Source organism: Eumetopias jubatus, unplaced genomic scaffold (assembly GCF_037043125.1).
Source record: "Eumetopias jubatus isolate StellerSeaLion01/CBP00866 unplaced genomic scaffold, mEumJub1_p1.0 scaffold_1, whole genome shotgun sequence".
Lineage (NCBI taxonomy): Eukaryota > Metazoa > Chordata > Mammalia > Carnivora > Otariidae > Eumetopias > Eumetopias jubatus.
The window spans coordinates 149,719,006-150,260,961 of NW_028274807.1; the positions used below are offsets into that span (position 1 = coordinate 149,719,006).

At 46.1% G+C, this 541,956-nt stretch overlaps 3 protein-coding genes and 1 pseudogene across 4 annotated transcripts; 1 reads left to right on the top strand and 3 right to left on the bottom strand.

Moving 5' to 3' along the window:
* Positions 1 to 3,294: 3,294 nt before the first annotated feature.
* Positions 3,295 to 112,685, bottom strand: CTDSPL (CTD small phosphatase like). Of its 2 annotated transcripts, XM_028107188.2 has the most exons (8): positions 112,607 to 112,685; positions 33,823 to 33,977; positions 25,042 to 25,074; positions 18,182 to 18,283; positions 14,566 to 14,622; positions 11,014 to 11,106; positions 8,368 to 8,553; positions 3,295 to 4,344 (listed from the first exon to the last, which is right to left on the bottom strand). In XM_028107188.2, the coding sequence occupies exons 1-8, from the start codon at positions 112,683 to 112,685 to the stop codon at positions 4,219 to 4,221; spliced, it is 831 nt and encodes a 276-aa protein (XP_027962989.1). In that variant the 3' UTR covers positions 3,295 to 4,218. The 2 variants fall into 2 exon arrangements, with proteins under 2 accessions (XP_027962989.1, XP_027962990.1); XM_028107189.2 differs by lacking the exon at positions 25,042 to 25,074.
* On the bottom strand, positions 78,036 to 78,332 carry LOC114212232 (non-histone chromosomal protein HMG-14 pseudogene; annotated as a pseudogene).
* Positions 112,686 to 139,770: 27,085 nt separating the features above from the next.
* On the top strand, positions 139,771 to 140,109 carry LOC114212356 (protein BEX3-like). Its single transcript, XM_028107213.2, has one exon. The coding sequence runs from the start codon at positions 139,771 to 139,773 to the stop codon at positions 140,107 to 140,109; it is 339 nt and encodes a 112-aa protein (XP_027963014.1).
* A 3,183-nt stretch (positions 140,110 to 143,292) lies between these two features.
* ITGA9 (integrin subunit alpha 9) lies at positions 143,293 to 476,721 on the bottom strand. Its single transcript, XM_028107025.2, has 28 exons — positions 476,509 to 476,721; positions 460,355 to 460,482; positions 458,863 to 458,969; positions 449,578 to 449,701; positions 436,903 to 436,970; positions 428,444 to 428,573; positions 426,044 to 426,129; positions 424,027 to 424,095; positions 419,370 to 419,507; positions 416,739 to 416,844; positions 415,449 to 415,543; positions 411,509 to 411,599; positions 408,552 to 408,597; positions 401,701 to 401,855; positions 392,000 to 392,160; positions 307,631 to 307,780; positions 292,479 to 292,555; positions 267,076 to 267,226; positions 224,403 to 224,489; positions 220,692 to 220,771; positions 213,120 to 213,209; positions 210,867 to 210,975; positions 205,781 to 205,888; positions 181,547 to 181,672; positions 179,617 to 179,736; positions 175,834 to 175,935; positions 159,829 to 159,948; positions 143,293 to 147,836 (listed from the first exon to the last, which is right to left on the bottom strand). Exons 1-28 carry the CDS (start codon positions 476,691 to 476,693, stop codon positions 147,738 to 147,740), a joined length of 3,108 nt encoding a protein of 1,035 aa, XP_027962826.1. The 5' UTR covers positions 476,694 to 476,721; the 3' UTR covers positions 143,293 to 147,737.
* Between the last annotated feature and the right edge of the window lie 65,235 nt (positions 476,722 to 541,956).

Sequence of the window (541,956 nt, forward strand, 5' to 3'; positions counted from 1 at the left end):
CTGAATTAGGGATCGCCATGAAGCAACAGTCCTGAGAGTGGTGTGGCCAGGCCCAAGGCTCTGCCATGACTCCCTAGCAGAGGGGCACTTGCTGCCTATCTCACCTTTATGTACAGAGGGGCTGGGCTGAGGACAGTGCCTGGAGGATGTCTCACTGTGAGAAAGCTGTCTTGGCTATCTTTACTCTTTCTAACCCTTGCCATGCTTCACCTGGTAATCACAGCATCTCAGCCAGCATGCCCATGGGCTCTGGGTTTAGGTACCATACTCCACACACAGGGCCGGTGGCTCCCATGGGGTGGGGTGGGGTGGGGGGCTGTACCGGGAAGTCCGTCGGGCAGGGCCGGAATCCCGGTGCAAGCAGAGTGAGCCACACCGCTTCTGTCTGCAGGGCCTAACATTGGGCAGGGTGGCCCTCCAGCGTCCCCGGGGGTCAAGGTCGGTGGCTCCTGGGATGCCGCGTCCCTGCTCCCATCCACCCCAGCTCTGCAGACGCGGGGGCCCCGAGAGCCCCGAGGCGCCGCCGGCGTGAGGCCGTGCGGGTGGAGAGAACAGAGCGGAGAGCGAGCGGAAAGAGGCGCGGGCGCTGGAGAAGCAGTCCATCCACAAGAGGGCGCAGTTTCACGTGTTTATTTTTGGCAGGAAGGAAATCATTGCAAACCTTCCGGGGGACAATGCTCGCCCCTGGAAACGTGCACATTCCACATGTAGTATTTCCCAAGTAATGCTGGCTTGTTTGTCACATTCAAACGTCCAACAGAAATCCACGACTACCCAGGCACCAGAATCTCCACTACCGGGGGGTGGGGGACAGGGGGGTGTTAGTCTGCAGAGAAGCTCCCTGCAGAACCGACAGCAACAGACACCATCAATTTTACAGTGAGACAGGAACAGAGGCAGCCAGTAAGATTTTGCTCAGGTAACTGCAAGCACTTCAAGCCACCTCCCCCCGCTCCGCGAACCCTGGCTCGCCAACTGTCCATCACAGCACCTTTAAAAGCAGAGGCACAAACGTCACGAGTGTTTGACCATATAGGGCTGCGTGGTTCTAGATTTTATTAGAGAGAGGTCTTTAAAATATAGGGTTGTAAAGTGTTGCCAGGTTATAAATTTACAGATTTCTTTTTTTAAACCAGAAGTTCAAATGCTGCAACCATGACAAGTCAGTGTCATCAGGGCCTCTTCACGTCTCCAAAGTCACCTCATCAAAACTGCGATGTCAAAGGAGCTTCCCCACCAACCCATGGGGGTGACAAGTAGTGTTCCTCCTTAGGATACAGATAACATTGTTTACAAACAGCTAATGGGTGAAGCCACAGACCAACACATAGAATTCCAGAGCAATGGAAGACAGAGCAGTGACCACCTCAGATGGGCCCGGGCACCGCCACCCAAGGCCCGGCCAGAGATGTTGTCACATCATAGGGGCCCGAGTCCATGACCCAAGATCTCCTGTCCCGGATCTTAATATAAAAAATACTTCCCAGGAGACTATATTTTAACCTGGTACGCAAAGGACCAAGAAACTCAGGAGGCTGGGTTTCTCTTTTGGTTAAAGAGTGTGTGTGTGTGTGGGGGGGGGGGATATTTTGGTAACATGGGGAGCATATGGCACAGAGAAATAGCTAATGGGGTTCATTAGGTTTTAAAGCCCACAATTTAATAAAAGGTAATAATTAAAAACAATACCCGTATTTACCTTAAAAAACATAAACCCCAAACATTCATCTCATTTCTTGGCCTTATGTTAGAATTCTATTGCTTCATTTACATGTAGATGATTAAAAATATATAGAGAGATATAGATATTCTGATTATGTACATAAAGCAGAATCAGGGCTAAAATAAAAATTTTGGCATTTTGGAGTGTGGTCAACTAAGGTGCACAGAGTCCAGAAGGCTCGGCGGGGGGGGCTGCTGGTTCCTGCCCCCCTCCCCCCCCGAGTCAGTCTGTGTCTGCGGTGGCTGGAACCGGGCTCCATCCCCAACAGCCGTGCAATGGCGCTCGCAGTTTCAGGAACTAGCAGGTGCAGTGTCTGGCTCAAGCTTGCCAGTGTCTTCACAGAAGTGGGACACTCTTCCTAGGTTCGATTCCCCTGAAATACTCTAGAATTTCAGTCCTCTCTGCCCTCTGTACCAGAGAAGACCGTGTGATGCCGGCAGACAAGAGGGCAGGAGGGAGGGTCGAAGGCTGTCCCCAGGACTGATTTCTGTGTGGATTTCAACGCAGGACAGACACCTGACTGCAACATTCAAGAACATTTAAGGCAGCGGGTCATTAATGACTAGTTTTCCAAATCAAGGTTTAGGGCATGTGCAGATCTGCCACATGACTGCTGTTCTCTGTGGTAATGCCTGACATGGGGCGGTTTTTACCGTGACCGGCATGGGGATCACTGGGTTCTGCACACTCAGAATGCTGGGGCGCCTGGCTACCCCCGGACACTTCTCTTCTGAATGCACGGCAGTCCACAGCCCAAAGTGCTGTTGGGAGGACGTGATTATTTTGTGAACGAAAGCAAGAACAAAACTGCACTTCGACACCCATCTTCAGACTTGGTGCCGGTCGCTCCCACCGGAACTCTGGCGGAGGCCCACCCCACAGAGGACTAAGGCAATGGTGCCGACACGAAAGGGTTCTTTTAAATTATTTGTTAAGAGCAATACTTTATAGACTGTCTGGTCAAACAAGGAACATGGCACTGCTTCAAACAGCTCCCCGGGAAAGGCTGCAAAGGAAGCCCCAGCCCAGGGAGGGCACCCCGCCTCTCCTGGCTCAGGGGGGTGAGTTCCACATCTGGACAGGTTTCCCCAACCCCGGCTCAGAAAATAGTCTGTGCTTCAAAAGAGAAGACCAGGAGTGGACTTGGGCCACATCAATGCGGTGGCCAGTTGAGGCCGCGCGTTCTCAGGGGAGAACGGTCGGCTCATCACAGTAGCTGATGTTGGGGGCCATTCAGAACGAACACCACGCCTGTGTGGTGTGCTGGCCCCCGTGTCTTTGTTCCCTCCCGAACTCCCGCGGCCGGTGCCCGGGAAGGGATGCGGTTGGTGCAGTCTGCAGTGGGGGCGGGCGGGGGGGGGGGACACCTACGTTTCTGACCCTGTCCAAGCCTGCAGCTTAGCAGGGAGCAGATTCTGAGCATAGGCACGGTGGCAAGGAACAGTGTTAACAGCCGCTGGTCAAATCCATTCGGTGGCAGCGCGGGAGCAGCAAAGAAAATTCCCAAACAGCTCCGTGTATATCCAGCTTTTGGAAAGGAAACATTTAAAAATCAAGACACAGACTTTTTTTTTTTTTTTTTTAAATATCCGGGGGTTATGGAGTTTCCTGGAACTGCTCTACCCAGAACGACAGCCACAGAATGAAAAACGTACAGAAGTATGGTAGTGGTGTGAAAGCAGAGGTGATGGTGCCACTTTTCCAGGGGAAAGTGTGACCACAGGACATGACTGTCACCACCCGAAGTAACAGTGATACTATAAAGGTATCTACTGTCTCCTAAAGTGTTGAGCCGCACAACTGCAGATACATTCCAAACTGGGTCCGTACTGAGCGGAGACGCTGCCACGGTTGCTGAGGCTCCTGCCGGGAGTCCAGCCCTGGGGCGTGTCACCGGGTGTCAGAGCACTCACACCTGCTGGGGGACAGGCTTGTAGGACTCACCTCCATCCCTCGCCTCCCCCCCCCCCGGGTTCTAGAAAATTGTCATATTCGTCTTTTTAGAGAATCTAAGACAATAAAAGACTAAAAGATGTCTGGAAATATGTTGTGTAGAAAAATTAACTCTTGGCTTAAAATAACATTCAAAAAGGCACTTCATCCTGTAGGAAAGAGATTCTGAGTTGGGTCAGCTGCTCCAAGCTGGGGTAGAAAGGGACAGGTTGTCTGCTTGGAGGAGAGGGCCAGGGGGACAGTTGAAAGGAAGTCTGATAGATTTCAAGCTTTTTTTTTTTCCTTTTTTTTTCTTTTTGGTATGTTTTAAGAAAAGCAAATCCAGTAAAATGCATGTCCCTTTAGGAAATTTGTTAAAAGAGTTCATTTTAAAATAGTTGTTTCTGTTCTTAAAAAAGAAAACAGGTAGGTATGGCCACGTGGACCTCATGGCCTGGAGCGTGGAGTGTCCTCACTTCCTGCTCCCAGGGAGCGGAGGCCAGGTGGGTCCCCGAGGCCGGAGGCTCCAGGGCGCACGGGCGGGAGGCAGACAGAGGCCGGCGCTACCTACTGCAGAGTCTGTGCAGCACGCCGTACACGTCGTCCTCCCGGCTCAAGCCCTCAAAGAAGGGGATGAGGTCCAGCAGCTCTGTGTCCGTCATGTCATCGAACCAGGACTGCACGGGCACCTGGAAGACAGTGTGTGGAGGGGGCAGCAGAACCGCATCCAGCGCTGGGGGCAGCTCCTAGCCTGACTGGGCCCCCCGCACTTTAAATCTTTTCTTTGGTAAGGAGGACAGGTATCTAAAAACCATCATCATCGTCATCATCATCATCATCATCTTGTGTGTTCTCCCGTCCCAACTATGATCGATCCAAAGCTACCTGGTTTGGGAGGAAGGCAAAGTCAGTGTATTTGCTTTTTAAGTGAAGTCTAAATGCCAGTTTGCGTGCATTTGCCTGTTTTGATTTCCTGCCACAGAAAAGCAGGCCAAGGCGCAGAATATAGGAGAGCTGGCCTTGCTACTTGCCAGTTTCAAAAGCTCTTTCCATTGTATCCCACCAGCTCCTTACACCTCACCTGGAGCCAGAGGCTACCTGCTAGCCACTGACACCAGGGAGCCCACAAACAGGGCACAGGAAAGCTTCTACTTGGGGTCACTGTGCCATGCTGCACGGCAAAGGGAAGCAGGGAATTTCCTCCATCCTCAACAGTGATCACTTAAAAGCAGAAGTATAACATTTCAGGACAGTCTGAGCCATGGGCCCAGATAGGATTTACACTTTGTTATAGAGGGTGGGGAGGGGTGGTAACGGGTGGTGCAAAAGAGGTGCAAAAGAAGGGATGTAAAAAGAAAATTTGCTGGGCGCCTGGGTGGCTCAGTCGGTTAAGCGTCTAGCCTTCAGCTCAAGTCATGATCCTGGGGTCCTGGGATGGAGCCCTGCATCGGGCTCCCTGCTCTGCTCCTCCCTCTCCCTCTGTCTGCCTGCTCTGCCTACTTGGTGTTCTCTCTCTCTGACAAATAAATAAAATTAAAAAAAAAAAAAAAAGAAGTTTGGGGAAAATCAAAGAAGTTCAAAAGTAGTATTTTGGGCCCTTTTACAAATCTTAAAGACTGCTCAGAAACAAAACAATTCATTGTATAATTTAAAAATATAAACAAGGTAAGGATTAACAACAACAACAAAAATGACTACTCCTAGGGGAAGGGCAGGAATGAGGGAGAGGGCAGACATAGACATAAGACTTCTCTAAATCAATCTCTGTTGGTGGTTTTGATGTTGGAATCATGGAAATATGTTACCTAATTGCAATAAAATTAAACAACTAAGAAAAGAAAGCAATAAAAAATGAACCTAAATATATATAAAGTTGGTGACATAGCCACAGAGAATTATTTCAAGTGATTTTAAAACATAGTGTTCTGCTTATACATTTCTCCAAAAAACCCTACATGCATTTAATTGTCTTAGTAGTAGTAATAAGGTTAGTACTACTATTTGGAAACTATTGAACATGTACAATAGACTAAGTCAAATAGGTAATGATGTTAATATATTTAGGAAACGAGCTTCAGCACAAGAGGAGATACAAATACAAAACCAAAACCAAAGAAATGAAATAAAAACTGTTATAACATTGAATTGGAAAAATCAATATGAATTTATGATTTAATTTTATTCTAAAAATTACGTATATTTTAGCTCTGTCCAGTATAAAGGGCTAGAAGCAAAGGATATCTCAGTAACAATGAGAATCCACCCAAATTGTGGTCTCTAAATACCATTTCCACTAATAGGAACCAGGCTCCATAGACAAGTGGTTGCTTCCAGGGCTGAGGCAAGAAATGGACAAGATGAGCATGGAACATCTTGTTGCACCAGAAAACAGGAAGCGTTCAAAGACTATTGTTATAGGAAGGGATGTCCGCTGTCCAAAGGTGAACATTTGAGCATCCAAAAGAATAATAAATGGATTAGATTATAACAATAAAAAAATCCATGAGTTCATATTAATACCTAAAACAAATTCACTGGCTGCTTTTGGAAGTTGCTAGAGCACCACCTCATTTCTCTGAAGACTGAAGAATGAAAGAAAAAGAAACAAGACTTTACCCTGACTTCCTGATTCAAATACTCAAACTGAATTTAGGGTAATCTGTAGTCGATGAGGGCAAGTTTGATTAAAAAAAAAACCAAAAAACAGAGTTCCAGCCAATAAATGTGGAAAGAATGATAGAATTTAGAAATCACCATTTCATAATTCTTAATGAAACAGTTGATGGAGGAAATGATCATCAACAGCTGTTCATTTTTAGGTGAAAGGATGATGGGGGATTTGAAAACAGATGAACAGGCTAACAACACCTGAATCCAAAGACCAATTTAAAATCTTTAAAGGGGCACCTGGGCAGCTCAGTCGGTTAAGCATCCCACTCTCGATCTCAGCTCAGGTCTTGATCTTGGGGTTGTGGGTTTGAGCCTCACATTGGGATCTACATTGGGCATGGAGCCTACTTAATAATATAATAATAATAAAAGTGAAATCTTTAAAAGTAGGACAGCCTGACATTATATGCCTCTTGATGTGATACCGTAAGTATACACTATCACCAAGATGTATTCTTTTTTTTAATTTTTAAAAAATTTATTTATTTGAGAGAGAGAGAGAGAGAGTCCAAGTGGGGTAAAGGGCAGAGGGAGAAGCAGACTCCCCGGTGAGCAGGGAGCCTGATATGGGACTTGATCCCGGGACTCCGGGATCATGACCCAAGCCGAAGGCAGATGCCCAACCGACTGAGCCACCCAGGCGCCCAGCCTATGATGTATTCTTGAAAAAATTGAAAAATTTGAAAAGTAGTAATCTACCTACTTGTTTAAAGGAAATATGGCAGTTAGAAAAACACAGTAACACACAGTAAAACAGCCTTTTGGTAATAAGGCTGCAACTAGACAGATCCAGAAGAGAGGAAATTTCTATAAGGCAAATAACCAGAATTCTTCAACAAGTAAATAGGATGGAAGAGAAAGGGAGAAGGGAGGGAGAATTGTTAAGATTATACAGGAATTACTAGATACATTATTAACCAAAGCAGTGCTTGGACCTTGTTTGATTCTGAGTCAAACAACCCAAATGTAGGACAACCTTTTGAGATGATGGGGAAAATATGAACACAGTCAGGGTATGAGATAATATTAAGAAACTGTTAGTTGTCAGATGTGATAATGGAATTGTGATTATATTAAGAAGTAATCCTTATCTGTTAGAGACAAATGACAAAATGAATTATGTTGAATTTGATTAACTCACTAAAACGAACATGTTTAAATATAATAAATTTGGAATGTTTACTCAAGTAATCACTGCGCACTAACTAAACGAATCTAGCTTGATCTCAGTTTTTTGTTACAAGTGGAGCCACAGAGTTCTGGCTTCAAGGAAAGGACCCTGGGGAAGCTTTTGTTGCGTCTGAGAAGCCCAGGCTGGGGAGGAAGCCTCCTGTCCAGGGTTGGCTGCTTGAGCTGAGGGCCAGCGTGGAGGTACTGCTGAGGGCTTGGCCATTACCAGCAGGCCTGGCTGGCTCCTCTCCCCCTGGAAGTGTAGGCTGGGAAGCGGGAGGGCATCTCTCTCTTGCTCGGAGAGTCATGCTGCACCCAGTGAGCAGGCACTAAGAGCTGCCACGCTCCAGGGAGTTTAATGTAGGAAGACATCCTACATGTCTTTTTAAGACATCATTAGGAGGCACAAAAGCCTGGCAGGCTTGTCTGAAGGCCTTGACTGAGGTGTTCTTATTCATTCTTGGTTAAGAACTTCTGCTGAAGAGGTCATCCAAGCCTTTTGAATCTACAGGACTCGTGAAGCCAGCTCCAGGAGGTTACTGACGGAACCCTTCTCAGTAACAGTATGAAAAATGCTAAGATCCAGGCTCACTGAGCACTTCCCCAATGCAGACAGCATTCTAGAGCTTTTTGCGCTCTGCCACACTTGATCCTCCAACCATCCTACTGGTCAGCATCCCTAGAATCCCCATTTGATGGACGAGGTAAGTAAGGCTCAGTGAGGTTAAGTAACTTGGTCAGTGCCAGGTACCTGCTAAGTGGCAGAACTGGGATTTCACCCAGGGAAGGCCAAGAAAGCTGGCCCAGGTGCTTGAGGGCACAAAGGTGGAACTGGACGGGGCCCCGCCTTCTCTCCCCCTAGGGCCACTTACTGCATTCTCGGGATGGAAGATGTACGAGGCGGGAGAATTGTCCACAATGATCACTTTGCTCAGCTCCCGGCCCAGGCGACTCAGGTCTTTCACGTAGTTCCCACGATGGAAGACACAGGATTCTCTGAAGAGCCGGGCCCGGAACACGCCCCAGCGGTCCAGCAGGTCGGCCACGGGGTCTGCATACTGAAAAGCAGGTCACAGTGAAGGCTAGGCACCTGAAGGAGCCCAGAAACCCAGGCCTCCTGCAGCAAGATCCGCATTACTTTTCTAGAAAGGGATTTACATAATTGGATGTGTTTTAGGATCCTGGTTATTTTCCTTTCCATTTGTGTAAGATACCCTGGATTCTTCCATTTCCTTCACCTCTCATATCCAATCCATCAGAAATTCTTGGCAGTTCTGTCTCTTAAGAGTATCTGGAATCCACCTGCCCCTCTCTGTATAACTGGCACTACCTGCCCTGATCCCAACCTGTGTAACCTCTGCCTGGGGTTTGCATACTAAAAAGAACGTGAGCCTCCCAAAGAGGCTAGGGGGCTGACTCTTGATGGACACAGCGATTAATTTCCCCAGAATTGTTAACACTGGTGGTGGCATACATCCTTCAAGGGAATGTCTGAGTCTGGGGGCTCCAGGCCTTGGAGATGAATGTGGGAAATGTAAGCTTCATGAGGGAGGGGCTTTCTCTCTTTTGTTCTCTGCTGCATCCCCAGTGCCCAAGACAGAGCCCAACACACAGTAGGCACTAAGTAAATATTTGCTGGGTGAACCCATCAATAAAGGAAACCAAGAGGAGGAAGCAGACATAGAAGGGCTCTGACAGTCAGCAGAGGGTTCCTGTGGGCTCCTGGGTGGTGGGCCAGTGTGGCAGTGCTGGTTGGGAGCTGAGCCCAGAGCCAAAAACCGGGGAGTGCCCACCTGTCCACAGGGAGGAAAGGGCTGGAAGGCTGCACCTGGGAGCTGATGCAGCTGAGCCAGGCTGGAGCAGCACTGAGAGAAGGGTTGCAGAGACAGATGGAGGCGCAGGTGGGAGCAGTCCAGGAAGGGAGACTACACAAGGATGCTTAAGTGAGTGCTGGGGACAATGCCAAGCAAGAGTGTTTCAAATCTGCCAACCTTCCCCCGACGCAGCAGCCCCCAATCCCAACTCTCCATCTCCCCTGAGCGGGTGCAATTGTCCTGTTTGTTACTTCTTTAGCTGTCACTTCAGGCTCCTCGGCACCTCAGAGCACTGCCAGGAGAGCCATCTCCACTACAGTACCATTGCTCTTGGTACCATTCATGGGAAAGAGTGCCCACGGGGAAGACTGTCTTCCCTGAGGCCACGTTGTTTTTAGTATGCAAAAGTAAGGCCTAGGTTTTGGCTTCACTCTCTACCAGCTCATGCTTCAAGGCCTGGCAATGAGCCTGGCAGAATGTTGTGCAGGTGGGGTTCTCTCTCATCTCAGCCATGACCAAGAGATGGCTCAAACCAGGAATGCCCAGTCTGGCAAAGCGGGATGTCTGGGAACCTGGAGTCAGAGTCCTCAGCATGCAGAGGAGAAGAAGGGAGCTGTCCAGAGCCAGGAATTGTTGGGGGCAGTGGGAATTGCATGTGAGATGAGCAGATGGCTAACCTGGGCCCCCCCAAAAGCTCATCTCTGGGGACACTTCAGAGTCCCGGAGCCACCCATGGAGACACTGGTGGTGCCACCCACAAATGGATGGCGTTGGCACCATCAGAGTCAGGATGTGAGAGACGGTCATGGCAAGGATCTCCTCTGAGGAGTGGGGGCCTACCCTCTCGCCCCCCCTTGGCTCAGCACACCGGTGAAAGGGCAGACATAACCATATGGTGGGGGGGCCTTTAACTGTAGGAGAAGGCAAAGAAATCACTCTATGTGGTTAGAGCCAGCATAGATGCTGGGTCAAAGATTCATGCCAAGCTACAAGGCCAAACCATGTGAATTATTTTGTCATCATCAAGAATTATGATAACTAAACAAGGAACATCAGGAGCACTTACCACGTGACAGAGTCTGTGGGGCATATGGAGCACAGCAGGTGCTCCATGAGTACATGCTGCATATGAGTCAGGCCCTAAGCTATGCCCTTTACATGCATTATTTCATTTGATCCACTCCATGAGGTAGAGGGAATTATCCCTAATTTCTAGAAGACATGGAGTGGAGAGAAGTGAAGTCACTTGCCCGATCTCAGGGCTCACTAGGGCAGTCGGAACCCTCCTCTGGCCTGTGCATGTGGGTGAATCTTGGACATTCATCCTTCCCCAAACCTGTGTAAGCTAATGAAGGACACAAAGGCTTGAGCCTCTCGCGGTGGGCTGCCAGTCAGCAGAGGAGACGCAGATGCCCTTTCTCAGTTACACTGGACACATTGGAGATATCCTGGTCTGTGGACACCCAGCTCGAGGCGGCTGCATGCAGCAACTTCATGGAGCATTTGTTCCAAGGGCTCCCTGTCACCATGGTAACCCGGAAGCCTTTCAGGCTGGTACTGCGCACATGGCCTGCATCCATCCCATCTGGGATGGGAACCTGTCACCATAGCAACCGCTTCCCCCACCTTCACAGAGGGCTGTCTGATACTGACAGGGGGTTGGGGTGGAGTGGCTGGGGGTGCCCAGCTGGGGGCAGGACATACCTTGGCTAGGCTGGCAGTAAAGAGCACACACTCAAAGAGCTGCCCCATCCTCTGGAGGAACTCATCCACATGGGGCCGCTTCAGCACGTACACCTGCAACGGTAGCAAACAGCAAGCTGGTCAGTTGTGGCAGCTGCTGGGGGTGGCCGAGGGCCAACACCCAGGGAGGAAGAATTCCTGAATAGGTAACTGCTTCCTGTCCCCAGCTCTATTTGTGGCATGGACACCCCACCTGTGTGAGGGCTATGTAGGCAGAGGTGGCACTTTAGGCCAGACACACTCCTCAGACTGGGCTCTGGGTCTGAGTCTGGCGCAGACCCTCCTCCCAAGGGAGAAAGGGAAGCTGACCGCGGTACTGCAGGTCTTAGGGATTTTCAGAACCAGTGAGTGGCAGGGTTGTGCCATGTTTGTGTGAAATGACTCATTCTCTCACATGTGTTTCTTGGCACGTGTTCTGGGTCAGGGCCTATGTGGACAAAGGCCAGGGTCTGGGGGCTGTCCTTTGGGAGGTCCAGGCCCAGCCCATTGCCCGGCAGCTCTGGGATTGCTCCAGTTGCCACCTTCTACCCTTGACTGGAGCACCTCCCCTGGTCGGAAGGCCTGGGGTGGGAGGGCAGGCCCAGCAAAGCTGCAAGAAGGGCCTTCCGTGTCAGCTTGGGAAGCCGTCCACTTGACACCACAAAGGTTACTCTGCTTGGGCTTGGTACAGATGTCAGGGGACATGAAGCCAGCCTACTCCCAGGCCCCCAGTCAGCCATCGGGGAGGCCTCCAAGCAGAAGGGGGCAAAGAGGAGACTTTCCTAGAGTGGCTGCTGGGCTCTGTGCTCCTGAGTGGGGAACCTGAACAAATCTGAGGAGACTAGGGAGACGGGAGGGAAGGCAAAGCTGGTGACAGAAGATAGGGAAGGTGGGAGGAGGGAAGAACTAATTAAAACTTGAATAAATTCCATTTGAAATTAGCCACTTCCCTAAAATAAATCAAACTTATTAAAATTCAATTCAGCTTATATTCACTGAGCCCCAGCTCTGTGCTCAGCCTGAAGAAGTTACACAAATGAACAAAACGCAGGCCTTGCCCTTGAAGAGCTCACAGTCTAGAGCAGACATAAATAAAAGCAAATCAAGATAAGCATGCATAATGGCAGTTGTAGTACAGGGATATATTAAGGACAGTTAACTCCCCTCTCAGGGGGAACGAATCACAGAAGGTAACATTCAGCCTGGACCTTGAAGGATGAACAGGAGTTCACCAGGCTGATAAGGATGAGAAGTAAGCTTCTAGGCAGAGGAAACGGTATGAGCATGAGACCTGGCCTGAAAATACCCAGGTGTCAGAGCATGGCCGAGCCCTTCATGACCAGCCCTTCAGAGGAGATGGGGGATAGGAGAAGAAGTGGCTGAAGGGGAAGTGTGAAAGGCAGGTTGGGGGGAGTACACGTGGGGCCGTGAATGGCAGGTGTTGCCGGCGGTCTATCCCGCGGAGTCACAGAGGAGGGGCGGGGCTCTGTACTGCACAGAGAATGCATTCTGTGCATTGCAGAGCAATTCTGCACGGAGGCAGGCCTTGGTGGGAACTTGGGGCCAACTGAACGAGTGGGGTAAGCACGGTCTGTGGCTGAGGGTGTAGCGAGGGGCCAGAGGAGCAGGACAGCCTGGGGTGGGTGCCAACAGGGCTGCGAGCAGCTGGGAGGCTGGGGTGGGGGTGAGGGCAGGGCTTGTGGCTGCAGGAGCTCCAGGCCCCCACTGTGTCCATGAGACTCCTTGATGCCAGGGAATGGGTATGGCCTGTGGTCCTCAGTCTCCTTGAGAATACTACTTGGAAAGCAAGCTTTCCTACACGCAAAGGGCAGGAGACTGATTTGGGAACTCTGGTTGTTGGTGCCTCTGGCAGGGGGGGAAGGTCCTGGGCCCGGATGCCGGCGTCCAGGCCCGCGTCCGCGTGCAAGTAACCAAGAATAGGCCCATTGGGACCTGCACAGCCTATCCTGGATTACTTGAACGAGGCCACGGCCTTCGCCAGGGCCTTGGTCCTCCTCTTGGCGCCTGTGGCTTCATTCCCTCAGGAGAGAGAGTTTCTGACCCCAATCCTGGGGCCCTGGAGTATCTACCACCATATGAATCACAGTGCAGTCTGGAGGGAGGCTGGGGGAGCTGGGGTGGCTCCTTCGAGAATGGGCTGGCCATAGCAGGTCAGGCCCCGAGGGTCATGCTCATAGTCTCGAGGTAAGAAGGATTAATTTCTCTCCTAATTCTTGCCATGCCAGTAGGCAGCCTCTCCTTTGTCTCATTACTTTGTAGCAGAAGCCAAGATAATAAATGAAGCCCTAACTGCTTCTCAGATGCTGAGTTAATTCAGCTGATGCTTTTGCAAATGTTAAATGCCCAAGTGCCTGCCTTTTGGCCCCCTGATGGCTTTTAAAAGCGTCAAGTGTGGAGACACTAGGGATAAGCTGCCTTTCTCAGGGCTAGCTTCCTGGCAGGACCTACTGGCAGGGGAGGGAAGGGACCAGAGCATCAGGAAAAGAGCCATGGGCCCAGAGGCAAAAGACTGGAAGTCTCATTTTAATTCTTCCCATTGTATGACCTTGAACCAACCCTTTCTCTGGCTGAGCCTCTGTTTCCCTACCTGGACAACGAGGTGGCTGGGCCAGCTGATTTCCAAGGCATCACCAACTCTGACACCCTGTACTCAAGGGCCAAAGAGACGACTGGCATCATTAAGGAAAGACATCCTTCTAAAATGGCTCAAGCACCAAGAGATATTTTCCTTCCTGGGATATAAACATATCAGGCCACAGACTGTCCCTTTAAGACCCTGGGGTTGACGAGGAAGATGGTCAGACCATGCCTGTGGAAAGCCTGACAAAATCTCCCCTGCTCCTCAACCTCCGAGGTACAATGTTGCAATATGTTCATAAATGAAGCTATTCCTAGAGAAGCGTCATGCAGATAAGGAGAAAAAATATCAGAACAAAGATGCATGCCAATTAACTAGGGCATCTATATTCAAATTTGCCTCCTGATCCGAAACACACCCTTCCCTCTTTATCCTTTCGGTTGGGATTTTGCTAAAGATTCACTGGAGAACACGGTGTAGGAGTGACAAGATCAGCCTCGAGTGGCTGGCATTGGAAACGGACACCCCTTCCCAAGATTCCCCCATAAGTGGGTGACTTGCGGCATTTTCCTGTTGCAGGCTAGGAGAGTAGCCGAAAGCCCTTACATGAGGAAGTTAATTAGACCGTTAAGCTAGGCCAGTGGGGGATATGGAAACTTCTAAAAGTCTGAATCAAATCAAAGAACTATTTGAACTTGCAAACACATCCAATATCTACAAACAGATTTTAGTTTCCCTTATAAACTCAGTATAAAAGAAATTCATCTCAGTGGGAAAAAAAAAGCAGAAAACCATTGTATTTATTTTACGAAACCTTCTCCCTTTTGATTTAGTCATAAAATTATTGATGAAATGGGAATTTAGAAGTAAGTTCAAAGGAAATGTAATTACCAAAAAATGTTACTTGCAACTCAGATTTAGCTTTGATTTCTTACCTGATGTATAGTTCCATCGATTTCAACCGGAACAATAAAATCAGCATTACTAATAGGCTAGAGAGAAAAGAAATGATAATTACTACATCTGAAAGAACAAAATAAAATTGGAAACTTTAGTAAGAATAAGACTTGCCTGGACCAATGTTTTTATTATTGGAAAAAACAGTTCAAGCAAAGGATGTTCAAGAATGCTTTGGTTCCTTAAAATAAGTACAAGGAAGAAAGCACATTTTTTTCTGTTCTGAGTTTCGTTATGTTTTCAGCATCTTGGTCCAACCTCTCTATCATCTTCCTGGCCTAAACTACAAAGGGTAGGGCGGCCTAGCCAGGGAATGGGGCTTCTCAGAAACCCTAGCTCTTCCCTAGAGCTCTGCCAGGATGATGCAGAAACACTGCTGGCCACCAGGGGGAGGAGGTGAGAGCCTGATGGTCCTAGAGGACCCTGCTACTTGGGGGAGAATGATTTGTACCGGACCCACAGATGCAGGCTGCCCTGTGATGGGCTGCTCAGCAGGAGATGCTGAGCACATGGACACAAAGCAGGGCCACAGACACGTGGGGTGAAGTCAGAGGCCACAAGCCATGACCTTGGGCAGGCTCCTTCCCTCTAGACCTTGGTTTCTCCTCTCTTCCGCGGCTACAGTAATGGGTCTGATGAGTACCCATGGCTCCATCGGTCCTGAGCATCACTGATTTCAGCCTTGCCCGGCACCGGCTCCTGCCCTGAGCCGTGGGGGAGAGCCAGTCCATCCTAGACTGCTCTGCTCTAACACAATGCCCAGCACACCCACAAACTTTTGGCATATTTAAAAGAACTCTTTGACAATATTAATGACACTTAAAATCCAAATATGATTCTTTGGCAGTTCTTGTGTAAGCCAATGCTGGGCTTACATATAGTTCTAAATGGAATTCCATCAATTAGGTGGAAACTACTCAAATGAACAGGCCCAAGAGAATCAGAAGAATGCAAACCCCTTGGGACAAGTAGGAGAGAGAGGGAGGAGAGCACATGTGTGGTGGCCACTGGGCAGGGGTGCAGAGAGGGGTGTGCGGCACGGAGTGTCTGGTCAGGATCTCTACCGGGATCTGCCTTTAAGCCCATCACTGTACACGTACACACACACACACACACACACACACACACACACACACACACACACACACACACACCTTTGATAAGTAAACTGAAAATACATAGAAAATTCTAGATCTCAGAACCATTCCTAAGCACTCAGTAGGGCACCTGAGGCTTAAGATTACAATTTATTCACTCCTGTGGTTGGAAGGCCAAGGATGAGTTCGGTATTTTATAATGCTACAACTAAAATACAAAATCGAGGTGCCTGGGTGGTTCGGTTGGTTGGGCGTCTGCCTTCAGCTCAGGTCATGATCCCAGGGTCCTGGGATCGAGTCCCATGTCGGGCTCCTTGCTCGGCAGGGAGCCTGCTTCTCCCTCTGCCTGCTCTGCCTGCCACTGCCCCTGCTTGTGCTCTCTCTTTCTAGCAAGTGAATAAATGGAATCCTTAAAAAAATTTATAAAATACAAAATCATGCTAAAAACACAAGATTGAAGGAAGAAACTCTGACAAGGCATTAGCAGATTGTGAAATCATATTCCAAAGAGTACATTAAAGGAGAAAAACCATTCACCAGTTCAGAGCAAGCCTGAGCCTCAGTCTCTTCTCACGTGCTGCTGTAAAGGAGGCCATGCCAAGCCACGGTTCTCAACCTGGGTCTAAGAGTCTGTGTGTCGTACTGTTGTACATTTTCAAGGAGAGGCCTCTGAAATGCTCAGAACACTAAAAACCATACAATAAAGGTGGTTGTCAGAGGGCATGTGGGGAGGGTGTGTGAAACAGATGAAGGGATTAAGAGTACATGTATTTTGATGAGCACGGAGAAGTAAGAACTGTTGAACCATTATGTTGGGTACCTGAAACTAATATAACTCTGTATGTGAAGTATACTCAAATAAAAAAACCCCACACCATAAAGATAATTTTGCTTGCAAACACAGGCAGGCCAGGGAAGGAAGAGATGAAGAGATGCTGTTCACATCAGCTCGTGGTGTAATGCCCTCCAAGCAGGCCCTGCCTTTGGAGGCAAGAACCCTCCATAAACCTCGGGCAGTCTGGCCAGTGTTGGGAGGAAGCCATGTAGGCTGAAATGGCAAATGACCCCTGCTCCAAAGGGCTTTCCTCCAGAAAAGTCCCGAGCAACTTGCCCACAGGGGAGAAAAGGCTTCCAAGGCTGTTCAGAGCTGAGCTGGGACACAAGGTCATGGCAGTCACGGGATCAATCCTGGAAGGGCCCTCAGGGTGCTGGGGAAGGAGGTGACACCTCCAGGCCCCAGTGGCCAGAGGGGCCACTTTCCCACTGCTAGAGGAGGTGTGGCTCCTCCTCCCCTCTCCCAAAGAACTCGCAGACAGCTGTCTGGCATCGTCCTGTTAAGGAAGGTTTCTGTTCAGGGAGAAACAGGCACAAGGAGGATGTTCTGGACAGAAAGGTCTCCAGGTCAGTTTGATGGCTCTTTCACTTCCCAATTCAATGGTCAAGGAATGACTATGGGTCACATGAGACACATGCCCCATCATGGACGGTGCCTCTCACATCTCTCAGCAAAGGAAGGGGATTTGAGGGCTGAGGGTAAAAGGAGGAACAGGGTCTAACTGGCGAGTGACAGTGGAGCAGTTTCATCTCCCGAAATACCCCAAGAGAAAATAGGACCAGGACCCTTCTTCTTTCCCCCAGCTCCCTATTCCAAACCTTTTCATCATCTGCCTCTTTTAAACAACTCGTTTCATTTCAAAAACTGGAAAGAGGGTTCACAAAGTCACTTCTTAATAGCGTAGCCACAGCCAGTCCCACATGGACACCCTCTGAGAATGTGTAATTTTTGCTGTCCTTCTGGCAGGGAGTGGAGTGAGGAAGGGGACAGAAAGAAGCTGGGGCTTGATGCTCCCTGTGACATCACTGCAGCCCCGCCCCCTTAGGAGGGAAGTCATGCAGGTGGATGGATACTCATTCAGCTATGAAGCTTGTAAAACAAACAAACAAACAAACAACAAACAAACCCAGCAACCTCTTCTCATGAAAAAGCTCAAAATAAATGGCTGAATCTGCCCAGATGCTGTCATTCTAGAAGTCTTCTTCAGAGCTGGACATCTTTCAGAAATTGGTCTGGGAAAACTTCCAAAATAGCAGGTTGCTTGACAGTTTAACGGTACCTGTCCTGCTCCTCCCAATAAAACATACAGCACTCTGACCAGCTTGACAAGTACACAGTAGTGTCCTGGGGCATGGTGCCTTTTGCCACATGAAAAGTATTTCTGCAGGGGTTGGAGGGTTGGAAAACTCAGATCTCCTAAGTAAGAATGAGGTCTCAGTGACACTGGCAGCCCAGCATTTCCCCCCCCAAACTAACTATGTAATATTCAACTACTTGAGTTAATGTTTACCAGAGTTAATAAGCAACTGTTCTTGGGATTTCTTCATGCACAGTGAAGTCATACACAAACAACCACAAAATGTCATCCTTTTTTATTTTTACTTTCCAATACAAATGTGACCAAATCACAAAGATCATGGATTGCTTTCTTTGTTGATTTACCTTAAATGAACTGTGCACCAATGTTTCATCTAAATCAATGACCACACATTTCTTTCCATAGTCAAGCACCGTCACCTCTGGAAGGAGGTATTTAGCTGGTGGCTAAAATGAAAAAAAAAAACAAAAAACAAAAAACAAAAACAAAAACAAAAACCAGTATTATTACCTTTATGTAAAAGACAAACCAGTGCCCTTATTATCGTATCATATTATGTCAATGAGGTTTAAATGAGATCAAACGTTTAAATGCCTGATTAAGCACATCACGGAATTTTATTAAAAACAACAGGACTAGGTAGTTAACAAATACTTTGCCATTGTCTGAATGGCTGTTTGAGGGCCTAGGCTTTGGAACCAGGCAAGCCAGGGTCTGAATATCAGCTCTGTCTCTTTCTTGGCTGTAAGCTGGGATAATAATACCTACCATGAAAGGTTGTTGTTAACAGCTATAACTGTGGTAAAGTGCCCAGCATTCTGCCCGGTACATACATGGTGGCTACTGTTATTGTTAAAATGGGCTACGCAAAAATAAATGTTTGATTATATTAGCTACTCTCATACTTCCAGGCCCATTTCCTGGGGTCATATTTTGTCTGAAATTCACTGTGGTACAGAAATATAGTTTAGAGCTATACTGGAACCACAGTGTTTGTTTTTGTTTGTTTTAATGACTAAAAATTTTCAGAAACTTGAAGAGTACCTACAGACCCACCAGCAAAATGCAATCCAAAGTGAGTTCCAATAATAGGAAACAGAAATAAAAGTGGTCAAGGTAAAGTAGTGTCTGGTGTCTGCCCCACTGCAGTATTAATACCGAGCAAGCGTGGCGTTGTTACCCCTTGGATTCTCAGTACCTGGAAGTTACACTTTAATCCACATGCTGTGTACTAATCAGAAAACCTATTTATGTCTTTGTGGTAGCTGAATCTAATCTTGTGATAAAGAGGTTGTAAAGAGCTAATAAATGGCTAGGTATCTTCAGCCAACCTCATTCTTGATTCAGAGTTTTATTTCTCTGGGCCTTGCCTCATTCGAGAGATGATGTGAAGTATTTCAGTTTGCTCTGTGGTGTATTCAGTATCCAATGTTAACTAGCTAATTTTCTACCCTGGAAGGTCAAGCTCTCTCTGTTCAATATTTAATGCAAAACAAAACACACAGAAAATGTGTCCCTAGCCACTGAAGAACAGACAATTTAGCTTGCTAAAACAAACAAACCCCAAAAACAAAAAACAAGAAAAAGAAAAAAGAAATCAAGAGGTATTCCCTTTTAAATGGGTATTTCCTTTTTCTGGTGGTTGGGGGGAGGTTAAAGTGAACAGGAGTCAAGGATCCAGAGTTAATTCTGGACTTTGCTGGTTCAACAGTGAGTGTAACACAGGAAGCTGACAGGTAGGTAAATTTGCAAATGTGATGATCATCTTGTCTGGGCTGATGGGGTGAGGCTGCGTGTGGTGATTCTAATTTCACAGGGGCTCTCTCCAGTGAGTGTGGGTGTTTCCTCCTGTCCAGCGTCATCCAGAAGAAAAAGGCTTCATGGCCTCCAACTCCCTTGGCTCTAGGTAAAGTTCACCAAGCAGTATATTCTCACCCAGCAACTGCAAGTGGCCTGGGAGGAGATGTGCCTTAGACATGGGGCATGGGATTTGGGTTCCTAGAAAGGACTCTGTCCTTCATTATAAGTCAACAAGCAAGCCGGTGGCTGGAAAAACTAAACTTGCAAGAAGTCCTGTAAAAGTGTTTTAAAAAGGCAGGGTATGATGAGCTCTGTGAGCGAACATAATAAAGAGGATTTGAGTTATTTTCTGTTGTTTGGGCCATAGCAGAAAGCATGCCTGTGACTAGAATAAAATTTGTTTTAATTTTTTATTACACAATTATGTAACAAAAACACATTCTCATTGTAAAGAATATAGACATGTAGCAGACAACTATTCCCTTTTCCTCGTGCCCCATTCCTCTCCCCAGATACCCCCCATTTTAGTTCAGTGTGTATCTGTCCACTCCTTTCTCAATGCGTTTATATACTAAACAACATTTTCACTTTATGTAATTGCTAGCCTGGAAAATAAGGCTCTAGAAATTCTATCCCTAGCAGATCTGAAAACATCAAAGATCTGCCAAAAGTGGCTCAGTTATTTTCCAAACCTGAGAATAAAAATTACTTTCTTAGCATATTTAACCCACACTTTGCAAGCATTCTCTGAGCTGACAGTATGGAAGAGGCCTCACAATACTACCGGAAGAGTGAAAAGAAGGAGAAGGGTGAGACTCCTCTTAAGCAAGTTACTGATCTAGCATTTGTGCTGCAGAGGACAAGGCCGGGCTGGGGGCAGTGGGCAAGGAGGTTCCATTAATCCTCAGCCCGCTTCCTAAGTGCACACAGCTTCTCTGAGAGCTTGGCTTTAGATTAATACAAATTCTTCAGACCACTAGTAAGAATTCTTCTGGACAGCTGTGTCCTTGGAACATGCAAGGACGCTATATAATTGCAACAGTGCTTTATTACTTCAATTGATCTGTTCAGGTGATGCTTGAATTATTAACTAAAAATGCCCTGAGGCAAATTTCCTCTCAGGCCATCATAGAACTGGAGAACAAGAGGAACACCAGTTATATCAAGAAGAGCCTTTTCTACACAAACCTCTTGCTCCAAAGCACATGGAGGGCACTGCCAGGGGGATGGAAGGGGTGGGGATAGGGGGCAAAACCATGTGGGTGGGGAGGGGGGAGGAAGGAACCTCGGCTTGCCACCCAAGGTTTCGGAAGGGCATTCATTCCAGTTTTCTTCCTGGGAGTAGGTTTGGAATTTCCCATCCTTGGTAGTGAACTGGCAGCCATGAACAGTTAACTCTAAGGTTCTTAAGAGTACCCACCCTACTCACTCGCTTCCTGGCACATCAGACTGGGGTTTTGTATGTAAGAGTCCTCAGGCTCAGAGTCTGCACTCTAGGCTCCCCAAGCCACAGAGCTGAGGGCAGAGATCTCAGGGCTTCTGAGGGAGGGGACAAAGAAAACTCTAGACCACCTTTAATTACAATCGTTGTTTCTTTCTTTTTTTTTTTTTTTTTACAATCGTTGTTTCTGCTGATGGGTTCCTTCATAAGGTTTGGTGGAAAAAAGTATACTACTGTTTATTAAAAGGCTTAGGCAAACATCATAGACACCTGTTAGAAAATGCATTTCTCTTCTCCCCTTTTAGCACTTTTATGGCTCAGCTGCACTGCGACCACGTGTGGTGAGCATCAGGATGGAGTGATTCATGAAGAGAGGGCATGGGAGGAGTTGGCTCACAGCCCCAGTGGCATTCCTTGCTGGGGCCAGAGCATTTGAGTGCTCGCCTTCAGCCATGACCACCCGATCCTGGGGGGTTCTAAACCTGTCCCTCTGCTTCTTTCTTTACCCTTCAACATCTGACTTTTACTGGGCAGCCCACGAGGCTTCCAGTAAGATGTGTGGAGGGCCCCAAATCCCAGCCTATGGTTGGGAGGCCAATGTTGCTGAGTGGTATGTTTAATGTCAAGTCCAGATAAAGATGTCACTTTCAAGAGGGGTATAAAAGCTGAATTAATCAATAAATGGTGTTGAGACAACTGCCCTGCCACTTGGAAAAGAAAATAAAGCTGGATCACTACTTCATGCCTTACACTAACATAAATTCCAGATGGGTCACAGATTCAAGTGTAGAGATAAAACCATTAAATACTAGGAGAAAATACGGCTCACAGTCATAGGGTGGGGAGATCTTTCTAAGAGCATGACATAAAATTCAGGAGCCATAAAGGATAAGATTAACACATTTGCCTATATAAAATTAAACTTCTTTGTGGCCAAAATGATTATAACCAAGGCCAAAAGATATACCATAGATTTGGGGGAAAAGTCCTAATTTCCTTGAAATTGAAAAAGATAACACAGTAGAACATCCAGAAGAAATGAATAGGGAAGAAGACATATAAATAATAAACTTATGAAAGGATGTTCATCCTCATTCATAAAGAAATGCAAATCAAAGCAATGAATTGATATATCATTCTTTACTTAGAGATCAGCAAAGATTAAATATTTGATTATCATCATTTTTGGTAAGGGAATGGGCAATCCCACACACTCCTGGCGGGAACATAAATTAGGCTTTCAGAGGACAATTTGGCTTTAATCTACCCAGAATGTAAGCTATATCCTTTGATCTAGCATTTCAACAATTAGGAAAGGATCACAACAGATGCTATAACCCAAGTCCATAAACATACGTGCACAGGAATATTCCTAAGTATTTGTAATAACCCAGAAGGGGAAACAAAATAAGTGCCATCAAGGACACATGAAAGAAAGAGGTAGATCACTCACTATGCACTAATATTTGGAAAGAGGTTCAAGGTATATTGTTTAAAGCAAAAAAATCTTGCAAAATTCTCATTTATGTAAATATGGTTGTGTTTATTTAGATTTCTGGAAGGATACAGAATATTGAAAGTGGTTATTCCAGGGAGTGGGACCCTGCTGGGAATTTTTTTTTTCCTTTCTATTTTATTTCTTCGGTATTTTTTAAAACTATGAGCTTGAGTTACTGCTTAGTAAAAAATCAAAAGACCAAAGCTGCACATATAAACAGAGTAGCATGAAAATGAAACAAGACGGCTATGGTGGAAAGCAGAGATGGGGGGGCTCCAGCTGGAACTAGTCTGGGTACCCACAGGCTCGGGGGCACCTTTCACCTTCAGGGACTGGAACAGCTTTCAGGAGTCTATAGGCTCTGGTTTGGGATTAGCACAAGCCTGGATTTTCCCATTTCCTATGGTACGGAACCCCAAGCTCACACAGGCTCCCTGACCAGGTCCCCTGTGATCCAGAAAGGGCAGGGCTACTCTGCTAATGTGACCTGCAACCTTGACAGGTGAGTACAGATTCTGCAGGGGTCCCAAGGCTCAAATCCTGGGGCTAAGCTGGCCTTCAGATGGACTTGGGTTCAGCTGTGCATGCTAAGCAGGCAGTGGAAATCACACCGAGCCCATCAGTAGATCTACTTTTCTGGAGGATATTATACGATGATGCAAGTTACTTTAGCTAGGCTTTGTTTTTCTGCAACATATTTCAGAGACTCACAAGGCCTGACCTAGAGTCTCATTTGTAGGAAGGAGTCAGTAGTTTATTGATCTAACACTGCACTAAATTATACAAGGGATCTTTCCCCCTTGGCTATTTCATTCTGGGATTCTAGAATGTATTGAGATTTCTGGGGAAAGGGTCATTTTCCTCGGTAGAGTTCTACCCTGACAATGCTCTTTGTTCGGCACTTAATGAACTTTGAGAAAAACCAGTGCTATGGGAATATCACAGGGAAGGGGAAAGCTGCTACCTGTCACCTGTTTAAGGTAGGTAACTTTGCAGGAAAAATGTATGAAACTACTCTGTATAAAGGTTAAAAGGACACCTCTGGTATCAATCTTACCGGTATCCCACTCAAACACTGGATACAAAATTCTGCTTGATCCATTTTTTGGATTAAAGTCAGTTTTCCTGACAAAGCCCAACCTCCAGGCATGCTAGAGAAGTCAGAACCACTCCACAAACCCTTGAAACTCATTAATGGAGAGTTAAAGTCCTGAGAAAAATGAAATTATCAAAAAATCAGGGCAATGCATTACAATTTATAAGTGACACTCACTACCAAATATGGAGTCAACCTGTACTAATGAAATCCATTCCTTCCAGTGTAAGATTGCTGTGTCTCTTGATGTTCCCAGAAAATATGTGAAAAAGTCCAAGGAAAGTTAGATGAACAGATTTGAGTCAAACAACTTGAATCAGAGATTCTTTATGGATCAAAGTATCAATTTATGGACATCTTTTTAAAACCTAAACTCTTCTCTAAGGACACAGGGCTGTTTAAACGGTCTTGTTTGATAAGGACAGCTCAAGTGCCAGTTTTTTTTAAGATTTTATTTATTTATTTGACAGAGAGAGAGAGAGAGAGAAGGAACACAAGCAGGGGGAGTGGGAGAGGGAGAAGCAGGCTTCCCGCGGAGCAGGGAGCCCGATGCAGGGCTCGGGCTCGATCCCAGGACCCTGGGACTACAACCTGAGCCGAAGGCAGACGCCTAACGGCAGAGCCACCCAGGCGCCAGCTTCTTTGGAGCGTCAGTCCCTGGTCTGTATCTTGTCTGGCCTCGGGCTAAGTGGCTCTGCTGTCACAGCAGGAACAGTGGGGACAGCTGATGTCTGGGGGAGGGGGTTGGCCTGTGCTGACACTGAACACTGGTGCAGCTACTCTCCCAAATTTCAGGGCTGAAAAGAGAAGTGGTGGCCCAAGGGAGTGCCCGGCTGGAACAGGGTTAGAGCAAAGCCAGCCTGTAAGAGTGGGGGTGAGTCCCACAAGTTGGGGTGATTTTTTTCTGATCTCAGAGCCAGGGCCAAGCTACCAACACTGCTGAGTAAGTCAGAAGTGGTCTGGTCATCTGGGCCATGGGCTTGTGAGCCCACTGGGACAGAACCTACGTCTGGGCCAACGTATGTTCTCCTGGTCTATGGAGCTGGCGCTGAGGTGCTGGGGTGGGGAAGTGCAGCAGGCTGCCTTAGCTTATTAGCTTGGAGGCCCTGTGCAGAAAGAAAGGAAAGGTGAGAATTTGGTTAATAGATGCTGGTTGCCCTGCTGTTCCTGAGAAAGGAAACTCTCCCTGTACAGAACCTCCTGCTCACAGTTTAAAATGTAGCTTCATTTTTTTTAACAAAACAGAGCTGTTTATACCACACGCTAAACTCAACATACGTAAGAACATTAAAAAAAATCTTTTATGTCAGTAGGCCCAAAGCTACAAAAGTCTATGAATGTTTAAATAAAATTGGATAAATATACATACACTTGGTATGGGAATGACCTGCCTCTGGTCACCCTAAGGAAAAAGAAAAAAGAAATCATTGTCAGGTTTGAAGAGAAGTAAGTAGATCATATACTCCAAAGAAACTTCAAAGCACTCTTGAGTTCAGCAGCCCTATGATTTCCTGTTCTCTATACCTTAGTGGTATTTAATGAACAGGAGGAACCCAAAGATTTTCCAGTTAGGGCACTGGGCTCCACTCTGCCTCCCAGACACTCCCTCTGCTGACAAACCAGGCTGGGTTCCTGAGGCTCATTAATCTTGTTTATTTAAATGATGCCTCCCTTACTCCCAGGAATTTAATCCTTAATTGAAAAATAAAAACAAAAAACCCATATATTACTTTGATCCATTAATCCCTCTAATAGCTGGCTTATTTCTTCTTTTAAGTAAGTTTTTCCCTAAAAAGACTAAGCCTTAAGTCAGTACAATATGCAGGGAAAGAAGACCAGTTATCAGGTTACGAGGCACACCCTGGCCTCTCCTGGTTTTCTTCTAGAGGAGGACTGGGAAGAGGGGACAAGGCAAGGCTCAAGAGGTTCCCCCTGAGGCCACAGACGTGGAGACAGCGTTCCTTTAAGGGGGACAGAACCTGTACTCACAGGGAATGTCAAGAAAATTCAGGCCCCAGGGTGGGGCCTCACCCATTCCTTAGCCTCAGAATGCCAGCCATTCCAAACCCGGTTGATGGAAACATTTCATTTTGGCATCATTATGAAATGCTAATAAAATAACACATTCTCTCCATTATCTCTACTGAGCATTTCCAGTTTCTGTGTTTCTTCTTTTTCAGATGGTTCGACGGGAGACAATGAATAGCAGCATCATAGTTCCTGACGAGGAACTGTTTCCAGTCTCCCACACAGTAGGATCTGTGAACAGTATATCCATCTTTACTGAGGGGGTCACTGGTGACAAGGTTCTCATGGGAAGGGGTCAAACCTGACTGTTGACAGAGGCAGGTGGCTGGTACCTTTCTGAGCTCTGCTCTGCCTCCAAGCATCATTTAGCAGCTTCTTGATTATCTGCAGCCCTAGTTACCACCTCTGCAGTATAACAGCAACTACTCTTCCCTCTTGAGATCGTCTTGACGCTCTTTCCTTTTTCAGGACACTTGGGGCTTGTCTTAAGGATTCCGAACTGCCTTCTGCCATTATTCAAGGCAGGGCTGTGCTGCTCTCCAACATGATGGCACAATCAAATCCAATCCCAGTTTTTAAGAACTTCTGCAGAGAAGTTCATTTCCGAAGCTCTTAGGTAATATTACTCCCAACACCCGGACCTAGGAGCAGGTCACTGCTCTTGGTGGGGAGACTTTGACCAGAAGCTCACAAGCCCATTGGGCCACTACAGAGTAGGGTTTCTCAACCCCGGAGCTACCAACGTTCTGGGCCTGACAACTCTTTGCTGTGGGGGCTGTCCTAAGGATTGCAGGATGCTCGAAAGCATCCCTGGCCTCTACCCAACGGATGCCAGTACAATGCCCAGTAGTGACAATCGAAAATGTCTCCAGACATTGTCAAGTGTGCCCAAGGGGGGGCAAAATCATCTCCAAGTGAGAACCACTGCACTAGTGGGAGGCTGCAAACAGTCCCTCCACACAGGTGCATCTTCAGACAAGAGGAGCACATCAGTGAAGGAAGAGGTAACAGTAACAAACATCTGAAGAGCTTGGCAAAACATAGGCTAGGACCAAAGACGCTACTCTGGCCAGATATTTGGGCTGGAAAATTACCCTGGAAGTTTGCATGCATGTGTGTGTGTGTGCATGGGGTATGCATGCATTAGTGAGTGCCCAGCAATCCTTTTACTCTGCCCTCTCCCTGAGAAAGTCCTCCAAGGTCCTGGCCATTGGGGTCTTCTGGGTGCTGGCTTCTTCTTGCCTCTGGCCAGGGCCTTGGACCCGTTTATTTTGGGCAACTGGCCTGCAGGTCCAGGTTGTAACCGTGATGGTGGCAACAGGTGCCACTCTAGGCCACTGCTGCGGAAGCATTTCTCCAGGGTAAAGTGAATGTGTAGGGTGGATAGAACCCTAGCTGCCACCCATTGCATTCTGCCCACAGCCTTCCCTCTGCCTCTGGCCTGTTGAGTTCCAAGAGGCAGGGAGAGCTGGAGGCCAGCAGTAGAGATGGGCCTAGAATCTGGTTCCACAACTTATGGGCCTGGGCTCTGTGTTCCAGGTGTCCTGACCAAGCTCAGTTCGAGGGAGGGCGGAGGGTCCTCCTCTAGGCCTTAGCTGCCCCACTTTGACCCTGGTTCTTTCTGTGGGGTCTGGTCTTACAGACTGAATAGTCAAGTGTTAATGTAGATGATTCATTACTCAGAGTTAATTAATTCTTTAAAAAGCTATTTTGATAAATATTAAGTGAAGGAAGTCTACTAATGAACACTCAGTCCAGCTCGGCTCCAGAGGAACTGCCTTCAAAGGCCTTTATTCTCTCATAAACACAGCCAGCCACTCCAGGAAACCTGTCAGGGGTGTACCAACATTGTCTCATGGCATTTCATCTAGGCAAATACTACTTCTATTTTTTAAAAGATTTTATTTTTAAGTGACCTCTACACCCAACGTGGGGCTTGAACTCACAACCCCAAGATTAGAGTCACACACCCCTCTTCCCAGTGAGACCAGCCAGGCACCCTGGCAAATACTAATTTCAAATAAAACTTTTACTATGACAGCAGTGATTCATTTCTTTTATCCTCTACAGACCTAGGGTACCAATTATGGTCCTTTTGCTAACGGCGATTCTCAAAAGATTCCCTAAAATGATTTTTAAATTGGAGGAGGGAGAGTATGAGGAAAGCTCACTGGGGGAACACATCAGAATTTGGGGCTGAGGGTTTATAATAGAGTCTCATCATGTAAATTCCACTAATATATTTTTCTATACCAGCGTACAGTAAGGCTTCATCTGTTAAGGCAAGTCATCTTTCATTATTTTTTCCCAAAATTTTCTCACCTATCCTTAGATATTATTTCTTCTATATAAATTTTAAATCTTATCTAGAAACACGACATATTTCTCCATAAATAAGAGCTACCATAGCAAAACCTTTTAATGATTCTATTTTTGAAGTATTTGGGTTTTCTATGTAAATAATCATGTCATGTGCAAATAAAACTAATTTCCAATCTTTTTTATATTTACACCAAGTGTTTCATTTTCTTGTCTTACTGCATTAGCCAGAAACTACCAAAGATTTTCCTATGTTGTTTGCTGTATTTATTTATTTTTTAAAGACTTTTTGTAAAGACTTTATTTATTTGAGAGAGAGAGAGAGAGAGCCAGCCCAGCAAGGGGAGCAGGAGAGGGAGAAGCAGGCTCCCCCTGAGCAGGGAGCCTGACGTGGGGCTCGATCCCAGGACCCTAGGATCATGACCTGAGCCAAAAGCAGACACACAACTGACTGAGCCACCCAAGTGCCCCTTAATGATTTTATTTTTAAGTAATCTCTACCTCCAACATGAGGCTCAAACCTACAACCCCAAGATCAAGAATCACACACTCCGCCGAATGAGCCACCCGGGTGCCCCATATTTTTAGAAGATAGTTTTTTATCGTGTTTAAATGGTTTTCTTCTATATATTTGTCTGTACTGTTGATTAGTATACAAAGGTTTATGGCAATTACACACTTCATCAGACCTATTATCATGAGAAAATGTCCCTCTTTCTACTGTTTAATGTTTTTGACCTTGAATTTTGTTTTGTCTGATATTAATATTGCCACCTTTGCTTTCTATTTGATCTGCTTTTCTTTTATATATTTGTCTGTACTGTTGATTAGTATACAAAGGTTTATGGCAATTACACACTTCATCAGACCTACTATCATGAGAAAATGTCCCTCTTTCTACTGTTTAATGCTTCTGACCTTGAATTTTGTTTTGTCTGATATTAATATTGCCACCTTTGCTTTCTTTTTATTTGATCTGCTTTTTACATTTTGCCCATCTATTTTCCACCTTCTTAAAATCATTGTATATTAGATGTCAGAAACGAGTAGCCACCTACTGTAGCAGTAATTAGCACTGTTAGCCAAATAATTCCAGTTTTCTTTCTGGGCAAATGGTAGGATTGCACTTTCATGCTCCCTGAAGTTAGGTATAGTCACGTGAATTGCTTTGGCCAATAAGATGTAAGTTACTTTTGAGTGAAAACTTTAAGAGCCAGTGTGATTCACCACATTCCCTTTTCCCTGCTGTGACAATGATGAAAGCAAAGAGATGGGCCTTCCTCAGTCTAGTCCATGAATGAGGATATAGTCTGATAATGGTAGCTACAGGTCACAGGTGGCTACTGAGCCTGTGCAAGGTAGCTAGTACAAAGGAAGATGTGCTCTAAGTATAAAATATACATCAGATTTTGAAGAATTAGTAAGATAAAAAGAATATAAGTTTTATCTCATTGGTAATTTTTTTTCTATTGATTACACATTGAAATAATATTTTGGATATCTTTGGTTAAATAAAATATATTATTAAACTCAATTTCACCTTTTTTTAAAAAAAGTTTCAAAATGAGGCTACTAGAAAAATGTAAATAACATATGTGGCTCACATTCTCTATCTACTAGACAAATGCCACAGAGCAGAGAGCCCACCTAATCCATAATACACATGTAGCATGAGTGAAAAATACACTTTTATTGTTTTAAGTCTCTGAGGTCTGGGGGTTGTTACTACAGCATAATTGAGCCTACACTGCCTAGTATGTCAACTCAGCAGTCATTCCTCCTTTCTCCTTTGTGAAAGAGCTCTGATTCTGTTGAGGGCAGGAATACGCCAGTCTAAATTCTTCCCTTTTCGGGCCTCCCTTGTAGCTGGAGGGTAGCCATGTGACAAAGTTCTGGCCAATCAACAAACGTAGAAGTCCCCTGGGGTTTTCTGTGAAAGCATTTACTTTCCACAAGAGGGACAGGCATGGGTTGTGCTGATCCTCCCTCTCTTCTTCCCTTGAATGTGGATATGCTGTCTGAAGCCTGTGACTTTGAGATAATAAACAAGCATTTGAGGATGAAGGCAAACAAGCCAAGGACGGTGGAACGGAAAAATGGAGAGACAGAAGAACAGAAAGAACCTGGGTCCCTCATGGCATAATCAGGCCCCTAAACTAACCTCAGCAACTGCCAGACTCAGGCCTTTTATGTGAAAAAAAAATAATCCCCTATTTGTTTAAGCTATTATTTGTCAGTTTTCTTTTACTTGCTGCCAAAATCGTTCCTATCTGATACAGGTCTATTCTTGGAAACAGCACACAGATGAATTTGTCAAGCCAATCTGATGTAGTCTTGGTCTTTTGTTAGGAGAATTTGGTTCAATGAACTTGGTTTCATGCTTACTCTTTATGTTCGGTTTACTGTTTATGTTGTTTGTTCTTTTTTTCCTTTTCTTAATTTTGATAGTTTTTTCACATTTCTGCCCGTTTCTCCTTTCACTCCTTGTGAATTTTGAGGATCTATTTTCTTTCTTTTTTTTTTTTAAGATTTATTTATTTGTGTGTGTGTGAGAGAGAGAGAGAGAGAGAGAGAGAGAGAGTGAGCAGGGGGAGAGGCAGAGGGAGAGGGAGAGAGAGAATACCAAGCAGGCTCCATGCTCTGCACAGAGCCTGACATGGGGCTCTACTGAGGATCTATTTTCTAATTGTGCTGCTTGTTATGGTTCTATTCCTAATAATTGTATTTATTCCTACATCTTCTATAATTATATCATAACAGAATATCAATCTCACCCAGATTTTTTTTTGTCCCCTCTCTGAATCATTACATGTCTGAAAATGTACTTCCTTTGCCTTAATAAATGGTATCTTGGCCACATACAGAATTTTTGGTTTGGAATTCTCTCTCAGTAGCCTGTAAATTTTTCTTTCATAGTCCTCTGGCTTTCAATATTGTTGATGAAAAGTCTGGTACTAGAATAATTCTCTTTCTTTTGGAAAATATCTTGTTCTGGTAGCTTGCAAGATTTTCTCTTTACACTTAAATTTCAGAATTTCAACAGCATATATCTAGGCATGTGCTCCTCCACCTGCCGCCCTCATCCTGCTGCAGACTTGGCAAGCCCTTGTAATCTCTACACATTTGAGATTTTTTTCCAACTCAAGAAAAATTTCTTCTATCACCGTTTTCTCTTTCTGGAACTCTATTACCTGCTGTTAGGTCTCCTAGATGCCTCTTCCTAACCCCCTTCACAATTATCATCTCTTGTCTCTGGTCTTAACTGTAAGATATTTTTTCCACTTGCTCTTCTAGAACATTAATTCAGTTCTCAGCAGTGACCATTCTCAGTCTCCTTTTTCTCAGTTAGTTTACTGAATTTTTTTATTTAGAAATCATGGGATTTCTTTTTTAAATTCTAAAAGTTACTTCTGTACTCAAAATTCATTTCTTGAAATATCATTTCCTGAGTTGTCTACTAAATTCTCTTTAGGGCGCCTGGGTGGCTCATTTGGTTGGGCATCTGACTTCGGCTCAGGTCGTGATCTCTGGGTCCTGGGATCAAGCTGTGTCAGGCTCCACATTCAGCAGGGAGTCTGCTTCTCCCTCGCCCCTCCCCCTCCCCCTGCTTGTGCTCTGTCTCTCTCTCAAATAAATAGAATCTTAAAAAAAAAGTTCTCTTCCACCTCTTTCATTAGTTCTACCTCAGTGGGAGCCTCATATTCTAGTTTTTCAACTTGGACCTTCTCAGCAGTGGCAAATGAGGGAGCATAGCCAGGGCCCACAAGGAGCAATGTTTTCATGGTCCAGCAGAGCCCAAATTAACAAACCACAAGGACATGAAGAAAGTCCCTGTAGTGATGGGCTCCTTTAGGGCACATGAAGTGAAAGCAACTCATCAGTATAGCTCCTCCAAGGATCACACACAAGAAGTGGGCAGTGTAGGCCCTTTCCAAGGGGATACACAGCTCTTGCTGGCTGGGGGACCTCAAAGGACTATCTGCTTCAAGTCTCTGTCCTAGGACTCCAAGACAAGCAAGCATTTTGCTCTGTTGGTAGCTCCCTGCTTCTCACTGAGTACCAGAGAAGATGAATCCTGTGCCTGATCTTTCCCTTGGCGATGTCAGGAAAACTATAGAGGCCTTAATGCACTTTCCAGGTTCTACCAGCAGGTTCACCTGGGTTTATCCAGAAAGAGAATTTAAATGGTCAGAGCCATGTGCTCAGATTGTCACCTTCCCAGAATCCTTTTTCTTACATTCATATACTTTTAAAGTAATTTATTTTCTAATCCCAAAAGTAATTTAAGCTTATTTTGTGAAAACTGGGAAAAGCAAAAAGAAAAAAAGAGAAAGAAGTAATGCACAGAAGAGGGGAGAAAATTCTATATATAATCCCATCTGTCTGAGATAATCTCTTCATATTTTAGCATATATCATTCTAGTCTTATAAATGCCCGTGTGTGTGTGTGTGTATGACTACATGTATACTTGTAAATATACTCACCTACTACATTTTATCTGCTAATATAAATATACTCACCTACAAGTTTTTTATCCCCTAAGTGACATATGGTGAACATTTTCTTATGTCAGCAATATTTCTGAGACATTTTTAATTGCTGCACACTATTTGATTGCATGGTTATTCTATGGGTTTTTTATTGTCTGTTGTTGATCATCAGGTTGCTTACACTTTTGCAATATTATAGTCTATGCTGGACAGTATCCCACAGTTCAATCCTTGCACATCTATAACTATGTCAATAAATAATTGCTAAGGTTTTAAGATTACATTGTCAAATTTCCCTCCAGAAAGGTGTAACCAATTAAATGGCTACCAATAACCCATTTATATCTTCTACCCTCTCTGCGGCTACCCTCATCCAAATCCACTTATTATCTTTATAAATATCTTTGATAATTTGATAGATGGATAATTTGATAGATATATGTCACTGTTTTAGTTTGCATCTCTTTGATTACTAATCATACTGAACATGAACATGTTTTCATGTTTATTGGCCAATTGTATTTCTTATTTTGTGAAATGCTTGCTCAGGTCCGTTGCTCACACCATCTGGGACATAAAGTTCTATGGTTTTTGTGTCCTCAATCTCAACTATCTTCACAGTGAATAATCCTCTTGGCCTTTCTGTGATTGTTACCTGAAATTCTATTTCAGGTAGAATGAATAAAATGAATGTAGCAATCCCTGCTTTCTTTTTGTTTATATACTTGTGTGACATCTTCTTGCTCATCCTTTTACTTTTAGCTGTTTTGAGTCACTTTGCTTAGGATATGTCTGTTAAACAGCATGTAGGTAGAGTTTAGTTTTTTGCTTTTTTTTTAACGTATTGTGAAAATGACTTAAAACTTTGTATCTGATGGATATAAAAGAATAATATATAACAAATATGTTTGTTATTAAATGAGGTAGTTAAACCCATTTATACTTATTATTGGTTCTTTGGCATGCCTCTGTTTCTCCGTTTGTCTTTGCATGTCTTTCTCTGCTACTGGTTCTTCAGCTTTCCGTTTCATGCAGCCAACTTCCCAAGACAGAATGTTATAAAAAAGCGAAGTGATTCTTAGAACTCTCATCATCTATGTGCTTCAGTCACTAAACGGGAATGACTGAGATATCCTCCGATGAAGATGACCTTTTTGGTCATTTCAGATCTTTAAGTTAATGGCTGTACACATAGCTATTATAGACCCCTTATTCAGGATATTCTAGAAGGATGGGACAGATACGCAGCTACTGAGGCTCTGCTGAGCGCACAGCTGCTCTGCTGAGCGCACAGCTCCTCCCGGGCACTGACCTTCTGAAGCCCACCGTTCTCCTCCACCAGGGGCGGAAGCACACTGGGGCTGCTGGTGGGCGGGGCCTCCACATTGTAGTCCCGGAAGCAGCAGAAGAAGGAGCTAAGGATGCCTCGGCTCCTCGGCTTCTTTAAGCTGATGTTGCACTGGGATGCTGGAAGGAGAAACAACACACTGTGGCCAACTGCAGCACGTACTCAGAGTTGTCATGCGATGGGAAAACCCGAATGTGCAGTTGCCCGCCCCCCCACCCCGGAGCCCAATACCAGGAGACCCACGCAGCGCGAGAAGATGAGGAGCCCCAGGAAGTTACTCTAAAGGACTGTTATTCAACATGTGATTCCTAGAGGGCCAGCTGGTTGATGGAGCCCAATCCTGCTGGCTGGACAGAATTCCTCTGACAGCCCAGTGGGGGCTGCTTGCTCAGTAACTGACCCATCCTCAGGGTCAGGCACCATCTGCATTCCTAAACCCAGCAGACAGCCTTCCGACCCGGAACTAAGTACTACTTAAAAACAAAGATCTTTTCAGGCACAAATCAGACTTGACACTCTCTGAGAAGTATTTCTCTGTGAAGGGTACCAAGAAAGAGTCACTTTGACTAGGTTCCTGAACACTCTTAACTCCAAGACTAACTTCATTAAGAAATGAGAGGTGTAAAAAAAAAAAGAAAAAGAAAAAAAAAGAAATAAGAGGTGTAAGGGCATAAAAAAGACTGCTTCTTAAACTCTGCTGTTTGTCAGGACATTGATGGGAGGGCTGGGGTCCTCCATGACACTTAAAACATAAGCAACAGATGTGGGACAGAGAACACACGGTCTGGCAAGCCCATCTTCCTGAAACCCAGGGCAATTCTGTGCCATGGACTCATTTCCCGGCCTGTCCTGGACTCAGTCTCCCGAGGGGGTGACGTTATCCTTTCTGTTATTCAGGCCTCAAGACGAGCTGCCACAAGTCAGAACTAAAAGGCAAAAATTAGTATAAACTGAAAAACACACCTCAGGGGAGGAGACTGACAACCTGGAGGGCCAGGAGCAGTGCCTGGGAATGCAGCCAGGGCTGTCCCACCACATACCACATCTGGGTGGGTCAACGGCACTGAGCTGACACCACAAAGGGCCCATGCTTGGGGTGAATTGGGAAATTACGAGGGTAGGAAACCACTGAGTCCACATGATAACTGTTGGAGTTTCTCTCTCCCCAAAAGCAGTTTTGGCATGATTCCTCTTCTTGTGTACTTGAGTGATTTGTGCAGCACCTTCCCTCTCAAGAGATCACAGACGTCTACTAAAAGTCTTGGGGTACTCTTCTGCCGGCAGGAAAACCAAATGCATTCACATGGACATTCACATGAAAAACAACTGAAAAACTTGCCAGCAACCCCACAGGCATGGGTGGCCTCCAGGCCCAGGAAGTGTGAGTTTAAGATCCTCATTACTAACGGTGAGCTCTAGAACCACATACCCCTGGAAACGCTGGCTGTTTTATCTTCCTTGAGAATGCTTGGGTGCATGTCACAGGCACCAGTCTTCTCACTTGAGGCCCCTGCTGGCAGACCAGGCCACAGGGACCTCCAGGTGCAGAGGCCTTCCAAGCGGGGGGGGGGGTGTGTGTGTGTGTGTGTGTGATAATGACCACTGTTTACTGAGGCCCAGCCCTCTAAATTCCACTACTTTACAATCCTCATTTCATGTAACACTCAACAGCTTACCCAAGGAGATCGGCATTACTGCTTCAGTCTTAGCGCTGCAGGACTACAACTAGGAATTGCATGTGCCAGGATCTGAATCCAAGGGGGCCTGTTTCCAAAGTGTGTGCTCTCTCCATGTGCCCTGCTGAACGCAGTCTTGACAGATCAGGTCAGATCAAGGAGGGAACATGCCAAATGGAGAGAAAAGCACTGCAATAAACTCATATTTAATATAAATGATTGGGGGAGGGGGCGCCTGGGTGGCTCAGTTGGTTGAACGTCCGACTCTAGATTTCAGCTCAGGTCATGATCTCAGGACTGTGAGATGGAGCCCCATGTTGGGCTCTCTGCTGGCCTGGAGCCAGCTTAAGATTCTTTCTCTCCCCTTTCCCCCCTGCCCTGCCTCACCTCTAAGAAATAAATAAATAAATAGTTAATTAAAAAATATGTATGATTGGTTAAACTGTTCTGTTGTTACTTTGGGTGCTTTCGTTTTTATGCCACACTCAAATAATTTAGTCAGAGGAAGAAAAAAAACCTGCCTCTTCCCCGGCTGATAGCACATTTCTCTGCAAGTAAACAAGCTATTTGTTCCTGTCTCAGACACACTGAGCAGCCGATGCCCAAGCTGGGCAGGAAACAGCTCTGCAAAAAGCACCCCCTCAGATCCCATTTTCATCCTCAGGTCACATCCATCTTCCCCACAACCAACTAACAAACAAATTAACAAACTAACTTATATACTAAAAAAAGTCCTGAACCTGGAGCCAGTGAGCTACTTACAATTTCTACCGTATGACGGCTTACCACGTAGAAGCCACAAACAGAGCTGTAGGAGTGAGTACCCGGGAAGGTCTTCACCCCCTGATGGAAAAGTAGCAGCTCATTTAGGATCTCCCTTCAACGCACCAGGAGGTGAAGCAGCCCAAAGGGGCCTCACTTCCAAGGCTGAGGGAGGGGCCAGGACTCTTCCCGCTAAATAAGGTTAATTCTAGGGCCTGTAGGAAGCTTTGGGAGGTCAGGGGCTGCCTAGTATTCTAATCGCTCTTGGACTGGTCAGGTGCTCTCAAAATCAGGCTAGCAGGGGAAATGAATGGAGCTGCTCAGGACCAGCATCAGCCTCACCCCACCCTCGGCACTCATTTGGTCCTGAAAGGGCTCAAGATGCTGGCTGGCTGGGTCTAATCACCCTACTGCCTTCCCCCACCGACAAATTGCTTTCCATCTATTACTGAGGCCTGGCCAATCTGAGCCACATGGCTGGCTTAGGGTTGGGCATTTGACCCAACCTGGGCCAAGGAGAGTGTGCCCCAGGATTCACGCTACAGCCATTGGAAAGGATGTTCTCTTTTTGCTGGTTTGCCAAGTGGGTAGGATGTAAACCTGGAGCCCCTGGTGTCTCCTCTGCCATCGACTGAGAAGCAACTACCTGAGCATGAGCCAGAACTGAGGAAAGAGGAGCTGAGATACGGAGAGGGACGGATCTCTGACAATACCATCTGGGGACTTGGTTTCATTAAAACCAGATCCTCCTGGAATTTTCAGTTATGTAAGAGAATAAATTATCTGTTTCTCTGGGTTTACGTTATTTGCGATGGAAAAGACTATCCCTGAAAATGTCAGCTCCCAGGCAAGGTGGTGTAGAAACACTGGTGAACCACACAGGCACCGCCCCTACCTCATGTGGCCCACGTCTAGCGCGAGAGACACTGAACAGCACAGGGCACTGACGGGGCCCAAAGAAGGGCGCACAGTCCAGATTTGAGGGAGGGTAGGAGTGGTTTCTTAGAAGAAATGCTTTCTGAGCTGGGCTCACAGTGCATACAATTGTTGGAGGGGGCAGGGAAGTGGGGAGACAGCAATAGTAAAGAGCCCGACGTGAGAGACAGCATGACCGTATCTCAGAAATCAGAGCAGTCGTGATGGTTGTTGACAGCCTTGTAAGCCACGGTGATGAGTTTGCATCTGACTCTATGGCAATGGGGAGTGGATGAGCAGAACTGTACCACAAATGTCACGGTTTGACCTCTGGAACTGGAACCACTGAATTTAAATTTTAAATTGACTGATAACGGCTATTGATCTGCATCAAAGATTTCCAGGATTTTTGCAATCAGTATTTGCAAATCAGAGATATGGACCATTTTGGGTAAAGAGCCTAGAATGGAAATTTCTTACTTAAAAATTGACTTTAAATACAAGTCACATGGAGATAAAAAATAAAAATAAAAAAAAATAAACAAATCCCATGGAAAGAAAAAGGGCTTTGGAGTTCTATTTTGGGTTCAAGTCTCACCCTGCTACTGGTTAGCCAGTGTTGACTTCATCTACCTAAGCCACACCACTAATATGGGCATCTGCATACCTACCCTTGCAGGGAGGACTGTTGTGTGGATGCAGCAAAAACATGCATATTTGTTCAAGAGAGAAGATCTACCAGCACCTTAAAATACAGCAACAAAAGATTGATTGATTTTAGGTACTGAGCAGTGCCTCACTGTGAACATTCAGAAGTTAGCATGTCTCCAAACAACAGTCCTTACAAAAACAGCCTGGCTTTCTGAGAAAACATGGAGCCCAACCCATTTTGGTTTTGGTTATGTGAATTCTAAACTTAGAACTTGAAGTAGCTCCTTAAAACTTTACTTCCTATCCAGTGAAGGTTTCTTTGTATAGTAATAATGATGATGGTGATAATGATGATGATGTGGGAAACTAAACAAATAAAAAGTTCCACATGTGACACTTAAAATAAACCCTAGGACTCAGGCCTTTTCTAAGGAACAGCTAGAAAGAAAGTACTGTAATTAAAAACATGAAATGTCCAGGGAAAAGTCCAAGGTATGGTCCTTCGGTGGGATCAAGAGAACCGGTCTAGAGATCTATCAAACTGTGTTTCTGCCCACAGACGGAAGGTGCAAGTGGATCCACCAGGAGTCGGTACCTACCGGCCAAGAGCGGGCATTGCTAGCCAACCACTTATACTTCCTGACCTACCTGGTTCCCTTCTGCATCCAGAAATTGAAATGTTGACCCTACACCGACAGTGTTTCTTAATCAGTGTGATAGCTGCCCATGCCACATAACCACTGCCCTTAAACAATTCTTACGTGCTGACTTGGTTTAGATTACAGATGTGGGGAGGCTCTGGTTCCATCCCGAAACCCCAGCTTCAGGACCAAAACCTCTGGGGTCTACACCGACTCAGAGCTTCACGTACTTGCCGCCTCTGTGAACACCCCCACCCATCCGTCCTTATCTCAGATTTGATCTGGAACTTCCACTGCCCCCCACACACCCCTACAATCAAACGAGTAGTTCAGGATGAAGCTCAGAGAAGCTGGAACGTAGGTGGAAATGTTTGCTACTCACTATGAATCCATCCCCAATCATTCAAGTTTCTCCCCAAGTGAAGAAACTGCATCTTGGCAGCTACAGAAAACAAAGAAGGTTTGCCTTTAATTTCCACGGTGCCAAGCCAGCCTACATGCCGGCACAGGGGCCAGAACGGCCAAAGACCCAGCATAACAGGATTTCTAGGATAAAATGGACTCAACGCAAGAAGTCTACAGCTAATGTGTCAAAGCACCAAAATCTGCCCTCAAAACTAGCTTCTTTCTTGTCACAAGAGCAGAATCAAGAAAGGTATTCCACAACAGATTTGTATCATCCAAGTGTTCACAGCAGAACATTAAAAACATGTCCAAGCATCAACATGGACACCAATGCTAAGGCTGCAAAAAAACCCCAGGGTGCGGTTTCCCAAGGAAAAGATGCTTCTTCACACATGGGGATGTCAGAACACGTTACAACCCTGAGGAGACCATGCAGCTGAATTCACAACTATACTACTATGGAAAAAGCTAAACACCTTTTTTTTTTTTAAGGGGAGAGGGGGAGTTCCTCCCAATGGCCGGCATTTAAATGAATGCATCCTTTCTTCTCTTGTAGGACTGGGCTGCAATCTCTGGAATGCATCCCAGGGCCGTGGTTTGGAGTGGGTGTCTAACAGGAAATTCTGGGCAGTCTATGCATACATTACATTCCTTTCCCACCCCGAAAGAGTGGTCAACAAACACAACTTTCCTCTGTTTGAATAAAAGGGGGGCCGCTGAGGGGGGCTGTTGGGGTGGGGAGAAGCCAGGGCACAGACCGCACAGAGTTCAAAAGCAGATGTGGCTGCTGAGAATCCAAACATCGTTTTCTCCTAGAAAAAAGACTTAGTCACCAAGAGTCACCTTTTGAGATACCCAGGCAGTCCCTATTCTAGTTCCAAGTGATGAATTTCCCCTGGCAATTGCACCCAGCGCTCTGAAAGAAACACCTCTGAAAGCTCTTTTCCCGCCGCAGCCTATGCCTGGCAGTGGTGCCTTGAGCAGCGAGGACTCAAGGGGAGGAGCAGGGGCTGACGGCTAAAAAGCTGGGCAGGAGGAATTCCAATCTCGTCCTGCCATGATGGCAGGATGTGTTTCCCTTGTTCATTGCTGGCTCCTAACAGCCCTCTTTAGTTTGGCGCCTCGTTTGCTGGAGGCCCTTGAAATAATAATGGCTGGCCTTCCCAGTGTGCAGTGCCCAGATGACATCCCATTTTCCAATGAGGAAACGGAAACTCAGTATTTACAACTGTGCGGTGAGGGTGCTGGGGTTCAAAGCCAGAGGTGCCTGACTGCAGGGCTCCCAGTCTTCCCACCACCCCTTCCCGCCTCTCCCCGATCCTCTTCTGGGTTTGGGGTTGACTTCTAGGGAGAAAGTGAATAAGAGGCCTCGTGGTGCCTGCCGTTACTCCAAAGGCTGCACTTCTGGAAATTCCATAGTGAGCCAAGGATACTCGTGGTAGGCCTATTAGATAAGGCCAGACACAGTGACTGTTCCACTGTGCCCTGAATGTACCCAGGCCACCAAACTCTGTGACTCAGCTCCCAAGGAGTGACCCCATGCTGGGAATGCCCTCCATGCCTCAGCACATCCCAGACCCCTGGCCCAGCGCCACACAGCTCCTAAGAAACAGGGCTGGACAGAAACCAGGTCTGTAGGAGTCTAGAATTGGAGCTCTCAGCCATCACTGTACAGTCTGTTTTTCACAGCAAGAGCCCAACTAAGCAACAGAAAAAAGGATTTAAACAGAAAATGCACTTAAGAGGAAGTAAAGGTTAAAATTTAACAGTAATCAAATAAGTGAACACTTAAACAGTGAAGCCCAGTTTTATACCTATTAAATGAACAGAAATGATAGAAATAAAAACAGCGAGCCAACAACGGTGGTGAGGTTCTGATGGCCTAGGCCCCTTCGTTCACACGTGGCTAGTAACTCTATAAACTGGAACAATCCATTTGAAAAGCAGAGGAGTGATGTGGTGAAGACCATGAAGTATTCATGCAAACCATATGCATGTCCAATAGAGCAGGAATGGTTAATTAAATGAATGCCGAGCAGCTGGACAGAATACTGAGCCACCACCAGAAATACCACTAGTAAGACCCGTGGAGAAGCGCCTGTGGTCACTGTCTGGGGAAGCATCTCAGAGAGACACAGCACAGGTCCTATGTCTGTAACTCTATCCTGTGTTTCTGGACAAGATCTAGAATGCAGGCTCCAGGGCTACGGGCTTGGAACTCATCTTGTTCATGCCTGAGGCCCTAAGACATAGACGCATGCTGGTACAAACAGGCCCATTGTGACAGATGTTTACTGAGTGAATGAATGTATGAAAGGAAACACAGAACAATGAAAATGACTCAGATCACTATTAGAAAGAAACAGCACCTACGACTGTCCACAGAGAGGTCGGCTCAAGCAGCTCGGCTCAAGCAGCTCTACTTCCTGGGAAGCCCTCTTGCCCACAGCAAGCCTCTTCCCCCAAGCTGGTTTAATTTATGCCACCCACATATGGCCAACCTCCCACCTGAGGAATCCAACTCTTAGCTTCCAGACATTTTTAGTGAAGTCAGCAGCAACCCCTATAAAATAATTAGTGCAAATTTTCAGAGAGAGAGATTATATAAAATTCACCAATATGTTCAGTAGGCATGGCCATCTCTGGATCATAGGACTAGGTTAATTGTTATTTTTCTCCATACTTTTATTTTATTATGTTATGTTAATCCCCATACATTACATCATTACTTTTTGATGTAGTGTTCCATGATTCATTGTTTGTGTATAACACCCAGTGCTCCATGCAGAACGTGCCCTCTTTAATACCCACCACCAGGCTAACCCATCCCCCCCACCTCCTCCCCTCTAGAACCCTCAGTTTGTTTCTCAGAGTCCACAGTCTCTCATGGTTCGTCTCCCCTCTCCATACTTTTTTATTGTTTCTCAATTTCTACAATCTACAATGAAAAAAATAGAACAGATATTAAAAATGTTTGTTTCTACTTAAAAATATATATGCGAACATTTTCACATTTCTGATACCCTTCTACAACCTTACTTTGATTGGTTGTATTGTATTCTGCTGCGTGGATGTGCACCGTGCCATAATTAAACTAAGTTTGGACATTTATGTTGTTTCCTTTAAAAAAAAGTGTCATGACAAATACTGCAATTCGTTTGTAACAGCAATGCTAAGAACAATCTAGTTGTCCATTAATATGGGACAAAATAGAATAGATCCCCGGTGTGGAATATTCTACAGCTGTTAAAAAGAAGGCTGCAGCTTCATATGTACTAATATTAGCTGACACTTAGTCAGATGGGCTAGTTGCTATTTTCTGCACTTTCTATATAGTGACTCACTGAATCGTCTCAGTAATCTTATGATGTAAGGACTATTAACTATACTCTTTTCATAGATGAGGAAACTAAGGCCCAGAGAAGTCAAGAAACTTGTCTAAGATGACATAGCTAGTAAGTAGTAGAGTTTGTTCAAACCCAACTCCTCTGTGCTTTTTAACCTCTGCATTATATTGCCTACTGATAATGGAGCACATTCTGAGATTTATTAAATGAGAAAAGCAAGGTACATATGGTACATGTAGCATGCTACCATCAACCTTCAAATACAAAATTAAATAGATTTGCAAAATAAAAAGCACAAGCATCTGTCTATTCTCACATGTGCAAAGAGCATCTCTGGAAGGATTTATAAGTAACTGGTTGCTCCATGGCAGAGAAATGGAGGACAGAGCTGGAAGGAAAGGAGAATTATTTTTCACTCTGTTTCCTTTTAGTATCCTTTGAATTTTGTATCACTTATTAAAGTAATAATTCTCATGCATTATAATAAGTAAGAAACATCCAAAATAATACTACGGTGAAATTAGTGTACATAATTTTATGTGGATGTCTGATTATCCCATTAGAAGAAATTCCTAGAAGTGTAACTGCTAGGACCAAAGTCTGAAAAAAATGTCAAGCCTCTTGATACCTGTGGACAATCTGCCACCTAGAGAGGCAGTGTCAATGTGCGCTCCCACCCGTGGGGTGTTCCACTGAGGCTGTGCCAACACCGAGACTTTAAACAGCCTTTGCCAGTCTGGAAGGTGGAAATGACAACTCTGTCGCTTTCATGTGTATTTCTTTGATTGTCATCCAAGTTCTATAATCTCTCCTATACATTTTGGCCATTTCTATTTCTTCTCCCGAGAACTGTGCTTATATATTTTTTGCCTATTTTTCTACTTTTTTCTTTTCTTTTTAAGAGTTCCTTTGTCCTATATTGGAGACATAATCCTTGAACTGTTCTGTACTGGACTGTTCTGTATGTTGGAAATAGTCTCAGTTTAGTTTAAGCCTTTTGCTTTTGTTTATAATGGCTGTAGATGTGCAGAAGTTTTAAGTTTTTAGGTAGTCAAATCTAATGATTTTTTAACTGATTCATTCCCATACTAATATGATATACTCTTTTTTTTAAGGATTTTATTTCTTTATTTGAGATAGAGCGAGAGAGAGAGAGAAAGTGAGAGAGCACAAGCAGGGGGAGGGGCAGGCAGAAGGAGAAGTAGGCTCCCTGCTGAGCAGAGAGCCCCAATGCGAGGCTCGATCCCAGGACCCCGGGATCATGACCTGAACTGAAGGCAGCCGCTTACCCGACTGAGCCACTCAGGCGCCCCCTAATATGATATACTCTTCACTTACATTTTCTTCTAGTTCTTTATTAGTTTAAAGTTAATATCTTTTAAATATTCTGTTTAGAGTTTATTCTGTATACAGTAGGATATATGAATCTACCTACCTATTCTCCCCCCTCAAAGATTAAGTATCCTAATAATATTGATTTAACAATTCACCTTCCTACGGATTTGGGCATCCTATACTATTCTATCCCTTCCCATCCCACTCTACTCCACTCCATTCCTCTGCTTGTGCCAGTAACACAAAGCTTTGCTACTGCAGGTTTATTGTTTTATATTTAACAGTACCAGTTCCCCTTTATTATTTTCTTTCAAAAATTTCTTGGATAGTCTAACCCTTTATGTTTCCAGATGAATGTCAGAATCACTTTATCAAGTTCTAAAAAAATGCCATTGGGATTTGGTTGCATTAGGCTCATAAAATATACATCCACTAATTCTAGTTAATCCTATGAAAGTAATTAAAGGAAGGTCAAAATGAAAAAGTTAAAAAAAATCCATTTGCTGTACCTTATTCCTAAAAATTGTGCCAAGATTAAAAATGGCCTTGGTATCAGCTTGAAATAGACTGTTACAACTATAAGATGTTTTATATAACTCCCACAATAACAATAAAGAAAACACCTATAGAAGAGACACAAAAGAAAATGAGAAAGCAGGGCGCCTGGGGGGCTCAGTCGTTAAGCGTCTGCCTTCAGCTCAGGTCATGATCCCAGGGTCCTGGGATCCAACCCCGCATCGGGCTCCCTGCTCGCTTGCTTCTCCCTCTCCCACCCCCCCGCTTGTGTTCCCTCTCTCGCTGTGTCTCTCTGTCAAATACATAAAATCTTTAAAAAAAAAAAAAAGAAAGAAAATGAGAAAGGAATAAAAAGCATGTCACCACAAAAAAGTCAATGACTCATAAGACCGCTAAGAAGAAAAAAGAGAGACAAAAGTTACAGGACAGAAAACAAAATGCACTAGAAGGACATTCCCTATCAGTAATTAGTATAAATGTTCATACATTAAACTCCCCAATCAAAAGACATAGAATGGCTGAATGGATAAAAAAATAAGATCCAACTATATGCTGCCTACAAGAGACCCACTTTAGATTTAAGAACACACATAGGCTGAAAGTGACAGTATGGAAAAAGACATTCCATGTAAATGGTAACCAAGAGAGGAGAGTGGCTACACTTATACAGACAAAATAGATTTTAAGTAAAAACTGTCACAAGAGACAAAGTAGAACATTATCTAATGGTAAAAGGGTCAATTCACTGGAAAGACAACACTATAAATGTATATGTACCCAACACCAGTGCACACAAATATGTGAAGCAAGCATGGGCAGAACTGAAGGGAGAAATAGACAATGACACAATAGTAGGAGATTTCAGTAATGGACACAACATCTAGAGAGAAGACAAATAAAGAAACAGAGGACTTGAACACCACGAGAGACCAAACGGACCCAACAGGCTTATACAAAACATTGCATCCAACAGCAGCACAACACATATTCTTCTCAAGGGTACACAGAACATTCTCCAAGACAGATCACATGTCAGGTCACAAAACAAGTCTTAACAGATTTAAAAAGACTGAAATCATAACAAATAATGTTTCCGACCACAATAGAATTAAACAAGAAATCAACAGCAGAAGGAAAACTGGAAAATTCACATATATGTGGAAGTTAAACAACATACACTTGAATAACCAATGGGCCAAAGAAGAAATCACAGATACCTGAGAAAAACAAAAAACAAAAACACAACATACCAAAACTTATGGGACATAGAAAAGGAAGTACAAAGAGGGAAGTTTAGAGTGGCAAATGCCTATATTAAACAAGAAGAATGATATCAAACAAACAAACTCAAAGGATTGGAAAAAGAAGAGCAAACCAAGCCCAAAGTTAGCAGAAGGAAGGAGGTAATAAAAATTATAACAGACATAAACAAAATAAAGACTAGAAAAACAATAGAAAAAAAGTCAATGAAACTAAGAGTTGGTTTTTGGCATAGATCAACAAAACTGACAAACCTTTAGCTAGACTAATTAACAAAAAAAGAAGACTCTAATAAAATAAAAAATGGAAGAGAAGGCATTACAACTGATGTCACAGAAATAAAAAAAAGATTATGAGACAACTATGAAATGTTATATGCCAACAAATTAGATAACCTAGAAGAGATAAGTAAATTTCTAGAAACCTACAACCTACCAAGATGGAATCATGAAGAAAGAGAAAATCTGAACAGCTCAATAATGAATAAGGAAACTGAATCAGTATTCAAATAAATCTCCCAACAAAGAAAAGCCTGGGGTCAGATGGCTTCACTGAAGAATTCTATCATTTAAAGAAAGATTAATGCCAATCCCTCTCATACCCATCCAAAAATTTAAACAGGATGGAACATGTCACTCATTTTATGAGGGTGGCTTCATCTTGATACCAAAGCCAGACAAAGACCTACAAGAAAAGCACAGACCAATGAATACAGATGTAAAAATCCTTAACAAAATACCAGCAAACCAAATTTAACAGCACATTAAAAGGATCATATACCATGAGGTAGGATTTATCTGTGGGTTGCAAGGATGGCTCAACATACACAAATCAATCAATGTGATAACCACATTAACAGAGTGAGACATAAAGACCACAGGATCTTCAACAAATGCAGAAAAGGCATTTGATAAAATTCAACACCATCTCATAATAAAACATTAAAAAATGAGGATTAAAAGAAAATAATCTCAATATATAGTAAGTATTTTTACACATGTAGCCCATAGTTTTGTTGTTGTTATTGTTATTATGTTACAGTTAAACATATCTCTCCTGTGAAATGGCTCCCCCACTGAAAAGCCCATAGTTAACATCATACTCAAAGTGAAAAACTGAAAGCTTTTCCTCTAGGATCAGGAACAAGGTAAGGATGTCCACTTGCACTTTTATTCAACATTGTAGTGAAAGTCCTAGATAGAGCAATTAGACAAGGAAAAGAGATAAGAGGCATTTAAATTGTTAAGAAAGAAGCAAAACTACCTCAGTTCACAGATGACATGACCTTATATGTACAAAACCCTAAAGATCTCATAAAAAACTATTAGAAGTAATAAATGAATTCAGCAAAATTGTTGGAATACAAAATTAATGTACAAAAATCAGTTGCATTTCCAGCCACTTACAACAATCCAACAATGAAAAGGAAATTAAGAAAATAACTGCATTTTCAATAGCATCCAAAAAAATGAAATTACTTAGGAATAAACTTAGCCAAGGGGACAAAAGACTGAAAACTACAAAATACTACTTAGAGAAATTATAGAAGACACAAATAAATGCTAAGACAGTATGTATTCATGGGTTGGAAGCCTTAATATTGTTAAAATGTCCACATTACCCAAAGCAATCTACAGATTCAGTATAATCTCTATTAAAATCCCAGTGCTTTCTTTCTTTCTTTCTTTTTTAGAAATAGAAAAAAACAACCCTAGAATTCATATGGAACCCAAATAGCTAAAACAATCTTGAGAAAGAAGAACAAGGCTGGAGATTTCCTGAAATCAGATTTCCTGAAAACATTAGAAAGCTACACAATGGTATAGTGCTGGCATAAAGACGAATGGAACAAAACAGACCAGAAATAAACTCACACATATATAGTCAAATGATCTTCAACAATGGAGTCAAGACTACACAATGAGGAAAGTACAGTCCCTTCAACAAATGGTGTTCCTGAAAACTGTATATCCACATGCAAAATAATATAATTGGATCGTTATATTACTCCATACACAAAATCAACTCAACATGGCTTAGAGACCTACACTTAAGACCTAAAATTATAAAACTCCTAGAAGAAAACATAGGGAAAGACATTGGTGTTGGCAACGATTTCTTGGATATGACACCAAAAGTGCAGGTGACAAAAGCAAAAACAGACAAGTGGGACTATATCAAACGAAAAAGCTTCTGGACAGCAAAGGCAACCATCAGCAAAGTGAGAAGGCAACCTACAAAATGGGAGAAAATATTTGCAAACCGTATATCTGGTAAGGGGTTAATATCCAAAATCCATACGGAACCCCTATAACTCATCAGCAAAACAAAACAATCTGATTTTAAAAATGGACAAAAGATTTGAATAGACGTTTCTCTTAAAGAAGACCTACAATGGCGAACATGAATATGAAAGGATGTTCAACATCACTAATCATCAAGGAAATGCAAATCAAAACCACAATGAAATATTATCTGATACCTGTAAGGATGACCATTATTAAAAAAAAAAAACAAAAACAACCCACAAGAGAAAATAACAAGTGTTGGCAAGGATGTGGAGAAACTGGAACACTTGTGCACTGCTGCTGGAAATGTAAAATGGTGTGGTCCCTTTGGAAAACAGTATAATCTCAAGTAGCAGTACTGTCAGCCCCCACAGGGCAGTGAATTCACCACCACATGTTTATTTAGTGTCTACTATGTGTCAGATAGTGTTCTAGGTGGACAAAACTTACAGACACTCCTGCCTTCACTGAGCTTACTTACATTCCAACGGGAAGAGACAGACAATAAATAAACATGTAAAGTATAGAGTATATTAAATGGTGATAAGTATTGTGAATAAAAGTAAAGCAGGAAAGAGGTGAAGACAGGTGTGGGGTGTGTGTGTGTGTGTGTGTGTGTGTGTGTGTGTGTGTGTGTGTGTGTGTGTGTGTTTATGTGATTTCAAATAGGGTATTTGGGGGAAGACCACACTGATAAAGTGACACCTGAGCCAAGGCCTGAAGGCGCGGTAGGGCAAGCCTTCTAGAGGAAGAGCACTCTGGGCTCAGAGTGCAGCAGGTGCAAATGTCCTGAGGTGGGGGGCATTCTGGCATGTTCAAGAACAGCAAGGGGACTGATGTGGCTGCAACAGACTAATTGAGGAGACAGTGGTAGGAGTGGAGTTCAGCGGTGAAGCACTAGGTCAGGTAGGGCCCGTAGGCCACTGGAAGGACTTGGTTCTTCCTCTGATTAGGATGGGAAAGTTGGAACAGCTCCATAAAAATGGCAGGCTTACAACAGAACTTAAATAAACCTATTTAGGGCCAAAGTCAGGTCCTGTGGAGTCACCACCCCTGAGGAACAGTCCTGGCTTTGGAGAACTACCACCCCTTTAAGGAAGGGACGTCACAACTGATATATCTCCTCCACTTCTCCTTCTCCCATTCTGTCACCCACCTTCCACTGGCCTCCACACATACCCCACCCAGCATTCCTTCTGTGATGTCTCCCTATCCTTACCTGTCTGTCAGCAGCTGTCCTACTTCCAGCACCAGATATATACTTCGTAGGACCCAGTGCAAAACGAAAATGCAGGGCTCCTTGTTAAAAAAGTAAGAATTTCAAGACGTTAACGGCAGAGCATGAAACCGAGCGTGGGGCCCTCTGCGGGGCAAAGGATGCACACCCATGAACTTGGCTCTGCTTATTCCTATTCTACCCAAGAAGGCAGATGAAGGCAAGGCCGTGTGAATGAGGCCTTCCTCCCACCCCAAACACAGCCCCAGCTGGAGGTGCAGGGTGAGAGTGGCCCTTACTACATTCTACAAAGAGCTGAACAGATGTGGGCGGACAAGGCCACGCGCAGGAACCAGCAGCAGGAGGGCAGCCTCTTACAGGGCAAGGACAACTTCCTGATGGGGAAACCTGACACTCAAAGACAGCCCTAAACAGAAATGTTTCTTGAGTACCTCCTGTGCACTGGGCTTGAGGGAACGAGACAACAATGGATGATGCAGGCAAGTATCCACAGTGGTGGGCTGAGGCCTCCCTTGGACAGAACGGTTTCCCAGGGGAAACAGGACTGCAGCTGGGCCCGGAAAGATGGACAGAAGGGATGTGGAGCTACATTTATGTGGGAGAAACGGAAAGTCACAAGGGCAAGCAAGCAGCCAGTGTGTATGAGGGGCAACGGGGAGGCCAATCTGGCTGGTGGCAGAGGATGTCCCACCAGGTAGGACCACGGTGGGGAGGGCCTTCAGCCTGAAGGCTGTGTGTGTGTGTGCGTGCGCGTGCGTGTGCGTGTGCGTGTGTGGAGGGGAGGTGTCAGTGAATGCTCTGAGGAGGGTCAGGGACAGGATGAGAGCTGTGCTCTTGGAAGGCTTGTCTGGCAGTGTATGAACGACAGATGGCAAGCAAGGGTGAGGGCAGGGGGGGTGGGAACCTACCCAAATTAGCTGGGTAGAGCCTTCCTACCATCAGGAGTGGGTCCGCCCAGATGGACAGACATGAGAGAAGGTTTAGATGCACATTTCCAAGCAAGCAACAACAAATAAGAGAACTGTACATCCCCGAGACATAGTTCTCTGGCAGGATGCCCCAAACCACGTGCATCCCGCAGAATTCCTAATTTTAGAAACCAGACTGGAACTTGTCTGACCAAAATAAACCTGGCCCCAAATATTTACTTTTGTCATTATTTTGCAATTGTGGAGGCAGGAAGATCAACATAAGCCCATAAGGTTTTCCATGTTACCCACCAGGATAATTCCTTACGGGGCCCTCTAACCTTGCTGGAAAAGCTGGTAACTACAATACAGGGGAGTCTCCAAGTAAAAGTAAAAGCTGTTGGCACTGGGTCATTTGTCCCTGTTTTTCGGTCTCTCAAATATCAACTTTGTATTTCATAACTCTTTTGAATTCCTTTTTCGCATGGATAAACAAGCCTCCCAATCGTGGGATAGCAACCACAAGGGACAAAAGAGCAAATGGCTAGCCTAGAGAAATTTATTTCCATCACATAAACAGGACACACAGCACTCCTTCCCTCTCTCTAGGCCAAATAATGGAAACAGCTTTAGTATGAATCATGATGAACTCTGAATTCTTACCTCAAGAATTTTAAGACAAAGAAAATTTCACCTTGGACTAGTTTGAAGAGTATGGCAAGAGACCTGTTGTCTTTGTTCCCAGTTTTCAAACACAGAAACTCTTCCCTGTTTCATTTTAACAAGAGAAAGGTAAAATAGAGTTTAGGCTTGCAAAGTTTTGATGAAAACAGGCGTATGGACAGATGTTTTCAGATTAATTTTGAAATTTCATCAAATCACATGTTTGTGTCATTCCTTTGCTCTGATCATAGTTTTTCTGACAGCTTTAATAAGCAATTTAATACTGTCTGGATTTTGTATTGTTTTGTAAGTGTGTTGTTTCATTAAAAAAAATATGAAAAGCAAGGAATACCTAGAAGGCTTGTTCATATCAACTAGCTAAGAGTTTAATAATTCCGACGGAAATATGCACATTAAATGTCACTGTCGACAGCCTATGGTTTTAACTGTACGTTTTAAATTCCCATAAGAGCATGACTTATTCATTAAAAATTATCATTTTTAATTCCCATAAGAGCATGATAAGAAATCCTCTCAGTTATTTGTTCCTTAACCAGGAATCTTTTGGGTATATAACCTTTATAAATGGAAAAAATATTAACAAACGACCCCAAGAAACCTCTCGAGATAAAAAATGCTTAAACCACATATTTCAAAATAAACCCCACACTTTGGGGGACTGAACATGGAATAAGAAGTACCATGTGATTCTTCCTACACAGAGTTCCATTCTGCCAAGATCAGATATTTTAAGAACACATCTGAACTATCAGTTGGGATGCAGTCCTCTGGAATTCTTCATGGCATTTTTAGGGTTCCCCAGAAGAAGAGCTCAGGGCTCCCTCCTCCAGTTGACTACTTCCGTATCTCTTCAGGCACACCAGCAACATGGATGGTGACCTCAGCTTTCCCTTCCGCATCCCCCACAATTAACCGGCTGCCAGGCGCAGGCTCTTCTCCCATCTGCTCAGCCATCATCCTGGCCCATGCCACCACCCCTCCCTCCCTGGGACCTGTGCAACTGTCTGACTCATGACAGGTCTCTCCGCACCCACTCTTTCAGAGCAGTCTTTTCTAAAATGCAGATGTGGCTAGCCCCTTTCCTGCTTACAGCCCCTCAGTGGCCCCACCTGGCTCAGACTGGGTTGCTGTCATGTTACAAGAGATAAGGTAACACGGAACAGAGAAAACGATGCTCGATGAACTCACCCCTTATTGTCCATGATGGAAATGCGGCCTTGGCTTGTCAGATGCCCACAGGCTGGGAGAGTCCTGCAGGCCTGCGGGCTCTGAGGCTGGGCTGTGCTGCAGCCTTGAAGGTAGTCCTTCCTCAGAGACACCTGGGCACCCCAGGCCAGGAGGTGGCAAGGCCCTGGCAGGCGAGCACGCTGTGCTCACAAGCCTCACTTCGCCAATCACTTGGTTAGGACCTGGAATGCTCTTTCCCATAAATACCATGTGACGAAGAGTGATAAGGTGTCCATAAAAACTGATTTAACCCATAACTTAACAGAGCTACCTTTGCAAAGAAAAAGAGTAGCAATCTATTTAGTAAAGATTTCTCTGGCACAGGATATCAGGATGCCTGCTAGCTCCTTTCATAAAATAACAACCTGATTCTCTACCCTGGGCAGAGGAGGGAGAATCCCTCCATGGGAATGGAGCAATTGGGATGTTGCAGCCCATTCTTGTCCTGAGATCTGATCTCACTTTGGGAATCCAACTGGCCACTGCTGCCCCTGCTTCAAGTACCTCGGGGCACTGCTTCTCAGGCTGCTCGGGCTCAGTGTGGGCAGAGACCCAGGCGTTCATGCTTCACCGCACTGTAGGTCTGAGGACAGCACTCAAGAGTCAGACTCAGAGTAACCTGTAGCTGCTGCTAATCACACTCCTCTCCACGGGAACTCGATGGGGCTGTCCCCTGCTATCTCTCCACCCCCAAGCACAGGTCTTCACTCCCCATGACTTGGGAAGAAGTCCTCAGGCACATGTGAATTCCGCAGAGGCAAGGCCTGAGACAACAGGGTACAAAGAGAAGAAACGGGCTGTCCCAGGATGACCGGAAGGTGTAAGGACCCCTGTCTTATAGGAGGTATGTCCGCCTACCACATAGAGAAGGCCTCACAGACCTAGGAAAGTCGAAACAGTTACGCATCAGCTTAAAAGTTGTACACACTGTGTGTGTGTGTGTGTGTGTGTGTGTGTGGTGGTGGTGGTGGTGGTGGTGGTGGTGGTGGTGGTGGTAAGGGTTGGGATTGCTTTCCTCATACTAGCTATGCGCTGGATGCTGACTAGGCACTGAGAGCTTAAAACAGTTAAGGCAATGTTTCTGTCCTTGGGAAAGGACCATACTAACGAGTGGGAGGAGACAGACACACACACACCCAGCTCCCTGTAACCCAGACACTACACGTGGGCATACGGACTGTGGCATGGGTCGAACATGTCCGGCAGAATGGCCATTGGTCCCGCACACCCTCTGGTCTCTGTCCTGCTTGCAGAGAAGACAGTGCCATGGGGCACGTGCTACGCCGGTCAGCCAAGCACAGACAGAGGTGCTGCTCCTCACACGTGAGTGGTGCAGAGAATCCCAGGCAGCACCCCGTCCCCAACAGCCTCTCCTCAGGCAAGTCACTGAGCCACTCCGAAGGGAAACTGTTAGCTGGGAAATAAAGGCCCTGTGCCGGCCACCTCCAGAGGGTGCAAGAAAGGGATAAAGTCACACGTGAGAAAGGACGACGATGGCTCTCTCGGCTCCCTCGGCTCTCTCAGGGCTCTAGTTCACAGAGGTTCATGGAAGCTCACAGAGGCCGAGGGTCATGGAGGCAAACCCACGGCTGGTGGAGCCAGGCCCGCAGAGCTAAGAAATGCAGAGGGGAGCAAGGCACATGGGGGTTGGGGCAGGGAAGAGACTAGAACTGGGCTGCACTATTAGGTCCCCTTAAACCTAAGTGAGCTAATCAGGCCAAAACACTCGCCCCTGTCCATAGGGCAAGGGGAAGGCATCCACACTAAATCCCTAGTGACTGAATGCACCACAGTGCAGGGGTGAAAGGGACGGGCGGTCTTGAACCAGGCGCTGGTCTTCCCTCCCAAAAGGTCACTTGTTGAAAATACCACTCTTTATGAGGACATCTCCAAATCGAAAATGCCACCTGTGCCTGGCCCTCGACCATCCACAGACCCAAGTGAGGAAGAGCCCGGGCCTCCCACACACCTCCTGCCAGGGCACTGCACAGGGCCTGTCTCCCCTTCCACTCCGATGTTAAAGCACCAGGGCAGATGTTCACTCCATAACTCCCCACCCTCTTAAATGAGCTGTGGAAACACAGCTGCTCTGAGGGGGAGCAAAGCTACAGAATAGCTCAAGCTGCCGATTAAATGGAGGAGAAGACTGCTTCCTTCCTGAGCAGTCCCAGAAGCTCACACGCCTGCTTGCGGCAGCAGACAAGTCAGCTCTGGAGAGAGCTGCCCCCACAGTGCTCAGCCTCACCGAGACCTGGCCCAGGCCAGGCAGTGCTCCAGCAGCTGGAGGGAAGGTCCGAGGAGCTCAATTCTGGCAGCCAGGTCAGTTTGGCCCCCAAGACAGGGTGCTGCAGCACATGCTCAAAGACCTCAAGCGGAGATGTGAATTCCTGTCTTTCATCCAGAAATTGTTTCTCACCACTTAGCTAAATCCTTTCTGTCCTACAGTAGGTTGAGGAAGACTGCCCACCAAAGGCAGCCACATACCCCTGGGACCTGTGAAATGTTACCTCAATGGCAAAGGAAGCTAGTATACTTGATTGCATTAGGGATCTAGAGATGGGGAGATTACCCTGGATTATTCAAATAGGCCCTGTATGTAATCATAAGGATGCCAAGAAGGTCACCGTGGTAAGTAGGAGACACGAGAAAAGAATAGGAGGCTGGAGTGAAGTGAGGAAGGGGTCATGAGCTCAAGAATGCAGGTGCCCCAGAAACCAGAGAAGGTCAGGAAACAGATTCTCTCCTAGAGCCTCCAGAAGGACACAGCTCTGCCAATACCCTGACTCTAAGCCAGCATTACTTGTTGAAAATACCACTCTTTATGAGGACGTCTCCAAATCGAAAATGCCACCTGTGCCTGGCCCTCGACCATCCACAGACCCAAGTGAGGAAGAGCCCGGGCCTCCCACACACCTCCTGCCAGGGTGCTGCACAGGGCCTGTCTCCCCCTCCACTCCAATGTTAAAGCACCAGGGCAGATGTTCACAGGTTGCGGAAACACAGCTGCTCTGAGGGGGAAGTCAGTGAAGCTGATTTGACTTCTGACCTCTAGAACTAGCAGGGAATATGAGTGTTATTTAAGCCTCTAGCAGAGCCTGAGAGAAGCAATCACCCTCAGGGCTTCCATAACTCCCCACCCTCTTAAATGAGCTTTCTGGGCCCTGCCTGCTTTTGCCAGCTCCCTTCTCCAACCATCCTGTGGGTTCCTTCACTGGGCTTACTCACTGAGGGGAATGCCCTGCAAACCAAACTTCCTTCTCTGTCTCTCCTGAGGCCCTGCCACACACAGCTACTGGAACCCAGGAGGGTCTTTGAGGGCAGAGGCTGATGGAGAGCCCATTACCCTGAAGAAGGGGAGCCCTGGCCCTCCTTCCATTTGGTCCCTGATGATCCTTCCTCCACTGCAGGCTCCCATCTGTTAACTAATTCTCTGAGTCCTGAAACTGCAGCCTCCCACCAATCCCTCAGCTTCTCCAGGACCTGGTTTTGGATTAGCAAATACCTGTTGTCATCAAATCCCTCTAGAAACAGTCCTCCACCCCTGCCCCACCTATTCCTATTCCGGGCTCTACCTCACACTTCACTTTTAAAATAAAGATGGATGTGAAAACATTATTCAGAGATTCTGTCCTAGCATGTCGTGTTAATTATTAACTTGAGGCAAAATTCCACAATTGTTTTTCCAGGGAAGGGAAAAGCTTTAAATTTAAATTCTACATTGAGGAAACTGTTCGGAATGTCCTCAGGTGAAGGGTCTTGTCTTGAAGCCGACTCTTTCAAACAGCAAGGGTCCTCTGATCATGAGACCCTAAGTGCAATTTCCCAAGGGTCCAGAGTCCATAGTAGAGTGCCTTCTATAGAAAACTATTGTTTCCAAACTTTAAAATATCAATGGATGACCATTTTTAAAAGGTAACTCATACAAGGACCCTAATATAAAATCCTGCAAGAGGAGATGAGCTGCTCTGTGTGTGGGGGGCGGGGGGAAGGGGGCAGGAAGAATCGCATCAGATCCTCTCAGCCCAAGGGGGATTTCCGAGCCACCTGAAAACCACTGATATTATACATAATCTATTTGTGTATTATGTATAGTCTTTTAAATAACAAATATCCCCATTGACACAAATCCTATTACAATAAAAGGTGCTCCTGCCACTCCCACAGTGCCCGTTAGGGCTCTCCTCTCACATTCTCTAGGCCCTGTTTCGCCTTCCAGCGGGAGCAGGAGGGAGGGAGCAGTACTTTCCTCCTGGTTCTGACTGGCTAACGGCAAGGCAACCGATCACATAGAATTCTTAATGTTTGTTGGGTGAACGACTCAAATTGTTTCCAAGCTCCAGGCACTGCCATTTATTTAAGATCCTACCTGATGCAAAAAGACAAACGAGAAACAACTTTACCATAACTGAAGAAGACAATTTCTTAGTGTCACCATAAAGCAATATATGTTTTGGTCTATTTGTTTGTGATCACATTCAAGCAAGAGAACATGGGATGGAGAACTAGTAGGAGACTGTGTGGATACAAAAACAGAATGCGATTGGCAGGACAGAATGAAGTTAGAATCTTCTAGAAATGGGAGCCCAGATGATATTCCAAGGGAGAGGTAGACCACATCAATAGGCTGGGGGGCTCCAAGAGTTACATTAAATGCAAGAAGGCTTGGGAACTATTCCACATGTGCCCCTAAAGGTAGTGAGCCAATCTGGGAGCAGGGGCACGGTGCTAAGAAGAGACCAGGCACATGGCACAGGGGGCCACAGGGACCCCCACCAGCCCAAGCAGACACAGGGATTTCCAAAGCTGGCAAGGCCTTGTCTTGATGAAGCAAGTGATAGGGGCAGGTCGTGCAGGGGTGGAAGGGGCTCTGACAAGTTAGCCTTTGAGGACTGTCCTGATACCAGGTGGATTTTTGAGTGCCTTACTAAAGGTACAGAGAAATGAAGTGACCTGCACAAAGTCAGAGGTGGTTAGAGGCAGACATATGACTTAGAGCACTAGGCCTGAGGTCTGTTCTCTTACTTAACAAAGCAAATACGCACGTGAAACTGTGTATACTGAGCATGTGTTCTTTCTGGAGTGCCCTCCTGTAGGTTTCTGGTTCCTCCCTGCTCCTGTCAGGAGGCTCCTGCTCACTTCATACACCTGCCAGGCCTTCTGCTAGCCTCTAGCCCTTTCTTACCTTTTAAGGCCCAGTTCCATGAAACTTTCTGAAATTCTTCCCAACAACTCCAACCCACATTTCTCTGCCTTAATTCCTACTATGCCTTTAGGTACTTGGCTCATGAAGCTCTCTTCTCAAATTTTTACTGTCAAACACAATAGCACTGAATTTTACACTTTGCTTATTCATGCCATATTCGCCACCATATCCCCACTGCCTGGACACTCAAATTAAGGTTGAATGAATCAAAGAATGAAGGCTTCATCATTTACAGTTTCTCCCTGGCTGAGGACAGGAACTGTCCAACACTTCCTTTAACACTCTTTTGAAAGTTATAAATAAAAATTTGATGACTAACATTGTGTACTAAATAGAAACATTTAATAGTAAAACTATATTTAGTACACTGTGATCTGGCATTTGCTGTAAGGCTACATTTTTAAAGTAGATGACATCAATCTAATAAAGTCTAAATTTATTCATCTATATTGTGATATAATTTAGGACAATTTATCAGCAGATAGTTTTCTAAATAATTACAATGAGAGTGTCTAACACTTTAGGGCAAAAGATGTGCCATAAATATTAAACAGGATATACAAACACTTTCTTACTTTTCATTTGTATATTAAACCAGAGTGGAAAATTCACTTTGCATGACTAAATTTATTCATACTCTGCTAAGTTCTATTTTAAAAGCTATAATAATTTAGTTGTGAAGATGTATCTTCTCTGCCATTGGATTGTGAGCTTTGAGGAGAGAAACTGAGTCCTTGTCTATCCTTCCTGCATTTGTTCTTCCCTGTACTGTGCCCCGACCTCCCCCAGACATAGGACCTTGGTGCTCAGTAAGTGTCTGCTGAACAAATGAATGAACACAAAAATGAATGTGTGCACTGCCCAGGCAAGTACATGTTCCATTCCTCTTAACTCCAAAGCAATGAACATCAGCACAGGGTCACTGGGAACCTCTCTTGACCTATGACACTAGAGAGATGTGATGAAGTGGGACAAAAATTATGGCATCTCAGTGGGTAGAAAGAAGCAGGACACCTAGATACAATCTAAACTTTGCCTGTGACTTGTGCACCTAGAACGCGGCACCTAGATGCTGCCTCTCTGGGCCTGTTTCCCTAACTGATCTCATTTAGCACCACCTACCTGCCCACGTGCCCACGTTCCTGTCAGGATAGTTGTGCAAAATAAACATTGTGGTTTCTGGGAAAGCACTTTGTACACTAGAAGGCAATGTATTTGTTTCTTCAGGTTCCCATATCAAAACCACTTATGCTGGGTGGCTTAAAACAACAGAAATTTACTGCTTTACAGTTCTGAAGGCTAGACGTCTGAAATCCAGGTATCAGCAGGGTCATATGCCCTCTTTAACTTGCAGGGAGAATCCTTTGCTTCTTCTAGCATCTGGTGTTTGTTTGCTGGCAACCCTTGGCTTTCCTTGGCTTATAGATGTACCACTCCAGTAGCTGCCTCTGTCTTCACGTGGCCATCTTCTGCCTGTGTGCCTCTTTCTCTGTGTATCTTCTCCGCTTCTTATAAGGACACAAGTCCATTGGATTAAGGGCCTACTCTGCTACAGTATGACCTCATCCTAACTAATTATATCTGCAATGACCCTATTTCCAAATAAGGTCACATTCTGAGGTAGTGGGGGTTAGGACTTCTCCCCATGTCTTTTTGTAGGACACAATTTAATCCACAGCATGCACCATGTGAATAAAAGTACCACATTTAAAAACCACTGAAATAATGTTAGACTAGGTAATTCAGACTAACCCTCCGGCTGAGAATGAAAAAAGCTTGGAAAAATATTTTAAAAATTCTGCTGGAAGTTATGGAGGATTATCAGGCAATGAAGAATAACAAAGCCAAGATTCAGAAGAAGAGAGAAATCCAGAGAGGCAAGCCTGGAATTTGGGGACACTTCCTCCAAGAGTGCCTATTCTGGAAGAGCTGGCTAAGAGGCTGAAAGGCTGAACAGTGCTTTGGACAGCCTGTGGAACTAGGGGATCTAAAATTAGAGTCCTATTCCCAAAGTGCTACACTCTGAGAGCAAAGGTGAACCACAAACAGACCGGTCCTCACAGATACAAAAGCCCTCTCAATCCCTGAAATTGGATGGCATTGATAACAGATCACTGGTGCTCCAGGTCCTGCCAGAAGCAAATATAAATTCTCTTGAAAGTAAGATAACATCACTGAAGGCCTCAAGTTATTTCCGTTAAATTTTCATCTATGATGTTTGGCACTCAAACCAAAATAACCAGGTATATGAGGATATGACAATATGAACAGATTCTGAGTAAAACAACAGGCAATAGAAACAGACTCACAGGGGCTAAAAATAAAAGTGCTCTCAGACACAGAATTTTTTTTTAAAACTATGCTTAATATGTTCAAAGATAAAATTGAAAAGTTTCACAGAGAACTAGAAACAAAATAAAAAACAAAAACATAGAGAAACCTTGGAATTTAAAAACAAAATAACTCACATTAAGAATTCAACAGATGTGGGGCCCCTGGGTGGTACAGTTGGTTGAGCCTCTGACTGTCGGTTTTGGCTGGGGTTATGATCTCAGGGTCCTGGGACTGCGCCCTGCATTGGGCTCCACGCTCATGCCCTCTCCCTTTGCCCCTCCCCCACTCATTTGTACTCTCTTTCTAAAACAAATAAATAAATCTTAAAAAAAAAAGAACATGAAATGCAAAAAGGTTACACGACATTAAAAAAAATAATTCAATAGGTGGGTTTAAGAGCAGCTTAAATATAGCTTGAAAAGAAAATTAGTGAACTAACTGATAGGTCCTAAGAAAATACCTAGTTTTGAAATTCAGAGAGATAAAAGGATAGAAAATAAGGATGAGAGAGTAAGAGATATAGGGGATGAAAAAGGAAGGAATCATAGATATGCAGTTACAGTCACATACAGGAAGGAAAGAACTGGGCAGAAGAAGTAACAGCCAAAAAATTTTAATACTGAAAGAAGATATCAAGCACAGATCCAATATCTTAAATGGATAAACCCCACACAGGATGAATAAAAACAAAGCCATACCTAAGCACCTCACAGTAAACTGCTGTGCACCAAAGACAAAGTAAAAATCTTAAAAGCAGCCAGTGGGAAAAAAGACAGATAATCATCAAGGGACTTAAATAAGATGGACAGTTGATTTCTTAATGAAAATACTAAACACCAAAAGGCACTGGAATATTGTCAAAGTACTAAAAGAAAATATCCAAATGTTTAAAGAACAATTAACACCAATTTTGAATAAACTCTTAAGGAAGAAATAAGACATATCTTACACAAATTCTCCCAGAGAAGAAAAAGGATGGCACTTCCCAGTACATTTTATGAGACAGATTAAACCATAGTAGAGATATTACCAAAGGATAAAATTACATGCAATCCTTGTCAGGAGAACAGATGTAAAAAATCCTGAACAAAATATCAGAAAATGGATCCAGCAACATATAAAAATGATAATACATCACAAGCAACTGGGTTTAATGTAGGAATGCAATTCATCACATTAATAGGATAAAGGGGAAAAATACCATAGAGTCAGAAAAAAAATTTGATGAAGTTCAATATCCATTTATGATAAAATTCCTTGCAAACTGGGACTAGATAAGGACTTCCTGAATCTAATAAATGGTATTTATAAATAACTGTAGCACTCATCATACTTGGTAAAATGTTGAAAGCATCCTGCAGAGATCAAGGACAAGACTAGATGCCTGAATCACAGCCTCTATCCAACATCATACTGGAGAAAAAGGAGGTATAAGAAAGGGGGGAAACAGATTTTTTTGATTGTGTGCATAGAAAATCCAAAGGAATCTTCGGATAAATTTCTAGAATCAACAATTATTTGGGAGATATAAAGTCAGTCTGAAAATATCTCTTGTGTTTTTAACACAATAATAAATATTTATAAAAGGAAAAAGCATCTAAAGTTATAGTTTACACTAACACCCAAATATAAAATATCTAGGAATAAACTATGATATGCAAGATATGCAAGACCTGTACACAAAAAATTCTAAAATGTTATTTGGAAAAATTTTAGAGTTCATAAAAAATGGAGGGACATACCATGTTCATGGTTTTGAATATTCCATATTGTAAAGATGTCAATTCTCCCCTAGAGCCCAAGCAATCTTGGAGAAAACCACAGCAGTGTTTAGTTTGTTTGTTTGTTTTATGGAAACTGGAAACAGATAAACGGATTCTATGATTTAAGTGGAAATGCAAAGAGTCAGTAATAGACTTGCTCCACTGGATACTGAACTTACAGAGCAACAGTAACTAAGAAAACGTAATTCTGGCAAAAGAACAGATAAGTAGACTAATGCAATAGAAAAGCCCTGAAAACAGTTGCAGGCAGATAATATGTTCCCACACAGAGAGAACAATGTTGCTAGATTCTTGGAGCAACATCCTTACTCTCTGTAATCCTGGGCAAAGCTCATCCCCTGTCTGGACTTCAGTTTTTTCATCTCCAACATCTATAATCTGGACTGTGTCACAAAAATTCTGATTTGAAATAAAAACAGACAGATTAATAAGCATGTCCAGTTTGCAGTGTCTCACTTCCACCTGAAAGCAAGACAATCTTCCAGGAAACCACTCCTCCTCTGCATTCTGGGAAAAAGGAAAAAGCAGGGATTATGCCCTCTGTTCTGCCACCTACAGATTTTAGTCCTAACTATTCCAGGCAGTCTGAGTATAAAGGGCATAGCATGCTGAGGCTTATACTGTTTGCTCATTTAAGAGGCATACTAGGTAGTGGATAAATCAAGTAGACCTTGCTTTTAAAAATACTACTTTTCATTTACATGTCTATCAAGTTTCTAATCAAACTATTTAAGCTCTTTGAGTATCAGTTATCTTTATCTGTGAAAGGACAGTTACTGTGAAGGTTAAATTGAATAATGCTTATAAAGCATTTAGGAGAGTGTCATCAGCACATAGGAAGCATTTAAAAAGTAGAAGCCAAAGTGAAATAAGCCAGACAGAGAAAGACAAACACCTTGTGATTTCACTTAAATGTGGAATCTTTAAAAAATAAAACAAATGAACAGATAACAACAACAAAAGAAACAGACTCATAAATAGAGAACAGACTGAAAGGTGCCAGGGGGGAGGGGCAGTGGGAGGACGGGTGAAATAGGTGAAGGAGATTAAGAGGTACAAACTTAGTTATAAAATAAATAAGTCATGGAGACAAAAAGTACAGCATAGGGAATATAATACTATAATAACTGTACGGTATGGATATTGATTACACTTATCGTGGTGAGGACCGAGTGATGTACAGAATTGTCATATCATTATGTTGTATACCTGAAGCAAATATGTCAATTATATCTCAATTAACAATAAAATAAACAAATAAAATAACATGTGGAAGCTATTATTGAAAATATACCAGGGCTGGGTGTTAGGGCTATGGTGACGATGAAGACAGAATACCAGAAATAACAAAGCAGACTTGTGAGGGTTTATCACATAGTGCCTAACGTGTGGTTAAAGTTTATGAAATATCTGTGGAATGGGAAGGTTACTCATTTCACAAATCCTACAAGTAGTTAAGGTCCCTTGTTTATAATGTCAGACTCCCTTTGAAATGATATCCGGATTCTGCCCTTCCATTATTACTGAAGCCTGGGCTGACCACACATACACACACACACCCAAGACCTGGCCTCAGCTAACATCCTTTCCCTTTTTCCCACCCTAAACGCATGGGGACCGTTCTGCCTCTTGTGGTCACCTGGTGCCTGGGTAGCTTGCAGCCTGGCTACCCTATTCCAGAACTTAGAGGCCTAAAAACAACGGCCTGGAAGGAAGGAGTGGTCAGGGTTGACTGCAGAAGGAACTGGCCTCCCCTCCTCCAGGGGGAGCCACAGCACTCTCCATCTTTCCCTGCTAGGACAGCCATATCACTTACAGACTTCCACCCCACCCCTCAAGACACCATAAATCAAGGTGCTTTAAAAGTTACAAATGAATATGGTAAACTGTAATTAACTAAAGAGGTTTTCCTATTGACAGTTTTTGACTTGTAAGCATATTAGGGTCCTGCTCCTCCCTCTCTCTATAGAGAGGGTTATACCGGCCACCCAGGCGTTTGGACAGTTTCCTGATTCTTGCTGCTACCTCTCCTCTTGCCCTTCCTAGTAAGAGAATCTGAAAACTGTTTTGGAAATCCACTAAAATGTTAAAGAAAATTTCTTTGCCTGCAAAAAAATCCCTATTATTTGCCAAAGAGTCTTCTTGTTGAGTGTTCAGTGGAACAAGAAGCAGGTAATCTGCACCCCTGATAAAGACTGTTATTCCTTCATTCCTCAGCCCGCTCTGTTCCCGATACACAGCTCTACTTGCCTCTCATATCTCACTGGCCCGTCTCTGAATTCTCTTCCAGTTCTTGCTGAGTAACAAAAAGGAAGTCATCACTCTGCAGCCTCGACTCAGTTCTGAAGTTCTGAATGCACTGAAAATTGTTACCAAAAGGGATCTCCCCAAGTCTGTGAAACCCAAAAGGTACTATACTCTTAGTATTTAGTCACGTCAGCAAAGCACACTGTGGAAAAGTGAATGTGGCAGCCGCCATAACCACATCTAGGGCTCACTCTTTGCTTCGATTTCCTGAGTACAGCAATAAACCAAGTCAGCCCATAATAAACTTGTTTTGAAAGAAGCGAGGGAGTAAGTGATTTAAATTACCTACATGCTCACTGTAGGCTCTGTGTCTGTCCCAGCACCCATGAAAGACACAGGACAAAATCACCACCGAACAAAGCCCTATTTATTTACAGTCATAAAGCAGGGCAGAGGCCAGGACTTTGCACACAGGTCAGGGGCCTCGACCTTGGAACCAGTGGAGCTTGAGAAGAGCTATACCCCACCGTCTCACCTCCCCCAGACATCACAGCCCACATTCACATGTGCTGAGCTCACACCTCTCACATGGGCCCCTGGCCCCCACCCTATGCAACGCAGTAATTCAGTCTCTATGTACTTGTCTGGGACAAAGGGACATCTGTTCCAGCAGCAAGCAAAATTTTTCCATGGGAATATAGCCCTAAATTTTAAAAATCAAAGCCAATAAAAATAAAATATTCATTATATTCTACGGCTAATTTTTAAGGAATATATCTGCTATACTCTTGATGCACGTTCTTTGCAAATTCTATCTACTTCAAATAACTGGGAAATTTCATCAAATTACCTTTACACTGAACTTCCAGATCTCTAAAGAGAAGAATGCAGTCCAACCTCTGAGAGCCAGAGACTCAAAGGGAATTTTAGCAAGTAAAATCTTAGGACCTTATGCAAACTGTTGTACGGTCACTCTATGTGGCCTAGAACTGTGCTAATACTTTATTCACACTACTTCGTTTAATCTTCACAGCAACCCTATTAAGTAGTTACTGTTATTCTCCCATTTTAGAGATGGGGACACTGAAGCACAGAGAGGGTAAGTCACTCACTCAAAGTCACATAGCTAATAAGTGGGGCTGGGATTTGAATCCTGTTCATGACTTAACCCTCTTCCCAGCATATGAAGAGAATGGGAATGTGTGGTACATTCACTTTGTAGGAAATTGAAGTTTAATGTTTAATCAGCATATGTTTGAAATCCATTGGCCTTAGTTCCCGGGTACCATAGTCCTGAATTCCAAGCAATGGTGACTTGCCGTTCCTTCCTCATTTCCTCCCCGCACATGGGACTTGGGGTCAAGCCCTGCTCAAGGTCACATGGCCCCATGATGGCAGTCAGAGAGCCTCTGGGGGGGAAGGGCCAGGCTTTCCCACTGCAGGAGGAGTTAGAGCACTCAGGTTACGCGTCCAGGACTATTCCTTTCCCTCCTGCCACTGACTGAAGAGAACACCGCTACACCAGGACAAACAGGAAGCTGGTAACCAGATATGCCAGAACAACAAGCCCACTGTTCAGAGCCACTGGTGAGGAGCACAGCCACTGCCCTGCGTCCCTGGGCCTCCTGCCTGGAAGGAAACAGGAGGCCCCGGGGCAGGGTTGGGCACTGCAGCTAGTTCTTCCTAACCTGCCACTCAGCTGCCCGCAGCAGCCCGCTCAGCCCTAGGATCTGGAAGGCAAGGAGGGAGAAAGGATCCCTGTTTATTGGGTACCCACCACGCCAGCATTTGTTCACGACCCCTGCCAGTCCCACCGGTAGAAGGTGGGTCATAGCTTCCATGGCATAAACGAACACAGGGAGGCTCAGAGAGCTTGAGTGATCTGCCCAGCCAGGACATCACAGTCAGGGACTGGAACCTGGTTTTGTCTGACTACAAAGCCCTCGATTCAGTGTACTTTTCATTATGCCATGCTGTAAAATTTCTTTCTCAAATTTAACCAACAGTATTTTGATTTTTATTTGGCTTAACAAAATAAAACAAAAAACACCAATGAATCAGTATCAGTTTCTTTAAGGAAAAACACTTTATGTAAAAATTTTTAAACATTTTAAAGGGAAAATATAAAACAGTTGCAGAATTACGACAAAAACTAAACATTGGGTAAAGGCTGCGTACAAACTGAAAAGTCCGAGACCACCTGAATAGTAACATAAACAGAAATACTAATCTCAAACTCGGAAAAATTTTAACCTCTTTATTAATCAAAGAAACGCAAAAATAAAATCAATGCATGTGAGCTATTGAATTGGCAATTAAGAACTTTTAACCGTGTTGCTACAAGAACGTACTACTGTTGTTAAGTGTAAATTGCTACTATCCTTTTGGAAAGCAATTTAGTCATCTGTACCAAGAGTACAGATGCTTTTTGTACACTCCTTCACCCGGTAATTCCATTTCCTGAGTCTATCCTAAGGGACTAATTTAAAATATGAAGAGGTTCATGCAGCATTTTCTGCGTTACTTATATGTGGGGGGGGGTAAGTGGAAAGCAGCTTAAATGTCATTCTAATAAGTGTTGGTATAATCAGTCAATAAAGTATTACACAGCCATTAAAAATGAGGGTGACAGAGCCTATGTAGCAAAATGGAAAAATACTGTTAAATGCAACATTAAGGAAAGATAACTTGGGTAAGGATGTAAAATGTAATTTGCATAAAACGAGAATACGTAGACATGGGATATCACTTTTGCAAAAAACAAAACAAAACTACCTGTAAGAGACTAAAAGTAAATACATCAAAAAGAGAAAAGAGGGTGTACTGCTCAAAATACTTTATGAAGGCTCTTCTGATAAGTTTACATGCATTTCCATATCTTCCACTTTCCCTTAGGCATTTTTTTTTTTTTAATAAAAGAGAACCATACTTGGAATAGTCTTGCCTGCTGCGATGGACATTGGTCCACTTGGCAGGCACTACGAGGTGGTGAGTTTCCAGAAGTGAGCCTGAGGGGCGGCTCACAGCATCCTTTCCTTCGTGTGGTTTCTACACAGCTCTTGTGCTGTTTGTGTTCTGACCCTACAAAGGTTACTTTTGTTCCACGAACCACTGTGGTTCAGGGGCTACACTGAGGGCTATGGGGGAAGACCATTCAAACCTAACAGTAAAACCCTTTTTAGGTTTCTTTTAAAACTTAAAAGAAAAAGAAAAACTGAGGACTGACTTTCTGTTTGTTTTGTACGTCAGGAGCAGAGGGCTGCATTTACCATATGCAAGAGTTCCTGATTAACACTGGCTAGGCAAAAGCCCTGTATTTATGTACATACGCACTGTTTTTCCTTTTATGCCTACAGCCCGTTTCCATTCCCCTCATCCCACAGAGAAATTTCCTAATGTGCCTGAGCTGTATCCTTATGTCCTCAACAGTGCTTACAAAATGTGCAACGGGTGTTTCTGTGTACCTATTTTTAACTTATGGAAATATTAGTTTGTGCATCTCATTCTTTTTTCCACTAAGTACTATGCTCTCGCCATTCGCACACATCGCTCTGTGCATGGTACTGAGCTGCTGGGCAATAAATACAGTGAGGTGTGTATCCACGAGGGCACTGAAAGCCATGGACTCCCAGCCTGTCATCTCTTTATCCCCTTCCTCCTTCCCCAGCTCTGCTACTTGTCTACACATATGGCCTGTATGCATATGGCCTAACATAATATCGACAGTACCAAGTGAATATGACAATTCTTTAAGCCCCTTTATAACTTTTTAAAGAAAAAAAAATTGCACTTGACATATGTAGTCTACAAGCATGTATTTTTCTTGTATTCCAAGCAGTCTCTGTGATAACTTTGATAATTAAAGACGTATAAATAAATTATACTCAATTCCTTTATCCTCTCTTAGAACTATCTTGAAGCAGCTGCTTTTGGAAGGACCATAAGCGGTCACCTAAGACTCTCAAGGCCGGGATCTGAATTCCAGAAATGTCAGAAAGCTTCTGTTGCTATTGATGACATGATTCTGTAATCTGATATCTCTGAGGTCACACTTTGATCCTGAAATTGACACTCGGGGAGCCACGCATGTCTCAGCAAGTGCACATAGCAGGACAGAGCGAATGGAGGCTGGTTTCTAGCTAGGACGGGAGCAGGGGTAATGTCCCCACTGGGCTCTGTGCCCTGACTGTGACCCCTACCACGATAAAAGCTGTTTATGACTACAATCCTCTTTAGTCCTGAACTTGATGTTCATTAAAGCAGTTTCCCACAGACTCCTTCCTTTGCACCTCCTAACAATCGTGTGCGGGCCAGGGTAGGCATTACCAACTCCAGGTTAGGAGGGAAGGTGCTGAGGCTCAGAAGGTCAAGTCACTTGCTCAAAGTCACAGAGGCAGCAAGGGGTAGGAGGGACAGTCTTGCCTTGGTTGGTGTGAGCTGCCCTTGGGGAAAGGTGGGGAAAGTCCCCGCTACCACAGTGGGAGAGCACACCCGTGTACTCTTTGGAAATCAGGGTTCTAACAGCCTATGCCTACCAAGGTGCGGGGGATTCTTATCCTAGTGACTGTGTTCTAGAGATCATGTTTCTACCAGTCCTTCCCTCCCCTGACCCCGGTGAACCATGAAGGGAGGCATGAGTGAAAAATGGGAGCCCCAAAGGGCCCACTCCTCCCCTGCTTGCAGGCATCTTTTTTTTGGAGCTGGAAAAGATCTTAGGAACCGTATCCGTCAGGGTTCTGGCAGGAAACAGATGGTACTCTCAAATTGGGTAATTTGAGGAGAGTTTAATAAAGGGGCCATTTATAAGGGGTGGGCAGGGACTAGGGGAACCACAGTGCAGTGTTTTGGGACTAGTAACAGTGCCACAGTTACATCCTTAGGACCAGAGGGGTGAGGGAGGAGAGGCTACTGGAACCTTGAGACAGAGTGCCCTGCGGAGAGGGCTGCCTGCCAGGAGCCCAGACACAAGAAGGAGCCAGGAGAATCAATACTTCGGGCCCACTCCTCCTTCACCCCCTGCCCCCCAATGTCCTGCTGGTTTTCCTTATAGGGTAAAGAACACAACAGGGGGCCAGGAAGTAAGGGAGCCCATTCACACAGTCCCTACTGGTCAGCTTCCAGGGCACAGGACAGGGTGGAGAAGGCTGGAGAGAGCATCTGGAGCATAAGAACAAACTGACCCAACCCTTTAACTTGAAAGGTACTGTAACTCCCAGGGAAAGTCCTGGCCTAGAAAATCAATGGATGAATTGCAGAGCTGGGCTGGAAACTCAATCCCTGGGTGCCCGTCCACACTCCTCTGCTCTCCATTTGACCCGAGGATTCCTCTTCCCGTAAGCATGGCTCAAACCTTAAAAACTAATAGGCCTTCAAATCAGCTGGAAACTATGCCTCATTTAGGGATTGTGTATTCCAAAGCTACCCCCTCACCCCTACATGGTTCAGTCTACACTACCCTGGCACTACTCCCCAAATGACTACTTTGTTCACACCTGTGTGCTACACCTTTGACACAGGAGTCAGGGTCCCCCAAATTTAAAGGGACCAGCTCAGAAGAAAATACCTTGCAGCAGGTACAGGCATGTAAACACAAATGGGAGAGCACATGTCTGTAGTTCTGTAGTGAAGCCCGGATGCGGCACAAGAGGGGAAGGAGGAAGTCCCTCCGTCCAACCTCCCAGTTCAGACAACCAGGCCCCCGACCTTCAGGGAACTGGCAGAGCACCCTCCCACTCTATTTACATACAGAAATAGCTGTGCATTGACCCATGAGCTGCCCAGGCCTGGAAAAGTCCTCCAGGATATTTTAAAAATCACATGTTCTTCCAAGCCTTTTAAAATTTGACTAGAGGAGTGGCTGGCTAAAAAAAGAGCAAATTATTGAGATCCTTTTTGGAGGCACTGAGCTACAAATTCAAAATAAAAGATCAAAATGTTATTTGACTCTCAATTTCCTTATATATTCTGTAAACCCTGCCCTCTTTATAAAATAAGACAGACTTCCCAATTCTTTGAATAAGAGACTTAGCTCAAGAAAACCATAAAAAGATTATCAATGATTAATCTCACACATATGTTAGCATGATACCTCTATATAAAATTAAAAACACCAGAGAACTCTTAAATTTGGCTTCCTAATTTTTATATTCATTCATTCCATCTCTCAATGTTTCCTGAGTATCTGTGTTTGCAGCTGTGGGCAGAAAAAAGTGTAGTGAGGCTCAGAGTGGCAAGTGGGGACCAAATCCCAAAAGAAGCTTCTCCCATCTTCCTCTGTCTCTTGTAGGCAGTGAGGAGGCACTGAGAGCTTCCAAACAGGAGTCATTAGACTGTATCATGCTTTGGCAAGTTATGCTAGAAATATATACAGGATGATGATGAGGATGAGACCCAGAGGGAGGAAGCCTCATTAGGAGGCTGTTGTGATATTGCAGTCAAGATGCAAGGATGGGCAGAAAAACCACTTTTCCAGATCAGAGAATGTGGATAAGGAAGTGGCAGATTTGGACCAGGTCTGCATGATGGAGCAGGGAGATGTGTCCTGGAATGTGGGAAGGAAGGGGACTCATGGCCAGACATGTTTTCTCCATGAAAAGGGGGCTGAGCAGAGAGCTGTGGGCTGAGTGCCCAGACGAGGGTGAGCTGTGCCCTTCCTTGTGCCTTGTCTCGGGGTCTGGGGTGGAGCACTGCTCTGGCCAGAGGCTGGAAGGGGACCTCTCACCCCTCACGGGCGCCCCCTGATCCCATCTCTGTTCCAGTGGGTCAGCACTAGGGTGAGCCTCAGCATAGCTCTTCACACTGTGAAGTTCTTTCTCGGTGTGGGTGAGATGAGTACCCCGGGTTTTCCACCTGCTGGTGTGGTCTCTAAAGCTTGAGAGCGTATGCCTCTCCTCCTCCCGGGTATCTAAAAAGGGGCCCAGTGAAGACTCTCCCCCAAAGGGAAGTAGTGCTAAACAGCTGAAAAAAGAGCCATGATCAGTGTGGCTCTGCTCAGCAATCTGGCTTTCCTCTCTGATTAAAACGAAAATTCACATAATCCAGTTCAGAGTTTTAGTCTGACAGGCAGCCAGCCCACGGAGCCAACTTTATTCCACAGAATTGTTCATGCTCAGAGGATTGACTGTACAGCTGTCTTGCCCTGGACAGGCAGAAGGAGAAGTCCAGGAGCCAGTGAGCGTGTGGTAGGGATCTGGTGGGGGAGGGGGTACCACCCAATTACTTTCTGCTTACACTGTGCCAGCTCACGCATGTGCCGCTTCTAGGAACCAGCTGCCCGGTGGCAGTGGCCGCGGGAAGCTGGCTGGCGGACCTGGCACCAGCCGGAAACAACTACATGGACTTGGCAGGCACTCTGCCCAGCAGTGGCGGCGCCCTGACCCGTCGCAGCTTCTCAGCAGAAGAGGACGGATGCAGGGTGGACAAGACAAAAGGGACAACGGGGCTTCTGTGCCCGGTTTGCAATGAAGCCGTTGCATGGCCTGCAGTGACAGGATCTGGTGGAGGTGTGGCACACCCTCTGCTGACTGTTTGCCTGGACAGCCTTGCACCAACAAGGGCATCCTTGCCCGGCTCTGGCATTCGACCCTCAGGGCCCAGATCTGCTCTCTATCTGCACCAGAAATCGCACAAATACCCTACAGCCACAGCCTCATTCATCCACCCTGCAGGCCCCTTCCCTGCTCACTGACCGCGGGCTCTCACGTTCCGGGCTGCCAGGCAACTCTCCCTCACTCCCTGCCCCTACCTCCAGGCAGCCTCACACCTCAGGGTTCAAAGCTGTTTTGCGGCAGCGGCAGCTGTAATAACAGCAACAAGGAGGCCTCTGGACTGAGTCACCGTTTCAAAGTATGTGCACACACATTCTCTCATTTGTCCTGATAACTGCCTCTCACCTCTGGGCAGCTTGGGATGGAGGGTGCAGCTAACAGCAGCTTCCGTTTCAAACAAGGTCCTCCTCAGGAATGCCAGCAATCTGACCAGCAGCCTTTTCCCCACACCTCCCCTCCCTCTCCTCAGAGAACCCACACTTTCCACTCTGCCCTGGTGTTAGTATGCCAGTGGCCCAGGCTGCTGCGTGGCTCTCCCACGGCCAGGTAACAGGAATCACCCCCCCGCCCCGCCCCACCACCACGCCAATCTCAAAGTCTTAAAACAAGCCAGGCATCCTTGCCTGGCTCTGGCAGGGCCCAGAGAAGCCCACCTGGGGTCTGTACCTCCCTTCCTGTTGCTCCACTTCAGGGAATCGGAGTTTTCTGGAACACAACTCCCATGCGTTCTCCCATGTTCCTTCAAGGTGCCTGGTGCCCCTGCCCCTACAGTTGTGCAGAGCTATGTGCCTGAGACTCTGATGTAATATATTGGAGAGGATCTGGGATCCACTGGCACCTGCCACAGCCACAGGTCTCTGTCGAGGAAAGAAGCCATGGTGTGTTTTGTGGCTAAAGGGTGACCACTGGGGTGGCCTGGTGTAAGACTCTGCCTGACCATGATGTTCCTCATGAGTGGTGACTGTTTGACCCAAGACATCATCTCTTTGGGGGGGTCTGACTGTGAGACACAGCAGTGGCAGCAGGGACAGCAGTTGGGGTGAGACAGTAAAGAGAGCACTAGAAGCAAGAGAAAGAAGGAGCCAAGAGTCCAGCTTTGCACGCCTGAAAGAATCCCAAGGGTAAGGAGCCCTGGATGCCCAGTTCTAAAGTGTTGGCTTGGCAGTAGGTACTGAGAGTTCCTGGTACATCCTGAATGATGAGGTGTTAACAAGCCTGCTGGGAAGTACAAAGACCCTGGGTGAATGGGGTGTGTGTAGCTGGGACTCAGACTTGAGTTTCCCCTTGTCCCTGAGGATATGCCCAAGGAGCTGACAAACTGGACACACCTCTTAGAGGCTGAAAAAGCCTGACTAGAATAGGAAGGAATTATTACCAGAGGAACAACTGAGCTTCCAAGATATTAAATGACTTGCTGGTATAGCCACTGATGTGTGAGTGTTTGGGTGAGCACCCATCAAACAATCCCTTGCCTCCCTTTCCAACAGAACCCTGATCCCTTTACGGATGGCAGTGTGTGCAGCTGAAACTTCTCCCACAGAGCCCTTTACACCTAGGTGGCCACATGATGGACTTCTGGCAATCAGACATAAGCTGAGCATTTCGGGGAAAAAGCTTTTGCTTTCCTGATCTAGGGATTGGCCCTGCTTTCTCCTCTACTTCTTCTTCCTGCCACAGATGAAGCAGCCATCTGCCACCATGAGGAGGAAAGCCACATGCCAGGGACAATATAGATAGGAAGGTAAGAGACTGAGTGTCTGATGACACTGTGTGAGCCCTGGACTGGCTCCTTCCAGAATTCTCATTGTGTCTGAGAAATAACTACTTACGTATTTAAGCCACTCTTGGTTGGGTTTTCTGAGTTTTGCAGCTGAATGCATTCCTGACCAATAAACCTGCCTAGTCACAGGGCTGCTGGTAAATGGCGGCGCTGGGCTCCAAGCACTGTCTGTTTAATTCCAGAGCCTGTCTTGCTTGTTTTCCACTGGGCAGCACTACTTCTCGCTCTCAGAACAAGGGGTCTACAGATTAAATAAGATGCTGTATGTAAAACACTTGACACATTATAGCAGATGCTCAATAAATATTAGCTAGTTATTACTATTATTATGAGGCCAAGTAGGCTCCAAGCCACTTCAAGCTCCTCTGTTTTAGTGTCTACGACCACAGTCAAGTGGGAACCCAGAAAAAGATATCATTCTTTCTGAGGAAAACAGAGTGAGGAAGGGTTAGGTCCTTGGGCCTACTGGGGCTACCGTCCAACGAGATGGACTCCCATTCCCAGAGCCTGCTTGTCCCCTGGGAAGGGCAGCACAGATACAGAGTGGCCCCTGCCATCATTAGTGGATCGGAAGATTCCCTCTCTGTTCCTTCAGTTTGGACCCAGCATCCACAGAAAGCCAGACAAAGACCATGACAAGGCTCAGTCAGGGGCATCAGGCACCCTGGCAAACTTACGCATTTCTCTTCCTTCCCCAGACACAGAAGTATGTCTCCTGAAACAAAGGATACTGCTGCTTTTACAACAGAACATTGGAAACAGTCTAAAAGTCTAATAGCAAGGTACTATTTTAAAAAGTGATGCTATGTCCACAGAAGAGAACAAATATTCGATATTCTCTAAGGGTTTTTATAATTTGGGAAAAACCCTCATGTGAAAAATAGCTGACATATTAAGCTATCCATGTGTTATATTTCCCATGATCCCCTTATGACATTATACATGCACATAAGAGAAATTCAAAAGGCAAGAAGAAAAATAAAAAAGCTAACAATGATTAACATCTTTAAGTTGTGTTATTATGCATATATTTTTGTATGTTTTCTATGATTTCTATAGTTTCTTTTATAACCACAAGAAAAATCCTTGTAAGTAAATTGAAGAAAGGGGAAAGTGTATCAGTGAGAAGTTGTGACATTGTTATTACTATTTGGACAGGATATCTGGCTTCAAAACATGCTGTTTGCTAACAGCAGACATTTCAGTGAAATATTTTTAAAATGGAATAGAGTCTCTGAGGTGGCACTCCTCATTTCCCAGCAAAAGAAAAACATTGCCCCCCTCCTTAATTGGGGCCTGGGTCTAGAGGCACAGCCCTTACCTCTCTGAAGCAGCTCTGATCTGAGACCCCTCTCACTAGGGATCCCTGAGAGAAGACCCTCCCTGTAAAAGACCATCTCTGCCAAGTTCACAGAGCACAGATATCTGAGACACCTGGAGAGGGGTGGCCTGGTGTTCTGATGAGGTTGGGACATGGTTTCTCTCCCTAGTAAGATGAAAAGTGAACAGATGCCAGGAGATGTGTTTTCTCTGAAGCTCAGGTCTGTGTAACTAGCATGCCGGAAGCATCAAGCTTGAGTCTTTGGAACTGGGGCTAAGCCAACCAGCAAACCACCACAGCCACGGCAAAATTACTATGGAAGTGCTCTGGGCTACCTTTCTTTCTGTTCTTCCTCCCAAGGAGTCTGGGTTTCCACACCACACAACTTTTTCAGCCTATCATTTCTTTCCTCACATCAAACACTTGGACCCAGTGGTCTGGAAGTAACAATATCTCCACTATCTTTCCTTCACACTTGACAGAGCAGGCGTCCACCTGGACCTGGATGCATAGAGATGGAAAGTTAATTTTTCATCAGCACCCAATGGTTCAATATATTGTATGGGACTTTTATCTTTGGGACCAAATATGAGAACACATCAGATATAATATTAAAACCATTAATAAAAACTCACGTGGTAAAAGATACTCTTTTCATCCAAAGAAATTGTGTTGTTCCACACAGTTTTAAGATTCCATTTCCTTGCACTCAGGAATTACCAGAATGCTATAAGCGTTCTGTGAAGAGTCTCATTTCAAGGTCAGATTATTCAGACTCATCTGTGACAGATGTAGAACTTCCAGATTCCCACAAATTGCTGTAAGTTTTCCCCTGTAACCCCATCTGGCTTAACATCACCATCAGTGATTTTTTCAGAATGTGAAAGTTCAACAGCTTGAAATGTTAAAACTCTGTAAAAAGCAGCATTATCACCCAGCAACAGCTCAGAGCTCTGACACTTGAATATGGGATTTGTATCTAACAGTACAATCCAGACTTGATGAAGAAAGAGTTGGCTAATAGAGTACAATAATATTGCAAGAGGAAATATTTACTCTGTTTGAGCAACAACTTTTTCAAGCGGCCATAAGATCACAGAATGTTGGAACTGGAAGGGCCTTGGAGATCCTCTAATCTAATTCCTTTCAAATCAAAGCCAGGGCCTGGGCACCCCTCCAAGGGAGCACATGATTGGAATAAAGCCTTACAGTGAGGAGGGGGTCGGGGCTCCCATCTGGGCTTCCCGCATTTCTAGGTACCACTAAATAACATTAATGGTAAAGCATCTGTCTCCCGGCCTTGTGCAAAGACACAATGTCTCCCTCCTATCTACTGAGTAAAATCCAAACCTGGTTAAGGCCCTAGTCTCACCATTCTACCTTTATTCCACACTCTCCAAACACCTGCACAGGCTCCTTTCTGTACCTGGGATACCATCTCCCCTGTTCAGGCCCTCTGTCCATTGGTATTCAATATATCCCCTCCTCCATGCAGCCTCCATGGTTCCTCCAACCTAAATATGCTCTCATTCTCCTGAACAACCACACCAGCTTATCCCTATCTCTATTAGAGAATGTACCATATTCTGCATTCTATTATTGGTATGTTTGTTTTACATCCTTCATCAGATTGCGAGTTCTCAGAGGAGAGGGAAAATGCTTGATTCATATTAATTAATTAGTTAATTATTCCATGGTTCTTGGCTTATTGGCAGCTCTTGAGAAACTCAGAACAAATGGTCCGTAATACATTTTTCTTGTCTATAAAGGCAGATCCAATAAAGGTTCAATTCACTGCACTGCAGTAATTCTGTGTACATGGAATTAGAAGCAAACTTCTTCCTCGCTCTTTCTCCCCAACATTTTGTTATGAAAAATTTCACATATACAACAAAGTGTGTTTAGGGCCACCTAGATTCTACCATTAACGTTTATTTGACTGTACTTACTTTATCACATATCTGTACACATATCCATTCTTGTATTCATTCATTAATCCATTTAATCTTTTTGATGTATTTCAAAGTAAACTACAGGTACCATTCTACTTCCTCTAAATAATTCAGAATGTGTATCATTAACTACGGTTCAATATTCATTCTTCTTCTCTTATAGTAAAATTTATATTCAATGAAGTGCCCAAATCTTAAATGTATATACACTGAGTTTACATAAGTATATACACCTGAGTTAAAAAAATCCCTACTCTGCCATAAGGAACCACTGTTTTGATTTCCACCCCCCCACCATAGATTAGTTTTGCCTACTCTAGAATTTCATATAAGTGGAATCAAATACTAAACACTTCTTTTTGTGGAAGGCATCTTTCAGTTTTTTAGTTTCATACATGTTGCATGTATTAGTAATTTTCTCCTTGATACTGCTAAGTAACATCCCATTATATATCACTGTTTCTGTATCCATTTTCCTACTAATAGGGACATATAGGCTTTATAAGTGTTTGTCAACACATATTTCAATTTCTCTTGTGTAAATAACTCTGAGTAAAATTGCTGAGTCACATAAGGATATATTTGTTTTATAAGAAATGCTAGAGGGGTGCCTGGGTGGCAGTTAAGTGTCCGACTCTTGATTTCAGGGTCATGAGTTCAAGCCCTGTTTGGGCTCTACACTGGGCATGGATGGAGCCTACTTAAAAAAAAAAAAAAGAAAGAAATGCTAGAGCTTTCCAAAATGGTTATATCATTTTACATTCCTACCAACACTGAGAACTCCAAATTGCTTGTGGGAAGGTTTTTGACACTGAATTAGAATTGTTTTAATAGACATAGGGTTATTGAGATTTTCTGTTTCATCAGGTGTCAGTTTTTTTTTTTAAATAGACTTATTTATTTATTTGCCAGAGGGAGAGAAAGAAAGCACAAAGCAGGGGGAGGGACAGAGGGAGAGGGAGAAACAGATTCGCTGCTAACTAGGGAGCCTGACGTGGGGCTTAATCCCAGGACCCTGGGATCATGACCTGAGCCGAAAGCAGATGCTTAACCAACTGAGCCACCCAGGTGCCCCCAGGTGTCAGTTTTGATAAGCTGTATTTTTCAAAGAATTTGTAGAATTCATCTAAGTTGTTTAATTTTTTTGGTATAAAGTTGTTCCTAATATTCCCTTATTAATTTTTTAATGTCTGTAGGATTGATAACACCTCTTTTATTCTGGTTCTTGGTGCTAAGTGCTCTCTGTATATCTAATCAATTTTATTAATCTTTTAAAAGACAAAGCATTTGGATTTATGGTTTTTCTCTACTTTTTGTCTATTTTCCAGTTTACTGATTTATGCTCTTACCTTTTTTTCTTTCATAATTGAGTCTTTATTGGTTGTTCTAAGGATCAGTACAGACATTTCAATTTGTACACAATTCTTAATGTACATACTGAACATCTAAAAAGTCATGTAGTTGTGATTCTTTTCTAAGAGTTATTCCAGTGACCTCCCAGCTTAAAATTAGAAGGCAAATTTTCCTTAACAGTATATCAAGTACCAATATCTTCAAATGTTGATACACTATTATCTGTTAAGTCCCATTAATTCACAACTTAATATCATATACACTACATACTCAAGTTTTTAATCTCGCACAGCACATTAACAAGTTACTAGGAAAACTGGACTACCAGACCAAGATGTTACAGAGTGCGCAAAATTCTGACAGGGAGAGCCAAGATCAAGGAGTGGTTTTCTTTAGGAATCAATTCTACCAAAAACAACATGGAAATAGAATTTAAAATGTTCAAGACACATTAAATGCACGACTGACTCCAAATTGCCATTTAGTATGCTTAGTATTATAGGATATAAAAACTACCCCATCTATGGAATGTTGAGCTGACACATAAGACAATCAAAGCCTCCCATATTCAATATCTCACGATTCTCTGGTTGTACCAAAAAATAAAAACCAACAAATGATTTCACCTCTTATAAAAAAGCATATACACTTAAAAAATGGGATGAGGAGGATTCCCTCTTTCTTAAAAATGTTTCTAGAGTTACTAAAAAACTTGGATTTATGAAATAGTTGATAAAAATATTTCTCTGGATTGTACAAGAAGGGAGATAGGAACCACTGATAAGACATGATATATGATATTAATCAGACAGCTTCTTTCTCTCCTGCTTCATCAGAGGCTGGACTCTCCTCATTTTTAGTTTCTCTGTTTTCGGCAGGTAAGTCTTCTTTCGTTTCTTGGTTAGCCACTTCAGCCTGTCTTCCCTTTTCTCCCCCTTTCCCCTTTGTTTGCACTTTTTTGTCTGAAGATTTATCCTCTCCTGCTGCTTTTGGCTTCATTTCCACTTTTGCAGGAGCAGGTTTAGCTGACAACCTCAGTAACCTCCTCTTGGGCTCCTCTTTTGCTGCCCCCTCGCAGGAGCCAACCTTCCTCTTGGGCATCATGGTGGGGGGTGGGCGAGTGCCCGGTGCCTGCGCCTGTGGGGCTGAGGTGTGTGCAGAGCCTTCATGAAGCTGGGCTGCCTGGCTGTTGTCATTCCTCCCCACTGCTCTTTTCTTTTTCATGTCCTTCTTACTACTTATTTTGGATATTTTTCTTTCTTTTTTTTTTTTAAAGATTTTATTTATTTATTTGACAGATAGAGACATAGCAAGAGAGGGAACACAAGCAGGGGGAGTGGGAGAGGGAGAAGCAGGCTTCCCGCTGAGCAGGGAGCCTGATGCAGGACTCGATCCCAGGACCCTGGGATCATGACCTCAGCCGAAGGCAGACGTTTAATGACTGAGCCATCCAGGTGCCCTGGATATTTTTCTTACGAGGAAACCTTCAGTCACTGAGTTTTAGACCTGTCTTATCTGATATCATAGCCAACGACCACATGTGGGTATCTAAATTTAAATTAATTTAAATAAATTAATTAAAAATTAAAGCCACATATGATTAGTGACTATCAGACTTGACAACACAGATACAGAACATTTCCATTGTCACAGAAAGTGCTACTGTATAGCACATTTAAGACTTTTCTTTTTGGGGCTCCTGGGTGGCTCAGTTGGTTAAGTGTCCAACTCTTGATTTTGGTTCAGGTCATGATCTCAGGGTTGTGGAATCGAGCCCCTGGCTGGGCTCAGTGCTCAGCACAGAGTCTGCTTTGGATTCTCTTTCTCCTTCTCCCTCTGCCCCTCCTCTCTCTCTCTTAAATAAATAAGTAAATAAATCTTTTTAAAAAATACCTTTTTATAAAACAAACATTTAAAGCTCTAAAATTTCCTCTAAGTACTGCTTTAGCTGCATCCTATAAATTTTGATGTTATATTTTCATTATCATTTAGTTAAAATTATTTTCAAATACTCTTGTGATTTCTTCTTTGAAACACAGATTATTTAAAGTGTGTTCCTGAATTTCCAAATATTTGGGGTTTCCCAAGATATATTTCTGTTATTGATTTCTAATTTAATTCCAATGTAGTCAGAGGATATGCTACATTCTCTACATATTCCAACTTTTTAAACTTTATTGAGACTTGTTTTATGGAATGTATATCCTGTTGTTGTTGAATGTAGCAGTCTACAAACATCAATCTGGCTTATGTCTTCATCTATGCTTTTTACTGAAAATTTTGTGTGTGTGTGTGTGTAATTGGTCTATCAGTTGCTGACAGTGGGAAAATCTCCAACTCTGATTGAGGTATTTTTTTGTTTCTCCCTTTAATTCTGTGAATTGGTATATTAAGTTGCTGCCTGGCAACTTTCAGTTGGCTAGTATGAAACAGAAACTTTGACTAAAAGATTTAACAAAGAAGCTTCTGGTATCTCATTAATATGTTGAAGTATACAACAAACTATGCTGCTTATTTGGTTGTTAATAGTAGTTTACTAATACCCTAAAAATAACTGTTTCCTCAAGAAGTTTTCAAGTTCCATGTCTTTATCTACTTATAGATATATTTTTCAATTTTGCTAATCTGAACTAATTATAGGAAGGAGCAGTTTGCACTTTAAAAGTGTGCTTTTAGTTTTACCTCTGGTATGGCCAAGTTAGCTCCTATTGGACCAATTCTCCCGGAAAAAGCTATATACTCCAGACAAAATTTATAAAAACAATTGCCTGAAGGCCCTGTAGAAAGACAAAGAAATAGGTAGATTCTGCAGGAGGGCTGAGATGTCGGAGAAAGGAAAAGACATAGAGGTGTTTCTCAATTTTATGGCTTTTAGCCTGGTGGCAGGCTGTGGTCAGTGTCATGCTGAGGGCTAAAACTCCAACAGAAAGCATGCAGTCTTTCAGAGACAGATTTTGGGACCACCACAGCCACTGGAAAGTGAAGCGGGAATCCCAGAAAGAGAAAGCCTCAAATTCTGCGTAAAAACTCTGCCCAAATCTCCTGAGACATGCATGCATGGGGCAGACTCTAGGCAACCTAGCTAAGAATAAAATAACTGAGCCAAGAATTGAGATGCTTAGCCCAACAGCCAGGGTTTGTGGTTTTAATTCAACCAAGGTAATTGCTAGCTAAGGCAAAAACCAAAATAAACAATAACCTGCCCCCCATGCAATAAACCTCTTCAGAAGAATATAATAGAATCCAGAGTCTCCATAATGTAGTAGTACAACGTTCAACATACAACCCAAAATTATTAAACATGCACAGAAATGGGAAAATGCAGCCCATCCTCAAGAAAAAAGGCAATCAATAGCAATCCTGATAACCCAGATGTTGCAATTAGCAGATAAGGATTTTAAAGCAGCTATTCTAATTACACTCAATGGCATAAAAGAATATATGAAATATACAGAAAACCTTGGCAGAGAAATAGAGACTATAAAAGAGAACCAACTGGAAGTTCTGTAATTAAAAATACAACATACAAAATTTTCAAAAAAAAAATCACTGGATGAACTTAATAGAATAGAAATTATATTGGAAAGTGTCAGTGATCTTGAAGATAGACCAACAGAAATTACCCAATCTGAAGAACAGAGAGAAATAAAAGATTGAAAAAAAAAAAGCAAACCCAGAACATCAGACCTATAGGACAATATCAAAAGGTCTATCATAGTGGCCAACAGACACATGAAAAGATGCTCAACCTCACTCAACCCAGGGAAATGCAAATCAAAACCACAATGAAATATCACCTCACACCTGTCAGAATGGCTAAAATCAAAACCACAAAAAACAACAAGTGCTGGCAAAGATGTGAAGAAAAAGGAACTCACGCACTGTTGGTGGGAATGAAAACTGGTGCAGCCACTGTGGAAAACAGCATGGAGGTGCCCCAGAAGTTAAAAATAGAATTACCCTACAATCCAGTAAGCATACTACTGGGTGTCTACCCAAAAAATACAAAAACACTAATTCAAAGGAATACATGTACCCCTATGTTTATAGCAGCATTATTTACAATATCCAAATTTTAGAAGCAGCCCAGTGTCCATTGATAGATGAATGAATAAATAAGAGGTGGTATGTGTATACACACACACACACTCACACACACACACGGGAATATTATTCAGCCACAAAAAGGAATGAAATCTTGCCCTTTGCAATGATATGGATGGAGCAAGAGAATATAACGTTAAGTGAAATAAGTCAGTCAGAGAAAGACAAATACCATATGATTTCACTCATATGTGGAATTTAAGAAACAAAACAAATGAGCAAAAGAGAAAGAGAGAGAGAGAGGGATAAACCAAGAAACATACTCTTAACTATAGAGAACAAACTGCTGGTTACCAGAGCGGAGGTGGGTGGGGGGATGGGTGAAATAGGTGATGGGGACTAAGGAGGGCACTTGTGATGAGCACCGGGTGATGACCAGAATTGTTGAATCACTATATTGTACACCTGAAACTAATGTAACAATATATGTTAACTATACTGGAATTAAGATAACAAATAAGTAAGTCTATCACAGGTATAACCAGTCTCAGAAGGAGAAAAGAGAATGGGGTAGAAAAATATTCAAAGAAATAACGGCTGAAAATTCTCCAAATTTGGTATAAAACCTAATTTTACAGATTTAAGAAGCTCAATGAACTCTAATCAGGATAAATAAAACCAAAGATAAAGAAAGGAAAATCTTGAAAGCAGCCAGAGAAAAATGATAAATTACATAAAGATAACAATGATTCTAGTGACCACTGACTTCTCATCAGAAACCAAGGAAGCCAGAAGATGGTAAAACAGCATCTGGAAAAAAAAAATCCTCAACCCAGAATTCTATATCCAGTGAAAATATCCTTCAGGAATGAAGGTGAAGTAAAAATACAGTATATTTGTCATATCTTTCAGACAAAGCTTTTTCTATTTTACACTAAAAGTTGGCTAGCTATGCAGCAGTTTGCACACCAATTCATAGAAACTTTAAAACACATATTTTAAAATGAACAGTAATTTTTTAAAAATCATGTGAACTGGAGGGGGAGCGGTCAACAAAACAACCTGCCCTCAGTTTTTCCTTTAATGGTAAACAGTGGGTAAGAAGTTATTTCTACGTCATCTGATCTACGTCTGGGAACCATTTACATTCCGCCAAGATTTCCTGGTCTCAACAGTCTCTTCTCCTTCCTCCTTTCCCACAAGTATGCCACTGGGAAAGTGAGGAAAAGTTCAATTTAGGCCTCTTAACATTATTCAGATCTAGAGACAGAATGCAGAACTATTAAAAGCTAAGAGTTGAAAATGAAGGGTGGGTAAAGTATGAGGCACAAGAAAACAGGCCAAGAGAGCCTGAAAGGACACATTCACGTTGGAGAATTAACTGCAAAAGGTTGAGATTGAGTCAATATTTGCATTAGAAATCTCAACCTGAATTAACATGTTTATTGGACTTGTTAGTCCAGAAATAGTTCCCAAGAGAGCTCTGGAAGTGTGACCTTCTCCTGCACATCTGCTCTGACTTTTGAGTTCTCTTAGTATTATTTAAAGCTACTGGTAAGTGTTAATTTTTGTTCAAAGTAGGATTACCAAACAACCTGTTAGCAACACAAAGATTCTCTTCATATTCGCCTTCCTTAAACCTAGAAGCAGACTGTTTTCCAAACTGTTAACATCCCAAGCTGACTGCCAAACACAGTTATTAACTAGCCTCTGACATCTAAACAACAGCTGTGTGCTGTCCTGCTAAAGGACAGCCTCACCCAGACAGTGACTCTCCAAAGGTCAGCTGTGTCCTGCAGCAGGAAGTCCACGCCACGGTTGGTGGCACATGCCGGCACAATGGAACAGTCTATGTTTGTCCCAATTCCCTTTCCTCCCTTTTGGCTAATCTTCACTGGTCATAAATGTTCAGCTCGCCTTGCACAGGAAGCGGGGGCCTTAAACTTCATCCTGCTCGCTCACTGCAGTTCTTGCTCTTACACAAACTCTTTTCACAGAAGATCATCTTAGAGTTGCCACTGAAAATGGTGATGACAAAGGACCAGAAGACAAAGCAAAAACACTTGTCTCAGAAGCAAGCACATTCAAAAATATTGTCAGGTGCTGTTCTAGTGCTTTCTTAGAATATCCCCACCCTCTGCTCCCATACGGATCATCCCTCCTGGTTACTAGGTAGGGAAGCTGCAGTTGCTCAGAGCACTTACATGAACTGCCCATGGTCACACGGCTTTGGAGGGACACCACGAGACTATCCAGTTCTCTTTAACTCAAGTCCAAGGGTCTTTCTACTCTGGCACCCTTCAAGAGTACAAACACCCTTCAAAATTCCAACTAGACTTAAAAAAAAAAAAAAACTTGTCATATTGATGGGATGTAGGTGGAAAGTTGATTTAAAAATTTACCTGGAGGAGTAGATGCATAGGAATAACTAATGTCATTTCAATAATAATAATGTAGAACTTTCTTTTGCAGATATAAAAAAATGTGTTATAAGGCTAATGCATGAAATTGTGGTATTTGTTTACCCACACAGTGCCTGGCTGATAGTAAGCACTCAATAAATATTAGCTATCATTATTATAATATGCTAAATACTTAGCTCTTTTTTCATAGGGACACTCTGAGGACAATTTTATTCCCATATTATATACCAGGAAACCGAGGCACAGAGTTTAAGTAACTTGCTACAGGTCACCAAGTATGGACTATCTGGAATCTGAACAAAGGCTGCAGATTTCAGAGTTAAGGATGTTATTGCATCAAGAATATTAATATCAAAAGTCTGGAAGAATCCAAATGTCCATTGATAAGGGGCTTAGATAAATGAAGTACATCCTTATAAAGAGTATTTCTGAGAATGAGGTAAATCTATATAATATGAAAAGATGTCTATAATATATATCAACAGAAAAAAACAAGGTGCATTGCATAGGCTCATTTTTGTTGAACAATAACCATATATATTGAGTCATGCTTTGCAAAGACACATGTGTGCATACATCTGCGGTATATATACATGTATGTATATATATGTATATGTTATATAAAGTTGTATATACATACATATATACCACCCTTTTCCCCTACGGATGGGATTAGGATGGGGGAAATCCTTTTCTAACATACTTTTGTATTGTTTCAATCTGTTATAAGCATGCATTACTTCTGTAATAAACCAGTAAGATTTTTAAAAATGGCTCACTACCTAAAAAATAAAAGATGTTCTTTTCAAAGGAAGACACTTCCATGAACAGGTTAAACCTTAGCTAACTGAAAGTGCAAGGGGTTCTCTCCAACTAGGAGTTTGGTACAGTCATTTCCACTGTAAAATGGCACTCCAAGCCTGCAACAGAGGACGGTCTGGGCTTTAACGCAGACCTATGTACACAAACAGTGTGTCCTAGCCTGTAGGTGGCCTGGTACCCTGCACATACCTGTGTGTAGGAGTAGAAAGGGCTTTCCTGTGCAGTCACTTCTTTCAGCCAGTGCTGATCATCAGGAGTATAGAGAACTGAATGGCTGCTGAAATATGGCCATGGTCTGGATGGTCCAATTCTAAGAGACTCAGTGAGCCCAGCTGCGGATTAGCCTGGACTGGGATAGGTCCCAGATTTATGATAAGGCACCTCCAGTGAGCAGTGGTGACAGTGGAGAGAAGGCTACCCATGGGAGGGAAATCTGGCTCAGTCTTGTTTTCTAGGTCTCTTGGGTCGGCCATCCCCAGGTTGGGCCAGCCTGGAACCCTTAGTACCCAACTCCAACCTGGGCAGTGGTGAAAACAGGACAGCCTGGTGTGCCCACCAGTTAATTCTACTCCCTGGGGCTGGCCTTGAGACACACGGAGTCACACCAACAGGCTTCACGTGGTGAAAAAGTGGAATCGTCATCTGATGCCAGATCCAGCTGGATGCATTTTGGATAGAATTTCCCTGAAGCTGTCTCAATAGCAAAGTGGCAAATTGTTTTCTAAATTCATCTATGAAGGGGATTTTCTCCTTCCTTCCTTCCTTCCCTCCTTCCTTCTTTCCTCTTCCCCTCCCTCCCTCCCTCCCTTCCTGTTAAGAGGCACACACCCCTGCTCTGTCTTATAACCTCACCTGAAACTTGGTATGGCTGGGGCAGGAGAAAACCTAGTCACCTGCCAGGGGACAGGAAGGATATCCTGTGACAAGGAACCTGGAGACAGACAGCCTAGATCCAGTCAAGACTTTGTGTGCTGTCACCCACCACACAGGTGATGCCTGTGCTGGCAAAAGCTTGTTGAACAATGCAGGCTTGAATTTCCCACCGATGACCAAACTTTGGACCTTTTATTATTTTTTTTAATAATTTTAATTTTTATCAGAGCAGACAAAATCACATGGTTTAAATCAAATTTCTGAAAAATACTGAATTAAAAAAACACTAGGAAAACACTTTCAATGCTTTTAGTTTTTTTAAAAACCAAGTAATATGTTAATATTGCCATTTCTTGGTTTATCTACTTATCCTTCATCTATTAATTTTGTTATAATAATTTAGAATTCAGCTCTTTTACACCATCTACCACATTTCCCCTTCCTTTACATTAGTATGAGAATGAACTTTTCACTGAAAAGCCAAGAAGTTTACTCTGATTTTTTTTCTGTGTACCATTTTTCCCTTGGAGTTAACATTTCCCTTTTTATTTCATTTGTTTAATCTTCTACGCACTTTTATTCAAATTCTTCTAAACACCCTGCCTGAATTATCAATAAATATTATTTTCTAAATGGCCAAATCTGTCAGATAATCTGGAATTTCAAAACAGCTGAGTCTGTTTTATACACACTGGGCTTCTCTGCACTGTTTTCCTGTGTTGGTTCCCTGCCTTCTGGATTCTGTTTCTTTCGCCTTTTTTATTTATTTCCTCATTTCACTGAAGTATTTAGTCTGGTTGTTTCCTAGAAAAGATCCACAGGAAGCAAAGTTTTGAGTCCTTGCAGATTGAAATATGTCTTTGTCCTATCTTCACATTTGATTGAAAGTTGAGCTGAGTATAAAATTCTAGATGGAAAATTTCCCTCAGAATTTTTGTTGACTTTATTCCATTGTCTTCTAGCTCCCAGTACTGATATTAAGAACTCTGATAGCATTCTGATTTTCATTCATTTGTTTGTGACAAGTTTTCAGCCCTCCAAAAGCTTTCACTGTTTCTGGAGTTTTGACTGTTGATGACAATATATGTGGGTTTGGGTAATTTTTTTTTCATTTGTTGTACTTCTTAAGATTTTATTTTTTTTAAGTCATCTCTACACCTAATGTGGGGCTCAAACTCAACCCTGAAATCAAAAGTTGCATGCTCCACTGACTGAGCCAGTCAGGCACCCCTCATTCATTGCATGTTTTAATCTAGACTTGATCTTCAGTTCTGAAACTTCTCTTGTATTTTTTCTTGGATAATTTCCTTCTATTTCTCTGTTTTTTCTCCTTGGAATTCCTATTAGTCAGACACTGAAACTCCTGGATGTGCCATTAAATTTTTTCAAAGATTATTCTTCCCCTATTTTCTCACTTCATCTTTTCATTTTATCTTTTGGAAACACCCTGATTTTGTTTTCCAGTCCTTCTGTCATACTTAACAAGCGTTTAAGTTACACTTTTTTTAAAAAGACTTTATTTATTTATTTGAGACAGTGTGAAAGCCAAAGAGAGGAAGAGGGAGCAACAGAGCACACACAAAGGGAGAGGGAGAGGCAGACTCCCCACTGATTAGGGAGCTCTATACGGGACTTGATCCCAGGACCCGGAGATCATGACCTGAGCCAAAGGCAGACGCTTAACCGACTGAGTCACCCAAGCGCCCCTAAGTTAGTTACATTTTTATCTTCCAATATCTCCTTGTTCTCAAATATGCTAATTCACTTTTTAATAAAAACTTTTATTATGAAAAATTTCAAACTGATTGGTATTCAAAATAATGCCTCACACACACACGTGTGCTCAGTGAGACTGTACAGTCATTGTCCTTCCTCTACAGCATGGTGTGGCCCATGTCCTGCATGGGGGGTATCGTGTGAATAAATAAAAGTGATAGCTAGCTACGGCCTCCTGGCTGTTGCCTGCCACCCAGCCATCAAGCTAGCATTCTGGTCCCCCCCACTGCTTGGACAGGCCACAGTAAAAAAAAAAAAAAAGAAAAAAGAAAATTCACCTCAAATTTCGCTCTCATTTAAAAATATTTAAAAAAGTATTTATTTTAAAAGACCCTGAGGTAAGACTGTGTATTTCAATCCAACAAAGTTTTCCTGGGCCTCAGCCATTCCAGGGACTCATTCCACCACGGCAGCTTCTTGCTACGGTAAACAGAAGCCTACCAAGTGCAGAGGCAGAGGTAAGGCTTTCGGCCTGGCCTGGCCCACAGCAGCTCCCTCTGGCGCTCTCCCTATCTGTGGGTCTAAAGACCCCTGGTTTGAGCATCATCTCCAAAACACGTGGGCAGCAAATGAACTATTCTGGCTCCTCCTAGGAGATGGGAATGATGCATGGCCTAAAGATAGCTCCTGAAACAAACTGGTTTTCTAGTCTCTAGATAGACGCTTGAGCCTGAGGTTGTGACAAACACTAAGCAATCTATTTAAATCAGTCAGTCCTCTTTTAAAGAATATCGCACAACTCAAACAGGGCAGTCCAAGAAGTATTTTGGTAGCACATGAGATCACTTGGTAGGTGCTCATGGACTAATATCTCCTACCCCTCAAAAGATTAGCTGCTGGAACTTGTGTTTCAGCACCCTTCTAGCGCTCTCCTGTGCTTGGCATCTGAAGCACCAAGAAAGGTTAACTTGGCACGATGACTGCAGCAAGGTGAAGCTTTGGCAACCCTCTCAGTTGAGGTTTTGTTTTTGTTTTTTTTTTAAAGAAAAGTTTGAAAAACCTGTAATTTCAGAGATTAATTCAGCTTTGTATCACTTTAGAGAGTGAGGCAATCTTACTTTTAGCTTAAAAACATTACCAGGGAGTGAGAAAATACCGGCAATATGGCTCATATGAGAAAAATTTCATACCTCCCATTGGTGTTAGCCTGATAGTAAATGTCGAGAGATGTTTTTCCTGTTGTCAAGCCAACATGTGCCAGAATGGGCATGCATGGATCTCCCGGACCCAAACTTTATGAAGCCCTAACTGCCGCCACGTCTGTCATCGATCACACCCTTCATTCCAGCACTAACACATCTTTTCAAAGCACCTTCTCCCCCACCTTTGGCTCTGTTCATCTGCGTGGTTACAGCCGTTATATAACCACCACTTCTCAAGAACCAAAACGCTGAACAGCTGTGTGTTTCTTAAATTATGCAAGGCTTGACCTTATTGCTAGGAAATACCTGGCATATTTTCATTGTCTTCAGAGGTCCAGGCTGCATTTTGAAGCGCTCTTCCCACCTTATTAGTCATTTCTCTGATGTGCGCTCAGGCAACAAGGAGGGAATTGATAACTCTTTGATAACTGTGCTGGGCCGTGAGTCACGCCTTGAGTGTCTCATGATCTCATCAGGGTTTCCATGAAACAATGATAGTAACTGCAGTCCCTTACCGATCACTTACTATGTGCTAAACGCTGCTTCCAGCGCTTTACATGCACTGATTTGTTATCCTCATAACCGACCTATGGGGTAAGAATTATTTTTATTTTTGTAACATAATTTTTTTTTTAATCATTTTTATCCTCACTTCCTCGATGAGAAAACAGGGAAAGGGATGTCAGGGGTCGTGCTGCTGGGAATGGTGGAACTGGGGTATAAATACTGGGCGGGAGGCAGTACGCCTGGAGCCTTGCCCTAATGACTACATAAACTGCCTTTCCGCCTTGGCCTACTGGCCCAGGGCCGTACGGGCTGATTCGGGAGAGCACGAGGAGCATGTTTGGGTGTGGTTTACTTGGGTGTCCTGGGCACAGACAGCCTCTGCAGGCTGCAGAGGCTGGGCATCCACATGTCAGAAGGTGCTCAGAAACACCTCGGCACGTGGGCTGTTTCCAACAAGAATTCCACTACACTCAATATTTTGCCAAAGTGTGCCTAAAAGTACTTTGAAAAAATAATTTGGCTCCTGGGGCCAAATGGCCAAGCATGTCCACGGAGGGCAGCAGCTGGGGTCCAGGCCAGCTTGAGCCTGAGAAGGTATGCAGACTACAGCACAAGGCTGCTGCTGGTACATTCTGGCTGGGAATCTGGTTGTGGGTTAACCCAAACCTGCTCCTAACACAGGAAGCTTCAGAAAAGCTTAAGAGTGTCTACAGGGGCAATATCAGAGAGCTCGAAACAGAAAGTCACAAACTCCGTTTCTCAAAGGGTGATCTGAGGATCATCTATATCAGGGTCATGTGGAGAGTTGTCTTTGTTTGTTTTATTTTGTTTGTTTAATGAGGAAACTCAGGTTCTACTCCACCCCTACTCAATCAGAGTTTCCCCCTATTGGGCTTATAAGTCTGGAATTTTAGAAATCTCCCCAGGTAATTTTTTTTTTAAAGATTTTATTTATTTATTTAACAGAGAGAGAAACAGTGAGAGAGGGGAGTGGGAGAGGAGGAATGCGAGAGGGAGACGCAGGCTCGCCCAGCAGGGAGCCCAATGCGGGGATCGATTCCAGGACCCTGGGATCATGACCTGAGCCGAAGGCAGACGCTTAACCTAACTGAGCCACCCAGGTGCCCCTCCCCAGGTAATTCTAATGTACTCTAAAAAGTGATAATCATTGCTTTAGGCCTCTGGAGCTTCACATCCAGGTATCACAGAAAGTCTGTATTTTAAAAGCAAATTTCAATTCAACATGTAGCATTTAGGTCTGAGAATCGGGGTTCTAGTCTTAGCTTTATTAACAGCTTGCTGGTTGACTAGGAGGATGTTCCTTGGCCTTTATGAATCTTATTAGGCTCCTCATCAGTAAGATAAGGGGACTAGGCTCCTCCCGGCTCTAAATCCTTTGCTTCCACCTAAGTGTACCCAAGTATACTCGACACACCTAAGTGTTTACTGAAATCCAACTGATAAGGTCCTAAAAGGGGTGGTCAGATGAGTACTTAGGAGGCCAAACATCAGTCATTAGGGGCTAGAGTAGGGCACCAGGCCTTCACAGGGGTGGATTTTGGAATGGGGTGGTTGTCCTAACAGGGGCATCACAGTGAGGGGACAGAGACCCAGATGTGAGGATATGGGAAAGTGAGCTGGGAGGGAAATAAAGCATGTCTAAGAAAAGAGAAATATTTGGAAATGAGCATAGGGCAGTAAGATGGTTCCACGTTAGAGAAGCCCTTGAAGTGCAGGGAGGGGATGTAGTATATGATGGAACCTACCAAGAGAAGCGACAATGGAAAGTGGCATTTGGGGAAAATGACTGTGTTGGCTTATGCAGGAAGGGAAGGGTGGGAGAGGAGCTGGGGCAGGCCTGGGGGCTCAGCTAGGGACAGAGATTTATGACCCAGAGGACAGGCTTATTGTAAAGATGATGTGGCCTTGACCTGGATCTATGGCAGTAGGAACAGGAGGGGAAGGACATGTCAATGGGAAAATCTCCAAGCCCCTGGGATCGTGGGTAGTTCTTAGGGTTTTTTGTTTACTTGTTTTTGCTTTTTGCTTATCTGTAGTTTCTGTTCTCTGTAGTGAGCAGATATTGCTCTGTGCTAAGAAAAAGAAACATACAGTTCAGCATTTCCTCTGGGAACCCAGCAGATAAAGCTCCACCTATTTGCAGCTCAGCCCTTCCTCTCGCCAGCACATTTCTCTTTAGAACCCCCTTTCTCATATTGTTAGCACACTCATCTGCACCCCTTTGTCCCTGCCCCTTGTCCCTTTGCTAAGAGGCTTCAACAGAGCATTTCTTCTTTTCTGGACAACTCTTCCCGCCAGCCTCCTGCATTGCAAACCTGGCTTTGCCCATCAGCTTCAAGGACAGACCTCCTGCATCCCAGTGTCCTGGGCCTTTATACGGCAAGTCAGTAAACTCCCTTCTCCCTTGTAGTGACTCCAGACCAGGGCTCTCCCGGCTTTCTTCATTAAGCCTTCTCTGAGGAGTCAGCCTTCTTTCTATCCTCGAAACCAATCTCTTAGTACCTGCCTCAAAACCTTCTTCTCCAGAGTTCCCATCACCACCCTGGGGAAATACTCCCATCGACGAGGAAGACCACTAAAACTCCCGCATCACAATCCTGACCTTCCCAACTTCTACAGCCATTCCTGATACTCTGTGGCCACCTAGCCAACCCTGTGTCCCCTGGAACATGTCAAACTCTGAAACCCACTTTGACCATGAACATCCGTCCTCTGGCTTCTTGGATGTTCATATTCCAACTCAATATCCAGTCCTTAGCACTCTCTCTAATTCACTTTCCTCCCAAGCATCCTGGATTCCAAGGCCAATTAGGTAAATTGCCCTCATCAGTATCCCGAATTCTGTCATCCTCCGAAGCTCTGCTAAGCCTGCTGCACCACCCTAAAACCTGACATCAACTGTGCATTCTGCTAGATAAAAAGTGCCAGCCATACCACTGGGCTCTTTCAAAAGTTTCAGTAGGCCCCCAGTCAGCTCAGCTGCCCACACACCCCACATCCCTCTCGTAAGGCCAACTATGAGAGACCCACCTGCCTCAAGACCCCTGTTCCACTTTCATTTCCCACTCTTGGCAAATGGTCTTACCTCCGATTTCACTAAGAAATCGGCAGCCATGAGTTGTGAACGTTCTTACCTCCCTTCTCTTTGGCTCTGAGCTTTTCACATCTCCAGTTGTCTTTTCCTCCCTTCGGGGAAGAAAAGTTGTCCTGCTCCTCTAAGGCTAACTTCTGTGTCTGAATCCAGGCCCTCCTGTCTTTCTAAGGGATTTACTCAACTGATTGTCCCTTCTTTCTTACAGCTTCAAGCTTTCCTTCCTTCCTGGCTGTTCTCCATCAGGCAAGAAAAATGCTTTGACACTCCCCTCCCCAACCACCCTCTCATCTTGTGACTGCCAAGCTCTTTAGAAAGTTTTGCTATTTTTGTAGAAATGATGCATGTTCATGCAAACACTTTAAACAATACAGAAGAGCAAAAAGAAAATAACTCTTACCCAACATTCTACCACCCATAGATAACTGCTGTTAGAAATCTGGTGGCTGGGGCTCCTAGGTGGCTCAGTCCGTTAAATGTCCGGCTCTTGATTTTGGCTCAGGTCATGATCTCAGGGTTGTGGAATGGAACCCTGAGTGGGGAATGTGCACTCAGTGGGGAGTCTACTTGAGATTCTCTCTCCCTCTTCCTCTCCTTCTGCCCCTCCCCTCCAACTCACATACTTGCGTGCTCTCTCTCAAATAAATAAATCTTAAAAAAAAATTGGGTGGCTATACTTCCAAATGATTTTCTTTGTATACATTCACATATAGAAGTATGTATTAACACAGAAGAGACTACACCGTACATGCTCTTCTGAGACTTGCTTTTTATAGCCAATAGTATCCCCCTAGCTCTTTTCTATGTCAATGGCCTGTCCTAAGTTTTGTAACCATAAAAGTTATTCTAGTGAATGTAACTAACATAATTACTTCCCTGTCCCCCATTGATTTGTTTCCAGGTGTTTTTCATTTGCTTGTTTGTTTTTTTTGCTGCTATAGATAACACTGTGTGGAATATTTTTGCATTTGTGAAATTATTCATGGCAAATTCCTTTTTAAAAATGTTCTTGGATAAAATATACTCACATTTTGCTTGATACACACTGCAAAACGGTCTTCCAGAAAGATGGTACTAATTTCAACTCCCATCAATAGTTGTCCTTTCCCTGGGGCGCCCGGGTGGCTCAGTCGTTAAGCGTTTGCCTTCAGCTCAGGTCATGATCCCATGATAGAGCCCCTCATCAGGCTCCCTGCTCGGAAGGAAGCCTGCCTCTCCCTCTCCCTCTCCCCCTGCTTGTATTCCCTCTCTCGCTGTCTCTCTCTCTGTCAACTAAATAAATAAAATCTTAAAAAAAAAAATAGTTGTCCTTTCCCTAAACCCTTCTGAACCCTGAGTTTCGTTCATGTTTAAAAATTTTACCTAATATCAAGAATGAAAAAGGGAGGGGCGCCTGGGTGGCTCAGTCATTAAGCGTCTGCCTCCGGCTCAGGTTGTGGTCCCAGGGTCCTGGGATTGAGCCCTGCGTCGGGCTCCCTGCTCCGCGGGAAGCCTGCTTCTCCCTCTCCCGCTCCCCCTGCTTGTGTTCCCTCTCTCTCTGTGTCTCTCTCTGTCAAATAAATAAATAAAATCTTAAAAAAAAAAGAATGAAAAAGGGACAGTGTTATGGATTCTACAGACATTAAAAAGAGGAGAGTTTGAACAACTTTGAAAATGTAGATGAAATGGACAAATTTCTAGGAAAAAGAAACCTGCCAAAACTTAGAAGAAACAGAATATCTGAATAGTCTTAGATCTATTAAGTAAATTAAATCTACATTTAAAAACCTTCCTACAAAGGAATTCCAGGCCTCAAAGGGATTCACCAATGTATACTACTCAATATTTAAAAAAGAAATAACACTAACCTTACCCAAAATCTTCCAGAGAACAAAATTCTCCAATTTGTTTTTTGAGGCCAGCATAACCGTGATACCAAAACCTCACAAGGACATTGAAAGAAAAGAAAACGATGGGGCCGGTCTCTTTGGGACATGACGATAAAGTTACAGGTACTGTTAATACTATAGCGGTTTATCTCCAGTTATCTTCATAACTGAGAAAAACACTCAATTTTAGTTATGGGTCAATGAAAATTAAGAAGTAATATCTTTTGCTAACCAAGTTGCTAGACTCCCTGAATTCTATTCAGGGACCACTTGGGGATCTGTAGACTCCAGGTTAAAAATCCCTTCACTGAAAAACCAGAGCGGGAGGAGGCCCAGGTGACCAGGGAACCAGAGCTCCAGTCCAGATGTTGATCCCATCAGTTCAAAACCTTAGTAAGGGCCTCTGTGCGAGGGACGCCACAGGTCTTCAAACACTTTTTCAGTTGATTTCTTTTAAGATGACTCCTTTTGATTTTGCATTTCACACATTTCTTTGTTCTCCTTCCAAAATGATTTTACTTTGCTTAATATAAAGGACTTGACTAAACATTTCAATTCCTTTATTCCTGAAATAAATTCCCATGATAACGGGGCAGAATTCGCAAATCAAACAAATTATCCTTTGATGATACCCAAGCTATTTGACTACACATTTGTAAATAGAATGTTTTAAACCAACGTAGACTTTTGTGGCCAGCACTCTACACAAAGCCAACCTGACTGCAGACCAAGCACTCACAACACCCTTTGAAAGGTCACCTGAGAGAAACATAATAGGACTGGGGTGTGACCTGGCTCCAACCTGCGTATCTGGCACAGCCTGAGTTAGCACTGAGATCACTTGAACCCCCTCTGGAAAGCTCAATGACCAAGTTTTTTGGATATCTTCCTGAACACTCTCCCATTGGGAAAAGAACCAACTAAATTCAATAACTGCCTCTTTACCACTTCTGAATTTATCTAAAGGATAAATTTATCTTAATATTCAAAGTCCAGAATTAACATTTTAATTATGAAATATTTAAACATAAGTACAAGGAATAAATATAACAAACAACTGTATATTAGGCTACCTAACTACCCAGCTCTAGGACCTCTTAAAATCTTGCTGTATTCGTCTTAATAGTTTATAAAAAACAAAACATTCAGTATACACCTGAAGGTACTTATATAGCCTTCCCTGATTCCATTCCCTTTCCTCCCTCTTGGGAAATAACCACTATTATGAATTTGTTCACCAATAAGGATGTTCCTGCAGTTTTATATATGCATATATCCATACATTATAAACTATTCTTGTATGTTTTCAAATTTATGTATGGCATCACACTCTAACTGTTACTATGGAACTTGCTTTTTCATTCAATGTTACATTTTAAAATTTTAGCCATGTTAACAAGGTGTGACTCTAGTTTATTCCTTTTAACTGCCTTATATGATTTCATTGTTGGCTTCCTGGGGCACATGGCTGGCTCAATTGGTAGAGCGTGCGACTCTTGATCTCAGGGTTGAGAGTTCAAGCCCCATGTTGGGCACAGAGCTTATTAAAAAAAAAAAAAAGAATTGGCTTTCTTTTGTTTCTAGGAGTTTCTAGAAAATGAGCATCTCTTAAGAGAGAACAAGGATTGTTATAGTGATGCTGCTAAGTTGAATCATCAGCAGGTGGGGGCAGTCATATATTTCACTAGGATAGTTCTAAGGTGTACTTAAGCATTTTGCTCTGGCTGTAAAATAGCCAAGTCTGATTCTTTGGCCATATCAGAAGACCTAAAAGTCACTAAAATCTTTTGACAAACTCCCTTCTGTCTAAAACAGTTCACATGGATTCTGTGGTTTGCCACTAAGAACTCTGACCAATACAATGGGATTCAAGCATCTTTAAGAGCCTTCTTAGCGCTTTTCCTTCCAAAAACACCTCAAAACTCCACTTTTATTTAATGACACACCTAGAAATAGTGTGTAAATGGTAAGAGGGGAACCTACCACTTCTTCCAAATTCTAGAGATAAAAACTATTGGATTCTTGGCCTTTACTTTAACTTCTCTTATTTCTGTTTACAGTACACAAGTGAATATGAAGAGGGTGAAGAGTTAATAGTAAGACTCAAGGAAACAGAATTTGTTATATAAATAACAGAGCATGAATTGTAAGAAAATGTGGCCTGTCAACTTGGGTGAGCCCTAGAATTTATCCTGTTAAATATGCCGCCTCTGGCAGAAGCAAAAAGAAGCATCTTTTGGAAAAATATGGTTGCTGTCTTTGAAGATGTAAATCTTTTGAGCTTATGGTATTCTCCAAATATTTCCTAAGTTTCCTTTTAACGGAGTCACACACACCAGGTTTGACTCCTGGCTTTACTACTTGGTAGGTCTATCTACATCATATAAGCAAGTTACTTAACTTCTCTAAGGTTAAGTAGTCTGTTTCCACCGATATAAATATGGATTATAATACCTACATCTAAAGGTTGTTGGAGGATGAAATGAGATATGCATGTAAAGTACTTGGCATACAGTGGGCATAAAATAAGTAATAGTTTCCATGGCACTTTGTGTATCTTCTTCTTAGAGCACTATGCTTGAACACTTCAAATCTATGGGCAGGTCTCATTCATCTGTGCATCCCAGGCACCTGGTATGGGTGAACAACATATAGTGAGTGCTCAATAAATGCTTCTGAATAAATGAATTAGAAATAATATGAATAATAACAAGAAGAAATGTTTATCAGACACTTACGTATTTTGATATGCATTATATAAATACACATATACCGTTTAATCCTCTTAATAATCCTATGAAGGATTAGCTACTATAAAATCAAGGCGCAGGGGCGCCTGGGTGGCTCAGTCGTTAAAGAGTCTGCCTTCGGCTCAGGTCATGATCCCAGGGTCCTGGGATCGAGCCCCGCATCGGGTTCCCTGCTCTGCGGGAAGCCTGCTTCTCCCTCTCCCACTCCCCTGCTTGTGTTCCCTCTCTCACTGTGTCTCTCTCTGTCAAATAAATAAAATCTTTAAAAAGAATACAATAAAATCAAGGCTCAGAGAGATTAACTAATTTGTGAAAGTTCACACAATTCATAATGATGGAGATGGAATTCAAACCCAAGCCTATGCCTTCGAACGTTACATTCTATTTACCGCATCCTGCTCAGGCAGTACAAGGAGGTGTCAAGAGAAAGTGAGCGATACTTGAGCTGGATCTTAGAGGAGGACTAAGAATCCATCAGTCACATAAGGGAAAAAGCATTCCAGTAAGGTGAATCAGTACATGCCAATGGAGCAAAAAAAATCACAGCCTGCTTGGGCTCAGCAAGTAGTTCATTAGAGTGTAGAAGAGGAGTCCCTGGACAGGAGACTGTAAAGGTGGTCTAGGGTCAGTCCATGAAGGGCTTACAGGCTATATAAAACATCATGTTCCTGTCTTGGGGCCAATGGGGAATCATAGAGAAACAGAACGGAATTAAGTAGGCAGTAGCATGAGCAGAGCTGTGCTTTAGAAATTTACCTCCAGCAGCCTCACAGATGAAGAGCTGGAATGAGAGCTCAGATAAGAGGTAGGAAGACAGAAAAGGATATTAGCCCTTTGCCCGGGCTCTCCCATCTCTGAGACTCTGATCATCTCTATATCATGTTCTAAGTGACATCTTAACATTAATGGCCAGCACAACTGTGATCTCTATACAAACTGGGTCACAACTCCTGGATGAGGACTTCTTTCTTGGGAAAGTTTCACCTGTTTACTTACGTGGGGACAAAAGCAATGAAGCTATCCAGTGAATGGAGCTGGTTCTGCCCTTTTGTTTCGGGTAGTATAAGCACTTCTCCCTGCCTCCACCACCCCAGACATCTGCAGACAGCCTGAAAGGTATCCGCAGGGCTGGAGCTTCGGTACATTTCTCTGTCCTAGTGATATTCTACTCCTTTGTTCGCTTAGACTCCATCAAGATAGTCACTATTTTTATACTATTGTATAACTATGGGAGACTATATTTTCAACTCAAATGCTTATTTATCTTATCTTGTACTTTTGTATTAGCTTTCTGTAGAAGGATACTCAAGATTAGAAGAAACACTCAGCCCCAAATCTAAATCTGAAAAAAAAAAAAAAGATACACGATGCAAAATCTGTTTGGGTAAGTTCCTAAGAAAAGACTGGAAAAGTCATAGGTTTTGTCTTTCAGAGCCCCCCTCACCACAAAATGCAGAGTAAATCTTCCCTGCCAGATTGTAAAATGTCTTGGTCTTCTCTTCTGCTTAAATCATGACTAAAAATTTACTTCTGAGGGAGGGCTGCCACTATATTAAGCTTAACACCACTTCACATTAAGGAGGTGATCAAAATTTAAGGAGAGTTCAGAATCCAGAAATAGACCCACCTATATGTAGTCCATTGATTTTTAATAAAGGTTCAAAGGCAGTACAATAGAGAAAGGATGGTCTTTTCAATCAATGAGGCAGAAACAATCGCAACATCCATATGCAAACAAATAAACCTCAATTTCTGCTCTTCAGAAGACATCAGCATCTCACGCCCATTAGGGTAGCTGCTATCAAAAAGACCAAAATAACAAGTATTGGCAAGGATGTGGAAAATTTTGAATCCTTATATACCTGAAGGGAATGTAAAATGGTGTAACTGCTATGGAATACAGTATGGCTGATCCTGAAAAATTAAACATAGAATTACCGTATGATGCGGCAATTCCACTTTTGGATATATACCCATTCACAATGACTAAAACATGGAGGCAACCCAGTGTCCACTGACAAATGAATAATTAAGCAAAATGTGGTATATAAAATTTATACAATATGTATGATATATATACGTATGCACTGTATATATATAGCATATAAAAAACATATATATAACATATATACAGTATATATACAACTGACCCCTGAAAAACATAGGTTTGAACTATATGGGTCCACTTATATGTGGATTTTTTTACATATGATAATGTAAATGTACTCTGTCTTAATGATTTTCTCAATATTTTCTCTAGCCTACTTTATTGTAAGAATATAGTATATAATACATATAACATACAAAATATGTATTAATTGTCTGTTCATGCTATCAGTAAGCCTTCCTGTCAAGAGAAGGCTATTAGCAGTTTAAGTTGTTGTGGAGTCAAAAGTTACATGTGGATTTTCAACTGCGTCAGGTCAGTGCCCTTAACCTCTTAATTATTCAAGGGTCAACTAACTGTATATACAATGGAATATTACTCAGCCTTAAAAAGGAAGGGAATTATAGCACATGCTACAACAGACATCAGCCTTGATGACATTATAGTAAGTTAAATAAGCCAGTCATAAAAAGACAAATACTGCCTGCCTCTACTTACATGAGGTACCCAGTATAGTCAAAATCAGAGGCAGAAAGTAGAATGGTGGTTACCAGGAGCTAGGGTGAGGGGGGATGGGGAGTTAGTGTAATGGGTACAGCGTTTCAGTGTTGCAGGATGAAGAGAGTTCTGGAGATGGATGGTGGTGATGGTTGCACAACAGTGTGAGTGTACTTAACACCTCTGAATTGTACACTTAAAAATGGTTAAGATGGTAAATTTTATGTTGTATGTATTTCACCACAAGTTAAAAATTGGAAAATAAAAGACATTGCTAAGAGAATGAAAAGACAAACCAAAGACTGAGAGAAAATACCTATAAAACATATTCATTCAAAGAATGTGTATCCAGAATATATAAAGAATCTTCTAACTCAATAAAAAGAAATCAAACAATCCATGGGGTGCCTGGGTGGCTTTACTTTAACTCTTGATTTTGACTCAGGTCATGATCTCAGGGTCTGGGTTCGAGCCCTGCGTGGAGCCCCATGTCAAGCTCTGCACTCAGAGGGGAGTTTGCTTGAGGTTTCTCTCTCTCCCTTTCCCTTTGCCCCTCCCCCTGCTTGCTCACATGTGCTCTCTCTCTCAAATAAATAAATAAATCTTTTAAAAAAGAGATCAATCTCATTTTCTAAAACTGGGAAACAATTTGAACAGACAACTTAGCACAGAATTTATTTACATGGCATGCAAGCACATAAAAAGAATCTCAGCACTATCAGTTGTTAGGGAAATACAAATTAAAACAATGACAAGATACCACTAGAAACCTACTACAATGGCTAAAATTAAAAACTGACAGGGCCAAGTACCGACAAGGATGTAGAGCAACTGGAACTGTAATATACTGCTGATGGAAATGCAAAATGGTACCACCACTTTGGAAAATAACTTGGCAGTTTTTTTATAAAGTGAAACATATACTTTTTTTTTTTAAGATTTTTTTACTTATTTGTTTGAGACAGAGATACAGAGAGAGAGAGAGAGAGCATGAGCAGGGGGAGAGGCAGAGGGAGAGGGAGAAGCAGGCTCCCTGCTGAGCCAGGAGCCCGATGCGGGGCTCGATCCCTGGACCCTGGGATCATGACCTGAGCCGAAGGCAGACGCTTAACCGTCTGAGCCACCCAGGCGCCACGTGAAACATGTACCTTTAAACTGTGGTGCTTCCATACAAGTGAATACCACCCAGCAATAAATGCAAACAAACGAAAGATATATGCAACCATCTGAATGAGTTTCAAAAGCATCAGGTTAAATGAAAGAAGCCAAACTCAAAAGGCTACATATTACATCATTCCATTTAGTGTATGTCATTCCAGAAAAGGCAAAAAACAATAGGGGAGAGAATGGGGTCATTGTTGGGGGCTGAGTATAGAAGGAGGATGGGTGCAGTGGGGCACCGGGAGTATTTTGAGACTGATGTTAATATTCTCTGCCTTGACTGTGGAGGTGGTTATATAGCTGCTCGAGTTTGTCAGCACTCGCAGAAATTTGTAACCTTGGGTTACACCAAAAAGAGTGATTTTTAGTGTACGCAAATTTACCTCGATATAAATACAAACTTAAAAAAATTAAAAAAGAAGTCAGGCCTATGGCAGTGATACTGGGTATACAGCAGAGTAGAAAAATTAATGCTCACTAATAACTGTTTAAACATCTAACTGAGTTAATAAGCTACTCAAATTGCATACTTGTTTGATAACTGCTATGAAATGTATTTATTCTAACCAAAACCAAAATGAATGTGTTGAGCCGTTTCCTCAAAAAGAGGAAAGAAAATATGGCTCTGACTGAATGAAGTCTATGGAATTAAGGTCAATGGTTTCTGACTTGAACATAAGTGAGCCAAATCCTCAGAACAAATTTAATGATATGCTAAGCGTGAAAGCTGAATCTTGATCAGAATGCAGGAGATATTCTATTCAATGTAAAGTACAGTATACGTTCTCATTGGAACACTGACTTCTCTCTGGTACTAAAAGGCTACATTTCATTCAAGCCATGTTGACAAGGCGGTGCAGTTTTTTCTTCAAGATACCCTGAAACATTTAAAGCTTAAGTTAAATACTAATTATGAAAAATAAGGATAGTATCAGTCATCAAATGTTAAGCCATTTCCCTTAAGTTTTTAAAGTGCTTTGGGTACCAGGATTTTAACACATTTTGGCAAATAGCCTTAACACAAATCATAATTACAAAGAAACCTTTCAGTTTTTAACTTGAAGTAGCTACTCAGAAACAAAATGAGCTATTACTTAGGTGATTACATAATCCTTAGCATCCATAAAGACCACTGTTTATTATGCCCTGATTTCAGAGAACTATGCCCCTAGTGTTTGCAGTCCTGATCCCAAACACAAAAATGTCCACATCCCAACCTAGTGCTACAAAGAGTTCCTAAGCCTTTGCTCCATTATATGATGTCATTTCAGAGCCATAAAGGCAAATATTTGCTTTATTTTATTTTAAATATAGCACTGAATATGTATCTTGACTTTTTTGAAAATAGGAAAGTGTATGTTAAAAGATTAAAGGGAAGAAAACTATTTAAAGAAAGTAGATTTTATTTTTTATTTTTTTTTATTTTATTTTTTTTAAAGAAAGTAGATTTTAAAAAGAAAGGCAGGTCATTAAAATACTAAACATTAAACGTCTGATAGATCAAGATTTAAGATCTGGAAAATAAGTTTGAAGTTATATATCATACCTTTAATATTACTCGAGACTCCTTACATTCCCTGACCCTGGCACCATACGTTACTGACAAAGCAAGTGAAAAAAACATACATTAAAAATATATATGTAGGGCACCTGGGTGGCTCAGATGGTTAAGCATCTGCCTTAGGCTCAGTTCATGATCCCAGGGTCCTGGGATCGAGGCCCACATCGGGCTCTCTGCTCGGCGGGGAGCCTGCTTCTCCCCCTCCCTCTGCTTCTCCCCCTCCCTCTGCTTCTCCCCCTGCTCATTCTCTCTCTCTCTCTCTGTGTGTAACTCTGTGTCTCGAATGAATAAATAAAACAAAAAAATACATTAAAAAAAAAATATATGTATATTTAAGTCTAGAATCATTGGTGACCAGAGTGTTTCCTGACTTCTGCCAGTTCCTGGCTGAAAAGACCCAGTGAACCCACTGCTACTGTCATGTATCCCACTTCCTCTACCCTTAACTTCACTAAAAGAGAAAAAGGCATTTACCTAACTTCTGGGTATATATCCAAAGGAAACAAAATCACCATCTCAAAGAGACATCTGCCCCCACCCCATGCTGACTGCTGCATTATTCACAATAGCCAAGACATGGAAACAACCTAAGTGTCCATTGGTAGAGGAATGGATAAAGATGTGGTGTATGCCTATACAATGGAATGTTATGCAGCTATAAAAAGAAGAAAATCCTGCCCTTTGTAACAATATGGATGGACTTTGAGGGTATTATGCTAAGTGAAGTAAGTCAGACAGACAAAGATAAATCCTATATGATCTCACTCATATGAGGTATCCAAAAAAACCAAATTCATAGAAAAAGCGATCAGCTTTGTGGTTGCCAGAGGCAGGGAGTCAGGGAGGGGGACTGGGTGAACATGATCATAAGAAACAAACTTGTAAACTCCCAGTTACAAGATAAATAAGCACTGGGGATGTAACGTATAACATGATGACTATGGTTAACACTGCTGTATGGTATATTTCAGAGTTGCTAAGAGAGAAAATCCTAAAAGTTCTTATCATAAGGAAAAAAAAAGGAATTTTCTGTTTTGTAATTATACAAGGTGAAGGATGTAACCTAAACTTATTGTAGTAATCATTTCACAATAGGTATGTCTGTAAGTCATCATGCCGTATAACTTAAGCTTAAAGAGTGCTGGATGTCCATTGCATCTCAATAAAACTGGAAGATAGATAGCTAAGTAGATAAATAAATACATACATACATACCTACCTCAGAATTAAACATGAGGCTCTGTGGTCCCTTCTGAAAACCCAGTCCTGCCATTCTAAATGGCACCACTCTCCAACTGTCAAGTGCAGTCTGCTCGTTTCTGAAGCCCTAAAACCTCCTTCCAGAGCAGCCCAGACTGAAAGCAGACTTTTTCAGTCACTGGCCAGCAAGCCATGTCCGGGCAGTCATGAGTGCTAAATTCAGAGATAAGCTCCTCTGTGTCTAACCTATGAAAACATTTCTATTTACTTAAATTGATGCTTTCTTGCTTGAGAAATAAAATCAAAGATATGAGTTTAAACATGCTTGCCAATCAAATGGAATATTAGATCAAAAATACATTTAAATCAAGATATTATGAACTCTGATCTAAAATTCTGGTGTTAAGACCAAAGCTTATGAATGCATCTTTTTAAGGTTATTTAAACAACAGTTGTCACTGAAGCCCTACTGATCTAGCCTTGATTTCACACTGAATTCATTATCCTGTCTCTTTTTAGGGGACAATCAATATTCTCAAAGCACTAACTCACCTTGACTTTTACATTACACAGTGTTGAAATAAACCTTTAAAATGAAAACTTTCCAACTCCAGTCTTTCTTAAAATACTACTTTGGATCAGTCTAAAAGCTAATCAGGGGCTTCTGCTTCCAGGTACATGGAGTAGACATATTTCTTCTTATTCTTTCTACTAAATATAACTAAAAACCTTGGACACTGTTTATAAAGTAAACATAAGAAGACTCTGAAAGGTGGAAAGAAGATAAGACCAGCTAGGGACTTTGTGACTTGAAATGACATTGCAGTGATCTCTGGGGTTTCTTTTTCTCTCTAATAGCCCAGACTTAGCTGAAGAAGCTGAATAAAGCGAACACCAACAGTTGCAGGCAAGAGTTCCCTCAAAAGACTAATAACCCAAGACCAGAAAGGGGATAGTCTAGCAAGACAGAAAACTTTCAGACAGTAACTGCTCTACTGTAGCCAACCACACACACACACACACACACACACACACACACACACACACACACACACACACACACACACACACACACACTGCCAGCAAAATCTGATGGGTACCTAGAATTCCATGTCATCAGAGTGGAAGGTGGCTGGGGTAGTGTCAGAGAGGGCCAAGTAGGGAGCAGGAACTTTCATCCCTGACCAACTGGTATATAGCCTCCTCGTCTCCAGAGGTGTCAGTGTAGACCACGTGGCCAGCTTGGACTTCCATCCCTGCCTAGCAATAATGAAGTACTCCCCCTCTCCCACTGGGGCAGTGTTAGAGGAGGCAAAGGAAGAGTCAGGGCTTTCCCATCACCCTCCCACTGCAGTTCAGTAGAGACCCTGTGGGAGCTGAAACTCCCTCCATGCCCAGCAGGGTGTCAAAAGAGGCCAAGTAGAGATCCTGGGCTTCTACATCTATATGGCATAATGAGGCAGTGCTCTCCCTTCTCTGCTAGAGCAGTTCAGAGAAAACCAAATAAAACAAAGGTTTAAATAAGACCCAGAGTCTTATGACACAGTATGAAAATGTCCAGGTTTCAACTGTAATTCATTTATTATACCAAGAACCAGAAATTCTCAAATTGAATGAAAAAGGACAATCAATAGATGCCAACACCAAGATGACAGAGATGTTATACTTATCTGACAAAGATTTTAAAGCAGCTATGATAAAAGCAATTAGGAACACTTTAAAGCAAACGAGGAAAATAGAAAGGCTCAGCAAAGAAACAGAAAGCCTCAAGAGAGAAAATACAAGATATAAAGAAAAACTAAATGGAAGATTTAGAACTAAAAGATACAAAAATTGAAATAAAAAGCTCAGTGAATGGGAGCTATCTAGCAGCATGGAGGGAACTAGGAACAAATGAATGAACCTGAATATAGGACAATAGAAATTATCCAATCTGAATTAATACAGAGAAAAGAAAAAAGAATAGTTAGTATTGATAAACCCATGGTCTATAGCAAAGGATTTAATATTTGTGTCATCAGCATCCCAGAAGAAGAGAAACGGCAATGCTGAAAACATATTTCAGAAAATAATGGCTGAAAACTTCCAAATTTGGCAAGAGACACAAACTACAAATTCAAGAAGCTGAGCTAAATCCAAACAGGATAAACCCAAAGAAATCCACACCAAGACATATCATAACTAAACTTCTGAAAACTAAAGATGGAACAGCCACGTTGGAAGACAGTTTGGCAGTTTCTTACAAAACTAAAAATATTCTTACTATGGTGCTCCTTGCTATTTATCCAAAGGAGCTGAAAACTTGTGTCTCCTGGAAAACCTGCACCCAGATGTTTATAGCAGCTTTATTCATAACTGCTAAAACCTGGAAGCAACTGAGATGTCCTTTGGTAGGTAAATGGAAAAACTATGGTGCATCCATACAATGGAATACTATTCTACTCTAGAAAGAAATGAGCCATGAAAAGACATGGAGGAAGTTTAAATGCATACTACCAAGTTAAATAAGCCAATCTGAAAAGGCTACATACTGTATGATTCCAACTATGTAACATTCTGGAAAAGGCAAAACTACGGAAACAGTAAAAAGATCAGTGGTTGCCAGGGGTTGCGGGGAGGGAGGAATGAATAAACAGAACACAGAGGATTTTTAGGGCAGTGAAACTACTCTGTATGATACTCTAATGGTGGATACATGCCATGACACATTTGTCAAAACCCACAGAATGGGGCGCCTGGGTGGCTCAGTTGGTTAAGCGACTGCCTTCGGCTCAGGTCATGATCCTGGAGTCCCAGGATCGAGTCCCACATCAGGCTCCCTGCTCGGCGGGGAGTCTGCTTCTCCCTCTGACCCTCCCCCCTCTCATGCTCTCTCTCTCTCATTCTCTCTCTCAAATAAATAAATAAAATCTTTAAAAAAAAAACCCATAGAATGTAAAACACCAAGAGTGAGCCATAATATAAACTGTGAACTTGGTGGTAACAGTGTGTCAATGCAGGTTCACAGAGTGCAGTAAATGTACCACTCTGGTGCAGGATACTGATAGTGGAGGGAGGCTGTGCGTGTGTGGGGTCAGTGTTATATGGGAACTCTCTCTAATTTCTACTCAATTTTGCTGTGAACCTGAAACTGCCCTAAAAAATAGTCCATTTTTTAAAAAAATACATTGAACTGAGTGAAAGTGAAAATGTAACATCAGAATTTGTGGGACACTGCAAAAGTAGAGTTAAGAGAAAAATTTGTAGCACTAAATGCATACATTAGAAAAGAAGAAAAGTCTCAGGGCGCCTGGGTGGCTCAGATGGTTAAGTGTCTGCCTTCAGTTCAGGTCATAATCCCAGGGTCCTGGGATTGAGTCCTGCATCGGGCTCCCTGCTAGGCAGGGAGCCTGCTTCTCCCTCTGCTTCTGCCTCTCTCTCTCTCTCTCTCTCTCTCTGACTCTCATGAATAAATAAACATTAAAAAAAAAGAAGAAAAGTCTCAAATCAATAATCTAAGCTCTCCTCCAAGAACCAAGAAAAAGAGCAAAATAAACCCAAATCAAGCAGAAGGAAGGAAATAAAAAAGAAAATAACAGAAATCATTGAAGTTGAAGGCATAAAAGCAATAGAGAAAATTAATGAAGCAAAGAGCTGGGTCATTGAAAAGATCAAGAAAATTGAGAAACCTCTAGCAAGAATGACAAAAATTACCAATATCAGGAATGAAACAGAGTATATCACTTCAAACCCTGCAGGCATCAAACAGGTAATATGGGAATGATACTATGAACAATTCTACACATGAATTTGACAAATTATGTGAAATGGATTAAATCTTGAAAAAAAAGGCACCTATAACTTAGCCAATATGAAAGAGATAATTTGAATATCTCTATAACTATTAAGGAAATTGAATTTGTAGTTAAAAACTCCCCCCAAAAGAAATCTCCAGGCCCAGATGATCTCATTGGAGAATGAACACCTATTCTGCATAATCTCTTCCAGAAAAAAAAAAAAGAACGCTTCCCAATTTATTTTGTGAAGCTGATACCAAATCAGATTAAAGACAATGCAAAAAAAAGAAACAGTATCACTCATGAATACAGATGTAAAATTTCTTAACAAACAGAATTCATCAATATATAAAAAGAATTATATACCTCATAAAACCATGAGGTTTATTGTAGGGATGGAAGGCTGGTTCAATATTCAAAAATCCATCAATATAATCTACTACATTAGCAGACCAAAGACAAAAACTCACATGACCATATCAGTTGATGCACAAAAAGCACATGACAAAATAACATCCATTTTTGATAAAAGCTTTCAGAAAAATAGAAATACAGGGAAATTTCCTCAACCTGATAAAGATTTTCTACAAAAAAACCTACAGCTGACATTATACTTCATGGTAAAAGACTGAATGGCTTCCCACTGGGAACAAGGCGAGGTTGTCCAATCTCCCCACTATTGTTCAACATACTTCTGGAAGTTCTAGTGAGTGCAATAAAGCAAGAAAAAGAAATAAAAAGTTCACAAATCAGAAATGAAGGAATATAAATGTTCTTATTTGATGATGTTTTCTATGTTAAAAAACTGCAAGAAATCGACAAAGCCTCTTACAACTAATATGTGAACTCAGCAAGGTCACAGGATATAAGACAAACATACAAAAATCAATTATATTTCTACATACTAGCATTGAATACTCGGACCAAAATTAAAAGTACAATATGATCACTTAAAAACAGAGAGAGAGAAGGGCGCCTGGGTGGCTCAGTCTGTTAAGCTTCTGCCTTCGGCTCAGGTCATGATCCTGGGGTCCCGGGATGGCGTCCTGCATGGGGCTCTCTGCTCAGTGGGGAGTCTACTTCTTCCTCTCCCGCTGCCCCTCCCCCTGGCTCATGCTCTCTTGTGCTTGCTCTCTGTCTCTCAAATGAATAAATAAAATCTTAAAAAGAAAGAGAGAGAGAAATATTTAAATGTAAATCTGACAAAACATCAACAGGACTTATATGCTGAAAACTATACAACCCTGATGAAAGAATCAAAGAATATCTAAATGAATAGAGAAATATAATGTGTTCATGGATTGGAAGACTCAACATCGTAAAGATGTCAGTTGTCCCCAAATTTATACACAGGTCTAATAAAATTCTTATCAAAATCCCAACAAGACTTTTTGCAGATATAGACAAGACTATTGTAAAATGCATATAGAAAAACAACAGAACTAGAACAGCTAAAACAATTTTTGAAAAAGAACAAAAATTGGAGGAATCAGTCTCTTCTATTTCAAGAGTTCATACATAGCTACTGTAATCAAGACTGCACAGTATAAACAGATGTACAGGCACAGAGATGAGTGGAACAAAATCAAGAACCTAGAAAGAGACCCACACTGAACTGACTGACAGAGATTGACAGAGATGCAAAAGAAATTCAAAAGAGGAAGGATAGTCTTTCCAACAAATGGGGCTGAAGCAACTAGGCAGCCAGAGGCAAAACAAAAACAAAAACAAACTGAATTTACATTTCTCACCTTATAAAAAAAAGTAACTCAGAATGGATTTTTTTGCTAGGCAAGTAATACGCCCATCAGGGAAAATGCTTGTACATGTTTCTTTGATCACATATGAGGACATTTCCCTAGGACAAAATCCCAGAAGTAGACCCGAAGCATTGAAGGTATGCCAGTATTGTTGATTGGCCAACCAATACCTGTTCCCACCCATTTCTAATCATCTCATGCCTCCCATAACAAACTCACTTCGCTTGCAGCTAGGGGTGGCCATGTGACCCAGTTCTAGCTAAGTAAACATCAGCAAAAGTTTGCTGAGTAGTCCCTAGGAACGTTTTTTTGCTTTCCAGGTAAAAGGGATAGACGTGACTGGCACTGTCCCTTTTTTCCGCCCTAAAAGTGGCTGTGGTTTTTGGAGGGGTGGCAGCCATGTTACAACACTGAAGGAAAGCCTAGAGAATCACCGTGATGTCAGTCCTGCTATCAATGAGTTGCTGAACCAAAGCCAGCAGGAGCTTACCTCTAGACTATTTGTTATGTGAGAATAAACTCCTATTGGTTTAAGCCATAGTATAAGCCTGATTTTCTTTTACTTGCAGCCAAATGCATTCCTAAAGAATTCAGTACTAAAATACTCTCTAAAAAGTACTTATTTTATTTCCTAACAAAAGTCTGTAAGAGTGTCGATTTCCCAAAACTTTTATTTACTTTGTTGTCATTTAAATGTTCAGCCAAGCTGACGCATGAAACTATTTCACATGAAGAAGAGCATCATTTCATACATTTATCGAACAGATTTCCTCGTCTATGACTTCCTTGTTCCTACCTCCCTTGTCCACTTTTCTGCTGTATTGTTTAGCTTTTTCTTATGATTTTTTTCTTATTGATTTGTAAGAGTAAATTTGTAGATAGCAAAGCAGACTGAGTTGAACTCACATGGAAATCTGTCTCTGCATCTTTATATTATCAACCCAATCCAACACAAGTAAGAAATACATCTTCCCTGACAGGCCAGGCTGACAGTGACAATCCTGACAGTCATCTTCAAGTAGTGTACCACCACGTGGCAACGTGTCAAGAAGTAATTCAACTCGGGCAAAACACCATAGCCCATATTTATTAGTACTTTTTTTTTTAAACAAATCTACACCTAAAGAAAGGCTTATGGAATAGTGGCACACCAGGCAGAGTCCTTAACGTACATCATCTCATTTAACCCTCATATCAAATCCAAGAGTAGCATTTTTATTCCTGTTTCACAGAATAAATGATGAAAGTAAGCTTTTAAAACCAATAGTTTCTTGGGGCACCTGGATGGCTCAGTCGTTAAGCGTCTGCCTTCGGCTCAGGTCATGGTCTCGGGGTCCTGGGATTGAGCCCCGCATCAGGCTCCCTGCTCGGCAGGAGGCCTGCTTCTCCCTCTCCCACTCCTCCTGCTTGTGTTCCCTCTCTTGCTGTCTCTCTCTCTGTCAAATAAATAAAATCTTAAAATAAATAAATAAATAAATAAAACCAATAGTTTCTTTCCTACCACAAAAACTTACAGCATTCCAGGCCCCATAAACAAAAACAAAGTGATTAAGTGTTTACCTAAAATTAAAAGTAGGTAAACTATATTGTGCCTATCTAAATAGATCAATGTGCTTAAGCTAGAAACACTGCTGAACCTGTTCAGTGGATTAGGAATCTGAAGAAGCTGTTCCAAAGTCTGGCCATGAAGTTTATTGCCACATTGTAATTGACCAATTTTTCCCCCATTTTTTAAAGTGAAAAGCTGAACTGAGCCCTATTTTAATGCTTCAGCAAGAAAAACCTATTATAGCTAGCCACTCCATCCCAGAGCAGCAAGTATTCGCCTCATCAGTTAACAATCAGCCGACCTGACACTAGAAAACAAACAAAATAAGCTGTTAAAGATAATAAAAGATCGTCATGAAAAGCAATGTAAACAGGTTGAAGAGAACAAGCACCATCCTTGAGTGTACATGGTTGGATTTTGGCTAAACTGACTCTACTTTAAAAAGCCTAGCAGCTAGAGGAAAAGAGAAAGTTGGGGAGGATCCCGCTCTGGGACTCAGATTGGGGGCAGCAGGAGGGCTGAGACCCTGACAAATATTTCCCTCCTTTATGCCACACCTCTCCTCGCAAGAGCTGTGGATTCTCTCTCTGGCAAAGCATCACACAAAGCAATCAATCCGGAGTGGGTGAGAAGCACAGATATCAAACCACCCTCATGCCTCTCACTAAACCTTCCCCAAGAGGACACACCCAGCCCAGAGCTTGCACGCCAGGGCCCCAAGAACTGACAGCCCCCAATGGCAGGAACCTATGTGTTGCCCACTTGGGCCCCAGGGAGACGTAAGAGATTCACCTGAAGCACCCTCTTTGCATAATTTTTTAGCCAGTTTGTGAGGCACAGAAAAAATGCCTGGGGGAGTTTGATTTCTATTTCTACATAAAAGAAAACAAGTCTGTAAACACATAATGTTTATGGTCTACAAAAGTGCAAATGGGTTGATAAATACCCAATCTGAGGATACCTCTGGCGCTTTCTTGCATCTTCCAATGGGCTTGCCCAGTGGTCCCTGCTTGGAAAGAGAGAGGGGTTTGTTTTCTCCCACCCCATACTGTGGGAGGGAGGGTCCTCAGAAGGGCTGCACACCTTACCCCACTGGCACAGCAAGGGTGATAACACATGGAAAGAAATCGGATTCTTTCCCAAAGTTGGCTGTGGCCAGGGAAGGCTGGGTGAGGGGAGGGTGTCCTGGTGGGCTGCTCCTGACATCAATCCAGGTGTTTTGGGGGCACACAGCAGAAAGAGAGGGAGGCAGGGCTTTAGTCACCAGAACAGAACAAGCCAGATTCCTCAGCCCTTCAAAACCTCAGGACAACTCACTAGAGGGACAGTAAGCAGGGCATACTCTCACGTCCCCCGCGAGAAAAGGGGATGCCAAGTTTCAGAGAGGGTAAGAGACACAAAGAAGAACCAGAAGGAAAGAGAAGACGGTGTTGGGGTCAAATGTGCTAAAATAAAACCAGGCATTGCAGCACAGAGGGAAGGGACACACCTGGCACCCTAAGGGCTCTCTGAGTGCCCGTTAGAAGCAGGCCCTAAAAGGGCCCAGGGAGAACCAGACCTTGCTGGCACTCCCAACAGGCTGGTGTCACTGAGACTACACAGTAGCAAAAGGGGGGGACGGCTTAGGCACTGCCCATCCCCCTCCTTCCCCCCCAGGACTTGCACCACCAATTAAAACACCCAGGCACACAGCCTCAGTGGTGCACACCTGCGACACAAGCAGGCGCACAGCCTTCCTGTGTATGAGTGCACAAACACATACACCCTTCCCGTCCATGGACACAACTTATTCAACCTGCCAGCACACACTGCACGCACACACACACACACACTCCGTCAGGAGGGAACATACATATAACCCTTATGCAGGCTCACGCTCAGGCAGACACACACATACCCACTCCACAACCTCTTAGTCGGCTACATACAAAAACTCATGGCCTGGCAGGAAAACCTGCACTCACAACCTCTCTGGTAGGTGCATACACACCCTTACAATCTCAGTTGGTGTGTGCACACACACATAAGTGCGCACACTCAGAATCCACCAGGCACATATACACACTCACAACCTGTCAGGTGCACAGCATACTCAGCACCTCTCTGGTAGGTGCACACCCCCTTACCACCTCTCAGTCTCATGCACACACAAAACCTACCAGGGCACACGCACTCACAGACTGCCAGCAAGACACACACACACACACACACACACACACTCACAACTTCTCGGTCAGCGGAGCGCAAACCCAAACTCGCAGCCCCTCAGGGTCACCGCCACCCGCTCACAGTCTAGCCCGCGGGCGCACCCCCACACCCACGCACCCTCTGGCGCCGGCGCACCCCTCCCCCAGGCCGGGACAAGCGCACGGCGCCCAACTCCGGCAGCGGCGCGGGGAGTGCGCCCGCCCCCAGCCCGCGGCCGCCCGCCCGCGCCGCAGCTCACCTTTCTCGCCGGCGCCCCGCGCGCGGCCCTCGTCCTCCTTGGGGTTGGTCACCTGGGTGATGATGGCCGGGCCGTCCATGGGTGCGCGGCGCGGCGGCCGCCCGCCGGCCCGGCCCCCCGCAAGCCGGGCGCGCGGGGGCGCGGCGCGGGGGGCGCGCGGGGCCGCGGGCCGGGGGGGCGCTCGCAGCCGCCGCAGCCGCCGCAGCCGCCGCCGCCGCCTGGGCGCGCCCGCCGCCCGGCCCCGCGCTCAGGGATAGGCGGCCCGGGCCCGCGCCCCAGCTCCCGCCGTCGCCGCCGTCGCCGCCGCTGGGCTGGAGCGGCCGCCGCCTCGTCACCATGAACCCCGGAGCCGCGCCCGGGAGAGCCGCGCACGGGGAGGCGGAGCGGGAGGCCGGGCGCCGCGGGAAGCGGGAGCGGCCGAGGGGGAAGGAGCGAGCGCCGAGCGAGGGCGGGAGGGCGGGCGGGAAGGAGGGAGGGAGCGAGGGAAAGAAGGAGGGCGGGCGGGTGGGTGTGTCCCGGCCCGGAGACCGGCCTCCGTCGCCGCAGCCAGCGGCGGCGCTGCCCGCCGGCCCCGGGGGGCAGAGGGGTGCGGGGTGAGTGGAGGGCGGGAGAAGCGTGCGAGTGAGTGTGTGCTTGGGGGGGGGTCTCGGGCAGACGAGTGGGGTGCAGGGCTTGCGATGCAGGAGATCCAGAGAGCTTCTGGCGGTAGAGGCGAGGGGCCCGGGGGTGGGGGGAGAGAGGTGTGGGGAGGAGTCTGGCAGACGCGGTGAGGGGCGTGGGGGGCTAAGCGGGGGCCCGTGGGTGTGCGGGTGGGGTACAGAGGGGTGTGCGCTGTGGGACCAGAGGGCCCAGGAGGGCTCGCACGGCTGCGGGAGCGAGGTTGGGCCCTGACTAGGGATGTTCACCCGGGGAAGGCCAGAGGAGGAACTTGCGGGGCGGGGAGCGGTGGTCCCGTGAGGATGCCTTGGGGGAGATGCTGGGTGAGGGACGTCCGGGGGCGGGGACCGAGGAGTCTGGGACGATGGCGCGGAGAGCAGCGGTGTGTAGAGGTAGAGGCTGCTAAGGAGTGGTCTCTTACACACGGAGGCGGTCCGCCAAGGGGTCCCAGGCGCTGGTGTGAGGAAGAACCCGGGGGCGTGTGGGGCGGCAGAGGGGTTCCAGAGTGGGAAGAATCCTGGAGGGCCCAGGAGTGAGCGGGAGTCAAGAGGGGGCGTCTGTGGTCGGGGCTGGGGGCTCCGAGCGTGGGGTGCCGGCAGAACCCGCATCCGCATTGGGCCTGAGAGCCTGCGAGCCAGGCGGCGGGTCCTCGAGGACCAACCTCCTGGCACGTGGGGGTGTTGGCGTCGAGGGGGGCCCGGGCAATGGGCATTTCCGGGTGCTCTGCAATAAGAGGGGGTGGAGGAGCCGGTCGAGGGCTGAGGAAAGGAAGGGGCCTGTGGCGGGCCGAGCTGGGCAGGGACTGTGCTTCTGAAGAGCAGCCAGCCACTGTCAGGCCTGGAGCGGCGGCCAGAGCGCATGCATGACGGGAAAGTGCCCCTTCAGCCTCGGAGGGTCGGAGCCCTTTCGCGCCAGCGCCTTTGCGTTCCAACTTGGAAGCCACACAGACAGGGGGCGGGGCAGTGCCGCAGGAGGGCGGGTCCGAGGGCGGAGCGGAAGTACTCGCGCGCGCTCTCCACCGATCGGGCGGATTGGGGAGGGCCCGCGGAGCGTGACGTGATAGGCAAGAATGAGTGGGCGGACTGGGGCGTAGAGCCGTACCTCCCCGGCACGGGTTGCGCGCGCACTTCAGGCCTTGTAGGCACTTCAGGCCTTGTAGGCACTTCCAGCCCCGTAGCGACTTACAAGGGGTGACTCTGGTAGGTCCTTTCTCGTTCTTCCACGACTCCTGGAGCCCGGAGCTGGTTGCAGCCAGGTCGCGTGCTCACCGGGGGAACCAGCGAACCTCTCCAAAGTTTTAAAGTACACTGCGGGAAAAGCCCTCTGGCCAGGGGCAGCCTGCAGACCTCACCGGTCTCTGCACCAGGTGGAGCCCAGTGAAGGCCCCGGTGTGGGAGACATCCCTGGTACCGGGCTCCTGTGGCTAGGCAGATGGGAAAGCACTTCAGGGGAGCTGCTCTAAAAGGTAGTTGGGCAAGCTCCACAGGCCCCAAATCCAAGACCTCAAGTGACATCCTGGCTCTGTGCGTGTGGGCGGGTCCTGGTGCCAGTTGCCTCGGTGTGTGCTCATGCATGAGTATCTGCTCTTCTCACGGCACCTTTGGGACCCCAGTGGATTGCCTGGGGTAGCCGAGACGTGAAGATTGAAGTGAAGTGCCCTTTTGGTTAGGAAGGCACGCCCTAGAGTATGTAGCCCAGGCTCTAGGACATGCCCTGCCTAACCGTCCCAAGTGCAGACCAGATTAGGGCCCCATGGCATCCAGGGCTACACTTGTCCCTACTTCTAATACTCTTCACATTTGTTATGAGGGCATGGCTGGCCCAGGGCCTGGTGAATTTTAATGTTCTCTGAATTCAACTTTTTAAAAACTGCAGAATTCTAAGGGGTCAGAGGGATCTTTCAGAGAAAGCTGTTTAGGGAGACATGTTTCTCCTATAGTTCTTAGTATATAACCACACAGAGCAGTATCCTTGCTGCCTGGTTGTTGTAGCATCCCATTAGTCAGGGCAAGGTGATGGGAGCATTTGGACTCACCCATCCACATGCTTGAGGCCTTGATATGTTTTGGGTGGGGGACTTCCAGAGGTTCTGCTCACTTAGTTGAGGCTGGGAAGGAGCTCGGAGCTCAGAACTCAGAGGTACACGGCCAAAGAACATGATTTCCATACACAGAACCTCTCCTGTCTGGCCTTTCCTGGAAGAATGACTCCCCAGGACCCTCTAGTAACAATCCTTCACTGTCCTCAGCTTCCTCCTGAGATCACCTCTAAAAAGAAAAAAAAAAAAACAGGGGCGCCTGGGTGGCTCGGTTGAGCGGCTGCCTTCAGCTCAGGTCGTGATCCCATGGTCCTGGGATCGAGCCCCACGTCAGGCTCCCTGCTCGGTGGAGAGCCTGCTTCTCCCTCTCCCTCTGTCTGCCGCTCTGCCTGCTTGTGCTCTCTATCTCTGTTAAATAAATGGATAAAAATGTATAACTTTGTAGCATTAAAAAACAAAAACAAAAAGCAATTACCTCACCCAAGCCTTTGTATCAAGCTCAGGTAAAAAAACAGCTTGCTATCTTTTAAGTCCTTCTTACCTTCCATATTTTGTTCATTTAAAGATTCAACTTATTATTTATTTCATAAATATCCATAGAAATCAAAAGAGAAAAACCACCCACAGCCCTATCACCATCCTCAAATCAATCTATTTTTCTACATTTCTCCCTGTCCTTGCCAATGTGTTGACATAATTTTATGTAACTATAAAAATATCATGGTTAAGGGGTATCTGGATGGTTCAGTCCTTTAAGCATCTGCCTTTGACTCAGGTCATGATCCCAGGGCCCTGGGATGGAGTCCTGCAGTCTGCTCCCTGCTCAGTGGGGAGTCTGCTTCTCCCTCTCCCTCTGCCCCTCCCCTCTGCTCATGCTCTCTCTCTCTCTGTCAAATAAATAAAATCTTAATATATATCATGGTTAAAATTATAGGGTGAGTATTTTTCCATGTGGTGACATAATCATTTATAACTACCATAATAAATGATTGCATAATACCTCACTAAATGAGTCTTAGATAAGGTAGTATCTTGGTTTGATAGATGACGGAAAGATTCAAGAATTGCCACTGGTTCAATTGATTAGTCATGAGAAGAAAATACATTTATCTTAGTCTTTACAGCGTATCAGGATGGATCAAATAATTAAATACAAAAATACATAAATAAGTATAACAAAGCAAAGTAAATGCTTTTTAAAGGAAAAGGCTAAGAGTGACAAAATTTACAAAGAAATACAGATATGGATAGGAAAAGGCTAAGAGTGACAAAAATTACAAAGAAATACAGATATGACAAAGGATAAGATTGATACATTTGGCTACATTTGTTCTTTCAACAAACATTTATTGAGTGCCCACTATATGTGTTAGGTTCTGTTCTAGACAGGATCTCAGAGTTGTCTGAAATGAGGGTTAAGGAACTGGGCTGTCATACTCTCACACTTGTCAGTTAAAGCTATGGACTGTCCCTGTGAGGGAGGGGGGCTTAAAGTCCCCAGGCACATTGGGCTCTTGGGGAATGGGAGCAAAACAGTTCCAGTGATCTGAGGACAGGTACCAGCCACTGGAGGCCAAAGCACATCAAGTCCCAGGGAGGGATGTCCAGAAACAGTAAAAGAGATTGAAGGGGTCTGAACAGAGCACCATAATGTGGTTTGAGTCACAATTCCCAAACCATTATCATGTAGTGTCCTTGTACCATGTGTGCTATTTAATGTTTATCTTTAAATTAACTTAATTTTTATTTAAACAGAAAATTAGTGGACAACATTTTTTTAAGAGACAAATGGAGAATGTAGGAAGAATCACAACCCCAAAAAGGAAGCACTGCAAAGAGTGGGGGGGGGGTAGAGATTGGGATATAAAGGGCAGGCGGACATGCCCCTAGAGCTGGCAAGCCTGGCCCCACGAGGCCAAGGACAGGAGCAGGTAGGAAGAGAGTATTGTCCGGGGCAGCCTGGCCTGGAGTCTCTGGGGTGGAGCTCCAGTGTGGGAGGGGACAATCAGACCAGAGGTGGGGGATGGGGTGAGAATGCTCTTGGGGTATGGAAGAGGCTACCCTTGACAAATGGACACTGGGTATAGAATGGACAACTAGGGAGGAGGCAGCACAGAATGAGTGTCCCAGGTATAGGGAACAGCGGCATGATTTCAGGCTTAGAGGCCAGAGAGAGCAAGCTCAGGGAGAGGTCCACAGTGGTTGGAGTTGAAGGATCCGGTGATGAGCAGGGCTCACGTCAAGCAGAGCCTTGTAACTCAGCAAAGGTATCAGGGATTTCTTACTCTGGGGGCTGGGGGAATGACATATTCAGATATGTGTTTAGAAAGTTCCTACTGACTAGCAGATTGGGTCAGAGGCAGTGCAAGCAGCAGGGAAACCCATGGAAGATGTTGCATTAATCCGGGGAAGAGATGATGGCAATGCTCTCTGGACTTGCCATCCCCAGCCCTGCTCTCCATCTTTGAATCTCTGCCCTCCAGGCTCTATCCTTGGTCAGCTTTCTCCCCTCTCTGTGGGCATCTCAGTCTCGGGTTTTGTGTTTGTTACTTAGTTTCTATCTCAGTGCCGGGTTTTCTGGTCTTTCTCTGATTCTAGCTGCATGTGCCTCTGACTCAGGGCAGCAAGTCTTATTGGGAAAGGAATGGAAGTAGAATCTGGGCAGAGATTCCTGGGGGTCAGGCAAGTGGATACAAACCTGAGCCCACCCACAAGTCTCTCCCTTGGGGTCACCTAGAATGAGTTTCCTCCGGGTAGCAGTTCTCTTCTGCAGTGGACCAGGCCCAGGGTCTTATCAGCTCCAAAAAAGACCTGCCCTAGCTAGGCAGGACAGGCCACACCCACAGAGGTCATTTATTTATTCTCCAGGTAGGTATTTGGGTGCCTTCAGGGTGTCTGGCTTGGGCCAAACGCAGTAGACACAGTGCCGTCAAGGGGCTCATAGCCTAATGGAAGAAGCAGAGGAATAATCAGAGGGTGGCACAGAGTAGAACTGATTAATTCTCCTGGCAGTCCAGGAGTCCCCACAGAGGATATGATGCTAGCAAAATCATTTTTGGATCCCACATTGTCCCAGGTAAGAGACTTTTCCAGCCACAGAAAAGGCTCCCTCTGAGGAGCAGTAGGACATCATGATGGAGAAAGAGACTGGGGTTTTGAAAGCCAGGTTGAGTTTGGACTTTAACCTGTGGGTAATCTGGAGCAAGGAACAGGCACCATTTCAGAAACTTGTTCAGATCTGTGAGCTGAAGTGAAAAACAATTTGAACCAGGCTAAGCAACAAAGAGGACTCTATTGGCTCATGTAACCAAACCACAGTTACATGCCTGGGCTGCAGGAGTCTGGGAACAGCACTCCTGACTCAAGGCTGTGGAGCTCCCTAAGGGCAGGGTATGAATTTCCTATGACCTGGAGGATCAAGGTGTATTTAGGGAAGCCAGAGGGCTTCCTTATGCCCAAGACAGCCTATCCTGTCTTTCCCGTGCAGGTTGCTAAGGACGTCAATCCTAAGGGCTTCCCAAAAGCTCATCCTCCTGCCCTCAACACCCATGCTCCCACAACATCCTGATTCCTCCTTTCCAAGACCCCTCTCCCCCATCACACATGGATTCCTCCAACCAAATGCCTATGTCCACGGACACTTGGGGCATCCAGGCCATTTTTGCCCTCTGCCGTCATCCCCAGGGATGCTTTCCCTCTATCCCCACTTGGGACGTGTGCAAAGCACCCTTCCCACCTACAGACGCTTCTCTGCCAAGAACAAGGCCCCCTGATGGGCCAGTGGTCCAGCAGGTATAGCCCGCCCCCTGGTGGCTCCCATGTTGGGAGGTCTTTTTCACGTGCCCAAGTGGATATGGAACTTGGACTCTCCCTGCCAGCTCCCTGGGGTATACTGTGGGGCTTAAGGACAGGCTGCCCCCAAATGTGCCACTTTAGCAGACTGATTATTTTAAATAAGAGTTACCCTAGAGACAGTCTGTGCCAGAAGGACACTCAGACCCTCTGTCCCCCCGAAATCAGGAACTAAATCCCCCATGTGAAAGGTGCACTACCTGTAGCAGGTGGTGAAGAGATAGCCTTATCACCAGAGATGGGAAATTTAGAGCTCAGAAGCTGTCTAAAAACCCTCGTTATTTTTTACTAATCTACTACTCCAGCCCCAAGTCGAAGCTCCCAAAGTTAAGTTTTCTTTGTCTTATCAATTCCTCACAAATGTATTATCTCTTTGTCTAAAAAGTAGAAAAAACTTCCTGCCTTGGTCATTTCTTTGAGTCTCAATTTCATTATTGGGCCTCCATGCACACATAAGAAAACTTTGGGTTTTTTTTCTCCCATTAACCTGTCTCATGTCAACTTAATTCTTAGTGCAACTAGAGCAACTTTGGGCCAAGGGAAATTTCTTCCTTCTCTTCCATACCATAGCCACAGTGGGCCCAGTCCTGTCCCATACTTCACCTAGCTGTCGTGATTTGCACTCCTGGTCAGCTTTCCCCAGGGTATTAACAGAAAAGCCCTCAGGAATGTGAGGACCTGTGTGCTCATCCGGAGCGAGGGGGAGGGGGAGAGCAGGGGAACTAGAGCTCTGGGACCCACTTGACAGCCAGTCTTGGAATAGAAGATGAAGCAGCATTGGTGATGCTGACCACTGGTGATGGAGAATAGGGTAGTCAGCTGGGGTCCTGAACACAGAGAAGAGGACACCTGGTATAAAGTTGGTGGTCAGGAAGTGTTTGGGGGAATTTGAGAATAAGACAAATCCCAGTCTGAGACAGACTCTGGGGCTATGAGGCTGAGATGTTGCATGTTTAAAGATGTTGCATCTTCAAGGTACCCAGAAACCCAAGAAGCCTTCCTGGAGGAGGACGCCCTAGCTACTTTCCCTCTACTTCCAAAATCCCAGACCTGCCCTACCCAGAGAACTTGGGTAGAATAAGGGGACACAGCCCTGTGCTCACATCCTCCCTGGGAGCTCTGGGTGGAGAGGGGGCAACGCCCTGCCCTAAAATCCTGTTACAAAGGAATAGCTGCTGGTGCGGAGTGGGTAAGACAGCTGTGTGTGCCCTCAGCCCACTGGCAGTACTGGCTTTCGTTCCTGAGGGGGCAGAGAGTCCTAGAGTCCCAGGTTGATTTGGTGCCTAGGATCCCACACTTTTAGTGCCCCCCCCCACCATGGATTGCCCCTTCAATGCCTCCCCTATGTCCCAAGGCACCAGGTGTCGCCTGCCCAGGCTAGTAGAGACTGCTCTTGCCTAGCTGATGGCATCTGGCTTCTCTTACCCAGATTCCCCAGGCACTGGGCTCTGGCCCAGCCACAGGTACCCCCTTTATTCCCTGACCTGTGTTTGCAGAGGCTGAATTGGAGCTGAGGTAGACAAACCCAGACATGCCCAAAGTCTGTGGCATGCGATATTTCATGGGCAGGTCTGGTCACAGACACACATCTTGGCACACACAGGTACAAGCTCATTTGTACTCAGGCTCATCTACGTGCTGGGACACAGGGCACACACACAGCAAGGTTGTCTCTGCCCAGGCTGGTTTCTTCCACGTTGGCATGTCTGTTTCTCTCTCTCTCTCTGCCTTGAATTCTGGCTCTCCATGTCCCAGCCCTGCCCAACATTACCCTGCCCCTTCAGTTCCCCTCGAGCCCTGCCTCCCACCCTCCTGATGTTTTTGGACGTGATCACAAGTAAGAACAAGGAAATGACCGCTAGCAATTTTTCTTTTTCACATAAACTTCCCCAGAGGCCTGGGTGGAGAGAGGCTGGGCTTTCTACTTTGGAACTGGGGGAAGAGGAGAATACAGGGAGGAAAAACCAGATGTCAGCACATCAGCCTGTCCTCTGACACACGCACCCCGCCGCCGAGCCACACACACCTCCTTGCTTCCCCCTAGCACACGCTCAGGTGCACCTGCTGCACTTCGGCCTTCTAGACTGCTGTCCCACGTGCCCCGGCTAGAGCCAATTCTTAGGGCTCAAGACCCAGGGAACCGCCAGTCCCGCTCTGCTGCCAAGGCGGCCACGGGAGGCACTCCCCGGGCTCCACACCCCAGTGCTGGGCTGGGGACCCTGTCTCCGCTGGAAGAGGCCACAGGCAAGTGCTTCCTCTCTCGGGGGCCTGCTTTTCCAGGCAAGGCCCTGCAGATAGAAGGTGGCCTGTGGTCCAGAAGGAATGAGTGCAGATCAGAAGGGGGTGCCCAGCCCCGTCTGAGCTTGGAGATGGGAAGGAGGAAATAAAATATCTGGACAGTTTGGAACCATTACGATTCTTTTTAAAATATTCAAAGCAAAATGTTTTTGAGAAGTGAGGATAAGAGCCAAGTGGATTTGGCCAGACCTAGAGAGTCCACATAGTTCCTTAACATTTACTATCTTTGTAAGTCCCTGACAGTTCTTGGCAGGGGGGAAGATGGGTGGGTGTCACCCATCCTGATTGTTTACTGTATACCAAGCTCTGACTTGGTACCATGTGTGCCCGAGCAGGACAGGCTCCTTCAGTGGCAAAGGATGGAGACTCTCTTAGGGAAGGACAGGGGTGAGAGTCCCAGAGCAGGGGGCTCTGCCCTAGCCAAAGCTTCACAGGAACCCAGCTTGGACTCAGGAGAAACCTACCACCTGGTAGGCCTCGGGGATGACTGGGTCCCACTGCTGAGCTCAGGAAACTGGGCCATTCAGGATCGGAACCACTCCACACCAGTCCTCTTGTCATTTGTCATGAATGTGACTCAGCTGTATCTCCCATCCCTGCTTCTCTTTGGGTCTGATCACTTGTCTTCCCGCTACCAAGTTACTAACTTTCTTAAGCCCTAGTTTAAATTCTGGGGGGAGATAGAGAGTCTTTTTGGCTCAGTTCATTACCATTGTTCATGTCACTAGGTTGTGTAAAATTTTACTCAAAAGCTCCATGACTTAAAAAAAACCACACACACACCAAAATATGTATATGCGTATGATCTGCAGTGTGGGCAGGACTTGGTAGAGATAGCTCACTTCTGCTTTACGTGGTGCTTCTTGAAGGCTGGGCGTCTTGAAGGCTGGGGCTGGGGTCTTGAAGGCTGGGGCTGGGGTCATCTGAAGGCTCACCTTCTCATGTCACAGTTGATACTGGCTGGGACTTTTAGGCCATTGGCTAGAAAACCTGCTAATGATTGTATTACTCATGCCGTTTACTTATTGTACTCTGATGTTTTGAAATCTTGGAATCTTGCTGACTCTTATGGACTACCCCTCCCTGGGCTAGCTTATTCCTAGAGGTAGCGGACAACTCACTTGTGAGCGTATCTTCCCTATGGAAACCAGCTAATCCAGAGCCCGTCCCCCGCACCCACTCCTTTATGGAGCTTTCCCAGTCTAGGCCACTATTCCCTTCCTCTAATCACCCCAGGAACATGTACATCCCAGAGGCCACTGAGATTATTCAAACTAGCCAATCCTAACCCAGCCTCAGCTGTCTCATTTGTTCCTTTCCATGGAAACCACAATAAAGTCTCTTATCACAGCTTCCCTTTCTCTTGGTCTGCTCCCTGACCAAACCTCGTGTTCCTTCATGAGGGCCCCCATGACATGGTGTGCCCCCTTCTCTTGGGAACTGTGAGTATAACAGACTGTCTTTTTCTTTTCTTTTTTTTTTTTAAGATTTATTTATTTATTTGAGAGAGCGAGAATGAGAGAGAGAGTACATGAGAGGGGGGAGGGCCAGAGGGAGAAGCAGGCTCCTCGCTGAGCAGGGATCCTGATGCGGGACTCGATCCCGGGACTCCGGGATCATGACCTGAGCTGAAGGCAGTTGCTTAACCGACTGAGCCACCCAGGCGCCCCTTTTCTTTTTAAAAAAAATTTTTTTTATTTATTTGAGAGAGAGACAGACAGACAGAAATAGTGACAGAGAGCATGAGCAGGGGGTTAGTGGCAGAAGGAGAGGGAGAAGCAGGCTCCCCGCTGAGCAGGGAGCCCGACATGGGGCTTGATCCCAGGACGCTGGGATCAGGACCTGAGCTGAAGGCAGATGCTTAACGACTGAGCCACCCAGGTGCCCCCAGACTGTCTTTTCAATGGCAATCACCTCCTGATCTGTTGGCCTCACCACATGTGAATAATAATAAAACCCATGTTTTATTTTTTTCTTATTTTTAAATGTAAATTCAATTAGCCAACAAATAGTACATCATTAGTTTCAGATGTAGTGTTCAACAATTTTAAAACCCATGTTTTAAAACAGTGGTCTTTGGGTGCCTGGGTGGCTCAGTTCGTTATGTGGCCAACTCTTGGTTTCGGCTCAGGGCATTATTTCAGGGTTCTGGGATGGAGCCCTTCATCGGGCTCTGCACTCAGTGGGGAGTCTGCTTATCCCTCTGCCCCTCCCCCCCGACTCATGCACTCTCTCTCTCTTTCTCAAATAAAATCTTTACTTATTTTTTTTTTAAGAGAGTGTGTGTGTGATCATATGTGATGCATACCTTCCCTGGATCTGTACTTGAGGGCTGACCTCATCGTTGGTGAGGAATGGCTAAAGGGTGGCTATTTGCAAGGTGGGGGGTGGGGTGGGGATGAGGGGAGGGGAAGGATGCAGCTGGAATGGACAGACGGAGGAGAGTTCACATGCCCAGCCATGGTGCCTCATGTGTCAGGGGGAGGAGGAAGGCAGGCTGTGGACCAGGGGCCTGGGCTTGAGCATGCTCCCCCACGGAACTTAAGGAATCTGATCATTTAAATTTTAACCTGGTCTTCCAGCCTTAGGTTTCTTTGCAGTTTCCTGGATTGGATTGGATGGAGTGAAGCATGCAGAATCTGGGCTTCCGTTTGTTCTCTTGGCCCACGAATGTCAGAAGTGGGCCTTCCCTTGTCCAGTTGACTGTTGAGGGGTGGTGGTACTTCCTGAGGTGTAGAAGATTGCTTGGGGGAGAGCCCAAGCTGGCTACAGTTGTGTCAAGCACTGTCGAGGGACTTTGCCTTCACCAGTCCTCACTTGTGAGATGGAAATTAATAATGACTTGTTTCAGAGAGAACATGGGATCAGAGAGGTCAAGAGCCTTGCTTAGTCACACAGCCAAAGAGCAGGGCAGAGATGAGAGTGGTACCCTCACGTCTGGGCTCCTTTCTGTCCGGGAAGCAGCTGCTCGAGATTATAGGGCAAGTCAGAGTTTCCAGATCTTGACTCTGTGCTTTAAGTGGGATGGCTCAGAAGATGAGTGCACTTGATTTATTTGAGGAAGAAACGACATTGACAGAAATCTAGAAAGGGATTCTGGGATAAACATAATCATTAGTAAAGCCTCCTCAATCTGAGTGGAGAAACATTCATCTGGGGCAAGTAGCACATAATCAGGGACTGAAATGGGCACTTTTTCCTACATTCTGGGTAATGAGGCCTGAGACCCAGAATCTACTAGATGGATGTGGTTCACTAGATCATGGAGACATGACCTCAGGAAGCCCAACTCACAACTGCGGACTGCATATCTGTGGATTATTCCAAGAGAGATAAAAGGAGATGGAGAGAAATGGCAAGAGAGTAAGACAGAGCCCTAAAACTCCGTCCTATCATGCCTCTCCTTTGTAGATGCTGTTTCCTCTGCCAAGAATGTTGTTCCCTGCTCTGTGCCTTGAGTAACTCTTCCCTGCCTCCCAAGGCCCAGATATCAGGGAGGCTCCTTTTCTGAGTTTAGTACTCCTGGTCTGTGCTCCCTTGGCCTTTGGACTGATTAATCTGGAAAGAGCAATAGCAGGATGAGAAGGGAGAGGTGACATAAATATCCCCTAAATCAGTCTGCAAACTGATTTAACACATCCTGGCTCTGGCAGATCCAGCTGTGCCCTCAGATGAGACCACCCCATGTGCTGCCCAGGTCCCCTGCCTCTCACTTGGTTTCTCCTTCCTACTTGGAAAAGCTGCATGTGCCAAGAACGTTTCCCCTTCCAATACTGAAACACATTTTTCTTCTTTCAAAACTTCATTCAACTTGAAAGACTCTTTTTCCCCTTATTATACAGTTATACAAACATATTTCCTTCAACAGTGAGGTCCTGACAGATGACTAGATGCCCCTCTAGTGCTATGGATGGCTAAGACCAGAAACCAAGAAGCAAGACTGCTTGCACCTCTCCAGAGGCAGCTAATGAAATGCAGGACTTCCACGGGCAAGACTATCTGGATCACACCACTTTTCTTCATTTTTGAGAATGGAGGCTGCATCCCGATTTAAACCGCTTTATTACCCAACTGGTTATTTATATAAGGACAATTTCTGCAGCTTTCTTGTTGGTGCTAAGTTGGTTTCAAAGTTCCAGAGGCAGAGGCACCTGGGTGGCTCAGTCGGTTGGGCAAATTCTTGGTTTCGGCTCAGGGTCCTGAGATCAAACCCTGCATCGGGCTCTGCACTGAGCATGAAGTCTGCTTAAGATTCGCTCTCTTCCTCTCCCTCTGCCCCTCTCCCCAGCTCTCTCTCGCTCTCCTTAAAAAAAAAAAAAAGAAAAAGTTCAGGTGCAGCAAAGCATTCACGAACTTTAGCAATGATTGTTATCAGCAAGACCTCACTCAAAATCAACTCAAGAAAATAGCTCCAAACCAGAGACTGCGAACAGGGGTCCATGCTGGGGGCAAACATGGTTGGTTATTGTCCTTACTGTTCTTGCTTGTTTTCGCTTGTACTGTGAAGACTCTCACAATGGATTTTTATTTATTTATTTATTTTTAAAAGATTTTATTTATTTATTTATTTGTTTGACAGCAAGAGAGAGAGCACAAGCAGGGGGAGCAGGAGAGGGAGAAGCAGACCCCCTCACTGAGCAGGGAGCCCGATGCAGGGCTCGATCCCAGGACCCTGGGATCATGACCTGAGCTGAAGGCAGACGCTTAACCATCTGAGCCACCCAGGCACTCTCACAATGGATTTTTTAAAAATAATATAGGCTTAAAGAAACATTGCAAGAATAAAGAATTCCCATATCCCCTTCAACTAGATTCCCCAAATGTTCACTTTTTATCCCCCGGTATTATTATCATTTGAACCACATGAGAGTAAGTTGCAGATTTACCCCTAAATGCTTCAGGGAATATTTCCTAAAAAACAAGAATCGTCTCGTACATACCCATGTACAATTACCAAAACAGAAAATCAACATTGAGATAGTATTATTATCTCATCTATAGACCTTCCTAACCTCTCACCAACTAAGCCATTCCTGTCTTTTGTAGCAAAAGAGAAAATTTATCTTTTTCTGGTCCAGGAGCCAATCTAGGATCATGTTGTCATGTTTCTATTATTTCCTTAATCTGGAACAGTTCCTTGGTGTTTCTTTGTCTTTCATGCTCTTGCCAGTTTTGAAGAGTACAGGCCGGTTCCTTTGTAGAAAAAACCCTTAATAGGAGTTTGCCTCTTGTTTTCTGATGATTAGATGCAGGGTATGCATTTCTGGCAGGAATGCTCCAGAAGTGTTGTATCCCTAACAGTGTGTCGTGTGACGAGGCCCATCATATTGCTTTGTGGTATTAGTGGTAACATTCACTTTGATCACTTGGTTAGGACAGCATCTCTGAGGGTTTGTCCACTGTAAATTTTGTCCCTGTGTATTTTGCGGGGGGGTGGAGGGGTACTTTGAGACAATGTAAATATCCTTATTCTCACCAAACATTTAGCTTCCGGTTTTAGCATCTGTTAATTCTTGCCTGAATCAGGTGCTATCAGATCTTCCCAGTTTGGGAAAAGTGGCAATTTGTTTAAGTTAGCTTTTGTGTGTGTTTGGCATCTCCCCGTTATTCTTTGAGCCCTTCTTCAATTTCTGGTACAAAATGTTCCAGGCGTATCTTGTCCTTTCCCTGCCCTAGTCCTGGAATCAGTCATTTGTCTAAGGAGCCTTGATTCTGTTCAGTGGAGAATGATATTTACAAAACAGGATCTGGGTTCTAGGTGTTACTGATTCTAGGCTCACTCAGTGGACCCAGCTATATAAATGTATCTATCTTCCTCTGTATCAATTTCTCTGTCTATATCAATCAAACTCAAAATCAGTCACCCATCCATATTCAATCTAGTAAAACCATGAGCTTATAGATAGTAACTTATACTATCTAACATCACACAATTATGACCCCCTCTTCCCATATTTGTAACTCCCTTCTTGGACAGTAAGAACTTTGACTCCTGCAATCCAGGGTACCTTTGTATATTCAATCCTAGAAAACCCAGAAAGTATGGGTTAGCTTCAGAATCCTAACCCATTCCACTGCAAAAAATACCCCACCAAATTAGAGTTCAATATTTGTTTCAAGTTCTCTTTGTCTTTTGTCAAGATACTTTCTTCAAGTGTTACCTGGGTTAGCTCTTCCACCCCCAAATTAAATTTCAGTTTATAGAGATCTCTCTCTTTCTCTCTCTCTCTTTTTATTTTTTTTAGCTGCATGGCATAGGAGTATCTTAAGGGTACATGTCTGGCTAACTGGGTAAAAAGGTAAACATACATGTAGTTTTGTTAGGAATTGCCCATTTCCTCCCAGGAGGGTTGTATCAATATGCATTTCCACCAGCAATGGATGAAAGCACCTCTTTCCCCACAGCCACAATACAATGTGTTGTCATATTGTAAATTTTTGCCAATCTGCTAGAAGAGAAATGGTATCACAGCACAGTTTAAATTTGTATTTCTCTTATAATGTGAATTGAACATATTTTCACATGTTTAAGGCCTATTTAAATCTCTCTCTCTCTCTCTCTATATATATATACTTTAGTGAACTGTCTATTCATGTCTTTTGCCCATTTTCCCATATTTAAAAAAAAAAACTCACCTCCTCCATGTTTTTGAGCTCTTTTTATATTAAGGATATTGGCCCTTTATCTGCAACATAGATTGCAAATATTTTCTCCCACCTTATCATTTGACTTTGTTTATGGTGTTTTTTGCCAAGAGGAAATTTTTTAGTTTTATGTGGTCAAATTTATCAATCTGTTCTTTATTGCCACCAGATTTTGAGGCATAGTTAGAAAGCCTTTCCTGACACCTAGATTATGCAGGGATCCATCCATATTTTCTTCTGGTACTTGTGTGGTTTCATTTTATACAGTTAGATCTCTGATCCATTTGGAGTTTATTCTCTTGTAGGGTGTGAGATAAGGATCTAGTTTTTTCTTTGTTCCATGGCTACCCTGTTGTCCCAGCACCATTTATTTAAAAAGTCAATCTTTGCCCTAGTGATTCAAGATCCCACCTTTATTGTAGATAAATTTTCCATATGTACTTAGCTTGATTTCTGGGCTTTTTATTCTGTTCTGCTGGACTGTCTATCCATGCACCAATATCACACTGTTTTAATTATAGAGGCTCTAGAGTATGTTTTAATGTCTCATGGGACTAGTCCTTGGCCCCTTGTTAAAGCTTTTTTTTTTTTCTCAGTGTTTTTCTAGATATTCTTGCACATTTATTTTTTCATATAAACTTTAGTATCAACTTTTCAAGCACGATTAAAAAATAATTTGTCCTGAAAATGTTCCTAAAATTTTGAATTAATTCATAACATTTATTTATTTATTTTTAAAGATTTATTTATTTATTTGAAAGATAGAGAGCAAGGAGGGGCAGAGGGAGAGGGAGAGAGAGACTCTGAAGGTGGCTCCATGCCCAGCGCAGAGCCCGATGTGGGGCTTGATCTCACAACCTTGAGATCATGACCTTAGCCGAAATCAAGAGCTGCACGCTTAACTGACTGAACCATCCAGGCGCCCAGTTCCTAACATTTAAAATGGAGAGAAAATATGGATTTCTGGTTTCTCTTGAAAATTGGGATGGTGTATCAACATGGGCCTTTTCTTTCCACATGACCCAAAAGTGTAGAGCAGAGTAGTAGCCTTCACAAAGGCCCCTGGTGTCCAGGACTACAGGTGCCCACCACTCCCTCTCACCCCTGACCTCTCACTCCTGACCTTCACACATAGAAGTTCCTCCCGTGGCATGTGCGTTGGTGACACAAGCTTTAAATAACCAAGAAAGTTATATACCATGTCCACCCTTTGTTATCCATTTCTCTGTGTCACAATAAAAGGTTATTAAAGGGATTTGTGCCAGTTTTGTTCACTGCTGTATTTCCAAGGCCTAACAAGAGAGCTCTGGGCATAGTTTGCACTTGGTAAATATTTGTTCAATGATGGGAAACAAGAAGCGACCAAAACGTGTTCTCTCTTCAGAAGACCACTAAAAACAAATCCGATAGAACCGGCACATTATGGGTGGGAGTAAGTTGGTACAACCCTTACAGAGGGCATTTTGGCAATATTTCTCAAAATTACAAATGCACAGGTAAGTTGTCCTCATTCTTCTACTTCTAAAGCATTTGTCCGAACATATATGTGCACACAGGCAAAATGATGATGTCCAGGGTTATGTATTGTAGTAATAACAAAAGATGGGAAAGAAATGAAATTTTCTTCAAATGGCTTCTCTATATATTAAAATAATGCAATAGTATGCAGGTGATAAAAGAATAAGAATGCTTTCTCTGAACTGAGAGGGAAGAACACAAGGCACAGAATAGTAGATATAGCAGGTTGCCTTTTGTGTATAAAAGGAAAAGAACAAAGATCCGTATTTATATTTGTTTGTAGGTACATAAGGAAACTCTGGATGCGCTCATAAGGAACAAATCAAACAGTTAGTCAGGGGGTGGAGAAAGTATGGGGAAGAAACTGACAAATGGGGACAGGGTGAGAGGGAAACCTCTCTCTCTCTCTCTCTATCTCTCTCCATGACTCTGAAGAGTAGGTTTTTTTTTTTTTTTAAAGATTTTATTTATTTACTTTGACAGAGAGAGAGCGACAGCGAGAAAGGGAACACAAGCAGGGGGAGTGGGAGAGGGAGAAGCAGGCTTCCCGCCGAGCAGGGAGCCCGATGCGGGGCTCGACCCCAGGACCCTGGGATCATGACCTGAGCCGAAGGCAGACGCTTAATGACTGGGCCACCCAGGCGCCCCTGAAGAGTAGGTTTTAAACCAAATACTTACATATACATACATAAGGCATGCATACATATACACATGTGTATAAAAACAGCTATTAAACTGAAAAGATAGTAGAGGAAGCCATCAGACCCTGGAGACCACAACTATTCAGCCAGGACCCTCTGTAGGGACAGCCATGTGATGGGGTCACTTTCTGGAATTTCATCCAGTCCTGCTCAAAGATGATATATTGCACATGTTAATTCTATTTTGACAGAAAAGGCAATGAAATATGTTTCTGCTCTTACTATCTTGCATTCAGAAACGCCCAGAGAGCACTTTACAAATTGACAGTCAATAAACCACTTCACCCAGTGGAGAAATAGAGCAAACTCCAAGATGGAATGCTGGTAACCATGCTGCAGAGGATGCCCCTCCCTGCCCATGCTCCATGATAAAAAAGTGAAATATTACAGCCAGTGAAATTGGGAATTTAGCAAAGAAAGAATTTATGGAGTAACTATAGTTCTAGAATGATAGAAAGCTATATCTTCTAAAATATTAAAATGTAAATTCAGGAAATCTGCAGAGAATAACACATATCTTATACATTATATAGGGTTTGGCACATGGCATATGATCCATGTGAAGTGAATTTTAAAAAAGGAAATGCATTAAGCTGAGTGCTGTTACTCAAATAAATTAAATAGATGAATCGGTATCTGTCATAGCATTTATCCAAATATTTTCAGCTGGGGAGCCCAGAGAATAATTAGAACTAATACTGTGGCAGATAATATTTTGGATGTACGTACATCTCCATAATTTGCCTTTTGCCCTTTTTTGGTTTAGGGTTTAATTTGTTTTCTGGGAGTGCCAGTTTCTTTGGAGTTATTAGCTTCTTTTAAAAATAATTCTCAAGTAGCAAGTCTGTTTTGCCTCCTTGCAGGCCTCTAATAACCAACAAATTCTAACATTCTCGGGTCGGCAAACTACTGGTGTTTTAATTCAGTATGCTACAGCTCAAGGTCCTATATTCAAAGTAGAAGAATATTAACTTTCAAAAAACTTTAGCATAAACCAACTGCAAATAATGATACTTGGTGTGCAACGAAAAGAGTCTTTAGCTGATAGGCTCAGAGTATGCAGTTAAGCATTTATACATATGTACCTACACACAGACATGGAAAACAATCTCCATGAAATAAGCAAGAATGTAAAGAGCTTAGAATCAAAGTATGCCTTCGGCTCATCCTGGGATCGATCCCCGCATCCGGCTCCCTGCTCTGCTGGGAGCCTGCTTCTCCCTCTCCCACTCCCCACGCTTGTGTTCCCTCTCTCGCTGTGTCTCTCTCTGTCAAATAAATAAAATCTTAAAAAAAAAAAGATATCTGGTTGGTGACTCTGTATCTCAGTAATAATGGAATCACCAGGTGCCTTTCTTAAAAAAAAAACAAAACAAACAAAAAAACAAACAACAAAGTATGCCTCTGTTACTTGTCTAGGATCTGTTTCAAATGATTTTTCTAGCCACTGCAATGACACTGCAGAGCAAATGTTGCCAAGAGGTACCCATTGACTTAGAAACATTTCACCCATTGTTACAAAAAGATTAAGAGCAAATCTCCGAGGTCCTCCCTGACCACCATAAAGTTTCGGAGGAGGAGTGGGGAAAATAGGTTACAAAACGTAGAGAAGGGCCCCATTTCGGGAAGGATTATGTTCCCCACGCCATTCGCTCACTTTCTCTGTTGTCCTGCAACTTGCAATGAGCGCCCGTTTTATAAAGCTGCTTTTATAAGTTTATGGTTGAAGTAATTCTGTTGGTGTTGTTCTTTTAAAAGCTGCTTGCTTTCTTTTTCCATGATTCCCACTGACTGCATAACTTCATTTCTTTGCTCGTGTGGCCCCTCGGCCCGTCTTCACTGATGTTTTGGGAAGTTAAATGCTCTGTTCCCATAAACACCAAAAAAATCCACAGGCGTTTTAAGCAGTTGTTAGAAAGGCAGCCCTGACTTGTCCTGACCAGCAGGGGACAGCCGGGAGCCAGATTATTTGATTTCCACCCCAAATTATTCATACCCTTGAGGGTGAGGTGCTGCCTTCACCTCAGGCCTTCCCTTGAAGCTTCAGAAGGGACCGAGGGCTACTCTCCTTCCAGCCACCTGCTAGCAGAGGTCCTGGCTCTGCTTCTCCTGCCTCACTTCACACCCGTGCCTCTTGGCTCCTGCTGTCTGGACACTGGGCTCTTCTGTTTCTTGAATAATCTAGGCTTCCGCATTTTTGCACATGCTGTTCCCTCTGCCTGGGATGCTTTGCCCTCCTTCTTCACCTGGTTATTTCTCCTTCTCAATCATGTCTTCCTTAGGGAAGACATCTATGCTACCAGAACAGGAAAACCCTTTCATCTCATGCCCTCCTAACACCCTTTTTTGGTATGATTATCTGTGTGATCGTCTATGTAATTATTGTCAGTAACTATAGGTACACAGCCTTGTTGTAGTTTGCTGAGGGGTGGGGTGTTAGCCTTGGGAGGCCCTGAGCCCTCCCTGTGAGGACCCACTTCCACGCCCAAACTCACAAGAAACTTCTGGGCTGATGCTGTATGTTTTACAGCAAGATCTGTGACTACCAGTAGTTTCTTCAGTGACCATGAAAGTTGGGGGCAGGGGTTGAGGCTAGATGCAACTGTTTCCCTTTTCTGTTCAACTTTTGTTGTCCCGGAAATTAAGATTTGTCCCTTGTTCCCTTTTACTTAGTTTTCTCTGTATTGCTCTCTAATTCATCCGCAAACTTAGCTCAGGCTGTGTATATCTCCCTTCCTTATGACCAGATATGTTAGGTGTCCTTCAGCACTGGTTTCTTGATGAAGCAGCATCTCCCAGAACCTTCTGACTGGCCCTCCACATGGCTGGGCTTACTCTCTCGCCCACTGCTGGTGGCAAGGCAGAATGGCACAACCACAATGGAAGAGAGTTTGGTAGTTTCCTATAAAACCAAACACACCCTTACCATACCATCCTGTAGCTGCACTCCTTCATATTTACTCAGATGAGTCGAACACTTACGTCCACACAAAAACCTGCACACAGATATCTGAGCAGCTCTCTTCATAACCGCTAAACCTTGGAAGCATCCAAGATGGCCTTCAGTAGGTAAATGGATATATAAACAGAGCTATATCCAGACAATGAAATATTATTCAGTGCTGAAAACAAATGAGCTGCCGAGCCATGAAAAGACATGGAGGAAATGTAAATGCATTTTACTTAGTGAAAGAAGCCAGTCTGAAAAGGCTATATACTGTATGAATCCAACTATGACCTTCTGGAAAAGGCAAAACTATTAGACTTTCAGAAAAAAAAGCAGGAGGAAATATTCACAACCTCAAGTCCAGTGAAGAGTCCTTAGACATGACACCAAAAACATGATCCTTAAAGGAAATAATCAATAAATCGGTAAATGAAAAGACAAGTTACAGACTGGGAGAAAATATTTCCAAACCACATATCTAACAAAGGACTAGTACCTAGAATGTATAAAGAGCTGTCCACCCTATGTTTATTGCAGCATTATTTACAATAGCCAAGATATATATATATATATGGGGCAAAAGGCTTGGAAAGAGGTTTTTTTTTTTAAGATTTTATTTATTTATTTGACAGAGAGATAGAGAGAGAGCACAAGTAGGCAGAGTGGCAGACAGAGGGAGAGGGAGAAGCAGGCTCCCCGCCGAGCAGGGAGCCCGACGCAGGGCTTGATCCCAGGACCCTGGGATCATGACCTGAGCCGAAGGCAGACGCCCAACCGACTGAGCCACCCAGGCGCCCCTTGGAAAGAGGTTTTAACAAAGAGGATATACTGATGGCAAATAAGCCCATGAAAAGATGTTTGGCATCACTACCTGTTAGGAAAATGCAAATTAAAGCTGTAGGGAGCTGTTGCATCTAAATAAATAGCTAAATAAAAAATAGTGATGATACCAAATGCTGGCAAGAATGTAGAGAAACTGAGTCTTTCCTACATTGCTGTGGGAACGTCAAATGGAACAGCTATCAGAATATAGTTTGGCAGTTTCTTATACAACTAAATATACACTAACTGTATGACTCAGTAATTACACTTTTAGGCATTTATCACAGAGAAATGAAAACTCATGTTTTCAAAAACCTGAATACGAATGTTGTAATATATCATTATTTATAACAGCCCCAAACTGGGAATAACCCACATGCCCTTCAGCAGGAGAATGGTCAAACAAGCCATGGTACATCCATACCATGGACTATTATAGAAATAAAAAGCTACAGACTACTGATATATGTAACAACTTAGATGGATCTCGGGGAATTACTCTGAATGAAAAAAAGCCAATCTTGAGGGTTATCTACTATTTTTTTTTTAACCACAATGAAAAGAAGTTCAGACATTTTTGTTTCTCTGATCCCAGTCAGATAAAAGTTAACTCCCAGCCCACACAATGTTTGGCAAAGCAAAATTTGTCTACACAATTTCGACAGTGTTTGCAAACACCTACTGACAGGTTGTTTCCCATGTCAGACTTCAGAATACAGTTTCTCACTATGTTAAGCAATGTTTCGGATAGCACTTAGGCCAATGGGGGAAAAAAAGCTTATTGAATCCATACATTGTATCTATAGGATAGTACCAGAAAACTAGTGTTACCACTATGGAAACTAACTACCAAACATGAAATTGGGAATCTCCCTCCTCTGGCTCTTCCCACATGGCTGAAGAAGGCTTTCCACACATGGCCATTTGTATGGAAGATTTATATGTAAAGTGAATATTTCTGCAGAGAAAAAAGGGAACTATTTCTGTGAAGAGAAATAAATCTGACTAGAATGTACAAGTGGAAAGAAAAAAGAAGTTTATGTACTCAATGATTCCATTTATAAAACCTCTTCTAAAAGACAAAATTATAGCGATGGAGACTAGAAGAATGGTTGTCAGGGGTTAGGAATGGTGGTGGAGGGGTAGCATGGAGTCCCTTTGTGGTGATTAATCTTAAAAAATTTTAAAATTGAGTTATAACTGACATAGAACATTATATTAGTTTCAGGCGTACAAAATAATGTGATTAATCTTGATTGTAGTAGTGGTTATGTGAGTCTAGGTAGGTGATCAAATTGCATAAAACTATAGATCACTCACACACACACACACACACACACACAAATTAGTGCATGTGTATAAAAACTGATGAGGGAAAACTGTGCCCCCAGGGTGCTCAGTCAGTTAAGCCTCCAACTCTTGATTTCAGTTCAGGTCACAATCTCAGGGTCATGAGATTGAGCCCCTGGGACTTGTGCTCAGCACAGAGTCTGCCTGTGATTCTCTCTCTCCCTCTGCCCCCACCCCACTCTCTCTAAAATCAATCAACCTTAAAAAAAAAAACTAATGAAATCTGAATATGGTCTGTAGATTGTACCAATGAAAATGTTTCCTTTTTGATACAGTATATATTAGTTATGCTAGATGTTACCATTGGCGAAGGCTGGGTGAAGGGGACATGGAACTTATTCCTACTATTTTTCAGCTGCCTATGAGTCTCTATTTTCCCCAAAGGTTAAAAAAAAAAAAAGCCAATGACTTAACAAAGTAATTGAAGCAAACATGACAAAGTGGTGGTAGATTCTAAGGCATTTGTTATAATCATGTTTGCACTTTCCTGAAATATTTCCCAGAATTAAGAAAAATGGCATGGGGAATATATTTCTTTTTTTCTTTTGCAGCAGTGGATTAAAAAATACCTAGGAATTGCGCACAACCTTATTATGAGTCAACAGGATGGCAAAGCTGCCAATGAAACATGGATAAAGATTCTAGTTACTGAATGTAGTTCTATACTGGCAACTCACAGCAAGGAGGGAAATTTGAGGGGTAGCTTCATTAGAAGGTGACAGTTAATTTTTCTCTTTATGTCAGAGATGGTGCAGGATGTGGAAACTGTCATAAAAATAGTTTTAGGAACTGGAGATTTCTTTATGCAGGAAAGAGAAATTCTGTAGGTAATAATGCTCTTTTTCATATGCTTTGAGTGCTGTCATGGAGACAAAATTGACTTTTTTTTTTTTTTTTTTAGGGAGGCTTAGGACAGATGGTGGGGAGGGCTGGTGAGACAGTGGGAAGAATAGATAAATAGACCAGTGGAATAGACTAGAGACCCAGGAATGAACTCTCCACATATGATCAGATGATTTTTGAGAAGGATGCCAAGACCATTCAATGGGGGAAAAGACAGTCTTTTCAACACATGGTGCTGGGACAACCGGATATCCACATGCAAAGAATGAAGTTGGACACTTATCTCACACTACATACAAGAATTAACTCAAAATGGAGGATGGACCTCAATGTGAGATCTGAAGTAAAAAAGACCTTTAGAAGAAAACATAGGACAAAAGCTTCCCAACATTGGATTTGGCAATGATTTCTCGGACATGACACCAAAGGCACAGGTAACAAGAGAAAAAATAGACAAATTGGACTCCATAAAAATGTAAACATTTGGTGCATCAAGAGGCACTATTCAGAGTAGAGGGGCAACCCATAGAATGGGAGAAAACGTTTGCAGATCATATATCTGATATGGGTTTTATACCCACAATATATAGAAACTTCTAAAACTCAGCAGCAACAACAACAATAACAAAAAACAACCCAATTCAAAAAAGGGGAGAGGGTTTGAGTATCTTCTCCACAGAAGATACACAAATGAAAAGATGCTTAACATTACAAATTGTTAGGAAAATGTAAGTCAAACCTACAATGAGATACCACCTCACACCCATTAGGATGGCTGCTGTCAAAAATGAAACAAAAAACCCCCCAAAACACAGAAAACAAGTGTTGGCAAGGATGTGGACACATGGGAACCCCTGTTCACAGCTGGGAGTGTGAATAGTGCAGCCGCTATGGAAAATTGTACGGTGACTCTTCAAATAATGAAAAATAGAATTACCTGTGTGATCTGACAATTCCATTTCTGAGTATGTACCCCAAAGAATGGAAAACAGGGTTTAAAGAGATACTTGCACACTCATCTTCATCACAGCATTATTCACAGCAGCCAAAATGTAGAAGCAACCCAAGTGTTCTGCGGACTAGTGAATGGAGAAGCAAAATGTGGTATGTACCTACAATGGAAAGGTATTCAGCTTTAAAAGGAAAGAGAATTCTGCAATATGCTACAATGTGGATAGACCTTGCGGACATTATGCTGAGTGAAATAAGCCAGTCACAAAAAGATAGATGTTGTACGATCCCACTTACACGAGGTACTTAGAATAGTCAAAAACCTAGAGACAGGAAGTAGAAGGGTGGCTGCTAGGGGTTGGGGGGAGGGGAGAATGGGACCTGCTTAATAGGTACAGAGTTTTGGTTTTACATCATGAAAAGAGATATGGGGAGGGATGGTGGGGATGGTTGCATAACAACATGAATGGACTTAATACCACTGACTGTACAATGGTTAAGATAGTAAATTGTATATTATGTATATTTTATCACAATTTGTCAAAAAAGGGGGGAAAAGGGAGGCTGGGAGCGCTGGGAAAACAGAGGGCGCTCCCGAGGTTCAGGTAGAGCTGAGCAGTAGGGTGGGGAAAATCACGTGAATGATCCATCTAATGGAATGTTTGACAGAAGCTGGAAGAATGTAATTTCGGGGATGCTGAGGAAAAAATTTCCATAACGAATGATCTCCAGAGGGGGCGACAGTTCCAAGATTCAGATTCTAGATGTAACTGGTATGCGCCAGACCTTGCTCTTCATGAAAGTGCAGACAAAGCCAAATAACACCAGACCCGAGGGTCCATACTTGAGCCAGACTCATTCATCTGAACATTCTTGAATCTCCTCTTTGGGCATGATCGTGATTGTATGCAGCTGCATGATTCCCTGTACCCATCTGGCCTGGGGGTCCTAGGTGAACTTAGGACCTTTCTAAGGTCCCTTAGGCCAGGTTCTGGTACATGGTGGGGGTAGTGGTAGTGGGGGGGGGATTGCCTCACAAATGACCAGGGCTCTCTTCTGCCAGTCACCTGTCTCTCAGGACCCTGGTGGGCATGGCCCTCGGCTCCTCTTCTCTCCTGCTGGGTGTTGGTGCATGATCTGCCTAAATCAATAGCTCATCTTCTCAAACACAGCCATTTACTGTATATCTTACATGGCATCTGTCAACAGGTTTGGATGCGGCATGAGAACATGATAGATATTTGATATTACAAGTATCCTGGGGAAGTCTTACATGGAGAGTCCATGGATGGTCATCACTTCTCAGAAAAGCCTGGAAAATAATATTTCTGTTATGGAAGGAGTTACTAAATGTTTTAATGATAAAGGTATAGTGTCTTAGAGCTTCCTGTCCTGAAAATATAGGATCCCTCGCAGAGGCTATACCACCCACTATAGTTGGAGTGTGCAATATATGTTGTGATTCTCATGGTGCAAGTCCCCAGGCTAGGGAGTTAACCTTGCAGGGACTAAGGAGGGAACAGAGAGATCTGAGGTTTTCACCGTTAAGTAGGAATCCTCATGTATGGTTGGTGGGAATGCAAATTGGTACAACCATTGTGGAAAACAGTATGGAGTTTCCTCAAAAAATTAAAAACAGAGGGGCACCTGGGTGGCTCAGTTGGTTAAACATCCATCTCTTGATTTCAGCTCAGGTCATGATCTCAGGGTTGTGAGATTGAACCCCGCGCTGGGCTCCGTGCTGGGCATGGAGCCTCCTTAAGATTCTCTCTCCTCCTCCGTCCCTCCCGCCGACCTCTCTTAAAAAAATTAAAAAAAAAAAAAAAAAGAATTACCCTATGATCCGGTAATTCCGCTACTATTTACCCAGAGAAAATGAAAACATCTAACTTGGAAAGCTACATGCACCCTATGTTTATTGCAGCATTATTTACAGTAGCAAAGATAGGGAAGCAACCCAAGTGTTCATTCATAGATGAATTATAAAGAAGATGTGGTGTATGTATATAAGATGAAATATCAGTCAGCCATAAAAAAGAATGAGATTCTGCCATTTGCAACAATGTGGATGAACTTAGAGGGTATTATACTGGGTGATATAAATCAGACAGAGAAAGACAAATACTATATGATTTCACTTACCTGTGGAACCTAAAAACAAAACAAATGGACAAACAAAAGACTCTTAAATACAGAGAACACACTGGTGGTTGCCAGAGGGGAGGTGGATGCGGGTGGGTGGGTGAAACAGATAAAAGGAATTAAGAGGTACAAACTTCCAGTTACAAAGTAAAGAAATCATGGAAATAAAAAGTTCAACACGAGAAATACCATCAATAAAATTGTAATAACATTGACTCCCGTCTGGGTACCGGCTCCCCGCGGTCCTGCGCCTGGTGGGCTGGCATCGGGCCCAAGGAAAGCGGAGCAGGTTTGCAGGTGTAGGTGTCAAGTGTCGTGGCAGCGCACTCACGGCGAGAATCGAGAGGAGGAGACAGCAAGGATAGGCCCAGAAAAACAACCAGGAAGAAAAAAAAATCTCATGGCAAATATCCACCAGGAAAACGAAGAAATGGAGCAGCCCATGCAGAATAGAGAGGAAGACCGCCCTTTGGGAGGGGGAGAAGGCCACCAACCTACAGGAAATAATAGACGGGGACAGGCTCGCCGACTTGCTCCAAATTTCCGATGGGCCATACCCAATAGGCAGGTCAATGATGGGAGGGGTGGAGATGGAGATGATATGGAAATGTTCATGGAGGAGATGAGAGAAATCAGGAGAAAACTTAGGGAGCTGCAGGTGAGGAATTGTCTGCGTATCCTGATGGGGGAGCTCTCTAATCACCATGACCATCATGACGAATTTTGCCTTATGCCTTGACTCCTGCCATTTTCCATGAGATTAATACTGTGATTCAACACTGTTTTCTTTTTCCTTGCATTTTCCTGATATACCTTTACTGATTCATTTGCTGTGAACCTTATGTAATTTCCATGTGTCGGGTGGGTTCTGTGTTACCAGATTCCAATTGAAGATTGCCTTGGCACCCAGTCTAAGTTTCTGTCAACAGTAGAGTCACCCAGTTGCATGAAAAAGTGTAAAGTTAATAAAGCAATTAAAAAGCAATCTAAAAAAAATTGTAATAACATTGGTGACAGATAGTGACTATACTTAACCGTGGTGAGCACTGAGTAACGTAGGGAATTGTTGAATCATTATGTTGTACACCCGAACCTAATATAAGGCTGTATGTTAATTATACTTTAAAAAGAAAGAATATGAAGTGATTGATGCACGTGTATGGCCATCAGACACATTCTAGCAGAATGAAACTGTAAGCAACTTAAGATGTAGTATGTAAAATGTGTAGCAAGAGAGTTTCTAGCTCAGGTCCATGAGGGGCCATGGGAGAAGATGTTCATTTCCACAGGTATGGAAGTAGCCAAGGTCGGCTTCAGAGGGGCTGGGGAAGTAAGACACAGTGGAAACGTAATGTACAGTGAGGTGCTGCAACCAGAAACAAGGAACTAGATGTATAAACACGGCAACATGAGTATATCCTTAAAAAATACAACACAGAATGAGCTCTCAGGCCCAATACCACTTAAGTGAAACACACAAAATAATACTATGTACGTATTTCTAAGACCATGTATTCCATTCATGAGACTTGGTGCCTCTGGGAGAGAGGGAAATGTGAATGGGGATGGGATGGGGTGGGTAAAAGAGAAAAGACACAAGAAAAGTTGATTAACCAACTCTGTGTAGCTGAGATTCCCACCCCCGCCCCAAATAAAGGTTTTCTCTTTGCTCACATCCAGTCAGACTTAAGGATTGGAAGGTACATACTTAGGACTTAAGGCAGTTATATTCTCAGTATCTTATACATGGCAGGGGTGGCGACTGTTAGTGGTCTTCAGTGTCTGGCTGAGTTGGTAGAGCGTGTGACTCTTGATCTCGGGGTTGTGAGTTGGAGCTGCATGTTGGGTGGAGATACTACTTAAAAAATAAAAAAAAAATTAAAAAAATTATGTACACTGCTCTTTTTCCGTAATAATACACTCCCCATTTTCCTTTATGGGCGGGAGCATTTTTTAATGACTAATTTCTGGTTGGTGTTGTATAGGACTCCTGGGAAGGGTAATTAAAAGGCTTGGAATGTTGCCATGATGGCTGGTACCCTGATAGCCATCTGAAACCGTGAAACAACTTTAAGAATGGAAACCACACGCCTAGAAAGATAGGAGGTGATATCCCAATGATCCATGAATCTGCTATATGAGAACTTGATGACCCAGACCTGGTCTTCTTTTATGTGAGAGAGGAACATACTTCTAGCGAGTTGAAACCATTGTTATTTTGGATTTTTTTCTATTATATGGAGCCAGATATTAACAAGGTGGGTTCTGAATAGATGTTGATTTGAAGAGAATTTCATTTTTCTTAATCTGTAATTCCATAGAAGAAAGTTTTCCTGGAAATACTTTTAAAAATGCACCCTGTTTTTTCAACTATTTGGCATCTTCAGAGGGTAAGAGTTATACCTTTGTTGACATTTGTTTTAATTTTTAGGATCTTTTTCAATTATAGAAGAATCATATCAAATAACATATAAAATGATCTGGACTAAATTTTGAGGCAGAGCAGAGGTTTGGCAGCAAGCCCCGATGGCATGGTCTGAGGTTTAACACAGAACTGACAATACCCTCTCATACCCACTTCAGTAGGATGTGTGCGTAGAATGAATAGACGTGATCTCAGGGTCAGGCGGCTTTGCTGATGGAAAGCTGCCAGTTGGTCTGATAATGCAGGCAGAGCTCTAAGTAAGCACTTACATTAATTCTATTACTAAGCACAGTAACCTGCTGAACAGACAGACTTTAAGGACCAGAGGCAATCTGGTGGACTGAAAAACTCCCGATTGAAGGGGGCTGACATTACTAATTGGTGATTCTTCTTCCTCTTCATTTTGTATCTCTTGATTCTTTTGAGGTTGTCCAGACCTTTTCCTGGCTTAAGGAAACAGGTTGGGCAATCTTAGAGAAATGTACTTAATTAGTATTAGTGATGGTGGCAGGTCTTGTTAAGCCAGGAAGCATCTGGAATTAAAAGGCTTGAAATTGCTCACTGGACCATTGCCCTCGGAGTCAGGCTCATCAGTGCTCTTTGTTGCAAACAAATCATATCCCTTTCTAGAACTGCAATTTGGGATCTCTTTTGGCTTAGCAACTCACATTTTCCCAGATGTAATTTTATTGAAAAAATAATTTGCATATGTTTCATTGTTACAAAAGAAATGCATGCTTACTGTAGAAAACTAAAATTCAGTTAAGTAAAAAAAAAAAAACAGAGCTAAAACGTTGACAATCCCATCTACCTAAAGGCAACCATTTTTAACCCCTTGGTGTGTATCTTTTCACACCCCCTTTTAAACTGTGTGGTGTGTTTGTGCATGACTTTTAACTACAGGACAGTAAAGTAAATTTTAACAAGTATAAAGGCCGTAATTAATGATACAGAAAACAAAACCCAGTAGGTCTGATTGGTACAGCCAAAGGCTTATTCTTGAAAAAGATTGGTAAAATAGATAGATCTTTGTTGGTCTCCTCTAAGGGGAAAAAGAGAAAAACACACAAGTGAACAACATGTGAGGTAAGAACAGGGACGTAACTAGACAGATGAGAGATCACAAATCTAAGAGAACATGATGTTTGTGAACGTGTAAGGATGCTACTGAAAGGCTTCTGGGAAAATGCTTGGTGACTGGTGGAAACACTTGGAAGCAGTCTACTAACATTGAGGAATCCCCTCCATTTAATTTGGGCACCTTTATCTTAAGATCAAGGTCCCGGGTGTGGCCCTGGGCAGGTGGGTGATGCACAGAGAAGGTGGTGGCTGCAGGATGGAGGCCAAGGATGGGGGACTGTTCAGCCACATTGGATAAGACAGACCTGCCCATGCTCTTCAATGCTCATGAAAGTACTGCATTCAAAGCCCATCTTCAACATCCTAAAAAGGTTCAAGTTCTGCATTAGCAAAGAAATTACACACCAAACTCCTGAATCATTTGCAGCCATTTTTTTATTCCAAACGTGTATTTTTGTAAACCTGCATTTCCCAAACAGTGCAAGTAAATTAGAAGTGACTGCATAGACTTTAATACACGTGACTTCGTAAGGAGGAGCACCCCTCCCACCAAAATCCCTCAACGGAAATGTACATGGATGCATCAGTCAGGTTCTGGAAGTGAAGTTAGCGTGGGTGTCTGCCATGCAATTAATCACTCTTAAAGCTTTTAAACTCACTCTGCCCGTCACACTGTGCACATTAGAATTTTTTTTTAAAAAAACCTTAACAAAGTCTGAAATCTAGATTATTGTGCTATAAAGCATTGCATCACATGGGAAATTTGTTCATTATCCCCCCAGTGTGCTGAAAGTCAGAAGACATTCTAGAAGGTTCATCTGGGCCCTACTAGCTCTGTATCCTCCCTTCAGCCATTCTTTGTTTTAGAAAATACTCTCCACTGTGCATACCACCACTCTGTAGAGCAGAACAACACATCGCCGAAACCCCTGTCCATTGGAGCATTTCTAAAATGACACTTCCTGCCGTCTGTCTGCTACAGGGCCCTTTCCCCGCATGACCGTCCTTTTGCAGTGCCTCTAAATTCCCGGAAGTCAGGGCTATGTAGGTTTCACCAGATGCACATTTCTGATGTGACCTATGTGTAACTGCATTCCCCTGGCCATAATGCCTTTTCCAAAAATAAAAGTAGTTGAATAACCTTTAAAAACTGACCCTGCTAGGGTTTTAACAGGAGGCATACAGCATACGTATCACTTGGGGGATAAAGGCAACCATTTCTGCATTGAAAACAGGTCCCAGATGGTCCTGCTAGTTTTCTGTTTCCTTTTAACCCCCTTGTCTTTGGCTCAAAGAGGGTAGGCTACGCATGACTTGGTGAAGGAGGACTATTGGATTTTCTCCATTTCCCAGACTTCGGAATCCTCTTGGTGGTGGGATTTTCCTGAAGTGCTGACTGAGAGCTGATTCCTGATGTGTGCCTGTCAGTCCCCATAAAGCCAGTGGATCCACTCCCTTCTCCTAGTGTCTCCTTGTTCCTAAACTTCATGGCCTCTTCTTGGTGACAGGTCTAGGATTCATAGTGGGGATGTTCCCAACTCATGAGTCCCGTATCAACGAAGCATAAGCGAATCATTTTTGAACAGAGGGCATGATTTTCCTCAAATTTTAAAGGGTCCTTTTTCATATTTGAAAAGTGTCTCCATATTTCTGACAGTGAAAACCATATTGAATCTAAAACTAAAAGCTGCAGTAGCTGTGAGAGAGAATATCTGATAGAATTCCACAGTGAACTCATACAAGTAGGAAGGTTAGAAACTGGAATGCACTGTGGACTTTTAAAAGAATATTCTGGAGGCGTAACACACAGATGCCATTCACCCTGTCTCTGCTTCCCCTGAGAGCCAATTGAGAACTTCTGAGCTGGGGTGGAGCTGGTAAGATGCCCAGCTGAGAGCAGGCTTACAGTGTGCTTGGCTTCTTTATCACCGTCTTAAATGGCCCCCTGTTGCCCCACCTGCTACCTGGCCCCATCGGACATGCAGAGGCACCAGCCTTCCCCAGATAGACTCTTGGAGTGGCTGCTAGTGTTTGCACCTGGTGATGCCAAGGCCAATTGTTTTAAAAAACCGTCTTATGAAGTCGTAGTGATCTCCTGAGTATATGACTACTCATGTGGGTCTACCATTTGGAATCGACCAGAGGCAAAGTGATTCTGGCTCTGAGACTGCCCACAGGAGCAGGGTGAGTCATCCCCTACGCCACCGCCAATGTGTCTACACCCCTCGTGGGAAGCTAGTTGTGGCTATAGATGAATTTGTCCAAAGCTGCTGATGGAGCTGACCCAGGCCTACCACCCAAGAATCTTCAATGGTTTATTAAAGGCCAGCGTGACATGGTGAACAAGCATCCACCAAAGGAAAGCTACACGTGGGGTCTCATAAAGGAGTCCACACTACACTCCTCTTGCAGGGAGGTTTGGCTCTCCAGGCCAAACGTGCCTGTGGTGTTCTTGGGGTACCTTGCAGCACCCAGCGTCGCTCCTGAAGCACTGCAGGGGCCCCATAAGTATCCTTGAAATGAGTGACTAAGACCCACTCAAAGCTGCCTTTACTACTTTTGATAAAAGTCCCAGGAGAACTCTGAGAACTGGCTTCTTTGCCTGCATCCACCCAGTAGTTACATCTATGCCTCCATCCCTCCGTTAGAAGCAACATCCCTGCCTTCATTCTAAGATCAGCCTCGTTTATGCCATGGACCCTCTGGCTTGGTCGTCTATTCCCAGATTCACCACGAGGGGACATGTGATACATACACTGTCTTCCTGCACCAGACTCAACTGCATAATGAGGCATGAAAAGACACTTATGTTCCATGCCGGGTTCACAGCTGCCCAACATCCTCATGATTCTGCCCCAACTTGAGATGTCTTTGCAAATATTAGCCAAGTCCGTGCACAGAACACCTGTCTCCTCTGGAGCAGAGTTCTGTGTCTTTGCAACAGTGTCCACAGACCTCCAACATGTTGGTTTCCAGCAAACAAGGCCCTAGGAGAAAGATCTTCATCTTATGTCTTGTTTCGTTCCCATTTGATGCCGTCTGTTAGGTACCTGGGGCATCAGTGGGCCGTAATCAGCCAGTAAAGACTCTTTGTCAGAGTCTGTTCTTGGCCACGTGTTTTTTTCTCAGCAGATGGCTCTCAGGGATGGCAGCCAGAGCTGCCTCAGTCACTGAGGGTTCACGATGGGCCAGGCGCAATGCTGAGCATACTACACCCATCATCTCATTGCCCTTTAAGAAAATCACATTGTTCTCAAAACCAGGTGGCAGTGCGTCTGATGATAAACACTGTCAAACAGGGAGACTGGAACTGAAGGCCACAACTCAGCATTCGCACTCGCAGGGGGCAGGGCAGATGTCAGTGCTATGCCCAGATCCCTGTGCATCATTTCTTTCACATCGTTTCTGGATGCCCCCCTCCCCCCCCTGGCCTGGGGGTGCACTTCCAGCTCTCCTTTAGAGGACCGCCTTCGGGCTATCGGAGCTGGCCTGCCAGCAGGAACCGAGAGTGGGAAGTTTACACCTCCCCTGGGTGCAAGAATTCGGAAGCTCAGCTCCCTTGCCTCAGGTTGGGACAACTCTGAGACCTAACTTGCCCTCCAGAGCTCCTCGTAGGCTCAGGCTGAAGCTGCCTTCCACGGGATGTCCTCTGAAATGGCACCCTTCCCTGGCTTCTTTCCCTTCCCTGTCCTGCTTCCCTCACACCCCTACTGCGGTCTCCCGGGCACGGGACACTCCCCTAATCAGTTACTTGCATGCAAATCCTTGTATCAGAGTTTGCTTTTTGGGAACCCCACTTAAGACAGTATTTTAAAAACGAAGGACAGGTTGAATGGTCATCTCTGGGAAGGGATCTGCAGTCACCATTAGCTGGGACAGCAAAAGGGTAGGAGAAGTGGAGACCTCTGAACTCAATGAAAAGGCAACGCATCACAGCATTCAGACACAAGTCTTTGCTCGCTGGGCACGGATTTAGTCCCTGTGGTGTGTGGACTCTGACGCATGATGTCCAGGATGAGACGCCATTCTGAGGTTTACCAGATGACCAAATGGCCTTGCTCCAAGCTCTCATTTATTAACCCAAGTGGAAGGAGGGTGTGATGTCTGCTGTATAGGTGATGCAGAGCAGACCTGTGCCAGGGTCAGGTTTTTCCATCCAAATTCCTGCTGGAAATCTTCCAATGACAGGTACATATGAAAAACCACTTCGAGTTCTTTAGCACATTACTTTGAACTTGACTCCAGGCGATGAAGATGTGAATCGTTTTAGGGGTCTTGCCACCACCACAGTTTATGTGCAGCACCGCCAGCTTGGTGGATTCATCCCACGAGGTTTCTTCAGATTATTTTATCCGCAAGTCTCTTTTAACAGCAAGTTCCAAAGTACGATCAGGTTTTTACTCTTTAAAATTTGTATGAATGCACATGTACGCTCAAGCTCTCAGGCCAGATATCAGTGCTTGAGTGAATTATATAACTATTTAATAGACATAATAAGACATTGATACAAATATAAAGACATAATCAGTATAAAAGGCTTATATTTATAAAAATACTTTTAGGTAACAGTTTTCCCCTGAGGGTCGACCACGCAGGTTGCAGCCATAAATATCGCTCAGCTCTGTAGCTTGCTTTCCAAAGTTTGGGGTTCATCTCTAAAAGGAAATGGGTGGTGGCTCTAGTCATGTGACCTGGCCAGAGTGGCTGCCTCAGGTGGGCTCCTGGGCTTGGTAACGTGAGGAAGAGGACAGCATCAGCGGGGCCTCCGGAAAATCTGGAGAAGATTCTTTCTTCCAAATATGGAAGATACAAAGATCAAGGACGCCAGGCGGATGGTGGGGTCATGTGACTGGTGGGGCAGGTCACTGGTTTTTCTGGACCCAGTCCCAACCATCTGCGTTCTCTTTCCGGTTTTTCTCCGCTTCAATGATTTCTTTGTACCTTCGGCGAAAGAAGCCCATCTGAAAGGTAGAGGGAGGAAAAGCCAGGTTAGAATGTTGGAGAATCAGTCGTTCTGCTCCCCTGGGTGAGGAGGAGGGATGAGCTATACTCACAGAGCTGGGAGGGCTTAGAAAACCCCTTAGATGAGACTGACTTAGGAAAAGCATTATTGGGGTGCTACCTTTCAAAATGCATGGACTTCCTGCAGGTTATCTTCTGGTTGCTCCTCATAAATGCTTCTGGTGGCATGTCTCCCGAATGGTGTGCCAGGGAACCCCCATTACTGAGCGTAGTTACTCAAAGGCATTTGGGAGATAGGTTTCACAGTCAAATAAGTTTGGGAAATGCTGCTTTCTTTTTTCCTTTAAGAGCTATGGAATGCACAGGAGAACAGTCAGGGTCTAATAAACCCTTAGTAAAGGATCCAAGAAACTCAGGGACTTGACCTTTCCTGAGCTCATTGGGCTTTTGATAAACCTATTACTATCCTGGGAGACAATAGCCATCATGGGGTAATTGATAAATACCGCTCTCCCAGCAGCCTATACCTTGCTGTCCCTCTAGATCTTTCTCTCGGACCTACGAAACATTCAGTGCCTGCGCCACGACCAGCAGGGTGAACTCCCCTAGAACTGGCATCTCTCCGGACCCAGGATGGGTTTCCTCTAGCTTAATTCCGGAAAGGCCTTCCCCTCTGACATCTTACGGTTTTTCACATACCGGAGGGCGAGTTTGTAGCACTTCTCGCCTAGCCATCACTGCCCGAGAGGTAAGCCATTTTTGTAGCCCAGGGCTGACCTTCTCCCAGGCTCAGGGAGACTTGGCACGTCTTGTCCTTTGCGCACCAGCATTAGTGGCCACTGTTTCGGAGGTCAGACACCCCTTCCTGTCTCTGCCGTTAAACATGACCGGCTGTGGGTTACTCCTGCTCCCTCTCTTCTTGGGTGTGACAAGCCTCAGGTGCATGACCTACCAGAGTTTCCCCGTGGAACGTGCTGGCAGGGGTAACCGGTCTTACTGCGTTTTTATTGCCTTCCTTCTCTTTCCTCTCTCGCTCCCCTGCTCTGATCAGTGTTTCCTGAGGTCACCTTGGGAATCAATTACCCGCCCTGAAACCCCCATTTCAGCCCCCTTGAACGGAGGGACTCCAACAGCCACACATGTTCGGTCAGCTGTTGGCGGGTCTGCAGCGCTCTTGTGAGCCTGTAACTCCTGTAGCCATGTGGGAAAATGCTCACGAGCAGTGATTTCTGCAGCATGCTGCCAAGAGCGAATATAAACCCTGCCCCGAGGGAATGATCATGCAAGCCCGGCTCTCACGCGCACATCTCCCCCAACTCCTTTGCTCCGAGCTGAGCAACCACAGTCGTTCTGATGGTCACAATTCTTACCCCCCCTCCCCCTCAGGAAGGGTCTGACTTCCTCGCTGAAGATGAGAACTGTCAAGCCAGCTGCCAGGAAGCATCTCCACCCACACTGCCGGGGAATCCTGAGAGTTCACTTTGAGTGGCGTCAGTGAAGGGATGGGTGCAGTCTGAGCAATGGGGAGGAAGCTTTCTTCAACACCTGGCAAGGGTCTTGTGTTCTGAGCATCTATCTCACGGGGCAGCTTTGTGGACAGACACCGAGTTCCTAGGGTTTGCAGCCCTTGTGGTTTCTTCTCAGCATGTGCCAGAACCCCACTTTCTGGCCCTCCCCTCCACCCCCTGTCCAGGCCCCCACACACTTTTTCCTCCTCTTAAATCTCTGCTACCTTCTCCCCTCTGCAAGGAATGTGGAACAGGGGCTTGGGCTGGATGTTCTGGGAAAAGGCCCTCAAAGCACACCCACAGAAGGTCAGAAGAGCAATGCACAACTTACTGGAAAGGTCTAAGGAGTTACTGCTTGGAATACAGTTATGATAAAGATGTGGTTGGTGGAGCAAATATGTCATGAGCACCTTCTGTGCTAAGGAGAACATAATCCTGAAACTGAGGCTGGATGTGATATGGAAATGAGATTCTTTAGCATAGAAGCCTTCCCGCGGATGGTGGAATGATTCACGGATCCCAGGTTACTCACTTTCCAGTTCCAGAGAAGTAACTTATCTCTACTGTGGCACTAATCAAGCGGGATTTCAACTGTTCCCTCGTTAACCTTCCTATTTGTCTTAAGTCTTAGAAGTCCTGGGAGGTAGGATTTTGTGTGTTATGTCCCCAGAGCTGAGCATACCACCTGTACTTGGCAGCAGAGAAAAACCGCAAAAATCCCCACAATCCTGCATTCCCCACGTCCAGGCCCTTTACCACATGATTCCGTGGCGGTTCCCATCCTGAGGCAGGGGCTGATTCCCCCTCTTGAATCTGCACTGTGATTTGTTCTGACAGTTCGGTTCCACACTTAGGCCTCATGAAGCCTTGCGTGCTTCTGCTTGCTCTCTCAGAACCCTGCCTGGCCTGCATGTGAATGAGTTCGCTCTAGAGGAGAGTGTACCCAGCTGAGGCCCTCCTAGACCAGCCAACCCCCAAGTGCCTGCAGGTGCAGATATGACACGTCCAGCTGAGACCAGAGAACCCCCCTGTTCAGCTCAGCCCAGCCCACAGACCTGTGAGCTATGTAGATGTTTGCTGCTTTTAAGCCATTAAGTTTTGGGGTGGTTTGTTACGCAGCATGAGGTAACTGATACAGTACTCTGTGTTTTTTTGTTTTTTTTTTTTTTTTTGTCCGACTTACTGAATGAATCAGCACCCGCAGGAAGAGAGGCAGAGGGGCAGCCGATAGGGTTCTGGATCTAAGGAGCATCACTGTGCCTTGTTCTGCTGAACAGACTTTTCTTAATTCATCTCCAAGCAGCACAAAAGTTGGCTCACGTTCTCAGGGCTATGCTAGCATAAGAATTTGAAATAGAGTGTGCAAACCACCTAGCAAGGATTTGGAGCACCTGGATTCCCTGTCACATGCAGCTATCATGTGCTCATGTTTAAGGGTCATGCTTGTTTCCAACGACGTGGAGGCACCGTCTCCTGCAGGCATCCAGAGGCAAGCTCTCTTCTATCAAGTACAGTGGTGTTAGCATTAGTCCTAAGAATCACCCCCGCACCCCTGGAATGACTGGAATGCTGCTCTCAGAAACAGCCTTGCAAACTCTGTGCCCTGCCCCAACACCGCAGCATCTCAAGAGCCCTGCGCCCCACCCAACCTGTGTGTCGTCTCTTCGATGGAAGGTTGGAGCTGCCATTGATGTCTGTCCTCTGTCTATGCAGCCCAAAGACCATTTCTTAAAACACGGTCCCCGTTCATGGCTAGGGAGTGCTGGGTACAGTAGAGCAGGCTGTGCACTGCCTGTAAAGGGGGCAGTGCCCTCACATCACAGATAGCCGGGACATGTAAGTGTATTACAGCTATCCTCCAGCAGATGGAAGTAGAGTGTCTTCTTCCCCCTCCCCCTAACAAAATCAGCAGCAGGTTTTCTGATTTTTCGACGGATGGAAGTAAAGTTTCTGGACGAAGGGGTGCAGTTTACTAGTCTGCACAAAGGTGCCATATAGTCCAGTGGGTGCTCTCTCAAACTAATATTCTTTCTTGCACGATCAAGCTAATTCCATGTCCGAAAAAGAGAATATCACCTTTGTGCTTTTGTTTAGAACCTAGTTTTGGCTTTTGATATAGAACCCAAAGCCCAGGCTCTGAGTTTACTGAGCAACGGTCCCCCCACAACTGTGTCACACCAGGCCTGCCCAGTACTCGGGAGAGATGTGGCAGAGGGAGCCCAGAGTCCTGATTACTACTCACACTCCTACCACCTCCCTCCTACACCACCCGGAAGGTCATTTTCTGGCTGTGCCCCAGAGACCGAAGGCATTCTTAGACCTCAGCTGAAACACAATGACAGCTTTTTATGTTGGTTCCCAAAGAAAATTTGGGCTGCAACTGTTTTCCAAGAGTTTTTGGAAATTTTGGGTAAACTGAATTTTCCATTTTTATATTAAAGTATGGGTAGATCGTAAAACATAAAGAGTCCTACAATTCTGAAAATGAGGATAAACGGAGACTTCAAAGACATTTCTCCTGTGTGGCAGGTCCTCCCCTCTCTCCGGCATACGCTCTCACTCCCGTTAGTCCTCACGGTTACTTCGGGGAAAACCTTTGAGATGTGCTGGGCAAACCTGTTTTTGCTGCCAGCTGAGCCCACTGGGAATGATCGCTCATGAGTTCAAAAAGCTGGATCCTCGGCAGCCCCACACTCAGGTGCCGATCCAGTGGGTCAATGCTGTCCTGTACTTTTTCTGGAACCTTCCAGGGCTTGCCTTGCCACTTGAAGGGCAAAAGGCTCTGTTTATAACTGTTCTGTCTGGGGTGGAGGAAACATTCATGGAAACCCTAGAGGAGGAGAGACTCCAGCCAAGCTCTGCTCAGCTGCAGACAGAGGTAGCAGTATGCTTTCTGGCTTCTTGTGTCTGTGCTGGTCCTGATAGGAGCCTGCAGCCCCACAGGGCAGCTGCCTGAGCCCTCCTGACAGACTTACACAATCTTTTGATGTAAACTTGCATCAAAAACTGCCAGAAAACAACTAGGGAAACAGCAGATTTCCTCTGAAGAGCCCTCATTAGGGAGGTGTCGTGGGAGGCTTGAGGCCTAGGAAGAAAGAAGCCCTGACCAAGCTCTGGGGTCTGCCCCAGCCTCTACCTTCCCCACCCATTTTGGGGTGAGTGAGGGACTAGCTGCACAACTCCACGGCAGCGGCCTCCTGTGAGATCCCTACCCCCGCTTTCCTGGCCCTTGGGTGGCCTCTTGGGCAGCGATTCCAAGGACCTCGCACACACTCCTTCTTTGGACTAACTCGCGGCCTCATGTTTATGGGTCTCTTCAGTTACTTGAGTATTTACACAGCATGTCTCTGTCTTGAGATGTCAACAGTGCAACATCAGCCCAATATTTACTTCTGAGCATAAATAAGTCCCCACCGAGGGTCTCTGGCACATGGTTTTAATTGAGACAGTGTGAAGGATGTTTGTGCGTGTGTGTATGCACACATGCATGTGTATCTGTGTCTTCTTTCCCTGGAGGAGAAGGAAGGATGGGTTCCCACAGCCTGGTTGGAGGGAAGGTGATAACCCAGTGACCCCTGGAGGGGCTGCCAAACCTTACACATTCTCTGAGCCATTTTACAGATTTATTTTCCTAAATGTTTCTGCTTGAGGTCAAGTAACGCTGCTCTCAAATAAAAACCAGGAACCCAAAGCCAGCTTTAAAGCCTCAGGCTCTTGGAACAGGCCCCGCGGAGGGTTCGAGGCTGCCCTTTCCTGCCAAGGCCTGCCTCTTCACTGCTTGGGAAAGGAAAGAGCCAGGGGGTCCCAGCCTTTTTGGGAAGGGCCTGGTCACTTCCCTTTGCCTCAAACACCTTGGCTTGCAAAAGGGGCAAAGAGGAGGGAGGGAAAAGGTTCCTCGGTGTTTAGGCAAACTGCCGAGGGAGGGAGGGAGGGGGTAGGGACAGAGAAGCCGGGGGCCCTAAATGAAGCTTTTTCTTCTAAAGGAAGAACATCCCTGCATCTTCACTCTCTTGCCACTTGACTCAGAGGCTGCCTTCAGGACTTGAAGGCACTTCTTAATGTGCGAGTCCCACACAAGGTTGTGAGCCCTGCCGTACCTCTGGATAATTGCACTTTCTTCTATAAACAGGCCTTTAGGATTGTCATGAAGAGGTCCGAGGCCCGAGGCCCGGGGCCCGGGGCCCAGGCAGCTTCAAACCCCGTCAGGAGCTAAAGGGCAAGAAGAGGGGAACTCAACTGGATTGTTCTCCCTTAAAAGAGTTTCACATTTCAAAGTTTTCTTCCTGCGTGGTGGTTTGGCAGGCTACTGTAATCCTCACACATAAAGTTTAAATTACGGCTCCCAGGGTCTGCTAACATCCCAGCTTTGGGAAAGCTGATTAGGACCCATTTGAATATCTGAAGAAGGGTCTGGTTAGCTCGGGGGCCCTGGTTGTGGATTTTGTGCCCGAGCCAGGGCCTGCTGCCGCCAAGCCCGAGAGCGCCCGGGATGTGAGCTGGCGGACCTTCGAGAAGGCCCTGGGGTCTGCCCAGAGGCAGAAGCAGGGGGGAAGCTGAGCAGTAGGCAGGGAGCCTGGGGTTCTGCTCTGGAAAAGGCATCCGCCGACCTGTAAGGGGTTTCGATTGAAGATGATAGGCGGATGACGGGCACGTTAGCACCACAGTGACGTGCAGGAGGGCTCAGAAGATGGTGGCTCAGCCCCTTCAGCCGGCCACGTCCTGCTCCCCTCTCCGGGTGTATGTACTTGGCTCAGCCACCACCATGTCTGGTCACTTAACCGCATTTCCCAGAGGTCTTCCAGGCTGAATAAGGGCTCTTTGGTTGACCATGTCCCTCTCTACCCAGAGCCTGTCACCCCGGAGGGACCCAATGCTGTCTGCCGAATGAAAGCACTAGCCATCCTTCAAATGTACAGTGTGCTGACCCACCGGCCTGGGTGGCACAGAGAATGCATCAGCACAGCCACCTGCTCTGTTCCGTTTTCAGCACCACACTACGATCCATGTCTATGTGGCACATTCTGGGGAAAAACCATTTTTGGCTCATCAGCTCAAGGCAATGGCAAGCAACCAAGGTAGCAAGGTCAGGGGCTACTCTCAAGGGACCTTCAGGAGATGTGGCTCCATAAAGGCAGAGGACTTGGACAGTGCTCACTTGTCTTCAAAGGCCCTCGTGAAGCTGGTCCTGGTCAGCAGTGGCAACTGGGTACCACTCCGTGGCTTTCCCCTTGACAAGGAGGGAGGGAATTACATATGAACCGTGGCAATAAGCCCAAACCATGAAGACCCCCCCATGGAAGTTAAATATTAGGCTGGCCTTAGTCCAACTGATCAACAGACTTTTACACACAGTCAATATGCTATTAGGTCTCTATTCACTATGCGGAAGGCATCCTTCCTAGGCTGTAGACACAGGAATCACCGTGGATAGGGGGTCTATAGGTGAAATTTGGGAATATGTAGGTCTTCAAAATAATCCTACATTTCGCTTGCCATTTTCAATCTCCTCCAAAGTCATCATACTTAGCCGTTTAAGAAAGAAGAGGTTTTTCTTGAAGAAATTCCCTCTGCCAACCTCCTTCCTGCCTTGCAGCTTTGCCTGAAGAGACTGCCCACTCTGAAGGCCACGTGCAGTCACGAATGTTACACCAAGATTTACTTCTATTCCCTTTCCCTAAAGGAGCTCAGTTGTGATTTTATCTATGACACTGTGGAAGAGATGAGGTTTCAAATACTTTAAAACAATGGTGACTTTCAAAGAAAAGATTAAGAGTCTGCCCATATTTCTGAACATCAGGAAGGTGGCAGATGAAAGGTGGCCACAAACCCTTTGCCACTCTTCCTATTGAGATGTGGGGTCTATTTCCCTTCCCTTACATCTGGGCTGGCATGTGACTGCTTTGACCAACAGAGTATGGTGGAATGCCAGTTCTGGGCCAAACTTTAAGAGAACCAGCAGCTTCTACCATGCTCTCTTGGGGCCGAAGCCACCATGTAAGAAGAGAGGCTTTTCCCTGGGGAGGTCTGATCTACATGGGGAGAGAGGGGGGCTCAGCTGATTCCAGCCTCCCAGCCATCCTCACTAAGTGCCAGCAAATGTGAGTGAATTGAATTCCTCAGACCAGGCCACCCACCAGGTAAATGCCACCGAGTGACCCCACTCAATGTCACGGGGAGCAGAAGAATCACCCAGCTAAACCCTTCCTGGATTTCTGACCCATACACTCATAAGATATAATGTAATGGCTGTTGAGAGCCACTCAACTTGGGGGCAGTTTGTTACGCAGCAGTGGTTCCATGGTACAATATAAAACCCACAATGTGGGCAACAGCACCACCACCAACCGTGAAACCTTGCTGGAGTGAATGCCTTTGGGGGAGCTGCCTAATTTTCTTCTTTTATGAGATTCGGCCCAACACCCTGCCTCCAGCCACAGTGGTGGACGTTCTCTCCCCTAGACTTGCAGAACTGGGAACGAGAGATGGCTGATCAGTCTGTGGCTGGGGCTAGAAGTCACTGAGATATACTTCTCAGGAGGGGTGGAGGGCAGTGTGGAGAGGCAGGTCTGCTCTGGGAGAATGTGATGCAGGTGTGCAGAGGGGCAGTGGTGAGGGGCTGTGGGGGACGAAGGGAGTGATGGGAAGAAGGGGTGTTCTTGCTTGGTTTCTGGATGCTTTCTGGGTCTGCATGTACCTGTTTCCTTTGGGGTCTATGTGTACCCTTGCATTCTTAGAATTCTCTTTCTTGCTTAAGTGGCTGTGAATGGATTTCTGTTTTTGTTTGTTTGTTTTTGCAACTGGAAGAAAGGGCCTTGGTGATGCCTGAGATAAGTATGTTCGGCCCTGGAAACTGAAGGGAAAGCTGGCCAGACCAGTGAGGTGACAGGAATGTCCTTCTGTTGACCTTCCCCCTGCTACGTGAGAGGGACTGGGAGTGACTCAAGCCCAGTCTAGTCTGCTATAGGCACCCCACACTCAGAATGCCTCACACCAAGCAGCTCTTTTTCCAAAATGATTTCAAATCCTGCCTTCCTTACTCCAGCTAAGGGAAACCATCCATCATCTAAGCTAAAAACAGTGAGGGACTGCTACTTTCCTTCCTTCTGACCTCCTCAGACCCACTGGCCACCAAGTCCTGCCTGCTCTAATTTGCTCTCCTCTCCTCCATCATGGCGACTGCCCTCGCCCCCATTCTGTCCCCAGACCTGTCTCCTGAAACAGATCTGGCCATGCCACTGCTCTGCCTCCAGACCCCCCACACTGCCCTCATGACACACCTCACCACAGTGCTGCTTACTTTCTTACCTTCTCTTCCTTCTGGAGGGAATATCCACCTGCCCTTCCCTGCCTGGAAAACTCACACCACATCCAAGGTCAGGCTTGAATGACACCTCATTTGTGAAATGTCCTCTGACTTTTCTCAGGTGCTTCGATGTGTTATAAGCTCAGTGCTAAGCATTTTGCCCGCATCTTTTCTATACCTCAAGCTAGAGGGTAGGGTCCCTGTTTTACCGAGGAGGAAACTGAGGGTCAGAGAGGGCGATGCTCCCAAGCCACACAGCTGGTGAGCGCGAGAGCTAGGTTCTAGTTCGCAGCCGTCAGCCTGCAAAGCGCTGTGCTCACCTCCCACTTGGTGCTCTATGGTCTTTAAACATTGCCCCTTGGGGTGGGGGATCAATGGTACCTTCTTCTCAGTTTCCAGAGAAGCTTGTGCACACTCATCACCCACTATTATAGTTATAGGTCTGCGTGCTACATGGTGAAGCATTCAAGGGCAGGGAGGAGTACAATCATCGCTGTATCCAGGTACCTACCCAGTGTTTGGTTCAGAGCAAGTGGTCAACACATGTGAGCTGAAATGAAATATTGCCTTTGGATGATGAGCAAAGCAGTTCTGAGCCCCATGGCATCATTCAACTGCTTCTGTAAAGCTGTTTTAGACCATTCTCTTCCAACCTCATTGGTAATGGCAAGACCTTGCGTGGGGTTAATGCCACCAACTGATTGCCATGACTCGGCCCTCTCCCCCAGTCCATGGCAGAGGGTAGTGTCTGCCTTCTCAGGTCCTGGCTCTTTGGATCCCATACAGCTGGGTGACATCAGGGTCCTGGCTACCCCTGACAGCCATCTCCTGTAATTGCACTCTTTAAATAAACACAGCAGAAGCAAAGCTAAGCAGGTGGCAGGTGGGAGGAGGGAAGAGCGTGTACACAGCGTTGGGACACACCCCTGAGTGGTAGAGTGAAGGAGGGAGTTCTCGTCATGAGCTGGAATAGGGCATGGCCACCACACTCCCTACTCTGTGTCCCTGTCTGGTCTCACGCACCCAGCCTTGGAAGACTTCCTCTCATCTGAAGAGCCCAGACAAAGGCAGAAGGAAGAAATACACGCCCCCCCGCCCCTGGCCCCAACCAAAGCCCTTTCTCTCTTCTAAGATCCCAAACACTGAGCTGGCTTTGTTCTCCACCCACAGACCAGAGGCAGTCCGGGCAGGAAGGAGTTGGAGGAGAGAGGCGGGAGTTGAGCACCTGTCTGGCCACGCAGATTAAACAGATGACAAATTGGCAGATTTTCTTTTTTTTAAAAAGGTAATATCCACTCCTGGCAAATATATAGGAAAATGGACACTTCTGATACAGTGCTTGTGGGGGGGTGAATTGGTATAACCACTCTAAAGGCAATTTGCAGTATATAATAAAAGGCTTCAAGTGTGTGTTTCCTTTGACTCAGTAATTCCATTTCTAGGGTTTCATCCTAAGCACATAAAGAAGGATTTGTGCAAATATTTAGCTCTTAGGATATTCACTGTGGCACCGTTAAAGGAGGTGTGAAATCAGGAACCACCGACATTCCTGTGTCCTGGGGCTGGATGAGCGAGGACAGACACTGTGGCCTCATGATTGTGCTGGAAGGGGGTTTTCAAAGACATGGAAACGAGTTCAGAGTACTGTGTTCGGGGAAGAACAGGCTTAAAAAGAGCACATGGAATGTCTGAAAAGCATGGGGACATAAGATAAACTTATCTTTAAGTCATGTGCTCGATATATTTTTCATGGAACCTCCAGACACTTTTTCACATGATGTAGCTCTAAATTTAAAGGAATGAGTCCAATTGTGAGTCTGAAAAATGTGTAATAAAAACACTGCTTTTTCCTGCTCCTGGACTTCTCGGATAAAAATCTATTTATTATGCTTTTTTTTCGAACCCACAGTTCGAACCCACAGTTTTGACTTTAGAGGTCTTGTACCTCAAAATATATCGACTACATTACTGGAAAATTCAACATCCTAGTCAAACATAAGTAGGTGCCATGAGAGTGCTTGCTCTACATCTTTATGCAGCAAGGAAGGTCAAGAAGAGACAATGCTGTTCATCACGGTTATTCTGGGATGTGGACTCCTGAGTGCTTTACAACCTTTTTTGTTTGTTTGTTTCTCACTGACATGTTACAATGTCTGATGGATGAATACAAATTATTTTGTAATCCCAAAGCAGCTAATTATTGGAATCTAAAGCATCCGTCCCTAACGATGTAAGAGGCCGTTTCCACCGGCATCTGAAACCCAAAAGGAACTGTGGAAAAGCAAGGCTTTGGCGGCAGCAAGCCCCAGCTGTGGTCCCTGGTGCTCTTCTGGCAGCTGGAGACACAAGGACAGCCACGGGCCCCCCTCACCTGGAACACTACTGTCCAGCAGAAGAGACGCACCTTTGTTAGATAATGATCCTGAGGTTGTTACTGATGAATATAGAGGCATGGAAGCAAAGGGATTCCAGGTCTCTGAGAGTGTGAGGCAAAGAAACCATCTCGGACTTGGGGTAAGGACATCCCCCTTCTCCTTGAGAAAGCGACAGGAGGCAAGAAGGATGGATAGGTGTGCCCTGGGGAAGGAGGCAGGGCAAATCTATCTCTTGGCTCACCTACAAGGGTTGGGGGAACGGACCCCACAACTCCCCAGGCAGAACTCTGGACTTGAGCTCATCTGAGGTACCCGAGTCTTCGGGGGCAGAAACCCTTTTTGTATTCCACATGGGTAGAGAACAAAGAACTGTCCTGCAGTCCCTTTGCTTGTGTGTGTGTGTGTGTGTGTGTGTGTGTGTGTGTGTGTGTGTGTGTGTGTGTGTGTTTTCCCCCAAGTAAATGGTGAAGCACCCCAAGCGCCGCTGTTCCTCCCCAGGCTTCTGCTGTGGAGTCCGGCTCCCGCCCTCCCACCCTCCCGTTAGGACCAGCGAGAAGGTAAGAACAGAGGGGGGCTGAGATGTTTGCTCTCCCTCTAAAGGTCAGCCCTCGGCTGTGAACGGCCTCAAGAGGAGCCAAGCTTCCACCCGAGCCTGCAGGGGACACTGCCCTCCCTCTCACTGTACCTGCACCGTGTGGGAAGTTCTAACAGGAAACGTCTTCCAACAGCCCCCCCTCTGGTGAGGCGGAGGGCTGGGCGTCCACGCGGGGGCCTCCCCGGGCCCGCGACCGGCCGCCACACTCACCTTCCAGAGTATTACAGCCAGCAGCAGGAAGATGAGGACTCCCGCCAGCAAACTTACAGCGATGATCCACCCCACCACATAGCCCCGGGGCTCCAGGTTGTGCAGGGCTTCGAAGACCACCTAGGAGGCAAAGCAGAGGGGGTGGGGGACGGCTGTCAAACAGAAGTACCCAGGGCAGGACAGAGCCAGGCCTGCGCTTGACGTCTGGAGGGAACTACAGATGTGTCCAGACTCTTGTGACCAAACACTGGATTTCGGTTCAGGGCCTTTCTGCTCGTAGACTGATGGGTTTTTCACTGGGGTTGGAAAAGGCACTTGAGATCCAAGCCCCAGTTCGTGCAAGGGTTGTCACAACAACAGGCCTGACTTCAGTGTCATGAGGTGAACATAAGTGTGGTAAAGGTCTCAGAGGACGCACTCCGTTCTTGATTCAGGCAACGACAGTCTCCCTTTTATTAGGGTTTTGCAACGAAGGACATGAGCATGCCCTCCATGTAAGACTGTGCTCTTTCCAGAGGTGCACCCCACCTGTAGCTTAGTGCAATCATTTGATCAACGCCAATTGCCTGACAGATTGTCGCTCCACCAGGGCTGGGACACCATCTGTCTCAGGTCTCAAGGCCTCGCACACAGTAGGCCCTCACTCCTGAAGCGCTGGGCTCTGGGTTTCCACGGGAATCCCAGCCCATGCCACGGTGAGGCAAGTTTCCCCAAGTTTTACGGAAACTCAGCGGTGTGCCGGAACCGGCCATCAGCCTGCAAGAGCCAACTGGGTGCTTCTCTTCCTCACCCCACATCTAGCGACACTGCAGTGGTGGCCTGAAATGGGCCGTGTGCGAGTATTTATTTATTTTTTTAAGATTTTATTTATTTTTTATTTATTTGACAGAGAGAGACACAGAGAGAGAGGGAACACAAGCAGAGGAAGCAGGCAGAAGGAGAGGGAGAAGCAGGCTTCCCACCGAGCAGGGAGCCTGATGCGGGGCTTGATCCTAGGACCCTGGGATCATGACCTGAGCCGAAGGCAGACGCTTAACGACTGAGCCCCCCCAGACGCCCCACCGTGTGCAAGTATTTACACTGCGGAAACTGGCAGACGGGTCAGGGCCCCCCATCCTCCTGCCAGAGAACCAATTGCTTAACATGTATTAACACTAATTGTACCCTTTGGCTCTGCTTTAGCCTCACTGGTCACGGTGGAGTTTGGTTTTGTAGAATTCAAAGCATCCATTGTGTCCTTGCTGCCCGGTAACCTTCCCTACCATCCACTGCCCACTCAAGCTTGCTGCAAAAGAGGTGGAAGTCCCAGCAGTGGGTAGTCACCATCTCCCCTGGCTGCCCGGCTGGCCTACCCCCAGGTCTTTGTCCAAGCTGGATCATCCCCTCCTTGGGGAAAGCCTATCTAAACCCAGCTGGATGCTGGAGGTTAGCTGAGGCTCTGCCTCTGCCGGGAAGCCTCACTTATCCCGGGAACCCAGCCCCCCCTCCCCGCAAGCCGCATGGGGTGATGGGGCACAGTACTGACTTACAGTGACCAGCACTGTTTATGTCCCCTTTTAGGGCCTGGATCCCAGCTCTTGAATTCTTCCCAAGTGGTTGTCTGTGTCAGGCTTGGTGCTTTTCTTACAATCTCCGGTCCAGTTCACACAGCCACCCAATGGGGGCTTCAACATCCACTTCACAGAGGGGGACCATTGAGGTCCAGAGGACAAGCCTTTTGCTCTAGGCCATGTCGCTTAAGTACAGAGTCAGGATTTGAACTCAGGTCTAGCCAACCCCCAGACACCAAAAATCTGAGCTTGTCAACATGACACCACAGAGCCACAGAGTGCCTAGCTGAAGGTGGCTCTTCTTAAAGACTACCGGTTGGTTCAATGGATCATTTGTTATCTGTGCCCTGGTGATAAGGAAAGCAAATTTGAGCATCTCCATCTCCCTGTGTCCATCCCCATAGCTGCGGTAGGAGAGGAGGTGTGGGCTGGGGGAGGGGCCGGATGGTCATTCAGGAGGCAGATGAGCTGCCACAGTCACACCTGCAGATCCTGAATCCAGAACATTATCTCAAGGAAGACCAGGCAGAGCAGAGACCATCCCTTCCTGCATGGGGACAAGTGAAAGAAAACTGCCTACAAACACAGTAGTCATTCTGGGAATGGAAAGGAGGCCACCTTGTGGCACATACTCACTGGCTGTGTGACCTTGGGCAAAGTACTTTCCCTCTCTGAGCCTCATTTCTCTCATCTGCAAACTAGGGGTAAAACAGCACCTCCCTGGAGAATTCAAGGGGACAATGCGCACAGAGCCCTGAGCCTAACACCTGGCAGAGCCCATCCTTGACAAACAGAAGGCAATTTTTCCATCAGTGCTGGCAGGAAGATATTTTTGAGGTCATGCATGCTTGGCGACTCTTTCATTTTTAAAAACCATTTATTGATGTCTAAGATGCATAGAGAAAAGTGAACATAACACAAGTGCACAGCTCACTAAATTTTTATATACTGCATGCTAAATGCACATGTGTGATCAGCACCCAGAATAAGAAACAGAACATGTCCAGACCCCGAGATGCCCCCTTTACACCCCTTTCCCGCTAATACCTGCATCAAGGGTAACCACTAGCCTGACTTCTCAGGGCCTAGATTAGCTGCACCTAATTTTGTCCTCCCTACATCTGGGACGGCACTGTGTGAACTCCTATGTCTGGCTTTTTTTTTTTTTTTTTTTTAAGATTTTATTTATTTATTTGAGAGAGAGAGAGAGAGAGAAAGAGAATGCTCGTGAAAGCATGAACAGGGGGAGGAGTAGAGGCAGGGGGAGGAGCAGCCTCCCCTGCTGAGCAGGACCCCGAAGCGGGACTTGATCCCAGGACCCCAGGACCATGACCTGAGCCGAAGGCAGATGCTTAGCCGACTGAGCCACCCAGGCGCCCCTTGAGTCTGGCTTCTTTCTCTCAACATCGTGTTTGGGGGACTCATCCGGGCTGTAGCATGTTTATGCTCCTTGCTGTACAGAACTGCACCGTGTGAACACACCACAATCTATTTATCCGTCCTCTCCCTTTAGGGGCTGTCACCAAGAGTGGTTTTCAGACATGGAGCAGTCCTGAAGGGAGGTGGGAGGTAGTGGCCCAGAAAGGGGCTCTGAAGTCTCTCATCATACGCCCACTATTTTCTATCTGGATCAGACTAGAAATTCCTGTCTTTAAAGACAGATGCATGCCTTTGGGTTCTTGCCCCTAAAAAAGCTGTGGACTGAATCACCTCCCACATTCAGAATCTCTCATGGTGTCTTGTACGGATGAACCTTGAGGCACTGTGGCCAACAGGTACGACTTTAGGGAATCAAGGTACTGCTCTCAGTTTCCCCCTTTGTGAAATGGCGGGGGAGGGGTCTAAAGGGAAAATCAGACAGTGTTGTGAAGGCACCCGGTGCTTGGTCAGGTAATATGAGGCTGCGAAGCTTCCTTGACAGTGAGTTGCTGAGGCAGGCTGTGAGCTCAGGGCAGGCCGGCCATAGTCCACCTCCTTCGAGAGCCCCAGTGGCTTCTCGGGGACCCTGCCGTCCCCTTGCTGTTCGAAATCTGCATCCCCGCAAAGCTGCGCCAGAGCTCTGGTTTTGTGGATACAGACACAGTCAAGAGTATCCACTGCAGTTTATTAGTCTAACAAATTCCACAAGAATGCCCTGTCACTTCGCTGGAATGTGTGTTTAATCCTTTCTTATTTTTAGTGATGCTGTTCCTCTTCTTGGATGTGTGTTTTGTGCTTTGGCAGAGCTGGTCCCTGCACGTCAAGACTCTAATAAGCCCCTTTCGGGGAGAAAATCAAGAGCGTTCTGCAGTTTTAAGAAGTCACATCTCGGATAAGACTCCAAAGGAAGGCATAGCAGCTGGACTCCAGGGGGGAGTCAAGAAGCAGTGACCATGAGGACTCGTCTCCACCACTGAGGAGCTGGTGACCCTGGTCAAGCCCCTGGACCTTTCCACGTATCTTTTCTGTTTTCTTGTTTCCATCCCCGGTCTCTACCCCAGGTCAGGCCTGGTCGGCTCTCACGCCACCATTTCAGGAGCCGTGGGGAGGCCCCCCTGCTGTTAGGAGTGTCTTTCTAAAGCAGCAGGTCTTCTGTTGCTTCTTTGCTTACACTCTGGATGTGAATACACCGTCCAAGGTCCCAGGCTCTTTACAGTCTGGTCTCTCTCCTGCCTTGCCAGCCCCTCACAGGGCAACCATTCACATTCTAACCAGTCTGTGTCACCTGGCCTGTGAGGCCCGTGCTCCGGCCACCTGGAATGCCGTTCCGTTCTCGTCCACTCGGCAAACTCCAATATTGCTCATCTTAAAAATTTGCATGCCCTTTGGTCCATTAATTCTGTACTTGAAAATTTACTCAAAGGTGAAGAAATATAAAATACAGCAAAGCTTTTGTCTTCAAAGATGTTCACGGTACAATTATTTATACTGGTACAGAATGAGATTTCCTCAATGCCTACCAATAGGGCAACAGACAGGTGAGTAGATAATTACGGTGAATCACAAAGTGGAATCCCATAGAGCAGTTAAAAAGGATGATAATAAATCTGGCTGTCAAAGCACAATTTCAAAAAGCTGACGACATGCCTCTCCTACAAATACAGAGTGAACACATGTTAAAGATGTATTTAATTCATTATTGAGGGGGATCAGCAGGATGGTGAAACTAGTTCAAAGAAGGATCTGTAAATCAGACACAAGACTGGGTAATACCCCAGAGGGTGCTGAACTACACCCTTTGGGATTTTATTTTCTGCCAGACAATCATTTTCACCTTTACTGGCAAAAGGCATAATTTATAACTGATCAGTCTTCTACCATCAACTTGTAACTTCACAGAATCCAGGCCCTAGAGAGTTAGGCAGCCTTGCTAAACCTTTTCTCGGATTTCAAAGTGTCCAAGATTCACATGCGGAACCTGGTTACAAGTCTGGGTTGGGGCCCGAGATTCCACATTTCAGATAAGCTCCTTGGTGATGCTAATGCTGCTCATCCATACTTTGAGTAGAAAGGAGCTAGGGAATGTTCCAGCCTACCATTGGAAGGACGTGCAACCATCTTTTTGCCTGATTTCCACGTTTTAAATACTTTTGAAAACATGGTAATAACATGGGAAAAATGATAAATATTACAACATTAAGTGAAAAAATGAGAACATCAATTTAATATCTAGAAGACATCAGCTTTGCAGAAAAATGGTAGGAAGTTTCAAAAGTACACAGGTGCTTTTTGATATTATGGGCATTTTTTTCTTTTTTCTACTTTTTTGTTATTAAAATTTTTTCTTAACTCAGCATTTTAAAGCTAAGTTAAAAAAAAATTGAGAAAGGGAAACTCTGCTCCAACAAGCCTGACCTACCCCTCTCTTTTTGGCAGAATTAGTCATTCATTCTCTGAGCTTTTGGAAACAGCACCTCTTTTAGCAGAGGAGAACTACTGTGGTATCCCAACGTCCCAAACAGAAAAATGTGGAGGTTCTCTGGTTGTAAAGAAGGTAGGCAGCCAGAGCCCAGCCTGCTCAGCCCCCCTTCCCAAACCTGTCCCTCCTTACCTTACCCCAGCCCCGGCAGGTCCCGAACCTGCTCAAGAGAACCCTTGGTTCCACAACATTTAGTTTTAAAACCACAGCTAAGCACTTCGCACTCCTGGCCTTAAGTCCTTCTTGCTCTGTCAGGTAATGATGTATCTCCTTGTTGATAGACTCTAGCACCCTGTGAATTCTTAAAGAATAAGGTTTCAAATGTATGTCCTCCTGTCACCTAAACCAGGATCGTGATTCATGATGTGATTCATGAATGCACACATTAATAAACTCAGTGTCCTCTTGGCTATAGCATGAGATGAAGCATGACTATGATTCAGTCTGCAACAAGAGAGGCTGGGGTTCGAAGCTGGAGTCTCTGAGTGTGCTTCCTGTCTCTCTATCTCAAAAATATATTGCAAATGTGATTTCTTTGCAGGGAGTTCTGGCCATTCATCCATCCATCTGCCCACCCACCCACCTGTCTGTCCATCCAACCATCTGTCCATCCATCCCATCCACCTGTCTGTCTATCCTTTCATCCATCCAACCATCCATCCATCCATCCATCCATCCATCCATCCATCCATCCATCCATCCATCCAACAAAGGTCTGTGCAGCAACTGCTAAGTGCTGGGCCCTGCGGGGGTCCCGTGATGAATCAAGCAGGTGGTCCTGGCTCTCACAAAGCTTCCAGCTTTTAGAGAATATGACCAATTAGACACATAAATGTGAAATCATAATTTTGGCAGGTCCCCGAGGGAGAGGTGGCTGTGTTAAGAATCATATGCCTTATCCTAAGAGGAATGGGATTGTGATGCTGGGTTTTGACCATGGGAGGGACATGGTCCACAGTGTGCCAGGAGCACTTAGCTGAGAAACGACTGTAGATTAGAAAGGAGAACTTCCCATGGGGGATTCAAGGAACAAACAGCCCAGGGACCAAGGTTGCAGGGAAGTGGTGCCAGGAGGTATATGCTTCCGGTAGGAAAGAGGGTAGGAGAAAGGGAAAGAGATTGAGGACGAGGGGGAGGCTGGTGGTGGAGGCTGATAGGAGGCCGAAAGACGGGGAGGCAGATGTTCTGAGCATCGAAGGGATGGATGATGGCACGGCCGTGGACTGAAGCTGGAGAGCTTATGTGCTGGGTGTTAACTAAGAATACAGAGGAGGGCACCTGAGTGGCCCGGTTGGCTGGGCGATGGCCTTCGGCTCAGGTCATGATCCCGGAGTCCTGGGATTGAGTCCCACATCGGGAGCCTGCTTCTCCCTCTGATCCTCTCCCCTCTCATGCTGTTTCCCACTCACTCAAATAAATAAATAAAATCTTAAAAAAAAAAAAGAATACAGAGGAGAAGGAGGGGCCTGTGGGTTTGTCTCCACAGAGGCTTTGAGGACGACAGACATCAGGCTGGACAATGGCCGGCCCAGGTACTGGGTGTCCCACCCGCTGCGGTAAAGTTTCATGCACCTGAGGCTGGCAAGCTGGTGTCCGGGGACCACTGGGAGCCAACTTCCAGGCTGAGGCAACTGGCAAGCCAAACAAGAGCGCTCAATTCACTTCTGTGTTTCTGGAAACTTTTACATGGCCACCACTGCAAATAGGCCTCATGTCATAGCTGGCAATGCTCGGGTCTCTGTAAGGCCTGAGGACATGACAATGGTGGGGTGTACCTGGCCCAGCCTCTGCTGGATGAGGGCTTCCAGTGCTGAGACATTGCAGTCAACATGCCCCAGAGGGAGGTTCAACCTCAGACCCAGGTCGGCTGAAGATCAATTGCAATGGCAAGATGCTTTCTGCAGTCAACCTCACACCCGTCTCACAGAAAAGGAATTCGAGTACAATAAAAAATGGAAAGGGAAGAACATCTGGGACAAAGAAATGACATTTCCACCTGCTTCTGATTACACCAGTGAGGGTGTGGGGGAGGGAGGACGAAGAAAGGGCTGTCGGGATTGGAAGAAATGTTCTCGGCAGAACCATGTCTTCAACTACTCTCAGAACACAGCCGGCGGGAAGCTGCGGAGCAGGGAGACCTATGGAGACAACATCAAGGAACAGAAAATAAACTGCGCATCTGGCGAGATTGATGCTGTATGTTTATGTTAGGACACACAGAGATGTCAAACCCGCTGTGGCCGCCAGGTGCTAGGGTTCAGAGAAGTCTTGCTCTGTTCGGATGTGTGTGGCGGGGGGGAATGAGCTGGGCTGGTGCTAATTTCTTTGTTGTTAATAACGGGTCACATTTGTTGGGAATTTACTGAGTTCCAGACCCCGCGTTGAGAGGTTTTATACCCACTGCTGTGGAGAATCCTCACAACTGCTCTTTAAAGGGAGGAGGGGAGGACAGCTCATTTACCTCCAGGCTATCTTCATGAGAAGCTGTGCATCTGGTGAGAGCCCAGACCACAGCAGGGAGAGCTCCAGAATCAACAGACCCTTAAGTCTGCACATGATGTGCTTCTCAGGCCACCGGAGCCAAGGGTCGCTCTTAAAGACCAAGGGCCAGCTGCTTACCACCCATGACCGTGATCCCTACCACCTGCTGAGAACGGTGTTCTCATTGTGTGTGGGCGCAAGGCCACGGGCCAGCCCAGGGCAGAGGAGCACGGGATTAAGGAAGACTCAGGACTTGCCAACAGGCTGAGCCAGCAGCCAGTGCTGCTCTTTGACCGACAAGCAGTGCACCTCAGCTTGGAAGGTCTTTCCACCTCCTGGAGCCTCAGTTTCCCCAACAGGAAATGAGAGTAAAGATGCCTAGTTTGGAAGATCATCAGAGCTAATCACATCAAATGCCGGGCACATCGTAGGAATTGAACAGACACGTGCAGATCGGAACCAACGAAGTCATTAAGCACAATGCGACATCCCAGCGGATGGCAGGATTTAGAAGCCACTTCCCCTAGGCTACGCTGGGAGAGAGCAAAGGCCCTTGAGCTTCCTCCTGGAACAGCCCCCAGCCAATGACAAGCAGGTCTGAAAGCCCAGCTTCCTCACTTCAAGGTGGACAAACTCTGGGGCGTTACGAGTATTCCAGAGCCCCCACAGAATCGACAAACTCTGGGGTGTTACGAGTATCCCAGAGTCCCCACAGAATCAACAAACTCTGGGGTGTTACGTGTATCCCAGAGTCCCCACAGAATCGACAAACTCTGGGGCGTTACGAGTATCCCAGAGTCCCCACAGAATCGACAAACTCTGGGGCGTTACGAGTATCCCAGAGTCCCCACAGAATCGACAAACTCTGGGGTGTTACGTGTATCCCAGAGTCCCCACAGAATCGACAAACTCTGGGGCGTTACGAGTATCCCAGAGTCCCCACAGAATCGACAAACTCTGGGGCGTTACGAGTATCCCAGAGTCCCCACAGAATCGACAAACTCTGGGGCGTTACGAGTATCCCAGAGTCCCCACAGAATCGACAAACTCTGGGGTGTTACGAGTATTCCAGAGTCCCCACAGAATCTGGCTGAGCCTCCTCCTTCCTTCTCTCCTTCGTCTTCCCTCTCCCGTCATCTCACTTCTTTCCTGGGCTCACATGCCCGTCTCACGTTCACTTCTTGAGAGTCTAGCCTAGGACCCGTGTGACTTCCTGTGGCGTGCCTTCCCTCTCCCCTGGCACCTGGAAATCTCCTTCAGGGCTTGTTCAGGGTCATGCCTCCTTTCGTGCAGCCTGTCCTCACCTCTTCAGCAAGGCACTCTCAGCACATAACCACACCGTGCTGTGTGCACGGCTCTGTGTGCACCCGTGTGCATGCACACGCGCACGTGTGTGTGTGCGTGTGTGTGCGCGTGTGCGCTGTGGAAGTCTGGAGGGTAAAAAATGGTTCTTGTTCACACTTATTGGGGGTTCAACTCATGTCTAGTGAAAGAATTTGATGGACCAGACAGCAGCCTTGTCCTAAAATACAACTTTTCATGGCAGAACTCTCTAGAGTCTAGGGGTTCAGTGAGGGGGTACAGAGGCCACCAAGGGAAATGGAGAGAAAGGGGCGCCTGGGTGGCTCAGTCGTTAAGCATCTGCCTTCGGCTCAGGTCATGATCCCAGGGTCCTGGGATACAGTCTTGCATCAAGCTCCCTGCTCAGACGAGTCTGCTTCTCCTCTCCTTCTACCCCTCCCCCTGCTCGTGCTCTCTCTCTTTCTCAAATAAACAATATATTTTAATTTTTAAAATTTTTTTAAAGATTTTATTTATTTATTTGAGAGAGAAAGAGCCCAAGAGCGGGAGGGTCCGAGGGAGAAGCAGACTCCCCACTGAGCAGGGAGCCCGAGGTGGGACTCGATCCCGGGACTCCAGGATCATGACCTGAGCCGAAGGCAGTCGCTTAACCAACTGAGCCATCCAGGCGCCCCAAACAATATATTTAAAAAAAAAGGAAATGGAGATTAAAAAACGGGGAATTTGAGGTCCCCCAGCCCTGATTCAACCAGAGCATATTTCAATTTAGGAGTGGGTTCTGTCATTTACAAAAATAACAACGATGATGACAGTCATGATGATAACCAGAGATCCCTGGTTTAGGATAAACTGACCGAGACTCTTGAGGATTTGGCAAAAGGAGAGGCTTATTCTTCATGTGGTTCATCCTGTCCTTGGCCATCGCTTTCTGCAGTGAGAGCCACTATTAACTGAACCACCCATGTGGACGCACCAGGCAAGGGGCTTTGCATCAAGATGTCATTTGATCCCTCCCAACCCGTTTGAACAAGCATTCCCTACACGTGACCTGCACAAATTGCCACGTCTTTACTGAGAGAAATCTACCTGTCTGCTTCCATCTCCTCTGCCACCATCACCTCTTGCCAGGTAACTGTTGCAAGCTTCTAACTAGCCTTCTTACGTCCACCTTTCCTTCTTATGATCCACTAACCCCACAGCAGCCTATGATTTTTAAAGAATCTACAGTTGACCCTTGAACCACACAGGTTCGAACTGTGCGGGTCCACTTATATGCGGGTTTTTTTCTCGATAAATACAGTACAGTGCTGTAAATGTATTTTCTCTCCCTTATGATTCTCTTAACATTTTCTTTTCTCTAGCTTACTTTGTTGTGAGAATATAGCACATAATACAGATAACATACAGCATATGTGTTAATTGATTGTTCATGTTATCAGTAAGGCTTCTGGTCAATAGTAGGCTATTAGTCATTACGTTTTTGGAGAGACAAAGGTTATATGTGGATTTCCGACTGCCGCAGGGGTCGGTGCCCCTAACCCCTGCATTGTTCAAGGGTCAACTGTGTATTGGATCATGCCATTCCCTGCTTCAAACAGAAGCTCTCAGGGGCTTCCCTTTGTTACTGCCCCTTGGCGTGACATGGCATGGCCCTGCCTACATGGCCCCCCACGGACATCTTCACTGTTCCCCGGGCTCTTGCCACACTGGTCTTTGAACTGTGAACATGGTGGGCCATTCGTGTCTTTAAGCAGCTCTCCCAGCAAACTGGGGCGCTTCTCCCCATCCTTGGCCAGCAAATTCCTTCTCACTTTCTAGGTATCAACGTCCTTGGAGAAAGATTCTCTGACCCCCCCTTTAATAGAAAGCAGGTTAGTCCCATGGAACTCACCTCAGTTTGAAATGAAATCCTCTTTGCTTCCCTGTTTACCATCTGGGTTCTCCTCTCAGTCAGCTCTGGGAGTGTAGGGACCATGTTTATTTTGTTCCCCATTGAACCCCTAGTGCCTAGTACAACACCTAGCTCTTAGCAAGCCCCCAATAAGTATTCATTAAGTAAACATGCAAATGGTGACTATTAGGAAGTAGGACTCACGTTCTGGCAAACTGTGCTGTGATGCTTCTCAATTCCTTATGGTTATAAGTGAATTCTCGCTTGTGGGGGTGGTGGGGGAGGGGGAGGACCACCTTCGGATGATGGCAGAGGATGGGGATGGTGGTGACCTTCCAATGACCCTCTTCTGCATCCTACATCTCAATGTAACTTGAGGTGCAAGGGGGAAAACCTCTCTTGCCACGTGGAACATAATTTTAACTATAACTGGCCACATAAATAGTCAAGCACAAGTTACAAACTACTAGGTGACTGTAAAAACTGCAGAGCTTGCGTCAGGAAGCAGTCCAACATAAGGACCATAAGTGGCACCTTTTGGAGTCACCTCTGTTTACCATGTTAGGTGATGCCCCTCTGGTTGAGATGGCCTGGCTTGTGTCTTTGGTTGGGGGGGCAATGCAATGGTAGGGTGCAGAACAAAGGCAGAAATCTCTAGCAAGTAGAAAGCAGCTTTCCCGAGTTATGGGTGGGGAAACTGAGGCTTGCCGAGCCTACCTGGCACCCAGAGTCACACAGCTAGGACGTGAGGGAGATGGATTTGAATCCGGGCTTTTCTGAATCCCAAGGGGAGATGCAGTGCTCTGTCTCCACAGAGGCCTGACTTCTTGAAACGGCCAAGCCTGGGAACTGAACTGAAATGGCTTCAGAGAAAATTGCTGTCCTGAGCAATGAGTGCTTGACAGGGCAGGTTTCCTTAGAAGTGAAAGCATGGCTGTCGTCCTGAGGCTTCCTTCTGAGGTCTGATTAGGCCAAGAAGGGAAAGCCCCCTCTGGGGGGAGGACATCCAGGTCCAGTCTGAAGGAGCTGGCCGGGCTCCAAGGCCACCTGGGCCGTTTTAAAAGAGATACTTTGAAACGAGTCAACGATTTCCTCTCCCTACTGGATACTTTGCATTCGTCCAAGCCCCTTCACCCCCACAGGCTCAGTGCCTTCCCGTGGGACTGGCAGGGTGCAGCGGGGAGGGGGAAGGAGCACCTGGCTGGGAGTCAAGCATCCTCGGTACTGTTTTTGGCTCAGTCACTGTGAGGTCTTGGGCAAGTCATTTCTTCTTCCCAAGTGTCACAGGCCCTTTGTTCACTGGAGGAAGAAGCTTATCGGTTCTAACCCGGGGGGTGGGGGCACAAGGGAATCTCTGGTTTAACAAGGGGCACGCGTTAAAATTCTGACCCATTTTCCCATCTGCAGGAGGGGTGCTGATGGCAGTGGGCTGCGTGAGGGAGGTGAATGCCAACGTGGACATATGGTTCCCATGCACCATGGCAGAAGGAGAAGGGCCCCAAACATTTGCCCTGTCAAATTAGCAAGGAAACGGCACACATTCAAGCACATTAGTTCTTTAAAAAAAAAAAAAAAAAAAAGCAAAAGAGCACGAACACTCCTTAACCATCTTTGGACAAAGATTTTCACATTCTCTCACACCCAACAAAGTGGTCTAAATGATTGAACGAGGACTCTGGCTCAGATGGGCGCCCTAAGAAGAGCCAGGGGTTAGTTGGCCCAATACTGACCCTCTGGATTAGAGAGGCACATGGGAGGAGACATTTGTCACTTTTTAGCAGTCCCGTTATGACCCCCCCACCCCCTTCTAGTGCTGGGGAATCCTCCCCTGTGTGTGTCTCAGGGCAATGGTGAGGCCGAAGTGCCTGTGATCTGCTTTCCCTGGGGTGTGGTCTCCCGGCGACAGGGACCTAAACTCAGCCAGTGAGAGGCTCCTGCCTGACTCAGAGCAAGAGGTGGAGAGAAGCCAAGCAGTGACGGTTGTGTCCAGGGCACCATGCCAGGCTCTTCCTGTGGTCAGACTGAGCCTGGGGTCCTGGTTCCTTAGGCTTCTTGACTCCTCTCCTATCCCCAGCCTGGTTCTCAGCATTCCTGGTGATTCTGAGAGCCACCAGACAGCCTTTGGACCCATTCTGATTCTGCCAAAAAGGGACGGCATAATCCCTCCTGCTCGCTCCTAAAATCTCAGCCTGGTACCCACTCCACATGGCAATGACTTATTCATCTGGGGATTTGTGTGTGTGTTATATTTTCTGCTATTTGAAAATATCAAGAAAATAGATTTGCTATGTAATTTCTACAAGCTTCTCATCCAGCCTGAGAAGGTAGCTCGAGGTGGGGGGGGGGAGGGGTGGCTCGAAGTCACAAAGCCGATTCTCCAGATTCTTAGTTGGCCCCGGGGGAGTTTTTAGCCTTAGTTGTTGGCCACTCTCCCTGAAAACTAAGAAGGGCTGAACTGAATAAGAAGAGGAAATTCAGCATATTCTTGGCACCTGGAAAGCGGTACGGAATGCCACCCCACCAGTCTCGCCTAGAACCTTCAGGTGTGGATCTGCATACAGCCAGGTACACTTGGTGTGGTTGGTCTTGGACAAATGCTAACACCCGACCTGGAAAAGTACTCCCAGGGCAAACGCTTCAAGAATCTATTACATATTTCTAGTTATCCACCCAAATGCTTTGTCAAGCACTACTCAGACCATAGCATCAAAACAAAAGATCCCAAAGGTCACAGGAAAATCAGTTAATGTCCCTGTTGATGAAATTTACCACTGTGTACACATTAGGTGGTTACAAATCGGGTCGTTTCCTCTTCTCACCCACACCCTGCTCCATACCAGCTGCAAGGACACTTCCTATTCATTCCAAGGCCCTCAAAATTTGGTACCTAACCTAAAATCTTGTGAAATTTTGCTTGGTTTAAATTTGGTGGCTATCCTCCATGGAAATTTCCCCTCCAATAGATAATTGACAGAGAGCCAGACATTCAGAAGACTCACGCAGTGAAGAACGTGTTTGTTCTAAAAAAGCAAACCTTCCTACTCAGAAAAGATTTTTTTTTTCCCTGCCAGGAAAGTTGAGAACAGATTGTAGGACTTCATCTTAGCTCATGGGTTGAAAAGGCAAAGTCCCGGAAAGGAGGGAGAAAGGTACACTGTAGGATTCTGATGGCTGAGTGCTAAAGAAAAATCAGTGGAAATGAGAGCTTCTTCCAAAGAACTCTTGATCATGAAAATATCGCCATAGTGCTCAAAATGGAACAGTAATTAATGCAAGTGGTATTTTGGGGGCGTACAGATGACTCAGAAGCTGACAATGGGATGTTAAGCAATGTCTTCCTGGATCCCACAGCTCAGTGTTCTCATCGAAGGCAATGTGCCCGGGGATTTTTTTTTTTTTTTTCATCTACACAAGTAATTCCACCTGTAGAAAACCTGCGACTTTACATCCACTAGCTCTGAAGTGGGAACACTGTGGTCTACCCAAACATTCCAAACCTCTCCGTTGGGCATGGATTGCATTCTAGAAAACTTTTTAACCAGAGCTATGACAGTGAGTGATGGATCACAGTCTCCTTCACTTCCCAGGTGAGGGTCTGAATTAGCAGTGCAATAGCCATAAGGCAGAGAGGGAAAGGCAAGAGCCGGCTCCAAATATCTGACCTGCCAGAAAGACTCACCCTCGAGGGTGAGAGATGCCAGTGCGTCATTCGGTTCGGTTTCTGTTATTAAAATTAGCGGCTGGCCAATTCCTCAGCGTGAACAGAGGAGTCAAGCTCTGCATCTGACGGTCCTTCCCCGCACTGAGCCCAGGTCCTGGTGTGGCTCTAACATCCCTCTCCGCTTCACAGACCCACATTCATTCTGGACCAGCCGATGTTCTCGTCTCTTGTTCACCACACAGGAGCAGGACTGAGGTTTCGTGGTGGTCCCCAGAGACTTATTCTTTTAGGGTCTTATAAGAGTGGGCTTTGGTCGGCTCCCCATTCTAACCTTTAGGTGCATGGTGTTTCCGTTGTCGATGGGAAATAACTTAACCTCCTTTTCTTCGTAGGTACATAATCTCTAGGAATTTATCACACTGGTAAATTTGTCACAGCAACATGGACTCTTCCAAGAGTCCCCTGAGGGAAGATGGATTCCAGGGAAGGGGTACAAAAAGGTAGCATCACTGCCTAGCTCAGTGGCAAAACAAGTTCAAAGGCTGCCGTGTCCCCTTTCTTTCTGCCTAGGATCTGAGTATGGGTATCAGGGATGCGCCTCCCCTCCCTACCCCTGAAAACCAGTAAAGGGCAGTAAAATCCCAAGGCCACACTTCTCCTCCAGCCTCTCCCACACCCCCACATTCAAGCCTCCCAGCTGCTGTGCCCGCCTATGTCTCTGAGGCCTGCCCCCAACTGCACTTTATAGAGGACAAGGGCATAGAGAATGAAAGAATGTTCTAGGGCTTGGAAAATTGGATGTGACCTCTTTTAAAGTTATTCAAACAACTTGTTTTTAAAATGCCCAGTGTTTATCCATGGAGCAATGTGATTGGGGAGGCAGATGAGGTTTCAGGGAAAGGTCTGAGAAAGATAAAAATAGTCTTGGCTTTCAGAGTGGAAATCCAAGCCCTATCAAGGGTACTTCCAGACTATTTTTCCTTTGGCCAGTCATAGCAGGGAGCATTCACATAATGATGGCCCGGTAAAGAACAATGCTATCACAAGAGCAGACCGCAGAAGTTCTCCATGGGGGCCTGGAAGCCAAGGCAGGCCTGGTCTTGGGTTTACCACAAAGCTGACATCTTGGCTCAGAGACCGTCTTTACCCTCAAATTCTAGCAGCACGCCACCCAGATTCCCTTACCCTCCGAGGAGGGCTGTTCTAGGGGTGGCTGACTCACCATCATCTCTTCTGGGTTCCCATTGGCTATCTCCACCACCCTCAGGGCAGGGTCCACCTTGACCTTCGCGCGGGTCATAAACTGGATGACAGATGAACTGTCCTGTGGAGGAAACAACACAACTCAGTGACGGATTTTTTTTTTTTTTTTTTTTTTTTTTTAGTGACAATGTCTGGGCCTTCAGGTAGCGGGAAGAACTAAATTCCAAGATTCCACATGGGCCAGACCAATATGTTATCACTGAACTAGATACCTCCCCATCCCTGGCACCCACATACAGCAGAGCTTTCCAGTCTCTCTCTCTCGAGAATTCGCTTGTGCCATGGTGGATGCTGAAAAATTGAAGTTTTGCCAATCATCAATGCATGCAAGTTTGTGTGCTGTGGTTTCCAAGTGGTAAGAGCCACATATTTCGATATTGATACTGACATATTCACAAAGAGTAGAAAATAAATAAAGCTGTTTAATTGTGTACAACAAATCCAGGCCTGGCATTCCATAGAAGGCATCTGATTTCTATTTCTCAAGCATCTTCCTGCTCTGACCACAACCCTCAAACCCTTCACATGCGTTACTTTTAACTCTTTCTCGACCCTTAAATGAGGCTGCCTGGGAGTCAACCCCACTAACGTGGAGAGAGGGGACCATGGAGGGGTGAGAAAGGGAAACATCTGGCTTAGAGGTGATGGCCCGAAGAGCAAGGAGCCTGGGGTAGGTGTGGACTCATCTAAGACTCAGGAAGAGCCCACCAGCCAGAGGCAGTTGCCAGCCTTGGGGGGGTGGGGCTCAGATCCAAATAATGAGAAAATGGCTCCCAGGCAGGGATGGAGGAGGAATTTGGAAAAAGGGCAAAATTATGACTCAGGGAAGGGTCAGAAGCTTGAGCCTGTGGTACAGACGGTGCTGCACTGACCCCGGATGGAGGAGCAACCTGGTTTCTGGCGGGTACACCCGAGCATTGGGAACGCACCTGTGGGGGCGGCTGGGGCTCTGCTGGCAAGGTGTCGCCTGGCACACCCACCCACATCTCCACAGCCTGCCTGCCACACAGGAGGTGCACATCACAAGCCAGCTGTGGCCCAGTGATTAACGGTAGTGGTATTTGGGGGAGTACCCTCTCCTAGAAAACAGTTCTGAGGGAGCCCTCTGCCCCTCTCTGCCGGAGAAACCACAAAGGCCCTCCTGGGAGGACACATGGGGATGCCACTTTGTGTACTTTACCTGGGAGCTATGCACTGATTATTGCTCTTTTTTAAAACAGCAATAAAACCAATTTTGAATGCTTCAGGGAAGCTTGTTGCTCAAACGGACTGCGCCAGTGAGCTCTCATTAAGCACTAAATAATTGTGTAGGCAAATAAGCTTTTTACCAATTTAACGGTTTCGCAGAGTTGTGGTTTTATGTGTCAGGATATACTGTGTTGGCAATCTTGGATCGTCGTCATCTCGGATGTCCCTACAACAATAGCAATGACCACGACGGTAACCGTCAGGGCTAAAGGCCGAGCAGATGGGCCTGCCACGCGACAGGCCCCTGGCAGTTGCCGAAGAACACTTTCAGAGAAATCGGAATCCTCTGCTAATATACAAAGTCAGACCCTACATTTCAAATGAAAACTTGTTAAGATCGAAACAATAAGACCTCAAATTCCCTGGTCTGGGGCCGGACCTTGAGGTCAAGGAAAATAAACACAACTGTAGGCCCAGGCAAACCACATGGCTGGAGCAGCTCCATATCCTTAGGGAGGCCAGAGGGCTCCGGGAGCCGGCTAGCGCTCACTCCCCAAGGGAGGTCGTGGCTGGCTCCGGGGGACTGACATTCGGTATTTCAAGCCGTAGGAGCAGCTGGGGCCCCATCTGGTTCCAGGTCGGCCTCATTTTAGGCTTTCCTCTGCACCTGGAATTTCTGGTTTCTGCAGAAAGGGCACTTTCAGGGAGAATGAGCCTCTAACACCTACAGAGGACACCCCCCAGCTGTCTCTTGGGGTGCAGACTGGGCCGGATGGTCCTTGGGAACAGCAGGCAGTGGGACATGGCCCTTGGCAAAGGGTCACCACGGAGCACTGGGAGAGAGGGAAGCTGAGGAGCAGGCCACAGGGCTGTGTGCAAGAAAGGCCTTAGGCCTTGCGGTTAAATTAAGGACAGATGACTGAAGTGCAAGCAGCCTACACCTGGGTTAAGGGTGAAAGAGGAATCAGAGTGGCTTTCTGCCCTCGGCGCCATAATCAGGGCTCTGGTGACAGTGACGAGTGTGGCATGGGGAATAAAACTGTCTCCAGGGCCATCTGTCAAGAAGATGAACAGGACAGGTAGGATTACGGGATCCTGGGGACCCGTGCCGGGAAGGCACTTCCTGTGATGCGGGCCTTCCAGACCCCCTTCCTGGAATCCCAGGACAGCCACTGGGGATCTGGCTCCTCCCTGCTCCCTTCCCAACGCTGTCCTTTTTTAAGGGAGAAGCACAACAGGGAGTCACTGCTGTGAGAGCCCAACGCACCCCAAACTGATCTCCCTGCGAAGGAAGCCAGACAGACGGAACTGCGCACAGCTCTGCCTGGGTGTGGGGGGGGGGGGGCTGCGCCAGTTACAGATGGAAAGTGGGCAGAACATCTTGCATCCCCCATGCCTGGGACTTCTCAGGTCAGCATGCTACTGCCACACCTAATTTAAAAACTAACATTGGAATGACTTTTCTAAAGATATTCATTCAGGTTTATACTGAACACATTTAGTTCTTCCAGAGGAAAATAAATAGAATCTCTGTGGCTAACAGGCATATTTTATCTTCACAAGTGATTATTTTTAAAGCATCTTGTTGGACGTGGCCTTTCATACTCAGCAGCTCTTATGTTAAAATAAATCAGTGACTTTGTCTGACATTTTTTTAAGAACCACTAATTCACTAGAGAGGTATAGAAATACCTCCATAGAACCTCATGGAGCCCTCTGCTCCAAAAACTGCTGTGCATTTGTCTTTGTTTTTAATACCATTTGACAGTATTTTTAAATGAGCCACTTTTGATATGATAAACTCATAATAGCAAAGTCACCTGGAATTCAAAAGTTGGACTTCTCTGAAATAAGGTGTTGTCCAAACAAAGGACTGGCAAACTACCACCCAGGGGTCAAATCTGGCCCTTTGCCTGTTTTTGTAAATAAAGTTTTATTGGAACACAGCCCACGTGAAACACGCCCACTCATTTGCAGATTGTTTATGGCTGCTTTCACAATACAATGGCAAAGCTGAGCTGTGGCAAGAGGCTGTAAAGGCCTGTAAAGACTGAAATATTTACTACTGGCCTTTCACAGACCACTGATTTAGAACGGGGTCCTAAGAGCAGCAGTACTGGTGTCACTTGGGAGCTTGTCAGAAATACAGAATCTCAAACTCCACCCCCAGGCATTTGCATTTTAACAAGGTCTCCAGGTGATTCTGATGCAAGCTAAAGTCCAAAAAACTTAAATGTGCAAACAAAACACCTGGGGAGCTTATTAAAATGAAGACGCTGATTCAGTAAGTCTGGGTCATAGAGCCCAAGATCCTGCATTTCTTTTTTTTTTAATTCTGCATTTCTAATAAGTTCCCAGGTGATATGGATACTGCTGGTCCTCAGAGCACACTTGGAATAGCAAGGGTCTGGTATCTTCCACCCCCAGCATCCTCTAGCAGCAAATTACCGATGGCACTTACCAGAAAAGTTTTAAAAGGGGCAGGGAGAGTTCTGAGAAAACCCGCTCCAATGCTTTTAAATGAACCCAAAGAGTGCAGTTCCCCAGGTATTACCTTCTTCAATATTTCTGTGTTCAGCAGCATGTAAATGTCTATAGTACGACTTTCTTCTTTAGCAAGCGCACTAAGGTTACAGTGCATCGTTAGGCAAGAAATTCCTAGTTTTTCACAGTCCTGAAAAGAAAAATAAGAGAACTGTCAAATGGTATTAAAAACAAAGACAAATGCACAGCAGTTTATGGAACAGAGGGCTCCATGAGGTTCTATTCTGGTCACTAAGACAATCCCATGCCGAGGAATTCCATAAGAAGGTGCAATCATTCCTTCTTGCCACTAGAAGGCAATAGAGGGATTTCCTGCCCTGCAGGCACCTGAGCATACTTTTTGTCAAGCAAATGGGAAAAAGCCATCCGCTGGTTTACTCTACCAAAAAATTGGATTTCACAAGGAGAAATAATTGTTTTTCAAAAGCAAACACATTTACATATTTCAAAAGCATTTTTGTTATGAGTTCGGAACAAAGATGTGTTTCCTACATGATGTAATTTTTGCCTGTATGGTGGCAAATACGCTTTTGTGCTCTTTTCAGGGAGAACAAATAAGAGGGCTGAGAAGTCACAGGATTGATGGAAACATATGAGTAAAGAAAAGCACAGGTTTGACCAAGAAAATACGTGAATCACCAATAGAAACCTAAATTCCAAATTAAAGTTATAAAAGAGGAATTCTTCCAAAAGATGTTTGGAAGGGTTTCAAGGGTGGGGTAAGACTGTCAGTCATATACAGAGTTGTGTCTGTCAAACCACTAGATATCAATGTACCTAACAATTCTAAGGGCTTTTAAAAATAGTTGTATCATCAGCACTAGCTAAGTAAAAACAGAACAAAACAAAAAACAAAAAACAAAACCAAGAAAAAACGTCAAAACCAAAAAAACACCCCCATATCCCCAAGTGGCAAACAGCCATACATTCTCTTTCAGGAAAAAAAGAGAAAAAAAATGTGAGGGAGATGTGCCCAGCCTGAAATAAGGAGCTAGAGAGTTGTAACCAAATATATGGGGGAAAGGAGGCTTTGGGAAAGCACACAATTCCATCTTCAACACCCTCACTTTTAAAACAATGGAGGTATAACTTACATATAGTAGACAGAATTAAATCTTAAGGGTCCATCTTGATATATTTTACATATTTATACCCAGATCAAGATACAGAACATTTCCAGTACTTAAAGCAGGTTCCCTCAGGCCCCTACCCCTTTTGATATTCCTTCAAGAGTAACTACCATCCTGACCTCCAATACCACTGCTAGTCTTGTTATTTCTGAACTTCATGTAAGTGAAATATTATGTGTGCTTTGGCTCCAGCTTCTTTCAGGCGTTATTATGTCTGTGAGGTTCATTCATGTTGCTGTGTGTGGTAGAATTGTTTGTTACTCTGTAATACTCCTGTGTGTGGCTACACCACAATTGTCTACCCATTCTCCTGTTGATGGGGATCTGGACTGTTCCCAGCTTTCCGTTATAAGAAGATTACCGTAAACATTCTTATCCACGTCTTTCGGAGGACATCAATACTCATTTCTCTCGGGGATATACCTGGGAATGGAAGTGCTGGGTCATAGGGTACAGAGATGTTTAGTTTCCGTGGATCCTGCCCAAGAGTTTCCCACAGTGCTTGTAGGAGAACCATCACTCTTGCTTAGACTCATACTAGGTGGAGAAATGTTTTGCTTTGTGCTTGGTGGGTTGCGAAGGTTTTCCCTTTGCCAGGCAATGGAATTTGGAATGTAAATTTAACACTTTGATTGAAACCTCAGGCTGAAAAATAGGAGTTGACCACAGTCCTTGTGACTTTATACGCCAATTGATTAAAACCAGATTTGGGAAATAATAAATGCCAAATAGAAAACTGGCCTCTCATCTCAGACTTACGTTCCTAGTGAGGACCACCCATGTTAACCCAACTAGTAAGCAAATCCTTACCAAGACTTTTCTTCCAGACTTTGTGAAAAAGGCAAATATTGTATGGAAGATATTTTCTTGCTCTTGAGGGATGATGCAGGGGGTTGGGTTTTTCTGGAAGGAACAGTTTCCCTTCTCTTGGCTCACCTGAAAATGAAAAGAAATCTGTCAGAGTGGTCTGTCCCAAGAATGAATCCTGAGCCTGGATTCCCTTGTTGCAGGGGTGATAACAAAGTCCACACTTTCCCCTTGTCCATTCTCCAGTGGACAGTACGGCTGCAAAGCTGAAGGGCAGAGTAGTAGCCTCAACCACGCCAAACAATCCTAAGTCCTTAAATAACTGAGATGAGATGGTACACAACATGCAATTGAGATGTGACTAGGAGACAGTAAGATTTAAGGAACAAAACAAACCCTACACTTTACGGTTTCTAAAGCACATTTATAAACCTCCTTGTAGCTACTCTCTGAGGTGAGATTTCATGCTCTTTGTCTGGATGAGGAAACTGAGACTCAGGTTAAGTCACTGGCCAACAATCACAGAGTCCAGAACCCAGGTTTTGAACCCAGGTCTTCTGAGACCAAGCCCTCATGCATGGTCCACTGCCAGAGGTTTTCAAACTGTGTTCCATAGAACTCCCAGGGTGCTGTAAAACCCCACAGTCATCTCCCCAGAGAGGAGAAGAGGCATCTAGCAGGACCCCTCTGGGCCCCATTCTCTGCTCCAACTAGAGCAGCAGCTACATACAATGTCACTTAAAATGAGGGTTCTGCTAAAAAAAAAAACAAAAACAACAACAACAAAAAAACAAGTTGGACAGCTAACCCACTGAGCCATACAGGAGTTTATATGCCTGTGAGCTCTTGGTGAGTTATCTGATTTTGCTTCCGATGGCAGTAGCAACCATGCTGAGCAACAGCAACATTAAAAACAAAACACACTGAAACAACAGTTTATGGTCTCCCATGTTGGTTTCTTTGAGAACAACACTATTTTTGAGGAAATGCTGAAAAAACCAAGACTTTTTATACACATCATCATACCACACTGGTTGTAGCTGAGGACTAGACAGAACTGAAGGTCAAGTGGTAAAATTTGTAATTAGTAATTCATAATTTAGGATGGTGTTTATAATCCCATTTCTAACCAGAATTATCTGTTTAAATCAAACACTCTTATTTTTAATGCCCTTGAGGAAAATATAGTGTGTTTGAATTTATTCAAGAATGTTTCAGCTCCTCATTCACGGTAGGGAGCAAAACTTAAAAACTTTTACGTAGAGAAACTTCTAACTTAAGCCAACAGTGCTAATCTTTTCATAATGAACTATAAAATAAGACTCCCAAATGTGCTGCATTAATCTCGATTTTTTCTTTGGTCTAATAAACACATACGCCAGGATTTACTATATATGCCTAAAAACAAGTAAGATGAAAGTCTCTTTCCTCAAATTAATTATTAAAAAAGAGAGAGTTGCCTTTACCAATCTCTCATAGTTTAGGATTTATTATTCTTTAAGAATATCTTATAATTTGGGACTGTCTCAATTACTTTACTTTTTTTAAAGATTTTATTTATTTGAGAGAGAGAGGGTGAGAGAGAGAGCACAAGCAGGGTGAGCAGGAGAGGGAGAAGCAGACCCCCTGCTGAGCAGGGAGTCTGATGCAGGGCTCTACCCCAGGACCCTGGGATCACGACCTGAGCCAAAGGCAGATGCTTAACTGACAGAGCCAACCAGGCGCCCCTCAATTACTTTATTTGAACCACAAAATCTGGGAAGACACATCAGCCTGAAACGGTCTCAATCAATATTGGTTTTGGCCGCTTTTAGAGGTCACGAGAGGGAATTAATGGGAAGGAGGAAATGAGATTTAACACAGATTTCGGGATTATTCCTCGGGTGCAAGTGTGTCAAACTGTGCTAAATATTTTAAAGCTCATTTTAGAAAGCAAAACACAGGTCGCTTATGTAGTGAGGATCACGAATAATCACAAGACAAATGAGAAAGACTGCTACAATGTTATGCAAACGAGCACTTGAGTTTTGCCATAAAATTTCAGCAAGAAGCTTGGATTCAAAATATACTGCATTTCAAATCAATTAGACAAATTTGAGATGATATGCTCTGGAAAACGACTAAAAAGTAGCTTCGTCGTGATAGACGCTGATCTCAAAGGATAGACATTTGCATAAAATCATTTCAGGAGACGTGTGAATGGAAAGAGTAATATAAGTTAATATATTATTCTTACATAATTTTAAGTATACAACTGCATGGTTAAGTTAAATATTGTAAGTAGATATTATTTCATTCCGTTTCTAACTTCTTTTATTGAGGTAAAATTTACATTCACAAACATGCATAGATCTTAAGGGCATAGTCTGATGAAATCTGACAAATGAAATCACCCACATCACCACCACCCCAATGAAGGTACAGAATCTGTCACTCACTCCAGAAAGTTCCCTCTGGCCTCTTTCCAGTCCATTCCCATCCCCTACCTCCAAGGCAACCACACTTCTCACTCTTACTAAGTCGGCCAAAAAAGCATTAAATGTACCTCATCAGGGAAGTGGGGATTGTGTTATTTGGGGGTTACCCTTTATTTAGGCACATAGGGCACATCGTGGATAGAAAACATTTTGTTCATCAAGCATTTGAGAACCTGAATGTGTTGTCCTCATGTTCTTAATTCCAATCATTTTTCACTCTGAAGCATCCTCCACTTTCCCTCTGTCTTCTGAGGTGGACATTTGCTGAAAGGCTACTGGAAAAATGGTCCTTCTGCAGCCCTGGGGTGTGCACATTCCTCTGTTGAGATGACTGGGCCTGACCACACAAACACATTGGTCTGGGTTTAGAGAAACAGAATCTCTGAGTCTTGCAGGATGCATTCATCCTTAATTAAAATCAGGGATGGGGGCAGAGTTCCTCCTGGCTCCGCAAATTGGTGCTTCAGGTCTCCAGGCTGGGAGAGGAAGTGTGGGAATGGAGCCCCAACTCAGCCAGTTTCGTTAACTTGGGGTGCGAGGAGCCTGGCACCGTGAAGACCCCCCCCACAGACTGGCAGGAAGCTGGGAATGGCAGGGCAAGTGGGTGAGCAGCTTCTGAAGCCTCAGTGCATGCCAGGCGGGGGCAGACACATGGCTCAGAGCTTCCCTCTCCTCTTTCCCCTGGAGTCTTGGGGGCTAGTGAACAGGGTGCTGACTCCGATGTGATGTGATCCCATGTGACATTTGATCTGCCCCAGTGGAATCTGGAGAAGGGAAGTGGAGACTGAGTCTGTGGTGAATGAAAATCTTAGCCAGTTGTGCTCCCGACTGTGGTTACACGGGCATCACATCAATCGGGGGGAAAACAACATTTTTCTGTGAGGTTCAGGGTGGTCCTCTTTCAAGGGGAGATTGAAGGTTGCCTGGTGTTGCATGAGTCTGATTCCGACTCACTAATCCTGCTACAGACGTTCCCTCAGCTAGAATTGAGCAGCTCAGATCCTGGCCAGGTCATGGAAGGGAAGGAGTCTTCTCTGTTGGATAGATATGTATGCGACAGTCGCAGTAACACCCAACATGTGCGCGGCCCTTACCGTATGCAGGTTCTGAGTGCTTTACACATACTAGCTCATGCAGTCCTTGCCCCCTGGAGGTGAGCGCTGTTATATCCCCATTTTACAGATGGAGAAACGGAGGGGTAAGGGGAGACCAGATGACTACCTGAGGTCCCCCAGTTAGCAGGCCATCCAGCTCCAGAGCTGGTGCTTATAACCATTTTCCTGTCTCTCAGGTATAAAGGCTGAGGATGGCGCTGGGGTAGGAGTCACGGACTGGCAGAAGTGGAGGGAAACCAGACCTTCTTGTTCCCACCTAGGCCAAAAGGAAGGGAGCACTAGCCTAGAAGCCTAGGAAGCCCAGAATCCTCCGTCCTGACCCATTTCTGCCACTGTGGCCAGAAAAACAACTCCTGGCCAGAGCGTGGGAGATAAAAGTACCCGCTGGCTGGGGGGCCAGGCTCCTCCAGGCTGTCTTGGGTTGGAAGGGGGACAGAGCATCCTGGAATGTGGTTTCTGGGAGGCAGCCTGCAGATCACGCAGTTCCTTGGCCTCAGCTGACAGATAAAGAACCAGAGCCCCCGAGTTCTAGGACCCGTCCAAGGTCATGTGACTGCCTGTTGGCAGCAAGAAGTATGCGGTGAAGGAATTCCGTGGCACAGGCGGTTTTGATGAGCCCTCGACAGTCCAGAAGCCAGCCCCAGCTCTGCCTCCCGAGAGCTGTGCCAGTTCGGGTCTCCAGGGCCTCAGCTGCCTTGTGTAAAATGAGGATGGTGGCCTAGGTGGCCACTAAGGTGGTCCTCACCTGCTAATTCCTACTTCGAGGATTATCTGTGCATTTTGTAAGAGCACGGGGCCACCCAATCTCACATGACGTAGCTAAGCAATTGTCGATCAGCCCCTGCTTGGTTCTAACCACCTTCTTTGCCTAAAATCAAGAGGGAAGTACTGTTTTCTTCTCCCATTGCAGACAATTCAAACACCACAGTGCTCATGCCCCACAGCTTCATCTCTGTGGCTAGCCAAGGGCCCTGTGGCCATTTCCCCCTGCTCATCTCTACCCCCTCACTTCCCATCAATTTTCCAGACCATCCGAGTCCAAATGCTTCCCATGACATGGCTGCTTATCTTCCAGGACCTCCGGGAGCTGGAAGAGGTCCATGTCTACTGGAATGTGAATAAAAGGACTTCACCAGATACACACACAAAGGACAAGAGAATGCAGGACACAGTGTCAAGGCTGGATTCTGCCAAGGCAGCTATTGAGGGTTTTCTGCTGGCTTTTGGTCTCCCCACTCCCCTTGTCCTGACCCCAAAGAAAACATTGTGCAAGTCGGAAAGGAAGAGATGGTGGTGATTTGGGAAACTGTCAGGAGCCCAAGAAGATGTGGACACCACTTGGTGGCAGGGTCCAGGTCAGCCTCGGTCAGGAGGGTTCATGGTCAGAAGCCACCAAGGTGCCAGGCCTATCCGAGGACAAAGTGCTCGGGACACTCTTAGGTGGCCTGGCAAAGTCTCGTTTCATAAAATACTGGGTTCAAAGTATGAATCAGGGCGATTCCACGGGGATGATGCCACAAAAGAGAATCCACCTTTTGCATGTTATAAGTCAAAGGAACATCTAGAGCTTTAACTAAAGATTTTCTGGGTTGTGGTAGTCTGGTAAAGGGGCTGGAGGAAAACAAAGCATTTCCATGTTGTGGTCTGGGGATAGGGGCCTGCATAAGGTACCTCAGAGTTGTTTGCTGACCTAGAATTAGAGAGAGGACACAGGTCTTCCCTGAGGTCCCAGAACAGAGTAGCCCTAATGCAGTCTTTGTCCCTGGGTCTGAAGACTGGAGGGACTGAGAAGTCCTTCGATCTGTTTTCTGGGTCTCATTCCCCAAGGGTATCACCCTGGAAACCAATTCCAACTGCTTAAGGCCCCATCCCTGTACAGAGTTCAGACATAAACGGGAATAATACTAGCTAACATTGGTACCAATCTAAGAGCTATGGCATGCACTGAATCTTTATAGTACCCATGCACAGAGAATACACATAAATCAGTAAGGTGACCATACTATTTACTGTCCAAACCAGGACATTTTTGAGAGTGAAGTGGGGGAGTCAGTCAGACAGACTAGTAAGATAGAGACCAATATCAGGGATGTGCCAGGCAAACTGGGACATCTGGTCTCCTTAATTTTCACCCCCGTTTTACCAATGACAAGACTGAGGCCCAGAGAGGGTAAGTAGCCACTCATGTACCTAGATGCTTCGACTGTGGAGGGAGCACACCTCTGAAGCCCTCCCTGGATGCCCCATTCCTGGTCCACCTTCCCTGGGCCCAGGCTGCACAGCGTCTGTCCCCCACACACCCGGACCCTCATCCCACTGTCCATCTGCTCACAGCCCTCAGAGCAGTGGCCCTGCTACCACCATGACTCTTGTCTACAAATTTCTCCCTCCCCCAGCAGTTGGATTGTCGTGATCTGCACTCTAGACTCAGGGGAGGTGGCGCTTCACATGGATCCTGGAAGGTAAAGAGAACTTTCAGAGAGCAAAGCGAGAAGGGGAAGGTAATTCCAGGTGGGGAGGAACAGCATCTGCGAAAGCACAGAGGTTCAAACAGTAGACTTGATCTAGAGAGAGCCTAAGAGTTCAACATGGCTCAGGCATCAGATGAATGTTGGGTAATAGTGGTCAGAAAGGAGGCAGGAGAGGTGGGCCTGGACAAAGAGGAGGGTCTTGCAGGCAAATCTTAGATTGGGGGTGGGGTGGGCAGCTACCCAGATGGCAATGAACATGTCTCAGAGTGAAGGAACCACTCTTCACCTGGAGCATGTGCTATTACTGGTATGTGTTTAGCAGCCTGAGACACAGACATCTCCTTTCTACCAGCATCAGCCCCATTCCTTGATCATCCTCCAGCTGGCTGGGGTCCAGGGCTGGGAAAGGTCACTGAAGTGTCCCTGGATTGATGGACTGCCTTGAACACAGTACACAGACAACAGAAGAGAAATGGGGGATTCAATTAGGGGAATAAACTGACAACAAGCACCCCCCCCCCCCATGAACGATGCTTGGAGTCCTCACCAATGTGGGTCTTAGGGGAAGTTTGATTTAAAAACTATGTTTGTTAAAAATTATGTTTATTAAATTGACCTGGATTAAAGAGGGCACAGGTTTATTTTGAATAACATGTGTTTCATGTTAACTCCCATTTATCTGTTAATCACTGACTCTATGTTCTCTGTTACATCCTTGGGCCACTTTTCCATCTGGTATTCCACCCATCACAGCTGATGGCAACTGGGTCAACATGACCTGTCCCCTGACTTGCCACCTGCTTCTCTAGATTCACACGCCCCTTGAGTTTGAAAACCCAGAGAATGTTCTGAATGCAAGCTTTGCTAATTCAATTACCTACTGCCTCATCTGGGAACTGAGTATCAGAAGATAATAAGCCCCCTTCTCCCACAGGAGGCCGAACACTTACCATAGTAATTTTGGTGATATTTAAAGTTTTAAATAAAAACAATACTCATAGGGGTGCCTGGGTGGCTCAGTCCTTAAGCGTCTGCCTTCGGCTCAGGTCATGATCCCAGGGTCCTGGGATCGAACCCTGCATCGGGCTCCCTGCTCCGCGGGAAGTCTGCTTCTCCCTCTCCCAGTCCCCCTGCTTGTGTTCCCTCTCTCGCTGTCTCTCTCTCTCTGTCATATAAATAAATAAAATCTTAAAAAAAAAAACAATACTCATAAAATGATTGAGAAATCATACCAACTGGCTAATTCGGCTGACCTAAGATGTTTACTCACAGAAAGATAAATAAAATATATATTTTCCATTCACCAAAATATAAACTGTGATAAACAGTCTCTTCCAGTCTTACAGAGCTCCTTAGGTTATGACTTATGTTAAATCACATTGCTCTGATTCACTATTGAGTGTTTCTTGGTATTGACCAAAGAATGGGAAAAGAGGATAATATTTTACTAATAAATCCTAAAACAAATATTTTCGTGTATTACCAGTCATTTCAAGTCTTTGTAATAATACAGACCCAGAATAACGCAGTAGGGGTGGCTGCTCCAAGGTTCCATTCCCTCACTCTGATTTTTCCCCTGAAACGGCACTATTTAACATAAGGGCAGAGAAACCAGTAACAATCCTGGATACTTCCTCCTAATGGGTACGCCTAGCTTTAGGTTACTAATGTATCTGAAAGGTCGAATACACAATTTTTGTGTGCATGCATCATTTCATGTAAAGGAAGGAGTTCTCAAAGGTGTCCTCTGGTAGACCCTCCTGGAGCACGGGTTCTTTCGCTTTGTGAAAAGGGCTCCTTGTTTATCCGTTCAGCAAGTTCTGATTTTCTGATAGTTACCTCTGTGTGTAGCGAGGGACTCCAATGTGTTCATACAAACAAAGGGAAGACACTTTGGTGCTCACAACAATATGAGGTAACAGGAGGTTCTCTGGCTTTGGCCAGTCCCTCCCCACCTTGATCCTCAAATGAAGAGCGTGCTCGGTTTCTGAACTGAAAAAGGTAAATGAGAGCAGAGCAGTCGTCCATAAACAACAGCAGGCCTCCAAACCGGGCAGAGTTGGGGGATGGAGCAGGAGGAGCAAGGAGTTTAAGAATGACCTGGGGTCATTTAATTTCCAGACGGGCAAAGCCAGTAACGTAAAAAAGCCTGAAAAGATTGTAACTTTCCCTTGAGATGTCGCCTCTCTTTCAAACTGAAAATTATTTTCTAAATAAAATGCTTGCTTCCTCTCCTCCCCTCCCCCATCCCTTAAGGCCACCACCACTGTGAAAGGTCAGGGTGTTACTGAGACCAAAACTGAAACAGGAAATAAAGGGGCAAAGCCTCAGAATCAATCTTCCAGAGGAAAGGGAGAGCATAATCCATTGTACAATCCTGACCTCTGTATGAGTCTGCCGTTATTGCATAAAATATTTCACTTCTTAACGATAAAAGCCAATGATTTTTCCCCTTCAGCTTCTCTAGGGTTTGGTGAAAACAATGGCATGCCCTCCCCACTACCCGCCCTCCTTTTCCTCTGGGTGTGGCCAGCCAGCCTGCTGGAAAGCTAGAGAGAGAGAGAGAGAGAGAGAGAGAGAGAGAGACACGCAGGCTGCCACCAGGGGACACAACACAGCCCTTGGAACTGTAATTTAGATTCTGGGTCTAGCTTAGACCCAGCTTATGGCAAAGAACAAAGTTCCTCTCCATCGTACATTAAAGGATAAATTAACACACCTAGTGATTCACGGAGTTACTGTTGCATTTATGAGATGTATCACTTTATAATTATCCCTTTATTAAAAAATAAAGGGGTGTCTGGGTGGCTCAGTCGGTTGAGCATCTGTCGAACTCGGTTTCAGCTAAGGTCATGATCTCAGGGTCATGGGATCGAGCCCCGTGTCCAGCTCCGCACTCAGTGTGGAGTCTCCTTGAGATTCTCTCTCCCTCTGCCCTTTCCCCTGCTCACATGCAAGTGCTCTCTCTCTCAATAAAATAAAATAAAATAAAAGTAAAGAACAATCATTTTCTGATTGCTGTCTCACGTGTAGCCATCTGTCTGACCTCCCACACAACTTTCTGAGAGTATATACTTCAGAGCAGTTAAAAGAGTAACCTTAAGTCTAAAGTTTCAAGATTTCACGAGAGGCCTAAAATATGCTATTGCTCCTCAGTTTGGATCATTAAGGAGAAATGAATGAAGCTGGGCTTCTGGACAGCTGGGGGAGAGAATCACTTCTCAGCATCTAACAAGGTTGAGAAAGTTCCTTTTTGTCAGAAGAAACATGGTGTGTATGTCAGAGAGAGGAGTTTTCCTGTTTTTGTGCTTCTGAAGCATCCACAATGAGTCCTGGGCAGGTTAAATGAGAACCACGTGTTTCTGGGCAAGGAGCGATGAGCTCTGTTTATCCTCAGTGAGATTTCCTGTTAGCAACTTCAGTAACAACCCCTCACCCAGCAATGACCGGGCTCTGTGTCATGTTGCTTTTAAGGAATGAAGGGAAGTAAATGGCATAATCACTGACTTTTAAGGCTTATCCATGTCGGGGACCAGAACAACCGTGCACCGAAGCATGGGCATTCCAACTGGCCCACATGCTGGCGACGAAGCGTTAATGCTTCCAGATGTCATAGCCGCCGGCGGCCGTGAGCACAGGACCCTGGGCTCCTTGATAAGCTGGCGCCCTCAGTCAGCAGGGAGATGTCACTGCTGGCTTGATTCATGCACTCTGTCCACAAGGGTTAGAGGGCAGCCTCTGGACCACACTGTGCACGGACAGCCCAGGCTGAACCTTATCCCCACCTTCCAGAGGGTGTGTGTTGAATGTAAGCTGTGCAAAGAAACACACACTTTCTCCCCCTAGCCAAAACTAAAATTGACCCAAGAGCCCAGGAACGTAACTCTCTTTCCAAAATTCAATCAGCCATCTCCCCACTTTTAAGTGTTTGGCTTCTGTTGAGAAAAAAAAAACAAAAAAACTGAAGCCAACCTAATCCTGACTCATTTCAGGAACTTGACTATTCAGCTCACATTCAGACATATGCAGAAGGAAGAAAAAGGAAAAAAAATGGCTTGAGGCCATTGCTGAGATCAGTGGACTTGATTCTGTGTGTGTGTGTGTGTGTGTGTGTGTGTGTGTGTGTGTGTTTGTGAGGGAGGAGAATGTTTTCATGAAGTCTCTGACCAAAATTTGTGGAGTTCAAGTTTGCTCTTAGAAGGCTTCATTTCTCTTATGTGATTCAGCCCCTTATTTCAAAGTTTTACCTTTTTACTTATTCCCACATTAAATTAAGGCAACCTCTGCTGTGAGTTAAGGGAAGTTGCCGAAACATCTAGGCATGGGATTTCAACTCAGTGCAAATCTACTGAGTCCCTAGGACATATGAGGTGCTCAATAGATGTGCTGCAGGGCATGCAGGTGTCTAAGGACACACACCCTATGCTAAGGCAGAAAGAAATACTTCCGTTGATTTTAATAGAGTGGGCGTGGCCAATTCTTTCATTTCTCTGAGCACATACTACGGTCGGGGCACCATAGCTGGGGATACACAGGAAACAAGGCAGCCATGATTTTCCTGTAATGGTGTTTTCAATCTTGCAGAAGAAGACATACAATGAAAAATAGTAATTTCAGACAATGGCAAGTGCTATGAAGAAAATAACACAGGGAAATGGGATAGAGTTGATGGAGGTTTGCAACATTAGCTCAGGTGGTCAGGGAAGACCTCAGGGAAAAGATGAACTTGGGGCTCAGACCCACACTACAAGAAGGAGCTGGCCATGCAAGGATCTGGGGGGAGGGTGCTCTCAGAAGAGGCAGGTGCAAAGGCCCTGAGGCAGGACTACCCAGGAAGGTATCTGAGAGGGCATGATGGAAGAGAGGATGTGTGAGAATTAGGTCTTGAGGAATGAGTGGGCTTTCCATAGCCAGAGGGAAGGAAGAAACCAGGAGGTCAGGAAGCCCAGGGAAGTGCACAGTGGGTGGATCAGCAGCCTTCACAGTCCAGAGTGGCTGGAGGACAAGGTCAGACACAGAGGATACTGGAGGCAATGGCCTGGAAAGGTGGATGGGAGGTCATGCCGGGTTTTAGACCACATGTTTCTGACCATTAAGATCTCCTTGTTGGGGCACCTCGGTGGCTCAGTTGGTTAAGTGTCCAACTCTTGATTTCAGCTCAGGTCATGATCTCAGGGTCATGAGATTGAGCTCCGTGCTGGGCGTGGAGCCTGCTTAAGATTCTCTCTCTCCCTCCCCCGACCCTCAAAAGAAAAAAAAAATCCTTGCTAATCTTTTTACAGAGAACCCCAGGGGTGTCTCTGAGAGTTACACAGATAAGTTAATATGAGTAGAAGGCAGCGAGTTCTCAAATGGCAAACCGGTTCCTCAAGGAGAAGAAGGCACATCACCCACAGACTCTGCATCCTGGGGAGGGTTTCTAAGCCTTGAATTCTTATTAGCAGGAACCTCCCTCCCAGGATGAGTGCTAGTTTGGTATATAGGAAAAGCCTTAGAATTTCTACAGAAAAGTTGAGGTAGAAGGTGGGGGAATAAAAGAAACATATGTTCACTATGGAGGAAAGTAATAGACATTGGGGAAAAAAAGCGAGTTGTTCAGTTTTGGGTTATTTGTTGGGTTGCTTTAACGTGCCAGACCTGGCTTGTGCACAAGTTTTGGCCTCCAGCAAGCTTGCTGCAGGGCAGACTTCTTGTTGCAATTACCCTCCAAGCATAACTAAGTCATGAAACCCAGGACTTCTCTCCTGCAAAATATGCCTCAACCACCAGCCAGCTTTAAAAACCAGTGTTACTGTCCACTGCTGTTGCCAGTGACTAAGTGATTCACTTTGCGGCAGAAAGCTCCCCCAGGGTGACTCCTAATAAGCACACACACAGAGGCTCCTGGATGTCCAATCTGGACACTGCACAGGGCCTGGGGTTTCACAGGAGAGAAACCAAGCAGAGCTAAATGCAAGGAGAGAGAATTCCCAGGAAACACAGACTTGCCAAGGCCTTCATACACAAAGACCACATGACAACCTCCTGAGACAGCTCGAGTGCCCCCACCCTGAGTGAAGGTCTCAGCAACCACTCCTGAAAACTACAAACTTTCTCATCCTCACCCCCTTGTCTCCTTTGTTCTTCCCCAGAGCGTTTACCATCATGTAATACGCTATTATATTTTACTTATTACTTGTCTCTACCAGAATGTAAGCTACACGAGGGCTGGAAATTATTAGTTCTTGTCTGTTTTTTCCCTGCAGCAGAAACCAGTGCTTGGCATATGGTGGGTGCAAAGCATTTGATGAATGAATGAACGAACATGTGGATAAAAGATTCCCCACAAGAGGCTTGCTTGGCAAAGACTGTCATCACCCTTTTATAGATGGGGAAAGGGAAGCTTGGAGTGATTTAAGTAATATGCTTTAGGCCAGGACTTCTCAATATTAATGTGCAAATGCATCACTGGGGATCTTGTTAAAATGCAGATTCTGACTCAGCGCCTCTGGGTGGAGCCTGAGATTTTGCATTTCTACAATTCTAACTTCCAGGTGATGCTAATGCTGCTGGACAGCTCACATCCGGACAGAAAGATGTCATGAGGCCTTGCAGGTGGCTGTGCAGTCTTGTGGTTAAGAGTGAACACTAACTTAGCCACTTACCAACTCTGACCTTGGCACCTCCCCCTGCCTCTGCTTCCTGGCCAAATTCTCATGAAGATTAAATGAATTTGTCCAGGTAAATTACTTGGTACTGTGCCTCATCTGTAACAAGTTCTTAATAAAAATGTATTATTATTACTCCTTTTTTTTTTTAAACTGAATCTAACAGCTTCCTCTCACAATCCTAGTGGCATATTATTTTCTATTTCACCAAAATTCACATTTATGCTGAGAACAATGACATCTACATCTTCTATCAAAAAGTTAGAAATTTCTGCTGGATACTTATTATGTGAGAATTTTGAGACAGGTTCCTAAAAGTGGAATTGTTGGTATTCATATTTTAAATTCTGATAGTTACTGTCAAATTGCCTTTTACACCAACAGTATTTAAGAGGGCCCATTTCTCCTCATCTTAACCAACAATGGATATTAATAGTCTTTTGGATTTTGCCAGTTTAATTGGGGGGGACCTTATTTTCATTTGAGTTTACATTGCTCTGATTACCAGTGGTACTAATGTTCGTCATTTATTTGTGTTTGTTTGTTTATATGTTTATTTGCCATTAAAACTTTTGTGAATTGCCTGTTCATATCCCTTCACCCATTTTTATAATTTTTGGCTTTTTCCTTATCGATCTGAAGACATTTATATATTTGTCTGTTAGCCATGTTACAAATATATTCTCCCAAATATCTTTTAGTTTGTGACATTTTATGATCACACACAAGTTTAACATTTTTATAGATTTAATCTGTCAATCTTTTCTTTGTGGGTTCTGGATTTTATAACTTGCTTGGAGGAAGAGTTTCCCATCCAAAGATTATGAAAATATTCAGTACTTTCCACTAACATTTCTTTTTATATGTAACTTTCTAAACCACTTATTTTTTTTCCAGTGAGGTAGATTTTCTGTAATTTCTTTCCAAATGGATAGCCAATTGTCTTCATATCATTTATTGTACAGGAGTCTATATAACTCCACTGTTTGGGGGTTAATTCTTTCATCAGATATTTTTTCTGCCCCTTTCTAGCTCTCCTTCTGGAACTCCAATCATGTGTATTTTTATGCATATACTTTATGGTGTCTCAGAGGTCTCAGGCTTTGCTCATTTTTCTTTACTGTTTTTTTCTTTCTGTTCTTCAGATTCGATAGTCTGCACTGATCTATCTTCAAGTTTGCTGATTCTTTGTCAGCTCAAATCTGATACTGAGCCCCTCTAATGAATTTTACTTTCAACTCCAGAATTTCTACTTGGCTCTTTTTACAATTTCCATCTTTTTGAGTCATTGTTATCATACTTTCCTTTAATTCTTCAAGTATGGTTTCATTTAGTTCTCTAAACACATTTTTTATAGCTGCTTTGAAGTCCTTGATGACTAAATCCAACATCTGGGTTCCTCAGACGCAGCTTCATTTGATTCCTTTTCTCCCCCTGCACAGTTTACCCTGTTCTGATTTCTTCATGTTTCATAAATTTTTTTAAACTGAATGTTTTAGATAAATATTGTGGCCACTCTGTATTCTTACCCCTGCTTTGGGAAGTGGTAGTTGCTACTTTTTTTGTTTTGCTTATTGGTTTAGTGCCTTGCTTGGACTAATTCTGTGGAGTATGTTTCTCCTGCAATGTGTGATGTCTCTGCTCCATATTTATTTTTACACTTGTTTTATTTTTAAGCCTGGTTTCCTAGGGGTTGTCCTGGGTCGACATAACTTAGTGATCAACCAATGATTGGCCAGAGGTCATACACAAATACCTTGGTCCAGTAAGGCTTCCACCCTTAGCCAGTGGATCAGTGTGTGGCTTGGGGAATGCATTCAAAGGTCAGGTAATTTATAAGCATGCCCCAGCTTTTACTTTCTGCATTCACAAGGCCTCACATTTAATCAGTTGATTATCTCAGATTTCCTAGGGGATAATAACACTGTTTGTCACAGCGATACTCCTGTTTCTTATTTTTTACAATAAAGGTTATTCATTTCTTTTTATCGTCAAGACCTCTAACACTACTAAATCAAAGAAACAAAAGAAGGAGCTCGTGTCTTGCTCCTCACTTAGGTGGGACAGCTTCTAACATCTTAGTATCAGGTTTCTATCCTATAGGTTCTATAGGCTTCTGATGGAGGACTTTTGTCAAGTTGAAGAAGTTTCTTTCCATATCTTCCTTATGGGAAATTTAAAAAAATACCATAAATGTATGTTAAATTTAACTTTTGTCTTTTCTGGAAGCCCTCATCCTGATAATTCTTTTAATATTCTTTTTTCTTAATTCTTTTAATATTAACAGTGAACAATGTTAATGTCTTCATAAAGAATCAATGTAGCATTCCTGGATGACACTGTACTTTACTCAGAATATGTTCTTCTTCTAACAGGAATCGCTTTGCAAACATTTATTTAGAACTTTTGTATCTGTTTTCAAAGTGAGTTTGGCCTGCAGTTTCCCGTTCTGTTTAAGGGCCCACTCTTCATTTCTGGTTAATGACCCAGAGTATGTTAGTCTCCTAGGATGAGTTTTTCATCTTTTTCTACTCTCTGGAAGAGCTTATATAACACAGAAATTATCCATTCCTTGACCACTTAATAGAACTTGCCTATATAGCTACCTGGGCCTGGTGCTTTTTAAAGGTATAGGTCTTTGGCTACTTTTACATTTTTTTCTAAGGTAATTGGTCTAGTTAGACTTTTCATTTCATGCATTTCTTTGAGGTTTTTTTATGGGAATAAAATTGTGAAAAGTAATAGAAGTTAAAAATCTTCTCCATATGATTGTAGTTCATCATTTCTAGTGTTTTTGGCATCATCCCTCTTTTTTATTGCCTGATCAAGTTTGCTATAGGTTTGTCTGTTGTGTTGGACAAATCCCTGCCCCCACCCCCCAGCTTTTGGTTTTATTGATGTGGAATACTTTTGTTATTGTTCTTTTTATTTTCCTATATCATGACTTCCACTTTAACAATATCTTCACTTTATTTTCTTAGAGTCCAATTTATTTAATTGTCCCTTTTCTAGCTTTTATGTTGTTAATTTAGTTCACTTTTTTTCAGTCTTTCCTGTTTTCTATGTATATGATATTTTCTTCCGTGTGGGTTTTGTCTGCATCCCACTGGTTTTGGTATGAACAAGTTTCACTATCCTTTATTTGTAATTTGTTCATCCTTTCCTCTTTTTTTTTTTTAATTTTATTTATTTATTTGACAGTGAGAGAGAGAGAGAACAAGTGGCAGGCAGAGGGAGAGGGAGAAGCAGGCTTCCCGCGGAGCAGGGAGCCCGATGCGGGGCTCGATCCCAGGACCCTGGGATCAGGACCTGAGCCGAAGGCAGACGCTGAACGACTGAGCCACCCAGGCGCCCCCATCCTTTCCTCTTTGATTTCTTATCTAAAAAGTTAATTCAAATGGTGTTCAAAAATCCCCAAGTGGTTATGTTTTTGGTTGGCTGTTTGTCTAACTTTAGTTGTTAGCTTCCAAGTTTATGCACTGTGGTCTCAGAGGGTGGCCTGAGATTTGCTTTTGTGATGTGATACATGGGTAATTTGTGAATATTTGCCTATGTTGAAAAAGAATGTGCATTCCCTATTTACGTATTAAAAACTCTACAAATTGCTCCATATACATTAGCTTCTTCAATCCTCACAATGTATTAGCCCATTTTACAGATGAGGAAAAGAAGCTTAGAGAATTTAGGTAATTTCCTCAAGGTTACCAAAAGCTGGTAAGCAGGGGACCACTATTGAAATCCAGACATGCTTACTCACTCTGTCTTGGTGTCTGTCTGTCTCTCTAAGAGATCATGATTTCTAGTTCCATTATTTAAATATTTATTATTTTATGCCTACTTGTCTGATGATATTTGAGGAAAGTATATAAATTTTCCTGCAATGACTGTGACTGTCAATTACTCCTTGTATTTCAATCAGGTACCACTTTATATGTTTTATAGCTGTGTAGTTGGTTACATAAAAGTTTGTTTATATTACAAATTATCAGCAGACTGTGTCTTTGGTCATTTTGAAATGCATTTTTTTTTTTTTGCCCTGTTTAATGATGTTTTTTGCTTCAATTCTATTTTGTTTGCCATTAATACTTTTATACTGTTTGCTTTCTTTCTTTTTGTTAACATTTGCCTTTTTTTTTTTTTTGGATACGTTAAGGCTCATTTATAAAGGTGCATTTCTGATAAATAACTTATGTTTGGATTAAAAAAATCCAATCTGACAGTCTGTCATTTACTAGGGCATTTATTTCATTCATAGTTATTTTGTTTGGATTTATTCTTGCCATCTTATTATACATAAACATGTGTGTATGTGTGTGTGTATTCATTTTTTCTCTTCATGAGTTCCTTTAAAATTCTTCTTTAGTGGTTTGGATGTCCTACATGATTTTTATTCTTCTAAGGAGCCATTAAAATTTTTATGTATTTAAACATTTTATTTTATCAAAGTCTTGAGCTAAGTGGTAGAGAAACTCTTCCACAAATAAGACAAGAATCTTGACTTGCTTTCAGTTCCATTTTTCCTGCCTTCTAATTCTTATACTGTGATCATTTGGATCTCCATTCCAAATTGTTATAAAATAATGGAACAATAAGTTTAACTGGCTTTTTTGGAGGGTCCTTTTGTGCTATGTTATTAGGAAATCCCTCAGATTTCCAACTCACAGTTTTGTTCTTTTCTATCCACACTATTACACAGCTCATATACTTAGGTTTTTGTTGAGTGATCAAAAATTTAAATTTATAAAACGCTAGCTTATTCTATTTCACGGAAACTGTTTTTGCATCTCTCTGAAGACACCAATCTTGCTCATTCTAAAATCTTCTGTTTGCTTCAGTATTACACCCTCTGGTATTAGTTTTTTTCTTTTCTTTTTCTTTTTTTAAAGATTTTATTTATTTGAGAGAAAGAGAGTAAGTGAGAGAGAAAGAGAGAGCACAAGCTGGGGGGGGGCGGGGGAGGCAGAGGGAGAAGCAGATACCCCGCTGAGCAGGGAGCCTGATGCAGGGCTCCATCCTAGGACCCTGGGACCATGACTGAGCCAAAGGCAGACACTTAACTGACTGAGCCACCCAGGTGCTCCAGTTATTCTTTTGATAGCAGTTGGTGCCTCTCTGTGCTAGGGTTGGTGCTCCTCATTGAGTGAGTGATTCTTGGTGATCTGCTCATCATCTGTCTGTTCTATTTACTGTGTCTACCTCTGGTGAGTGGGAAGTGGGTAACACTCCCAGGAGGGGTGTGAAGTAGAATACGGTATGAAACACATGAGCTTTGGAGCCAGACAGACCTGGTTACACACCCAGCTCTACTGCTTACCAGCTGTGTGATGCTAGGCAAGTCTTTGAACCTGGTTCCTTAACTTGGGATAATGACCTCCCTTTGAAGAGGCTGTGTGGATTAAATTTGACAGCACATGAATACAGGCCATTAAAGCCTCAGGACAGCAGTAAATGGTATTTGTTTTTTGTCAGTTATTTAGGAGAAATTTTCTTCATTCTTTAGTCTTTGATTAAATGTGATCAATTTAATAGTCCTGACACCACTTTCATTAAGAAGCTTCCCCAGATCATCCCAGGGGAAAGCAATTCAGCCCTCCATTTCTAAGTTTAAGCTTTTGTGTGGTTACTGATATATCAGGTACATCTTTCCTTTATAGGGATATAGACTTGTCACAAATTAAGTGAAGTTCCCATATCAACTGACTCATTTTGGCAGAAATTAGATCATGGACAGCTTTGTCTGATGTGCCTGCATGAACGGGGTGGGAGGGGGGTTTACAATTTACTAAGATATATTTCTAATGGACACTAGTATTAACATCATATTGATATCAATACCCTAAATGGTGCCCTATGGCAAAGTTATTGATGTGTCTCCTTGGAAAATTATCCCTCATTCCCAAACTCTTTTACCTCCTGGAAATCAGGTCAGTTCTTCAGAACCGCTGCCCAAAAGCAAAGGCAGAGCTGGCCAGAGAGGTAACCTTTTTCAGATGGTTTTGTAGGAGGAACAAAGAACGGAATGACATTTCTTTAATGTCTCTTCTAGATTAATACTAGAGTTCTTCGAAAGATCCAGACTTTCACCTAGAATATAGTTCCAGCCCTTTACTCTCTGTAAGCTGTCATTTAGGACTTTCTTCCTTCTTGCATATTTACAAGAGCCAAACTCCAAAGCCTCCTCTTCCAGCATCAGAAAGCTGTTCGCAGACTGTTTTTCAGTGTCAACAAGTAAAGTTTGAGTCTTGAGACAAACCTCCCATCCTTGCCCTTGAACTTCAGACTTTGTGAGTGAGACTTAACTTTGCAGTGGGATGACCACCCGAGTTCCGATGGCCTCCCATCTGCAAGCCATAAAGCTTGTGACATATGTGCTAAGTTGGTTTTTCTGAGGCCCAGGCCCAGGGGCTCCACTAAAAGGCTCGTCTGTGCAGAGAGACTACAACAAAGTGAAGCCATTACATTTCCCAGGCCCATTCTCATCAAGCTGTGTGAGAGGTCATATCCTCACTTGAAACAGGAACCTTCTCTAAGGAGCAAAGGCTTGCCTCGCATAGGCTGTCTGGCCCACAGAAGCCACTGCCCTCTGCAGCAGCCCAGGGTCATTTCTTGGCCACATCCATGTGTGCTTAGACAGCTTCTGGTATCAGGGGGCTTGGCCTTCCCCATTTCTAAGTCAGGAGAAATGAAGGAGCAGATCCACACGCGCACAGAAATGATGCACCCCAGAAGGAATGATTAACTTAGCAACTGTCACAGGAAATGACTGTGATGTAGTACTTCCTGTCACACTGCCCAGATATCTAACTGCAGTATACTCTGGAGAAGGTATAAAGAATGCTTACCTTTGCCTATTTGTATAAGAGCTAGGGCACAGAGAATCGAGGACCAGGTCCTGCCTCCATCAAACACTTACAACTAGTGACCTTTCCCTCTGTCTGGAATGTTCTCCCCTTCACATGTTCTTCCGGTGAACTACTACACATCCTCTTAAGCCCTGACTCAGAGAGTCTGCATTTCCTGTGCCCTTCCCAAGGTGGGATTTGCACCTTTGTACCGTCCCTGGTTCTGGGCATGCCTCTATGACTGCATCTGTTCCACAGTATTGCAATGATGTTTTCTAGGTCGCTCTTCTGCAAGACTGACTTTCTGGGAGTGCTGTGTGACTTATTTGTCTTACAGAGGCTGGCACGGACTAAAGAAGTCTGTTGTTTCTCCCCTCTTGCACACTCTTTCTTTCATGGTTTTTCCAACTTGGCTTCCATATTCACGGTGGCTTGCCCACACTTTTGCTGTGCAGAGGGAAATCCGTGTGTCCCCACAGGGTGCCGCACAATCCCAGTGGGTGGGAGGCAATGGAAATTAACAGTCTTTTCTCAGACCACGCTACGGCTCGGTTTCTAAATACAACACAGGCAGGGTGGAGGGGCTTAGGACATTTGCTATAAGGAAAGATCATGAACCTAGCCAGGAGTAGGAAGTGGTCACACTTCCTTAGGCTCCCTAGAAAAATCTCTCCCATGCGAGCAAAGGCACTCTCCGCTCACAGGCAGCTGGACCTTAAGAAACCTTCCAGGAAAAAAAAGAAAAGTCTCTGGTGCAACCTAGAGGCAGGTCTGTCCTGCCCAGGGATCACAGCTGCAGCCTCAGAGGCATCTGGATGAATTCTGAACCAACAGTCGGAAAACTGTGCCACAGGCTCAGGGCCGTAGGTGGGGTGATGGCCCAGGACTTGTGGGCACAGCATGCCCACCCTTAGCATTCTATACGGATGATGGCCACAGGTAAAACAGATACCAAGGGCACTGTGAGAGCAAGAGAAACAATCTGAGGGGCCCACGGGGTGTGGGGAGGGATGACAGATGGGCCCTCTCTCAACTGCCCCTAGGCTTCAGTTGGCTTAACAGGTCACTGATGGCTGGCTTCTCAGTAGCCTGTCCAAGACTGCAGACTGGTGGTGCTGAGAGTGGGGTGGGGCGGGAATGCCACCAGGCGGTAGGGGCATCTCCTGGTGCAATAAGGGCAACGAGGACTGGTTTCTCCCAAAAGGAGAAGTTGAACTGGCACCAAGCCACCCAACACTCCTGAAGGAAAGCCCTGCTCCATTCCCAAGTCCCAGAAGGCCAAAGCGGAGAATGGCATGAGTATTAGGAGCCACACCCGCCCCGGTGAGCATTCTCGGGCTCTGCTGAGGAAGGGACGGGCTGAGGCTGGGAACTTGTTGAGCTGCAGGACCCCCTCGCTCTCAGCCCTGTGGGCTTTAGGGCAGAGGGCACGCTGCCTACTGGCCTGAAACAAGTACCTGGGGACCCTTGCCTCATCACTGCAGGGCACCACGCATCAGCTTTGCTTTCCCAGTGTCACGGTAAGCCAGTCTTCACTACTTGCTTAGGGAGATTTGCCAGCGAGTTGGATTTTCCATGCTGTGAAAATGCCATAAGCCTCTGACCATGGGTTGCTGTATCCAACTGAAGGCTCGGCCATTCTTGAGAATTCTGTTATAGACTTTGTGAAAATTCTCAATACAGTCCTGAAAATCCAAAGGGTTTGCTTCTGAGAACTCAAACAATGGAATGAAGCCAGCCGATACCACTTGGGTTTTTGAGGGTCCACTCAGCTAGACAAACAGTCATGCAGTTCTGCAAATCTTCAGGAAAACCACTTCTCATGCCTCCCAAGTGAGCCAGCTATTTATAAATGTGTTCCAAAGTCCATTCCAGTGGCTTTTCCTTGGTCTGATGATTAGTAGAGAGAAAAGGGGGGATAGTCGGTTCTGAGATACCCTCAGAATCTGAGTGACTTAAATTTCCTGTTTGGCTCAGTAAATAATTTTTTCCATGAAGAAAAAATTCTCTGTACAACACTACAGATATTTCTGTGAACAACTCTCCGAGCATGCTCCAGAGGAAAATATTGCCAGACGCTGGGGAATAGGTAGAATGGTTGGTATGATTAATAATATTTAAGAGGGTAGACAAGAGCACGTGTAACCTTATGCTAAGCTCAAACCGTGGTACGCTGTGGTTACAGAACACTGGGGCTTTTCTTCTTTGGTTTCAGCAAAGCTCACAGACACGGGCACTTGACGGAGCACGAGTGGAATATTGTGAGTGATGGAAAAGATGGAGTGGGCAACTCAGGAGGGGTGACCTGCTCTACATTTGACCTTTCATGTGGTTCAGGTTTTCAGGCCACATGAGCCACGAGGACAGCAATTCCAGACACTGCTATCACCGTCACATAATGCTTTCTGCGCCTCCTGTGGGCAGTATCCTCTTCAATGGTAGGCTCAGATGTGTGACGGGCCGTTGGCCTTGCTGCCCCAATTTTTAAGCTATCAATGGAGAGACTGCCCCTTTGTCTGGCTAGCTGTCCCTCACGTGCCCATATGAAGAGCAATGATTCCATGATTCTCTCGGTGTGACTGTATGCACTCTCCTTGTGCCCTGACCCACTTGAGCTTCCTGTGCCCGTCCTTCCCAGGAGGGGTCACCCTCACACCCAGCCACTGGAGACTGTGAAGCACTCTGAGGCACTTCTTCTGCTTTTTTTTTTTTTAAGACCTTTTTTTTTTAAAAAGATTTTATCTGAGAGAGAGAGAGAGAATGCGTGGGGTGAAGGGCGGAGGGCGAAGCAGACTCCCCACTGATCAGGGAGCCCAGTGTGGGGCTCGATCCCACGACCCTGAGATCATAACCTGAGCTGAAGGCAGATGCTTAACCAACTGAGCCACCCAGGTGCCCCACTCTGAGGTGCTTCTTAATGGTATGAAACTTTTCCTGAATTCACACAGACCAAGCAAATTGTTTTATACTGTAGATTTTTTCTTTCAGCCCACAAATATTTACTGAGCATATACTACATGCTAAGCATTGTACTAGGGCCTGGAGATACAGTAGTGAGCAGAGAGAAACCCCTGTCCTTATACTTTAGGGGGCCAGGAGGAGGCAGAGAAACCGGTCAAATATGAAAACACATGGAATGCCAGCTGGTGACGGAGAACTCTAAGCAGGAAAGGGTCACGAGGAGTGCTGGGACCGGGGCTGGGCAGAGACGGTGTCCCTGGGAAGCTGGGATTTGAGCCCACAGCTGAAGGAGGTGAGTGAGGCGGTCACGTGGCTCTCTGAGGGAAGGGCGACTGAGTAGAGGGAAGATCGAGTGCAAGTTCTGGAGGTGGGAGAGTGTCTGCTGTGCTCTAGGACCAGCAAGGGATGGCATGCTCGGGGAAGAAAAAGTGGGAAAGGAGGGGGAAATGCGGTCAGAGAGCATCAGGGACAGACGGTGGGGCCGGCTGGGGTGCTGGAAGACTCTGGGGGGTGGGTAAGCCATTGGAAGGGTCTGACCCGTGGAGTGACATGATCTGACTTGCATTTTGGAAGACTCACTCTGCTGCTGGGCCAGGATCAGACTGCAGGGGGCCAGGACAGAAGCAGGGACACCAGGGAGGGGCTCCTGCAATAACCGAGGGCAGGTGATGGCTCCCGGGAATGGGGTGCTGGCAACAGAGGTGGAAAAAATGGTAACGTTCTGACTTGTTGTGAAGGCAGAGACATTAGGGCCGCCAGGGGATCAGATGTGAGATGTGGGAAGACAGGTGTCAAGGATGATCCAAGGTCTTTGACCTGAGTAATTGGAAAGACTGAGTAGACATTCGCTAAGACGGGGAAGGCTGTGGAAGAAGCAGTTTTGGAAAGGTACCACTGAGAGTTCTCTTTTAGATAAGATCGAGATTTGTCAGGTATCTAGGTAGAGATGGCCTGAAGGTGGTTGACTATCAAAGTCTGAATTTCATGGGAGAGGTCTGGGCTGCAGAGGAATATCTGACGTCATCAGTACATGCTGAATATAAAGCCATGAGTTCTGGGTGACATCTCGGAGACTGAGTGAAGACAGAAGGCAACCCTGAGCCCTATCGATGTTGGGGAGATGAGGAGAAAAGCCAGTGAGAAAGGAGGAACCAAGGGAATGTGATGTCATGGAAGCCACAGAGACTGTTTCAAGGAGGTGGGTGGGACTAATCACATACTAATAGTCAGGCTTCCCCTGAGACAAAATCTACAGTGGACTCAGGATTGAGTAGAACTGCATATTCAGGATATAAACTTGAGTTTCAATCTACACTTCCATCTTATGAACTAATCCTTCATCCTCCAGGCCTCAGTGACCCTTTGAGAATCTTCATGTATACCGTGGATCTTCCCCTCAGAAAAATGCAATCAGATACACCTCAGGTTGCCAGGAGTTCCCCGTGCCAGAAAAGTCCATCCCAGAAGTCATGTTCATAACCAATCCTTCCCCATCCCCAGAGAGGTCTTCTTATGACATTAACCAAAGTGTCTCAGAGCCGAAATTCAGGTGTTGAGGGTCTCCTGGCTTCTCCAGGTATGTTTCCAAAGGTTAGAATGAATTGAACTTTCTGGGATGAACTGGAACTGAACATTCTCTACAAACTACCTCAGAGTAGTTTGTATAGAATGCGAATGAATTGGTTCAAGTCTGAAAGCAACAGTGACAACAAGCGAGAACTCACCACCACCTCCTGGACATGAAACATCTCTGCACCTCCAGATGACAGTCGATTGGGGAAAGCGATGCTGACAGATGACCCAGGAAGGGTGCTTGGCCCAGTGTTATAGACCTGTGGGTGTGAGACACACACAGCACATTTTAATAGAAATACAGACCTTCATTTCATTGCATGCAGTAGATACATCCACGGAGACTGTAGGGTTTAGGATCCAAAAGGTCATGACTTCAAGTGTACTGAAATATTGAATAATGGCAGACTTTAATGAAACAGAAATCCTTCCAATATGAATTTAAAATCCCCAAACTTTCAAATTACCTTAGTCCCTTTCATCATGTTCTTGCCTTCTTCCTGCTAAAAATTATATTTCTTTTCACATACCTAGAGATTACTCATAGACTATTACACTTGGTGGGAATATAGACATAATGTGGTCCGGTGGTTCTCAAACTTTAGCATACATCAGGATACCCAGATGCGCTTGTTAAAACATATACTGGGGGAGGGTCATGCCCAGAGTTTCTGAAGTAGATCTGGTGGGGGACAGTGAGGGGACTTAAGGGTATGCATTTCTAGTAAAAGTTCCCCAGAGATGCTGACGCTACTGGCCCAGGAACTGTACTTTGAGAAGCACTAATCTGGTCCAAGCTCTCCCTTTTACAGTTTAAGGTAACTGAGAAGACAAAGCAGATTGTCCCCAAGCCAAATGGTGTAATTTACAGAAAGGGCTGTTCTTACAATACGATCCAGATGATCAGGTTTCTCTGTAATTTACAGCTAATCCCTTGCTAATCCTTTTTGAGGACCTCTGTGCACCTCTTTTCTGTCCCAGCATTTGGTCCTGTAAAACTTTACCTTCTCATCCCCCCACCCCCCCATAGTCCTCCCTATTTTCTGTCTCCATTGGCCCATCATTTCCTGAGAAATGAGAGAAAGATGGCACCAAGAGACAGATAAGGGAAAGGAGATGGAGCAAAGGTTGAGCATGAAACTCAAGGAAGAGATGGAATATGGAGGAGAATAAAAAAAAGATGGGTAGATGTGTAGAGACAGAGAGTAGATTGGGGGTGGCCTGGGGCTGGAGTAGGGGGATATGGTCGGCAGAAGAATGGCCTCCAAAGATGTCTGCGTCCCCAAATCCATGGACCCTGTGAATATGCTACATGGCAAGGGGGAGCTAAGGTCGCTATTCAGTAGCCCTTAAAATGAAGAGATTACCTTGGACGAGTCAGGTGGGTGTAATGTAATCACAAGGGTCCTTATACAGGAGGAGGGAGACTGTCAGAATCAGGGAGGTGGACTGTGAGAAAGATGTAGCTGGCCATTGTTGGCTCTGAAGATGAAGGGGACCCTGAGTCAAAGAGTGTAGCAGTCTGGAGAAGCAGCTGGAAAAGGTAAAACAGATTCTCCCCTAGCGGCTCCAGAAAGGAACCCAGGCCTGCTGATAACCCTGATTTTAGCCCAGTGAGACCAATATTGGACTTCTGACCACTAGAACTACACAGTAATACATTTCTACTGTATTCAGCCCCTGAGTTTGTGGTAATTTCTTACAGCCCAGGAGGAAACTAACATAGGGAGTGACTGCTCAAGGGTATGGAGTTCCTTTTTTGGGGTGATGAAAATGTTCTAAAATTAGATTATGGTGATGGTTGCACAATTCGATAAACACACTAAAAGTCATTGAACCGTACGTTTTAAATGGGTGAGCTTTAAGGTAGATAAATGAGATCCCAAAAAAGATGCTATTGTTCAAAAAAACACGGGTGAAGCAAGAGAGAGAAGAATGTGGATGCTTGCTCTGTGACCTGGGGGCTAGAGAGAGAAATCAGGCATTCAAGGAGTCTCTGAAGTTGGCGTCAACAGAGCAAAGCCGGGAGGTGAACGGAAATCCGGCCAGGTCTTCACACCCGACAGAACATATAAGGATCTAGACTGCAGCCAGTTCTTCCCTAGAAAAGCATGTGTTCATTTTTTGCAATAGTTGGGTTCCGCTTCAAAGCACAAAAACATGATGGAGCGGACGAGGGGTCCCTGCCAACCCTTGATTCAAAAAGAACAAAATTCACCAAAGACAACAACCCTCAGTCACAAGAGAAGGAAGGAATATCTAACCACAACTGAAACAGCTAATTTGAAGTGAAACATGAGCACAGAATCGCAAAGATAACTACTGACATGTCTGGGAAATCGCAGTGAAAGCAGGAGGTGGGGGAGGAAAGAAGAGAGGGGGTTTGCTCTGCACGCCGCCGCACTCACTACAGCCAGCCGGGCGAGAGAGCCCGTGTTACCATATTTATTTATTCTTAACACATGTCTTAACATTTGATTCTCTGCAAATGTTCCTGAGCAGCAGCTGCATTATTTTTCATCGTTCTTTTTCAGGTGAGAAGAATGATGGACTCTTGATAAAAAATAAATAAATAAATAAAGCCTATCAATGGTCAACATATTATCATGTTGCTGTTAAGAAAACTTTGATGGAATGTAGGAACCAGGCCAAAGACTAGTATTTCTGCCTTTCTACCATCTGCATCTGCAGTGAAGTCTTTAAACCATCTCGTAGCTTGTTGAATACCAGCTTTTAAAAGGCGGAAAAATCACCATATGTGGAAAGTCCTGTGCTCTTCATCAGCAGTGATGCTATCAGAGTAAGGACATATAGGAGAGTTTTATCTACATTCCTGATCCCACACTCCACAACTAGGTCCATCTCTTGGTCATTATCACTGTCAACCTGGCCCATGGCCCTCCTGCATGACAGTTAATATAATGACGATTGTATCAGAAAATGAGTCATCAGAGCATTCTCAAGCAAACGGTCAGCTTTGCTGACACAAGAGGATCTCCTTCCCATCAATGACATACACTATCCATCTTTCCGACCCAGCGGACTCTCTTAATCCTGAATGGAATGCTGTGTACTTCCTCAGGCAAACGGATAATCAAGAGGTTTATCTAAGGGGCATGCCCATCACTCATCCCCGGCCCCATTCTAAAGCCTGTATCCTAGGTCAGGTCAGATGTGAAGAAAGCTCTTTGCTTGAATACCAAACTTTAAGCTCCCTGTAAAGATGCCTTCAGAGAAACACGGCTTAACCATATGCCCTCAAGATCTCTCTTTCTATCTTCCTTTCTTTTCTTTCTTCCTTCCTTCCTTCCTTCCCCCTCCTCTCCCTTCTCCTCTTCTCGTCCCTTCCCTTCCCTCCCTTCCTTTCTAGAGGGTGCTAAGAAGATCATCTCTGGTATAACTCCAACTCTTTCTTGCCTTCTTTTTTAACACCTATACCTTCTTCATTACATGGTGTGTGGCCTTTGAACCCTTCTGAATCGTTTTCTGGACTGTATATTTTGTTGTAAGATACCTCAAAAACTCCAAGAGTGGGTAAGTAATTAAAACTACAGTGATTTAAATGAAATCACTACATCTGGTCTTTATCTGTTTTCTATCCAATTGCAAAAAGCAGTGGGGAAAAAGAAACTACTTCTGAGCAGCAGTTCAGAAACACAGAGGTCCTACTCACAGCGATCACTGTGAGGTCTCAAAAGCAGGTCTAACCCCATCTTCCCCTCTCCCTGGAAACTGAGCATAGGGTGTGACAATAGGGGCTTAGCTGGTCAGGAGGCGCCTTCTCTCTGAGCTGGGGACATGTGTTCTCCAATCATGGTTTCAGAGGTCTCTTGCCTGGGAGAACACTTTAGAGAGAGGGAGACCATTGTTTGTGAGAGCCCACAAATGTCTCGCTGCCTCCTTCTCTGGACCCACACCCCATGATTATGTCTCATCCCCTCGGTCCACCTAGGAGTGGCCACGGGGAAAGAAAATAGTCATTATTGGCCACAGCAGTCGATGCCAGACCAGGAAACCACCTTCTCCATGGGGAGGAATGGGGAAGAGGCAGGGGACAGCTTTGGGAGCTGGAATGGAGAGAAGTTGCATGTAGGTTAGAGGGCACCATGGGTGAGCCAGGCCCATCTCCTTCACTTCATCAACAGCTCCTGGTGGAATGCTTGGGCACACCGGGTTGTCCCGTATGAGCCTGACCCATTCTTGTCAACTGAGGACAAGCGACTGGATGAGGCTGAGGTCCTTCTAGCTTAACATGCAAAGATGCTCATGTTGAACAGTGCTGGCCTGAGAATTTATACTTCACAGCAGGGCTCAGCAAACTGTGGCCTGCAGGCCAAATCTGGCTGGCCACTTGTTTTTGTGCAGCCTGCAAGCTAAGAATGGTTTTACATTTTCAAATAGCTGGAAAAATATTTTTAAAAAGAGTAACATTTCATGACATGTGAGGATAATATAAAATCCCGAATTCGGTGCCCATCACTTCAGTTTCATTTGTGCATAACCTCTAGCTGCTTTGGCACGCCGGCAGCGTAGCTAAACAGTTGCTACAGACAGTATATGGCCCGCCGAACCTAAAATACTTACCTGGCTGGCCCTTTACAGAAAATGTCTGCCCACCCTGGCCTAGAGAAGGAAGAGTGTTCTGCATGATGTCCAGGGTCCACATGGAGTGGACCTGCTGAAAATGATGCTTATGTGACTGGGGAGAGACAGCCATGGCTCTGTGAGGGAGCAGCATGCTGCCTCCCCTGGGGAGTGTATGCATTCTGTATTCTCACACTGCTCTGCTATTCTGAATGCCTGTCCCTCTGCGGGAGGAGTGGGGTCCAGGCGGGGTCAGCATGGAGAGCTCGTGGAGAAAGAGGACACGGCGAGTGCCCGGGACTGCCCTGCCCAAAAGGTGAATAATGATGGAGAACTGAAAGGGGTCCTTCGGGGCCATTTGGGTTGGGATGTTGGCCAGAGGCCTTCTTGGGGAAAGCGGGGGTTTATCATGCAGTTCTCCTTCCAAGAGCTGAGCAGCAGAGGGGTCTACACAACAGAGTACCAGACAGGGAAGGGATTAATTTTGTGTGGCTACCGAAAACACATACACATATACTACACTCCAGCCACTCAGGCTGCGACAAGTTTCTCCTGGAAAGAGCCTGGCTCTTTAGCTGCCTTTCAGTAGAAGACCTATCCCCATGGGCCCTTCTGTTGCCACCAGTGACAGAGACCGTCTCCAGGGGTGGGTACCTGAAGGGTGATGTTGAGGGGCTGGAAATGGCACTCCAGGTCATCCAGCTGAATGAAGTTGGAGGCATCCACAGACTCGCCGTACACAAAGGAGGTTGGAGACATGATTCTGAAAGAGGAAAGCATTTAATCCATCATCCTAAACCTCGGTCAAGCAACCCATGGTCACAGCTGTCTTGAGAACCCAAACATCTGTCTCTGTTTAATCTAGAACCTTGTTCCCTCCAGTGTCTTCACCAAACCCTTCCCTTCTGGAATTGTTACTTCTTTGTCCTATAAATGGACACAGCCAGACCTATGTTTCCTAAACAGAAGTTTCCAGGAATGTCTTCTCATCATAGGTCAACTCCAATAAGCTACATATACAAATAGGTACTGGGATTACATTTCTAAAATGAGGAGGAAGACAATGGTAGCTTCGATTTCAGGTTTTGTTTTTTTTAAACTGGATGACAGAATCATACATGTTCTGTTTTATCATTTCAAAAACATTTTGTGGACCGAGGAAGATTATGGCACGTTTTTAAGAAATAAATATAAATGAATTATATATTTAGCATCCTAAACCCCACTCTGTGACAAATTCACTAAAAAAAATTTAAATTTGTCAGACTACCAAAACCACTAGAAATTAGGTATTAAAAGTTGGGTCTGTTCAATGATAGCATTTTTCTTCAGATTTCAAACTGTGGCTACTGAAGATGTGATTAAGAACTCAAGCTCCGTTTGTAGCAAATGCTTTCAACACTGTCCATAGGAACAAGCCTGAGATGAGACCAAACCCGGACTCAATTTCCCAAAGAATGGATTCTAGGTTAGATTCCAGAAGCTGCTCACTTGCCCAGACACAGTCATGTAAGATTTTCGGTACCAAGTCTGAATGGACAGCAATTCACTTACTTTCAACTTAAATGTATTATTTTAAGAAACATCGTGAGTTCCCGGTGTTATTGCATGGCAAGAACTGGTTTGTTTAAATCAGCCTTGTTTTATGTTCCTGGAAAGATCAGAGGTTGACTCATGTGTTTGACGGATGGCTTCACTGGGGGCTGTTAACGCCTCAACAATGAGGCCTCCTAGGGCCTGACAACAGGATCAAGTGTTTTCTCTTCCCCCCCCCCCCACCAAGGACAGGGTTTGGTTCAGGCTGCATTCTCACCATACCTCTGATGAGACAAGTAAATAAACCACATGGTTAAAAATAGAGCCACAAACAGAGGCAAATCTATGCTAATTTGCAAGTATATTCCACTGATGCCTCCTGTCTGGAGAACGTGAGGAAAAACGCCCAGAGTGCAGGAAACACCCAGAGGCTCATTCTGGCGCCCAGCAGCGTGTGAGCTACTGCAGAATGACTCCTTCTGCAACATATTAACCTTGCTGCTTCTAGCCAAGGCTGGGACCCAGAAGCACTCGAAGAGTGAAAAATGAGCAACTCTGAACCCCCAGAAAGTTCAGCTTGCGTTTGGGGCAGGGGTTCAATGGGTCCTCATTTGATCTAAACTAATTGTGCACATCCCTTTTCCACTATCAAAGAGGTATGTGCTCTGTTTTTTGAAGCCAGAAACAGGAACTGAGTTCTCATTTTCCCAGGCCTGGGCTTTGGCTGAAAATCGCCCAAGCTGTCGGGTCCCTGCAGCCCGCAGCCCTGCCTTCCTAGGCCAGTGGCACTGAGCGGCCGTGGACTTGACCCGGCACATGCTGTGCCCCGTCGTCCTTCTTCCCTGCCCATCTCCGACATCAGGCAGAGCTGCCGCTGGCTTTGCAGAAGGGGTTAACAGAAACATGCAAGGCCAGCCCTGGCCGTGTAGCTAATCAGAAAGGTGAGCTTTTCTGCAAGGCCACCAGGGCCTTGGGACACATCTGGCTGTAACCTCTGGCCCGGCAGCATTTGGCTGAGATTTGAATCCCAGGAATCATGGCCCTCTGGAGGGGTGGGTGCTGGGCACATAGGCACATAGGCACATAGGCACATAAAGGTATACAGAATGCTCAAAGACATTCTGGGGCTTAGCCTTGTCATCAAACTTCTTGTGCCACCCAGCAGGTGGGTGGGTAGCTGGGAAAGGGGAGAAAACAAGGCGGGAGGAGGGCATGAGCTGGTAGCTAAAGCTTTGCCCTGTGTTTTCAAAGCTGGGAAGAAGGGGAACCCGGAGGCCAGAAACTCCTGGCTATATGTGCAAATACAAGAAAAACACAGCATTCCACCCCGGGGCACCTCTGAGATTTGGCGACCCAGGACCGTCTACTCACGCGGTGATGGACGAGTCCACTTCGTGCATCAGCGGCACTGTCAGCATGAGGGTGTTGTCATGCAGGGACTCAGAGCGTTCCACGTTGCCACTGCATGGGAAGAGAGGGGTGAGTGCCGGTCAGTGCTGGCTACCCTGCAGCAGGCTTCGTTGTTCCATGTTAGACCTCAATCTGTCACTCTGCCAGGGCCGGCTGTGCACCTGATGTACCCTCGGTTCTGTTTCTGGTCCCTGTGCAGAGGCACGGTGGGCACTCTGTTGTCTCAGTTGTGATCCCCTCCCAAAGATAGGAGTACAAGCAGTGGGCCGGGGAGGTGACCCCAGGAGACACCAGCAGGGAGTGGAGAAGAGACAGGGAAGGGAATGAAGGCAAAAAAGGCATGTAATCCAGGTCAGTGCTGTGGGCAACCGAGTTTGGACTCGCTGGAGACATCTGGGAGGCAGCGTGGAGCACACACCTCCGTCTTCCCATGGGAGGCAGGACTTTATACACGACTCCTGAGATCTGCCGCTGGGGGGCAGGGAGCATGAATTTGCTGGCACCTGTACTACGCACCCAAGATAAAGCCTAGGCAGAGTGGCAGGTGCTGGGAGCTAGAAAGCTGTCTGGTGGGTGCAGGGGAAAGATGGGTGCTGAATGGTTATGGCTGGGCACCAACAGCACGTGCCACTTCTAGAAGTGCTTGTTTCATGAAGAATGGACGAGCAAGGTTAGGGCACCGCAGCTGGGAAGGGGTTTGCTGGACTTGAGCTGCCATTTCCCACTTGGAGGCATCACCCGCCCTCCATGGACAGCCAGCCAAGCCTGGGAGAGAGGCCCTGGCCAACCCCGTCATCATAAAGACCACGGGAGCTCCCCTATAGATTTCTGGCTGCAGTACGTCCATAGACAGGCATCCGCTTTGGAGTGAGAAAGCAGAGAATGGGGACTGTGTGGTCTTTCTGGAAAGGGGAGTGCAAGGAAGCTGATGCTGTTGGGTGGCTGCCTTGTGCCAGGCATGCGCAGCATGATCTCACCGGGTCCTCAGGGGAACCCTAGAACCGTGGGGGATTGCCTGCCTCTGACAGGTAAGGAGCAGCTCAGATAGATTAGGGAACTTGCCCAAGGATCCACAGCAAACTAGGTCGGTCAGACTCCCAAACTAGGGCTTTGCCATTGTGATTCCTTCTCCAAATCTGATACCAGATTTGGGAGGTTGCTGGGGGGGGCGAGTGGGGGAAGGGAGAGGAGAAAGAGGAGTAAAGGGAGGAGGAGGAGGGGGAGAGAGAAGACCTAGCTTCCTTTTACTATTTTGATACATTTCCAAGATGATTGTGATTATTATTCCGTGGAAGTACCGCCTTGGGAAAAGGCACGGCCGTAGGGTGCAAGCTGCGGGAGCCAGCGCTTCTAGTTGGTTCTACCACATGGCATGTATGAGGCATCCCAGTTGGAAGCCAAGTTCATCCTCCAGGGGTGGAATATAGTGGCCCCAAGACCCACTGAGGTTTGGGCACAGCTCCCTGGCCCACTCCCTGACCCCCTGCAGAGTTCCTGCCTGCTTCCTGCCCTCCCACTGCCTCCACTGTCTTCCTCTCCCACCAGCAAGTGCTAAATGCAACAATACTTAAAGAGCAGCTCACATCCCCTCTCCTTCTTTCTCCTATTGTTCTGAAACAATGGTGCTCTGTGACTCTGACCCCTGACTCCTCATCTGTCTTCCGCATATGCCGGCACATCCATCACTCAGAGGGCAGTCTGCAGAAGCAGCGGGGTCAGGTGCCCATCTGGCCTGATTCCCTTGCCCTTCCTTTCCCAGGGGGGCAATAAAAGCTTTAGCATTGCTGCTAGAGGCAGATCAGAGGTGACTATGGAATGGATAGGCCCGGTAACGCCCTGGCCCACTCCCTCCCCCGGCCCCGCCTGGTCTGAGTAATTGGTTCCTGATGGAAGCACCACCCCTTGCCCTGCCATTTGTCCAGCCACCTGTGGCTGCTGGCAGCTCAGGCCCAACAGTCTCATCTGTCATCGGGGGACTGCTCCAGACCGACTGAAGCTGAAAAGTTGAGATACAGAGGCCAAACATCAAAAGGCTTCCAGCCACTCTGCAAGCTCGTGACTTGGGATGCGTTCCCATGGTCTGCAAAGCCAGGCTGCTTGAGAGAGCTCTGGAGGACTGTTTAGGCTCAACTTTACGTCCTCCTAAATCCACCAGTAGGCAGGAGAGCTTCAAAGGGTGGTGACGGGGAGGACGGATATTTTAACTGTGGCTTTCAAGATAAGGAGCTTTAAGGATCTTTGTGCCAGAGCAGGGAGTCAAGTGCTGGGGCCCGCCCTCTGGGGCGGTAAGACCAGTTTTCACCAACATCTGGGAAGAAATGAGTGCCTGAGATATTCTGCGGTATGTTTAACATATAATACAGCTTCCTTACCGTCCGTGATTCCAGTGTTAGAAGTTTCTGCTAATTATTTAAGCTGCCAATACTAGGCGTCCCCTGATGTGACATCGCACTCTTCGTGCACATAAGCGCATGTTCTTGATTTTAGCAATCACATAAGTGATTAGCATTTTCTTATGTGCCCAGCGTTGCATCTGATAAATAGTATGTGCTTAACAGAAGTTTGCTGAGTGGAAACGTGCCCCGTATAGAGCCAGGGACTGCAGATGTTATCTCTCTGCCTTGGCTGCTTATTAGAATCACCTGATGTGACTATTTCACAATCCCAATGCCCAGATCTCACCCCAGACCGATCGATCTGAACCTCTGCAGGGTGGACCAGGGATCGGTGGTTTTTAAAGCCCCCCAGGTGACTCCCATGGGCGCCGCCGGTGTCTACGGCCGTGTGACTCTAACAGATAGAGCTTTCACCCTGGTGGTGTTGGCTCCCCCTTCTCTTGACACCACTGATTAGCCCTGGGCGGGGTTGGGAAGCAGGTGGAGTTTCCTCTTTTCCTATCACTTATTTCCTGCCCCAGTGTTCCTTCCCAGGAATATCGGCAGCCACAGATGGGGAGGAACCAAGAGAGCACACTAATGGATCTGCCCAACCACAGTGAGTTTTCTGTGGGTCCAAGAAACAGCAGGAGAATTAGGAACTTCCAGGTTTGATTGGCCATTTGCCTCCCTTTATGAAATTCAACAAGCTCATGCTCTGTGGGCAAGCTGTTGCATGCATCACTTCCCTCTTCACAAACTTTCTGCCTCTTGAATGTAGTGCAGACTCTCTGAGGCTACATGGCCTTCCATGGCTCAGCCCAATCTCCTCTGTCAGCCCATCTTCCGCTGCCCTGTATGCCCCCCTGCCCCGAGATGGCTCACGAATCCCCAGTTCCCCACAGTGCCCACCACCCACCTGGTTGTCACAGAGCAGGCTGACCTGTGTACCTCTGTGCCTCTGTGTCTTCAGCCTGAAAACAGACTCCTCTGTTTAAATGCTATCTCCCCAAGGAGGCCCTTCTGGATTCTGGCAATGGGAACGAAGTCCACCTTCTCTACACTTTGTATGTATTTCTATTAGATCACAGTCATGTTTTATGTGAACGCGAATTATGGGATCTTGAAACAGGATGAATAAGAAATAACCAAGTCTCACACGATTTCCAAGGTTGCAAGCCCAGCCAAATGTAATCTGTGTTGAAATGCTAGCACCCCACGGCAGGCCACCCTTGCCACGCTAGAAAGCTGTGCAGGATTTCTGAGCTTGCTGGGCTGTATTTGAACAATTACGGCTGTTGCTATTTATGCCGACTTTTTACATATGCTTAGTGTGTGGTCTGTAAGTTCAACCAGTGCTGAACTGAAGGCCAGAAAGCCATCAGCTCTGGAGTGGAAGCTGGACGCAGTGACACAGGGTAAAGAAGGCCAAACACACACTGTGATGTGCTGTGTTCTTATTTTTAGGAGAGAGAACATTCTCTAAAATATTTGTGATAATGCTAAAAAAAAAAAAAAAAAGCAAAATACAGAAAGCAACACTGACGCCAAAATATGTGGTTGTGGTTGTGGATTGAGGGGGCTCTGATAATGTATGCTTCCAGCATCACAGTCATCCCCAAGGGAAAGGGAATCTTAATTCTGTGAGCTTTAAATAACGTCGAGACTAAGGAAGTCCTCAAATGAAAACAAAATTAAAGAGCAGTGGGAGATGAAATCAGAGCTTCTTTGTGTCTGCATCCTACAGACATGGCTGCCAGCCACTGTCATGTTGTACTTGTTGGGGACCGATCTGAGCTTCCCAGATGCCCGGCGGCTAGAGACGGAGAGGGGGTACCTGAGGGCAAAGCCATTAGTGAGGGGCCAGAACAGACCACAGAGAACTGAAAGATGCAGAGCTTGGGAAGAATCTCAGTCCAAGACTCTGGGGAATTGGTGTTTTTGTGAAAATTCAGGAATCACTCAGGGGGTGAGTACGACAGTATGTTGGTTCAGATGCACATTTTGGCTGAGGTATAAGGGATGCCAGATTCAGAGGAAAGCACCAGACCAGGATTTACTACAGCTCAGGGCAAAAACCCGAGATGTCATATCAAGGATGTAACAGAGCTGAGAAAGGAGGATTTCTGAGAAACAGCTTTTAGAGAGAGACGTGTTGGAGGTGGTCCGAGGGGAGGGTGTCTGCCCTTTAAAGCATACTTCAGGGCACCTTGATCAGCACGGTGGAGCGGGGGCGGGGGGGGGAGGCTGCCCAGGGAATGGAGGGGAGGGCTGCTGGCTTTCCCTCTCTTGGCCCAGCGAACGAGAAGGGGACAAGCAAGAATCCCGGCATTTCCAGAGACCACCAGGGCAGAGGCTACTGAGTGGCGCCTATATGCGAAAGCCAGTGTGAGGTCACCTTTGGTCCTGTCCCTGAGGGCATGGTCTCAGCAGCAGAAGTTGAAGGGGTGGGTGTCTGGCTGCAAGAGGCTGAGGTTGGAGGACAGGAAGAGGGAGGGACTCGCAGGTGAGAACCCCCAGCTGGGGGCTGGCTATCCAAAGGCAAGAGTCAGCTTGAAATACCCATGTGGCCCGGGGAGTGCTCCTCCCGGTTAAGGGGGGTGAGCACTTTTCTATTTGACTCACACTTCCCACAGGCCCTGCTGTGAGCCTGGGGTGGGGTGGGGGTGCTCAGGTACTCTCCCAGGGGAATTGGGGGGGGGGCGGTGGCGGGACACAGCAGCAGAACCACTGCAAGAAAGCAAGATGGTTCCTGAGAGAGAGGCAGGCTTCCCTTCTGCAGCTCGCCCTCACCGAAGGGAGAAAGCATTCACTTTAAACCAAGTTTTGATGATTGCAGGGGACACCTTAATTATAGTTTTGTGAATCTGTTGTGAGACTTGAAGTGATGGCAGAGCTCTGCACTACCCAAGAGAGACCTGAGAATGCACAGGACTGTCCTAGACCATCCCCCTCCCCCCAAGACAGGGAAAAGACTAACCCCACCAAGTGGGCTTAAAGAGAGTACGGGACATAAAAAAGATGCTTTGTGATTGCCAGCGAATGCGTCACGCTTGCCAGATGAATGGGCACAATCCTGGTTCCCGCTGACATTATATATTCACTTGCTCATTATCTATCCCCCTGCCCCCAGCACACTCGTTCCCCAAGAGTAGGGACTTTGCCAACGTCTTACACAGTGCCTGGCTTGTGGAAAGGGCTCAAACATTTGCAGACTGAAAGAGTGAAGCATGCCTGCCCTGGGCTAGGTCTTCTCTCATCCCCTGTAGGAAGCTGTGTGTCTGCCTCCATCTCTAGACTGGAGCCTTCTTGAGATGGTTTGGGATGCAAGACTCGCTCTCATTCATCCACGATCCCTCTCAGCCCTGGTCTGGTCCTCTCCCCGTGGCAACCACTTGATGATCGTGCAGGGGAGTGGACAGAGTGGTCCAAAGCGTGACTCCTTGCTCTCTCTGGGGGCCAGAGACAGCGGAGCCGGTGCCCCTGCTATTCTGTTCAGTGCATCACCCCAACAGGCTGGCCCCAATCTGGCTCATCTGAAGTCTGGGAAATGGCATTCTTTATAATTCGGAATGTGGGATGAGGAGCTCCTTCTCAGCTCCTGAGGGCATTCTCTTCCACAAAGGAAGGCTTGGGTTGAGCACCCTCATTTCAAGGGTGACCATGCAGGTGGTGGTAGTAGGGGGGCTTTAGTTCCATAAAGCTGAGCCCATTGCTTCACTCTGTACCCCAGATCCTGAGGGTCTTTAGGTCTGAACCCTGTGCTAACCTTGTGACTCCACTGAGCATCCTTCCCTGGTTGACTTTCAGCCCCTGGTTCCACTGCCTGCTCACCCAGTGTCTGGCCTTCCAGTTTCCTGGCCTCTATTAGCCATGCAGTTCCTCATTTTGTTTTCTCATCATTTTCAGTGGCTCCTGCCTGACCTTGGCCTTCAGGGTGTTTGGTTCAGATCGCCAGACCACCTCTGGGATGGACTTAGGATTCTTGGCATGAAATTTCCTTTGGAGGTTAAGGTAACTATAGATAAGACACAATAACTGAATGTAATGCATGATCCTTGACTGGACTCTGGACCCGTGAAAAAGGGGCTGAAAAGTCCTTGAGAAGACTAGAACTACTGGAGCATGGCTATAGAGGAGATAAAAGCATTGTGTCAGTGTTACGTTTCTGACATCTGCTGTACTGGTTATTGAAGAAAATGGCCTCATTCTTAGGAAATGCACACTGGGGTCCTTATAGGAAGGACACATGGTTTCTGCAACTTACTTTCAGATGGTTAAGAAAAAAAACTATATGTAGAGAATGATAAAGTAAATGGAGGAAAGTGTCAGCATTGGGTGAGGCTGGGTAATGGCTGCCTGAGACTTCCTTGAATTATGCTTTGCAACATTTCCGGTAAGTTCAAAATCCTCTCCAAATAAAAATTCAAATTACAAAAGTAGCCTTGGGTATCCAACCTACACCCCAATCAAAGTTTGCTTCTTCCTATTCACCCACCTAACTTCTTCTCCTTCCACCCCGCTGTCAGCCAAGTGCTACCCAAATGGCGCTTCAAGGCGCATGTGGATTCTGGCTGGTGGAGGCAGCTGACAACCCCTAAGGCCCTCCTGTGGCTTGAGGCCACACTGGAGACAGAGGGGCAGGAGTACACTCCTGAGGGTAGAAGTCACCCTGCACGGTCCCCTGCCCTAACTCTCCCTCCACCACAAGGTGTCCAGGACAAGCCCTCTCTCGAGGAGCATGTCTTGGGGCCTCTGACAACAGGCCTGGCGCAGCCCTCAGGCTGCTGTGCCCTCTCCCTGCATCAAGGAATACAACCCACAGAGGAAGTCTGTGAACTAACCAACCACATGAACTTGAATCAGAATCCTCACCTCCCCCAGTCTGTCTCTCCTTGGCTGTAAAAATCATTACCTCCGACCCAGATGATCCCCAGTCCCTCCCAGCTCAGTCCAACCTGGCCAGCTGCATAAGCACAACTGGAGAGACACCAGCCCTGAGAGCTCCCATCCCAGCCAGTGTTCTGGGGCTCTATCGCTCAACTGTTTCTTCCTCCTCAGCATCCTGAGCATCATCAAAGCGTGACCAGGGAATGTCCTTTCCTGTTCCCATAAATCTGTATCTTTGGGGAAAAAAAAAAGTAAAGCTCCCCCTTACCTCTGAGCAGTAATGATGAAGCTAAGGACTTCCTCTTCCCCAGACAGGTGGCTTGTGTCAAAGATCACGCTGAATTCGTACTAGGGGAAAAGAAAGTGACATCTGAACTCAGTAAGCATTCCACACTTAAAAATACCACAGTCTTCTGCAGTTTATGACCTCTGGAAGCTCATTTGCATGACAAGCTTTATTTTTTTATGCGTATCTTTCTGGTTGCCAGGCCAGAGATACAGCTTTAGCAATTAAACCAAGCCGGGACTGTGCTCTGTTGAGAGGCACGTTATTTTTCAGCAACTGAGGGTCTCTAGGAAGTGATATGTTTGTCTCTTAAACCAGGCCTTTCTAAGTATCGCTCCCACACCATCTTCCTAATGTTTGCCACACCTGCGTACCATATCACCTATGTTATTTACTGTTACTTTCATTGCCACTTTTTTTGTTTAAAGACTATTTTTTTAAATTTTATTTTATTTAAATTCAATTAACTAACATATAGTGTATTATTAGTTTCAGAGGTAGAGTTCTGTGATTTGCATATAACACCCAGTGCTCATTACATCATGTGCCCTCCTTAATGCCCATCACCCAATTACCCCATTCCCCCACCAGCAACCCTCAGTTTGTTTCCTAGAGTTAAGAATCCCTTGTGGTTTGTCTCCCTCTCTGATTTTGTCTTATTTTATTTTTCCCTCTCTTCCCCTATGATCGGTTTCATTTCTTAAATTCCACATATGAGTGAGATCATATAATTGTCTTTCTCTGACACTCTCACTTAACATAATATCCTGTAGTTTCATCCACGTCATTGCAAATGGCAAGATTTCATTTTTTTGATGTCTGAGTAATATTCCATTGTGTATATGAACCACATCTTCCTTATCCATTCATCTATCGATGGACATCTGGGCTCCTTCCACAGAGTGTGGACATTGCTGCTATAAATATTGGGGTGCAGGTGCCCCTTCGGATCACTACATTTGTATCTTTGGGGGTAAATACCGAGTACTGCAATTGCTGGGTCATAGGGTAGCTCTATTTTCAACTTTTTGAGGAAACTCCATACTGTTTTCCAGAGTGGCTATACTACTTTAGCAGGAAAATTTCTATCATGCTCACAGATGGGAATCAGGATCACTTATCAGTAAGAGAAGGTTGTCATAAAAATAAATGAAAACAAAGCCCCACTGCATTCTGTGGCCTGCTGAGGGCTCTGAGCCTAAGGTCTACTCTATTTTGGTAAGAGGGAGATTAGCAAGAGCTAGGGAGGTGTTGAAGACAGGCTGGCGCTATGGGAGACTTTCTCCTGCATGTGATCCAGGAGAAGGAGTGTTGAATAGGTAATAACTGTCTCGCTGTTAGAGTCAATGTTGTTTAGTGCAGTGTCCATGTTTGGCCTAAAATAATCTCAGGAGCGGCCTACCATCATCTCAGGCACTCCCCATGGCAAGCATCCTATGACTTGGGGAAGACTGCCCTGAGCAAATGGTTTTCACCATGTACACATTGGGTATGTGTGGGAATGTGGGAGGGACCCCCTGGTAGGGGTTACAGGGCCAGGCTTGACCACAAACTGAGTATGTGATCTTGGCCAAGACACTCACTCTCTTTGCCTTTCAATAAAAATGAGAGGATTGACACAATGCTTCTTAAGTTTCATCGTAAGAGTCTGTGATTATTTAATAGCTAAGTATTTGGGTTCCTTAGTGACTAATGCTAGGCACTGGTCTACCTTTGCAACACTGGATTCAACTGCACTAAATGTGGCCTGAAAGTAATGAACGCTGACCCATCAGATAGAGCGGACACCGGACATCCCTCTCGAGACAGAAATTTCTGTTGCTGCGGGGCTCTGTCAGTCGCCAGGGAGGGTGGGGACATGGAGACAGGACAGGAAGCAGAGCTGGAGGACACAAAGGAAGGGAAAGTCAAAGGGACAAGAGTCAGAACTGGCAGGAGATCTGAATCAAATACTCTAAAGACCCAGGTGAGGTGAGAAGCCAAAATCGGAGAGGGGGGCCTGGGAGAACGGAAGGTCAGAGACTGGGCAGGCTGGTCGTGAGAGACAGAAACAGATGGCCACCAGAGTAAGCTGACGGTGCAGTCACGAGGCTTAGCAGGCCGGCTGCAGCCTGATGAGCCACAGGGGCTGAGGCACGGGGCAGGGCAAGCCAGGTGTGGGCATGAGTGGTCCCCGGCCCTGCTGGGTCCCTCCTTGGGCTCTCTCTAGGGACTCAACCCTAGACCTCCTGCCTCCAGCTTTAGTGTTGCTCCAGTCTAAACCTCTGTATGTGGGAGGAAAGTAGCTGCATTACCACCGAGCTGGGAAAAAATCCAACTTTCCAACGTTCCTACTTCCATTGGTTCCATGACTATTTTGAGAGTTAATGACTTTTGACAAAATTTAATGCTCCAGAATTCAACGTGGCTTTGTTTTCACTGTATTCATTCTTATGACTACCCTCTCTTTATGGTAAGTGATCCTGGATCCGTATGTGAGAGTGATAAAATTTTCCTTTTAAAATAACCTTTAAGCTAAAACTAGGAAGACACACCTTAGGTTTGATTTGGGATGTTGGCTGGATTTTACCCATGAAATGGCAACTATTAATGTTTTTCAATTAAGTAGATTTTCTGTTGCTGAAAAGATTTCAATGAAATGTGTGTGTGGAGGTGCCACGTATGTTTCTATGGGCAATAATGTCCAGGGTTCAAGGACATTAAAAGGTTCTTAAAAGGGTTAGGAATCGTGGATGTAAGAGCCATCGTCATTTGGAGCAGGCACCTTCAATGGGGCTGAGGGGTTCGAGTGACTTGCTATGAAATCAGCAAATCTTCTTTCTCACTTGAACTTCTCACAACTGGCTTGCAAAACAGCCACGAGGTACTGGGACCAAAATGCCTTGGAGATTAAAACAAGTTGATTCTGTGACATAGGCAGGAGAGAAGGATTAAACTTTCATTATTTTTTTTAAGGGGGAAAAAAGTTAGACAAAGGAATATGAAATTTCCTTCAAATCATAGCAGGAAAAATAGCTTCCATTTCAAAAGGCAGACCTGATCTTTTAGATTCTAGTTTTGCTTCCAACAATCACATCTTCTATGTATCTTTGCATATCCTTATAATACTGGCACATACCAGAATGTTCCATGAACGTTTGAATACGCTGGACCATATTATTGTTTCAGCTTAGAAAATTTGGCTCCGTATAAATACCAAAGTGAGTCTAATTTCTTTTGCTTTAAAAAAAATGAATTGCAATACCATTATTTATGTTTTAAGAATTTTAAGAGGTCTCTTCAGAAAATTGTGAGTGCCCAGGGGAGTGACAGTCAGAACCGTAGGTCACTAGCCCAGACCACATTTCTCCTATATAGTCGTACTCACAGTGGCATGGAATGTCCCAGAGAAAGATTTTTAAGGAGGCCAACCAGATCGTGCTTGCCAAAGTACCAAGGCCATGGTGTGTCTCTCACATTTGGGGTATGTCATGTGGATCAAAGAGGAACAGCAGTGGGGAGGGCCCCTGTGGAGTAGTAGATCGCGCCCCCCCCCCTTGGGAGCTGGGCAGTGCCATTGTGCAAGGCAGGGGTGGGGTGGGGTTGGGGGGGATAGAGAAAGCCTGGGGGGCAGGGTACAGCTGACAGGGCAGGTGGCTGATGGGAAGGGCTGGGGGCCTGCTGCAAAGTAAGTGTCCCGTCTCTGCCCCTTACCTTCGATTTTGACCTCATGAAAGGGAATCCCACGCTGCATTTGAGGAAGTCTGATTCGAGCAGTTCACAGGAAATGCCCATTTCCTCCTGAAAGAGAAAAAGCACCAATGGATGGGCTGGCTGCGTGGAGACAAATGTGTGTAAGTGGCCTCCGCAAGGCAAACTGAGACTTCAGCAGACGCAGTCCTTCTTGGGGGAAGTTCCCAGACAATATCATTGTTGGCTCGGGTGGGAGGGAAGCCTGTGACCAGGCTGAGTCCCCAGTCCTCCTCTGGTAGCCCACCCTCCCCATGAGCTCCGTGGGAAGGCAGGCATCCAGAACATTCTTAACTAATGTTTCGGCTCTGAACCTTGGTGCTCTCCTGTTGAACTGGGCCAGGCTGCATGTGAGCCAGATGCCTTCAAAAGTTTGGATGAAACACAATCACGTCATCTTCCGGGACACTTTCTCCTAGCCCACACTCTAATCCTGCCTTTCAAGATCTTGCTAGTTTAGGAAAGACAAACTAAGAAAATCACACCAAGGAAAATACAGGGATTCTTTCCATAGCCTGAGGTGGTGAGGGCTGAGCTGGTCCCCTGCAAGCCTTCCCAGGTACAAGAGCAAGGAGAGGTCTCCTAGTGTAGCCCGCTGAGGCTGGACTCTATATACAGCGGCACGAGAAACCAGGACAGGGGTCGTGGGGGACTGCTGTCTTTCTACCTGGACACGTGGTCTACAACCAAGGTCAAAGGAAAGCCAGGAGGCTCTTCATAACCCACAGGTTCCAAGTTACTGAAGCCAAATCAAGACTTCCATGTTGTAGATTTTGGAGAAGGAGAAGCCACAAAACTAGCACTTGCTGAATATCTAGCAGCCAGGACATCAAAGTTCAATGAGGTCATGTGCCTTCCCCAAGGTCATTCTTGGTGGACTCTAAAGTTGTTCCCACTATCAGGAATACTTTTCCTCAGTCCTCCTTCCAAGGCTTACTTCATGCATCTTGGCCCCAAATCCTCCTGGGTGCCAAGTTCACACACATAGTGTGGAAGCGGCACAGGATTCAGAATGGACCCTGAGCTTCTATGGGGTAACTGAGTCAGCATATCACCTACCACGACCAGCGTGAAGGGCACGGGTCTGAAAGATGTTAGTCCCCATCCTTGAAGAGCTCATAGCTTAGAAAGAAGAGACCTCCCAGCAGACAAACAGACATTTACACGGAAGTGTGAGGGGCTGCTCTTGGAACCTAGGGGATATGCATCATCAAGTTCAGTAAGGAAACCAGAGGATAATTTCTCAAATGCTGTCTCAGGACCTGCATGTCCCAAAGACTGGTCCTAATGATTCACTGTGGGGGCTTTATTCCCATCTCCTTCCTCCTGTTCCTCCCTGTAGAAACAATGTCCACAACTGGCCCAAGGAGAAGCTCCTCTAAATCCTAGCTTATCAATTTGTGGGCATCAGGGGCAGCGAGCCCAAGCCTAGGTGACGTTGGTTCTCGGTTTCACATCCGTCATGGGGTATAATTACTCTCAAGAGCGTCTCAGCATATATATAAATTACATGAGTTCTCAACCCAGTTCTAAACTCCCTTTGTGAAGTTCCATACCTCACTGGAAAGCCCTTTCAAACCAGGAGAGAGGTTTTCCATTCAAGTCAAAGGTCTATCCATTCTTGAAGTAAAGATTCATTGCTCCGAAGACTTTTTAGTTTTTGCGTGGGTGTAAAGGAATGACTGTGACTTCAAAATTTGCTCTGGAACTTGAGAGGACCTCAGTTTACTTGGCTTTGGCTTCAGACTGCTTTTGATTATTCAAGAGCTGCTGAAATTACTTCTTTTTGTTAATTCCAAAATGCTAGAAAGTAATGCACAAGCCAGCATTTATTGCATTATTCCGAGTCTCTCTGCCACCCTACATAGTCTACTAGAGATTGCAGAATTCTGGTTGGACCTTGGTGGGGCTAGGCAGAAAGAACAAAAACCATAGAGCTCTCCAGGATGGAGAGTGCTCAGTGGACGATTCATGACTCACACACTCCTGGTGGTGCTATAGGAAAGGATGTCATGCATCACCCTTCTGCTGCCTGTCAGAACCAATACAGCCCTCCTGGGGTTATTTATTTCTATGGTCCACTCTCCTACTACAGTTGTGAGGTAAGCAAACACTATGATTCCCTGTGTGGATGGTGTGGGTGCTGGTCCTAGAACCCCTTTACTACATGGGTTCAAAAGCCCCCAGCTGAATGGGAGCCACTTTGCCTGGGGTGGGAGGAGGGAGGGTTACAACACCCACCCCCAGAAGCATTCTGCAGCCTCGGATTGACATCCCTCTGCCTCCAGGTAAGACCGGCTCTGTAGTGCAGCTTAGGTTCCAGAGCCCCCGTGGGATTAGGCTGAGGCAGCCTCCAGCTGACAGCACATCTGTTGGGTTCCTTCCTCTGCCCCCTTCTGCTCCCTTCACTCCTCTTCTTTCCAGAGCATTTCCCTAATAAGCTGCTTGCACAGAAATCCCCATCTCAGGTTCTGCTTCTGGTGAACCTGACCTCCTACAACGCTCTTTATAGCTGAGGCTCCCGGCACTGAGAGCTGCTGGAAAGGACGGGGCGTTTGCTTCCAGGTGAGGAACGACAGTGGAAGGGGAACATCACATGCTAATAAATCTTTTTTAAATTCACACTAACCAAGAGAAAGCTTATCTAACTGTAGTTTATGAAATCTGGATAGCCAGGCCCATCAGGGGAGCAATTTACCCCAAAGCAGCATTGTTTGTTCCGGTTTCACATCAAGCCCAGGGCATAACTAAAAAACAGGCTCATTATGAAGCCATTCATACCCTTGGCAGCCAGGCAGGCAACCTTGAAGGCACAGAGAGACCCAGTGAGGCTTCAAAATAGTGATCTCTTGGGGGTTGCCTATTACTTCTGCCAGACACTTGGTGCCCACCAGCAAGTACGTGGGAGAGGTTCCAGGCATCAGGCGTCTCCATGGCTCTGCCTTTTCCCATGTCCCAGTCATTGCCTATCCTGAGTTTAGGTTAGAGATTGCAACTTTATCATTGTTGCAAGACTTATGATGATCGGCTCTCAGCTGACTGGGGACACGGACCAGTGAACAGACCTCTGATTACCCAATTCAAATACGGTACAATCTACTGCAGAGGGAAACTAAGACCTTGCTGCAAAAGAAGCAGACTTCCATGAAATCAATGAAAGTGATGATGGAAAATTGCTCAAGCCACAGAAAGCCACTGATAAATCTGGATCTGGCTGAGTTAGATCACATAACTGATAAATATCCCTGGATGATAACACTTTAAGATGCTTCTAAAGATAAGGATTTAAATAAAAAAAGATCAAGAGAAGCCTTTGGAAAAAATATGCCATTGTAAAAATGACCTTTTGTGGGCACCTGAAGGGCTTAATTGGTTAAGCCTCTGCCTTTGGCTCGGGTCATGAGCCCAGGGTCCTGGATTGAGTCCTGCATCCGGCTCTCTGCTCAGCGAGGAGCCTGCTTCTCCCTCTCCCTCTGCCTGCAGCTCTGCCTACTTGTGCTCTCTCTCTCTTTCTCTCTCTCTCTGACAAATAAATAAATAAAATCTTTAAAAAAAAATAAAGATGCTAATAAAGCAAATAAGCTTTTGTCTTGGGTCTAAGAGATCCTTGACATTATAATTCCACTGTTACAAGAGGTGTTAAATGTAAGATAATATACACTTATTTCCATATTTCAAGTAAATGTCCTAATCAAATCTTAAAATTTTTTTTTTACTATGAAGTTTTGGATCTTATTCTAAGAAGATTCACATAACTGGCCTTTTTCCCAGTCCCACTCTCCTTGGCTAACAAGGATCTCTAATACCATAAAATGCTATCAGGGCTTCTCCCTGGAGATGGAGTGATTCAATTTAAATGAAATTAATTTCTTTTTAACTGACACACATTACTCTTAGGATCAGGAAAACATCAATGAACATTTTCTAGAACATGTGATGAAAAGCATGCTTGATTTAGGCACATTCACCTCTGTATCCTCAGTGCCTGGCACTGAGCCTGGCACTTAGTAGCTCCTGAGTTTGCGCTTATTAAATGAATGGGCCTTGGCTGGTTGAGGATTCAGATGAAGGGACTGCAAGAAGCAGCTCATTTGCTGGTCTGCCTGGCATGGGAGATGCTTGCCTTGGCAAAGGCCCCCTCTTTTCCAGACATACCTCAGCTCTCCCAGGCCCGGGAGCATGGCCAGTGGAGCCAAACCCCAGCCCTGATCGTAACGTGCAGTGGTTGACAAGAAGAATCAGATAACGAAGTAAGGGAGCCCCCTTGGCCTTTGGACTTGTTCCTCCCAATCACACAGCGTTTGATTTCATTCTGGAGTGTGCTTTATTTGACCACCAACACAGTGCTCTTTGGGAGCAGCAAATCTGCAAAATCTGGCAAGGGCTCAGCGCCAGGAAAAGTTTGAAATTTGACTTCTCACTTTTTAGCTTCCTCATGGGTTTGTCAAACTGAAAAGGACACACATGTCCCCATGTCTGGCAATTTGGTGTTCATTTAAGACCCCCTTCCTTCATCTAGGCACTAGAGGTGTGATCCCTATGAGATGGTAAGAGAAACCTCCATGTTAACTCAGTGAATACAGAATTTGGATAAATTTTGGAAGCACTTTATCCCCAATTCTCTAATCAACTGAGGAGTCAGAGGTGAGCAGTGGTCCCCAGTAAGCTGGCCCAGGGAGAACAGAAAGATATATCATTCCCAGGAAATACTTTATTGCCTACTCGACCATGAGTCAGCCTGAACCTCACCAGAAAAAACAGTCCTGTTCCTGGAGGGGAATCCTTTGGGACAGGGTCCATGAAATTCCTACCCATGAAGAAAACCACATGAGCTTACAGCATAGAAAGTGCACAAGGTAGCGTCCCAGCTTTAATTACTGGTTCAGGTCTGCAACAGCTATGTGTCGTCAGGCCAACCATCCTTTCCCTATGCCTCCATTTCCTTTCCTGTCAAGTGAAGTCGTGACATCTGCCCTCTAGGACTTTGTTGGCCTGGTGGTGCTGATGGCTATAACGATGGAATACACAGATGGCCCCTACTCGGTAATGGCTCACTACGTGCCAGGTAGCTCCTCTCGGTGGTAGCTTCCCTTTTGAAGCCATTTTATAAGGAGGAAACTGGAACACAAAGTAATTATATCACTTGCCCAGGGGTTTCTAGCTGGCAATGTAAGAATGGATCAGAAGGGGCTTGGGGTGGGGACACCAAACAAGGAACAGAGAAGGTCCCCTTTTCCCTCTCCCCACCAAAAGAATCCATGGAAACTAAGCCTGAAAGGTGGGGGAACATCACTCAACAAACCAAGAGCAGCCTTTATGGAACTTGGAACATATGGTGAGCCTAATACGGACGCCCAATGCGGCTGATAGCCTGGCAAGCCTGGGTCAGTGGTTACAGACCTCCTGCCAGATAGGTGCGGCAGCCGAGCAGTCCGAGGGAACCAGAGATGATCACCCACACACATGGGGGATTTGTAGGAATCGGGCCAAGAAAGCACTACAAAGCAAGTTCCTTTCTTAAATTTTGTCAAAACCCCGTTTGGAAGCCAAGGCCCAGACTATGCTGGGTTTGTTCTTTCCATGCTTAAAAAAGTGAAGCAAGCAGGAACTATAGTCAGGACAAATGTTTGAGACGGATGAACCACAAAACTGTTAGAGCAAAGCTCCCCTGTGACGCGGAGTATCAGAATTTGGTGAGTGCATGTTAAGCCACTCTGAACCGATCACAGGCAGGCACAGAAGGAGCAATTATCTGATCAAAGGCGAGTCTTCTCCCCAACAGTCCTCGTGGCCTTAGAAAAAAAGTGCTCTGAAAGCTTTAAAATGAGTAAAAATATTACATTTTAAAAGCCAGTATGAATTAGAAATGAGTTGAATAGACTTATTCCTGTAACATTCCCTTCTTGGTGCATTATATCAACCCTGTTTAGAGCTAATCTCTATATTTTCCCAAAGTGCGGACAAATAAAAACACCTCCCCAGTGCTGGTGATTGCTCCCTTTGGGACCATAGGCATACGAACTTGAGAATATAAACAAACAAATACAAAGAAATCAACCAGCTCTTACTGAAAAGCCCCAAATGAAGAGACCAGTAAGCCATGCCTTCTAGGGCTGAAGAAGAAATTATTTGATTTTCACCTAGGAAGTTTGTCCTCCTGTTAAATAGAGGCAATGTCTTATTCTAGGATCTTTTAAAACATGGTTTCTATTCTTAGATTAAAAAAAAACTATTTCCCAGGGCTTGCCAATTCTTAATCAACCAGCTAAGAATTCAATGTTGCATTCTATCTCACAAATCAAATTATTTTGATTTTCTATTGCTCTTTTCCTTTTCCCTACAGGCTGACTGGAAAATCAACAAGGTGGAGACTCCTCCCAAAAGGACGGGAAAAGAATTTAACATCATGGCATAAAAACAATTTATGAGTGGTGTTTGGATGAAAAGGTTTTGTAGGAGTCAAGTGTTTGAAGGGTACTTATTAAAATCCCGGCCAGGAATCTTGGTTAGAAATGTACTCACAGTGAAGAATTTTACCCCGCCTACAAAACCACTTACACTCCTGCCCACTCAAAACTTGTTTTCAAAGGATTTTGTCCCTAAGGGCCTTGCTACTCAAAGTGTGGTCCTTGGGCCCATAGCACCAGCCTCACTTGGGAGCATGCTAGAAATGCAGACTCTCAGGTCCCACCCCAGACCCGCTGAATTAGAGTCTGTATTTTAACAAGATGTCCAGGTAGCCTCTGTGATCATGACCATTTGAGAATCGCTGCTCTACATCACTGAGCCCACCGGCTCGGGAGACAGTATGTCAACCCATGGAGACGACCTTCCTTATGCTCTCTACCCTCCAGAAAAATAGGTATACTGCTGATGCTATTTGAAGGCTACTGTCTGTGTGGGGACACACTTTTCTGGAGCCAGAGATCTGCCCATTCACATGTCCCTTATCTAGGTTCCCCCGAAAGCAGACTCTGGGACAAGGGGGTGACTTCTGGGCACTCCATGAAGGAGTGGGCAGGTATGCCACCAGTGGGTGAGAAAGCTGGGGCATCTATCCTTCCATATCCACCTGTCCTTGGTTGAGTTGTTCTGGAAACACCGACTGTCCTGTGTTTCCAGCCCCTCGGTACTTGACTGTAGTGCATGCCTGTAGCCAAGAAAGCCCCAAGCGGAGAGACACAGGCAGGCCTCGGCCTGCAGAGGAACTGGCACAGGTGGTCTCCAGGGTGGGTGGAGGGGACACAAAAGGACATGAACAGTAGTCCCCTGTTGTCTCCCATCACCACAAGCAGTTGGGGTGGGGAACTGTGGACCCCGGACAGAGGCAGCTACTGATGAACTTGCCTTGGCCACAGACGAAGAGACAGGGCCTCAGAGAGGACCTCTCCCCAAGGACTGTGTCTCCACACAGCATGCTGGGGCCTCATGGAGGCCTGTCTCTGGGGGCAGCCACCTACTCATTGCTTCCCTCAGGTTGGCGCATATCTGCTTGGCCACCTTTGGACACACCTCAGGACTCTCCTTAAAGAACCAGCATCTTCTTTTAGAAGGATTCCTCCCTCCTTTTTCTTTTCTTGATGCCACAACACATCAGCTCTAACCTCTTCCCACCCAGGTCAGCACAAAACCACCTCTTAGTGGATGCCCTACTCTCAACTTGTCCCCAGTCTGTTCTATAAGCTACTCCGGGTGAATCTTAACACACTCCTTGGTTCACTTTTACTTAAAGACCTTCAGAGATTATTACCAATCAACACCCTTCACTGATTTCTAGCTGGAGTGTGCACTGGAGCTGGCTGGGGCCAGAGACACCACGCACAACTGTGTGGGCTGTTTACTCACAGGAGACCTGGCTGTGGGGAGAGGGGCTGAACTCCAGCCCAGACTGCTCTCCCCAAGTCCTGCTCCTGGCCAAGAGGCTGGGGACCACCAGAGGGGGCACTTCTCTCTGATTTGTATGACGTGCCAGAAAGACCATGTCTGTGTGCAAAGCTTTCTAAAAAAGACCCAGATGGAAGCCCTGCCCTAGACCCACTGAATCACAGCACACAGCATGGGCAAGCATTTGCTGAAAGCTCCCTGGGTGGTTCCAACGCTCACTCAAGTTAAGAGCCCTCAAAGGTTAGATTACGTCACGATCCTTGTTAAAGATGCCGATTGCGGGCCCCACCCTCCTGAGTGGGATTCTTTTTTTTTTTTTAAATGTTTTTATTTCTTTATTTATTCATGAGAGTCAGAGAGAGAGAGTGAGAGAGAGAGAGAGAGAGAGAGAGAGAGGGAGAGGGAGAGAGAGGCAGAGGCAGAGGGAGAAGCAGGAGCCCGACGCGGGACTCGATCCCAGGACCCCGGGATCACGACCTGAGCCAAAGGCAGACGCTTAACCATCTGAGCCACCCAGGCGCCCCCTGAGTGGGATTCTTAAGAGCAGAAGTGGGGTCAGAAGATCTGGATTTTGAATCACCTAGAGCAAGTGTTCTATGTCAGCTTTTGAAACACTGACCCCAAGGGCGAGGACAGTCACTGCCGTTAGGGAGGTGAAGAGATTGAGAGCTGGCCTGAAGGAAAAAAAGTGCCTTCCCTGGGTTCTAACTCCCTTGAGGACAGGACACCTGTCGTCATGCCCTCCCCTGCCCAGGATGGGAGCCTCACAGACCACTGCCCTGCCCCCATGCCCTCAGGGCGGTGACAGAGAAGAACTGGAAAGACCGTGGCCAGCTCCAACACGGGTGCTGGCCTCCCACTGCCCCCAAAGAAGCCCATCCATTCATTCAACAAGTGTTTCTTATTTTGCCTCAAATGGGAAACAGCTCCTATAGAATAATTTGTATGTATGAGATACGCATGTTTTCTGTTACGTCTTTACATCCATTCTCTCATTTAATAATTATTTCTTGGGCAGCCTCGATGTCCTTCACTGCTTTTATAAGCAGGCCCTGTTGTCTCCCAGGTGGTGCTCCTAGCCTGTGGGGAGGGAGAAGGACCCGGCGGCTAGAGGAAACATCCCTGTAGACCCGGGTGTGATGACTGCCTGGGTGGGGTGTGCTCAGCGGGCTGACATGCAGCTCCGTGTATAAGAGAAGCTAAGAACACATAGGTCAAACGCTATTATGAAATGACAACAAAAAATACTATTCATAACACGGCAAGATCTAGCTGAGGGCCCCCTTATTCAGAACTGTATCTAGCAGACTAAAAGGCAGAGGATGGATCCCTGCAGGACCTGTGCTCTGCTATTAATTTACTCAACAGGTATGAGTAAACTAATCTCATGTGCTAGGCATGGAGGTCCGAAGCAAGCTTTCCCACTCCGTGTCAGACGCATAGTGACTGCCTTGGTGTCTGGTCCAACAGAGCGACATACATCAGCTGCAGGCTCCAGCTGCTGGAGATGCCCACGGGAAGGACAGAGAGGCGAGCACAGGCTGTATCTCAGGATCTTCAGACTGCACACCTTCCAAGGAAAAGCCTGATGCCAAGAACCTCGAGGCTCGATACGACAGTCAGAACAAGTCCATTTTACAGCACTGAATTGAGAAGGACCCACTACTGTAACTAAAAGGTTATGTGTCCTTTTTGTATTTTCAAGGGAGATGGATTGGGTTTCCTAGGATTGTAGTTGGCTTTCTCTATATTTGGTTTTAACATTTTCAGTTAATTGGCCACTTACGTAAACTGACCCACACAAAGAGTAAAAATTGCTTTTGGTTGTTTTCATGGCTAGGTTTTAAATTCAATCTTGCTAGAGTTGTTTGTGAAAGATCTTCGGATTCTTCCTGGTTCTTGCAAAAAAAAGGATGAGCTGCAGGTTCATAACGTTGCCTAAGAGCCAGTATGTTCTGAACTTGTTGGATGTCAGAGGCTGGCTTGGCTGCAGGGCACAGATGAACGGACTGGCTTCTTCATGGCTTCCCATGCCCTGGCACTGCAGACGGAATGGACTGATCAGCACTCTGTGTGTCTCCCTCACAGGCGGTTTTGCTCATTCTTTAGTCTCCCTTTGACGATGTTTTCATTTGTCTTGCTTTCCACACTGGTTTTTAGTGCCGCTTTGGATGGCTAGACTGACCACACACCACCCCGCTCACAGCAGGGCATGGAAGGAGGCAGCGCCCCCTCCACACCCCCATGCCTCTCTTCCCATGTGGCCATGCACAGTGATTTCCAGCTGCCAGCACCTGTTTGTGAACGTGGAGAGATGGACATGCTTAGGAATTCACACCCCCTTGGGGGGACCCTTACCCAAGAGCCCCTGTCCCCGACTGGGAAGCGTAGAGAAGGGACCTGTACTTTGTGCCAATGTTACCCACCTAATCTTTCTCGCCCCCTGAGAACTGTCATATACCTTTGCTTGGTCTCCTTTTCCACTTCCCTACTGGTTTCTCCCGGAAACACTTCCTAGTAAATTACTTTCACGCGATGTCTTATCTCAGGACTTCATTCTAGGGAACTCTGAGACCATCATAGACACACCCAGCTTCCCTCCTCTCTCTGTGCCCCAGCTCGGGGATGCCAACCCGGCACCAGTGGGAGCACTTCAGGCTTTGAGCAAATGGCCTCCCAGGTCTTAGAAAACCTCTCATTCTCTCTAATGCACGATGCCGAGCAGGGCTGCTTTACTGGGAATGCCAGTTCTAAGCAAACCAGGCTCTTTTGAAACAGAGAATTCCACCTCCCAAACATGAAGGGTGCAAGCTAAGACGGCGGTGCAGACAGACTTACATGACTCACGTATCGATTTTAATCCACTTAAGTGCCTCCTAAACATGAACTCACATAATTATTGTTCCTAAGTGTCTTCCCTTTGTCCACTTTGGGAAGGAGGCCTCCCACCCCGTCCGCATCAGGCTCCAGGCAGGGACCCTGAACAGCAGGTTAAAGCCACTCTCCTCTTTACAGAGCTTCCCAGGGGAAGGACCCGGGACCCTGGAAACTTCTCGGCTTGTGATTGCACAATGGTTTTTTTCAAACTGACTTGGGTTCAAGTCATAGTTTGACCACTAACCCAGTGGTGCCTTAAGTGCCTCTGTAAAAACACAGATAGTCATTCCTACCCCACAGCCTTGCTACAAGGATTTAGCAAGTCACTATGGTGGCTGCCATCATGGTTGTGGTTGCTCCTCGGCTCTCTCGAGGGACTTTTCACGCGTTTCCTTTGCCCTGCCGTCTACATTGGCTGGCAAGTCCTAAGCTGTTCAAAGCCCCTCCCAGAAATATGACCCTCCACCTGGCTGGGCTGCTTGAAAAAACAGGAGACAGAATTAATGTGTACTGAACTCTGGTCACATGGCAGACACTGCGCTTAAGCACTTTGCTAGGATGGACAGACTTATGCTTCTCAACAACCCTACGAGGTATCAGATCATCCACTTTGCAGATGAGGATCCAGAGGCCCAAGGAGGGTGAAGGAACCCATCCAAGGTTGCATGGGAGCGAGCAGACTAACCCCAGGGCCCCTACCGCCTCACACACACCGGTCTGCAAAGGGGCCTTCAGGGCGCAGGGTGCACGGGTTTTCCTTCCTTTGCTCTGTGATAACCGGCCTACAGCACAGAGGTTCTCAAACTCTGTTGCCATCAGACACACACTGTGGGGACTCACCCCCAGCACTTCCGATTCACAGGGGACCAGCCTGTGCATGTGCTTTCCTCATCAGGTCTCAGGTGGTGTGGACACTGTGTCAGGAGACCATGCCTGGAGGAGCACCAATCTGGATTCTCAGAAACACTGGCCCCAGGCAAGACCCCCAGTGGAGGACAGCCTCAGAAGATGGAGTAGGACTTGGTCTGCTGAGCCAGCGGACACCTGAGGTGGCCCCTTCCAGGGATGCTATGAAGTCTGTGGGGCGCCTGTGGGGCTGCTGGTGTACGGGAGCCCTTCACAGGCCTTCCACTGTCACTGGGATGCCCCACGTCACCTTCCTCCTCATTGCCTCTGACCCCCGGACCCCTGCAACAAATAGAAGAGTAATGTAATGGTGCTATGGTGAAGAAGTGCTGAAGAGAACAGAAGGGGAGGAGGGAATAAACATATAGTGAGTGTCTTCTCATTTCGGGACCTTGAAGCGCCATCTTATTGGCTGGCACTGTGACGTGGGTCTCATGATCCCCACTTTCCAGGTGAGGAGAATGAGGCTCCGGGAAGTTGGACGACCTGCCATAATGTGTGCAGCTATTCGGTGGCTAAAGCGATGGGCACACAGTGCCTCCGTTTCCTCTACCCCGAGCTGTTTCCTGGTGACCGTCTGGATGGTAGCCATCCTATCTCAGACATCACCGGCACTGAGCAGGCTGCATAGGGGGGGCCTGGGACCCCATGTGCTGTTTCTGCTGGGGAAGGAAACATTTCATATGCTGCATTTCAGGCCACGAAACAGACTCCGGTCTGTGTGGGGTTTCCCAACCAGAACTACAAGGGTCGGCTGGTATCTCATCAGCCTGGAGGATCCACGGCTTGCCCCTAGAGCAGACAGAAACAGCAGTGTGACTGCAAGGAGAGTGGCCCCAGGCCTACAGAAATGGCCAGGAGATGGCTTGCTGGCAGCCACTGGGCCCATTCGTGGGTCTCCAGCAGCTGCCCCCTGGTGAAGAGAGCTCGGCAGGCTTTTTACAAAGGGCACCGAGAGTTTTCTTTGGCACAAGATTCGGGTTTCCTGCCGTGTTCCAATGACCTCATGAGGGAAGCACCCCTGGGCCCCTCCCCAGTGCCAACAATCTGGGTTTCACAGCTCAGGCTTTCTACTTATTTGGGGAGAGAGCTTGTTTCTTGTCTTCTTGAGGCCCTCCTCCCTCCTCCATCTGTGGCTCAGTCCACTGCTCTCCTCTGTATTTGAAGACAAAAGGCAGTCCTTTCAACTGGAACCTTCCAGACAGGGGGATGTGGCAGAGGGAGTCCCCTCTGTTGTGAGCACCAACTCTCCATCTCCTCAGCAGATGAATTTTTAACTTCAGAAAAGTGACACGTGGGAGAAGAATTCTGTGTTTGAATCTTACAATTAGCACTAAAAAGCAAAAGGAAAAATCACATGGACCTTGAGACCACACAAGCTCCTAGTTCTTTCAAGGGTTTCTGAGAGGGGGTTTTCCTAACTGGAAATTCTGGTTCCTCCCCTCTGCGGGTATCATCCAATGCCACGATCCACCAATGGCATTCTAACCCAGTCACTTCTAGAACCATTGGTCATGTCTTAGAGTTTTAAGTGGACACTTCAGATGGCCACAGAGCACTTAGGAGTCAAGGCTGAGGTAGAGAGAGAACCCCTTCCTTCATCAACATGAGGAGGAGAAGTAGGATTCCTACAACAACTGTTAGCTGTGAGACTCTGGCCAAGTTCCTTGCCTGTGCTGAGCCTGATTTCTGCACTGGTAAATGAGGATAACAATGTCCTCCAGCTCTGTGAGGACCCATCACAGTTCCCTCTGGGGAGCCATCTCCTCCCCATATTCAGCCCAGGAGCTGTGGGTGGCACTCCATCCCCACTCCCACTCCCCTAAGAGGTGGGGCATGTGACCCAGGCTTAAGGCAATTAGACCAATGAGACTCAATGAAACTTTTGTGAGGACTTTTATGCCGTGAGACTGCTCATTCACCGCAGCTTGGCAGCCATGTTGCCACCCCAAGGGGACAGACAGCCTAAGGAATGAGCCAAAATGAGAAAGAGAAGCTGACAGATGGAGAGACACTGTGACAACTTTGTGAGGCTGTGGCTAAAGCCAACCCTAGGTTTTTTTTTTTTTTTTTTTTCCAGTTTGCACAACAATAAATTGTTTTCTCACCCAAGCCACTTTGGGATGAGTTTTCATTGCTTGCCACGAAAAGGGTTAAAACAGGTATAAATACTTATCTCCCAGTGTTCTGGGAAGCAAATTAAATAAAAGCCCTTGAAAGGGTCTAGCAGAGGGTGGGCTGGAGAACAGAAGCAGAGTAGGCCTGGGTGCTACAGTTCTGGGGCCCACCGCCCCTGAGAGGGGAGGACACTCAGCCATGATGGCCCCATGCACCAAAGAGGGATTGGGGGTGCTCATCAGAGGGGTTTAGGGGGATATGTGTTGAAGTCCACACTGAGATGGAGTCCTCTGGCTACCTGGTCCCACGGACGAATGACCTACATCTGAAGAAGCCTCAGAGCTGACTTAATTTCCTTAGACCTAGATGTAAAAGTGACTCAGGTTCATTCATGCCTGGCAGGCATGCCGAGACTTACTGGATCTTGAACCCTGTCTTTGTCCATCATCATTTGGGAATGCTGCTGCTAGGCCCTGGAGAGCTAAGAGTCTTTGATTTTAATGAATGCTAGGTACTGTTGCAGGAACCTTACAGACAGTACCTAAATTGTAAGTCTGGAACATGCATCCTGAATAGGAACAGTGGTTTTCAAATATGTCCATAAATTATTTGACCCTCCTCCCTTCAAAAGGTGGAGCCTCAGTCCCCTGCCCCCAAATGTGGGCCAGCATTACGGACTCCCTTCCAAGTAACAGAATGTGGTGGAAGTGATTCTGTGTGACTTCTGAGGGATGGTCATGAGCTGCCTGGTTCCCACCGGGGAAAGTCAGCCGCCATGTTGTAAGGACACTCAGACAACCTGCTATAGGGGCCCTTGTGTGGAAGACCTGAGGCCTCCCGCCAACCGCCACCTCTGATCCACCAGCCAGGTGAGAAGCTACCTTAGAAGCAGATCCTCCAGGCCCAGTCAAGTCTTAGATAACTGTACCCCTAGCCAACATCCTGACTGCACTCTTGTGAGAGGCCCTGAGCTAGAAGCACCCCGAATTCCTGGCCCACTGTGAAGGATATTGACTGTTTGCTGTTTGAAGCTCCTAGGTTTTGCAGTTATTTGCTGCACAGTAGGCATCATTAGGGCTGCTGTGCAGAGACCCAGAGTCAGATAGTGGGGGTGGGAGGCACACTAAGGCCCACCTCGTCTGGCTCCAAGGCCAGAGTCTTGGCCTGTGTCCACTCCAGGGAGCCTGCAGAGTCACCAAGCCTTCCTTGTATTTTGGCCACTAGTAGGGTGACCATGCATCCCATTTGCCTGGGACAGTCCCAATTTATGCCTGTTTTCCTGGGGCTAATTACTAATAATGCTCCCAGTAAGTCCTTGAAGTGTCCCAGTTTGATAGACTATATCGTCACCCCAGCTCTGATGTTCAGGCTTCGGAGTCCCTTTTGGAAGACACTCTGAAGCCAGAATGACTCTGTTCAGGGTCCAGGTGAGAGCCCTGCTCACCCTCCTCCCACCTGAACCGCACTCGGGAGCTCATCCTCAAACCCTATCTTTCATCATTCTCTATTTTGGGTGGGACGTGTGGTGGGGTGTGTGGTGGGGGGGGACACAATATTTACTTCCTGTCAGTTCCCTAATGTCAGGGATCAGGCCCTGTCCTTAACTGTGAGGCAGGATGGCAACAGAAAAGCTTTGTCATCAGGCAGATGGGGGTTCCAGTCCCTGAGCCACCACTTGCTGGCTTTGTGACTTGGAGCAAACCACCATCTTCCTGAGCTGGGCCTAGCACTCAGTGAAACGGAGATGATCATTCCATCTCCGCAGGGTTAGCAGGGGTGCTCCCTGAGATGACAGCTGTGACTGTGCGCAACAGCGTCCCCCTCCCACACTGGGCGTGTTCCTCTCCCTCGCAGGGCTCTACTGAGTCTTTGTGAAAATCAAGCCAGAGCAGTAAATACAACGCTGTACTCGGTGTTCTCTATGACAAGAAAAGAGTCCGACGGGATCCTTTCCCCATCCTGGTGTCAGGTTCACCCTGAGAGTACTCTTTAGAAACACTGGATTCTCCAGCTCTGCTCCAGACTTTCCAAAGCCTCCCATAGGTGTGCTCTGCCTCCTCCCTGTAGGATTCTCGAGTTAAGGGTGAGAAGTGAAGACAATGACACCTCCCTCCACCCCTCCCTATGTCCTGCCTCCCTGCGGCTGCCCTCAGCACGAGGTGGACTTCTTGGCTCCATCTTGAGTCTGGGCAGAACACACCACTTGCTCTGACTGACACAAAGCAGCAGAAGTGATGCTCTGCCTGTCCCCGAGGCCTCGGAGCTTCCGCTGGCTCTCCTGGAGCCCACGTGCATGAGCTGGGGCTGGTCTGCTGGAGGACAGGACCACAGAGCTGTTGCTCCCACTGCCCCGGACCCTGGGGGGCCCTGTGGGCCTGCCAGCTCACCACAGATGCCTGCATGAGGGCAGGAGGCCAGCCTGGAATGGAGGGACCACCGCCAGGGTGATGAGTGACATTAGATGGTTGCTGTATTGGGCCATTACATCTGGCGGTGGTCTGTTACAGTGACGGGTACAGAGTTGCTGTGAAGAGTAAATGAGGGGCCCTGTGAGTTACCTCAGTCCTACCTGGCCAACAGAAGCACTCAGGAAGGGGTGACCATGAGGACGGGGTCACCCACCCACCCAGCCCCTTGCCGGCCCGTGCTGCCAGCCAAGGGAAGCCCCGGCCTGTCCCCACTCTTCTTGCTCAGAGGCTACGGTCAGTTCTTTTTTGGTTAGTCCCCACAGAGAGGCAGACAGGATGCCCACAGATGAAAACAGAGACAGAATGTAAGAAAATAACTGCAGAACTACTAGTAGCACATCTTTCACTAGGCTCTGAGCGGCGAGGTCACCATCGAGCCCATCGACTGGAGCGAAGGAAAACGGGGCCCTGGAGACGCCAGATGTGCACAAGAAACCTGGACATCACCTCCTTTCACTATACTTGTGTCCCTGCGGGCTGAGGAATGAACCTCTGAACATGGAGGAACATACCAACTCAGGACGGATGACAAAAAACAGCCATCAGTTTTATTTACTGTCCCCAGACCTTCAAAGCAATGAAATCGTACTGCAAGTAGCAAGAAATAGGCCAAGGCCACAAACATAGTAAAAACAAGGGAGGGGTTTCGTAAACTCCTTCAAACACATGGTTTTCCTCACCTGCTGAAGGTGCAGCCACTCCCCAAGATCCCATTTAAACAGTAGATAACTCACGGGTAAGACTGTTCCTTAACTAAATATCTGTAAATTGTTGAAGCATATTTAACTTTTTATTTGAATTGCACTGACCTCTGTCAAGATGTTTATAAATTTTTCAGTATTAATCTTCTTGTAAACAGAAGGAGTCTGAGGTTAAAGTAATCAATTTCTTATTTACCTTCCCTGAAGTCTGGATTTTATTTGTTTAGCTCAAAATAAGGTTTCTGGCACAGTACGGTTTAAACGTCAAAACTTTTCAGACATTTTCCCATTTACATGGGCTCTTAATTTATATCCAGTGTCCAGCATAGTGATCAGGAAGAGCCAAGGTCTTGATTCAAACCCCACCCATCTCCCTCCAAAACACGAAGTCCTACTTGTTCAGCTCTACTTAGAATGCAGGCTGTCTTCCATGTGGGCTCATGGAAGATCTCAGGAAACTGAGGGGAGCTGACCAATGCGTTTGCTCAAAAGGAAGAAGGCAATGAGGGGCTGAGCTCAGGTTCTAGGAGCTTGGGTTGGGATTGGGGTTAGAAACGGGTTTAGCATATGCCTCAGACCCGTGTGTCATTTGCCCCTGGCCCAGCTCTGATCTCAGCTCCAGCATGGCAGACAGTTCCGTGGGTACTCACACTCACCTGCACCCTTGCCAGGCAGGACAATCTACTCCTTCAGAGGCAGCCCGCAACTGACTGGGAGCAGGAGCTGGGGAATGAATGCTGTCTCGTGTCCTCTAACAGAGGTTTCTGAGTGACTTTCTTGACACCTCTTAAAGGTGCAGCGGTGACCTAAAAACACACACTCATGTGGGCTTTTCTTCCCTCCTTCCTGTTCCCTGGGACCCTGCTCCAATAGACCACCTGCACCCACATCCTCATTTCAGGCTTGGCAAATGGCAGACACCATTTGCCTGTGGTTAGTAGGTCATAGGGAAAGGAATGGTCTGAAAAACATCACTTTGGGAAAAAGATGAATCAAAAAGCCCAGCAGTCCAACCGAGGCCGAGAGGAGGATTTCCAGAGGGAGCTCACGGGGAAGAGTCCTCCCAACAGCTTAAAGGGCTTACGGGCTAGATACGCAAGGACAAGCGGCTCTTCTGGAGCAGGCCAGTGTGTGTGCAGGGGGGAGGGAAGCAAGAATGTAAGAGATTCACCTGCCTGGGTTCTTGTTCTGCAAAACCAAACTCCCTCTGGCCTCACTTCCATCCTTCATTCCCATTTTACCCCCAACGTCAAGCCGACCCCATGGAAACTGTTGGACTATCAAGTCAACCTTTTCATTTTCTGCTGCTTCCAGTCCAAAGTCCCATGAGGCCTGGCCCTGCTAGAACACACTCCTTCCTTCCCAAAGAGCAAGCCGGATTCTAGAAAGCTGGGTGGATTGTGGCTTTTAAAAAAGCCCAGATGCCCAGTGTGCATACTCTCTCCCCTCGTTGCCCAATTAATTTGTGAGGCGCAAGCAAAATAAAATGGTTGCCGTGTACTTTCAGCCAAGTAAAAGAGGCCTTATTTCCCAAAGCCAAAACTAATATTGCACACTGGAGCTGGATGGGAGCCGATGTGGAGTGCAGGTAGAGCATTTCAGGGAACACACATTGTAACCCCGAGCCTGGAAACCGGAGCTGGGAGCCTCAGCGATCTCTTGCACCAAGCTCCACTTTCAGAGAGGCCGAAGAAAAAAGGAACTATTCTGAACCCAACTTTGGTTTTCCGAAACAAGAATCAAAAAATTGATACGCATGTGGCTTTGTGACATTCAATACACCATTTCCTTTCCTGGGGGCTTGTCCCACCTGTAAAATGTAACGTTTTAGGTCTTTCAGAGCCTGAGCTTCCCTCCTCCTAGGACAAGGTTCAGATTTAGAGTTTGGACTAATGACCATCAGCAGCAACCAAACGTGTAAATGGTTCTTTTGTGATGACAGTTCTGGTCTCAGTTAAAAAGCTTCTATTTTCATTAAGGACAGCTTTCTTTGGCTAATATTCTAAAGTAAGGAAAAATTGTAACAGTAGGCCCTTTTTTCCTCAGACATAAGTGCTGGACTAGAGCTTTATAATAAATAAGGACATAAACATTTTTATGTTATTTTATAAACCTATTTGGGGGCTCCAACAATAAGGAAAAACAGAAGCTGAAATGTACACACAACCTCCCTGCCGCTTGTGTGGGGACGTCTGGCCATGGGTCTGAACACAGCCTGTGCCACCAGGCCCCGCCCATCCCTCCCCTCACCTTGGGCTCTCCCCTGCTCACTTGCTCCCCCATCTTCACCACGCTGACCTTTCCTGCAGGGTCTGTATTCCCTCTAGTCACAGCATCTCTATTCTTCCCAGAAACCTCCCATAGCACCTCAAGAAAATCTGTCATGACACCCACGTGCGATCCACTCGCCATGGTCTTGATCCACTGCATCCAGAACTGTTTCCCCATTGGACCGTAAGCAGACTGAGGGCAGGGCTTATGTCTGTTTTGCTCAGGCATCTCCTACGCCTGATCCGTGTTAAACACATGATTTATATTTGCTGAGAGAATGGATGGCACTGTGATCCTAGTCATGACTCAGCTAGCTGCCCTTTACACCTCTCTAAGCACCCACTTTCCCATTTGTTTAGTTCTGTACTTGCAGGAGAATTAATCTCTATAGATCTTTAGGATATAGGTTAATGGTTACTTCCCAAGCCTCATTCTAAATGAAGCAAAAGAGGGTTCCATGTTATTCACTCAGCCTCGTGTTGAGAAAACTAGCCTTTGGCTTATTCAGAGTAAAACAAAACAAAATTAGAGGCTTTTATCTCATGAAAATCATAGCTGTCTCTACAACTCAGCATCACCCCATTGTACTCGGTACATCAGGAAATTAGAACGTGTCATAGTATTCCGCTTGTTACATGATATAATCAATCGTTCAATAACATCCTGGTTTGTCAGACTCACTGTGCCAAGAGCACAAAGCCACCAGTGTCTCCCCACCCAGCTGTCAAATGCTCAACAGGTACATGTCAAAACAGGGAGGACGGTGCTATTTCTACCTTTCCAATCCCACTTCAGGGCAAAGCTTTCATGTGCCATCTTCCTCTTATGTTGAGTTCACTTGGGGACAAATTAATTTCAGAGAGGAAAACCCAAGGGTGAGGCTCCTGCCAGTTTTCCAGGACCCAGCGTGGAGACATGCAGGCACCACAGGAAAGCTAACTTCAGGAGGAACTGGTTGGGAGCTGGGTCCGTGTGCCAACGTCCTTGGGATACTGAAGAGAGCCTTGTTCAGCCCAACTGCAGCTGTCTCTGCAAGTTCATCAATGCTTCCTTGCCCGTTACCTCCTGCACAAAAAACTGCTGATGATGTCATGAGAAAGACCTCATTCACGAAGCACTGGGCCCTCCCGAGGGGAACGGCCCCAGAGCCACAGGAGTAGCCAGAACGCTGCGCTGGACATGTAAACAAGCCCCTCTATGCAAAGAAGATGCACTTGAGCTCCCTGGAGTGGCCGGTCTGCGCCTGAATTCCCACTTGGCCACTCACCGCCTATGGCTCTTCCTTAACCTTGCTAAACCTCGGTTTCCTCATCAGGAAAACTCAGGTTGAAACTGGACATACCTCACTGGGTGGGTGTGAGGCTTAAACACAGTAATGCAAGTGAAATCCTGAGCACAGGTGCATTCATCGTGCTGCTCTAAGGGGTGGTTCGGGTGGCCATGACCGTGCCACGTGTGTTCCGTGAGTACAGAGAAAGAATGTAAACTTCCTGCTTATTTTTTTGAACGCTCGCAAAAGCCTGACACCAATCTGACAGAGACCACACGAGAAAGAAAACTGCAGACAAATCTTATTTATGAATACCAAAGCAATACTAAATCAAGTATTCGCCAACTGAGTCCAATGACACAGTAATGTCCAAGTAGAGGTTGGAGATTTTAAAATATACTTGATCTTATTAAAGGGTCAAAAAAGAGAAGCAACATTAATAGTTTCAGAGGCCAACAGTTTAAGAAGAGTAATTAACAAAAAAGTTGTTATTTCAGGGGCCGAAGTTGATCAAAAACTTTAGATTTCACTGAATTGGATGGGGCCTGACTCAGAACGAGTAATCACTCAGAACAAATACTTACAAAGCAGATTGAGATTAGGCTGTGTTACAAAGATAAGATACTCCAAACAGGGTCATTTGAGGGAAAAGCCTGTGGTCACAGGGAAACAAAACAAAACATAGCTGATTGGTCAGATCAGTTTGGGAAGTTTCTGCTGTGATGAACAAAGCCTATTTATAGAAAAGGGGGCCTGTCTGCTGTAGGTCTGGGTACCCGGAAGCAGACCCCAAGATCAGTATTCTGGATCAAAAGATGCATTAAAAAACGTGCTCCCAAGGCACCAGTAAAAAAGTATGGGAAGCAGGAAAAGGGGTCTGGAGGGTGGGGGGGAGTCAGGCAAGGATGTGAGCTCAGGCCAAGTCCTGCAGAGGGTGGCCTCTCTTGATCCCACGGGGGAGCTCTGGAGTGAGTCACCTCTCAGCTGTCCTGATCTGGGGGTGCTGGGCGTTTGTACCATCTGTACCACACAGTCATGGCCAAAGGCTGCCCAGGTCGAGGCACTCGTGGCTCTTCAGGACTACAGTAAAGCGGCTCCTGTAACCTGAGGTCAGTCCTCAATACTAGAGTCACAGTGCCTGGGTGTTAGAAGAAAACCAAGGTGTGGCGTTGTGTGTGGGTGGAGGGACAAAGATGGCAGGAAGGGACTGGAGGGGACCAGGTGGAACACCAACACTGTTGGCTATGTTGGACAACTGGATAAAGGACCAGAGTAGAATCCCCATGTCCCTGGATCCGAATCTCCCACCAGCAATGCCAGTCCATGCTTCAGTCTTGAGCAGGTAGCCCTAACTCTTCTGGGAATGTCCATACAAGTGCAGCTCCAGGAAGAAATCAGAACCAAAGTCAAAATTAGAACTCAGACTAGAGATAATAAATTTAGATTTCTGATGGCAGCAATTATGTAGTTGGTTTTCAGTGTTAGCCCATTGACTGGTGAATCAAGAGTTTGTTTTTTTAAGGTATTGAAAGTATTTAAGAGAGTCTGAGATTTATGAAAAAGTTCAAGTGATTTAGCTTGTGTTCAAAGCTAAATGAGAAAATCTATTAGGTTGAACCACCTGACACTGCCAATATTTGGCTATCTTTGAGTGACAATAATATCAATTTCATATGGTTCAACCTAAGCCCCTGAAATCCATGTTTTTGACTTACAAGTTATGTAAGCACTATGTAAGTGAGTATTTGTAAAATGGTAATTGTTTGAAAATAAGTGACTTGGGTATTAGACATCATACTAATGGAAGTGACCATTCCTTTTCATGCCTAAAAGCTCTTCAGGTTTGCACAGATCTTACAAATAGACTGAAAATATATTTGACAGGATGTCAGTGCTCATCCATGTTAATGCACTTCCTTAATATGATTAATAAAACATAGAACTCAGGTCTATAACCACCATCGTGACCCATTACAGTTGAGAATGAGAAGGATGCTCACTATGCCCACTGATCTTCAACCTGCCTTGAAGTGAGAGGCAGGGTACTCCTCTGGGAGAGGAAGTAAGATTTTAATATTAAAAGGGAGGGGCAAAATCATTATTTGCATAGGTTATAATTTCTACCTAAGACGGGCCAAGATGAATGAAACTCAAAAGCTAAGGTACAAGTTCAAAAAAAATCACCAGTTAAACTCATACCAAACCTGAAAGCTTTTTTTTTCATATTATTTAAGAGCCAGTTAAAAAATACTATGGATTTTCTGGACGCCTGGGTGGCTCAGTTGGTCAAGCGACTGCCTTCGGCTCAGGTCATGATCCTGGAGTCCCGGGATCGAGTCCTGCATCGGGCTCCCTGCTCGGCGGGGAGTCTGCTTCTCCCTCTGACCCTCCTCCCTCTCGTGCTCTCTCTCATTCTCTCTCTCTCAAATAAATAAAATCTTTAAAGAAAATACCATGGATTTTCTAAAAAATATAATAGATTTCCCAAAATATATAATATTTACAACAGCAAATATCCAGGAATAACAAGAGGCCAGGACCTCAGTGGGGGAAATGATGATATTCTTCTGAGGGACAGAAAGGAAGAGTAAATGGACAGAGTAGATTCTTGGATGAGAAATCTGAAAACTGAAAAATGTGTGTGTTCTTCCAAAATTAAAGTACATATTTAAAGTAATTCCAATCACATTGCAATGGAATTTTTCTGAACTTATAGGAATGATTTGAAAAAATAAGCATGTGACTTTAGGCAGGAAAAGTTGAAGAAGTCAAGTGCTAAGGGAGACATTGCTTCTTCAAGATGTTAAGCTGTCATATGAAGCTTCAGCAATTAAAGCTGCATTGATGTCTCCTTGAGGTACGCAGATCAGGGGACAGAACACAGAAATCCAGAAATGGATCCAAATGTAAATGGGAACTCAGAATAAGAAGAAGATGGTGACTTCAAGTCAGGGGTGGTGTGGGTGGGTAATGGGGTGTTTAACAAATCTTTTGGAGACATCCGGACTATCTGGAAAAAGTAAAGTTGGATCTGTATATTTTTCTCCTCACACCAAGGTAAATTCCACCAAAGACGGACTGAAAATTTAAGTGTGAGAGAAAAGTGAAACTAGGAAGTATGGATACATATTGGGTAGGTATCTGGAGATGGGGAGGAGTTTTTTTTTCTTTTTTTTCAGATTTATTTATTTGAGATAGAGCGAAAGTGAGGGAGATCACAGGGGAGAGGGTGAAGCAGACTCCCCACTGAGAGGACAGCCCGATGCAGGACTCAACACCAGGACCCCGAGATCATGACCTGAGACGAAGGCAGATGCTCAACTGACTGAGGCACCCAGGCACCCCGATGGGGAGGAATTTCTAAGCCAACACCAAAGTCAGAAATGACACATAAAGAAAAAGATGAATGAATTTGACTATATAAGAGTTAAAGACTTCTGTCGGGCTAATTGTCACAAATAAAGTTAAAAAACAAAGGACAAATTGGGGATAAATGTTATTGGCAAATGTTGTGGTAGGATATGCATAAAATACTCCACATGTCCTCTCATAAAATATATATTCGAATGCATAAATAAGTACATAAAAATACAAGAAAAAATTTGAGACATACGCCAACAATTCCTAGCGGTCATCACTGTGCTGTGGGATCATAGCAGATCTTCCTGCTGAGCAGAACTGACACCCGTCCCAGGCTTGGACAGCAACAGGACCCCCCTCACCCCCACACCAGGCTCTGCTGTGCCCTTCCCAGAGGCAGAGCAGACACCTGCTCCATCTCTGAGTCCTGGGCCTCTCCAGACACCACTGAGGTGCTCAGTGGATGTCTACGGAATTCTCACACCTCTGCTCAGAGGAGGGCCAAGCTGCATTCAGAAAGGCTGGGCTTTCATTATGGAGATGCTCGGCCCTGTGATGGTGTATTTCCAAACTGTGACTTTCAGAAACATGGCATCCTTAGGAGGAGTGCTGGCCGCTCCTCTCCTGCAGCTGATCTCATAGCAAGGTGCTCCGCGGCAGCTCCCCCACTCCCGGATACAGCCCCACCTCTCCTGCCAGAACCACCCTCTGCTCAGCCCCAGACACCGGCAGCCCCAGTTTTCCTCATTCCCCTCTGGCAAAGCTTCGGAGAGCTGTGTCTGCCTGCCGCAGTGAAGCCAAGTGCAAAGGGAACAGGGCTCTCCAGTCAAAGGCTGGGGGCTCCCCGAGGTCCTGCTTTTCACTTTCTCAGAGCAAAACTAAAACCTCTGTGGAGACCTCTCAATGCACAGCTCTAACCACCTTGCCACGTGCAGGGACCCCCGAGCGGCTGTCGCTGTCACACACATACACACACACACACACACATTTCCCTTGGGTGAAGGCAAACCTTCACTTGGGAGAGGCGTGAGCATAGTGAACAAAACGTAGCCTTGGCCTGGGCTCATATCCCAGCTGTGCTGTTTCTTGGAACTACCTGATCCTTTTGGAGCCTCAGTTTCTGCTTTTTAAAATGGGTTCCTGAGAGGCGACAATGGGTGATTATAACGACTCTGCATACCCCCCCCGCCCCCACTCACAAGTAGCTCTGCACTCCCATTGTGTAAGCCCTGTTAGTGGCTCATGCATGTTGGCAGTCTTCGCTAAAATCAGGCCCCTCAAGCACCAAGTAACTCACTCTTTCGCCTGCCAAAAAATGGGTCCTGAGCCACACCTCTAGTGGGCCATGTGCCTGTGAGGTCATATTACCTGCCCCACAGGCTCTGGGAGCTCCCTGAAAGCAGAGGGGGCCCGCCTCGTGTCTGTCAACCTGAGGCCAATGCTTCCAGATACCCCGGGGTAGTTTGAGGCCTGTATTTGCTCCAATCACCTTAAATCCTACAGCCTGCGACTGCTCTTCCATCTCCTTCCCTCTATCTGCGTGAGCACCAGAAAAAAGCAAGTGAAAAAGAAAGAAATGTGGCCAGTGACTGAGGAATCAGAGGTCAACCGTGACTGTGAGATTTCTTGTTGGGGTGGGGGCAGTCCTAGCAGACCCTGTTGGTCCATATCCCTGGCTCTGGCTCTCCAGCTGGGACACCTGCAGTTTTTCACTGGAGGGCTTTCTCTAGTGACAGAGATGCTGTGGCCTCTAAGCAAGGCAGGCCAGAAGCTTTCGGGATAGTAATGCCCTCCGGGAGCAGCCCTCAACCAGTGACTGTGGGGAGTGTGGAGAAAGCCCCAGACCCTCCCCCCTGGGGCAGCTAGCTCTGAGCTGTCTGATCTTAGAGCCCAGAGCTCCCCAGTGGGAGACCCAGTCGCCCACAGTATACCTAGCTTGATGACCTACCTTTCGTCTGCTGCTTTCTTTTCTTTCTCTCACTCTACCTGCCCCCCCATCCCCCAAACTTCTGCCTTTGTCTCTGCAACAAATACCTTGCATTTGAATTCTTTTCTCTGGGTTTGCTTCTGGGGAAACCTAAGGAAGACATGTGTGCTACTTTTTGTTCTTTGAAAGAACCCAGAGTGTAGATGATTTTCAAGCCTGTGGGACTACTGCTCACATTCCCAGGCCAACCAAGGACCTGCAAACCTAGGGCAGAAATGCATGGACAGAGAGGACTGCTCTGGCAGGAAAACGCTGCTGGCCTCAAATGAGGGCGCGCAGGGGAATCTACATGGCCTGTCACCCCACAAGGCACAGACACCACACAGGGTCCCTCGGCACCAAGTGACTTTCGGCACCAAAGGACTGAACCAGCTCATCAGGTCAGGCCTGATCCTACACAGCAAGACTCTCTCACCAGGTGGGGGTAGCATTGCTCCAGTTCTTGGGAGTCTTTGTGGTTTGCCTTTCTAGGGAGATAAGAAAATAGCATACCTCTCCAAACCACCAAGTCGTTTAAAAAGAGCACTTAGCACTTAGAAAGTCCTAGGGCAGTCTAAAACTTAACGGTAACTGACAAAGTAACCATAAAGTACACAGGATAGAAATATCCTTCATCTCTCTATATACCCATTTGCCATCCATTCATTTATTCATGGAACAATATTGACATCTGACTATATCCCAGGCACTGCTATAGGTGTCAGGGATGAACTGATGAATAAAAAGTGATTCCATACTATATGGAACTTATAGTCCAGTGGGAGGGCTAAGACAATCAGCAAAACAAATAGTACATCAGATGGTAATAAGTTCTATGGAAAAAATCAGGGTATGGGGATATGATGGGGGTGTTTAGAACAGTACAGTATTTCTAATCAGGTGACATGTGAGCCAAGACAGGAAGGAACTGAGGAACTGGGCCATTTGGATATCTGACAGAAGAGCCTGTGCGAAGGCCCTGAGGCAGGAACAAGCTTGGTGTGTTGCAAGGAACAGCAAGGAGGTCATGGTGGCTACAGTGGAGAGGGCAAGGGGAAGAGTCATAGGAAATGTGTTCAGAGAGGCAGCAACTAACGGATTCAGATCTTACAGAGTCTTACAGGTATTGCAAAGAATGAAGTTTACAGTGAGCTGGGAAGCCACTGGAAGGTGCAGGCAAAGGAGTGTAAAGGGACAAGGGTGGAAGCAGGGAGACTAATTATGAAGGAAGCTACTGCAGTCAATAATCAGGCGAAATAAGGTGGGGACTTGGAACAGGATGGGAGCAGTGGTGATGGTGCAAAGTGGTTGGATTATGGCTATATTCTGGAGGTCTAGCCAATGGGCCATTTGTGGAACAGATGCAGAGGTGAGAGAGAAGGGCAGGGGCAAGAGGAAGGGAGTTGCTATTTCCTGCAAATGGAAGGTTTGGAGGGATTAGGATCCCATTTCAGACATCTTCCTGAACTGCTAGAAATGTTCTCATTCTTGATGTGGGTGGTGGCTAGATGGGTATCAACATATATAAAAATTACAGATCTCTATCCTTAAGATGAGTGCATTTTACACTGTGTAAATTATATCTCAAAACAGGCTACTGAAGACTAAAAACAAAAAAGGACATAAAAAGGGAGGTGATTAACTGTGCTACTAGCTGTGATGGGTCCAGAAAGAAGACTGGATTCCTACTTGTCTTGTATATTACCTGGTAACAACACAGCTGATTTCAAGCACAGCCCACTCTTTGGCCCAGGGGACATTTTTTTCTTTTCTTTCTCTCCATCTTAGTCCATGGCAGCTGTGCTCGTGGTTGTGAGTGACTTTCTCACCCCATGAAGGGCTCCCCTTGACCACTCTAAGCTGTCTTGAGACTTTCTTTTGGATCCCTCAAGATCTCTCCTTGACTTGGGGCTTCTCTGTTTCCTCCAGCATATGTACCAATTAGCTTCTTTTCCTTTAGGGAAGAGCCCACCTCATTGCTTCCTGCATGGGTAGCCCCTAAATGGCTGCCATTTTAACAGTTAATGCTAGAGAGAAACAGCATTACCTCTAACCACAGAGGCAGAGACTAATTTCCCTGGTTAGCCAACCACATTGTTGGCAAAGCATCTGAGAGATTTCCTGGCAGATAAGACAATGAAATCTGGGCCAGAAGGTGACGTCAGCACCAGCTCGCCACTTTCTAGTGTGATCTCAGTCTTGTTAACCTTTATGAGTCTTGAGCATAAAAATGATCGTGTTCCTTTCATCTTGTGAGTTTCTCTTCCTTCATCTATACGTTGGAATAAGAGCACCCATCACACAAGGCTGTGGTGAAGATTCAGTGAAATAAAGCACCAGTACAGTGCCTGAAGAATGCTCCAGAAACATCTATTCCTTCCCTCCCCGTCTACTCAGCAAATGGCTCCATGTCTACCCACAAGATATCACACTTGGAGCCCACCAGGCCCGTTGCTCCAAGTGCATTTAAGGGGTCTTATCAATGTCTTGGTAAGTTACCAAGTTAGATGACCTAAAGTCAGGAGCTATGACCAACCTCAAATTTTGCTATGTGTACAAATACCCAGGGATCTTGTTAAATGCAGACCCTGATTCAACAGGCCTGGGGTGGTCTGGTCTAAGAGTCTGCATTTCTTTCTTTCTTTTTTTTTTCTTAAGATTTTATTTATTTATTTGAGAGAGAGAGAAAAAGAGTGAGCACAAGCAGTGGGAGGGGCAGAGAGAGAAGCAGACTGAGCAGGGAGCCCGATGAGAGTTCAATCCCAGGACCATGGGATCATGACCTGCGCTGAAGGCAGATGCTTAAGTGACTGAGCCACCCAGGCGCCCCAAGAGTTTGCATTTCTAACAAGCTAACTGATCCTAGGTGATGCCACGCTGCTGGTCTGTGATCATATTTTGAGTAGGAAGACTATAAATGACACAACTAAACTTCCAAACAGCATTAAAAAACTAGAAGAAAAATAGAGTAAATGCATCACAAATGAATATAATTGTGCTGTGGCTGCCACATTAATAGAACTGGGGCAGTACTAATTCTATACTGGACTCATTGGGTGGCAGTTCAGGCCTGGGCTCCACATTTTAAGAAGGAAGATGCCAAACTAGACACAGCACAAAAATAGAACAGTGAAGAAGGGACTGGAAATATATACACCAAACAGTCAGGAGGACGGGGTACTGGATGCTGGCCTTTCTAGTGCAGGTTGGCCTGGATAGAGAGCTGTGGTGGCACCTTCGTGGGAGGCCCCAAATCCAAATCTGTTGACATTATCATTGGAATGGCTTCATCTCGTGAAAATAAGAAATGCCTATGTCAATGAAGATAGATAAGGCAGACAGAAAAAGGTCACCTTATAAGTTATCAGGGTCTGACATCTACCGGAGTAGATTTCACTGGGCACTGCTGCTTGATAAGACCGAACTGAGTCGTGTCACCTGCTGGTTCACTTCGGGTGCTCTGCGACACTTGACCATGGCCAAGCCAGATCTTCCCAACAGGTATTCTTGATGATGACTTTAAAATATCCTAAATGCAGTAAGGCAGAGCCTGAAGGAACTTTAGCAAAAGGAAAATGAGACGGTGATCATGCCAGTCATTTGCCTGTTTGTCTGTGATTCATCCTCTCTCCTTCCCCCTTTCTGCTGCTTCTCAGAGACATGTACTTGTAAACAACCCCTCTCAGGTTTCACTAATGCCTCTCGATCACCACTCTTCCCTTCCTCCCCATAGGCAGAACCGGACTGTATTTGAGGCAGCAATGTGCCCAGCTCAGAAAACTCATCTCTTAGCCTCTATTGTGGCCTACGGGGGGCCCTATGACACGGTTCTGGCCAATGAGAGGTACTTGGAAAATGCTAAGTGGGGCTTCAGGAAAGCTATTTAAAAGGGGGCAGGCCTAACTGGACAGCTACATGCAAAAGAATGAAACTGAACCACTTTCTTACACCGTATATACAAACAAATCAAAATGGATCAAGGACCTAAATGTGAGACTTGAAACCATCAAAATCCTAGAAGGGAGCACAGGCGGTAATTTCTTTGACACTGGCCAAAGCAACGTTTTTCTAGATATGTCTCCTGAGGCAAGGGAAACCAAAGCAAAAAGAAACTGTTGGGGCTACTTCAAAATAAAAAGCTTTGCACAACAAAGGAAATAATCAACAAAACTAAAAGACAAACTACAGAATGGGAGAAGATATTTGCAAATGATATATCTGATAGAGGGTTACTATCTAAAATATATAAAGAACTTATACAACTCAACACCAAGAAACCCCAAATAATCCATTTTAAAAATGGACATGAGCAGACATTTCTCCAAAGAAGACATACAGATGGCCAACAGACACATGAAATGATGCTCCACATCACTCATCATCAGGGAAATGCAAATCAAAACTATAATGAGATATCGCCTCACACCTGTCAGGATGTCTAAAATCAAAACCACAAGAAACAACAAGTGTTGGCAAGGATGTGGAGAAAAAGGAACCCTCTTGCACTGTTGGTGGGAATGCAAACTGGGGCAGCCACTGTGGGAAAACAGTAGGGAGGTTCCTCAAAAAGTTAAAAATAGAACTACCCTATGATCCAGTAATTCCACTACTGGGTATTTCCCCAAAGAATAGAAAAACATTATTTAAAAAGATATACGCACCCTTATTTTTATAGCAGCATTATTTACAATAACCAGATTATGGAAGTAGCCCAAGTGTCCCATCGATAGATGAATGGATAAAGAAGAGGTGGTGTACATATATAATAAAATACTACTCAGCCATAAGAAAGAATGATATTTTTCCATTTGCAACCTCATGGATTGGCTCTAGAGAATAGGATGCTAAGCAAAATAAGTGAGTCAGAGAAAGACAAACACCATACAATTTCATTCATATGTGGAATTTAAGAAACAAATGAACAAATTTAAAAAAGGAGGTGGCGGGGGGGGAGACAGACCAAACAACAGACTCTTAACTACAGAGAACAAATTGATGGTGACCGCAGGGGAGGTGGGTAGGGGATGGGTGATGCAGGTGAGGAGCACTGAGGATAGAATTGTTGAATCACTCTATCATACACCTGAAACTAATACAACACCGTATGTTAACTATACTGGATTTGAAATAAAAACATAAAAAATAAGTAAAAGGGGGCAGGGCTGTTATCTTTCCTCTTCTTACTGCCTGGAATGCAGCTGCAGAGCTGGAAGTGGAAACCAAGAAACAACAAGTGTGAAGAAAGGCTGAGTGCAAAGACCAAAGAACTAGGTTTCTTGATGGCGCAAGATCACACAGGTGCCTACCAGTCCTGGCCTGTCCACTTCTATATTTATTATTACAAAAGAAAAATCAAAATCCCATTAGGATCAGCTGCTACAAGCTGGCCTTCCTGTTACCTGCAGCCAAATACATTCCTAACTATTTTTAAAATCAGTTGTTCAATCCACTTGCTTCAGGAAGAAGACGGGCTGGCCAGTCCAGGATACAGGCACCTGGATACAAACAAGGCCAGTGGCTCTCGGGAAGCAGTGAGGCTACTGGCCCTTCTGGCCTCAAAGGGATGGAATGCTAGTTCTAGCAAGCTGGATCGTCACAGGATGTGGCTATGCATTCGGATTCTCCATTAAATTCCAAGGGCATCTACATCTGCTGGTTCCTTAATTCTGATGCTGGCAGAAGTATCCTGTGTGCCACTGGCACTATCACCTGAGAATGTCACACACACACCACAAGAGCTGCATCTTTGTCAATATGCTTATGACACAGCCTTCAGAACGCAAGTAACGCCAGTAGACGGCAATCCTACTATTGCCAACACTTCCAGGGTTCCTCCAGATTCCCCTGGGACCCCGTCTAGGTGCCCACCTTCTGGCTCCAGCATGTGTTTTCCTCCAAGAGCCAGCACCCGTGCGTCTTCCTTGGAGGTCTGCCCTCTGCCTGGTAGGCCACCGTGCCCACACGTCACCCTCAGAGGGCAGAAAGCCCTGGGACTTTTCTTCCTCGGTGGGTGGCCCTTAACCAATGACTGGTACTACGGGGGAACAAAAGCCCAGCTTCCTGACCTTGAGATGGACCTTGCTGAGGTGTGACTCACCCTTCAGAGCTCCCCTGCAGGATGAGGCCGAGGCCACCCTCCGCAGCACTGTGCCCGAGACCACGCCCTGCCCTGTCCTGCTTCCCGCTCCCTCTACATCTGCTTCAGGGAAACCTAGCCTGAGACACCCATGTTCTCCTTGATCTTTTTCACTTTCTTTTGTTTGCCTTGGCTTAGCAGTCCATTTTCATGGCTTTCCTTTTAAGAGGTGTTGTGCTGCTTTATGAAAAAGATTTAAAATCCAAGGCTCCCCTTTCCCCTTAAAAGAGGAAATTATTAAATTGCTGTTTTGCAGTTCATTAGAAAAAAAAAAAATCCAGAGGTTTAACACATGTTTTCTAAAGTAGCCCCCCCATCAGTAAATAGATTTACTCAAGTCCAGCAGCTCTGTTGACATTTCTAAAGCAAAACATAGCCTTCCTTCCAAACACAGTGAATACACAAATGAAGCTTTTCATATATGTGAAAACTGAGCCCCGCCGTGGAACACTGAGGCCATGTTGTGATTGGAAATGGACATCTGGCTTTCTCTACCACCTCCTCACTGGCCCCCGCCACAAGAAGGGCCCAGCTTGGCTCTCAGGCACGGCTTCACTAGGGGTTAGAATCTCTCAGACTGCAAGGCCAGACAGTGGTAACACCACGGCCACAGGTAATCCAGGTGAGGAATTACGAACCTGGCCTCAGGGTACCTGCTCCCTACCACCCACTGTTGTCTGTTCCAGGAGGAAGGTCAGCACAGGCAGAAATAGCTCAGAAACGGGAAAGGCTCTAGGGAACTTGGGATTGACCTTTGACATGCAGGACGGGGAAGACCAATAAGGGAAGAAAAAGGGAAAGAGCTTGCCGCTGTATCAGAGCCTCAGATGGGCTGGGAGCCAGGTGAGGTTTTTCTGCCTGGCATTGTGCAGGAAGTTCAAGGTAAAGTCACCAGGGGGCTTGGGGCACTGGATTAAAAACAGAGAAGGGGCGGAAAAGACTTATTATTTTCTGAGTATCGATATCCACCCTCAGGGCTCCCTTACAAGGGCAAGAAGCAAGTACATTCATCATCTTAATGGCCCAGCCAAGATGACTGTAAACATCTAAGGGTTGCGTTTTACTCCGGGCTACTATTAACTTGACGAGAGACACCGGAGAAAGCGGAACACAATGAAAATCAGTTCCTGCCATGAATGAGAGCAGTGGCAGAGTGAAGGCAGGCGGTTTGAAATCCGCTTACACACCAACGCCAACGGATGAGGTGCACGAGGTGCACGCATTCCTGCCTGCAAACCCTTCCTGATATGACGCGGGCCTTCCCAGCTCCATGGAACACATCTTGTTTTGTTCCTATGTACGGATGCAGCTTCTGTGTGGAAACGTCTGTCTGAGAACCGGCCAGGGCACTCCCACAAATATAAAGGTATATAAACATGTAAGTGTCTAATCTTTCCCACTCTATCCGGGTTAGAAACTGGATCATTTTTATCGCCTGGCGCCATCTTGAGCAGCTTGCCTTGAAAGCAAGAAGGGAGAAGCTCTTGAGAGAAAGAGACTGCCTTTCCATGGTGAAGGTAGATATAAACTGGAAGGATCCCTTTACAAGAAAAACAAACTTATAAACCCTCTATGCCTTTTGTCATAAAGAATAAGCCATGGAACGCCGCAAAAGCTGACCTGGTGCTTTTCTGCCCCCTAAACCAACTTGGAGGCCAAGTTTCCTTTGGAATTCAAAGCACTCCTCAGAAAAACCAAAACTAAGCTTTCTTTCACGCAACTTCTAATGGACGTCATCAGGCTTCCTACATTGGGCCCTGTCACGGGAGGAGACAGAAAGACACAGGGCCCAGCCCTCCATCTTCGTCTCTCAGGAAGGTTAGACGGTGACACAAAACACGTCAGCCAGATTCAGAGACTTACAACCAACCGGGGCTGAGCACTAACTACATTTCTTAGGAACCTGAAAGTGCAGAGAGCTCTAACATGCATTCTAAGTGGTAGGTTTCTGTTTTCCGGGCTGGATTCATGGTCTTCCCCCTGCTTCCTCACTGGTCTCTTTCACTTCTGGCAATCCCAAGACTGAATCTCACTTTCTGGCTTCCCTGTCCTATTTGGTCTTTCTTGGCTCTTCCTCCAGCATGTCACCAGCTTCTGTCCTTTCTTCTATTTCCTCAGTCCATACCCTCAGTGAAGAACACAGATGGCCCATCACTATCTACCTGATAAAAATCCCGGATTCCCCCACCAGGCCTCACTGGGCCTGCAGACCTCTGGGCTGGTCCTTTCCCTGCCCAATCTGCAAGACTCAGGGCCTAGCCCTGCATTGTTTGGTGAGTATATTATTTTCCTCATTCTCTAAATGCTGATATTATTCATCACACATATCACATATTTGAACCATTATATATAATGGATTTTAAAAAGTCAACATCCTCAAACCAAAAAGTCTAATACTTCAGCAAATAGTAAGTAAATGAAAAAAAAAAAAAAAAAACCAACAGGCATTATTACAAGCAAACAAACAGGAGCTACCAAAGCTAGCTCATTTACTTAACTGATATACATTTATCAAGTTGTTTTTTTTTTTAAATTTTAGTTAACATACAGCATAATATTAGTTTCTGAAGTAAAATTTAGTGATTCATCACTTATGTAGAACACCCAGTACTCATTTTATTTACCAAGTTTTTCATTATTTTTCATGTAACTTTATTTTTTCTTAAAAAATAAAGGCTATTAGTTAAATATAAAAATATGTTCCCTTTAACACAAGCTCTGTTTTTTGACATTATGAAGGCACACACCCATGTGCGCACACTCAGCCCTGCAATCCCTTTGTTAAAATCACAAGTCTTGATTTTTAGTTTAAAAAGGAAGAGTCAACACCCTCTGACTTACAAGCTTTGTCTTATATTCTTGTTTTTCTCCCTCCACCCCCTCAGCATGTAATCTTGTTCTGAAGTAGGGGACAATATATACCTTCTGAGTAAATGAACGAGTTATAAAGTTTGTGCTTGTGTGTAGAGGGGTACCATGGTGGCTACGTAATGATATACAAGTAGTTGGCATAGGCCCCATTTAATCCTCAGCACATCTCATTTTAAAGAGAGAAAGAAACTGAGGCACAGAGAGAAGGCCCCTGGCTCAAGGTCACATGGCCTGCAAGAAACAGAGCTGAGTTTCTGCGTCCGTGTCTGATGGTCATAAGAACCTCGCTTTCCCTCTACCTCATGTTGGCTGCTTGCTACGTTACTTCTAAGAACTTCTGAAACACAAACTCCAGCTTAGCTGCTGCTTGCAATTGCTGCAAAGTACAAATGTTCCAGCCTGGGAAAAGTTTTCAAAACATCACTGGCTTTAAAAAATGCTATGGATACTACATGTAAATTGACTCTCTCCTTCCCTCAAACATACACTCGCACTTGAACCGCAAACTGCAATCTCTTTGGCTAGCTTCTCTGTCACCCAGGGATGGGTGTGAAATGCAGTCAAGCCTGCAGACGCGCTTGGTTCTACCACAAATACAGATCCGTGTGACAAACAGGCAGGCAGGAGAATGGGCCTTCAGCATATGGAAGACAGTGAAGCTGGAGGTCACAAATTGGTGGCCTACAGGCTGGATGCGGTCAGTGGGACACGTGTTTGGCCCACAGGATGTTCGGAGAACATTTTAATTAGCTGCAAAGTCATGCGATTTCACATAAAAATGTGGATTTCTGGCTTTTATTGAAAAATAGGAAGTCTGACAGCACCGGCCCTTGCTCCCACCTGGTAACCACTGACTGCTGCAGGAAGCTGGCTGCTTTCTCTGGACGAGGCTCCATTTTTCCAGTCTTCACTGCTTCCCACTGTCCCACACCTAACCCCCTGTCCCATTTACAATACTTGCCTTGCCTTGCCCCACTTCTGTAAGACTGTGAAGTGTGCACACTAGTTCTCAAGCTAGAACCTTGGCAAAGTTCCATTAGGCTAACTTACAACTTCTGGAAGCCTAGAAAGTGAGGTGCTTTGGTTGTAAATGCTTCCAGCCCTGGAGGCATCTCTGGCAGGTGCTGGTGAGCCTCACCCAGATGTGCTACACCATTCAGGGTGCTCCACTCCACTTCCAGTTGCCAGTGGCTACATCTCTGTGCATTTTTCCAGAACCAGGACCGTTGCTCTGGCCATGCACATTACAGGATAGAAGTCCTGGGGAAGGTGTACTTCTAGAAGGCTTCAACTGCTGACTCCTTGGGAGGGGGTATAAATCCCCCAGCTCCCTCCACCCTGAGGTTTGTGTTTTGCACAATTTCCCAGGATTGTCCTGGGATTAAGCCCCAGTGCCCACTGTGGCAGCTGGTTTAACAGCACCCTCTTCATTAGCTGCCTCCACTGGTCTATCACTGCTCTGCCTCCCTCCCAGTGTTGTTGCACTTCCCAAATGAATTGCCCTCAATTCCTTTCTTCAAGGTCAGCATCTGGGAGATCCAAACCAAGAACACACTCACACTGTAGAGAAGAGGCTAGGTCAGGGGCCTGCCCTTGTTCTTCCTTCTCGCCCAGCATGGCCTCCTCTATAACTGCATGGCAAGCTCCTGCATCCCCTTTGTACCCAAAGGTCACCCGGGAGCTCCCCTGCACTAGCTTAGAGCTTACAGTTATCCACATCCGTGTCTGTTTCCACGCAGGCCGTTAACAGTCACTGCCATGAAGACGTACTCATGAACCCAGCCCCTTCTTTGAGTTTATCTGTCTCAGTCACATGAGGCATTCCTGAGTGCAGGAGTCCTAACTGACAAGCAACTTCAGCATCAGACAGCAGACATCCGCATTCCTCAAATATCCCGAGGTCACCCTGCCACTAGGAATGTTGCTGGCCCTTTGACGCCCATTGGCCACCTCTTTGCATCTTGCTGGACGGCTCTTGTCCTTTTTCCTCTGCCCTCTCACCAGGCTCCAGCCAGCTCACCTCTTCACCAAATAAACTCACGCACCCACCCCTGCTCTGCAATGGCAGCAGCAGTGGATTTCAATAATTCAGAGGCCCATCATCTTTCCCTAAGCACTTATCTGGGGACTTTGGGCACCCCGAGACTAGATGTCACAGTCATCACTTGCTGCAGGGCAATGTTTCAGCATCTGGACAGTAGCTGGTGTCTTGTGCTCTGTTTGCTGACGTGCCTCACAGCCCACTAGGCCATGAGTTCCTTGGGAGCAGAGAGCAGATCTTACTTACCTTTGGGTCCTCTAGAAGCTGGTTCGGTCCTTGGCACCTAGCAGGTACCTAATAACTACTGTCCCAACAAATGCATTCTTGTTCCATGGAGGCATCTAGAAGAGCCGAAAGCCTGTGTGCTGAATGGCAACGTGGCGAAGAAATTAAAACTCAACTTGATCTTGACCCCGGGGCCACGTGGCTGTACAACTCCAGCAGGCACCATTCACAAAGTCTGTGGAGTGGTGCTCTGCGGGTGTCGCTCACACAGAATCTACTGTGAACATGACCGTGGGGTGGTGTGATACAGATGTGCTCCAAATGCATTTTGTCCATTCTTCTTTCTTCTCCCTTTCCACTGTGCCCCTCCCCCATCCCTAAGGGATCCCACACACTGCTCCACGGGAGGCCACTCTATGACCACAGTATGCTGTGCTGCAGCCAGCCCACCAGCCAACCAGCTGGTGGCCACCAACGCATTAAGTCCTATTTTATAGAGTGTTTTCCAGTTAGCTTATGGAGGTGAGAGAAAAGTCAGCAGATGGTTGTCCATGTGCATCCCACATTTTTTATAAGCAGCCTTCCCTTACAGGAAAGAACCGGCATAAATCTATGAAAGCAGCTTTGTGTTAGAGAGGCCCCACAAGTCCATCTTCGGGGAGACGTTTTGTTCAGTCTCAGAAATGAATACATCTTGAACTGTGTGATGACACAGAAGACTGGAGACCTTGGGGGCCTAGGCCCTGAGCTGCCTTGCGGCTTTGGACAGAGGGCTAGCCCCCCACCCTCCCACCCACACCACCTGGGCAGCCAGGTGAGGCATCTGAGCTGAGATCTGAGGGCAGAGAGGTTGATTAAAGAAAATGGGGGTGGAGGGGATTATAGCTGGATTCAAGTGGGGGGGGTGGTGAGCAATGAGGCTGGGGAAGAGGGAGGGCAGGAAGCATGCACTCAGAATGGCCTCTCAGGGAACAGCTGAGGAGTCCAAACTCCATTCTGAAGAATGTGAGGCAGGAAGAGTGACGAGATTAAGTTTCTTCTCAAATTTTTATGGTATAACTGATATTATAAGCTTATTTTTTTAATTAAGTTTTAAAATTATGTATTTACTGTGGCAATAATTTTTTTACATGTGCTTACTATTTTAAATGCTTGCAAAATTTGTTTTTGCTTATGTCTATGTTTATTTGGCCTTAACATTTTATTCCACGACTGTATTCCAGAGTGCTTTATCTGTAAGTGTCCTATTTCTCAGGAACAGTTTCATGCTTATTAAAGCTTTAACAGTCACTGAAGCAGATGTTGCCTTGCTCCCATTCCCTAGAACCCACCAGAGGGTTGGTCACCTGAGGCCAGTGCCCTCCAGGCCAAAGGCTTCCAACTTCTCACTGCCAGAGTTGTTTGCTCGCCCCAGGGAGGGTGGCCCATAGCCAGAGAAGGCTGGAAGTGCTAGGGAGTGAATGCCCTTGGAGTGATTCTCTGTGGATGTGTGGTAAGAGGTGGTGGAGAAATCCGCTAGCAGCTTCCTTACCCCTGGGAGTGATTGTGAGGGGTGCTCCACAGAGTCTATCTCTCTGAAGATCTGCAGCTGGACAGAGCCCGAGTTCCCCACGGCTTATCAGGGCACACTGTCCTGTCTTTCCTCCTTTCCCTGTCTAAACTCACCACTCCCACAAGTGCCTCCTGAGATCACTCCCCAGATAAAGTGCCTGTACCTATACCGTGTGTTGGGGTCTGCTTTTGGGGAAATCCAAACTGGGCAGTTAACAAACTCTATGATTTCTCATATATTCAAGGATGTCTTTATTTTGTCTTCACATTGGAGGGCAAGTTGGGTGGGTATAGAATTCTTAATTCACCAGAGAACCTGGTTCTCTGACTTTTTAATACTGTTACAGAAAAGAAGCCTACGGAACACTGGTTTCTTTGTTTTCTGTTAGGTATCAGTAGCATCACTTTCATATTTTTCAAATTCAAAATCTCATGAAGCTGTGTGTTGACAGTAAAGTGCTCTCGATATTTTTGCCTGGCGTTTGCAGAGCTCAGTCAAGAGAATTCCTTGCTGTCTACTCCTGTCTTCTAACTATCATGGAGCCGCTGCTCTTTGCCGATTTCTCCGGTCTTCACTTTCCACAGCTATAGTTCTGTCATTCTTCTTCATTGTTTTGTTCTTTTTCTCTGAATTCTCAGAAACCATCTCAAATGTGCCCTGTATAACAATGAATCAATTTTCCATACTGCTAATTCTGCTCTTTCCTGATTATAACACATTTTAATTCTGCCATTGCTTTCTTGGTTTTATTATATTTCCTTACCCTATCTACAACCTTTATTTTTGTTTGCCTCTCAGTTCATTCATTTTCATCCCAGCTTATCGTTCTACTATCTGATCTTTTGCTGTGCTCATTTTTTTTCTTGAATTTAATCAAGAAAAGTGGATGCTAGAATAAAATTTACTTTTGTTTTCTATTAATAATCCTTCTAAAAGGTATGCTTTCCTTCTGTATCCTGAATTGCACTTTTCTTGGTTTATGTGTTAGAATCTTTTTGTAGAGTCCATGTTGTTTCTGTTAGGTCTGTGCAGGGTGAGTGGGCTCTCCTGGTTCCTCTTTACCACCCATCTGGGTGCTGTGAGAATCTTGCTCTCGGCTGAGTGATGCCATTTACATCTCTGGTTAGAGTTGTGGTTGTGGTCACGGGAGAGGAATTTTTGTTTCTTTACCTTCTCTTGCCACATTGATGGTCATTTTGCCTAATTGTTTTTCTAGTTGGTCCTGCCCCCATGGTGGCTACGGGATGTCTCTGTGCCCTGCTGCCTTTCTCACACTAAAGCTTCCCACATCCCGAAGAGCCCCTGATACCTTGTCAACTTTCTGAAAAATTGAAACTAGGGCTCCCTGTGCCAAAAGTTGCTGGGATTCAATGGAACAGAGATGAAAATGGTCAGCTATCGTAGCTAATGACATATCTGTGGTCTTCTCAGGCACACTGTCCTCACCTGGCTAGAGCCCCTCATCCAGAATGCCTTGGGGGGGCTACTTACTACACCTCAAGGTGCTCAATATGATACAGGGGTGGAAGTGATGCTCTCCTGACACTTTAAGAGGAGACAATTCTGCTGTGCTCCTGGGCATCCCTCCACCCCTTTCCACCCTGTTAATCAGACCAAGGCTACCTTTTATGATGACACACCCTTAGCCTTTTCCCTGCCTCATCCTACTTCCCCACTTCTTCCCTGCAGCATCCCTCCAGTATGGCAGATGCACCCAGGTCGCATGCAGGAGGGGATGGGAAGTGTATGTAACACCCCTGGTATATAGTAGGTGGTCAACAAATGCTACATTACATCCCCGAAATAGTTAACAAGACTAAAAATATAACCATTTGTTCATAGCAATCTCTGTGAAAAACATTCATCACAGTATTTTTTTTAGATTTATTTATTTAAGAGAGAGAGAGAGCAAGAGAGAGAACATGAGCAGAGGAAGAGGCAGAAGGAGAGGGAGACAAGCAGACTCCTTGCTGAGCAGGGAGCCTGATGTGGGGCTTGATCCCAGGGCTCTGAGATCATGACCTGAGCTGAACCCAAAAGTTGTGGACACTTAGCAGACTGAGCCACCTAGGCGCCCTCATTCATCACAGTATTAAAGAGAATAAAACCGGAATGAAGTATCTACATAATAAGAATTTGAGGGTAATCCATTGTATACTTTATGATAGAATATTATGCAGCCTCCAAGCTAAAAAGAAAACTATGATGAAGGGAAATAGAGTAATACATAGGAAGCTACACAGTTTGTGATATACTACCACCAAATCCTATATATCAACAGAGTGGGGCCAGCTCAGAACTTTCTAGCAGACAACAGAGAGAGCGAAGCCTGGTCACAAGGGATGACTGTGCCTCCAGATAAAAATAAGCCAAAGTACTCAGGGAAAGCACAGCTATTCCTAATTTTGAGACCAGAGAGAAATTTCTCCCATAGGTCCTAAGTGAGAGGAATCTGCAACGTGATGGCCCAGTCACCAACCTCATCCTTTCGGTTACCACAGAGATGAGTTTTACAGCTCTGTCCTTGAGTGAGCCCCTTTCCTGCCACCCCCTACAGGAAGATGGCATCATGGCACAGGAAATTCTGTAAACGAGATTCTATGTGGGGCCAGAGATACTAGAACCTTGTAGATATTTGGTTCTCTCTTGACTGGGCTTAAACCAGGACAATTTTTAGGGTGTAGAAGACAGATGGGAAGCATGCCTTTCTCACAGTCCCTCTTGATTGCTTTTGTGGCCTCCCCAACCCTGGGGCTCCTAAAAGCTATTAAGCAGCAGAGAGTCTGAGATAAACTCTTGTAAAGTTCTTGGAGTGTGACCATTACAGATCGCTCTATAGGCTTCACTTGCCCCCTAAGCTGGGCAAGGTTGGTATAATCCTATCAAAACTGCTGAGCTTAGGGCGCCTGGGTGGCTCAGTTGGTTAAGCGACTGCCTTCGGCTCAGGTCATGATCCTGGAGTCCCGGGATCGAGTCCCACATCGGGCTCCCTGCTCAGCGGGGAGTCTGCTTCTCCCTCTGACCCTCTTCCCTCTCGTGCTATCTCTCATTCTCTCTCTCTCAAATAAATAATGAAATCTTAAAAAAACAAAAACAAAAACAAAACTGCTGAGCCTGCCAGGATCTGTGTCTGAACAAAAGTTTGCCCACTGGCTTGAAGGTGCACCAAGTGCTCATCTGTGGGCAGAGCAGAGCTGTTCCTCAGAAAGTGATCTTAGCTCCCTTTAACACAGACATCAAGGCACTGCAGTTCTGTGTTGTAAACACTTGGAAAAGCTGCAAGAATTGCCTTCAAAACTGCTGTCAAGAGTCAGAACAACCACCGGGAAGGGTGAGGTCTGTCTGAGCCCACTCATCCCTGTTGCCTTCTGGAGACTCATTCTTTTTTTCTTCCTATAGGTGGTTTGTTGAGTTGAATTATGGGACAGGAGAGAATACCACCAACTCCTTTTTCCTTTCAGAGTCATTCTACTTAAACTTTAATTTATTCAAATACATGAATTCGTGCTAAAATAACTCACTCAGTTCATGACAATAATTTAATTTCCTCAACTCACTCAAATATATCATAAACAAACATGTCAAAGCACAGGCTGACATACGTGACCCCCTAATGGAAAACATCAAGTGCACCAGGGGTGATAACAAGCATAATAAGCAGTGATCTGTCCTCATTTCTTATCTTGTTATTCACAACTACTGACATAAAACTGGAATTCTCTAGAACACATGAGTGTTCGGAGAAGGGGTCAGACATTAAACGGTAGGGAGAGGGTTCCATAAGAGAGAGAAACGGTGGGAGACAATGTTAGAGATGGGTACTGCTCCAACACACCTCCTAAGTCCAGGAGGAAAAAATTCTCATAGTTCCAAATGATACCCCACATAGTAAAACAGTCTCTGCAGAATCACTGCACACTGCAAGCTATGATCAAAGTCAGAAAATGCACCCGATGGAACAAAGACTCTCTTTCAGGGGTGCCTTCCTTACCTTCTGCCACATGTTGATGAAGAAGAGCTCCCGGGAAACGTTGAAGGACACGTTGGCATCATAAGCATCATCCCCGAGGTTTGAGATGGAGATGTTTAGGGAGATATTCTTCACAGCCCCCAAAGCTAGATAGGGGGTTTTTCCATCAACACTGCAATGACAAGTGAACAACAATGAATGCCCTGAAGTTTTCACTAACATAATATGAGGCATCAGAGGGTAGCTGAGGACTGGGGGCAGAAACTGCACTGGGGTCAGAACTACAAGTTCCAGCAACCCCATTAACCAGTAATGCATCCTTGGGCAATCATTGAGCTCCCCTGGGCCTCAGTTTCCTCATCTAGCAGCCTAACTTGCTAGGCTCTGCTGGGGCTCATGTCAATCTCAGAAAATTATAAGATATTTAATACCATACACATGGAATTTGGCCATGTATTCATTCATATGTCTTTGAGTACCTACTACATGCCAATCATGACTACTCTCTGTGCTAGAAGAGAGACCCGTGAACAAAACAGAGTTCTTGCCTTCTTACAGCTTCAGAGAGACAGAAAACACATACACCAAGCAGCAAACGTACAGGTCAGATTGTGATAAGAGCTATGGAGAAAACTCACAAAGGGTAAGAAGGGTGGAGAATGCCAGATTTGGAGGGAGAGTGGGCTGCAATTTTAAATAGGCTGGCTGGGGAAGCCTCACTGATGAGGTGGACTCTGAGTAGAAACCTGAAGGAAAAAAAGGAGCAAGATACACAGATGCCCGGGATCTAGCAAAGGGAAAGTCATGCGTGGCACGTTCAAGGATTGGCAAGGATGCCAGAGTGGCTAAGAGGAGTGAGCAAGGGGGAACGTGGGAGGAAATAGGCTCAGAGAGGCAAAGGGACTGGGGACAGACGGATCATATGGGGCACTGCAGGGCCATCACAAGGACCTTTGTTGGACTCTGAGAAGAAACTCCCGCGGGGCTCTGAGCAGAGGAGTGGTGTGACCTGACTTCCACACCTGAAGGCTCACGCTGCCTGTGATGTGAACGGTCTGTGGAGTGCGTGGTCAGAGGGAAAGCAGGGAGCCTGGCTGGGAAGCTCTCACAATAATCCAGGAGGCAGCTCAGAACACAGTGGTTGAAGCTGAAGCAGTGAGAAGAGTGAGGTCGTGGTCTGGATGTGTTTCCAAGGTTATGCCAAGATTTTGCTCACAGACTGATTGGGCGAGGGGTATTAGAGAAAAAGAGGAGTCCGAGACAGCTGCAAGGATTTTAGCCTCAACAACTGGAAGGGAAGAGTTGTCATTCGTTGAGATGGGAAAGAGTACAGAAGGTTCAGCAGAAAAAAATCCAAGTGCCTATTGGATCTTTAAGAAGAGGTGTTGGACAGCTGGATGCTTAAGTCTTACAAGAGGGTCTAGGCTGGAGACACACATTTGGGATGGACTGGATATGATCACTAGGGAATGAGTAGAGAGAAGAGGTCTCACACTTAGGAGCTGCAGGTGAGGAGGAGAAGAGAAAGCATGACAAGGGAGGTAGGAGGAAAACCAAGAGAGATGGTAGCTAAGTGGCCACAGAAGACATGCTCCAAGGAAGGAGTAATCAGTTTTGTCAAGTGTGGCAGACAGGCCAAAACAACATGAAGACTTAGGATTGGCCACTGGAATTAGTCACCTGGAGGTCACTGGTGATCTCAAAAAGAGCTGCGTAAGTGGAGTGATAGGGATGAGAGCTTGGAATTGGCTTAAGAGACAGAGGAGTAGAATAAATGGAAACAGTGAGGACACTCAACTTTTGGAGGAGTTTTTCTGTAAAGGGGAGTGGAGAAATAGCATGAGAGCCGGGAGTGGGGAGTGAGCTCAAGGCAATTGTTTTATTTTATTTTGTTTTTGGTGTAGTGTTCCATGATTCATTGTTTGTGCATAACACCCAGTGCTCCACTCAATACGTGCCCTCTTTAATACCCATCACCAGGCTAACCCATCCCCCATCCCCCTCCCCCCTAGAACCTTCAGTTTGTTTCTCAGAGTCCACAGTCTCTCACGGTTCATCTCCCCCTCCGATTTACCCCCTTAATTTTTCCCTTCCTTCTATCTTCTTCTTTTTTTTTTTAACACATAATGTATCATTTCTTTCAGAGGTTCAGGTCTGTGATTCAGCAGTCTTACACAATTCACAGTACTCACCATAGCACATGCCCTCCCCAATGTCCATCACCCAGCCACCCCATCCCTCCCACCCCCCACCACTCCAGCAACCCTCAGTTTGTTTCCTCAGATTAAGAATTCCTCATATCAGTGAGGTCATATGATACATGTCTTTCTCTGACTTATTTCACTCAGCATAACACCCTCCAGTTCCATCCACATCATTGCAAATGGCAAGATCTCGGGTCTTTTTGATGGCTGCATAATATTCCAGAGTGTGTGTGTGTGTGTGTGTGTGTGTGTGTGTGTGTGTATACCACATCTTCTTTATTCATTCCTCTGTTGATGGACATCTTGGCTCTTTCCATAGTTTGACTATTGTGGACACTGCTGCTATAAACATTGGGGTGCATGTACCCCTTTGGATCACTACATTTGTATCTTTGGGGTAAATAACCAGTAGTGCAATTGCTGGGTCATACGGTAGCTCTATTTTCAACTTTTTGAGGAACCTCCATACTGTTTTCCAGAGTGGCTGCATCAGCTTGCGTTCCCACCAACAGTGTAGGAGGGTTCCCTTTTCTCTGCGTCCTCACCAACATCTGTCGTTTCCTGACTTGTTAATTTTAGCCATTCTGACTGGTGTGAGGTGGTATCTCATTGAGGTTTTGATTTGGATTTCCCCAATGCCGAGCATCAGACAAATTAGATTTTAAACCAAAGACTACAATAAGAGATGAGGAAGGGCACTATATCATACTTAAAGCATCTATCCAACAAAAAGATCTAACAATTGTAAATATCTATGCCCCTAGCATGGGGGCAGCTGATTATATAAGGCAATTAGTAACAAAATCAAAGAAACACAGTGACAACACTACAATAATAGTAGGGGACTTTAACACCCCCCTCACTGAAATGGACAGATCATCTAAGCAAAAGACCAACAAAGAAATAAAGACTTTAAACGACACACTGGACCAAATGGACTTCACAGACATATTCAGAACATTCCATCCCAAAGCAACGGAATACACATTCCTCTCTAGTGCCCATGGAACATTCTCCAGAATAGATCACATCCTAGGTCACAAATCAGGTCTCCACCAGTACCAAAAGATTGGGATCATTCCCTGCATGTTTTCGGACCACAATGCTTTGAAACTAGAACTCAATCACAAGAGGAAAGTCGGAAAGAGCTCATATACATGTTTTGTTTTGTTTTGTTTTGAAGATGGAAATGATCATAGCACATTTGCATGAGCATGAGAAGGAGGTACCCAGAGGGAACAATTAATGACATGCCGCGGAACAACTGCTGGATGGCCTGGTGAACAAATGGAGGGGCTGGCCTCAGCTAGCACAAGGTGAGAAACTAGAGCCAATGGTACCGACGTGTTAGTAGATGGGTGTTAGAAACAAAGCAGCGGTTCCTTAGTGATTGCTTCCATTTTGCACTGAAACAGAAGTAGGGTCAAAGACAGGGAAGGAGTGATTGTTTGTGAAGGAGGAGGAGGGATTGTTTGAGGGGCAAAGAGAAAAAGGGAAATGGCAGCCCAGGAAAGTGGGGGAGTGAGCGGGCCATCAACAGGATGACAAGGGGATAAGGACGATGGGGATGATGACAATGATGAAGATCACATGAGATGGATGACTATTATGTGACGTGGGCTGGGGACAAAACAGATTCACAGTGGTAGCCAATCTTGGATTGGCCAACCAGTTAATGGATGATGTGATTACACTTATCAGGGTTTATGTGATGGACAGTTGGTATTTTTGGCTGCGCAGCATCCTGACCCTTTTCTGTTTGGGGGGAATCTCAAGATAGGTGGGAGGGGCACGTCAGAAGAAAGGGGGTAGGCCCTCCGTCTCCCCGCCTCTCAATAGCTGAAGTGTGGGCACCTGACTATAGGCAGTCATGTGATCTAAGCATAGTTAGGGGCCTCAGGATGGTGAGCAGACGCTCCCAACCAGGACCACGAATTTTGAGGGTTGCACAAAGACACCAGTGCCCTCTGAGATCATCTGAGGTGGCTACAGAGGTGTTGAGAACCCAAAGGTGGAATCCTGAGCTCAGCCTGGTCTCCCTTGTTTCCTGTCCATGTTGGTTCTCCAGGCTCCCTGCCTATGCTATGAACCAGCCCACATCCTTCCAATAAATTCCTTTTCTGCTTAAATTAACCAGCACATGTTTATTGTTGTTTGCAACCATTAGTACAGTGAATAGAGCATGAAAGAGAAGAGAAATATCCAAAATCTCAGTAGGCTATAATCCTTTGAAATACAGATTGCTGTGGGAGGAGCAATCCTCATTCCCCATCCATGAAGAAAAGACCTCACTTTCCTGCACGCCCTGGCACATCAGCAAGAATAACATGTGCAATGAGAGATCTGATGGCCTTGCTTTTGGAAGCAAGAGCTCTAAGGATCCAAACAAGATGTGAAAAATTAACTTAGAGAAAAGCTTCAAATTCTTGAATGGCCTCCAATAAATTAAGACCCTGACCTCAAGCTATTGTGGCAGTTATTTATTATTGTTGGCCATTTTAATTTTAAACAATTGATGGGTTATTTCTGTCCTCCTGTTTGCTTTTGTAAGATTACAGGAGTAATCCTTGGGCCTTGAGGAGTTACGAGGGCGTGCTAAGCTTGCTTTCTCTTGAGAAAGATGAAAGTAGCCCAGTCGCATCGGAAAGTTATCCATAGTTTCCAAATGGAACATAGGGAGATGATACAGAAAAGCACAGGACTGTGGGGTAGGGAGCTGACTCCTTGTTCCAATTTTGTTGTTTGTGATCAGCCTCCCTTCCCCACATGTAAATGGCAAGGGTGCAGGCCCTGGATGTCTAACCTTCTCCAGCACCCAGAACTCGGGCTTCTTTCACTAAATCAGGCAGCGAGATTGTTCCTGGGCTTTCAGAGTCAAGTGATTCTAACATGGCTCCATGACAAAGGGAAGCCAGGCACCTTCCAGGGCGGAATGTGAACCATCAGACTTCCTTAAAAAGGGGCGCCTCAAAGCTGTTTTCACTCTTTCTCCACAGTTGAAGACCTATGTATGAAACAGTACGTCCTTGCTTCCAAAGCTATTCTTAGAAATGAAACGAAATGTAATTTGCCTGGTGCTGGGTGCTTTGAAACATGTCATCTTTCTGAAACCTTACAACACCGTGAGCCGTTCCTGACGTTAGTCCCATTTTTGGAGGCAAGGAGTTGGAGAAGCCGAGATAAGGTGGCTGGCCAAGGAACTGTGCTGGGCTTAGAAAGCAGCACCGACTATGCCTTCAAAGTCCCACCCCGTCCGTTGTGGGCCCCTTCTGATCTCCCTCCTGGGGGAAATAAATCTCCCTATTATGAGCCCCTCCAGCCCCATGTGCTCCACCAACACTTCCCAGCACTTACCAAGGTTGGGATGACACATTTATTTGTGTGGTTATTTGATTAAGAAACACCTCTTCCCTATTAAAATCTAATTCCCAGGGGGCAAGGACCCTGCTGTGGTTTTGCTCATCAGTGAACCCTCGATGACAGACTTGGGCCAGGCACATAGTAGGTGTTCGGTGAACCCTTATGGAATGGATGAATGAACATGCCCAACATTCCCACGACAGTTCTTCAGCTCAACCTTTGTGTTTTACAGTTGGAAGCAATGAGCCCACCTCCCCACTCACTGCCCAAAGGGGAACCCACTTTGGTCAAGGTCACCAAGCCATGTAGGGGCTGAGCTGGAGCTAGTGCCCAAGGTCGTGCCCAACTTCCTTTGGCATGAAGGTTGTCTGAGCCACAGCTCTTATGTAAACTCCATCTCAGTTGGGATGGGCTTTGGCAAGAAAAATCTTTTAATGACATCTAGAAAGAACAGAACTCCACGGAGACCAACCTCTCTGTCAAGACTGAAAGAGCAAGACAATTGGGCATAGGAGTTTTCGCCAAATATCCCACCGGTGCTTCCTTATTAAAGAACTACCCTTCTCATTCTCAGAGAATCTTGTTCCCTGAGAAAATTTCCCATTAATTCTAATTTGCTTGTGCAATCTTTTAAATGGGTCATACTACTTCGTACACCACTCACTGGTGTATTTTTATACAAAAAGTGTTACTAACAGTCAACATACAATACAAGTTGTATAGTTTCTATAAAGTATATCTCATATCACACATATAGCCTGCTGGAAATACACTGCTCATTTGTTATGAAAAATGACAAATACAACTGTCCTAATACATCTTATAGCAGCTGTTTCTGGGATATGTTGGGCTTATACTTAAGTTTAGTGCTGATTCAATGTCACTACTGCCATGTTGGTAGCCATGTGGTGCCCGAGCGCCACTGAAGAACCCTTCTCTGATCTCACTCATCACCGTGCATTCAGTGTGTGTACCACTCAAAAGTCCTCACTGGGGAGATGCAATACATTTCCATATCAGCCACCATATGCTGAATGACTGAGGCCACCAAATTCTTTCCCCTCTATGGTCTCATAAGCAGTTTTATGCAGATGATTTTTTGAGAAGATGCTAAAGTAGCTCAATGGTGTTTAACAATTAATGATCCATTTGATCATTTTAGATTTTCCTTAAGTCTTAAAGATAAAAGCTGTGACCTTATGTAAATAATTTGTGGTTATAACCTACCTTCCATAAAATGTAATACTTTTATTTTCTTTTGCTGTTAGCTTTAATCTAGCCTGAGTAAAGGATGCTAATACAGGCGTTAATCAAGTGCATTCTAGTCCACTGTATTTGAGTTTTTAAAACTTGTCATACCATTATTATTACTGATGCTATATTTGCCACCCACAACTCTATCTGATAATGACAGCTAGGATAATAGTATAGGGCAGCCAAATCCATCCATGTTTTTTCTTCCCGCCTTCATTCTTTCATCTCCCCCCTTCTCCCTCCCTTCCTTCTAGTCATTTGTCCGTCCATCCATTACTTTTTAAAACTACCTTCTCGACTTAGGTACCGAGGGATACAGGTGCCAGACCCCTAGGAGTTCATAGTCTAATGGAGGAGGCAAACACATAGGACATGAGTTGACATCAACATGTGTGTAGTGCTGACCCAGAGGGATGAAGAAACATCCGCAGGAGGTCCCTTATGCTATGAGAGCACCAAGAAGGGATTCTTCAGAGGGCAGTGGGGGGAAGGGTAGGGAGTATTTAGCAAGGTATTACTGACGGGGTGAACCATGAGTCCTACAATAATGGGATGACAGCCCTGTCAACAAAAGTGTTGCTAAGCCTGATTATATAGATGTGCATGTGCATGCGCACGCGCGCACGCGCACGCACACACACACACACACACACACACACACACACACACAGGCAATCCTTAGTTTTTCCATTCATGGAAATCATACTAAAAAGGACATTGTGAAGCAGATCATATTCTCCCCTAGGACAAATGTCAAAATTGGGGGCAGCATTCCTGAGTAACCATTCAGCATCCAACAAATCACAGATATCCTCAACGGTGTGCATTAAGGCAAGGATATAAATTATAGCCACTGCAATCTAAAATCACAGACAATGCTTCCTATTCTTACAAATGGGCAGACACCATAAAATCAGAAATGGAATTGGACAGCTGGATGGGGCTCGCTTGAGTCATCATTTTGCAGTTAAAGGCCAGAGAGTGAGTCTCGCGTCCGTGTGGCTGCTCAGCAGACAGTAGTGAAGCAAGGCAGCCCTCCCAACTCCCGTGGGCAGTCTGGTGCTCCTCCCTCTGCTCCCAGTGTTCTTAAAGTACAGAAACATGCAGTTAAATGGACTAAAATTCACATACAGCTTATTTGGCTATAATAAGATGAGAAAAGAGGGCGCCTGGGTGGCTCAGTTGGTTAAGCGACTGCTTTCGGCTCAGGTCATGATCCTGGAGTCCCGGGATTGAGTCCCGCATTGGGCTCCCTGCTCGGCAGGGAGTCTGTTTCTCCCTCTGACTCTCTTCCCTCTCGTGCTCTCTATCTCTCATTCTCTCCTATCTCAAATAAATAAATAAAATCTTTAAAAAAAAAAGATGAGAAATGAAATTGTGTTTGCCTTCTTAGCATTTAGAATATTTAGAATATTGGGAGGTGCCATTTCTTTACAAAAGCTATCTGAAATGCTTATTTTCCTCTTGACAGTTTTCCTTGAAATTGGTGGAGGTGTTCAGGATGATTCCGGATGCCTTCAGCAGCTCAGTTGGGCAAACCCCTTCTTGGCACTTTGTTGACAAGTATCAGAGTTTTTGGATGATTAGTGCTTAAAATCACAAACATGATAAAACCATAAAACCACAGTTGCACATCGATATCTTCCTAGAAGGGATATGCACAAAAGTACCAAGTAAATTGATTAAGATGTGAAGGACATATAACCACAAAGCTGATAAGATGAGTCGTACCAAATAACAGGTACAGAATAAGGTGCAAAAAGAATTCAGAGAAAGAAATCACTGTAGACTGACTAAGAGGTTCCTGAGAGAGGTAGGAATTGAGCCCCACCTTAAAGAATGAGGAGCACAGGGGTGGAAACGAGGTAGATTTTAGTCATAGAAGAGAATAAATAGGTAAAAGGATGGAGGTGACTCCAATAATACAGAAAGGAGCAGGAACAGCACATCCTTGGCAGTGAGATGAATGGGAAGCAAGAAGATGTCGGATGCATCCAGATTCCCATGAATCTCGAATGTCTCACTTTGGGGTGACCCTCTAGACCAGTGAACTTAACTATTATCTTGAGTCACCGATGCCAGGTAGTAGTGCAAGCAATTAGTAAATAACAGGCACCAAATTGAAAGTATTACAGAATGCAGTAGGCTATAGGGGGTTCTACCCTGTCCCCTAGGGTCTTATCACTGCAGCCTGCAATTCCATCTGCCAGCATCCCCCTCTTTTGCTGGAGGACTTTTCTCGGCAGGCCAGCAGAGTGCCAAAGAATAAAGTCCCTGACTGCCCTGGAGCAGCCCTTAACCAATGACTGATGGTGACTGGGGTATAATTACCTTGGCTCCCTCGCCTATTGGGTGTGACAACTCTGAAGGTCATGTTCCAGGCCTGTGCTGTCTAACGCAGTAGGCACTAGGCACATGTGGCTTTGGAGCACTTGAAATGTGGCAGCTCTGAATTAAGTATAAAATACATTCGCTTTCTAAGACTTAGTACAATAAAATAAAAAAGGATGTAAAAACCTCAATCACCATTTTCATATTAATTACACGTTTAAATGATTTTTTAAATATGTTAAATATTATTTGTTTCAACCATTTGTTTCATTTTAATTCTTCAGTGTAACTATCGGAAATTTTTTTTTAAAGATTTTTTAAGATTTGTCAGAGAGAGAAAGAGAGAGAGCACAAGCAGGGGGAGCAGGAGGGGGAGGGACAAGCAGATTTCCCACTGAACAAGGAGTCTGATGTGGGGCTCGATCCCAGGACCCCGGGATCATGACCTGAGCCGAAGGCAGACGCTTAACTGACTGAGCCACCCAGGCGTCCCTATTGGAAAATTTTTAATTGAATATGTGGCTTACTGGCCAGGACTGTCCTAGACTTTCAGTAAATTCTATGTATTTTACTTTTAACAGCATGGTTGATTTATAATTCATCTTCAGCAGTACATATTTGTTCATGTTACTTGCAAAGTAGAGATTTAGGGAAAATAAAATACATTTGGGTAAAAATAAAATTTAAAAAATAAAATTGATAATGCTTAGCTCGTAAAACCCACTTGCTTGTAAAACACCATAATAAACATTATGAAATATCAGGAAAAGGTGTTCCACGTGTGTGCATCCCTCCCCCCCCAGGGTAATTTTAGGTTTCACCGAAATCGGATGCCCAAAGTTGTGCACGGTGCAGGTAGGCCTCACTGGTTACATGTGACATGGGAGACAAGGAAGCCAGCTGCGTGGACCTTGGCAACGGGGAAGGTCTCAGCCTGGCCCTGTCAGAGGCGGACCCTGAGGCAAGTCTGAGAACAAACAAGTCCTTTATTCGGGAGGTGGTCCCAGGAAACACCAGTAGGTGAGAGGTGGAGTGAGACATGGAGGGCCAGGCAACCAAAAAAGGATGTGACATCAAGTCCGTCACCCCTGTGGACACCTGCAGCTTCACCTTGCCGGAGTTTCTGGGAACTTACAGAATGTTCACCTCAGAGTTATCCCATCTGTGAGGTGAGGGAAGTATTGACATGTGAGTCCCATAGGCCATGGTCAAGGGCTGCTGCTGGGAGGAAGGGTCTCTCCCCGGCGCCTCAGCCTGCTATGTGGAAGGCAGCGCAGGCAGAGATGCACAAGCGGGAGCTGGGAGCTGTTACAAAGGGCCTGCTGGGGGATCTTACTCCAGTTTTATAGATGGAAGCATGACCCAGTGAGCGAGGCCTGTCGCTGGCAGATCAGCTCAGTTAATCCTCTTACCCGTGAACGCCTGGCAAGGGCCCAAGGCCCTAGAGAAACCCCACCCTACCCCTTGCGATCCTGGCCCAGCACATTCCCCTTCCTGAGCCACTATTATAAGGACCCATCTCAGGTACCACAGGCTCCACTTCCATGGATGGTTCCAGCCCACGCAGGCCTAACAGTCCTGCCAAATGTAGTATGGGTGAAAGAACACACCCCCTTACGGGGGTGGGGGGTTGGTGCCCGCTGGGGGGTTACACCAGGGGCACTGTCCTGGTTGCCCGTGACCAGCAACGGCTCTTCAAGGTAGCCACGCCGATCCTGTAGAGGTTGTTAACTATCTTGAATATTGCTCCTGCCCTAAACAGCCAGTACCCATTGGGGTAAAAAACCAGGACACTCCTCTTGCAAAATCCGCGGGGTATATATTTCTGAGCTACACTAGTGCAATCCACTTTGGAGAGAGTGACCAGGGACCAATTCGAGAAGGTCCAGATGACAACGGACACAAATTTCCGAGGCTACTTCTGCAGGGCACATGCTCTGTGAGGGATTTCGCCCAGCTGCCCAGCCTGGGGAGCCAGCTGTCCATACTTCCAAGGCTCAACGGGGTTCACACCAGAATGTTGTTTGAGTGTTAACGCCTCAGCCTCTGTTCACCTCTAGGGGCTGAAAGCTCTTACAGTCCAGCCTACTGCTGCTTCCAAGGGTTATGCCAAAGCCCCCTGGATTTGTTACAGAAGAGCCAGACTGGAGGCGTCTCCTCTGTGACACAGGCAACCCCTCTATATAGAAAATCAGGGATCTAGACCAAACCCTATGAAAACCCAGTCTCAAAACCCCAACATTTCTATGTCTCCAAAGAATAAAGCTGCCAACCTCAGCCTTTCGAGGCAAGATGCCAGGATGAATGCCCCCACCAAATTCAGTATTACACTGAGTGTTGTGCACCATGTTTTCAGACTCCTGATCCGTTTCTCTCAGCTTGTAATAAGCCGGAGAAGCTATCCTTTCCCCAAGATGGCCATTCTCATGTGACAGAACTCTGGACAAGGAAACCATGAAGTACAACAAGGGACTACGAAGGAGTAAGTTCTCATGGAATGTTCTATTATCAGCTCTGAAAATTTCTCTTTCCTACAGGGATGGGAAATTGTTTTGATTTGCTGGCTTATTTTAGTTAGTGACTGCCTAATTCTTTGGATTCCTGTAGATCTCATTGATAAACAATTTAGAATCCAAATACCAATTTTCACCACTGTGAAAAATCACTAAAGTTTCCTGATTTATAAGGTTCTAGCTACTGTGGCAAATAGGAATTTATTTTACTAAAAAAAATTACCAAGAAATATCCAAAAAGTATATTGTATCAAAGAGGCACAATCCGGGGTGCCTGGGTGGCTCAGTCGTTAAGCATCTGCCTTCGGCTCAGGTCATGATCCCAGGGTCCTGGGATCGAGCCCCGCATCGGGCTCCCTGCTCGGCGGGGAGCCTGCTTCTCCCTCTCCAGTTCCTCCTGCTTGTGTTCCCTCTCTCGCTGTGTCTCTCTCTGTCAAATAAATAAAATCTTTAAAAAAAAAAGGGGGGGGCACAATCCTAAATATATTAGAGAAATCAAATCTCATCTTGTTTTATACTTTAATATACTCTAGGATGATAGGAGTTGTTACTTCTGCCTGATGGTTAGTCTTATCCTGTGGTGATCCTACAGCCGGCCCCCCATAAACCCAGGCCTCGGGCAACCTCCTGCCGTTCACAGCCTCAGCCATGAACCACCTGCTCTGACCCATTTGATGTTCCTCAGGCTGACCTGCTCAAGATCCTCGCATTTCACAGCCTACGACACATTTTGCTTTTAAACCCAGTGCCACATCTGGGAGCAGCCTGCTTCAAAGCTGTCCATGCCCTACCTCTGCCACCACTCAGCCTCTCCTCCAGCTGTCCTGCCTTTGGTCTCCCTGGACATGCACCTCCATTGTCTGTCTCGGCTTCGGCTGCATCCCTCGGCTGATGTGCTTACATGGCTTGTCCCAGAACCCTCCCAGCATCTATCCAGACGTGTGTCTACTTTCAAATATACTTAAGGAAATCTAAACAGCAACTGTCTAATTTCTTCTTTCGTTTTAAATCCATAACTTTAAGTGGTTTTGATATTCATATTGTTTGTATTCTCAAATGCTGCATCAACCAGAAACACTATCATCAAACCAGAACACACTATATGGATGTAGGTTTTAAACATTTCCAAAAGTGGGTTATGATGCCATATAGTTTGAGATGTGCTTCACATCTCACCATGCTTTATAAACCCCTTCTAATCATGCAAAACAGATCCATATGGTTATTAACTCCAGATAGAGATCATGAGGCACCTCTGTAAGGCACATCAATTAAAGTTTATAGTGGGTCACCAGAATGATTCCTGGGACTGAGTTTCTGGTTTGAAAACCACTTATATGAAGCCAGAAATACCTCTATCTCCCTCAAATGTACCCACCTGGGCCAGTTTTATGCTCATAAAGTGAGAGAAAAGCATTTACTGAGGTGATGTGAGCCCAAATAGTGGTTTCCCTAGCAACATTCAGATAATTCACAAAAATATGTGGTATGCCTATATCCTGACTTGGCTAGCATCAATTTGGTCCTAGATCTGGTTCATTTAATAACTCATGGAGTGGTAGAATCAGTATTTGCTTCAATGGTCATCCTTTTCTTAACAAGGCAAACATGAGAAGCCAGAGGGTCCGCCCTCCCCCCTGCCCCCATCTGTTTAACTGTGAAAAGAACTGCTGGTTCTCAGCTAACAGAGGAATTCAAATCCTCATCAGCCTTTTCTTTAGTAGTGTCTGGAATCACTAAATCTTAGGACATCTGGAACAAATCAGGTCCACTCACTGTAACAACTGGATTAAAGACAAAGAATACTTCTGGGGCAGGGGGAGAGCACAAAGGAATTCCCAAAATCTGCACGCTGCTCAGAGGTCTGATGTCATAAGACAGGATGGTGTGCAGTGATGTATCATCAGCTGCTCCTGAAACCTGGCCACCACATACCCAAAATGCAAGAAGTTGATCTGCATTTCAAGGAAGATGGCAGGCCAGATAACTCAAGAGAACCCAAATCAGCAGCGCCACTGTGGTCCCTTGACAAGTAAGTTGGTTGTGGCCATAACTTTTCCCTGCTTCAAGCTCAAGAAGCAAATGGGGGACACAAATGGTCACAGACAATAAAACGTGTTGAAATTACAAGCCTCCCCGGTTTGGAACTGTTTTTCCTGTGAGGTGAAGAGCCATGGAGAAAACAGCTCTGCCCGCCTGGGTCCCCTGGAGTTCCTTGAAGGTAGAAACAAGAATACACACGGCTGACATAGCACATTGAACAACCATGAATGCGCTCATTTGTCCGCTACCACATTCACCCCCAGCCCAGTTTCTCTGCTTTGGGCCTAAAGTACCAGTTTTCTTGAGCTCATCAAAGTTTTTATGGATAGTTACCTGTGTCTTTAATAAACGAAGAACAAGGAACGAATGTATACTTTTTAATCAGTATATTATAGACCCTAGGATCCAGAGAGTCAGGGAAACACTTCCTTCAGTGGTTTCTAAGTTTGGTCTTATATTAAAAAAAGAAAAATATAACACGACAACAGCTTTATAATGAGATCCCAGTTCTGCATATTATAATAAAAATCTTCTGTCTACTCCTGTTAACAAGGCAAAACATTTGCTTCTCCAGCATGTATCTTTTCCCATAATCAGGAAAAATTTCTGAACAGGGGTTTTTAGCCTGTTTTTGTGTCACTAGATGCTCTTGGTGGTCTCCTGAAATGAATGGTCCCCTTATCAAAATAATGTTTTAAAATGCATAAAATGAAAAATCAGATTACAAAGAAACCAATCACACAAAAATATAATTACATTTTTTAAAATGTATGGTTTAGTAATATGTGTTCTTTCTTTTATAACATTAAGTAATAAGATTTGGCAGTGGGTTTAGTAACTACCATAACTTTGAAGTAGGGATGAATGTAAATCACATTTTGAAATATCTGCAACATTGTAACTTGATAGGAAAACATCAGTAATTTCTACCTGTGACAGTCAGAGGTCCTGCTAATATTCCTATGCTTTGTTGTCTACATTCATAATCAAATAAAATGCTACATTTCAGTTTGAAGTTAGTAAAAATAAAGATTGTTTTCCTATTCAGGTTCACAGACTCTGAACTCTCTGCACAGATCACTAAGGGGATGTGGACCCAGGTTAGAGCCTCTGTCCCGTGGGAAGGGGAGGCCGAGGGGCTGCTTTAATGACGGGAAGACAAGACCATGCTGGTGGAGAGAGAAAAGACAAGAATGTCATTTCTGGAAGGTGTATAATAAGATATTTGCAACTGCTGTGGATTTCCTTCACCTCAATTCCACTGTCCCTAGATGAACAATGAGCCATCTTTAAAACTGATGACCCTGGGAAGGCGGGCCAAGGAGGTGCATTAGAGAATCTTCTTCTTGGCTTAGAAGGTTAAATTTTTTGTATTCTTCCACACGAGAAGAAAGAAACAAAAGGAACAATTCATTTTTTTTTCTCTTGAAGAAACACAACTGTCAACCGAAACAATGGCATTCATCTCTTGTTCAAATTTCATTATCACAGAAAACATTCTTAAAAAAGAGCCCAGTAACCCCGGCAAGGAAGACTGATTACTGAGTTCATGTGTTCCCTCATGTACGAAGGACTGTAACTGCTTTCAGTCCCCCACCATTCAGGACCTTTGCAGTGAAAGCCATCTCTCACCAGGGTAGCCCCTCTCCTTTAATCCCTTGTGTCTGCAGAGCCCTCTTTAAAAACAAAGTCCCAGGGACAAAGCAACCAGAAGTAATCCTAAAGACACAAAATCCTGGGGTGTCTGGGTGGCTCAGTCGGTTGAGCTTCTGACTCTTGGTTCAGTGTTGTGAGATCGAGTCCTGCACCGGGCTCCATGCTCAGCGCAGAGTCAGCTTGAGATTCTCTTTCTCCCTCTGCCCCTCCCCCTGCTCACGTGCTCTCTCTTAGATAGATAAATGAATGACACAAAATCCCTCTCACCACCTGAAGGAACCTCCTACATATCACTCCACACGCCTGGTTTTTAAAAACCCCAAAAACCCTCCAATTCCAAGAGGGCAGATTAAAAGTCCATTGACAACTCTTTTCCCCCACTGATATCTGCTAAACACATTGGATTTAGCTTCCTCTCAAAACTCACATTCCTAAAAAAGAATCAGACTGCCTAGCGAGGCGATCTAAGAATGAACAAACAGGATGTGAGGTCTAAGACGTGTAGCCTCTCATGTCAGTGTCCCTGGAAGCAGTCTCTGATGGGGATTCAGGTGGTTCATCAAGGGATGCCACGGGGAGCAGGGGGCCAAGGAAGGAGGATGGGGCAGGGAAGATGCTGAGCAAGACTGTGGTCTTGGGTAGAGTCACCTAATTTTACATGGGGGCTCTGGAGCACAAACTGCAGTATGGAAGTACCTATACTTGAGACAAGGGGGCTGGCCTTTTTCTCCCCCAAATGAGTCAGTCATTGGCTGAGAGCCGCCCCGGGGTGGGTGTAACCTCCCAGGCCAGGTGACTCCTGTGATCGAGGGCCGTTCTCCAGATGCTAGGAGGGGCAGCTGCGAGCCCTTAGCAGCCGACACTAACAGCAGCTGGGACCTGGCACCTGCACAGTAAAAAGGATCTGGGTGTGCCACCAACAGCATCCACCCAGCCTCGTCATGTCTGGGTCAAGATCACCTGGCATGGAGTCAGAAAAGCAGGATAAAATCCACACTGTACCTCACTTCTCATGGCAATCTGCGATGAACCATGACTTACGGGTGGTCCATGTTATACCCAAGTCTGTCACCTTTGGCTCTGGGGGAGGGGCCAGCGACCACTGGGGACAAAGCAAAAGGATCATTCCTCCTCAGCCACAGTTGTCTTGGGTTTTTCATCTGCGGAGAGCGGCAGGGCCAGAACAAACTTGGGAAAGATGCTAACGAGGGGGTGTGTGCAAGACAACAAGGAAAGTATGTGTGGAAGATTTACTTCGGAAAACAAAACAACTGCGTGTCCTTGGAATCTGGCTTTTCTTACAGTAATACAAGTCTGCTCCGGGATGGGTGAGGCTAGTAACGGTGGCAGGAGACCATTGACCCAGCCACAGAATGAATAAATTGCAAACATCTTAGCAAAGAAACAGCATGTGGCTCCCAGTCTGCTCTCGACTTGAGAAGTGAGGGGTCTAGTGGCTACCTTCTCTTCGTAGCTCCTTTTCTTGGTTTAAAAGTCCAGGGAGAAGGAAAGTAACAGCCATATCATTTTGACCCTGCTGGAAAGATGCTTACACATAAAACCTCCAATGGTCGGCTATATTTGGAAGCGAAGGAAAATATTACCAAATAAAATTTTATTAGGTACACCCGTGAAGTAGACCCAGACTCCCCAGGTCACTCAGGAGGTGGGCTACGGGTAGGCACATTCCCAGTAGCTTCTGTGGTTGCCATGGTTACTCCGCAGCCCTGCTTTCCACGTTCCTTTCTGGATTCCCCATCCTCTCACCATCCAGATGGACAATCCCCAGGTCTAATCAGCAGGGGGAAGGCTGTCCCTGAAATCCAGTATTTGTTGGGATAGATTTCTGCTGCTCATGTGTGTGTGTGTGGGGGGGGTGCCAGAAAATGAAGTGACCTCCCCTCCATGTTTTCAATCTGCCTAACAAGGGAACACAGTCAGTTCCTCAGGTGATGGCCCACTGTACCCAACCTCACGCCAAGACTGGTAGGCCCTTTAGGAAACCACAAATCAGATCAAATCAGAGATAGGAAGGAAGTTCCTAAAGTCATTTCCACTTGGTTAGTGGCATAGTGGGCGTCAGAAATAGGCAGGTTCCCCAAGCTGCCATGGCTATTTAAAGACACAGGCCATGGGTCTAATGGCTCAGGTACTGGACTTGGACTCAGGAATCTACCAGCAGGTGTTTTTCCTGCCACTGCCATGTAACTTTCTTTTGGACCTTAGATAAGTGACTCCAATTCCTGCCTATCAGCTTCCCATTCTACACCTGAAATGCTATGGCTTCCAGCAAACCACCAACCATGAACCCCTGCAAGCTGGGCTTATTGTTACCTTGCCTGAGTTACTTTGTAGGACAACAGAGAGGGCATCTCAGAACCACAGAGTCAGCCTCTGTGCTCATCCCCAGCCTGGGCTGGAGCCAGGGCTCCAAAGAAAGACAGCTGCTTGGCCTGGCTCCTCTCAGGTCCCTCCCAGGATGGCGGAGGGGCCAGAGGTCTTATCCTCTCCACCTGGGATGTTCTGTGGACACATCCCTTACCTGCTTTTCCTGCTGCCCTCAGGAAAATGGGAACAAAGCTCTCAGCCCTGTACTTGGCTCATAGGTTTGCCCTAAAACCAAATGCTCTTCAGCATGTGGGCAATAGGTGGTTATGTTGGCTATAGAAGGGACAAAGGCATAAGATACAAACAAATGCAATAGGAAATAAAGTTACCATAGTAATGGAGAATGTTGGGTATTCGGCAAAACATGGAAAGAAAGCATTCTCAGTAAGTTTTAAAGGGAAGAAGCCTTGAGGTCAAAAGGTGCTTTAACGCTCCTGTTAGAAATTCCAGAGTACATTCATCAACTGAGATTCTTTGAGAAAGTGGGTGTAGCAGACATAATCCATGCCCCTGCCACCTCCCTCAGATTGTTCCTAATGCTCTTGCTGACTTGCAGATGCCAGTGTTTGCATCTTCGTATCCAAGGGTCTTTTTCTAGAACCAGACAAGGTTGCTGTCACAGGCTGGCGGTGCCAGGGAATTAACTGTCCCCACCCTCCCAACCCCAGAGTAGCCCTCAACCAATGACTGAGAGTCAGACACCCCAGCCCCTTCGTCCCTCTGGTGCAGCAATTGTGAGGTGAGTGTTTTCCACCACTCCTTAGCATCTCCTTGCAGGAGGAAGCTGCAGCCATCCACTGTGGTAGCTGGGGATGATGAACTGACTGACAGCTTCTCTCCATTCACATCCCCTGTCATGTTATGTTGCAGCCTCTCTCATCAGGCAGCAGAATTTACTTCCCCACCCCTTGAATCCCGCTGGCCCTGTGACTTTGCTTTGGCCAACAGAATGTGACAATGACACTAGACCTCATGAGTCCTTGTGCATTGCTGTTCTAGATTCTGGACCGCTGCCCCACCATAAGAATAAGCCTGGGCTAGCCTGCTAGAGGATGAGAGACCATGTGGAGGCCAGTGGAGGAACTCTGGCCAACGATAAGCCAATCACCACAAACAGAGGCAACTAGCTAATTCGAACTTGGCTGCAGATCCATGAGGGAGCCCAGGAGACCAGAAGACCCAAACAGCTGAACCCAGCCTAAACAGATGATCCACAGAATCAGGAGATAAATAAACGGTGGTTTCTCCAAGGCATGAAGTTTTGGGGTGACTTATTACACAGCAATAAGCAACATTTACTGATATGCAGTAAATTGTCCCTATTTGTTTCCACCAAGCCTGGTATATCCTTAGCCAGTGCTCTGTTACTATCTGTCAAATAAATGAATATACTAGCGCTGCGTCACTTCCTGCCAGGTGAGTAGAAGCTAGGCACTCTGGAAGGGTACTGCATCCTTCCATACCCCTCCCAGTGTGTGAATGTCTCTTTGCTTGCCTGACTCTGCTGATTACCTTCCCAGGGGCCTAAATCCTACCCTCTGCCTAGGTAACTCCCACAGAAGGACCACCCACATGTCCATTCAGCCTTGATGTGTTCCTGAAATGTGGGAGACACACCTGCTGCCTCCCATTAGGGAACCCACATCAGAGCAAAAGCAAAGACTTATTCCAAGAGAGGGGAGTGAGGATGAGCAATCCTTCGACTCATTCAAAAACTCCTATTCACTGGAGCATTTCATTTTTCTTTCAAGAATAAGCCCTCGAAAAACCCATTTCTGTTTCCAGAAATTCCAGAAACAGCAACTAAAAAAGCCAGCTGCTCCAATCAACAAACTTCTTTTGCATTTTTCTTCCAGTTCTGGGACAGACAATGAAGGAAAAAAACAGTAAATCAAATGGCTAACAGTTTTCCAGGTTTCTGATCAGGTCCTGCCCACCTTCCTTCATAAAATAATGATGATGGCAGCTTTACATTTGAGGAAACTGCTGATGTGCCAGCCACAAGCTTGAGGTCAAATCTGAGGCCCTCCATGGAGAGGAAAATCCAACCTATATGAATTAAGAATGTGTGACTCAATGCAGAGACCACCACCGACCCAGCAGGACAGGAAGCAAAAGTCTCCAGACAGAAAAGCTGTTGAGTAGAGCTTCCCATGTCCAACAGCTCATGAGGGAGCATGAGCGGGGATGGAGGGAAGCCATCTTGATAATGGATTTTTTTAACCCATCCACCTCCTTTCTGGATGGGACTTTTCACACAGAGGAGGACTTTCTCCCCAAGGTCCCCAGCTTTGGTACTTCTGGTCCAGAGCCAGCGGATATCAGACCCCACAGCAAGTGAGGCTAGTGCACAGGAGGAGAGCAAGACACAGAATTAGCCATTCCTGGCTTTAATGACTTGAGCGAGTAACCTGGCTTCCCCGAGCGTCTGTATCCTCCCCACTAAAAAGAGTAATAATATTTACTTCTTAGTGTCACTGAGAGGATTAAATGAAAGAATAATGCTAACTCTCATCTGCTGAGTGCCTTTTATATGCCAAGCACTTTTGGAAGCACTTATATATGCTTTAATTCATTAAATACTTGGAATAACTTAATAAGGTGTTGCTATTATTTCTCTCGTTTTACAGATGAGGAAACAGGCACAGAGAGGTTGAGCAACTTGCCCAAGGTTGCACAGCTGGTATGATACAGTGTGTCTATGTATACTGCTGACTCTCTAGGGCATCCAGTGCATGGTAGGTGTTCCATAGACAGGGGTCTCTTCCCCTTTATCAAACAGGACTTTACTTCTGCCATATGCTGTGCAGTTGATAATTCTGGTCACGTTGCCACTTTTGAGAAGAACAATTTGTTTCAGGTTCTAAATAGTTCTCTGGGTGCAGCGATCCTTGTCTTGAAGGCTGATTTTTCATGGCTGGAGCTACCTGTCTCCCAGCCAAGGATTTTAGGAAATGCACTTGACCCCACACCTCCACTGTGATAATAGCATTTGCTAAAGCTACCAACAAACTGAGGGTTCTAGAGGGGAGAGGGTGGGGGGATGGGTTAGCCCGGTGATGGGTATTAAGGAGGGCACGTACTGCATGGAGCACTGGGTGTTATACAAAAACAACGAATCGTGGATCACTACATCAAAAACTAATGATGTATTGTATGGTGACTAACATAACATAATAAAATTAAATTAAATAAAAAAAAGGCTACCAACATAGGACCATTATATGTGGCCACTAGATGGTTCTTCTAACTTCGTAAATATTTTACTGTGTCTTTTCAATTCCCTGAAGAGTTCTTTCATTATTCAAGTTGGCTAGCCAGAAGGCACTGAAATATTCCACTGGTCTCCTACGGGAGGCATCAAAATATATATGTAAGTATTTTTAGATCAACTGCCATAGTCTACATTGCGTTTTCTTCATCTTGATCACATGTGATGTAGTCTTAGATACTGTAAGTATTCAGACAGACAAAACACAGTTGCATCATTTTACAAATGGGAGTTTTCAGTTCTGTTTAATAGAAACAATCTAAACAGCTTCATCCCTGTTCCTGGACATTTTGGAAAAGGAGTGTCTTGGAAATAGGCTCAACCCATTAAAGACTGTGAACGTTTAATTAAAGACTTGATTGTTTTAAGAGACAACAGGCCTGCCAGAATTCATGCTCTCTGGAGAGAAAAAATCAAAACATCCATGAGTCCCCGTCACAGATAGCATTTCCTGGCTTGATCCCCGGCCACTCTGGGGGACCCAATTACTCCCAGATGTCTTTCCCTCTGCCTTCTCCAGACAAAGACTCCTCAGTCTGGTGGGTACTTGGCTGCTTCCAGCCACAACACCTTGTCCTGCACTGTCCGCCCAGTCATTGGAGGGATCTTTCTCTGTTACCACTTGGCTTCAACTTTTCAGTATAGTGGGTCACAACTAACATGAGAGCTAGGATGTAGAGACACTATGAAAGGCAGAAGTCTGTCCAAATTGCCCCTTTGAAGTCCTTTGGGAGGCACCATGGTGGCGATCCACACAACATGTCTCGTAAGTCCAACACAGCCAAGGGTGCGCCTGTGCCAGGACAAAGGGACTCCATGGACCTGTGACAGGGACTAGGAAATGAGATGGATGGAGAACAGCTGACTCAAAACTCAGGCTGTCGCTGAGTGGAAGAGAGGACCAGATGACCCACACCGTGTCACTCTTTCTCAGTCTTGCCTCATCCCTCACCATGTCCTCCTGACCCCTTCCTCTTCATTCCAGACACCTGCAGATCTTCATGGGCATCAGCCCTCCACACCTCCATGCCTCTGCTCACATTTTCCCTCTGCCCAGAATACCTGCATTCTCCTCCTCATGCCCCTTTATTCCTCCTCTTGGAAGCTGCTCCCTGGCCCTATAAAGACCCATCTACCTCTTTTCTAGCACTGACCGGGTGGTGCCACCGCCACCCAGCTGCCCTCTCCCACATGCCGGGAGAGCAGGGCACACACACCGTTCATTTCTGCAGCCTGGTGCCCAGTGTTTCCCTGATTTGAGCAATCACGGGATGTGCATCCCACCCGGAGAAATCATGGCTCAATAGAGTTCAGTGATAAACCAGAGCAGCTCAGTTCTGGTTCCAGTAACTAAGCCTTTGTCAACCAAATTCAGACCCTGGTTTCCACCAGCAGTTTACTGACTGTGCCTTCTCTCACTTTGTGTCTGGCTCTACATGAAGGTCTGGGGAAATCCAATGTACTCAAAACCACCATTTGACTTTGTATCTCTCCCCATCCAGTTACCAATTAATGTTTCTTTGATGACTCCTTTGGGGACAGCTACGGGCCCAAGATACAATGAAGGTTTAATGGGGGATCCAGACAAAAGGCTATTTTGAGAGACTGGGGGGAGGGGCCTGCTGGGAAATAACTCATCTTAAGGGAAGGATCATAGCTTTCGTCCAAAGACACCGCTTCTGAGATTCAGAAAACCTCCTTACCCAGTCTCTAGGTCTCATGTCTGAATCAAGGATGATGGAATTACCAGAAAGGCTGAAAAAGCCCTGAAAACTATAGATATCAGGAAAGAGAGCAGCCCTCTTCTTCACATGGGAGAGCAGACTGACTTATAGGTCCCAATTCACCTCTCCCTGGACTTTTGCCCTCTGCTGTGTGACTCTGCAGTTCCTCTCATTAAGGGGGCACAGAATATTTTCCCATCCCCTGACTTTGGGGTTGGTCATATGACTTGCTGTGACCAACAGAACAAGGCTCAAGTAAGGGTGCACCAGGTCTGAGCTGAGACTTTAAGGGTTACTGCATGTTTCTGCTTGCTCTTTGCACTGTCGCCAAGCCATGAGAAGAATATGCCCATGCTGACTGAGTGGTTCCAGCAGGACAATGAAAGACACATGAAGCGGAGCTACACTGGGTCACCCGAACCCTAGCCGAGACCAACCTACCCTCTGCTGAACTCCAGATGCATGGGCAAGTCAGCCAAGATCCAGCTGAACCCAGCCTGGACCAGCCAACCCTCAGTCAACCTGCAGAGCCATGAGACTAGATGACTGCTGTTTTAAGCCATTGAGTTTTGAGGTGCTTTGTTATGCAGCATTTTTCTGTGGCTACAGCTCGCTGATACATATGGAGGTCTGGGTCCCGGCTACCATACCCATTCTCAAATTATCAGTTATGGGGCCCACAGAGTAGAACTGGTTCTGATCAACACTCCTGAGGGGCAGCAGAAGCAGTTTTAACCACAAGGTGCTTTACTGACCACGAGCCTTGGGTCTTTTATCTTAATACATGAAAAGCACAACTGAACAGAGATAAACTTGACTATGTCCATCAATGGGCAGTAAGAACTTCCCTACCTAATATTTAACCTTGGAGTGAGTGAACATTTTCCCACCACACAAAGTTTTCTGATCCAACACAAACTCCCAACATTAACCATCTGACTCAAGACAAAACAAATTCATGTATTTTTGTTTTATGTTACTTTGTCCCTAAGACACTTTTTAGGAAGACCTATTTAAAACTAAAAGTAATGACCTGATAATTTATGAACTTTCTTTAGAACTGGTTTCTCTAAAAAGCCCAGGAACTTCTTAATGTTAAAATTCCAATATCCACTTCATTTGTTTGAAGTCATCTTCTAAGCTTGGCAAAACATGTGCCACTTTAATCTACCACTTTTGTCCTAAGTTGAAGTAATGCTAATTAACATTTTTTTAAAAGACTTTATTTATTTATTTGAGAGAGAGAGCACATGAGAGGGGGGAGAGTCAGAGGGAGAAGCAGACTCCCTGCTGAGCAGGGAGCCCGATGCAGGACTCGATCCCGGGACTCCAGGATCATGACCTGAGCCGAAGGCAGTCGCTTAACCAACTGAGCCACCCAGGCGCCCAATCCTAATTAACATTTAAGTGGCTTGGAGGAGTATTTGTGTGTGTGTGTGTGTGTGTGTGTGTGTGTGTGTGTGTGTGTGTGTGTGTGTGTGTAGGGGGAGGTGTTTTATCACCTTTTGCCCAATAAATGAAAACAAAAGAAAAAGAATCTTAGTATTACTTTCCTTTGATGAATAGTAGATTATTTATCAACATGAGTTAAGTGTTTTAGTGCAGTCACTGGTTCATGATGGGATATTTCTTCCATCCACCCAAACTTAACTCTCATGGTTACAAATAAGGAACATAGTATGGCGTTTGGAGAATAACTATCAAAAGTGAGGACGGTTTTTGAGAAATGGTAATAAACGTAAGGGGAGGCTTTCTGGCCCTCAAGCTAAAACAATCTTGCAGAAGGAACTGTCTTGAAAGGAAACCGTTCTCTGAAATGTGGCCAAATGATTCAGGACCAGCACCTTCATCCTACAAAACATCTAGAATAAAAGGCTGGCAGAGAGGAAACAGAAGGCCTCTGTGTGGTTTACCTTTGCCTGGGGGCCTCCTGTACTGTGGGAGGGAAGCCTGAAACAATAGACTTGTTCAATAGACTTGTTCCCTTGGATCAGCACTGCCTGCCCCTCTCCTGCGCCCCCTCCCACTGCCATAGAACCTTCACCTGTTGTGAAAGCAGATGCCGTTGTTAAGTGTTGTGGGGGGGAATTAAAAAAATCTTTATATAATAGTAAGTCGAATCATATGAACTGTCCCAGTTAAATACTGGCAATTTCTTATGGTTCAACCTAATATAATGAGTGAGTATAAAATACTCCATCACACAAATACTCACAGGGATCAGAAATACAGGCTAAACTGTGAGACATGTGGAACTGTAAATGAAATAAAAGACAAATTATCCCCACCAGATGATAGCTGTTGTTAAAATTATTGTAGGGGCGCCTGGGTGGCTCAGTCGTTATAAGCATCTGCCTTCGGCTCAGGTCCTGATGGGATCGAGCCCCACATCCAGCTCCCTGCTCGGCTCAGGGGGGAGTCTGCTTGAAGTTCTCCCTCTCAGCTCTTGCACAGTGTGCATGCTTTCTCTAGCTTGATCTCCCTCAAATAAATAAAATCTTTAAAAAATTGTATAGTATACATACTTAGGTTATGAAATACCATTGTATACTGTTGTACCCCACCAACTCTAGTTATCCTCTTTGTGGGGCAGGGGAAAACCTGCACATTCAGGCTTCAGGGCTGGGGTCACGACCAACATGCCTCCCAGAACGAGGTCGCCGAAGGAGCACTGAGTTACCTGGAGAGCAACAGCCGACCCTGGAGCTGCAGGTCGGCGGCACAGTCCTCTGAACGGCAATTCCTTTCAAAGACGGTCTGTGGGCGAGAGACAGGAGGAAGGATAGGATTTAATGGCAAAGGAGTAAATACCAGCCAACTACTTGCTTCCAAATCAGTGGGGGAACTCTTTCTGTGAAAGCTTCACGCCCTCCCCTCCCACAAAGCCAGCCCCCACCACAGTGAGGGCTCCTCCTCAGGCCCGGGGGTGGGGAGAACCCGCATCAGTGGGGGCCTGGCTACAGAGTGCATTCCTTATGCGGTTCATGTCTCAGTCTACTGAAGTGCTTCTTCAAGTAGGTTCCTCAAGAAGGGTACCTGGCAGGCGTCCTTTCCATGTTGGAGAGGATCTTTAAATGCTCTCAGATGTGCATGAATAATAATCCAGTTGTGTAAAGAATTCTTAGATTATAGTGTGGTCGTTTTCTTCTGTTTGCTGTCTTGGGGAGGCAGAAAATCTCTCTTTGATATGGATTCTGCCTGAGCGATGGGATATTATAATGTTTAGTTCCAAAGAGAAAAGTCAAAGGCCAGACGGCTATTAGGCTGAGGGCATCACACCAGGGCTGAGGGGACACTTTCCTGCATCTCGGGGGTGGAGGGTGGGGGGGCAGCCTCTAACCCAGATTGGACCTCAATGGCCAAAGCCCCACCCAGTGCTGGGGCCGGACGATCAGTGTGCCAAGCCTGCCCTCTGTCCAGAGGGCTTGTGCAGTGTGCTGAGCTGGGCCTCTCTGTGGAGGTTGGCAGGGGAATGGAGAGCGGTGTTTGGGGAGGAGTTACGGTTTTCCCCCTCCGCTCCACAGCGGGCTGGCCAGTCCCTCCCTCATACTGGTCTGGAGCTCTCCGACATGTCTAATCTACGGACGGCAGGCTCCCGGCGTTCCAGACTGACAGACACTCCTCACTACTGTGAAGTGGCTTTGATCATTCTGGATTCTGGAGAGAAGAGCCTGTTGTCATTTTTTAGTTGTAAGTCATTCACTATTAAACGTCTCCTCTGTCACTGCTCGTGTTTGTGGGTTTTTCCCCACCACAGAACACAGCGCCAAGTGATTTGTTCCCACACGTGGCATAGGGTATGTCCAGGCAGCTCCCGGAGCGCCAATGCGGACTCCAGTGAATTCGCTGGCCCACGGACAGTCTAGACCTACCAGACAGAATAATTCTGCCTGTGGAGATTCATATTCCTGCACCACATTTCCGAAAGAATAAAGTGCCCCAGCCAACATTCCCTGCCTTGATTGTGGCAGAGCAGAAAGTCACAGAAGGCTTGGGCAAAAAAAGGAAATTCCCATGTTCCTTTGGATACTACTGGGGGGAAGGAGAGAGCCAGATTTCCAGAAGACTTCCATAAAAGACACTGGTGCTTTGTTTGCCATCTCAAGCAAGGAGAGCACAGGAGGAAGTGGATGTGGACTGCACAGATATCTCAGGCGAGAGAGGCAGGTTCTCTGAGGGTAGGAATGGCAGAAAAGCACCAAAGGTGGCTTCACCTTTGAAATTGAACCTAAAGGTCCCTCCCCATCATGCCCTGACTGAGGCCTTGCACCTAACTTTGTCTTTTGTAATGTCACATTTTTCTTCAAAGGAACTTTCTTCCCAAATTATATAAGCTTCAGGCCCCACAATACCCAGCCCTGCCCCTGCTGACAGGCTCCCCCTACAGGCGAGAGGGACAGTTGAGTTCCCCACGTTGGGTGTGGGGTGGGACGCAGGTGAGAAGTGATGAAAACGACGTGACCTAAATCATCCTGTGGCACACAGTCTGACAAGACCTGGTCCCTGCCCTCCTCACCGCTGTCCTCTGGCTCTCTTGTGCTGGCTACCCCTCAGACTAGCCTTCCATTTTCCCACAGGAAAAGCAGGGCCTCCACCAAAGCCGGTCCCCAGTTCCTACAACTGGTTCACCCAGTATGTGTCCTCTCATCCTTCCACGAGCAAATCAAAACCACATCTCTGAGCCCCCACGAGCTCAGGCTTCTGTTGTAAGTTCTTGTAGTTCCGGGCACTTTCTCCTGCTCCTGCTCATCTCGGTCATAACTAATTGATTTTATCATGACATGTTTCCTGTTGATCTCCCCTGCTAAAATGATGCTCCATGAAGATGGGGACCGTATTGGTCCTGTTCACCTTTGTGCCTGTCGCCAGAGCCTGGCATGTTGAAGTTGCCTGGTCAACACTGGAGGACCATGTGGTGCTCTGAGAGATGGGGTGACCAGTGAAATGGGGAGCCCCATGGCGGATGCCCCAATCTGGGCCAATGCTAATACACTGCTCATCAACGCCAAAGCTGTAGTACCCATCCCTCAGCGACATGCAAGTGTAGAGCCTCCTGATGAGGAGCCTGTGGCTTTGTGAAAGCTCATCGTCCTTGGTCTGCCTTCCCTTTGTACTCTACTATTTAAACCTATCCCCGAAACTGGCTTAGGTCTTCCAGCGCTGCTAAATTTCCACCCAACAAAGACAAGAACTGAGTCCACCATTTATGTATGTTGATGTATACACACGGGATATACACACACACATATGTATGCTCACATGTTATGTGAGTGCATACACTCACCAGCTAAAATTAAGCGCGACCTATTCCGAGAAGATAAAGCACCAGCTTAGAAGTTAGCCCAGGACTCAATTTCCACAGTTATAAAATGAAAATAAGCCCAGGCTTCAGGCAAAGACCCTCCCAGGCTGGGAAAGCAGTTGTCTTATAGGAAGAGCAGGACAGAGGGAGTTGAGGGACTTGCCTCAGGCACCAGGGAAGCTGAGGTTGAAACTCAGAGTTCCCGTGCTTTGGACCTGGATTTATCTCTCTGGGCAAATGACTGTATTGTTCCCTGAGGAACTGAACAGCATCTTTCTGGGGCAGAAGGTGGGCAGACTGAGGCCTCAGAATGCCAGGTGACAACATAGAGTTTCCAGGAGCAAGTCAAGACTACTTCTCCTTTACTAAGTACAGAGTACAGGTTCCCCATGAAGCCAATGGGCCAGACTCCCAATTTTCCTCTTAGGAACAACGCTGAGTGCCAACCAGGGCCTCTAAGAAATTCCTCCACCCACTTTTGCCCCCCATCTCCCTAGTGTCCTGGGCAAACGCAAGCTTGGCTGTCTGCATCGGACAAATGCCCCACCAGCTTGGAAGCGGCCTCTCCCACCTCCCTCCAGCCTCCACCTACTGGTTGGAAGTGGTTTCTTTATCCGGAAGAAGCTTTCTGGAAAATGGAAACAGATCTGAGAAGCCACCATCTTTTAATTCCTCTCTGGTTACAAGAGGTAAACCCTTTCTCTCAGGAGACAACTGTTTCCTGCCTCAGGCTTCAGAGACTTGGGGACACCCAGCGGCCTCCTCAGCCTCATGGACTACATTTCCATGTTGGCTCCTTCCTCACCCTGGGCTTCACCCAGGTTTTCATGGAGAATAGTTTTCCTTCTCCCCAAATCCTTACTCTGTTTCTTTTAGAACAGGGTCTGCAGACTATTTCTGTAAAGGGCATCTAATAAATACATTTGGCTTTGGGCCATATGGTCTCTGTTGCAACTAGTGGTGTGAAAGCAGCCATATGCAATATGTAAAGAAACATGCATGGCTGCATCTCAGTAAACTTCATTTATAAGAATAAGCAGCAGACCAGATCTGGCCTGCAGGCTTTGTTTGTGGACTCCTGTTCTAGAACATTTGGCTATTGGTTTCCTCATTCGCTTCAGGCCAGGAAAACAAAACAAAACAAAAGAATACAAAGAATCCAGCTCAAGCTACAGTTCTCTCTGAACCAGAGTACAGAGGCTGGAGCTGGGCTGTGCTTTCTTCCCAATGCTGTGGCCACCAAGGCCAAGGCAGCCTTGGGGATGTGTGGCTTGAGGCTGGCAGCTCAATGGCTGTCCTGGTCAAGACTGACTTCAGAGAGTAAGTCGTCTAGGTATTCAAGCCTTGGGGTGCCCATTTCTCCTACTCAAATCTGCAGTGGAATCTTCATTCTGATCTAACAAGGAAGTAGGATTCTTCACCTATTCCAGCTGTCATGTTCACAGGAGGGTCAATTTCTTGGACTTAGTGATATTTGCTTTAAAAATATATATATATATAATCATTGACACAGATTAGATACTGTTTACAGGGTTGCTGTGGCAACCACATCCATGCTGAGGCCTGAGAAAACAGGACAACTGGACTGGGTGGGAATATATGTTTTTCAAATCCCACCCCAAGGGCACCAAACAAGAAGGCTATTTTTTTTTTTAATTTTTTAAGATTTTATTTGTTTATTTGACACAGAGAGACACAGCGAAAGAGGGAGCACAAGCAGAGGGAGTGGGAGAGGGAGAGGCAGGCTTCCCGCGGAGCAGGGAGCCCGACGCGGGGCTCGATCCCAGGATCCTGGGATCCTGACCCGAGCCGAAGGCAGACGCTTAATGACTGAGCCACCCAGGCGCCCCACAAGAAGGCTATTTTTAAGCTAACATGAGTGAGGCATTTCCTGATGGGCAATGTGACTTAGCAGAGGGTCTCTGCCTGGACAACAGGAGGTACATTTCTGAACTGCTGTTCCTCCCACAGTCCCATAGAAGCTCCCAGAGGCCCTGGCCACATGTAAATCATGTCTGTAACCCCCAGCACCTAGTACAGAGTTAAAAAATTGTTTGTGTAAATGCCATCACCCGAGTGCAAAAGGTTTCTCTTTCCAATTCTGTTTCAACAGGCTCTTTTTTCAGAATCCAACACTGTCTTTAATGTGAGCTCATGGTGGTCCCAGGATTTCTGGGTTCAGCCCTGTGCCCAAATGAAGAAAGGAAATATCTCATTGCCTGGGATTTAAAATCAGGTCATACACACAGAGTTGCTTTCTAAAAAATATCATGTCCAAAGGAATAAATGAAAGACAAATACTCAAAATTAAGGTGGAAGAATTCCTTCTATATCACGGTCTGTACAAATTATCCTTTTAGATTTTGAAATCATGGGAAGAACAACAGTCCCGCTGGTCTTCCTCTAAACCAGACACAGCACCGATTTTGCCTCATGTCTTTATGGAAAAACTGGAAGTGATAAGTTCTGTTTGGGGGTATCCTTTGATTTACTCCATGGCCCTGCAGTTCATAGCACAGTCCCCTCTGCCTAAAGACAGCCTTTCTTTCCCATGATCCAGCTCAACCCCCGTGAGAAACTGAGCAGAGAGCTGAGCTGGCCCACCTGGGGCTGCACCTGGCCTCTGGGCTCACCTGGATTCCAGGACTGCCTGGGCCTGGCTGGCCTTTTATAGGCCACACTTCACGTCCCCCTACAACCTCTGCCTTTTAATATCAGCCATAAACTTGCTCCTGGAGACCTTCTGCCTCCCAGGTCCCGAAATGCTCTCCCTTGATTTTCACCCTGGAATCTTTTGTGTCCTATGCCTCATTTATTTTTATTATTTTTTCAAATTAATTAATTAATTAATTTATTTTTAAACAGCTACTACTAACTGGTCACAAGAGGCAGAAAACAGAACCAGCAATAAGGGTGCTGGTGCCGTCAGAGAAAAGGAAGAATATGCTAGCGGTATTTCTAAAAGCTTCAGAGCCAGATGGGTTCAGGCAATTGGGAGAAAGATACCCTCAAACTGGAGAAGCTGCCAGCAAGACCCCTCTCCACGCACCCACAAGAGCCTCACCTCGACGGGGCTCCAGGTACTACGTCAAGTAGCAAGCGCCTGGCCTCTGACTTCCTCAATCACCTTCGAAGATGACAGGGGAGGGGCTAATGCTTCTTCCCCAGCCAGAGACTGTCCACTGGACACGTGCCCTCGTTTGTTTATATACACACTGCATGGGCTCGCGGGCAAGGTTTTCCGTAAGGCAGGACCAAAGAAAGAAAACCCAACAGGCCTTAAGATTTTGGGGAAAACCTCTATTTTCTCTTACAAAGAGTTGTGGAGGATCGGAACACACCTTCCGTAAGTTGCAGAGATGAAGCACTAAAGAAGAAAGCTTGCAGGCTGCACAGGTCAGTACCTGGTACAGCCCAGCCTTTGAGAGATGGGAGTCCCCTCTCCTTTGCTTTTGGGGTTAACGTTGGAGGAGTAAGCCAGAGACACAGAGATGTAACCAGACTTCTGTGGTCAGTGAGGAGGCTGAACTACATGTCTTCCTCACACGTAGTTGAAGCTAGATGGCTTTCACATGTGTTTCACTGAGGTGCCCTTTCTGAAAAGATTACCCAGAAGCTGATGCCAAGCAGCTGATGCTTGTGAAAGGTGGGGGTGGGGTGGGGTGGTGATCTGGTTGGACTAGGGTGGGGGTGGAAACTCCTTCCTCTAACCACCCCTCCTCCTCTGCTGGGCCAAACCACTCCCAATCTGCCCCCCCCCCCCAGAATGGATGGTCCCTGAAACCTGTCTGGTCTCAGTGTTTGCAGTGACATGCTCTCTCTCTTCCATCCTCCGGACCCCTCAGCTTTGTACCGTTCCATAGACTCTTTGTATATGATAATGAAAATAAACCTTCGAGCTGGCATTTTAAGGCAGCTGGGCACCTCACCTGGGAAACTATTACCTCATGTCCAGGCTGAACAAACAGTGAGTTCTCGTAGGCTTGGGCTATATTTCCACACATGCAGGCACCGAGGGGTCGGGGGGGGGGGGGCGGGGACAGATGGTGACAATTTCCAGCACAATGGAGGCCCAAAAATGTATGGCTTCAACATAATTCAAAATTCACATTAGAGTAAAACAGCTCACTTTTCACTTGAAAGAGGACAAAGTAAGTATTCTCAACACAGGCAATGCCTTTTCTATCACCAAGCATATTTCCTCCATCTTATCTTTTGAAAAGGACATTCACGCGTGCACAAACGTACTACAGTTGTTAGGTGAATCACCCTGAATCCCACACCTTGCTTTCCTGCCTGGGAGGAATTACCAGAGAGTTCATAAAGCACATTTTAAAAAATTATACAGCTTTGCTGAATCTGTCAGCAAAGAAATTCTGATATGATGTCCAACCTTTGCAGGAAGCCCTAGCCTTGTGTTCTTTCAGAAGGGCTGTCAACAGAGATAGATTTCCTAAGCCTCCACTAAGGGCTAGGCACTATGTTAGCTACCAGGGACCAACAGAAAATGAGACAAAATAGATCCCTGCCCTCTTGATCCTCCATTCAAGTGAGGGAGACAGAAAAGCAATTAGACAAAATAATAACCTGTGACACGTTTCATGAGGGAATCAAATAGTTAAGTCAGGGAATATAGATAATTGGAGTACGGTTCTCTGAGGAGGTGATATGTCAGCTGGGACCTGAAGAATGACGAACCGGCTGTGAGAAAGACACAGCAAGAGCTTTCTACAAGAGGTACCAGCATGTGCAAAGGGCCCAAGGCAGGAGAGAGTTTGGCGAGTTTGAGGGTGGTTGGTGCGCAGCGTGTAGCTAGCACTGGATGATGCTGGAGAGGCCAGGGCCCCACTGTGCGGGGTCTGTGGACCTTAACAAGAGTCTGGATGTTCTTCTAAGGGCAGAGGGAAACTGGGGGGAAGGGGGGTGGCAGGCATTATAAAGAGAAATGACCTGGTCCAGGTGAGAAACAATGGTGACCTGGACGACAGTGGCAGCAGCAGAAGTGCAGAGGCGGGGATTCACACAGCATTCCAGCTTGTGCTGGGGGAGCCAGCTCTCAGGTTCTGGTAGTGTAGATCATCCCCATACCATCCCCCCTAGGACAGGGGCATCTCTGGGCCTGACAGGCAAGGACCAGTGCTGAAGATCACAAGAGGTCCATATGAAGAACCAGCCAGAGCCCTTAGATAGTGTCACTGCCTCCTATCCAGGGAACCTACTCATAGACCAGCTGAGATTGGACACACCCCCAGCAGAAAGGAATCAGCTTCAGTGGAGCACGGTTTCCTCCAGCCCCGCTCAGATGCTCCCATTGTTTGCCTCATTCTTTCCTCACGACTGATGCTGTGAAGCTGCCTTGTCCCCTCCACTCAGTGGGGAGGAGACAGAGGCTTCCGGAGCCTAGGTGACTTGTCCTTCCCAGGAAGGGAAGAGCAGAATCTAATGCTGCCTCACCATTTCAATGCTCCCCATGTATTATTTCACAGAGTCCCACAATCACGCCCAGGTAGGCAGAGCAGATGATGGCACCCCAAGTGACAGGTGATAAGCAGGGCTCTCAGGAGCTAAGTGACTTGTCCCATGCCACTGGGTGAGTACATTCTGCCCTGGCCTGGGACCCTGATCTTACTCTGGGAGGCCCTGACTATGCTCCTTCCCCAGAGAAGCCGAGGGAAGAAAGAAGCCCTGGGGTTCTCTGGGGCGTGGAGCACGTTCATTTTCTACTGCCGCAGTAATGCAGGAGCACAAACTCAGCAGCTTAAAACAAGACAAATTTATCATCTCACAGCTCTCTAGGGCTGGGCTGGTGTCTCTGCTCTGGGTTTCACAAAACCAAAATCAATGTGTCAAGGGTTGGGCCCTTCTCTGGAGGCTCTGGGGGATAATCTGCTCCTAGACTTACTTAGATTGTTGGCAGAGTTCAGTTCCCTGTGGTTGTAGGACTGAGGTCCCGGTTTCCTTGCTGATGCTGGCTGGGAGCCTCTCTCGGCCCCTGAAGGTTCCCTACATTCCTTGTCAAATTGCACCTCCATCATTAAAACTGGCAAAGGCCAATCAAGTCCTTCTCATGCTTCAAATCTCTGACTCCTTCTCTTGCATCTCCCTGACCTCATTCCTCTGCCTCTAGCTGGAGAAAGATTGGGCCCACCTGGATAATCCAGAGGACTCCCGCTATTTTAGAGCCCATAACCTTAATTACCCCTGCAAAGTCTCCTTTGCCATGTAGTTTATTGTATTCACAGGTGCCAGGAGTTAGGGTGTGGACATCTCTGGGGGGCCATCTGTCTACACAGTGGGCGACCTGGACGTCCAGCCCCAGTCAGGTCTTTGGGGGCCTCCTGAGGAAGCCGGAGAGCAATTGGAGCTTTCAAAGCTCTATTCTGTGTAGACGGTTTGAAGACAGGGTTTCTGTCATAGCCACCGGTATGCTCCCCTGAAGGGGAAAGGTAAGGGCCCCTCAGGTGATAAGTGCAATGCTAGCCTTGCTTCTTTCCCAGCACACAGGCCAAGTGGGGCCTTGCAGGATTCTTTCATTCTGTTCCATACTGTCTCAGCACCTGAGACCACGAGGAACTAATAATGAGTCAACTCTCTGGGTCTTCCACACTGAACCTCCAAGAACTCATGAGCAAGGCCTTCCTGGGGCCGCTGTGCGAGCTCCCAAGTGCCTCTCAGGCCCGGGCAGACCAGTCTCCCTGAGGCACGTCTCTGATCTCCCCGCACTCAAAAAGATGTAGTGGTCTCCCATCCCCAAAAGCATCAAGTCTGGCCCCACGGCCAGTGAGCAAGGGCCTCAGACCGCATGACTGCAGTGCCAGTCTTCACGGCCCCTCTCCCTTCCCTGACACTAGACATTCAGCCGCACAGAAGACCATTAGTATCCATCAGTCCTTCCTGCTCTTTTAGCCTGTCAAACTCCTCCAGCCTTGAGTGTCCAAATGCTACTTCTTCCTTGGCTCCAGCCCATTCTCCCTTTCTCCACAAAACACCTTCTCCTCAGCTGGAAGTGGTCTCTGGAGTGAAACACTTGCACACACTAATCTGACTCTCACTTTCTTCTCTGTACACGTTATTCCTGCACTGTGAGCCCACTGATGGCAGTAATGTTTTCTCTTTTTATCAAGGTCTTACATGGAATAGACACTCAATTGACTGAATTGCTTTTGGATTTATTACACTCCTTTTAAATACTCTTTCTGGTTAAGGGATAAAAGGAATTGCTTTTTTGTTGTTATTGTTGCTTGTTTTTGTATTGACTATCCCCTGAGGAGAGGTAGGTCTCTACTTCCCTTTTTTTAAAGATTTTATTTGTTGATTTGAGAGAGAGAGAGAGAGAGAGAGAGAGAGAGAAAGCACGAGCAGGGGCAGAGGGAGAAGCAGGCTCCCCACTGAGCAGAGAACCCGATGCCGGGCTTGATCCCAGTACACCGGGATCATGACCTGAGCCAGAGGCAGACACTTAGCCAGAGGCAGACACTTAACCGACTGAGCTACCCAGACATCCCAGTTTGCCTTAAATTTCTAAGGTGAAGTGTATGCTCATCAGGCTAAATGTCCTACAGAGGTCTGCAGAGTGCCCAGGATTCCAGGAGGTTCTCAGCACTGGTGGCAATTGCACTATTATTCACTCACACAGGTTAGCACCTGTGTGAGTAGGATTTGGACACAGAACACTGTTCTTTACCCAGCAGAGGGGAGCCTTGGCCTCCTGCCTGTCCACTCACGACAGAAAGCCGCAGATCCCTTGGGAGTCTGTACTGCACAGGCTCTAGTCACTGCCTCCATGGCATACACACTTTCTGTGCAGCTTTTCCGCCTGAACTCCACCATCCAGGAGGGCAGTCCGAGACTCCAAAGGATCACTAGGAGGCAGTTCACCCCGCTGCACAATCCCTTGTACCAACATGGGCTCAGTGCCTTTTAGTTGAAGACACTACAGTATTTAAATCCTAATGTTATCTGGCATCATGACTTGAATTTCTCCAAAGATGTTATTCTCTCCTAGGAAAGACGTTAGATGCTCTTTGTGGAACTGTCATAAATACACACATGGGCTGAAATTCAGCTCTGCTTTCTGGAGTGGGTCTCGCTCTCGGAACCTTTCTCCCCCTGAAACTGCATCAACATCTGTTAGACACATGGTGGATGATCATTAAATTAGCCCCCCCACCACCACCTAATCAGGAAAAGGAGAAAAAGCAAGGATCACTCTCCCAGAATATTTCCCAGACTCCTGGACAATCTTTCCAATCGAAGAACAATATTTTTCTTTCATTTGAATTTCAAAGAATCACATGTTTAAAAAAATAATGACCCCCTGCCACACTCCTCCTTGTACTCAGTCCTTCTCTCCAGGGGCAACCACTATTACCCCTGTCTACATATATTTCTTTTGATGATTAATCAGATTTAGACATCTCACTGAATTCCTGCCACAATGGACAAGAATTTCTCTCTCCTCCGCCTTCCTAATTTTGACAGGCAAATCATTAGTCTTAGCTCCTCTCCTGCAGTGGTTCTGAAACATCAGCTGCTGTCACCTGGTCAGAGGTGCCTGGGTGGCTCAGTCGATTAAGTGACTGCCTTTGGCTCAGGTCATGATCCCAGTGTCCTGGGATCGAGCCCCACATGGGGCTCCCTGCTTAGCAGGGAGCCTGCTTCTCCCTCTCCTCCTCACTTGTGCTCTCTCTTGCTATCTCTCTCTCTCAAATAAATAAATAAATAAATAAATAAATAAATAATCTTAAAAAAAGAATCACCTGGTCAGCTTGTTAAAAGACAGATTGCTGGGGCCTAGCCCATGAGTTTCTGATTTAGTGGGTCTGGGTGGGGCCCAAGAATTTCCATTTATCCCAAGATCCCAAAAGAGGTTGACATGGCTGGTTGAGCAACCACAATTTAAGAAGCAGTACTCCACTGATGACTTCTGTGATTTTAAGTAGTATTTCTTGTTTCATCAAGTTTTGCAATATCTTTTGACCCACCAATTTAAGAAAGTAAGAGAACTTTGGTCATTCTATTTTTACCTCTATACAGTCAAATTTAAGGATATTTGCATTTTATAGTATACTGAAAATCAATAAATAATGCTAATGTTACTTTGGCTACATGATTATTGATCACAGTAGAACCAAGACAAGTGTCATGATTACATATCGTCTTCCATAGTGCAAAGTTCAACTCCTAGAATACTCAACTTTCACTTAAGGGAGAATATTTCTAGTATCAAAGTCCTTCTCTTCCATATACTCCTCTACTTGCTCAAAATCCCATGACATTTTGTTCTATGTTTGAACCATGACATATTGACCATATTTCTATTTTTCTGAGAGTTTCTGATTGCCTTTATTTTTTCTTATTTAGAGAAGAAATATTTTTCTTCTACACTGTATCCTAAAGTTTTGTTACTTTCTGTTATTCTGCCTATTGCTGGCTTCATTCTTCCTAAAGTTCATTGGTCCTATGTTCTAAATTGATCCATTATTTTTTTAAATTTGCTGTTACCCTTTTGTTTTGTTGGATGCATCTCGAATTATTTGCTTGGAAAGGTTCCTAGGGAGGTAAACCATATGGTCCTTGCTTGTCTGGAAAATGACTGTATTTTGACCTCATACTTGACTGTCACGCTAAGTATAAAATTCTAGTTTCAAATCACTTGCTCTCAGAAATTTGAAGCCTTTATTTCACCATATTCTGACTTCTAATATTGCTAATCAGGAGTCTGATGGTCTAGTTAGTATGACTCTAATTCTGTTGTAAGCTGACATATATCCCCCACTATCACCATCCTGTACTCCCTGTCCTGGAAGCATTTAGAATTTTCCTTAAATTTTAGGAGCAGAGACCCTGCAAAATGATGTGTCTGGGATATTTTTGGTTTATTCTGCTTGTAAGTTGGTGAGACCATTAAATTAAAAAATAATGTCCTTTACCTCTGGGAAATTTTATTCTATTGTCTCTCTTCTAACTTTTTAAATTTTCTCTGTTTACTTTTTCTGGTATTCCTATTACTTGAATATAGGACCTTGTAACTTGATCTTTCAGCTATCTTTTCTATGTGTCTTTTAGCCCTGCTTACTGGGGGATTTCTTACCATCATCTTCTTATCCTATTAAATTTTTGTTTCTGCAACCATAGTTATTTTTAAGAACGTTTTTCTTTTTTTGTTTCTTCCCTTCAAAAATAGAATTCTAACCATTTCCCAATGGACAGAATATATTCTTAAATCTCCTTGTATTTATTTTAAGGTGATTTTCAAATTTACATAATCTCTTCTATTCCCTAAATAATCTATTTTCTTCTAAGTCAGTTATTCTGTTGTTTATTTTGTTTCTTTTTCAACATACCACATTTCAATGGTGCAGTTGCCACCACTGGCTGTCCATTTGTATTTAAGAATAAGGCAAAAGGACTAATTAGATAATCTGTGGATGTGTCTGGGTGAATGGTAGGAGGGGAAGCTAGCACTTACACTGGAGCCTCTAAATCCCAGGAGAGGTAAGGCTTTCCTCTGGGGAACCAGCCAACTCACACTATCTCAACCAGTTTATTAAATTCTTTATGGAAGAAAAATGCCTGGTTGCTTGCTATTCCGCATGCCTAAAGTATATAGGGACAAGGACAGGGGTGAAACGTCAACTCTTCCACTTACCAAGTTTCACTTAATACCCCCCCCTTCCTTCCCTATTTCAGTCTCACCTGTCACTCTTGGACCCTTCTGTAACTGCTGGTTTGGCCAGGCAGCCTTTCTGGATCCCTGGATAGATGGACACCAAGCTCCTCTATGTATATAAGGTTCACCCACCAACACTCTTCCCATCTTCACTCACTCCAGAAAATTATGACTCTTCCTGACTGATGCCCCTTCCGCCACCGTGTTCTCCTCCTTGTCCCTATTAACTCATCTATAATCACTGTAATGGGTGATTTAAATGGGTGAAATAAACATATGTGGCCATCTTGAAAGAGAAGTGACCAAGAAGGGCATTTTAATATTAATCTGTCCCTGCATCTTTGGCTTTGATCACGCTCATTCACTGAGACTCCAGCCTACTCCATGTGTCAATAACCAGCAGGACATACTGGCCCCCTTCCAGGGTACCTGTATTTTGAAAGAAGTTCATGTTCAAAATCAAAAGAAGGATCTAAAAAGTCAGCATTGCCAGTAGGTTGTGTGTATGTGTGTAGCAGGCACTGGGAGCCCTGCCCACATTCCTGTACAACTGCCACCTAGCCACCAGCTCATGTGAGTGTAGGCAGCTAATGGCTCACATCTGCATCCTTCCCCAGAGAACTATCCAAAGCTGAAGGGGCTCTCCTTCAAGGAGACCTACACTCCTTTTCTACATGGGATAGCCAGCCAATGGTGGACTAACATGGGACACAAAAGGCCAGCCCCCTTGCCTCAAGAAGATAACTCTTTGGTATAATTTATGCTCCCGAGTTCCCCAGCTCAGCTAGGGCTAGCCTAGCTGAGGCCACATCCTTGCTCAGTCCCTTCCACTTTCCTCACTTCCTTAGGTTTCTCCCATGTGCTCCCAAATCCCTACCTTAGGCTCTGTTTCTAGGGAACCTGACCCAAGACCATGTGGGAGATACTTTGGTAGAGAATTGGGATGCCTTGGTAAAAATCTCACCACTTAATTGAACGTCTGGACACACATGTCAAACCTCAAACACTCCTCTGTGGCTTTGTTCACAAGTGTAATCTGCAAGGCATGGCTCACTTGATGTGCTAGTTTTCCCCTAAGCTCAGCACAGTCAGCAGGAGGGTGGGGCCGGCAAGTGGTTCCACAGCTTTGCTCCCATCCTGCACAGAAGTCTAGTTTAGCCAAAAAGCAGTTTTGCCTGACCATCCCCTCACCAGGGTCCTGGATCTGTGGTGATCTTGGGTGTTGAGGAAAGATTGAAAACCGACTTGGGACCACAGAGTCTTTGCCTATTTCTGGAATAGTAGTGCTGCATGTGTCACGGAAGGCTCAGGGCAGACGGGCAGCACTGCAGCCGAGTCAGCTCACGGGCTCACTCCTACTTGGAGGGCCTGCACCTGACATGGCTCTGCAGTTCGTCTACACAGCAGCACATCCGAGAATCTGAGGAGCATCAGACAGGATGGGTGGCCCACCAGCACTTGCCCTGCTCTGGGCTCTAGGGATGCTTGGGTTGGGAATTTCTAACTCAACCACTTCTACAAGATGTCGTTCTCATGCCCTCACCAAGAAAACATTTAGTGAGCACCTACTATGTGACCTAAGTTCTGGAAATGGTCTAGGAACAGGTGTCAAGTTGAGGGGCCAAGTAATCAGTTCATGACCTCCAAGGGGTCATAAGTTTATAGCGGCTTGGGAATAGCCTCACTGTGTTTAAATCACGTAGTTCTTAGACGCAATCCCCCAAACCATATATTTTATCATTTTGCAGATCAGGAAAGGGAGGTGCAGAGAGGGGGTATGCCCAGGCAGCCAGGGCCACAAGCTCCGCTGCAGGCACCTGCCACCCTGGGCCCTGGCCATGAGCTTCAAGGATCTGACCTGATTCTTCTGGGCAATCTTCTGTCCCTTTTTCCAGCGGAGCACTGGTGTTAGAGGGGGCAGTTCTCTCTCCTCCTCTCCAGTCACGTGCTCGCCCAGGCTGTAGGCGGCTTCAAACACGATGGGACTGATGACGTCCTGCACTCGCCGCTGAAACAATAAACAAGCAGGCGCATGAACTGCTAATCTGGCCGACATGTGAAGAGCATTTCACAGTTTACCAAGACCTTCCACATGGATTGCCTCATAGGATCCTCACAGCCTGCCCTTGTGAGGTAAGATTTTATTGCTCTCATATTTTAGATGAGGTCACTGACGCAGAGAGCAGCGAACGTCTTGTCCAAGGTCACCTTGTTAATGAGCGGGGGCGTCCCCACTCTACCTTGCGTGGTGCTAAATCATCCTCTCTTTAGCATATGGAACACATTACCTTACTTGTCTTCCAAATAGCCTTATAAGCCAGCTGACGGGCGGGAGAGCATCTGCACTCACGCTGTAGGCTAACCCTTTGTATCCGTGGTGTCTGGATGACCAAAAGTCTTTTGTACGGAGATGAATAAGGCTCTTGTGCTGGGGCAGGAGATCCAACAACACTGAGGAGCCTATCGTCTTCCCAGGGTTAGGTATCGGTGGAGCTAGGATTGAAAGTCTTATTTCTGGCCTTATGTTCTTTCTTTTGAAACCCCAGGGCTTTAAGACCCAAAGGAATGAACGACAGGTTGCTAGTCACAACAGGAAGGAGAGGAAGGGAAGAAATCAAACAGACAATGGACACCTACAAGATGCCGGGCACTGTACCAGGTGTTCTAGACAGATGAGCAACATGCCCGAGCCCTGTGAACTAGGACTTCTCATCCTCCATCATACAGAAAAGGGAAAGGAAGTTACAAGGATACGGTCCCCAGGGCACAAGGCTGATAAGGATTTGAGTCGCATCTGTTCAACCCTGGAGCTCTTGGCCTTTTGGTATGAGGTGTCACCATCTCCTGGGGACTCTGGGTCCCCCAGTGTAATGGTCTCCTCTTAGAGGCAGGGGTACAGGGTAGGCAGTCCCGTGTTAGGGCCAGCACGTCCTGTGTGAGCTGGGCTTCCAAGTGGAGTGGGGCAAATCTGAGATGTGGCACGAATAAGCCAAGTCCCCGCTGCTCTGCACCTGTCACGGGCAGGGAGCCAGCAGAGAAGCACGGCAGGCCCGTCAGGGACTGAGAGAAGCTGTGCAGGCGGGCAGAAGTCAATCACAGAGCCAGGAGCAGAGGTGAGGACTTCACACCACTCTCTGTGTGAAGTTTGGTGGAATTTCGAGCTGATTAGAGCTGTGTTCAAAATAGTAGAAAGTTCTAAAGTTCCCAAGCAGTGCACAGTGAGGAACCTGCTCCCAGCCCTCCTGGCACCCAGCACCCCTCTCCAGAGCCAGGCACGCCTGTCAGGTTTTGGATATTGGTCCAGTGTAAGCGGATGCGGGCGAATCGCAGTTGGTGGCATGCTGTGGTTTGTTTTCTTCGCTTAGCTTGTACGCTGGAGATGGTCCAGTCAGTCACAGAACTCTAGCACATGACAGGTTACTGTGGATGCCCTTACCGACCAACATTTGCACTCAAATCCACCTTAACAAGTGAATGGGTGGCAGCCCGCCCACAAATTAGCAGCATTCTCCAAGATGGGGTCTAGGAACCTCAGTTCCTTAGGAGGGGAATAAATAAAAAGGTCTGAGATCAAACAAGTTGGGGAGGGTGGGTGGAGGGTGGGGAGAGACCAGGTTAAACAATGTTAAAGAGGGTTTTTATTCTGTTTTTTTGTTTGTTTGTTTGTTTGTTTGCTTGTTTCTATTGCAATTGCCTCTGAAAGAGGGTAAGGTCGACTGTGGAACAGACACACGCAGCGGAGGGCAGAGTAGGATTGTCCCACAGCGGCCCAGGAGAGGTGGCGGCACAGGAACCAGGGCGCTGTGGGGTGGGAAGCCAGATGTGGCCACACCTGGGGAGCGGGGGGGACAGATGACTCTGGGGGTGGGGGCCTGAGTGGCCAGGAGATGATATATCTTTGTGTTCAGGAAAGCATTCAGTGGGGAATAGATTCAATCATTCAGCATAACTAAAATATAGGACCTCTCTCAGGGGGAGGGATGGGGAAGCCTTTTGGATAAACTGCTTCCAGAAAATTCTCTTGACTTTCAGATTTTAATACCTATGCCCTTTCTGGGAGCAAAACACACTCCTGGGAAACAGATCTCCTCTGCCTTGCTAACTCTGCTAAGCAGAGTTTAAAGACTGTTGGGGGTGTGGGGAATAAAAAACCAGTGCGATCTTCATGGTTTTACAAATAAGTGCTTCCGTGTTTGTTTGTTTTTAAGGTTGACTACCTTAAGCCTTTTCATTTAAATCCTTCACAGTGAAATAAGTCAGTCATTATGTTTTTATTCTTGGGCGAAAGTTTGAATCTCGGGGTGGGGTAGACAGAAGTAGCTCATCATTTCTTGGCTACCAAATGCATGTATTCCAGAGACTGGGGCCAAGATGTTACTTTACTTAATCTGCATACCACCGGAGCTGGTAAGATTATTGCTCCCATCTCGTAGATGAGGCAACAGAGGCTCAGGAGCTCAAATAAATCACGCTCCACCCCAAAGCTAGTAACAAGTGGTAGAACCAGAAGCAAAACTGCTTATCCTGAAGTCCATAAAATACTATTTAATGGTTATCCCAACTGCTTTAGGTTCTGACGTCACCCTCAAAAATCACCTGTTAACTGAAGAGGATACAGGGCAGGGGTGCGGGGGGAGGGGGCTGTTTCTCACACAAGTATGCCAGCACTGTTCCTAAACCTGCGGCTATTCCAGCCAGGGTCACCGTGGAGGGAAACCGTACTGGTGTAGCTTACTGGGGATGAGTCATGAAGTCTGACATCTAGGCGTGCAGATGCTGTGCTCTGGCACTGATTGCAAGAACCTGTTTTAATGAAGAAGTCTGGAAAAACAGTTCTTATTACATGTCCTGGTAGCTCTGGGCAGAAGGGACCAAAACCACACCAAGCCGTGGGCGGAGACAGAGGAGGGTGCAGCATGCTGAAAGGCGCCAACACCCCCAAGAGGACATCCCCCCCGACGCTGTGTTTGTTTTATCTGAGCTGCAAAGGAAAAGTAGCAGCAACATTTAGTGGTTTCCTTTTCGTTTTTGAAAGCTTCCCTCAGATCAACACTGCAATTAGTGGAGGACCTTCTTAGGATAGAGGAGGCTTAGCCTTCTGGCACAGACTGTAATCACTGAAATGTTACTGCTTTAAAAAAAGAAAAATCACCACTATGAACTGAAGCTTCTAACGTTGAACACTTATTTGACAGACCAGGAGAAAAGAATCTACCTTTTCGCATGAAAAATCTACAGGAAGTCTCCTGATTCTGAAAGTTGAAGGAGGTCACATGGAGAACACCCCCCGGGCAGTGGCAGAATTTGTGGTGGTTGAGGTTTTACAGGGAACTTACCATATGCTCAACTTGAAACTTATTGGGTTCTTACTTTAAGCCAGGCAATGTGCTGGGCCTAAGGGAGACAGATACGAAAGACCCTTAGGGAAACAGGTAAGCAGTGACCATCTAGTGCGACACGCACAGAACGGAAGAGGCTTTGGAGACACAAATGAAGGACATCTGATTTGGACAAAGGGTCGGAAGGCTTCTCAGAGGAGGTGCCCCAGGCTCAGCCGTAAGACAGAAGGACATCGGCCAGAGAGCAGGCAGGAAGCACGGCCGGTCCAGCAGGGTGGAGAGGACATGGGGCGTCCAGTGGATTGCGTGTGATTCCCAAAGGTAGGGAAGTTGGGCTTGTGGGGAGGACTAGGGAGAGAAGAGGCTGAAGCAGAGAATGGATCTCAGGGGGACTCACAGGTTGTGCTGACTTCATCCTGGGTGCTGGGAAGAATTGAGAGGAGGGTGAGGTGATGCTAGAGGCTGGGCTCGAGAAAAGTCCCTCGGGTTTCTGGCACTGATAGGGGTGAGATGGGAGGCAGAGAGGCCAGGCAGGAGGCTGGAGGAAGCTGTGTTCTAGAAAGATCCTCGTAGCTGTAGAATGGAAGCAGACTGACGCGGGCAGGCCTGGGGAGAAGCAGGACAGATGGAAGCTGCCATAGGGCTTCAGAGGAAAGACTGTGAAGGCCTTTGCCAGGACACAGCAGTGCTGATGGAGCAAAGGGGAGGGACGGAAGGGTGACTTAGGAGGAAGAGGTGGTAGGACTTGGGGACTGGATATGGGGACGATCTCTCTTCCATCAAGAGTTACGGAGGATGCCCTTATGTTCAGCTTGCGTGAGTGCATGGACACATGCCACTCAACATCATGGTACCAACGGAAGGACAGGTGTGCAACGAGCTTGGGTGTAGACATACTGAGCTTTGTTACAACACAGAACTTTCCTTTCTGGCTCCAGACTCTAACTCTGCAAGGAATCTTCCCAAATATACTGATTGGGCCTAAACCTCAGTGCTTCCTTTTGTCTTCTGCAAAACTGTCCCCCTGCTCCAGTGTCGAGGGTCAGCCTTCCCTGGTACTGGCTCGTACAGACCCGCCATAGGTCCTCTGCCTATACCACGAGCCCATCCCACCATCTTCCCAGGGATGGGCTTTGCCCTCCTTTGGACTATAACCTCCTCCTTCCTCAGCTCACCTCACATGCAAAGGCATTCTCTTGGCGCCCCTAGGGAGGGCTGTGTGGCCTTGCAGAGTCTGCTGGCAAGAGGCAGTGAAGGCCTCAGAGCAACATGCCTTCCTACGGACTCCCATTCCTTAGGGAGAGTCCTTTGGGCTTTTCCCTCTAACTGATCATCTTGCTCTCAAAATGAAACAGAAGTAACTCAGATGGAAAACCCTGCAGAGGAGGCCCACGACAGGCAGGTGCCACCCACCACCAGGGTTGCTCTGCTCCTTTAGCCTGGGGTGTCTAGACAGTTGTCCAAGGCCTCAAAGCCTTTGTCTCCTTTATTTATGGAATCACAGAATTTTCATTGGTGAGTATAATTAGTATCAAATCATAAGAACCCACCTACCTGCCCAGAAGAAGGCATGCATTCCTATGTGGGGGAAACCCCACCACCCTCCCCCAGGGTGATTTGATTCCAATCCTTGCTCCAAGACCTGAATTAAGTGGGCCCTGAGCTCTGTGCACCCCCAAACTGCCTCGAGAATTAGAAACCTACCTCTCAGCTGTTTTTCCCCAAGAAACGAAGGGTTGTCATCTTTCTTAGCTAACTAGCAGCTGCAGGGGTCAACTAAATGAAAACAGGAAGGGCTGGCCTCACTTTAAATGTGCAAATAACACAGAAGGTCAGCAAATAAGCCACTAGAAGCCACTAGCATTAAGCCAGATAATTGGCTTCGGAAAAACCCTCTAAGTGTTTTTTAAAGAGGCCTTGGTATTTTTTTCTTTTTCCAAACATGTGATTTTTTTTTTTTTTGGCCCTTCCCTGGATCCTTTCTGCCTCTTTCTCCTTACACAGGGCTCTGCTTCTGCCCATGGAGGCCTTTCAGGTACGCCGAGGAATGAGAAACCCTGAAAGTGGAATCGAAAGTGGAATGCTTTTTCCTTTCTCTCTCTGATCATAAAGATTACAATAGCAGTTAAGTGATTCAGGCAGTTTAAAACTCTCAGAAGCTTGAAGATTCTTTTAAAAGTAATGTGAGGATTTTACATTTCTAGTAATCACGTAGTAACACTGTAGAGCTACCCTCAACACTGATGACAACTAGCAGGGCTGGACCCCCCCCCCCCACACACACACACGGGCAGGCACAGGCACACACCTGTTTAAAGGTATTCAAGAACTACAAAGAGAGGCAGGACTTCAGAGTCTAGGGTCCCCACGGGAAGGAAAGGACAATGAGAGGACCCCAACATGTGGCGGCACTAGCCCCTTAAGCCGTGTGCGGATTTGGAAGCGGCGTGGAACTGGCAGCAAAGAAACTGAATGTGAAGTGGTGATTCAGAGGGCCCAGTGTCTGAACGAGTTTCTGGCAGTCTTATGAGTCTGTGAAGATAAAACTTAAAGCTAAGGGCTACTAAGGCCGCCTGGACTTGAAGGTCAAGATCTGAGAGAGAAAAGAGGCATCCGGAGGCTGACATCTGACACCAACTTTCCTCCCAGGCACTTGTTGATTCCGCAGCACTCTGGGGCTGAGAGATGCAGATGGTGGTCAAGACCAGAGGAGGTCTACTGAAGGCACACTGGACACAGCGGAAGACCGGTGATCCAGAAAGTAAGTCACCAGAAAATATCCGGATTGAAGCACGGAGACAAAAAAGGATGGACTATTCAGAAATGTCAGAGGCCACAGTGAGAGGGATAATATACTTATAATGATATAGTAATCTTAATAAATATACAAAAGCCTAGCACTATGACTAGCACACTGTAGGCAAGCAATAAATGATGCCTCTTATTTTTATCATAAATTTTGAAATGGCAACTCTGAAAATCTGTAAAAAAAAAAAACTGCCCTATTACAAAATGAATTATTATGAACTCCACATGTAGCAACAACCGATTTCTCATTTTATGAGAGAAAAAACTGAGGCCAAGTGTGACTTCATTTAGAGTCCTATAAATTGAAAAAATAAATGAAAACTTATATTAAATCCGAGGGAAAAATTCCTGGAAATAATTTTAAGCAAAACTTTACAAAAAGCACAACGGACTATAAGAGTCTTATGAGACGAAATTTACCCTGGGAAGAGACAAAGCTTTATCTTTGGATGAGTTCAGTTATAAACACTGACTAGACAGAGCTCTGAAAAACAGCTGAATTCAAAGAACTCCGGGAATGTGGTCATGAGAGGCAGAAATAAATGGTGAGCAACTCAGTACATCTTGTTTCTGAAAGTTTCTCGATGAAATTAGAGATTTTAATTATGACAACAGATTACTCTATACATAATATCTTATGGAACTAGGTATCATTATTAGTTTGCTATGTATTATTCTCTGGCAAGCATCCATGCTCAGAAAGCCATCAATGACTCTTCAATTGACATATTTGCATTCATCATATATGAAAATTACATAACCCACCGAAGCTTTTTCCTCGTTAAAGATAAAACAACCGCTAGCTGGATATCTGGAAAATGGTTTGCTCTTGGAGAGTTTCTGTGTGTACGTTGTGGTGGTGGGGGGGAGGTGTGGCTTATGAAGCTGATTTGTATGTTTGTATGTTTTGTGATTTTTTTGTTTTGTTTCTTTTTCTCTGCATGCATTCCAAAATACGCCAGTGGGGGATTAGAACTTTGGACCATTTAGAAACAATCTTCTAAGAGCATGTCACATCCTTGTAGAACGTTCTTTGCAAAGAGACATGTTAATTACATCACAGATAATTACACACATCATTTGTCAGCTAAACGACACCAGATGAAATTGGCCCAGTATGGAGATTTTCCAGTCTATGTGTCCCCTAGGGAAAACCAAACTTTGGCTTCTAATCTACTGCCCTGCCCTTCTGCTCTTAATTCTCTCTTCCCATCTCCTAGCCCCAAGCCCCCACAGTGACTTTTAAAAATATTTGTAGGTGAATAAAAAACTAACACAGAAGAAAATGCTAAAAACGTAACCCATGAAGGCAAAATGAGCAGAGCTGACCCAGGCAAGTTTTCCTGCTCCCCACTACCCTTCTCCCACATCAACTCAGCCATCAGTCCTCTATCCCATTGGTGTGTCAGCCTCAGCCCTCACCTCAGGACAGATGCTCCAGGATGGCCAGAGTTAAAAGCAGCCTTTGTGTTGCCACTCAGTGGTCTCTGCCCGTTAGATGAAGGAAACATGGGGATGAAGGGTAGGGACCCACTTGGCTCAGCAGACAGTTGAAAACCCTGGGATGTCGATCTCCTCTCTCTGCATCTTAAGCTGATAAGCAACCTTGTGAGGACGGGGATAAAACTGAGCCAAGTTCATCTGCTCAGTTCCCACTGCTGAGACCAGCTGTGCCCCCTGCTCATGCTGTTCCCACGTCTGGAATGCCCTTCTCCCTACAAAACAGGATTCTACCCTTCAAGGTCCAGCTCAAGGTTGCTTGAGGATGCCAGCCTTCCAGCCACACGCCCCCTCCCCCACCAAACCCCAGTGTCCTCATGACCCATTCTGGCACTTGATTATTTTCTGTCTTCTACTCCTATCTTTGCTTGATGCTAAGGATTTCCCCTTACCTCCCATGTAAAGTTTCTGAAACTGGGATGCATGTTAGCACTGAATAATACATTTATCAGGAGAATGTTTCCTCTCCTCAACTCCTGCCTGAAAAGCTGTCATTACATTGTTAGCAATGTGGGAAGGGAGGAAATACAGCGCTAGTTCTTGGGTGAGCTAAGTCCCGGGTGGTAAGTGTGGCTGTGGTGAACCGGATGTCAGCTCTACCTTGTCTCCTGGACAAGACGGAGCATGCTCTTGTCTGATGGGGTAGCACGTGGCAGCAGTAGGCAGGACATGGCACTCAGGGGTGACACGTGTGTGGGAGGGAGGTGGAAGGGTGAGTGCGCAGACATTGTGGTTGACCCTCCCGAGGAACTTCAGCTGGGTTGTCTTCTGCCCAACCCTTGGTTGTGTGTGCCTGGGCCAGACACCGTATTAGGCATAGGGAAGCAGAGAGGATGTAGGCAGGAGGATGTGAGCAAAAAGCCATGATGCAGAGGGACAGGCACCCACCCAAGAACTGTGGGAACCCAGTGGGAGGGAATCACTTGGGACCCTGAATGGGGTGTGGGTGGGAGTATCAAGAGTCCGTGGAGAGGTGGGGAGCCTGGAAGAAGAACTGGAAGTTCAGTAGGCTGATAGGGGGATGGGTATGAGTGCTGTTGTATCAGCCAGTGGAGATAATCTGGAGGTCTAGGAGACCAGGCTGAGGAATGGAGGCAGCAGACAGGTGGAAAGCAAGGGCTTCGACATGAGACTATCCTGGGCCCGGGGCAGTCCCAGCTCCATCTCTTACAGGCTGTGTGACATTGGTTACTTCATCTCTCTGAACCTGTTTTCACAGATGTAAGATGGGTTGACACAGTCGACCCTGTGCGGCTGTTGTGAAGGCTGGAGACCATACACATCGAGCACCATGGAGAGCTCCTGGTACTCAGTTAAAGCCAGTGGCACCTGCGTTATGGTATCACCATGGGCACCACCGGAGAAGGGGCTGCGGGGCAAGATCACAGGGTGAGGGGCAGGGAGGGGCTTGCAGACAGCGAGCGAAAGTAGGCCGGAACCAGGTTACAGGACCTTGAAATTCTATGGGCCATGGGGACTGTCATGAATTTGGTAAGCCAGTCTTGGGAATAAGAACCACGGAGGTGATCTAACGGACTGACGGGGGATGGAAAGGGAGGAGGACAGGCCCTTTCTGGGGCTGGTGCACCCATCTCCCAGCTGCATGTCAGCTGTCATTAGCTCACAGCTACCTCTTACAGAGGAACGTCCTTGGTTCAGAGAGAGCCACGTTATGAAACAGGTTTAATGCCCCCACTCCTCCTCACTGGCAATGACTGACTGCCACAGGGGTATAAAAGGGGAGACTCCTCACTAAAAGGTAGGACAACTTTGTGTTGTGCTTCATTCCCCAGAGCTCCTCCACAGGATCAGGCTGAGGCTGGTCTCCAGCTGGGACAACCCCCTCCCCCGCCCCCCCCCACCGTCCTCATTGCCCTTTGCTGAGAGCGCCCCCTCAATAAATCCTATACAAGTAAATTCATATCTCAAGCTCTTCATCCAGGAACCTGACCTACATCGTAACTCAGGGTTACAAAAGTTGTGGCAGCAGACATACTTCTATATATACACACAACACACAAAATGTGGACTTGGACATAGGGAGAGACAGTCCCTGCTTGTTCAACATCTACCCTCAACCCCCTGCCATATCCAAAGGGAATCCTATGCCCCCTTCACGAAAGAGATGAAAATACCAAGGGCCAAGAAGTGAAGAGATTCACTGAGATCAAAGGGCCAGGACCCCTTCTTCTGCACCCCTAGATTCTGTGAAGGAGTATGAATGCAGCAGTCAGAGCAAAGAGGGGGGCTCTGGTCAGGGAAGTCTTTGAACCGTGGTCAGGAGGAATGCATCCCACAGCTCTGTGGGTCCTGTGGATCCCAGTCTCTTACCAGGAGGGAAATGTGGCAGACAAGGCAGCATTCTGAGAGCTGTGAATGGTCTCGAAAGTGACCCAGTCAGGTCCTGCAAGCTCCCAGGGGATGCTGGTCTGCAGGTGGCAAATTCCTCCTTGTTCGCGCTCTGGCCTGCGTGACCAGCACTGGGTGCATGATGTCAGGACTAACCCTCGTGCCTGTCTCTACTGCCAAGGGACAGAAATCAGACTCCCAAGGCAGCTCATCCCACATCAGCTTTGACCTGTTTCTTTTAATGATTATAGGGATGTTGTAAAATATTATAAAAGGGGTGGGTGTTTCGTTGGGTCTGGCAGTACTAAAAAAAAAAAAAAAATCACTGTTTTAAAGTATCGTATCAAAAGGGATCTCCCAACTGCGAGATGATAAATGGGTATTGTTTTAAGCTGCTCAATCTGTAACTTTTTATGTATCACCGAAAACTAAAATGTGCCCCACTCCCCTGGCTGGCTGATGCAGAAGTCAAACAGCCCATCCCGCTGGCCTCTGGATGGATGAGCTCCATGGTACGATTCAGAGTCTGTGGCTCCCTCGTGGGACCAGGCTGAGGCTCAGCTTCTCCAGAGACCACATCCTTAACCCAACATTTCCCTGCCCCCATCTGTCTCCCTCACTTCTGAGAGCCCCCTCCCCCCGCCGCCGTCAATCTCAGGCAGAAGTTCCCACCCCAGATTCTGTTCCTGGGGAAGCGGATGTGAGATACCACATAATAAGTCCCATGTTGAATTTGTTGGCTGAAATATCCTTAAAGAGATGAGAGAAGCTAGATGTAGCAGGATGGTGACCCCGACCTCACATCTGATCAAAACACAAGCAGATCCAGGACAGCCGTGCATTGAGTTGGGGTTCCCACACAGGTTACCGTGTTGACCATTATGCTCCCCTACTTTCAATTCAGAGTTTCACCATGCCCTCCTTCTAGTTATTCTCAAAAAGAACAGAACTAGCACCCTGTGAATAAGTCTTGGGGCTCAGGGGGTGGATTAAAGATACAGATCAGCCCCAGGCTTCCTCAAGGCAAACTTTTTCTTTCTTAGAGCTGCTCACAAAGCACCTCCAGTGCACACGGCTCTGAATTTTACAAGGGGCAGAGTGGCAAGAAAGGGACAAAATTAATAAAAGATCTGTGGCTTGGAGCATCCACAAAATTAATAATGAGCTCCTCATCCCTGAAGAGTTATATGATGCATGCCATGCAAACTGTAGGATTGTTTGTTTTTCTACTTGCAACCAAAATTACATCTTAAACCAGAGGTTCTCAACCTAGAAGAGAATTCAGGGGTCTGTGAACTTGGAGAGAAAAAAATTACATCTTCATTTTTATTAGCCTCTCACTGAAATTAAGCATTTCCTTTCATTATAAATGTAGGCAGCAAACCACTGAAGTATTAGAAAGACTTATGACTCTGTCAACAATTGAAATCTGAGGTATTTTCACACTATATCGCAGTTGTAGAGGCCTTGGAATATTGTTCATGCTCATCAATACTTCAAAATTGTCAGAGCTCATTATTTAATGTATTAATAAAAAGTAATAATATTACAAATGTGGGTTTTCTTTTTAACACTGATAGCTGAATTTCAATATAAATCTACATATTTTAAAAAGTTCTATGTATCTTACTGTATGAGCTTAAAACATCTCCCAACTGCCAAAGGGGTCCATGTACAAAAACGGTCAAGAACTTTAGTCTTAATGGTAAATGATACAATGAGAGGGACCATCTTGTGGTTTCTGAAATGCTTCCAAATATGCTTCAAAAACTGCAGAAAGAAGCATTATGTTGTTTCAGTTTTCATAGGTTATATGAACTCCCTGGTTTCAGCAGTTAAAAATATACTGTCCATTACATTTTATGACAGGTTCAAGGCCTGGGCTCAAAATCATACCAGGGCCCCCGGGGTTTTAAGAATTCCAACCTGGACAGATATTTTGGGCCAGAAGAGAGCAAATCTGCTTCAATGCTGAGAGTTATATGAAAGCATCTGTTTCCCTGTGTGAGCCCATAGGAGGGGAAGGGGAGAGAGAGTGGGTTCTCTGGGCTACATGTAGTGTTCACTGCTTTTACAAAAGGAATCCTGACCTTCCCAGGGCAGGCCTGCTGCTTCACGAACCCTGAGAGGGTATCTAGAAAGCTGAGAAGCTTGCCCTAGACCTTGGTGGTGTGTGAAAATCCTGAACCGTGACTAAAATGAAGGAGAGAGTCAACATACCGACCCCACAAGATTTCCAAGCTACTCAAACCACAGTGGGGCCTATCTGCTCAGCTTGGGGGCTAACTGAACCAGCACAATTTCTCTGAATGATTTGCAGCTTAGCAAGTGAAGAAAGTAGCTCCCCTCCAGCCTGTAATAAAATGAGGTCATTAAAATTCCAGTGAATTTCATCAAAACTTACGCACTCCTTGGTCTATTCCATTCTCCTTCTTGCCACTCTGTTTCCATTGGTTTGGCCAAGATCACCAACAGCTGCCATGTTGCTAGATCCACCAGACAGCCCCTCTCTGTTCTCATCTTTCTTGACCCCCCACAAGCACTCCTTATAGTTGAGTCTCTTCCCCCCTGAAGCGCATCCTTCCCCAACTCATTATCTAAACAACACATGGCATTTACTGGTGAACATATTCCCCACCTCCCAAACTAGACTACAATTCCCGGGAAGCAGAGGCCATGTTGAATTCATCTTAGCATGTCCCAGGGCAAGGGATGGAGCAGACACTCAATAAACACTTGCTGAGGTGTATGAGTACTGACATGGACACTCATCCGAAAAAGAAGGCATTGGTGAATCTGAGATCACCCCTCCAAAAAAAGGCAGCTTTATTCAAAAGACCAATCCTACACCATTAACCTAGAGTTAATGTACAATATAGGAGACATCTTACCAACATTTATCTGAAGCTTTATTGCTTTGCTCTACCTTTACTTCCTTTCAGTGTTTATATATCTCACCTCTTTACTGCCTTTCTTTTCAAACCAACCTCCTTCTTAACCTTGGCTCTTCTAAATACCTTTAAGTTCAAAAGAAGCATGTCACAGCGATTCACAAAAACCTTATTAAACCACTTCATAAATATCACTTATTACGCCTTTTCATTAGCACTCTTGGATTTCCTGGATACTGTGGGATCCCAACCCAGTAATAAAGAAAACAGACACTGGCTTCTTACTCATGGGGAAGGGCTGGAACCTTGGCAAAGGGACACTCCTTTAGTTTTGGTCCCTTCAGCACTGGTGCCTGTCACATTTGAGTTCAGCTGACACTGACACCCAGGACTGAGCCACATGCTTTTATAGGTTACCTGGTATAACCTCTCCATAGGTATTATTTTTCCTCAAACAGTGAAACTCAGGCTTAGACAAATTAAGTCTGTATATGTATCATTTCAGAGCTTATGGATATGATGATCCCAGGAAACTGTTAAAAGTTTTAAGGAATCACAGCAGAAGACTGTGAATTACTGTTGCATTTCTGGATATTATTCATCATGTGTTCTCCTCATTTCTTCCCCTTCTATTTGGATAAGCCTCTTTTCCTTTCCCACCTGGCCCTTAGATGGAAACTTTGTACAAATTTAAGATGACCTATGAGGTTTTTTCTTTTTTTTTTTTTTCTTTAAAAAGAAAGGGGGCCAGGGGCAGAGGGAAAGAATGAACCTCAAGGAGGCTCCACACCCAGTATGGAGCCCAACATGGGGCTCAATCCCATGACCATGAGACCATGACCTGAGCCAAAATCAAGAGTTGGATGCCCAGCTGAGCCACTCAGGAGCCCCTGACCTATGAGTTTTAATTAAAGAGAAAATGAAAAATAAATCTCAACTTCCTGGATAACTATATTAAACAGCCCTGCCCCTCAAAAATGTCAAAGCTATCTGAAAAAGAAATAAAGAAAACAATCCCATTTACAATAACATCCAAAACAATACTCAGGAAGGAATAAATTTAATCAGGGAGGTGAAAGATTCATAAGACATCAATGAAAGAAATTGAAGATGGTACAAATAAATGAAAGGTATCCTGTGTTCATGGATCAGAAGAATTAATACTGTTAAACTGCCCATACTATCCAAAACAATCTACAGATTCAATGCAGTCACTATCAAAACTGCAATGGCATTTCTCATTGAAATAGAAAGAACAATCCTAAATCTGTCTGGAATCACAGAAGACCCCAAATATCCAAAGCAATCCTGAGAAGGAACAAAGCTGGAGGTATCATACTTTCTGATTCCATAATATATCCCAAAGCTATGGTAACCAAAACAGTCTTGTATCTGTATCAAAGTAGACACACAGACCAATGTAACAAAGCTGAGAGCTCAGAATTAAACCCATGAATATACGATCAATATTTGACAAGGGAAACAAGAATACTCAATGGGGAAAAAGTCTCTTCGATAAATGGTGTTGGGAAAACAGGATATCACATGCAAAAGAATGAAATGGATCCTTATCTTATACTACTCAAAAAAATTAACTCAAAATAAAGACTTAAATGGAAGACCTACAACTATGAAACTCCAAAAAGCTCCTTGACTTTAGTCTTGGAAAGGATTTTTTGGATATGACTCCAAAAGGATAAGCAATAAAAGCAAAAATAAACAAGTGGGACTCTATCCAACTAAAAGCTTCTGCACAGTAAAAGAATGATAGGCAAAACAAAAAGGCAACCTAAAGAATGGGAGAAAATATTTGCAAACCGTATATCTGGCAAGAAGTTATTATCGAAAATATATAAGGAACTCATTCAACTCAACAGCAAACAAAAACAAAAAAACCCAATGATCCATTAGAAAAATGGTCAAAGGAACTGAATAGACATTTTTGCAAAGAAGACACACAAAGGGGCAGTGGGTACATGAAAAGGTACTCAAAATCACTAATCATCAGAGAAATTTAAATCAAAACCACAAGACAGCACCTCACAGCTGTTAGAATAGTTATTTTATATATATAAACAACCCCAAGAGATAATGAGTGTTGGCAAGGATATGGAGAAAGCGGAACCCTTGTGCATCATTAGTGGGAATGTAAATTAATACAGCTAATATAGAAAACAGTACGGAGGCTCCTCAGATTAAAAACAGAACTACCTTATGATCCAGCAATCCCACTTCCAGGTATACAACCAAAGGAAATGAAATCTCTATCTTAATGAGGTATCTGCACCCCATGTTCATTGCAACATTATATACAATAGCCAAGACATGGAAACAACCTAAGTGTCCATCAACTGATGAGTGGATAAAAATGATGTGACATACACACACACACGAATGTTATTCAGCCATGAAAAAAACGAAAAGAAGGAAATCTTGCCATCTGCTATAACATAAACGAACCCTGAGGGCATTATGCTAAGTGAAGTAAGTCAGATAGAGAAAGAAAAATACAGTATGATCTCACCTGTATGTGGAGAGTAGAGCAGTGGTTGCCAGAGGTGGGGGTTGTGGGTGGTGGGGATGGGGAGAGGTGGTCAAAGGATACAAACCTCCAGTTATAAGATGGATACGTTCTAGCGGTCTAATAATGTACCGTATGGTGACTATAGTTAACAATACTGTACTATGTACTTGAATCTTGCTAAGAGAGTAGAACTTAAATGTCTCACCACACACAGAAAAAGAAATTGGAACTCTGTGTTGAGGTGATGGATATAACAGCTGACCTTTCTGTGGTAATCGCTTCCCAATATATCCATGTCACGTAATTATCACACTGCACACCTTAAACTTACATGGTGTTATGTGTCAACTATAGCTTAGTAAAGCTGGGAAAATATGTAAAATCTAATTTAGGAGACATAACAGGCCCTTCAACTTAGCCAGCCAGTCTAGGCCTGTACCTCTTCTCCCACTAAACAAGACTCCTCATCCCTACTTATGAACTTGCTGTGGACTCCTTGCTCTTCCTCTTCTAAAATTCAAGGCGAATCCCAATATCTCATCCTCCAAGACAGTTAGACATTTTCCCCAAGGGCCTGTCATCCAGTAATAATAAAATTACCATTGGTGCCACTAATTTGGGCATTTACTTGCCCTTGTGGATTATATTTTCCAAAGATGGCTACAAAATGTCTCCCACTCCACATGTTCTTCTGCCATGTGACCTTGATACTTCCCCCATCAAAAGGTAGAGTCTAATCCTCCTCCTTTTGAAACTAGATGGGTCTCAGGACTCATTGTAACCAACAGAACACAATGGGAGGGATGCTATGGGACGTCTAGAAAAAGCCACGTGGTTTCCACCTAGTGCTCTTGGGATGCTTGCTCTGGAACATAAGCAGCATGTTCCCCCTCAGCCCCCAGATTATCACGCTGGAGGTGCCAAGCCCAGCTACACCCAGCCTTCTAGCCATCCCTGCACCAAGGTGCCAGATATGTGAATGAAGAAGCTTGGATGTAGCCCTGAGCCATTCAAGTCTCTCCCAGCAGAGGCGCCAGCACTGAGGAGCCACTCCAGTGTGTCCTGTCCAAAGTCCTCACCTGTAGATGCTATGAGCACAATAGCTGTTGTTCCACACCATTAAGTTCAGGGTGGTTTGTTACACAGCAGTAGATAACCAAAACACCCAGATTTAGTGACACATAGTTATTTACAAGTGCCATGGGTGGAGACCACATCATTCTTTTGACAAATGTTCCACTGCACCTGGCACGAGAATGTGCACATAAGTGTGGAATAACTCATTTAGTTGTTCAACAGACACTTGTTTAGAACACTCTGTAGGGCAGAGTGCAGTAGGGTTTACAAAGATGGGTAAGGTATCATTTTCCCGGTAGGGAGCTTACGAATTTTCTTTAGGTGGAGACAAGACCTGCCTACAAAGAGTTCTAACACAAACCTAGAGACACAAAGTGCTATGAGAATTCACAGGAAGAAGAAAGCCTTCCCTATCAAATTAAAGGATAGGTGGAGTATTTGAGAGGAGGACACAAGGGTGAGAGATGAGAGCGGGATAGAGTGAGAGGGGTTACTCATGTGGGCATCCTGGATGGACAGAGGCAGAAAAGCAAACAGCACAGCCTCCCTCTCAGGAAGGGTAGGCAAGGGACTGAACATGGGGCTCCAGTCAAGAGTGTTTTGCTGATCATCTGAAAAGGAAGGGTATAACATCACTTAGGGGGAGTCACAAATTTAGGGGATGTTGACCTACATCTTTGTGCAGCATGACACGGAGGGCAGAGCCCCTTCCAAACAGAATGCCAGCGCCTGGTCCCAGGAACCCAGATATCTGGGTTCCATCTCTGCCCAGCTCCCCCTGCCTCCCTGTGTGACAGATAACACACCAGGGACTACAGCGTACAATTTCAGGACTACCCCAATCTGGAATTTCAAAGAAAACCTCAAAGCAACAAGAAAAAATTCTCTAGACTTGTAAAACACACCATTAAAAGAGTGGGTTCCTCTAACCACATAAAGCAGTATTTATGTCCTTTGACCATGCCACTGAAAAGTACAGTAAAAGCCTTTCACTGGAATGGGGAAGAGTCTCCAGGAACTCTAAATGCAGCGCTATTTGTACCAAGGACAAGCTCGTTTGAAATGATTCATAAGTGCCAATGGACTATCTGAGGCCCAAAGGACACACCTGCCTAAAATGATTCACACAAACCAACATCCTTGACATAACTAAAGCCAAAGATGATGAAAAAGTTTTTGTTTTGTCTTAGTTGATTAACCCATTTACCAGTAAATATAAACCTATTTGCACTGAGATTCCACATAGTCACACACCAGAAAAAGGACAGAAAAGAAAAAGAAAGAACAGTTAACACTTTTGGGTGTTCACCTTCAAAGACATTATCACAAACCCTTTGTTTTCAAAATAGCTGTATTTTGTGTTCTTGTAATAGTATTCATGCCATATTTATGATTTATCTTAACCTTTTCAGTGGGAAAATTAAGAACACTTTTTATATTGGAAAAGCCTGAGGCTTTTATGATAAATCACTATACTCCCCAATCAACATAAATTTGATCATAATACTTAAAAGCATATTGGGAAATACAAAGCCCACAGATAAACCCATGCATATCCAAATCACCTGTTTATAAGCAGATCAGTTCAAACCCAGGGTGTCAACAAAGATGTGCCAAGTAGAGAAAACAAAGGCTGCCATTAGGATGATTATCTGTTATTTTTTTTTAAAGATTTTATTTATTTATTTGAGAGAGAGAGAATGAGAGATAGAGAGCACGAAAGGGAAGAGGGTCAGAGGGAGAAGCAGACTCCCTGCCAAGAAGGGAGCCCAATGTGGGACTCGATCCCGGGACTCCAGGATCACGACCTGAGCCAAAGGCAGTCGCTTAACCAACTGAGCCACCCAGGCGCCCGATGATTATCTGTTATTGAAAAGTCCTGCTTGGCTTTCTCATGCCTAGCTATCCTGGCAGGAATAAAAATAGCTTTGAAGGGGCGCCTGGGCGGTGCAGTCGGTTGGGTGTCCGACTCTTGGTTTCAGCTCAGGTCGTGATCTCAGGGTTGTGGGATTGAGCCCTGCATGGGGCTATGCGCTGAGTGTGGAACCTGCTTGAGATTCTCTCTCTCCCTCTCTCTCTGCCCCTCCCCTCCAGCTCGAGTGCTCTCTTAAAAAAAGAAAAAGAAAAGAAAAGAAAGGCTTTGAAGAATGACCACCAGTGGTTAATTTGGGCTACCCCCAAATTAAAGCTGATTCCCATTCAACTTGAATTAAAAAAAAAAAAAAAAAGAACCAGCAGTCCTTTCATAGAACCATGTCTCTAGGGCCCCAGCCTCCCTGTTCTGAGCTGTTTCTGGACAGTGATGTTTCTACCAAATTCTATGCGCTCTTCACTATAATAGACAGCACCAGACATTTTAACCCCTTTCTTCCCTAGAAAAGTTATATTCTAAATCCAGGGCAAGCTGCTCTCCACCAAACATTCATCTGATATCCTTCAAGTATCTTTTGCTATGTAGAATATAAATGACTTCCCCATATGCTAAATGCTGGTACTTTAATTTGAGGGGCAGGACCCACACAGACATCAAATTCCAGAATGGGAGAGAATTAGATGTCATTCACAATTAACACTCATTCAACCACTGAAGTTCAGCATGTCATAAATCTTTCTTTCCTCACCTAGAGACTGAGAAGAACAAGGTTGAGCCCAAGTTCTTTATCCTTACACTACTTCCCCATCTGCACTAGAGTAACCTTCAACTTCTCCCTCTTTGGACAAGTGAGCTACGTGCTCTCTGACCCTGAACCCAGGAGTCTCCTGGTTCTGGAGAACACTGCTAGCTCATCCTGCCTGCCATTCAGCAAAGGCCTCCTGAAAACACTCCTGTTCCCAAGGAAGTAGCCACACCCTGAAGTTCATTTGGCCTTGCTGTTGTCATGGCCCCTGCACTGTGGTTACTGTCGCCCCAGAAACCTCTTACACAGCCCACAAAGTGGGCACGTGCCAAGAAACCACTGACTTTCAAGTGTCTATGCTAGTGGGGACGATCGTAAACACCAAGAGTAGGAAGTGGCAAGCGGCCTTCCTCGGCCTTGCTGTCCTGCACAGCCACTGCTAGGCATCCAAAGAGATCAAACAGGAGAAGGCCAGAGCTCAGAGCAGTGCTCAGTGCAGGAGACACGCATCCCTCCATGGACAGCCTTCTCACTGACCCCTTCTCAATACCACTTAAATCTCACCACATGGACAGCAGTGAATGCTGGGGTGGCAAAGTGATGCCCCCGATCTGTCCAACAAGTCTGCATTACAGTGCCCCTCAACCACAGGAGACACAAGTCCTCCTGAGGTCCTCGGTAGGTGTCAGAATGAGTCTGTGAGCTCATGGATTCACAAAACCCTCGGGCTCAGAGGAGGGGTCTTCTGTGAGAAGAAACATTTCTCTAGAACCACACTGTCCAATACAGTAGCCATTAGCCCCATGGGGCTATTTAAGCTTAAACTCATTAAAATGAAACACAATTTAAAACTCAGTTCTTTGGTGGTACTGGCTACCTTCTGAGTGCTTGGCAGCCACGTGGTAGCTAGTGGCTGCTGTACTGAACAAGGAATACGGAGAACATTTCTCCCACTGCAGTGCACTTCCAGCCAACACTTTTAAATTGGTCTCTCTGGGAACCTGGAGACCCTCTTGGATGACAGGGCAGCAAATCTCAGCATCTGTTCAGGGCCATAACAGAAAATTGCATTTGAAACAGGATATTTCCTTGTAACATAAGGATTCCGAATGGCCCCAACTCATGATGAAAGATAGACTTGCTTTGTTCAAAGGGAAAATATGTACTATGTGACTTTACCCTAAGAACATCAAGGTTCTTGGGGGATGAGAATACATCACTCCACTGGACCAGGGACAGTGATGGCCCACCGGCCCCCACTGGGCACGAAAGGCATGCAGTCTCTTGTCAGTGGGAGAGTGACTGCAGGAAGATTTAATGAGACTCCACCAGGCATTCCGTCACACCTACACACTTTATCACACTCATGTGTCACCCACAGATGGTGACCAGAGACATGAAGCTAAAGGAGAAAAAAAAAGAGGCTCAACCATTCCAAGTTATTACCCTAGTAAATGACTACATATAAATAAATGACCACACCATGTGATTTTTCACCAGTGGCCCTCCCGTAGAGAGACACTGATAGCAGTAAAGAAACAAAAGCATCTTTTTAGCTCCAGGCTGTAATAAGATGTTCCAGGGGCAGCTGAGTGATTTTTCCAACATTGCAGGAGTCCACCTCCTTTCAATATGAATCATATTATGGCTCAGATAAGCATATGGTCCAGGTTTATAGAGGACTTTATGAATACTTATTCCTTCCAGAGACCACATGAGAAAATATTTGTCCCTGTTTTATGAGGGGTGAACAGTTGAATGCCAGAGAGATGAGGAGACCTGTCCAAAGTTGTCCAGTGATGGAGTGGCAGGGGCAGAATTAGAATTCTCTCCAGGTCATTGGGATGCATGGCAACTTCTTGCCACATCTACCACGTGAATCTCCTCTCTAGCTCCCTGCCTGCTCTCCTGTTCCTCTCTTTGTCCACTGTCCATGCAAAAGCCAGGGTAATCTTCTGAAAATGCAAGGAAAACCACATACCCCTTGCTGAAAACCCTTCCAAAGCATCCCATTGCTCATCTAATTAGACCCACTTGCTGAGCGTGGCCACGAGACCCCTTGGGAACTGGCTCTGCAGGCTTCTCCACTATCGCCTCCTTCCATTGCTCACTCGTTCACCACACCACAGCCACACTGGCCTCCCTGCTGCCCCTCTGAAGTGCCCTTCCTGCCTCCAGGCCACCACACTGGCTGTTCCCTCTGCCTCAAGTCTTTCTCCCCAACACTTAGCATGAATGACCCCTTCTCAAACATTTCACCCTGGTCATCTTCCTCACAGCACCTGTAACAATCAATTTCTATCATTCAGTTATTACCTGTTTACTTTCTAGCATTCCTATCGGCTGCTAAGCTCGGCAAAGAGTAATCAGGTCTATCTGACCAGCCTCAACACCCAGCCTATAAAAAGACTCAGTCAACGAGCTGAATATATTAATGGACTAGATGGATGACTGCGTTTTCAGGCCTTGCCAAAGGGCCTCGGCGCTTTCGTGGTCGGGATTTCCCTCAACTTCCTGAAACTAACTCTCTTTTCAGGGTTAGAAAGGGGTGGGGTGAGAAATACTGAACTCTACCAAGGACATCTGCCAAAAACTACATCTTTCAGGTTTCTATTCCACAGTGAGTACAGAAGAGAGAGGACACTGAGGAAAGGTGAATCATAATTAAAGGCTGAACAGAGCTAGAGCCACACGTGATTTCTACACTGTTCCCCAAAGCCACACAAAGCCCTCAGTGTGGAAACCCCCTGGCTAAACATTGGTTTCAATAAGCAAGCTTTTCTTCAATGTTTCGGCTCGTGCTTCTGGTTCTCACAAGAAACCCGTTTTCTGCTACTTTCCAGGCATATGCAATAGGGAAGTTATATAGATTTCCATGAATTATTTCTAAAACATACCAAAAAGGTCCGGCTTCACTTCTAGTAAATCTGCTTCTAGAATTCAGCTGCTACTGGGAATTTCTACCTCTATAACCGAGTCTAACACCAAGAGGTGGGAAGCGTAGAAAACTAGGAACGATTGCCTAACTAAATGGGAGCTCTGACTCCTCAGGAGTTCGTTAGTATCTCTCTGAGCCTATTATCCACACCCGGCTGTCAGTGTCTCCCATTCCTCATCCATGTAAATCTCAGACACTTCCGTGACTCCAGATGCCATAGAAAGTAAGTACCACTTACTGCTCTTGTCTCTGCTGAAGGGTCGAGAAGGGGGTGTGATCTGGGAGAGGGGGCAGGGGAAGAAACTTGAAAATTTCTTCAAACTGAATCAGTTTCCCGTCTGACAGAAATGTCTGCCCGTCTGTATCCTTGGTCCATTTCCTGGCTGAATAGGTAGCCTGCTTTCCAATTCTAGTGCTAGACAGAAGAAAACCCGAGCAGTTAGGACACGGTGCGGACACACTTCGAATCGGGTACATACCTGATTCTTTCACACAGCACTGGGCCTCCTCCGTTGCCCTTCCCCATCCCAACAAGGTAAAATAATGGCAGCATGATGTGGTGGAAGGAGCAGGGCTCTGGGGTCAGAAACTCTGGGTTTGAACCCTTTCATCCATGATGCCCTGGGTAAGGAATTTAGCCTGAGCTTCTGTTCCCTCCTCTGGCAAAGGATGACCTTTTGAATGGTTATGCATCTCACGGAGTCTGAGGCACTGGGCAAAGGGGAACCATCATAACATATTCAGAAAAGCAAAAGCCCCTGTCACATGGCCCTTTATTAGTTACTTTCAAGATGGAAACACAGATGCTCCATTTAAAGCTTCACAGTACCCCTTCATCCTCAGGAAGCACCACGCGTCGTGTCCCTCTTATGGTCATGTGAGTGGAACTCAGCATTAGGTGTGGGAAATACTGAGCAACACAAACCCCACTTAACACAGCCCCAGGACATCAGTGGCTGGAATAAATGATTCTCCAGGAGGTCATGAAGATGCTGAAGAGCTGGGTCAAGGGGGAGAGCGCTATAGGCACTTTGTCTGCATCCAGATCATCATGTCCAGGGTCCAGAGTGAGACATGCCATCATGAAAAGTGGGTGATCCACAGAGAAATTCTAGGATGGGTGTTTCACCTTCACAAGGGAACATTAGAAAATAATGGCTGAAATGACCACCTCTGAAGGAAAATGGACCTTTGCCCCAGCTTTGCCAAATGATGGCCGTGTGGCCACGGACAACCTATTTACCCTCTCTAAACTTCCGTTCCCTCCTTGGCAAAATCACATTAATGGTGGCATCCATGACACAGATGGTGGTTTTAATTAAGTGAGATACTACACACAAAACACCTGACATTCAGCAAGGTCTCAGTAAATACAAAATGCTATTGTTAAAAGAGAAACTTATTTATAATGACAGCTTGAATCCACTGACTCTATAGTTGACCTCACTTGCAAAAGGCCAAGAATTGTAGAAAACTAGAAAATTATGCCTGATTTAACAAGAATAAAAGAAAAGATACAAATGAAAGAGAAGAAATCTAAATCTTAACACAAAATTCATCATCTAATGAAGGAAGACAGCACTTCAAGAGAGATACTTTGAAATATATTTTTAAAAAGATGATGGATGGATAGATGTGATAAAGAAAATACAGTGAAATGTTAATTATAATACCAGAGTGATGAGCATATGGTATTTACTGTGAAAATCTTTAAACTCTTCTGATTGTTCAAAATCTTTCATAATAAAATGTTGGGAAAAATAATAGAGGCAGGAAGTAAGAATCCTAGTTTAGAACTCCAGACTTACCAAAAGGTTTGAAAAGAAGTTCATGATCCTTAAACAAACAAACTCCAGTTTAATCCTTTAATACAATCGTCAAAAATCATCACTTCTTCTCTGAACTTCCTTCATAGTGTTCCCATAGCACTTAAGGGGCGTGTATATTAATTACTCAAGAAATACATGAATGTATTCCTACTAAATAAGATCAACTCCCCTCCTTCTCCTTCTCAGTTCTCTTTCCATACACAGTCACGGTTATCAGCCTTCCAGAACTTTAATAATATACCTTATACAAATACAAAGAAATATATAGCAATGTGGGGATTGTTTTCATGTAAATAATATCAATAGGACAACTTCATAGTCACAGGCTGGGTTTTGGGAAGTCAACTGTGGGGATGGTGATTAATGTGCATTTTCTCCCCTAATGAGGATTATTAAGGAGTACCCTTGGGATCAATACTGGTGGAGAAGGTACAGAAGCAGACCAGGCATATGGAAATGTTGATCTATGATGTGGTCTCAATGGAAGACTTAGCTAAACCTATTAGTTACTCAAGAAATAATAATAATATTATTATTATTATTATTAAAGAGTTCTAAAGATGGAATGAACTTTCAAATTTGTTCCAAGTTGGGCCAAGAACCCCAGGCCTTCCTCTGTGAGGATCAGCCACTGGATACAGGTTGCTGTAGGTACGGGGTGTGACCTTGGAGAAGGTCAACTGGGGGTGGTGCACAAAGGGAGAGGACAGCTGAAGCCTTCAGCTGGAGGAAGAAGTCCTTCATTCTTGGACGTAGATCTAAGCCGTGAGCCATGTGTTATAGCATCCACCATATCTCTTTCTTCATTTCTGTCTTTTTTTTTTTTTTTTCCAAAGAACGATCTCTGAGAGCTTCCTACTTTAGTACAAATTGCTCTGCAGGTGGTTTCAATTTTTCTACCATTATGAACAACACTAATAAAAATCCTTGCTTTGAGGCCGGGTGCAAATATTTCTATAGAGAAGAGGTCAAAAAGTGGAGTTGTTAGGTTGAAGGATATGAACAATTAAAACATTTGATGGAAGTCAAGTAGACTTGCAACACTGGTAAATTCAAATAACTATTTCCCTAATTTTCACCAACATCTGATATTGTTAATCTTTTAAAATTTCTGCCAATACAAAAATGGTAAAAATGCTATCTCATTGTTTTGTGCTACCTTAATTACAAGTGGGCATAAATAAGTATATTTGTGCTGTTTACTGGGCCATTGTATTTCCTAGACTATTAACTGCCTCTTCATAGCTTTTGCTAGTGGTAAATGGTTTTGTTTTTTACAAAGTTCTTTATAAGAACTTTGCACAGTGAAGGAAACAATCAATAAAACTAAAAGACAACTTACTGAAGGGGGAAGATATTTACAAAGACATATCCAATAAAAGTTTAGTATCCAAAGTATATAAAGAACTGATATAATTCTACATCCAAAACCCAAATAATCCAATTAAAAAATGGGCAGAACTCAGGAACAGATTTTTCTCCAAAGAAGACATCCAGATGGCCAACAGACAGATGAAAAGATGCTCAACATCACTCATCATCAGGGAAATGCAAATCAAAACCACAATGAGATATCACCTCCTACGTGGGCCTCCCAGAATGGCTAAAATAAAAAAACACAGGAAACAAGTGTTGGCAAAGATGTGGAGAAAAAGGACCTCCCTTGCACTGTAGGTGGGAATGCAAACTGGTACAGCCGCCATGGAAAACAATGTGGAAGTTCCTTAAAAAGCTAAAAATAGAGCTACCCTATAACCTGGTAATCCTACTGCTGGGTTATTTATCCAAAGAATACAAAAACACTAAATCAAAGGGACACATGCACCCCTATGTTAATAGCAGCATTATTTACAATAGCCAAATTATGGAAACAGCCCAAGTGTCCATCCACAGATGAATGGATAAAGAAGAGGTGGTAAATATATATACAGTGTAATATTATTCAGCCACAAAAAAGGAATGAAATGTTACCATTTGCAACAGAGTATAATGCTAAGCTAAATAGTCAGAGAAAGACAAATACCAGATGATTTCACTCACATGTGGAATTTAAGAAACAAAACAAATACACAAAGGAAAAAAAGAAAGTGAGAGAGACGAAGAAACAGACTCTTAACTTTAGAGAACGAGCTGATGGTTACCAGAGGGGAGGTTGGTCGGGGGGAATGGATGAAATAGGTGATGGGGATTAAAAGTACACTTATCTTGGTGAGCACTGAGTAATGTATTAAATTGTTGAATCACTATATTGTACACCTGAAGCTAATATAGCACTGTATGTTAACTATACTGGGATTAAAATTAAAACTTAAAAAAAAGTTCTTTATATATTCTGATTAGGAATCCTTTGCCTATTATATATATTCTCCACTAGTCATTATACTTTGTCGATGGTATCAATTGTCATAAAAGGGATTTTAATATAATAAAATGCATCACTTATTCCTTATAGTATTGACATCTTCTATCTTGTTTGAAAAGTTCTCCCTTACTCCAAGTTCATAAATATGGTCTTCTTTCTGCCTATGTCTCCGATATCCTGTTTTTTACACTTAACTCTTTAATCCATGTAGAAATTATTTTTGTGAATAGTATGTAGGATTTACTTTTTCCAAATGGATAGCTATTTCTGCTAGTATTTAATAAATAGTTTAGCCTTTTCCCCAAGATTTGAAACATAATCTCTATCATCTATTAAAATCTCATATACACACGTGTTTCTGAACTCTGTGTTTCACTGATCTATTTACCTACTTTTGTAGGAATTCTATATGGGTTTTTTTTGTTTTAATTTTTTATTGTTATGTTAATCACCATATATTACATCATTAGTTTTTGATGTAGTGTTCCATGATTCATTGTTTGTTCATAACACCCAGTGCTCCACGCAGAATGTGCCCTCTTTAATACCCATCACCAGGCTAACCCATCCCCCTACCCTCCTCCCCTCTAGAACCCTCAGTTTGTTTTTCAGAGTCCATCATCTCTCATGGTTCGTCTCCCCCTCTGACTTACTCCCCTTCATTCTTCCTCTGTTACCTTCTTGTTTCTTTTTTCTTAACATATGTTGCATTATTTGTTTCAGAAGTACAGATCTGTGATTCAACAGTCTTGCACAATTCACAGCGCTCACCGTAGCACATACCCTCCCCAATGTCTATCACCCAGCCACCCCAACCCTCCCACCCCCAACCACTCCAGTAACACTCAGTTTGTTTCCTGAGATTAAGAATTCCTCATATCAGTGAGGTCATATGATACATGTCTTTCTCTGATTGACTTATTTCACTAAGCATAACACCCTCCAGTTCCATCCACATCGTTGCAAATGGCAAGATCTCATTCCTTTTGATGGCTGCATAATATTCCATTGTGTATATATACCACCTCTTCTTTATCCATTCATCTGTCGATGGACATCTTGGCTCTTTCCACAGTTTGGCTATTGTGGACATTGCTGCTAGAAACATTGGGGTGCACGTACCCCTTCGGGTCCCTACATTTGTATCTTTGCACCCAGTAGTGCAATTGCTGGATCGTATGGTAGCTCTATTTTCAACTGTTTGAGGAACCTCCATACTGTTTTCCAGAGTGGTTGCACCAGCTTGCATTCCCACCAACAGTGTAGGAGGGTTCCCCTTTCTCCACATCCCCGCCAACATCTGTCGTTCCCCGACTTGTTAATTTTAGCCATTCTGACGGGTGTGAGGTGGTATCTCATTGAGGTTTTGATTTGGATTTCCCTGATGCCGAGCGATGTTGAGCACTTTTTCATGTGCCTGTTGGCCATTTGGATGTCTTCTTTGGAAAAATGTCTGTTCATGTCTTCTGCCCATTTCTTGATTGGATTATTTGTTCTTTGGGTTTTGAGTTTGATAAGTTCTTTATAGATTTTGGATACTAGCCCTTTATCTGATATGTCATTTGCAAATATTTTCTCCCATTCTGTCGGTTGTCTTTTGGTTTTGTGGACTGTTTCTTTTGCTGTGCAAAAGCTTTTTATCTTGATGAAATCCCAATAGTTCATTTTTGCCCTGGCTTCCCGTGCCTTTGGCGATGTTTCTAGGAAGAAGCTGCTGCGGCTGAGGTCGAAGAGGTTGCTACCTGTGTTCCCCTTTAGGATTTTGATGGACTCCTGTCTCACGTTTAGGTCTTTCAACCATTTGGAGTCTATTTTTGTGTGTGGTGTAAGGAAATGGTCCAGTTTCATTCTTCTGCATGTGGCTGTCCAATTTTCCCAGCACCATTTGTTGAAGAGACTGTCTTTTTTCCATTGGACATTCTTTCCTGCTTTGTCAAAGATAAGTTGACCATAGAGTTGAGGGTCCATTTCTGGGCTCTCGATTCTGTTCCATTGATCTATGTGTCTGTTTTTGTGCCAGTACCATACTGTCTTGATGATGACAGCTTTGTAATAGAGCTGGAAGTCCGGAATTGTGATGCCGCCAGCTTTGCTTTTCTTTTTCAAGATTCCTCTGGCTATTCGGGGTCTCTTCTGGTTCCATACAAATTTTAGGATTATTTGTTCCATTTCTTTGAAAAAAGTGGATGGTATTTTGATGGGGATTGCACTGAATGTGTAGATTGCTCTAGGTAGCATTGACATCTTCACAGTGTTTGTTCTTCCAATCCATGAGCATGGAACGTTTTTCCATTTCTTTGCGTCTTCTTCAATTTCTTTCATGAGTATTTTATAGTTTTCTGAGTACAGATTCTTTGCCTCTTTGGTTAAATTTATTCCTAGGTATCTAATGGTTTTGGGTGCAATTGTAAATGGGATCGACTCCTTGATTTGTCTCTCTTCTGTCTTGTTGTTGCTGTATAGGAATGCCACTGATTTCTGTGCATTGATTTTATATCCTGCTACTTTACTGAATTCCTGTATGAGTTCTAGCAGTTTTGGGGTGGAGTCTTTTGGGTTTTCCACATAAAGTATCATATCATCTGCAAAGAGTGAGAGTTTGACTTCCTCTTTGCCGATTTGGATGCCTTTGATTTCTCTTTGTTGTCTGATTGCTGTGTCTAGGACTTCTAATACTATGTTGAATAGCAGTGGTGAGAGTGGACATCCCTGCCGCGTTCCTGAATTCTATATGGTTTTAATACTATTTTATAATAGTAATTTTCTTCTTATAATTATAGATCAGCCTGTCAAGTTCCATGGAAAAAATCTTGCTGTAATAGTGTTTGGGGGACAACTGATAGATTTATTTGGTATATCTATTTAGTCAAATCTTCTAAGCCCTTTTTAAAAATTTTAAAATTTCCTTATATGGGTCTTACACATTTCTTAGGTTCATTCTTAGATACTTTATGTCTGTTGCTATTGTGAATTAAGATTTTTAAAAAACATTTTCTAAGTACTTGTATACAGGAAAGCTATTGATTTTTGTATATAGATTCAGCTAAACTGCTGAAATCTATTAATCTAATAGTTCAATTGTTCTATTTTCTAGGTAGATAGTATTATCTGTAAACAATGACAGTATTAACTTTCACTTTCCACTATTTCTACCTATTTTTCTTGCCTTATTACATTGGCAAGACCCTTCAATAGACAGTAGCAATGATAGTATGCATTCTTGCCTATAGTTTCTATTACAATGAAAATTATTTCTATATTTCACCATTAATTAAAATACTTGTGGGTTTTCGGTTGAGAACTTATTAAATTAAGGAAATTTACTTTCATCCCTAGAGTTTGCTACCTATATTTTAGCTCTGTGATATATATACCTCTAGTATTACAATACAATGGGCAGGGACCTCACTGTTTCACTCAGCTTTGTATCTCCAATTCCTAGGACATCATTTGTTTATAAGAGGTTCAGAATTAATGTTATTTGAATGAATTGATGGGATAAAAGAAAAAAATGGGAAGTTTTTTTAGAACAGTACTTTGGGAATATTTTTTCATTTTTTTAGAAAAACAAAGCCATCAATTTTAAGAATCTTCTTAAAGAAATTCAAGTTCTCATATATATGTGAGATTCTCATTCAAGTCTGTGTATACAGAGTTCAAGTCTCATTAATACCAGAGAGAAAGCCTAATATTGTTCATGTTGATAGTTAGCAGAAGTGAAATTATCAGTATTTTATCTGGAGTCCTTAGAAAAATTCCTAAATGCAAGTACCTTCTGGAGATCTTATGAAGCTACCTTAGGAATATACTGCTTCTGAGAAATCACCAACAGCTGACTCATGCTAATGAAGAATCATGCTAACGAAGTGTTAAAAACTGGACTGAGGTGTTGGTGCCTCTCCATTTTATTTTACTGCTTTCTGAAAGCAACACTGACTCGGTAACAAAGGAATCTCTGCTCTTATACCACTCATTGTCCGTATTCCTCCTGGCCTCTGAGTTCTTGCAAGTTAAAGGGGCTCTCTTTCCCAGAAAGCTGTTCTGTTTCTGTCACATTTACCCTCTCTCCCCCATCCCCCATCCCAACCTCCATTGAGCAGTTAAAGGTTTGGTTAAGAGCTGTTCCGCTAAGCAAAAAAAAAAAAAAAATGCCATAGAGGGGAAGTGGAAGTCTCCAAGGGAAGATGGAGACATGGTAGAAAAAAAGGAACCACTATTCCCCTTTTCCTTCGAATAAGGCTAGGAGGTATGTGGGAAGAGAGTCTGAAGTCTTACAACGTTGCTGGTGGGTCTTAGAAGGGCTGATGATGGGGAAAAGAGGGATTCCTGAGCCTCATCGTGGGTCCAGGGGGAAGGTGCAAAGTCTCCCTTCCACAGGCACATGACTGGTGTCCTTGGACAACTTCAAGTTCTTTATGTCATTTATTAAACTTGCATTTGTATTGTGCTATATCCTATTCTTCTTACCCAAGATTTCCCAGTTAAGGGAGAAGAGGATGGGGCAAGACAGGCAGTCCCCCATTCCTTCCAACATGCCCTAGAAGGATGGGAGTATGGATATGGGTGTCTAAGTATGGATGGGGGGTTTCTGTCATTGCCTGTGGCACTCCTAGGAAGGGGAGAACTGTCAACAGGAGGATACTATAAGCAGAAGAAGAAGAGAGCATTTCTGCCCATGGAGCTCCTACAGGGTGTTAGATTGGTCCACTGGCCACTTTAAGGCGGGCTCTAAGGAATGGTGGATCACACACAGCGCATTGTTAAGGCTAAGGGAGTATCGGTAAAAGCCTCTTGAGATGGAGGTAATGGTATCATATCTACGGACTCTTAAACCCCCAGATCACAGCCATGGGTCAGCTCCGGATTCCCACATCCAGCCCAGGCCTCCTGCTCAACCTGCCTGCTCTCTACCACAGACCCAGCAGCATGAGTCCATTCTTGCCCTGGGTCTGTTTGCAAGAGTACAAAAGCACAGGACACGTTTGGGGCACAGGAAGGAGTCCCCTTTGACTTGAGTATAGCACAAGAACAGGGCACAGAGGGAGGCCAGGCAGCCTAAACTGAGACCAGATTGTGAAGGGTCTTGAACTTGAGAATCTATGATTTCAGAAGCAATGGGCAGTCCGCAGAGTTTTCTGGGCAGGCAGTGAAGCTGAGATCCTTTAGTCCAGGGGGAACACCTTGTTTCACTGTGTCTCTGGCTCCTGGCATGGCGTCTAGTGTATAACAAGTGCTTGTTTTATTGACTATATAAATGGTTAGAATTACTGCATTTACAATGTTAAGATATTAAGGAAGTGTGGAAGAAGACTGAGTAATGAGAGTGAATTGAGTGCAGTATTCTTCTCCTGTTTTCCTGAAAGCCTTATTTCCTAGAGTCTCCAGCACAAATGAGAGCCCCCCCTTTCTTCTCTAGTCTAATTCCCCAAATTTCCAGTGTCGATGAATATCCATCCCTTACTATTTTCCAAAACCGAACTCCTGAGTTCAAATTATACCACAACAATAGAGGTGAAAATCTCCTCTATCACCTCAAAGAAGGGGGGACCTACAGAAAGTGCATTTTCCAAAGTAAAAAAAATAGGACATTAATATCAGTTATGAGGAAAACGCAAAACACATAAAATGCTGCTTTTTTAAAATTTTATTTTATTGTTATGTTAATCACCATACATTACATTAGTTTTTGATGCTTTTTAAATGACCATTTACTATGCATTAGGCATACATGACTTATCTAATCCTCAAAATGACCTTTGAGGTAAATTCCATTAGTGTTCACATCTCACAGATGAGGAAACATTATAAGTGGAGAATCCTGGACTGACAGCCCAATGTGACTCCAGAACCCACATGCTCTGTGCATAGTACATGGCAACAATTTTCCACTCCTCCTTACATGTGAGCCCTGAAAATATGACATGGTGCCACCTCCCATCAAGAGGTGGAGTCTATTTCCCCATCACTTGAATTTATTTTAGCCCACTGAATGCATCAGAAATGACAATACCACTTCTGAGCCCAGGCCTCAAAAGGCCTCACTTGCTTCCAAGCCACCATGTGAAAAGTCCAGGCTAGCCTGCTGGATAATGAGAGACAGTGGCACAGGCACCCTGTCACCCAGCTAGTGCAAGACATTTGAGAGAGCCCAGCCAAGATCAGCCAAGCCGGACCCAGATCAGCAGAACTATCCAGCTGACCTAGAGACTCATGGACAATAATAAAAGGCTCTTGTTTTAATCCACTAAATCTAGGGGGAGGTTTGTTACTCAGCAAAAGCTGACTGATACCCTATGCCACGCTCACACACAACATCTGCTGTTCTTGGAAAGAACCGAAACCATCCTACTAGAATGAGATTCTTAGCAGCAGCCTTTTCTGCTAGCCTACCCATCTCAACTCATCTCTGCCTACTTGTCATATGTGCTTTCACTTCACTTCTTTGTTATAATTCTTCACAAATTCTTTCAAGATGTCTGCATAAGAAATAGCAAAGGAAAGGCACCACCCACTGGGCTTAACAGTGGTGCAGCCTTCCCCACAAACCCAGAGATCCCATAAAATATACATGCCAACAGGTGCCCAAGTCCTAGGCTCAAGTGGAGGGATCCTGGTGTGAAGGACGCTCTGAGACTGCTGAGCTTCCCTCCCTTCAGCTGCTTCTTCCTTAGCCCCATTATCAGACGGCTTTGGTCACAAAAAATGAGGTTCTGTACAGAGGGGGCTTCATACACTTTGGGCCTAAAAGCAAGAGCTCTGCTCGTGGATGAGGGGCCAAACTCCATACAGTGGTGTCATGTCTCAGGGCTGGTATTCCTCTTGGCCAACCAGCCTCTCTGATTTCACTGTGTGCCAAGGTCTTCCTGCCCACCCCGCCTGACTCTCCCACAAGACTGTGATTAATCACCGTTGCATCCCTAGCACCTAAAAGAATATGTTGCACATAGTAGGTGCCAAAGAAATGCTTACTGAATGAAATAAACCACTCGCTTCCTACAGAATCTTCCATGGTTCCCATGGGCAGCAAAATAAGATTAGGACTCCCTGGCACCACACCCCTAGAGCCAGAGACTTCAGCCAATCTTCCTGCACACTCTCTCACATGTTCTTTCCCAGAGCCCCTGTCCTACCTTACACCTCCACACCTGTGGACACCCTACTTCTCCAGCCTCGTGTTCCTTCCCCTCTCTTTGACTCTTTCCTATCTTTGAAGAGTCTCCTTTTTCTCTTCTGTACTTGTGCCATAAGTGGAATCATTTATCCCCTCGCGATGGTCCAGCGGGAAGGAGATATTACTGCTGTTATTTAATTCATGGCCCAGTGAGATCGATTTTCTCAGCCCCATTTTACAGATAAAGACATTAAACCACAAGATGTAAAAAAACTGACTGAAGGTCTCATGACTAGTGAGTGTTGCAGATGGGATTCAAGCCTGAGTCGATCTGCGGTGGAATGATTGCATCAGTGGCCCCTTCCATTGCCATGAGAACATGCCAGGGCTGGCCTTTTGAAGGATGAGATATATGTGGAACAGAGCTGAGCGGCCATAGTCACCTGAGACAGCCAACAGCCAGCTGTCCCCCAGTGATGTGAACAAGCCCTGCCAAAACCAGCAGAGCTGTCCAGCCAAGCCACCGCTTACCCCAGATTTGTGAACAACATGCTCATTATTATATGCCAACTGAATATTTTTTGGTTTTGAGTTTGTTATGCATTATTGTTCTAACAGATAATTGAAACAAACCCCAATGCTCGTTTTTCTTACTACAACTTATTAAGAAATATTCATCAGTCATTTATTGAGCATGGGTATGTGCATATCACAGGTCCTGGGTGGGAGAGGAGGAGCTAATCAGAGTTCTTCATACAATAGAGACAAAAGGAGATCATAGGAGTCCTACATCACCGGATGCTGCCTTCTCTGCAACATGCCCTCCCTTCTCACCTCCACCACAGACCACTGCAAACTTTCTCCCTATTCTCCCTTGAATCCACATTCATCTCCTAACGCCTCTTCCCAAACCTGCAGCCAGCATGATCTTCCTGAAATGCGACACTGACTGTGCCATCCTGTGCCTCCCAAACTCTGTGATACCTAGGCTGGTCCCCTCTCTCCCTGGTGCCCTAGATGAAACTGTGGGCAGCTCCCATTCTCTCTCAGATCACTCTTAGCTCACAAAAAGTCTTGCAAGCACTCCAGAATAACCTCATTCAGTATGAAAATGACTAGTCCCATGTAATGGTATAAAATTCCAAATTTCATCTAAAGTTAAACTTGGGGGGCTGTATCCCATTTCAGGCTTGAAGACTGCTAGGAGGTGAGAGCAGAGGATGGAAAAGCAGAGGGTGATCACTTTCTTTGTTACCCTCTATTTCCCAGCAACTGCTTAGGACACCTTTTGGGGCAGGGTGATGGGGAGGAGGGGAAGACACACTTGGCTGGAACACCTGTCATTGGGTGTTGGTTTTCTCCTGCCTTTGCTGATGTTCAAGGCTGTCACTCTCCCTGGACACTTGCATGTCTCTTGGCTTGGTGAATGCTCCTGGTTAAGTTTCCAGGCACATTTAAAAGCTCCCTGGAGCTTCTCCAGCACTGGGACCCTTCCCTAAAGATCCCAAGAGGACAACTGGTCTCCAATCCCCTTTAGATGGTTCAGGAAGATACAGTGGACCAGCTCTCCCTGAGATGCACTCACACATCCTTCAGTGGGAAGGTAGGACCTTTTCTGGGCTCCACTGACTCCTCTTTAAGCTGTATGTCCAACATTCACCTTTGTGCACTGAGACCCTGGAAGACGCCTGGGCAAGAACTCTGAGTGGTCTGCTTTCTCTTGGCTTAAGGAGATACACCCTCCTCTCTCCTCCAACAAACTTAGGGGGGAAACCACCACACCACATCATCAGCCTTCTCCAAAAATGTCCCTCTTTAAAGTCAAACTTCCTGGGCATCTCTAACAGCAATCCCTTCATATTCTGGACATTGTTTGGGGGCTCATCCAAAACTGAGTGGCAGCCTTTCTCTTTCTGAGTTCCTAACAGGTAGGGGAGCATCCAGACTGAGGATGTGGAAAGAGTGGCAACCTTGTGGGGCATGGTGGAAACTGACAAGAGAATGTCACATGTAAACACTGAGCTACACTTTATTTTTTTTTATTTTTATTTTATTTTTTTATTTTTTTTAAAGATTTTATTTATTTATTTGAGAGAGAGAGAATGAGAGATAGAGAGCACGAGAGGGAAGAGGGTCAGAGGGAGAAGCAGGCTCCCCGCTGAGCAGGGAGCCCGATGTGGGACTCGATCCCAGGACTCCAGGATCATGACCCGAGCCGAAGGCAGTCGCTCAACCAACTGAGCCACCCAGGCGCCCCTGAGCTACACTTTAATAGCAGCGTGTTTCTTCATGGCAAGCCCCACAGCTGGGAGGAAACATCTATTCACAGGGTCATTTTATTCACAGTGGAACCTCCAGTAGGCCAAGGACTATGTCTGCTCTTCCAGATCACAGTATCTGCAGCACCTTGCCCAATGCTGGCCCAGGGAGGGTGCTCAATGAATGCTTGCCGACTAACCAAGCCATTCAATGAATGAATGGAAGAGAAAAACCATCTGCAACCAGGAAGCATGGTTCAACCTTGCTGCCACAGTGGGACAAGTGGATGGAGCTTTTCATCGCCTCTCAGGCCTGGGCACAGAGGTGGGTTGAACCCCATGAGGCGAGAAGTCCTGGCTCGGGGCCAGATTGTCTTTCACTGCTGCACACAGGGATAAAGAAAATGCTCTTAAAAACTGTGGGGGGGGGAGGCAGGAAAGCCACACAGCCATTGTGCTGACAGCCCAAACACCGGGCCGGGAGGGGGAACGGAGTGGAGAAACAGACTTAGCAAGTTGTTCCAACACCGAGAAAAAGCCAAGTGGGGCCAAGGGGCTCTGAGTCAGACTTTGCTCTTACCAGCATTCCCGGTGCCACCTCCCATCACGAAAGTAAAGAGATGAAGTAGCCGAATTGGTTTTGTAGTGTTGTGCTTTTCTGCCATTTTCTGAACTGTGCACTCTGGATAAGAGGAACAAGTTTCTCAACTCAGAGTCTGTTTGCTTTCCATTTGGGTTTTTTTCTGTGCAGCTTTCGGACTCCAAGCTGGGCACATGCCATCAGAATTCCCTGACATCTGCACTTCTTGCTTCTGAGGCTCTTTTTTCACTGTTTTCTTCTTTTCCCTAGCCTGGCCCTTGGGCTGCCAAGGGTATAGGCTGGCCTAATGGTGCGGCTAGCCCGAGAAGGGCAGCCAACCCTGCTCCAGGGGTGCGGGGGACAGGCTTGTCCCTTGTGTGGCCTGGGACCCTCTATGGTCTGCTGCCCCCTCACCTCCCCAAACCCAGGCCTCTGAGGCTCCCTGCTCCTACCAGCCACCCAGACATGTCTGGGCCCCTGGAGGCCTCCCTCTTCCAGCCTGGCCCTCTCCCAACCACGACTCTAGTGCTGCTCTTCCCAATGTCAAAAATCTTCTGAATGTGAAATAAGGCAGAGATGTTACAGGTGACTCTAGGAGAAGACAGCTTTGTTGGATTTACCAGTTAATCCTGAACTGGGCCCAAACTGTTCAGAGTTAGAAGCTATTCTGTGTAAAACTGATAATCTAGAAATGGTTTCTGTTTAGTAGAAAGATATCCCTAGAAGTTTCTGTTTATTACTCAGACATTAATCCAGTTTTAAACCTAACTTTGCAATCTTATTATCTTATTCCAGCTTCCTTTTCCCCCTGACTATATGGAGCTTGCTTTCACCTGTTTCTCTCTCCCCTCTATGTGTTCAAAGAGCCTCTCCTCCCCCCTCCCCTTTCTAAAACCTAGCTCAGCCTTCTAGACACAGCCTGCACCACATACACTATCAATCAGGAGGAGCCTCCTCGGGCCTGTAGGCCCCAAAGCGTTCTCCCCAGCAGCACCGGCTGGAAAGAATCTGGAACCTCACACTGAGTCCCACGGTGTTCTGGGTCATACTGCAACATGCTCACGCATCTTGTGTCTCCATCACTGTCTGATCCATAGCTGCCTTTCCTTTTCCTACAGTTCTCAACATTCAGCATGTGCTCAGTGAACATTGTGATCCATCATTTGAGGGCAAGTATAAGGATAATACTTCATCACATGACTGACGCAACAACATTTGCAGAGAGAGGAGAAGCCTGGCATTGTGGAAAGCTCAGGGTCCTCTGACAAATGGGGATTTGAGTCCTGGGCTCTGGGCCAAACTCACTCTCTGGCTCAGTTTGCTCATCTGTAAAATGGACATAACAACCCCAACCCTCAAGGGTTTGTGCTTTGTTTCAGGATTAAAGACAATTTATGCAAACTGCCTTGCATGGCACCTGCCAGCTAGTTTTGTTTCCTCTGCATTTTCCCTAGCAGCTGGACTACCTTGTCCAGAGTCTAGAAATGGTACCAAAAAGGATTATCTCCATCACTCCATTGCTGCTTAGGGATAAAAAAACAAAAAGCAAACAACAACAACAAAAAAAACAAGGAAGCAGATTTTGTTGGAGAAGGGCCTGGGAGATTCTTGAGGGAGAAGACGGGAAAATAAGGAACCCCCGCCCCTCTGGTTTATACCGACTCTTCAACTAAATTCAATTTTTAAAAATGTAACACCCATTCCGTGGTACTTGTTATGTGCCATGTGCTGTCCTAAGCACTTTGTAAATATTAATTCATTTAGTCCTCATAATAATCTCAGGAGGTGGGTACTGTTATCACCATTTTACATGTGGGGAAACTGAGGCACTGAGCAGCTAAGTGACTTGTCCAAGGTTGTAAGTGGTAGAATTTAGATTCAAACCTGGCCTGTCCAGCTCTTGAGTCTATGCCCTTAACCTCTGCTATGCAGACTCACAAACACTTTGGGCTTCACTTAGAAATTAAACAAACAAAATTTCCTTAATAGTGACCTCCCTAGTCTATAAAATTCTGTGTGCTCCTCGTTGTGGAATCTTCTCCGTAGGCTTTCAAAGAAGGAAGGGAGAAGGGACACGGGGATTTGGTGAGAGCAAGGGGAGAGGTCAGTGCGGAATTCAGCTGTCAACTCTCCCCTCCCTCAGCCCAGGCTCCGCCCCTCCAGGTAGGGGTGTGAGTCCCACCCTCCCCAGCCCCTGGCCAGTGGGCAGTACTCTCTCTTGCTCCTGGTGTAAAGGCATAATAGAAGACTGCAGTTTGACCTTTAGACAGGAAAGGGCCAAGCTCCCCCTCCTCCCACCCCCCACTCAACTCTAGCTCCCAAAACTTCCTTAAATCCCTGCTCCCGTGACGTGACGTGACGTGATGTGACGTGACGTGCTGCTAACTCAGAGCTCAGGTGGCCCAGGTTGCCTGGCACCTGGGGTCAGCCCAGTAGCAAAGTGGTCTGTGGCTACAGCCCAGGACCTGGCCTCCAGCTGGCTCCCCTTTCTTTCTGATGAGCGGGGAAAGGGGCAGCCTGCTTGCTTCTGCTCAGATGCCTGTTTAATGCCAGCTTCCGGTCCTTCGTGGCGCCCTGTCCCTGGAGCAATGAGCCTGAGGCCAAGGAGGGCAGAGGAAGCTGTGCTGGCGCAAGACCCGCAGGCCCTCCTCACCTGAGTCAGGTGGACCAGGATCTCCATCTGGCTTGCCCTCACCTCTTTCCCCAGGCTCAGAGAAACGAGAACACAGCACCGAAGAGGGCTCAATGCCTGGGGTGGCATCCTCTTCTGGGTTCCTGATTATGCCTTTTCTCTCCCCGATTATTCTTAGTATTAGCTTTCCACTTGCCCACTGGTTGGCCTGATCCCATCGGGTGCTGTGGTTTCAGGCTGTGAGTACAGCTAGTGAACACCTTTTCTCAACTAGATGGGCAAGAAGGGCCTCACGTTTATTCGCTACTGTTCCTACTCTTTCCTAAATCACAAAACATTCCTATAGCACCCAGCCCATGCTGGGCATGGGACAGACAGGAGCCTCCCCTCTTGACATCGGCTCATCTTCCTGCAGACGTCATTTCTTTGGACGGCAGCGCCTCCCACCTGTTCTCCCAACCAGAGACCTCGGGGGACCTTGGACTCCCAACCTCTCTTCGTTGCCCCCAACACACACTCACGAAGTCCTGCTGACATCACCACCTTGTCACCTCTCCAACACAGCTCTTTCTTTCTACTTCCTTCCACTGATGCCACATGGAGTGATCACTGTGCTGGCTCCCGACCTGGGACCACGTTCCCTGGAGGCCAGCTGTGGCCACGTGGCTGGGTCTCGCTAACAGAGATGTGGGTCATTTCTAGGCTGGAGTGTTTAAGAAGTGGATGTGCCTTCTCCACTGGCCCTTTCTCCTCCGGCCCCCAAGAAAGCAGAGAACGTTGAGGCCCTGACGGATGGCAGAACCAGCGATAGAAGGAACCCAGGTCCCAGAATCACCATGTGGAAGAAGCTGCCTCCACTGAGGAAGAGCCTCATTGGATGGATACATGAGCCAACTGCTAGTGGGTTAAGTCACTGAAAATCGAGGCTTTATTTGCTATAGCAGGTTGCACTGGGTTAACAGACACAGACACACACTGGGTTACCTTGTTCTTAATGTGGGCTAACAAGCATATTTAAGCAGAGAAATGATGTGAAGGGAGTCACCTCAGACTACACCAGGGTAGGGAGGGAGGGAGGTGGGAATAAAGAACGTGTTTCTTACCATCTCCCAAGATGGGGGTGCAGGAGGGAGGGCAGGGGCTGTATCCCCTTCTCTCCCCATCCCATCTGCCCTAACAGCCTCCTCATGACTAAGCTGACAAAGTTCAGGGTTCCAAAAACCACTCTATGCTTTTGTCTCCCTTTAAAATCCAGCAGTTGGTTAAACCTCTAGCCCCTCATAACCCAGGGTAACACCCTGTCCCCTGTCAAAGTAACTCCCTGTAGACCCAGACCAGGTTTCAGAGTAGACACCAAGGGATCTTGGGCTGGAACCTAGGGGTGGAAGTGGCCCTCAGTTGGGGTGAGGCCCTCAGGCCGATTGCGCTGGGGATCCACAGAAGGGTGAGACAAATTCCACAAGCAAGCCAGGAAGGACTGCACCAGAAACAGCTCCCACATCGTGCCAAGGCTCAGGCGGTGATGCTCGGACTTTTTGCTGAGGTCCAGAGCAGGCTGATGGGAGGGCCTGGGCTATGTACAGGAGGAGGGTCTATAACTGAGGAGGAGGCAGCAGACCCAGAGAAGGTCTAAGAATTCAGCCCACCCCCCAAAGAAATTGTCCTCCTGACCCCATTCTGACAGCTGCCAGAGTGTTCCTCTGTCAACTGCCCCCACTCCCCAGCTCCCTCCCTCCAGCAGCTCCCAGAGGCAACTTGGGTGTGCGGCCCAGGATGCTCAGCCTCCCAGGAATGGCTAAGGGTGGGGTGCGCTGGGGGTCCCCAGATGCCAATGGGATTCATTCCATCCCAAGTTACATAACCTCTTGGCTGCAGCCAAGGTCTGAACTGAATATGAAAATGGAAAATGCTCCAGCAAATGAATTCCAGGGGCATTAGGCAAATGGCCCTTTTAAATAAACAATAGCTTTCATCTTCACATAGACATGAGGAAAAGGAGAATGAAGAAAAATGGATCCTGCCCTGATCACAAAGCTTATCCCAAGAAGAGCCCAGGGCCCTGGCGTCAGGAGCAGGGGGGCCAGCCGCACTGCCTGGTGGGAGCCCGACTCTCCGGGGGCAGGCCTCCCTCCCCTCTGCAGGGCAGGGTGGGGCAGAGCAGTACAGGGTAGCAGGGGGAGGATTTCCTCAATCTGAGCAACCTTGACACCACGTGGAGCTACACAAAGGGAGCTGGTGTTTCCACTGGCAGAGTTCTTCCTGAAACAGAGCTACAGGGGGTCTTGCATTTACTTGGGGATAGTGGTGGGAGGGATGAGCATATCAGCGGGAGCACTGACTCAACAGGAAACCCTCTGACCCAGGGCCACCCCTCACCTCTGCTGCTATGAGCAGTGGGTGAGGCCAGCCTTGCTTATCCCCATCCTGTCCCAAGGGCCCACCCATAGAGCTGCAAAGGGGGACAGCTGCCCTTAGCATAGGGTCCAGGAGAGCCTTCCGGCCCCAGCAAGGCTGTCCAGGCCACTGCCAAGGGCAAGGCAGATATCTCCTGGAGGGTGACTGGACTGATGTCTGTGCCACAGTCTGTGTCAAGCAGAGCAAGGGCTGATGTGGTCACAGCTAAATGTCTGGACTGCACCATCCATAGGAGGAACCACGCGTCTTCAGACTGAGCCCTGAAACCCCCTGGGAGACCCTTGCCTGGGAACTGGTCAGAGAACAAAACCCAGCGCTGCTTCCTGTTGGCTCCCTAACACACACACCCCATCCCCCACCCCACCCCCGCGGTCGGCGGTCTGCTGCACTCCACCCTGCCCCTCCACCCAGCCTAGGAGAGCGTCTTCCTGCCTTCCTGCCCTCCACTACAGTGCACCAGGACAGAGGCAGCCAGGAGACCAGGGGCCCAGGCGGGGGCCTGGCCATGGGCCTGGGGCTCCATGGGAAGCAGGGAGAGCCCAGCTGAACCAAGGCTCACAGAAGGGTGGTCATAAGCAGTCCTCTTCAGAGATGAAGTGAGTGCCGCCGATCAGCCCCAGGTCTGCATTCCCACCAACAAGTTCACTCCCATTTAAAAGGGGCTCCAGGGACGCCTGGGTGGCTCAGTCGTTAAGCGTCTGCCTTCGGCTCAGGTCATGATCCCAGGGTCCTGGGATAGAGCCCCGCATCGGGCTCCCTGCTCAGCAGGGTGTCTGCTTTTCCCTCTGCCCCTCCCGCTTCCCCCTGCTTGTGCCCGCTCTCTCTGACAAATAAAATCTTTGAAAAAAAAAAAAAAACAAAACCCAAAAAAACAAAACAAAAAAATACTTTAAAAAATAAATAAATAAAATAAAAGGGGCTCCGGAATACAATGTATCAGATCACTGGCTGCAGACAGACATCTGGGACTTGAGGGAATGGGACCCAGGGCATGAGGGTGGAACGGGGCTTGCAACATGGGTGGGGGGCAGTGAGCCTACAACAGGACGTGGGGAGGAGGTGGGGGGCTCAGATGGATGATGTAGGGGCAGCCTGAGGGCCCAAGCCACAAGGTAAGCCACAGGAAGGAGATGCAGAGGGTGAGGTCACTTCCTTGTTAATACCCTGCAAAGGCCCCGCCTCACTCAGAGTAAAAGGCCAAGCTTTTCAGTGGTCTGTGAGGCCCTGCCTGAACTGGCCCATCACTTCTCCAACCTCATCTACAATCTGTATGTACACACACACACACGCACACGCATACTCATTCTGCCCCAGTCACCCAAGCTTCTTGGTCGTCCCCTGGAGCAACAGGAACTTCTGCCTCAGGGCCTTTGCACTGTCCCTTCCCTCTGCCTGGAATGCTCTTCTCCCATATCTCTCACGGCTTCTTCCTCCACTTCTTGCTCAGATGTCCTCTTTCATAGGGCCTACCCTGACCACCCTATTTAAAACTACAGCCCACCTTGTCATGACCAAATCTTCCCCTGTCAAGTTTTTTTTCCCTCCATAGCACTTATTAGCTTCTATGCAACTCCCATGATTATTTTGCTAATGATTTATCTCTGCTTCTGCCTATCAGGAGGCCAGCTCTGCTATGGGAAGGAATTTTGCCTCTCTTGTTCACTGGTGAAGTCTGAGCTCCCAGAATAGTGCTTGGCACATGGTAAGTGCTCTAAAAATACCTGTTGGATGGATGAATGGATGGACAGACATATGGACGGCAGCCCTTTCTCAGCAGGGCCCAGGGCTCTTGGAGAACAGTGCCTATCACAATAGCTGCTGTTCACTGAGCGCTCACTGTGGGCAAAGCCATGTGCTAGATTTCTACAAACACTTCATTTTCCACCTGTGCAACTCCTCCCGCAGATTCCATTTTATTCCCAATTTCCAGATGAGGAAACTGAGGCTCCAGGAGCTTAAGGAAAATCACCAAGCTAGTCCGTGGTGCTACAGAGCTATGCACCTCAGAAGCTTGTCCCCAAAGCTTGCAGCTTTTGTATAAACTGTGTTCTGAAATCGAATCTCTTGCAGCAGGGCTCATGTAAGCTGTAGTCACCCACTCAGGCCTGGCCTTGGGTCTTCACACCTCAGAACGCTGCTAGGATGAAGTTTGGAAAAGCTCAGCCTTCTGAAACTGCATGCAAGTGGCCCACTTACCTTGTAAGATGAGAACCGAGAGCCGGTTGAGGGGCTCGGAAACCGGGACTCCTAGATGTGGCTCCGAGATTTACTAGGTGGGGGGGGCTCATTCTTGTATAAAATGCAGCCCCTTCCAGCTGTTGACTTAGCAGAGCTGGTATCACTGAGGATCCAGGCAAAGGGGCCCTTGCCTTGAACCCCACATTCAAGAGAACCCTCTAGCTATACTTACCCACCAGGGGCAAGGAGTTGGTAAAGCTGAGGACAGAATTCACATTTTCCCCATTCAGACATGCTGTGGGTGCCCAGGATCCCCACATTTCCTGCCCAAAGTCCTGAGTCTACTTTCAAGGTCTATGTTGGGCTTTTCTCCAGGCCTACCCCCCTCAACTGCAAACTGTACCCCTCCTGAGGGGGCCCTCTGGGCCCAAAGGCGGCCTTCTGTGGGGAGCGGGTGGTTGGAGGCTGGGGTGGGCATTCACATGCATGCATGATCACCGTGGCTGGCGTGTGTGCAGACACACACTGCCATGTAGGATGGAGCCAGATGGAAAGGGAAGTGGGGAGCTGGGCTAGGGACCTCTCTCCTCAAGCCATCAATTTCTACGCTCTGAGGAACCTGAAAATTTTAAATTCCATCCTGGTCTCCCAGGTGGTCATAAAGGTGTATGTGACACAGTACGAGAACAGAACAAAGTTGACTTAACAGCGATCTTCATTTGTAACTTTTTAATATTTAGACATTTGCTCAGTGGATCCCTATTTATACTCTTGCCCTGGTGCCACGAGCCAATGACGGGGTGAGTCTGAACAGAATCTCAAGTTTCCAAGAGATCAGAAAAGGTAAGGCAGAGAAGTGAGAGTTGATGGGCTTCCCGGGGGTTCCGTCTGGTGTACCCCCCTCTCCCTGTCTCCCTGATAGCAGGAAGATACCCCAGGAAGAGAAGAGGTGACAAACCAGGGACTGTTCCAGTTCTGACCCTGCCACAGAATGCTCACTCCACACTCCAGTGTGGGTCTGGGTCTAGGCAAAAAGAAGAGTCCATGCAACATCAAAGAAGGAAACACCTCAGGCCTGCTCCACCTTGGCTGGCTGGGAGATCGGGTAAGGTACATTAGCTCTGTTCTCTCACAGAAGGGGAGGGACACCAATTCTTACCTCACAAAGATGCTTTGAACACTGGAGACTATCTGGCAATAATAGGTGTGTGATACACAAAGTAATGCTATGCTGTTCCGTGGTAAGCCCAATATTGTAAACACAGTGCCAGGTACCTTGTAGGAGTTAGTAAATGCCAACTTGGATGAATGGATGGATGGACAGATGGATGAACAGTAGAGCAGGGAGTAGATTCTTGGTTGGATTCTTTAAAGGATATTACAAATTCCCAGCACTCACAAACTCCCCATCCAACATTGCCCTTGAACTGAACCTCAAATACCAGGGCATAAAACTCCCTTTGTCTTTCAGGAAGAAAAACAATAACAAAAAGCTTAGAATTCATTACTGGAGTTAGGACTTGGACTTAAGTGTATTCTCCTAAAACATGTGCTCTAAGGTCATGTGCAACAGCCAGAAGCTCAGTTCTGAAGATGCATTTTTCAAGGTTCATGGCCCCAAGGGTCTCAATATCCACCATGGCCTAATCTCTGCCTGTGAACATGGAGGCCTTTATTAACATCACAATTATTGACTCAGTTAACTAAGGCCCGAATCTCAGTCAGTGCAGAATGAGAAAACAGATATCATACCATTTTCCCAGACCCGCAATGCTACATATGCTCAACCAGGGATGCTGGTAAATCACCTTCAATCCCAGGTATTACCATGGATGAGGAAAATGTGCCAACACCACAACACATGAGCATCAAAGCTCTGCACACCCTCTAAGGCCCTGGGCTCCTGTTCTTCATTCAACACTGTTACAGATTTTGCCAAAGGCAGAAGAAAGAGTGTGGATTGAGGGAGGAAAGTACGTGAGGGAACTAAACGTTACGAACAACATGCATGGGGGAAACGGAAAAACGGAGTGGTCAGCCCCATGAGAGAACTCAGCTTTGCTGGCAAGACCTTTCTTTCCTCGGGGGGGTGGGGGGGTGGGGAACACAGAAAACAACAACCAGGTGAGGTATAAGTTAACAGGCAGCCCAGGATCTCTTACTAAAATAAATAACATGAAGCTTCCCTATCAGAGTTTGGAAATTTCCCCTCCAGAATCCCGGAGCACAGTCACAACACATTTGATCCTGAAGGCTGCAAAGTCATCTGGTCTCAGAGTAATTCAAAGTTTTCTAGGCACGGCTCTCTGCAGAACTGTTAGAGAAACATGAGAGAGCATTCCTGAAGGCAGGCCTCCTAACCTGCAAGAGAGAAATAGCCCAGCATGCCCTTTTTAGGAGGGAACATCTGTGTTCCTCTCCAGAGAACAGTCAAATGGGACATGCCCTCGCCTAGAGAGGTGTGCAGGAAAACCCTCTGCTGAGCTTTCTAGAAACTCCTCTTGCAAGATCCAGACATGGCGTGAGGTGGAAAGAATCTTCTCAAGAAGTCCTGCAGTGGTTCTCAAAGGGTGGGCTAAAGGCTGTTTGTTTGTAGCTATCACATGTATAATACGACAACTCTGCTACAGCTTTGCTTCTGGTGTCAATTAGGATATTTAACAAAAACCTGCTGGTACCATTCTTCCCATTCGATTCTGGTAAACTAACATTGGCACAGCCAATATTAGACAAGAACAAGTCCTTAAGGGGCCAATGTGGTTAGTGAGACAATACACATAAAATCTTGGCAATCTATAGAATGCTTTCTAAATGTTACATATTCTTGAATAGGATCAACATCGCTGGATTTCTCTGTAGTCAAAAGACCAAAACCTGTCAGAATCATAGGTGGACCCAGTGTATCCCACACTTGATTGATACGACTCACCCAGGATGCATGTTGAAAGCGGATCCCTAGGCCCCACCCCAGGACCAGTGATCCTGAATCACTGGGAATCTGAACTTTTAACAAAACATTATTTTGACCAGGGAAGTTTGGGAAATACTCCAGTGGTTCCCAAACTCACTCAGGAAATTGAAATTTGGGTCCCTCTTTTTCTTGCTAAAAAAAAAACAAAAACAAGTGCATTGCTCTATTGAGTCGGGCACAGTGGTGTTAATTAGCCCTTCAGAAATTAACTAAGGCAATTATTATTGGATGGATCTACATATCTCTTCCTTATGCTGAGAGTTCTTTAGCTACAAACATCACCTACATTCCCTTCTTGGAACTGATATGGCATAAATCACATCTCAGAAATAAAGCCCCCATGATTTACGGAGAAAATATTGCACTCGAATCCTTAATTATCCCCAAAATCCTCAGAGAAAAAAGCACAACTGTATCTATGTTGAATTCCAGCTGATGAACTTACTGGGCCAGGTTCTTGTAGGAGGGGAGGGTGGTAGGCCAGTAACGGCAGAGAGGGAGGGAAACCCTCTGTATGGATCTGAAATCTCATGGGGTTTTAAGGTAGAAGTGACCAGTTAGTGGTATAAAGGCCAGAGGGCAGGAAGAACAAGGAGCCCTGATACTCACTCAGGTGCACTTACTGAGCACCTAATGAATCCACGAGGGTCCCCACCAGGAACAGGTGGCTCTTGAAAACAGGGAGAGAGAGGAGAGCTCAGGGAAGGGATGATTTATGAGAGAAGGGCAGGTTTCACAGGTAGACCCCGTAGTGAAGCACCCCAAGCAAACAACAGCAGGGAGTCTTGCCACTCCTAGGGCTGAAGGTTACTAGGACACCAAGGTTATCAGGACGAGCCACCTGGTAAAGCTACGGCCTTCTGCAGAGGGTCACACACCAACCTGTGGGTGGGCACGCTTCTCCCCTCCTTTTCTAGTGTTCTCCTCTGACTGAACCCAACTGAGAGCCAGAGGGAAGGTCAGCCTCCCAGGGCACAAAGCAGGCAGGATGATGATGTAGCATGTAGAATATCCAACATGCCCACCACCAAAGGCCAGGTACTGCAGTCTGCCCACCCTGGCACTCTTCAACTGAATCTACCCCCTGTGGGAGATTGCACCGCCTCCTCCCGCCAGCTGGTGTTCATGCCCTTTGGTCATTAACTCCGAAGTTCCTCTCACTAGAGGCAAACTCTTTTTCCCTGCTCCCCTGATGTTGGATTTGGCCATATGAGCTTGCTCTGGCCAAGGGAGTGTGGAAGAAATGACGGTGCTAGTTCTGAGCCTGCCCCTCGTCAGGCCTCACGTGTTTCTGTTCACCCCTCAGCATGAGAAGAGCCTGCCCCAGTAGCACATTGGTTCTAGAAGACTGACAAGGAGAAGAGCTTCCCCTGCTAGCCCGCAGACCTGCGGCTTGAAGCAGAACTGTCCGGCCATCCCTTAGATCTGTGAGAATGATAAATTCTGCTTGTTGTGTGCCCTGAATTTTGGGGTGGTTGGTTACACAGAAATGGCTGACTGATACATGGTAAATAAGCCATTCTGATTCAGTAACAGAAGCTAGAGGGCTGGAGATTAAAAGAAAAGCATGAGCACACCTGCTAGAGCCAGGTCCAATGTGGGCATTAGAGGTCAATAGCGCTCAATAGCGATAGAGACCATGTGAGATTCGAAGGCTTAGACTTGGGGCCTGAACTGATACGGGAGCCTACTTGCGGTGATAACATAAACTCTCTCTCAGAGGAATAGATGCTCTGTTACTGCCTTTTTTTAAAATTTACACCTAGCCTTGTTCCATACAGAATTGAAGTATGCTTATGAAAGTGCCCATAATAGGGGCACCTGAGTGGCTCAGTTGGTTGGGCCTCCAACTCTTGGTTTTGGCTCAGGTCATGGTCTCAGGGTCGTGGGATTGAGCCTCACGTTGGGTTCCGTGCTCATTGGGTTCCATGCATTCATTGAGTGCCATGCTCAGCAGGGAGTCTCCTTCACTCCCTCTCCCTCTGCCCCTCTCCCCGTTCACACGCTCTCTCTCTCCTAAGTGGATAAATAAATCTCTAAAAATAAGTAAGATATAATAATAAAATAAGCGAGTAAGAACAGCACAGCAGAGAGAAAATGATGGTATGTGAAACCAAGGGCTCAATAAACCAAATGCACGCCCATAATGCCATGTCCTCCTGCCAGACGTGAACTGCAGAGTTGCCCAGCAGCTAAGGCAAAGACAGAAACCAGATTCATGGCATGAGTAAGGCACACATGGGCCAGAAACTCAGAAGAAGGACAATTATTTCCTGGAACTGAGATCTGATAGCCACGTCTTCTCTGGGGTCCTATGAGGACCCTACGTAGTGAACAGTGGCTTCAACAGACCCTCACAGAAAACACACTGATGCCACAATGATGATGAAAACAACAGCTAATGCTTACAGAGTGCTGGCCATGCACATGCGGGTGTTTTCTAGGTACTTAACATATAAGATATTTAACCCTTTTCTTACTATCCTCGAAGAAAGAGCAGTGGCTGTTTCTCATCATGACCCACGGGAGAGCAGTCTTTGGGAGGACAGGCATCTATGCACAACAGTATGGGAACTCCACTATCAGACGAAGAAGTATCTTAGACCCTTCACGAGAATCCAGAAATCAAGGTTTGTAAACAAAATATTCCACTTTTCCATACCGACAATTGCATAAGTCAACACCGTGCAGAGCAAGCAAAACAAGACGGAGCAAGATCTGGCCTGCGGGCCGCCAGTTTTCAACCTCTCATGGAGAAACAGATGGACAGCATAACCATCAGGCCCCCCACCATAAATATAATTAATTTCAGCCAAATAGAAATACTGAAGAGCAGGAGGTTTGAAGTCCTACTGATTGACAAATTTGGAGATGTTGATATTAGATAATATTGTTAAGTATGGAAGCCTGAGGACTGCCTCGGCCAGGGGTGGGACAGACACCTCTATGGGCTGTGGAGCAGGACAGAGTTAGTGTCCCTGCCTGGAAACGGAACAGGGAAGGTCCAGGAATCAGCCGATCGGTCTGAGATAATTAACACCATTACTTCTTCAATTATGGGTTTATTTCTTCAACTTGGTGGATTTGTGCAGAACTCGCTAAGATGGATCAATTAGACTGCCACCACCACTCCTCAGAGCAGCCGTCCTCAAACCCGCCATCAATGAGCACCATCACAGACACCATTCGAAATTCTGCCCCCTTCCCCCGGCACCCCCACTGACTCTACTGAGAAAACCAAGCCTTTCCTTTTCTAAGGAGGAAGTGTGCAGTGATGCAGGAGGTAGGAAAAGGAAGAGAAGAAAACGAGAAATACCATATGCATTCAGCCATCTTCCTCCCCTTCAAAAGCAATCCCTATTTGGAAATGTTTTCTATGCCTTCTTCAGCAAGACGAGTGACCTCAGGGCTGGAGGGCTAAAATTCCCTGCCTGTCTCGGCTCAACAGGTTCCCCGACAAGCTAAACACAGCGGCACTTCAGCCGCTATTTTTAGACCCTATAAATTCTGTTCTCCCTTTCTGTCTCTGAAATATTCTTTACAGATTTGCCAAAGACTTTTATCTGGGCCCTGACTCTGTGACAATAACTTCATGAGCACGAAGTCCTTGCTGTGCCTTTGTTTGCGGCTCTTGTCATTTTTGGAATATACTTGTAAAACACATGGAGGGTTTCTTCTTCCTTGGAGGGGAAGCTGCCTGCCCCTCCTCGCTCCCCTCACCCTGAGTCTGAATGATGAGCAGGAAGACGAACCACCACCACCGAACTGACTGTTGTTAGAAAAATAAATAAATAAATAAAAGTGGAAGGAAAAGAACCAGAGCAGGAGTCACCGGGAACTCCTCCCCCAGGACAGGGTTTCTCAAAGTGGCTCAAAACCTTGATTTCCAGGTGACCATCCCCTCTGAAGCCCCTGAGATCTACTTAGGTAGAAACCCAGAGGGTGGGGGCCTGACCCTGCCAGTTACAGTCATGCCATCACAGCACCCAGACTTGAGAACACTGCTTAGGGTCCAAAGTCTGTGCCTAATCCAACTCTGGGTTGGCTTTCACTTTGTTAGAGCGGACAGCTGCAGGTGGGGGGGGATCGGTGTCATCTCAGGTGTTATCAAGATGAATATCAGAGGTCCCTCAAGCTTTCAGGAGACTGTGTCGCTTTCCAGGCCTTGCTCAATACTGCCCAACTTGATTCAAGAAGTTGAGTGGGTAGATGGTCAGACCACAATGGCTTCAAAGCAAGAGCAGAAGTGGACCTTGGCCTGTTCTACTGTATTCATCATCCAACACAGCCCAAGGACAGGCAACTCTTCTTTCCCCCAGGTACTCATGAATCTGGCCCCCCAGCTAACACTCTGTAGCTGTCATCCACGTGCATGGTGCTTTGCTAGGTTCTGTGACAGGCACCACTGCACCACTACCCCCAAACCCAGGATTCCCATTTGATCGTTCTTCTCCCTTCCCTCCCTGTCCACATCTAAGACTTCAGCTACGATCTCAACCATCAAAAGGTCTCCAGGCCTATCTGCTTCCCCCAACCCCAGCCATGTGGTGTACCGCCTTCGCCTTCTAGCTGGGCTGCCCACTTCCACTCCTGCTTGCCTACCCCAATGCGCTCTCTCCACAGAGCCGGAGTAACCTTCCGAAAAGACCTATCACATCACGTCACCGCCCTGCTTCCCAAAGCACTCAAATAAAATGCAAACTCCCAGCTCGGCTTATGCAGCCCAACACAGTCTGGTCTTCATCTACCTCTCTGGGCTTTTCTCATACATGAGTTCATGCAATTCTCCTAATAACCCTTTCAAGTAGGAATTAACCTCAGTTTATAGATGAGATCTGGGAGATTCAGCAAAGTGAAGTAACAGCCAATAATGGTGGAGCCTGAGCTGACATCCGCATCTTTCAGCCACCAAACCCCATGCTCTTTCCACCTGCCCTCCGAGCTCACATTAACCAGATTCAGAAACAGAAAGATGGCAGGCAGCCCCCATGGCTCCTGGTTCATGTATTTCCAAAGATCAGACCCAGGTTAATTCAAGGAGAGCAGGATCGCTGCATACAGGAGACAACTGGGGGTGGGGAGAGAGTAAGAGAGAGAAAGAGGCAGGAAGAAGAGAAAATGAGGAAGCAGCAGCAAGAGATGCTTCGAATGACATCTAGAACAGAATAACAAAACATAGCTACAAAACTCCATCTGCTGCTGGCCAGAACTCTGCCAAGTTCCTAATGCCAGAGGGTTGGGCCAACAATGATTTTCCTCCTCCCCTAGAAGCTGCCGTCCCTGGTTACGTCACCTCCTCGGGGACCTAGCAGACAGTGAATCAGCCGGTCACATCGGGAGGGCTCACTAGAGGCATTTTCCAACCGAGATGTCCGGCACAGTCAGAGTTTCCTTCCCTCCCAGAGCAAAAGGGAAAGCCCTTCCTTCCAACCACACTGATTTCTTTCCGTCCACTTATTTATTTTTTTTATGCGGTGGAACATAAATTTACGTAAGTAGATTTTCAGAAGGATTCCCTGCCTTTTACAAATATGAAGTACTGACACAAGTTTTCTCAGCAAGATCCCATCATCCTACATTGTTGTTCGAACTCACACAAAACAGCCAACATTTTTCATAAATATTTTTCGTAAAAATGTCCACCATTCTACTAATATTGATGAGTGGTGAAACTCTTACCTCTTGCTTCTCTAACACCTGGATAGTACAACTACATTTAAAACTGGTAATATGACTATGTATTTACTAATACTGCCAATTTTCATGGCCTAGATTTCTCCAGTTTTATTGATTATTGTGAGCACCTTTATTATTAACACATTTAAACTGGTGATCCTGTAAAAGCCCTCTGGGAAGAAGTTAATTTTTTACAAAATGCTTGTAAAGTGACTTCTTATTAACCATAGATCCATGGAGGGTAGGAGGGGCAAAGGTGAATCTGATTCAAATCCACAAAGATAGGCTGAAAACCCACCATGCATGCCCCTGGGTTAGCAACTGTAAATGGTACAAAGAGGAGGGGGATATGCTCAGGGCTTTCAAACAGCTTGGGGGCTGATAGGAGAGTTAGATATTCTACAAATGGCTAGAATGCCAGGAGGAATGTGTTATGGTTCATCCATGAGGTACTTCACATATACCAGATCGTGGTAGAGACTGCTATTTGCCCACTCAATACCCATTCTCCCCTTCTCCCTTTTTACTGAACTTCAGTTTTATTCCAGTCTCCAACAAGCCGACCTAATGGGCTAAACCCCTCTGGCTGATCCACTCGAGCTAACGGGCTAACCTATCCCCCCTGGGGGAAAAGGTGGTTAATAGGATATAAGCAGAAACCATGAGAGGCTTCTATTAAGGGAGACAGCTTCACTGAGGTTGTACTCTTTTGTACTCGTCTCTCTTCCTTGTGTTTCCTACCTGGAATTTGGACGTGATAGTGGGAGATACAGCAGCCATACTGGGTGATAAAGCAGTTTTGAGGCTGGACGCCATGGTCTGAGGACAGTGGAACAGAAAAAGAAGAATCTGGATCCTTGACAACCCTGAAGTACCAGACCGAGCCCAAACTTCTTTTGCATGAGAGCAATAAACCTGACTCTTATCAACTTCTTATTTGCATTTTCTGTTACATGCTACTGGCCTGGCACAAAAGAGTGGTGGCATCAAGTAGCCACCAGGAGAGGAATCGCGAGGAGGGCGCGTGGTGAGAGGGTTTCCCTGGGGCTGCAGGCCACGGCTCAGACACCGAAGGCCAGGTTCTCAGAACTTCTCTTAGGAAGGACAGAAGACTCCACGATGAGGGAGGGGACCACAAGGCAGGGGCAAGTCCTCTGCTCTAAACAGGATCTAACTTCCACTCACCAGTTATAAATCACCCAAACAGCCGTCCTTCTCCACTTTCTGCCTGGCCTCCCTCCACGGCTCTAGGTGACTGTACATGGCTACACATGACTGAACAAGAAGAGATCTTGGGACTTCCTTCTTACCTTCCTTTTTCCCTCCCACCACAATGAGGCTTATCCCTGCAGCTCTCTCGGGGACCTGGACACAGAAATACGTGGGGATGTGCCAGGAAGAAATATTCTTGAGATTACGGATTATGGGAAGTAAGTTCCTCTCCTCTCTCTCTCTAAGGACAAAACGATGCCCAACAAAATTCCTGATCCCATGTAAATCCAAACCCTGCACAAGCAGGGGGTGGGGCAGAGGCAGAGGGAGAAGCAGGTTCCCTGCCAGGCTAGGAGCCCGATGTAGGACTTGATCCCAGGACTCCAGGATCATGACCTGAGCTGAACGCAGATGCTTAAGTGACTGGGCCACCCAGGTGCCCCGTCTTCCACCTTTTAGATGCATCCCATCCCTGCCCCCCACCCCTGCAAATTCTTTCTGGAACTAAAAATACCAAATTTATATCTTTTTCTCACTAGCAACCATGTTTGGGCTTGAGATTAAATAGCAAGAATTCTTTAAAACGACATTACTTTTAAAAAGTAAATAATGACCAAGGGAAAAAGAATCTCACATTTTTCCAATACAACATAAAGATGGCAGCTCAAGATAATACCGAAGGCCTCCAGGAGGAACGACCAATACAAGAATCATTTAGGGCCCTATTTATACCCCAAGTGACACTTGCTGCTAAATAAAAATGTGTTTATGTTTCCACAAATTCACTCCGATTTCACATGTTCTGCTCACTTAGCTGTCACTGAACACGAAGAAGTTACAAAACTTCATGGGAGTTGGGGAAATAGAAAACTTTATTAACAGTTCCTCTTGTACTACAACCAAATTGAAAACCGGACTGAACAAGGAGAATTCAGGAGACTCTTCTAGTGTATAAGAATTAAAAAAAAAGCTGGTTATTGCAAAATTAAAGAGGCCACTAAAAGGGACTTAACCTGGGCGCCTGGGTGGCTCAGTTGGTTAAGTGACTGCCTTGGGCTCAGGTCATGATCCTGGAGTCCCGGGATCGAGTCCTGCATCGGGCTCCCTGCTCGGCAGGGAGTCTGCTTCTCCCTCTGACCCTCCCCCTCTCATGTGCTCTCTCTCTCTCTCATTCTTTCTCTCAAATAAAAATCTTTAAAAAATTTTTAAAAAATAAATATATAAATAAAAGGGACTTAACCTTTTCAGCTATATCTGTGCCATTTCTTTATGCTTTTATAAGGCCACGTTAAAAATGAAATGGCAGATGGGGCTGGAAAAACCCCCTTGGATGATCCACTTGAGGCAGAAAGAGTTGGTTTCGCTGCTGATCCTGGGGCTCTGTGTGGCCACATTTTATGGGGCTCCAGAGAGGCCTAAGTCCACCCTGAAGTTAAAGGACTCTTTTACTTGCCTCTGAAGGACACCACAAAGCCTGCTGTCCTCACAGCTGTCAGCCATGAGGGTGTGAACACCACCCTTGGCTCAGCTGAGGCCGAGGTCATCAGTTGGTTTTTTATGACTATAGTCACTCCATGTCCAGCCAGGAATCCTTTTGTACTCAAGAAAATTAAAACAATTAATTGAGGCTCAAGGCATTCCTACCCAAGGAAGGGGGAAGTGAGCGCAATGAGGCTGAGGGGCCCAGCTGTGTGCAACTCCAGACACAGGGGGATCCCCTCGTCCACAGGGCGCTGCAACGGGTGGTACCACCGAAGGGAACAACCTCCCTGCATGTGGCCCTCACCCGCCTACTCTTCCCACCCCCACGACCCGCTGTACCGGGTCAGAGAACAGAGCTCAGGCCCCGCATGGCCCAGGATGTGGTCCTGAGACTCAGGGGCCGGCCTCTGCCGGCCAGCATCCCAGACCATCCCAGCAGGGCCTGGGTTCGGAGCTCAAGCACACCAACTTGATTCTCTAGTTCCTGCTTCACTTTCTTGAAATGAGAGCTGTAGCTGGGCCTGCGTGCTTGGCTAAGGCTCACAAGAGTACCCTGCCATGCTCCAGGAACTCCTCCACTTACTGTCTTCCCACCTCGACTTTTCCAGCACGGGAAATGATCCTCACTGCAACTTCTCCTGACTACCCCCTCACACTGGACTGAAAGCTCCCGGAACCAAATGGAGATCTCAACACTTGGGTGTAACTTTCATCGAAAGCCTGCTTTCTCTTGTTAAAGGGGGGAAAAAAATAAGAGGTCCCATTCACAGGAAGTGCACTGCAGGAAGGTTTGAGTAATTCTGACGGCCGAAGTCACGTTTTTCTCCCCTCTGCTTCCCTAGCCCTGTGTGCCTGCCAGAGAAGGGCCCCAACACACCGTGTCCTCTGGGAGGATGACGTCCTTGAGGACAAGGTCATGGCTGGTTTACCTGTGTGTCCCAGGAGACCAGTAGGAAACCCGACAGTACCCGGGGCAAGTGCTCCACAAAGAGCAACAGAACTAAAGCCACCCGAGGGTCCGCGGGCTCTGGGCTGTGGGCCTTCCCCAGGGTCATGGCTGACCCTTTCATCACTTCTGAGACACTTTCATTCCCGAAGAGGCCTTCTACTTGACTCCAGGTTTTGTTTCTTGAGAAGATTTTCAGATGGTCTAAAATTAGCAACCCCTCCAACTCAATTATGAAAACCTTGACATTTTATGAAGTTAAAAAAAAAAAATCCCTTGGTTTTAATGACTTGCCTCCAGAGTGCTCAAAGCACTTTCCAGACAGCCCCACGTCTGGTGAGCAGATACTCAAGGGACAGGATTAACTACACAGCTGCATTTTGTTACCCGGGTCCCAGAGCCCATGCTCTACCAGAATGGGCCGGGACAGTCAAAGAAATAGCCCAGCCCCCAGGGTAGGAGTACAGGCTCTGGGGTCAAATAAACTGGGCTTGGGGCCTGTCTCACCACTCTCTGCTTCTAAGAGTATGGGCTGAGTCGCTCAACTCCCCAGGCCTCGGTTTCCCCGTGTGTAGAAAGGGGATGATGATACTATGTACCTCAGAGGGCTGAGGTAAAGATCAGCAGACAACTTGGGTTAAGAGCTTAGAATAGTGCCTGGGCGTAGTTAGCATTCAGTAAATAACTAGCCATCATCACCAATGTTATTTTTGTCACTCTCACTACATTTATTCACACTGAAATGGGAGGCAGCAGATAATGTCAAATAAAATAGCAGCCTGAGCGAAACAGGAACAGGTGTGCCTCTGGTGCCTTGTGTTGTGAAAGGCCCGCCGGTTGCGTGGGGACTCCTTCCTCTCTGCAGTGCTCTGAGCCACCTCTACACAGGCAAACGGGATCATCTAGGATCTGCTTCTGAAAACCAGGAACTGGGGCATAAGGGTGAGCTACAACAATGGCCTGGGGTGTGAGTCCTCTGGGGGATAGCAGTTCGTGGCTGCATGAGCTGCCCCATCAGCAAGATCCTCACCAGTGGGTGTTGTTCTCATACCACCAAATGCCCACATGTAACTGTGCACAGCTGCCCCTCCACCTCTATTAGCCCTTGCTCAAGGGTTCCTTCAGGGGAGCCGCCTTCAAGGAAACTGACACTGTGGACAGAACAAAAGGATGATTCCAAGGCAAGATCCACTGGAAGGTTCTGAGAATGTTCCAGAAGGATTCATGTAACTCTGGACCAGGTGGCTCAGATCCTGCTGAAGCCCCAGTGCCGATGTGGACCCGTTCTCCAGTGTGACTTCAGACTTGCCCCACCAGGAAGGGCCACGTGGCCCCACCCAAGGAGCTCTCCCTCTGCACTGAAGGAATGCAGCTGCAGGGCCTATGACCTTACGGGATCTGCGCAGCTAAGAGTCCCCCTCTGATGAGAAATGGCAGTGAAACATCAGGGACCTTTCCAAAGGCTCAATAAGAAATCAACTCCGGTGCTAAGAGACAAATCAGGAAGTTGAGGAAAAGGTAACCACATCCCAGTGGGAGTTCAACGCCTTTATACCTTATTGGTTAAGATCTTGAGTTTTAATTTCAGATTGGATCTTAATGTAACAATCCTTGGCTGCAAGAGCTGGAGGAATATGGAATAACAGGAAAGAATAATAGGAAAAAATCAGCAAAGGTGACTCTTGGGACTGGTATTTTATTACACCACACTTGATCCTAACCCAAAGGTCAAAAAGCAATAGGATTTTACTCTCTACTTAACCTGGAACTTCTCCAACCATTATTTAAAGTTAGATGTTCTGAGGATATGAAGATGGTTCAAAAACCAGAGAGTTATTTTGGTGGGGAGTGGCAAAGGAAAAGGAAATACACAATAACAGTCTTAAAAGAAATACCTACCCTATGAAGAATACCAGGACCAAAAATAAACCCCACACAAATGTAAAATAAACTCTGACAAGCAATCTTGTCCTGGTACTAATTTTTTTCCTCCCCTTTGACTTAAATACAAGTGAGACAGGACGCTGACGGAGGACGCTCACTTTTTTTAACACAGTAAATGGAACTCTGTAGGTCCTGTGCTAAATATAAATAAACCTCAGCATGCTCTCCAATAAGGTCAAATTTTCAACAGGATGAGCCTATACTCCAGAGTCCTTGGACTTCCTTTGAGAAGTGATTGCTCAGAAGCCCTGCTTGCTCACTCTGCTTGACTCCGAGATAATCTGAACAAATACTGGTGGGGTGAACGATGACCCAGCGCTCCCTTTTCTTCCTCTACTCCCCACCAAGTCTGAACAGACCAGACCAGACCTTGCGGTCAGGATCTTCACTTATGGCTCCCTCTGCCCAGAACCTATCTGCTCATATTCTCTACTGTCAGTGTAAAAACAAACAAAAAAAAGTATTTCCTTCCTTAAAGTTATCCGCTTTTCTATAATGTAACATTGACACTCCTCCCACAGAATGGCAAGGTCTATATGCCTTCCCTTTGAGTTTGGGCAGGTCATAACACACCACACACTCCCACCCTGTTTTCCTCGGACTCCCACAAGGAATACCACACCACGCTGCAAGGGAACCTGGATCAGATGAGAGGCCACATATAGGTGTTCTGGCCATTGGCCCACCTGAGGTCCCTGCCGCAGCCAGGTAGCTGCCAGACACGGAAGGGAAGATGGCCCAGGTGATACCAGTCCCAACACATGCATCTCCCCCACTAACATCCGGAACATCAATGGGACTAACAGAACCTAATAAGACCACTGTAAGAATTAAATGAAACACAGTGTACAAAGACCCTTTCAAAGGGTGGGGGGAGTGTGAGGCATGATTATTACCAGCACACGGGAGGTCTGATGATGTCATATACATCTTCATTTTGGACGTTTGAATTTCATGGCTCCATAATACCTGTCAAAGCCTACTGAAAAAGTAAAATGAGCGACAGTGATGGGAGTAGCAGTAAAAACTTAGATAAGCCTGAAAGAAATTTATAACTACCATTTTCCTCCCTCCAGCCGATTTTCCCTAGAATGCACATTGATTGCTTCTATAAAACAATCTTGGATAGGTGGGAAAAGTAAGAATTCCATTCCTAAAAATATACATGCACATACAGCATACTTTACAGGTCTTCTGCTAGCTTAAGCCTTCCAGGAATAATAAACATTTTTCTAAAAGTGCAATTTTAATTGCGTGACATTGCTTTATCTAGTCCTTACAGCAATGCTATTAAATAGGTTCTAGCATTATCTCAACTTATAGGTGAGGGAACTGAAGCACAGGGAGGTCACATCACACAGCGTGAAGTGGCAAAACCAGAATTCAAACAGGAGGCCTTCGGAAGCGAGGTCATGCGTGCACCCCTGCACGATTTCCTTGAGGGTCAGATATGAACCTCACATTAGGTTCATTTCCTATACAGTTCTTGGGAACTTTAAAAGTGCTGCTAATGATAATCTGCCACTCCAGCTCCCTTGAAGAAACACGAGGGAATGATAGAGAGTACCTTCTCAATCTCTTAGATCACTCCCGTGCGTGATGCGCCGCCTCCAACTGACCCCGCGCCCCGGGCTCACCCCTGGCCAGGAAGCAGCTGCCCCTGGGCACTGGGTCTTGCTATGCATCCCTCCCCTGCCCTCAGCAAGTGCCTTTGATGAGATAATTCCCAACAACCAGCTTTTTCCCAGGGGCTCTGTGCTAGGCTTGTTCTTCTGCTTTAAATCATCATATCTTTATGAACAGGCAATTTGTGTGACAGAGATTCGGTAAATTCTTACCATCAAACTGACTACTATTTACACATCAAGTTTGATGAAGTGATCACTGTCCAGAGTGATTCAACTTTTAAGGGGAAATTTCTTACATCGTGGATAATATGAAAACTTGAAAAACGTGTATTATCACCCAGAAGTCCACATTTCCTTCTCAGAAAAAGTGAGTCCTACGTTTCCAGCCTGAAGAGCTCCAGTTTCTTAGGAAATTGGAGAGTGGTGGGCCTAATATCCAGCCCACTGCTGCTGGACACGCTCCTAGCATCCAATACCAACAGCTTCATTGGAGCCCTGATGGGAATGACTGAACGAGGGTTTTTCATTTCTGTCCACCTCTCACCAGTGGGTTCTCATAACCTGGAGTCTCATCCAGCAGTACCTCTGGACTGTTTTGTCTCCTAATATTTTCTCATTTCTCTCCTTTCTGCCATTGTTCCATTATTTTCTTACTCCCCTTCTGCGATTAAAAAGAAGGGATAAAATAAGAAGCTCTATTTTCAGGGACTGAAGGAGGCGGTCAAATGTCAGTCTGCCTTGGTGGCAAGGTGCAGGCCTTCTCACTGGTCCTCACCCCAGTCAGCCACGGAGACAGAGCCTCCTGCTCTGGAAATCTCACACGTTCCCTGATCGGGCTGACCGTGAAATATCCCAAAGGGAGTCTGAGAATTGATACCAAGGGGCCACAGGATGGGGAAGAACAGGTACTTCCAGAAGTACAAAACCTCTATGTGGTTCAGAAGAAATCTATGAAACCATCTGGTCCCCCAACTGCTCATTGCACTTCATAGCTGTATCATCCCCCCACTCCTGTCCCAAAGGGACCCAGCCAGTTGAGATTCAGCTTGTGACACTTTTGGACATTCAACACGTAAGAATAGTGACAGCCAGAATAGCCCACAGGACTCTAAAGCTATCCGGCAGAAGCTGCCAAACACTTGAGAGGTGCATCCCGTTGGGTCTTTGCCGCACCCTTGAGGAGGAGGATGGCCAAGGCCAGGGGTAGCCAAGCCCATGGAAGAAATGCTGAGACTCTAGATGAGTCTCATCGCCGCAACCCCCCCCCGCCCCCGCCCCAGGACAGCTGCTTCAGGACAGGGCAAAATCACCAGCCAGTCTCACTTTGGGGAGCTGGTTTCTCACAACTGCATGATCCTCAGATAAGTTTAAAAGCTCTCACTGGCATGACTCAATAATATAATTCTCAAAGCTCTCAGTAGTACTGACATTTGTCATCCGCATCAGGTGGTGGCCAATTCTAATCTGGCTTCATGCTCAGCCACTACGTTCCCCCCGGAGCCTACAATCTGTCACACCAACGTTTCTCCATATCTCCCATGCTTACAAAGGCTATAATCACAGGACCTTTGCATGTGCTATTTCCTCTCCCCAGAACGTCTTTGTTTCCCTTGATTTTACCTCCAACTCCTCATCAATCCAGCCAACTCCAGCCCATCTTCTGTGGTCTAGCTCCTCTCTCAAACTTACACCCTCCTGGCCTTGTAGATATTCACACAACTACTTCCCTGCATCTGTCAGTACTTCACACCTGCATGTACTTGGGCACTTATTTACATTACAGCTGTGTACACACAGTATCTTCTTCATCTCTGTACTCCACGACCTAGGACGTTGCCTGGGATGTGGAGGGCCAGGATTTAATTCACGTGAACTAAGTAGACCATAGCCCAGGAAGTTAATCACTTTGGCAACTACATCAATGTGAAGTATCACTTGACTCATAGTCTAATCAATGTTAGTTGCAAACTCTGCCAAGGCAATTAAGAATGACAGGATTCTCAGGGTGAGACGCTTGAGGAGCATCTGGTCCAAGCTCCCTCTTAGTGCTGGGGACAGGGATCCTAAAGCTCAGGCTTGAATGCCTCTGATGATGAGAAACTTACTACCACATGAGCCATTTGATTCCAAAGAACAAGCGGGATGAGAGGCACAAGCCATAGACGATAAACACAGGAACCCCATCTGGTCCAGTCCCTTTCCTCTTGACCAAGCTTTGCTGAGGACCATGGCTAACCACCCCAGGATCCCAGGCACTTATCTCACCAAAGTGCAGCTAATGGAGGCAACTCAAATAATTGTGCTGCTAACAGATTCCTAGTCTTGAGCTGGGTACACTTCCCCCAAAAAAGAGAAAAAAAAAGTATGGTATTATACTATGACCTTGTTTCGATAATGTTCTATAGGTAGGTAAGATGTTATGAGTGCGTAAAGGGTAGGGGAGAACTTTCTATAGTTTCCATTTTTATAACTTGTTCTGAGTCAAATGATTTCAAAATTTTTAAAAGACTAAAATTTTAATGTTATTAAATTATTAAAAATAAATTATATATATGTGTGTGTGTATATATATATATATATATACACACACACACACACACACAGAGAGAGAAATATGGGAGGCAAGGTCACTGTCTTGAGGGTACGTGCCCATAATGGAATGCTCTGGGTATGGACTCATTTCTCTGAGGTCCTTACCATTTATAACGTAAGGCAAATTCCATTATCTCCACAGACTTGTCCTCTCACCCACTCCTTTATAGACATCTTGAGACCAGATAAATCCGATCAGTCTATCTGCCAGTCCCACGTGTAATGTCCCCCCAGCCCAGGACTATCCACAATATGAGGCACATCCCTGCTCACATCAGTCAACCTGGCCTTTACCCAGCAGCCCAGGGAACACCCAAGCCCCCCAGGAAGCCAGGGAAGGGAAAGGAAATGGACCATAGGAGCACCAGCTATGTGCTAAGCACCCTCTGCTACCTCCATTAATCTTCACTACAATCCCATGCTGTGTCCATTCTGCAGAGAAGGAAACTGGGGGGCCCAGGAGGTGTGAAGTGTGCCTCAGGTCCCCAGACTGAGGAGTGCAGAGGCGGAAGTCATGCAACCTTTTCGTCCTTGCTCACCTATAGTTCACTGCAGGACAGTCACTGACCCTTGGGTCAGCAATGACACCGGACAGGTTTACAGAAGCCCAAGACCCAGCCTGGTTTGTTCAAACCCTTAACCTTCACTCCTGCCTTGAATCCCAATACCCATTTCCACTCCTCTGGTGGGTTGGTCTCTTGGAATGTCTGTTAATCCTCTGGGCTTCAGCCCATTTCTCCTCGTTAAGTGTGGGTGGGGATGGGTGTGGCTGGAGCTCCAAGGCCCTTCAGCCAAAGCATGAGGGCCCTAGGCCAGCAGAAGGTTTGCGCTCATAGGCATTCAACAGATGCCTGTTGAAGTAAAGGGGCAAATATATATCTATCTTGGTGACGTGTCACAGTTTTTAAAAAGACACCCACTTATCCAGTGGCTGCTTCCTCTGATCATAAATCAGTAAAAATTTAATGATGGGGAGTAGGAAAGAGGATCACATTTTCTTCCATTAAGACCAGCAATCAATCAAGCCTGCTGAAAGCCAGGCTAAATTTAGCATGAGGTATGAGCTTTCAGAAAGTCTTCCACAGTGTAGGAGGCCACTAAAAATATAGCAAAACAATTAAGTCACCACAGGATTGATGGAGGTCTATAAATGGTGAGGGCCCTAGAGACTGGTACTGGGGCCTGCCATACCTTTAAACAGGTCTTATCGATGAGAAGGACCTAGAGGAAAACCTCTGGATGTGAAATATCACTAAGTTCTTCTGTTATTAAAATGTGAAGCTACAGAAGGGTAACTGTGTGGGCAGGGAGAAAAGGCATAGGAAGGTGTACAGTCAAATTATTTAGAGAAAACAAATTCTTAGAACAAATCTACAGGGTAGCAAAATCTTCTACACTTCAGGAAAGGAAAGCATTATGTGGTCAAGTGTATTTGGGGAGATGCTGAAAACTGTGTCCCCCTTGTGAACATGGGCTGCCAAAGCCCTAGGAGGTCCAGGAATAAGCAAACCTGTCCAATGTTAACTGCAGTATTTTCCAAAATTCATCTGAATATAAAACTTTATTCTGTTACCGACATAAAACCTGTTACCATCCTATGGGGAAGAAACACTGTAACTTTGGGAAATGCTAGATCATATTCTTTATGTTGTCAATGTGATTTAAACAGGGACCTGGGTGTGATCAAAGACGGTTCCATAAGAATGATCCACCTGTGCACTGCTGCTGACTCACAGGATGGCAGAAAAGGTGTGAGAAACCCAGCCAGGCCCACTGTCTTCTGCACACGAGGCTGGACTTCTAGAGCGATGGGACAGAGAGAGAGGACAGCCTCCCTCGTGACCCACGCCAACATCAGCAGGATGGTAAGTGGCTGGAATGTTGACCCAGCAAAGCCACAGGTAGGAACTTATCCTCCAGAATGGACCATAAGGCACCCAAAGATGTTTGCTGCAGCCTGACAGTAACGGGGTTGGGGGGAGGGGGGGACGAGGAAGAAGTAGTATCTTTAACAACAGTAGCTGACACATCCAGAAGGGGGAGGTGGGCTTCTCTTCCCGCAGACCCTGGAGCTCCCAGCTGAGCATGGTCAGCTGAGCACGGCCTGCACCCCCGCCCCCTGAAGGGCTGGCTGAAAATGCACCGCTTCAGCCCACCATGTAGCTATGATAATCCCACATTTAGGGAGCTGCTGGCTACCTTCTCTGAAGCCAAACTTAAAATGCAGCCCCTCTCAGGCACCTGTTTTTCAGGCTTTCAGGCCCCGTGGTCCGACAGATACCCATTTGCTTACAGTCACAATCGAACAGGATATTTTTATTCATACCTGTTTACGATATCCTGGATGACACACAGAAATGATCTCAAAACGGATCACTGACTTAATGTAAATGCTAACACCATAAACTTCTAGTAGCATACCTTGGGCATATGTTCATCTTAGAGCACAGCTTCTTCTCACATTCAGTGAGCATTTATTGAGTGATGAGTCAGTGTCAGTTATTCTGCCTGGTGCTGGATATATGGTCGGAACGAGACAGTCTCTGAGGCCAAATGCCTTAGCGGCTGTTAGGAGTTCGTTATGGCTTTGTCTTTAATGAAATTATCCCAAACCTCTTTGAATCCATGTCTGTTTCTTGCCAGCACTACCTTGGTTATAACTTAGGTTTACAGAACTTTGTGACTCATTACCTGATCAGGGAAGGATATCATCTGCTATATGCTGACATTTTCTTACTAGGAGGATGGAAAGGAGGACATCCAGCCTGGGCAAGTATAGGATGAAAGGGGAACAAACGCCAGATTCAGGAGAGCCTAACAGATAAACATCACTGTTAAATCCCGCCCAGCACATATTCCAATGTGCTGGAAGAGTCAAGCCAGCTGGAATACCAGGTGAGAGGGTATCCACCACTCAGAGGGAACAAGTTAACAGGAAGGAATTAGCACATCCATTTAACCTCCTTATTACAGCATCTTCCGCACACTGTTGTGGGTAAACAGAAAACTGGCTGCTTTGAATTTCTTCTCCTTTGTTTTTTCCCTGACCTCTGGTGGGAGGGTCGGTGGGTGGGAAGCACAGACTGGCTGAAGGACGGATTCAAAGGAAGAGAAGAATGAAAACAGAGGATGGATATCTCACTGGTGCAATAACAAACCGGAGACCGGAGACCCAGAGGAACAGGGACACCGAGCCCCTGAGGAAAGAGGAAGTAGGGAGTTGGGGGATAGACAAATGCCCACGGCTACTCTGGTGGGTCCAGAACTAGGAGGACAGCGTGATTACACAAAGGTGGACTCTGGCTCCGTGTCAGAAGGACTTTCGGGTAACATGCACCACCCAGAGCTGGATGGGCTGCCAAGCCCAGTGGAATCCTCCCACAGCTAGGGTGGCCAAAGCTGCAGGATACCTACAGCGGCCACCCCCACCCCGTGCTCTATTCACGGCTCTCTGCTCCGGGAAGAGGGGAAACCCCACCAGTGCAGCAGCTGTGGGCAGAGGACAAGGCCGGCCAAAGCTGCATTTCCCAGGCATTCCCAATTTGTGGCACACAGGAAATGCTTACACCCTGACTTCAACACAGGAAGCACTTAACCAGTAATAATGCCGGCTCACTTCATCCCCCTTTTGTACCCTCCAGGGCCCCTGGGTGTTCACAGGGCTGACGAATGAGTCCCTGGAAGGTCTGTCCTTGCACCGTGGATGAGAGCACTGACCCCGGAAACAGGGGCCTCTCCAGCCCCAAGAGCTTCTCTACCCACTCCCTCGGTCCCATGCCCTCCGGTGTGACCCCAGGAAGCCTGACAATGTTGTCAAAAGCTAAGCAGCACAGGGTCACCAGCAAGCTGCGCGAACACCCCAGCTCAAAGCAATGAAGCCAACATTGTCAGCAGCGCGATGGCAATCACTGGGCCTCCCGCAGGCTTTCTGAGATGCTGAAAGGATTTCACAGGCCCTCGCCCACCATGTTTATGGGCACTTGGCTCCAGAAACCCCAGCTCAGGAAATTGAGAAGCATGCTTCCTATTTGAAGCATGAGGGCAATCTTTACAATATTAAAGCATTTCTCAGAACCTCAGGTGACAGAAGCTGTACTTTTACTGTTAGTTGATTAAGGAAATGTGTTCACATATATGAATTCACACTCAGGCCCCTGCAGCAATCCCAATTAGAAGGTCTGACTCTAGACCAATATGGCAGCTGTCCAGTATGGCAGCCACTACCCACACGGGCCTAGTGAGCATGGAACATGTGGCTAAAATACACACCGAGTTTCAAAAATCAAGTATAAAAAAATCTATATTTCATTAACAATGTTTCTATTTATTACATATAGAAATGATAGTATTTTGGACGTATTGGGTTAAATATGTTATTAAAATTCATCTTATCTGTTTAACTTTTTCAACATGGCAACTAGAAAGCTTACAGTTACATATATGGCCTATATTATATTTCTATTGGGCGGCACTGCTCTAGACTTTCCACTCTGGGGACAACTCTTCCTGGATAGAAGTAAAAAAGCCACCACTGCCTTAGGGCCTAGGCATGACTCCCTGTCACCTAAATCAACTTCTTGCCACCAGGCATCCCAGTGAGCCACAGAGCTGACTTTCTATACAGGGTGATAGCTCTTTGTGGTTTCCCTAAGGATGGTATAGCCTTGGACCACTTCCCGAAATTGTTTGGGTCCTTCCCTCATTCTTTCTGAGCTAGGTTAAGTAATCTGCGAAGGCATGTGGGGTCGAGTTCACATGTGACTCCACAGTCACCATCTGGTGGGCTTTTGGTATTAAAAAGCAAAATTACGAAGGACTAAAAACAGGTGATGAGGGCACCTGCCTTGTTTTACCTCAATGGATTTACAGAAGACTCTTACAAATGCGTTTGCATATTTTCCAGTGTGCTGGGTTTAGCACATTATAAGCAAGGTCTCATTTTATCCTCCTACCAACACGGTGAGGTAAATAGCTGGGCCCTGCCTTTTTCCCAGTATTACATTTGCAGCCAAGGAGAGAGATTATCCAGAAAGCAATTCCTTATTTTTTTTTAAATAAATGACCCCAAAATGGTAATGTTGTGCATGTATGTGTTCATGTGGTTTCATCCAGCAAATTCTTTCCAGGGTCAGAGAAGTTTGATTCATTACATGAGGAAAAAAAAATAAATCTCTCCTTCGAACTTCGGTCCATGAACTCTACTCATCCTTTGAAATGGACAGTAAGGAAGAAATGATGCCGGAATCTAATCAGTCATTTGACAAGCATTTTGGCGGTCGTACTCCATATTAGGCATGGCCCAGGGTAACCATGCCCGATGTCCTCAGCTCCCTGCCCTAAATAAAGGAGACAAACAGGAAGTACCAAAGTGTTACAGGGAAAATTGTGTCCTTCCAAAACTCCTATGTTGAAGCCTTAGCCTCCAGTACCTCAGAGTGTGGCTGTGTTTGGAGACAGGGTAATTAGCTAAAATGAGGTCTTTAAGGGTGGGCCCTAGTCCAATATGACTGCTTATGACTGCTTATCCTTATAAGAAGAGATGACTAGGACACAGACAAGCACAGAGGAAGAACCAAGGGAGGACACAAGGAGAAGGTAGCATCTGCAAGCCAAGAAGAGGGACCTCAGAAGAAACCAGCCCCACCCACACCTTGATCTTGGACTTCTGGCCTCCGGAAGTGGGGCTATAAAATTCCTGTTGTTAAAGCCACCTGATCTGTGGGATTTTGTTGATGGCCCGAGCAGACTAGGACACCAAATAACAAGCAGGAAGAAGGCCTCCACCCACCTGAGGAATGGGGGTGGGGAGAGGAATCGAAGCAGTGGGCAGTCATTCTGGAGACGGAGCCTCACAGCTGGATCTGGGAAGGGTTGGTTCGTGCAGGGTGGGGGTGGGCAACAAGAGCAAGTGCAAGGAGTCCAGAAGGTCTGGGCTGCCTGACCTGCCAAGTCTCACTTTCAGAACAGATGCCCCAGCACAGCAAGTGTTCTTTGGGAGGCAAGGGCTGCGTCCGACTGCGCTCCATCCCTCGGGGGTTTAGCACTGTCTGGTGGGCGCTCAGCAAATGGAGTGGCCCACTTCATGGGCCACAACTGACCCACCTGGACGTAGGTCACCACATCAGTGATGCACGCCAAAGTGAACTCAAAGCAGGGAACGTGGGCTGAGAAAGGTAAAGCTGACACATGGCCAAATAAGACCACGACCCAAATGCAGATGGGAGAATCTGAGCTTCTCAAGGGCAGGCCTGGGGCTTTTTCATCCGTCTTCTCTTGCACTCGGTGGCACCTGGTGCCCGACACATACACACTGGTGGGCTAAATGCATGAACCAGACTTTGAAGTCCTCAAGAGGATTACCTGACATTTTTGAGGCCAAAGACAGACTGGGAAGACCAAAGAGAAGACAGAGAACCTCCATTTTCCAGGCTGCTCCCCTGCTCTGGGCTCACTGCCCCGCCCCAAGCCTCTCTCTTGGACAGACCACATCAGATGTGGGCAGGCACGTGCAGCCATGAGTCAAGTTCTCCAACCAATGTGAGAACCCAAGTGCAAGATATGCCTGGAGACAGGGCTCCCAGAGCCAGGACCTTCTCTTCCTCAGACTGAGCTGTTGTCACCATTATACTAATAGTGTCCCATTATACTAACAGGCCCCAGTGTTATGATGACATGTTTTTGCCCTAGGTCCCACAACTACTAAGTTGTCAGATGGGATTCAAACTCAAGACTTTGCTGTGGATCAGTTGTGAGGTCCTGAGTAAATTAAATGCTGAAGTGTCAGATTTGACAACTCTAAAATGGGATTTTGTCTATATACGGATATAGAATTATAATACATGTAATTCTGTGTATAATATTATATGTCACTGGGTTCTTATAAGGACTAAATGTATGCGTAAAACACTTAGCACATAGTAAATGTTCAATAAAAGATGTGTATTATGACTGTTATCATTGCTGCTTATTCTCTTCTTTTCCTTTGCACAGCCCCAATGCAGCACTTAGAAAAAGAAGCAATTTCCTGTTACCCTCTTCACACAAAAAGCGTGGGACGCATATGGATAGACTTTTCTTTGGGGCCCCCATTATTCCAACTATAATGATGTAGGTCCACATCTGTCTTGGGAGAAGACCCTAAAAGCCATCTGTAGACAACCACTTGGGAAAGGCAGATTTCTTCATTGTGGGGGCTCTCCTGGCTGGTTGTTATGTGAGAGCCCCCTTTCTGCCAACCACTTCCACTCCAGCCAGCAAATTCCCCATCCTCAAAAACAGAGGTCACCAGGAGCCTAGGAAGAAAATTCATGTGACCACCAATTTCTCTCAAATGTGGGAAGAACCCACACAATCTAAGTCGTTTTTGTTTGCTCCAAGAGAGCAAACCCAAGGAAAAGAAAAAAACAAAAAAACATTTAAAACTACTCCACTTAATAAGAGTTTGTACTTCAAGAAGTTTGTAGTCTTTGGGGAAGAGAAATGGATTTCTGACATGGTTATACCCAAAACACTCCAGTGAAGTTAAACAAAACTGCCAAAAAAGCTATGCTCAGTACGTGGACTGCTAACAACACCATCCTTCAAGCACCAGGCAGTGGGTGAACAGGAGATGCTACAGCCCATACCCGCCCCCCTGTAAGGGACACGCCCTCTATTACCGCCAAGCATCAGCATAAACCAGTGGCTCGCACAAGGTCACGAAGAAGCCAGAGTGTTACTAGCAGAACTATGTTCCCTCCTCACTCACTGATGGGGAACACTCCCACCAGCAGGATGAGGAGAGAGGAAGCTGGCCCCTCTGATGCCCCCGAGCTTCTGATGCCTGGGAAACTGCCAGATGATGGTCTTCATCCTTTGACTCTATCTGTAACTCTTGGTACTGATTTGGTTCCAGCTCCTTGCTTCGCAGAGTGTGAGCTGTGGATCAGCGGCATGGGTGTGATGGGAGAGCGTGTCAGAAATTCACCCGGACCTGCTGCATCAGGATCTGCCCCTGACACTTCGCACGGTCCCCAGGTGACTGGTGTGCACACTGAAGTCTAAGAGGCCCTTGTAAACGGACTCATGAAGGTAACTCCGCCTTTCTGACTCGCTCAGCTCCAGGTGAAGGAAGGTGTCGGTGGTGCTACCCTTTGCCCTCCTCTCTTCCCATATGGATTTCTTGTTTGTGCCATACTTTCTAGTTTCTTTTCACCATCTGCTTCTAATCATTAAAGTAACAATCCCCTGAACACCTATGAAATGTGTCTTGGCCCATTCCAAACAGAGAGGCAGCAAGGTAGAGTCACTGATTTATGGGCTAGAGAAGGAAAAAGGGGCCCCATGTTTCCCGGCCCCCTACTATGGAGTCAATATTGTCCCTCTCACTTTCAGCCAAGGGAACGGAGGCTGGGCGAGAAAGGTCAAGCGGGTTGCCCACGACCACATGACAAACCAGCCAGACCTGCCCCTCCTGGCCCGGCCACCCGGGAAAGTGCTTTAGCTCCCATGCTGCAAGAATCCTGAGCTCAGGAGAAATCGCTCTCACCAGGAGCATTAGGACATAGGGCCTTTATAAACTACAAGGCAGTTCTGTAATGTGTCTCAAACCTTAAAACGCTCTCCCTTTGGACCCAGCAATTGCATCTCTATCCTCTATGTTGCCACTGTGTATATAGTTTCATGCCACAAAGAAAGCAGAAGACATCAGATGCAAGACTGTGACATTCCTTAAATGAGGGACTCGGGGCAAATGACTGATTTGCTCAGTGCTAACGCTCTTCCTTGCCCCCCACTGTATATGGCCTACGGACACTACGTTTGTGGATACATGTGCATACATGCACATGTGCTCCAAAAGAACCCTGGGAAGAGAGACTCTGGTCTATGGCATTCTTGAAACTCAGGTTTTAATCACCCTAAGTACAAAGTGAAACAGTCAATTTAATTTCAACCCAGTAATTTATGTTTCCATTTGGCTTATAAGGCTTGACTTATGTGACCAATGTCCTGTGAAGACTCCATGTCCTCCGGTCACAGAATCTGCAAGTTCCCTACCCAGTGTGCATGCCTCCTCCTTCGGTAATAATCAAACTTCAATATCAGCACTGTCCAATATGGTAGCTACCAGCCACATGTGATTATTTAAGTTTAAACTTAAAGTAAAAAGTCAATTCCTCAGTGATGCTAGCTCCATTTCCAGGTCTCGATAGTCAATCAGTGGCCACCATATTAGACAGTGCAGATGTAGCACATTTCCATCTCAGAAAGTTCTACTGGACAGCAAAACTCTACACTGTTAGAGTTGGTAGGATGTCCAACCAAAACTGACATCTCCCAACCTCCCTTAAGATACGGTCAGTGAGGGGCAGCTCAGTCGGTTGAGCATCTGCCTTCAGCTCAGGTCATGATCTCATCAGGCCCTGCATCGGGCTCCCTGCTCAGTGGGGAGTCTGCTTCTCCCTCTTCCGCTGCCCCCCCCCCCTGCTTGTGCGTGCTCTGTCTCAAATAAATTAATTCTTAAAAAAAAGATGTGGTCAGTGAGTTGGCAGAAGTCACTGGGGACCCTTTCCAGGGCCTCAGATCAGATGGCAAGACCTTTTCCCCTTCTCCATTCACGGAGAGCAGACACAGTAGCTGGAACTCAGCAGCCATCCTGGGATCATGAGGAAAAAGTGCTCCTAATGTTCTTGGAATGTCTTTGCTCCTCCTCTCTCCCTCCACCTTCGTGACCTCATCAAATCTCATGGCTTTAAATGCAATCTAGCTGCTGCTGACTCCCAAATTTATACCTCCAACCCAAACTACTACTCAAACTGTAGATTCATATATACACATCTCTACTTCAAGATCTAATGGGCCCTTCTAACTCAGTGTATCTAAATACGAACTTAAAACCTGGTCCACCAGCAACCTTTCCGATTCCAGTCAAAGATAACACCATTGACAACTCCCTGCTTCCGGTTACTCAGGCTGAAGATCTTGGAGTTGACTAGGACATCTCATTCCCCGACACCTGACCATCGAAACCTCAGGAACCACCTTCGAAATGAATGCAGCGTGCAACCACTTCTCCCCCGCTCCACTGCTGTCACCCCTGGCAGAGCCGCCAAGCTCTCTTCCCCAATGCTTGAAGAGGCCCCTAGATGTGTCCTGCTCTTATCCCACCCTCCACAGCGCACTACAGCACAGCAGCGAGAAGGGTCCTTTGGAAGTAAGAGCCCTTACTTCAAAGCAGAAGGTAAGACCACGTCACCGCTCCGTTCCTTTGGAAGTAAGAGCCCTTACTTAGGTAAGACCACGTCACCGCTCCGTTCAGACCCTCAGAGTAAACACAAAGTCCTCCCCGTGGTCTGTGGGGCCTGATGGGGTCTGCCCCACGCCCACCACTGCCACTCACACTCCTCCCCCCCCCATTCCCTCCCACAGCCCCCTCTGTTCTTCCTCAAACACATCTCACATCCTAGAGCCCTGTTCATCAGTTCCTGCAGGAATCCACCTTGCTAGCCGCCCGCCTCCTAGTCTCTGCCCAAATCCCACCTTCTCAGTAAGGTTGCCCTGACCTCCAGAAGCCCAACCCTGCACTCCCAGCCCACTTCACCTTGCTCTATTTGTTTTCTTTTTCCAGGGCCCTCATCATCTAACACAACAGAAGTTACTCTGTATTATATCTATTGTCTGTCTCTCTCCACTGGCATGTAAGCTCCCGAAGGGCATGGATTTCTGTCTGCTCACGGATGGACCTGAAGGCCCACATGGCCCAGAAAATGGTAGGCACTCACTACATACTTCCTGGATAAGTGAAAGGTCATGAGAATTGCATCCTTGAGCCTCTGAAAGAGCATCAGCAACCTCTCTTCCTCCTGTAAGTCTTACGACGTGGGGAAAGGTCAACTGATGTGCTTAAGCCACTGTAGCCAGGTCTCCATTCCTGGCGGCTGAATGAATTCCTGCAAAAGCCAAGGGTATCATGCTGCATTCAGCATGCAGGGTGAACTGGGGGGTCCTTGCAGAGGTCATGGTATTGGAAGGCCCACGAACGACCCAATCAATGTCTTACCTCCCAGGAGCTGAAACTCGCCTCGGCTCCAGGGAGCAGAGGAGATGTGGTGGGGAAGCAAATGATCCTATTATTATAGTCATCTCTTCAAATCCTTAGCGGGCTTGCAATTTTCCTAAGAAGAAGAATTCCTTGGACTGGCCCCCCACTGTGACCCTTACACCCAGTAAGAGTCCTTGCCCTCTGACAGATGTCTTTATCCACAGCCTATCCTGACGTGCAGTGCAGCACAAAGGGAGCTCTCTTCCCCCACTCCCCCTTACTGCAGCTCGCACCCAAACACAGGACTCTCATTATCAGCCTGAGCTTGAGCCCTTCCCTCGAGGCACCTATGGCCAGCCTCGGAGACAGCACTGGGTGCCCAGCGAGCTGGCAGCAAGGTCCGCTGCCTTTGCAGGAAGACACTGTGGCTGGGTCCACTCGGCTTCCCCACCTTCATTCAGAGGCCACTGCGGGCCCTCCCACACAAAGCTGGACATGTCTCAGATGCAAATGCTCCACCTGGGAAGAGACAGCAAGGATTATGTGGCCTGGTGGACCAGCCGCTACAACGAAGGGTGGTTCTCAGGCCTGGTGCTTCTTGATTCGTGTGGAGCTCATTTATTAGGCCAGAGAAACCTCCAGATGGCTTTCGGAATGGAGGCCTCAGGAAGGAGGGAAGACAACCAAGAAAAGCATAAGAGTACAATTTGGGCCACCTTGATATGGTGCTTCTGATTAGCGCAATTGGTAAGAAAAGGGCAGGACCAGCCTGAAGGTTCTACTTGATCAAATCACCAAGCAAGAAAACCAAGGGGCTGAAGAAAGCCTCACGGAACAGCCAGCCTACCTTACGCTAATCAGGACTAGGCCAAACTCAAGTCTCCAGAGGCAAGGGGATTGCTAGGGTTTAAACTGGCCTTAGGGAGGTAATCTCCCCTTCACCAGGCCCCTTCTCTCCTCCAAGACAAGTGAACAGTCAGCCCATTACTCTTTGGTGTGTAGAGGGGTTGCTGAACAGGATCCCAACGTGCATATGGGGTAGGGAGTGAGGAATGGCTACCTCAATAAATTTAAATAAAATCCTTTTCATTATTTTAACTGGAAACTATTAAATCATCTAAAAATTTCAATCAAATGCAGAGTTGTCGCTGAACCAAATGTACAAATAGAAAAGCTGTGGTCTGGTGGTTAAACCAACCGCACAAATTTAACTTTCCTATTATTTGTCAATCTAAAAAAAAAACACAGAGGAAACAAGAATGAATGACTCTGATAATCAAACATCTGTGTGTAAGGCAGGACGTGAGTGATACTATTGACTGAGAGACAAACACAGCAGACACAGCGGTCACGGCCAGGGGAACATTCTGCAGTAGGCTTGTAAGAGCCAATTGTTCAATTTTCAGAAAGTGCATGAGCTAGTGGTGATAACGGCCATTATTAAATTGCATAAGCTTATAATCAAGCAAATTATATTAAGTTAAAGTTGGGTAATAAATACTCAAAGCTCCTCACTTCCTAGTTATTTTATTATGCTTTACTGTTATCAGATCTGGCATAGTCTCGCATGTACAGTATGGAAATACTCTACAACATCACGCTATGGTCCCTTTCTTCCTAATGCCACAGCCAGTGATGTCACACGGATAGGATAAAATCAGCCATGGTGGGAATATTCCTACCAGGCCGACTGGCAAAATGCTCCAGGTCAGGTCCCCTCCCCTGAGAGCTGGCTGTTACACACTACCAGGTGCAGCCCTCTATTGCTCCATGACGTGCTCATCAACAGGGGCCACCTGTGGGGCCGCGTGCTCATCTCAGTAAAGGCTCTTGCTAGCTCTGCAACGCTGGGCAAATCACATACCCTCTTTATCCGTGCAGAGCCCTTAGAAGAGTACCTGGCATACAAGTACTCTGTTCGCTGTGGCTTACGCTTACGAGAGGGGCCACGGTGTGCTGGTGAAGAGCCCAACCTTGGGAACCATACTTGCTGGGTTCAAATCCCACCTCTGCTCCTCGTCAGCTGGAAGGTCCTGAGCAAGTTCCTTCACTCCTCTATGCCTTGTCTTCTAAATCCCCCCAAGAAGGCCAACAATAGTAACTACCTCTCATGTTAGTGTGAGGAGAAAATGAAGAGTAAAAGTAGTAATGGACAATGACTGGCATGTACTAAGTAAATGCTCGACTCGTGTTTGTGGCTTCCGTTATTGTGGGAATTCTTCTTTTAGGAAGAATCATTTTCCAAGGGGTTACTTACCAAATTCTTTACTAATTTCCACATTATCACACCTCACTTTTTCCCAAATAAACTATTATCTACTAGAGAGGATCATAGAGAAATCCTGCTGCTTTTTAAATTCAAATGAACTCCAAAAGTTTGTTAATTAAAAGGGAACATTTAAAAACAGAACTACCATATGATCCAGTAATTCCAATCCTGGGTATTCACTCATAGAAAACAAAAACACTAATTTGAAAAGATTATCTGCACTCCCATGTTCATTGTAGTATTATTTACAACAGCCAAGATATGGAAGCAACCTAAGTGTCCAGCGATGAGTGAATGAATAAAGATGTGATGTACACAACACACACATACAAGAATACTATTCAGCCATAAAAAAGATGGAAATCCTGCCATTTGCAATAATATGCACGGACCTTGAGGGCATTATGCTAAGTGAAGTAAGTCAGCCAGAGAAAGACAAATACCTTATGATCTCACTTATATGTGGAATCTAAAACAAACACAACTCCCAGACAGAGAACAGACTGATGATTGCTAGAGATGGGGGGTGGGTAAAATGGGTGAAGAGAGTCAAAAGGTACAAACTTCCAGTTTTAAAATAAATAAGTCCTGGGGATATAATATACAGTATGCACTACAGTTAATAATATTTGAAAGCTGCTACAAGAGTAAATCTTTTTTTTTTTTAAGATTCTATTTATTTATTTGATAGAGAGAGACACAGCGAGAGAAGGAACACAAGCAGGGGGAGTGGGAGAGGGAGAAGCAGGCTTCCCTGTGGAGCAGGGAGCCCGATGTGCGGCTCGATCCCAGGACCCTGGGATCATGACCCGAGCCGAAGGAAGACACTTAACGACTGAGCCACCCAGGCACCCCTACAAAAGTAAATCTTAAATCAATTTGTAACTATGTGTGATGACAGATGGTAACTAGACTTATTGAAAGGGCCATTCTGCAATGCATGCATAGAGCAAATCACTATGCACACCTGAAACTAATCTAATGTTATACGTCAATTATATCTTAATTTTTTAAAAAGTGAATAAACCATGGAGGAAATTCCAAAACAGAAACTACTGAAAGATAATTACTTTGAAGGAAATCACTCTGATAATAAACATGTAAGCTTTAGGTTTGAGGGGTAGAGAAAATCCTTGTAACCCTTTAAAATCATATCTCAAATACAGGGACAAAACCAGTAAGACAGAACACATTATCATGTGTGACTTCAAAAGAATATTAGTGTTATAAGGGTATCAACAACATACTAAACCTAGAGCACATAACCACGAAGACAAAGCTGTCTCTTAAAATGAAAATTTCACCCACAATTGATATAAGGCTTGTCTCATACAAAATACAAAAAAAAAAAAAAAAAGCCTATGATAAACTACTAGTCAATGCCATGGCTCTGTATTTATATCAGCCTTATTTCCAGGGGGGGGGAAAAAGGTGAGGTTAAGAGTCTGCCTTCATCTCAGGTCATGATCCCAGGGTCTTGGGACTGAGCTTCATGTCTGGCTCCTTGCTCAGCGGGGAGTCTGCTTCTCCCTCTGCCCCTCCCCCCCACTCATTCATGCTCTCTAAAATAAATAAATCTTTAAAAAAAAAGAAAAAGGTAAGGTGGGCAAAGCCACTGTATTAGAATTATTGTACCTTCACTAATCATAAGGTCTCCTGCAGCACTGTCCAAATGCCAAAGACTTCATTCCACCCAGCAAAGAAATCAATGGCCACATGGTACTCACAGAGGATATCAACACCCATGTGGAACATCCACCACACCCCCTGAATTTGTCATCCCTCCCCAATTTGCTCTCCAGCTATGCACAACACGGTCTCCGGGAGGAGGTGGTCAAAGTAACCACACTCTGGGGGCTTCAAGCCATAGTCTCCAGAGCCTAGGCTCCAGCTCCTTAGTGACATCTGTGTGACCAGAGTGCATCAACTGAGCAGCTTTACAACTGAACTGAACAATGATGGCAGCTCCCCACAGATCACTTCGACCCATCTCAGCCTCCCCATTTCCCATGGCCTACTTTTTAGCATGCCCTTAGCAAACACTCAGGCTACCTGTGCCACCTCTGGCCAAAGAGGACCTGCCAAAGGGACAAAGATAACTGCAGGAATGAAGGATAACCCCAGTTTTCCTTGGGCACTGCACGGTGGGAAGGCTCATCCTCCCTAACACACATGTCCAAGGCCACCTCAGGGACCACTCAGGCCCCTCCATCTGTCCTCTTCAGGGTCCCTAACAAACCCTCAACCAGGGCACTAAAGACCTGAATCAGGGAAGAAGAAATGACTGTAGGTGGAGGGGATTTCATTCACACTTCATCCCCCTTCCCAAGGCAGGTTGAGGGTTTTCTGAAAAGGACCCTGAACCACATCTAGAGAAGCAAAGTGAGATTACTGATTTACAAACTCCAGATGAAGTCAGCTTGGAGCTGGCACTGAGAAGAACCTCGGGACAGGTTAAATAAATGACGGGATAGTCTTTCAACAGGACACCATGCAGACATGAAAGAGAACAGGGAAACTTCATGCACCAATATGGAACAACCCTCGAGATCCATTTTTTAAAAAATAAGTTTGATGGGAATACGATTTACAAACAGTAACATTTACCAATTTTAATTATGCACTTTGACGAGCTTTAGTAAATGTGTTCCATCATATAGCCATCACCACAATCATGATCCGGAATATTTTCATCACCTTGAAAAGGTCCCTCTTGCCTCTGTGCACTTAATCACCCCCATCTCCTTCCCATTCTTGGCCCCCAAAGCCACTGATCTGCTTTCTGTCTTTGTAGTTGGCCTTTCCCATAATGTCATATAAATGGAACCACTATACTACTGTAGCTTTTTATGCCTGATTTCTTTCACTTAGCATCATGCTTTTGAGACTCGTCATGTAATTGCATACATGCATATATACATTATCACATGCTATACACACGTGCATACACATGTGATAGTGTACGTTGGTAGTGCATTGTCACTGCTGAGTGGTATTCCATTGTACAGATTTACCAAAATCTGTTTATCCATTATTGGACATTTGAGAAGAAAAAAAGTAAGCTGCGCCACTGTGTCCCGTGGCACTCTGCCATCCGTGTAAAAAGGGGATAGATGCACACAACTTTGTGTGTCTATTGACCAGCACTTGAAAAACACACAAGAAACTGGAATCATGGTTGCCTCTGAAAGAGAAATAGAGTGGCTGAGAGATGTCCTTTCTCTGTATAACTTTTAGTACAGTTAATAAAAGTTGTTTTAACTACGTACATATATTACTGATTAAAATAAAAAAGTTTTAAGATGACGTCCTCCATCTAAGATCTGCATCCCTTTTCCCCAAATCTTACAACTTTTTTTTTTAGCTATTTCTTTGACTTATCAAGATAAGGTTTAACAGGGTATTTTCCAGATAAAAAAGGAAATTTTGCTGTCTTCCCTTCCTCATGGAGTTCTTACACACTCCAACTTAATCTCCCTTAACTATGTGCTTCATAAACTTAGGAAAATAAAAGCCTCAGACATCTGACCACTGCATTCAGTACAGCCAAGCCCTGCAAACTCATGGGCTGTCATGTGAGCAGAGCATCTCGTTGGATGAGAAAACAGAAATAGACTGGACCACCTGGGCAGAGCCCACGGCGTGACCTCTGAGGAGCCCTGGTGGCCCGAGACGCCCTGCCCTTTGCCAGGCGAGGCCGACCAACTGCCCCCGCAAGCGACAAAGGAGCTGCAGTTCCTTAGGTTTGAACTCCCTTGAAGAACCCTCCGGCAACATAAAAGCACAACCACATGAACATCTGCAGCTACTCAGGAAAGCCAGTGCACATTCATATTCCCTTGTCTGGGGTGGGGTAGGGGCTTTTTTCCCCTTTTTACATTAATCCTTGTTCTTGGCTCTTCTGACAGAGTCTGACACATGGCTTTGCTCACTGAAAGTTTTCTGAAGGTCTCTAGAGGGGTGGCTGATCCTCAGAGCTGGGAATGATGTCACCGACGCCATGCTTGGCCAGGCCTGGGCTTCTCCCCATTCTCCCCATAGAGACTCAGGCTGTTGCCCTGATCCCCAGCTCCTGAAGAGGCCCTCACCTGTCTGGCACACACAAGCATCTGGCCTACAAGGGCCAGGTTTGCAAGGCACCGTGCAAGACCTGAGGCTGGAGCATGGTTGTTACCCTGGTAAACACACAGAGACCCGAAAACAACGGAGCAATGACAGGTCATGCTTATTCGGTCTTCGGCTTGGGCCTCGTGCCCGCAACTCTTCCCCACCACCTCACACCCCACCTCCCAGCAGCAGGTTCCCAGGGAGGTGGGCAAGCCCCACCCTGTCCAGATACTCCCTGGGACCCCTCACTCCAGCTAACCCAACAAGTCATTTCAACAAGGCTTGGTTGGACCAGTACTGGTTTTGTGCCTATCATCCCCAAAGCAGGAATGAGGCGGCATGGAAGAAGCTCCCAGGAGACAGGCTGTTGCCAGCGGCATCCCGTGGGCCCATGACAAAGGCCAGCTGTGGACTGATGGGGCCTTGAACAGACAACCTTCAGCAGGGAGGAGGGGTGAGGTGTACTCCATCAAAGCAGAGCATGGCCAGGCCTTCCTGGACAGGGCCCAGGACACGGTTTTCCATGGCACTATATCAGGACCCACATATTTGGAAAGTATTTCCCAGTCAGTACCCTTCCAGTCCTTCTGATTGCATCAGGGGGAGAGTTCAGTATGGTTGCCAGTACGTCTTTAACACTTCCCTAGCACTCCATAATTTCCCCTTCTCACACACAGGAAGAGTGGGCGGCTTCTTCACAGACTTTGCCAAACGATGAAATCCAGTTAGGGTTTGATGACATTGTTGTGTCTTCAATGTATTTACTTTTATAGTTACTTTCTGTTTGGTATAGAATAATTGGTTTTCTGCGTACAGGGGGGTACAAAGTTTCTGTTTCAAATTATTTTGAGGCAAAAAGTCAGCTGATTTAAAGAAAAAATATGAAGTAAGATACCACAGGAGGTGTATGTTTAAGACAAAAATTAAAAAAAAAGCAAAAACCATGTAGGGGGTATGTGGTTTTTCATGGATCTGACAAAAATGGGGACTCTGATCACTGAGGTGCCAGAGACACTGGGGTGAGCCCGAGAAGCAAGGTTCGGAACCACGCAAGGCACCTTCCAGAAGAAAAGGAGTCAGTTCACCTGGACAAGAGCCCAGAGCATGTGTGTTATCATGAGGAAGATGAGGCTAGAAGTGTGAGCTGAGACCAGCTTGTGGAGAGCCCTGAGGCTGAGTGGACCTGTGAGGGCTTTCACCTGTGACTGGGAAGACCCCCGAGATGCCTCCAGCCCACTTCACTAGTAGGATGGAGTCGATCCCCAAAACTGGGCTTATCTGGGGGAGGAGGGGAGATAACCTAGGGCATGTGGACTCTGAGGCTGAGGGGCCAGGGAAGCAGCCTGACCTGCCTCAGCTCTGCAGGCCCCAGTGAGCCCTTGAGAATGGACTCGGCACCCCCAGGAGGATGGGGCTTATCATGAAATTCTGTACGTCCTGCAGGCCCCACCAGGGCTGAGAAGGGAACAAAGTGTGGGACAACACAGCTAATCTGGGAGGCAGGTGTTAGCTCAAACAGTCTTCCACGATAGAGATACTTATCACCATATATGGCAAGAAAACTTCTAGGGAAAAGGAGGAAGAGAGAGAAAAAAAAAAGATTGGAATAGGCTTAAAGCAAAAAAGCAAAAAAAAAAAAAAAAAACCCTAAAGATAGCCTAAACAAAACACACCCAGCCCCTCGCGCCTGCCTCACAGTCTGTGAGCCATATGGTGTGTGATAAGCCGGGGAGCTTTTATTTACCTTCCATCAGTGTCTACAAAGCCGAGAGCCAGCCCATCGAGAAGGCCCCACTTGCAGCAGAGGCTACGCCATACCCTCAGGCCCAGATGACCAGTTCCCAGTCCCCAGTTCCCACTCCAGGAGGCCACCTGCTGCCACTCCTGCCCCACCCTTGTTGCCTGCCTCGACCCCAACAAGGGCCACGGCCTCCCCAGCAATTTTCCCACAATGGACACACCAGGGCCAGGCCTGCTGCCTCCTTGTCCAGCTGGGCCATGGGGCCACATGTACTGTCAGCCAGCTCATGAGTGTTCGCCCTAATGGGGCCATTCACCAGAGTCCTCTGCTACAGCCCAGACAACTGGTCAATAAACTTTCCTCGTGGCTAAGAATGATCAGCCACCTGAGCGCCACTTAACAGGCATGCTGCCTCTTGAACCATAAAGGTCACAGAAGCCTGTGCCTTCCTGACGCGTTCCACCACTCCCATGTCCTTATATGAGAAAACAGCCAAGAACTAATCACATCCAAACTTCTCTAGGTCTGATGTACTGGACCACTCTCTGGCTCTTCCCCAAGACGACCCAAATCATCACAGAGAAGTATATGCTCGCTCTGCGCTCCTGAGCTGCCCTCACCCTCCAAAATCTTGTGACCACCACCTCGATCTCTCTTCTTGACAGCCATGGTTCCTTTGTGGTTTTAGATTTTCTTCTTTTTTTAATCTTTTTGTGTTCTACACACTGACACAGAGGTAAAAGAAAATGGCATTTAAATATGAAAGAACTCAACAATTAAACCCACAACTATACATTTATCTCACATGTTGGTGAATCGGAAACATCATATCACGGAAGAACCAAGAAAGCTCACGAAGAAATATATCCAAGTATGAAAGTACTGTACTCTTGGTGCCTTTACATTTCGGTACAACTCACAGGCTCCTCGGAGAAACACATCTATGATCTTGTTCTATAGGTGTCCATTCAGGAATTCTGCTGTTTGCTCCAAGGCTGTGCTCACATAGCAATCCAGGCAAGCCCCTCCAGAATTTCATTCTAGCACAACTGGTGTCCAGTGATTTGCTTTAAAAACTCCCTGGGGGAGGCTTCCACAGACTCACCCTCAGGGAGGGGCTCTCAGGGCCTGTGAGCATAGATCTCCTGGCATCCCAGGCACCAAGGAGCAAGCGTGGGCATGGGGATCTGTTGCGGACCAGCTGCCCCACAGGCTCCAGAGTCAGCGCTCCCACTTGGCCCCTTTGGGGGCTGTGTGGCTCACCCAGGGGAAGGGAACCCCTGTCAACCCTGTTTTGATCAAATGGAGAAGTGCCAAACTGTGGGGTGAAGGGTATCAGAAAGGTTGAATCTTCCAACAGAATGACTAGTTAAATCTGAATTTCTATAAAAAACAAATCATTTTTAGTGTTAAGTATATCCCATGCACTCTTTGGGCCACACTTCTATGAGAAAAATGATTCGCTGTTTATCTGATTTTTGGATTTAATGAGGAAGGCTTTATGCTTATTTGCTAAACTCTGGCAGCCCTGGCTATCCGGAAGTAGCACGACCGACAGCCTCGGGCAGCCTTGCTCTTCCCCTGTTTACCCCCAGAGGCCACCGCAAAAACAGCCCCGCCTCTGGCCAGTACCTCATTACTGCTGTTCCCTGAGTGCATCTGCAAAGGCCTGCAGGCTCTTTGGGGCCCTATCTTGAGGCCATGACACGGAGGGCAACCCCTCAGCCAAAGTTAAAAGTCAAGTCGCCAAGAGCCCTGAAGGAAAGCGTTTGTGGAAGAGACTCAGCATGAGGAAGCCCGAGGGAAGATGCCCTACCTCTGGGAAGTATGGAGACACAAGCACAGGCACTTAAAGGTCTTGCAGTGTTCAGATGTGAGCCTGTCCTGGGCAGCCTCACATCCCCAAGGGCACGCATGAGCCAATGTAATCTAAGACCTAGAGATGCGAGTGGCTGGTTGGCTTAACAGAAGCATGAGCCCCTTTATAAATGGCCTTCACCAGGCCATAGGGCAGAGGTCTGGGCAGGCCCCAGCACGAGTCCTGGCAAAGAGCAGGAAAAGCATCTCAGGGGCATGGACTCATGGGCTCTAGGCCAGACCAAGTGCCATGGATGTGAGGGGCATTTCTCAATATACAATCCAGAAGCAGCTGTTACTCTCCTGCTGTAGCACTAACAACTCAATAACGGAATGAGATTCTAATCCGGGGACTATTTTTACTATCACCCAGAAAGCCACTGGCTAATATTAGGTTGAACTACATGAAAATACCATTTTCCTAAGTCAAGAATGTTAGAGTATTGGCAATTACATATGGCCCAAACAGATAATAATGCTGAGTGCCTGCTGGGGGTCAGACTCCATGCAAGGTCCTTTCAGTACATGTGCCCATCTCAGAGGTGCAGAAACGGAGACACACAGAGGTCAAAGTACTCATCCAGCTGGACACACACCAGGTCTGTGTTACTCCAAAAGCCACATGCGTTGTATGCACCATGTGGTGGGTTCATGGGGGTCCTTCTATCTCTTGGGCTCTCTGCCTGTGCGTTGATGCCTGGCTATTCCGGCAGCATTGGGCACCACCAGGACTCCCACCCTGTCGGCACCTGTCTACGCAGGGGCCACTTTGGAGCTAATCAAAGCCTGGCCTCCTGAATTAGCAGCAAAGTGTATTTAACAAACAATCTCAAGAGGGAAAAAACATTTGAAAGTTTATTTAGAGTGAGAAGGAAAGGGGGCCAAAAAAAGCACTCCTAAAATAAACAGAAAGTAATCAAAGGATAAAAACCGAATCCTACTAGTTTTAAAACGCCTTAACCATGACACTATGAGCTAACATGTAATGGACCACTGAGAAAGCCATCAGGTGCAGTGCGATCCAGCACCCCTGCAGACCCAGACACATGGACTTCTACAGCTCTCCTCTGAGAAGACCACAGAGCTTCAAAAGAAGGAAGGGGATGAGAAGCCTCCCAAAAGGACAAGTCAAGGTCAGGGAGTGTCACTGGTCTCCTGGCCCACCATAACTCCCCTTAGAGGCTGAGACCAGCACAGTAAGAAAAATAAAACGGCTGTCAGACTCCAACTTGAAAAGAAGAAACGAATGTTCCCCTCCTTGTGAAATAAAATGTTCGAAGTCAGAGCATACATAACACACAATAAAAGTAGCTTCCACTAGTTCTCAATGAATATCCAGAGATCAAAGCTGGAGAAGAAAAGGGAGGACTGACCTTCACGTGGGCCACGTAGTGATGACACGTCTCCTCCATGTGGACCAGCTGCAGCTTCTCTGTGATCTGACCCACGGACTCTCCCAGCAACACAAAGTAGACCCTGGGCAGCTGGCCCTTTGCCTTTTTGGCCACATCAGACGTCAGAACGTAATTGAGGCCTGCCGATAAATAAGGTCAAGACGTCAGCAAGGACTCACGTGTGGGGACAAGGCCACCTGCGCTCCCCCCTCCCAGGCTCACAAGCACACTTGGTAATGCTACCTGCCTCCCCACTGCAACCGAGGGCTGCAGCCCAAGTCAACACCCTCTTGGAGAGAAGCACACAGCCAGCATCCTCACAGAATCGAGAGACAATCAGGCTGCCCCCTGCCTTCCCGGTGATGCTCTGTGTATCACATGTCATGGCTCTCCCTGTCTTAAATCCCCTGAGTTACCCACTGAGTCACCAAGGTACACATCAATAATTAGCAGCACAGCTGGCGTCCTTCACACCAAGGTGAACCTACAGAATATTACTAGAAACTGCAGAAATTATCACGGCTGCACATAGTCCCGATTTCTATAAAGCAATGGGATATATGCCTAACACAAGGGAGCAATTAACCCAATAATTCCCAGATGTTGACTTGTGCTCTATGACCGTGACATCCCTTGGACCATGTAACATCACGTCCCCCGAGCACTGACTATGTGCCAGGCACTGTTCCGGGCACAGGGGAGAAAAGCCCTGCTCTTCCCTGTTTACCCTCAGAGGCCACAACAGAAACAGCCCCACAAAGCCCTGCCCTCATGGCGCTCACAGAAACTCAGACCGAGGCTAAAGCTGACTTTATTCCCAGGGAGCTGAGTATATGGATCGCGTATATTATAGCGTCTATCATTTGAACAGAATCATGAGCACTGTGAGGCCTGTGGTCAGGCGCACTGAGCTGCACTCCTGAGGAGAAAAACTCCTCACCTATTCCTGAACACGTAATGTCAGGAAAAGCAGAACCTACCGGGACACAATCTGAAACTTAAAAAAGGTCACAATACAGGATGCACATTGGATGAACACAAAAGGTCTTACTTTCATAATTTCAGAGTCAATCAGTCACCCTACAACAATGTGCTTCATTAGGCAAGTAGGGCGTTAGTGTCAATAGACCTATTTCACTGCTTTTCTGTACCACAGCAGAGATCAGCCCTCAGGGACCCTTTTTATTTTTTAACTGCTTTGTGGATTCAGGGGAATGTGGCATTTATAGTGAGAGAGAGAAAACATTCTGTCCCCCCAAATGCCCAGACGAGGCTGCAGAGCCATGGGAAAACAGATGACCCTGTCTCCACGAACCAGCCCCTTGGAAGCTGGGTTCTTGCCCCAGTAAAGAGCAGCCCACACCTGCCCACATTAAGTATATGAAGCAAGGCAGTAGGGGTGGCTCCGGCTTTTAATAACATCAAAGGAATCAGCCCCCAGGGGAGGTCCAAGCCAGGAGGGAGGAAAGTGACCAGGACAGGCCTTCTGCAGCTGCCACAGGGTATATTTTGGATGCGTCTAATGGTTTTCCTGGGCCTCTGCCATCTCAGGGATCTTGCCATGCCGAGCTGGCGGATTCCTGGTCAGCAAGGGCCGGTCTGCCTTAACTTGTTTACTTCAGCAAACAGCTGATTGCCAAGGCGAGGCTGGGTCACCGGGGACCTGGGACCCGGATAAATGAAGGCAATATAATGAAGAAGAATGCCTGTGGGAAAGTAACATGACAGAGAAAACACGGGAGCCCAGACGAGAGTTACACACCGGCTCCTTTGGCGACACCAGGGAACAGGGCAGACACATAGAACGTCAAAGCTTCAGGGCAATCCAGGGGCCCATCTGGCTCAAAACCTTTATTTCTCAGATGAGGAACTGAGGCCCCAAAAGGGAGCCAGACTTGCTCCAGGCCAGAGGGCCATCCACCACAGAGCTGAGTCTAGAACCCTCCTAACCTCCAGTGTAGGGCTATTCCTACCACACTGGTTCTTGGTGCACTTTTTACATTTTTTGAATGCCCAGATGGCAGAACCCAACACATGCAGTGATCCAGAACTGAACTCTGGCCCATTTACTTTCTACTCATGACAATTTCCCTGAGCAACAGCCAAAGAGTAAGAAAGGATAGGTATATATGGTTTGTGTTTCCAAGTTCTGTTTAGCAAGTCCAGAGCCAGAGAGGGACATTGCTGGAAGTTGAGCCAGGCAAAACCAACATGGTAGCTGTTGAGTGGCCCACTCCCTGGCCTTCCTCCCGGGTGCAAGAGCTTCCCTCCCTTGGGAAGGGTGGGCATGGGGAGAACAGAGGGTGTGAGCCCTCTTGCCAGTGATGAGCTAGCTGAGCTCAGAGAAAGCCAGGGTAGAAATGATCACAGGAAGACAGAACAGATAGGATCAGTGACCCACCCATACCCTCTTGGCTTGTACCATTTCTCTGCTGTCCAGCCCAACTTGTAACTGCTAGTACCTGTACCTCCTTTCCTGAGAGCCTTCTCTGGTGGCTCTGTCCACATGCATGGCAGACCAGAAGTGCCAGAGAACCAAAGTCTCTGCAGCAGACCTCAGTACTGCAGGAGCCCAGCTCCTCATTCCTTGGGTGGGGTAACTAGGAAGGGTGCTCCACATGGACTGTCAGGGTTCCCCAGCAGGATTCAACAACAACACACCTTCTGTTTGGCTGCTGTGCTGGTTTACTTTATGTGTCAACTTGAGTAGGCTGCAGTACCCGATCTGGATGTCACTGCAAAGGTATTTTTATTTTTTTAAAGAGTCACTGATTTTTTTCTAGTAAGACAGAGCATGGCAGGGAGGCTCAGGGAGGAGCAGAAGGAGAGGGGCAGAGAGAATCTCAAGCAGACTCCACACTGAACGCAGAGCCCAATGTGGGGCTCGATCTCACCATCCTGAGTTCATGACTTGAGCCGAAACCAAGAGCTGGATGTTTAACCAACTGCACCACCCAGGTGCCCCTGCAAAAGTATTTTTAAATGAGATTATGTTTAAATCAGGAGACTTCAAATAAAGCCGATTACCCTCCATAATGTGGGTGGACCTCATCTAATCATTTGCAGGCTTTATGAGAAAGAGACTAAAGTCCCTCCCAAAGAAGGAATTCTGACTTCAGGCTGCCTCCAAACTATAACATCAATATACACACATCCAATTGGTTCTGTTTCTCTGCAGAACCCTGACTGACACAGCTTCCTTCCCTCCTGTCTCACTTTCCTACTGGTGCTTCCTGGGATCGATCACAGCCTGAATCAACCATGTGCACCAAATCCTTGACTCAGGCTCTGCTTCTGGGAGAATTTGAATTAAGATGGGGCAGGTCAGGTAAAGGAAACAGATTCAGCCTTCAGTGTGTGCCAAGCACTGTGCTGGATACTTTTCAAACACCACTTTAGTCCTGTAACACCCCATCTCACTGTAGAATCTCTGACCCAATATATCCCTCAGACAACTGAAAAGAGGACAGAAACAACTCATAGTTACTAGAACCTGAGCTGAGGAACACAACCACTGCTCTGCTCCGGAGCAGAGCATGGGCATGCCAACATGTTCACCTATCAGATTTTTCTAAAATGTTAAAATATACAATCACAGACTGGCCAAATTATCCAGTTCACCAAGCATAATCATTTTGGAAGCTTTTCATCTTTGTAACTGCCTGCTTAATGCTTCTCCTTGATTTAAAATTTACTTTGACATTTTTAATCACACAAAAAGAAGTCGGTTCCATATCACACTTTCTCTTCAAGAAGAAAGCCACCCGGACACTCATGATAGGAAGCCCAGCCTGAGTGAGGAGGGTCTCATATTTGTCGGGGCGGCAAGAAGTGCAGACCATTCTGGAGCCCCGAGTTCAACTGGCAGTTTTAAACAGTACCTACCCCAGGAGTGTCTGAAAGGGAGCCCCTAAGAAGTGGAAGAGATGCCAGAGAAGCAGCCAATCAGTTGGCATGCTCTAGCAGCCTGGCCCCATGAGAGGGTGGCTGTCCCTAATGCAAGCCAGGCCAGCCAGCCCCCGTGCCGGGGAGGGTGCTGGTTCTGATTAGTGCCTGATCCCACCACACAGCCCACATCTTCAGGTTTTCCTTCTGGCAGCTTGTGTCCATGCCATGTCGAATGATGTCATGTTGATGGAAAAGCTGACCAGCCGCAAGTCATGTTGCAGCCTTCTCCTCTCTCTGCCCCCAGCTGGTTCCCAAGGGCCCCCCATACTAGCCTGGGCCAGGAGGGAGCCAGCTGTCTTGCATCAACTGAGCTCTGGTCGGTCCCAGCAAGTTTTTGACTCATTCTCATTCTCCATCACAACATGATTTCAGCTGTGAAATTCTACTAATAAATCCTCCTTCTAGGGGTGCCTGGGTGGCTCAGTCATTAAGCGTCTGCCTTTGGCTCAGGTCATGATCCCGGGGTCCTGGGATCGAGCCCCGCATTGGGCTCCTTGCTCGGCAGGGCGCCTGTTTCTCCTCTCCTGTTCCCCCCTGCTTGTGTTCCCTTTCTCCTGTCTGTCAAATAAATTAAAAAGTAAATAAATAAATCCTCCTTCCAGACTTACTGAGCTTCCCTTAGAGTCTCCCAAGAGAAGGGGGGACAAGGATATTTCCCCCTTTACTAGCTCTCCTAAGCTTGCTCCCCACCCCACAAAGGAACGAGGTGGTAATTATTTACATTAGGTTACCCCATGCCTCATATAATATGGATTTGCCTCATTATCCCATCTCCATGCTTCTCAAGAGACCACAAGGAGCTTGGAGAATGCTGTGTGTGTGTGAATGCTCTCTGGAGTGGAAATGTACCCCACCCCCAAAGCCAGAGGAAGGGTCTGGGGACAAGTCTCCTGGTTTGGACCCTACTTCTGCTACTGGCTTGGATGACCTGGTGCCATGTCTCAGGACCTAGGCTCCACGGCTTGTCCAGAAGTCTCCAAGAGCCATGGAAACAAGGGGTGCCAGATCAGAGCCCAAAACAACCATTTAGGGCTCATCCCTCCCTGGTTTTCATTTAGCATCTGGTGAGAGTCCATAATTGCTGGCTCAATCCCTAGCCTTCAGAGACTAAGAAGCACATTTAGGCTTTAGCCTGGCCAGGAAGTAGGTAGAGGCTCAGCCCCGTGGGGAAGGGGCAGAACCAGGCACACATTCACCACCCTTACTTACGGCAGCCAAGAGGCTCCGAGGAGTGGCAAGCTGCCTCCCAGGCCAAGAATGAAGTGATTAATAAGATTTGGGATGGGCGGAACTCTTGTTTTAAACTGCTTGGTGAAATGGGTTATAAATCTGTTCTTTGAACCGCTGCAGCTGGACATGTGCCTGCACCGCAGCACAGAACAGAGGGCCTACCACACAAAGGGGCCCTGGACACATCCACAGGGTGAGTGGGGGAGCATTGGCTGTTTGCATCTGCCTCCCTCCCTGCAGAATGCAAGCTTCCTGAGGGCCAGGGCTTTGTCTGGCCTGGCCTCTGCTCTGCGCCCAGGGAGCGCATAGTCTGGCACTCTTAAGAACTTAATAGCTATTTGTTGGTTGATGACCCAGCAGGTACATCAGTAACTCCATGTGACTGGCTACTTGCTGGGCTGGTTCTTGAAGCTGTTGTCTCTCAGCTCCCAACCCACCCTGCCCTGCGAGGCTGGGTCTGGGGCTCAGCACACCTCACTGCTGCTTTGCCAGTGGTTCTGTGGGAGGCTCGACTCAGATGGACAGCTGGAGGGAGGCTGGTGGAGGGAGAAGGGACTGCATCTTCCTGCCTGCTTCCTATTCCTATCAGCTTAACCTGGCAACAGTCTTCCCAGAAGCTGGTTCCAACAGCAGTTAATACCAGTTGCAGCTTTTTCCCCACTGCACCCCTCGGAGACACTGGCACCTCTAGTTACTGCCCCCTCCCCACCAAGGTTGAGTTCTCAGATCTGCAGCGTCCCTTCTCCATGTTTCTAGGTTCTGATCACCCCAAGTGTGACTTTTTTTCCCCTTTGTCCACTTGACCAGCGGTTCTCAAGTCTCAGTCACCCAGAGGTTTGCTGAAGGGCAGGTTGCTAGGCCCCACCCTCAGGGTCTGATTCGGTTAGAATGTGCATTTCTAACACTCCCACATGCTGTGCTTGCAGCTGGACTGGGGACCACACTGTGAGACGCCCTGGTGCTAACCCAGAAGTCAGCGACTACCAGGTCCTCTGTGACCTGCTTTCCTGATTCCCAATGTTAAATTCTGTCAGAATAACTGGTTTCTGTTTTCCTAACTGGATCCTGCCATTCCAGGGGCCATGGCAGAGTCACCCCCTACAGAAAATCTCTGGAGTTCCCACGGTCCTGCCAGAGGCCACAGCTGCCCCTCCAGCGGCTTGGCAAATCAGCTGGCCCCGAACACCCCAGACACCAGGTGGGAGCTGTGGTTTTCCACTGCTAAAGCAGAAAACGAAGAGGAGAATGGAGTCCCGTCCCCACCAGGTCCTACCAGAGAGAAGAAACCAAAGAGGCCAGACTGTAAGTAGCATAAAGCATCTATGGCTCCCCCAACCATCCCCGGGGAGGTCCCATGGCTCAAGATGTCAGCAGATAGAAAATGCTTCCAACAGCTGTTCAGAAGTACCCAGCACACATTGGTGCTTCTTGGTTGCACTGTGCCAGCCACACAAGCCAATGCAGCCACTTGATGGACACAGCTCAGCCCCGGACATGCAGACACGGAGAGGGGCCTGGAAGGTCAGCACCAAGCGGACATTCACTTGCCAGGCATTCCGTGGCCAAACCCACCACCACGCAGTCTCCTCTGCAGCACTGGGAGAGAGGGAGGCTCATCACCAGAGCCCCGGCCTTGGGTTCCCAACACAGAAGCCTGGGCAACGACGCTGAGCCTGGAAGACAGTGGAGGGTGGCAGTGCCCCCACCCTCCACTACCCGGAGACCAGGGACCTGATCTTCCTGATCACGCAGAGCTAAGGCACTGCCTTCTATGCCGGACCCCAGGGACACCCCACCGCAGCTGGACCCCCACGAACTACCTGTCACTCCCCTGATTTCTATCACATTTCCATAACAGCTGCCCATTCTCCCCTCCTCAGGTCTCACCATATTCCACTGTCAGCTCATGTTTTACCAGATTTCTGCAGAGATGGAGATCTAGCACCTTTCCCTGAATGCCAGGGGAGGACAAAAAAAAAATGGGATGGGTAATTTTCTGCACTGCCCCACTGATACCAAAATTCCCCAGTTATCATGATCTGTAAGCCTCAATCTTAAATAAATATGGAGAAATACCACTTAGATTGTAAAGGGATGTTTGATTTCAGTGGGAGAGTGTGCTGCCACTCAGAGTCCACCACCTGCACATGGGCGGTAGCCCGCCTGCTCCACACTGCCCACTAGGGGCAGTACGGTGTGCTACCCAACCGCCCGTTTCTCATGAAACTCCCCGACTCTTCAGGGGTCATGGTTAAACCTAGCCTTCATTATAATTCTGCCTAGAGGTCAGTGAAAGGGGCCCCAGTGACCGGGGCCCAGAAGGCCCACTGGTGTGGAGCAGCATGAGAAGACACCCACATCTCCTCCTGGCTCAGCCCACAAACCTTCTAATCAGAGTTCACTCTACCACCTGTCTTATGCTCTGAAATCCCCCTTGCTCAAAATTGGCATCTTGGGTTTCTTCTCGTCTGTTCCTACTCTTCCAAATTACCTTCATTACCACCACAGTGATGTCATTAAAGAGCCTGGAAACTGTGTACACTGCTCAGGATCGAAATAATAGAAACTCTGTAATTCCCATTCGAAACTCCATGAGGATATGCTTGGCACACCCAGGCACACAATAAACATCTGTCAAATGAACACACACATGAACTATTAATCACTTGCTTATTTTAGAGTTATAGAATAGTTCTGCTTATTTTTATGCACACCAATGTAAACCTTCAGCTCAACAATTCTTTTATAATGTTTTTTAATGGAGTCCAACTACATCATGAGTTGGTATTTGATAGAAGACACACCATCTAATTAGGCAAAGGACATAGGAGTTCTAGGACCAATAGAAAAAAATTTTTCCCTAGAGTCTGATATCTTAAAATAATTAGGGAGGAGATGAGAAATAGTTTTGGAAAGCAAAACTAAGTATCATCAAACCAGGATTCAACTCCTGGCTTCACCAACAGTCATGTGATCCTGAGCAAGTAGTTTTCTCACTGAGCATGGTCTTTTTCTCACTGGGCTCTACATAAAACGTTTGTTAGTCCTTTCTCACCAACCAAGCCCTGCGTTCCTGGTATATTTACATTCAGTTTTGAAATTTCTAAGTTTTTTTTTAAAAGAAATCTCTAGGAACAAGTTCAAGATTTGATTGTTGAACTTATTCAATCCACCTGAAGATCAAGATGAAGTATCAGTGAGGGGCGCCTGGGTGGCTCAGTCGTTGAGCATCTGCCTTCGGCTCAGGTTATGATCCCAAAGTCCTGGGATCGAGCCCCACATCGGGCTCCCTGCTCTGTGGGAAGCCTGCTTCTCCCTCTCCCACTCCCCCTGCTTGTGTTCCCTCTCTCGCTGTGTCTCTCTCTGTCAAATAAATAAATAAAATCTTTAAAAAAAAAAAGATGAAGTATCAATGAGACCATTAGCCTAGAAGGATTAGCACACTGTTAAATAATGTACAGCTTTCAAGGTACAGCTGAGAAATGGACCAGCACACACACGCGCTTCAGAGAAGCGCTTCTTAAACATAAATGTGCACACGGATCCCGTAGGATCTTGTTAAAATGCAGATTCTGAGACACAGAGCAAGGCCTGAGATTCTGCAGAGGATGCTGGTACTGCTGGGTCCAGGGACCACACTGTGAAATAGGGAAGGGAGACACTTGACTCTAAGAATGTCTAAGAAAGGCAGTAAGTCCAGGTCCTTATTGTTTTGTGGGTTTTTTTTTTTTTAATTTTCCTAGAATTCTATTTTCTATTATTAAATCAGCCTTTCAAGTAAAAACAAAGTACCTACTAATCTGCACGAATGTTCCAGATTCATTACCTTCAAGTGACCACACACTGAGTTCTACTCCACACTGATCCTATCCTGATCCAGGGATTGGATCTCTGGAGTTGGGCTAGCAAGTTGGCCTTCCCCAACCAGAGAAAACAGCAGGGCCAGTTGTCTCTTTTCAATCCTCTGAAGCTGACAAAGCAGCTCCCCCTCTTTTGTAAGTCTAAGCCTTCATAAAACTCAGCATCCCCATCCCACCATCCATCCCTGGTGTCAGATTCCACAGTAAAGGGCTTAAGGCCCTGACATCTGGCTGGTGTCGTGGGCTCAGGGGAAGCCTCCAAAGACCCACCACCTCTTTTTTCTAACTGAATGGAATGTTCTGTAAGGGCCAGGCTCCAGTCACTACCTTTCCACAAGTCCCACTGGCCTGTGACACCTGTAGCCCAGTGAGGTTTCAGTCCGGTCACACATGTGGGGAAAGGATGCTTGGGGTCAAATATTATTTGTTCTAGAGCTGGAGGTTATGTTAAACTGGGAAACTACAGGAAGCAGAAAAAAGCAGGAACCGCAGAGGGAAAGGGTGTCTGGCCTGTGCGTCTGCTGCCTGCAAAACCAGCCAGAATGCATAGTGAGAGCAAAGGATCCAGAAGAATCCCTCAGTGGCCACAAGCCCACTCCAGCTAAGATGGCCATCCCGAGCCCTAATTCAGTGGCTCATTACCAAGTTCTCCTGGAACGTGCTTGCCATGGAAGCTAAAGCAGGCGGTGACGTTGAGGCAGTTCACAGGCTGCAGCCCATCGTGACACTGAGGCGCCGTGATGTTGATGGAGGCTGGGAGGAAGATGGAGACATCCACTGTAATGACAGGTCTCGCCCTGCGCGTCAAGAGAGGGAGGTGACTTAGTCATGCTCTCGGAACCAAACAAGAACTAACCCAGCGAAGGAAATCCTAGGCCTTCAGCTTTGCATTTAATTAAAGCATGAAATAACCAATGAGAGAGGGGCCAATGTGCCCTGTAAAGACTTTTTTCCTGGTTTTAGAAGTCGCTTATTTCCTAATAAATTAATGGTTAGCTTCCTAATAATAAAGGCAAGTAAGTTGCTAATAAAACACATCTGGTTGAAGCCATAAATGAACCACCAGATGTTGGGTGATTATTTAAAATTTCACCAATTAAGTTCCGATTTTCATTTTATTAGGAAGATAGTAATATATTTAAGAGGAGTTCCTACAGCAGATGCCAGGACTTGAGAAATAGATGTATCATCGGGAATTCCCGAGCATTTACTGTCTCTGTAAGCATGAAGTGCAGAATTCCAGTCCCATCCAGTGGGTTAAACCTCCCCCCTTCATTTCCTCCCTGCAATTCATGAAGCATTTTTCTAAAAGAACTTGATTAACAGAGTCCCAGCTGGTAACAGCAAAGTACTTCAGAGCTGAAGGAATCAACCCACCCGGCCTCAGGAGCAAGTGAAACCCTATAAACATCTGCATCCCTTATCACCAACACGGACCACCAGCACTACCTCCCACCCCATGCTTGATAGATGCATTGCATCCCTGTGGCACCTTCCGTGGATCCCCAGGGTCAGCCCACAAAACCTGATAATGACTCAGGCATTCTGCTCCCATTGCAAACACCTGCTCAGGGACGGTTCACCTAAGCTGTGCCTTAACCTCCCCTCCAGCCTCACAAAGAGACCCTTTTACCTCTAGGAAGCCCTGGCCTTCATGCCACTGGGGTGATATAACAAGATTAAGGGGCGTTAGTGGCTTGAGAACAATGACCCCGAAGAGCGCCCACGGTGAGAAAACAGATGGGGAAAAAGGAATACAACTCTCAGAGAAGACAGTATTAAGGAAAACCTCGGGGAAAGAGAGAAGGAAGGAGACACATGGCCGGGGGGGTGGGGTGGGGAGAGTTTCATTACTGCCATGGACGTGGGTCAAGACCAGAAGAGTTGTGACAAGTACAAGGGAACTGTGGGTCTCCCAGAGCAAATCCAGCTGTAAGGCCAACAGACATCAGACAACAGCAGTGCCTGAAAGAAATCCAAGGTCCTGGCCTTCCAATTTCCTTATGGGTTCATCCTTAGAAGATGCTATAAATAACACAGAAAACAAATACTCTGCTCCTGGTCAACGTGTTTTTACAGACGCCAACGGACACTCTATAAAGTGCCGGGGTCCTTCCACAGCCAGCTTACATTCCCTCTCCTGGGAGGTCTCCTCCAAGAACCCTGGCAGTTGGATGCCCCCCTCCACGTCCCCAGCACTAGCTTCACATCTCACCTCACTTACTGATTAAGGTCTTTGTCTAGTTCCACACCTGCTCCACCAGCCTTCGGGCCCCTCAACGGCTAGGACCCCGGCAAATTCATCACCGACAGCCTCAGGATAGGTGTTCAAAAACCCGAGGTGATTTATTAAATGCGTGCCAATTTCACTCCAGGCCCAGGGATTGAAAACCACAGGAGTGCCCAAAGTTTCACAAAACAGACAGAGGCACCAGGGAGAGCTGGTCTCTACACTGTGAGAGCCTCCACCCTGCCCAGGGCACATCCTGCCAGGTCACCGCATGGAAGAAAGGCCTCACCCCCTCCCACCATCCCAGGGGCCGCCGTGTCGGGGAGGCTACCTGGTCCCTGCTCAGAGCAGGGCCCTGCAGAGGAAGGCAGGGTGGGCAGACTGGCAAACTGATGTCGATGGAGGCTGTCAACACAGAATCCTCTGAGGTGAGGACAAAGACCTTCAGAAGCACATGTCTCACCAACATCAGTCAGATCAGGCCCTTGAACCTGTGTCAATTCCAAGAATTGTTTTTGGACCAGGGAAAGCCCAGAAATCTTTCCTAAACTCTCTCATTGCTTCCTTTGAACTTCACTGGCTGGCACAGCACCAGGAGCCTATCACCCTCACACAGGCCCTGCCCTCCCCAGCTAATCTGAGAGCACAAAATCAGCGAGGGCAGAGTGGGGCCAGCCCGCAGTCCTGCCTGCAGAGGTGCCAGGCTCAGTGAGAAAAGCAAAGGGGCACCTAAGGACAGCACCAAGACTTGATTTTTAAAAAGCTGGTAGCTAGAATACTTCTTTCTGATGACTCTGACAGTTCACATTCTGATACAGATGCTCCCTGACTTAATCACGGTCCGACGTAACGATTTTTGAACCTTATGATCAGGTGACGTGCACTTAGTAGAAACCGAACTTTGAATTCTGAATCTGGATCTTTCCCCGTGCTGGTGCTATGTGGGATGATTGTGTGGTGACGCTGGCCCAGGGCCACAGCTCCTGGGCTCCGCCACCAATCACGAGGGTGAATGCCCCGTACACTGACACCCTTTCTGTACCTGCGTGGCCTGTTTGTCATTTTAGGTACAGTATTCAATCATTTACATGAGATTGTCAATGCTTGATTACCAAATAGGCTTTGTGCTAGATGATTGTGCCCAACTGTAGGCAGATGCAAGTTGTTCTGAGCACAGTTAAGGTAGGCCAGGCTAAGTGATGGCATTCAGGAGGTCAGGGGTAGTAAATGCATTTCCACTTAGGATATTTTCAATTTATGATGGGTTCATCACCACATAAGTCAAGGTAGATCTGCACTTCGCCTGTATTTACTCCCAGGTAAAACCAGTCAGGATGCCCTCTGATGGGGTATCGCTCCCTCACCCCACCCTTCTGCGGGGGCAGTGCTGCTTACGGGACAGACACGAGTGGACAGACTGAGAGCCTACACCCCCCGGGGAAGATGGAGGCTACTAAACCAGCCCTGGAGCCATTTCTTCCAGGCAGCTAACTAATGTCCATGTACTTAGAGCCACCTGCAGTAAGGTGTTCTCTTCGCGGCAGCCCAAAGGATTTCAAGCCTGTACACATCTGGACTCTCTTCTGGAGGATACGTCAGAGTGGGCATGGTGTGTTTCACGTGCACGCATATCCTTAGTTTCTTTTTCTGGTCCCATCCAAACTCTGAGGGGACTCAAAGTCTATCTAACTTGCCGGTCAGTTAGGCCATGCCCGGGATGCCCCCCAGCTTAGCCAGCTGTCATCTCCAGACCTTCTTGTCCACAGTCGTTCAGCCACGTCCAGCACCTTATCAACAGATGCCACTGTGGATGACCAGCCTTCCCGGCCCTGTAGACATGCTCAGCAGTCCCTCTGCCTGTTCCTCCCTGGCCCTCTCTAAGGGGCCCCCAGCTTGCCTTCCCTGCTCCCAGAAGATACCTGAGGTGGTCACCCTCACCCATGTTTCACGCTGAACCTTGCCCTGGGCCTGCTCCAATCTTGGGGCCTGGCTCAAAGATCAGGTCCCTGCCACCCGCAGCCTATACAGCGCGTCCCACCTCCCTCTGCCCCCTCAACCCCCATTCATCCATGTCCCCTTCTCCCCCTGTCTCATCAGGCCCCAAGGCAGGAGTGGGGTCAGGGCAAGGTTTGTATGGATGAAGGTGAAGCTAAAGGTGACCGCCTCGGATTCTTGCGGACAGGAAAGGACCCAGGAGAGCAGGAGTAGTTTCAAAGACTCTTAGCCTAATCTCTGAGCCACCTGGCAATCCCATTTGCTCCTCTGTAGCCAAGCTTCTGGAAAAGAGTCAAACTTCACCATCTGTTTTCTTGCTTCTCCTTCTCTCTCCCACCCACAGCGATCTGACTTCCGCACCTCACTTCTCTCGACCTGCCAGAGCCAAGGGCACCATTGGCTTCACACCACCACCTCCGACAGGACTATATGGCCCTCTCTGCTGAGCTTGAGGTGGGCAGGTGCCCTTGACCACATAACCCTGCTTTATCATCCTCATGGCACTGACCACAATCTATAATTATCTCCTTTTTAAAATTAATAGAACTTCAATGTCACTTGGTTTCTTCATCCATAAAATGGGAACAACGGTAATAATATCTAGGTCATGGAGTTGTTAAGAAAACTAAGAATTAAAATATGTTCTATCAGGGCGCCTGGGTGGCTCAGTCAGTTAAGCCTCCGACTCTTGATTTTGGCTCAGGTCATGATCTCAGGGTTGATTCTCTTAAGAGTCTCTCTCTCTTCCTCTTCCTCTCCCCCCTCAAAAAAAAACTATGTTCTATCAACAAGAGAACAGAAGAACAAACTACAGGGTATTCAGTAAACGGACTACTGCTCAGTAAGGGGAAAAAGAAATGAACACCACACAACAGCACGGGTGAATCTCAAACGCATTGTACCAAGTGAAAGAAGCCAGAACCAAGACAGTGGGTACTACATACTTCCATCTACGTGAAAAACTAGACCAGGCAGAACTGATCTACAGCAATGAAAATCAGACCGACGGTTGTCCGTCAGGAGGGGACATAACTGGGAAGAGGCAGGAGGAAACTTTCTGGGGTGATGGAAATTGTTATTTATCTTAACGGCGGTGGCAGTTACACACGCGTGTACGCTGCTTAAAGCTCATCAAGCAGTATACTTAAATCAGCAGGCTCCACTGTATGCAAATTGTACCCCAATACGAAGAGAAGAAACAAAAACAACCAGAAAGAGTTACACGTGTGGGAGCCTAAGCAGTGCCTGACATGTGGTAGGCACTTAGCAAACACTGGTTGTATTAGTTACTTGTATAGTTGTTCAGCGAGGTGCACCTGGGATCCGACACGTAGTTGAGCACCACAGGTCAACCATATTAGCTGAACAAATGAGGGAATGGATCTCTGATCTCCTCATCCCTCCACACTCCTCCCTCAGCTATCAGGGCCTTCTGCTGACCACCTCGTCCAGGCATGCCCAGCAGCCCCTCTCCTAAAGCCTCTGCTCTTGATAAGCAGTCCGTGGCATTCTACCCAAAGGACGCTGCCTTTGCCCCTGGATGATCTCCCCTCACCAGCTTCAGCCACCACTCCAGGCTGGGGTCTGGGGCTCCCATCTGCTGTGGAACTGTCCCGCTTTATGTCTCCATCCACGTGTGGGCAAAACTCCCAGAGGAGGCCAAGGAGGAGAGAAAAAGAAAAGTCCCTTGGGGCTGAGGTTCACAGCTGGAAGCTGATAAAATACAAGAATGATGAAAAAGCAGAATCTACAAGATATCCCTTAAGCCAGATGCTCCGCGTTTTAAGAGCACCTGCTTTCAACTGCAAGAGCCGGGGACTGTGTTTTATTCTAGAGGAAACGTGACAAGCCGGAGCAAGCTGCTTGGGACAGCGAAGAGGGGAGAAGGACACCACACAGGCGGTGGGTAAGCTCAGCTTCTAAAGTGTCACCTCAGTCACTGGAGGCCACGTGAGCTGTTTTACCTGAGAGGAGATGGCCAACCCACAGGGCGGGGTAGGATGAAGAAAGCAGAGATCCAATCACAAAGCAATAGCAATAGCGAGGTCACGGCCTGGGGGGGGCACGCATGCCACCATCAAATACTAAAGGGCTGCTACATGCAAGATATAGGATCAAGAAGCAGAATTTTAGGGAGGCAAATTTAGCATAAGTTATCTAAGAATCGCTAACATTTATTGACCACCTACCTGTTCTATGCATTTTGCATGTAGTACTAACTCACAGAGTTCTACAGACCCAGTGAGGAAGTACTACTGTTCTCCTGTTGAACAGGTGAGAATCCCGAAAGACAGGTTACCTGACTCACCCAGGGAAACTCGCCTCCCAACAGCAGAGTGGGGGTTCGAACCCAGGCCGGCTGGCCCCGGAGTTCACCCTCTTAACCCAAGGCAATTCTGCCTCCTTAACAATTTAACATCCTGAGTTAGCGGGTTATTAACTGGTTCCCTCCAAAGTTACTAAGCTCTCACCCCTAGGGGCACCTCACTCAGGAGGAGGCCGGGTGTTTTGCAGCCAGAGACTCGGAGGAAGGCGCTGCTGAATGAGAAGAATCTGGGGGTGTGCAACTACATGGCCTCTGGGACCCCTTCCAGCTCTAAGATCTCACTGGCCTATTTTAGAAAGTTCTGCCATCACGTTATTAACAAAACCTAAGAGCTGGCTCCCACTCCAAAGGGTAATTCCACCTCCTCTGACTCATACAGACAGAAATACTTGGAGATGGTTCACGGTGGGATGGCAGGCCACAGCATTTGTAGGAGAGATTCAGGCTGCATGGGCTGCAAGGGCTCCCATCCCTCACCTCTGCCTCCACAGGCCAGGAAGTACTGTCCACAGGGCAGGAGGCTCCCGGCCCCTGGGGATCTGGGGACTGACAAGGTGGGGATGAAGAGCTGGGACAAGGCAGTGCTTTGGAGCCCCTGAGTGTCCTGGCACCCATAGGAAATGACAACATAGTATACACACATTCATGAAGCAGCTGATCATGGCAAAAGGCAAAACCCCTAGGGCTGAAGCCACCCCAAGCCCCAGGGATGCTACGGTCTCAGAGCTGCAAGCCACTGGAGGCCCACCAGCTAGAAACTCTGCAACAGGGTGTAAAGAGGACAAGAAAAGAAAGGTCACATTTCCACTTCCCGAGCACCTCCGGGGACAGGACGGAGAGAATTGCTGACTAAGGGGGAATAACTCCCCCAACCACCCCCATCACCAAATTCCAGCCCCCACCGTGAAGAAGAGTCCGGGAAGCAAGAGGAAAGCATCTCACCTTAGAAGAACCACGCTGTCAGACATGAAGGCTCCAATAGTTACATCTGAAAATCAGAAGTTCGTAGCATTCAGAGATGTGCTGAAGCTCCTCCCAGCCCACCCACCCCCTGGCAAGGTCCACAGCCACGGGGGCCCAGCACTGAGGTCGGGTCCCCTGACAGCCTTCCTCTGGGACATTCGATGACCTTGTAAAAGTGAGAGCCACACTGACTCACGTGGCAGCCAATCACCGGCTGTGGCTTGGTGAGACCTTGAAATGTGGCTGGTACAAAAACGATGAACTAGCTCAAAAAATTTTATATTATTTAAAATTGATTTCACCTATTTCTATCTTTTTCACGTGTTTCCTAGAATACATTAAATTATATATGTGGCTCATACTATGTATCTTTTGGACACCAGTGAATTACAGAGACAGATACTTAGAACTAAATGAGCCGGAAAAAAGCTCTAGGTTCTGTAGAACATGTGAATCATCTCTGCTCTACCCCTCACTCTGTGTGACCTCAGAGTCTCTCAGAGAGTCCTTGTCTGTACCATGGACATAATTATCCCCAGTGTCTTCTTCAAAAACTGATAATATTTCTTAATATTTAAATCAGACATCTATTAAATATTTACTAGACATATTAGTTGTTAAATATTATATTTTTAAAATATTTAAATATACCTGACATATTAAATCACATATTTAAATCAGAAAATTCATGAAATACTTAGTACACTACAAACCAAGACACAAGTGTTAACTGGTAATGTTTATTATTTTTTTAAGATTTTATTTGTCAGAGAGAACGCGCAAGCAGGGGGAGTGGCAGGCACCCCGCTGAGCAGGGAGCCCGATGTGGGGCTCGATCCCAGGACCCTGGGATCATGACCTGAGCTGAAGGCAGACTGAGCCACCCAGGCGTCCCAGTAATGTTTATTCTTAAATAACTTTAATTTATGAAGTATATACTCATCCAATAGCTCTCTGCCTTTCTTCCCCTTGAGTATAAACTCCTTAGTCCTGGGTGTTTAGTCTTTAGTCCTTCCTCAAGACAGCAAGATGACCATTACCACTTTACAGTACCAAGCATCTGAATCCGAGAGCCTGAATCCACATGTCTATACAATGCTCTCATTAAGGAAAAAGAAACAGCAAATCCATGAATTATAGTGCTGTTAAATTTCTGCACTTGGGTGTGCTCGTTAATTTTGCTGTTTTCCAAGTCTTTTTGATTTGACTGGATGTTTGAAAATAAAAGAACCTGAGGGATTTGTCATTTCTTTTATGAAAAATGTAAAAAGTTCAGGGGTGCCTGGGTGGCTCAGTCAGTTAACCATCTGCCTTTGGCTCAGGTCATGATCCCAGGGTCCTGGGATCGAGTCCTGCACTGGGCTCCCTGCTCAGCGGGGAGTCTGCTTCTCCCTTTGCCCCTCCCCCCAATGCGTGTGCTTGCTCACTCTCTCTCAAATAACAATTTAAAAAAATCTGAAAAAAAAAAGAGAAAAATGTAAGAAATTCACATGCATCATGAAGCGTGAACACACCTGCTCATAGTGCACATGCATCTCGGCCTACCACGATATGGCCTCTGGCTGGGCCCCTAAGTTTTCTGTGGCTCGGTACCCTTGTTTATCAAGTGGGGGATACCCCACCTTTACCCACCTGCTGCACTAACTATAAGAGGTGAACTGCACGTGGGAGAATTTTGCCAACATCAGGTATTATTTCAGGATGGCCACAAATTACCCAAAACAAGAAGAACTGCTTTCTCCAACGTAAGAAGACCCATGAGGGTCCATAGGAACAAAGCTTCAGGGTTGACCCTTTCCTACCCCCTCCTCCTGGCTCTGTAAGGTCACAAGAAATGATCAAAACTGCTGCCCATAAGAAACTACCAAATGCACGGCCCTCATGCGGCACTGCCCTGGGTCTCAGAAGTCCTTCCGGGGCATTTTAAGTGGAAAGAAATACTTCCTCACGACAGCAAGATGACCGGTATTTCCAGGGAAATGTTTCCTGAATTCCAGGACGATTTCAGATTTTTTCAAATTCTCATCTGTGTTTCCTCACCTCGCCCTACTCCGTCCCCTTCAAACCCCAGAAGAACCACCATCCCCCCGCCCAGTGCATTTTCCCTAAACTGGACAACATTTGGGATTAAGGTGGGAAATGGAACATTTTTATTCAATTAGCCTCAACCACCACGAGGCATTAATTCACCCTGAAGACAAGGCAGCCAGCCTTGAACGGTGAAGGTCTGGTTTGTCCGTCAGGGAGAGAGCATGGTTTTCTTTTTTGCTCCAAATATTTCAATTCTCTTGCAGGGGTTAGGAGGTGGGAAAGGTGCTGCCCAGCTCCTTTTTCCCTTCTCAAGGGTAAGAAGCCTCTATGCTTAAATATCGAGGAAAACATGAGGTTTTGCTATCATTTTTAATGTGGTCAGTGCTTTTTTTTTCTTCATTAGAAAGAGCCGCCACCACAGAAATCACTGTTTGTTTTTGTTTTTTTGTTTGTTTCTTTTGAAATCAATTCATCCTTTTGGTGCCTAAACTCTTCAGAATAGATCACTCTAAAACCCCAAAATAAACTTCAACACCTTAAAATCAAATACCAGGGGCACCTGGGTGGCTCAGTTGGTTAAGCAACTGCCTTCGGCTCAGGTCATGATCCTGGAGTCCCGGGATCGAGTCCCACATCGGGCTTCCTGCTCAGCAGGGAGTCTGCTTCTCCCTCTGACCCTCTTCCCTCTTGTGCTTTCTATCTCTCATTCTCTCTCTCTCTCAAATAAATAAATAAAATCTTTTAAAAAAATCTTAAAATCAAATACCAGGCAAAGCATCCCCTTCTATTGTGGGAATTTTCCTCATCCTAAATAGATGTCACCACTGCTTAACCAGACTGGAAATGACCCCAACTCAGCATTTATCTTCGTTTATCTCATATGCCTTCAAAGAAAAACAGCTTACCAGGATAGCCATTTCCATCCATATCAATGCCTCCTGATATGGACTGCCCAAACATCCGCAGAACTGGACTTATCTTCTGGCCTGACAGTTTCTGAAACAGATAATAGGGAAATTGAGTCACCGGATAGGAGCACAGTGGTAAATAAGAACCCATGACTGTTCTACGCAGCTTCCGTTGGACACTCGGTCCTGAAGCTGTGGAAAGAGAAAACTGTAGTCCTAATTTGATCCTGGGGTTTTTAGCACCTGGTTGAAGACCACACACTCTGTTATTGTGACTTGCCTTAGCTACATGTCATTGTTTAAAAATTTTTCCAAGCTCAGTGTTCACAAAAAACCCACGCAGACTCGTGTGCTAATGTTTTGACATGCCACATGAAGTTTGATATAGATGTTTACTTCCATTTCCAACAGCGGTTCTGTTTCATTTCCACATAGGTGGAGCTGGCTGAAATTCTAAGAACATGTTTTCCTTAGCTCTCTCTACCCAAATATGTACTAAACATGGACCACCCCTGTCCTCGGAGATGCACGTGAGTCTTTCCCTGGGTGGACAGGCAATGAGCGTGTCTAGCTGGAAAAGATGCCACATGGAAACCGCCTCTCAGTCAAGCTGACCAGAAGATCTCATAGGGCTCCAGAGCTTCACAGACAGGATGAGACTGGCCTATCTAGTAAACCTGGAGCTGCATGGTCCTGAACCTTCTATAATCTGTAGGAAATCCTAAAAAAAAAAAAAAAAAAATCAGCTGAAGCCACCCTCCTCCCCAATCAACCAGTTAGAGTTCACAGCTCTACCACCAAGGGGCATCTGTTCTTTTATTTGTCATGAAGTTCAATCTATATTAACACACACTGCCTTTGTTCAGGACTATTTACTGTACACGCAGCCTTCATCCTTCATCAACATCTGTGTAGCACAGTTCCTCAAAAGATATCAAACTTCCTGAATCTGAAAAGTCCCAGGGATCTGACCTGCTCCTTCTTCCCTTTGTTTTTACAGTCTCTTTGGGGAGGCTTACCTCCCAATACCCTCACTGTGGATGATAAGAAAAATGCTTTGTTTGTACAGCACAATCCCTATCAGAACCAGGTTTACAGATAGGCAGGGGCTCACTTTGGATTTTCTTTCTGCATCCTTTTCCATACTGAGTCATCCTGCAGAGAAGTCATGAGTGTGGGGAGAGGGAGTTTCCATAGGATCTACAGATGGAGACACCAGGGACCAACCCCTCACCCCCAGCACCTCCCAGGAGCCCATCACTGCAAATAACCTTCCACTTGCCATCTTCAGTTAAGCCATCCATCAGGAAATGTGCAAGCCTCATAGTACGAATCAGAGCACCGTAGCAAATGCTAAAGAAATGTTTCTTGCTAACAGGCAGAGCTCCACATCCCACATGGCTCTGTCTAAACAAACATGTATGTATGTCTATTTCTTAAAAGCCCCATTTTGAGGCATTTCTAAGCTCTGCTGTGCCTGGGACAAGGGGGAAGAGTGAAGGGGTGGTCCATTTGGGGGTGGCGATGCAGGCTTAAGTTATCCCACAGACATCTGCAGGCCATTAGGCCATAAAGCCAGGAAGATAAGTCTGCTCAGTGCTAATAACCCCAAATGAAAACCAGGAGCCTTGGAAAAACTCCACTTGCCCAGGTTTACAGGCAGTGTCCTTACGGCAGGAGAAAGATCACAGGGGCCGCCATGACATGCCCAGGGGGTTCTCAAATGGAGAAAAGCACACAAGGATCTTAAAATCAACACTTTTGATGATGAACTCAAGAAAGAGGAATGAGTTAAAGAGTAATGTGGACGAACTTCAGCCCTGATCTCACAATTTAGCCGGCAGAAATAATACCAGTCTGGGCCAAAGAAAAGCAACTCCTTTGCCCAGAGCTGTTTCTGATTTCTTCCTCTGGTTCACCCGCACAATGCCCGCTCTGTCCAGACCCCAGCCCTGAAGAATCTGTCATTAAAGGATTATTTTTTTCCTTTTAAATCACTGACCTTATCATATACATATTAGCAGCTTGGAAAAGTATAAGCATAGTTGTTTCTTTCTTTTTTTTTTTTTTTAAGTGCCCTAAACCACTTCTCTTTGTCAAATCTGACGAGCCCGCCGGCATGCTGACGGAGGCAGGACGCATCCAGCTGCTGATCCCTGCTTCCTACTAAAGACACTCCATGCTAACCACAAAATTTGTACTGCAGTTATCTGCGGGGATTCCACCCAGCAACAAAACAAAACACTGGAGGGCCGCAGGAGGAGGGGAAGCAGGGGTCTCTGACAGGTTGCCCTCTGTGTGATTCGCTTCCAAGGTCCGGGAACAAGCTTCCAGGAGGATGCGTGGAAAGTGACCCCGGCAGCTGCCGGAGGACCGGCCTCCCTGGATGACTTCCCGCTTGTCACATTGTGAAGAGGGTCCCTCAGACCACAGCAGCCCTCCTGATGTGGATGTGGCCCCCAACCTGTGCCCAAAGCCCTCTTCCTCCTGCCACATCGGCTGAGTCACCTAAGAGCTTACTGTCACCATTATTCATTTCTAATGAGAAGAAGATGGTCCCGGTAGACCCATGCCCCTTGGAGTATGTGGGCTTCAGAGCAAAATAAGTTTCCATATTTCTAAGTTTTCCAGCTGAGCTTCCCTAGGTGTTCCTTCCTCCAATGTGGAGTTGAGGGCGTGGTTACAATAAAAGGTTGGGAGTCAGAAGGGGAAAGTTTTAGGGGCCATACTGCCACTTACTAGTCAGAGACCTTGGGCAAGCTGAGTCCCCTTCCCCGGCAGGAGGCACCTCATAAAGACAAGGTGTATAATAAAGTCACCATCTCACAGCAGTAGGACAAAGGACTAAAGAAAAGAGGGCAGAGTGGTCCCCCCTCTCTGCCCTCTGCCTCGCAAGGGAGTCACTGAGCTGGGCTGGCCCCAGCAGAGAGGGCGCAGGAAGCTGGCCACTAACCAACCCTCAACCTCTAATCAGTTCACTTGTATCTGCTGCAAGAACAATAATTATGAATGCATGAATTGAACTTACATTTATGTATTGGCTCTTAAAATCCACTTGTAAAGTCTCTTTCTTACCTAGAGACTTCAATACATGAACAGATTTGGACACTTTCCTAATACTTCATTTTAGAGAACACTTCTAGAACATTTCACAAGAACACGATTCAGTTGAGAGTTCTGTTTCCTTAGAGATAATCAAGATATGAGGCCAGCTTCTTTGTGATGAGAAATAGAAGCATGAGTAGGAAGTGATAAGCACATAAGAAGCGCTCAACAGATCAATATTTGCTGACTGGAAATTTCTCAACTTGTGTTGAGTCCCTTTCTGTCCTGACCCACTCACTGGGTCAGGCCTGCGCCACTCCAGACAGAGACATCCACAAATAGCCTGACGATGCCTCTGTCAAGAGAGTGACTTCCTTTTTTCCCATGGGCTGGGCTTGAGACCATCAGCAAGATTAAACACCAAGCTGATACAGCAAAAAACAAAACTCACCACTTCCACGTTCCCAAGTCTGGAGCTCAAGGCCAGAGCTTTGACCAGCTCCTCACTGCAACACCAATTACAACAACCAGCGCTGTGGCAACTTTCAGGCCCCTCCTCCATGAACCGTTGTCTCTCTAAATTATATTTTACAACATATTCCTTTGCCCTGCACAGATGGTTGACAAAGGAGCAACTAAAATAGAAAACCTCTTCTTCTTCAAGAAATAACTCTGAATGTGGGTAAGGGTGGGGATATAATCTTCCACAGACAGAATGCTTCCCTGACAGTGAGCAATGGTCTCTGTCTTTCACTGGAGAGCAGGAAGGTTGAACTTAGAGACCATGTTGTGTTTTCCTCTGTACTCCAGGGTGTGGTACAGACTAAAGGTTCCCTATGTGTTTGTCAGATGAATGTATGGACAGTTACCATGTCATTCTCACTGCAATTACCATTGAGTACTGAGGGATGATCCCGCCAGAGTCGCCATGATAGATATAGACGGCCCCGGAGAAGTCGTCCTCCTTGGGTGCGCCAATGGCCACATCTGAGGGGAGAAAAACAGCTATGGGTTAGAGATCCATATGGAGTAATATAAGGAGTTTTCCTAATTCCTGCCATCAGCTGGGTCCCTCCATACCAGAAATTTCTTGGTCGTTGGTTGTTCAGGCATTAAGCTAGACACACACTCTCTTAGCAGGGAAAAAAAAGGGCTGGGGGGTAGAAAGAAAATTACTGAAGCTGAGAAGGGTTTAGGTTCCAGAAGACTTCCTACCTCATCCTCACAGAAAAAAATCATTGACCCATCCAATAAAAGAAATGCAAATATAAACCATCCACCCGAATTTCTCTCAGGGGAATTCCATCAACTATGGTTATTGCATAACTGAGAAAGACGACTCTGTTCCTGGAGAAGGGACTTAAATAAAATGGCATTCACTTCCCAAAAAAACATCATTACCCTCACAAACTGACAGCCCCTGGGACAAAGCTGAGATCTTCCTGACTTTATTCCCTTTGCTTCTAACAAAAGTCATGTGTTTGCAGAAGTGAGGTCAAGGGTGAGGGGCACGTTCTCACACGACCTCAAGCCGGGATCCTCTCCGGCCAGGGGTGTGAGGGGTATCAAAGGAGCCTGGATGTCTGGCCTGAGGCAAGAGCTGCCCCCCAGCCTGTCCTCCACCTCAGCTGTCCCCCTAGTGACGTGGCTCCCACAGGTCCTGATGTCCGTCTGCTGCGTATACAGTAAGTGGAGGCGGCACTGAACAGACCAGAGTGAGGAGCCAAGAGGCTGGGAAGGAATCTGCAGTCCAGATGGAACTTGGCATCAGGTACCCACAGCCCTACCCTCTCAGCAGGGGCATATTCAAGTCCATCTCCTTGCTGTCCCTCTCAAGGCTGAGACTGTCTAAGTCCCTCCTCACTCACTGTACTAACCACGTGGTAGAGCCTTAGAGGCTCAGACACGAGGAAGCCCGTTCAAACACATCTGCAACAAGAAGCCCCAGTGGCCCAGCCCTAGGTTCCCTCGCACGGCAGACACACAGCCATGACCTCGGGGCTGCTGAGAAGGTACCACGTGGAAGCAGAAGTGCAGTGGGCTCAGAGCCCGGCCCTGAGTGTCTGCACGGAGAACATCTTCTCTAAGGGCACCCCTCCCTGCAGGGGCCTTCCAAGCAGGAGGCAGATCCAGGAGCACCTTGTGCCAGAGCGAAGCCAGAGGGCGGTGAGGGCTCACTGACCTGGGAACCCATCATCATCAAGGTCACCCAGGCTGGCGATGCTCTCCCCAAAGTGTGCATTGTAGGCGCCATCACCACTCAGGGCCAGCTGCTCCTCGAGGGCTCCCTGGGAAACAGGATGGAGGAAAAAATGGAAAACAAAACAAAACCAGAACCAAAACAACCCCCAATAAAACCAAAGCTCCGAATGCCACCCCGGGAGCACACCCATAGACAGGAAAGACCTGGGCAGAATCACGGGCACCCAAGCTTCTCTCTCCTGGTGGCAAAATGAGTCCCTTTCACCTGTGCAGCAGGAGGGTCTCCCACAGCCTGAGATGCCTTTTAGAGGGAAGAGGATTCTCAGGTTGGCCAATGACTCCACCTCTCCCTTGTCCTGACACTCCACAAACCTACCTACCTACATACCTGTCGCCACAAAATCCTCTCAGCTGCCGTTACCTTTTGTTCCCCAAAGGTGTTTTACGTGGGCATACATATTTCTACTTTTTCTTTCCTGTCCCATTTAATACAAGTTTATAAAGCTGCTTTGCAAGGTGCGTGTAATCAGTAATCTTGACAGAGTCATGGTTCAGAAAACCCAACACCAGGGTTCTTGGCCAGGGAAGGGGTGGGGACACGCACACCTGTGCCCGTTATCGTGGGGCTCAGATTTGGATTTCTTGAGCAAACACCACCCAACAGAGGGAGGGGATCAATGGTGTATGGTGGAAGTAAAAGCCATCTGAGGATACCCACTCTACCTCAAATCACTGACATGTCAGTATCAGAGTATTAAAACACAATCTGAGATTTTGAGGCATAAGAATGTCAAAACCTGCCCCAGTGAAGAGGTACTCGGGACCCAGTGCACACCCACAAGCCATCCAAGGGAGTGTCTGGCTTTAGATTGGACTTTATGATTCTCCCCATTTTACAGATGAGGAAACTGAGCCACTAATTTTAAGCTATTTGTCCACATCACACAGGCTAGTAAGTGAAAAAAACCAAGGTCCAGGTCCATCTGTCTCCAAAGTCACCATGTTTCCACTCCTCTACACCACTTCATCATCATCAATCAGACAGGGTAAGGCCCAAAAGATATAACATCCAGGTACTCAGGGTAGCCACATGGCATTAAGATACGCTGGTTGGAGGTTGGAGTGTGTGGGCACAATGTGTCTGGGGGAATTCTCCTGCTCCAAGATTCCACACCCTGATTTAGACACACTGTCGAGCTATTGCACTGGTCTCCTTACTACCTGACAAGTTCATACCTACACGAATGTTTCATTCTCTTACAAATATAGTAGCCGGCAGCCACTGAATGCTGCTGTTCTCATCTCCATAATGACTATCTCATTTCTCCCCACACCTGCCTGGCCCTCTTCCTGGAATGTCAATGGGGATGCAAGTGCCAGACATAACTGCAACAGGTCCCAGGAGGTACGTTTGTTCCCAGGTTTTAGATCCACTTTCTCAAAGAGTTTGCAAGCATCCAAGAAAGCCCAAGGCTCTAACATTCCCTGATTTCTCTTCAAATAGCTTCCTTTCTTTGTGACATCTGCCCACCTATAGTTAAACACCACCGCCCCCTCCAACCCTCCAAATGAATGAGTCATCCAACTAGGATAACTAGCATCTTCGTCCCTGCTTAAAAGTACACTTTTTTTTTTTTTTTTTTTTTAACTAGAAAGTATTGCACTCTTGCTCTTTGGATAAAGATAAAATTAAAAATCTACCCAAGCCTTTCCACCCACAAAGATCTGTTATGAACATTCTCTACATATTTTATATATTTTTAAAAGTTCTTTGTATAGGCAGTTTTTATCCTGCTTTTCACTGATTACCTTACAAGCATTTTCTTATGTTTGGTGACAAAATTGATGCATTTAACTCTCTTGTTGGACATTCTTAATTCTAGATGCTGAAAAGATTGTGCTTTCTCATCGGTCTCCTGCCCCACTGATGCGTTGATCCCGTCCCTGTCCCCCCAGCCCTCTACTCGGCTGCAGAGAGGCAGAAGCATCTTTCTGACACCATCACATCCCTTCCATGGTTCTGCAGGGTAAAGGACATCATGATCACAGCCCTTGGCCACTGCACTGGCCCCCACCCAACCCCCAGCCCACTTGCCCAGCTCCCAACCCACCCCTGTCCGTCTGCCTAGCTCCTACTCCTTCAAGATTCTCCCCAGCCACTGTGCCCTCCAGGAGGTTGCTCGGCTGCCCTGGGCTTGTGTGCACATACTTCCAGGGAGCCAGCTGGCCTGGGTTCAAATCCTAGCCCACCGCTTCTAGCTGTGTGCTGCGGGCCTCGTTTTTTATCTGAAAAATGGAGACCCCTGATACTCTGTGCACATTACATGGAAATCAGTTATAGAAAACAGGAGGAATAGTTTCAGGTACAGAATAAACACTCAAAATCAAACACACTATGATTTTTCTCAATCCCTGTATGTCTGCAGTGATAACACCATGTCCGGCTTTCCATTAATGGAATATTGAGGTTTCTGAAGGTAGGAGGCAAGTCTTTTCACCTCCTCTGGGCCACGGGGCCCAGCGCATGGCCCAGCGGGGTGTTCGGTCACTCCTCGCTGGACAGATGTCCCTCTCCCACACCCATCCACCTGGTGCCCAGCAGTGTACTCACATTTCCTCTGTTGATGTAGACAGTGACCTGCCCCTCATCCCTGATCTCAGAGAACATGGGGGCCCCCACCAGCAGGTCAGAGAGGCCGTCCGCGTTCAGGTCAACTGCACATAAGGAGGAGCCGAAGTAAGAGCCCATCTGCAACCAAGTCGAGTTGCAACAAAGCGTTCAGTGTCTGCCCTCACACAGGAGGCCCTCGCCTTCCTCTAGCCCACTGCTTTAGAAACTCTTGCCCCCAAGTCCCTCAGAGGTTATGATGGCTATGCTGCCCCATAAGCCAGAAGGCCTGGGCCAGTGGTGAAATGCCTGACTTCCCTGGCTCCCAGCAGCGATGCTGGGCCCCCGTCCACGTGAGACCGAAGCTAACTAGCTCAGAGTCTCCCTCCTTGGAGTCCTACCAAGGGGAAAACAAGTGGACCAATCCCAGGAGAATAAGGTACGGTTTTTAAAAATGCAAGCCAGAGTTACAAAACAGGTTACAACCATAGTAAAAGAGCCTCCTATAACAGACATTTGACAGTGCTAACCAAGTAGGAATATGATATTTCATAACACAAGGCAAGCATGAAAAGAAACGCTACATGAGGAAATAGATTACCCTCTCCCGGGCCCGAGCAGAGCCAAAGCCAACCAGGAAGGCCTGAACTCAAGTGACAGGAGAAGGTAGAGCTCCTAAGACTATGTAACGGATAAGGGAGCACAGCCAGGTTCCACTGGCTCTTCTTGAATCTGAGCTTAATCCAATGCCTATTTTCGTAAACCAGGGGTCTCAAACCCAAATGCCAATGGGATCCAGGCAGGGGATAGAAGAGGTATAAGAAAAAACAAGTAACACTGCAAGTATGCTCACAGGTGGCAAGTGACACCTGGCTTCAGTGTCTAACAGGCAATAGGGAGTGGTAGGGCCTGTGGCAAACTGGGGCCCACACGGCCAGCTACCAGAGCCGCTCCTACCCAGCGGCAGTCAACTGCTGCCCTGAGGGAGGCTGACCCAGAGAAGACCAACCTTCCCATTTTTCAAGAGAAGCCAAAATCTAAAATTTTATTTGAGGTGCCTCTTTCTAAAATGCAGGGCAACTCGTTTATAATAAAAAAGAAGAAACAAACACCAGGCAGGCCAAACAAAAAGTTCTATGGGCTGCATCCTTTCCAAAGCCTGCCAGTTCGCAACCTCTGTTGGAAAGGAAAAAAAAAAAAAAGACCATTCTTTTAATATAAATGTTTCAGATAAAAGGGCTGTGGTTCTGCTGATGGGAACAAGCATTTTCTTTCGGAGCTGGAGTTTGCTGGCAGCTGCCCCAGGGAGTGTGAGAGCAGTGGAGGGCACTCCGGTCCACTTCCTGCAGTGAACCCGGGGACAGGAGCCCCTCCCCAGTCACACGCCACTTGTGCTCAACCCACTCCGCCCTGCCAACACCCATTCCCAAAGGAGAAGGGTGTAGGCAACACTTGGATTCACAGCAGAGACCAAGGTGCCAGTCACTAATTCAGTGGCCTTGCCGATCTATCTGGACTTCAGTAAAACAAACAAACAAACAAGCTGGTGAGACCCACACAAGGCCCCAAGGACCAAAGTTGCTGGCTGTTCTCTCTGGCTGAGCCCCAGGGGAACTATTTGTTTCAGTCCAATGGGCTATTTAACTTGGCATCTTCATTGGTGTTCAATCAGAAATCCCTGAACATCAAGTTTCCTAAGTTTTGACATACAAACACTTCAGATACCCCATTAACGCAATAAAACTCCTATATGTGGCAATGACATGCTTTGTGTGTGCGTGGGGGCAGAGGGTGCTCCTTGATCAGAGTTCACCCATCAGCCTGGAAATGCAGGGACCTGTGACTATATTAACATCTGGATTGTGCACATATTGATGATTTCTTAGATGTACTATATGAAGGATGTCAACCACTAAAAACTGGAACTTTGGAGTTTTGTTGTTTTGTTTTTCTTATGGTAAGGCCAGAAGACAGGACTACCTGAACAAATTCTGGCCAAACAAAAGCAGAAGTAGACCAGTGGTCGACTGAGTCAGAACCCTTCCCTATGTGTGTGGCTCCAGACATAGGGGTAAAGCTACAGGCATCCTTTGAAAGCCTGGGGTCATGTCCTTTCCCTTTGAAATAATGGAGAAGTCAGAGAGGCTAGAATTTCCCATTTCTTCTTGCAAAAAGCAGAGTAAGATGTATATAGAAAGTAATGGTCTTTTTTAAAATCAGAGCACTGATGATGGGAGTAAAGCTCCCAGCCAGAGACACAGGAGGGCAAGAGTGAGTGACATAAGGAATGACTCTAGCTAGGATGGTGCAAAGTGAGGAAGTGGCATGGTCATGGAGCTGGTGGGTGAAACACCTGGCCCTCCAGTCCTCTCCCAGGAAGCCCCAACACCTCACAAGGACATTCAAGCAGACACGCAAGCCAGTCTGTCCTGGGACTCCACGTCCTGAAATCCGCGGGAAGTGTGCTCAAGTGGCTTTTCAAATGTTTACTTCTCCCTCCACCCACTCTTTTTTTTTTAAGATTTTATTCATTTGAGAGAGAGAGAGAGAGACAGAGAGAGCACAAGCAGGGAAGCAGGGGGAGAGGCAGAGGGAGAGGAAGAAGCAGACTCCCTGCCGAGCTGGGAGACCGACATGGGGCTCGATCCCAGGACCTGGAGATCATGACCTGAGCCGAAGGCAGACGCTTAACCAGAGAGCCACCCAGATGCCCCCTCTTACATCTGTTGCCCCAAACTTGACTGTGACCTGTCACAGATGAGTGGCTGTGTAAATTGTCATATGCCCTGGGAGGTTTTTGAGAAGGAGGGGGCACAATTATAGGCTGTTAATTACACCAGGATGACCGGCATTAACTGGGCCTGCCCTGGGCACAGGCAGCTGGGCGGGGGGCGGGGGAGGGGTGCAGATAAAGGCAGCAGGTGAGGAGACACAGGTGGAAGTGAATATAAAGAAACTCTGAAAACTGAGTGACAGGTGTGCTCCTTCTCTACACATCACTTCAGAGTCTTTAAACAGTAGTTACACGAGGTGATGGATGTGAGTCCACCATATATGCATGGACCAAATCATCACATTGAACACCTTAAGCTCACCCAATGCTATATGTCAGTTATATCTCAATAAAGCTGCGGGGCGGGGGGGGGGAAACTCCTCTCATTTTGTGCTGTCAAGCCCAGGTATGTTTGAAGGGGAGGGGGTGGGGGTCTGGGTTTCCCAGAGTAGACATACTCACCTGTTTATTATTTTTTTTGTAAGAAAGACCTAAAATGTTAGGTTTAAGAGCATTCACACCCTCCTTGCCCTGGGGCTCTATCACGAATGGCGCTGTGTTATTTCTTGTCTAACTGTCAGGGGTGCTTGGAAAACCTTTTTTGTAGAATTGCTCACAGACCTTTTCCAGTGTGGCTGCTTTGGGGTTTTGGAAATGTTAAAACAACACAGGCCAGTGCAGTTCCCAGGGGAATGCAGAGCTGTTCTCAGGGAAAACTTCGCAAAACTGATTTGGTGATGCATTTTTTTTTTTTATTGAAAAGATTATGAAAATTCTCTACTAAGTACACACATTAAGGTTGTTAAAATTGAAAAAAAAATTCTACTTATGAGTGGAATTTGGGGAAATGAGAATATGCACCATCAGAACAGTGTATAATGGTGCCAGGCTTTTGTAGAGCAGGTCTAACCCCCGTCAGGACCTGAACTGGGGCACGTGGCCCGCCCACAAAGAAAACAACTGTTTTCCCCTCTTTTCTTAGGGTGATGGTAGGTAAAACCACCTTCCACATTCTCCCATCTCCTGGAATCTCCCTCCCAAGTCCCAGAGTCCTGTGCTTCTTCCCAGAGCTCCCTAAGGCCTCCACACCAAGGCAAGCCTCCAAATTATCCCCTGGCCCCCCAGCCCAAATGTGTGTCCCCAGAGAGCAGCCAATCTCCCTAAAGGGTCCTGCTGGTCTGAGCCACGCTAAGGTGTGCAGGACTAACAAGCCCATTAAAAACGTGGCTTATTAATCCAGGGACTCTCTACCTACCTTCATCTCAGACTACGGCGCAGCCTAATGGAAACGGAGAGAGCAATTAGGGCCAGGACGAAGACAAGACAATGCACGCAGATAAATCTTGCCCGGGACTAATTCCAAGGCAGCCATCCCAAGCTATTTCTATTTCAAGGTTCTTGAATGGGGGGCTCAGGATGAGAGGAGGAGGGGCAGCACCGGGCCAGAGACGCAGGGATAGTGAGAGCCATTTGCCTGCACGCCTACTCAGTTAGATGTCGTGGGTTTGCTACCATACTTAACTGTGTCTGATCTCTCTGGGGTGTCGATGTGTAGGTATGAGAGAGAGGCGGACGGAAGGTCAAAGAGGTAGAGAAAGGCAGACACACAGCAAGTCGTAATTCTGATGACTATCTGAACTATGGAAATCCTTTTTGAACTCTGTGATGGAACTTGGTTGTGTCCAAACTCATCTTGCTACCTGTGAGCATGAATTCCACAATCCACAGGTTACACACAATGCTGGGGAGGTTAAGACAACTGCATGCAGGGCTGCCATACAAACTAAGGGCACAGGTAGGGCCTCTACACTGATTTTCTAAAGAGTGAACCGATTCCCACAGGATGACATCTCACAAGCAAAAAGACACCAGTACCCAGAATCTCACCTTTTTACCTGATGCCTGAAAAATCTTAATTAAGGTGCCTGATCTTCGATCAGCTCTAAAAATATAAACCTATGGAAGGAAAAAAAGATCTAGTTAAGATAGAGGCCATGACCAAAGATACTGACCAGCATCCTCCTGAGAGTCCTACTTAAATTAAGGCCAATCAGGCACACAGCAGGTGTACTTAAGCTGGCTGGTGAAGTTCCCAGGACTTTACCAACTCTGCAAAAAAACAGTGTCCTTCAATCCCGAGGCACCATGCATCTGTACCACAAAGAGGATCACTGATGTAGAACTTCCCAAATGACAGGACTACGGAAGTTCTTTTCCAAGTTGCATCTTATAGGAATAGCGTCCCATGAGAACCAGGGTAGGGAACCCTCCCGTGGGGTAAAAAGCCGCCACCCTAGTGAGAATGTATTTGTGCCCTGACACCAGAAAAGAATAACCCTTCAGGCCTGAGGTCTAGTCTAGGGTCCCTGGGAATGGGACAGTCGGCAACTCTGTCAACTACGACCAGTTTCCCCAGCACCTCTCACATGATCCAACTGAAAGAAGCATTTTCAGGTTCTTTGTGGTTAGCTGAATCCAGTATTCTCTGCCTGGTTCTATCCGTTATACCATTCTCATCCTAAGACCTGGCTGTCTTAAGACTATCACAAGCATCTGCAGAGAACACAATGCAATCAGATCAAAGTTTGTGTAGCTGGTGAGAAAAGGAAGTACTGAGGCGTCTGCACGGCCGTGAGCTGGGAGGCAGACACTGTTACCAACGCTACAGAGAAGCCTGGTCACACGCACGCAGCTTCTTTCCTGGACGACATTATCAGCGTGGGGACAGCTCTCGGTGCTTCTTCCCTCTACCATGTAGAGGAATTCATGTGACCCTGAAGGACCCACCTCTTTCCTAACGTTATCAGAGTTCATCTGCACGCCTCCCCCAGCTCAGTGCCCTGCGTTTTTATCTGGTTTCATTCCCTGAGATCCTTTCTCCCTCGCACCAGCATTAGCAGGGCGGGAGGCACAAGTTCCAGAAACGAGAGTTGAGGCTCCTAACTCCTGCCCAGGAGGATCCAGGGAAATGACCCTCATGATGTACCAGTCAAGTCCAGTCAGCTGGCCACACTGACATGCTGGCTCAAGGCTCCAGTGAACAGTGGTTTGGGCTCAACTAGGCCTCTCTAAAATCCAGACCCCACTTCGCTGAGCCCCTGGAGATATGGCCATACTCTATCCAAGGTCCACCCCATGGGCTCGGGTCCAGAGATCATTCCCTTGTTCAGAGTTTTCTATCAGAGAACCTATGGAGTTAAAAATGCAGGTTCCTGATTCAAGCACACCTACCCAATCTAGATTTCCCGTACCCTGGAGCTAAAGAAACAGCAAGCATAGTTCTTCATACTCTCGGCCCCATAAAGGCCACAATTCCTAAAGGGACCAGAAAGCCCTAGATCCATAGGGTATTTGCTATACTCTGGGCACATCCTTTAGGAAAACTGACCTACATGTCCCCAGTTCAGCCGTTGGACTGAACCAGTCTTGACTCTAAAACACTGGGGAAATAAACATGACACTCTAGGCCCCAAGATAAATAAATAAAGTCCTAAAGATACCTGGGACTAGACCTGGCTCTATTAAGTCAAAGTCAAAATTGGGAAGGGCTTGGCAGAGTGGAGAATTTAAAGCTGGCTAGTGCTGAACACCATTCCTTTGGAGGATGCCATGATGCCAAGGGTCAGTCTTAACAATCTCACACAGAGTCAGCTGCTGAACACAGAGAACGTGCAGAGAATGGAGAGGTCTGGGAGTAGCATTCACTCCCTGATTAAGCTTTCAAGGTACACTCTCAAAAGCAGCTGGGAGGAGGCTGACGGGAGACTCCTCATTACCTCATCATTTACCCACCAGCCACCCAGGAGAATGTTCAGATCAAATCAATGACCAACCTCTACACCAGGGGCAGCACGCCCGCCCCTGGTGTCTGACCCCGTGCTATTCCACAGACTTTTCTCCTCACCTTCCCGATGCCTTCGTCCTGGGGGGCACCTCCTACCACATCGGTGGTGGATGGGCGAGAGAAGGAGCCGGCTGTCACCGCATAGCCTGTAAGGGATGGGCATTAACCAAGGACAGGATGAGAGAGGGCAGGGGAGAAAAAGATCCATCCGAGGAAAAAGGGTTTCAAGCAGCCCTTGTCTGGACAGTGAGGACCCAGCTATTCTTGAAACATAACCTCTCAGGAAAGAAATTATATCGGTCAGTCTTCTCATGCTGAAATGGCTCATCTCACAAAAAGTGAGGTTCACAAAAACATCTGGGCAGGAAAGAGTGTTTTTTGAGGGTCCTCTTTAAAATAGGTATTATGCTAAATATATCTGTTTTTTTCTTTTGGAGATATAATTTTCATACGGTCAAGTGCATACATCCGAAGTGTAGAACTCAGTGAAAGTGTCCACATGTACACAGCCATGAGATCACCACCCAGAGTGAATATAAAGTACAGACCCCAAACTAGAAGGTTCCCTCCTACCCTTTCAAGTCAATGCTCTCCTACAGGCAGCCACTACTGTGTTTCTATCACTATATATTAGGTTTACCTGTTCTAGAGCTTCACTCAACATAACACCTGTGACATTCATCCATGCAGAGTATAATAGCAGCCGTTTTCTTTTATTGTGGAGCAATGGTCTACTGTACGAAGAGATCAGAACATCTTTATTCTAGTGCTGGGCATCTGGGTTGTTCCCGGCTGTTCCAGCTTTACTACAAATAAAGCTGCTATGAATATTCCTCTGTGTATCTTTGGACACCGGCAAATTTTAATCACACAACTCTATGAGGAAGGTATGATTATTTTTTCCATTTTCCAGATGTAGGAACTGAGACTAAACATGGTTAAGTAACATGCCCCAGGTAACACGGCAAGATTCAGATCCAATCTAGGTGTCTCCAAAGCCTCTGCTGTTGACCATGGTGCCATCCTCCCTTCTAAGAGAAGGCAGAAAGAAGCTGACAGTGGCAGGGTGGCAGGGCGGGGGGGGGGGGGGGTATGGATGAGAAAAGAATCTGGATGCAAAAGGAATCAAGAAACAAAGGTAAAAGTTGTCTGAGCTTAGTCTAAATGTCTTCTGCTTATTGAGAGCCCTGTGGGCAGGCTGAAAGTTCTCCGTTAGCCAGCAGAGACCCTTACGGGTGGCCATATATTCCCCAAACCTTGTCTTCACCTTCAAACCCAAATGCTGTGATCACAAGCTGTTTGGATTTTGTGATGACATCATACTGTGATCAATTCTTTTTGACCCTGTGGCCTGACCACATTACCTAAGAGCATTATGAGTGATATCAAAGCCTTAGGTCACCTTGAGAGCCCTGCAGCAGTAAGGGTCTCTGGTATATAGGGAGAAGCCACCGGCCCCTCAAGTTCAAAGGATCTATCCTGGACCTTAAAGCTACACCCAATGCAGCTCTGCATTTAGACTCTAGGCTCAGAAACCACAGGTTTAAGCCCCCACTCTGCTATTTACGAGCCATGTGACCTTGGCAAGTTATGCCCTTCCTTTGTGCCTCAGTTTCTTTGCCTCTAAAATGCGGGTAATGATAGTTGCCTCATAAGGTTGTTGCAGGAAGGAAAAGTAGTAGTATCCAGAATGACAGCACTTAGGACATGAACTAAGGAAAAGAGCCACACAAAATTTTCAAGTCCACAAGCAAAGACAGCCTATCTTTGTCCCTCAATAGGTGCAGTGTCATGCTTGTCTGGTGACTGTTAAATTGTATCTATTTTCTTTTTAGAAGGTTGAAAGAGTGGCGAAAATAGGAGAAATTTTTCCGAGCCCGGGATTAACCTTCAGCGTTACGCTGCCATCCATCATACCAATTTCTGGTTCTTATTATTTCTTTTTTAGGGAGAGGGAGAAGCAGGCTCCCCACTGAGCAGGGAGCCCAATTTGGGGCTCAATCCCAAGACCCTGGGATCAGGACCTGAGCCCAAAGCAGACACCCAACTACTGAGCCACCCAGGCATCCCCAGTTCTTACTATTTCTATTTGCAACTGGTGTGACCAGGAAGCAGAGACCACAACCAAAGAAATGTCATGGAAAACCAGAATTCTACTGCACTCATTTTGTATCTCAACTTAAGTAATTGGCTCAAATAAGAAAAAACTGTTGCTTCCTTGGAGGTTCAACTGTCAGCTCTGTAATTAAATCACAGTTTTAATTCAGATCCCTCCTTTGTTCTCTACCCGCTAGATGTGAGGCTCGATATAAGGGGCCCTGGCTAAGAGCATACCTAATCAGAACAATAGACATGAAAGCCAACAAACTCTTCTTTCCACCAGTAAAGCAACAATTTGTGAGCCAGGTGAGAATCGCTCCCATTTCCCCTTCTTACCTGTCATGTCCCTGAGCTACTCACCCAGGTAAGTGTACCGTCTGTTCATGATTGCTTCATCGTTCAGTTTGAAATAGGTGTTGTCCGTAAGGTTCAGCACTTTGACCGTCCCGGCCCAATAAAATGACCCTGGGGCGCCCATCACCACCAGCTCCTACCAAAGAGAAACCCAAAGGTAAGTAAACAGAGAAGGAAGCCGAGGAGGGGAGCAGGTGGTACAATGAGAAACACAGCCACAGCCAACAACTCAAAGATACCTCACACCAAGGACTTTCTTCAGCTGAGCAACAAAAACAAAACACCAGATTCCTTGGCACTATGGAATCCATCATACATGCAGGGTCATCAGGAATAAAGACAAAGATAACCGAGCAAGGTGACAGAATGAGGAACATACCGGGTCCCTCTGCTACCCACGGATAAGCTCTTGCGTACTTCCTCACCTTCACAACGGGATCAAATGAGGATATGACAAATATTGCACATTGTCCTAAATCGCAGAATTCCAGGAAACAGCGCTCATGAAAAGACACCACCCCCTCACCCAGCCTGGCCCCCAACCCCACCTGCCCTATACAGAGCAAGGAGAAAACAATGACCAGAAGCATCTTTGCAAAAAACCATGCACTAACACACCAAGGAAATCCCCCACCACCACCAGTCCTCGCTCAGGACGCTCTTCTCAGATAATAGAATCTGGATGCAAAAGGAATCTAGAAACAAAGGTAAAAGTTGTCTGAGCTTAATCTAAATGTCTCCTGCTTATTGAGAGCCTTGTGGGCAGGATGAAAGTTGCTTTTGGGGACACTGTGGCCCATTGCAAAATCGTAACAAAATCAAGAGAGCAGAGAGGCGCACCAAGGGAAGGACAGAGATTCCTGACAGTAAGAGACAGCACTGCTATTAAAAACAGACCCAAGAGGGGCATCTGGGTGGCTCAGTCAGCTAAGCATCCAACTCTTGGTTTTGGCTCAGGTCATGATCTCATGGGTCATGGGATCTAGCCCCCGCACTGAGCCCTTGGGATCCATGCTCAGTGGGAAGTCTGCTTGAGATTCTCTCCCTCTGCCCCTCTCCCCACTCGCGTGTGCATGCTCTCTCTCTCTCTCTCTCTCCCCCTAAAATAAATAAATAAATCTTAAAAAAAAAAAAAAAAGACCCAGAAACACAAAGACATGGTGGTCTCCAGCATTTGCATTAGGGACAAATGGCCCTGTGCCCTCAAGAGGGCCAAGATCAGGTTTGTGCTACAAAACCATCTAATGAGCAATACTGATGAGAATCCCAAGTGCTTCCAAATGATGCACCTACCTAAGGAAGTCAGCACAGATAACTACATGCCTTCACCCACAAGAATAGGCCTCGTCACTATGCTAAAGAAAGTTGGAAATGATCTAACGCGCCTGGGTGGCTCAGTCGTTAAGCGGCTGCCTTCAGCTCAGGTCATGATCCAGTGTCCTGGGATCGAGCCCCACGTGGGGCTCCTGGCTCAGTGGGAAACCTGCTTCTCCTTCTGCCCCTCACCCCTGCTCATGCTTTCTCTCTCTCTTTTTCAAGTAAATAGGTAAAATCTTAAAAGAAAAGAAAAGGAAGAAAGTTAGAAATAATCTACACATCTAGCAGCGGGCATCCTAAATTACGGTATGCCCATTCAACAGCAACCTGCAGCAGTAAAAACGCTGTAGATGTAACAGCCCTGAGACAGGGCCACAAAGTGCTGAGTTAAGGAGGACAGGCCAAATAACATGCAGACAATGATCACATTTTATAAATGGAAAAAAAAATGTGTACAGACAGACGAAAGAGAGACCAGAAGAAGCCCCAAACGTTTATGGTTTTTTCCCACTGGGTGACAGGATTACAGGGATCCCTTCCCTCCCCCCTTCTTCTGTCACTCTCTCTCTGTGTCTCTGTCTCTCTCTCTCTCATCCCTAAAATTTATTTTGTGCTTTTCAAAATCCTATTTTTTATTTTTTTAAAGATTTTATTTATTTGAGAGAGAGAGAGAGAGCACAAGGTGGGGGGGAGGGGCAGAGGGAGAAGCAGACTCCCCACTGAGCAGGGAGCCCGATGCGGGACTCGATCCCAGAACTCCAGGATCATGACCTGAGCCGAAGGCAGACACTTAACGACTGAGCCACCCAGGCACCCAGTGTTTTTTCAAAATTCTAGAACAATGATTAAACACTGACAAGGAGGTCACCTCAGAAAACGCACAACTCATGCAAAATGGAGCACACACTGTGTGGAAACTGTTCCGAGGAGAGGTACCCACTGCCTCCTTGCATCCACTGGATGACACTGGCTGAGGCTTTCATTCCTTCATTCCCCAGCAGGGAATCCCTTCTTTTGATTATCTATCAAAGTGTCTACACTGCAGTAAGAAACAATAAAAATTATTTTCCTAACAAAATCATTAATTTTTCATTCAATAATATTAAGCACCTACTATCATGTATGAAAGCTTATACTAGATACACAGATCAATAAAGTCCCTTTGTATGACATTCCCAGGGGAAGGCAACACGGAAACATACAAAATATTTTAGAAAAAAATTCTATCCAAAAGGGTTCAAATAAAGACAATTTCAGGGGAAACCCCTCAACTGCACAAAAACCCCATAGGTGCAGACCATACAGACAGTGGACACTAGATGCTGCAATGTCATCGAGGCCTCTCAGTGCCAAAACACACCCACCCCTCCCTTGGCCTTTCAAGTTCTATTTCAGAAACATCCATCCAGGCAGACCCCTCTCTGCAGAGCTGGCCTCACCACTGTCAGAAGCCGCTGCTTTCTGACAAGTCCCTGAAGGCTACATCTTATTACAGGGATCCTGAGTTTCTGATGACAATTCGTAAAGTCACACTGAATTGCCAGAGAGCAAATGTCTGAACAAGCCAGAGCCATCTAAAGAGAAAGAAAAGAAAGAGCTCATGGGCAGGAGAGCGCGTGTGCAACCACGGTGGCAACAGAGCAATGCTTTGAACGACGCATGTGCTGTGGTCCATTTGGGAAAGAAACTTAAGCAGGAGGGTGTGAGCACAGACAGAAGACAAGCCACCAGATCCTGCCTGCATGGCGTGTTGCTGGTGATTCAGGAAGGTGGAGACAAGGAAAGACTGTGGAGGGACATTGCATTCGGGCTCTGAGGTCCTAGCCACACCTCCAAGGGAGCTGTTGATAAGTTGGACATTCTGAGGCATCTCACTGTTTTATAAAAACATATCACTTCCTGCACTCAGAGTTCATCACTGACAAAATAGGTGTTGAGTGCATTCATTCACTCCTGCCCCTATACTCATCTGTTCTGTGTAAGGGGCTGTGCAAGTTCTAGAAGGAACATTAGACAAACGATCAGTTCATCAGAAGAGAGAGACTTTTTCCTTGGCCTTGAGCTCAGAAAGGGATTTGGAATTGGGTATCCAAACACACCAGGGCATGGAAGAACATAACGACCATTGGCCTTGATATCTGTAGTACACAGAATATAGAGAGCTTTCTCCGCCTGCAGCTCTTCATAAACCAAAGCCCTGAGCATTACCAGAGACCCATAAGTCTCTCTGGGACACCAGGTGGTAGACACATTGTTTTCTGATGATTTAAATCAATCCAGCATAAAAATTGAGAGCTTCATGTCTAACATATCCCCACACCCGCTCTCTCAAACACCACAAAGAGGTTAGGACAAGGTAATCTCTCTCCTCAAAAACCTTTAAACCAAAGCTCTTGTCTGTCTTTCCTCTCCTCTTCGTGCTTATGCCTCCTTCTCCCTCGGTTCAAACTAGAGAACCTGAGGCCAAGCCTGAGACCCACGGAGCTGGGGCTGGGGCTGGGGCTGGGGCTGGGGCTGGGGCTGGGGCTGGGGCTGGGGCTGGGGAGGGGCAGGAAAACACCATCTTCCTGGAACTCCCCGTATTTGGTTTTCCCATCCAGTAGAGATGATGCCTGTGCCCTTTTGTCACTGTTCACCAGTGCCAGGAAAAGGGTGTCATTGCTTAGCTCCCCACCACCCAGGAAAAGCCAATGCAAACGGCACACAGAAACGCAAGCTTCTCTGCAAGCCAAAGGCCACACCACCTAACTCCCATGTGGAATCCCTTCCATAAATAGTGTGGGCCTTTTCCCAAGGTGCATTTATTAGCAGAACCTCCAAAGGCATAGGGGCATGTGGGTGTGCCTAAGAAGCCACGGACTTTTCTCTGTACACTGCTGCAAGCTGGCGCGAGTGGGGGAGGGGGGCAGAGGGGCACTCAGAATCTACAGCAGAAGTCTGCACCCCAGACTTCTACCCAGGTGTCTCCAGGCTCCCATGGCAGTGCTCCAATGCTGGCGGGTTGGTCCATGTCTTCTCTTGCTACTCACAAGTATCTGTCTCTGTCACCCTAGGCTACAAAAATAAATAAGGTTCCCAGGAAGCTCTCCTTTATCCTCAGTAACAGGCTAAAACTCACATGGCATCTGTAGCTCAAACAGCTTTGGTAACCCCTGGGTCACAGACCCTCAGGTCAAGCAGGCCAGAGTACTTGGGGGGTCACATGGCTGCATCTGGAAGGCCACAGAAGCACATCCAGCTTGAGGGGTAACCGCCTGCCCTGTGCAGGGACAGCCCAGTCCACAGCGAAAGCCAGCCCAAGTAACAGGGTCAGCAGGAGGGCAGTGGAGGGGAAAAGTGCTGCCTGACCCCTTCAACCACATTTCCTGCTCAGCCTCCAACAGCTGAAGTTCCAGAAACAAGAGAGGCAGTGAGTTCAAAGACCTCCTGTTTAGGGAGGCCAAAGCTCAGGGCAGCCAGGAGACAGTGGCCGGGTCAGAGGACTGAGCCTCCCACTCACTGGCCCCATGAACCCCCATCCATGTACCACGGCCCCACTGCAGTTTCCCCACAGTTCCCAGAGCCTGGAGTTTCAACAGGTCCTCTTGTTCTTGCTTACCTGGAGCTTACGCAGGCCCCTGGGCTCCCCTCCACCCCTGTCCTTTTTGCTCCTCCCACCAAGCCCTCCTTCTACCCAGCCCCAATGCCCTGTCTTCCCTGACTTTCTGCCTGGTGAGACCATAATGACACCCCCCCCCCCGGGAACTCCTTCTGTCCCACAGTTCTTCATCAACATCTCTGATGAGTTCTCATTTCTGCAATGAGTCTACTTTTTCTCTTCCCACTGTTGAAAGGAGGTCCCCCCCGCCCCAGCCCCCAGCTCCATGCTGAGCACACCCGTCCCCTCAGAGAGGTACTAGCAATGACCAAATCAGAGCTTCCAACTCAGGTTGAGTTCTGGTCCCTGTGTCCAAGTATCTTCTAAAAACACCTACAAGTGTCCCATCCATCACCTCACACTGCATGTGTTGAAAGCAGGCCCATTCGTTGACCTTCCCCAGTGATTCTTCTCTAGACAGGCTTCTTCCCACTGGGGCACCACTGTTCTCCAGAACCCTGCCTTAGAACCTACTTCATCTAGCCCACAGTTCTCTGGCCACCCAGCCCACTGATACTGCCTTAATGTTCTCCAATTCCCCTGGTCATTTTTTATTCCTGTTGTTTTGTAGCTGGACCACATCATAGCCTCCCACCTGGCCTCCCTCCTGGCGCTCCCACTTTTAAAGTCCTGGGCACACCAGCCCGCAAGGTCTCTCTCTCCCAGCACTGCCATCCATGGTGCCTGTCACCTGTTTGTGGACTTGCAGCGGTGCCCTGTTGCCTCTCGGGCAGAGTCAGACTCTGCTAGACCTTACCAGAGAAACAACAGCCACAGAGGTTATACAATCTCAATGTGCACGGAGATGGAAGGAGAGCGTGAGCTCGGCATATGGCAGGATGGTATTTCAAATCAATGGAGATAAGAAAACCTGGTTAGCAGGCCAATATGAGAACAATCAACTACACATTTAGGAAAGCAATGCAGTTTGTTTCTACCATATAATGTTTGCAAAAAGAAATCCAAGATGTATTGAAGAGAGAAATCTTAAAAAAAAAAAACTGTAAAAATTCTAGAAGAAATTATAGGTTGATATTTCGTATTCTTAGGAGAGGGATGATCTTTCTGAGAAGTCTAGAATCCAGAGAGAAAATGATTGATGGATTTGACAAATACGACTGTGGGATAGCAGTACAATAAAGACACCAGAAGCCAACTCAGACTGATAAAAAAAATTTACAACACATATAAGAGATAAAAGATTAGTGTTGAAACTATCTTGCAAGTTCCTAAAGATCAGTTAATCAAAAATAAGAAAAAACAAGAGAATAATGGGCCAAGAACATAAACAAGCAATTTCTAGAAAAAGACAAATGGCCAATATTTGAAGAATACTAAACTACACGAATCATCAGATAAAGGGACATCATAGCAAAATGAGGTATCTTTTTATAATGACAAGAACTGGTACTGGTGAGAGGCTGTAGGAACAATGACACACAACTGGGAGGCTGTCGGTTGGCAAACACTTCCAGAGTACAATTTGCCAGAATGTACCCAAATTCAAATGTTGGATAGCTTTGGCCCCAGCAATTCCTCTGCTACATTTCTCTTCTGCAGAAGTATGTATTTGTGCACAAAAATGCCATGTGTGGGGACCTCCAGCCCCAGGTTGCCAGGGAGTCTGGTATGTTGCAGCAGCAGTCCCAAGTCTCTGAGGCCGGAGGAGGTGAGCCTAGGAGGGCAGGTAACAGGGGCAGCAGGAAAGGTAGGAAGCCCCAGGCGGCCAAGTGGAAGAGTCTGGATCTTACTGTAAGTGTGATGAGGATCCAGAAGTTTCCGAGCGAAGGAGTGCCACAGTATTTTTCTCATTTCGAGGAGGTAGCTGTGGCTTCCGTGTGGGAAGAGGCTGTGGCGAGGCAGGGTGGGAGTGGGTAATTGGGAGGGTCCTGCAGTGGCACTCTGGGTAAGACAATGGCGCCCTAGGCTTATGGGCAACAGCGGAGGCAGAGAGAAATGGAGGCCTCTGGGATAGGTTCTGGGAGCAGAGGAAGTGGGACTCCCTGATGGCTTGGATGCAGGAGAGGAAATAAGAGAGGAATCTTGCCCATGTGGGCCTAGGCAGCAAGGACGATGGGTGGCACCATCCACTGGGCCTCCCACGGAACTCTGTATAGATGGTCATAAGAATCCCACCAAAGTGACAGCGAAGGAGTATAGTAAGAATTAGAGAGTGCAGACTGCGGGGTCGGTGAGGAAGCATGTCATGTTTGTTGGTCTGAGAGTGAAAGACACCTTTTCTGACTTTTCTACCCTTTCCATGTTGCTTTCTGAATGAGATGCTGCATTGCTGACTATTTTCTGAATCTAAATCGCAACTGCAGAAATTAAGGTGGGCAGTTCTGCTCCAGATCAGAAAGCTCTGCACACTGGTGGGTGTCCCCTCCTGCTGCTCTCTACTCTCCTGGGGTGTCAGAAAGCCAAGCCTGTAGGCTTGATGGGAAGCCACAGAGACAGAATGACAGGGTTTGATTTTGAAAGATTCCTCAGGCTACTGTGCAGAAAGCACAGAGGCGGGGGTGGAGAACAGATGCAGACTGAGGTGATGGAAATGTTCTCAAGCTAGAGAGGCCATGGTTGCACAACACTGTCAATGTACTAAATACCACTGGATTGTTTGCTTCCAAATGGTCAAAATGGTCAATTTCATGTTATGTGTATTTTACTACCAAAAAAAAAAAAAAAAAGAACAGATGCAGGTAGACCAGTTCAAGACCAGCATATCTCCAGGTGATGATAATGGCTTTTCCAGAAGGGTGATGGTGGTGGGAAATTAAAGCTATCACATTTGGGATATGCTTAGGAGGTTAAAAGAATAGGATTATAGATGAATTAGAAATAAAAAGTATTTTTTTGTTTGGGCCTGAGCCACTTATAGGACCTGGCATGGAGCTTTGTACACGGCAATCAAAAGATGTTTGAGAAATGAGGAGTTGATGTGAAGGGTGAACTCACAGTAGGCAAGAATCACTTAAGAACAGTCCTTAAAGTTGCACCGCCTGGCCAAAGATCATGGTACGACTGCATAGGTAGAGAAGTATTCAAGTCTACGGTCCTTTGGAATTTGGGAAAGAGGCTGGCTGAGTTATGTATAAAATCATAAAATCTCTCCATGGAGGGAAGAACGATAGGAGGTGATGCTTAATATATCCTCCTCACTGCCAGCAATGAGACACAAACTTGACTGAGCACCATCTCACCCGCACCCCTTTGAATCGGTTCCTTCCATGGAGCTCAGGGTCCAGAGGACTCCTTAGAGAAATTGTCCAAATAGGTGTCTCCTCCCAGTGAGCCCACCCACTTCCCCCCCCAGTAGTCTCTGGCCAGCAGGAGTCCCCACCTGTGTCAATCACTTTTCCAGGAGGTCACATCCAGGGACCAGAATCTACTCACTCGCAGCTCAAGTATGTGGGGGCATTGGCAACTCCATCTCAAGGAACTACCGAGACCACAATCCGCCAGGAAACGAACACCAGTAAGAGAGCAGAAATGCCCAAGAGCCGACACCCACCTCAGTGAAGAAGCCTGCTATCCCAGCCTGGCAGGAGCCGTGTTCCTCTCCGTACTTCTTCTTATACTCTAGAGGGGAGGGAAGGAAAGAAGCAAACCACAGCCTCGTCAGTGTGTGCTAGTCGTGTGGAGGAGCCGCCGAGTGTGCTGCCCACTTCTCCGTGCACTGCTGCGGGCTGGGCCCAGGGACGCCTTCCAGACTGGGGCGCGGAAGGAAAGTCTCTGGAATCCATCAGACCTCAAAACTCCAGGCTCTGGTGCCATCGGGCTGTGAGGCTGCCAAGCACCCCAGCAGACTTCCTCCACGCGTGTGGGGAGAGAAGCAACAGTCCTAGTAATTAAGTGGGAGGCTGGTGACGATTATTTCATTTACTTCAGAAAGGATGGAGAGCCTCAGTAGGAAAAGGAGCTGAAAACATAACCCGGAAACGGCATGATGTGGCCATCCCTGTGTGGAGTCCCCTGGAAGATGACCAAGCCTCCCAACATGACACTCCACAGAGCTGGAGGCAAGATGATTTCTGCCATCCAACCAGATACCAGCCAACAGAGCCTGGGGCTACAGGAACAAACCCGCTAGACCTGCTCCAGCACTCGACTACAGTTACTCTCTCCCTGATGGTATACTGCTGATGCTACCCGCGGACACCTCCATCTTCCGTCAAAGGGGAAGCTCTCTCCAGGTCAACAGAAACAAAAATGGTTAAGTGCTTTTCCTCTACCATTCCCTCACAGTTCCCAACACCCTGACCCGACAAAGGGGCTTTCTGTGCTGCTGTTGTATTTTTAAGTTGGAAGCAAGAGGGTTTAGCATGTTCCAGGCCCTGTTAGCTACATCCACTCATGCCATTCCGTTGATCTCTCATCCCTGGCAGCCCATATTGCCATCTGTGAGTAGTATAACTCCCGAGGCTCAGAGAGGTTAGGTGAATTGCCCAAGGTCACATAGCTACTAAATGGCAAAAGTCAAGATTCACATTAATTCACCTCTGTGGCTCATCAAAGATTCTACAGAGTGAGTGATTACACAAAACCCAGGAAGTGACCAGCCAGTTGAAATCATGACATGGGTAAAGACAGAGAGATAAGAGAGATGTTCAGCTCAGATGACTCAAATTAATTACACTGCCAGACAAGGGCTCATGGCTGTCCCTGGGCACTTGTAGGCCTGGGCTACCCTACAAAATAACCCAGTGATCCCCCATATCACCCCTGGGCTCTGGGCAAGTCTCGGGTACCATTAAAGGCAATATACTTAATTTTGAAACAAAATAAATAATATGAAGGAACAATGCAGCTGTGATTGCAACACAGTGCCACTTCCTGCGAGAGAGGAGAAGGGGGAAAAGGGCCCTGGGGAAATATACAGAGTAATTCGGTTTCTAACAACACTCGCCGCAGAGCCTGGTAACATTTTCCAGTAAGTGGCCATTAACCGACTGCTAAATTACAATGGAATGTCAATTGAGTTACTCCTCTTCCTTGTGGGGGCTAAATCAGTTCCTCCCTCCCTGTCCTGTTATTCCAAGGAGAACTCACAGGCCTGCCAGAAAGCAACCCACAGACGATGGGGCTCGCCTATTCTCTGCAAAGTCTTGCACCCAGGCTGGGAGGGGGGCTTGTGCAAAGTCATAAAGAGATCATGCATCAAACTGTCTGACGGCAAGAAATAATAAAAATTATTAATAAATCCTACATCAAATAGCATAATGGCAAGAAGAATCAAAACGTCCCAACCCGAACAGTTATATTAAATCTGCAAGTTCTGGCAAAAAGCATATCCACCCCACTGACTCCAGGGGTTAAATATCCAACTCTAACTCTCCGGCAAATAAAACAAGGAAAAGTCAGACCCCACCAGCTGAACGAAGCTACAGTGCAGGACACACCAGTTCAGCCTCATAAATTTATGACATGAATGAGAATTACGTAGGAATCTTTCATGTATTAAAGAAAACAGTCTCATGGTCTCCTTTGTAACGGGAACTCCAAAAATAGTATGAAATATGAAAACTTGTCTTTCACCACCTCATCCCCAAACTGTGCTGGCCAGCTCTATGCCAGAAGCAGGACCCAGGGCTTCTAAAGGGGCCACAGCCATACTGGGAGCTAGGAGTACCCCACTCCTGGCCCCAGGAGAAAGTCCTGCAAGGCCAAGCCCTACTACCAGCATCCCAGCCTCAGCCAGCATCAACGTACCGTTAAGAGGCCAGCCCCAGAGTCCCCAAGCTGGGACTGCCTCATCAGGGGTCTGAGGGCCAGGGACACACAGAAAACAGGCACCATCCCACTGGCTTTGACTTTCTGAGACCCCAGGGTCTACACCTGCCTTCTTGGAGTGCTCTAGAACAAGGAATCAAACCACGTGAGGCTCCTGACTAGTACCCATAACTCTGACCTCCCAGAAACTTCTGTAACTCTTGATTAACCACTTCAACTTGGAAACAGGCTCCAGTCCTAATGATTCTGCCCCTACCCCATCCCATCACACCTACTTTGGGGGGAGGCGAGGCAGCTGTGGCAACTCTAGTCTAGAAAGGCTCAACTGGTGTGACTGGATTAAATACTTTCCTATTCTGAGCCATCCACGGTCTTCCAGAACTCCTCTTCAGCTTCTCTGTCTGGGTGATCTTGCAGGGAAATGTAAATGATACCCTCTCCCCATCACAAAATGTGTTTGTTCATCACAGTTTACGGTTTATTCAACACCAAGATGAACTCATCGACCTCACTGTCCCCAACACCAGCCTTATGCCAGTTACTGGTATGTGCTAGTGCCGGTGTACTAAGGGGAGGTGTACACACAGGTTTCTCTGTGCACAGACTCAAGGCCCAGGTGGAAATGTGAGAGGAGCAAGTACATTCCTCCAGCTACTAAGACCCGAACTCTCCAACCTGCTTACTTGGGACTTTTGTGCCCCCTGCTCTGCCAGCCCTGCTTTCTGTCTTCCAATCAGTCAGGGTCCCTGACCTCCACCCCCAGCCTGGCTTGGAAAGGAGTTGTGTCCTGGGTACCGGGAATCCTGAGTTCTCCACCCAGAGCCACCACTAACCCCGGAGGCCTAAGGATAGTTGTAGTCATGATTGGAGTGGGGCAGGAACCCACAGGATTGATGTGTCTGGGCTTTCCAAACCTAGACTGGCTAATTCTACCTTGGGCAATCCCGTCTCCTTTGGGGCCTCAGGAGGAACAAGATAGAATACCCAAGAAGAATTCCTCCTTCCTGAGAAGGGAGGTAGGTATGGAAACAGGAGGCTGCCCCATCCCAGGGTCCTCAAGAAATCCCCCAGGTCACAATCCCTCCCTCCATTGAGAAGTCCAGGCAGTGCAGGCTGGAAGGATGGGGTGGGACCTCCTCCAGTCTCCGGTGTTCCAGAAGCACTTTTCCTGCACACACACACAGGCTGGGGGCCCTGCTGCGGGCGGCTCCTGGGCACGTCCACCCAGTCGCCACTTGCCCCAAGGATGTGGCCAGGCAGAGAGCTACAACAAGCTGGTTCCCTCCCTCACTGCCGGGGAACAAAACATTTCTCCACCTTGAAGCAGCAAAAGGGAATCAGGGTTGGCACGACAGCGGCCCACTGTCCTCCTGCAACCAACCTGACACTGCTAAATCCAGGGGAACTGAATCTCAGAAGCAAAAGATGTGGTTGAACAAGGGGACCTGAAAATCACCTAGAGGACACAGGAACAGGTTGGAAAGCTGTCTCTCTGCCGTGGGTGGGTCTGAGTTACTTGGCCTGCGTCACACACAATTCATTAAGTTGTATGGTTCCTCCACTCTAAAAATGGTAGTATTTTCCTTGGTTTAGCTGCTGGTTTTACTAAACCCTGTCTAAACAGAAGGCAATTCAGAGAGGAAAAGAGACTCGTTTCCACATGTTCGCAACCCACAACTCAATACATGGAACTTACACCAATGAATTTTAATTCATTCAAGAATTAAACTGGGTGGGGTCACTTCCTGCACTCCTCCTGAAATGCTGGCGGGATAAAACCAACCCATGGAAAGATCAAGATCTACAGACAGTGTAAGATATTATTCCTACCAACCTCTTCCAAAGATAGTCTTTTTAATGCATCAATTTTAAAATTGTTTTTTTTCCATAGCTCCTGAACTTAGCCATGAACTAGAGAAAAAAAAACAGCTTTCTAGTCTCAAATTATTCCTGAGTTTTGGCTCAATTTCTGAATGAATACCAAATAATTGGTCATGAAACAATTTAGAGGACAGTGAACTTGGGCAGACAGAGCTCTACTAGTAACCAGGGCATTTCAACATAAAACTAAAAAGACAAAACTGCCCACAGTTGTGAGGGACCACAGTCTAAATGGGAAGAAAAAAAAAAATAAGGTAAATGACCTAAATAGCTAGGTTAGAGAGGAAGGGAAAACATTCTATCAAAATAATGGACAATTAAGCAATGGTGGGCATTAAAGGCAAACTGCATAAAGCTAGCAACTTACAATTATGTAAGAGAAGCTTTAAGAGGGGAAGAGATCTTTACAGCACGTCTATATAATTCGAATCCCATCCATTTCTTTTACAGATGAAGTCACTATTACTCAGAGAAAGCAAGTAGTCTACAGCCAAACAGCAAATAAGCCTGAGGCAGGATTAAAGGGTGGGGTTCCTGACTGCCAATCTGTTTCCGCCACACCATCTTGCTTCATGTAGCACATTCACCGTGAGAACATTCTCGTCCTTGAAAAAAAGTGTTTTCCATCAGTGGATGAATGGATACACAAAATGTAGTATATACGTTCATTCAGCGGAATATTAAGTCTTAAGGAAGGAAATTCTAACATATGCTATGATATGGAAGAACCTTGAGGACATCATGCTGAGTGAAATAAGCCTGTCACAAAAGAACAAATACTGCATAACTCCACTTACATGAGGTCTCTGAAGAAGTCAAACTCATTGAGACAAAGTAGAATGGCAGTTGTCAGGGCTGGGGGGGGCGGGGGCAGGATCGGGGGGAAGGAGAGAACTCATGAGGACAGAGCTTCATTTTGGGACGATGGAAAAGTTCTAGAGATGGATATGGTGGTTGCTGTACCATAGTGAACATATGTATGGCACACTTAAAAATGGCTGAAATGGTAAATTTTGTGTTATGTATTTTTTACAAAAATCTTTAAAAAATTTTAATGTTTCATAATCTTTAAATAGTTCCTTCCACCCAAAATCTAGTACCAACTTTGCCAACTCCCTACTTTAGAAGAAGCAACTTCAACTTACTGTGTGTTATAGACTAAACATAGGTGTCCCCCCAAAATCCGTATATTGAAACCATACTCCCTTGGGAGGTGATTAGCATTAGATGAGGCCACCAGGGTAGAGCCCCCATAAATGGAATTAGTGCCCTTTTGTGAGGCCTCAGAGAGCTTGCTGCTCTCTGCTCTCCACCACATGAGGACACAAAAGAGGGCTCTCACTAGACACTGAATAGGCCAGGGCCTTGATCTTGGACTTCCCAGACTCCAGAATAGTCAGAAATAAATGTTTGTTGTTTAAGTTGCTCTGTCTGTGGTATATCTGTTACAGCAGCCCAAAATGCCCAAGACGTTGCATGTTATCTTTCACCCCTCCAAAAAAGTGACCCTGAACATGGGACAGTCACATCTCAGTGAGAGTCCCAGCTCAGAGCTGAGGAAAAGTCACAGGATGACCAAAACTAAACAGACTCATGGAATAACTACCACTGAAACATGGACAGTCAAAGCACTGTTCAGGTGTGAAAACCAAATGCTTACAGTAAGGAAAGATCTAGGACATAGAGCAGAGGGGCCTCCCAGCAAAATGTTATCAGGCTGAGGGGCCCCACCTGCCCCCTGCACCTCCTGGGACTCTATATTTTGTGTCTACAACTGTAAAATTGCAACATAGCTCGAGAAGTCTCCAGTAGAGTGTCCTAAAAAATCATACTAAAATTATCAAATAGATTTTGCTCAGTGAGGGGCCACAGCATCCCAGTAACCCCAAAGAAAACCAGCCTCCCAACAGAACAGGTGGTATAAAGAAACCTGCTATTGAATTTCCATGCCAACAATCCTTTCCCTACTTAATGAGCCTGTGACCTTCATCAGCCTCCCCAAGACTGTTTTCTCATCTGTACAATGGGGATAAGAATCCTTACCCCCAAAATGAGGTCATTACTCAGTATGATCATATATGTTAAGTACCCTAACATGATCCCTGGCAGCCAGTAGGTAAATCTGAATCTGTTAGTTTCTCTGAGAAGAAAAATACCCAAGACACCCATCATACAGATCAGCAATTTTAGAATAGGAGATTCATAAAATTTAGATATCTGTAAGGAAAATATTAGACAATATAGCTTAAGCAGTCAATAATTCCACACAATGTATGGAAACACGTTGGAAGTATAGAATATATCTGTGCCCATGGTAAAAATTCTTGGCACCAAACTGAAAGCTCAATGCGGTTCCCTGAGCCCCAAGAGCCACTGACAGAGACCTGGTCACCTCCTCTGGCCCTGGTTTTTCCCTCCAGGTACCCTCCCTCCCTCTCTCTCCACCTCAGGGTCCGTCTCCGCCTTAACTGGCTATAATACAGAACTACATCTGTTTCTAAATTTGCTGTATTTACTTAAATGAGATAATTTTTATGAAAGCTCTTTAGAAACCATAAAATCCTATGTAAATGTAGAGTTCTTTATTTAATAAAAAATTTATGGGGCTTGTTCTTGAACTTTTAAATGGATCAACTTAGCTTTTTATGGTTCTCTCCAAAACAAAACAAAAACACAACAAAATAAGACAAAACCTCAAGTCCTTTTCATTTATAAATGGCTCTTGACTGATTTTTATCCCCTGTGGAGCCACAGCATTCAACACGACAGGGAAAGAAAACTTCACATGTGAATGGGTGATCTATTTCCTTCTCTAGAAATGAGCACTGTCTTGAGAGATGCCAAAAGCAACTGGGAATAAAAGGCCAGTCACCCCCAGATTAAAAAAAAAAAAAAAAAGTGGCACAGAAATCTTTGGAATCAATAGGACAATTTTAAAGCACGGTAAAATTGGATAAATTCAGACCCCAACAATTCCCAACTTGAGAACATTTAAACATGGCATGAATTAAACTTTAGATCATCTACAAAAAGGGGAGAGGAGAGCTTACTGGCAAATAAATTGTGCAAACAGGATCTTTAAAGATATTTAAGAAATTATCTTTTCATGGAGTCTTTTTTTTTATGGAGTCTTAAAATCATTTTTGTAATACCCAACTTTTTAGCCTCCATTATCTATTCATTAAAGCAGGATTTGCTAGAAACCTTCTCTGAAGTCCTAAGGATACTTAACTGAAAAATTCGTACTTATCAAGTGTTCACACTGAGCAAATACCTCTTCAGTAGGTTAACCTCCCCATTTTACAGATGAGAGCACTGAGGCTCAAATGGTTTATCCAAAGTCACCCAGACAAAGTAGGAACCATGGGTTCAATCATGGGAACAAGGGAGCAGTAAAGCCAGATTCTGAAATTGTATGTTAGACCCTGAAAAGCCAGGGTCTAACATACAATGGTCCTCTAATTGTGCTTCTTGATCAGTGTTTCACCTGGAACACTTTTTGTTAATGTAGCAGAGCTAAAGAAAAGCCTCCCCAATTATTCCAGATTAGTGAGGCTTTTTGTCACAATAAAAAAGATGACTTGGGGGTGCCTGGGTGGCTCAGTGGGTTGAGCGGCCAACTCTTGGTTTCGGCTCAGGTCGTGATCTCATGGGTTGTGAGATCGAGCCCCCAGTGGGTTTCCATGCTCAGCGGGGAGTCTGCTTGAAGATTCTCTCCCTCTACTGCTCCCCCGGCCCGCTCACATGTGCACTCTCTAAAATAAATAAATCTTAAAAAAAAAAAAAAGATGACTTGTTTAGAGCCCCACTCCTGCCAAGCTCTGGCTTCTTGTCTCGGCAGGATCAAGGGCAAAGGATGAAAGAAATCTCTGTGCCTGATATTAACAATGCACTGACTTAACTTCAGGGAGTCCTGAAGTACAAGTTGGTTAATAGTAACAGGTTTCAGAGCGTTCGCTCTTCAGTTTACAGTTTCCCCCACGTTGTCCCGCTGAACTTCTCATTTTCTCACACACTCGGATAAAACCAAACAACATATGGTAGTAATGATGCTGTTCTCGTATCCCACACAAACTAAATGGCTGACTTAATAATGGTATGCTCCACTGGTTTATTTTACTTTGTGCCCGAAATTCATTTTTGTTTCCCATTCCCTCTACATTTCCTGGTTCCAAACAGGATATTCTGATAGCATTTCCCACCCAACCAGAAACAGGAAGCACCTGAAAAGTCATGAGAAAAATGTCTTTGTGCCAAAGACCGATGTTTTAAGAATTCGAAAGTTCAAGACAGTCTAGACACAGGCCCACAGACTTCGAGGCTTTCATTAAACCAACCTGGCAACATTCTGAAGCGAGCACAGGTGCCCCTCCGGGAGACCCAAAATAAGGCCACAATGAGACACAATGTGTGGTCTTTCTGAACATTCTGAATTTTCTCAGGAGCCTCCCCCCCGCCATGAGAACCATCAGAGGTAATGCAATGGAGGCCCAGCCACAGGCCTGAGGCCATAGAGACAGAAGCATGGAAGAGCGGCCCCCCACCAAGCCTCCCATGCTCCTCAGTGGTCCTTCAGCTATTCCACAGCAGGCACACTCAGAAGAGGCAGGGCCCCTTTCTCCCCTCCCAGCACCCACTGCCATGACCAACAGTGGATTCCCACCATTCTTCTCTTCCAGGAGCCCCCGTCAGCAGCAGACCCTAAGCAGGCATCCATTTCTCCAGGTTTACATGAAATAAGCTGTCTTAATGCCACTTAGAGCTTGGATGCAGCTTGGGCCTTTGGGGAGAGGTGCCCTGCGGGACACACTGGCATGAACTTCTCTCCCCACACAGCTCTCCCACTCGGGAAACATCATGTTTCCTCTGTTTTCCCCTGTAGATGGGGAACTTCTCAACAGCTGGGGCTGTGTCACTTGGGTTTTATCTATGAGGCACTTAAGATTATGTGGACTGTATTCCTAGCAGACAAATTAGTCACCCCACAGTGATTAACACACATTTGCCTAGCATACAGTATGCACAAAATATGGAATATCAGCATATATATGCTTAGCGTACACACACACACACACACACACGTTGGGCACTATTCTAAGAACGGACAAGTTTTACCTTACCTTGTCCTCTTCACAGACCCTGGAGGTAGCTTAGGCACATTCACAAGGGCAAAGCCAGGACTTGAACTCTGGCAGTCTGGGTCCAGAGCCTGTGCTCTTAGCCACCATGCTACTTTGCCTCTCCATTGCATGACAACAGAATGGAAAGAAAAACTTGGCCTTGAGCAAGCCACACCACATCTCTAGACCTTAGTAAAGATAGGCTCATCGAGAGGATATCCAAAAGGCCTTGTCAAATTCTGAAATACTTCTGTTGTACTGTACTTAGCTGTAATGTGATCCCTCACTTGGAACAGAGAGCTTGAGTCACTGAGTTTTTCCACATTAAAAGAAAAATATGGTTGCTTGAAGACCCAAAGTAGCCCACAAAACTGGACGGGGGGACATCCCCAAAGCCAACAGAGCACAGGAAAGGGTCCTCTAACTGGGACAACATCCTGCATCCTGCCAAGTCAGTCGTCTAGAGAAATCGGAGTGTTTGCCACCCCTTGCCTCCTACAGGAACAAAAACCACAGAAGCATTCTCCTCAGTGCCCCATTCTTCTAGAGGCTGCTCTTGATACCCCAACACTCCCCAGCCCCATGAATGAGTTAGCACACAGAAGTGTGTGTGTGCCCATGGAGAAGGAAGACTGGAGAGGGGTACCACCATTTTGCTAATTTCTTTGCTGGCTCCATTTGGCCAACATTAAGTCAAGGTACAAAGAGCAATCCTGGCAGCCTGGGTTGATTGTCCATCCACTGTTGTGTGAGGAATCTGGGATCACGGGATGAGCCCCACGTCAGCTATTACTGCATAACGACCGTGAAACGTCTGTGACAACTGACAAGCATTCCTGTCCCACTCCAACTCCCACAGATCAGCTGGGCTTTGGCTGATCTAGTTGGGCTCCGGCTGCAGGTTCAGTTCAGGTCTGTTCCACACGTAGCTCTTCTGGGATGAGTCACAGGAGGCATGTTCCATGGTGAGGGTCCCAAGGACCCAGAGGGGGAAGAAACACACCACACTTCCTAAGGCCTCAGCTCAGAGCTCTCACACGCTTGTGAATGAGGGACGTGTGGAGCAACCCTGAACCGAGAGGTCACCTGGCCCTGCTGTGGCTCCTCCTTGGCTCATGAGGGCTTCTGCGTTCCTGCCAAGCATCAGGGGCCCCACCCAGACCCCGCCGCCCTCACCGTTTCCAGGATGCAGCCTGGCAGCCAGCACCTGCATCTCCCTGCCGGGGGGGCCTTCCCTACCCCCACACACGGCAAGACAATGGTGGAAAGATTCCAGCCCCTACATGCCTCAGGTGGATAATCCCAAGGTGTGTTCTCTGCTGGCCCCAGAGCTCCCCAAAGACCGCACCCCAACTGCCCATGATGGTAACTTGTAATTGGCATCCCTTATGGGCTGCCTTCCCTCCTCTTCTTGCTTCCCACACCCCCACTGGGGTCTTCTGGAATGACCTCCAGAAAACTACCCATATTCAAACCCAAGTGAAGGGAGTTGTAAAGATTAAATGAGAGAAGGCATAAAGTCCCCAAACCAACACTGGCCTAGTGCTGAGCTCACAGCCGCTTAATGACACATCATGTGCAAGCGTGAGCCACGGTGGCTACAAGCTCTAGCAACCTCTTGCGAGGTCTCACCTTTTGTGTTCTGATGCTTACGGTGGGATACAGAGGAATCACCAGGGACAGCAACATGTCCCTATTTCCACAACACATCTTCTGGGAAAACCAACATCCTGGTCCTATTGCATAACTAGTCTGGATTCAACAATCACTGACTTCAGCACCCCCATCGATTCCCTCACCTCTCCCCAGGCCAACCAGCTACCCGAAGAGTTGCTCCAGCGGCTTCCCCTTTTCTTCCTGGGGGTGGGGTCGGGGGGAGTGAGGAATAAGCTGGGGCAGTCAGAACACAGCCTTGACCCCTTATTGATGTATTTCTACTATCTGTCCCTCTTTGCCGACTACATTATATCCATTTTTCAGATGGAGTTTTTCTTCTGACTGGGACAATACAGAGATAAACAGGGCCAAAGTTCAATGCTGACACAGAGGAAAAGAACAAGGCTCGCCCTCATGGAAGGACAGGGTTCGTGCCTCCTGCGGATACCCTGCCAGTTCTTCCGTGGGGCCACTGCACAGAACGCCTGCTCGGGACACCAGGGTCCCCTTCAGGGCCCTGGAGGGTCCTCCAGGAGGCAGAAAATGCATGTGTCCAGACAGCATTTGCAGAACCATCTTTGGTGGCCACAAAATTGGAAGCCTGGGAAACCCCAGGGAGGCCCAGAGGAAATGTGGACACAGGCTAGTGGAGACTTCGGTCCGAGCAAGTAAATTAGAGGGAGAATTAAAATATAAAGGGGGGGGGGAATCAGAGGGGGAGACGAACCATGAGAGACGATGGACTCTGAAAAACAAACTGAGGGTTCTAGAGGAGAGGGGGTGGGGGGATGGGTTAGCCTGGTGATGGGTATTAAAGAGGGCACGTTCTGCATGGAGCACTGGGTGTTATGCACAAACAATGAATCATGGAACACTACATCAAAAACTAATGATGTAATGTATGGTGATTAACATAACAATAAAAAATTTAAAGGAAAAAATATATATAAATAGCACAGCACTTAGAGAGGGAACAAGAGCTAACTCCCTCGGAATTAGGCAACGAACACGGGAGTGTACAAACTATAAAACCGATGAAAAGGAGAGCATTTCCTGAATCCTTAAACTTCAAGTTCAACTGAGCTAAATAATGATCAGCTCAATAAAGATCTTTTTTTTTTTTTATTAAAAAAATGGTGATGATCAGCTCAATGGTGTTTGGAGGTTTTAAGCAGGGAGCCTGAGAAAATACATTTCCTTCCAAGATCCCAAGTGCCCCTTGCCAAAGAGGTCTTCAAACTGTTGTGAGAGTATGGGGACCAGATGGGAAGGAAAGTCAGCCTGGGGACGTTATGGAATGACTGACTCCTGGGTTTCCTCTTCCTGCTCCTCAGGACATTTGTCCACAGGAGCTGTAGGACCATCTGGGAGCTGGGACCATGGAGACCATCTGAGCCAACCTCTGAATTTTCAGGCGAGGACATCGGGGTCGAGAGAAAGTAGGTCTCCCAAGGCTGCCCAGCATGTGGCAGTGCCAGAAAACCAAGTTCTGCCTAATCATTTGGCTGAGGCTTGGTGAATTTTGGTCTGAGACTTCATATAGCTAGGTAAGCACTGTGGGCTCTGGGGCAGAGATGGGCAGGGCTGGGGCTCGGTGGGGCCTGGAACCATGGCCCCCTGCTCACCCCCATTCCCTGGGCAGGCCCTGGGTGCCAAGAGACCCACTGAGGACCCAGTGCTGCCCTCCAGCTAGAGTTTGGAAAGCTGAGGGAAACAGATGATGGGAGTTGTTCAGGGCACAGTGGCAGGGGTGGGGTGGGGTGGGGTGGGGGTGTGGGTGGGGAATCAGCAGTGCTCACCTTCATAGCAAGGGATCAGTGTCCTGCCTTTGGCCTGGAGATTGGATGGGATGATGTAACAGAAGCCGTGGGGCAGGATATGGTCTGTTTCATAGTAGATGTTCTTCCAGCGGTGGGCACAGGCCTAAAGGACAGAGAAGGGGTCAGAGCAGGAAAGTCAGCGCCAGGAGGTCCCAAAGCAGAGCCCTGGCAATGCCAAGTGGTTCTGGGGAGGAGAGGGGCAGAGAGGCCACAAAGCCACCCTCCCTCCTGCCCAGCCACAGCTTGGCACCAGGTACTGTTTGGGGTATCAGCCACCTATACAAACAAGAACAAGCCCCTGGGAGGCTACTAGGAAGAAACGGGAAACAAACACATAAACTAATAAGGGTTGTACCTAGTGCTGAGCCCTGGGAAGGAAAGACCCGGGGTTATGGGACAGAGACTCCAGGGGTGGGAAGGACAGAGGTCAGGGAGAGAGCACCAGCCACACTGAGCACGAGGGTGTGGTCATCAGGTGCTGAGGAAGCACGTGAGAAAGGCTTGTAGGTTCAAGGGAAAGGAAGGTCGTCGATGGGCTGGTCTGGACTGTGGTGGGAAGAAAGAAGTCAGAGAGGGGACAGGGTCAGCCCACGGGGGTCTTGCAGACCTTGGGGACTATTACTTTGGTGGACGTGCAGGGGAAGCTGACAGAGTCTCATACAGGTGAGTGGCACGATCTGCTCCACAGTTTAGAAAAACAACATAACCACTGTGTGGAGACCGCAGGTGGGCAAGAGTGGAAGTGAATGTCCAGGTGAGAATGGACGCTGGCCTGGCCCAGAACAGGGGCAGTGGAGAGGAGAGGAGAGGAGGGGATGGCTTCAGGGTGCATGCTGGGGGTACAGCTGATGGGCCCTGGGGAACCACCAGATTGGGGGAGAGCAGGAAAGGCAGGAAAAGGGAATCAGGTGAAGATAAGACAACCCCCAACACCCACCTTGAGGCCCTCAGGCCAGGATGGGTATGCTATGCATGCCTCACAGGTGCATCTGTTCACTTAGTCACCCATCAAGTATTTATTGAGCACCTACTGTGTGCCAGGCTCTGTACTAGGCCCTGAAGATACAGCAATGAATAGTCCGAGCCCTGGGTCAGTCTGGTGGGGGAGACAGACTCCAGCCCTCATAAGGCTGCTGGACAGCAGGGCACACTTTGGGGAGCTCCTGTTTTGAGCTGGTTCAGGGCAAAGTAGCAGGTTGAACCACTGCCCGTGTTTGACTATTTTTGCCTACAGAAAGATTTCAGCATGCACAACATTAACTACAAGTAGATGTTGATGGTTCTTTTTACAAAGTAGATTTACATACAGCAGAATGCACAAATCTCAAGTATACCATTTAATGAGCTTCGGCAAAGGTGTACACTCATGTAGACAGACCCTAAGCAAGATACAGAACATTTCCACTTCACCCCAAAGCTCCCTCATGCCAGAAAGTGGCTGGTTTCCACAGGCAGTCAGGGAGGGCTACTCTGAGGAGGTGCCATCTGAGCAGAGGCCTGAGAAATTGAGGGAATGGCTGGGAGGGCTCTGAGGTGGGCTATCGCTTGGCATCTATGAGATGAGGCCATTAGGGACAGACAGATCCCTTAGCTCTCTGACAGCCTCTCAGCGCTGGGGTCCAACAGACCCTGGAATGGCAGCCAGCGGCAGGAACATGGGTGCATCCTTCCCCACCCACCAAAGAACACTCCCAGCCTCACACTCGGACATAACTGCCCACTCCATGTGTGACTGCACAAGTCCGAATATCCACAAGTTTGGTCGGGGTCCGACCGGCTGACTCCAAGGGCGCACCCAGTTCTCGTGCGCATGCGCCACTCACTTCCACTACCGCGTCACTTCGTTCTAGCCTACAAATGTATTTCCTTAAAATACCACATTTTAAAATAATCAGAATTTTTAACATTTTGGTTTCTCTACCTCAAATGCACAACAGGCCACAATGTTCAGCATTTATATGGCCCACGTTTGACTTCTGCAGCCCTGGAGGGTGGGCACAGGAGTCCGGAATTCCTGTTTTCCACATGGGAACCCCAAGTGGGCTCAGAGGTAGCAAGTGCTACAAACGGGACTGGAACCCACCGTTTCGGGGCCTTCCTCATCTCACTAGAAAACATTTTCCATTTCCTTTTTTTTTTCTTTAATTTTCCATCTTCCATTTAAAATTTCTAGTTCCTTGGGGCGCCTGGGTGGCTCAGTCAGTTAAGCGTCTGCCTTCAGCTCAGGTCATGATCCCAGGGTCCTGGGATGGAGCCCGGCATCCGGCTCCCTGCTTAGCAGGGAGTCTGCTTCTCCCTCTGCTCCCCCAACCGCATTCTCTCTCTCAAATAAATAAATAAAATCTTTAAACAAACAAACTTCTAATTCCTGCCTGAGAAGCGGTCAAACCCACCGCCTGAGATAGCTCCGGTAGCTCTTGGGCTTCCAGCCTTACCCACAGGTCCTAATACCCCTGAAATAACCACTGTGGGGCTCAATGAAATACCCAGGGCACCGAGGGAGAAAGGGGCCTCTCTGGAGCCCTCAGATCATCCTCTGATGAAAGTCACGCCCTGCCATCCTCTCTGCTCTTCATTCCTTCAAAGTAACCACCCCCAGGACCCCTGACAAGGCCACTCTCTGCCCAAGGGCAAAACTACTGGAAAGGTGAATTTGCCCACACACTCACTGGCTCTTGCCCTAGAACATTAAACTACATAAAACAAATCTCTTCTTATTCTTTATATTGCAAACCTTCATTCCTCCCCACTTGATACTGTCTTGTGCTCACAGCATGTTTCTCAAGGAGCTGTACAAATCCATCACAAAGCATATAATTGCTCTACTCCACTAAGTAGTTGATTTTTTAAATTTTTAGTTCTGACTCAATTCTGATGGCTTGCAAGCCATCTAGTTGGCTGGCAAATGACTTCTATTTTAGCTTATAGAACTCAGCAAAGCCCTTGGCTTCCAGGGCTTACTGCATTTTATTGTATTTCTGGGCTGAAGAGACCATAAAAAGAGGCGGATGTTTATCATGGGGCATGCTGACTCTTCTAAGGAAGGACATTCTGCATTTAATGTCTAGTTTATTGTGTCATTTGTTTTTGGTTTTTTTTAAGTGCCATAAACTGTTTAAGGAGTGATCTTGAAGAATTCCTAGAAAATCCAAATATTGCTTTTCACAGTAAACTAAACTAAAATTAAAGCATTCTGTGAGGTCAGAGATCAAAGTGTCAAAGGCAGTATGCATGTAGGAAAACAACAGAGTATTTCTGAATATAAATTATAGAAAGAAAAGACTGTTTAGCCCTGATTATCATTATATATACACATGCATGTCAATCTGACTCCTACATTAAAAAAAAATTCCTAGGGACTGTCTCCAAAGGATTACTAACCCCATCAATCTCTCTAAATGAGTTCTGCTGTGAGGGAGGAAGGGGGGCAAAGCAGGGAAGAACAGGAAAAGAAGAGCATTCTCTAAAAACAGCAAGACCAAACTCAGATTCCAAATAATTCCAAATAAGGGGAGGAGGGTCTACCATCACCCCCAAATCTTAGAATCTGACATCTTTCCAGTTATAGGGATTTTTTTTTTTTTACTTCCAAAAAATAAAAAGGAGAAAATGAGCAATTTTTATTTCAAAGGTCTTTTTTGTTGTATGGAAACAGCACATCCTTCCTGGGCGGGTGGTGGGGGGCGGGGGGGGGAGGGGGAGTGGATCTTGGGCCTCTCCCAATGGCTCAGCCACAAAGGCACGTAGGTCCCCACCCCACCCTCTTACACAGATGGCCAGAGCTATTACCACACTTCAGGTCCACCCTGCACAGCCAGGGCCAGGCCCTGGGCCACCAAGAACGTGGGTGGAGGGGGTCAGGGCCATGATGCCACAGATCTCCCCCACCTGGCAAGGAACACCCCCTCCCCGCCCCCTGCTCCAAGGGAGGACAGAGTGGCCTGGGAGGCACAGGGAAGGGGCTTCTGGGGTATTGGGAAAGTCCGTTCTGAGAATGTTAACCAAATGACAATTCATCAAAGTGAACACAAATTATTTATGTACTTTCTTGCATGTGTTATGGCTCATTAAAAGTTCTCTAAACAACAACAACAACAACAACCAGGAAACACTGCAACAGAAGTAAATGCAGAAATGGACCCTGCAGCTTTGAAAACAGCAGACAGATGAAAAGGGGTGAAATAGACAGGGACTGCCCTGGCATTTGGAAAGGACGCGGCATAGAGGTGAGAACGCCGTTGCCACCAGAAATAATCTAGATGCTTCCATTATTTGTCATCTGAGCCTTGGAGATGACTGAAAAGCAGAAACATCAGACTTGAACATTTTGAGGTGCCCTCCCAAATCCAATAAAAGAGTCCGTGCCTATGCTGGGTAGGTTGGTAAAAAATGATTTCTTTTTCTCTATTTCTTAAACTGTCATCTGCACGCTGGGTGTGCCAGAGGACAATGTGGGGAGGCAAGAGGCTTGCCCCTAATGCCGATGCGGTGTTTGCACCTGGTATCATTTGTTTGCTGGGGGGAAAGTGGAAGGTACCGCAACACCTGTGAGCCAAGACTAGCAGCTATGAAGCCAAAGTCAGCTCACCAGAACTGGTTGCTGGGTTCAGGGCTGAGAAAACGTCATTGGTCAACGAGACACTTGAAGCCCTGTCACAGCTTTCAAATTCTCCATCTGTTCTTTACTTTGAATCAGCACCAGATGCCATTTTCAAAAAGCCCACCCCACCTCCCCCCACTTCAAACCCACCCTGGAATCCAACATTATGTTCCTTAGGGATACAGGTCCCATGCTCACACCCCAGGTACCTCCTGCGCCTTCAAAGGTGTTTGAATAACACTCGTCTTCCTGTGTTTAATTTTCAAATAAATACTTGCCTCACAAAAAGCCTTGACAGGTGGACTTGACTCATTAAAGAAAAAGCAAGTGGATAAAAGACCTCCAAAATGTAAACATGGATGATGTCACCACTCCCTGTGCCTTGCTGTCACCTCTCATCCCTCGGGCCATTTGACAGCATTTAGCCTCACGCTTCTATCCACCACTCAGTCAGCCACCAAGAAGGGATGGCAACTGATTTGCTTTCTAATTGTTTTAACAGTGACACTCAGACCTCATATTACTCAAACACACCTTTAGACACCCCTCCTTAGAGAGATTGTCTCCAAGCACTGACAGTGAAAAGGGTAAATGATGTGGCCTGTCCCCACGCAGCTTCCATAAAAAAGGAGACACACACAGGATGTTATACATACAAAGGCCACGGCATAATGCTCAGTTCCTAATGACCCAAAAGATGCTAAGCTTATTCCAGCAATCACCGTTACCAAATGACAGCCTTCAAGGAGGAAGCTGAGTCTAAACCAGGAGGACAGAGGGGGCCGGGAACAGAGAAGACTTAGGGCAAGCCTTTCCTAGCAACATGGCACGTGTGCAAAAAGCTACAAGGACAAGTCAACAACAACAAAAAAATCCAATTTAAAAATGGGCAAAGGAGTCGAACAGACATTTCTCCAAAGAAGGTATACAAATGGCCATCAAGCACATGAAAAGATGCTCAGTATCACTAATCATTAGGGAAATTCAAATATCATTAGAGAAATTCAAAACACCATCTTGCACCCACTAGGATGGCCACTAGTAAAGGAAAGGAAATGTGTTGGCAAAGCTGAGGAGAAACTGGAACCCTTCTCTTGTGCACTGTTGGTGGGAATGTAAAATGGTGCAGCCGCTGTGGGAAAACAGTGTGGCAGTGCCTCAAAAAATTAAAAATAGTTTAGCAATCCTACTTCTGGATAGATATACAAAATAATCGAAAACAGGATCTTGAAGAGCTATTTGCACACCCATGTTCATAGCAGCATTATTCACAACAGCCAAGAGGTAGAAGCAACCCAAATATCCATCACTGGATAAACAAAATGTGTATATACAAACAGTAGGATAGTATTCAGCCCTAAAAAAGAAGGAAATAGGGGTGCCTAGGTGGCTCAGTCGGGTGAGCGTCTGTTGATTTCAGCTCAGGTCATGATGTCAGGGTCATGGGATTGAGCCCCACACTGGGCTCCATGCTGGGCATGAAGCCTGCTTAGGACTTCCTCTCTCCCTCTCCTGCTGCCCCTCCTCTTGCCCTGCATGTGTGCATGCTCTCTCTAAAAGAAAATTTAAATTTAAAAGAAAAAAAGAAATACTGTCATATGCCACAATATGGATGAACCTTGAGGACATTATGCCAAGTGAAATAAGCCAGTCACGAGATAAATACTGCATGATTCCATTTATGTGAGTTATCAAATATAGTCAAACTCTTAGAAACAGAGGAATGGTGGTTGTCAGAGGCTGGGAGCAGCAGGAAAGGGCAAATTCAGTGCATACAGTTTGTTTTACAAGATGAAAAAGTTGAGAGATCTGCAGCCCAACAAAGTGCACACAGGTAATGCTACTATACTGCACATTTAAAAATGGTTAAGATGGGGCGCCTGGGTGGCTCAGCTGTCAAATAAAATCTTTTTCTTTTAAATGGTTAAGACAGTTTTATATTGTCTTTGACCACAGTTTATTTTTTTTAAGATTTTATTTATTTATTTGACAGAGAGACAGACAGCGAGAGAGGGAACACAAGCAGGGGGAGTGGGAGAGGGCGAAGCAGGCTTCCCGCGGAGCAGGGAGCCCGATGCGGGGCTCGATCCCAGGATCCCGGGATCATGACCTGAGCCAAAGGCAGACGCTTAACCGACTGAGCCACCACAGTTTAAAAAAAAAAAAAAAAAAAGGCCATGAGGACGTCCGTCGGACGTCCCTCCTTCTCCAGCACCCATGGGGTGGCTCATTGAATGGATGAAGCAGTAATTGTGTGAAACAAGAGAACAATAGCTCTGCGTGTGATGAATTAGAGCAGGATTATCACAGCAGATTATCAGATCATAGCACCATCTCCACTAAGCACCAGCTCTGCCTTCTTGGCTTCCTTTGCTAACTCGTCCCGTGATCCTCACTGCTTTTATGTCCCCAGAGATGGCCTCCTTCTCAGACTGATTCGCAGTGACATAGAACCCTCTGGAAACAAGTTCTTGGCCACAAAGAGGTTATCCATCTGCAGGGAGAGGAAACGTTTTCACCGGAGCAACCTCTGGCTCTTGGGCATTGTGAGTTGTGCAGACCACCCCTCCTCTGCTCTGAATTTCGACCTCAGGCCACCCCGATTTGGAGATGGATCAGCTCCTTCCCTCCTTTCCAGAGGATGGCAGACCAGCATCCCAGGCCTCCTGGGGCTGCGCTGTCTGGTCAGGGTCGGGCCACTATGTCTGGAAGAATGTCGAGGCTTGGAGATGGTCCAGGAAGCCCGCAACAGTGATTAAAGCGCTGGACATGGAGACAAACAGCGGATCTACAGTGGTTCCACAGGGAGGCCCCTCCACACGGTGACAGCATCCAGCTGCTTCCTCCCTCCCCAAGGGGGCCTGGCAAGGGGCAGATGCTACATTTGTGGTGAGAAGGCAGGCCGAATTCACAAGAACAGCCTCTGCCATGGAGAACTTTAACACAAAAGTGGGCTTCTCAAAGAGGGGAAGGAGACATTTGGCCTAGACCTGTAAAGAAAACCTGTTTCCCCGGGGGAGAAAATATAAATATGTAAAACCCTCAACTTTACAGCATGTGGGCCCAAAGGAAGCTTTCAATGAACGGCAGCTGGTAATATTTTCCCTCCTCGATCTTATGCTTTAATAAGAAAAATCTTCATAGAGCTTCCAAGAAAAGCCAATGAAAAGAAAGGGCCTATGAAGTCAGAATGCTGGTTATCTCAGTGGAGAGGGGCACGAGGAAACATTCTGGTATCAGCAACAGGGATTCAGGAGTGTGGATATGAAAACCCCACCAAGCTGTTTGCGTCAGGCTGGTAAGTACTTTAGAGTTCTACCGTAATAGGAAAGAGGAAAAGACAAAGAAAAAAGTAGACAAAACTTCTGAGGCAGTTACAAATGCCTTTTTTGTTGCGTCCAATAAAACCTTCTGGAGTGATGGAAATGTTTTCTCTGTGTGCTGTCCAACACAGTAGCCAGGAGTCACGTGCCGCTACCGATCACTTGCAATGGGGCTAGTATGATTGAAAAACTAAAATTTTAATTTAGATAAATTTAAAATGTACTGACTCCATGTGGCTGGCAGCTACCTCACTGGATGGCGTAGCTCTAGGATATCACAAATCTCAAGGGTAAAGACTTTTCTTTGCACCTCCTCAAAGCACCTAATGAACCTGAGTACCTCATATGCACTTTGGGAGCCAAATAGAGTTGACCCTTGAACAACGTGGTGGTTAGGGGCACCAAACTCTCATGCACTTGAAAAGCTGCATATAACTTTTGACTCCCCAAAAACTTAATAGTCTGTTGACCTGAAGCCTTATTGAGAACATAAATAGTCAGTTAACACATATTTTGTATGTTATATATACTAGACACTATAGTCTTACAATATAGTAAGCTAGAGGAAAGAAAAAACTAAGAAAATCCTATGGAAGAGAAAAGACATTTACAGAAAATTCACCTATAAGTGGACCCATGCAGTTCCCACCCATGTTGTTCAAAGGTCAACTGTAAAGCATGAAAAATAACCTGCTTTCCTAGTATATAATACTATGTAGGAATAAATAGGAATATACTACTGATACACACAACACGGGTTAATCTCAAAAGTATTGAGCGAAAGAAGCCCTACACAAAAGAGCACACACAGTAGATTTCCATTTATATGAAGTTCTAGGAATATAAAAAGTAATCCTCAGTAATACAAATCACAACAGTGGTTGCCTCAGGGTGGGACGAACTGACTAGAAAGGAACAAAGAGAACTTTTTGGGGATGACAGAAATATTCTATGACTCAGTGGGGGTGGGGGAATTACACAGGAGAGCATCATGGCCAAAACCCAAACTATAATCTTAAATTCTGTGCATTTCATGCACAGTATACCTCAAAAAACACCCACTCACGAAAATGCTTATGTAAGGAACGAGATTTCCGAAGCATTCCTCATACACATTTTGTCATGTTAAAACAACCGTATCTCTACATCCTGGAACAGACATTAAACATCTGACCAGATAAAGAAAATAAAAAGATCAGTCATTGGTCCAAGCAGTAGTCCAGAGCAGGCAACCTCAAGGCCACTCCCCCGTCGCCATGCCATCCAGCCTGCCTACGGGATCACAAGGTCATGCATCCTCAGAGCACCACCCCCCAGCACGGCACGCCCAGGAGGCCTTACCAGCACGAGGCCATCAGCCTTGGGCTGCCGGGCCAGGCTCACCCCCATCCACTCATCATCCCGGTCTTCCCGGCAGGTCTTTCCACACGGCATGCCCCGGTTCTTCCCTGGATGAGAGAGAGAAAAGCCAGGCGTGCTTTGAGAAACGATGTTCTGCTGGCTGCTTTTCAAAGGGTGGTCTACAGTCCAAATGCTGGTTACCTGCCAGTGAGAAAATAAGGAACTTGGAACAAAGTGAAAATCAACTCCTTCACGATGTCCTGTGGGCTGTTTAGTTGAGCCAATATTTTTTTTCAGCACAGGACTTGCTCCGTGAAGGAAGCAGTGCGGAGATTTATGTTCTGAAGCTGACTCCGCGATCTGTTACGTACCAGGAATAGCGGTTCACAAACCCGTCATTTTGAGTAGCACTAAAGAACACTGCAGACACCTCTCCCTTTCAGCTAAAGAACATCAGAACGATTCTTCGTTTAAAAAAATACAACTAGAAGCTCTTGTTGGGAAAGAACTTTGGAGAAAGTCAGGACCTGAAGGAATTATAATAAAATAGCTCCCACAATGTGCCAAGCACAGATCTATGTATCACCTCTCTTACTTAACCTTCTGAAGGTATCTTAGTCCTGACTTTACAGGCAAGCCAGCTGAGGCCAAAGAGGCTATGGGATTTTCCCAGTAAGTCCCAACTAGTAACTGGCAGAGCTGGGCTCTGAACCCAGGCGCAGTCACCCAATTCCAAAGATGATGGATCATGTATTTTCCACTGGACCTAAATGAGCTTTTTAAGACCTCCATCCATCATATCTTTCCCTACTTAAAATATAAAGCCTAAGATTGATTTTAATGGCCTCCCCCTTAAGCATAAAATCTTCACACCTTACCCCAGCCTGCTGGGGCCTGTGTGAGGCAGCCCCACCCACCCCATCAACCCCCTCTGCTTCTGCTCTCCCACTCAGCACTCCAGCTACACTCTCCTCACTCAGTACTTTAAAATGGCACATGCTTTCCTTTGCTTAGAGGTTCTGCCGTAGCTGCCCAGCTAACTACTGTGAATCTTTCCAATCATGTGTAGATCAACTAGCCACCTCCCCTCTGGTCTTCTTGCACTCAACTATTCATTTTCATGTCTCTCTGCCCACTAATTTGTAAGGCCCAGGAGGGCAAGATCTTTGCTTTGTTCACCAATAGATCTTGTGCTAAGTAATAGGTACTTGACACATGATGGATGGATGGATGGCAGGGAGGGAGGACGGGAGAACGGAGGGAGGGAGGGGAGGGAGGGGAGGGAGGGGAGGGAGGGGAGGGAGGGGAGGGAGGGGAGGGAGGGGAGGGAGGGGAGGGAGGGGAGGGAGGGGAGGGAGGGGAGGGAGGGGAGGGAGGGGAGGGAGGGGAGGGAGGGGAGGGAGGGGAGGAATGATCAGGCCACCCTGAGAAGACAAAGAGGAAGCATGAGGGTACGGAACCCATCTCCACTTTGGCAGTGACATCCACCTACCTCGAGCCATGTCCAATTCGGTGCATCTCCGGTCGGGGTTGGTGTGGACACGGCACTTAAACACAGCCCCAGGGGACTTCACTGAAGTGCTGTACTTGGACTCTGCCTTTGGTGCACCCACAAGGACCCTGCACATCAAGAAGAAAGAACATTCTGTCACAACCCAGTACCAGGAAAGAGGAGGCTGATGGTTAAATCCTCACCCAGCCATAGGTGGGCTGCCTGAGCGCTCCCTGAGAAACCACACCCCAGTATTATCCTGTGGTAGGGGGCCCAGGTGGGAGAGCCTCCTACAGTGAACCTGTCAGATTTTCTCCAGGCACATTTAAAGCTTCAGACTGACTGGGAACACATATAACCAAAGGGTTCCTATCTAGAACCTATAAAAAAACTCCTACAAATCAATAAGGAAAATCCAGATAGCCAACAGAACAGTGGGCCAGATAGTTGACGAAAGAAAACCAAATGGCCAATAAACGTATGACAAGATGCTCAACAACATTAGTTATCAGAGAAATCCAAGTGAGATACCACTTCACGCCTACTAGGTTACACCAAAAAGACCGAGGACATCAAGTGCTGGCAAAGATATGGGGGAACTGGAACCCTCATACCCTGCTGGTGGGAGTGCACACCATTATGACCACTTTAGAGAACTAGCCAACAGTTCCTAAGAAAGAGGAACATGGGCCTACCCGAGCACCCGGCGATCCCGTTTCCAGGAACATACCCCACAGAAATGCATACGTGGGTCTACCAGGAGACATGGACAAAGATGTTCACAGCTAAAAATGTCATGGCCGAACACTGGAGAAGACTCAAAGTTCCACCCGTGCCAGAACAGACAGGTAAATGGTGGCACAGAAACACAACAGCATTCTACACAGCAATGAAAATCAACGAGCACAGTCTCACAGTGTGAGACTGTGGCCACACACCGAGTCCCACAAAGACAGCACTGAGCAAAAGACATCAGGCCCGACAGGCACTCACTGTCTGATTCCATTTATCTGAAGTCCGAAGCAGCTGGAATTTAACTGGTCTTAGAGGTCATGCTCTGGGTTACCTCTCAGGAAGAGCAAGGGGGGGCTTCCAAGAGTGCTTACGATATTCTATTTGCAACCTGAGTAGTGTCTACACAAATGTGATAACTTTTCTGGATGTGTGTGATACTTCAGTAAAAATAATAATAATAATAAAAAGTAGGAAAGTTGGAGATGCCATTTCTCTATGTCCCCCTTCTTTCCCTTGCCCCCCACCACACACAAAGCACGTATAAAGAAATAGCAGGAGGGTAGAATTATAAACCATATCCTTGACCCCGGTGCCAACCAGAGGTAGAAGAGTTCACATACGAACGGGGCAAGAACGAAGCTGCGCATCCTTCATCTTGAACAGGAGGCTGCTGTGGGGATGAGCTCTCCCCCGCAGGGCCCCTCCCCACCGGAGGACAAAAGCAAGAATTTGAAGAGGACAGAAGAGACACATTCGGGCTATGTGGACACAGAACATGGGGGAAACTGGCAACAAGCTCCCCTACATTTGTATGTATTGTTCCCAGAGAGCAGTCAAGCACAGAGCTATCGCAGAGAATACTAACTGGTACCAATCAGGCACTGTGTGCCGAGCAACAAGCCATGTGGAAAAGGCCTTGTAAGGTGAGACTTTGAACAAGAGCTACACCTGTGTCCAAAGAGTAGCAAATTCCAAGCCACTGCTCAAGGAGAACATGAGCTGCTCCTTCTGTGTGGCAGACAGGAAAGGAGATGCAATTCTCCTCGAAAGGTACCAGGCACATTGTGAAATATACTATACCCCACTGGCCTTGGAATAGAATGCAAGCGGGAAAGTGGGCTAGCAGAGGTTAGAATGACCCCGGACAGGCTCCCCCCACTTTGTCCTGAAGGCCACCTTCACCTTGGGATCATGATCTTCACCCCCAACCTGGCCACAGAGTGACACTGCACCCTGGCTGAAAGGAGTGGAGATCTAGAGATCAGACAACAAAATTCTGGGACCCTCAGATGGACCCACAGCAAAGGCTGAACAGCCATACCAATCTGGCTCAGAGATGTGGGTCCTATCTTAATTCCCACTGCCTCCGAGCCCAATCCCTCAACGCCCAGAACACAAAGGATCGCTGAGGATACACGGAGCCAGGAAAACCTACCCTTACTGGAGTGTTTCTTTCCAGGTCGGTCTCAAGAGTCTGTACTTGATTCCGTGCAGCGTCTGAGAGGCACAGGCTCCGAAGCTTCCCGGGAAGCCCCTCAGTCGCACCCCAGGAAGCTGCCCCTCCAGGAGCTTGCCCACAGCTCCCGCTCCTGAGGCCTCCCCACGGTGGGCCCCAGCTGCAGACTCCCCAGGCAGCAGTGGGGCTGGAACCCAAAGCCTTCGGAAATCTGAGCAAGCACTTTCCCACACGGACCACACCAGGGGAGTCGGGCTGACTCAAATGCATGATGACACGCAAAACGCAACTCTAGTGAGAAGAAAGCCACATTAAGGGATCCATTTCCCTACTGACTTCTGGGGCTGAGCTTCAGAGCCACCAGGACAAGCCAAGGGTTGCTCTCGATAATGCCAGTTATGTTTTCACAGGTGAGAAGAATTAGCAGTTTGACAGGTTGAAACGGCCAAAACATCCCCGGCCTTTCCACGTGTCAGGTTGTAGGAGCTGAGGAACATAAAATGCCTCCTGCGCTCAAAAACCCCAGCGGGACGGGGCTGGGTCCCAAGGTTCCCACAAACTCCAAATTTACATTAACACAGTGAATAAATGTCACTTGCAATTCATTTTGTAAACATTACAAAAATTAGACCAAGGGGAGAATTATTCTCATACCAAGGGAGGGAAATGGCTGCAAGAAACAAGCTGTTTCTGTATCCCAACCCCCGCCCCCAGCAAATGTCACGGGAACCCTGGTCATGACAGCACCACTGGGCCAAATTCAGCGACCGAGGTTCACAGGTTATCCTGGGAAAGGACCCTGGAGGGCGAAATCCCAGGTACTGCTTCTTCTAGCCTAGAGCTGAGACCCAGAGGGGCGAAGTTTATATCAAAATCTCAGGCGGAAAAAGGATCCACTGAATTGTTTTTCCCTTCCAAACCCAAGGTACTCAGGGGTTCGACCAATGGCTAATTAAGCACTGATAACAATGCTCTGGGTCCAACTCTCCATCAGCTGGTCAGATGAGAAGGTTTTTCCCAAATCCTTTGTAGTGGGAAATGAAGCAAGATATGGGGGGGGAGGGTGTAGACACGTATGCGCTCACTGGGATGGCACGGTGTAGCACGAGCTTGTATCTCTGTGTTTACAGAAAGCTGTGGCTTCCTCCGCAGCCTGCGCTCTTCTTTACCTAGGCCACCAGCCAGCAAGACTGCTGCTGCAAGCCAGCTGATGAGCCCGTCTCTTCTGAAGTTAGTTCAGTGGGCTCTCCGCCAGGCCAATCCCAAGAGATGGAGAGCATGCAACCGCCCAGAGTTCAGGACAAACCACCACAAAGATGCCATCTGCCTTTTCTCTCATTATTCTCTGAGTTATAAAGAGACAGCCTGGCCACTTCCAATATTCTCCCAAATCTTCCCTGGTACCCCTGACAAGACACTGAGAAGTTTCCTTCCTTTGTACAGTTACCATATGGAAGGGCCCGAGTGGCCCCACCAACAGGCTCCCGTCAATAAATCATCAGGCTGATTTGCACCTTTGTGGGCTACTCCAAGTGTGGTCCTCCGACCAGCAGCCTGGAGAACACCTAGGAACTTGATGGAAATTTGGAATCTCAGATGCTAAATCAGAACGTGCATCTTAACCAGCTCTCTGGCTGACGTATCGTCTAAGAGGCACGATATAACCACCTACGCTGATTACAAATCATCGTGTTCCATTTGGAGCCAGTGTGAACAGATGACTCTTGAGAAGTGCGACTCTCCTCCTATCCTAGCCCCAGTTAAAGATGCACTCAAACTGCAAAGACATTTTAGAGTCCTCTCATTAATTCACAACTCTAGCTTTCTAATTACAAGGACAACCAGCAGGTATCTGGCACTTGGAGTGGGCACGTGCTGGGCGAGGCTCCTTAAAGGCAGAATTGCATTTAATCTTCAGAGCAATCCTATGGAAGGCATGATTATCCCCATTTTACAGATGGAGAAAACAGGTGGCCAAAGATAGTCACAGGACATGCCCAAGCCCACAAACACGGCGAGGTGCCACATGGCAACACACACCCCGGCAGTCGCGTGCAGTGTCAACCCCACTATTCTGCCCACCCCACAGCAGCCAGAGAGCAGGAAACGGGAGCCAACAAGTGCAGAGCGACCAGCCACCTGCTGCCAGCCACCACATGTGATCTTGCATGCAAAAGCCCTCATGAGGCTCAGCCCTCACAGGTGGCTCCCAGGTTAGAACTTTGATTGGGAATGTCTGTCATGCCCCAAGACTGGGATTTAGAATAGAAAGAAGCCCTTTACCTTTCCACATCGGGCTGAATATCGATCACCTTCTTGTTTTTCTAAAACGTGTACATTGCTGGCACAGAGATGCCCAGAGTTCTCACATCTGTCTGGAGATGGGGGCCCATGTGTTCATCTGCCGGCACCAGTTATGCTCCCGGGTGGTCCGATCTCTCGCTCAAGGTAAGCCTGTTGGGCAGGTTCTTGTGCATTTTACTCAGAGGTGGTGGGTTACACCACTGGTAAGCAGCAGAGCTCGGATTTAAACCCTGGGCATCCACGTCCAAGGGCGTCCTCCTTCCAGTCCTCCAAACTCCCTCCTCTTGTGGCAGTTTAAACACCCTCTATTTTTCCGACACGGTCACCTACCTCCTCAGTGGTCAAGCTGGCTACAAAGAGTCCACTTCCGCCACCACCCATCTGCTCTGAACCCATCCCTCACATCAGGAGAGCAAACAGCAGGTAAATGCCCCAGCTAGCGGGTGACAGAGAAGCCCCAAGCTGCCTCCCCGGGGAAGGCTCCCACCCTACCCACAAATACACAGCCGTGGTTCCTGAGGGCAAAATTACAGTGCGATCGAGGACGGCAACTGGGCATTGAAAACCTTACATGCATTAGGCTTACTTTCGTGCATTTGAACCCAATGCCAAAGCTTCCCCAGGGACCCATGTGTCAGTCACATGAGTGGAATCTAATCATTGCGTGTCCCACCACACTGCCCAGAAACCCCAGGAATCACTCCGCCTCCCTCACTGGGCAAAAAATAGCCAAGACTTGAACAGAGAGAGGGCTGGTTGGTGCCAGGGAGCCACTTCTGACCACATGGGACCCTCCACTCCCAGAGAGGAGAGACTCTCCGGGGCCAATGCTTGCCACCTGGAGCTGGTGAACCTGAAAGGACTCAGAAGCTCCTCTTTTTACAGTTGGGGAAACTGAGGCTCTGACTCAAACCAGGGGATACTAACTGTGTTTAAGGGTTTTAAACTAATAGTTCTGCTTGAATTCTAAGCTTTGAGGGCCAGTTACTCAGGGGGGTAACATGTAAGAAGCACGGGGCTAACACAGGGTTCAAGTTCTGCCACAACCACTGACAAGAAACTTACCTGAGGTCACATAGCTTAACTAGTCTGGGCCTCGGGTTTCCTCCTCTGCAAAATAGGAAGAATTAAAATGTACCTAGTAAGGGTTCTTGCAAGGTTTAAGACAGTGTTTATAAAGTACCTAGGACGGAGCTTGGTACAAAGTTGGTGCTCAGTGAAACGTGAGAATGTTAGACAGTAGGCCAAACACCCTAGCACCCAACTCACCCCAGCTCCCCCTCTTGACAGCACTCCCAGGAGCTCATCAGAATCAGGAATTTATTCAGACCCTCAGCCGAGCTCATAGAAATCCAGGAATGGCTCGGACACTCTCACCACTAGCAGCAGACTGCAAAAGTAGCCATGATTCTCCATTCTTCCTGTATCCATGTCCTTCTCCATGGGGCTTTGCAACTTCTTCCTTCAGGAGGTACAGTCTATTTCCACCCTCCAATCCCTTGAAAGTGGGCAGGCCTTGTAACTTGCATTGGCCAACCAAATGTGACAGAGGGGGCATGGTTTGACTTCCCAGCTTTGGCTTCAAGAGACCACGCATCCTTCTGCTTGCTCTCTTGGCACCCTGCCCAGCCACCACGGGTACAAGCCCATGCTGCTGGGGGACGAAAGCCACGTGGAGATGAGCCATCCCAACTGAAGCCATCCTAGACCAGCCGGCCAGCGAGCCCACCCAGAAGCTGACAGGAGACACATGCATGAGCCCAGCTGAGAGAAGAACCATCCAGCTGAACCCAGTCTAAACTGCCGACTGCAGATTCATGAGCTAAGAAATGGCGATTGGTTTAGGCCACCGGGGCTTAGGGCAGCATGTGACGCTGCAACATCATGGGAATAGAAAACAGATCATCAAGATAGGACAGGCCCCTTCTGAAGGGAACTGGCCTGTGGCACCTCCACTGTCCACTAACTGCTCCTGAGTCCAGCCCACTGACCTAGCTCTGCAGCCAAGAACTGCTATGACTGGTTCTCCAGCTCCCCGGTGTCCTTTCCTGCCCCCAAAGGAATCTTACTGCCAACCAGGACCACAAACTTTTACTGAGGGCCCTGATAGGGGAAAGGCAGGGTGGGGTGACAAACAGCCCCGAAGAATGTGCCGCCACCTCCTCTCCAGCTCTGTGAGCTCAGGCAAGTCCCCTGGCCACTCAGGACCTCCCTCATCCTTACAAGATGATACAAATGCACAGTCCCCTTCCCAAGACAGCAGGGAGGCACAAAAAGGAATGGCAAATGGCAAAGTGTTGGCAGGCGGGTGCATCCAGGACAGCCCGACTTTTGAGAACAGGTAGGAGTTTCCATCTGTCAAGGCCAAGAGCAGACAAATGCTCTCAAAAGCATGGGGGCACTTTTTCCTCCTCCTTAGGATATGGATACCTTGGACAGGGGCTTGATGGGGGAGGGGACAGCAGCAAGGCTGACCCTGAGAATGGCCAGACAAGCATTAAGTCAAGTCCATCTGGGTTCAAATCACAACTCTGCAATCTACTTGCTGGGTAACTTCGGGTTTGGCTTCTGCACCTCATAGTAGCCCCACTGCATCAGAGTGAGCAGGAGCATAGCACCTCTGGCACAGAGAAAGTACTCACAAAGGGCTGGCAATAATATTTTTACCCTGGGAACTTTAGGTTGGAGCTAAGAAAGGGCGGGAGAGGGGTACAATCCAAACGCTGAGTCAGAGAATGAAACAGGTGACTTCCATGCCCAACTGAGACAGAGCAGCCACTCAGGCAGGGTCCCCCTCCTCGGAGAGGCCTCAGTCTGCTGGTGGCTCTGTCAGGGACTGAAGTGTCCTTGGAGGCAGCTGCCCTGGCCGGGGCCTCGGGTCTTGGCAGATGCACCAAGAAGCAGCAGCTGGAGAAGGAAGCATGGTAGAAGGGCCAATTTTCTCCTTCCCTACCCCCACCCCCCCCCGCCCCCAGAGCATCAAGTAAATGCTAAAATCCAAGAGCGGCAAGCTACAGACTCCTGGGGGGTTTGAGTAAAAGCCATGGGGTCCTCCTGGTGCTTTCTTGTGATAATTTTCTTCTCCAAGAAGAACAGGTCAACACTTTTACCTTTATCCTTTTGGACTAAAATTCTCACCACGACCCCCAACCGTAGAACTCTCAGACTTGTGTTGAGCCCAGGATGGGGGGCCAGAGCTCCCCACAACAGGGGCAGCCTCCCACCTGCTTAGAGAAGAATGGAGCATGCAAAGCTCTGGGATATACAATCCCACAGGTCTCCAATTAAAGGAGCCATCTCAGAGCCTTTCTGGAAGCAGGATGTAAATGAATACACAAAATTGCAAATTTATGTAGAGCATGACCAAAATTTTAGAGACCGCACATAACAAGTGCATCTTACACAGGACTATCTTGTTCATTTCTGTATTGAGTATGGACACACTGATTTTGATAAACAAATAAAGGTATCAACAAATGTACTGAAAGCACTCTTTCAGCATCTCAAGTCAGGATGAAGATGACCATTAGTTCCCACGGCCAGGTCAAAGTAACAATAAAAAGAACTACTGGTATTTATCCAGGGTTTCCTATGTGCCGGAGGTAGTGTTCCAGGCTTTGTAGACATCGCCTCATTTAAGGCAAGAATGCAATGAGGGAGAAACTATTATTCCTCTTTTCCAGAGAACTGAACAAGACTCAAACAGCTGAAGGGACTGAAGGCCCCCCAAAGGTCCCTGAGGCTGAAACAGCTAAATGGGGGCGGGGCTGACCTTGAAGCCCACCCTCGTCGCTGCCATGGACTTGTGGCACTCTCAACAGCCCCCCTTTTAAGGCATAGGAACCACGGGTTTGGTTGTTGCTAGGAAATCAAGGGCCACAATGAAGGCAGAGCCAGGAAGAACGCCACTCCCTGTGTCTGGAACATCCACTCCCTAGGACCCATCGCGGTGGTAAGAGGTGCAATTGCACATTTTGGAATATCCTGCACAATGCCGGTTTTGCTCTCGGCTTTGTACACATCGCAGCATTGGAACACGGGCCGGCCAGGACAGGGTAGGAGGGGCCACCTGGGCTTCGACACACCAAGGGATGTGTGGACACAAAGATGGTTTTGTGTTTTTTAGTTTCAGGTTTTGGGGGACACAAAGCATCCTCTCTCACACATTGGCCACTGGCGCAGAAAGTCTGACTGGGCGGGTTTCTTTAACAAAGTTACAAATCCAAGGGTGAGTCCTGAACATTGGCCGCCACAGCTACCTTCCCCATCCCCTCTCCAAATAGAGCTGCTTCTTAAATGGGAATAAAGAGATGGTAACAAAAGCAGCCCAGGAAGGTTAGAATGGATATATAGAATATTCCAGAATGTGCCATCTTTCCTAGGACACTTCTATCTTACCCTCACACAGATGTGACAGCAGGCCCTACAAATGTCCCTGGCAGAGTCTCTGGGTCCCTGTTTACTTGGTGATCAAGCATCTCTGGAAAGCAGAACCCCGGTTTCCCCCCACAGGGGGCCAGTAGGTCATGAATAAGTAATGAGTCCCCCACAGGGAAGCTACCACTAAAATAATTCCAAAACTTTCCCAGCAAAGCCAGGCAGGACACAACCTCATGAGACAGATGCTTGGATGCCTTGAAGCCCCAAATTCAGACTCCTGACTCTGTGAGCGGCAAAGACACACACCCCAGCTCTACCACTTTGGCCATGTGACCTGGGCAAGCAATGCCTCTGTGGGTCAGTGTTCCCCTTTGTGAATGGGGCTAGAGGGACAACCAGCTGAGACTCAAGAACATTAAATGAGCTGATGTATCTAAAGCATGTACAACAGTACTCCACACATGGTAAGTACTCAATGGGCCTGGCTGCTGCCACCATGTTGCTTCAGCTGTGAACTGAAACTCACAACAAAAGACTTTTCTGCTCTCCCACAGAGCAGAAACTGGGGACCCAGTGAGCCTGTGGTTTCAAAGACTCTAGATTTTTCCCAATCTGGGATTCACTTTCACTTTCTAAGGCTCCCTCAAAAAAAAAAAAAGTCATGATATAACACTTTCTTCTGCTTTGGTTGGTCACTAATCCACTTGGCTTAATGGTTTGTGGTTCACAAGGTACCAGGAATGAGGGACTACTGCTCCCTCTGGTCAGGAGCTCATCAGCTGCCCGATGCTTCAAAGTAAAGGGGGGCTCTCTCCCTCCTCCATCCTTCCCCTGCGACATCCCTGAAATCAGGAAGAGGCACCCTGGGAGTCAGCCGGCAGCTAGAATGCTCTGGAGTCTGCTTTAGGTCAGAATCCTAATGTTCCCCATGCTGACCCAGTGTAATAAGCAAAGGCACAGATAATCCCCACCCAGGATGGCTGGCCGAGGAGCACATCGCATACCTTCCTAACAGCAACTCACAAATGATGGGCTCCATGGCAGCCATGGAGGCGTGCATCCCCGTGTCACCTCATGTCGTTCAGCTGCAAGGGGGCAGTCAGCTGACAGTCCCCAGCGGCAGCCCCTTCAGCATGGCGAGAGCAATCATGCTAAGGCCATGCTCCTCCCAGGCAGGCCCAGCCAATGACCAATTATGATCTTGGTGGGGGGAGAGGGGGCTCCCTGTCGAGTTGATAGACGCCCTAATCGGATCTACAGCACAGTCTGAGGCTCTCCCTAGCCAGTCCTGCTCCCTGCCCCCTATTCTTTCATAGCCCCTACCCGACCCCCAACACTTCTCTCGTATTCCTATCTCTGCCTGAGCATCCGCTCCCAGAGGACACTCACGGACGCAAGCCCCCAGTCAATGTGCATTGATCACCCAGACCGGGGCAGGCTTTGGACAAGGTAACTAAGCTTCAGTTCTCTGACTGGCAAACTGCAAACCACTCACCAGCTTGTCCCGAAGATTCAACTAAAGACTAGGATGCCTGTGAAAGCCTCTGACCTCTTGTAGATAGATGCCCAGCAAATACTCTCTGATGGGATTATCAATTTTTATTTCTTAAAGTTAGAGCCTACTCCCTTGATTTCTGAGAACACAGTGGCTGCTTTTAATACACGTGGAAACATTTTCCCTAGACAAATCACAGTAAGAGTTATCAGAAAAAGACCATTTCCGGACCAGCAGCAAGTCCGTGGGGAGTCAGAGTTGGCTGGGGCCCAGCTCTTCACACCCTCACACCCAGAGCTGTTAGTGACTAGCTGAGAAGAGTAGTCTTCTTGCCCCAGAAGGTTCTCCCCTGGTCAAGACAGCTGCCTCTGCCCCCGCCAGGTTTCAGCACTAGCTCAGGAAACAGCACCCTTGCCAGATTCTCTAGCTCCTCAGGGAAAAACCCTGGAGACCCCAAGAGACACTCCCTGGGACCCTAGAACTCGGGCCTCACACACACACACCATACCTTCCTGAGAGCTTACTGCAGGGCAGTAAGAACAAGGAATAAGGTCTGAAAATGCGACTTCCAGAAAAACCAGATGGAGAGGGGAGCCACACTCCCACCTGAGGGCCTGACATGGGCCAGAACTCTGCAAAGACATGCCCCGCGCAGGTTAGGAGAGCGGTCACTGCCATTTCTGGATGTCTCCCCACAAAGACGGGCAGTGGGGGACAGCAGGGACCATGATCCCCGGGTCCCCCCTCGAGAGGTTTTACCTTCACGGGCGTCTCCCTCTCTGCCCCTCTGAACAACCAGTGCCTGCCCAAGCACAAGCCTCTCCCCCATCAGAGCCCACAGCTTAGATTTTGCCTGGGACACAATCCCTTCACTTATCAGATGACAGGTGGTTTCCATTCCCAAATCCCTCCACCTTAGCAGAGCTGCCACTCCGGTGTCTGACAAGGGAAAAGACAAAGAAGTCAGCCCCCCTGGCTGTCCACTATTAATCCTGAGCTTGCTTTAAGCATCCCCCCGCCTTTTTTTTTTTTTAAGTTTTATTTATTTGACAGAGAAAGACAGCAAGAGAGGGAACACAAGCGGGGTAGTGGGAGAGGGAGAAGGAGGCTTCCCGCTGAGCAGGGAGCCCAATGCGGTGCTCGATCCCAGGACCCTGGGATCATGACCTGAGCCAAAGGCAGACGCTTAACCGACTGAGCCACCCAGGCACCCCTAAGCACCCCCACTTGTTTTGATACACAAATATGCCAAGGGTTCGTTTCTCCTTTTTCTTCAGTCCTCATCTCATCTTTGTCTAGCCCTTTAGAACTTAACTCATTGCTCTAAACCAGCCCTGTCCAACACTCTCCGCGGTTAAGTGTCCAGTACAACAGCCACTGGCCACATGTGGATGGTGAGCACTTGAAATGTGGCTAGTATGACTGAGAAACGGAATTCTTGATTTTATTTGGTTGTAATTAATTTGTATTTAAATAGCCATCGTCTGGCTAATGGCAACAGCACTGGCAGTGCGTCTAGCTCGTTCTCTTAATTCTCAACCTTAATGCAAATGGAGAACGTTATGTTCTCCTTGGCTCTGAATTACCTCCTATTCCTCACTGAATGATGCTCTGACAGCCTTAACAAAGCAGAAAGCAGGCGTGTCTTCCATTTCCAAGCACTTGCTCCGTGCCTGAGCACAGCCGTCTTGATGTGTCCCAGGAGATGGAGCAGGAAGCACGTCGCCAGAAAGGAAGCCAATGCACCCAATCACCTCGGACTCCAGGGCGTCTGGGGCAGAGAGGAAGGACGGGAGGGGAGGGGTGTGAAAGAAACCCACTTTGGGGGCTGGACGCCAGCCGGGCTGCATTTATTTATATCACAGGGTGTTACAGTTGTCTGCCCTGCAGCTGAAGAACTGGGACACGTCTAAGGAAATGGGACAGAAATCGGCTTTGTTCATATTCCCTGGCACCTACTGCTGTTGCTCAAAGGGTGCAAGACGACTTGGGGGCAGGGGTGGTGGCGAGAGGTACAGGAGAGGAAGCTAGCTCTGGCAGGCAGACACCCTCTGAGTGCTGTCGGAAAAGAGGAAACTGAGTCATGTGCATGTTTGTATCCAAACAGATACAAATGACATCTGTAACACTGTCCAGGATATTCGGGTCCACCTGGCCATGGGGACAACTCGCACTGCCTAGAGCACAGCAACAGAGGAACCAGGTTCTGGGTCTGGGCTCTTGCTCCTGATGCAACAGGACTGCAAAAGCTGTGTTCAAGCCCCAAGGTTTAGAAAAGCAAGGTCACCCCCAGCTCTAGCAGGGATCTAGGACTTTCTGACCCATGACAATTTTGGCTTAAAAAAAGAACCCACAGGTATGCTCGGTTATAGGATTCAAGAACAAATCCTAGCTCTCCTGGCAGAGCATACACACGTGCTTTGTGATGTGTACCTGGGGTCCGCCTTAATGCCACGGACCCCCAGTGGAAGAGCCCACAATGACCCTGGTGCCTGGGCTCTATCCCCACCCCCTCCAGCACATTCTTCTTGCTCCTTAGCGTATCTACAACAAATCCTTCTACCTGTAAAAAGGTGTTTAATTAGCAGGATGCCAACTTATTAAACCACTAATGTTGAATTAAGAAGCTAAAGAGTAATTTCCTAAGAAAGACACCAGATACAAGGTTAAATTACCATTTTCCTTCTTTTCAAAGTTTCAATGTATAACTTTTCCTTTTCATGTCTATCACTTACTTCCCACACCCATTTTGACTATTTGTGATCTTTTTAAGTTCCCCTCATGTAGATGGCTAAGCTCCTCTCCCACACTGGATCAGTCCTTTAGCAAATCATTCCAAAACTCCAGGGCCTGAATCAATGCATTTCTCTAAAGTACACACTTTACCTTCACTGGCACTTTGAAAATGCATAGAAAACGCCTCAAAATCTCCCTCCTCTCTGACCCAGCAATTCTAAACCCAGGAATTTACTCGAAGGAAATAATTAAGGATGTCCGCAAGGCTTTAGTTACAAGGAGGTTTACCCCTGCTGTTGTTTATAATCATGAATAATTGGAAACAACCTACATGTCCCTCAAGAGGGGTTAAAAGATCCAGGGCCCTGGGACTGCCTGATAGGAAGAGACCATCAGTCGCTAAGTCAATCAACTAACCCCAGAGCTAAAAGTTAAGATAGAGACATAGGGTCGCTCCAGATTCCACTGAGCCTGAATCTTGTAAATTTAGGGTGACTACCTTTAAGAAAATACAAAATTAGGACTATAAGATGAGGCACAGGGTCTTGCTAGGGGACCATGTGAGTTAGGGGTCTTTGGTGGAAGTTTCATTAGCCCCGTGGCAAGTCTAGTCTTGAGAAAGAAAAGAAAGAGAAGGGAGAGGAGGTTGGAAGTCTATTGCTTCAAGAGCCGCAGCTGACAAAGCCTGGGCAGCATCATCAGCTGAGAATAATGTTCACGGTCTAAGACAAAGAATATTTGGGGGAAGAGAGAGGAGAGAAAAGGATAAGAAGGAAAATACTTGGAAAAAGCCCCAGGAGCACAGATATCAGGGACGTAGCAAAAACTATGATAAAAATTAACACAATGTGGGGCAAAAAAAGAAAAAGGAAATTTGCTTTAAAAAGATTTCCGTCAAGTTTAGTCAGTACCTGGAAAACTATAGGGACAAGCCCTCCAACGGGTAGAGCAGCATGCTCATATCAGGCGCAGACAGGGTACTTTTGAGACCAGCAGGCTGGCTGTTGATGGGTTCCTTTTGAGGAACAGGGGTACTTTTGAGACCAGCAGGCTGGCTGTTGATTCCTCCCAGAAATATCTGCCCCACATCTTCACTGGCACCGAGGCCACGCACCAGCATTACCTTCCAGTTGCACCCCCCCCCCCGCCATATACCCTGGGTGCCAAGTTGAAGGCCAGTCTGTCATTTCCCACAATTGCCAAGTCTATTCCAATCACAGTTTTTCCTCATCTCCTTTTTGAAGCAAAGCAGGTTCAACTTTTTTCCTATGTCAAACTCGCTCTTGCCTCTCCCCCCCCCCACCCCCGCCCGTTGTTCTCCACCTAGGGCAGCTCTGACCTGCGGCCGATCCAAATCCAGGTGATCAGGTCTTCTTCTTCTCCCCTGAGCTGAGCCATTAAAGAGCCCAGAGGCGCAGCTCCACTGCCTACCTTTTTCTCTAGAGCGCCCTGCCCAGAGAAGCCCTTCTATTCCTCACTGCTCTCCCCACAGACTTTGTGCCAAGGTCACAGTCCAGGAGCCCAGCGGGGGATTCTGGGATGTGTTCTCCAACGGCTCCTGCTGCATTCTCTACCAAATTCAAAGCCCACTGAGCATGCAGGACATGGAAAAGGTGTTCAGCCTGCTTTGCTTTAAAAAGGGGGATTTGGCAATGCAGAAAAAGGCAGTCTGGCCTTAAACTCGGCAACTGGGGTAAATGGTAGGGAAGGAGATGTGGAACTGGACAGGGGCTACACAGGACTTTACAAATTGGTTTTCTTGAAGGCAGTTCTCAAAAACATGATTGTTAACGGGCTGGCCAGTCACGGAGTCCCATCTCCCCCCTCCCCACCCCGTTCCAGAAATGCCTCGGGACTCAGATCTACAAACTCACCCTTTTCGGTCAGCCTCTGTCCAATTCAGAGCGGGGACTGTCCCTCAGAGCTGCATGCTGAGAGCACACACTACTGACCTCGCCTTCCCAGCCTGCATCCCCTAAGGACACTCACACTGGTGACCACACAATAAAACCAACTCCAGACTAGTTGTCACCCAGGGGCCCACTGGGCCATGACCTTGAATAGGGGAACTGTCTGCGGCCTAACGCTCTGATGAAGAGGTGACCCTTGTGTGCTGTGGGATTCCCACTTGTCCAGGGAAAGGGTCAAAGAGGGACCAACCCCATCTCAGAGCTTCTCCTCAGGGGCTGAGCACTCAAGCACTGTACCTCTTAGCCGATAGCTCTTAATGGGGAGAGCTCCCACCCTTTGGGACTCTCAGGGAGCAACTGGACTCCTTGACCTCTACAGAACCACATTCCTCTCCTAAAACAAGCACTCCGGGTCAGAGGACCTGTGTGAAATGAGGCCCAGGCTGCCCCAGAGATCACCCGCCAGCCTTATCACCCAGGGTCCTGGACCATCCTCCTTTCCAGCATCCTGGACCCTCTCTGCTCGCTTCTTCAGAAGATCTAGTAAGGAAGGAGAGGGCCTCTGGACCGTAATGTGCCCTTCGGGCTGCCAGACACTCACCTCTGGGGAGCCCCACTCCTCCCCTACACACACAGCCTGTCCCCCTGACGTCCCGGGGTCACCGCACTTCCTTGGCGCCACGCACCAGAGTGGCTTGAAGCCGGGGAGCGCTGGGTGGGGTGTCACCAAGAGCTCCCCGACACCGAGGAGTCTACATCTCGAGTGCCCGGTCTCTTCGGGCCCTGGGGCATTCGGCAGAGGCCCCTCGGGGGCAGAGGAGCCAAGTTTCTTAGCGACCGAGAGAGCTAAGGCTCGTCGGGCTGGGAGGCCGAGGGGACCGCTCTCGGGGCTCTCCCCGCTCACGCCGGCCCGGCTGCCTCCGACCCCAGGCGCCCACCGCAACGTCGGCGGGACCAGAGACCGGCGGCCGGCGTCCTGCCCGCCTGTCGTCTGCGGCTGAGCTGCGCGTCGCCGAGACCTTGCAATCTCCCCCTCGGGACCGCGGCGTGGAGGCGGCCGGAAAAGGCAGCGGCGGCGGGCGGGGGGCCGAGGCGCGGGCGGGGGCGGCGGCCGGGCCGGGGCCGCGGGGACACTCACCAGCGCGTGTTGTCGTGGAAGTGCTCCAGCACCGCGTAGCCGAAGAAGGAACCGGCGGGCCCCTGGAAGCGCACGGGGCGCTGCGGATCGAGGTTGTAGGCGCCCGCGGGGGTCCCCGCGGCCACCAGCGCTAGAAGCAGCGCGCGGAGCCCCCCGGCGCCCCTCCGCGCCGCCGGGCCGCCCATCCCCAGCCGGCCGCCGCCCTCCGCTGTGCCCCGCGAGCAGGGCGCCGAGCGCGCGGGCGCCGGGGCCGCGGGGTCCGCCGACGGCCGGGAGGCTCCCGGAGGCGGGAGCTCTGCGCTCCGACGCTGGCGGGAAGCGGCGCTGGCCCCGGGGCGGTAGGCCGAGCGGGCGCCGAAAGCGAGCGCAGGGGCGGCCCGGAGCGGGCGGCGTCCTCAGTCCGGCCGAGAGGTCTGCGCGCTTGGAGCGAGCGGTCCCGGGCCGGGCGGTGCTGGACTGCGGAGAGGCGCGCCCGCGGGGTGGGCGGCCCGGAGGCGAGTGGTGGGACGGCGCGCCGGCGCCCTCTGCCGGCCGCGAGCCCACCCCGGGGATGGCGCCAGCGGCGGGAGAGAGTGGGAGACCCGCCCGGGGGGGCCGGGGCTGCAGCACCTCCCACCGAGCCCTGGGCCCCCAGGCCGGGAGAGGCTTCCCTAATCCTCCCCGCAGCTGCGTGCTCGCCCGCACTGCGGGGGTCGCGGGGTCTCCCGTTCCCTCTCGGTCTCACACCGCACCAAGGACCAAAGGAAGCCGGGTTAAGGATTGCGTTTATATTCTAGCCCTGCCCATCTGCTGCCCCTTGACCGGGCTGTGAGACAACCCAGGGGAGAGGAAGCGCTCAACCAATGCCACCTGAGGTTGTTACTAACAACCAGATCCACGAGGGAGTGAACCGAGCACCTTTCCCTATTCCACTCACCTGGTCTCCTACACCATTGATCCCTTAGTGTGGTCTCCGCACCAGCAGCATCCACATCACCTGGGAAACACGTAAGAAATGTACCCCAATCGGTTCCACTCCAGACCTGATGAATCAGAAGCTCTGAGGGTTGGGTTCCAGCTGTACATGGGGAGACAGGTGTAATTGTGATAAAATACACATAATATAAAACTTACCATCTTAACCATCTTTAAGTGTACAGTTTAGTGGTATTAACTACATTTACATTGTTGTGCAGCCACCACCACCCATCTCTAGAACTTTTCTGTCTTGCAAAACCGAACTCTATATCCATTAAACAATAACTCCCCATTCCTCCCCTCCCCCAGTCCTTGACAACCACCATTCTACTTTCTATGAATTGGACTACTCTAAGTACTTCGTGAGTGGAACCATATGTGGCTAACTTATTCCACTTAGCATAATGTCCTCAAGGTTCATTTGTGTTGTAACAGGTATCAGTACTTCTTTCCTTTTTAAGGCTGAATAATACTGTATATATATGTTTTCTTTACCTATTGATCCCTTGATGGACACTTGGGTCGGTTTCACCTTTTGGCTACTGTGAATAGGTGAATAATACTGCTATGGATGTATGGGTACAGTTACCTGTTGGAGATAACTGCCTTCAGGTGTTTAGGGTATATGCCCCAAAGTAGGATTCCTGGACATGTGGTAGTTTAATTTTTTGAGGAACCACCATAATGTTTTCCACAATAGCTGCATCATTTTACATCCCACAAGCAGTGCACAAAAGTCTAACTTCCTTACATGCTTTTAACACTTGTTATTTTCTGGGTTGCTTTTTTTGTTTTTTTTTAAGAGATACATATGTAGTAACCATTCTAATGGGTGGTATCTCACTGTGGCTTTGATTTGCATTTCCCTAATGATTAGTGATGTTGAGCATCTTTTCATGTGCTCATTGGCCATTTGTGCATCTTATGAAGAAATGTCTGTTCAAGTCCTTTGCCCATTTAGCAAAGGACTGTGTTTAACAATCTGTGATTCTGATGCATGCTAAAGTTTGAGAATCATACCACATCAATACCATATCAATATTGACACACCTTTATTTTCCTCAAGCAACTATACCCTGTAAGCCATTAGAAAGCAGAACCTACTATCTAGTTGTTGCTTGAACCCATGTTCCAAAACCAGCCTTAAGTTACAATACAGGCTCCCCAGGGAAAACAAAATGAGAGCTCTGCCTCCTTAACCACCTGCTCCCAGCTGCTTACACACATATCAGAATAGACCTCTGGTCCCAAGGGCCCCAATTATTATGTAATAAGTATGATATTATAGAACTATAATTATATAATTATTACAGAACTGTAAGATCTATAGTGATGTCCCCCTTTTCATGCCTGTTACAGGTAACTTGTGTTTTTATCTGTCTTGGTAGGAGGTACTAATTTTTTTAAAAGATTTAATTTATTTATTTGAGAGAGAGAAAGAGAGAAGAGTGCATGCACACGCGAGAGAGATCATGAGCAACAGAGGGGCGGAAGGAGAGGGAGAAGCAGACTCCCTGCTGAGCAAGGAGCCTGATGCGGGACTCTATCCCAGGACGCTGGGATCACGACCTAAGGCAGATGCTTAACTGACTGAGCCATTCAGGCACCCCAGAAGTTACTAATTTTATTAATCTTTTTAAAGAAACAACTTTTGACTTGGGCAATTGTTTTCTATAATACCTTTCCCTTTTTTTTACTTTAAAATTTTATTTGATCTCTATTTCCTTCTTTACTATTTCTAATAATTTCTTTGGATTTAATTTGCAATACTTTTTTCTAGCTTCTTGAGATAGGTGCTCAGGTTTTTGGCCTAATTATTTTTCTCATATATTTTATAGTATACAATATATTCTTTAAAATATATAAACATATATAATATATGTGTGTTTGTATACACACACACACAAAATCAATTTCCCTCCAGGGACTGTTTGAGCTGTATCCCACAAGTTCTGCCAATATATTGTATTGTCATTATCGATCAGTTCAAAATATTTATTTACTTACTATTTATTTATTTATTTATTTGAGAGAGAGAAAGAATCTTAAGCAGGCTCCAGGCCCAGCACAGAGCCCAATGCAGGGCTTGATCTCACAACCCTGAGATCATGACCTGAGCCAAAATCAGGAGTTGGACACTTAACCAACTGAGCCACCCAGATGCCCCCAGAATATTTTCTAATTGCAGTTGCGTTCTCCTTTGTCCATGGAAAATGTATACCTTAATTTCCAAGTTGTGGGAGATTTTCTATCTTTTTGTTACTGATTTTTATTTTTTAAAGATTTATTTATTTATTTATTTATTTGAGAGAGAGTGTGCATGTGGCAGCGGGGGCGGGGGGGGGGGGCAGAGGACAAATCCTCCCCATTAAGCGAGGAGCCCCACTCAGGGCTCAGTCACACAACCCTGAGATCATGACCTGAGCCAAAATCATGAGTCAGGCACTTAACTGACTGAGCCACCCAGGCACCCCTTGTTACTGATTTCTTAATTCCATTATGGTCAGAGTACATACTCTGTATGTTTTCAATCCTTTGAAATTCATTGAGATATGATTTATGACCCAGCATGTGGTCAACTTTGGTGAATTTTTCATGTGCATTTGAAAAAAAAAATGTAGGGGCACCTGGCTGGCTCAGTGGAGCATGAGACTCTTGATCTCAGAGTTGTTAGATCAAGTCCCAATTGGGTATGGAGATTACTTAAAAAATAAAGTCTTAAAAAAAAGAATGTAGAACACGTTGTTAGAACTATCGTTCTATATATGTCAATTAGGTCATGTTTGTGAATCATGTGGCTCAAAATTTATATATCCTTATTGATATTTTGTTTGCTTATCCTATAAGTGACCCAAGGAGATAAATTAAAATCTCCACCTACAATGGTGAGTTTGGCTATTTCTAATTTAGTTCTGTCTTAGTTTTTTCTCACATAACTTAGAGCTTGTTTTAGATACAAATTTAAGATTCATACTGAATTGGCTCTTTTATTGTCAATGAAGTTTGACCACACTATTGTGGTTTTCACTACCCGTGCTCTCTTCTTTTTACCTTTTCCCTCTACAACAGAAACTAGAAAATGGTTTGAAACCTCCTGTTGCCTTCCCACTCCTACAGGCTGGAGCCAGAGCTCCTTAGCAAGACTGAAAGCAGGGTGGGGGTCTCTACCCTTATTTCCAGCCCCATCCTGTGCCCCCTTTCGGCCTCACTGCCATGAACGCTCCAAAGCATTGACACTCAACTTCTGTCTGTTCCCTAAATGCATCCGGCAGGGATTTTCAGACATCTGTGCCTTCTCCAAGGTTGTTCTTTCCTCCTGAAATGTCCCACCCTCTTATCCAAATGGCAAAATATCACCTATTCTAATATTCTGGCCCAGACTCACCCTTTATGTAACACTTCCTCTGCCCCTTTCTCCTCTGAGCTCCCACAGCAGTGTTCACATGCCTGTATCTCAACACTTATGATATTTTAATCATATTTTTGGCATTCTTCTAGAGTGTAAGATTCTCTACATAAAAAAAGAATATCTTAATTATCTTTGTATCCTCAAGGCCCAGCTCAGTGCCAGGAATAGATAGATGCTTAAACATTGTTGAAAGAATGAACTGCTTGAAGAAAAGCAAGCTGAGTAAAAACAGTAAGCCCTTTGGGACACCTGGGTGGCTCAGTCAGTTGAGCATCGACTCTTGATTTCAGCTCAGGTCATGATCTAAGGGTCCTGAGATTGAATCCCCGTCAAGCCCTGCATTGAACTCCATGCTCTAGGGAGTCTGCTTCTCTCTCCCTCTCTCTGTGCTCCTCCCTCCACTCTAACATACTCTCTCTTTCTCAAATAAATAAATAAAATCTTTAAAATAAATAGATAAAACCCTTTGGAAGAGACTCTGAAGGAGAGTTTTAACTTTCTCTGAGTTTTGGTTGTGAGGGTAAAAAATGATCCATTCTACTTTTAGGAAACAAAACCCAAGTTTCCATTGATTGCTAGTAAGTTTCCAATATCTATACTTCCCATTTTCCTAACTTACAGAGCTTGGAATTATCAGAGCATTAATGTATCTACCTTAAAAAAATAAGTAAATGAAACTATGTTTCCCAATCTCTCTTGCAAAAGGGGAAGCCATGTAACAGTGTCTGGCCAATGAGATATAAATGTACACTGTGGGGGGTGGGGCTTCTGGAAAGGTTTTTTTAAAGGGGAGCAGACTCAGATGGCCTGTGGCTTTCACCCTATGTCCTCCCCTCTCTTGCCTGCATCACAGACAGAGGTCATGGCTGGAGATGCAGAGGCCATCTTGAGAGCTACCTCAAAGTGAAGACCAGATCACAGAGACCTCAGTTCCAGCATCCTCCAGCTGCCACTGTTGACCTGGGCTGCCTTCCTCAGGACTTCTTATTATATAAGAAAAATTAAACACCAATTCATAGGAGCCACTGCTTTTGAGGATTTGGTTATTTGTAGCTAACTCAACACTAGAATGAACAGTTCCCAGAACAGATGCCCCTAACCTAGGGTTCACACAGCTCTATAGGTAGCTTCAGAGGTTCTGAGAGCCCTGTGGTTGGCAGAATAATGTCCCCCAAATATGTTCACATCTTTATCCCTGGAAGGTGTGAATATGTTACCTTATGTGGCAAAGGGGACTTTGCAGATATGCTTACAGTTAAGGACTTGAGACAGCAAGATTTTCCTGGATTATCTGCGAGGGCCCGATCTAATTATCTGAACCCTTCTAAGTAGAGAACCTTTCCTGGCAGTCAGATAAAAAGATGTGACCATTCAAGTAGGGGCAGGGGGGTGCTACATTACTGGCTTTGAAGATGGAGGCAGGGGTCCACGAACCAAGAAATGAGGGCTGGAAGCTGGAAAAGGTGAAAACGAATTGTTCCCCAGAGCACACAGAAAGAAGTGCAGCCCAGCAACACCTCAAAGATAGTCTGGTGAGACCTGTGTCAGATTTCGGACCTCAGAACTGTAAGACAGTAATTGTGTTGTTTTAAGCCACTGAGTTTATGGTACTTTGTTACAGCAGCAATAGAAAACTAATACACCCCCTAAAATTGTATGCAAAATGGTATGTGTGGGTGTGTGGAGCTGTGCGTTGGTATGTGTGTTTCTTAGGGAAAGATGCGTAGATTTCAACGAATTCCTAAAAGGGAAGGTAGTTTAAACTTCCACTTATAAAATAAATCCGGGGGATGTCATGGACAGCATAGTGACTGTAGTTCCTAATACTGTATTGAGTCAGGGACAGCAGGGGTTAGGTAGGGAGAGATAGGTAGGGACTACATGACTATTCTCACATGGGGGCTAGTGGGGGCTACGTGATCAGGCTCATCAAAAATCTCAGCAATGCTGAGGCATAAGGAAACCAGAGATAAAAGAACAAACCAGACCCCCCTGCCCTGGGCATTAGAAGTGGGGTCTTTTTATGGCAGTCACATGGTGACCAACAAAGAATGACCAGACCCCAAAGAAGAAGCGAGCCATTAAAGATGTTATCACCAGTCCTTACTCAAACCAAGACGTCGCAGGAATGATAAGGCCACAAGCTCCCTGGTCAGTTCTAAATAAAAAGACTGTAGGTGGAGGCCCACACTGGCAACCCATTTGGGACCCCTCTCACTCTTGAGACCTTTTTCTGTATTCTTGCTTAATGAAATTCTGTCACCTTTCTCACTCTCCTTTGTCCATGAGATTCTTTCTTCAACTCTGCGAGATAAGAACCTGGCTCTCCTGCTTCAGTATTGTATATTTGAAAGCTGCTGAGAGGATAAATCTTCAAAGTTCTAATCACAACAAAAAATATCTGTAACACTATGTCAATGTTAACTAGACTTATTGTGGTGATCATTTCACAATATATACAAATACCGAATCATGTTATATACCTGAAGCTAATATAATGTCAATTATACTTCAATTTAAAAGAAAGGCACAGTAGTTGTGGTTTTTTAAGGTTTTATTTATTTGAGAGAAGAGAGAAAGAGAGCATGAGTGGGGGGAGAGGGGCTGAGGGACAGAGAGAAGCTGAGCAGGGAGCCTGACACGGGGTCCCCAAGATCATGACCTGAGCCAAAGGCAGATGCTTAATTGACTGAACCACCCAGTTGCCCCCAAGGTAGTTTTTAGAAGGTTAGAAACCACTGATCTAAACCACACTGATTTCAACCTCTATAAACTAAATTTTAAAAGTGATAATGGGAAAATTGTAGCAGTAGTCACCAACAAAACACCACCTCCCAAACCTGGCTGTACATCAGACCCCCCAAGCAACCACTGAAAAAGGCAGATTTACAAACACCCCTGAGTCAGGTCTAGAGGTGAGGCCCAGGAATCTACATTTCAAATACCTCTCAGAAAATTCACCAAGTAGCAGGTTTGGGAAGCAAGGTCCTACAAGAGAGTCAGAATTCTGCATTGTGTTCCTGAACATGTGACACCACTATACGACAGGAAAAACATAGAATTTGGCTTCACATGGAGAGGATTTAAATCTCAGGTCTGACCAACTGTAATATTGGTATGTCAATGAAACAGGGAAACTAATAAATAAATAACCTCTGGATGAGCTTCTTGGGACATTATTGTCTACCTCTAAAAGTCTAAACATTTGTTATTCATATAATCTGACATCAAGCGTGAGCTCAATTTCCTGGTTGCCAGAATAAGCTTTCCTGTAGACACTTGATCTGAAGTATGAGTCTGTAGGATGACTACTGGGGGACAGAATGTTTCAAACCTGGCCATACAGAATGCAGATTTCTTCATGGGGGCGTGCCTTTAGGAAAGCGGAAACCCTTGTCAAACTTTCTAAGTGAAATGACAACTGGCTGCTTTTCCTTCCTTTTTACCCTCCCACTTCAAGAACTGATCTGTGAAAAGTTTTCTGTTAACTCTGGTGGTTACAAGTTTGAACAGACGCTATCAGCTTACCTATCATTAGCTTCTTCCACAATCTGCCATCAATTTCTCTCAGGCAAACTTGACTTCCTCCCAGAGCTGCCGAAAGCTGTTGAGAACATCCTTATCACAACAATGAGAAAGAACTGGTTTGCCCTCATTCCCTCCCTGCCCCAGGCACAGCGGAATAATGTATTGAAATGATTAAATGTCCCAATGGAAACATTGGTTTCTCCTAAAATTTGAAAAGTCTTAAGATTTATGGGTCTATTTTCCCCCTTCCTTTCTCTACCAACTTTTTTTTTCTTATATGTTCATTATTTCCTAACTGCATAAATACTAGGTCGAAAGTTAGGTATATTTTTAAGACTTTTACTACAAGCTGATGGACTCAGTACTCCTGATGTTTAGAATATGATTTTTTCATTATGAAAACCTTCAATTATGACAAAAAATTGAAAAGTTGAAAAGAGAAGTCAAGTGAATATTTTCAGGCCCTATCTTTTTTTTTTTTTTTTGGTGTAGTGTTCTATGATTCATTGTTTGCATATAACACCCAATGCTCCATGCAGGACATGCCCTCTTTAATACCCATAACCAGACTAACCCATCCTCCCACCCCCCTCCCCTCTAGAACCCTCAGTTTGATTTTCAGAGTCCATCCTCTCTCATGGTTGATCTCCCCCTCTGATCTCCCCCCCTTCATTCTTCCCCTCCTGCTATTTTCTTCTTCTTTTTTTAAATATAATGTATCATTTGTTTCAGAGGTACAGATCTGTGATTCAACAGTCTTACACAATTCACAGCGCTCACCACAGCACATACCCTCCCCAATGTCTATCACCCTGCCGCCCCATCCCTCCCACCCCCCACCACTCCAGCAACCCTCAGTTTGTTTCCTGAGATTAGGAATTCCTCATATCAGTGAGGTCATATGATACATGTCTTTCTCTGATTGACTTATTTCACTCAGCATAACACTCTCCAGTTCTATCCACGTCATTGCAAATGGCAAGATTTTATTCCTTTTGATGGCTGCATAATATTCCATTGTATATATATACCACCGCTTCTGGATCCACTCATCTGTCAATGGACATCTTGACTCTTTCCACAGTTTGGCTATTGTGGACATTGCTTCTATAAACATCGGGGTGCACGTACCCCTTCCGATCCCTACATTTGTATCTTTGGGGTAAATACCCAGTAGTGCAATTGCTGGATCGTGTGCTAGCTCTATTTTCTACTTTTTGAAGAACCTCCATGCTGTTTTCCAGAGTGGTTGCACCGGCTTGCATTCCCACCAACAGTGTAGGAGGATTCCCCTTTCTCCGCATCCCAGCCAACATCTGTCGTTTCCTGACTTGTTAATTTTAGCCATTCTGACTAGCATGAGGTGATATCTCATTGAGGTTTTGATTTGGATTTCCCTGATGCCGAGCGATATTGAGTACTTTTTCATGTGTCTGTTGGCCATTTGGATGTCTTCTTTGGAAAAATGTCTGTTCATGTCTTCTGCCCATTTCTTGATTAGATCATTTGTTCTTTGGGTGTTGAGTTTAAGAGGTTCTTTATAGATTTAGGATACTAGCCCTTTATCTGATATGTCATTTGCAAATATCTTCTCCCATTCTGTTGGTTGTCTTTTGGTTTTGTTAACTGTTTCTTTTGCTGTGCAAAAGCTTTTTATCTTGATGAAGTCCCAGTAGTTCATTTTTGCCCTTGCTTCCCTTGCCTCTAGAGATGGGTTTAACAAGAAGTTGCTGCGGCTGAGGTCAGAGAGGTTGATGCCTGTGTTCTCCTTTAGGATTTTGATGGACTCCTGTCTCATGTTTAAGTCTTTCAACCATTTGGAGTCTATTTTTGTGTGTGGTGTAAGGAAATGGTCCAGTTTCATTCTTCTGCATGTGGCTGTCCAATTTTCCCAACACCATTTGTTGAAGAGACTGTCTTTTTTCCATTGGACATTCTTTCCTGCTTTGTCGAAGATTAGTTGACTATAGAGTTGAGGGTCCATTTCTGGGCTCTCTATTCTGTTCCATTGATCTATGTGTCTGTTTTTGTGCCAGTACCATACTGTCTTGATGATGACAGCTTTGTAATAGAGCTGGAAGTCTGGAATTGTGATGCCACCAGCTTTGCTTTTCTTTTTCAACATTCCTCTGGCTATTCGGGGTCTTTTCTGGTTCCATACAAATTTTAGGATTATTTGTTCCATTTCTTTGAAAAAAGTGGATGGTATTTTGATGGGGATTGCATTGAATGTGTAGATTGCTCTAGGTAGCATTGACAGCCTCACAATATTTGTTCTTCCAATCCGTGAGCATGGAACATTTTCCCATTTCTTTGTGTCTTCCTCAATTTCTTTCATGAGTATTTTATAGTTTTCTGAGTACAGATGCTTTCCCTCTTTGGTTAGATTTATTCCTAGATATCTTATGGTTTTGGGTGCAATTGTAAATGGGATTGACTCCTTAATTTCTCTTTCTTCTGTCTTGTTGTTGGTGTATAGGAATACCACTGATTTCTGTGCATTGATTTTATATCCTGCCACTTTACTGAATTCCTGCATGAGTTCTAGCAGTTTTGGGGTGGAGTCTTTTGGGTTTTCCACACAAAGGATCATATCATCTGCAAAGAGTGAGAGTTTGACTTCTTCTTTGCCGATTTGGATGCCTTTGATTTCTTTTTGTTGTCTGATTGCTGTGGCGAGGACTTCTAACAATATGTTGAATAGCAGTGGTGATAGTGGACATCCCTGCCGTGTTCCTGGCCTTAGGGGGAAAGCTCTCAGTTTTTCCCCATTGAGAATGATATTCACTGTGGTTTTTTTCATAGATGGCTTTTACGATATTGAGGCATGTTCCCTCTATCCCTATACTCTGAAGAGTTTTGATCAAGAAACGATGCTGTACTTTGTCAAATGCTTTTTCTGCATCTATTGAGAGGATCATATTGTTCTTGTTCTTTCTTTTGTTAATGTATTGTATCACATTGATTGATTTGCAGATGTTGAACCAAACTTAATTTATCCCAGGGATAAATCCCACTTGGTTGTGGTGAATAATCCTTTTAATGTACTGTTGAATCCTACTGGCTAGTATTTTGGTAAGAATTTTTGCATCCATGTTCATCAAGGATATTGGTCTGTAATTCTCCTTTTTGATGGGGTCTTTGGTTTGGGGATCAAGGTAATGTGGCCTCATAAAACATGTTTGGAAGTTTTCCTTCCATTTCTATTTTTTGGAACAGTTTCAGAAGAATAGGTATTAATTCTTCTTTAAATATTTGGTAGAATTTCCCTGGGAAGCCATCTGGCCCTGGGCTTTTGTTTATTGGGAGAATTTGTTTTTTGTTTTTTTTTAGATTTTATTTATTTATTTATTTATTTATTTGAGAGAGAGAGAAAGAATGAGAGAGAGAACACGAGAGGGGACAGGGTCAGAGGGAGAAGCAGAGTCCCTGCTGAGCAGGAAGCCCGATGTGGGACTCGATCCTGGGACTCCAGGATCATGACCTGAGCCGAAGGCAGTCGCTTAACCAACTGAGCCACCCAGACGCCCCTATTGGGAGAGTTTTGATGACTGCTTCAATTTCCTTAGTGGTTATAGGTCTGTTCAGGTATTCTATTTCTTCCTGGTCCAGTTTTGGTAGTTGATACATCTCTAGAAATGCATCCATTTCTTCCAGATTATCTAATTTCCTGGCATAGAGTTGCTCATAATATGTTCTTTTCATTGTTCATATTTTTTTGGTGTTGGTTGTGATCTCTCCTCTTTCATTCATGATTTTGTTGATTTGGGTCATTTCTCTTTTCTTTTTGGTAAGTCTGGCCAGGGGTTTATCAATCTTGTTGTTTTGAAGAACCAGCTTCTAGTTTCGTTGATCTGTTCTATTGTTCTTTTGGTTTCTATTTCATTGATTTCTGCTCTGATCTTTATTATTTCTCTTCTCCTCCTGGGTTTAGGCTTTATTTGCTGTTTTTTCTCTAGCTCCTTTAGGTGTAGGGTTAGGTTGTGTATTTGAGACCTTTCTTGTTTCTTGAGGAAGGCTGGTATTGCTATATACTTTCCTCTTAGGACTGCCTTTGCTGCAACCCAAAGATTTTGAACAGTTGTGTTTTCATTTTCATTGATTTCCATGAATTTTTTTTAATTCTTCTTTAATTTCCTGGTTGACCCATTCATTCTTTAGTAGGATGCTCCTTAGTCTCCATGTATTTGAGTTCTTTCCGGCTTTCCTCTTGTGACTGAGTTCTAGTTTCAAAGCATTGTGGTCTGAAAATATGCAGAGAATAATCCCAATCTTTTGGTACTGGTTGAGACCTGATATGTGACCTAGGATGTGATCAGTTCTGGAGAATGTTCCATGGGCACTAGAGAAGAATGTGTATTCTGTTGCTTTGGAATGGAATGTTCTGAATATGTCTGTGAAGTCCATTTGGTCCAGTGTGTCATTTAAGGCCTTTATTTCCTTGTTGATCTTTTGCTTAGATGATCTGTCCGTTTCAGTCAGGGGGGTGTTAAAGTCTCCCACTATTATTGTATTGTTGTCAATGTGTTTCTTTGCTTTTGTTTTTAACTGCCTTATATAATTGGCTGCTCCCATGTTAGGGGCATAGATATTTACAATTATTAGATCTTCTTGTTGGATAGACCCTTTAAGTAGGATATAGTGTCCTTCCTCATCTCTTATTACAGTCTTTGGTTTAAAATCTAATTTGTCTGATATAAGGATTGCCACCCCAGCTTTCTTTTGGTGTCCATTAGCATGGTAAATGGTTTTCCACCCCTTCACTTTCAATCTGGGGGTGTCTTTGGGTCTAAAATGAGTCTCTTGCAGACAGCACATTGATGGGTCTTGTTTTTTAATCCAATCTGATAGCCTGTGTCTTTTGATTGGGGCATTTAGCCCATTTACATTCAGAGGAACTATTGAAAGATATGAATTTAGTGCCATTGTATTGCCTGTAAGGTGACTGTTACTGTATATTGTCTGTGTTCCTTTCTGGTCTATGTTGCTTTTAGGCTCTCTCTTTGCTTAGAGGACCCCTTTCAATATTTCTTGTAGGGCTGGTTTCGTGTTTGCAAATTCCTTTAGCTTTTGTTTGTCCTGGAAGATTTTTATCTCTCCATTTTCAATGACAGCCTAGCTGGATATAGTATTCTTGGCTGCATATTTTTCTTGTTTAGTGCTCTGAAGATATCATGCCAGGCCTTTCTGGCCTGCCAAGTCTCTGTGGATAGGTCTGTTGCCAATCTAATGTTTCTACCATTGTAGGTTACATATCTCTTCTCCTGAGCTGCTTTCAGGATTTTCTCTTTGTCTCGGAGACTTGTAAGTTTTACTCTTAGATGTTGGGGTGTTGACCTATTTTTATTGATTTTGAGAGGGGTTCTCTGTGCCTCCTGGATTTTGCTGCCTGTTTCCTTCCCCACATTAGGGAAGTTCTCTGCTATAATGTGCTCCAATATACCTTCTGCCCATCTCTCTTTTTCTTCTTCTTCTTCTTCTGGGATCCCAATTATTCTAATGTTGTTTCCATCTTATGCTATCACTTATCTCTCAAATTCTGCCTTCATGATCCAGTAGTTGTTTATCTCTCTTTTTCTCAGCTTCTTTATTTTCCATCATTTGGTCTTCTATATGGCTGATTCTCTCTTCTGCCTCATTTATCCTAGCAGTTAGCACCCCCATTTTTTATTGCACCTCATTAATAGCCTTTTTGATTTCGACTTGGTTAGATTTTAGTTCTTTTATTTCTCCAGAAAGCGTTTCTCTAATAACTTCCATGCTTTTTTCAAGCCCAGCTAGTATCTTTTAAAATCATCATTCTGAACTCTAGTTCCGACATCGTACTAATGTCAGTATTGATTAGGTCCCTGGCAGTCAGTACTGCCTCTTGTTCTTTTTGTTGAGGTGATTTTTTCCATCTTGTCATTTTGTCCAGAGGAGAATAGATGAATGAGAGAACAAAGTGCTAACAGGGTAACAACGTCCCCAGAAAATATGCACTAAACAAATCAGAAAAGACCTGAAACCAGGGAAAAAGAAAGGGAAAGAAAAAAGAAAAAAAAAAGATAAAAACAAACAAAAACAAAACAGAATATGATCAAATATGATCAGGCTAGTGCATAGATCAGTGCCACACACTAGATTTTGGGTGTATTTTGGTCTGTTAGAAGAAAGTGCCCCCCAAAATTTTAAAGAAAGACATATATGTACAAAAATAAGGGTTAATATGATGAAGGGATGGAATATGACTGTAAAGATGAAAAGTATAAAAGATTTTATAAAAGGAATTGATAAGAAGCTGGTTGAAAAAAGAAAGAAGAGGATTTAAAAAAAAAGAAAAAAAAGGGAGAGAATGTGATCAGGCAGGAGACTAGAACAAAGCCATACACTAGAGATTTAGGGTATATTTTGATCTGTTGGAAGAAACTGTATCTCAAAATTTTAAAGAGAGAACAACTTATATATATATACTAAAAATAAAGGTAACTACTATGAAGGGATAGAATATGGCTCTAAAAATGAAAAATAAAAAAGTTTTTTTAAAAAAGGGATTGATAAGATGTTGGTTGAAAAAGGGGGGAAAATCTAAAAAAAAGAAAAGACGTTTAAAAAATTAACTTTGAAAGACTAAAGAATCATGGAAAAAAAGCCATGAATTCTGTGTGCAGTATTCCCCTAGCGCTGGAGTTCTCCCGTTCTCATTAATCGGTAAACTTGGTCTTGGCTGGCTGTTCTTGCTGCTCTTCTGGGGGAGGGGCCTGTTGCCGTGGTTCCCAAATGTCTTTGCCGGAGGCAGAATTGCCCCGCCCTTGCAGGTCGGGGCTAAGTAATCTGCTCGGGTTTGCTCTCGGGAGCTTTTGTTCCCTGCAAGCTTTCCGTCCAGCTTTGGAGGACGAGAGTGCAAATGGTGGCCTCCCAATCTCCGCCCTGGAGGAGCTGAGAACTCGGGTCCCGCTCCTCAGTGCTCTCCCAGAGAAAAGCAGTCAGTCACTCCCATCTCCCCAGTCTCCGGCCGCACTCTGTGCTCACCCGGCCTGTGACCGAGCGTTTCTATCTCTGGCACCCGACCTGATGTGGAGTCTCCAAACCCAGCAGATCACTGCGGTGCACTCCAGCGCCGCTCCTCCAGAGGAAGGAAGGGGAGTCTCCCCAGCTCTGCCGCTTGTCGGGTCCCTGCTGGAGGAGCAGTGGCCCGACTGTGCTGCGGATCATGGTTTATGGCAACCCCGAGCTGAGAGCCCGCACCTCGAATCCGTCTCTGCAGCCGGCTTCCCCGCTCTGGTACCTGGGAGCTCTGCCGCACTCAGGCACCCCTGGTCTTTCTGTGACCCCGAGGGTCCTGAGACCACACTGTTCCATGAGGGTTCCACCCCCCGCTTAGCCATCGGAGCGACGTTCCTCAGCGGAGCCGACTTCTAAAAGTTCCAATTTTGTGCTCCGCAGCTCTATCACTTGCCAGAAGCAGCGGACAGAGGCCCCCTCCCCCGCCATCTATCCTCCCGAATATCACCTCGGATTCACCTCTCTGCACATCCTACCTTCCAGAAAGTGGTCGCTTTTTGTTCAGAGAGTTGTTGCTACTCTCTTCTTCGATCTCCTGTTGAGTTTGTGGGTGTTCAGAATGGTTTGATCCCTATTCAGCTGAATTCCCGAGACCAGACGAAATCCAGGTCTCCTACTCCTCCACCGTCTTGCTCCTGAGTTTCCAGGCCCTATCTTGAGCCATACCTTTGCCCAGGATCTCTTTTCCCAGAATGTAGCTCCTTGGTCTCTGAGGGGAAATGCTGATTCCTTCCAGCCAGAGTGACCCAAACAGGACTCTGGAACCTCTCCCTTAGCCCCTCTTGGTGCTCTCCGTTCTCATGTACCTCAGCAAGGTGCTAAGGCCTTGGGGGGGAGGGTCCAGCCCACAGCAGGGACTATGCGTGCTAGTTTGCAAAGAACTGATGCGAGTGTGGACAATGAGCAGGACAGGCACTGCTGTAAGCTGATTGCCTGGCCAGCCACAAAGCAGGTGCATTTACTATGCAGCTAACACTGCACCAAGCATTTCACTGACCATTTTGTCTCACTTAAACCACCTAGTGATCTGATTAGGAAGATGCAGGCTAAGACTTGATCTCAGTTACCAAGAACCGTGTAAACTGAAGACTGCCTCTATTACCAGTTCATAATCCTTGCCCAAAACCGTTGGGGCCAGGTATATTTCTGAATTCAGATTTTTTTTTCAGAGTTTATAAGATAATATAGTATATTCACCACATATTATACACCTAGCCCCCAAATATAACTAGGCAGCAAAATGTGTAAATATTCGCACTGTGATTGGCAGAATGATGGCCCCAAGGCTGTCTATGCCCTAGTTCCCAAAATCTGTGAATATCCTACCTCACATGGCAAAAGGGACTTTGCAGATGTGATTAAGTTCAGGATTTTTTTTAAGATTTTATTTATTTATTTGAGAGAGAGAGAGAGAGAGAGAGTGCACACAAGCAAGGGGAAGGGGAGAGGGAGAAGCCAACTCCAGGCTGAGCAGGGAGCCCAATGCGGGACTCGATCTCAGGACCCTGGGATCATGACCTGAGCTGAAGGCAGATGCTTAACTGACTGAACCACCCAGGTGCCCTAACTTCAGGATCTTGAGAGGGAGAGGATCTCTAGATTATCCAGGTGGGCCCAATATAATCCCAAGAGTCTTTTTAAGAGGAAGAAGGAGAAGCAGAGCCCAAGAAAATGATGTGACGGCAGAAGCAGTGGGTGGGATGATGTGGCCACCAACCCAGGGAAGCAGGCAGCCTTAGAAGCTGGAAAAGAGAGCAGAGAAATGAGTCTCCTTTAGAGACTCCAGATGGAAGGCAGCCTTGCTGACCCATTTTACACTTCTGACCTCCCAAACTGTAAGATTATAAGTCTGCATTCTGGTAAGCCACTAGATTTGTGGTAATTTGTTACAGCAGCAACAAGAAACTGATACACTGTAGTATTATATCAGTTTGGGTGTGGTTTTGACACCAAATTATTTTTGAGAAACTTTCAGTTTTCCAAGCTTTTTCTGTTTTAGAATTGTGAATCTTCTCTCCCACCCCATCCTCATTTTACACATGGGAAAAATAAGGCAGAAAGAGGTTAAGGAGGGACACCTGGGTGGCTCAGTCGGTTAAGCGTCTGCCTTCGGCTCAGGTCCTGATCCCAGAGTCCTGGGATTGAGTCCCGTGATGGGCTCCTTGCTCAGCAGGGGGCCTGCTTCTTCCTTTGTCTCCTGCTCCCCCGGTTGTGCTTTCTCTCTCTCTCTCTGACAAATAAATTAATAAAATCTCTTAAAAAAAAAAAGAAAGAGGTTAAGGAAAATATAGATATTAGTAACACTCTAAGTTTTCTATTAAATGAGATAATGCACAGAATAGTATGTGGCACATAGGAAATGCTCTGTAAGTATGAGCTGGTTCTCATTCATTCTTTTGACAAATATTTATTAGTACCTATAGTGTGTAAGACACTGTTCAAGGTTCTGGGGATTTAAGAATGAACAAAATACTAAAAAGTATAAGGGTGCCTGGGTGGCTCAGTCCTTAAGCGTTTGCCTTCGGCTCAGGTCATGACCCCGGGGTCCTGGGGTCGAGCCCCACATCGGGCTCCCTGCTCCTCGGGAAGCCTGCTTCTCCCTCTCCCACTCCTCATGCTTCTGTTCCTTCTCTCGCTGTGTCTCTCTCTGTCAAATAAATAAAATCTTAAAAAAAAAATACTAAAAAGTATATTCTCTCATCAAGCATACTTTCTTCCTGATAAACAATAAATAAGGTATGTAAATAAACATAGAAAATATGAGATGGTGTTAAATACTATGGGAAAAAATAAAGCAGGAAAGAGAGAGTGGAGACAAGAGTAGTAATTTTAAATAGGATGGTCCAGGGGCGCCTGGGTGGCTCAGTCAGTTAAGCGTCTGCCTTCGGCTCAGGTCATGATCCCAGGGTCCTGGGATCGAGCCCCGCATCAGGCTCCCTGCTCAGCGGGGAGCCTGCTTCTCCCTCTGCCTGCCGCTCCCCCTGCTTGTGCTCTGTCTCTCTCTCTGTCAAATAAATAAGTAAAATCTTTAAAAAAATAAATAAATACATAGGATGGTCTGGAAGGAGCCATTGAGAGGGTGATAGTTTAAGGTGACTATTTTAGTTATTGTTATTATAATAAGACATACATAAATGCATGCCAAGAAAGGATTTTGTATATTTCTCAGTAACCCTTTTATCCTGCTTAGAATTCACCAGTCCTCCCGCCTTTGAAGACTGGCCTCTTTCCTCAGTTCTAGAAAGGTCTCAGTTATTACTCTTTGAATGTGACCTCTTCAGTTTTCTGTATCCTCTCCTTCCGGAACTCTAATTTGCTATATTTGTTTTAGGGCTTCTTTCTCTATCACCCATGGGTATAAGCCTTCATATTTGCCATCTTTTTGCCCCTTAGGCTGCATTCTGAGTAATTTCCTTAGCTCTGTTTTCTGGGTCACTCATTCTCATTTCAGGTATAATCTGTTGTTTTACCAGTCCTTTAAATTTGTAATTTTATTATTTTCTTTTAACCTTAAACATTCCAAAAAAAAAGAAAAGAAAAAAGAAAATAAATAAAATTAAAAGTTCTCCATGGTCCTTCTTTGAAAAACTGCCTTGTCATTTTGATGGTGTCTTGCTCCTTAATTGTACTTCCAACATCTTCCTTCATTTCTTTAAATAAATTAAACTTGTTTATTTTATATTCTGTTTCTGATAATTCTAATATCTGCATTCTGTACATTTGCTTCTGCAGTCTGCTTATTCTCTCTCATGGTGGCTTGTTTCCTTGTGCATTATGTAATCTTTGCTGTGAGCTCAGGTTCCTTGGAAATTTATCTTTGTTTAGAATATCTTCCTCCATGAATGATTTGTGTTTGTTCCTGCACGTTGCCTGGGACACTGCTGCTTCGCCACTATTTTCACCTAAATTTCTGCTGGGATTTTTTTCTGCTACATGTAGCATAGCACAGGCTATGGTTCACTGGGCTCAGCAGATAGTTTTTCCTCTTCCTTTTTTCATTCCACCAAGAGCCAAGGAGGCCAAGACAGGAAAGACTTCCTATAATCCCCATCTGTGGGCAGGTGTTATCCTAGTTTACCCACTAAAGGGGTTCAGCTTGACTTGAGGTCTCCAATCTGACTATACCCAGGCTTGGGTTCCAGACTTGGTTTGCTGTCACTGGCATGTGTGAGAGCCACTTAAATCCAGATCTACTCAGGGTGAATGCTGACATCAGCACTCACTTTTTCCCCTACATTAGAAAAATTTCTTTCATTATTTCTGGCCCCTGAACATTTATTTCTTGCCAGCTTAGCAGACCATTATTCATTTTTATATGTTGTTCAGCAATTTTAGGTGTTTGGTACCAGGAAAGATCCCAATGTCTACCATTTATCCTACCATATTGCCAAAAAGGAAACCTCACTAATTTTTAAGTCAGTAAACAATAATTTAATAATAAGTCACTAAGAATGATGACCTAATCATGTTTTTGAACCTTTTATTCTACTAAGAGTTTTCATGTTGTTTCAAATCCTTAAAGAGGAGCCAGGATAAGTGTAGGGTCTTGGAATTTGAGGGTCAGTACAGTGTAAAGACAGGCCTTTGCCACTCGGGCAAGACGCTCTGGAATGAAATGACTGACTTGGCATCCTTGCCCTTTAGTGCTCCAGGATCAGCTGTAACAAGAGCAGGACACTTACCAGAGGACAGAACAGGAGAACAGGTAAAGGCTTTTATGTGTGTGGTTGTTTACTTATTTGTTTCCTCAAATGTATTTGAATTATGCATTCATTAGTTTCAACTTTTTCAAACAGGAAAAAGAGTGACAAACAAGCCTCACTTCCACTCCTTTACTGCAAGCCTGCTGTTCCTAGAGACAAGCACTGCAGCCAGTTTCTCAGCGTACTTCTAGAACTATTTTGTGCATCTTCAAGGAAAAGGCTTTTTTACATGCACTTAGCACACCCCACACATTGTGTTGTGCCTTCACTTTTTAAATTTAGCAGTATGTTAGAAACATCCCATACTGATACTATTTATTTTTCTAATGGCTGCATGGATTGCCATCGTATGGATGAACTATAATTTATTTTTTTTAAGATTTTTATTTATTGAGAGAGAGAGAATGAGAGAGAGCATGAGAGGGAGGAGGGTCAGAGGGAGAAGCAGACTCCCTGCTGAGCAGGGAACCCGATGCGGGACTCGATCCCGGGACTCCAGGATCATGACCTGAGCCGAAGGCAGTTGCTTAACCAACTGAACCACCCAGGCACCCCGAACTGGGGTTGATTTAAACAACCTCTCCTCCTGCCAGCTGATGGACATTGCTGACTTCAGACATGTTGCGGCTGGGAACATTCTGGCATGTAGACCCTGTGACCATGGGTTAAGTATTTCCATAGAACAAATTCCTAAAAGTGAATTCCTTCGTCAAGGGGAGTGTATGTTTATATTGTTATGTATATCATCAAATCACCCTGCAAACAAGCTGAGCCCAATGGAATCCAGTGAGAATACCTGCTTCTGAGGGCTCTTTTGAAATCTCCTTCATATGTTCTCACTCTCTTAATACGTTAACAGTTTGTCCAGCTAATTGAATTCATCCAGAAAGCCCCTATATGAATGTGCAGTATATATTATGCCTATTTTTATTATTATGCCTATTATTGAACATACGAATACCTCTTCATAGGTATGTAGCTGGAAAATTGCATTTAAATTAATATGTAAAAGTAATAATGTTTTATTTTTAAATTACTTTCTGATTTTAATACCTTAGTGATTGCTAGTCAATTGGAAATGGATCCTTAGACATTAAATCTAAGTTTATATATTTCCTCTTCCCCACTCTACCTCTTCTCTGAGCCACAAACTAAACCTCACATATTAACAATCTGATTATATTGTAAAGTCCTATCCTCCCTAGCAGTCACCTCTTAGGAATTTATTAGAAAAAAAATAATGGTATATAAGATTTTTAAATGTTTGGGGGCACCTGGGCAGCTCAGTTGGTTAAGCATCTGCCTTCAGCTCAGGTCATGATACCAAGGTCCTGGGATGGAGCCCCACATCGGGCTCCCTGCTCAGCAGGGAATCTGCCTTTCCCTCTCCATCTGCCTCCCCCTGCTCATACTCTCTCTCTTGCTCTCTCACTCTCTCTCTCTCCCTTGCTGTCCCTCACTCTCGCTCTCTCAAATAATAAAATCTTCTTTTAAAAAAGACTTTTAAATGTTTGCATAAAGATTTTTAGGGCAGTTTAGGGGAGTCTGGGTAGCTCAGTGGGTTAAGCATCCCACCCTTAGGTTTCAGGTCAGGTCATGATCTCAGGGTCGTGGGATCAAGACCCACATTAGGCTCTGTGTGGAGTCTGCTTGAGATCCTCTCTCTCCCTCTCCCTGTGCCCCTCCCCCTGCTTTCACACTCTTTCTCTAAAATAAATAAATAAATAAATAAAATCTTTAAAAAAAAGATTTTCATGGCAGTTTTGCAATAGTGAAAATCAGAAATTACTAAATGACTGAATTCTATAAGAAAGATACTGGCTTATACTTTATGGACAGCCAGAGAATATAAAACTATGCAACTATCATAAAAAATGAAAAGGGTCTGTTTCATCTCAGCATGTCTATACGCATGAAATGGCTTTATCGTGTAATCACTACTACCAAAGCCCACGATGCAGCAGCCTCTCCTGATAATATCCCAGTACAAATCCATAACCCTTCGGTCAGTTTGTCCATAGTCTCCTCCTCTCGGGAGGACTTTGTCTTGTTAATTTAAAACCTCAAATTCAGGGGCACCTGGGTGGTTCAGTCCATTAAGCATCCAACTCTTGATTTTGGCTCAGGTTATGATCTTAGGGTTTTGAGATCAAGCCCGGTGTTGGGCTCTGAGTGATGGGCATGGAGCTGGCTTGAGATTCTCTCTCTCCTTCTCTCTCTGCCCCTCCACCCACCCCCTAGCTCAAGCACTCTCGCTTCCACTCCCCCCGCAAAAAAAGCAAAACAAAACCTCAAATGCATGTGTTTCAAAACAGTCATCTTAATCCCAGCTCAATGGCTATGAGGACTTGGAAGCTGAGTATGTGTGCGTGCGTGCGTGCGTGTGCCCACACTTGGGGGATACCTACTCCCTCACACACGCCCTTGTCCCCGTGCTTACCCCTCTAGTGTTGGAGTGGAGGTGAGGGAGAATAAAAAGGAGCCTCCTTACTCGACTGCCTGGGAAAGTTGGTGTTTGCTGCCCACTTTCTGTTGGTAAGCACACTCACACAGTGAGACGGCACACTCACTGCAGACAGAACAGATGGGTGGGACCCCAGTACACCTTGCTGCTGAGGGGCTTAATCCCAAGCAGGCCTGCAGGCACTGGCAATTCTCTGTGAGACCTGGCTCTGTTGTCACCCAGCTGGTGGCTTCGCTCCACAGTCTCTGATGCAGGCACTTCCTGTGCCCATGCCACAGTGGTCTCCCGTGAGCCCCCACTACACATTCCGACTGCCTTCTGCAAGGTGACAGAGACACCCATAAGTCTCAGGGAGTGAAACCTCAAAGGGGCGATTATTGCCCCTCTCCAGTGCATGCCCATTCCTTCCCTACCATTGCTCTCAGCTCTAAGCTGGTAGCTTAGCATAACCAAGGGATAGGATACCAGCTACTCCTTATAATCACCTAGAAATTTTATGACCAGTTATACTGAGGGCCCCTTCCATAGATTTGAGGGAGAAAAATCTGGTAAGCCTCCCTCCCTCAGTCCTCCCCCCCATGGGTAAGAGAAGAAGAAAGACTATCTCCATGGACACTCAACTCAGTGTCCCCCAGAAACGTAAGGCCCACAGAGTTCACCGTCCCTAGCTCTTGGGGCACGTGGCATCTCATGCTAACAATCAGGTCTTCCTTGGAAGTTGGTCCTAAAGAACTTCACTTGGTTCTTCATAAGGCACAATCTAGGCTCTACTCTTGCCATTATTGGGTTGAATCTGCACTCACACAAGCCTGTAACAAAAGGATATTGGACAAGTGTATATACTGACAAGGAAAGACATCCAGAGTACATGAAGGGGGAAACTCAGGCTCCTAACACCTGCCCAGTGTGGTCTGAAATAGGTAGATTTTCATGTATCTAAATGTGTACCCGCACATCAAAGGAGGCCTGAAAGTTTATGTCAGGTGTTAGTAATGTGTATAGTTGAGATCATGGTCTGTTCTTGCTGATCCATCTACCTACCTGTCCTTTCGTACTCTTCGAGTTGTCTAAGAGAGCCAGCGTGGATGTAGAAGACGCTATGCCCGAAGGCCAAAGTTACTAATCAAAAGAGAATATCTGTTAGAGACAGAAAAGTGGATCACCGTGCACATGAAACTGTCGCTCTTCCAGATAAGAAGGAAACTTGACCTTCACGCAACAGGGGACCAAAGCAGAGCCAGAGGCAGCCCTCCTCACCTAACTATTGACGAGCCTCTGCTACGTACAGGGCAGGTCTGGAGACGGCTGACCTCCCACGAAGGGGCTTTGCCAGCAGAGGCGGGGAGGAGACCGGCCAGCATGCAGAAGGAAGCAGTCAAAGCCAGATGCCTCCTTACGGTATTTTCAAAGGAGGGAGAGAGAAATAAAAAGGGCCTAGATCATTCGCACACCAGAGAATCATTCTCTAAGTGGTTGACACTTCGCTAAATGCACTTCTTAGTGTCAGTTCTTCAAAACTCGCCTGGCCTTATTTTTTTATACAAGACAAACTACACTTCCACATGGTTTTCAAATTCAGAAAGTTCAGGGGAAGGGCAATTACTATCACAAACCTTCAACTATAATAACAGGCAGAGACTGAAGCAAATACTTTCCCACTGAAGTATTTCACAAGCCGAAAGTCCAACCATTATTATTGGGTGCAACATTTCCAACCTGCTTCCACGCTCAAAAAAATTATTTTTCCAGAGATCCAAATTTAGCCAAAGTGCTTCAGGCAGCCACATCAATGTTAGAATACATCTGTCCACCATAGCACCAGGTTTTTAAAACATTTCTCACCTGAATTGAAATATTAAAACTAGCATGACCCTTGCCAAAACATAAAAATTTTAAATGATGATACTTCTAGGAGGCAGTTGAGGGCAAAGAGCGAAGGCTTGGGAGCTTGTGATCCCGGTGCAGTGGGCTGTCCGGTGTCTTCGTCAGGTGGGGCCATGACCACATACCACAGACTGGGCGGTTGCAACAACAGAAACATGTTTCCTCACGGTTCTGCAGAGCGGAGGCCCAATCTCAAGGTGCAGGCAGGGCTGACCCCTGGAGAGAGCTCTCCCCTCGGGTTGCAGACAGCCGCTTTCTCCCTGGGCGCTCATGTGACCTCTTCCCTGTGCTCATGCGCAGTGAGCGAGCTCACAGGCGTCCCTTCTTGTAAGGACACGAATCAGTTCGGGCCCCACCCTTCCACCTCATTTCCCCTTCCTTGCTCCAAATACAGCCACGCCAGGGTTAGGACTTCAACATATGAATTTGGGTGGACACATATATTCAGTCCATAATATCAGGTATGCGACCTTGAGGCATTATCTAACCTCTCAAAGCCTCAGTTTCTCCGTTTGTAAAAAGGAGATCATTCCCAGAGGTTTGTTGTGAAGATTAAATGAGCTAAGCCACGTAAAGCCCATTACAGAGTATCTGGCCCATGGGAAGAAATTGATACATGTTAAGCAATTTAATACCATTATTACTGTGCTATTTATTTCACTCTTTTAACAATGCGTATTTTTGTTTGGAGTAAAAGAGAAAGCATTCGAAACCCTATTCTTAAGGTGGCTTCATTTTTTTAAAAAGATTTATTTATTTTAGAGAGAGCACTTGCCCTCGCATGCACATGCATGTTTGGGGAGGAGCAGGAGGAGCGGGAGAGTATCTCAAGCAGCCTCCCGGCTGAGTGTGGAGCCTGATTGGGGCTCGATCTCATGACCCACAAGATCATGACCTGAGAGGAAACCAAGAGTTGGCTATTCAACCTTCTGAGCCACCCAGGCGCCCCTAGGTGGCTTCATTTTTAAGTGGGTTATCTTACAGCCTTCTTTGGCTTAAAAGTTCAAGACCTTGGGACACCTGATGGCTCAGTCAATTAAGTCTGCTTTCCACTCAGGTCACGATCCCAGGGTCCTGGGATCGAGTGCCACGTAGAGCTCTCAATCCCTGCTCAGCGGGAAGTCTGCTTCTCCCTCTCCCTCTGCCTCTCCCCTCTGCTCGTGCTCTTTCTCTCTCTCAGAAATTAATAAATTAAATCTTAAAAAAAAAAAGTTCAAGACCTCATGCTCCCAGTGTTTCAGGGGCACCTCGTGAAGAGCTGTGAAGTAAATGACCCCTGAAAAGCCACAACCTCATCCTTCATGTCAGTGGCCCACGCCAGCTGGGCTCCTTCCTCAGGGCTCGCTCTACAATCACTTTAGTGAGTTGTCAAAGCCGCATCTCACCAGTTTCCAGATGTGAACCATCAGTGGAGACTCCTGAAATGTCTTCCTTAGCAATTTCCTCAAGTTCCTACCCACCGTTTTCCTGGTTTAAATGCAGTGGCGTGGTAAGATGTTGCCCTTAGTGTGTGTGTGTGTGTGTGTGTGTGTGAGAGAGAGAGAGAGAGAGAGAGAGAGTTTCACTGCAATATCATTTGGTTCTGATGGGACATCCACAAACTGTGTCCAGAAGTGACCGTATCAGAAGTTGGCTAAAATCTAGTGGAGGGTGTCTAAAAACTAGGAATGGAGACTTGGGAGTGAGGGAGGGGGAGGGTGAAGCTTCCAGAGAAATAGAAGGGCACTTCTAGCCCCTTCTGTGTCTTCTTTCAGGCAGCCTCAGCTTACCCCAAAGTCTGGGTGGATGAGAATATCTTCAGGGAAGGGCAGGTTGTTGGACAAGGATTCTAGCAGTCATTTTCAGAGCCTGCGACTTTGTGATGGAAGTGTTTATAGCTGCAAAATAGACATGTTATATCTTCTGAGTGCATCAATTTTTTCAGTGATGTGAAGGGGAAATAAATAAGAGGTAGTGAGGCTGGGATGACCCTGAGCTGAACCCAGGGACCTGTCATAAAAGCAAGGTGACCAGCCCATGTACAGTGTTGTGGTGAGCAGGGAACAGTGATTCTGAGTCCATGGGGTGAGAAGCAGGCTTACTCCCTGGACTAGGGCCAGGGGGAATATGTCTGCATTGATGACACCACAAGCTGGGCCACACTTGTTGAGGTGCACAGGGGGATAGAAGATAGGTCCCCAAACTCCAGGGACCACTGCCCCTATGAAAGAGTCAGTGCCAGCAGCTGTGAGGACAGCAGGAACAGTCCACTAAGCCCTTGTCCCAGTACCTGGGGTACCCATGGGGAGGTGTTCACGCAGGCATATGGCATCCCCTGGCCTCAAGGCCGGGGTTCTGACTCCGGTTTCCCTTCACAAACCCCAGAACGGGACCCTGGTACCTACCCCAGGTACGTTGACTAAATGTGGGACAGCAGATGAGCCTCCAGAAGAAAACTCTATTGCTATTACCCCATACTGGTAACCAAAAGTCAACGCACATAAAACCATGTGTATGCATTTACTCAGTGAACACTTCAGATAATGAACACTTGTAAGATAGGATGTGTGCCATGCACTGGAGATGCAGTGATAAATAATGGTGGGCCTGGGCCCCACCGTAGGTTAACAAGATCGTCAGTTGAGAAGAATATCAGGTCAGCGAGAGGAGAGCAATGACAAATGAAACCCACCAGTGTCCCTGCATCTGTCTGTCATCACATCCAATGACAACAACCTTCAGAGAGTGCTGGCCACTGCTTCTCTTTTGCCTTGCAAAGCTTGTGTGAATTCCTCTTTTGGCGACCTCCAGCTTGAAAATATACAGGGAAGGAAGCTCTGGGAAACATACCTCCAGCTTAACCATGTTGATGGAGAACAAGCCGCAACAGAATCTCTTCACCACTATCCCCACAGTTGAACTATCTACTCTTCTGGAAAAAAAAAAAAAAAGATAGGCTTGTCAACGTTGCATCTGGCAAATACTTAAATTAGTGCTCCATATGAACTCACAACATGACTTTGGGATCATCTTCAACCTAAATACCCAGATCGATCTTAGCCACCAAATACTTGCTATCTGGTGCCTACTCATGGTTGTATGTGCAACAACTTTTGGTTACTCAGTATGGGGTGATAGCAATACAGTTTTTCTCTGGAGGCTCATCTGCTGTCCCACATTTACTCAATTACCAATTCATAACCACCTATAATTATAAGTTAGAATCTATAAAAATAAAAAGTATGGAAAGAACCTAAAAGTCTGTTGTGAACTAGATAGCTCTTATAGGCCCAGATATAGAACTTGTTAACAATTACCTACAAATAGTGTTTCCCCCTTACTGATGTGAAATAATAATTATTAATAACATTTTAATATATTATGTTTTGTTTTTATTTCTAAACTTTTGATGAGTTTTTAAAAACATGTACCTAGAAGTGCCTGGGTGGCTCAGTCAGTTAAGCATCTGACTTGAGCCCAAGGGCTCAGGTCATGATCTCAGGGTCCTGAGATTGAGTCCTGCATCAGGCTGTCCGCTCGGTGGGGAGTCTGCTTCTCCCTCTGCCTCTCCCCACACTCATGCTCTTTCTCTCTCTCTGTCTCTCTCTCTCTAATAAATAAATAAAATCTTAAAAAAAAAACCATGTACTTAAACTTGGGGGTCTGCTCGCTCCTGGAACACCAGTTCCATTGCCCGTGGCTACTGAGGGCCCGAGAAATACTGGCCGGAAGGGCCTATCCAATGCTGAGAAAACTGGCCAGGTCTTTGTTTCTGTATTTTAAGGTGTAAATAGGCTGTGTGTCCTCCAGAAACTAACTTGCCATCCTCCTTCTGTGTGTTGTTGTTTGCCTTTGCTTTCTTTTTTTTCTTCCTTTTGTTGTGGTTGTTTCACTTGGTTTGAATTTGTTTTTGTCTTTTGAAGGGAATGTTTTCTTTTGTCATACTCGATCCAGCCACTCTGGTTCAGACGGAGGCACGTCCATCGGAAGCCTGGGCTCCCTGTCCACAAAGCAATGAGAGCCGAATGTCAGGAATGCACAGTCAGCTCATGAGGCAACTGTTGCTCAGATACACCCCTCCTGCCCAGAGCTGACTTCTTTCTGCAGGGTGCTGCGGGTGTCTGTGGCAAGGAAAGGTGACAGGGAGGGTGGGAGTGCTTGATGCAGCAGGACATCCATGTGTGGAGCTGGGGGCACTCCTGAGCCACCAAGACGCCAACAGTCACATTTGGGAGAGAGAGCTTAGGGAAGGAGAGCAACCTGCACATATAAGACTCATTTCTTGGTCAAAATAAAAGACAACATAAGTCAAAGCCCAAAGCTGATGTCTCTCCTAGTCACTGACCCAGGAGTCAGCTTCCTGAGTTTGAATCTGAGCTCCAACACTTACCAGTAGTCAAAACAAAACAAAACAAAACAAAAAAACACCCAAGTTACTTAATCTCCTGAAAAATACAATGTAAAATGGTAATAGTAAGTACCTACTCGTGGAATTATTGGAAGATTCGTGTAGCGTGCTTAAAACAATTCCTGGCATATAGGAAGCCTCCGCCATATTGGTGGTGGTAGTAGAAGTTGTCTGCGTGTGTGAGGGAGGCCTCAGAGATCGATGTCTCCACACCCAAGACTGCTAAGTGCTTAAGCATACCCATGAACTTGGCATGCCTTTCCGGACAGCAGTCTGGTGAAGGGAGGCTGATGGCCAACCGCTTAGTTACAACCATGGAGATGGTGGGTAGAGAGTGTTTAGGATACAGAGGAAGGGTCCTTGGTGGGGGTCCCTAATGGCTTCCCTCAAATGGCTTCTCAGTTGAGACCTGATGCGCTGAGAGTGGGCCAGGTAAAGAGGGGTGTGGTGCAGGCGGGACGGGATAAATGAGATGGTCATCAGAGGAATAAGGGAGGTCAAGGGAAGGTATTTTAAATTGTAGGGGAAGACTCGGGCAAGTCCCAACAATGGAGGGAAGAAGAAAGGACAAAGAAAGAGAGGAAATACCATACAGATGAAGGTTGCAAAGAAGCCCTGGGTGGAATATGAGGGCAACACACTGTGTAGCTGTGTCAGAAACAGGACGTGCCTTTGGAAAGTGTCTGTTTAGTTTTAAAATGGGGAGAATGGTGCCCAGGTTGCAGACTCAGTATCACCCAAGGAGATGGTGGCAGAGGTAGAATTAGAAGTGGTTTGAGGGGGAACCCTGGGTCTGGCTCAGTTGGTTAAGTGTCCAACTCTTGATTTCAGCTCAGGTCACAATCCCAAGGTTGTAAGATCGAGCCTGAGCTGAATGTGGAGTCTGCTTGGGATTCTCTCTCCCTCTTCCTCTGCCCCTCCCCTGCCTCTCTCTCTCTCTCTTTAAAAAAAAAAATAAGTGGTTTGAGGGCTGTTTGGTGTCGTGTCCTCTATGCAGAAGGACAAAAATTAACACGGACTCACAGGAGGTTTTCAGATGAAGACCTACTGTACAAGAGAGGGGGAAGTAAGTCCCAGTTGCCAGGGAATCATGTGCTGGAGGAGAAAGTCAGAGAAGGTGGGGTCAGGGCGATAGTCTCCCAAACCAGGCCACTTTTACATATTTCTCATGGCAAATGGAATTTCACATCAGAATACTCTGGCTCATATTTATTGAGCATGTATTATGTGCCAAGCATTTTGATCATCTATTGCTGCCTAACAAACTGCCCCAGAACTTAGTGGTTTAAAAAATATCAATTGTATTGGGACACCTGGGTGACTCACTCGGTTAAGCATCTGCCTTCGGCTCAGGTCATGATGCCAGGGTCCTGGGATCAAGTCCCGCATTGGGCTCCTTGTGTAGCGGGGAGCCTGCTTCTCCCTCTGCCTGCTGCTCCTCCTGCTCGTGTTCTCTCTCTCACTCATGCTCTCTCTCTCTGATAAATAAATAAAATCTTTTTAAAAAAATAAATAAATAAAACAGTCATTGTGTTGTATCTCACATTTTTGTGGATCAGGAATTTGGACGGGGCTGAGCTAGGCAATTTTTTACTTCTGTTTCATGTGACATCAACTGAGTTGAGTCAGTGCTACTCAGCTGGTGGCTGGGCTTCTCTGGAGGGTCCCAGATGGCTTTGCTCACATGTCCAGCACCTTGGTGGGAGTGACTGAATGTCTGGGCCTGGCTGGCACTGTCAATTACAGCACAGACCCATGGCCTCTCTGGTGTAACGCTCTCATAAGGCAGAAAAATGTTCAGATTTTTGTTTCTAAAAATGGTCATTCTTTCCCCTCTACAGGTGGGCCCCAGTAAACTTTCCCAAAAGAAATGCAGATACCAAAGTTGCAACCAACTGTCACGACATTTGGCATATGTGGTCTGAGTTCATGGGCCTTCAAATATCAAGAGATTCTTCCACAGATGTGAATATTGTCCACAGGTTCAGTTCAGGATGGCGGACGGAGCATCAGTTACAGCCTTCCTTTCCACTACAAGCCTCTAAAAATGAGATGAAATGGCGTTTGATCTATAACAATGTTGAGAAATTAGAAGAGGTTTTCTTATGGATAATAAATCTTGCAAAATCCCTGAAATATGGAAGGTAGTCTAATCAGATTTTTAAAGGATCCCTAGACTGAGGCACACATGGGAGAGGACTCTTGCATAAAAGTGGAGAGTGGATATGGCTCCAAGGATGCTTAAAGCCTGAAGGTACCAGAGAGCAGGAGAGGAGCAGCTCTGAGTGCCTGATGGGGAATCAGCGGGGGCCCCAGAATAGGAGCTGTCAGGTCAACAGTCCCTGTACCCATAGCCCTTTGGACTAGGCAGCAGCTATAGAGGTATCTGCCTCCATGTAGGAAGAAAGAGTATGAGCCTTTTTTTTTTTTTTGGAAGATTTTTTATTTATTTTTGACAGAGAGAGACACAGTGAGAGAGGGAACACAAGCAGGGGAGTGGGAGAGGGAGAAGCAGGCTCCCCGCAGAGCAGGGAGCCTGATGTGGGGCTCGATCCCAGGACTCTGGGATCATGACCCGAGCCAAAGGCAGACGCTTAACGACTGAGCCACCCAGGCGCCTGGAGTATGAGCCTTTAAACAGAGAGCCAGGACAGAATCCTACAGCCTGGCAACACCACGGAGGAATGAGGAGTTTCTGCCCCAAGAAAGCCTCTCTTAGTCAGACTATGCCTGACTCTCACCCCTTACCCTGAAGGGGCGGACTGCAATAAACAAAGACCAGCCAACAGAGGTCCTCAAATAAATGATCCCTCAGCTAAGAGTCACCAAGCAACTGCGAAAAATCGAGCACTGTGCAAGAAATTTGCCCTCTGACCCTCTTACCAACGTTACCAACATTACCCTCTTACTAAGTGCAGAACTTACACCCAGGGAAATAGAGCTCATAGACTGAGTTGTACTGAATAATTGATATTCTCAGGGAGATGCAATATTGTCATAGTGCAAACTTTATGGGTGATTTTTATTTTAAAAATCTGATAATTGAAAGTAATTCAATATATGGGCTGAATAGAATAGGTTGCCGAAGACCGATTTTTTTTAGTTGTAAAATCAATCCAAAGGAATCTTCCAGAATGTAGTGAAGATTTTAAAAAATATGAAATAGAAGTGAAGAGATGTGGAATATTTATTAGACTTCACCAGAATTAAAAACATGTTTTTCAAGAGACATTGTTAGGAAAATAAAAATACAAAACCAGACTTGGAGAAAATCTTTGCAAAACATATATTTATTAAAAGATTTGTATCCAGGGGCACCTCAGTTGGTTAGGCGTCTGCCTTTGTCTTGGGTCATGGTACCAAGGTCCTGGGATCGGCGCATCAGGCTCCCTGCTGAGTGGGGAGCCTGCTTCTCCCTCTCCCTCCGCCTGCCACTCCCCCTGCTTGTGCTCTCTCTCTCTCTGTCAAATAAATAAAATCTTAAAAAAAAAAAGATTTGTAACCAGAATACATTAAGAACTCAAAATTCAATGATAGGAAGAGAAACAAATCAATTAAAAATATGCAAAGCATTTGAAGAAACACTTAATGAGGAAGATACATAGATGGTAACCAAGCACATGAAAACATACTCAAAATCATTGGTTATTAGAGAAATGCAAATTAAAACCACAGGAAAAGTTGATACCACTACATACTATTAGGATGGCAAAACTTTAAAAAGACTGACTGCCAAATTATAGAAGCAGCCCAAGTGTCCATTGATAGATGAATGGATAAAGAAGAGGTGGTATAGAGATATACAATGGAACATTACTCAGCTATAAAAAAATGAAATCTTGCCATTTGCAATGACCCGGAAGGAGCTAGAGAGTATAATGCTAAACGAAATAAGTCAGTCAGAGAAAGACAAATACCATATGATTTCACTCATGTGGAATTTAAGAAACAAAACAAACAAGCAAAGGAAAAAGAGAAACCAACAAACAGACTCTTAACTATAGAGAACTGAGGGTTGATGGAGGGGAGGCGGGTGGGGGGATGGGTTAAATGGGTGATGGGAATTAAGGAGGCCATGTGATGTGATGAGCACAGCGCATTGTATGTCAGTGATCAATCACCAAATTCTACACCTGAAACTAATATAACACCGTATGTTAATTATACTAGAATTAAAATTAAAACTTTCTTAAATTCCACATACGAGTGAAACCATATGATAATTGTCTTTCTCTGATTGACTCATTTCCCTCAGCATAATACCCTCCAGTTCCATCCATGTCAATGTAAATGGTTAGACTTCATCCTTCTGATGGCTGAGTAATATTCCATTGTATATATGAACCACATCTTCTTTATCCACTCATCTGTCGATGGACATCTTGGCTCTTTCCACAGTTTGGCTGTTGTGGACATTGCGCTATAAACTAATGATACACTATATGTTAACTAACTGAATTTAGATAAAAATAAGTTCAAAAAATAAAAAAAATTAAAACACTAAAAAATAAAGTAAAATAAAATAAAAAAAACTGGCTATACAGTGCTGGTGAAGAGGAAATAGAACCCTATTACACTGCTGATAGGAATATAAGATGCAACCACTTTGGAAAACAGTTTGGCAGTTTCTTTAAAAGTTAAACATATACTCACCATACAGCCTAGCCATTCCACCCTTAGGTATTTATCCAAGAGAAAAGAGAGCTTATGTCTCAGGAAGACTTGACCACAAATGTACATAGCAGTTTTATTTGTATTAGCCCCAAACTGGAAACAGTGTAAATGTCCATCTATAGGTGAATAGACAAAGTGGGGCATATTCATACAATGGAATACTACTCAGTAAGATAAAGGAACAAACATGTAATAATGGGAATGAATCTCAAAATTATCATGCTGAGTGAAAGAAGACTGGCAAAAGAGAATATGTACTGCATGATTCCATTTATATAAAACTCTAGAAAATGCAGCTAATCTAGAGTGACAGATCAGTGGTTGTCTGGGATTAAGGGTGGGAGGGACAGATGGAAGGAATTACAAAGGGGCATGAGGAAACTTTTGAGAGTAATGGATATGCTCACTATCTTGACTGTGGTGATGGTTTCATAGGTTATAAACATATGTCAAAATGTACCATATTGTATAGTTTAATTATGTATAATTTATTATACAGCAATTATACCTCAATAAGACTGTTACTATATAAATATGTATTAGATATATGAAGATAGCATATATGTATGTCTCTATATAGAAAGATATTATGTATAAATAAATATATATGTATCTCAGTGTTTCCCAAATTTATCTGACCAGGACCCTTTTTCCCTGCTCAACTATTACCCTAGTTTGCAGAAACACGACATATGCAGAGACAGACCTCAGACTGATCGGGGCTTCACTCTCTTACTGGCTGTATGCCCTTCAGTAAGTGATTTACACTTTCAAAGCCTCAATTTTCTTGTCTATAAAATGGAGCTGTGGTCAGGATTTGAGTAGTGAATTTCGAAGGCCTGCCACATTGTAGGTTCTTAACAACTTTAGTCCACCAGCCATCCTAGAAACCAAGCCAGCTATATTTATGGGTTTCCCCAACTGCATTAACTTTATTTTCAACTAAAGAAACCAGCATCAGTCATCTTGAGTCCAAAGGTCCAAGGGGAAAGATGTTGAAATGCTTAGCATTGCCCTGCAGGCCCATCTGCTCTGCATTAGCTGGTCTTCCTCTGTTTATTATTCCTGGTGTTAAATCTCCTCCAATTCTTGTGTGAAAAGTTCGGACACACAATAACCTCTTTATCACATTTTCAAACTCTGGGCTTGTTCTGGAAAGTTTACACCTTTTTCTTGTTGCCATTGTTTTCATGTGGATTCAGATTTCTGAAAAAGACATTTGGAGCACTTTACTGGAAACATTTATGTGTAAGCTGGATACAGACAAATATCATCAAAGAATGAAAATGGGATGTCAGAGGAATTAGAACTGCACTGTGTGGGCTCTGTGTTGTTCACTGAGGCTCAAGATGGTAGTCAGGAGCTGGAGCTGGTCAGCCCCCTCCCTCAGCTTCTCTCCTTTGGGGGTAGAAATTGAATAATACCAAAAAGATAAATAGAAACAAGCCAATGTTAGGGTATAGAATAAAAAGTGCACATAACTATAAAAATAAATACATCATAATAACAATACTGGTTACCATTCATTGAGAATTATTTGTGCTCCATGCTTTACTAAATGCTATTTTTTTGAAGTAATCTCTACACCCAACACGGGGCTCGAACTCATGACCCCAAGATCAAGAGTCACATGCTTTATGTACTGAGCCAGCCCTGCACACCTAAATGCTGTTTTACTTAAACCTCAAAACAAACCTGTATGTCAGGTGTAGAATCAGTGAGGTTTCTTTCAGTCAAAAGGGACAGAAAATTCACCTCAAACTGACTCATAATATAAAGGAATTTTTATTGGGTATGTCAATTAAAAACCTAGATTTAATCTTAGCTTCAAGTGATGACTTGATCCAACAGCTCCAAAAGATGTCTCCAGAGACTTAGATTCTCCCTGCTTTCTTATGGGCTTTCTCTTTGGCCTTCATGAAGTCAGTCCAGAAGTTCCTGGCTTTCCCATGGTGGCAAAATGGCTGCAGTTGTCCCAGACCTCACACCTTTACACCACACATTACTCAAAGAAAGAGAGAGGGAGCCCTGGAATTCACTCTCACACTGGTCCCAAATGAGGTGTGTGTCTGTCCCTGAACAGATCACTGTGGTGGGGGAGAGCAAAAGAAGTGAGTAAGAGCAGTTGACTGGATTAAGCCTTTGGGGTGGGGGAGTGGCCCATACCCAGGAACTAGTGGTGAGGACAATCCCAACCAAAGCTCCAGGCTGAGAAATTGGGAGAAGAGGTCTCTCAAAGGAAAATAGAAAAGAAGTTGATAAGTGAAATTGGGTGCTGGGGACATACTCACAAGGGTCTACTCTAGTATTCATTCATTTATTACAAAAAATTTAGGTGATGATACATTAGGGAATAAAAAACCAAAAATTCCTATGGTCAATGCTGTGGATGCTCACCCCTGCCCCCCCCCACCACCATGCCCCCTTGACCCACCTGCAACGGTGGTGGACCATTCCCCCTCAGGGAGACTGTGTGCATCTTTCTGCTTCTCCCCCTGAAGACTTTTTCTGGCACTGGAAGCTTGTTCAGCCTGTTCACACGGCTGCCTCGATGTACTAGAGGTTTTGGGCCCTCCGGGCAGCCTGCAGCCAACAACGGACAGGAGCGGGGGGACAAATGCTCCAGTTTTTTGTTTGTTTGTTTTTGTTTTTGTTTTTACCTCTAGGAATGAGCAGATTAATGCATCCCTTAGTGGTTTTGCCCCCTTCCTTGTCTCTTCCCCAAACGTCTCTCCTGGGCTCCTCGGGGTCACCTCCAAAATGAACAACTGGCACCAAAGCCTTTACCTCACAGTCTGCTTCCAGTGGAACCCAAAATCAGACTATCCCTGCCTTCATGGGCTCACATTCTGATGGTGGAAAGAGACACATAGTAAACAGAATAACTGAGCAAACTCTAATGTTTGATAGAGATGGTCGTTATGGAGAAATATAAAGTGGGGAAGAGGGTAGAGCACCAGGATGGGTATGGGGCTGCTATTTTATACTAGCATCCAGGAAGGCCTGGAGGAAAATGTGGCGTGTGAGTCAAGAACTGAGAAAGGGGTATCAGGTCAAGCTGCGTTATCTAAGTTAACGAGTAACCCCCAGATCATCATTGCTTAGAGGTTCATTGCCCACTGAAACTATGTGCAGTGACCTTGCTCCACCCACCTTCACTTAGTAGCCGACTGAGGAGACATTGCTGGTTGTCATGGAAGGCAGAAAAATAATTCTGGAAGGTCTCACATCATCAAGGAAAAGTTCAGATCTGGGCTTTTGGGTTCTACTCACAACTCATGTGTAGAACTGGTCATGTGACCCACCAACCACAGAGGATGAAGGAATACAATTTACCAAGTGTCTGGGTGGTAGAGAGCTAAAAATGGTGTGAGGAACAAACCTAATAACACACAGTCCATCTTTCCGATCATCCAATAGTCAGACAAAATATACTTGCCCTCTCCCCAAGGTGGAAAAAGTCAATCATGGCATCAAACTCAAGGTCCACCTATGGATGACTTGTCTCTGTATCAGGAGTATTATGGTTTCTCTTGATCCGGAGACCTATGAACCAAAAAGACAAGTTGTCTGAACCCACCAGGCAATACCTGCCTGGCTTTCAACACAAATTACAAAGCATACTAAAAGGCAAATTACACAGTTAGGAGAGATAGGGCGAGCATCAGAACCAGACTCAGATATGGCAGGGATGTTAACGATCAGACCAGGAGTTTAAATAAGTCTGACTACTATGCTAAGGGCTTCAATGGAAAAAGTGGACAGCAAACAACTACAGGTGGGTAAGGTAAGCAGAGAGATGGAAATTCTAAGAAATAGGTTTTTTTTAATGCTAGAGATCAAAACTACTGTAACAGAAATGAACAATGGCTCTGATGGGCTCATTTAGTAGATGGGACATGGCTGAGGAAAGACTCTGAGCTTGTGGTTATGTCAGTAGAAACTCCCCACACTGAAAAGCAAAGAGAACAAAGACGGGAAAAAATGGAACAGAATATCCAGGAACCGTGGCACAACTACAAAAGGTGTAACATACGCATACTGGGAACACCAGAAGAAGAAAGGAACAGAAGAAATATTGGAAGGAATAATGACTGAGATGTTCCCCCCAATTTATGTCAGATACAAAACCACAGATCCAGGAAGCTCAGAGAACACCAAGCACGATCAGTGCCCCAAACCCTACACCCAGGCATATCATATTCAAACTGCAGAAAAATCAAAAGAGAGAAATAGGTGAATCCACTATTGTAGTTGGAGACATCAACATCCCTTTATCAGAAACAGACAGGGGCACCTGGATGGCTCAGTCGTTAAGCGTCTGCCTTCGGCTCGGGTCGTGATCCCAGGTCCTGAGATCGAGCCCCACGTCGTGCTCCCTGCTCAAGCCTGCTTCTCCCTCTCTCTCTGCCCCTGCTTGTGTTCCCTCTCTCGATGTCTCTCTCTCTGTCAAATAAATACATAAAATACTTAAAAAAAAAAAGAAAAGAAACAGATTCACCAGGCTGAACGAAAGTCAGTAAGGACACAGCTGAACTCCACAACACCAAGAGGCCAATTCTAAAAGGGAACAATAGAAGACACAGAGCAGGCGCCACTCCATAGCAATTCAGAAACCCTGATGAGCAGCCAAGACAAGGGCCTCCCTGCCAGGAAGTAGGGAGTGCTCCGTGAGTAGGTCCTGGTTCTGCTCCTTGGAGTATTGGTTTTTGTGTCCCTTGGCCCCCTGCTCTGGGAGATTCTTCTTTCTCCATTCTTCTTCTTGGCCAGATCTAAGTTGGGCATTGGAGAATATGCCCTCCCTGAGGGCTGCTGTAACACACAAACCCTTGCAACTTCCCAGATTCTGTTGATGGCTTCCTCCAACCACCATCCCAAAAATCCACCCTGAAGATATCCTTCCAAAGCACAAAATGACATATGCACAAGGTCATTAATTGCAGCCACATTTGTAATAACCAAAGACTGGGAACAACTCAGATGTTCATCTGCTGGGGTCTGGTTCAACAAATTACATCCATACAATGAAATTCTGATGCAGCTGTACTAAGAATGAGGAAGTTCTCTGTGAACTGGAATGATCCCCAGAATATACCGTTAAATGGGGGGAAAAAAAGCAAAATACAGAACAATGCATTACAGTATGCCAACTTCTGTTTAAGAAAAAGGGGGAAATAAATATTTTTTGCTTATTTTTGCCAAAAGAAATACTGAAAATGGGGTAAAGAATATAGGGAGGGCAGGGAGGCCCCTGTAAGGATGCCTTTTAATACTGTTTTGACTTTGAACCAGATCATGCTTTACATATTTAAAAATAAAGTTAACACAGAAAGGGAAAAGTGAAAACCCCCAAACTGAAGGTAGTGTTAGGAGGGTTCAGTGACCGTAAGATGCAGTGGGCAAGAAGCAGAAAGGCACACAAGAAATGGGAAAGACGACACTGCTTTAGCTGATTTGGGGGCAGCAGCAGGAGGAACAGGCCTGGGGGGACCATCGGGGCCCCATCTTGAATGTGCTAAGTTGGAGATGCTCGTGAAGCATCCAGGCTGAGACACTGAACAGGCGCTTTGTGCAAGCCTGGGGACCGGCGGGGAGGTCTGGCTACAGATAGAAACACGAGTGTCACCAGCTTGTAGCTGGTGTTTCAAGTCACGAGACAGGATGAGGTCACCGAGGGGATGTAGATAAGAGAGGAAAAGCCTGTAGTCTGAACCTTAGGGCTCCACGTTGTCGGGGTCAGGGAAACGAGGATGCGCCAGCCAGCCAGGTGGGAGAATAAGCAGGGGCCAGACACCCTGGAAGCCAAGCAAGGAGGGGGGGGATTTCTCAGAGGAGAAAGGGATCACCTGTGGCCTTTCAGATAGAGACCTAGATCGACCGCTGGTCATAGCAGCTGACCGGGCGGAGAGCAGCTCCCGGGGAGGGGTGAGTATAGTTAACATACAGTGTTATATTAGTTTCAGGTGTACAGTGATCTCTTTTTGAAGAGTTCTCTAAAGAGTAGAGCAATGGAGTAACAGGTGGTGGGGGGATGTGGAGTCCCGAGAGCCTTGCATTTTAAGGTCAGAGGCATAAAGCGTGTTTGTCTGCAGATGGTCATGATCCGGTAGAGAGGGAGAAACATGATGGCAAGAGAGAGAGGCATTATTAGATAATTTATAAGATGAAGGAAATGACACTTCGGGGCGCAGTTGGCGGAAGCTGGAACACGGTGACTTGCCGGGGTCACCGGGCAGGATGTGCCCCATACCCCCAAGCCCATTGTGTTCCCCCATGAGCATCTCAGGGCTCTGGCTCTGCCCATAAATGGCCACAGACCTGCGAACAGCTTCTGCCCGGGGCCACCAGGAGACAGGCTGCTTCAGAGGGACAATTAAAGTGAAACCACCTCCATTAATCAGTGCACGGGATTAGATATGAATGTCTGAAGCCTTGCCAACAACTCTGACAGCTGACCGGGAAAGTCAGGAGGCTCTTAAGCACTAGCATGCCTCGGAGGACTTCCACGAAGCCTATCAGAGACAGTAGTCACATGGCTCACAGACGCAGCCATGGAGCCCAAGGTCAGAGGAGAGAGGACCCCCACAGAACCCGTCAGCCCCTGCAATCAGAGCAGCGCACCAAGGGCCTACAGAAACCAGAAAATGTGATGGCCTAGGAATGAAGGGACATCGCTTCCTTTTCTCGCACACACTTGTGAGATCTGCCCACTGGCCCTCTGTGGTCCAGAGTTTATAAACATGGCCAAAGTTTGCCACCCCGCCACAATGTCACTTTGCAACTCCTCTCATGAAGGGGTGGCGTCTGTCACACAGATCAGTGGAACAGAATTAGAGCTCAGAAATAAACTCATGCTTATATGGCCAAATAACCTATGACAGGAAGGAAGACGATCCAATGGACAAAAGACAGTCATTTCAACAAATGGTGTTGGGAAAATTGGACAGCTCTATGCAAAAAAAAAAAAAAAGAAAAGAAAAGAAAAGAAACTGGACCACTGTCTTACATCATTCACCAAAATAAACTCAAAATGGATTAAAGACCTAAATGTGAGACCTGAAACCATACAAATCCTTTAAAAAGCAAAGGCAATAATTCCTTTGACATCAGCTGTAGCAACATTTTTTCTAGATAATGTCTCTGAAGGCAAGGGAAACAAAAGCAAAAATAAGCCATCAGGACTACATCAAATTAAAAAGCTTTTGCACAGCAAAGGAAACCATCATTAAGATAAAAGATAACCTACTGAATAGAAGAAAATATTTGCAAATGACATAGCCAATAAGAGGTTAATATCCAAAATTATAAAGAACTCATACAACTCAACACCAAAAACACAAACCATCTGATTAAAAAATGGGCAGAGGATCAGAATAGATATTTCTCCAAAGAAGACAACCAGATGGCCAGCAGACACATGAAAAGATGCTGCACATCACTGATCATCAGAGAAATACAAATCAAAACTACAATGAGATATCACCTCACCCTGTCAGAATGGCGAAAACCAAAAAAACAAAAATAATAACTGTGGGTGAGGATGTGGAGAAAAAGGAATACACGCACACTGTTGATGGGAATGCAAACTGGTGCAGCCACTGTGGAAAACAGCATAGAGTTTCCTCAAAAAATTAAAAACAGAGCTACCCTATGATCCAGTAATTCCACTACTGGGTATTTCCCCACAGAAAACAAAAACACAAATTTCTAGCAGCATTACTTACAAGACCCAAGATATGGACGCAAACTAAGTGTTCACCAATAGACAAACAGATAAGGAAGCCACAAACACACACACACACGCACACAAACACACACACACAGAGGAATATTATACAGCCATAAAAAAGGATGAGATTGCGCCATTTGAGAAAACATGGATGGACCTAGAGGGTATTATGCTAAGTGAAAAAAGTCACACTGAGAAAGACAAATACCGTTTGATTTCACTCACATGTGGAACATTAAAAAAAAAAAATGAACAAACAAAAAGCGGAATGAGACCTGTAAGTCCAGAGAACTGACAATGGCTGGAGGGGAGGGGGAAGGGCACAAGGGTGAGGGGAGGGGGAGCAGAGGGGGAAGTACAGGCCTCCAGTTACGGAATGCGTAAGTTACAGGGATGAAAGACAGAGCACAGGGAATCTAGTCAATGGTATTGTAATCATGCTGTATGGTGACAGATGGGAGCTACACTTGTGAGCACAGGATAACATAGAGACTTGTTGAATCACTATGTCATGCACCTGAAACTAATGGAACATTGTATGTCAACTCTACTCAAAAAAAAAAAGAAAGAAGTGGAGTCTGTATACCCAACACTTGAATCTGGCCTGGCCTTGTTTTGCTTTGACTGACAGAATGTAGTAGGAGCAATGGAGTCCAACTCTGAGTCCAGGCATCAAGAAGCTCTACATGCTTGTACTTGCCCTCTCTCCACCCCTGCCACGTGAAGGAACAAGCCCAGGCTAGCCTATGGACGCTGGGGACCACACAGAGACCAGTCACCCTGGCCCCTGCAACAGCCAGACTCAGCCAACCCAGCACTTAACTCTGGTTGCATGAGTGAGCTACCTGAGATCAGAAGACCCTCCCATTGATCCCAGCCCAAATGGCCCATCCACAGAGTTGTGAGCTCAATAAGTGGTTGCTATTTTAAGCAGTAAACAGTGACTTGTGCATCCAACTAATTGGTTCACAGGTGACCAAGTGGAATTCAGTCCTTGTTGGTTTACAACATATCTTTGGTGAAGAATTCTTCAGTGAGACCTTAAACCTCAATTTTTGGTATTGTCACAAGCGAGTCTGGGCTGTGGCCAGGTGTGGGAATGATAGGCAAAGCCCTAAGGAAAGAAACAGGAAGACGGGAGTGTGCCCAGAGGGGCGCATTTAGGATGGCACACCTATGCAGCCCTCTCTGCCACACCCTGAGTTAGGCCTATGGCCCATTCTTCTGCCCACCAGCCCCATCACATACAGACCAGGCCTCATAGGCCTTGAGGCAGGACCTCCCAATGCAACCCCAGATTATCCCTCCTCAAGAGGTCACAGGCCCCCAATCCACCAGAGTCTAGCCAGCATGGTCCCACTTCCATCCACAAAGACTCACAACCATGGGCATATTTTGCTTCTGCGCAGAACGCATTCCAAGGCTGTGGACCAAGGAAGAGGGTCCAGAAGTCATCATGACTCCCTTACATTTTGGCAAACAGCCTGAGCTATTTACCCAACATCATTCTGCCCTTCTCCCCTACCCATAGGGTAACCATGCATGTGGAGTGGACATGTGTCCGTGAAAAGACTACATATCCCAACCTTCCTTGCAGCAAGGATCGTCATTCATTCATTCATTCCTCTAGGACTCATTGAATACCTAACTAAGTCCTGGAAACTCATTTTCAGGCAAGTTCTAGGTTCTGAAGCTATCCCAGTGAACAAAACAGGGACTAAGTCCCTGTCCTCATTGAGCCACAGTCTGGTGAGGAAAGATGACAATAAACGAATGCCCAAGACAAAAATCTAGAGAGAGAGTCATACGGGGTTGACTGCTGTGGGAATACACAGAGCAGAGTGAGGGAGACAGAATTTGCCCAGCAGGAGTGGGAACCCTATTTTTTGTAAGATACTCAAAGACGACCCCTCTGAAAATTCAAGTTTGAGCAGACACCAGATGAAGACGAGGGAAACATAACATATAATAACCAGTGGAATAACATTTCAACTGGAAAGAACAGCAAATGTAAAGACCCTGAGGTAGGAACAGGTCTCAAGGAAAAGCCAGGAAGGCAGCCGGACTGAGGCAGAAGGAGTATGCAGCAGAATGCCAAGAGATCACAGTGGTGATCATGCAGGGCCTCGCTGGCCGCCGGACGGACACTTGCCCTAGAGTGCTACAGGATCTATTGGGAGAAGAGAGCTAAGCAGAGAGTGAAATGGTCTGACTTCTATTTTAGGAGAACTGTTCTGGCTGCCGTGTTGAAAAAGGATGTTAGAGGCCAACGGCCCAGACAGGAGGCAGTGTAGGAGGCCACTGTCGTAATTCTGTTTAAAAATGATGATGGTTTAGATCAGAGTAATGGCAGTGGGGATGGGCAAAGGTAGTTTAGAATCTGGACACATTCTGAAAGTAGAGAGAACAGGATTTGCTGATGGATTGAAATGTGCAATGTGAGTGAAAGAGAGGAGTCAAGGGTCATGGTGAGGTTTGGGGCTGAGCAATTAGGACAGAGTTTCCATTCACCAAAAAGGGGAAGGCTGCAATGGAGAACAGGTTTTGGAGGAAAGAGTAAGAGCTTAGTAATGGATACGTTAAGTCCGAGATGTCCACAACACATCTGCTACGGACTGAATTGTGTCCCTTCCAAATTCGTGTGTTGAAGCCTTAACTCCCAGTGTGACCGTATTTGGAGATAGGACCTGTGAGGACATAATTAAGGTTAAATGAGGTCATTAGGATGGGGCCCTAACCTGATAGCACTGGTGTCCTTATAAGAAGAAGAGGAGACACCAGAATTCTCTCCCTCCCTACACATGTGCAGAGGAAAGGTCATGTGAGGACACAGTGAGAAGGCAGCCATCTGCAAGCCAGGGAGACAGGTGTCAGGAGAAACCCACCCTGCTTCCAGAACCCTGAGAAAATAATTTCTGTTGTTGAAGCCTCCTGTCTGTGCTATTTTATGATGGTGGCCTGATACAACATCTAAGTGGGGATGTTGAATGAGCAGTTAGATCTACAAGTCTGGAGTTTGGTGGCAAAGTGCTGGGCTGGAGAGGTATGTTCTGGAGCTGTCAAGCACTTGAATGATGTCTGAAGCCATGACACCAAATGAGATCAGCTAGGGAACGAGTACGGGTGGAGAAGGAAAGTGGTTGCAGCAACAATCCTTGGGGCCTTTAAATAGGCTGGGGAATGAGACTGAGGAGAGAGGTGGCCAGTGGGGTGAGGTGAGAAACAAGAGAGGAATGTCCCAGAAGCCAAGAGAGGAGAATGGCCAACATCACATGCTATTTGACAGTTTGAGCAAGATAAGTACTGAGAATCAACCATCGGATTGGACTCTTTGGAGGCCACTCATGACCTTGGAAAGAGTCATCCTAGTGCAATGGTGGAGCAAATCCCTGATTTCAGTCATTTGGACAGAAATAAGGTGAGGGGCTTCTGGGTGGCTCTGTTGGTTGAGCATCTGCCTGTAGTTCAGGTCATGATCCTGATGTCCTGGGATTGAGCCCTGCGTTGGACTCTCAGCAGGGAGCCTTCCTCTCTCTCCCCCTCTGCCCCTCCCTGCACTCATGCGCTCTCTCTCTCTCTCTCTCTCTCTCTCATAAATAAATAAAATCTTTAAAAAGAGAGAGAGGGGGCACCTGGGTGGCTCAGTCGTTAAGCATCTGCCTTCGGCTCAGGTCATGATCCCAGGGCCCTGGGATCGAGTCCCACATCGGGCTCCCTGCTCGGCAGGAAGCCTGCTTCTCCCTCTCCCACTCCCCCTGCTTGTGTTCCTGCTCTCACTATCTCTCTTTCTGTCAAATAAATAAAATCTTTAAAAAAATAAAAATAAAAAGAGAGAGAGACACGTGAGGACATAGCAGCGATTTGTTGACATTCATTTGTATTGTTTCTGAAGATGGGAGCTGCTACAGCATGGTCAAGGGCTGATGGGATGGGAGGGATCCGGCAGAGAGGAGCCACCCTTTTCAGTAGGGGGAGCTTTATCCTTGAGGAGGTGTGAGGGCACGGGCTCCGTGGAAAAGTGGAGGCGTTGGCTTCAGATGAGAGAATTGGGCTCAACCACCATGAGGGGAACAAAGGCAGAATGGGTGGGGCGGATGGAATTGGGTTGTCAAAGTGGTGGGAAGAACGAGGCAGCTCTGTGGTTGCTCGCTTCTTCTTGGTGAAGCAGGAAGCTCAGGCCTCAGCAGAGTGAGGAGGGGGATGTGCCAGGTAGGGCCGTGGACTGACAAGGGAATGAGATGGGACCCGAAGAGCACAAAGGATCCCATTTGAAGTGGGCGGTCCTGACTCTCAAAAGAGCAAGTGAGCGTGGCTCAGCATGTTTCCCCAGCCACCTCCAGCTGCCAGGGTGCAGACCTGGAGTGGGTGGAAATCCACGGAACCAGGGGTTTGCCAGGTGAGTTTAATGAAGAGAACGAGATGGGTGCTGATAATGCATGACCATCATGCTAGGCCATACATCCCGGGCTGGTAGGACGAAGAGTGAGGGAAGAAATGATGGGGATGAGGTTGGGGGAAGAAGAGAGGTAGAATCAATCAGTGGGTCTTAGGCTGGGTGTTTAGTTTGGAATAATCATGGAGGTGTGCCAACAGAGGTAGCAGTTGATGGAAGAATGGGAAGCCTGAAAAATGACATCATGGGTACAGATGGCAAGGGGTGTCAGGGAGGGGGAGGGTCACGGGCTGGAGGGTACAAGGAGGGACGAGGTGGACAGTGATGCAAGGGGCATGAGGAAAAATGCCCCCCTGCCTCCACACACACAAGCTGGAGAAAGCTGCTGGGGAGTCAGAGTCCCCACAGGAGAGTAAGAGTTTCACTTACTCAAGAAAGCAGAAGGAGAGTTCAGAGCAGGTTAGGGTCCTGGGGATTTTGCTACTGATGGAGCATGAATTGGCGAGGGCCCAGTGGAAGGTCTGGGATCACTAACCAGAGCTCAGAGTTCAGATCCTACCTTCTGGGTTAATGGCCACGTAGCTTTTGTCATACTTCTTGACTTCACTGGCCCTGTGAGCAGCCTGTGCCTCATGGTCAGTTTGGGCCTGGGAAAAATTGACTGTACTGGGGACGCCTGGGTGGCTCAGTCGGTTAAGCGTCTGCCTTCGGCTCAGGTCATGATCCCCGGGTCCTGGGATCGAGCCCTGCATCGGGCTCCCTGCTCAGTGAGGAGTCTGCTTTTCCCTCTCCCGCTCCCCCTGCTTGTGCGCTCTCTCTCTCTCAAATAAATAAATAAAATCTTTTAAAAAAATGCAAAGGGAAACTCATTCCAGCCATGGGAGTGACCTATCTTGTCCCTGTCCTTCACTAACCGACCAAGGACTGCCAGGCATCAGGGAACACCAGTAATGTAAAGAAAAACTAACAAACACAACTTAGCCCAAGATTCAAGAGACAGTTTCATCAGAAGACTACCTTAGTTCAGTATGGAACCTGGACTGGATCACCCAACGGAAGAACCAAGCGGCACTCGGAGATCTTGGAGGGTCCGAGGTTTATTTAACCCCGGCAGGCTTAGCAGAGAGTGGTCTCCAAAGGTCTGAGCCCCGAGCACAAACAAAGCAGGTAATTTATACACTTCTACTTCTGCATACTTGGCACTTTTGGCACGTGCGCGAAGCGGGGCAGAGAGAAGAACCCGGAAGAGCCCGGGACAAGGACTGGGACTTTCTCACTGGCTCGGTCGGCCATCTTAGGACACAGATTTTCACTTATCCAAATGAAGAAAAATTAGTATTGAATTTATTAACATCACAAATGTAGAACTTTGTAAAGCTTAAGTTCGGCTAGTAAATCTCACTATTCTAATGACAAATCTAGCAAAATCCAAGCAATTATTTTAAGGAGGTTTTTATAACTTCATTGAATTCCCTTTAATAAACTTAAAATTGCTGCATTAATGAATGTATCATACCTGATTTCTTTTATGAATATTTCACGTATTTACCTGACTCAAAAAAACTTCCAAGTACTTAAGTAATTCCTTATTTATCTGATGTTGATAAATCTAACCCATTAAACTTATAAATAACATATTCCTTAAGTTATCTTAAATATTCCAAAATTTAATAAAGTTTCAGTTTAAAATCACAAATCTAAATCAATTCTTCAGTCACAGCTTTTTAAAATGAATCCAAGGTTAATTTGTTAGTAATTTAACATGCTATCTTAAAAATACAAATAACCTCAAAAGATTAGGACCATGGATTTGTTTTACTTCAACATTTATATTTGGTTCTAAATTCAAAATCATCCTAGAGAATGATCATGTCCTTCTAAACAATTTTTGGCCAAGACTGAATACTGAATTAGCCTAAATTTAAGGGGTGCCCAAGGGATGAAAGATTTCAGTGTGGAGCCCCGTGTGAGCAGGTACTCAGGATGCTGCAGGGGACAGGGTGGGCTGTGGCCCTGTCTCAGCCTGGGTCCTGCTTCTCTGAGAGTCCAAGAGTGTTTTGGCTCCTGGTCCTTAGGCCCAGATCCGCCACCAGATCAGGCCTCCCCCTGGACTGCTGGCTGGAGAAACCACGCCTGGATTCACAACCCCACAGTCTTGGAGGGCCCTGGTGCCTCCACCCCCTTCTCTGCTGAGGATCTATCTGCCCGTCTCCGGCTGGGCACTGCCTTAACTGGCCCTGTGAGCAGCCTGTACCTCATGCTCAGTTTAGGCCTAGGAAAAACTGACTGTATCGGGGGCACCTGGGTGGCTCAGTCGGTTAAGCGTCTGCCTTCGGCTCAGGTCATGATCCCAGGGTCGTGGGATCAAGCCCCGCCTCGGGTTCCCTGCTCAGTGAGGAGTCTGCTTCTCCCTCTGCTGCTGTCTCTCTCTCCCTCTCTGTCAAATAAATAAATAAAATCTTTAAAAAAAAATTGACTGTATTGTACAAAAGAACAATCCGAGCTAGAGTATGCATATAGCAGAATCAGAAGGCAAGTCCAGGATAGAGGAAGAGAACAGAAACAATGAAGCCATCAGCGGCAGCCCAGTGATTCAGGCTGAAACAGAATCCCTGCAGTTGAAGCCTTGGAATCTGTATTTTAAAAGCTCCTTGGGCCATTCTAGTTTTAAGAGTTGTTTAAACTCATGATCCAAATTTGGCACCCAGCTTCCAGGTGGCCGAGGTGTAAAAGGATTTTACATGATCCATAAAATAGTCGTCACTGTGGAGGAGAGAAAATATACCAAAATTTTAACTGGCGCTTGGCTGTGAAATAAATACTTTGCATACAGCGGACTCTCATAAAAGAGTGGTAAAGAACATACAACCATTGATTCCCTGAGGTTCTTTCTCCCAGTGGCCTTTGAGGAGAACCTAGGGTGCCGTGGAGGAAGATGTTGGTTCTTCAGGGACCAAGGAACTCTGTGCTAAGCATGCTCTTCCTGTTGGTCTGAATACATTCAAGGAGAGGACACTTTTTAAAATCTTTTGATGGCAGAAACTTAAAATTTTTTTTTCATGTAGAACCCCAATATCTAAACCAAATCAAAGTGGAGCGGCTCTGAGCAGCGAAGGAGGGCCCAGAGCCCTGCCTTTTTGTCCGCCCCTGGCCCCTGCAGAGTTCCCTGAAGCCGCCCACCCCCGCCCCCGTTTGGAAGCGAAGGGCTCTACGATACCCTAGCTTGGAGACCGTGCATCCACAGTTGTGACGGCGAACAGGTTTGAGGTCATGTATGAACACAGATGATGGATGGGGGGAGGGCCTGGGGAATACGGAGTTAGGCAGTGTTCCCATCAATTGTTTGCATTAAGGGCCCCTTAACGCACGCCCTTAACTCCATTCAGTACACCCACTTAGAATGTGACTTTCTGACTCCTCCTCTCAAGAGATGGTATTTCTCCACCCCTTAATTCTGAGTTTGGCCCCAGGTCGTGATACCTGCATAAGGTCCCAAAGCATCTGCAGGTGGCCATTTCCGCTCTAGCCTCTGCATCTGCACGGGAGAACGTGACCTGCCCGCGCGGCTGGGAGGAGGACAGGAGCAGAGGGAGCGGAGCTGAGTTTCTCCAGCTGAGCCGCTAGCCGACAGGTTGCGCACCCCCGCCTCTCCGAGGGGGGCGAGCCGACGCCAGCACCATCCAGCCTGAATCACTGATCTGCACGTGCCCTCGAGCTAAATAGAGGCGGAGGTTAAGCCACTGCATTCTGTGGGGTTTGCTCTCCAGCATGATTGTGTGTTGCTAGTTGTGTCTGGCAGGGCGCAGGAAGGGGCTTCCGTGCATGATCTGCACTCCCACCATCCCTGGTCTTCCCAACCCTCACCCGCCAGGGGGAATACCCTGCGTCAGACATGCAGCCGAGACGCCCTGCCCCGAGGCAGAGCCTGAACGCGAGTCCACTCCTGGCCACACTGTGAGATGCTGGGGAAGTCGGGGGCGCAGCTGAGGCTGGGCTAGGCACCTGCTTCTCAGCAGTCGTTCTGTAGTCCAGAACTGGGGCGGGGAGGAATATGCTCTTGAAAGGCACAACAATTCCCTCCTTCCCTTTAAATCATTCTCTAGTCATTCAGCTGGCTTGCTTTTAGTCATTCACACCTTCAGCTGGATGTGGACCAGGCTCCCCATCTTGAGAGTGGGATCCACGGAGCCAGCTGAGCGGTGGGCCAAGGGGCCAGGAGTCTGGTCTAAATCTTTGCCTGTGAAGCTGTTCAGACTGGGGGCCTTGGTGACAAAGGCCAGCCGGCTGTAGCCTCATTCTCCTGGGCCCAGACAGCGAGCAGTTGGGTGCCCGTAGCACCAGTAAACAGACCTGACTTCAAACAGCTCCTCCCCCCGCGCAGATCCCTCAGTGCATTGCATTCGGCTTGCGCAATGGAACACCCCATGTGCATTTCGTTTTTTAGGGCCCACACTGGCAAAAGCTGCTTTTGCAAGATTCCTGGCAGCAGCCTTGGCCTTGAACTTTCAAGGAGGAAGATAAATGGCTTTGAGCTGAAAATATCAACACTGTCATGCAGCTCTCGCTCGTTACTGCTTGGGATGAAGTCTAAGAACTGAGCACGGAGTATGCAGCCATCTCCCCCGCCCCCCGCCTGCCTCCAGCCTCCTCCCCATGCTGGCTCACACCTTGCTGTGGTGTCACACCCGCCCCCATGGTCCCTGGCCCCTGCGCTTCTGCTGTCCTGCCTTGGAGGCCTCCCCACCTTCCCTGCCTTATTCCTGCAGCTCCCCTTGGGACCCAAGCCAGCTGTCATCCTCGCAGGGCTCAGTTTGGGGTTTTCTCATCTCGCTCAGGGGTGCAGTTCTGTGTGTCTGCTGCTGTCCCCTCTCAGGGACCTGTTCCTCCTGCTCATTCTCTGTGGGTATTCCAGCACCTGGCGTGTGCCGGCCTCCCTGCCAAGCAGCTCCTCGATGGCTGGTGCTGGGGCTCCCAAGGCTCCGGAGCTGTGTTACTGTTCCTTTCGTTGCTCGGGGTTCTGGCCTGACCCTGTTCTGGCATCACTTGAATGGTGGCAATCTGACCATCACATGCTTACACCGTGCAGGCTTGGCCTCGAGTCACTCTCAGAGAACACTTCTCCTGGGCAGCTCCAGCCCTGCTCCCCCAGGCCACAGAGCAGGCTTTTCCTACTTCTAGCTCAATGGACAGGCGGTCTTCAGTGGCTCCCAGCTTTATGCAGGAAGTTCAGGTTGAACCCCCTTATCTCACAGGGGTCTGGGGCCCACTCACGTCCTCCTGGGCTCACACCTGATTCAGCCATGGCTGAACTAGACAGTTCCATGTGGACTTAGGTTCATTTTATAGCTAAGTATATAAGCCAGGCCCCGAGAGCCAGTTCGTTCCCTCTCTGGGAGCCTCCCAGGCCTGTGATGGGGCAGGGCCCAGGGGCCAGATCTGGACCACATAGGATGATTTCCTGGGTCAGCTGGTATCAGGCCCCAGGGGCAGTTGGGAGTGGTATCAAGGAGCCCTGGAGGCCAGAATTAGGGTTAGCTCTGAGAATATAATCAAGGGTCTGGACAGAAGGGCAAGTGTGAGACTGAGCAGAGTTGAGGCGAAAAGAAAGGGTAGTCCCAGTGGCTAGGGCTGCAAACCTGGTCACCATCGACACAGATGGGAACAAGGTAAATACTGGCAGTAGGTTTCCTGGGCAGATGGTCACCTTGAAGACCTCAGGCAGAGCTGTACAGACCCTGATTGGCCCAGGAAGTTGGTCACCTCCAGGACAAATAGAACACCTGATGGTAATACTGCTTTGTAGGCCCAGGAAATCCTGAGTCTTCAACAGACGTGGAGCCAAAGTTAAAGGAGGGGTTGGCTCCCTCCTGAGCTCCCCTCCGGGCCAGAACCCAGAGAATTCCTGGCCTCTCCAAGTGACAAAAATCCTCAAAGATCCCTGCAGGATGAGGGCAAGGAGGGTGCAGTAGAGACCCAACCAACCCCGGGGGGTTGGAAAGGAAGGGAAAGAAAAGGAAACGTTGCTCTTGAGGCTGGGCAGCTCGTGAGGAGAGCAGGCACTGGTGAAACCACCCAGATCAGGGACGCCCCTCCTCATGGTCTTTGCTGGGACTCCTCTTTGCCTACTTCCAGGCAGGATTTGGGCACCTGTTTTGCTTGAGCCCATTCTCTTTGAGGTCTTCCTGACGTGGGCAGGGATTGGTTCTGGGCGGTGTCGACCACAGTCATTAGCATCTTGCCTATCATGATAGACATATACAACGACGCGTGGCTTCTGTTTTTTTCAGCTTGTATCTTCCCTGGCACCCTTGCCTGTTGATAGTTAATTTCAGTGTCATAAGCTATTTACTAAAGACCAGCAATAGCCAATTGTTCTCTAGCTCTTACCGTGTTTGAAATACCATTCTAGGCTTTTTTTAAATTTTTATTGTTATGTTAATAACATTAACTTATTTAATTAACATAATTTAATTAACATAATTAATAACAATACACTACACCATCAGTTTTTGATGTAGTGTTTCATGATTCATTGTTTGTGCATAACACCCAGTGCTCCATGCAGAATGTGCCCTCTTTAATACCCATCACCAGGCTAACTCATCCCCCCACCCCCCTCCCCTCTAGAACCCTGTTTGCTTTTCAGAGTCCATCGTCTCTCATGGTTTGTCTCCCCCTCCGACTTACTCCCCTTCATTCTTTCCCTCCTGCTATCTTCTTCTTCTTTTTTTGTTCCTTAACATATATTGCATTATTTGTTTCAGAAGTACAGATCTGTGATTCAACAGTCTTGCACAATTCACAGCACCACTCCAGCAACCCTGTTTGTTTCCTGAGATTAAGAATTCCTCATATCAGTGAGGTCATATGATACATGTCTTTCTCTGATTGACTTATTTCACTCAGCATAACACCCTCCAGTTCCATCCACATCATTGTAAATGGCAAGATCTCATTCCTTTTGATGGCAGCATAATATTCCATTGTGTATATATACCACATCTTCTTTATCCATTCATCTATCGATGGACATCTTTCCACAGTTTGGCTATTGTGGACATTGCTGCTATAAACATTGGGGTGCACGTACCCCTTTGGATCCCTACATTTGTATCTTTGGGGTAAATACCCAGTAGTGCAATTGCTGGATCGTATGGTAGCTCTATTTTCAACTGTTTGAGGAACCTCCATACTGTTTTCCAGAGGGGCTGCAACAGCTTGCATTCCCACCAACAGTGTAGGAGGGTTCCCCTTTCTCCGCATCCCCGCCAACATCTGTCGTTTCCTGACTTGTTAATTTTAGCCATTCTGACTGGTGTGACATGGTATCTCATTGAGGTTTTGATTTGGATTTCCCTGATGCCGAGCGATGTTGAGCACTTTTTCATGTGTCTGTTGGCCATTTGGACGTCTTCTTTGGAAAAATGTCTGTTCATATCTTCTGCCCATTTCTTGATTGGATTATTTATTCTTTGGGTGTTGAGTTTGATAAGTTCTTTATAGGTTTTGGATACTAGCCCTTTATCTGATATGTCATTTGCAAATATTTTCTCCCATTCTGTCAGTTGTCTTTTGGTTTTGTGGACTGTTTCTTTTGCTGTGCAAAAGCTTTTTATCTTGATGAAATCCCAATAGTTCATTTTTGCCCTTGCTTCCCTTGCCTTTGGCAATGTTTCTAGGAAGAAGTTGCTGTGGCTGAGGTCGAAGAGGTTGCTACCTGTGTTCTCCTTTAGGATTTTGATGGACTCCTGTCTCACGTTTAGGTCTTTCAACCATTTGGAGTCTATTTTTGTGTGTGGTGTAAGGAAATGGTCCAGTTTCATTCTTCTGCATGTGGCTGTCCAATTTTCCCAGCACCATTTGTTGAAGAGACTGTCTTTTTTCCATTGGACATTCTTTCCTGCTTTGTCAAAGATGAGTTGACCATAGAGTTGAGGGTCCATTTCTGGGCTCTCTATTCTGTTCCATTGATCTATGTGTCTGTTTTTGTGCCAGTACCATACTGTCTTGATGATGACAGCTTTGTAATAGAGCTGGAAGTCTGGAATTGTGATGCCGCCAGCTTTGCTTTTCTTTTTCAAGATTCCTCTGGCTATTCAGGGTCTCTTCTGATTCCATACAAATTTTAGGATTATTTGTTCCATTTCTTTGAAAAAAGTGGTTGGTATTTTGATGGGGATTGCACTGAATGTGTAGATTGCTTTAGGTAGCATTGACATCTTCACAGTGTTTGTTCTTCCAATCCATGAGCATGAAACATTTTTCCATTTCTTTGTGTCTTCTTCAATTTCTTTCATGAGTATTTTATAGTTTTCTGAGTACAGATCCTTTGCCTCTTTGGTTAAATTTATTCCTAGATATCTTATGGTTTTGGGTGCAATTGTAAATGGGATCGACTCCTTAATTTGTCTCTCTTCTGTCTTGTTGTTGGTGTATAGAAATGCCACTGATTTCTGTGCATTGATTTTATATCCTGCCACTTTACTGAATTCCTGTATGAGTTCTAGCAGTTTTGGGGTGAAGTCTTTTGGGTTTTCCACATAAAGGATCATATCATCTGCAAAGAGTGAGAGTTTGACTTCATCCTTGCTGATTTGGATGCCTTTGATTTCTTTTTGTTGTCTGATTGCCGTGGCTAGGACTTCTAATACTATGATGAATAGCAGTGGTGATAGTGGACATCCCTGCTGTATTCCTGACCTTAGGGGAAAGCTCTCAGCTTTTCCCCATTGAGAATGATATTCGCTGTAGGTTTTTCATAGATGGCTTTTATGATATTGAGGTATGTACCCTCTATCCCTATACTCTGAAGAGTTTTGATCAAGAAAGGATGCTGTACTTTGTCAAATGCTTTTTCCGCATCTATTGAGAGGATCATATGATTCTTGTTCTTTCTTTTGTTAATGTATTGTATCACGTTGATTGATTTGCGGATGTTGAACCAAACTTGCAGCCCAGGGATAAATCCCACTTGGTTGTGGTGAATAATCCTTTTAATATACTGTTGGATCCTACTGGCTAGTATTTTGGTGAGAATTTTTGCATCTGTGTTCATCAAGGATATTGGTCTGTAATTCTCCTTTTTGATGGGGTCTTTGGTTTGGGGATCAAGGTAATGCTGGCCTCATAAAATGAGTTTGGAAGTTTTCCTTCCATTTCTATTTTTTGGAACAGTTTCAGAAGAATAGGTATTAATTCTTCTTTAAATGTTTGGTAGAATTCCCCTGGGAAGCCGTCTGGCCCTGGGCTTTTGTTTCTTAGGAGATTTTTGATGACTGCTTCAATTTCCTTAGTGGTTATAGGTCTGTTCAGGTTTTCTATTTCTTCCTGGTTCAATTTTGGTAGTTGATACATCTCTAGGAATGCACCCATTTCTTCCAGGTTATCTAATTTGCTGGCATAGAGTTGCTCATAATATGTTCTTATCATTGTTTGTATGTCTTTGGTGTTGGTTGTGATCTCTCCTCTTTCATTCATGATTTTGTTGATTTGGGTCATTTCTCTTTTCTTTTGGATAAGTCTGGCCAGGGGTTTATCAATCTTGTGAATTCTTTCAAAGAACCAGCTCCTAGTTTCGTTGATCTGTTCTACTGTTCTTTTAGTTTCTGTTTCATTAATTTCTGCTCTGATCTTTATTATTTCTCTTCTCCTCCTGGGTTTAGGCTTTATTTGCTGTTTTTTCTCTAGCTCCTTTAGGTGTAGGGTTAGGTTGTGTATTTGAGACATTTCTTGTTTCTTGAGAAAGGCTTGTATTGCATATATACGTTCCTCTTAGGACTGCCTTCGCTGTATCCCAAAGATTTTGAACCGTTGTGTTTTCATTTTCATTGGTTTCCATGAATTTTTTTAATTCTTCTTTAATTTCCTGGTTGACCCATTCATTCTTTAGTAGGATGCTCTTTAGCCTCCATGTATTTGAGTTCTTTCCGACTTTCCTCTTGTGATTGAGTTCTAGTTTCAAAGCATTGTGGTCTGAAAATATGCAGGGAATAATACCAATCTTTTGGTAATGGTTGAGGCCTGATTTGTGACGTAGGATGTGATCAGTTCTGGAGAATGTTCCACGGGCACTAGAGAAGAATGTGTATTCTGTTGCTTTGGAATGGAATGTTCTGAATATGTCTGTCAAGTCCATTTGGTCCAGTGTTTCATTTAAAGTCTTTATTTCCTTGTTGATCTTTTGCTTAGATGATCTGTCCATTTCAGTGAGGGTGGTGTTAAAGTCCCCCACTATTATTGTATAGTTGTCAATGTGTTTCTTTGCTTTTGTTATTAATTGCCTTATATAATTGGCTGCTCCCATGTTAGGGGCATAGATATTTACAATTGTTAGATCTTCTTGTTGAATAGACCCTTTAAGTAGGATATGGTGTCCTTCTTCATCTCTTATTACAGTCCTTGTTTTAAAATCTAATTTGTCTGATATAAGAATTGCCACCCCAGCTTTCTTTTGGTGTCCATTAGCATGGTAAATGGTTTTCCACCCCTTCACTTTCAATCTGGGGGTGTCTTTGGGTCTAAAATGAGTCTCTTGCAGACAGCACATTGATGGGTCTTGTTTTTTAATCCAAATGGGGCATTTAGCCCATTTACATTCAGGGGAACTATTGAAAGATATGAATTTAGTGCCATTGTATTGTCTGTAAGGTGACTGTTACTGTATATTGTCTGTGTTCCTTTCTGATCTATGCTGCTTTTAGGCTCTCTCTTTGCTTAGAGGACCCCTTTCAATATTTCTTGTAGGGCTGGTTTCGTGTTTGCAAATTCCTTTAGCTTTTGTTTGTCCTGGAAGATTTTTATCTCTCCTTCTATTTTCAATGACAGCCTAGCTGGATATAGTATTCTTGGCTGCATATTTTTCTTGTTTAGTGCTCTGAAGATATCATGCCAGTCCTTTCTGGCCTGCCAGGTCTCTGTGGATAGGTCTGTTGCCAATCTAATGTTTCTACCCTTGTAGGTTACATATCTCTTCTCCCGAGCTGCTTTCAGGATTTTCTCTTTGTCTCAGAGACTCGTAAGTTTTACTATTAGATGTCGGGGTGTTGACCTATTTTTATTGATTTTGAGAGGGGTTCTCTGTGCCTCCTGGATTTTGCTGCCTGTTTCCTTCCCCACATTAGGGAAGTTCTCTGCTATAATTTGCTCCAATATACCTTCTGCCCCTCTCTCTCTTCTTCTTCTGGGATCCCAATTATTCTAATGTTGTTTTGTCTTATCGTATCGCTTATCTCTCCAATTCTGCCCTCGTGATCCTGTAGTTGTTTCTCTCTCTTTTTCTCAGCCTTTTTATTTTCCATCATTTGGTCTTCTATATGGCTGATTCTCTCTTCTGCCTCATTTATCCTAGCAGTTAGTGCCCCCATTTTTTATCGCACCTCATTAATAGCCTTTTTGATTTCGACTTGGTTAGATTTTAGTTCTTTTATTTCTCCAGAAAGGGTTTCTCTAATAACTTCCACGCTTTTTTCAAGCCCAGCTAGTATCTTTAAAGTCATGATTCTGAACTCTAGGTCTGACATCGTACTAATGACCGTACTGAGTAGGTCCCTGGCAGACGGTACTACTTCTTGTTCTTTTTGCTGAGGTGATTTTTTTCATCTTGTCATTTTGTCCAGAGGAGAACAGATGAATGAGAGAACAAAATGCTAACTGGTTAACAACGTCCCCAGCAAATATACTCTACACAAATCAGAAAAGACCTGAAACCAGGGGAAAAGAAAGGGAAAGAAAGAAAAAAGAAAGAGGAAAAAAAAAAAAAGAAAAGAAAGAAAAAGAAAAAAAAAACAAACAAAAACAGAACAAAAAAAAAACAGAATCTGATCAAATATGATCAGGCTAGTGCATAGATCAGTGCCACACACTAGAGTTTGGGCGTATTTTGGTCTGTTAGAAGAACGTGCCTCCTCAAATTTTAAAGGAAGAAAGACATATATGTACAAAATAAGGGTTGATACAATGAAGGGATGGAATATGACTGTAAAGATGAAAATTATAAAAGATTTTATAAAAGGAATTGATAAGATAAGAAGTTGTTTGAAATAAGAAAGAAGATTTAAAAAAAAAAAGAAAAGGGAAAAAAGAAGGGAGAGACTGTGATCAGGCAGGAGACTAGAACAAAGCCATACACTAGTGATTTATGGTATATTTTGATCTGTTAGAAGAAATTGTATCTCAAAATTTTAAAGAGAGAACAACTTATATATATATGCCAAAAATAAGGGTAACTACTATGAAGGGATAAAATATGACTCTAAAAATGAAAAATAAAAAATGTTTTTTTAAAAAAGGGATTGATAAGATGTTGGTTGAAAAGGGGAAAAGAAAAATTAAAAAAAAAACAAAACAAAACAGTTAAAAAATTAACTTTGAAAAACTAATGAATCATGGTAAAAAAGCCATGAATTCTATGTGCAATATTCCCCTAGCGCTGGAGTTCTCCCGTTCTCCTTGATCGGTAAACTTGGTCTTGGCTTGCGGGCTGTTCGTGCTGATCTTCTGGGGGAGGGGCCTGTTGCCTTGGTTCCCAAATGTCTTTGCCGGAGGCGGAATTGCCCCGCCCTTGTAGGTCCGGGCTAAGCAAGCTGCTCGTGTTTGCTCTCGGGAGCTATTGTTCCCTGCAAGCTCTCAGTGCAGCTTTGGAGGACCAGAGTGAAAATGGTGGCCTCCCAATCTCCGCCCCAGAGGAGCCGAGAACTTGGGGCCCCGCTCCTCAGTGCGTCCCCAGAGAAAAGCAGTCAGGCACTCCCGTGTCCCCAGTCTCCGGCCGCACTCCGTGCTCACCTGGCCTGTGACCGAGCATTTCTATCTCTGGCACCTGATCCGGTGTGGAGTCTCCAAACCCAGCAGATCCCTGCGGTGCGCTCCCGCGCTGCTCCTCCCAGGGGAGGAAGGGGAGTCTCCCCGGCTCTGCCGCTTGTCGGGTCCCTGATGGAGGAGCAGTGGCCCGACTGGGCCGCGGATCACAGTTTATGGCAACCCCGAGCTGAGAGCCCGCGCCACGGCTCCGTCTCTGCAGCCAGCTTCCCCGCTCCAATACCTGGGAGCTCTGCCACACTCAGGCATCCCCGGTCTGTGCCCCGAGGGTCCTGAGACCACACTGTCCCGCGAGGGTTCCACCCCCCGCTTAGCCACTGGAGCGACGTCCCTCAGTGGAGCCGACTTCTAAAAGTTCCGATTTTGTGCTCTGTGGCTCTATCACTTGCCAGAAGCAGCCAATGGAGGCCCCCCTCCCCCACCGTCTATCCTCCTGAATATCGCCTCGGATTCACTTCTCCGCACGTCCTACCTTCCAGTAAGTGGTCGCTTCTCTGTTCAGAGAGTTGTTGCTACTCTCTTCTTTGATCTGTTGCGTTCGTAGGTGTTCAGAATGGTTTGATCCCTATCCAGCTGAATTCCTGAGACCAGACGAAATCCAGGTCTCCTACTCCTCCGCCATCTTGCTCCGCCCCCTCATTCTAGGCATTTTATAAGTATTAATTCAATTTGAGACATAGATGCTATCATTATTATTATTATGCCCATTTTACAGATGAAGAAACTGAGGTCTACAGGTTAGGTCCCTTGCGTAGTGAGTGAATGGCCAAGCCAGGCCTGGAACCCTGGTCGTCTGGCCCCAGAGTCTGCGCTCCTAGCCATCATGCAATGTTTCCTCCCCCAGAGATGAGGAAAAATTAATCTGTTTGGACAGATTCTTACCCTGGGCCTAACCTAATCTTCGAATCCTACATGGCTCAGTCTTGAAAGAAAAACATCTAGGAAATTAGGAATGAAAACACCAGGGAAGGGATTCTTTCCAGCAGTCTTCATTTCCACTGATATGTCCTCAGGTGTTACCAGGATTTGGTTCCTTAAAATATCAGTCTTTGTAACTAACTGACTTATAAAACAAGTGAAGGCAAAGTCCAGGTTTGGCCATGATTGTGACCCTCTTGCTCCCCGGCATTCCCATGTGCCTTCTCAGCGCGCAGAAAAAGAGGTCTTTAAAGAATGTTCCAGTCTTTTTCAAAAATTGTTTTTAATCTCAGATAAAGTGCTGGTACATTTTATCCTCTTTCTTAATTTACTTGTTCGTTCATTCATTCATTCATTCATTCATGCTTATTGAGTATTTACTACATATTCTAGATCCTAACAATACAACAGTGAAAAAGATAATGCAACTGCCCCCTTAGAGCTTTTATTCTAGTACAAGGAAAAGGACCATGTTTACTGAGGGCAGGCAATGCTAAATGCCAATGAAGAAAGCTAAAGAAGGCGAGAAATAGAGACAGGGTAGGAAGTGATCAGGGAAGACTAGTTTTAGCCACTATTGTGAATGAACTGTATGCCCCTCTCATTTATATATTTTATATAAATATAAATATATTATATATCATATATTTATTAAAAGTATGTGCATCTGTAAAAATACATAGAATTCTTTAAATTGAATGAATAATACATAATAGATACCTGAATAAAATCACATTGTGTAGGAGACTTTCACTTCTAGGAGCATGGATAGATGCACTCCTCCCTGTTCCTCCCACTAAGTACAACTAAAAACCCTGAACATTACATAGAAGACAAACTTGAGAAGACCCTGAAGGTGGGGGGAAGATGGCAGACTGGCTGGGGGCCTTGGGGGCCTGAGGAATGGCATGCTGTGAGTTCCTGAGGGTTTCTCAGCCTCATGCACATAGGCAGACCTGGGGCTGAAGGAGCTGGCTGCCTGGAAATGCTCAATGCTCTCTCTGGCTGGAGGATTGGGAAAGGAGCAGCCTGGCAAGACAGCTTTTAGACAACTGCCACTGTATTCTACCCAAACACCGCAGAAAACACCATGGCCCTACCCTCACCCCTGCCAGCAAAGGCCCAGTGGGGAGCCTAGACCTCTAACATTGCCAGGCTGTAAGGAGGCACCCCAAACTCATGCCAGGGTGCTGTTGGAGAAGACTGAACAGGTAGCAAGGACTTTCATCCCTGGTGGATAGCAATGGGCCTTCCCCATCCCACCTCATCCCCACGTCAGTGGAGAAGCCTGGACTTCCACCCCTGCCAGCAGCAAAAGTCCCCTCCCTCTCCCTGCTGGGGTGGGGGTGGGGGGTGGTAAGAGGAGACCTAGTGGAGAGTCAAGGACTTTCACTACTACCCAAAGGTAAAGAGGTCACTCTTCCCACTGCTCCTCCTGGGGGTCAGTGGGGGCTACATGGGGAAGAGTAAAGAGGCACTCATACCCTTCCTAGCCCAGGTGGTATCCAGTTGGGATCTGTAATTCTACACCCCTCCCCACCTTGGGTGTCAGTGAAGGCCAAGTAAGAGAATCTGGACTTCTATCCCCACCTGGCACTGCCCCAGCCCTTCCCCTGCCAGAGCAGTCTCAGAGGAGACCAGCTAAACAGGTTTAAATGTTTGAGTCTCGTAACATAATATCCTAAATGTCCAGGCTTCCATTGAAAGTCACTAGACATACCAAGAATCAGGAAAATCTCAAATTGAGTAAAAAAAGATAATAAATGTTAGCATCACAATCACAGCAATGTTAGAATTATCTGATAAAGATTTGAAAGCGCCTGTCATACATACATTGCTTCAATGAGCAATTACAAACATGCTTGAAACAAACAAGAAAACAAAATTTCAGCAAGGAAACAGAAAATCTCAGGAAAGAAATTGACGAAATAAAGACCCAAGTGGGAATTTTAGTACTGAAAAATACAATGGCTGAAATTAAAAACTCAATGGATGGGTTCAACAGCAGAATGGAGGGGACGGTGGGAAGAGTCAATGAACTTGAGATAGAACAACAGAAATTAGTCTGAGTAAGAGAGAGAAAACAGGCTGAAAAAAGAAATGAACAGAGCCTCAGGGACTTATGGGACTATAAAAAAAGATCTAACATTGTGACACTGGAGTCCTGGACAGAGAGGAGGAAGTGGAGAAAGAGGGTATGGCTGAAAAGATACTCAAAGAAATAATGGCTGAAAACTTCCCAAATTTGGCAAAAGACAAACCTGTAGATTCAAGAAACTGGGAAAATCCCAAATAGGATAAACTGAAGAAATCTACACCAAGAAATAGAGTCAAACCTCTAAAAACCGAGCACACTATCCTGCAACTTCCTTTGCTTTTTTTTCTCCTTCACAATATACTAGTCAGCTTTCGCTAGGTTATGCTACAATAACCAGTGATCCCCAAATCTCAGTGACTTATAACAATAAATGTTTGTTTCTCACTCATGTTACAAGTCTAGTTGATGTGTCTTCACTATCCTAGGGCCCACACATCTCAAACTCATGGCAGAGGTCAAGAGCAATGGCTGACCTACGTGAGAGCTCTTAAAACCGCTGCTCAGATGTGGCATAAATCATGTCCACTCAAAACCCACGGACAAGTCACGCAGCCACACTCAGTGTTGGTGGAGAAATGCACTGCGCCCACTCTGCTAGAAGGTACTATAAAGTCAGATGACAAAGTGTGTGAAGACTTGGAAACAGTCATCCAATCTGCTTACTGGATCATAAATATTCATTTCCTTCCTGGCTGCCCATAACATACACTCAGCCTCCTCCCAAAGGCATCCCAAAAGTCTCATCCAATCATTGCATCAGACATTATGGCCAGGCTCTCAGGATCCACACCAGACCTTGTGTCAACAGCTCCTGGAAACTGTGAATGAAAAGACAAATCATCTGTCTACCCACTCTCAACAGATAGCAGTGAAAGAGCAAGAGGGACATGGAAACACAAAATAGTCCCCGTTTAAAAGGGGAAGGCAGCCTAATCCGGGTGTGGGGTAACCAAGAGGCAGTCTTCCTGAAGCGGGGGGATGAGCAATTGGGGAAGTGTAAGAGATGTACCCATAGCTGCGTTTTAGGCTGATTTAGGGGAAAATATTTAAATTTTAAAGTGGCTGTACTGTTTACTGTGTCATTGAGGAAATTGTTTATAGATGTTTGGTGTTTGAACACTTCTGAAGAACATAACAACAAAACCTAACTAAAGAGGACCCCAAATTGAGGCCCGAGAAATTGTTACTACTATAGAAACAGAGGGCTCGAGGACGGAAGGAAAGCCACCCGCTGCCATTTCATCTTTGATATTTCAAATCTGGGTGAAGCTCAGTTTTGAAATGTACTATTCTAAGAGTGTACAGACTCAGAATGTTCCCCCGTGCGTCACATTGTCGGAATGTTAGGGGAAGCAATGCCAGACAAATGGGGCATACAGTAATGTAAAATGTGTCCACTTGTTTGGAAACCAAAGGCTGTTGAGAGAAAGACAGGTTGGTCCTGGATTGTTTCTTTCAAGTGTGCTTACAATATGGACAGGAAGATCACCTTGGAGTACTAAATGAAAGTGACTAATTACAAATAACCCAAATGTTCAACAGGAGAAAAAGGGATTAAACAATGATGTATCCACTGGGTAAAATAAGGAGCAACTGGAAATAGTTTCAAAGAAATTTTAATGGCCCCAAATGTAAATAGACATATAAATGTAGGTTACACACACACACACACACACACACACACACACACACACACACGGCCTGTTCTTCCATACATCCATTCACACATTAGAAAAATATTCATTTCCTTTGATTAAAGGCACCAAAAAATAAATAAATAAATAAAAATAAAGGTACCAAAGTAGTAATGGTGATGTTTCCTTTCAAGACTTTATTTATTCACGTGAGAGAGAGAGCGCGCGCGCAAACATGAGGGACAGCAGCAGGGGCAGAGGGAGAAGCAGGCTTCCCGCTGAGCAGGGAGCCCGATGCGGGGCTCGATCCCAGGGACCCCGGGATCACGATCTGAGCCAAAGGCAGACGCTTAACCGACTGAGCCCCCCAGGCGCCCCATGGTGGTGTTTTCTTGGTGGGGGATTCTGGAAGATTATTTTCTTCTTCAAATGTACTCTCCAAATTGTCTACAATGAACCTAAATTTTTTCCAGAATCAGACAGAAAATAAAATGAAAAGGTCTTTCCTGTTTAAAGGAACTTCAGTCCCAACACATTATTTTGTCCTTCAGCCTCGGACCCCTGCTTGCTGTGGAGGGCCAGGAAGCTACAAGGAAGCCATCCCTATCTTCTGGGGCCTACAGCAAGAGAAAGGCATGAGCACCCTTCTAGCATCTGTGCCCTCCTTACTCCACAGGCAGTTTTTGCGGCCAGTGAATTTTTGCAAGAAGAAAACACACATCAGAATTTCATGAATGATGTTCTAGTCCTTTAATTTAGAAATGCCCAAGTCAAAAATGTTCAAGTTGCTATAGATTGAATGTTTGTGTCCCCCCAAAACTCATGGGAAAACCTATCCCCCAAGGCGATGGTATGAGGAGGTGGGGCCTCTGGGAGGTGATCAGATTGATCAGATCATCAAGGTGGAGCCCTCATGAATGGGATAAATGCCCTCATAAAAGAGGCCAGAGAAAAAAAGCTCCTGCTTTCCTACCACATGAGGTCAGAGCAAAAAGGTATCTATGAACTAGGAACCGGGCCCTCACCAGACACCAGATCTGCCGGTGCCATGATCTTGGACTTCTCAGACTATGGACCTGTGAGAAATAAATGTTCCATGTTTACAAGCCACCTGGTTTGTGGTATTTTTGTTATAGCAGCATAAACAGACAAAGACACAAGTCAACAAAAAGGTAGTTGTCTACCAAAAGTCGCATGCAGCTGACCTGAACAAAGTGACTATAAAATTAATTCCTGTAGCTACAAGTGAAATTTTTACCAAAAACTTGCTAATGTAACATCTTACTAGCATCTAACACCTGCAAAGTGAAATGCTGGTTTCTTGGCAGTAAATTTATCCCATCAACCTTTGTGTGCACTGCAGTCATGATGTCTTAGAGAACGCCTTGGGTTCGGAGCCCTAGCGTCCGCAATCCAAGTGCTGTGATCACAGCTCTCTCTGTGGCAAAGTACGCAGTGGTCTGTATTCTATGATGTAAGCATGTCCTGTAATATTTTTTGGAAAAACTCTTGTCATTTCCCAGGCATCGATCAGGGACAGTTATAGGGGGCTCTTCAAGAAAAGGTCCCAGGTGGGTCTGAGACCCTGACACTGAGTCCACCGTAAGACTTGATCCTTCTTGCTGAAGCAAGTCATTGAGAAAATGTCACCATCATTCTTAATCAAGGCGAACTGAATTTGTTGTACTTTTTTCTGAAAGAGAGGCTGTAAGCCTGCACTGAGGAAAAAGAAGCAACCCCTGATGTTAACTGATTAGCACCCTTCCCCCAACTCGATGTTTAAGATCCAGCTTATTCACTTTCTCAGGGGCTGGCAAACCACAGCCTGTGAGCCAAATCCAGCCTGCCACCTGCTTTTATAAATGAAGTTTTATTGGAACATAGCTATGATCATTAATTTATGTATTACCTATGATCGTATTTGTACTCCAGTGACGGGGGTGAGGGGGTAGATTGTAGCCGAGACTGTATGGCCTGTAAAGCAGATAATATTTACTATCTGACCCTGACCCTTTCTAGAAAAAGTGTGCTGACCCCCGACACACTTTTTGATATGCTTGTCTCTGTAAGTAGTGAGTAGGAAGTTGTATATAAATTTTACTAGGAGTCCACAATTTCTACCTTAGGAAAAGATATATTAAAAAGGTAAGAAGTTGGGGCGCCTGGGTGGCTCAGTCAGTTAAGCATCTGCCTTCAGTTCAGGTCGTGATTCTGGTGTCCTGTGATGGAGTCCCACATCGGGCTCCCTGCTCAATGGGGAGCCTGCTTCTCCCACCTCCTCTGCCTGCCTGTCTACTTGTGATCTCTCTGTCAAATAAATAAATAAAATCTTAAAAAAAAAAAAGTAAGAGATGGTCATGTCTGTTGTCAGAAACCCTTTGGTGGCACAAAATTTTGCCCCCTAAGTGAATCCTAATTTTAAAAAAGGGGGGGGGGGTGGTAAGAAGACCCTCTTCCCTTGCTGAAACAGTAGTCCTCAAAGGAATCAGCTGTGGGTTATATAGGAAGACCCACTGGTCATTATCCCTCTGAGCTCCCCATTCCTGATCACACTATAGGATACACCAGCAATGCGAAGGTCTACACTGTCTGGATAATCGAGATGCCATCTTGAGGCAGAGGTTAGGCAATACCTACATACTGAATACTGTATTTGCTAGAATATAAAGGGTATGTGAAGCCCTCTTGAACAGTTCCCATCTCTTGCTGTCCAAGAGATGCTCTCTCTCATTAAGTTGAAAAAGAATCAAAGTATGGTCTACTCCAGAGAGAGGAGGCATCCCCAAGTTGGCAGACTCCTAAAACACACATCA

Coding starts and splice junctions, on each gene's coding strand:
- CTDSPL (XM_028107188.2), bottom strand. CDS start 112,685: ATGGACGGCCCGGCCATCATCACCCAGGTGACCAACCCCAAGGAGGAC. Junction 14,623..18,181: donor TGGTGCACAGTTCATTTAAG/GTAAATCAACAA, acceptor TTTTCTCTCTAG/CCTATTAGTAATGCTGATTT. Junction 4,345..8,367: donor TCTTCCATCCCGAGAATGCA/GTAAGTGGCCCT, acceptor ACTGTCTTCCAG/GTGCCCGTGCAGTCCTGGTT.
- LOC114212356 (XM_028107213.2), top strand. CDS start 139,771: ATGGCAAATATCCACCAGGAAAACGAAGAAATGGAGCAGCCCATGCAG.
- ITGA9 (XM_028107025.2), bottom strand. CDS start 476,693: ATGGGCGGCCCGGCGGCGCGGAGGGGCGCCGGGGGGCTCCGCGCGCTG. Junction 307,781..391,999: donor ACTACGTGGCCCACGTGAAG/GTCAGTCCTCCC, acceptor TTATTGTTTCAG/CGGCGAGTGCAGGACGTCAT. Junction 175,936..179,616: donor ACACAGAAATATTGAAGAAG/GTAATACCTGGG, acceptor TTTCCTCCACAG/GACAGTTCATCTGTCATCCA.